The sequence below is a fragment of the Canis aureus genome, chromosome 16 (genome assembly GCF_053574225.1).
Source record: "Canis aureus isolate CA01 chromosome 16, VMU_Caureus_v.1.0, whole genome shotgun sequence".
Classification (NCBI taxonomy): Eukaryota; Metazoa; Chordata; class Mammalia; order Carnivora; family Canidae; genus Canis; species Canis aureus.
In genome coordinates this window covers 16,096,057-16,569,632 of record NC_135626.1, presented here as the reverse complement: position 1 = coordinate 16,569,632, position 473,576 = coordinate 16,096,057, and the positions used below count along the sequence as shown (strand labels likewise).

General features: G+C 46.8%; 8 protein-coding genes, 5 long non-coding RNA genes, 1 other non-coding gene and 1 pseudogene across 37 annotated transcripts; 8 read left to right on the top strand and 7 right to left on the bottom strand.

Moving 5' to 3' along the window:
* The first annotated feature begins 917 nt into the window (after window positions 1–917).
* On the top strand, window positions 918–2,375 carry LOC144285263 (uncharacterized). The gene is made up of 2 exons (XR_013353593.1): window positions 918–1,096; window positions 1,866–2,375. It is a non-coding gene; the product is annotated as an uncharacterized LOC144285263 (long non-coding RNA).
* A 24,345-nt stretch (window positions 2,376–26,720) lies between these two features.
* LOC144287298 (U6 spliceosomal RNA) lies at window positions 26,721–26,827 on the top strand. The gene has a single exon (XR_013355133.1). It is a non-coding gene; the product is annotated as a U6 spliceosomal RNA (small nuclear RNA).
* A 9,676-nt stretch (window positions 26,828–36,503) lies between these two features.
* Window positions 36,504–37,481, top strand: LOC144285436 (breakpoint cluster region protein-like). The gene is made up of 2 exons (XM_077850494.1): window positions 36,504–37,413; window positions 37,476–37,481. Exons 1-2 carry the CDS (start codon window positions 36,823–36,825, stop codon window positions 37,479–37,481), a joined length of 597 nt encoding a protein of 198 aa, XP_077706620.1. The 5' UTR covers window positions 36,504–36,822.
* Window positions 37,443–223,429, top strand: ABR (ABR activator of RhoGEF and GTPase). 7 transcript variants are annotated; one of them, XM_077851838.1, is made up of 23 exons: window positions 37,443–37,891; window positions 127,234–127,418; window positions 149,427–149,525; window positions 157,120–157,305; window positions 164,020–164,127; window positions 166,708–166,768; window positions 171,502–171,554; window positions 172,129–172,269; window positions 174,311–174,432; window positions 175,982–176,147; window positions 180,062–180,184; window positions 180,526–180,601; window positions 181,058–181,162; window positions 182,317–182,391; window positions 185,295–185,392; window positions 185,802–185,933; window positions 214,488–214,547; window positions 214,776–214,885; window positions 215,583–215,722; window positions 216,747–216,881; window positions 217,701–217,806; window positions 219,960–220,107; window positions 220,782–223,429. In XM_077851838.1, the coding sequence occupies exons 1-23, from the start codon at window positions 37,495–37,497 to the stop codon at window positions 220,785–220,787; spliced, it is 2,832 nt and encodes a 943-aa protein (XP_077707964.1). In that variant the 5' UTR covers window positions 37,443–37,494; the 3' UTR covers window positions 220,788–223,429. The 7 variants fall into 7 exon arrangements, with proteins under 7 accessions (XP_077707964.1, XP_077707963.1, XP_077707968.1 ...); XM_077851837.1 differs by having other exon boundaries at window positions 37,446–37,891; window positions 220,733–223,429; XM_077851842.1 differs by lacking the exon at window positions 37,443–37,891 and adding an exon at window positions 77,793–78,310 and having other exon boundaries at window positions 220,733–223,429.
* On the bottom strand, window positions 150,066–163,737 carry LOC144285975 (uncharacterized). 3 transcript variants are annotated; one of them, XR_013354102.1, is made up of 4 exons: window positions 163,619–163,705; window positions 162,837–162,920; window positions 159,354–159,455; window positions 150,066–153,768 (listed from the first exon to the last, which is right to left on the bottom strand). It is a non-coding gene; the product is annotated as an uncharacterized LOC144285975 (long non-coding RNA). The 3 variants fall into 3 exon arrangements; XR_013354100.1 differs by lacking the exon at window positions 162,837–162,920 and having other exon boundaries at window positions 150,067–153,768; window positions 163,619–163,737; XR_013354101.1 differs by lacking the exon at window positions 163,619–163,705 and having other exon boundaries at window positions 150,067–153,768; window positions 162,837–162,985.
* LOC144285974 (uncharacterized) lies at window positions 177,469–191,375 on the bottom strand. Of its 7 annotated transcripts, none has more exons than XR_013354093.1 (8): window positions 191,136–191,375; window positions 188,882–189,084; window positions 185,744–186,746; window positions 179,097–180,735; window positions 178,935–179,007; window positions 178,622–178,823; window positions 177,893–178,094; window positions 177,469–177,632 (listed from the first exon to the last, which is right to left on the bottom strand). It is a non-coding gene; the product is annotated as an uncharacterized LOC144285974 (long non-coding RNA). The 7 variants fall into 7 exon arrangements; XR_013354099.1 differs by having other exon boundaries at window positions 186,021–186,746; XR_013354094.1 differs by having other exon boundaries at window positions 185,744–188,822; window positions 189,027–189,084.
* LOC144285976 (uncharacterized) lies at window positions 215,405–218,357 on the bottom strand. Its single transcript, XR_013354103.1, has 3 exons — window positions 217,255–218,357; window positions 217,045–217,110; window positions 215,405–216,085 (listed from the first exon to the last, which is right to left on the bottom strand). It is a non-coding gene; the product is annotated as an uncharacterized LOC144285976 (long non-coding RNA).
* A 1,944-nt stretch (window positions 223,430–225,373) lies between the features above and the next one.
* TIMM22 (translocase of inner mitochondrial membrane 22) lies at window positions 225,374–232,348 on the bottom strand. Its single transcript, XM_077851845.1, has 4 exons — window positions 231,797–232,348; window positions 229,365–229,561; window positions 227,622–227,694; window positions 225,374–226,050 (listed from the first exon to the last, which is right to left on the bottom strand). Exons 1-4 carry the CDS (start codon window positions 232,029–232,031, stop codon window positions 225,974–225,976), a joined length of 582 nt encoding a protein of 193 aa, XP_077707971.1. The 5' UTR covers window positions 232,032–232,348; the 3' UTR covers window positions 225,374–225,973.
* A 3,076-nt stretch (window positions 232,349–235,424) lies between these two features.
* Window positions 235,425–235,887, top strand: LOC144285262 (thymosin beta-4-like; annotated as a pseudogene).
* Window positions 235,888–249,227: 13,340 nt separating this feature from the next.
* Window positions 249,228–402,077, top strand: NXN (nucleoredoxin). Of its 2 annotated transcripts, none has more exons than XM_077851820.1 (8): window positions 249,228–249,724; window positions 371,762–371,879; window positions 373,935–374,068; window positions 374,547–374,647; window positions 376,264–376,370; window positions 395,506–395,685; window positions 397,370–397,494; window positions 400,446–402,077. In XM_077851820.1, the coding sequence occupies exons 1-8, from the start codon at window positions 249,323–249,325 to the stop codon at window positions 400,626–400,628; spliced, it is 1,350 nt and encodes a 449-aa protein (XP_077707946.1). In that variant the 5' UTR covers window positions 249,228–249,322; the 3' UTR covers window positions 400,629–402,077. The 2 variants fall into 2 exon arrangements, with proteins under 2 accessions (XP_077707946.1, XP_077707947.1); XM_077851821.1 differs by lacking the exon at window positions 249,228–249,724 and adding an exon at window positions 371,468–371,497.
* Window positions 402,078–406,179: 4,102 nt separating this feature from the next.
* Window positions 406,180–413,401, bottom strand: MRM3 (mitochondrial rRNA methyltransferase 3). Of its 4 annotated transcripts, none has more exons than XM_077851823.1 (4): window positions 413,058–413,401; window positions 412,557–412,798; window positions 410,023–410,190; window positions 406,180–407,487 (listed from the first exon to the last, which is right to left on the bottom strand). In XM_077851823.1, exons 1-4 carry the CDS (start codon window positions 413,369–413,371, stop codon window positions 406,943–406,945), a joined length of 1,269 nt encoding a protein of 422 aa, XP_077707949.1. In that variant the 5' UTR covers window positions 413,372–413,401; the 3' UTR covers window positions 406,180–406,942. The 4 variants fall into 4 exon arrangements, with proteins under 4 accessions (XP_077707949.1, XP_077707948.1, XP_077707950.1 ...); XM_077851822.1 differs by having other exon boundaries at window positions 412,557–412,801; window positions 413,058–413,400; XM_077851824.1 differs by having other exon boundaries at window positions 412,557–412,801; window positions 412,962–413,102.
* Window positions 413,402–434,179, top strand: GLOD4 (glyoxalase domain containing 4). 2 transcript variants are annotated; one of them, XM_077851830.1, is made up of 9 exons: window positions 413,402–413,563; window positions 416,169–416,218; window positions 416,786–416,906; window positions 423,023–423,167; window positions 426,793–426,929; window positions 427,706–427,792; window positions 428,066–428,179; window positions 428,269–428,355; window positions 433,913–434,179. In XM_077851830.1, exons 1-9 carry the CDS (start codon window positions 413,474–413,476, stop codon window positions 433,976–433,978), a joined length of 897 nt encoding a protein of 298 aa, XP_077707956.1. In that variant the 5' UTR covers window positions 413,402–413,473; the 3' UTR covers window positions 433,979–434,179. The 2 variants fall into 2 exon arrangements, with proteins under 2 accessions (XP_077707956.1, XP_077707957.1); XM_077851831.1 differs by having other exon boundaries at window positions 413,419–413,563; window positions 416,169–416,291.
* Window positions 416,250–441,511, bottom strand: LOC144285967 (uncharacterized). The gene is made up of 4 exons (XR_013354088.1): window positions 441,313–441,511; window positions 437,463–440,740; window positions 429,621–429,718; window positions 416,250–416,264 (listed from the first exon to the last, which is right to left on the bottom strand). It is a non-coding gene; the product is annotated as an uncharacterized LOC144285967 (long non-coding RNA).
* Window positions 441,319–447,446, top strand: GEMIN4 (gem nuclear organelle associated protein 4). Of its 3 annotated transcripts, none has more exons than XM_077851811.1 (2): window positions 441,319–441,593; window positions 444,092–447,446. In XM_077851811.1, the coding sequence occupies exons 1-2, from the start codon at window positions 441,584–441,586 to the stop codon at window positions 447,259–447,261; spliced, it is 3,180 nt and encodes a 1,059-aa protein (XP_077707937.1). In that variant the 5' UTR covers window positions 441,319–441,583; the 3' UTR covers window positions 447,262–447,446. The 3 variants fall into 3 exon arrangements, with proteins under 3 accessions (XP_077707937.1, XP_077707938.1, XP_077707939.1); XM_077851812.1 differs by lacking the exon at window positions 441,319–441,593 and adding an exon at window positions 441,851–441,963; XM_077851813.1 differs by lacking the exon at window positions 441,319–441,593 and adding an exon at window positions 442,242–442,264.
* A 994-nt stretch (window positions 447,447–448,440) lies between these two features.
* Window positions 448,441–457,352, bottom strand: TLCD3A (TLC domain containing 3A). Of its 3 annotated transcripts, XR_013354087.1 has the most exons (6): window positions 457,122–457,315; window positions 456,619–456,702; window positions 451,844–452,048; window positions 450,595–450,690; window positions 449,351–450,124; window positions 448,441–448,952 (listed from the first exon to the last, which is right to left on the bottom strand). XR_013354087.1 is itself a non-coding variant. In XM_077851832.1 (5 exons), exons 1-5 carry the CDS (start codon window positions 457,241–457,243, stop codon window positions 449,855–449,857), a joined length of 777 nt encoding a protein of 258 aa, XP_077707958.1. In that variant the 5' UTR covers window positions 457,244–457,315; the 3' UTR covers window positions 448,441–449,854. The 3 variants fall into 3 exon arrangements, 2 of the variants coding, with proteins under 2 accessions (XP_077707958.1, XP_077707959.1); XM_077851832.1 differs by having other exon boundaries at window positions 448,441–450,124; XM_077851833.1 differs by lacking the exons at window positions 448,441–448,952; window positions 449,351–450,124; window positions 451,844–452,048 and having other exon boundaries at window positions 450,633–450,690; window positions 457,122–457,352.
* Between the last annotated feature and the right edge of the window lie 16,224 nt (window positions 457,353–473,576).

Below are 473,576 nucleotides of genomic sequence, written 5' to 3'. Positions count from 1 at the left end.
ATGGCCCTCTACCCTGCCCCTAGGTTCAGCCTACAGAGTAACTCAGCCAAACACATGCTGGCAGCTTGTTTCTTCTTGCTCTAAAGCTAGAATATTTCTGGATTCTTCACTTATACTCACCTCTGGTATGTCTGTAATGCTTAACAGCAGAGTGCTTGTTTGAGCTCTGGAATAAGACCATCATTTATTAGCTGTATAGCCTTGGGCAAGATGCTTAATTAACCGATCTGAGCCCCAGTTTCCTTGTCTGTAAAGTGGAGACATGCCCTTCATCATGGGCAGCCCGGGTGGCTTAGTGGTTTAGCGCTGCCTTAAGCCCGGGGTGTGATCTTGGAGACCTGGAATCAAGTCCCACGTCAGGCTCCCTGCATGGAGCCTGCTTCTGCTTCTGCCTCTGCCTGTGTCTCTGCCTCTCTGTGTCTCTCATGAATAAATAAATAAAATCTTTAATGAAAAAAAAAAAAAAAAGAACTGCTTCATCAGATTTGTTGTGAGGATTAGATGTTATGCTTTCAACACCTGGCTCTTGTAAGGTGTTCTATGAATGTTAACTTTCTCCTCCTGTTGATGCCCTGCTCCCTTTCCCAGCCAGTCTGGCCACTACTGCTGTAAATCATCCAAGAACTAAGAGCATCCTCCCCCTCCCACTCTAGCACCAAACTCCTTATCACCTCCACCCACTAATGACCTGGTGATTGGCTTCTCATTAAAGCAATGACAAAGGGCCTCTGTAATTTTAGCCCAGTTCTAATCAGCCATAGATCTGCCCCAGGGTCAGTCAGGGGTGAGGTAGGAATTCTGGATCCTGGGGCCAGGCTTGGTATAGACTGAGGACTCTGTCTCCCTGTGCCACTGCCCTGACCTGGAATTCCTAGAACAATGCCCTGCTATTATGGCGGGGGGGGGGGGGGGGACAGGGTTCCCCCGCAGTGCCTAGGAGGCCAAGAGCCAGGTGTGGCCTCAAGGAGCCTTCTCTGCCCTCCTGAAGTTCAGTGTTTTCATCTGTCAAATGAGAACGCTAAATGATAACATCCACCTTGTGGGACTGGTGTGAGAACAGGAGAGAAATTGAATGTATATTTCTACAACTTTGCAGGTGTCAATAAGTGGTAGTCATTATTATTGTTGTTATTGCTTTCATTATTGGATTTCTATTTTTATTATTATCAGAACCCAGGTACCAAATCTTCCAACTCCATTTGGTAAATAGCTTATTCTGTCTCCAGTGATTTGTAATGCTGTGTGTCTATATAATGCCACCTCCAACCATTTCTGTTTAATCCTTATGTGATCTGGGCAGCCTGTGTGGCTCAGCGGTTTAGCACTGCCTTCAGCCCAGGGCCTGATCCTGGAGACCTGGGATCGAGTCCCACGTTGGGCTCCCTGCATGGAGCCTGCTTTTTCCCTCTGCCTGTGTCTCTGCCTCTCTCTCTCTCTCTCTCTCTCTCTCTGTGTCTCTCATGAATAAATAAATAAAATCTTTAAAAACACAATAATAATCCTCATGAGATCTGGCCATCCCTTGGCCTCCTTGTTCATTTTCAGAATTGTCTTGGATGTTCTTGGCCCTCTATACTTCCATGGGAATTTTAGAATCCTTTTGTCTAGTTTAAACATTCCTCTGATTATTCTATGATTATTATTTTTTTAAAGATTTATCTATGTATTCATGAGAGACAGACTGAGAGAAAGAGGCAGAGACATAGGCAGAGGGAGAAGCAGGCTCCCTGCAGGGAGCCCAATGCAGGACTCGATCCCGGACCCAGGGATCACGACCTGAGCCGAAGGCAGGCACCCAACTGCTGAGCCACCCAGGCGTCCCTGATTATTTTAATATCTCTTTTTTTGTATGTTTCTTTCTCAAGGTGGCTTTCCTCATGGTGGCAAAATAGCTGCAGGAATTCTAGGAGTCACATGCATACTCCATCATGCAAAAAAGGACAAGAAAACCACCAACTAGGCAGTGATTCAAATCCTGACCCACAGGAACTATGAAATAATGTTCATTGTTGTTTTCAGCCATTAAGTCTAGAGGTAGTTTGTCATGAAGCAACAGATAATGGATATACCATTTCCCAGCCTTTCTTGCAATTGACTGGGTTCTCCTATGAATGTGAGCAGAAGTGATACAGCTCACTCCCAGCATGTCCATAATAATTTTCCATATGCAGCCTCCACACTCCGTCCTCTTCCTCCTGGCTTGAAGACTGAGGGCAGCCGTGGGAACCACAAGCTAAAGATCACAGAATAAAAAGGGAAAAGAAGCCTGGGCCCCTCATCCTGCCTGGAGCAGAGCTGCATCTAACATCACCTTAACTAATATACTTTCAATACAGTGTTTTATGGATTTTTTAAAGAGACATTGTTCATTCGAATTTGCTCATATATTTATGAATTTCTTTGCTCTACATTACCTCCTATATCTCAGACATTCCATCTGGGGTCATTTACTTCTGTCTCGATTACATTACAGTGTTAAGAATTTTCTCTACTGAAAGCCTGCTGGTGCTGGCTCGCTCACCTTTGGTTCTCCTATACAAGTCTTGGTTAATGATTATATTTTTAGAAAATCACTTTGAAGATATGATGTTGTCTTTTTACTTCCATTGCTATTGATGAGATGCCAGCTTCAGAGTAACCGTTACTCCTTTGAAGGTAATATTATTCCCAGACTGGTTTTGAAAGCCTTGCATTGTTTTTGGTGGTTTTGATTGTTTTGATGGTTCACTATGACACGTTTAAATGTCTGTTTTTTAAAAATTTTAGTTCCTAGGATCTGTTGGGCTTCTTGAGTTTGTGGTTTGTTATCTCTTCTCAGACTGGTAAAATTCCTCACACTTATCTTCTCAAATATTGCTTTTTATTTTTCTCTTCTTATGGTTCTCTAATTACACATAGGATAGACTTTCTCCTTCACATCTATTCTCTTCACTTTACAGACAATTTTATTTGTTATTTATTTTTTATCTTTTTTATTTTTTATTTTATTTATTTATTTATTTATTTATTTTTCTTTTTGATTTTTTAAAGATGTTATCCATTTATTCATGAGAAACACAGAGAGAGAGAGAGAGTCAGAGACATAAGCAGGCTCCCTGGGGGGGGGGGGGGTAGCCTGATGTGGGACTCAATCCCAGGACCCTGGGATCATGACCTAAACCAAAGGCAGATGCCTAACCACTTGAGCCACCCAGCGCACCCCACTCCCCCAGACAATTTTAAAAAGCATTTCCATAAACTTTGGTTTAGTTTGATCCTCCTGACTCCTTGTGAGGTAGGGAAGGAAGAGCTCCTCTTTTGCCAACAAAGACAAATGAGACTCAGCAAGGCAAAGGTATTTTCCCAAGCTCACACAGCTCCCAGTAGAACAGAAAGACAGTGAGGCAAGTAGTAGCAAATATGCAATATTATCTATTCAAAAAAGTTTAAGTTCCAAGGACAGATAGTCAGGGGTCTGAGTCCCGGACCCACTACTCACTAGCATAGTGACCTTGGAGAAGCCCCTTAATTGGTTCTTGTTGGGATTTCTCCACTTGTAAAATGGGTACCATAATGACTACCTTGCAGGGCTGTTTGGGGATGTTTATGGGCTAGTATATGCAAAATACCTGGCACCGAACAGGCATTCAATAAATGCTTGATGAATGAATTAATAAAATGTTTGGCCCGGTTTGGCACAGCCTCTCAATCAATGTTAGCTATTGCTATTCTGTTTATATTTTATTTATATACAAACATATTACAGTTTGTTGCTATCAAGATTGTCATTTCAACAAGGCCCTGAGAATCTGGGAGCCTCTCAGGTCTCCTGTCCCTAGGCCTCCAGGCTCCCCCAGCCGTGCCCAGCGCCGGCTGCAGGACGCAGCCCGCCCCGCAGTAAATCAGGCGCGGGAGGCTCGGGCCTGTAATTAAGAGGCCGCACGGGGCGGGGCTGCGGCGGCCCCGCCCACCGTGTCCCTGGGGCTTCCTGCGCGCTCGTCCCCTGCAGAAGGGGGAGGGAGGGCGCAGGGAGCTGGGGGGTCCCGGACAGCCTCCTGATTTATCGCCCTCTGTGTGAAGGAGATTTATGAGCCAAGACCCGGAGAGGGGCTCTTGGCGGGAGGCCCGAGGAGCGGGGTGCCCAGAGGCCGGGGAGGCCGGTGGTCACCCACGGAAATCCCGTGGGCTGGCCGTGTAGGTCCCGTCCAAGCCCGGCTTGCAGACCCCGGGGCCGGCTGTCTCCCTCTCCTAGCCTCCCAGGACCGGGCTCTGGGGCCGGGGTTCTACGAGATTACTGATTCTTCACGACATCCTGCAGAGTTCTGGTATCTGTTACCCTGTTTTTCAGAAGAGAAAAGGAAGTCTCAGGGAAACGAAATTCGCCCTGACTCCAAAGCTTTGGTGCTGTCTGTTGTACCATCCTCAATGACTTCTTGGGGACTGATATAATCCCACCCCCTTTCGCGGCCTTTTGGCTATGTTATCCCCCCCCCCCCCCAAGGGAAACAGCCCAGGTGGAGAAAGGGCACCAGCTTGAGGTGGGTCTGGGAAGTGGGGAAAGAGAGCAGACAATCTCCAGGCACTGCAGATGTCTCTCTTAGCTTTAGAACAGCCCTTTGCTTGACTATCCTTAAGCCCCTTTCATAGATGTGGAAACAGAGCCTCCTGGAGGATTAGCAGTTCTGGGAAGTTCAGGTATCTGGACTGTTCTCTTTGTGGGGTTGGATGAGGACCGAAGGGAGCACAGCTGAATTCACCATCTATGCAGGGATTCATGGAGGCTTGGGTTAAGAAAGGGGCTTTTGGCTCCAGGGGCCTTCAGCAGATGAACAGGCCAACCAGATCTCCCTCTCCTGGGAATCTGACAGCCCATGGTGAAGTTCCAGCCCCTCCTCTAGTGGGATAGTAGGCCTGTTTTCATACACAGCCCCTCAACCCTACCATTGTATTTACACTGGAAGGAATAAGTGTAACCTTTACCTCGGGGTCATTAGGACGTGGAATAAAGATCTTTCAATGGATTTTGAGCCAGACAGACTCTGACTCAGATCCTACTCCACCTTTGATTAGCTGGGCAACCATAGGTAGGTTATTTAACCTCTCTGAGCCTTGGTTTCCTCATTCAAAAAATCAGGAAAATAAAATCCTCCTCATTGGATAGTGTGAAGGTTAAATAAGATAAAATGCATTTAAAACAACCTCTGGCCTCCTATAAAAAGGATCTATATAGCAAATATTTCTTCCCAGGGTACAGGGCTAGAAGTTTGTTTCTGTTTGAGTGAGCTACATCAGAAGCACTCAGGGTGGAATTTCATAGACCCTAAGAATCTTGAGACAGAAAGATATCATCTTATTTTTTAAAAAAGATTTTACTTATTTATTCATGAGAGACAGAGAGAGAGAGAGAGAGGCGGAGATATAGGCAGAGGGAGAAGCAGGCTTCCTGCAAGGAGCCTGATGTGGGACTCAGTCCCAGGATTCCAGAATCACGCCCTGAGCCAAAGGCAGACACTCAACCACTGAGCCACCAGGAGATCATCTTATTTCAAGCCACCAAGAGATCATCTTATTTCAAGATCCTGAACCTTGGCTAACTTCAGATGTGGGAGTAGGGGTGGCCTCTGCATCCCCCCAAATCCATTCATCAGTTCTTACAGAACATCTACTACACATCAGGCACGGTACTAGTCTAGATAGCAGTAAATGAAACAGACAATGAGCCCTGTCTTCGTGGGTGGAAACAGACAAATAAATAAAATATATAGTTCATCTAAAATGTTACATGTAGGGGCACCTGGGTGGCCTCAGTAGGTTAAGCAACTGCCTTCAGCTCAGGTTATGATCCCAAGGTCTTGGGATCAAACATTTGGCCCCCTGCTCTGGAGGGGAGTCTGATTCTCCCTTTCCCTCTGCCCCTCCCCTCTGCTCTTAGGCATATGCTTTCTCTCTCCTTCTCTCTCAAATAAATAAATAAAATCTTCTTTAAAAAATGTTACATCTGGAGGCTTTTATCAGATTGTCAGGGGAATCTATAACCCAAAAAAAGGTTTAAGAATCACTAATCTGGGATGCCTGGGTGATTCAGTGGTTGAGCCTCTGCCTTTGGCTGAGGGTGTGATCCTGGAGTTCCAGAATCGAGTCCCGCATTGGGCTCCCTGCTTGGAGCCTGCTTCTCCCACTGCCTGTGTTTCTGCCTCTCTCTCTCTCTGTGTCTCTCATGAAAAATAAATAAAATCTTTAAAAAAAAAAAAAAGAATCACTAATCTAGTCCAATACCCTAAAGGGGAGCCCTAAATCACAGGACCAGCCAGGACTTGAATCAAAATTTCAGAGACCCCCGTATTCCTCTTTTCCCTGCACCATTTACCCCAGAGAGCAGGTGAGCTGAGACCTACTGGATACTCTGTGCCTAGTGTGGGTTGGTATATTTGTTGATGGGTTTTATCACAGAGCCAACCTTCCAGGGCTCACCTACACCCCCACCTCATCCTGGGACTTCACTCTTAGCAAGGCCTCAACCTCTGTGTCCACAATGAAAGCAGAAGTCATGTGGGGGCCGGGGCAGGGAAATCCCCAGCTTCCCACCTGTAACACTTCTGTGTGCACACTGTCCTTTGCTTTTGTGTCAGGAAAAGAAGCAGACTTCCCTCTGTCCAGGCCCATGCCTTCAGCCTCCAGGACAAACTCACTCCATCAGTTGTTCCTCCTCTGTCATGAATCAGCCTCTCTCCCCCAGCTCCTTCGCCTCCGTCCATAAATACACTGCTATTCAGTTATCTATTGCTGTATGACCAACCACCAAGTGGCTTAAAATACTAATCTGTTATTGCTCGTGATTCTGTGGGTTGATTTGGCAGTTATTCTGCCTCACGAGATGTCACCTAGGGTCAGTGATGTGACTTCATTCATCTGGGATCTTCTCTGAAGCTGGAATGCCCAAGAAGGCCCCTCTCACCTTGTCCAGGGGCTTCTCCACATGGGCCATCTCTCTAGCAAGATAGCTTGGACTTCCTTACAGTTCAGCTGCTGGGTTCCAAGAGGGTAAAAGGGAAACTGCTGGTTCCCTTAAGGACTGTCCTTGGTGAGAAGAGCCGAAACACCACTTCTGCCAACTCTCTTGGTCAGACAAGTCCCAAGGTCAGCTCAGAGGGAGGGAAAATAGATTCCACTTCTTGATAGATGGAGTGACGCGTGTGTCCGTGGGTTAGGTGAATTATTTGCAACAGCATTGGGAGACTATCTTCCAGAAGTGATCTTGAATATAACAAAACCTTCCCTAGATCCTGCTTCACCCTAGAAATCTCTCACTGGCTCACTCCCCACCCCCCACCTGCCTCATTTATGCATCCCATAATAATCTGGACTAGCTTCTCTCTACCCTGCAGAAACTGCATTAATCAGTGACCTACTACATGGCTGACATGATATTCACCTTCAGTTTCCACCCTGTTTGCTCGACCAATGAGCTCTGAAGCAGCTGACACCTCCTTCCAGAAACAGTGCTCCTTGCTTCTTGATATACACCTCTCTTTTGGATCTCTCCCCAGTCTTTTTCTGTCTTTTCTGTTAGCTCTTCTTCCATCAACCCCTTAAATATCAAATCTCTATTTCCAGCTGCAAGCTCTCTCCCAACATGCAGATCCATGTTCCTTGCTTCTGGAATACTATTCTGTAGACATCACAGCCCAAATACATATCTCTTCTCCCTGGCTTCTCATCTTGGTGAATGAACAAAATTCTCATTTACCTGACTACTCCAACTGAAAACCCGAGAGCCATCCTACATACTTCCCACCCTCATTGCGTACCCTCCCAGAAATGCACAATCCGATGGTCCACTGACCTGTTGCTTTCACCTCTGGGTTTGCTCTCCAATCTGTCCCCTCCTCTTCACCCTCATGGCCACCGCCCCATGGGAGAAGAGATCCCAAACTGCTCTCACTGATCTGGCCTCAGTCTATCTATGCTTCATTTCTCCCTCCACCCAGCTACCCAAACACCATTCCCAAACGAGTCTGGTCTCTCCCCTCCCTGCCACCAGGGCAGTGCTTACCACCACAACAAAAGTTCTCTGGACAAATAAATTTGAAAAATGATGGGTTTGAACAAAACCATTGCAGGTTTGTTCGCTGCCTTCCTCCTAGGACTCTCTATGCCGCTTGCTATGCACAGAAACAGAGATAGCTTGCAGCTTTGCCAAATTTACTGACACAGGATCCTTTCCTCAGAAAGCGTCTCCCAGCACACACATCTGTTGAATAATTGTTAACTGGTTCAAACCAAATAGGAATGCAGTGGAACGATCTTCCAGTAACCCCCTTAGCCTCTCCGCGACTCTGTTTACTTGGCTGTAAAACGGGGGTGATACTAACCACTCAGGTGAGGATTAAATGAGGCGGCACCTAGAACATCACCTGACACGCTCCAGGCCCTCAGGAATGGCCTGCAGCGGTGGACACTGCCCGCTCTCCCCTGAGGGAAGCAAGCAAAAGAAATAAGCTTCCAGAGGCATAACCAAACTCTCTCCCTTCAAAGGTGTTCCTTTGGGCTATTTCAAAGAGTTTCTTATCCTGCAAACATGGCTCACTCAGAAAAGAACTTTTTACTTCTGCAACCAAAGGCTTTGAACTGCTGGAAGAGAAAATTGGGAGAATCCACACCAAACCAGGGACGTAGAAAAGTGAAAGAAAAATTGTGTGGTGTCTTGGCGCTCTCTGCTGGTGATGATGTGAAACTCCGAGGAGCCCTTCAATCTAGGCCTTGGGCTCAGGCCTCCAGGCCCTGCTCCAGGAGGGTGCGCGCGGTACCGGTACCGTCTGTGACACGGCACAGGAAATTGTTCTTTTCTATGCCCTGGTCAGCTTCTTCCTCCTCTCCCCTCAGGGGCTGTCCAAATCTCATCACTTGCAACCCACAGTTTTTCCATAGGCCTCTCAGCAGGGAACCTACCCTCACCTTCCGTGTCAAGGAGGAGAAATTAGAGCCCTCAGATGTGAACCCGCAACTTCCTGCTAGGGCTCACGAAAATACCTCTCTGCACCCACCTGCGTCTCCTCTTCTCCAGCTCGTGGGGGCTCCACAGGCTCACCTGTGGCTGAGCTGGGGAGTCCCTGCCCTTCCATCTCTTACAAAACCTAGACTTTTTTTTTTTTTTTTTACTTTTTGAAACTAGACTATTTTTTTTTTAATTTTTTTTTTTTTTTTTTTTTTTTATGATAGTCACACACAGATAGAGAGAGAGGCAGAGACACAGGCAGAGGGAGAAGCAGGCTCCACCCAGGGAGCCCAATGCGGGACTCGATCCCAGGTCTCCAGGATCATGCCCTGGGCTGAAGGCAGCGCTAAACCGCTGAGCCACCCAGGCTGCCCAAAATAAGTCTTTTTAAACCTATCTGTATAAGCATCAGAGAATGGCCATATGTTCCACTCACTGAAACAACGTTGTGCTGAATGCATTTTTCAGATCACTTCTTAGAAACATCTTGTAAAAAGTGTTCTTAAATACATCAATTATAAGCACTACTGAGTGATTATATGTTCCACTCACTGAAATCACACTTTGCTGAAAGCCTCTTTCAAATAATTCTTAGAAAAATCTTGTAAGATTTTTTTCCAAATATTTTATTTATTTATTTTAGAGAGACGGAGAGAGATGTGGGGAGTATAGAGGGACTGATGGGGAGGAGAGGGAGAAGGAATTTGAAGCAGACTTCACACTGAGTGTGGAGCCTGATGCAAGGCTTGATTTCATGACCCCGAGATTATGACCTGAGCCAAAACCAAGAGTCACATGCTTAACCAACTGAGCCACCTAGGCACCCCATAAGCTCTGTGTGTGTGTGTGTGTGTGTGTGTGTGTGTGTGTGTGTTTTAAAAATTTAAATTCAACTTAGAAGCACCTAAGTGGCTCAGTCAGTTAAGCATCTGCCTTCAGCTCAGGTCATGATCCCAGGGGCCTGGGATCAAGCCCTGATTTGGGTTCCCTGCTCAGCGGGGAGTCTGCTTCTCCCTCTTCCTCTGCCTCTTTCCCAGCTTGTGCATGTGCTCTCTCTCTTTCACTCACTCTCTCTCTCTCTCAAATAAAATCTTTAAAAAAAGAAAGAAATTCAGTTTAGTTAATATATAGTGTATTATTAATTTCAGGGATAGAATTTAGTGATTCATCAGTTGCCTACTGATCAGTTGCCTAACATCCAGTGCTCATTATATCAAGTGCCCTCTTTAATGCCTATCACCCAATTGGCACATCCCCACCCCCACCTCGCCCATGTAAGATGTGTTTTTAACTTCTGTATAAGCATCACATAATTGCATATGGCCCACTGGTTGAAACAACCCTGTTCCTAGCACAGAGCTCCTAAAAACCCTTGGAAATTCCTAAGTGATGAGAGCAATAAAGGTGTCCTTTGTTGTATTAATGAGCTGACTTTCAGACCATCTCTAAGGATGAGGGCTGGTTGCCAGGGGGAACCAATCATAGGATCAGAGTTTTGGAATTTCCAGTCCTCCTCCATGGAGAAGGAACATGTCTTGAGAAGACAAGGAGCTCGTTTTTGAAAAGTCGAGTTTGGGATGACTGTGGGACATCCAAGTGGAGATATTCAAAACACGCAAGAGTTTATGCAAGCATGAAGCTTGGGGAGAGTTTAGCATGGAGGTATAGTCAGCAGCAGACGCTGGAAGCTGCTAACGCCAGGTGAGTGGATGAAATTGCCTGAGGAAACATGTAGAGTGAGGAGAGCTGTGGGTGTCAGAAAGATCTCTTAACAGCAGAGTAGTTTTGGGGGTGAGGAGGAGCCCTCAAAGGAAGCTGAAGAAGGAGGTCAGGGATATGGGAGGAAAACCACAAGAGAAGACTCACAGAAACCAGTGGCTAACATTTTGAGAAGGCGGCCACAGGCCTGAACCAAAGGCTCTGAAGAAGTCAAGTACAATGATCAACCATCTTGATAGCTGGATTATAGTACTGGCTGTATTACAAGGATGTATTTTTCCAGGATGCAAGGAAGAATTTCCTTAGGACAGTGGTTCTCAAACCTGAGCATGCATCAGATGCTTAAAACATGGTTCTGGGGGCCCCCTGGGTGGCTCAGTCAGTTGGGCATCTGCCTTCCACTCAGGTCATGGTCCCAAGATCCTGGGATCAAGCCCCAAGTCAGGCTCCCTACTCCATGGAGAGTCTGCTTCTCTCTGCCCCCTCCCTGTTCTCTCTGTCTCTCAAGTAAATAAAATATTAAAATAAAAAAGTAAAAATAAAACATAGTTCTGGGACTGTTCCCAGAGATTCTGGTTCAGGAAGTCCGTGGCAGGCCTGAGAATGGGCATTTCTCACAAGTTCCCAGGTGGTGCTGGTGCTGCTGTCCCAGGGCCACAATAAGAAACACCGACTTTGTCAGGGCCATCCTCAGGGGAGTGAGGCACAAGGTTACACTTTCTTGGCAGCCACATGGTGACTCACGGACACAGGGAGAACTAGATCAACAGCTTGTTGGCACTCTAGTCATGGAAGAAACTCCCATAGATAAAGCAAACTAGCAGAGGGTTGAGAAGACAGGCCCCACTGCAGGGGTCCAACCCCTTTCACACATGCTGCTGGAAGGGAAATTGGAATCACTCTGATGAAGAGAACTTGGTCATAGTCATCAAAATAACATAGGTATATTTCCTTTAGCCCAGCAATCCGCTTCATGGAATTTATTCTACAGATATACCTGCACACATCTGTCCCTGTTCTTCATGAGAGCACCATGTTGAAAAGCAAAAGATTGGAACCCATCTAAATATCCATCAGTAAGGGACTGTTTAAACAAATGGTACACCTACACAGTGGAATAGTATGCAGCTTTAAAAAAGAGAAAGAGGGATCCTGGGTGGCGCAGTGGTTTGGCACCTGCCTTTGGCCCAGGGCGCGATCCTGGAGACCCGGGATCGAATCCCACGTCCGGCTCCCGGAACATGGAGCCTGCTTCTCCCTCTGCCTTTGTCTCTGCCTGTCTCTCTCTCTCTCTCTCTGTGACTATCATAAAAATAAATAAATAATAAAAAATAAATAAAAAAGAGAAAGACCAAACCAACGTAGAAGTTTCTCCAAGACATTTTGTTAACTGAAAGCAGCAAGGCACAGAACAGGGTGTAGAGTATGTACCTTTTGTGTAAAAGGTGGAAAAGAAGAATATATATTTGCACATACTTGCATTTATTTGCAAGTATAAAGAAGTACTCGAAAGATACATGAGAAATTAATATGAGTGGTTTCAGAGGCAGGGATGGGATAGGACTGGAAGGTTGGAAAACAGTGGTAGGAGGCAAACTTTTATTGAATACTTATTTATGCTTTTTTTTTAAAGGTTTTATTTATTTATTCATGGAGATGCAGAGAGAGAGAGAGGCAGAGACATAGGCAGAGGGAGAAGTGGGCTCCATGCAGGGAGCCTGATGCGGACTAGATCCTAGGACCCCAGGATCAGGACCTGAGCCAAAGGCAGATAGATGCTCACTCACCGGGCCACCCAGGAGCCCCCTTGCTTATGCTTTGTAAAAAACATCCAGATCAGGGCACCTGGGTGGCTCAGTCAGTCAAGTGACTGCCTTTGGCTCAGGTCATGATCCCAGGGTCCTGGGATCGAGCCCCGTGTTGGGCTCCATACTCAGTGGGTAGTCTGCTTCTCCCTCTCCCTCTAATCCTCCCCTCTCTCAAATGAATAAATTTTTAAAAAATCTTTTTAAAAAATCAAAAACATTTGGATCATGTGACTCTATTATCTTTTTTTAACAGACTATTTTTTAGAGCAGTTTTAGATTCACAGCAAAATTGAGCAGAAGGTACAGAGATTTTCCATATACCCCTGCCCCTATATATGCAGTGCCTCCCCCATTAACACCATCCCTCACCGAAGCGATAACATTTGTTGTAGTCAACGCACCTAGGCTGATAGAGCAATAATCACCCGAAGTCCACAATTTACATTAGTGTTCATTCTTGGTGTTGTACATTCTACAGGTTTGGACAAACGTATAATGACATGTAGCCATCATCATAGTATCACACAGAGAGCAGTCTCATTGTCCTAAAAATCCTCTTTGCTCTGCCTATTCATCCCCTACCCCCCAGCCCCTGGCAACCATCTGTTACCTTTTTTAAATTAAAAAAAATTGTAAAGATTTTATTTATTCATTTGACACAGAGAGAGATTGAGCACAAGCAGGGGGAGCAGCAGGGAGAGGAAGAGGGAGAAGCAAGTTCCCTGCTGAGCAGGGAGCCTGACTCTGGAGCTCAGCACCAGAACCCCAGGATCATGACCTAAGCCAAAGGCAGACGTCCAACCAACTGAGCTACCCAGGTGCCCCTACATTAAAATTTTTACATTATTTTAAAGAATGGAACACAGTTTCTTAAGCCATAATGTCTGGGTTTGAATCTCCTCCCTACCAGGGCTGGATGACCCATGGCAAGTTGATTAACCTGCTCAAGCCTCTGTTTTCTAATCCTAAAGTTGGGGCTGCACATAGTGTCTATGTTATAAGACTGCTGGAAGATTAAACCAGGTAAAACTTGAGAAGTATTGGGCAGAGCCCCTGGCACTTGGTAAGCACATATCCGAGTACACACTGTCACTGTGGTTATTGTCACCTCCGAGCAAGTAGCCTCCCTTGTCCCGGCGTGCACCTGACATTGCAAGTTCCAAGGGAAATCTGATTGGCTGATGTTGTTACGATGCATCAATGTACGATGCATCAACCCCTTATGATGCAGGGATGCAGCATCCCTGTTGGACAGACTATCACAGGCTCATATGTGGGGGGTGGTTGTTCTGTGTCCAGCCTGTCTATAGCCACTTTGAGCTTGGGCCCCATTTCCAGAACCAACCTATGAGTGCCAGAGGAGTAGTTCAGTCACATGACCTAGAGCAAAGCAAGAAATCCCCAGAAAGTCACCACATTCCTCAGAGCAGGACTCTGGCAGTAGTTGACATGCAGAACTGTTTGATTCATGCAATAACATTGGTTTGAACAGAAAGACAATAGAGGAAGAAAATGCAGCAATAAAGGATTAAAACAATCTATTACTATTGCTATAGGGTTTTTGTGAGAATTAATTGAATCAATCCACATACAGGACTTGGCCTAAATACTAGATATATTGTAAGCCTTCAATGTATGATATAGCCTTGAGGAGGAAGAGGGAGAGGGTGACAGCCGTTATCAGGTCTACGTAAGGCTCACGAACTACAGGTAGAATCATGGGAGAGGGAGAACATGGACAGGAGTTGTGCTCAAGAGAGAGGGACATTAGGTTTAAGGTTTCAAAGCAGGAGCAGTTCCTAGGGGTATAACAGTCCCGGATGAGGTCCTGGAGGTGGGAGTGTGATGTGCATACACCTGACTACACCGTCCCCCATACATCTACAGATAGATTCAGTGTCCAAGCTTGCCCTTTTCCGGGACTCCAGGAAGGGGCCAGTGTTTGTGGCCCTCCTGTCCTGGAGAAGGATGGAGAAGGAGCGCTCCCCAGAGCAGACGCGTGGCACACGCGGGTGACTGATGTGGGCTTGGGCTGCGGGGGAGGTTCCAGAACAGTAGGCTATTTTTAGGCTGGCACAGATGCCCAATTCCCAGCGAGGGAGGGGGCGTGGTAGGTGGGAAGCGATCTTGCTTTCATCGTTTATTATTTGATTAACCACTGAGGATGCTGTGTGCAGTGAGCATCACCCGGTTTCACCGCTAGGTTTCCATTTCCCCCAATTCCTTCCTGCTTGTTACATCAGAAACAACCTTCTCCCCCAAGGGCTGGAGAAGGGTCAGGGAGAAGAGAAGTGACAATGAATGAGGGCAAGGAAGGGATAAATATTCCATCCTGCCCTATCAGCAGTGGGAGTTGGTCCAAAAAAACACTTAGCCTCACAAATTGCTCATTTATCCTCCCTGTAGTGAGTTTGCTCCAAATGGTTTGGAAAACTATTGCTTCTAATCAAAGGCGTCAGGCCTGTTGCTGGAAGGAGGCCAGCATGGGCCCAGCAGGAGTCTGAATTGCGCCTGGAATCATTATCTTTATCTAGTCCAACATTTTAGTGGTAGGTTTTTGTTTGGTTTCAATGTGAGATGGTTAGGTCATTATTTGTTAAATTATAGCTTTTAATTAGCAGATCTATTGAAATGAAAAGCCTGAGAGAGGCTCACATGCCTTGAAATTTTGTTTGGAATTTATAATTATCGCTGTTTGGAAAAGATTAGTTGGGGGCGTTAAAGTCTTTCTTTTAAGAAAATCCTCAAATTATATACTGTTGGGGGGGTTTGGGGGGGGATGCCAGTAAGCTACACATACCTCTTACAAGTGGTGCTATCTGTATCATTACCCACACCCAGGGTCCTTTTATTTGCAGAAAAGGAGGGGGACAGATGTTTTATAACAATTCATGTAACTTTTCTCAGGGTGAGCCCAAAATGGAATTGAAGTGGGTAATGAGTTGGTCAGTAGAGTGGGTAGCCAGGGCTACAGATGGAGTTTTTTTTTTTACCACCACTTGTCCATTCCTGATTTCTTTCTGATTCTCCCAGGAGGTAGGGGAGATGGGGGTCCCTGAATCAGCCTTGATTTTCTCCCTTTGGGGATTTGCTTTCCGCCTTTAGAAGGAACAAGGAAAGTTCCCTGTTCTGACTTTGAGTCTGAGCGGCCTTCCTCTCACCTGGCTGGGTTGATCCTGCGCTAGTTGCAGTACGGCCTTGGATCCAGCAGGGGGCGCGCCGCCGCCGGATTTGAGAGCTTGCCTCGGGAAACCGCACCCCCACCATCTGCGCAAGCCGGCAGTCTTTCTTCCAGGGTCTTCCTTTTCCTGTAACAGCCGGGTGCAGGTTACGGTCTCGGCGCCTATGGCCTCGGGCTGTGACGGCAGTCGAGGTGGGCGCCCTGCCTTTCTTCCTGCTCTAGGAGAGCATCGCTATTCACTGCACAGGGGCGGAGGCAGCGAGAGGCCCCTAGCATCTGAGTCCTCTCTCCCAAGACGCCTTTGCCTTGCGCCCTGCGGATCCCGTGGACAGCGAGTGGGAAACCTTTCTAGAACATGGGTTGAGCCCACATTCACCGGTCCTCCTCTGACCATCTCTGGCGCTTGGACATCTTGTGCCATTGGACCACAAACCCCATTAGGGCGGAGACCAGAGATGTCCTCTGATCTGTTACCAACACCCAGCATAGGGCCTAACCCACCCACATACGCAAGAATGAATGAGAATGAACGAACGAACGAATGAATGAATTCATGTAAACCATTATTTAAATTATTTTATTCTCAGGCAGCCTGGGTGGCTCAGCGGTTTAGAGCCTGCCTTCAGCCCAAGGTGTAATCCTGGAGACCTAGGATCGAGTCTTGCGTCGGGCTCCCTGCATGGAGTTTGCCTGTGTCTCTGCCTCTCTGTCTCTCATGAGTGGATAAATAAAACCTTTTAAATAAATAAATTTATTCTCTCTTTATGTACTGAGCATATACTCTGCCAGGCATTGGGAAATCAGAGATTAAAAATATAATCCAGGGATCCCTGGGTGGCGCAGCGGTTTAGCGCCTGCCTTTGGCCCAGGGCACAATCCTGGAGACCCGGGATCGAATCCCACGTCGGGCTCCCAGTGCATGGAGCCTGCTTCTCCCTCTGCCTATGTCTTTGCTTTTCTCTCTCTCTCTCTGTGTGACTATCATAAAAAATATATATTTATATATATATATATATTTTATGATATATATATATATAAAATCCCTGTTTTCAAGGAGATTACAATATGCATACAAGATAGACATGAGAGTGGGCAACAACAATTTGTAGCTTCCTCTAATTAGTAGCTAACTAACTTCATTTAGCCGGCAAAATCACATCAGTCCCATGGTTGATATACATATTCACTGAACATGGCAATATCCTGAAATTCAAGCACTTCTTGATCTTGTGAATGGACTCCCACCTTCTTTTCCAGGGTTGTGAGGGCAGGGCAGGGTTCCAATTCAGATGCCCTCAGTCTCCTATTACTTCAAAGCCCTAAATTACATTCTACATCCTATACTTCCTATGAAACTAGGCCACCTCAGAAAGGTCACTTTTGACCTGAGGCCCTTTGGCTCTGCATCAGGGTCTCTCTATATGAGTTTTCCCTCAGAAGGGGAAATGAGAAAAAAGCCTATTAATAAATAGCACATTGTTTCCTAAAGGGGTTTTGAGCTCTTACTGTTATTGGGATTTTGTTTATTTTGTTCTGATTCTGTTTCAGAGTGTAGATTTGATGCTCCACCTCTCCATATTGCTTTCATCTTTATTCCTAATTATCACATTTACTCCACTTATCGGATTAATCAAAGAGATGAAACCCTCTCCCTTTGGGAGAAAACAGCACAGATAAGCAGCCCAGAAAGAGGAATGGTTTTTGAGGAGCAAATGTCAAATTTTATAGGAGATTAACTTTGGGGATTGGAGGGAGGGTTATCATTATGGCCTGGAGCAACCAGACGCATCTCTAGAGCTCTGATAGCCAAGAAAAGCAGAATAAATGTTTGGGAAGTGGTTAAATACATTTTGATCTCTGAAAAAGGCTAGAGCATGAAATGAGTAAAAGAAAAAACTTTAAAGCTTTCTGACTCTTGCAACAACAAAAACAAAGATTTTAATATTTATACTTTCATAGTATTAAAGTTTACTAGAATTATAATGTTTTAAATCACACAATTGCTCCAGCTCCAGCTGTGTGCGCTGGTGTGAATCAAATACTGTCTGTCATTTAGATTACACTTGTCCCCTCCATAGCTGCTCAGCAAGAGTCCCAATGACTACAATTAAAACCACTGCACTACATGGTTTCATAGGGGAATCCTACCAAACCTTAAAAAAAGAAGATAATCACAGAGCTGTTTACACTGTTACATATTATAGAAAAAGAAGAAAAATTTCCAAAATCTTTAAAAAAATATGATCACAAGACTGATGCCAAACCAGTAAAAGACTTCACTAAATAGATACATGTATCTCAATAATGTTAGTGCAAAAAGTCTAAATGCAACTTTAGTAAATAAAATATAGCATATTAAATCAATATGTCATGACCATATGGGGTTTATTCCAGGAATTCAAGTCGGGTTCAGCATATAGAATGCTACTACTAAAACCCAGAATGTCCTCTTTGGGTAGTAGTGGACTGGGTAATTTAGAACACTCCTCTTCACAAAGAAAAAACTGTAAGCTGGACAAAGTACAATAAAATTTTTTAAAAACATCAAAGAGTTAACAAAGTAGGGAATAATTACTGGATGAGATCTGAGAGAAGCAGGAATGCAGACTGGTGAGCAAAGCACTGGGGTCACTTTTTCCAGAAACATTTGCTGAGAGTCTAAAGCGTACCCTGGACAGTCCAACAGGGATGGGGGACAAAAGATGGAATCCATTTAGAGGAGGGACTCTGGCAAACTACTCCATCGTATAGCATTTATTTTATTTTAACGTTTTTTTTAAAGATTTTATTTATTTATTTGAGCTAGAGAGAGAACCTGTTAAGCTGGGGGGAGGAGCAGAGAGAAAGGGAGAAGCAGATGCCCCACTAAGCAGGAAGCCTGACTCAGGGCTTGATCCCAGGACCCCAAGATCATGAGCTGAAGGCAGATGCCTAATTGATGGGAGTCACCCAGGCACCCCAATCCTATAGTATTTAATTCGGATAGGATCTAAAACCTCTGGGGGAGTAGATTCATTTCTCAATATATAGTATTGGAACAACTGGGTAGCCCCTGGAAAAACAAAGTTGGTTCCATACTTTACACTTCATATAAGAATAAATTCCAATTGGATTAAAATTTAAAATGGGGAAAAATAAAATCATGAAAGTAATAGAAGAAAGTATGAGGATTCTCTTATAAACTCTGAAGGCAGTAAGGCTTTTCTCATTATATCACAAAATCTAAAAGCTACTAAAAACACATTGATAAATCTGGCTGTATAAAAAATTCTGCAAGGCAAAAAACATAAACAAAGTCATAAGACAAATGACAACCTTGGAAATGTATTTTCAACTTATATTACATGCAAAGGGTTAATTTCCCTAATATTTAAAGAGCTCCTGAAAATTGATGGGAAAAAGATTATAGCTCAAGAGAAAAATGGGCAAAGGATATAAACAGATGGTCTACAGAAAAGAGACATGATTCTTATTATGAAAAGATGCTCAACCCTAGTCATGATAAATGCAAACTAAAACCACACTGAGATGTCATCTTTCACTCATTATGCTAGTAAAAATCCCAACATTTGGTATCACACTCTGTGGACTACTAAACAAACATTCTCATACATTCCTGGTAAACTGACACCCTATATCAAGGGCAATTTGTTAGTATTTATCAAAATTACAAATGCATTATATCCTCTGATCCAGTACCTACTTTCAGAATTCTTTTCTACCAATATCCTTACATGTGTATAAATAGCATTCATATCAGGTTATTCATTCTAATTGTAATGGCAAAAGATAAGAAACAGCTAAATGTTCAATAACAAAACATTGGTTAAATAAATTATGTTACTTTCATATGTTGGAATATTATACAGCTGTAAAAAGTGACTAAGGAATCTCCTTACATATTTTATGGAAATCTCAGCAAGATACATTCTAATTTTAAAAAGTCAAGGTTCAGGGGATCCCTGGGTGGCTTGGCGGTTTCGTACCACCTTTGGTACAGGGAGTGATCCTGGAGACCCAGGATCGAGTCCCATGTCGGGCTCCCTGCATGGAATTGACCCTCTGCCTGTGTCTCTGCCTCTGTGCCTCTGTGTCTCTCATGAATAAATAAGTAAAATCTTAAAAAAAAAAAAAGTCAAGGTTCAGAACAGAGTGTTACCATTTGTGTGGAAAAAAAAAAGAGGGGAAACCATAAAGACTCCACTTCACACTGGTCAGAATAGCCAAAATCAAAAACATAAGAAACAATAAGTGTGGATGTGGATGTGGATGTGGATGTGGATGTGGAGAAAAAGGAACCCTCATGCACTGTTGGTGTAGAAAACATTATGGAGATTCCTCAAAAAATTAAAAATAGAACTACCCTATGATCTAGCAATCACAATACTTGGTATTTGCCCAAAGAATACAAAAACATTAATTCAAAAGAATACGTGCACTCCTATGTTTATTGCAGCATTATTTACAATAGCCAGATTATAAAAGCAGCCCTAGTGTCCATTGATAGTTGAATGAATAAAGAAGAGGTAATATGTACATACACATACTATATTTATATATACAATATATATGTATATGTAGTAATAAATGTATTGTATGCAATGGAATATTATTCAGCCAGAAAAAAAGAATAAAATCTTGCCATTTGCAATGACATGGATGGAACTAGAGAGTACAATGCTAAGCAAATAAGTAAATCAGAGAAAGACAAATACCATATTATTTCAATTACAAGTGGAATTTAAGAAACAAGACAAATAAGCAAAGGAAAGAGAGAGAGAGAGAAACCAAGAAACAGATTCTTAATTATAGAGAACACACTGGTTATCAAAGGGGAGGTGGGTAGGGGGACAGAGGAAGTAGGTGATGGAGATTAAGCAGGATACTTATCGTGATGAGCACTGAATAATGTATAGAATTGTTGAATCATGTATTGTACACCTGAAATTAATACAATACTGTATACTAACTATACTATAATTCTTTTTTTTTTTTTAATTAGAGGCGGCGGGGGGGAAGGGCAGAGGGAAAGAGAGAGAATCCCAAAGCAGCTCTACACACAGTGCAAAGCCCAGCTTGGGGCTTGATCTCACAACTCTGAGATCCTGACTCAAGTTGAAATCAAGAGAAGGATGCATAACCAACTGAGCCGCCCAGGCCTCCCTATACTGGAAATAAACAAAAAATAGAGGGGAAAAATAACATATCCATAATAGCTTGTGTATGCATAACATCTTTCCAGAAGGATAAACAAGAAACTAAAAACAGACTCATCAGTTGGAAGGAACTAAGTGGATGGGAAAAGTGTAAGAGGAAGACTTTTTACTGCCTTTTATTTTTAATGTTTGAATAATATGGATGTCTTGTTTTTTTACATCTCTGGGTGTAACCTTCAGTGTCATGGCCAACTTTCCTAACCCACTAGTAAAGTACCAGATGAATCGTATTCTTATCAACTGGAAGATATTGCTCTGCGTCAAACTTTCTACTGGCCAAAGGCACTGATTTTTTTTTCAAGATCTAATTCATTCATTTGACAGAGAGAGAGAGAGAGAGAACAAGCAGGGGGAGTGGCAGGCAGAGGGAGAGGGAGAAGCAGACTCCCTACTGAGCAGGGAGCCTGACGGGGGCTCAATCCCAGGACCCTGAGATCATAACCTGAGCCAAAGGCAGACACTTAACCAACTAAGCCATCCAGGGGCCCCTGAAGGCACTAATTTCTAAATATCAGTTGGGTTTGGGAAAGGGCTGAGGGGATTTATGAGACAGAATGAAGCTAACAGACCCCTACTTAGATTTTGCCCCTAACTTTGACTTAAAAATTTTTAATTGTAGTAAAACATACATAATACAAAATTTATCATTTTAACCATTTCAAGTGTCCAATTCAGTGGCATTAAGTACATTCCCAAAGTTGTGCAACCATCACCACCATCCATCTCTGGAACTTTTGCACCATCCCAAACAGAAACTCTGTACCCATTAAACAATAACTTCTCCTTTATTCCTTTTCTCAGTCCCAGGGAATCTCTTTTCTACTTTCTCTCTTTAGAAATTTGCCTGTTCTCGGGACCCCTGGGTGGTTCAGTGGTTGAGTGTCTGCCTTCAGCTCAGGGCATGATCTCAGGATCCTGGACCGAGTCCTCCCACATCGGGCTCCCTGTGGGGAGCCTGTTTCTCCCTCTGCCTAGGTCTCTGCCTCTCTCTCTCTTTCTTTCTCTTTCTCTCTCTCTCTCTCAGAGTCTCTCATGAACAAATAAATAAATCTTTACAAAAGGAAGAAATTTGCCTGTTCTAGATAACTCATATAAGTGGAACCATACAATATTTGTCCTTTTGAGTCTGGCTTACTTCACTTAGCCTAACATTTTCAAGGTTCATCTATGTTGCAGTATGTACCAGAATCTCTTTCTTTCTTTTTTTTTTTAAGATTGAGTTATTTATTCATGAGAGACACAGAGAGAGGCAGAGACATAGGCAGAGGGAGAAGCAGGCACCTCACAGTGAGCCTGATGTGAGACTCGATCCCGGATTCTGGGATCAGGCCCTGAGCCAAAGGCAGACGCTCAACTGCTGAGCCATCCAGGCATCCTGAATCTCTTTCTTTTTAATGGCTGAATAACATTCCATTTCATGGATGGACTATATTTTATTTATTCATTCATCTGTTGATGGATATTTGGGCTGTTTCCACTTTTTGGCTATTGTGAATAATGCTACCGTGCACGTTGGTGTCCAAGTATCTGTTTGATCTGCTTTCAATTCTCTTGGAAATAAGCATCTGGGAGTGGAATTGCCCTAATTTTGGCTTTTTAAAAAAGATTTTATTTATTTGAGAGAGAGAGAAGGAGCATAAGCGAGCACAGGGAGGTAGGGGTACAGGCAGAGGGAGAGGGAAAAACTCCCTCAGCAGGGAGCCCAGTGTGGGGCTTGATCCCAGGATCCTGGGATCATGACCGGAACTGAAGGCAGACACTTCACTGCCTGAGCCCCTCAGGCTCAGTTTTGGTTTTTAACCAACTGAGCTTATCAGAGAAACACTCCTATGATTAAGATTAAGGACTAGATGTTAAGAATGTGGACTGTGGGGAAAAGCTGGAAGAAAGTTAAAATACAAACAGTTAAGACAGTGTAAGACAGCCAAGCACCTCCTGTATATAAATGCATCACAATCAAATGGCGCAACAGAAATGTGAGACCACAGACCCTAATACTTCCCCTCTGTTTGTGCAGATGATCCACAGATGTGTTGGTATCTCATGTGGGTCTTCATCCCAGGACCATAAGGATTCTAAAAGACTCCCAGCACTCTTTCCTCTGCACCCCTCCATAGGAAGGACAGATGGGTCTGCAGCTTATACCTGCTCTTCATAAATTGGAACCAGGGCTATGCCTCTAACTGTCACAGTTTTTTGGCAGTCGGCAAAGATGGCCTGTGGTGGCACTCATGTATCACTTGCTAATGAGAACTCTGAAAAAGGCTGCAAGCTTAGTAATTTGCTGATTGCCTCCTGACCGCCTCTGAGAGGGCTTCTGGGCAGGGACACTCCAAATAGCATCAAAACTGTGCGAAGGCACCACTGAATTAGTGAAATAAGCGCTCTCCCCTGCCCACTGGCATCAGTTTTTACTCACCGTGGACAGTGGGTGAGAGGTTATTTTTGAAGCTACTTTCTCTACTTAGAATATTTCAAAACCGTGGGACGGCCCAGGTGGCTCAGCGGTTTAGTGCCGCCTTCTGCCCAGGGTGTGATCCTGGAAACCCAGGATCGAGTCCCGCACCGGGCTCCCTGCATAGAGCCTGCTTCTGCCTGTATCTGTGCCTCTCTCTCTGTGTCTCTTATGAATAAATAAATAAAATATTTGGGGGAATAAAAAGAATATTTCAAAACCCTTCTCCAGTGGGTTGAGCACTCACACTTTCAGATGTGCACTTGGCCACCAACAAGTGCCCATGAGGAGCTCAGCTGCCCCATATTCACCCTGGGTGTCATTCTCACATGGCTTGTGTGCCAGGCAGATGACAGATGAGCCTCATCCTTTTTTTAAAAAAAGATTTTATTTATTTATTCATGAGAGACACAAAGAGAGGCAGAGACATAGACAGAGGGAGAAGCAGGCTCCCTGCAAGGAGCCTGACATGGGAGGATGTGGGACTTGATCCCGGGATGGGGATCACGCCCCAAGCCAAAGGCAGATGCTCAACCGCTGAGCCACCCAGGCGTCCCGAGCCTCGTGCTTATCTACAAAAAGAAAAGAGAGGGATGGCATTTGCAAAAGCAGCCTCCTCTGCCTGGAAGAGGAAGAAATAGGTTGTCTCTTTAGACATCACGTACACATACACACGTACACACATGGCTTCAAGGAAGTTACCAGAGTGTTTTATTTGTTTGTTCATTTAAGTATAAAAAAGTAAATGTTGCAATAGGTCTCAGGTTCTGCTCTGAAGAAGCAGCTACTTCCTTTCGGGGTGGCATTTTTAGTGGACGTGGTATCTGGAGAGGATTACCAACACCAGGGTCATAAGTATCAGTTGATCTTGGGACGCCTGGGTGGCCCCAGCACTAGCCATTTGGAACTGAGCTTAATGCCGCAAGCAGGTTACCCGACGCACCGTCTAGAGCGATTTATATTTTCTCTACACATGTAACTGTTTGAGCAAATGGTATGCTCCACAGATTAATCTGTTGCTTTGTCAGGTGGTACAGCCCACAGTGAGTCGCTATGACTGTCCCTAAGAATAAATACAATTTGCACCCCTCTGAGCTGCATGTTGGTCTCCACAGAAGAATCTGGCAACTCAGTGTCTTCCCTCAAACAGATAACATCAGGCGCATATGCCACTGAACAATGTGTCATTTTTCTTAGCAAGACACACCTTGTTGGGTGAGGTCAGGGGCCTCAGTTTTAGGCCCTATCTGAGTAACAAAATACCCCTAGGCAGTTTTTGTTTGTTTGTTTCTCGCCTTAGCTCTGTGAGAGAAGCTCACCCCTGTGTATCCCATTTTCTTCCCAAAGCTCAGGGTTGGAGATCACTCCCCTACCCCCATCATCCCCACCTCACTGGAGAAGTAGCCTTGGTTAACTTGTCCTTTCTCCTCCCTCTCCCTGTTTTCCTCTCTCGTAGACACAGAAACTAATGCTTATGATCACACTATTTTTCAAGTGTTAGTCCTTTTAAGCCTTGTCACTATCTTATGAATTTGGTAATACTATGATCCTTACTCTGCAGATGAGGGAAGTAGGGCACATGTCATTGACTTGTCCAAGGCCACACAGCTAGGAAGGGGCAAGGGTGGTGGTGGTCAGGCCCAGGCTCTCTCTCTGGTTCATAACCACTGTGCTTTTCTGCTTCTCCAGACTACACACACACACACACACACACACACACACACACACACACACCACCCACACTCTCCTGATCCTCTTGTGATCTGGACCCAGCCACCGGAAGCAGGGCATGATTTAGGCTTCTGAGATGTGCGCATTGCCTTTCCTGGACTTCACAGCGCCCTTTCCTGCTTACCCATTCAACAAGTCTCACCTTTCCATGATGATCACGCAGCCCTCCCCTCTGCTGCCCTATCCTCAGCTCCTCCTGCTTTAACTCTTCAATACCCTTTGGCGATGGATCCCTGTGCAGAGGAGCTTGTAAGCTCTTTAGGTGTCAGTCCTCTATCAGTGGCACTAGAGAGAGGCTTGCTGATTCAGACTGGGAGCCCCCCGCCCCACCCAGTCCTGACCCAGGATCCCAGATGGGCAAAAACGGATGGCTATACCGGAGCAGCGTGTTCACTTCTACACTGGGAAGTCTTTCTCTTTCTCTTTTTCTCTCTTTCTCTCTTTCTCTCCTTTCCTTTTTTTAAGATTTTATTTATTTATTCATGAGAGACACACAGAGAGAGAGAGAGGCAGAGACACAGGCAGAGGGAGAAGCAGGCTCCATGCAGGGAGCCCGATGTGGGACTCGATCCCCGGTCTCCAGGATCACACCCCGGCCAAAGGCGGCGCCAAACCTCTGAGCCACCGGGGCTGCCCCCTCCCCCTTTTTAAAAGGTTTATTTATTTATTCTTGAGAGACACACAGAGAGAGGCAGAGACATAGGCAGAGGGAGCAGAAGCAGGCTCCATGCAGGAAGCCCGATGCAGGACTGGATCCCGGATCCTGGGATCCCTTCCTGAGTGGAAGGCAGACGCTCAACCGCTGAGCCACCCAGGCATCCCAACACTGGGAGGTCTTGTGGTACAAACACAGAAGTGTTTACAAACCTTGCCTTCAAACACAGAAGGGATTTCAAACCATTTGCTCTAATTTCCCCATTTTACAGATGAGGAAACTGAGGGCTACAGGGGTGATGTGGTCTCCCCAAGACACCAGTTGGCCCACTGAAGCCTTGCAAGTCCAGCCCCAGGTCCTCTTCCCTCCACCCCCAGATGATGAAGCACATCATTGTCAGAGTGCAGTGGCCTCTAGCACCAAATGAGGGCAGGCATGTGGTCTGGCTTTCTTCAGAACATAATGGAAAAGATGTGGACACAGGGCAGTGACTGACATCTCTCTCTGCCTCTCAGTCTCAGAATGCCAAGGGCTGTAGGGCAGTGATTCCCAGATGGTGGTGCTCACCCCACAGGGGGGTGGCCCATGAAATGATTTCAGATGGTATCTGTGTTTTTATTTTAAGAGTAATGTACTTATGTTAATGGTCATTAGGGAGGTATACAAGTAGATGCCAAATCTATTAACATTTATCATGCCTGTGTATGACTGTGTAAGAGGGGGCTCAGTAACTAGAAATCCGGTCAACTAAATAGGAGCATGGGGGGATTTGTTAACTGGAAAAAGCCTTCTACGCAGATGACCGAAGTTTGGGAAGTGCTGTTGTGGAGAATACCAACCATTTTACAGAGGCTTAAACCAGGCACTTGCTTCTAGTGAAAAGACACAGTCTCAGCCTCATTAATTACCAAAGAAATGCAAACTCAAATTAGAATGAGATAAAATTTTTCACCTTTCAGATTGATAAAGATTATAAAATTTGTTCTCGCTTCAGCAGCACATATACTAAATTTGGAAGGACACAGAGAGGATTGGCATGGTCCCTGGGTACAGATGACATGCAAATTGATGACAACTCCTGTGAGGCTGTGGTAGGAGTGATCAAGTTGATGTTTGTGAGAACAGGAGCTCTTTTTTGAGATGGAAATAGGAGAAGGAGAGTAAGTAGAAATTCTGTCATCCTGAATATTAATTGGAAAAGCCACTATAAATTCATCGTGGGCTGAGCTGTTCAGGTGGAGGCTGATGGAGTGGGGCAGTGGAAAGATTCACCTAAAGCAGAACAGAGATAGAAGTTTATTGAATACACGGCAAGGGGGCCGCGTGTAGGACAGCAAGAGAGAGACTGTCTGCCAGGAGGCAGAGCTGGGGGCTGTAGTTCAGGCGGGGCCTGAGGAGGCATGGGAACGCATAGAATTTTCCTTTGTTGGTACATATGCCCTGTTGTACGTTGCCCATTGGTCAGCTAGCGCTTGCAGCTATTTTGAGGTGAGTCGCTTGATGACTCTGTTTGCACTCACCCTGGTGGTCACTGTGGCCTTTCTACCTCACACAGCTTCTGGTGCTCATGTTGGTTGCCTAAAAACAGCCTCTACATTCGTGATATAGTTTAAATATAAATATTCCCTAGCTTTTTCCACTGAAAGGACCTATCAATAATGACTAATGCAATAGAAATAAACACTTTGAATACTTTAACTGACATCTCCAAGTACCATTTCCCACTAAAACAAAACTGGGCTCTTTGGAGAAATGGCGGATTTTAGGTGTGGGACAGGAAATACAACAGACAGGAAAACATCTGGAACATCTTGTCAAACAAGAAAACAATAAAGCTATCAAAGACCACTAGACTGATGTCAAAAAGCCTAGAAAGCCCAGCTTGAAGAGGCTCCTGCTGACCAAAGATGGGACAATTTGAATACCAATAAAGATAATAGCTACAGTAGAACAAAACATGAGTGTATATTTAAATCCCTAATTTAACTATTATATTAAAAACAATTCAAACCAAAATAAAACCTCATTGTTGCCTTTCAGGACACTAGTAAACCAACTCATTTTTTTTAATATTTTATTTTTTAGTAATCTCTAAACCCAATGTGGAACTCAACCCCACGACCCTGAGATCAAGAGTTGTACAGTTCACTGACTGAGCCAGCCAGGCATCCCTAAACCAACTCATTACTTAAAAAAATTGGAAATAGGGGTATCTGGGGTGGCTCAGTTAGTTAAGTGCCTTAAGTGGCTCAGGTCATGATCTCAGGGTCCTGGGATCCAGCCCTGTATCAGGCTCCCTGCTCAGCAGAGAGTCTGCTTCTCCCTCTTCTTCTGCTTGGGAAGTGCTCCCTCCCACTTGTGCTGTCTCTCACATCCATGCGTGCTTGCTTGCTCTCTTTCAAATAAACAAAATCTTAAAAAGTAATAATTAAAAAAAATTGGAAATAAAGGTGAAAAATCAAGCATGTATCATGTGTTTTCTGTATGAACTGTATCTCTGGATAACCAAAGGGTTGATGAGGGAATGTTTCCCTTTATAGACATTTTCTAGCTACTAAATGAAGAAGGAATGGTTGTATAACACCATTTGCAATCATCAGCAATGGCTACTAACTTCACAAGAAGAGACAAGTCCAGACATGATGACATTTTCCCAAAGAAGACATTCAAATGACTAATAGGCACATGAAAAGGTGCTCAGCATCACTAAGCATTAGGGAAATGCAAATCAAAACCACAACGGAGACATCAGCTTGTACCTGTTAGGATGTCTGTTATAAAAAAGATAAGAAATAACAAGTGTTGGTAGGGATGTGGAGAAAAGGAATCCCCAAGCACTGTTGTGAAGAATGTAAATTGGTGCAGCCACTAAGGAAAACAGTATGGGTGTTCCTCAAAAAATTAAAAATAGAACTGCCATATGATCCAGTAATCCCACCTCTGGGTAAAAATCCAAAGTAAATGAAATTACCATCTGGAAGAGATATTTGCCTTCCTATGTTTTACTAATACATGCTACAACATGGATGAACCTAGAAAACATTATGTTAAGTGAAATAAGTCAGAAAAGTCCGGAAAAGAGCTAGTGGCTAGTGGGTTGGGGGGAATATAGGGAGTGACTGGTAATGGGCACAGGATTTTTTTTTTTTTAGTTTTATCTATTTATTCATGAGAGACACAGAGAGAGAGGCAGAGACACAGGCAGAGGGAGAAGCAGGCTCCATGCAGGGAGCCCGATGTAGAACTCGATTCCAGGGCTCCAGGATCATGCCCTGGGCTGAAGGCAGGTGCTCAACTGCTGAGCCACCCAGGATTTCTTTTTAGGGTGATGAAAGTATTCTGGAAATAAATAATGGTGATGGTTATACAAGTGAGAAAATACACTAAAACCACTGAACTGTACACTTTAAGATGGCAAGATTTATAGCAGGTGAATGGTATCTCAATAAAAAGTCAAAACAAAAACATAAAAGCCCCAAATAATTCTACAATAAAAAATTACTAGAACTAATGTGTAAGTTTAGCAAGGTCTCAGGATGCAAAGTCAATATACAAAAAAACCAATTATAATGTTATATTCCAATAATGAACAATTAGAAATGAAATAAAAGAAAATTGCATTATGATAGCCTTTAAAAAATAAAGTACTTAGAAATTGAGCTAAAGATGTGCAAATCTACACACTGAAAACATGCAACATTGCTATGAGCAATTGAAGAAGACTGTAATGTATGGGGAGATACACCAAGTCATGGTTTGGAAGACTTAGTATTGTTAAGTTCTCCACAAATGTATCTGTACGTTCAATAAAATCCCAAAGCCCAAATAGACTTTTCTGAAAAATCCACAAGCTGATTTTTAAAAATATTTAATTTATTTATTCATGAGAGACAGAGAGAGAGAGAGAGAGAGAAACAGAGACATAGGCAGAGGGAGAAGCAAGCAGGCTCCATGCAGGGAGCCCAATGTGGGACTCAATCTTGGGAATCTGGGATCCCCAAGCCAAAGGCAGATGCTTAACCACCAGCCACCCAGGCATCCCTACAAGCTGATTTTAAGATTTATACCAAAAGTCAAAGGACCTAGAAATAGCAAAGACAAATTTTTAAAGGAGCTGTTGGAGGGCTTTACTACCTGATTCAAGACCTATTATAAAACTGTGGTAACAAAACAGTGATATTGCTGTGAAAATAGACATATACACCAACAAAACAGAATGGAGTCTACAAATAGATCCACATTTACATGGTCAATTGACTTTTTACAAAGTTCCCAAAGTAATTAAGTGCAAAAAAGAGTCTTCAGGGCGGCCCCAGTGGCGCAGCGGTTTAGTGCCGCCTGCAGCCCGGGGTGTGATCCTGGAGACCCGGGATCGAGTCCCACGTCGGGTTCCCTGCATGGAGCCTGCTTCTCCCTCTGCCTGTGTCTCTGCCTCTCTCTCTCTCTCTCTCTCTCTCTCTGTGTGTCTCAATAAATAAATAAAATCTTAAAAAAAAGAAAAAGAAAAGAGTCTTCATACTAAATGGAGCTGCAACATTGGATATTCACATGGAAAGACATAGCCTCTGCCCTGACCCTATATCACGCCCTAAATTAACTAAAAGTGGATTGAAGACAAACACTAGACCTAACAGTATTCAAATTCTAGAATAAAATGTAAAAGAAATCTTTGTGATGTTGGGTTAGGCAAAGATTTCTTGAACAGGACACAGAAAGTGCAAAAAAAAATTATGAACTGTAAATTTTATATATATAAACTATACAATTCTATTTATTTATTTATGAGTTTTATTTATTAATTTATGAGAGTTTTAAATTTATTTATGAGAGTAAACTATACAATTTAATATAAGCTGTAAAAATTAATAAACTGTACTTCATCAAAATATAAAATGTTTTTTTTTAAGATTTTATTTACTTATTGATGAGAGACACACAGAGAGAGAGACAGAGAGAGGCAGAAACACAGGCAGAAGGAGAAGCAGGCTCCATGCAGGGAGCCTGATGTGGGACTTGATCCCAGGTCTCCAGGATCAGGCCCTGGGCTGAAGGCAAGCGCTAAACCGCTGAGCCATCTGGGCTGCCCAAAAAAGTTCATTAAAAAAATGAAAAGGCAAGCTATAGACTAGGAGACAGTTATTTGCAAAACATGTTCGACAAAAGGCCTGAATAAAGAATATAAAGAACTATTACAACTCAATTATAAGAAGACAAATGTCCAATGTAAAATGAGCAAAAAGATATGTACAGATACTTCACAAAGAATATATACAAATGGTCGAGAATCACATGAAAAGATGCTACACATCACTTGTAATCAAAGCAATATAAACTAAGATGGGCTAAAATGAAAAGACTCAGAACACTAAGTATTGCAGAGGATGTAGAGCAATGGGAGGGACCCTCATACCTTGTTGGTAGTAGCAGAAAATGGTATGGCCGCTTTTGGAAGCAAAATCTTATCAAGTTGGGCAGCCTGGGTAGCTCAGCAGTTTAGCACCGCCTTCAGCCCAGGGCGTGATCCTGGAGTCGCGGGATTGAGTCCCACATTGGGCTCCCTACATGGAGCCTGCTTCTCCCTCTGCCTGTGTCTCTGTCTTTCTCTGTCTCTCTCTGTGTCTCTCATGAATAAATAAATAAAATCTTTAAAAAAAAAAGAAAAATAATCGTATCAAGTTAAACATACAGTTGTCATACAACCCAGCAATCCCATTCCTGTGTGGGGTTTTGTTTTTGTTTTTGTTTTTGTTTTTGAGAGAAATGAAAAAGTATGTCCACACAAAGACAACCCAAATGTCCATCAACTGGAGAAGGATGAACAAATAGGGGTGTATTCATAGTATGGACTACGCCTCAGCAGTAAAAAGGAAGGAATGATCTAAACTTTACCAACTCTCTTAATTTCATCAAACCATAATCCATTTATCTGCAAGATGATGATAATACTTCTGTCACAGGACTTATGATAGAGATTGAAAGTGATAAAGTACCATTAAAATGCCTATTCTCAATCCTGGGGAGAGAGGAAAGGGAGGAATGAAATAGAAATACACTTAACATAAATGAGACTCAAAAACATTATGCTAAGTTTCAGCACTCAGCCGAAAACCACAAACTGCATTTATTCATATAAAATTACAGAAAAGGCAAAACTATAGTGACAAAAATTACAGAAAACTGTGGTTGTTTGTGACTGGGAGCTGGGGGAAGGGATTGATTGCAAAAGAACATGATGGAACATTTTAGGGACTCCTGGCTGGCTCAGTCATAGAACATGTGACTCAGGATTGTGAGTTTGAGTGCTATGTTGAGTATAGAGATTACTTAAAAATAAGAATCTTAAAAAAATAAAAGGTGGCATAGGATACAGTTTTAAAAGTCCAGGTAGGGTATTGATCATTCATTCAGTCATCATTTATTCATTCCTCAGCAGATGTGTCCTGGGTTCTGGCTGTTTGGCACCATATTAGGTGCTGTGACAGTTGGAGGAATAAGAAGTGACAGCTGGCTAGAGCCAGAATTTCCTCCAGGAGCCCTGTAATTAATTACAGTGTGGGGTGACTGGTGTTGCAACCAAGGTAAATCCCTCTGCAGATAAGCATATCTAACTAGACCCAGGAAAGGGAAGGCTTTAGAGAAAGTCCCAGTTGAGCTGGGCTTTGATAGATTACAAAGGATCTTATCAGGTAGAAGAGGAAGCAGCATGACCAAAGAAGACATGAGAGACCAAGGAGTAACTGGGGGAATGGTGAAGCACCTTGTGCGGCCATATCAGAGAGGGCACTGGGAGGCTGGAGGGTGTCTTAGTGGGTAAAACAGAGAAGGAGAGCAGGAAACGACACAACAACCTGGTGCGGGTATTTTAGTCAGGAGATTATCCCAGAAAGCAGAGGGGAGGGAGACAGACAAGAAGAGAAAGCCAAGGGAGATGTCATTATGGATTGGTTACCACTGTGAACAACTGGGGCTCGTTCCTATTGGACCGCTGAGTAACCATGTAGAGTATATCTCAGAAATGCCTTTCAAAGATAGTAGCCTTGGACATTTATTAAGCAGCTCCCATTTCCACTGTCCCTGGGATGGATATTAACTTCTGCTTTAGAAGTTTCCATCTGGGATGCCATTGACACGACTTTGAAAAAAAAAACCCTGGGGCAGAAAGTGGGAGAATCATAGAGGTAGGTGCTTGAGACCACAGCAGCCTGTGGGAGGTACCCATGCCAGCTGCAGCAGAAATCTGAGATGGGCCAAAGGGAGATGGATCTGCTCAAAGGGTGACTCAGATTAAGAGACTGAATGCGTGCAGCAAGTGGAAGAAAAAGTTCAGAAAATGGGTTTGGAAAAGTAGGTTGGGTCAGAGATCCATTGTGAAGTGTCTTATATGCATTGTTTAAACTTTATTTGCTAAACTCTGGCACCTAACAGGTACTCAACAAATATATATTTTTAAAAGATTTATTTATTTATTTATTTATTTATTTATTTATTTATCTATTTATTTATGAAGGATAGGTGGGGGTGGAGCAGAGGGAGAGGAGAGTCTTTTTTTTTTTTTAAGATTTTATTTATTTATTCATGAGAGACACGGAGAGAGGCAGAGACACAGGCAGAGGGAGAAGCAGGTTCCCTGCAGGGAGCTGGATGTAGGACTCGATCCCACCACCTCGGGATCATGACCTGAGCCAAAGGCAGCCATTGAACCACTGAGCTACCCTGGCATCCCTAGAGGAGAGAGTCTTAAGCAGATTCCCTGTCAAAGGCAGAACCCCATGCTGGGCTCAATCTCAAGACCCCAAGATCATGACTTAAGCCAAAACCAAGAGTCCAACGCTTAACAGTTGGTGCTACCCAGGTTCCCCTACAAGTGCTCAGTAGATATTTATTGAATGAATGAATGCTGATGACAGATGCACCTGGGCCAAACCTTTGCAAATCTACTGGGCTTTAGAATCCATCAGACTAGCTGTGTGACTTCTAACCTCTTTGATCTCTTTCTCTCTCTCTCTCTCTCTCTCCCTCCCTCCCTCCTTGAATATAATACCTTCTTTACAGAGTTTTGGTGAGGAATTAGATGAGATCAAAGATGTATGGCAACTAGAAGTATGGACTCAATAAATGTCAGCCACTCTACCTCTGCCCCCATGATGACCCAAAGCCAAGTAATAAAGCTGAACTACCCACCAGCTAGAGACAATGAAGGTTGCTCCTGGGATCTGTTTACAGAAGATGTATGCTGGCATTTCCAGCTATATTGGTCCTCACGGAAAAAATTAGTGGTATTAGTAACAACTTCCTTGGACCAAAAGGGAATCATACTGCTGTTTTAATTAAAGGACAGAGTTGAAACTATCCTCCTAGGGAATTTACAAATTCAGAAATTGATGCTTGTAGTAACTGATGGGTTTTTTTTTTTCTTTGTGCATTTAAATGTACCTATTGAAACATCTTCTAATCAATATGCTGTTGACTGGGATCATCCATCCTTGCTGTGCTGCATTTCTCTCCCATTCTTAAATTTTAACAGAAGCCAAGATGCTTGTGGACTCTGTTTGATGGAATACCTCTGCACTGGTTGTCTGTAGGCATTGGGGGATCCTCAATCCTTCCCACAAGAGATTGTGGCGCCTCTGGAGACGTAGGGAGAAAATATAAAGCTAAGGTGGGAGAGAGAGCAGCTTGAGGAAGTAGGTGAAGGACTGAGAAATCACACAGACTGGGGAATTACTCAATTAATGTATCTTAAAACATCCATTCCATCAGTTTGACACAAGACAAACACTATGATGAGTCATGCCACTAGCACACCATTTTTTTTTAAAAGAGAGAGGGAAGAAAGGATATTGGGAAAATGAGTAACACAGACTTTGTCAAAGAAGGAAATTCCAGAGTTGAGAAGCCTCTGTGGGAAGCACATCTGCTCCTAGTCTGGAGTGATTCACAACTGGAGAAGGAGCAGGAACCACAAGGTGGAGATTCATTCATCTGCCCGCTTGTTCATTCATTCATTTCTTTCATTCAACAGTGATCAGTTATCTCTCTGCCACACTCTGAAAGAAGCAGCAAGAATACAAAAGTGGAAAAGACACAGACCCTGCCCTTGAGGGTTATAAAAGCAGGGGGAACAAAAGATGTCACTAACAGTTATAATAAAGTGGAGTAAGGGCAAAGATAAAGACATGGAGGAGATGGAGTGGTGGTAGAAAGAGGAGGGAGAGGGGCCAGAAAAGGGGGCCACTTCTCAGAGGTGGAGATCCTTTAGCTGGGTCCTAAAGGAGGTTGGAATTCCCCAGGCAGCAGGAAGTTGTGCCTGTGTGTAGGGATGAGGGTTCCAAGTAGGAGGAAAAGTCACCCATAAAGAGGGAGATGTCTTTGACGACAGTGTGGAGTTGGTAAGTCCAAAGCACAGGAGGAAGGCAGAGCAGTGGGCAGAGACCATGTATGGGAGGGCCTCCTGTATCCCGCACAGTCTAGGCATCATCCTGTAGGTAAGGAGGAGCCATTGAAGAGTTCTGAGCAGAAGCATGGCACTATCTCAGTTGTGGCTAAAGAATATCTTCCTGGTATCTTTCCAATGGCCAGCCTTAAGGGATGTATTTTTTTTTTAAGAGTTGTATTGAAAGGGATTGAAGAGTGGGAGTAGGCTAGCCTGTTCAGACAGTTCAGATAGAGACAAGTACCTAGGTGGTAGGTGGCTTGAGGGAAAGGGTTGCTGAGTTTAGCTCTAGGCCCTAAAGGGCACTGTCTGCAGGAAGAGTTTGCAGCTGCCAAGTCACTTAGTCTCTTAGAATATCAATTTCTTCATCCTTGAAATGAAGGAAACGTGAATCACCGATAAGGTCCCCCATTGCAGCAAGCACGAGACAGGTTATCCGGATCTCTCTGTGCAGACACCGGGGCCTTCCCTAAAATCCTGACAAGAGGAAGGGCAACGCGCGTGGCGGCCGAGTGCGGAGGGGAGGCGAAGCCGGAGGCCCCCCCCCCCCCATTCGCTCCACCGCCAGTGCCAGCCCAGGCACATGTCCCCAGCTCCTCCTTTCTTTTCCTCCCTAGGGGACTCGTGTGAGGTCACAGCGAGGAGGTGGAATGGAGGGCCCTCTTAGATGCCCAAGTGTCTATGGCTCCCGCTGCCATGGTTTGTCAGGCGCGGGTACTCTCAGCTTTGGAGTCACGGGGGCTCCAGCCAGAACCCCTTGAAGCTGTCGCCCTTGCCCATTTCTCCGCCGGAACAGCTCTAGTGAGCACTGGAGAGAATGCTTTAAAAGGCGCTCGCATAAACCAAAGTTCACTCCCCAGTTTTGAATTAAACAGCTCTGTGATCTTGGACACATTAGCTCAAGGCGCTCAATAAATCCTGGGGAAGGACAACCCCGCTGGTCGGCGACCGCGCCCTCTGACACCTGCCCCGGCCGCCGCGCGCCGCGCCTCCCCCCGCCGCCGCCCCCACCTTCTCCTCCTTCCAGGTGCGAGGCGCCGCGCCGACTCCGGGCGGACGAGGCTGCGCAGGGCCGGGCGGCGGAGGGCTGGCTGCGAGCCCGGTGCGCCCCCGCCCGCTGCCTCGCCGGGGCTCCCGCCTCCCTCGGCCGCGCGGCCCCGCGCTCGGATGCAGGGAGCCCGCGCGGACGGCGCGCGGCGGCGGGGAAGGTGCGAGCCCGGCCTCCCGCCCGCGGCTCCTAGCGTCCGCCGCGCGGCTCCGGGGGCGCCCCCGAGGCCCCGCCCCCGGCCCGCCCCCGGCCCCGCCGCGGCTCCCCAGCCGCCGCAGCCCTCGGGTCTCCGGGCCCCGCGGCGGGAGCTGCGCGCCGCAGACTTCGCGCGTCCTGCCCAGGGCGGGCCCAGGGCCCCCGACGCCCGCCTCCGCCGCGGGTGGCCGCTGACGTCAGGAGGCGAAACCCAGAAGAAGGGAAAAAAAAAAAAAGGCACAAGGGCGGAAGGGGTAAAACTTTTATTTTTTTCTCTTATTTTCTTCTAGGGCTGAAGTGAAGGGCAGGCGACTGCGCCCGCGAGGGCTTCCGGGAAGAGCCCGGCACAACCCCGGCCCGCTGCGCGCGGGGGAGCCGGGCCCCGGAGGCCCGAGGGGGCGGCCACCATGTGGGACCCCCGGGACTTTGAGCGGCACTGGCGGGCCCAATTCCCCGGGGAGGAGGCGCCCGTCATGCGGCTGGACTCGGTGCTGGACGTGGAGCGGGAGCTGGAGCGCTGCAAGCTCAACCTGAAGCGGCTGCAACAGGTGTTGGCTGAGGAGAAGTTCAAAGTCTCCTACCTGCAAGCGGCCCTGGCCAGGGAGAAGCGGGACGTCGGCTGCGGGCGCCCGGAGGGCGGACGCGGCGGCAGCCGGGGCACTGGGGCCGAGGAGCCGGCGCCGGCCGGGCGGGAGCGGGCGCCGCCAGCGCGCACGGAGGACGGCGCGGCGGGCGGCGGCGCGGACCCCCCAGGCCCCGGGCGCGGGGACGCGGAGGTGGCCGCCACGGCCGAGACCCCTCCTTGCGCGGGCCAGGACCTTCACTCCTGGCCGGGGCCCGCGGGGGCAGGGGGCGCGGTGCGCAGCTTGACCGCCGCCATCCACCAGCAGCTGTTGCAGCCGCGCCTGCTCTTCAGGCCCCAGGAGGAGCACGCGCCCCCCGGCCACGATGGCACAGTCCCCAGCGCCCGGGGAGACGAGTTGTCCTCCGGGACTCGCGCGGGGCGGGGCTCGGACGAGGGCGAGCCGGACGCCTCGGTCGCGGATGATGGGGGCAACAGCAGTGATCACGACTTCGAGATGGTGGATTTGAACGAGAAATTCGTCCTCGGCCACTTACTCGTGGCCCCCTGCCGGCTCGGGGGCCGCGATGAGGCCGAGAAGCCGGCGCGGGCGGGCAGCCCCCATCGCTGGATGCACCTGATCCACGGGGGCCGGCGGCAGCAGCAGCAGCAGCAGCAGCAGCAGCGCCGGAGCCGCGACCTGGAGCAGCTGGAGGCGGAGGCCAAGGACGGGCGGAGCTCGCCCCTGGCGGCCGAGGAGCGCCCCCGGCGCGGGGCTCGGGAGCACCTCCCTCCGTGGCGGCGCAAGAGGTTCCTGCGGGTGCCGGAGCGGGACTCTCCCAGCCACAGCTCTCCCGAGAGGGGCAGTGACTGTAGCCACAACAGCTCGGACCACGAGGACGGCTTCTCTGCAGGTAGGCGCCCCCCTCGCGCGTCCCGGGGGCTCCCGGCCCCTTCCTGCACCCCTCCCTGGCTCACCTTGTTGATCCTCAGGCGCTTGGGAAGAAGGGAGATAAAATGTTTCTGTTTATCTTGAAATCACTTGTAGAACTGAAAAAAAAAGAAAAAAAACCCCACTAAGATTGTGCAACATGATTTCTCCTCGAGGATGTTTGTGAAAATAGGCAGTATGGCTAGGGCCAGGGGGTGATGGAATGGTGTGCTTGGCTAGACCACGGGAGGAACCTTTCTTTTCAGGCCTCAGCCCTTATGCTCTATTGTAAACATCACCGCCTTCCCTCCCCCCAACTCCTCTTCCACTGGTCGGTCAGATTCCTTTGCACTACATGATGGTACCATTCTCTGCACAAACTACAGTGGTTCCCCTTTTCCCCCAGATTCCTTGATGTGAAAGTTTAAATCTTTCACTTAATTTTTGAACTTCTCTCTCCATCTTTCCCCAGCCTGTATCTTGTATTCTGGCCAAACTGAAACATCCTTTCACTCAGGGAAAGGTACACAAATCCTCACTATCCCCTCCCTTTGCTGGCTGCCCCCTTCCTAGAAGGCTGCATCTGATCTGTCAGCTTCCAGGAGCCTGAGTGGGAAGGGGAGGGCATAGAACCATAGTTTTCAAGCTGGCCTAGTGCCCAGAGATCATGTCTAGTGCAGTATCTTCGTTTGACAAAGGAGAAAGCTTAAGCTCCGAAAGATTAAGTGCTTGTTGAAGTGCGCTGAGACCTCTACTCGAGCCTTCTTGTCATTTGTTGTTTCTCCTCACATTTGGCCACTATTTTGAGGACAGGACCTGGTCCTAGCCATCTTTGAGTCCTCTTGTGGCAGTCCATATGGTGCCTTGCACATAGTAAGTGCTCACTAAATATTTCTTGAATAAATGGATGATTGCTTTGAACTGAATGTTTCCTAGCCACCGAAGTCCTCATCGGTCAGGGAGTAGGAATGGGGCTAAGGAGCAAAGGACAGATATGGATGGGAGGATCACCTGTCATTGCTCCTTTGCTGCCCCTGGAACTGTCAATGTCTCCTCAGTCACTGGGAAAGCATAAATTGATGTCTCGTTGGGTCAGGCTGTGATCAGGAACATAAGATGCCTTCTTGCTTGGTGAAGGAGAAAAAAAAAAAAAAGAAATCACTGATGCTGGGATTGTTCCAAAATCTCCATTATTAGATCTTATCTGGGTGAGTTTGCATTTGAATGAAAAACTGTCCACTTTGCTAAAAGCACATTTGGAAGGTCCATCAAGTCATCTGTTGTGATCAATTACACTTATTCATTAGCAGAGATTGGCTGCTTTTCCCATAGGTAATGCTTTTGATGTCCATGCTAGTAACATTTTTATGTGCCCCTTTAACTTAAGGAAAGAGTCTGAAGATTTCACTCTAGTGCCAAGTTCCAAATACTCCATGGAAGCTACCCAAGTGGCCCAGAGCTGCCTCAGAGCTGGCTCCAATCCCATCTTCCCTGAGACCCACATCAATCACCCCTTCAGGTATGCCCAGTGCACTGGGTTTTCCCCAGGGAGTTCTTTTTATTTCTGTGTGCTGTCTCTTCTCTCCCTGAGGGCATTCTAGCACAAAGAACATCTTGATGAAGATTAGGAATTAGCATTCTCTCTGGCCTAATGAATTACAAAAGGTGCCCCCTTTCAGTGGACCCATGATAAAAAGATTCTCATTCCTCTGGGTTAAAAAGACTCCCGGTGGGGTCACATGTCTGGCACTTTGTGGCTGTGGCTTGTGGTGCCTGGGCTGTATTTTAGGCCTCACTCCAGGACCCCTCTGCAGGGCAGACTTGTGGAAGGAACCCAGCTGTTTGTCAGGGCCACACCTCCAAAACCTCCCCAGTGAGGGAGTGACTGGAGGTGGACATGCACATGCACACATGCGTGCACGCACGTACATGCATGCCTATACGTGCATACACCTGTGCACACAATCCCATGCATGTGTGCATGTGCACACAGTCTAGGAGAAAGAGCTTCAGACATATAGAGTCACTAGAGTAGAGGGATTAATAGCAGAGTTTTTCACTGTGGCCGGGTATGATGTGGGTGATAGCCCACTGAAATCAGTGTAGTGGGGAATGAAAATATCAAGAGGCCTTCCTTGGCCACTCTTGGCCATCCCTGGTTTATTTTTCTCCATAGCACTCACCAAATTACTGCTTCTTTTTTTTTTTTTTTAAAGATTTTTATTTATTTATTCATAAGAGACACACAAAGGGAGGCAGAGACACAGGCAGAGGGAGAAGCAGGCTCCTTGCAGGGAGCCTGACACGGGACTCCATCCCAGACCCTGGGATCAGGCCCTGAGCCAAAGGCAGACGTTCAACCGCTGAGCCACTCAGGCATCCCCCAAATTACTGCTTCAGATGCTATGATTTTGCATGTTGATCTTTTTCACTCTCTCTCCAGTAAAATGCAAGTTCCGAGAGAGCAAGGATTGTTATCTTTTTCATCTACTGACATAACCTCAAAACCTAGAAGTGTCTAATACGTATTAGGTTTTACATAAATGTTTGAATGATGTATTTTTTAGTGAAATGGAATAGAAGAGAAAACATGGGAGTGAATTGTCTGTGGTAATGGTATTTTCTGTTTTAAAACTTTGTTTCAGGATGCCTGGGTGGCTCAGTGGTTGAGCATCTGTCTTTGGCTCAGGCCGTGATCCCGGGGTCTTGGGATGGGGTCCTGCATCGGGGTCCCTGCAGGGAACCTGCTTCTCCCTCTGCCTGTGTCTCTGCCTCTGTCTCTGTGTCTCTCATGAATAAATAAATAAAATAAGAATAAATAAATAAAACTTTGTTTCGATTATGTATACATGCAGGAGTATATACTGGGTCCTAATCTATTTCTTCTGTGGATTAGACAAAAAGGTTTGGAAATGCTGATAAAGACTATGGGCTTTGAAGCTAGACTGTGTGAACTTGGGAGAAGTTATTTGAATTTTCTGTGTCTTAGTTACTTCATCTGTAAAATGAGACTAATAAACACTGCTTACATCATACCATTGATACGAGTAATAATAATGGGGATTTTTGTTTCTGAAGGGCTTTGAACACATCTTGACACATAATCCGCACCCACAGTGTTAATTATCCATGACTATAGGTCATTTTCTTGTAAGTTGATGCTTCAAAGATTCTTTCTTTTTCTTTTTTAAAAGATTTTATTTATTTATTCATGCAAGACACAGAGAGAGAGGGGCAGAGACATAGGCTGAGAGAGAAGCAGACTCCCTATGGGGAGCCTGATGCAGGACTCCATCCCAGGACCTCAGGATCACCACATAAGCTGAAGGCAGACGCTCAATCGCTGAGCCACCCAGGTGCCCAGTGCTTCAAAGATTCTTATTCCCAGACCATTCTGAATCACAGATGGTTTGGTTTTCTATAATGCATGCGTTTTTTCTAGCTTGGCTCTGGCTCTTTCTAGAACCTTCCAGGAGCAGAGCAGGACCCAGGGCTGAGTCTTGGCTCATGAGGCCCTCTTGCTGTATTTTTTTTTTTTAATTTTTATTTATTTATGATAGTCACAGAGGGAGAGAGAGAGAGAGGCAGAGACACAGGCAGAGGGAGAAGCAGGCTCCATGCACCGGGAGCCCGATGTGGGATTCGATCCTGGGTCTCCAGGATCGCGCCCTAGGCCGAAGGCAGGCGCCAAACCGCTGCGCCACCTAGGGATCCCCCTCTTGCTGTATTGACCCTCATGTTTCTTATGTTTCTCCTTCTCTATTAGCAATCATGCCCTTTATTTGTATTCAGAGATCCTCAGTGAAAGTTGAGTTTTATTGGGCCATGCAATCTCAAGGTCTTGAGTCTCAAGAGCTACATGAGAGCCACATAAAAAAGCCCAGAGGCAGAGATGTCCCCCTCCTTGGAAAAGGACCATTTTCTCTTATGAGGTAGATTCCCATACAAAGACACATCTGTATCTATCTGTTTCTACATGTAGTAGCCAAACCAGAGTTTAAGTTAGAATCCCTGTTTTTTAGTATCTTCCTTTTGGCACCTGTTAGCCTGGGTTGGTACCAAGGAAGACTAGGCCCTGTTGACAAGGATCAGGGTGGTGGTATGAATGGGGTGGGGGTTGCAGAACCAGAATTACTGGTGTTTGATCGTGGGTGCTCTAAAGACAGACCTGTGTGCCCTGGCTCTGCCCCTTACCAGGTCTGAGGCTAGGCTCTGCCCCTTACCAGGTCTGAGGCTACGGGCAAGCCACCTCAGTCTCTATTAGCTAGGAATAACAGGAATAGCCAAACTTACTGAGGGCTTGCTTTGTGTCAGTACCTGTTTTAAGCATTTTACATGTACAGACTCACTTGTACTTCACAACAGCTTCATAAGACAGGCACTATTAGGGATCCCTGGGTGGCGCAGCGGTTTGGCGCCTGCCTTTGGCCCAGGGTGCGATCCTGGAGACCCAGGATCGAATCCCACATCGGGTTCCCGGTGCATGGAGCCTGCTTCTCCCTCTGCCTATGTCTCTGCCTCTCTCTCTCTCACTGTGTGCCTATCATAAATAAATAAAAATTAAAAAAAAAAAAAGAATTCTTATTAAAAAAAAAAAAGACAGGCACTATTATAATTTCCATTTACATTTGAGTATCATGAGGCCCAGAGAGCTTACATAACCCTGGCTGAGGTCACTCAGCTTCTAAGTGGCACTTGGGATTTGAATCTAAGCAGTCTGACTCTTGAGTCCTTTTTTTCAAATTCTAAGCTATACTGCCTCAAATAATAGCACCTACCTCTCAGGATAGTTATGAAAATTAAATACAATAAAATATTTAAAGAGTTTAACAAAGCACCTGGCACACAGTGACCGTTAAGGGCATACCTGTGTCTGTGAGCATTATTATTATTTTCTTCATTGCTAAAGTTCCCAGCAGACCCCAGCCCATCTGCTGCTGGGGTCAACCATCAGGGCTGCTGCCCACCCATGGGGCTCCTGTGTGGACTTGGCCTCCCAGGTGAGCAAACCACCTGCTGGATTTTAGATCTGCCCTCTTCAGCTGGGCACTGGGCAGACACAACAATATGCCCACATTCAGAGGCCTGATCAGTTGACATGCTTCCATGTCACTCCTGCCATAGAGGTTGGGTGACATTTTCTTCTCAGGGCTTATGCATCCCTTCTGTACCCTGTGGCATGCCCTGTGCCACATCTGTACTCCTTGTGAACCAAAGTACATTCTTCTAGCAAAGCCCAAAGGTGGCTTTGCAGAGTTAGGCATCCCCTTGACTGGTAAACTATTCATCTGATATTCTGGTTATAGTTTAGATGACAAAGTAAATATCATTAGTATTTTAAATTGGCAGCATTTTCTTCTTGGATTAAACTCGCTCAGTGGAGGACAAGTGGTCTCTATTTTTGCTGGCCCTTGAAATCCATTCATCTCTTCCCCTCAACAAGAATTTATTGAGGTCTTACGTCATGCCAGGTCTGTGTTAAGGGCCAAGACTGCAAAAGTCAGTGACCTGCCTCTATGGTTCTTACGGATTCTTTGGCTTCTGGGGTAGAAACCATACATTTTTAGATAAAGAAACAACTTTCCATTAGGTAACTTGGGAAATCCTGCAGTGAATGACCATTCATCTGAATCTTAGTGACATTCAAGAGCCTAGAACAGGAAGAGATCTTAGAGCAGGTCCACTCCTGCCTCTTCCAGACAGAACCCTGAAGACCTAAAAGTAACCTCAAGTTCACATGCTTATGACTTTCAAGGCTGGGCCTACGAGCCAGGATGAGGCTCTTTCCATTTTCCTATGGCCTTTTCTTTCCTAAAATTTTTTTCATTTCTTTTTTTTAATTTAAAAAATTTGTTAAAGATTTTATTTATTCATTCTTGAGAGACACACAGAGAGAGGTAGAGACAAAGGCAGGTTGAGAAGCAGGCTCCCTTTGGGGAGCCCCATGTGGGACTCTATCCCAGGACCCCAGGATCACACATGACCTGAGCTAAAGGCAGATGCTCAACCACTGAGCCACCCAGGCACCCTCTTTACTAGAATTTTAAGCAGAGAACTCTAAAGACAGAAGTTCTGTCAAAGTCATGGTAATGGGAGCAGTAAGACACCTCATTTAGCCTTACAGCCATCTCAGGGGGTGGAAATTACTACTGCCATTTTATAGGTAAAGTGCTGAGGCTATGAGAAGTAAAGTAATATACTTGGAGTCAAACAGCTTGTGATGGAATCATCTTGAACTCAGGTCAGTCTTACAAAGATGACACTCTATAATTTTAATTTAGTGTTGTCCTGGGCCAGTTATAGAATTCCAGATTTCTGTACTTGGGAGGTCCTGCCATTGGATTCTGCCAAGGTGCCAAAGATTTTGTGTTTTTATTTTTATTTATTTATTTATTTTTAAAGATTTTATTTATTCATGAGACACACACAGAGAGAGGCAGAGACACAGGCAGAGGGATAAGCAGGCTCCATGCAGGGAGCCCGATGTGGGACACAATCCCAGGACTCCAGGATCACGCCCTGGGCTGAAGGCAGATGCTCAAATGCTGAGCCACCTAGGTGTCCCAGATTTTGTATTTTTAATCTGCATAGGAAATGCATTTCCTATTAGGTACTCATGTTACCTAAATTGTTTGTAACCTAATAGGTTTTTTCCCCTTCCTGTGAGTGACTAATAGGATTTTTGCTCTAGGAAGAATTCCTTGTGTTCGGTGGATGTATCTGAATAACTTAACTCAAAGTACTGTGTTTTCTGCCTTAGTGGTGATAGAGTAATTTTTCCCCCCATTCCCTGGTGCAGAGAGATATTAAAACACTACCTGAGACCCATGATCTGCCGGTTGGCTGTGATTCATTTGTAACTGAAGTTGGCATTGCATCACTATTTGCTTGGTTTCTCAATGCTTACTTCCCTCCACCCCTCACCCCCACCATCTTAGCACTATCTACGCCTCAGGGGCACTCTACCAGCCAGCCAGGGGGTGTGGGTGGGTTTAAGAAATCCTTCCTCCTCTACACATAGTAAATACAACCAAGACTTAAAAACTTTTCTATTCCTCATCTGTTTGTTGTTCTTCTGGTTAAGAGGCTGTTCACAAAGCAATTGGCTCTGTACTTGGCTCTGGATCTTTATGTTTGAAAATCAGGATCTTGACATATTTTCCTGGCTTTGAAATAATGGTACACATTCCTCATCTGAAAAACGGGGTTGATGTGCGCCAGCCTACAAGGTTGTGAGGCTTATATTGGATAAGTTGCTTACTGTCTCTAAGCTCCAGGTTGCTTGTCTACCAAACGTGGGTGATGATAGCACCATGTCATAGACATGTTGTGAAGTGTAAATGAGATGAGTGTGAGGAGAGTGCATAGCACAGAGCCAGGCACATAAGCATTTAATAAAGCTTAGATGGTGGTGTTATTATTGTTCTAAGTCTAGGCCATAGCTCACACTCCTGTCTCCTCATATAATGAAGGTCCCCAAGTCTCTTCTTCTCCCTCTTTCTCTCCTTTCTTACTCCCTCCAGGTCTATTGGTGTTTACTCCTTTGGAGGAAGACAAGCTTTCTTCTTCCTCTTTTTTTTTTTTTTTAAAGACTTAGCTATTTATTTTGGAGAGAAGGGGAAAGAATGCATGGGGAGGGGAGGGGCAGAGAGAGAAAAAAAAAGGAGAGAAGCTGACTCCCTGCTGAGTGAAAGCTAGCCATGAGGCTAGATCTCATGACACCGGGATCATGACCTGAACTGGAACCAAGAGTTGGACACCCAACCAACTGAACCACCCAGGTGCCCCAAGCTTTCTTGTTCCTTTTTGGTCCCTAGTCCCTCCCCCATCAATCCCTGTTTTCCATGACATCTACAAAACTATCATCTGGCTTCTCTATTTCCTACTTTCTACCCACTTGTTTTCAGTCAATGCTCATTCCTGCCGGTGTCTTTTCCTGTGTTCTTTCTGGCATTCAAGATGCCCTCCTATCCCCATCTACCCAGTCACAAAGCCAACTCTTCCTATAATGGCTGGCTTTTTCATGGAAACTTGTGTTAGTTACGATACAGGTTTGCTGTATATAACAAAACCCCCCAAAAGTAGTGTAAGCCAGATAGAGGTTTATTTCCCTCTCAAGTAAAAGGATGCCAGAAGTAAGCAGTCCAGGGAGAGGATGGTGACTCCGTGATCATCAAGAATTTGGGCTTCTTTTGTATTCGTGCTTTTCTGCTTTAAGGTTGCCTCATGATCCAAAATATCTGCTGGAAATCCGGCCATCACACTCAAGTTTCAGAGGAGAATTAGAAGAAAGAGAGGAAGGACACAGGAGTGAGTAGCAGTTGTTGGTCTGCCTTTTAAGGCCCTTTCCTGGTAGCCGCTCCTAACAATTTCTGTTTAGATCTCATTAGCCACCTCTAGCTACAAGGGAAGCTGGGAAATGTAGTATTTTATCTGGGCACATGGCCACCTCAAATAAAATAGGGGCTCTGTTACAAGGAAAAATGGAAGAATTGATATTGAGTAGGCAGCTAGCAGCCTCTGGCACAAGCCTCTTCCAGCTACTCCAACCCATCTTGTGGTTCTTAGAGTGAGCCCCACACTCACACAATTGTCTTATTATTGTGCCCTCTATTAATTCATTGACCCAAAGAACAAATGATGACTGAACCACTGCTCTGTGCAAGGCACAATGCCTTTTATATGTTTACTGTGAAGTGTTGCTTTCAAACTCAGAAGTTAGCTTGGCTCCTTGAGAGCAGGACCATGGCTTATGCTTCTTTTTCTCCCTCACAGTATCCTTCGCAGGGCTGGGCATGTGGTAGGTGCTTGATAAGTACCTGGTTGATTTTGGAATGTCACAAATGGGAATTACAGTGAAAATGTAAATCCCCTGCCTTGGTACTATGCTAGCAAATTCTGGTTGTGTAAGGCTTGTTTTTGTCTCATTGTGGTTTTGAGGAGCCAGAATAAGGAGAGTGAGGCATGGGACATCTCTAAACATCAGGGCTGCGCTGTAGCCACATGCACTTGTCCAGGTGTTAGGGCAGACTTAGGCTATTTTGGAAACTGGACTTGTTTGTATACCAAGCTAGAATTATAAGCGGAAATCTCTGCCTACCTGACTTTCTTTACCACCGCTCTGCATAGCTGTATTTACACCATGCGAATCTCGCCTGTTATTTCTGCACTGCTTAGCTGCAGAGTAAATCTGCAGTCTTTCTGCAGTGAGCGTGGGCTCTGGTTCACGTTGCTGCCTTCCCGTTTGATCCTTGCTCTAGTCTGCCTGAGACGAGACTGTCTGAAGGGAGCTTGCCTAGAGCTTATGTCACATCTTGTGGCTGCTGAGAAAATGATTGTTTTAAAATTTTTATTGGCACTTAGGAGGCGAACTTGAATATATTTAGCAACTACTACGTTCAAAGCACTATGTTTAGTGTTTAACCTGCATGATTGTGTATAATCCTCCTGTGAATACCACTCTTCTCATTTTGCAGATGAGCACACTGAGGCTCTAACCAGTTATCTAACAAGCCCAGGTTCCCTTAGGGCTCAGCGTTGGGTTATTTGCTCTCCTGTTTAAAAAATTCATTATTTTTTACTGAGAGGTAATTCACATAGTATAAAACTCACCCCTTTAAAGTATACGGTCTGGGCAGCCCGGGTGGCTCAGTGGTTTAGCGCTACCTTCAGCTCAGGGTGTGATCCTGGAGACCAGAGATCGAGTCCCATGTTGGGCTCCCTGCATGGAGCCTGCTTCTCCCTCTGCCTGTGTCTCTGCCTCTCTCTCTGTGTTTCTCTCATGAATAAATAAATAAAATCTTAAAAAATAAATAATAAATAAATAAAGTATACGGCCATGAAGTTTTTGGTTTATTTCTTTTTTAAAGGTTTATTTATTTGAGAGAGAAAGAATGAGAGAGAGAGCACAAGCAGGAAGAGTGGCAGAGGGATGGGGAGAAGCAGGCTCCCCACCAAGCAGGGAGCCCAATGCCAGCTTGATCCCAGAATCCTGAGATCATGACCTGGGCTGAAGGTAGATGCTTAACTGACTGAGCCACCCAGAGGCCCCCAGTCTTGAGGTTTTAGTATATTCACAAACTTGTGCAACCATCCCTCGTCTCTAAGTCCAGACCATTTCCATCCGTGGTGGGGGTGGGGGGAAGGGAGGACAGTGAATTCTAGGCTTCTCCTGTGACCACACCATTTCCTCTTCTAAATCACCACATGCAGTGATTTAAAATAACTAGGCCAGGGATGCCTAGGTGGCTCAGCGGTTAAGCATCTGCCTTCGGCTCAGGGCGTGATCCCGGGGTTCTGGGATCGAGTCCCACATCGGGCTCCCCTCAGGGAGCCTGCTTCTCCCTCTGCCTGTGTCTCTGCTTCTCTCTTTCTGTGTCTCTCATGAATAAATAAATAAAATCTCAAAAAATATAACTAGACCAGATTTGTGGGGGGACATTAAGCTTGTTTGGGTGAGATATGTGCAGGAAAGGACCATCCAGTTCTTCAGTTGCTTTCCCATCATTGTGATGGTCCTGGTGCCCCTTTGCGTTCCTCTGGGCTGCACCCCACCCTGTCTGTGTTTTCTGGACTTGGGGTAGGGGAGCAGAACATCCCAAACCTAAGTTCACGAGCACCCATCACTCTTGCCCTGGGACTGTGGTTGGTGTGGTGAGAGGCACTCTTATTCTGACCTGGGTCTGATTTGTCCTTGTAGCCCCAGAATGTCACAGCACATAGAGGAGGTGCTCAAACAAAGTTCATGAATACCTGGGCTTTCATTTCATTGCCCCTGATGTAAACCACTGCAATAACCTATTGTTCTGCCTACAGCCTCAGCTTTTCTACTCCAGCCCCTGGTTATCTTCCACACTAAAGCCAAAGTGATTGCTCTTGCCCCTAAATTTAATTATGCGCCCCCTGCTTGCATTCTTCAATGACTCTCTGCCACCTATAAAGTAAACTCGGAGCTTCTAAGATACACATGTATCCAGCTGTTTGTGCTCCAGCCCACCCTCATCACTGTCCTCTCCTAATCCATATGTGCATACACTTAATGCTCTAGCAATACTGAGCTGCTTGTAATTTCCAAACATATCCTGTGTACTTATTCCTCTGCATGTGCTATACCCTTTCCCTGGAATGCCCCTTCCATATTTGTTTATGTGACAAATTACTGTTCATCCCTCAGGTCTCAGCTAGGAGGCTACTTCATCTGTAAAGCCTCCCCTGCTTTCCTAGGTAGACCCAAGAGCTGGGTGTCAGTTAGGAGTGCATTTGGCTGCAGAGAAAGCTGCCATAATGGCTGTGGCATGCAGAATAATGGTCCCCAAAGGCATCCACGTCCCGATCCCTGGAACTTACGTTATCTTACATGGCAAAAGGAACTTTGCAGATGTGATCCAGTTAAGGACCTTGAGGGGCACCTCAGTGGTTCAGTTGGTTAAATGTCTTAGCTGAAATCAGGAGTCAGACGTTTAACCAACTGAACCACTGAGGTGCCCCTCAAGGTCCTTAACTGGATCGCTGTGATCTCAGGGTCATGGGATTGAGCCCTAGATCTGGCTCTGCACTCAGCAAGCATGAAATCTGTTTGACTGCCCCTCCCACTGTTCAGGAATACTCTGTCTCTCTCTCTCTCTCTCAAAAAAAAAAAAAAAAAAAAGGACCTTGAAACAGATGATTCTGAATTATCCGGGTGGGCCCAATGTAGTAATATAGGTCTTAAAAATGGAAGAAGGAGGGATGTCTGGGTGGCTCAGTCGTTGAGCATCTGCCTTTGGCTCAAGTCGTGATCCCAGGATCCTGGGATTTGAGCCCCACATCAGGCTCCCGGCAGAGATCCTGCTTCTCCCTCTGCCTATATCTCTGTCCCCCCACTGTGTCTCTTATGAATAAATAAATTAAAAAATATTTTTAAAGAATTTATTTATTCATGAGAGACACAAGAGAGGAGAGGCAGAGACACAGGCAGAGGGAGAAGCAAGCTTCATGCAGGGAGCCTGATGTGGGACTCAATCGCGGGTCTCTAGGATCATGCCCTGGGCTGAAGGCAGCACTAAAGCACTGAGCCACCGGGCTGCCCCAATAAATTAAAATCTTAAAAAAAAAACTGGAAGAAGGAGATAGATCAGAGTGATACAGTGACATAAGGACTCAACCCACTGTTGCTAGCTTTGAAGAAAGAATGGGGCCTGAGTCAAGCATTATGAGCAGCCTCTAGAAGCTGGAAAAAGCAAGGAAACTAATTATCTTCCAGAGCCTCTGGAAAGGAACCCAGCCCTGCACTTTGATTTTAGCCCAGTGACAGACCCTGTCAGATTTCTCTCCTAATAGATAATAAATTGGTATTGTTTTAAGCCACAAAACTTGTGATGTTTTGTTAACAGCAATAGAGACTACTGCAGTGACTTGACCAGGTACAGATTTGTTTTCCTCCAGTCTCAGAACCCCAGAGGCAAGCTTTCTGGGATGGCTCAGCAGTACACTCAGGGGCCCAGACTTTCCCCATTATGGAGCAGAGAAGTGTTTGTCTTCTTGATTGTTGTCTCACAGTTAAAAAAAATCTGCTGCATCACGAGATGTGTGCTCATGTTTCAGAAAGGGAGTAGAGTGCAAAGGACTGTAGTGATCATACTGGCTGTTGCTTTAAAAAGCTTTCCCCCCAAGTCCTACCTAGCAACTGCTGCCTTCATGCTATTGGTCAACATTACATGGCCATCCTTAGCTGCAAGGAGGGCTTGGGATCAGGGATTTCAGCTCTTCAGCCTCTGTTGTAAAGATCCTTAAAGAGAGAAAGAGACTGGTTGGCTTTTGGAAAACCAGCCTAGTGCTAGCCACATAGTTCTTCCCTTCACTTTGCACATTTCACTCTTTTGAGCAATTATAATTTGGTTTAAAAAGGTTTGCCTCTCTGTCTTCCCCCACTGGATTTTTTTTTTTTTAAGATTGATTTATTCATGAGAGACACAGAGAGAAAGAGAGAGGCAGAGACACAAGCAGGCTCCATGCAGGGAACCTGATGTGGGACTTGATCCTGAGTCTCCAAGATCACACCTTGGACTGAAGGTGGCACTAAACCACTGAGCCACCCAGGCTGCCCCCCCACCCCCCCACTGGATTCTAAACCCTTAAAGTGTATGTATGTTAGAAAAGGACTTTTTTAAAAAAAGATTTTATTTATTTATTCATGAGAGACAGAGAGGGGGTGCAGAGGGAAAAGCAGGCTCCATGCATAAGCCCGACATGGGACTCTATCCCGTGACTCCAGGATCACACCCTGGGCTGAAGGCAGGCACTAAACCGCTGAGCCACCCAGGGATCCCCAAGGGACTACTTTTTAAAATTCTGGTCTTCCTGACCCTAGCACAATGCTGGTGTATTGTATTTATTAAACAAATAAAAGAATTATTGCATTTTCAAGAATTTTGTGGGATTTAGACTACCTGAGCAGACTGCTGGGGTTGCTAAGCATTTAAGGAGCTTTTACTTTTTTCTCCTCCTCTTACTTTTTTTTCTTTTAGATTTATTTATTTATTTTTAGAGAGAGAGAGAATGTGTGCACTTGTGCAAATAGGAGAGACAGAGGGAGAGGGAGAGAATCTCAGGCAGATTTCCCACAGAGCCCAGGACACAGGGTTTCATCTCATGACCCTGAGATCACGACCTGAGCCTAAATCAAGAGTCAAATGTTTAACTGACTGAGCCACCCAGGCACCCCTTCTTTGCTTTTATCTTCATCCTCTCTGTCCCTTCTCCTCTTTTTTGGGGGCCCAGAAGGACCCATTGATAAGACATATTCTAGAACCATTATTCTCAGGGCTGTGGTTTTTCTTCCTGAAGTTATTTTCAAGCTTTGTCTGCCCCCAAGAAGACTTTGACATGTGACCTTCTACCTTACTACCCTGTTTGTCTGCTCACCAGTTCAGAATCTGCCACATTGTGCCTCTTTTCCTTTTTTTTTTTTTTTTAAGATTTTATTTATTTATTTTAGAGACAGAGAGAGAGAGGCAGAGACATAGGCAGAGGGAGAAGCAGGCTCCCCATGGGGGGCCTGATGCAGGACTTGATCTCAGAACCCTGGGATCATGACTTGAGCTGAAGGCAGATACTCAACCACTGAGCCACCCAGGCATCCCCATGTGCCCCTTTTCCTCATGGGAGCATGCTGTGTCCTAAAGGTGGATGATACAGAAAAAGGATAATACTTCAAACTCAGCTAACTAGGCCCTCCCCAACTAATGGAGACCTGTGCTAGTCCTTAGGACAGTTAAACTAAGTATTTTGATTCCCCCTTGCTTTCCAGGAACATGGTAAGTAGGATTACATTCCTGGTTCCCTTGAAATTAGGTAGGGACCATTGCCTAGTTCTAACCAGTATGTTTGAATAGAAGTGATATGTGCAACTTCCGCATTAGAGCATTTAATGCTGTTATGAGACCTCTTTTCCCTTTGCTGCTGAAATGTACAGTGTGATTTAGATAGTGATTGTTCAGTCAGTGTGGGTCCTAGTGGGATGGCAAAACACAGCAGAGCTCCCAGTTAATCCTTAATAGACATGTACTAGAGTGAAAAACAAACTGTTTTTATTTTCAGCCACTGAAATGTTTGGTGCTCTTTGTTACTGCAGCATTACCTAGGTTATCCTGACTGACACAAATATCTGATGTAAATTCATAAAGAAGAATGGCTGTTTGGAGCTTCAGAAATCAAAGTATTTTCCTCAAAACCTCTAAGTTTCAGTAGAGCATGTGACTCTTGATGTAAAGGTCATGAGTTCAAGCCTCGTGTTGGGCTTGGAGCCTCTTTAAAAAAAAAAAGTAGAAAAAAAAAAGGAGAAGAAAGAAAGAAATGCAGGATCTCAGGCCCAACCTGAATCTGCATTAAAACAAAACAAAACAGAGGCACCTGGGTGGCTCAGTCTGTTGGGTGTCTGCCTTCAGCTCAGGTTATGATCTCAGGGTCCTGGGATTGAGCCCTGTGTCAGGCTCCCTGCTCAGTGGAGAAATCTACTTCTCCCTCTCCTTCTTCAGCTCTCCCTCCTTGTGCTCTCTTGCTCTCTCTCTTTCTCTCTCAAACAAACAAACAAACAAACAAATAAATAAATAAAATCTTTAAAAAACAAAACAAACCTCTAAGTTCCCTTCTCACTAAGACCAAATGGTAACCGTAGCTGTTTGCAGATATATATGAGAGAGTCGGTCTCAGAAATGTGAAAAACAATGTCAGAAATGGCTCAATTTGTTTTACCATTGTTTTATTGAAGGATTTGCTAGAAGGGTATATAAGCCTCACTAGCAGATTAGACTCATGGCTAAGATTTTTTTACAGAGGATACAGAGCAAAAAGCAGCAAGAAAAATATACAGACACAGACACAGGAGAGGTCCAGCATAGGCTTTGATGTCTTTCCCTGTCTGAGGCCATGTAGGAGTGCTGTCTCTCTAAAAGCAAACTACAAAGACATGCGTAGAATATCTACTCCCAATGAAGTCTGTTTGAGTCTTAAGGTTTGAAACTATTACTGGGTGCTGGTCACATGAGCATGTCCTGATAAACAACCAGGTACAGCAACTAAAAATAGGAACCCCAAAATGAAACCAAATGCAATCACCAATCTTGATGTTTGTGCCAAAGGACCAAACATGGCATCACAGCATGGTCCATAGTTCCAGGTACAGAATCATGAAATCACTACATAGTGAAAAGGATATTGGAATTAAAAACCATGAGCCCTGGGGGGCTTAGTCAGTTAAGCATCTGCCATTGGTTCAGGTAATGATTCCAGGGTCCTGGGTTCGAGTCCCTCGTTGGGCTCCCTACTCAATGGGGAATCTGCTTCTCCCTCTCTCTCTGTCTGCCACTCCCCGTTTGTGCTCTTTCTCTGTCAAATAAATAAATAAATAAGATCTTAAAAACAAACAAAACCTATCTTCTCCAGAATTCCACTGATCTGGTAGTAGATTAACTTTATTTGTGAGAGTAGAAGGCCTAAATGTCTAATCGCTCAGATCTTTGATAAATGTGATTTCCTTGGGATTTTGCACAAGAAGAGTGCCAACCAGAAAAGTTTTAGAAGTACAGTATAATTTTCCAAAATCGTTGTCTGTTTATTTGACTTTAGGGGCCAATTCTGGCAACCTACTTACCACTTACACATTATTTCAAATCATAAAGAACAGATTTGTAAGCAGAAGTTTGAAATTATCAATCTGTAATTTGGGGACCACCTGACTATAATGAAATGGCTTTGCCATGCTGAGTGTTTATTAGAAGTTTATGTACACACATACTTTACTGTCCACGAGACTATTATTACTTCTGTACTATACTAATAAGTCTGGAAACACTGAGTCACTTGCCGAAGTCACATAGCTAATAAAGGACAGAGCTAGGATTGGAACCCAGCTCTTTTTGGGGCCAATGTTACTCTAGTAAAACCCACCACTAATTCTTTTTTTTTAAAAAAGATTTTATTTATTTATTTGTGAGAGAAAGAGAGAGCATGAACAGGGGAGGGGCAGAGGGAGAAGCAGATTGCTCGCTGAGCAGAGAGCCCAACGGAGATGGGCTTATTAATTCCCGGACCCCCAGATCATGACCTGAGCAGAAGGCAGATTCTTAACTGACTGAGCCACTCAGGCACCCCTCTTTTTTTTTTTAAAGTGAACTCTGTACCCATCATGGGGCTCGAACTTACAACACCAAGATCAAGAGTTGCATGCTTACCAACCAAACCACTAATTCTTAATCTCTCTGGGCTATATCTCCTCACCTGAAAAAAGATGATTGGACTAGAGGTTTTTCAGGCCTAAACTTTGTGAATACCAGTAAGTTAGATGGACTGGTACTGTGTGCCAAGTAATAGTTAAGAGCCTGGCTTTGTTTTTGTTTTTTTTTAAAGATTTATTTATTTAATCATGAGAGACACAGAGAGAGAGAGAGGCAGAGACACAGGCAGAGGGAGAAGGAGGCTCCCATGCAGGGAGCCCGACATGGGATTCGATCCTAGGTCTCCAGGATCATACCCTGGGCTGAAGGCGGCACTAAACCTCTGGGCCACCCAGGCTGCCCCACGCTGAGCCACCCGGGCTGCCCAAGAGCCTGGCTTTGAATCAGAGCAACCTGGATTTGGATCTAGTCTGTAGGCCACTTATTATTTTGTGCCTTTAACCAAATTACTTCCTCCTTCTATAAAACCTATTTTCTTTTCTGTTCAATGGAGATGATTATACCTCAACTGGAGTTGTGAAGATTAAATGAAATAAAGTATAGAAAATATGTGGGACAGGGCCTGGCATACAATAAGCTCTGTGTAAAATGCAAACAGCCACTGGTATGATGGTCAAGAGCATACTGTCTAGTATGAGTATAGCAATGAACCACATTGCTTGGGTTCAAAGCCCAGCTCTGCCACTTCACTGTTAATTTTTTTGTGCCTCAGTTTCCATAGCTGTAGACTGAAGGTGATAATAACAATATCAATGCCAAATTAAGTAGGTGTAAAGATTAAGTAACTTAATATATAAAGCACTTAGAAAAGCACCTGACACACAGTATATAATGTATGCTGGTTAATTTTATTATTATAGTTATCAGTTTCAGTTTTGCTGACAGTAAGGGTGAAAAATGGTACGTGGCTCATCTTGTTGCCTGGGCATATCCTTAATTGAAACCCAACGCATCTGGAAATCCTGCAGTTTGAATAATCCAAGAGCTGGAGCAGTGGAGCATCCAATTACGGATGCCTCACAGCTGCAGCCTGGGGAGGAAGGTAAGGCCTCAGCAATGTCTAGCTGAGGTTGGTCCTATTAGGGAGAAAGTTCTGCTTTGTATGCAGCTGCCTTGTCTTCCGTTTGACTGCATAATTGTGCCTTTTTGTTTTATTATAAAGCGTCTTGAAGAATTCAGAGCCCCCTCCCGCTGATAGCAGTAAAAGCCACAGAGTGTCAGTCTCTAATGAGCCTCGATGCTCTGATGGCTCTACCAAGGCAGCCAGGCAGGGAGCACACACACAGGCCCTGGCCGGTATCCACCGGCTCCCTTTGAGCATAGGCCACTACTCCAGACTTCATTATGGGGCTCCCTGAGTACCCCCAGGAGCCTCCATGCCTGTCCTCATTGTCTCAGAAGGGGACCTAGTTGCTTCCTGAATGCCGGGCTTCTTGGTAACCTTTGTGGACTGGCAAGTGAGAAAACAGAAATTAATTATTCATATCAGTGGGCCTAAAGGAGCTGTTGTTTGCAGAGTTGACTCCTCTTCTGGCCACCAGACTCAGAACTCCCCAGGGCCTTTGGGCAAGCAGGAGACCACACAGTCCTAGGGTACAGCTGCCCCAAGAGCAGGGGTGGCAGGGGGCTGGCCCTGTGCTACCTGCAGTCTGCTGATGTGCTTTTTTTGGGCCACAGAGGGTTAAAACAAAATGGAGACAATTTAAAATCTGGAAACTTGACATAAAAATCTGGATTTCTGGCTTTTATTGAAAGATGAGAAGATCTTGAGTACATGTGAAAATCATCAGGTAGTGCTGAACAGCTGACCCCTTCAGACCGGGCATGATTTCCCTCATTGCTTCAGCTTTCGTCTGGCCCTGTGTGCTGCTTACATTGTGAGGGGTGTGTGTATAGAGCAGTAAACGAGCAAGATTCTGGAGCTGGGCTGCCTGGGCTTGCATCACCTCTGCCTCTTACGAGCTGTATGACTGTAAGCAAATTACTTAACTCCTGTGGGCCTCGGTTTCCTCATCTGCAAAATGGGGGTGATATTAATAGCTTACCCAATAAATGTGTGAGAAATGAGTAGGTTAGTGTAAGTATTTTTACAGCAGCCTGTTAAATGAGAAGTGCTGCTTCGGTGTTATTAGCTACTAGTATCATACTACTGGCCTAGTGTTTTAGGCATCTGAGATTAAATGCTAAAGACTTTTCCACAGAAGAAGAGAATCCTTCTCTTGTGCTAAAGACTTTTCCACAGAAGAAGAGAATATATTTCTTTCCTAGTGTGCGTCTTCACTCACTAATAAATCTTTACTCCCACCTCCAGCCCCTAATCCCAGCACCTTGGAATAAGCCATCAGAGTAGTGCTACCCTCTGCAACAAACCAGCTTCAACATGGTGGTGGTTTAACAGATGAAGTTTCTTCTGGATCCCATGACAGTGGATGTATTTGGAACCCAGGCTCCCGTGCTCTTGTGCATGGGCCCTCGTCCAGGTCCTGGTAGTTCTCAGTTTCCAGAGGGCATTAGGCAAACAAGAGAGTGAAGACACACATGCTTCTTAACTCCTCTTAGCCCAGAAATGATAGCCATTTCTTTCACTCACATTGTATTGGCAAAGATAAGGCCTGTGTCCCCTTTTAGCCCTCAGGCATCCTGGCAAGGGTAGCCCCTAACTGGCAGCTACTTCCCAGCTACAGTCTACCCTGGGAGGGGACCTGGGGCAGGAATCTTTGGTGGACACTCAGCAGTCTTTGCTACCAGTTAAAGAAGCCTCAAGCTGACATCTCCTCTGGCTTATTTTCTTGTTGCTACTTTTAGCTTGTGAAGAGTGACTGCCTTGTTTTTGTTTTTTGTCTGGTTTACTGCAGGGGGAGGGACCAAAACAACCTTTTTATTTTTAACTTCATGCTTCAAATTCCTATATACCATAAAAGCATTGATTTAAGATATCAAAATTAGATTTAGGCAATAGCACCTCACCCAAGTTACTTATTTGGAGAGAAATACAACTTAGTCATTGTGCTTATATATACATTGAGATAGCTGCCAACTTAGAGGAAAAAAGACATTTACAAGCAGAATTTTTATATTCAAATCTTAAATCTCTCCTTTTTTCTTCCTTTAAGTTGGGTTAAAGTAGGTAATTTAAACTTGTTACATGGAGGAGATATATGTATATATAATACAATCAAATATATGTATCATAAATTTTAAAAATTGATGAAAGCCAAAGTACATTTTTTAATTTTTATTTTTATTTTATTTTATTTTATTTTAATTTTTATTTATTTATGATAGTCACAGAGAGAGAGAGAGAGGCAGAGACACAGGCAGAGGGAGAAGCAGGCTCCATGCACCGGGAGCCCGACGTGGGATTCGATCGCGGGTCTCGAGGATTGCGCCCTGGGCCAAAGGCAGGCGCCAAACCGCTGCACCACCCAGGGATCCCTAAAGTACAATTTTTAAAAAGATTTTATTTATTTATTCATGAGACACAGAGAGAGAGGCAGAGACATAGGCAGAGGGAGAAGCAGGCTTCTTGCAGGGAGCCCGATGTAGGACTCGATCCTGAGACTCCAGGATCACCCCCTGAGCTGAAGGCAGATGCTCAACCACTGAACCACTCAGGTGTCCCCAAAGTACATTTTTAGAAGGGACTTTATAAAAGCTAATCTTTAGGATTAAGGGAATAAAGAAATGAAAAGATGTCCTAAACAGCATTTCACATCTCTTCAAAATAGAAATTGTTGCACACTGCCTGCTTTTAACCAATTTCTTTTTTTTTTCTTTTCTTTTCTTTTCTTTTCTTTTTTCTTTTCTTTTTTCTTTTCTTTTCTTTTCTTTTTTCTTTTCTTTTCTTTCTTTTCTTTTCTTTCTTTTTTTCTTTTCTTTCTTTTTTCTTTTCTTTCTTTCTTTCTTTCTTTCTTTCTTTCTTTCTTTCTTTCTTTCTTTCTTTCTTTCTTCTTTCTTTCTTTCTTCTTTCTTTCTTTTCTTCCTTTCTTTCCTTTCTTTTCTCCAGTTTGTTTCTTTGGAACCACAGGGCCTGTCACATCTTTGAAGAAGAGAGATCACTGTGGGGTGAAGATAGTGTCTTCATCGCAGTTTGCACACAATCTCTGAGAAGGTTTTATGACCTAGGACAATGACCTCAGCGATCTTAATTCAGACTTAATTAGTTGGCTCTCTGGCTCCCAAATTTACAGATAGCTTTTTCCGTCCCTGCAAATCAGTCTTTAGGTGAATCGCAGAATGGGAAGGAAACACAGGATCTGAAGGTTTTTGACTACTTCCCAGGCTTACGTGACTCACATCCCGAGCACATTTCTAAAGCATAGGGTTTTAGGACACTGAAAGGTGGAAATAGACCACTCTCTTCCCTGGTCCCTGGGCTAGAGCTTGTTTAATGTCATATGTCAAAGAAAGATCTATATTAGAACAAACTCTGGATCTCTGATGTGGTCAGATGAGTTGACTCTTACTAATTCTTTTTGGCTCCATTCAAGGATTTGCTGGGGAATTTCACATGACTTTAGTTGATTGGCAAAAAGGTGAAAAATCACTTGAGTCCAAACCTGTCATCCCAGCTCAGGCTCCTCCCCCAGCATTTGTCTTTATGTCTCAATTTAGAACTTGCTTCATTCTGCCTCTTGTTTTTTGTTTGTTTGTTTAAAGATTTTATTTAAATGAGAAACACACAGAGAGAGGCAGAGACATAGGCAGAGAGAGAAGTAGGCTCCATGCAGGTAACCCGATGTGGGACTTGATCCCGGGTCTCCAGGATCACACTCTGGGCCCAAGGCAGGCACCAAACTGCAGAGCCACCCAGGTGTCCCATTCTGCCTCTTGTTATGGTCATTTCAATGACCATACTTTACAAGCCTTGTTGAAGTCAGGTGCGAGCTTATGGTGGTCAAGAAGGCAGATCCTGGAGCCACATTTACTAGCTGTGAGGACTTAAAAAAGCTATTTCACCTCTCTGTGCCTTGATTTTCTCATCTGTAAAATGGATGTGTTAGTAGCATATACCTCCTAAATGTAAGAATTTTTTTTTAAGATTTTATTTATTTATTCATGAGAGACACACACAGAGAGGCAGAGACACAGGCAGAGGGAGGAGCAGGCTCTTCATAGGAAGCCCGATGTGAAACTCCATCCCGGGACTCCAGGACCACGCCTGTGGACAGAAGGCAGATGCTCAACCGCTGAGCCACCCAGGTGTCCCTGAAATGTTGTAAGAATTAAGTGAAGTGAGGCTCCTGGGATGCCTGGGTGCCTCAGTGGTTGGACACCTGCCTTAGGCTCAGGTCATGTTCCCGGGATCCAGGATCGAGTCCTGGTCAGGCTCCCTGCGAGGAGCCTGCTTCTCCCTCTGCCTATGTCTTTGCCTCTCTCTCTCAGTCTGTGTCTCTCATGAATAAATAAATAAATCTTTAAAAAAAAAAGTGGGGCTCCATTCCAGGACTCTGGGATCATAACCTGAGCCAAAGGCAGACTTTCAACCACTGAGCCACCCAGGTGCCTCTCCTTTATTTTTTTTTAAATAGAGATTTTATTTTTAAGTAATTTCTACACCCAGCATGGGGCTTGAACCCACAACCCCCGAGATCAAGAGTTGATCGTTCCACCAATTGAGCCAGCCAGGTGCCCCTCACATGCACTTTTATAGTTTGTTTTATCAAAAAGGAAATTTTTTTTAAAAGGAAATTTTATTACAATTGCCATCAAATATGGAAAACAGGGTGAGGCTATGTACATTACATCCTCTCTTTTTTTAAAAAAAAAATTTTATTGTGGTGAAATACACATAACAAAGTTTATCATCTTAACCATTTTCAAGTGTACAGTTCAGTGATATTAAATACATTTATAATACTGTACAACTATCACCACCATCATCCTCCTCTTTTTATCTTGCAAAACTGAAACTCTACCCATAAAACAATAGCGCCCCAACCTCCACTTCCCCACTGTAGCCTCTGGCAACCACCATTTTTTCTGTCTCTATGAATTTAATTACTCTGTAAGTACCTCATGTAACTGGAATTATATAATATATATTATATGTAACTGCCTTACTTAGCATAATGTCCTCAAATTTTTCCATGCTATAGCATATGTCACGATTTCCTTATTTTATTTTAATTTTTAAAAAGATTTTATTTATTTGAGAGAGATTGAGAAAGAGAGAGAGAAAAAGAGAGAGAGAGCGCATGAGGGGAGAGGGAGAAGCAGGCTCTTCAAAGAGCAGGGATCCTGATGTGGGGCTTGATCCCTGAACCCCAGGATCATGACCTGAGCTGAAGGCAGACACTTAACTAACTGAGCTACCCAGGCACTCCAGAATTTCCCTCTTTTTAAAGGCTGAATAATATTCCACTCTATGTCTATACCACATTTTGCCAAGGACACTTGGGTTGCTTCCACTTTTTAGCTCTTGTGAATAATGCTGCTATAAACTTGGAGTACAAATATCTTTTTGAGACTCTGCTTTCGGTTCTTTTGGGTAAATACCCAAAAGTGGAATTGCTAGAGCATGTCTAGTAAGGCCCTTTCTGCCCAGATAGCCCCAAAGATTGACATTAAAAGGAAGCCATAAAGGAATAACTTTGTGGCTCAGTCGGTTAAACATCTGCCTTTGGCTCAGGTCATGATCCCAGGGTCCTGGAATTGAGCCCTGCATGGGGCTCACTGATCAGTGGGGAGCCTGCTTCTTTTCCCTCTGCCATTCTCCCTGCTTGTGCTCTCTCTCTGTCTCTCTCAAATAAACAAAATCTTTTTTTTTTTTTTTAAAGGAAGCCATAAAAAAATGTCCCCAGGTAACTTAAGAACTTTAGGTGCTGCTAAAAAAAATGTGGGGGGAAAAGCCTTTTGAGTTTATGTGTGAGTAGATAAGGAGTTGCCAGACAGTTGATAAAGTAATCCATTTGTGTTAGGAGCCAGCAAGCAGTCAGAGGGAGGAAGCAGCCCAGGGTGACCTTTGGCCTGAGAGCAAACACAGCGTCAGCAAGCTGAGTGACACTTAGATGGTGATACAGAGAAGTCCATTGTGATCTGCTATTTCAGAACACTTGGCTGATTGTGGTTTGAATCATGTAGGTCACCCTCTTGCTGCCCCTAGATTACCATCATGGTGTTGGAAGGTGTTGGGTTCCAAGTTGGAATGTTCACCCACATTCATTCCTCCTGCTGAGATTTGGGGAAGGTAGGCAGTGGGGTGGGGTAATATCTTCCCACCCACATTACAAGTGATAGCCCCAGAGTCCCAACACAGGTTACGCTTATACCTCTCTGAATTTCATTACTTTCTGCCTCTCCTTTCTCTCTGTCTCAAGGAGATCAGCCTCCACTAGCTTAGAGGTGGGCAGCATGAAATACTTGTGTGAATATTTTCTTTGGGAGCAGAGATTAATGAGAGTTAAGATAACCACTTCGCTGCAATTTATAAATTTGCTGGTGTGTAAATAGTTAAGCAAACCTGCTGGACTTAAATAGATGGAACTTTTTTTAGATTTTATTTATTTATTTTTATTTTTAAAAAAATATTTTATTTATTCATTCATGAGAGACAGAGAAAGAGAGAGAGAGAAAGAGAGGCAGAGACACAGGCAGAGGGAGAAGCAGGCTCCATGCAGGGAGCCTGACGTGGGACTCAATCCTGGGTCTCCAGGATCAAGCCCTGGGCTAAAGGTGGCGCTTAAACCACTGAGCTGCCCGGGATGCCCTTATTTATTTATTTTTTAAAAGATTTATTTATTTATTCATGAGAGACACAGAGAGAAAGAGAGGCAGAGACACAGGCAGAGGGAGAAGCAGGTTCCCCATAGGGAGCCCAATGCGGGACTTGATCTGGGATCCCAGGATCACGACCTGAGCCGAAGGCAGGTGCCCAACTGCTGAGCCACCCAGGCGTCCCTTTTTTTCAGATTTTATTTATTTATTTATTTATTTATTTATTTATTTATTTATTTATTTATTTTCAGATTTTAAAAAGTCATTAGATAACATGGACTGTTTATAACCTCCAAGCTGATCAATAAAAAAAGGTCAACAGGGGCACCTGGGTGGCTCAGTAGTTGAGTGTCTCTGCCTTTGGCTCAGGTCATGATCCTGGGGTCCTGGAAGCAAATCCTTCATCAGGCTTCCTGCAGGGAGCCTGCTTCTCCCTCTGCCTGTGTCTCTTCCTCTCTTCTGTGTCTCTCATGAATAAATAAATAAAATCTTAAAAAAAAAAAAAGGTTGACAAATACCTTTACTATATTTCTCAATGTTCATAGAGTATCTAAATTACCAAGTATTAGAGGGTTAAAAGAGGAGGATTTGGACAATAAAACATCATCCACAGGGCACCTGGGTAGCTTAATTGGTTAAGTGTCTGATTCTTGGTTTCGGCTCAGGTCATGATCTTAGGGTTGTGAGATCAAGCCCCAAGTTAGGCTCTGTGCTCAGGGTGGAGCCTCCATGAGATTCTTTCTCTCTCCCTCTCCCTCTGCACCTCCCCCACCTCTCTAAAAATAAATCTTTTTAAAAAACCAAACATCATCCGTTTCAAAGCAGGTTGCAGAGAGTAAAGCATTGTGTATCTGATTTTGTGACCATGTGAGATAAATTCTGGGCTATCATATAAATTTCTTCTTTCTAGGAGAAAGGGATGCAGCCACTATTAAATCAACTTCATTTATACCTGAATTGTGCAAACGTGTCTGGGGAAAGAGTTCAAACCTATGCTTCAAGACCCTTCAGTTTCACTGTGGGAACAGGCTAGCAAACAGGTTTTCACTGCACGAATGTGAATACAATAGAGACCCATGCTAAGGGCTTGCCATCTTTAACTGTCTCCCAAGACACAAAGGTTTTTGTCTTCTTTGTTTGTTTTGTTTTGTTTTGTTTTTATTTTTGTTTTTGTTTTTTTTTTTGACACAAAGGTTTTTGTAAAACCGTCAGTAACCACTGTGTTCAAATACCGGAACAGTAACAACCACATCTTTGCAGATTGACCAATGTTACAGGAGTGGTAGTCCCTCTTCACAATCTTGAGGACGCATCCTTCGGTATTTTTTTGTTTATTCAGCTCCAGTGCCCACATGCCTACCAGCAAAAATCCCAGCAGTTCCCTCTTGAAGCTTTCCCTTAGAGCCAGAGGGAGCAGTGGTCAGTGCTGCTACACCCAAATTGGCAGAAAATTTGAGTCTCATTAGTAATAAGGATTTCTCAATGCACAGGCCAACAGGTGACCCTGGAACACGAAAGTGGTATGGGAACGCACCAATCAAGACCCAGCACAGCCTGCTGTCGTCCTTGAGACAGGAAAACGTTAATTCCTTGGTCTTAAGCTCAGCCAACGGCACCTGCTCCTGATACCCATTCCTTTAGGCCATAGACAGAATGGCTTACCATGTGTTCATTTGCCCAGGAAGCCAAGAGGACAAGTTCTAGCATCTGCCACTATTTCTTTTCCCTGGACAACCCATCTGGGGGAACTGGAAAACTCTTTTTAAACCCTCCAAACTCAGTGGATCTTCTTATACCATCTTTCCTAAACTAGAGCAGGGAGGCTGCCTCTGATGTCAGGCAGTTCCAAAGTGGTTGATTTAAGACAGAATGCCTAAGGAATTATAAGGCTATAAGATCTGTGACTCCAAGAGCATTTTCTGCAGGGGGTGGTGGTGGTGGTGGCAAGAGGCACTTCTCTTTTCTATAGAAAAGGCAAAGGGACAAATCTAATTCCTGGTAGAGTGTCCAGTTTCTGCTATTCTAAGCAACACCAAAATTAAAACCATGTACATGACCCATGTGTGCATATGTGTGAATATTTCTCTAGAGAAGATCTAGACATGGACTCAAAAAGTTGAAGACTATGTGCATTTTAAATGTTCATCGATATTGTCAAGTTGTCCTCCAAAAATGCTGTTCCAGCTTAGACTCTTCATCACACTTTTGGAGGGTAAAGCACCAACATTTGTTACTATTTTTCGTTTGTGCCAATCTCATGGACAGAAATGGCATCTCAATGTACATATGGCCCCAGTTACTAATAAGGTACAGTATCTTTTATTCTTTGGCAATTCCTATTTTCTCTTCTTTGTGATATTCTTTGCCCATTTTCATTTACTTATTGATTTATTTTTTAAAGATTTTATTTATTTATTTGAGAGAGAGAGAGCTTGAGCAGGGGAAGGGGCAGAGGGGGAAGCAGGCTTACCACTGAGCAGGGAGCCTGATGCGGGGCTTCATACCAGGATCACAACCTGAGCTGAAGGCAGACACTCAACCGACTGAGCCACCTAGGCACGTATTTATGTATGTATGTATGTATGTATGTATGTATGTATGAAAGAGTGATGGGGTGGGGAGGAGCAGAGGGGGAAGGAAGAGGAGAGGGAAAGAATCTCAAGCAGACTGCCCTGAGCAGAGACTAAGACTAAGGTGGGGCTCGATCCCAGGACCCTGAGATTATGACCTGAGTGGAGTTAGATGCTTAACTGGCTGAGCCACCAGGGTGACCTAAGCAGCTTTTTTTTTTTTTTTTTTTAAGGTTAGTAATTTGTTGCGGTTTTTCTCTCAAACCAATATTTGGACTTTTTTTTTGAAAATCAGTAATTTCAAACTGCAAATCAAGTTCATGTTGTGAATTCATGCTTTAAGCTTATCCCTCTGCTCTAAAAACCATAGATAAAACTTACTTATTATTTTTAAAAAAGATTTTATTTATTTATTCATGAGAGACACAGAGGCAGAGACATAGGCAGAGGGAGAAGCAGGCTCCATGCAGAAAGCCCGATGTGGGACTCGATTCAGGGACCCCGCGATCATGCCCTGAGCCAAAGGCAGACCTCAACCGCTGAGCCACCCAGGTATCACAAAACTTTTTTTTTTTTTTTTAACATATAGCTGTTCTCAAAAATAAGATATACATTTCTATGAACCAGAAATGGAATGTGAGAAAGGCAGCTGAAGCCAGAGCCTGCTGGGCTCTGGGTCTTGGGGAAGGGAGGTTGGGACAAGAGGGGGATTGGGAGCTAAACTGCCTGGGCACTCCTCCTACTTCCTCTCTACTACTAGTCTCCCACATAGCTGCTCCTGATGCTTTCCTGCTCCAGGATCTACTTCTTCCCTGCACCCCATCTTACCCACTGTTCTGGCAGCAGTCCTTTCCTGGGTGTGTTGTGGCCTGTGGTTTCTTCTTTCCACCTGATACTCCCAATTCCTTCTAACTGGGATTACTTAGAATTCATGGTCGAGAGTACTCTGTGTTGGAGTACGTTGTTACAGGTTTTGTGTTAATACATGATTTAGATCATGTCAAGAGATTTGGGTTAAGAGGCGGAGGCATATAACAAGTTTATTATAATAGTGTAAAACATACAAAAAACCTCCATGTGCTCAGTCTTCCACCTTGAACCAGAAGCCTCAAAGGAAAATTAAGTTAGAATTGATATCTCAGTTTTATTTTATTTATTTATTAAAAGATTTTATTTATTTATTCATGAGAGACAAAGAGAAAGAGGCAGAGACATACATAGCCTGCTTCTCCCTCTGCCTATGTCTCTGCCTCTTTCTCTGTGTCTCTCATGAATAAATAAATAAAAATCTTAAAATAAAAATAATAAAAATTAACATGAGTATCTACCATGAAGCAGTCCCTGTATTATGCATAAGAGTATTTTTATTATACAAGATGAAAACAGTAGGGAAGTCTTTGGAAGAAAACATATCAGTTCTAGGCACCTATCCCCACCACTTTCACTCCTCTCTCTTGAAAGAACCCTCAGTTAACAGCTTGTTGTAGACAATATATCTTTCCAGTCCTTTTATGGCACACATACAAATATCATATCTAATTTGTGCATTGTCTCATTTGTTCTCACAACCAAAAGAGATTAGTATTATTAATTTATTTTCTGGATGACAAAACAGAGGCCTAAGAAAGTTGGATAATGTGCCAAGGGGCTTCAGCTGATTAGTTTGAGCTCATGGTTCTTATTTTGAAAAGAGCCAGTGCCTCTTTTTCAGGAGAGGGAGGCACTCGTCTTGAAAATAATTAATGAATGAACCTTGCTCAGTGGTGTATTTCTTACCCAAAAAGGTCTGAAGGAGTCTGAGGGACACTGGGGTCTCCCACTCAGCTGCATTCTCCTTTCGCAGTTGTCCTTTTGGAGACCTGAATGAGCAAGCCCTTGCCTAATAATTTGAGGTGACTCTTACCTGGATTTCAGATCTTGCATTTTGCTAGACGTTTTATGCCCTGTGAAAAGACATCGTACAAGTGCTTCCAAGAAAGGTTTTCAGGTGCTAGGGACTCTAACGGTTCTCCCAAGCGCCCGAGGGGGAATCCCAGAGCCCCTGACAGTGGCTCCTGCCAGGATGAGCTGGAGGAGAAGCCAAGAGGAAGTAGGTTGGCCGGGAGCCTAGGACAGATGCGCCTGTGCTTTCTCACTCCCCCTCTACTCCAGGGACTTCCCCAGTGGATCTGACACCAAGGCCAGGAAACGGAAACTCTTTGATCTATTTGTTTGTTTTAAAGCTTGAATAAAAGATTGGAGCTAGTTCCTCCTGCTTCAGCCAGCCTCCTGACTTGTCCGCCGCTTGGGGCTGTTTGGTTGCAGCGCGGCGGGACCCACACAAATGCCACATCCCATGGCAGGTCCCTTCCCACCGCAGCAGGGTGAGCTTGGGCCTCCCTTCACCCCGCAGGGTGCTGAGGGGTAGGCAGATCCCGAAGGGTTTGGGCATCTGCCTTCCTGCGCGAGTCAGAGAAAAAGAGGCCCCAGGCCCTGAGTACATTTGCATCGCAACAACTGCGTAAACCTCAGAAACCCAGGCCGCCTCCCCCACCGAAGAGGGGGGGTGGTCGAGCAGCGGGCCGCCCCGCGACTTGTGATTTGATATTGGATTAATCATGGGAGCAGCCTGCGAGGTTTAGCCCCGGTGCTCCATTTCACATTTAAACGCTGAAGGGCCCTGTCCTGTGACTAAGAGCCTGCGGTCCCGCCCCCATCCTGCCCTGAGGCCCCGCCCCCCAGCTGTCCAGAAGCCCCACTGGGGTCAGAAGCCCCACGCAAGGGGGGCCTCCCCAGGATCCGCTATGCACACAGACTAATGGAGGAACTAGTAGGGGTCAAGGAAGAGCTGAATTTACCATTCTGTAGGCGCCTGGAGCCTCCTCCTTTAAGTAAGAGGGCCATTTGTCTTCAAACCAACTGTTTCCAGCCCCAGTGTTTCAAACCCTAAACCTAGCAGGCTTTCATCAAGGGTCTGTGGATTAGGAATAGATGATTATGAATCATCTTCCCTTTCCTAGCAGGCTCATCAAATTTCATGCAACATTTACCAAGGGCTAATATGTGAGACATGAAAAGGGTGTTATACACTCTAATGGGCATATCATAGCAGGAGGTCCTTCAGAAGAGGGTTGGGAAGTTGGGCTCTTTGTCCACAGAGGAAATGCCCTTAAATATGGCCTCATCATTTGTGTGTGTGTGTATGTGTGTATATATATTGGTGTATACTGATTTCTAAGAATTTTTTTTTCTTAGTCCAACATTCTGATCTAGTGTTTACTCTGGATAATACAAGGTTTACAATTTATTTAAAAAAGATTTTATTTATTTATCCACGAGAGACACAGAGAGATGCAGAGAGAGGCAGACACAAGCAGAGGGAGAAGCAGGCTCCATGCAGGAAGCCCGACATGGGACTGGATTCCGGGTCTCCAGGATCATGCCCTGGGCTGTAGGTGGCACTAAACCGCTGAGCCACCTGGGATGCCCAAGGTTTGCAATTTTTTGAAAAGACTTTATTTATTTGAGAAAGAGTGAGCAGGAGAGAGAGCATATGAGCAAGGGTAGAGGGAGAGGGAGAAGGAGACTCCCCTGCTGAGCAGGGAACCGATGAGGCTCTTGATCCCAGGACCCCCGGGATCATGACCTGAGCAGAAGGCAGCACTTAACTAACCAACTGGGCCACCCAGGCGCCCTGCAAAGTTTACAATTTTAACATAAAATTACACTTATATCTTATTTACTTTGAACACACTTAGATACTTCATTCAGACCAACTTCCCTTTTGCCCAAGGAAGGTGCTCTACTTGGTGTCCTGGAGAAAATTCTGTTTGTCAAGAAATTCTATACTGAACTGAATTTTTCAGCTTCCACTGTTTTGGAAGTCTTTAAAGGATCTTTACCAATCTAGAAGCTCCTGGCTCTCTCAAACCTGACAGCCCTGACTTTAAGGCGAAGGGATTATATTTTTCTAGATGGATCTTCCTTTTCTTGCTCTAGCAGCTGTTGAATAGCAAAGTATGGAGGGTGCACACACTTCTAAAGAGGGAATAGGGCTACTTTGACTCTTTACAAAATGCTAATGAGTTAACTCTGCAATAAAGATGAGACATCTACAAAGGACATAGGGTGTGGTTTGGCTTAGAAACCTCAGCACATCTCACAGTATCTCTTCACTAGGTTTCTGTAAGTTGGGTGGGGGTGGGAGGCTGTTTCACTTTTTGCCTTGTTTTGGCCCTCTGGAGAGCAGTGGGTGTAGTGTGTGTAGTGTGTGTGTGCATGTGCATGCAAAGCTCAAGCAGCATAACAGTGATAGCTAATGATGCTGAGTATGTAGACGGAGCAGGCACCCAGCCGGGTGTCTTACATCTGTTATCCCATTTCAGCTGTCTCAGATACCATCATTATCCTCATTTTACAATGAAAGAAATTGAAGCCTAGAAAGATTGAATTAAGGACACCAGGTCTTAAACCCAAGTCTGTTCTGTCTCTGGAACCCACATCCTGACCATTAAACTGCATCCGGACCAGCAGTGGCCCAGAAACTGGCCCCATGAAGCTATGGCTGATGTGAGTGGCTTTGGGTGATGCTGCTGCATGCAGGGGACGGAAGCTTTGAGCAGCAGTGCCCAGGGGAATTAGTAGGTGTCCCCTTCCTCCCCCTGCACCGGGGATGAGAAGATGGGCTAACCCAGCCCAGAGAAGAGCCACTCTTGTGCTGATGGTTCTGCTTTTGTAAAGTAATTATCTGTTTCTGCCTTGGCCGGCAGGCCTACAAACTCCTGAACAAGGAAATAGGAACCTTTTACCAAGACTGGCCCAAGCCATGGCATTCTCCTCTAAAGTATCAAATTATGCTTTATCAGCAGCCATTCCCAGCAGATAAAGTATCCTCCTGGGAAGCATGCCTCAGCCCCATTGAGTGTACAAGGGAACTCCCCTGGGCACTGCGTCATCTTATCAGCTGTGGGGGCCAGGATTGCTGCCTTCCAGGGAGTGTCATTGATTTTATATTGGCAGTGTGTGTGTGTGTGGGACGCTTATAAAGTCAGAAATGCTTATGAACCCTATGGCCACTTGGAAGGTTTATTGAAAGTAGAAGGGCTATCTCTTCCCATTCCTTCTCCCAGAGCTTGCAAATCAGTATACCTAGAATGTGTTGAAGGTATGAGGAAATACTGATGTTTCAGACTCTTGGTCTACTGGTCCCAGTGTGCTATGCAGACATGGGCATTTCCTGCCTGTGGCACATTGTGAAAAAGTTTGGTAAGCACATCTCTCTCCTGTTCTCCTGAGATTGCAATAGCAAACCCAACCCTCCAACTTACTTTGTCCCTATCATAGGTTGGGGTTTGGGTGGTGAATTCAAACTGAACTTTTCTTTAGAGATCTCCCCGCACCACCGCCCTCCCTCCTCCTCCTCAGTTTCCATTGCTAAAGGGCTGATGTTGCTAATATAGCCCTGGCCAATCCCAAGACTTCCTTCTAATCTCAAAACTGTGGTCCATCCCCAAGGAAGGAAGAGTCCCAAGGCCCGGTCAGTAGCAGTTCTCAGATTCTACTGAGGATACTACAGATGAGGCTTCATCTTCAGTATTTCCTGGGCAGTGCTGACAAGTGGGTGATGTTCCTCCCTCCCACAAGGAAGCAGAGACATCTCCCATGTACTGAGAACAAAATTCGATGATGAATTAGAGTTTCCTCCTGGGGGCTCATCTTCGTGTTTGGGCCCAAGGTGGCGCAGAGCAAAGTGAGGTTATAGTTCATCTAGGTAAAACTTCTGGACCCAGGAGAGAATAAAAGCTGGACTGGCCATGGCTCAGTGGCTGAGAAATGCCTGAGCATAGTCTAGAGAGCTGTTGATGATAACTACGCAAAGACCCCCTACTGTATGCATACCAAAGTAGACTGGAAAATGCTAATGCACATTTTACTCTTTTATTGTCTAAAAAATGTGTTTATGGCTTTATTACTGTTAGAACAGGAAACAAAAACCTGAATAAACTCACTAAACAGCTTAGAGGCCCCTGGGTGGCACAGTCAGTTAAAGCTTCCCTCCGAGTCTTAGTTTCAGCTCAGGTGTGATCTCAGGGTTGTCAACTCCACTCAGTGTGGAGTGCCGTTGAATTTCTCTCTCTCCCCCTCTGCCTCTCCCCACTGCTTGCTCTTTCTCTCAAGTAAATCAATCTTAAAAAACAAACAAACAAACAAAAAAAAAACACTAGCTTATATGCAGCACACCTTTTACATTGTCTTTTGGTGACATGTGAGATGCATACAAGTAAGCAAATTACAGAGTGCTAATTGCAGTGTCGCCTCTGAGCCAGCAGCCTGGGTGTTCTCCATAGCAGGACCCTGCCACAGTTCGTTTCCCCATTCTTCCCTGCCTCCTATAGACCTAGAGAGAACTGGTTTGCCAAAGTGTCTGTGACCCTGACCGCTCCTGAGCAAAGCTTCGCACCTTCGTCAGCTCCCTGAGAATGAGGGTCTTCATGGGAGATAGAGCACTGACCCTGGAATCAGGCACCTTTGCTTTCAGGATCAGGCAAGCCAGACGGGAAGTCAGCTTCTGTCGGTGTCTCGGGCTGTGTTGTCCTCCACAGAACAGACCTCTTCCTTTTGAAATCAGCAGAAGTGCTGCTGTGGACAGATGCGGCCACATGGACTACTGTTGGCGTTGGTGGTCTTTGTAGGAAGTCAAGGTTCCTTGTAGGCCTGGAAGGAAATGTGGCCTGCTTGCGTGTACAGCTCCATGTGTGGTCTCCCAGAGAGAACAGCAGGAAACCAGGGGCTGTAGGGGCCAGAGCTTCTCTGTGACTGCTTCCTCATCTGTGGTTAGTCGTGGTGGGAGGCAAATTGGATTTCTTTTACAAAAGCGGTCTTTTTTACCTCCAGAAAAAGAAGAAAACAACGGCTTGGCTTTCCTAAGGGCCTCTCCAAAACTAACTTCCAGTGTGGAGGCTCTGGCCAGCGAGGAACAGCAAAGGCTCCTATCTCAGCAGCCTCTAGCAGGACTTTGCTCCAACAGTCAGTTGGCTACATTTGCTCCAAGAACCAGGGATCTGGGGGGCAGAGCAGGCCTGGAGCCAGGTCCATCTGGTGTTAAGGGGAGGTGCCATGTCGTTCCCCACTTGTGTGGAGTGGTTGCTCTTATCTCCCGTTCAGGCTGCCAGGCACAAAACCCATGGACAGGGGCACCTCTGGGGTTTGCTCTCTGGTGAAACTGAAAACCAAGTCATGATCTTATCTGGTGAAACTGAAAACCAAGTCATGATCTTATCATGATCTTATCTTATCTGGGGTTGCACTGGTCTCCTTCTGGTGGTCTCAGGCCCCTGTGAGAGCAGGGAACCACCATCCACAGCCCTGGGGTCCTGGAAAGAGGCCCTTCTGGGTACCCTTCTCCCATTTGCTGGTGACCTGTGGCCACCCTCATGTGATGAGCATGTGGCTTCCTGGAGGAAAGAAACTTGCATAATCAGATAGAAATAGGAACCTGGAAAATAACTCAGTGGGCCATGGAAGGGATTGGGCAATGACTTGTCTAGAAGACTCTGGGCCATGAGGGGGGCGTCAGGGTGAGGAGCCAGGTTTCGTGTGAGTCCTGGCTGAGATCTAAGGAGGTCCCTAGAGTGGGAAACGTCCAAGGGGTCAGGAGGCAGAGGGACAGTGTCTTCCTATCTGCAACCTGCCAGCCTAGAAGCTGAGCACAGTCTCACCCTGGAGGGGTGGCCATGACGGGAATTTGAAATCACTTAGTGTGAGGCTGCTGCAGCTTCAAGTCCTCGGCCATGCCCCTCTCTAGCCCAGACCATGAGCTCAGGCCCTCTTTCCTGGTGGCATTGGAATAGGAACGATTCTCTTGAAGTGCTCCTTATAAATACTTAGCTGGGCCTGGTCTGGGGGGATGCCCTTGTGGGAGAGATGCCTCAGAGATGAGGTGGGGCCTGCAGCATTGCAAAGTGCTCCCCCAAGATGGCACTGCAGGGGAACTACAATTCCTCAGAGCCTTTGCCCTTTGAGGTTCTGTGAAAAGGTTTCTCAAAAAGATAGGGTCCTTCCTTAGGAAGGTGAATCTCTCATAGCTCACTATGTGGTACTATCTTCCCCCATGGCCTCTGGCTTTGTTCAAAGTACAAAACATTTTTGAGAAAGTTCTGAGTGTACTGGTTCTCTTATTTGGGGCCAGGGCAGTGCAGTTGTAAACATTTGGATGGGGCTGGATGTAGAGCTGACACCTCAGTTTTCTCTACCTCGTTACATTTGTCATTTCATGATACATGCAGTAAATCATCACATTGTATGCCTTAAACTCACACTGCGCTGTCAGTTACACCTCAATAAGCCTGGAAAGAAGAAAGGGTGAAAGTGATGTGCTTAACACAGTGCCTAGAACAACTATCAGTGAAGCTGGAGGCACATTGACTGAAGACTTGCAGTAACTGGGTGCCTTTGCCCACAAACTCACAGGGACAGCATGTAAGTCCAACTTTTGTTGGTGGTGTTGCAGGGAAGAGGTGTCCCTTCTTTCTAAAGACAGGCTTGAGAAAAGCTGTAAATTGTGTTGTGTCCTTGAATTTGTGCTGAGGCCAGACGTTTTATTAGCAAGTGCCTATGTTCTTCCCCAGTTTCCAGAAGAATCTTCTCTTCCAGGCATCCATTCTGGTTTCCCTCTTCACCTCCTATTTCTGCCTAATTACATTTCTGCATAATTGCTTATGCTTTTCCTTCCCTCTGAATGCCCTGTCTCCCTACCCCACCATTTTTGTCAGTGAAATATGAGGTGTCCTGCCAAGGCCTGGAAATGATACTTCCTCCAAGAAGTGTTTAGTTATCAGCTCATTTCTTTTTTTCTTTTTTAAGATTAGTTATTTATTCATGAGAGACACACATAGAGAGAGGCAGAGATAGGCAGAGGGAGAAGCATGCTCCCTGAAGAGAGCCCGATGCGGGACTCAATCCCAGGACCCCAGGATCATGTCCGAGCCAAAGGCAGATGCTTAGCCACTGAGCCATCCAGGTGCCCCTAATCAGCTCATTTCGAAGTGGTGACCCCTCCATCCCCTCTCTAATGTTCTGTCCACACCATCCTCTGGACCCACCAGACACTGCCTTGCCTCTTGGGGACTTCTAGACATGTCTCAAATCTACTATCACAAGCCTGACAAAGGAACCCAGCCTTATATAGAGCTCAGGGAATATTCAGTGGGCTAATGAATAGCTTTTCTAGCCTCGAAACCTCTGGGGCCTCCTGAAATATTGGGGAACTGAGGGGTGGGAAAGAAGAAAGTTTTTCCCCTCCCTTATCAGCTATTTCCTAGTCATCTATCTCTCAAGGAATCATAGACTGGACAATTTTGATCCCTGCATATCAAGGTAAGGAAACCAAGGTCCAGAGAGTAAAAGCAAGTTAGTGGCAGAGTCAGGGCTTAGACTCATGATGTGCTCAGTTTACTGCTCTTTCCCTTCTGTTGGGGAGGTAGTAGACATAAATTTTAGGGCAGTCAGGGATTACTTTGATAATTCAATGATTTCATACATGCAGAGTCCTGAGATCAGCCCTGGCCCAGTAAGCACAATATAAGTGTTTGTTACCATCACCTTTATTATCATTCCTCTGCCCATCATTGACAACTACTATCTCCTCCCCTCAGATCCCATCATTTCAGGGGAGAGAAGAACCCTGGGAATATTAACTATGCCAGAATACCCTTCCTAGGCAGCAGGTGAGAAGCTGGTGGGTAGCTTTAGAGGACTAACCATCTGGTTTATTGACTCTAGGTGCCTAGGGTGATTTCTGGACTATAGACCCAAGTCCCAGCAAATCAGACCTTGACTAAAAATTGGGTGTTTTGTCTCTTTCTTTTGGTGAAAGAAAAATGAAAAGGAATCTTCTTCCTTTTTTGCAGGTACCCAGCAGACTGGGTGAGTCTGGCACAGTACCTCCATTGTTCTCTGGCCGGCCCAGGAGCCCCATAGCTCAGTGCAAGCAGCAGCCACAGAGAGTCTACAAGCCCTGTCTGCCTGCCCTTGTGAGGCAACCTGAAGACCCTCTTGAGCAAGGTCTTCAGGAAGACAGGGTACCCAGAATCAGTTCCCATATACTTCTCCCATCATTGAGCTGAAAGGAAGATTTCCCATCTGTCTGTTTGAAGGGGCACCAAAGTCATCACTGGAACCCAGTGGGTGACAGCTTCAGCTTACAGCCCCTGGGACTGGGGAGTTCAGCATTGCTGCAGGCCAGCAGCATCTTATTTCTCAGACTCCCAACTTCTGTCCCCTGCCAGACAATGGGAGGAGGGACTGGACAGGTGCATTCTCAGGGACTGCTTTTTCCCACAGGAGGCCTACAATTTGCCCCCTTCCTCTAAAAACAAATGTAATTGCAAATTTGGGACGGGTCCAGGAGAAGGACTCTGAGAATTGAGACCAAAGTTCCCTTGGTGGGCTGAACCATTTCTTGGTTTCTATTTCATTTCCATGTTGGAGTCTGATTGGGCAAAAAAGAGTGCAGCATTGAATGCTGGCTGCTTAGTGAGGGAGCCCTGTGCATTGGGGAGTTTTTAGCTGGGATTTTGTGTGAACAGTTAGGAATTAATTAGAGCAGCAATCCTCTTGCCTCAAATCTGATTCTAGGATCCTGTTTTTTGTTTTTGTTTTTTTGTTTTTTTCTGAGTCTTTCCAGAGAGCATGACCCCTCTTGTCATGATATCCCAGCTGATCTAGACAGTTTTGGGTTTTTTTTTTCAGCTGGTGGACTTAGGCTGGCTGAAGTGTCTGTACTCCCTCATTCAAGGGTCTTTGTGACCAGGAACATATTTAGCCATCCATTCATTCATTTACTGAAACCACTATTTCAAGGTGCTGGGGTTATAGTGGTGAACAAGAGAGATGGCGGTTTGAATCCTCTTGGAGGGTTCCATTTAGCAGGAGACACAGGCATTGAGTGGTTTACAAAAGCACTGAGTAATCTGAAATGCAGGCCTTCCTGGGGAAAGCTTCCTAGCAGAAGTGACATTCAAGTTAAGATGGGAGGGAAGATGAAGAGATATCCAGGCATTTTAGCTAGAAATATCGTCCTATCCAAAAGTTTGGAAAAAGCAAGAGAGCTAGGGGACTGTGCCAGACAAAGCTGAAAGGAAGTAAGGAGCCAGGCCACAGGTCCTTGTGTGCCACCAAGAGGATGTGGGTCTTTATTCTGACAGCAATGGGAAGTGCTCTAGTTGCTGAGGGATGCTGGGAAGGTTTTTCCTCCAACTGTATCATCGTGTGATGATGTCAGCCTCCGGAGTCTGGGACTGCTCAAACCAACTCAGGTTGAGACTCAGGTCAAATGTGACCACTGCGCTGCTTTCTTTAGCCACCACGGCCAGAATTTTATTCCTTTCCACTCTCCCTTCATTAGAATACATGTCACATGTGTTGATTTCCTAAGTCAGCTGCTGGTACCAGACTGTTCCTGAGACAGAAGTGATTAGCCCAGGACAGAGTGCAGTGAACTTGGGGAAGGGGAAATAAGGAGTCACAAGGTTTCATGACTAGAACTTGAAAGTGCCTTTTGTAAAAGATGGGTGTCCTGGGACGGTTTGGGGAGAGAAAGCCAGTGGTAGATTGAATCATTCATGTGGGAAGGATGGCGGGGTGGTCCCTTGGTCTTCTGTGATTCTGGTCAGACACCATCTGCTGTTCCTAAGGGTCTGTTCTAGGCCACCCACCCTGCTGCTGCCCAAGGGTCATGAATGAGTACAGGTGTACCTAGCTTCTGGGTAGGGGCACCCTTTGTGAAGGTGGCCTAGGCCAGACCACTTCCTCTCTCCACCTCTAAGATTATAAAGGTGAAATTTTGGGAGGACATCAGAGGCAAAATGATGGGGAAAAGAACAGGAGGTGTGGGTATCCCTGGGTGGCTTAGCAGTTTAGCGCCTGCTTTCAGCCCAGGGTGTGATCCTAAAGTCCTGGGATCGAGTCCCACATCGGGCTCCCTGCATGGAGCCTGACTCTCCCTCTGCCTGTCTCTGCCTCTTCTCTCTCTGTGTCTCTCATGAATAAATAAATAAAAATCTTAAAAAAAAAAAAAAAAAAACAGGAGGTGTGAACTTCCACATGTGCCCCTAACCAAGTAGTGTTCTCAGCACTGTTGACACCTGGGGACAGACATTCTTTGGGAGAGTTCTGCATTTTGCAGGACACTTTAACATCTCTGGCTTTAAAATGTTCCTATAAATTAAATTAATTAAATTAAACGAAATGCTCCTACATATTTGCAAATACTTCCTGTGGGGGAGTACCAACTGCCCTTCCCTCACTGAGAGACACTGTTACATGTTTATAGGCACCGGATATGCATAGCTGTGCTTTAGGTCCTGAAGGAGGCAAGCTTGGAAACTGGAAAAAAAAAAGCCCATTGGAGAATATCTTAGAGAAGATTTTGTTCAGTGGGGTGGCTGGTTATTCTTCCCAGATTCCTGCTCTCTCCTGACCCCACACGGAGTTCCTCCTGCCTTCCCTAGCCTCTTTACTCACAATGGTCACCTGCAGTTCTGTGCAGAATCTAGTGGGCAAAGCTGAGATTTTTTTTTTAAGATTTATTTATTTATTTATTCATGAGAGAGGCAGAGACACAGGCAGAGGGAGAAGTAGGCTCCCCGCAGGGAGCCCGATGTGGGACTCAATCCTGGATCTTGGGATCAAGCCTTGAGGCAAAGGCAGATGCTCAACCACCCAGGCATCCCAAAAGCTGAGGTTTTAGTACAGGCTTTCCAGGCCTCTTGGCTGAACTGTGGCAGGACCACCTCTAGTGGCTGATGTGCTGCTCTGTTGGGCCACCAGATGGCACTCGGGAGCCCCCCCCCCCCCCCCCCCCCCAATCCGCCGCAGGACTGCTGGTGGCTGGAAGTGTCTGCAGAGGGAACTTGCCTTAAAGAGGCCTGGCCCTTAAACAGATATGGCTGCACACCGCAAACTTGCACGGTAACCCCAAAACAAGCTTCTACTGCTGACAAGCACCACTGTTTAGGCTCTGATGCTCCTTTGTCCTTGCCTTCCTGAATGTTGAGCCGCCACCTCTTGGAGCCAATCTCCTTGACAGCCTATCCTCAGCCCCTGCGGCCATTCCTGGGTCTGACAGGGACGGGGGCCAGGTCTGGCTGGTAGCGTCACAGCTCCTGGCAGAGCAGCACAGGGCTGGGGTGCATCTGCAGAACACTGGCTGAAAGAACAAGACGCATGGCCAGTTTCAGGGGAATGGCAGCCACAGGAGAGCAGAGGGCCAGCCTGTGAGCTCTGACCCCAGGTGGGCATGCCTCTGCTGCATTCTGGATCTGATAAGGTTGGAACCACTGAACTTGGTCTCTGTGTTTTTGGGACTCAGAGAATCCTTCAATCTCTTCTGCTGGACTCTTTCCAAATGCTGACGAGGATGCTGTGGTGAGTAAATCAGGCAGGGGGCTCCACCGCTATTGTTGAGCCCTCTGATCCACTCTGTAGGAAACCTCTCACAATGACCCCTGGCAGGGGGAGGGGGTATGTGTGTGCAATCTGAGCCAAGTTGAGTGAGGGCCACTTTAGGGGCTTGGCACGAAGATCCTCCTGAAATTGTATTTACCTAGTATAATCTAGGGCAGCTAGTCTGTCCAGGAAGCTGAACTCACTGTGGCCAGTGGGGGGGAGCTAGGCTTCCCCCACATTGGAAATGTGTGGGTATGTGTGGGGAGCTTCATGGCTACAGTGAGTTGGATGTCACTGTGCCTTCTCCTGGCCATGGTGCTGAGGGAGGCAGCAAGGGGCGTGAATGCAGTTCTCTGGTTTACATCTTGCCAGGGCTGCAGATATTTATGACTCAAGCTGACACAAAACTTTGGTAGAGAAATAAATAATTGGGGAGGGCTTTGACTTAATCTGTGCTATCTGTAGATCTCACTGTCTCTGGAAAAGCAAGGAGGCTGGGACAAGACAGGTCGGAAGAGGACCAAGGATAGAACTATCAGGCCAAGACTTCTCCTTGAGATGTGACCCAGCAGAGGCCTAGGGAATTTCTAGGCCCAAGGGGTGAAGGTGCATCTCAGAACAGTAAATACTATTTTCCCGTACCGGTAAAGAAAACAAAGCAAGAATCCAGAAACAGAATACAGTCGTCTGCCTGAGCTACCTGCGTATGCTACAGATTTGAAAACTGAGCTGGGAAAGGCTTGAGATAGGCCCAAGGATAGAAGCAGTAGAGTTCAGTGGGGACTGGAATTCCAGAAACTGTCACAGAATTGATTGCATCCAGCTTGTGTCCATAGTCATCTGCCCTGTTGTGGTAGATGTGGTGTTGAGTACCAGTTCTCATTTTGCTTAACCATTGATGGGCTTGGGGATGGGGTGGGGATGGGGGTGGGGGTGGTTCTGGAATTCCAGTCTTGCCTTCCTCCTATGGCTCCAATGTCTTTCTCCCTGAGTTTAACTTCATTCTATTCATTCATTTGTTCACTCATCGCAGCCCAATTCAGAGATTATACATGTGGACTCTGGATTCAGCATCTTAGTTCATTCTCAAGTGTCACCAGCTGCTAGCTGGCCAATGCTTACCCTGTCTGTTTCTGGGGAATGGAGAGAAGAGCAGTGCCTATCTCGTTGGCTTATTATGAGGGTTAAGTGAGCAGTGTCCCACACTTAAGAAGCACTCTGCAAACGTCAGCCGTCATTCATCTTACTTATTCAGCCTGTGCTGTTGAATGCCAGCCTGCTGGGCTTTGGGCAGAGAGTCTGGTCTGGGGGCACAATGTGGTTATGGCTGTTTTCGAGTCTACCTGAGCCTCATTCATCCATGGGGCTGAGTGCTGTGGATACCCCAGTGAAAAAAAAAGATGCAGTCCCAGCTTTTAAAGAGCAGATCTGGCAGGAAGGGTACAGAGTCTTTTTTTTGAGGGGGGGCTATCATAGTCTGTTTTTTTTTTAATTATTTTTTTCTTTATTTATTTATGATAGTCAGAGAGAGAGAGAGAGAGGCAGAGACACAGGCAGAGGGAGAAGCAGGCTCCATGCACCGGGAGACCGACATGGGATTCGATCCCGGGTCTCCAGGATCACGCCCTGGGCCAAAGGCAGGCACCAAACCACTGCGCCACCCAGGAATCCCCTGGTTTTGGTTTTTGTTTCCTAATTTGAATGTGGAGGCCCTCCACCCCTACATGCACATCCAGTCTCTCTGCACACTGGTGCCCCCTGCCAGCCCCAGCATGGGGAGAGGTGAACGGACATCCTTTCCAGGAGCAGTGACCTCCAGGTGATCAAGGAAGCTGGGACTCCCCGGCCTTCCTCTTGTGCACAGTGGAGGTGGGTTGCTCACAGTGAGGATGGAAGAAAAGTGGAGGTACTGAGGTTGTAAGCATAGTTACCGTTTTTCCATCTGAGTAAGTGGCTGTGGAAGCAAGAGTTGGTTGTTGGGAAGGTAGTGAGTGAGTAGCAGACCTGGGAATTAAGGGCAAGCCCACTGACCTTCAGGATAGGATATATCTAAAAAAAAAAAAAAAAAGGATAGGCTATATCTCCTTCCCGCTCAGCGTCTCATCGTTGGCCCAGCACTACGGGCAAGGTGACCAACCCTTAAGTCTCCCTTACATTGATGGGTGGTTTGGCAGGAGCAGGTAGTCACCAAGGCTGGTAGGGAGCTGAGGACAGGCTATGTGCACAGGCCAGAGGGAGCACTGGCAAAGGTGGAGAGGGTTTGCTCAAAAGCCTGGACAGGGAATGGTTCTTGTGGGCCTGGAGGATGAAGTGGGTTGGGTGCTGATTCAGTGCCTTGGGGGTTCGCAGGCAGATCTGCACTTAGCTGAATCAGGGCACTCTGTCCACAGGAAAGCCCCTCCCCTGCTCTGACAGACTGGGGTTTGGGCAGAGCACTTAACCTTTGGCAGAATACAGATGAGAATGATTCTTTAACTCCTTCCTTCCTAGAATGTATTGGGTCCCCCCCCAAACTCCTCCCTATGCTCAGTGCCAGGAATCTGGAGGCTTCTGTTCCAGTCTCAAATCGCTCTGGTGTTCAAAGGCCCACACACTTGTCTCTAAGCCAAGACTAGAATCAGGCTGTGTGGTGTTACCACCTACTGGATGCTACTAGAAATGGCATCAAGGGCATCTTGAAGTAACTGACCTTTCCTGGGACGTGTGCATGGAGATGGGTGTGTGGAGATGGAGGAGGGCTGGGAGGGTTAACTCAGTGCCTCCGTTTTCTCATCTAGAAAACACAGGGAGCTGAAGATGGCAATGAGGTTCGCAGTGAGATGATCTTATAAGCAAAGCACTGGGGTCCTAGGCAGGTGCACCACAGACATTCTCCATTAATTACTACAAGTGTCCCTCCTTACTGCCTCCAAGACTCCTCTCTCTCCCTGTACCCTGTATAGTGTTCTGGAGTGGGAGATCCAGGACAGGATTGGACAGAATGTAGGGAAAAAAGCAAACTGTGGCAATGTTAAGGAGAGCAACTGTAACGTTTTAGCTTGGAAATGCTGAAAATAGCATGTTCAAGCCTTTGTAGATAAAAATGTAAAATGTATGCAAATGTATGTGTCTCACGCAGAGAAACATACATCTGTGGCCTCCTGACAGCACCCGGATGTGGCCATCAGAAAAATCCCTGCAGCATACAGAGGGGGCCCAGGCTGCCTTGGTGGTGGAGGTAGACATTGGGTAGGGGGCAGTTCTGCTGCCTCCCTGGTCCACATTCCCCTTTACCTTTCTTCTGGGTTCCGTGCCTTCTGAGAGTTCCATGTGGGAAGAAGAGAGGCTCTTGGGCCCATCTCCACTCCTCCACTCTCACCATCCTCCCTCTGGTTCCTCTGAGAGCCCATTTGCTTCCTCTCCCATCCTGGCTCTATTTCTGGAGCATCTCATTGGAGATGCACACCCCCCTCTCTGCCAAGCTCCAGGTGCCTGCTTGGTCCTCCCAGTCTTGTGTGCAAGTCAGGGCTGGTGGGAGGGTGACAGCTGAGCAGGGAGGGGCCACAAGAGCCAGAGCCAGAGTCTGAGCCAGGAGAGTTGGGGTGGGGGAGAGCTGAGTGGATTTGGGGAGGGCCCAGTGTTACCTGCAGTTAAAAAACACCCACCATAGCCACCTGTAGAGGCTTTCTGCTCATTTACCTTGCACCTCCCAAGGGCTTGCCTGACCTGGTGTGGGTTGGAGGCCTCCACCCAAGCAGCAGCAAGGGGTTGGGTGCAGGCTTCCTTTCAGCATTGTGGGTGAGGAGGGTCTGCAAGAAGAACTAAATTTGCAGTTATTTGGAAGGATGAGGAGCCTAGCCCCCAGTGGGTGGGTCCCAGTGGAGCTGAGTCCCTTGAAGTCTTCTGCTTCCCTTCTCTTGGTTTCAAGAGAGGAGCTTCAGTGCCCCTTGCCCTCTTCCTCCCTCCCCCACAGCCTGTAGCCTGACTCCCCTCCCTCTCAGGTCCTTCAGAGTCCTTGGCCATAGGAGGCCTACAGGACCGAATCTGCAGCAAAGTTGCCTTGGCTTCCCTAGAACCAGCACCCAGGAGATGGGCATAAAGCCCCCCCTTCACTGTTCTTGGGAGGTCTTACCAGAAACTTTCTTTCTTTTTAAGATTTTATTTATTTATTCAGGAGACACAGAGAGGCTGAGATCATAGGTAGAGGGAGAAGCAGGCTCCCTCCAGGGAGCTGGATGTGGGACTCGATCCCGGCACCCTGACATCACGCCCTGAGCAGAAGGCAGATGCTCAACCACTGAACCACCCAGGCGTCCCAGCAATTTTATTTCTAAAGGTTTTGTTTTCAGAGGCGTCTTGACCCCAGACTTCCCTGAACTTGTATGTGATCATGCCTACAAGGTATGCCTCCTGGGCTGCGACTGTAGATCCCCAAACAAGTCTCTTGGGGAACCCAGTGGAGACCGCGGAGTGTGTCCTGTCTCCCGTTTTTCCTTCACTGCCCCTCCTGGACCCCCCCAGCCCCCTGCCTCTCTCCAGCCTCCGCCTTCGGGTGTGTAGGGCAGAAGCGCCCGGCTTTTAGGTCAAGGGTGTTTAAACAGATGAGGTTGTTAAGGTTTGGAAGGAAAGAGTGGCCCAGCGGCCAAGGCTTTCCTCGGGCGGGCAGGACCTTAACCCCGTCAGCGCCGCCCCCCAGGCTTGCCTAGGGGAGGGGCCTGACGGCTGCACCGGCCCCAGAAACTGCGCTTAGAGATCCTGGGGCGGCAGGTGATGTCACCCCTGCGGGGCCCGTAGGGCTCCCCGCGGCACTTAGTCTGCGGGTTGCCAGAATTCGGCCGAGCCCAGCGAGGGGAGGAAGAGGAGCCTGCGCCTGCGCCTGCGCCGCGGCCGGGAGCCCCCCGCGGGACCACCACTCCGCCACCGGCCAGAGCCCGCCTCGCCCCGGCGTCCGGAGGGACCGGGGCTGCCCCCCACTCCCGCGAGGGTCTGGCGGCGCGCGGCGGGGGGAGGGGGCGCGAGGCTCGCGCGGATTGGTGGCGGCCCCGCCCCCGCCCCCGCCCCCGCCCCCGGCCCCGGCCCCGGCCCCGGCCCCGGCCGCCGCGCAGCCCCGGGAAGTTGCTAGTCTGCGGGCGGGCTGCGGGGCCGCGGCTCCGGGATCCGCAGCGGGGCCGGCCGGGGCCGCAGCAGCCGGAAGGGCTCCCAGGGGCGCCCGCCTGCCCTCGCCCGCCCTCCCGCACCCGCGCCGCAGCCCCGGCTCGCTCCTCCCAGCTACCTGTTTGCCTGCCTCCCCTCGCCTCCGGCCCGCGCCCGGCAACTCCGGCCTCCCGGGCTGACCGCCCCTCCCGGCGCCCCGCCGGCCCGCGGCCCGAGCCCTCCCTCCTTTGTTGTGCGATGAGGCTCGGGTTTCCGATCTGACGGAGCCGCCGCCGCCGCCGCCGCCGCCGCCGCCGCCGCCGCGCGGAGCCGCGGGCATGGAGCCGCTCAGCCACCGGGGCCTGCCGCGTCTCTCCTGGATCGACACCCTCTACAGCAGTACGTGCGCGCTCGGGCCCGGGAGGCCGGGCGGGAGGGGGCCGCGGCGCCCCGACGGCCCCGGGGCGCGACCTGCGGGGCTGCGGGCGGAGGGCGCGGGACGTGGGGGACACACGGGGGGTCCCCCCGCTCTGCCGCAGACCGGGTCCCCGGAGCGGACTTCCAGCGGGCGGGGGGCCGCGGGCCCGACGGGGCGGGAGAGCTGTGTCCCCCCGTTCCCACCTGTTGTGTAACCGAGCACTCCCCAGCCCTCAGGAAGCAGAGCCCTAGTAGGGTGCTCCCTGCGCTTCCCGACTGACTGCTCTGTCCACGCTGGAGCAGAAAGGCCATTTTGGCCAAGTCCTTGGCCCCCGAGTTTGTCGCCTCAGGGACATCCTGGGGCCATTGTGTGTTTTAGGGTGGAGGTGGGGTCGGGTGGGAGGGACCGTAGGCGCAGATCTCCGCGGGGGCCATTTGGATTGAAGGAGCTGGAAACCTCCGGCTCAGCAGTCTTTCCTGCCAGCCTCATCACCACCCCCACCCTCACCACCCTCCAAAAAAGAAGAAAAAAGAAAACAACAACAACAACAACAACAAAAAAAAAACCCCTCGACTTCTCCACCCCCTCGCTCCCAAATCTGCCTCAATCATGTGATTGCTCTTGCACTGCCGCTGGGGATGTGTAACTGATCACTCACTCGTACATTCCAGGGGCTCCTTCCAGGCGGCAAGCACCCCCACCATACACCCTTCCTCTCTTAGGTGACTCTAGCCCTGCACTTCTCTCCACCTCTCCCTTGAAACACCTTCCCCAAAGCTTTCAGGGGAGTAGGAAGAGGGTCCTGGCCCCTGAAGGAGCTAGTAAGTGGATTTTGCCCTCTGAGCACTTTGGTGGGACCCTCCCACTCTCTTGCTATGTCTCCTAGCCCAGAGTCCTGGGGCAGGGGGTAAGGGTTGGGGAGGCAGGTGGTGCCAAGTTCAGTTTCTGGACACTGCATGCCATGGGACAAGGACATTTTTAAGGGTTAAGCTGGCTCAGATTCCTTGGTGACAGTTATATCGGGGAGGACAGGAATGAACAAGGATAGTGCTTTGAACCCCAAGGTCTTGCCCTGGAGGCTCCTCAGTGCTCAGCATCCAGCCTCTGACCTCTATATCCCCTTGGGTGCCTCTCATTCCCCATACCTGCTTCTCTTCCCTCTTCTCCCTCCTCCTCCACTTCTATTCCTTTTCCTCCCCCCCCCCACCCCCAGCTCCCCTTATGATGGTTCATTCCGCTTTGGTTTTTCAACATCAAAGGGGCAAAGCCGGATCCCCTGGGTATCAGTCTTGCACCGAGCCCAGCCACTCCATCTGCTCCTTCTCCCACAGACGCCAGCAACGTTGGGTGAAGGTCAGGGCCCATGGCTGTATGGAGTGTGTGTGCACACATGTGTCTGCGTGAATAGAGGCATACATCTGTTCAGAGCCCTGCTGCAGATCAGCCCCTGACCTGAAGGAAGGATTAGTGACCTCTTAGCCGCGCTCTTGCAAATAACAGTAATAACAATGCCTCATATTCACATGCTACTTATGTTCCTGAATATTTTCTGGCTCCTTGCAAAATCCAGTAGTGGTTTCCGTATTTCTCAAAACATAGAATCCCATGGAAATCTCTGTCTAGGTTTCTCTCTGTTGCCCTGACGAAGACTCCCCAACGTAATTCTTTCCAAGTTTTCCTATCTCTCCCTCACCCCCACCTCTTGGAGTAGGGAAGTAAAATTGTCTGAGGTCTCCTTGAAAATTTCTGCCCAGAGGAAGATGGGACCTGAAAAGAGAAATTAGACTGAGACCTTCTTTGGGAGTACCTGTTAACCAACCCTGAGTGAAGCAAGCTAGCATCTGAGCTGTCTTGTCTGCTGCTGCTGCTGCTGCCCTGGCCCCTGGGCTTCTAGGAGCCTGGATGGGGGGGTGGGAGAGGCGCTGACTTGGCAGCAATGTGAGGAGTCCTTGCCTCCCTCCTTCCTCAGAATGGCTTATTTGAGAGCCATAGAATGAGGCTTCCTGGGGAGGTGCTGTGCAGTCATGTTTGGGCTGTTAGCCATGAAGTTTCCTCTTGACAAGAGCCTAAATTAAAACAAATACCCGGGCTGTCATTTGCCTGGCAGCCTGGTTTCGTGGCTCCCAGAGGAAGTTCCTCTGGCTCTCAGCTGTTTGCTTACAAGGCTTACTGGGGTGGCAAGTCCCCACAAAAGCTAAGTCCAGCAGGAGTAGTAAAGTGGATGCCTCCAGGGCACAGGGTGGCCCACATATGTCTTAGATATGGGAATGAGCCAGTGATAGAGGCCCTTCCTAAGTGCCGCTCCTGGTAGCAGTGATAATAGCATATCCTAAGGATCCAGTATATGCCAGGCATGATGCTGGGCTGTCTCCATCCATCCTCTCCAGACCACACGACTATGCAAGATACGTAGTCTTATTTCCATTTGGCAGGAAGAGAGATGTGGTAAGCTCAAATCCTTATCCAGAGTCACGTAACTGGTAAGTGACAAAGCTAGAATTCAGTTCATACCCTAGGTTGGTAAGGAAGACTCTGAGTGTCACCTAGATATGTCTGAGCTTCCTCAAGGCTTTGGAATGTCATGGAATGGGGAGCATCTGTCTCTTTGGTCCTCTGTGTTCTTGAAATGGTCCAGCAGGATAAGTGGCCTCAATGATTCTGAGCCCAACCTGTCCATGGGTCTCTTGTAGGAACTTGGGGCTGGTCCTGGAGCCAAGGCAGGGGTGGTTGAGGCTCTGAACTCACTGAGCTTGGTGATTTTCTACTCTTAGGGTGCCAGACTGCCAGCCAGCCCCTCCTCTGACTGACTTCTTGCCTTTGGAGTTGTCAGCTCATTCCTTCTGGCTTCAGCATCTATGCCAGGAGGAGTGTGTGTATTTTCATTGCAAGCTGATGGTCATTTGATAATGGGTAGGCAGCAGACCCCCCTTTTCCTCCTGTGGTAGAAGTACTGAAGGGCTACTGTGATGGCGATTTGTCTGACCCAAGGAGATGGGTTGACTCCCAGCTACCAGTTAATATAGGACTGATTGGAGCAGGGTCTTTGCTTCTGATAAGCTGGAGTGGCAGATGAGGCTTCCAGCCATCCTACTTCTTGTCTCTCTACCACTCATTTTCCTACGTTCATGTAATCAGCTTTGCCCTTCAGTGCCTTGCCTTGACCCTCTCCCCAGAGCTGGTATGATTCTTTCCATAAAGGGCTATGTTCTTCATTTTATCTTCCCCGTGTCTTTGTCTCATCACCTTCTCCACTAAACACCACTTTCTCTTGGTTCTCTTCTATACCATGGGGTTAGGTTAGATTATATTAAGCTCTGTGGAATAGCAAAATGGGAGGTGCTCTGAGCCTGTCCCTCTGAGTGGATACCACCCTCCACACATATCTGAACTGAGAAATGTATGTACCCCAGGCAGGCAATAATTTGGTACTTCTTCAAATGTAAAGTCTTTCTTCTTTTACTCCAGGAAACATTTCCAAGGGATATTTCAGTTGCTCGTGATATTTACATGTCCCTTATAGACTCAGTACCCTCTCCAAGAGCCAAGAAAGCATTTGGGGCTGTAGGGATACAAACCCATCTCCAGATCATCATGAACCAGCCTCAGTTTCCCATCTTATTCCTATATTGGCCACACCAAGGGCCAGGCAGACTGTGGGTCTGATCAGAGCAGCTGTCTCACCCAGGCCGCATCAGACCACCCCAGATGTGCTGGTAGACACCTGCACCTGCAGATTGATGCTTTCTTATCCTCTGAAAAGCCCCAGCATTCATTCCTTTTTTTAACACCAGCCAATTATTGTCATGGCTGCTGGAGTCTCAGAGGTGGGGCTGATGGGAGAAGAAGTCATCTACTCAGAGAAAATTTTTGTTATTGTGATTGTTGCTGTTGTTCTTTAGGAAACAGAAGAGATGACAGGAACATTTGTGAAGAATTAGCTAAGTGGGTAGAAGACAGAGGAATAGTGAGAAAACCCATCCTGCCTCACTCTTGCAGGTGGGATGGAAGACTTGGGCTGTTCCCTGAGGTGTGGTCTGATTCCTGGGTACCCTGTGCATACCCCTCTGTAATGCCAGGCCATGACGTCTCTTGTAGATCCCATATGGATTAATTAATGTTTATAAGGTGTTTTGAAGGTGAGGAGCGCTACGGGACTGCTGCTCAGCTGTCCAGCTCATCATGGTCCTCATCACAAACGGGGGTCCGTGAAAGGTTTGCTGATGCGTAGAAAGGGCCGTAAAGGCGGTGAGGGTGCTGGCTGGTGCAGAGTGCTGGACGTGGTCCTTAGGTGGTGCCTTGGCCAGCTCCTCATTCCTAATAAGCCTTCAGTAATTTTTGGTAGCATAAGAGGGAAAAGAAAACTGGGTTCTTGGCTCCTTTAACTCCTTACTCCACCAGAAATCCCAGGAACCCATTCATTGGCCCATTCACAAGTTTCCAGCTGTGTGGATTTGGTAATTGTAGCATTTGTAGTGGAGTCGGAGACCCCCCAAGGGAGTCCCACGCGCTGCTAGGGCTTGTGATTGTGCAATTGGAAGACTTTACTGCCAGGGTTGGTGCTGCAGCTGTTTGGCTCAGCTTGAGCCCCATAGGGGCAAACCAGGAACTAGGCAGCTTCACAGTTGGCCTCACAGTCAACTCCACGTCCTTCCTTCTTTGCTTCTGCCAGGCCCCTGGCTGTGATAGGTGGAGGCAATCCATGGAGCTCCAGTACCCATCACATTCTACCTACACGCTCTTAGCACTTTCCGCTGAGCACCAGTAGGAAGAGGCCTGGAGCTCACCTGTCTTGAGAGCAGGATAGAAGAGGTGGATTTTGATTTGTGGCCTGAGTCTGCCTTAGTTTGCATTTCTTTGGACAAGAAAGGCTCAGTTGGAGCCATGGATACTCCTGACTGGCAGTAGGAGTGTCCCACTTGTTCCTGCAGCTTGAAGGGAACCTGTCCAGACCCTGTAAATGGGAAGGAAGAAATCAGGGCAATAGGCAGACTATAGAAATGTCCCCATATGGGGATTGGGAATAGATGCCCAGTCCAACCCCCTGCCCAAGGCATTTGGCAAAGAGCTTTTCGAGGTGGAGCCAACTGGAACCATGACTGAATGGATGAGGAATAGATGTTTTCTATCTTCTCTTCTGCCCTTTCTTCCCTGGCACACACCAGAATGAAAAATGAATGTGGGTTTAGTAGCCATGTAGAAACTACCAGGGTCAGTGTGGTCTTCAGGAGATGGGGCAGGTGGGGTGGGCTCTGTGATGGCCTAATTTGTCAAGTGCCATTTTTCTCTTTTCTCCACCCTTACTTCTGAAGCCTGCATGTCCCTCCTTCTAGACCGTAGGCAGACATGAGGATGTGGTCAGGCATTTTGCATAAGGTGAGCAAGGTCTCCAGAAAGGGATGAGTGCCTAGAAGGCCTTGAGTGGGCCAGTGGTGCTGGAGCTCAGAGTCCTTGTCACTCTGGGCAACATGGCCTTTTGCCTCACTGATGTGTCGGCAGAGCCAGTGCTGCCTAGAAAAGCCCCATATTGGCTGGGGATCTGTGGGTTTACTTGGGGCTGTTCGGAAAGGATGTGTCCATAATTGCCTTCATGGGATTGAAGGGCTGATCCTATTAATACTCGGGCTAACCCCTTCCTCCTGGGCATTGCCTCCTGGCCAGCAGCAAGGGTTTAATGAACCAAGATTATGGAGACCAAAGATTTTTGTGTAATTTTTTTTTAAGATTTTATTTATTTATTCATGAGAGAGAGGGCGGGGGGGCGGGGCAGAGACACAGGCAGAGGGAGAAGCAGGCTCCATGCAGGGAGCCGAACATGGGACTCGATCCCAGGTCTCCAGGATCACACCCTGGGCCGAAGGCGGTGCTAAACCACTGAGCTACCCAGGCTGCCCAGATTTTGTGTAATTAAGCCCAGTTCTTTATCTTTTCTCCACAGCAACAATTTATTTCCTCATTTGTGGTTGCCTTGTTCAGCTGCAAATTACCTTGGGCCTAAAGAGCGGAGGGGCTGTCTTTGTGAATGAGTTTCTCCTTTGAAGGTGAAATTTTAGGTGAAAAACCCTTTTCTGGGAATTCTGGAGTCAGAGTGGCAGTGCGTTCCATATGATGGCACACCTTGGAGTTGCACGATGGGAACCTCTTTGGGAAATGTGTCTGGGTGCCTCAAAGGTACATAAAAACCTCACCCTTGGGTCTCTCACTGGGCCCAGTAAAAAGAAAGCTTGTCAGTCCTGCTGGGTTTGTAGAAATTAGTTTTTCCATTTGGTTTGGGAAGAATGGACATGACCTATAACCAGCCCTACTATGTGCCAGATGCTGTGCTGTGCTATACACTTTCCTTATGTTATCCTAACACCCCAACAAAGTACCTGTTACCAGCCCCCTGTTTTATAGAGATGAGAGAACAGGGAAGTTAGGTTATTGGCAAAGGTCTCCAGTTTGAACTGGATCAGATTTCAGATTGCTCGGACTCTCTGTGTAGCTTCCAACAGCAATAATGGTTATAGCCAATCCTGTTGAGTACCTACAACGTGTCAACACTGTCCTGGGCACCTACCCTGTTTTATCACCAATCCCCATTAGGCCCTACTTTGTGAGGCAGGAGTTATTATCTCTACTTTATAGAAAGGAAAGAAACAAGCCCAGGGAAGTTAAGTAATTAATTCAAGTTTCTAGAGCTAGAGCACAAGCCAGGCTTTGAACATGAGGTTGGCTGGATTCGAAACTTGCTTTCTCCCACACCCTTTGCCTCTCATAGCCGGGTCAGTGAAGGCCCCTTGGCAGCTGGGGGTTCATGGACGTTGATTGATCTGTTCACCTCTCTAGCTAAAATGACAACTGTAAAAACTGTCTTGGCTCCCCCATGGTGTTCAAGGAGCTCTTGGCCTACAGGTGGCCTGTAGGTGCCTACTAACTGGACTACCTCTTCCTAAGGAGTGATCCCAAGGAGATCTCCCCATAGGCACTTGGAGAGTGAGATTACCTTCTCCCTGGGATTATTGGCCAGAAACACTGATGATTAACAACAACAAAACAAGTTTTAAGGGAAAGAGAGAAAATAGGCTTTGGGGGGTAGAAATGAGGTACAGCTAGTGCCCAGTTTCTAGAGCAGAGGAAGGCGAGAGGCAAGGAGATGGGGACTGGAGGAGGGGACTTGGCACAGCCAAGGCGTGCTGGTCTCACTCCTCGGCCTTTTAAAATTCACCTCCACAGTTTCCAGAGGAGAATAAAGGGCCCTCAGCCCTAAATCAGGCCACTGCACACCAAGGTCCTTTGCCCAGGGCCAGTTGTGCTGCAGTTCCAGGTTCTGCTTTTGAACTCGCGCAGGCACAGCATGCTAATGATGGGGTGGTTCCATACAGCCCCTCCAGCCCCTCTCCCCATCCCCCCAAGGGCCCCAGAGCCCAGAGCCCCCTGCCAAGGGGTCAGTCTGCTGGGGCTGGGTATGGCCTGTACCCTACATTGTTCACCTTAGCAGACCCCTCTTTCAGGATCGTTGCAGAAAGGGTTTGTGTGTGCTAAGTGTTCTGGATGTGATAAAACAGAGGATTGCCTTCCCTGAGCTGAGAACCAAAGCCTGAAGGTGTAAGTGGGGAGGAGAGAGGGGCATTCCACAACTCCATTCTCTTCCCTGCCTGAAAATTCACTGGCAGCGTACTTCCCTCATTGAGTCTGCAGGCATTTTTAGGAATTCCTGTTGAGTTGGGTGTAGGGACCCATGACCTGACCCTCCCATGCTACTGCCCTCCCTGTGGTTCCAGGATGCAGTCAGACCAGGGGTTCGGCCTTGACCAGGTCTAGCCTCTAGGTGCCACCCTGTGGTGCTCTCTATCCCACCCCCCTCCCTGCACCCCTCATCCTTACCCCCAGCTGTCTCCTGTTCTTCTTGCCCTTCCCCCCCAGCCTTTCAAGGGAAGAGACACCACTAAGGGAAGACAGCTGAAATGGGGCTGCCCGAGCCAAAGAATTGAGAGGGCTGGGAGAGCATGTCCTGGTGATGGGGATCCTGTCCCTCCAAAAAGGACATGGCTCCACTCTAGTGCTTCTCCACAATTCTTTTTGTGCAGGTTGAAATGATGCCTCATTGCAAAGTGCCCAAATCCTCCTTCACCTGAGCAGGGCTGGGGAGTGCCCGTTTCATGACCTGCTGCAGTAGCTACTACTGTCAGCTCTGTGTCATGAGACAGGAGCCAGAGGGCTAAGGTGGGGACCTCCAGTGTATACCATTAAGGGCCTGCTCACAGGTGGCCTGGTCAAAGGAGTTAGCTCCTCACCATTGAAATTAACTTAGCAGTGGCTGGGAGATTAAGCTAGATGCTAACTCTTGCTAACTCTTACAACCTAAACATAATACGTATATTTTATGTTATAAACCAGTAGATACACAAAGTAAAACAAAAGTTTCATTGGACTGTACTTAACTTTTCTATAATATTTGCAATGTACTTATATTTTTATACTCTTCTATTCCATGCCATTTCATTGCATTCAAAGCAAACCCAGAAAGTGCTGGTCATGACCCGCTACATTGATTTCATGACCTACAGTATGAAAACAGCAGACAAGATTATCTCAAAAGGGCTTTTATAAACTGTAAGGAATAATAATTTACTGAACTATAGTCATTTATATACCTGTGTTGTGTTTTTTGCCAGATTCACACAGTTTTATTCCTATGGACTTAATGTTTTTCTTCAATTTGATTCAGTTTAAAATATAACTTACTTAGAAAGGGAACTAGTGGAAAATCTGTACCACTTGGAATAAACCAAAAGTTACCTTACAAATAAATGCACTAAAAATTAAAGTGTTATTAATTCTAATTATGCACTGTTGCCCTTGGAAGGATCTAGATCTGAACCTCCTGTGTCCTTGTTTAAAGAAAAAGGAATAGAAGATACAGGGATGTTAAAGACATACTGGCATCAAACAGAGTCTTTCTTCTTCACTAACAGGGAGATTGAAAGGAATCAAGATGGGAATAATTTTCTCAACATGTGCCTGAGTGTGCTTTAATGCAGTGTGGCTAGCAAGTAGGTGCTAATCAAAGGGCCCTTCTGTGTTGACATTCTCTACTTCTGTCTACCCAGGACCCCTATTTCCTGTGGTGGGAGAGGAGAGGAGAGGAGAGGAGAGGAGAGGAGAGGAGAGGAGAGGAGAGGAGAGAAGATGGTTTTCTCCTAGGGACAAATATACTAGAGCAGAATCTCAAACTCTGCTGTGTATTTGAATCGCCTGGGGATCTTGTTAAGATGCAAATTCTCATCTGCATCTTAACAGATCTGAGGCCCAAGGTTCTGCATTCTAGCAAGCTCCCAAGTAATGCCAGTGCTACTGAACAGTCTGGGGATCACAGTTTGGGTAGCATAACTCCAGGGTCCTTTATTCCCATCCCTAGGAGGATGACTACAGACCATGAACCAAGTCAGACTGTAACTGGATTCTAGACAGGTGAAGAGCCACCCATGACACATACCTCTTTTGAGCTCACTTTTCAATAAAAGCAAAAAGAACGAAGCGGTTGATTGGATATCTAGTGGGTACCAGATGTGGGCTAGTGTTCTCACATTCATGATCTCATTTAATCCTCACAGTAAACCTGTGAAAGGTTGTTACCCTCATGCAAGGATGAGAAGAGAGAATGGCCATTGTGGTTGGCCTCTGCTGGGGATTTCTGGCATGGCAGGCACACCAGACCTCTGTGTTCACCCCTTCCCTGAGTGGCAGAAATTCAGGCATCTGCCTTTTTGAGTGCCTCTGTCTAGACAACACTGGTATCCTCCCTACCTCCTTTCCCCTGCAGGGCAAACGCCAGTGTTAATGGAGCAAAATGCCTTTGTTGTTCATTTTCTAGTGCATGATTGAGAGGGTTAATGAGGGACCAGCTGGTGTGCCGCTCAGCCATGTGGAAACACCATTTCCCCTTGATTTAGGTGGGCAAACATTTGCAGGCCCCATGGCAGCTCCTGACTAAATGTTCCCCTTTTGGGCCTGGATGGTGCCTACCTAGATGTCAATGGGCATTGTGTGCCATCTTTGGTTGTAGAAACTTTAGAGGCCAAAAGCAGGAGCTGGTTCTGTCTCCTCCCTGGAAAGGAAGGATGGGACACAAATTTGATGTCTGAATGCCGTTTCTGGCCTGGGAACCCTGTCCTGGCTGATTGCTGCCACCACAGGCAGGGCCCTTGCAGCAGATGGCTGAGCACCTGGAAGCCCCTTTTCTTTTTATTATTTTTTTAAAGCTTTTATTTATTTATTCATGACAGCGGAGAGAGAGAGAGAGAGAGAGGGGGGCAGAGACACAGGCAGAGAGAGAAGCAGGCTCCATGCAGGGAGCCTGACGTGGGACTTGATTCCGGGTTTCCAGGATCACACCCCGGGCCGAAGGTGGCGCTAAACCACTGGGCCACCGGGGCTCCCTTTTCTGATGCTTTCTGATGCCACCCCACCTTTCCCTGTAGCCGGAGTTATGGTAAACCCACTTCCATCTGCCACTCCTTTGCCCAGAAACCTTCCATGGGGCCACATTTTATTTCCAGATGAGATCCAAACTGCCTTCAAGATCCTCCACGTTAGGGGATCCTCACACTTTCCTTTCAGGTTTCCCAGCATCCCGCAGCCAACCTCCATGCTCTGTTGAACTCCCTTCCAACCTCAAACCTCAGCTTGATGCCCACCAGCTCTAGGAAGCCTCCCATGCCTGATTGTAGTGCTCCCCTGGTTGAGGGCCCCAGCTCAGAGCTCTTGCTTGCTCTGGGCCCCATCATGGAGCACTTTCTTACCTGTTGTTCTGTAGTGTTTTCCTATATGGTGTTTCCAGTCTGTTGTCATTTCTTCTCTGTCAGACTACACTCCCTAGAGACATGAAGAAAAATAACAAAGGCTGCCATTTATAGAGTGCCAGACACTGTCCTTAAGTACTTTACAAACAATGTTCCATTTAAGCTTCAACCTCCTGTGGAGGTCGCACCTATTTTTATCCAGTTTTATAGATGAGGAAACTTTAAAAAAGGATTCTAGAGACATTAAACAGCTTTCTTATAAAGGGCTGAGCTGGACTCTAAACCCGGATGTATGTCAGTTCCCCCAGCCTGTGGTCTGCACCAGAAAGGCCCAAGTGCCAGGGTCCTCTGAATGAGAACTGTATGTTTGAAAAACTCCTCTGCATGCCTCTTCCAGTTTGGGGACTGGCTCTTAACCACCACGTGCTTCTCCTGTTCCCACATACCCAGCTGTGCCCTAACCACGTGGTAGCTTGGAAACGCTTGGTGACGTTTGGTGATTGGTGGAGAAGGTATAAAGAAACAGTGTTCTGAGGGGCCCAGGTCCATCATACAAGGACCACCTAAGAGAATCATGGAGCAGGAGAGATGCAAGGAGGCAGTAGGGCTGGGCCTAAGGAGGGCAGAAGGCCAGTCAAAAAAGGATATTGGAGAGGCTAAGTCAGTCAGTGATCCTCTCTCAGTCCCACCTATAATTCAGGGCCTCACTCACATCAGGTCTGTGAATCAGCAGGGGCATCTTGTGAAAATAGATTCTTTTTATTTTATTTTTTAAAGATTTTATTTATTTATGCATGAGAGACACACACAGAGAGAGAGGCAGAGACACAGGCAGAGGGAGAAGCAGGCTCCATGCAGGGAGCCCGACATGGGACTTGATCCCCAGTCTCCAGGATCAGGCCCTGGGCCAAAGGCAGGTACCAAACCGCTCAGCCACCGGGGCTGCCTGTGAAAATAGATTCTGATCCAGTAAGTCCAGAGCAGAGTCTCCCACTTAGCTTTTTTTTTTTTTTTTTTTTTAAGATTTTATTTTTTATTTCAGAGAAAGAGCACAAACAGTGGGGGAAGATCAAAGGAAGAGAGAGAAGCATACTCCCCACTGAGCAGGGAGCCCAGTGCAGGACTGGATCCCAGGACCCTGAGATCATGACTTGACTCGAAGGCAGACACTTAACTGCCTGAGCCATCCAGGTGCCTTCATTTGGCATTTCTAGCAAGCCCCCGGTGATGCCCATTCTGAGTAGGAAGGACCTAGGCTCTTCGAAGCCGTTCTAGAGGATCTGATTCAACCACTTGCCAGTCTGGCACCTTCCTACCTCCCTTCTAAACCCCTTAGCATAGTGTGGGGAGCCTTTTCAGACACTGTCCCCAGCCCACCTCTCGCTTCACTTCCTGGTGTTCCCTACCACACTCCCGACCCTCTAGCCAAACTGAATTCTTCAAGTCCTCAGACACACCATGCCCCATCGTGGTTTGGTATTTTCTGCATGCTGTTCGCTGTTCCTTTCCCTAGAGAAGCACCCGTTGACCTTTCTTAACTAGATGATGATGAGGCTGAATGTCACCTCCTTGGGAAGTCATGGACTGGGGAGTGGGCTTTAGACCTAAGCTTCTAGCCCTGAAGAGAAGTCCCCCAGAGGTTTTTAGAACCCTTCCCTGTCCTGCTCTCAGCAAAGGTTAGCCATGGTCCCTGGCTTTGCAGAGTTGGAATCAGGTGACTTAATTGTCCTGCTTCTAACCTTCATTGTTTCTTGCCACCTTTGAGTAAAAATAGAGCTGAGAATGACTGAAGTGAAACCTGCCTTGGAGTCCAGAAAGGCAGAGATGGGGCCCCTCCCTGGAAAGGCATGGAGGTGTTCTTTGGAGCCCAGGGAGGCCCGAAGCCATCTGTGTGAACTCTGCGGAGGGGGCCTTGTGACCTGGGCCAGGGCTGCTGGGGCACTGTGGTCATGCCTGGGACTCTGAGAGGCCAGCCTGGCCCTCCTGTCAGTGTTCTTACAGCTGCTTTCACTTTAACGTTTTCTCCCTGGGCTGTGGAAACATTTCAGGACTTCCGGAGGGGTTTCCTTTGGTGCTTCCAGAGTTTTCCCCTGGGCTCTTTGCCTCCAGAATCCAGCCATAGGCAAGAGCAGCTTCCGGAAGGGCTGGGGCTGCTGCCCTGGCTGCCGGCAGCCCTCTTGGGGACCTCCTACCTGCTGGTCACCCACCCTTCCTCTCCTGCAGGAAGGCTCTCTGGGGCACTGGTTTTGGTGGAGCAATAGCTCCCACTCTGCAGAAAAATTGGCTCTTCTCATGTGTACACTTCCTGTCCAGGGGCTGAGGAGCGTGCTGCTGTAGGCAGGTAATTGAGGGCTTGACTTCTTGGGCTTCTGGCTTGTTTCTTCTGAGAGGAGCAGCTGGAGGGAACCAATGTGTGGCTGACAGAACATAGCCTTTAAGTACTTGCTCCAACAATGATCTCGGGTGATTTACTTAACCTCGTTGAGCTTTGTTTAGTCACCTATAAGATGAGAATGTTACGACCCATAATGATACGGCTGCCAAAGTTTTCAGCAAAGAAAAATAGAGGATGTCCAGTTAAATGTGAATTTTAGATAAAGAATGAAAAAATGTAAATGTAAGTATATCCCATATTTGGGATATTTTTTTAAAGATTTATTTATTTATTTATGATAGACAGAGAGAGAGAGAGGCAGAGACATAGGCAGAGGGAGAAGCAGGCTCCATGCTGGGAGCCCGATGCGGGACTCGATCCTGGGACTCCAGGATCTCGCCCTGGGCCAAAGGCAGGCGTCAAACCGCTGAGCCACCCAGGGATCCCCCTATTTGGGATATATTTGTACTAAAACTTATTCCTTACTCATCTGAAGTTCACATTTTCCTGGGTGTCTTGCTTTTTATCTGGTGTCTCTACCCCAGATTAAATGGCATGTATGTAACACTTAGCCAGGGACCCATCTAGATGTTCCTTGTTGATTTCATTACTCTCTTCTCTCCTCTGGGCCACCCCCTGATTCCTAGAGGCTAAGCTGATGAGAAGCTTCTGTAGACTTGACACAGAAATACTGATACTGTTTTTATAGACTTGACACAAAAAAATAATGATATGATTAATGGGAAAATGCCAGTGATAATAGCTATCATGTATCTAGCACTTGCTATATGTCCTACATTGTTCTAAGCACTTTATGCATATAAATTCTCTTATTCTTGACAACAATCCTATGAAGAAGACACATATGTTCACTTTATAAATGAGAACACAGATGCATAAATTAGGCAAGTAACTTGCTCAAAGATGCATAGTCAGTGATGAGCTGGAATATGAACCCAAGCAGTTGGACCCCTGTGTTCTTGGTCTTTAACAGGACATGAGGCTACATCTTGCAGTTGGTAGCAACTACCACAGTTAAAGATGTAAAGTTTCTTTAAGGTCAAGGACATAGAAACCTCCAGGGATGGTTTCACAGAGCAGGTGATAACACAGCCTGCTCCCAGAGGGAGGTGTGACTTCATGGTTTCCCTTGAGATCACTGGATGGAAAGAAGGTTTAGGCAGGCATGAAGACCTCACAGTAGGGTCTATACTCACCTGCACCCCCCCTCCCCATCATGTTGTGGAGACACTGGCCACATGCCAGCCTGTCACCAGGTGCAAGAGATTCATCTCTGTATTTGCTGAGAGGTTGTAGAAAGTGAGTGTCCTTAACTGGCCTGGGCCCCAGGCCTGTCTGAGGTCGATGACTGTAAATCCTAATTCCAGATCCCCTTCAGATTTATTAACTCACAAATAATTGTGTTACAATGTGATAACTTCCTTCTTAAGAATCTTCATGATTCTCCAGGATAGAATTTTTTCCCTTTGTATAAGGAATGCATGCAGTTCTTGAAGATGAGAAAAATACCCAAAAATAGAGGGGAGAAAAATCCACGTTCCACCATCCTACCCCCTGAGAAGAGCTTTCTTCCTCTTTGCTCTTCTTTGTCACCTCAGGTCTGGGCATGTAGCCGAACTGTGTGCTCCTGGCAGAGGTGAGGCTGGAGGCCAGGGCATGATCGAAACCTCTAACAGCCCCATGTCCCAGCACCAGCCTTGGATGCTTGTGCCAAGGAAAGAGGATCTGCAAACCAACAGGTGGCATCTCCCCTTCTCCAGCTGGCTCTTTCAGACGGGGTGAGGATCAAGTGCCCGCAGCTTCTCTCTCAAGCCCATCCCAGGGGCACAGTGTGGAAGTACCTGCTGCTATGAGGGGCTGCCCTGGCTCTGTCCCAGCTTGTCACTGGAGACCAGTTTCGAGAACTCTCATGTAGGTAGCATTAGTGGCTCTGTTTGGCTGGAAGCCTAGATCCAAGCGTCCCCTACCTCTTTTTCTACCACGTGCCTCCCCCAGGTCCAGTTTCTCAGTGTTGTGGTCTTTCTTCATTTTCCAAAGGTTAACTCCAGTTAATTTAAAGAGAAATCCGAGACCAAGAGCTTTGTCTGATGTCTCTGCTACTAGTTTCTTCCAGTTGTCTGCCATCTTCTTCCTTTCTCTGCATCCTCTTCCCCCAGCACCCGAGGGACTGTTCAATAAGTGCTTGTTGGCAGGTTCCGAGATGCCCTGGCTCAGCCATCTGGAGACCGGAGTCCCCAGTCAGTTGCTTTACTGCAGCATCCATTAGGGTCCAGCAGGAAACAGGTGGCACACTCGGGCTGGGGAGTTTGGGGAGAGCTTAAACAGAACTATGACCAAAATGTGAGCAGGGGAAGGGGAGGCTCTGGTTCTCATACCTGGAGGCACGGAGGCCATGTGTTGAGGCTTGGCAGGAGCTGCAACCTTCAGAGGAAGCATATACCCTTAGTGGCCCACAGGGAAGGGCAGGGGGAGAAATGTCCCACCTCATGCCCTCTCTTCCTCTGATTTCTCTGGGGGCAGAAACCAGGGTGGAGAAGCAGGGAGAATGGACTGGAGGGGCACACTCCAGGAAACTAGCCCGTGTCCAGGGAAAATCATTCTGTCTGAATCTTTCCTCATCTGCAAAGTGAGGGTTATAAAATCTGTCCTGTGTGTGTTGTGAGGTCACTGGAAAAATCAGCTAAGATGATGAGTGGTGACAACATGTGTTTAGCATACTGTTTTATACCAGAATAAGGAGTGATTGTTATCATTAATTAACACTCACTGGGTACCCCCCCCCCCGTGAAATGAGGGTTCTACATTCTTACTTCTGCTGGGGATCCTCTAATCTCCAAAGGATATGTGGATAAAGGAAACAAAAAATGCAAAGTTGCAAGAGCCTGGATCTGAATTCTCGAGCCCTGTTGAAAATGAAAATGTTTGTGTGGCATTGGGCAGGTTGTCAATGAGCCTCTCTGCAGTGGAAGTACCTCACTGGGCTGGTTTGGGGTTCAGGGGAGCGTGGATGCTGTCATGACTATTAGTCAGCCCTGCGGGGGGTGGGGTAGGTTAGAAGACCTAACAGGCGACCTTGACCCAGTAGGAAAGACTTAACTTCCAGATGGGTGGTGTTTCTGAAAGGCCCAAGATGGGTGCTGAGGTCCCAGCCTTCGTGGTGTCCGTGGGCTGGGAGTCTGCAGGGTTCTCTGGCTGGGCTAGTAGATGGTGAGGCACCGCTGCTGCCTGCTTGCTTCTCTCAGCCACAGCACTTGTCAGCAGCACTCCCTAGAGGCTGAAAGAGTCAAGAACAACAAGCACGTCAAGCCAGTGTCTTCACTGGGTAAGTGTCCCACCTTGGGAGACTTCCACATAACTAAAGATTTATTGAGTGAACAAAGGAATGAATGAACACATGAATGAAGGATTGTTAGTCTGCAGTAAAGGTTCTCCTTTACCTGGGAGCCTTAGATGTGAATGTGGGTTCTATGGAGTAGTTACATCTTTAACCCTTGGCTTCCTCATCTGTGAATTCGCTGTATGATTCATGTTTATGGTGAGGTTGCAAAGCTGACATTTGATGAAATTTGGTTATGTAATGCACAGAGATGCCAGGCCCATGGATGCACCCACTGAATGTCACTTTTTGCCCTTTAGCAATACACGAGACCACAGGCACTGTGGACACAGGTCCTCTGTGGATCCCTCGCAGGGCTCTGTTTCCTGGAGGGCCTGCCTCCCTGTCCCCAGGCAAGGCCTGCTGTGGGTCCCTCTCCTTTCAGTCCTAAGGGACCTGTTCTCTCTGGGCAAGCACCCCCTCCCTGGGGGTGCCATCACTTCCAGGGGCCCGAGTTCAGGGTAGCATCCCTCATCCTTCAGCTGAATCTAGGCCCTACTGTGGTCCCCAGGCTCCAAGACGTGGGACCCCAGTATCTCTCCTTAGCATCACTGACTCAGGCCCAAGGCCACAGAAGCAACTCCTAATATTGACAATAACCATGGCTGACTTTTTTTGAGTCCTTACTATGCACAGGCACTGATCATCAGTTCATCCTCTTGGACTCACCAGAGTCCCTGTGGCTAGCTCGCATAGCATTTCAGGGAAACTGATTTCCCTTGTAGTCCTATGTACTTTATGCATTTCAAAACATTCTTCAGAGAAGGATCCATTCAGGGCACCTGGGTGGTTCGGTTGAGCATCTGCTTTTGGCTCAGGTCATGATCCCAGGGTTCTGGGCTCGAGTCCCACATCAAGTCCCTGCAGGGAACCTGCTTCTCCCTCTGCCTGTGTCTCGGCCTTTCTCTGTCTCATGAATAAATAAAAAAAATTGAAGGAAGGAAGGAAGGAAGGAAGGAAGGAAGGAAGGAAGGAAGGAAGGAAAAAGAAAAGAAAGAAAGAAAGAAGAAAGAAAGAAAGAAAAGAAAGAAAAGAAAGAAAGAAAAGAAAGAAAAGAAAAGAGAAAAGAAAAGAATCCATTCACTTCACCAGACTGCCATGGGTCCTTGGCACAAAAGAGTGAAGGGTCCCTGCTCATTCCCAGGGGACTTCAAAGTTCCAGGTTCCCTGTCCTCTGGAGGGAATTTAGCCTTCTGTGCGTGACTCTGGGCTGTGGCTCTCTGACAGTGGCCTTCACTGAACTGGGAATTAGAAGACCTGGGGTCTTCTCCAAGCCTGGCTGCTCCCTGGCTGCATGACCCTAGGCAGGTTCTCGGTGTCCTCAACCAAAACCTGTAATGATGGGGCTATCCCTACATGATTTTTATTTCTATTCTTTATATGAAATAGCACATATACTAAAGAGTTGATTAAATGTCTGGGTTTGGCTTAATAAAGACTTACAAGACAGTCTCCATTTGTCCTCCATTAAACTTAGAGAGACCTTGGCCAGGCCTGTGAAGGGACTGTGTGCCTCACTGTGTTCGTTTGCTAACATAAAGCACCACAGACTGGGGTGTTTAAACAATAGAGATGTGTTGGCTCATGCTTCTGGAGACCAGAAGTCCGATATCAAGGTGCCAGAAGGGTTGATTCCTTCTGAGGAAGAATCTGTTCTATGACTCCTTCTTCGCTTCTGCTGGTTTGCTGGCAGTCCTTGGGGTTTCACAGCTTGTAGATGCGTCACCTCGATTGACCTCTGCCTTCCCTCTTCACGTAGTATTCTCCCTATGTCTCTACATCTGCGTTCCCCCTTTGTAAAAAGAAAAGAGTCATGTTGAATTAGGGCCCACCCTAATGATGTCATTGTAACTCGATTAGCTCTGTATAGACCATGTTTCCAAATGAGTCACATTTCTGAGTGCTGGGGGTTAAGACTCCAGCTTATCTTTTTTGGGGAAGATACAATTCATCCCATCACACTCACCTTCACTGCCCTCCCCCACCCCCAATGCAGACAGAGGTAACCACTGTCTTGAATTTCGTGTTAATCATTCCCTCCTTTTCTTCAGAGTTTTACCGCATAGGTGTGTATTCCTAAATAACATAACTGTGCAGGTTTGCCAGTGATTTATATAAATAGAATCATAGTATAAGTATTTTTCTGTGGCTTAACTTTTCCTGCTTAAAATTATATTTCTGAGATTCATCTTTGTTCTTGCCTATTGCTTTAGATTATTCATTGTCAAAGCTGCATAGAATTCTATTCTATGAATAAACTATAACTTATTTAGTAGTAATAATGGTACTCCTCTAGTTTTGGACAAAATCCACAGTAGGAAAACCATTTTACACTGCGACACAGCACACACGTACATACATACTGTATATATATCTGAAACAAGCTTCACCAGACAATACCTACTCTTAGTTGTGAGATGCTCCTTTTTAATCCATCCTAAGAGGTGACCTGCCAGAGTGACTGCATAATGCACTGACGGGTCAATTTACGATGACTGAATGTGCCCCCTCGTATGTCTGGCTTGATGGCCTTGTGGTTCTGTGCCCAGCAGGTAGGCACAGGGCATGGCTCTGCTGCTTTCACCGGGGCAGTCTGCGCATGCACTCATTGGCATGAGACCGCTGTGCCTGCTGGTTCCCACTCTTCCGTCTGTCATGACTATTGGCATCTCCCCACTCCTACTGGGCATTTTATACCTGTGGCCTTGTCCCTGTAGCCCATCCCATGGGCTGTGGCCTGAGAGACCAAATCCCTGGGCATGTTAGAAGTGTGTGCTCTGTTGCATTACCGATTTGGTCAGGTAGCAAGAGAGAAGGTGGTTTCTGGGACCAGACTCCCTGGGTTCCAAGCTTGGCCACTCTGCAGCTATGTGACCTTGGGCAAGACATGTGGCCTCTCTGTGCCTCAGTTTCTTCATCTGGAAAATGGGATATTGAGAGTACCCACCTTATTGGGACAGAGTGAGGATAAAGTGGGTCAATCGTTAGTATAAGTATAGGCTCTTATTATTGTCCCTGAGCCCAATTGTGTGTCAGGGTCTGGAATCTCATTCTTTGTTAATCTTTCTGGACACAATGGCTACACTGGGAAGAGGTTAGAATACTCCGTTAAAAGAAGTTGGAGGTGGATAGAAGAGCTGGTTCTGGACCCAGACTGCCTGTATTCAGATCTCAGCTCCACCACTAACTAGCCACATAGCCATGAGCAAATTATTTTTAACCTTCCTGGGTCTCTACTTACTCATCTACAAAATGGGGCCATTAATAGAACCTGCCACATAATTATTAAGAGGATTGAATAAGCAAATGCACATAAAGCTTTTTTAAAAAAATATTTTATTTATTTATTCATGAGACAGAATGAGAGAGAGACAGACAGACAGACAGACCTAGAGAGAGAGACAGACCTAGGCAGCGGGAGAAGCAGGCTCCATGCAGGGAGCTTGCACATAAAGCTTTTAGCACAGCATCTGGCTTTGCCTTCAACCTGCTTGCCCAGCCAAAACTTTAGGAGATGGCTCTTAAAAAAACAAATAGAAAAGAGATTTATTTTTAGGAATCACATTACTGGATATTTACCCCCAAAATACAAAACCACTAATTAAAAGGAGTATATGCACTCCTGTGTTTATTGCAGAATTATTTACGATAGCCAAGATATGGAAACAGCCCAAGGGACCATTCATAGATGAATGGATAAATATGTGGTGTATACACACACACACACACACCCAGAGGAGTATTACCCAGCCATAAAAAGAAGGAAATCTTGTCATTTGCAACCACATGGATGGATCTAGAGAATATAATGCTAAGTGAAATAAGTCAGTCCGAGAAAGACAAATACTGAATGATCTCACTCATGTGGAATTTAAGCACAAAACAAATAAATGAGCAAAGGGAAAAAAGAGAGAGGGACAAACCAAGAAACAGATTCTAGAAAACAAACTGATGGTTACCTGAGGGGACGGGGGCAGGTTATGGGGAGATGGGAGGAATAGGTGATGTAGAAAAAAAAAGAGATTTGTTTTCTCTCAGGACGCTGTCACCTATGTGAGGGGAGCAGCCACCTGGGCAAGGTTCCCTTTCAGCAAAAGCTCATTTCTTGGAACTGCCCTGGTCATGAGCCACTACAACTGGAGGCCCGGGCTCTCTCTCGTGACAAAGTGTGCACACCTTAGAATACATGCCTTCCCTGTGGTGCTGGCTGGTAGGGATGGGTGTCTTAAACTGGGTCCCCTTCGGCCCCAGCTATTATTGTCCTTATGAGGAGCACATTGGACTCAGACCCAGAGTTGTCCAGTCGCGAGGCAGGTAACAACACCCCACAGTGAGCACCTTTCCTTCTGTCCCTTGGTGGCCAGCAGATGCCTGCCCTGCCCACCCTATCCTTGTTACAGATGTAGGAGCCACGTGGAGGAGGATGTTCTCAGCACTCTTGTCTGCCACCTGCACCTGAGTCATCATCTTTCCCAGTCCTCCATAGCTGGTCAGCCAGACCCATGTCTTCCCCTGGCAGCTCCTCTCAGCCAACTCAGGGCACTTCCAAATTAAAATAGGATCAGATTCCCCTCCTGCTTCTGTGGTTCCCCATTGCCCTCTGGGAGGGAGGAGTCCCACTACTTAGCATAGACTTTGGGGCTCTATGGCCCAGCCTCCTGGCTTCTAGGACCACAGCACTGTCTCTGCCCTCACCTTGCACTTCTGCCTTCTGCTCTACAACCTCTGACTCCCCCCGAATTTCCCAGACTCGGCTTGATTCTTGCATCTGTACCTCGCAAGTCTCCTTCCCCATTTGCTTGCCTAAGGAAGAGGTTCAAAACCAGTTCATTATTTCATCCCTCAAACAGCTCTCTCTGACTCCTAGTAGAATGAATCATTTCTAATAATATTTAATATCATGCAATTGTTCAGGATATGGGCTCTGGAGAGAAGACTGCCCCGGGTTGGAATCTCAGCCCCACCACTTATTAACTGTGTGCTCTTGAGCTAGCTCCCTAACCTCTCTGTGTCTCAGTTTGCTCATGCCAGGAGCTCTCAGAGTTTCTGCCTCATTATGAGAATTAAAGGTGCACCAGACACATAGTGTCCACTGTCCGTGCACTGGATGTAAGCCTCACAAAGACAGAGACTGACTCTCCTTTGCCTCCCATTTGTGTTCTTATCATCTGGCACAGTGCCCGGCATATAGTAGGTACACATTGGATATCCATCAATGTAATGGAGGAAAGCTGCTTTTACCCTCCTTGGAGAGATATCTGTTTGGATCCTTTGCCTATTTTTTAGTTGGGTTATGTGTCTTCTTATTGTCAAGTGATTTGTAAGATTTCTTTATATACTCTAGCCACAAGTCCCTTACTAGATATATGATTTGCAAATATTTTCTCCCGATCTGTGGGTTGTCTTTTCACTGTCTCAATATTGTCCTTTGAAGCGCAAAAGCTTTTGATTTTGATGACGTTCAATTTATCTACGTTTTCTTTTCTTGCTTTGTGTCCTTCGCCAAATCCAAGGTTATGAGCTTTACCCCTATGTTTTCTTCCAAGAGGTTTATAGTTTTAGCTCTTACATTTAGGTCTTCAATCCATTTTGAATTAATTTTTGTATATGAAATAACATATGAAATAAGGGTCTAAGTTCATTCTTTTGTAGGCAGACACCTAGTTGTCTCAGCCCCATTTGTTGAAAAACTATTGAATGGTCTTGGCACTCCTGTAGAAAATTCAGGTGACCACACACAGATGTGTTTATGTCTGGCATCTCAGATCTACTCCATTGATCTCTATATGTGGAAAGCCACCTCTAGCTCTGACCATTTACCATCTCTGCCCATCTGTCCTCAGCAGTCCTGGAGGCTCCTGCAGGACGAGTTACCAGGACACCCCACAGTGGAACACCATCTCCCAAGTGGCCCCTGGAGTTAACCACTTCCTGCATCTGGCAGGGTGACCACAGGGACATGCGACTGGCCCCTGAAAGCACATGGGGGAGGGTGCTGTGGAAGCATGCTTTCCCTCCCTCTGCTCGCACGCCTGCACATCTCCCAGGGAAGAGTACAAGGTCCCAGAGCAGGGCCTGTTTGTGCCAAAGCCCAGCTTCTGATTGGATGGATGCCCTTGATGTGGGCCAGGTAGGAGGGAACGTAGGGAGGGTAGTGGCTCTTGGGATGGAGAAGAGAGTGGGGCCTGCAGGAGGAAAGCATTCCTGGCACTAGAGGCATCTTCACCAGGACAACAGCCTTGGGAGGGAGAACCCTGCATCCATGGGTAGGCACTGGGATGCTGGAAAGGGCCATTAGTGTTGCCAAGCTCTGGTCCTAACCTGGCTTCCTTCCCTGTTTCTTGAGTGTGTGTGTGTGTGTGTGTGTGTGTGCGCGCGCGCGCGCGCGCGCGCCCGCGGGGGAGTGGGAGTGTGTGACTTTATCCCCCTCCTTCCCAAGTTCTTATTCCATGAGGTTGGGGGACTTGAATGCTTTAAGAGGTCAGGTGGGCTCTTGGCTGGTATATTCTCTGTGTAGGATTGTTGTCTCACATTGACTCCAGCCAGTGAATGAGACTTTTGTGGAGTGGGATAGAGAGCTGGGAGGATGGGGATCGGTGGTATCATGGGGACATTTTAGCTGCCGGGGAGTTCCAGACTTAGGGGTACTTTCGTGCAATATAGGCAGAGAACACAACGGAGCAGAGAACTGTAAAGCTACACCTGTTGAATTCTGTGTTGCTGGGCTTCCTGTGGGCTGAGGGTAGCGGGGGGTGCTTTAGCTGCCGGGGGGGGGGGGGGGGGGGGGGGATGCTGGCTCAGAAGGCAGGGAAGGGGCCATGGGGTGGTGGTGGTGGAGAGGCCAATGGTGATGGTGCCGTCTGTCTCTCCCTCCTCCGGATCTCCTAAGGCCTTAGAGACGAATCTTCTAGAAGTGGCAGCCACTGTGGTGAGACCGTATTTGTTAGGTGCACGAGAGGGGAATCTATTGCTTGCTTCAGGGCCCACATCTCTTATCTCCAGTCCTCCAAAGGAACTGTGGGGAGAGCAGAGTTTTCTGTAGGGTGTGTGCCCACCTCCTCCCTCTTTGTTTGCTCCGCCCACTCACCCACCCCCAGAGCTGTGTGAGCCCAGTTGGAGTTGCTCACTGCCTGAGAATTGCATCAGCCCCGCCTGGCAGGCTGGAGCAGGAGCCTGTTGCTATGGTGACCACGAGGCTTCAAACCAGTGAGAAGGATGAGTTAGTCACAGGGTGTGGTTTTTTTGCCTTGCGATGCTATCATGTGATAGGCACACAGGTCTGTGGGCCTGTATTTCTAGCCCTCCACGGGGAGATGTGTCATCTGCCTAGGTGGGCATGGTGGGGCAGCTGCTCCCAAAGCCGTGTGGGCATTGGCCAGGTCTGGTGTGTGTGACCTGAAGACACAAGTGGCTCCCTTAGCCCGTCTGCCTCATTTTGGAAACAGTGGGTGATTTGACCAAGTAAACCAGATTCTGGGGGAAGGAAGGGATCCAGACTAAAACCTGTCACCCAGTACAGAGGGCAGCTCTGCATCCCAGCCACGATTTTTTTTTTCCTAAACCACCTGACAGAGCTCATCTTGCCAACGATATTAAAGTGCTTGGCCAAGCCAGCACAGTACTTTGGTTCAGATATCTTCTCTCACATTTTGCCTGTAAGGGGAAGGAGGTAAAAAGTCCACATTCCAGCCATATCAAGGACCTGCTATGTGCCAGGCACTGCACTAAAATACCTCATCATTTTATCTCCTTGCCTTCACATTGGGGTGTAGGTAATGCTGTCTCCATTTTGCAGAGGAGCAGGCTCACGGACCTGGAGAGTTTCAAGTGACTTGCCCAAAGAGTTAAACCTAAATCTTTGGGTTTCATGTCCAGTGTTCTTTTGGATTCCGGGTCCACTAGAATCAGGAATTCTTAGGTTGTCTAATAAAGAAACACTGTACGTCTTCTGGTGGAAACACCATGGCAGTCTCTCTGCAGAGAAACCCGCATGTTCTGTGTATGGCGTGGTTGACTGGAGCTGTTCCTGATTTCTGCACGGGCAGAATGAGAGATGTGGGCGTTGCCTGAGGACAGAGGAAAACCCGGGAAGCAGTTGGTGATGTCAGGGCAGGGCCCAGACTTGAGTCATTGATAGAGCTTGGGATTTCTGCCTGGGACCCTCTAGGAGTGAAGACTACTTGTTAAATGAATTCTCAGCAGAGAGAGGTTTGGTGAACTGGTCCAGAGTAAGATGGAGAACCAGGAGAATGAGGGCCTTTTCCACAGCCTGGCAATCAGATCTGACTTGTCGTGTTCTATGAGGCATGTCAAGTTTATGAGTAGTTAGTACTTAGGTGGTGCTAGCACTCTTCTAAGTACACTTTAGATGTACTTTACTCATTTAATCCTTACAGAAACCCTCGGAGATTGGGTGATATTACTCTATTTTGAACATGAAATAGAGGCACGGAGATGTTAAGTGATTTGCCCAAGGTCACACAGCTGGTAAGAGGTGGAGCTGAGATTCAAGCCTAGGTAGTCTAGCTCTGGAGCATGAACACTTGACTACTGTCTCTGCTCTTATCTTCTGGAAATATGATAGGGAGTTAGCTTGCATGGCCTACCCTGGAGAGTGTGTGTGTACATGTACGTACACATACACACACAGTTTACCAGCAATGGGAGGGAAGGCTCAGGGCTACACTTAAGAGCTCCTGTGTGTTAATGGCTGTGGCCTGTGTATTTGTGGGAGCCCAGGGAGACCTGTACCTGTGTGCACGAGGGCCCCTTTCTTCTTCCCTCCTTGCCTTTGTGGTTCCCTGGAGGCTGTGTGCCCTGCCATCACTGGTGTAGAGCTCTAGAACATATTGCTGCAGACTGTGCACCTGGATTGCTTGCTTAATCCTGTTGGAGGGCCCCAGGCTCCCAGGAAGGAGCTTGGATCTGGGGCTGTGAGTGGATAGTGGGCCCTGAAGAAGCAGGCAGTGAAAGTGGAAACACAATTGCTGTATATTTGGGCTTTTCTCTTGTGCCTCTTTTGGTACTTGGGTAGCCTATGGAGTGTCCACACAATGTGCAGCTTCTTTTTTTTTTTTTAAGGAAGGAAGAAATCCCCCTTTTTTATTGTTAAATGTATGTATGTATGTATTTATTTATTTATTTAACAGAGAAAGCTCTCACAGGTAAGGGGGCAGGAGAAACAGACTCCTCACTGAGCGGGGATCCCAACATGGGGCATGATCCCAGGACCCTAGGATCATGACCTGAGCCAAAGGCAGATACTTAATTGACTGAGCCACCCAAGGCCCACCATTGTGCAGCTTCTTTCAGCCCCTGAGACACCAGACAAACTAGGATTTCTCTCAATGTCTTTCCAAGGGCCAGGATTTAGAGGATAAATAATAATAATAATAATAATAATAATAATAATAATAATAATAATAATAATATCATCAACAATAACAGTCCCCAACATTATTTACTACATGCGAGGCCCTGTTCTTAGTCCTTTACTTGAGCTAACTAACTCATTTGACTGTTACAGAGCTCTATGAAATAGTGTTATTATTATTGTCTTCTTTTTTTTTTTTTAATTTTTATTTATTTATGATAGTCACACAGACAGAGAGAGAGAGAGAGGCAGAGACACAGGCAGAGGGAGAAGCAGGCTCCATGCACCGGGAGCCCGACGTGGGATTCGATCCCGGGTCTTCAGGATCATGCCCTGGGCCAAAGGCAGGCGCCAAACCGCTGCACCACCCAGGGATCCCTATTGTCGTCTTTTTATAAAGGAGGAAACTCAAGCACAGAGAGGTTAAGTAAATTGCCTAAGGTCACACAGCTAAAACTGGGATTTGAATTTAGATAGCCTAGCTCCAGAGTCAGTGCTATCAAAGCACTACCCACTCCTGTGCCCTTTCATGGCTCCTCGAGGAAGTCTCCAGGCCCTATAACCCTTCTCTTGCCCTCAATTCAGTCTTGCTCTCATTTTCCTGGGAGACTGGGATGTACCCACTTGCCTGCCTGCAGGTCCTATGTATGAGATACAGCCTCCGACAGCAGCCAAGCCCTGGTTTTTGTGGGTATTGTGCCCCTTCTCTCCTCTCATGCTCACATGCCCAGATGTGGAAGGGACATTTCCAGGAGGTCTCCTGGGAGCAGGGGTAATTAATTGACTTTGGCCATTGCTCCTCCGGCCTCATCCCACCAGTCTGCCCGCACTCAGATAATCCAGTGTGTAAATAACAGGTCCTGCCGGCCCTGTGGGCTCTGGTACCTGTGTCTCTTGGCTTGTCTTCTCTGGCCTGTGGTCTGCAGCCACACTTGTATGAGAGCCAGGTTGCAACCTCTTTCCCTCCCTTCTCCCACATCAGCCCCTGGGTCATGTCTGGTCCTGAACTAGTTCTTGGAGGAGGTTTTATTCCTGCAGGAGGTAAGGCTGGCATCTCTGGCAGCCAGGTGGGAGGATGGAGCTGTGGATCTGAGTGGAGGACCTGGGAGGTGGCAGAGGGGTAGGGGCAGAACCAGGGGAAGTGGTGACCTGGGAGAAGTTACATTTCCAGCTGTGACCCCTGGGATGGTTCTGTATGCTCTCCAAGACATTGCCATGGCATCGGTTGGGTATAGGGCGGTTGAACACTGTAATGGGTGCTCAGGTGCTATTTGATGGGAGAGAGAGTATTGGAATTGGGGCCAGCAGATACCTGACAGCCCCTGCCTAGAGCAGAGCTGGGCTTGTCTTGTGCCAGGTAGTTGGCAGCAAAACAGAAATGAACTGTGGAGGTGGAACCTACCTGTGTAACGCAGAAAGTGACTCCAAAGCCCTCTTTGGAAATCAGGTGGACTCCAGGCCTGGTTTAGTTCCCTGCCTCCTGCTAACCCCCATGAAAGAGTTTCTGTCTTTGGTTCTGCTCCTTCTGTTCCTTCTTGTCTGCTTTTTTTTTTTTTTTTTTTTTTAATTTATTCATGAGAGACACACACAGAGAGAGGCAGAGACACAGGCAGAGGGAGAAGCAGGCTCCATGCATGGAACCCAACGTGGGACTCGATCCCAGGTCTCCAGGATCACGCCCTGGGCTGAAGGCGGCACTAAACCGCTGAGCCACCGGGGCTGCCCCCTTGTCTGCTTTTTAAAAATATTTTATTCTATTTTTAAATTGTGATAAAATACATGAAACAAAATTTACCATCGTAATCATTTTTAAGTATGCAGTTCAGTGGCATGAAGTACATTCACCTTGCTGTGCAACCTTCCTCACTGTCTGTCACCAGAACTCTTGTCATCTTGTGAAACTGAAACTCTGTACCCATTAAACACTAACTCCTCCTCTGCCCAACTGAGCTCCTGGCAACCATCATTCCACTTCCTGTCTCTGTGAATTTGACTACTCGAAGTACCTCATATAAATGGAATCATAGAGTATTTGTCTTTTTGTGACTGGCTCATTTCACTTAGCATGATGTCCTCAAGATTCATCCACATTGTAGCAGGTCAGAATTTTTTTCCTTTTTAAGACTGGATAATATTCCATTGTATGTATATCACAATGTTTACATTTTATTTATCCATTTATTCATCATTAGAGGTGTGGGTTTCTTCAGTGTTTCACTGTTGTGAATAATGCCACAATGAATACGGGTGTTTTTCTGTCTACTTTTGGACTTAGTTCTCACACCAGTGATAGGCCATCCTTGGGGCTTGGTCAGGGATGGGCTTGCTGACTTGGTCTTAGGAAAGTGGGTGGGTCACCAAATTGGTGGGAAGGCTTGACCTTCTGGTGTCGGCTTCTACCAAACACTAAGCCTGTTGATGCTCCTGGCATCAATCTACTTGCCTGAGGACATTCCAGACTTCCTTCTCCTCTGCCCTCAGAAGAGAGTGCTGGTTCTCTCCAAAATAGGAGGAAGGTGGCTGTAGCTCACCACAAGCCTGGCATGGGTGGTGTCAGGAGAAAGGGACTAGTGGGCATTGCAAAGTGCATGTGGAACTTCTTTGAGACTGAGGCTGGCCAGCTGACCTTACATGGAGTACTTGGAGATGTTTTAGGGTAAGCTGGTTATGCTGTAGAACCAGCTCAGTCCTGGAATCTCTATGACTTAACGCAAGCAAGGTTTACTGCTTGCTCACACCTCCTTGTCGGTAGGTAGGGGCCTCTGCTCCACGTGGTCACTCAGGGACCCAGTTAGATGGAGGCTGTACCTTCTGAACCCATAGCCTCCAAGGTCACTGCAGCTGGGGAAGAAGAATGGAGAATTGTGCATGAAGGCTGACCAGAGCAGAGAGAGTCAGAAGGCATCAGGGCCTTGATGTGGTTATGTGTTTGTATCTGTGTGCACCTGTATGCATGTGTGTGCCTCTCTGTGTGCATGTATGTGTGCATGTGGGCAAAGAGCAGAAACCAGCTGGCTGGGCAAACCACATTGCCCTTTCCCCGCTCAGCCCTCACCTGGCTTTGTACCACTCCTGAGGATAGGTAATCTGGTGGTTCAGGAAGAGGCCATTGACTTGGGGGGATCCTCTCATCTCCTCTCAGTGGATGACAAAAGAGAATTTGTCAGACAAAACCACTGACACTCTGGAGCTGAGGGGGCAGAGAAGGACATGAATTTGGAGGTACCCTTATATAGCCCTGTTCAATAATAGAGTGATTTTTAAGGTCTAGGGAAGCTCTGTGGAGAGCCAGCAGCTTGAGCTGAATGCCAGGAAGTTGGCCTCCTGGAAGCAATGGACAGAGATGTGGGGTGTTTTTGTGGATGTATGTGTGAGGGTGTCTAAGCATGTGCAAGCTGGAAATGTCTTGGCTGACTTCTACAGAGAAAGGTGGGAGCCTGGGGCTACTTGGCCCTGAGATTGAAGGGAACCCCCAGTATGGAGGGCAGGAGTCATAGATTCTGGTCCTGGATGCCACCAAAGCACAAGGCTGCTCTAGGGGTTTTACTGATCCCTCTGGACCTTACATTACTTACTGTTTTCTGAACTGTCCCTTCTTACTTCTCAGCACTAGATTGAGGGTCATTTAATTTTTATAAATACCCTAGGGACTCATGAAACCATATATAGGAGAGGGGTCTCTGAGGAGGCCATCCCAGGCGGGTGCTAAGTGGGATTGGATTTGAAAGTCATTGTCATAATGCTTCCTCTTCACTACCTCCTATCCATTCCCCCTTCTGCCTCTTTGGGGCCAAGTAGCATTTCCCACCAGCATGTGGGCAGAGAGGAAGAAGAGCAGAGCCTTAAATCAAATCAGTCCAGGATCATTACTTGTCATTAATCCATGGCAGTTCAGAGGGGAAGCTGGAGACAAATTAAAGCTGTTAACTCTAACAAGAGTTAGAGCTCCTGTAGGATTTGTCAGAGTGACCTCCTGGCCCCAGACCCTAAATAATTGAATTGGTTGTTATGGGAGGAGATTCACAGGAGTTTTATCGAAATCAATCAGTTGGCAGAGACCTAGCATCTGCTAGGTGAGCGCCGGAAGAGGCCGTCCTTGCTCTCCAGATTCCTGCCACCTAGTGGGGGAAGCCAGAATCCGCCAAAGGCCAAATGAGTGCGAATTCAACTTTCTTTGTAAAGAATGGTTTTTGTCTGATTGATTGAATGCTATACTGTTCGTAAAATACTTTGCTTATTTGGCATCTTACAGTGCTCTTCAGAGCAGCCCCATGGGATGGGCGGGGCATCTGTGGTATCCCATTTCACAATGAGAAAGTAGAGGCACGCAAAGAATGAGCAATTTGCTAGAAGTACAGAAGAGCTGGGAGAACCCAGGTTTGTCTGACTTCTGGCTCCAGGCTTGACTCATTGTAAGCCACTGATTGGCTGATGGGCTACTGATAGTAGCAGTGGGGTTGTTCAGTCCTGCTCGGGGTCTGTTCCTTTCCCTGGGTCCTGCACATAATAATGCAGGAGATGTTGAATGACTATTGTTCATTGACACAGAAAGATTTCCTCCATTATGCCAACGTCATCTAACCATTCTGGACCAGTATTCCTGTATGTTCAGAGGGTATAGAACTGCTTTTTTCCTAGAGCAATTAGAAATTCTAGGTTCTTTGGAGACTATGCCAGTCAGACTATGCCAGTCTTTTGGACTTGGTCCAAAGAGTAGACTCTAATTTGTGGGTCAGTTGTTTATTAGCCAGGTGGCCCTGGACAAGGACCAGAACCTCTTTGAGCCTCAGTTTCCCCCTGTGTAAAATGGAGGAGTAATATCCACTCTGACAACATCTGAATATTGTGAGAACTGGGCTGCGGGGTTGCTCTGCACACTGTAAAACGTGGTGCAGATAATAGTGTTTCTCTTCCATCTCTCTGAGCCTGGACACTGCTAAAGCCACTCTTCTCTGCCCAGGGCTGTTGGCAGGCCCCTTCCCCCTTGCCTGCTGCTTCTGCCCTTGTCATTGAACCCCGAGACTTAAGATTCCTTTGTCTCAGGCTTTGGGGCCCTGGCTTCTCCGGGCAGGTCCCCGTCTCTGCCTTCCTCCCCAAGGGAGCCTGGAGGGAGAGCATCTGATCGAATCTCCATGGCAACCAGAGAGGCCAAGCTGTACCCCCATACTGGGGTGGGGGGGGCATTGAGTCTGTTCCCAGCAGTGAGGCCGAGCCAGAACCCACTGCTCCAACTGCAGCTCTCCCAAGGCACTTGCAGGAACCAGCTGCTGCATCGCTAATTCCTTGTCTTCCGGCTGCCCCTTCGCTGGGTTAGCACCCCTGCTCTGGGCCTATGTGAAGGCCTCCAGGTGAGGAGGAGACTACCCTGTGGTCCAGGTGGCTGCTGCAGGCTCTGTGTGACTGGGGTAGGGGCTGTATCTCCCCGCCCCAGCCTGCACCCTGTGCACAATCTGAGTAAAGCCTTCTATGATCGCCTCCTCTGCCTCTTCCCAGGGAGCCCTCCTTCAGGACTTAATTCCAACCCCACCTCTTGCAAGTAATCTTTCCTGGGCTTCTCATTCCACATAGCCGATGGCTTCCCAGTACGGTTTCAGGCTTCAGTTTCATTTGACTTGGGGTCCTTATGTTCGTTTGGTGGTTCTCAGCCTTACAATACATTGGAATCACCTGGGGAGTTTATAACAGCTCCAATGCCCAGCTCCCATCCCTAATTCAATGTGGATCTCTGGAGTGGGAGCCAGATAATTTCCAAAGTAGTTTCCAAACTTTCTGGGGGATTCCAGTGTGCAGTGAAGTTGCAGATTTGAACTATTCTGATGGCCTGTGATGCCTTGCTCAAAGCTGAACCTCTTGAATATAGGCTGATGGAGGAACAGTTGGGCCAGCTGATGGAGGAAGGCCTCCAAGAGCCTTGCCCTGTGGTCAGTTTCCAAAGCCCTGGTTCTGTTTTTTGTTTTTCAAGGACTAGGAGATCCCTGAGGGCACTTGCCCCACAGGAAGAGGACCAAGTTAGTAATGACGATTACTGTTTATTTAGCATTTGCCCTGGGCCACATGCCTCATACTAATATATTTTCTCATTGGGACCCCACAGAAAACTCATGAGGCTTAGACATTATGTGTTTTACCTCATTCATAGATGAGGAAACTGAGGCTCTGGAAGTGTTAATACTGGAATTATAACCTGCATCTGACTCAAAGCCCATGCCCTGGGCCACTGTGCCATCCCAGCTGCCCAGCCCCTTTCCTGTCAGTTGTAGAGCAGGGGCTATGGAGAAGGAGGTCGCTGGAAATGTGATGGCCCAGGGACACCTCACCTTAGTGCTATGCTACCCCTGAGGGCTCCTAGTGGTATCTCCTGGATCTGCTGAGGTCATGGGGCCCAGAAGGTGTCCAGCCTGCTTTGCTGTTCCTTCAACTGACCTCTCCTGACGACTCTTCTGCCCAGACACTGTCCAAGTCCTTTAACTTAATTATGTTATTTAATGGCAGCTCACAGCCCACTTGTAACATGAGCATCATTATCCCTGTCTCAAGGGTGAGTAACAAAACACAGTTCTTCCAGTTCTGTGGCAGCCTAGCTCCGGCATGGACAAGAAGACCCTAGATTGTGGGTCAGCTTTGGGGTCTTTGTTTCCACCACACTGTGGGGAGGCCAAGTTTCATAGTCCTGTGTGCCCCTCAGCTGTGCGGAGATGAGGCTCACTGTAGGGGTTGTCAGCCTCAAAACTGACCCCAGTGTCCTGGCCTCCTGAGAATATGGGGAAGACCTGGCTTAGTTGGAGGAGGAATTGAGGGGAGTTAGGGGATTTGGGGGGAAATGAGCCGTTCTGTGCCTCTCCCAGGAAGGGGCTGACATTGGGGAGCCACATGTACACAACAGGGTACAGGCCTCAGCCCAGTACCTGGCAACCAGGGGAGGTCTGGATAGGGAGCAGAATCATTGTCTGGGACCTGGTGACAGGAATGGCAGGTCGGAAGGACTCTATCCATGCAAGAGGGCACTGAGACCCCAGCTCCAGCTACACCCGTCTGTTCTGCAATGCCCAAACAAAAGGGCACAGTTATAACCCTGTTCTTCACAGCTCTGTTCACCTCACTGGAAATAGCTTCTTCCTTCCCTTCCTGTCTCACTTCCCATCAAGGGATGCTCAGACACTCCTCCAAATGGATCTCTTCCTTTACCAGAGTTTAACACCTGTTGTTTCTTCCACTTCTGGGCCCTGACAGCAACCCGCCCGCATGATTTTTCTTTATTCATTCTGGTCTTCCACATTATAATGGTTAAAGCACCAGTCCAGGAGTCAGACTAGCTGTGTTCAACTCAATCTTCCACTTGCCAGTCTAAACCTTGGGCAAGTGACTTGGCTCCCAATGCCCCCACTTCCTTTTTTTGTAAATGAGACTCATGACAGTACTACTTGCTTGGTTTTAAATTTTACATATGTCTACTTGTGTAACGACCACTCAGATCGAGATATAGAGTATTTCCAGCACCTCAGAAAGTTCCCTCTTGCCCCTTCCCAGTCAACACCCACTGCCTCCTATGCCCTCCCTGGGAGCCACTAATGAGAATTTCTATCACCATCCATTTGTTTTGCCTGTTCTTGAATGTCATATAAATGGACTTGTGTATGCACTCTTTTGTGTCTGGTTTCTTTTGCTGAACATGTTTGTAAGATTTGTACATCACTGGGTTGCTTGGAAGATCAGGCTATGCACAGCCAGTGCCCAGCACAGCCACAAATGACAGTGAGTGTGCATAGGACCACAGTGGGAGATCCCAGAGGGCAAGAATGCCACCTCTGCCCCTTTGCTTTGTTACTACCTGATGCAGCGTGTGACACACAGAGACTTTGGACGTTCTCTGAAGACCTTTAATGCTGCTTTGGTGGGAATGATGGTCAGGACTGGGCTTCCCAAGGTTGCCCTTCCCCAGTCCTATGGCAGTTCTGGGGCAGAAAATAAGCCTATCACCTAACATGAGCCTTCATAGCACACCTGCTGGGAGGGCAGGACTATTCCATACCTAGAACATAACTTTATCCTGCACCTACATGGTTCTTAGAGTTGCTGAGAAGAAGTGGGAAAGATTCCCTCAAACTGCCCTCGGCATCTGTTTTGGAGGTTGGATGTACCAGGATATATTCTTGGCTGTGTCTAACATCATTGGTACTAGACAGCCTCAGGGGAAGGTTGTAAACAGCTTGACACCTGTGTGCCTCCAGCTGTTGGGTTACCCCTTCCCTCCCCTTGCACCTACCAGAGCTGAGGATGGTGAAAATGACGTCTGGTCATTTGGGTTTGAACCTTACCCCTCAACAGGCCAACTCTCCACCTTGCCCCAAAAGAGCATATCCAAGGTCTCTGTGGTCTGTCACTGGTTGGCTTATGTCCTGCCATCTGGCACAGGCTCCGTTACAGGTTTAGAATAGGTAACCCTGTATTCATGTGTGGTCAACCTGGATGACTTCTAGATCTGGAGGTCACAGGATCCTCTGCCTGGATTGTAACTTGAGAGGAATATGTGCATCGGGCAGAATGACCTAAAGTTAGTGATATTTGGCAGTGATGTGGCCGGCAAGACCCCACAGGGTTAATGTTCCAGATCAGCAGTCCCCACTGGGTCCTGCCTAGCTCTCAGCTTGGTTCATGAGGCCCCCAGTGTGCCAGCCTGTGCCTGCTTCTCCAGTGCTCTCTGCTACCTCACCCTCCTGTTCACGCAGTGTTCTAGCCATGCTGGGCTATTTATAGTCCCCTTGAGGGGCCCTGCTGTTTGCATTTTGTGCCTTTGCCAAGCCTCTTCTCATTGCCTGGAACTCTGCTCCCATCCCCATCTGCCTGGCAAGCACCCACACATCCTTCAAGATTCAATTAATAATATTAATAACAGCCACTAAGATTTATTGGGTACTTACTATGTGCTAAGTACTCTGTGCATTATTCCAGTTAATGCTCAGAGCAGCCCTGGGCACTAGGCTCCTTCATCATCCTCTTTCACATTCACTAGGTTAACCTGTATTCATTCATAGGTGGCTACCCTGTGTCAGGCACTCTTCTGAGCACAGACAGGTTAGAAACTGACAGATCCTGGACTGGAACCTAAGCTGTGTGACCCCAGGGTCTTGCTCTTAGCCACAGTAACAAACCACCTCCTTCTGAGTACCACCTGAGCTCTTCCAGCCATCCCCTTACCCACACAGTTGCCTCCTCCCTCCTCTCTGCCTCACCTGCAAGGTACTTCTGTCATGGCACCCAGAATGTTTTATTGCCCACTGAACAGTTTTCCTTTGCTGGGCTATAAGGGTATCACTTAGGAATATATTTATTTTAAGTGACAGAAAATCTAATATTTAGGGGCTTATATTTTTCACTTAAGTGAAAAATGAGATGGGCTACTTCTGGTGTGGTTCGGTGGCTCAACAGCTTCGAGGGAATGTCTATGTTCTTTCTTGATCATTTCCTCAGGCAGCAATATGGCCACTGTAGCTCCAGTCATCACACTAGAGTTCAAAGCAAGAAGTCCCTTTTTAATTATCAAGGCAAAGGCCTTACCAGAGGCCCCATCAAGACTTTGCTTGTGTCTCATTGACCAGAGTGATATCAAATGGCCACTCCTAGTTGTAAGAGAGTCAAAGAAAGCGAGCATCTTGCCTGGGGCTGGGTCCTTTGCCACCTCATATAAAACCAGGGTGAGATAAGCAGGGATGAAGAGAAGGTGGATATTGGGCAGGAGATAAGCGGTACGTGCTTGTGTCTTAGGGCATAGAGATCATGTACTTCCAAATTCTTAGAATCTGAATGCTTTATAATGCAATGTGCTGTTGCCTTGCATTTATTCTATGCACATACACTTTTATTTTTTTTAAACATAGTATCCTACTGTACACATTATTTCCCTTTTCTCTTAATAAGATGATATACACCATCCATATAATTTTAATGGCTGCATAGTAGTCCATCTTGGAGAAATACTATACTCAACCAATTCCCTATAATCATTCAGTTTGTTTTTAATATTTCACAATCACAAACAGCCCTATGATTAATAACATAACCTTATTTGTAGATACACATAATTAATTTCGTAATCTTGGGTTGTGCTGGGTTAAAAGCTGTGCCAACTATTAAAGCTTTCCAAGTGAGTTACCAAACTGACTTCAGACGAGTTGTGCCAGTTGTACATACTCTCCAAGTATGTTCTTTTTTTCTTTTAAAGGATTTTATTTTAAGTAATCTCTACACCCAACATGGGCTTGAACTCATGACCCAGAGATCAAGAGTCACACACTCTATGGGCATTCCGGGTGGCTCTGCGTTTTAGTGCCACCTTTGGCCCAGGGCATGATCCTGGAGACCCGGGATCGAGCCCCATGTCGGTCTCCCTGCATGGGGCCTGCCTCTCCCTCTGTGTCTCTGCGTCTTTCTCTCTGTGTGTCTCTCATGAATAAATAAAATCTTAAAAAAAACAAACAAACAAACAAAAGAGTCACACACTCTACTGACTGGGCCAGCCAGGAGCCCCTGTACCCTCCAAGAGTTTCTGAGGGTGCCTATTCCCTGACAACTTTGGGTATTTTTTTAAACCTTGATGATTTGATAGAAAATTGCAAATATATATATGTAAATATATATATGTGTGTATACATATATGTTTGCATTTTCTTTTATTACATTTTTTAAAAGATTTTATTTATTTATGAGAGATACAGAGAAGGAGAGTGAGAGAGGCAGAGACACAGGCAGAGGGAGAAGCAGGCTCCCCACAGGGAGCCCGACATGGGACTCGATCCTGGGTCTCCAGGATCAGGCCCTGGGCCAAAGGCGGCGCTAAACCGCTGAGCCACCCGGGCTGCCCTTTTATTACATTTTAAATGTACATATACACTGAGCATTTGTAGTCTCCATTTAATTGTCTCTTCATTTTTCTAACATTTAGAACATTTTGCAGAAGTTTGTGCAAGTGCTTTATATATTCAGGAGACGAGGAAGTTTATGGGAGCAAGGTGCAGCTGAGCCAAATTTGAAGGCTAAATAGGATTTCACAGGGTGGAAAGGGCTGAGGGTAGTGTTCTAGGTCTAGGAATAGCATATGCAAAGGTCCAGAGGGGGAAAACAGTGTTGCATGTCTGGGGACTGTATTAATTTCACAGAGGTGCTATAAAAATTGTTACCACAAATTTGGTGGCTTAAAACAACAGAAATTTATTTTCTCACAGCCTGGAAACCAGACTCCAAAATAAAAGTATTGGCAAGGCAGTGCTCCTTGCTGAGATTGGTGGGGGGAGAATTCTTTCTTGCTTCTTCCAACCTCTGGTGACTCCAGGCATTCCTTGGCTTTTGGCAGCCTAACTCCAATCTCTGTCTCCGTCTTCACATGGCCTTCTTTACATCTGTGTCCTCTCCCCTTCTGTTTCCCGTAAGGACCTATCATCAGATTTAGGATCCACTCAATTAATCTAGGAATATCTCATCTTGAGATATATATTTTTTTTATTCATGAGAGACATAGAGAGAGGCAGAGACACAGGTGGAGGGAGAAGCAGGCTCCCCACAGGGAGCCCGATGTGGGGCTTGGTCCCCGGGCCCTGGGACCACGACCTGAGCCGAAGGCAGACGCTCACTCGCTGAGCCACCCAGGCGCCCCTCATCTTGAGATCTTTAACTTAATGACATCTGCAAATACCCTCTTTTCTTTTTGTTAAAGAGTTTTTATTTATTTATTCATAAGAGACAGAGAGAGGCAAAGACATAGGCAGAGGGAGAAGCAGACTCCTTGCAGGGAGCCTGATGCAGGACTTGATCCCAGAACCCCAGGATCATGACCTCAGCCAAAGGCAGACTCTCAACCACTAAGCCACCCAGGTGACCCTGCAAATCCCCTCTTTTCAAATAAGGTCACATTCATAGGAACTGAGGTTAAGATTTGAGTGGTTAGGGCAGCCCGTGTGGCTCAGCGGTTTAGCGCCGCCTTCAGTCCAGGCATGATCCCGGAGACCCGGGATCGAGTCCCACATCAGGCTCCCTGTATGGAGCCTGCTTCTCCCTCTGCCTGTGCCTCTGCCTCTCTCTCTCTCTCTCTGAATAAATAAATAAAATCTTAAAAAAAGATTTGAGCGTTTATATATATTTCTACTGTAGCACCCACTGCAGGGACCTGGGAGATGTCTGATATTACTTGGCAGCAGAGTATGACCTGTAAAGGTAGATTCAGGTGCTGACCATGAAGGGCTTCGAGCTGGGGCATTCGGGTTTTACCCTTGAAATGAATGTGGAACTGTTGAATTTCGAATAGGGGAGAAACAGTCAGATTTGCAGTCTGGCTCATGGGAAGACAGTGTTGTAATTGTCCTCGTAAGAGCTGATGAGAGTGGGGAAGAGGTTGGGGAATGGGGATATTTCAGGATATAGAAGATGAGGAGCAGGAAGAAGGAGGGATCTAGAATGACTTCTAGGTTTCCAACTTGAGCAATCTAACATATTAACTTCAGGAAAGGGGTGGACTTGAGGTTCCTGAGGATGGAGATGTCCAGGAAATAGAGAGATGAGTCTACAGCCCAGACTTCTCTCTGGTGTGTAAATAAAATTTGGGAGGGGCAGCAAAGCAGGGGTGACGGAAGCTTGGAAAGCACCATTTCCCCCCATCATTTTATTTTCAAATAGAAAAGTTTAAAGAATTATACAGTGAGGAGCACCTGGCTGGTTCAGTCAGTAGAACATGTAATCCTTAATCTCAGGGTTATAAATTCAAGCCCCACTTTGGGCATGGAGTCTACTTAAAATTTAAAAAAAAGAATTGTAGGGATCCCTGGGTGGCGCAGCAGTTTGGCGCCTGCCTTTGGCCCAGGGCGCAATCCTGGAGACCCGGGATCGAATCCCACGTCGGGCTCCCGATGCATGGAGCCTGCTTCTCCCTCTGCCTGTGTCTCTGCCTGTGTCTCTGCCTCTCTCTGTGTATGACTATCATAAAAAAAAAAAAAAAAGAATTGTACAGTGAATACCCATGTACCCACCATCTAGAATCTATAATTATCTGTACTTTTTAGATGTTTTCTGTGCTTGCTTTATCATCCATATCTCCATTCCTTTGAGTATCATCAATCCATCTTGTTACATGTTTCAGAGCAAGTTGCAAACAGCAGTACACTTCAACACTTAAGCATGAATATCATTAACTAGAGTTCAGTGTTTAGTGAAATGCACAGATCTTAAGTGTATTTCACGAAGTTGACGAATGCATCAACCTGTGTACCCCAAATTCCTGCCAGCATACAGAATATTTTTTAAGATTTATTTATTTATTTATTTATTTATTTATTTGAGAGAGAGCATGCATGTGCAAGCAGGGGGAGAGACAGAGGGAGAGAGTCCTCAAGCCGACTTCCCAATGAGCACAGATCCCGATGCAGGGCTTGGTCCCAGGACCCTGAAATCATGACCTGAACCGAAATCAAGAGTTGAGCCCTTAACCCACTGAGCCACCCAGGTGCCCTGAGACATAGAACATTTCTATCACCCTGAAAGTTCCCTGTGCTCTTTACAATCAACTGCTGTCTCTCTGCAAACCCAGAGGTAACTACTGTTTTCTTTTTATTTTCAACCATAGAGTAATTTTGTCTGTTCTAGAACTTCATGTAAGTGGAGCCATACAGGATATGCGCCTTTGTGTCTGGCTTCTTTCACTTAGCATAATGCCTGTAGGAGTTACTGCTGTTGTTGTATGTATCAGTAGTTTGTCCCTTTTTATTGGTGAGCAGTATTCTGTTGTAAGGATACATACAGAATACCTATTTTTAAGGTGTGGGCAGAGAAAAAGGATTCCACCAGGGACACTTAGAAGAACAGTGAAGGCAACAGAAAAAGCACCTGACAGAATGTCAAGGAAAATCTCCATCAGTTATATTGTTTGAGTACATATAACATAAAAGCTAAATAACAGTGGCTTAAACCACATGAGCATTTTTTTTCTCTCATATATAAAAGATGTCTGGGGGCACCTGGGTGGCTCAGTTTGTTAAGTGTCTGCCTTCAGCTCAGGTCATGATCCCCGGGTCTCAGGATAGAGTTTCTGGTGGGCTCCCTGCTCAGTGGGGAGTCTGCTTCTCCCTCCCCCTCTGCCCCTCCCCTCTGCTTGTGCTTTCTCTCAAATAATCTTGTTTTAAAAGAGTTTTATTTATTCATTTATTTGAGGCAGAGTGAGCACGAGAGAGCACAAGCAGGGGGAGAGACAGGGAAAGGGAGAAGCAGCCCCCCCCCCCGCCCCCCGAGCAGGGAGGTTCAATGTTCAATTCTTGGATCCTGGGATCATGACCTGAGCCAAAGGCAGGCACTCAACCAATTGAGCCACCCAGGTCCCCCTAAATAAATAAAAAACATATTTTTAAAAGACTTTATTTATTTATTCATGAGAGACACAGAGAGGCAGAGACACAGGCAGAGGGAGAAGCAGGTTCCCTGCAGGAAGCCTGATGTGAAACTCAGTCCTGGAACTGCAGGGTCACGCCCTGAGCCAAAGGCAGACACTCGACCACTGAGCCACCCAGGCATCCCTAAATAAATAAAATCTTAAAAAGAAGAAGCAGTCTGGAGGTAGGCAGTCCAGGAGTGGTATGGCAACTCCTTGTGCCATCACCAGCCCAGGTTCCTAGCTGTCTGCTCAGCTAGCTTCAGCGCTGGCTTCTACCCTCAGTATCACCTCATGGTTTAATATGGCTGCTGGAGCTCCAGCCATCCCATCTTCTTGCCAAACTGGCAATAGAAGGAGGAACCATGGGGGTGGGGGTGGAGTAGGGTGTGGTATACCTTCCAGCTAAGCCAGTCGTTTTTAGCAGCCTTCCTCAAAGTTCCACACATATCCACTTAACATCTCATTGGCTGGAACTTAACCACATGGCTCACACCACTAGGGAAAGTAGTCTTTTAGTTAGCCACTGGGCACACTGCCACTCCAAATATAATGATAGTTCTGCTACTAGGAAGGGAAACGGATATTGGCTGTTAGCAGCCTCCTCTGCTTTCTCTCTTTTGAGACCTGGCGGCCGAGCCTTTTTATCTGTGGCTTCTTATAAACTGAAGCCCGTGGTTGGTAGATTTCCATCCTCCTGAGTTCCCAGGGCTCCTTCCTTCTCTGAGAATTGGTTTCTCTCTTTTTTTGTGTCTTTTGTACCCTTTTCCTGGTAAGGGTTCTCCTGGGTCTCTGACTGGTTTTACAGAGGGTGGAATGAAAGGGAAAGTATCTAAGAACATTTGCAGAGGGCTCTGTGTGTACCCCTGGGCCTCCCCCACTGCTGTGGCTGGCGCCCGTCCCTCCCCTCTTTGGTCAACTCTCCTGACAAGGAGAGCTGTGGAAGTAGACTTCTCTGGAAGTTAGACACTCAAAGGGAAAAGGATGGCATTTGGAGACAGACAGGCACACCTGGGCTCAGATCTTCTCTGGGCAAATCTTTCTGAGACTCCCTGACCTTGGCTGTAAATTGGGGATAGTACCCAGAGCCTCACAGATGTTTCTAGGTTGAGAGGAATAGGAGACACAGGTTCACGGCTGCCACTCTGATGAGAATGAATTGGATCTTATCCAGATCTCATCCTGTGACTTCTGGGAATATAGGTCAGTGTTGAGGAGGGTCAGCATGGCCTGCTGGCATCTGAACTGTTGGCTAGGTCAGGGTTCACCATAGCTCATACCCTGGCCTTGACTCCAAGCACTAGCAGGGCAGCTGGGAACCTCCTGGAGGAGAGGTTGGCTAACGTGATGTTTCGTTCCCTCCTTATGCTTCTCCAAAATGAGGAGACCTCACTAAACAGCCGGGCTCCCTCACAGTGCCAGACTTGGGCCTATTGGACTCTGCAGCTTCTTTTCCTTCCTTCTGCCCCCTGGAAATAGCAGAATCGGCTCCCTCCCCTGCCAGCCTCGTGCACGAGCCCTGTGTCCTCCCGTCAGTGGGCCCTATTTCCGTGTGCCTGGCATGCACACATTTCGGCGGCTGGATCTCATGGTTCTTCACATACATGCCTGTTCTGGAGAAAAAAAAAATAACAGCTTACATCTTCTGACAGCTTAATGGGCTGTCAGCATAGGGACTGGAGCGAAAGTCAGAGGGAGCAGGTGCGGCGAGCCTGGGGGAAGCTCCTGGCTGCCGAAGGGCCAGATTGGACTGAGTATAGCTGTGGCCAGAAGCCTTGGTGACCTGTTAACACCATTCTCAGGCTGCTGGCTGCCCAGGGCCTGGTATGTTGTGACAGAAGAGGAGGAGCCAGGGCCCCGTGGAGAATTTGGCTCAAACCCGAGACCTGAGAGGGACAGTGCATTCCTCTGCTCATTCATTCCGTCTGCACATTACTTGCCGAGGTCCTACTGCACGTGGGCCTGTGGGTTCTGGGCACACAGCGATGACTGAGACAGCCAGTTCCTGGCCCAGGGGCTCAGGGACAAGTGGGCAGGATCAACAGAAGCACTGGGAGGCCACATGCTGTAGTTCTGAGCTGAGGTGCCAGGGAGGACATCCGGGAAGATGTGGTATCTGAGCAGTTGACGGGACGGGGCCCAGACAGGGGGTGAGGGGCAGTGAGAGGGTTGCCGGTGCTGCTGCAGGAGAGACCCCACTGGTGGAGCTTGGGGGCCTTTCTGAGGTGCTGTGCCCCCAGGGGGCCCAGCCCACTGTCCCCTTGGCAGGGCTGCCTGTGCGTGGGCTGTGCAGCCTGCTTGGTGCCAGCAGCACCAAGGCAGTTAACAGCAGCTCGACTTCCCCGCGGCCTTCTCTCCCCCCTTCTCTGAAGGGAGCCTCCATTGAAATCACAGAAAGAAGTGCCAGCTTTTGAGTCTGCCATGAAACCCTGTCCCTGCCAGGCCTTGGAGCCACCCTCTCACCCACACCCTGCCAGCCTCGGGCTCCATCGTGTGCAGGGGGCCTTGTTTGGAGGCGGGTGCGGTACCTGCACCCTCCACCCTGAAACCCGTGCTGCCCCCCACACCAGGGATCGGCTCAATGTACAAATGGTACCCAAGGAGGAGGGGCTCAGGAAGTGACATCGCTCGGCCCGCCCCACCTCCTTATTCCCTATAAAAAGCAAAATGGTGACTCAGAGAGGAGAGTTGGAAGCGTCCTGCCTCCTGCTCCCACTGTGAATTTTTAGATTTGGAATTAGGCAGGAGGCAAAGGAAACGGCAGCTCAGAGTCTGCAACTGACATGCTATTAAGCGGGTGGCAACGGTGGAGCCTCTCCCCCCTGACTCCCAGCAGCCCCTGAACTGCAGCCCCGTTGCCTGCTGGCGCTCCCCAGCCTCTCCCGACGCCCGGGCCCCCCACGCAGCCCCCGCCCGGGCCAGGCCCTGCATGCTGCGGTGGGGGACATGGCAGCCGGGGGTCGCCGCCGGCGCCCACCGCGCTACCAGTCCCTGGCAGCCCTCGTGGAGGACTCTCAGTGGCCTTTCTTGTTCCTTGTCTCAGACTTCAGCTACGGGGCAGACGACTACGACGGAGAAGGGAATGAAGAGCAGAAGGGGCCCCCAGAGGGCTCGGAGACCATGCCATACATCGACGAGTCGCCCACCATGTCACCCCAGCTCAGCGCCCGTGGTCAGGGCGGCGGGGACAGCACCTCTCCCACCCCACCCGAGGGGCTGGCACCTGGGGTAGGTACACCTGCTTTTCCTTCTGGGTTGGGGAAGAGGGGGCCCCAGGGGACGGGGGGCTAGGCAGGCCTGTGTGTCACAGGCCAGAGAATGCTTGGGATGCTCCTGGGGGAGCAGGGCTAGGGAGGTGTGGACCTGGATGTTGTTGATGCCCTCGTTACCTCCTTCAGGTCCCGGGCACCTCGTAGACTAGGCTCCCCGCCCCCCACCACCTGCTGCTCTCTCTGCCACCCCGGTACCTATCTCTGCCTCCTCTACCAGCCATCTGTTTCCCCTGCCTCCTGGGCACCCTCACTTCCTCTCTCAGCTTTCTCTTCCAGCCCCTCTCGAGCAGGATGGGGCCTGGGGGAGGGAACAGGCTCTCCTCTGGGCTGCAGCTGGGCAGGGGCTGCGCATGTGACCTGCGGGCTGTATGGTACAGATGCCTGCTAGGCAGAGCAAGGCTGGTCTCTCTGCTCTCTGTGGGGTGGAGTGAGTTGCTTCAGTAACATTCCCTGAAGATTAAAGGCCCCATTCTGCCCTCCTCTGGTGACTCTGGAACGGAATGAGCTCTAATGGTGTCCCCCTCTCCTCCTGTCGACTGATAGGAGCTCTGCTCCAAAGAGAAACATTTTACAAGGAATATTAAGTATGTGCTTTGAGACCAGGTAGGAGGCTTGCAAACCTTATAATGAATCCTGCTTCTGGCCACAGAGATCAGCTCTGTCTGTGCCCAGCTTGTACACGTGTACCTGAAACACAGGGATGAGGGAAACATAGGGGCTCCTGGGGGCTATTTTTCTGGTGTTGGGGAGAATCAAAGCCATTCCTCAATTGTGGGAAGGGGTGGGACTTGGAGTGCCTGGTCCTGCTTGGTAGAGGGCTTGTCCAGGTGTGTTTTGTGGGGGTCCCCTTTCTTCTCTCTGATACCGCCCAGGAGCAGTCACTGAAGTGTGGTGGGATACTTGTTCCCCTCCTGAAGGGCCCAGCAATCCCCACTCCAGCAGGAGGGCTGCCCGGACCCTATCATTTCTGGAGAACCCCCTGCTTCTTTGCCTTGCAGCCTCCTTGGTCACCCTCCGCCCCTCCTCTCGCCCCCTCTTCACACACCAGGGTGGCTGTTATAGCCTTTGGCAACAAGGGCCTTGGCAACCAGCTTCCCACTTGGGGGAAGCCAGATTGTTGCTATGGCAACAGAGGCCTGCAGCAGAGCTTAGTGGCTGCCAGGCAGTGCAGGTTTGGAAATGGATGGTGGGGGCAGGTGAACAGTGGAGGGGACCAGTGAGGCTTGGGACCCCCCACAGCCAGCATTCTGGATTGTTGCCCTGTTGTCCTAAGGAAAGTGAGAGACCACCATCTTGAACATGTAGGGTAGGGTTTTTCTACTGATGAAGGAGGGAGTATTCTGGGACCTGAGCTAAGGCCACCCAGGGGAAACAAGGAGAAAATTCTTGTTCCCATCCTTGCCTTCAGGTCTCTGACCAAACAGCTCAGAGGACCCCTGGATGACTACGCTATTACCTCATTATGAGCAGATGCAGGAAGATTAACTATAGGACCCAACCCGGGACCAGGAATGCTAGCTAAGGGTTGAGAACCTGTGGCTGAATAGAGCTACTGGCTGAAAAGAAAAGCACTTTTGCCATTTACTTCTCCCCTCTCTGCCTTCCTCCTTGCTCCCTGTCACTGTCCCGTTCCTGATCACCTTGCTAGAATGCGGGTCCATTGATTTTTAGATTCCTTGATGAAGGATACTGTCTGGTGCCTTCTCCAGTGAAACAGGCACAACAGGAGACACCCCTACCCCCGTAGCCCTCCCCGGAGCTCTGAGGCTTTGGGGCAGTGACTTTTTTCACTTTGTGGCTGCCCACTTTGCTTGGTGGCTCACAAGGGAATAACTTGGTTTGAGGCTTTGAAATCCAGAGATGCTACAGTGACAACTGACTAAAAGGGCTTGGAAACCCTGGAATTGATTTTTTACACCATTGACTAGAAGTCATGCAAGATGGGGGTGAGGACCACTTATCCAACTTGGGGATGGTGGTGAAGATTCCAGCCCCACGCACCCTCACACCCTCTGCCTGCCAGCTTTCACTCTTAGAGTTGGTTGCATTTCTGCCCTTTCCACCGGGTCACTGGCTCCATCTAGTGGACTCTGCAAGTATTGCTGTTTACATTGGGGTGCTGGGGAGCGTTGACACACCCCTTCCTGAGTACTTGGGGGTTGTTTTGGTTAAAAACAAAAAAAACAAAACAAAACAAAAGAAAATGAAGGTTTCTGCTACTTGGCTCTGCTCTTTTGGCTAGTCAGGGCTCCTCCCTGCCAGGCTTCCTGTTGGGGCCTTGGGAACCAAGGGGACTTTTGGACTAAATCAGACAATTGTTCTAGATATTCAGATGTCTGGCCTCTGGCAGCTGGGCATTTCATACCGAAATATGCAGCCAACCTGTGCCGGGAAGCCTAAGGTTTGGTCTTTGTATTTGGTCAGGGTCCTCCAGAGAAATAGAACCAATAGGGTGCCTACCTGCATCTGCATCTGCATCTAGATCTAGATATATAGAGAGATTTATAAGGAACTGGTGTGCTTCATTATGGATGCCAAGAAGTCCCAAGACCTTCAGTCAGCAAGCTGGACATGCAGGAATGATGTATAGTTTTAGGTTGAGCCTAAAGGCCTAAGAACAGCAGAGCCAAGTGGCATACATTGCAGTCTGAAGCCAGCAGGCTCAAAATCCAAAAAGAGCCAATGTTTCGGGCTGAGTGTAAAGCCTGAAAGAGACTCATGACTCAGCTCACCTGGCAGGAAGAGTTCCCTCTTATTCAGTCTTTTTCTTCTATTTGGGTCTTCAGTTAGTTAGATGAGGCCCACCATTCACATTAGGGAGAACAACCTGCTCTATCCAGTCACCTGATCAAATGTTAATTTCACTCAGAACCGCTCTCACTGCCACACTTGGAATCATTTTCACCAAATGTCTGGGTACCCATGGCCCAGTCAGGTTGACACATGAATGTGACCATCTTAGCAGCTTTACTCAGTGCCCCGGAAAATGGGAGGAACATGAGCTTTCCTCATCTTTATTTATTTATTTTTTTAAGATTTATTTATTTATTTGAAAGGGAGAAAGAGGGAGAGTGGAGGGTGGGACAGAGGGAGATGGAGAGAATCTCAAGCAGACTCCATGCTGAGTATGGAGCCCCATGTGGGGCTTGATCTCATGACCCTGAGATAATGATCTATGATGAAATCAGATGCTTGACTAACTGAGCCACTCAGGTGCTCCCTGATCATCTTGAAATAGGCTCACCTATCCAAAGGATTATTGACAGGAGGGACTGGGATAGCTCAGGTAAAGCCTGCAGCATTAGGTCGGGCTCATCATGATGCTCCGTCCTTGGTGACTGGGACCCACAGGACTTTTCTTGCCAGCTTTTGGAGCCAAGACCATTGAAAGGACCTAGGCTAATGAATATTTCCTAGATAACAACTGAATCTGCTTTTTGCAACCCCCTTTCTGGAATTGGATCAGTCCTGCGAGGTATGGTAGCCTAGATGAAGCCAGGTCTCTATAGTGTTGGCAGGACACACAATGCTCATTCCCCAACATGTCCCCGACAGCCTTGCTCTACTGCTCTTGTCTTAGATATACCCCCAGCTGTGCAGCTCACTGGGCATCAGGGTGAAACCGGAAGCCCTGCCCTGCAAACCCCTCACTCTCTTCAAGCCCAAGCTGAGCAGGGCTCCTTAGTAGGTCTGGAGCCTCACACCACTGCTGGCTCGATTCAGCTGAGAGTGTCTGGTTTCACCTTGGGAAGGAAGGGCAGGGACTCTTGATCTCAGCCAACAAGTGGGGAGAGACATTCCTCTGCCAGGACCATGGTCTTACAGAAAAGCTTGCTTCCTATAAGCTATAGACTCCTCTGTCTCCCCTCTTAGGAGATGCAGTAAAAAATGGAAACAACGCAAAGATTTGGTGTTGTCTTAGTGCTAGCATTTTCTAGCTGTGTGACCTGAGGGATGTCACTCACCCTGGCTGGGCTATAGTTGACAGATCTGTACAGGGAAGATACTGAGAATTTCCTCCCTCCTGACCTCACAGCTGTTGTGAGGTTTCCATAAGACAGCATTAGGCAGAGCACTTTGCAATTGCAAAGTTTGTATGTGTGTGGGTGGGACTGCTCAGTATCAGACTCATTCTATAGTTCTTGTGGTACCCAGATGCATGCAGTTCAGAGATTTTCTTTTCTTTCTTTTCTTTTTTCTTTTCTTTTCTTTTCTTTTCTTTTCTTTTCTTTTCTTTTCTCTTCTTTTCTTTCTTTTCTTTTCTTTTCTTTTCTTTTCTTTTCTTTTCTTCTTTCTTTCAGATTTTTATTTATTCAATCATGAGAGACATACACACACACAGAGGCAGAGACACAGAGAAGCAGGATCCCGGGTCTCCAGAATCACACCCTGGGCTGAAGGCTGTGCTAAACCGCTGAGCCACCCAGGCTGCCCCAGTTCAGAGGTTTCTAATAAAAGGATTAATTGAGGGGCTCAGACTTCAGCTAGCAGGAGAATCCAAAGTAAGAGTAGGAGAGTGTTGAGATGATCACCATTGTCCTCGTCTTCCCTACCCCTTCCTCCTCATCATCACAGCTGCTTGGACTTGCACCAAGCCTCATTTCTCCACTGGTATGTGTTAGTGCTTTCTTTTACATGGACAATGTGCTGGTGAGCCTTCCACCCTCAAGGCTGTGGACTGGCTGCTTCTGTCTGGAGGGCCTCCAGGTCCCTCAATCTCCTACCTGTGTAGTAGAACAAAGAGAATGCATGGAAACACTTTCACAGCAGTTACTAAATTCAGGCGCTGTTATGGCACTTTATAAACATCAATGCTCTTAGCCCTCATCATGACCCTGTGAGGAAGAGCACCGTTATGGCCCTCTTTTGCAGATATGGAAACCTGGATGCAGAGAGGTTACACAACCCATGCGGGGCCCCATAGTTGGTAAGTGGTAGGGTACTCGTCACAGCCGCTCTCTGTGACCTCTCCAGAATAGGAGCCTTGGCACCTTTGTTTTATATTTTTCTGGCTGTGTGGCTTTGGGCAACTTGCAGAGTGTTGGTACCCTTGGCTGTAAATGAGGATAAATGCCTCCTATCTGGAAGGGCTGCTGCGAGGACCAAGCGACATAGATCCATAAGAACACCTTATGCCGTGCCACACAAGAGGACCCACTCCCAATGTGGGTGTTGAATTTGAATCTCTCCTAGGATGGGAACCCAGTTTTTCATGAGGCGCCAGCTCTGGCTGCCCTAGGACCTTCCTGTCCCTGCTGTAGTCCTGTAGAGGTGGCTCAGCTCCCAGCAGCATTCCTCCGTGGTGAAGGCCCCTCTGGGGGACACCACCAGGCAGGATTCAACAGGGAGAGAGGCACAAAAAGGCGAGCCTGGTTGCTGGGAAGGAGGTTAGAGTTGTCTTGGGCTATTTCTCACTTAGTCACAATCTGCCTTCCCTTCTCCCTGACTGCCACTGCAAGGTGCTCCCCTTAAGCCCACCTTGCTGGACACCAACCCACTACCAAGAGTTTGTGTGCTAAGGAAGGATGGAAGTGCTGGGAAATCGAGATAAAGCCACACTTGGTCTGCTCCATTTGGCACTGGTGGATTCTTACTCTCCCCCGCCCCTCAGCCTGGTTTCCTTCAGTAGGACTGTGTTCCCTTTAGCCCCAAGAGCCCCCATCATACAACCACTTTCCATAGGAATCATTCATCTAATCTGAACCCCTTGATTTATCTTCTTGAGAGATCCTTTGCCTTGCCCTAGAAGCTTCCATGTCTACTCACTAAGTATTTTCGGAGCACCTACTTCTTATAAGATATTGTTCCAACTCTTTGGGGGAATTAGCAGGAATGGGGTTTTCCTGACACCCCCCTCCCCCAACACACACATACTCCCTCTATTTCAAGGCCATCTGTGCAACAGCCTTGAGAGATGCACAGCATCCCAAGGGAGGAATCATGTGACCTCAGGTCAGGGAACCAGGGAGGGGAGTCCGTGGGAGGTAGCTTCAGAGAGTAGGTAGTGTTCTGCTTGGGTCCTGGTCAGGAAAACATTCTAGATAAAGAGGGCTGTGTAAGTTCTGGAATGTGAGAAAGCCTCCTGAAGTTTGAGAAAAGGATAATGGCATTGGGCCCAATAGAAGAGGTGGGAGGTGAGGCTTGGAGTGAGCTAGGGCCCCCCACTTCTGTGCTCCCCACACCCCACCACCACTGCCAAAGGAAAGGAGAATAGCTAGTGCCTAACAAGGGCTGACACTTGCCAGGCACTGCCCTACATGTTCTAGTCCTCCCTGCAACCCCGAACTTGGTGCTATAATTGTCCCCATTTTACAGATGAGGAAATTGAGACCTTGGGAGCTTGAGCGACTTGCCCAGGGTCACACAAATGGCAACAGGCAGAGTGAGGATTCAAATCCAGGATCTAGGGGAGTTCTTTTTGTTTTTGTTTTACCGTATAAGGGGTATCATGTACTGGCGTCTTCCCAACATTGGCTTTATGTAATAAACTATATATGATTTTTGGAATGACTTCTGTAACAGAGAGAGAAAGGCAGAGGGAGAAGCACGGTTACCAGGAAGATGATGCGTCTGATTTGATCTTCGGCTGTAGCAGATTCTGCCTGCCCCTGGCACTGGCCCCTTGGGGTCAGTTCCCATTGGGTGGTGTCTGTTCCTATTGGCCCAGAGTCTACTGAGCTCCAGAAAATCTGGAGGTGGAACTTCAGCTTTTGCCAAGAAAGTTGAGAGGGCCAGGGATAGTCATAGAGGAGGGAGTAGAGGCTTCAAGCCCAGTATGAGGCGGGGAAGTGAGAATGTGCCTGACCAGTTCAGGGGAGAGCGAGGAACAGAGGCTGTTGATTGGTTGAGTTACCAGCAAGGGCCCCATTCCCCTTGTTGAAGCTGACCTGGTGGCTTCCTGCTGGGCAGAGTGAGCAATGTTTCAGAAAGAATAATCTGATGTTAATGGGAGGCAAGACCATTGAACAATGGTCATGTCATTCCCTGCTTAAAACCCTCCAATGCAAAAAAAAAAAAGAGAGAGAGAGAAAAAAAACCCTCCAATGCATTCCTTTCTCCTAGTGGTAAAATACAACCCTTAGCTATGCTGTCAAGACTCTGCTTGATCTGACCACTTGGCCCCTGACTACTTCTGCAACCTCATGAATGTGAGCTCCAAGATGGAGTCTTGTCTGTTTTGTCACCAAATGTTTGTTCATTGAAAACTCTAGTGCCAAAAAAAAAGAAAACTCTAGTGCCTAGAACTGTGCCTGATGCATAGCGGATGTTCAGTAAATGTCAATTGAGTGATCGAATGAATGCACACTCGCCACCCAGACTGAACTCATTTCCTTGTGCCTCACACAGTCCCATTTGCCTTCTCTGCCATCTCTACTCACATGGCTAACCCCTGGTCATTTCGAGGTATGAACTTCAATGTCATCTCCTCCAGCAAACCTTCTGTGACTCCCCCTTTGCTGTATCAGCTGCGTCTGTCTTGTGCACTCAGAGCCCAGTCTGCTTTCCCAACTGTGGCACTTCTTTTTTTAACTTCTTTATTTTCTCTGATTACATCACTGAAAATTAACTTTACAGAAATATATAATGTAGAAAGTAAAAGTCTCCTAACGTCCCATCCTACAGATAGAACTTCTGTTAAAAGTTGGTTGTATACTTCTCCTTATTTTTCCATGTGACATATAAATATGTGTATATGCTTTTTTCTTAAATCATACTGGTATACTGTTATGCAATTTGCTCTCCCTATTTTACTTAGTAGGTCTTGGATATTTTGTATGTCAGTAAGTAAAGATCCACCTCATTCTTCTTTCTTTATGACTGCACACGTATTTCACTTTACGAATGTGCCGTAATTCACTTAACCATCCATTTCCGCTAGACATTTGGGCTGTTTCTAGTCTTGCGCTGGCATAAGCATTACTGCAGTGAATGTCTTTGTACACAGATCTTTGTGCACCTGTAGAAATATTTTTGCAGAAAAATGTCTTAAAGTGGAGTTGCTGAGTCAGAGAGTGTGAACATTTAAAACTATATAGGAGCACACCTGCATGGTTCAGTTGGTTAAGTGTCCATCAGACTCTTGGTTTCAGCTCAGGTCATGATCTCAGGATTGTGACATGGAGCCCCACATCAGGCTGCACCCTCAGTGCAGAGTCTGCTTAAGACTCATCCCCCACTCCCGTGCATGCTCTTCCTCTAAAATAGATAAATAAATCTTTTGAAAAAAATAAATATTTTTCAGAAAAATCCCTTACAGTTGCTGGGTCAGAGGATGTGAAAATTTAAAATCACAACAGACACTTCCATATTATCCTTTCTGGGGGAATTGTACCTCAGCCCCATAGTTCTAAGATAGTGCCCCATTCTTGGCACTGCCTTGGCCAGACTGACAATGGTCAGTCTGGCCCTAAGCCTATCAGCTCCATGGAAGTAGACATAGTGTCCCATTTGTGGCAGCATTATGAATGCCCAGTGCACAGTAGGCAGTTAATAAATACTTATTGATTTAGTGACTAAGAGAATAAGGGATGGAGAGTGAGTATGAGGGAAGACCATGGGGTTTGGGGAGAGGAAACTATCAGTGGCTTTGAGAGTGTGGGCTTGGCAAATGTCAGAATTCTCAGTCAATTAAGTGTCTGACTCTTGGTTTTGGCTCAGGTCATGATCTCAGGGTTGTGAGATCGAGCGCCACATCTGGCTCCATGCTAGGTGTGGAGCCTGCTTAGGATTCTCTCTCTTCTTTTGCCCCTCCCCACCTCTCTCTCAAGAAAAGAAAAGAAAAGAAAAGAAAAGAAAAGAAAAGAAAAGAAAAGAAAAGAAAAGAAAAGGAAAAAGAAATCGCAGTCAGTGCCCCTCACCCTCCATAGTGTGCTTCTCCAAACTCACCTTCTGCCCCTTTTCTATTCTGGCCTCCCTCTGTGTTTGCACAGAAAGAAGTTCTCCTTTCTGGCCTCCCTCCTCCCTTTGCCCACAAACTCTTCCCCTTTTCCAAATGCTGCTTAGAAGCCACTCTCTGTGAGGCTTTTCCTCTGAGGCAGGGATAGTGCCTTTGTCCTGCATTCCCCTGTGTTGATCACTGAGACACTGTCTCTTTTGTTCCTATGTCCTTCACTTGATATAGGTTGAGAGCACTCTTGGATTTGTGTTTGTAATGCCAGGCCTTCTCTGGGTATGAAAGAGCAAACAAGTGAACAGATAGATGGACAGTCAAGATCAGGACTCAGAATGGAATGTTATCCTGACAGTGTAGGAGTGAGATGCAAACTTTGTCTGGGGCGGTGGCTTTAGAAAAGGAAAAGAAGGAAGAACCAAAGGGATTCTGTAAAAGGGATGTGGGGCCTGGGGGAAGGAAGAGTTGCAAGATGGTGGCCCTGCCAACAGAAGGGGAGAAGCCAGAAGGGGAAGCTGGCTTAGGGAGAGAGAAGGGTCATTTGGTCTAGATATGTGGAGTTGAGGGGCTGTTGGTAGAACTTCCAAGGGAAGAGATGCAGCTTGACAGTGTAGATGTCATGCTTGGAGCTGAGCAAGATGCTGGAGCTACAAATGGTGATGGGTTGCCATTGGCCTGGAAGCGAGAAGGGATGAGAGGTAGAGAGGGTAGAGAGCAGCGGGCCAAGGCTGGGGTCCTGAATGGGTGACTCCAGTTTACAGGAGGCCAGAGAAAGAAGGGCCAGCCTGAGCCAGAGCGGTCAGAGCAGCACTAGCATGCTCATGGGAGCTGAGGGATTTGCCAAAGCCCAGACTGCAGAGGCTGTGGAGTAGGAGAGGGAGGCCTCCGGCTTTGGAATAAGGCAGTTTAGATACCTTTGAAACAGGCTTCTTCTCTGGAAGGAGGAGCAGGAGCCAGGCTGAAGCAGTGGAGTGTGGAGGATGCAGAGAGGAAGCTCAGGTCCAGGGCTGGCTCAGGGCACTTGTAGGGGAAAGGGAGGGAGCATTGCTGGGACTTGTGAGTCACTTCCCCCCCACCAGGGGGAGGACTGAGGGCCTCTAAGTGGTGTCTGTGTGCCCGATGAAGATGGAAGGGCATTCTAGTTACTCACTGGAATTTCCAGCCAGCTGGGGTAGGGTGGAGCAGAGATGCCTTGGATGTTAAGGGAGCAGCTTCTGAGAGGTTTTAGGGTTTGGGGAAGAAGTGGGTATGGATATACTGGCTAGGGGCATGGGAAATGAAGAGGGGGATACTCCAGGAGACTTCTAAGGGTACTTCATGCTCACTTGGGTGGGAGAAGGGACATAGGAGGGGCCCTTGGGCTTTTAGACCCTTCTCGCATTCCACCTGCTTGTCTGATCAGTGGGGGCAGTCCTGCCATGTACTTGAAACTTGCAGGGTAGAAGACAGAAGCTGTGACATAGAGCCCTGGGCTGGCACACTTATGCCCTGGGGAATGCCAGGCCCAGTTGTTCCCAAGCTCTGGGAACAGCCTCACCCGCCCAAACCAAATGAGGAATTGTGGCTGAAAGGGCCCTTCAGATGTGCTCCGGGTATTTATAACCCAGCCAGGGCAAGGACAGGGAAAAACCAGGGACTGAGGGAGGGGGTGGGGTATAAGGTGGGGTGTGCCTCTGTGGAACCCTGTCAGCCTTGAGACCCCAAAGAGCCTACCCCAAATCCCTCAGTTTGTATTTCACCTTTGGTGACAGGCAGTCAGCGATGACATATTCTCAATTCCAACAGAATAGCAGGAGCCCCACCCACCTCAAACTCAGAGCTTCCACAGACTTCTTTGGGGAGTTGGGATAAACCATTTCCATTCTCCTCTCTCCTCAAACTTCCATCCAGCTTGGAGGCTCAGCCAGGGGCCCTGTTCTTAACTGAGGTATCCAGTGGAAAGGTGAGGGAGTGATGTCAGGTGGACCCAGGATGGTGCACAGTTGATCTTCCTTTGGAGCTCATTTCCAAAGAGTTTGATTCCTCCCCGCTGTGGCCTAATATTACCACCTAACAGGGTATGTGATATGTGCATAAGGAGGCTGGTGGTACATACACACACTGATGGACAGGTCAGACACTGGATCATTAAGAGCCATGCTGACTGGTCCTGGCAACTATGTTTTAGGAGAGAACATTGTGAACCAGAAGCATCAGGAAGATTTCAGGGGAATCCCTGGCTGGAGACATTGTCTAGGGGCTGGTGGGAGATTGTGGGGGTTGGCTTGTGTGGGGCTGAAGCTCAGGGCTCACCACCCAGAATCCTTAATCTTCACTTGATCACCACCCAGAATTCTGAATTTTTACTTCATCTACCTGGTAGCACCTATTATGCAGATTTACAAAGGGAAGTGGGTTGGTAGTGTGTGACGCTGAGCTGGATTCCAAGATGCCAGGTCCAGTGAGGAAATGGGACAGTGGGGATATTCGGGGAACACCCCCCCCCAATCTCCCACACCTACACAACTCCCAGCTTCCCTCAAAGAAACAATCTTCTGCAGCCTTGTCTGTGGTCCTAATTCAGTTCATGGATGTGTTTTATTTAGACTGCACCATGTTTCATTTCATTTTGTTTGTTTTTAAAGATTTTATCCATTTATTCCCGCGAGACAAAGAGAGAGGGTCAGAGACATACACAGAGGGAGAAGGAGGCTCCCTGAGGGGAGCCTGATGCAGGACTCGATCCCAGGACCCTGGGATCACGACCCGAGCCAAAGGCAGGTGCTCAACCACTGAGCCACCCAGGCGCCTCTTCGTTTTGTTTTAATGTCATTTATCTGCCATCATTTTTAAATGGAGAGATATCAGCTAAGAATCCAAATCCCCAGCTTTTCTAGGACAATCTGAGATGGGGCACCCTGAAGCCTATATTGCCCTAGCAGCCATTAGCTGGAGCTGAGTGGTGGAATTTTTCATTCCACCCTGCTCCTACCTGGCTCACTCCTACCTAGCTGCACTGTGGCGGCTACAGGAGTTTGCAACCTTTGCCCTAGGTATTGTGTGGTGAAAGAGCTTTTCCCAGGTGCTGCCCCTGAACTCCTCCCTCGGGAGAGTAAATGGATGCTCCCCTCTGGCTGGGGCCTAGACAACCACAAGGTGGACTTCACTATCTGGGTGGATCTCGCTTCTGCCACCCTCGCTAAAGCCAAGGGAAGCAGGCTGGGAGCGGGAAGGGCTGCTGGTGTTGCCCGTCCTGGGTTTATGTGTATCCTCTGCCATCAGGCTGGCTCTACTGGGCAGAGGCCTCTCTGGAGGCAGAAGAGCCCCAGGGGGGTGGGACTGCTCATCCCAGCAGCATCCGTGAGTAGGAGATGTGGCACCTCCCGCCGTCCGAGGTGGGCCTGCTGCAGACCCCGGCTGGCACTTCTGGTTCTGTTGCAGTGAGGCGGCCCAGGCCTCCTTTGCACAAAGCCTTGTTCTCCCAACCACAGTGGTGATAGAAACTGTCTCCTCGTCAGGCCCTGGCCTCCTCTCTGCAAAGGTGTCAGGACCTGAGGCAGAGATGAGCAGGGGGCTCAGCTTGTGGCCACCCCAAGGTGACAGCGAGGTTCGCCGGGCCTCCCAGAGGCCGCGCGGGCAGCTGCTCCGCCGCTCCTCCCCCTGCTGCCCGGGCTCTGGCGAGGGGCTGTAAATAAAGCCTGTCTCTGGGAAGCAGACCTCCCCCTGCGCCCGGCCCGTCTGCGGCCTCCTCGCCCCTCCTCCGCGCTCCAGAAGCCTCCGCCAGCCGCCGGCCGGTGACCGCAGAGGGAACGGCTCCACCTCGCGAGTCAAGTCGTGCATTTCCTGTGTATTAATAGCAAACGCGAGCCTCGGAGTCCAGAAAGGGCGGGATCGCTGGGGCCCGCGGCGGCGGGGCGGCGGGGCGGCGGGGCGGCGGGGCGGCGGGGCGGCGGGGCGGCCGGCCCGAGCTCGGGAGCGGCGGCCGGGGAGCGCGGGGCCCCGCCTGCGCCCGGGCCGGCGCGCACCGCAGGAAGGGCCGCGGCGGCCGGCGGGGGCGCCTCCTCCTGGTCCGCCGGCGCGCCGCGCGGTCTCTCCGGTGACGGCCCTGCGCTCGCGGCGGCGGCGGGGCGGCGGGGCGGCGGCGGGGCTGCCCGAGCGCGGCTGCCCCTCTCCGGCCGGGGACGCGCGCGAGGCGGCCCGCAGCCCCGGCGCGCGGGAGGGCCGGGAAGCGGCGGCAGGAAAAGGTTCATAATGGAGCCTTTCATCGGGAGCCGGTGGCCGGGTGCCAGGACTGACTCCGGGGAGGCCAGCATGCTGGTTTAGGCCTGCCCTGCACGCTCTTCCCCTCCCTGCCCGCCTGCCTCCCTCGGGGGCGGCGGCGGCAACGGCTGCTGCTGCTGCGTGGACCTCGCTTCCTGTTTGCCCTCCGCGCCTCCGGCTGCCATGGAAGAGGAAGAGGAGGCTATAGGCTTTTTGGACAAGGTGCTGGAGGATGAAGATGTGTTTCTCCTGGAGGAGTGCGAGCTGGGAACCCCGACCAGCCCCGGCTCAGGGTCCCCCTTCTTGGTGGCCGTGAAGGTGGGAACGTGACACGCCCTGGATGCTTGTCGGGGGAGGGGCAGGGCTGGCAGCTCTCGACTGCCGAAGCCGTGTGCGGGCAGAAATGGCTGGTTTGTGCACAGACCTCATGGCTGGGTGGAAACACCGCACTCTGGCCGGCAGGGGCAGGAAGCGAGGGGATGCGAGGGGCTGAGCTCTCTGGCAGCTGTTCCCAGGGCAGAGGTGCGGTGCCTGCCTTCCTCCTCCCCCCGGACAACTGGTCCGCAGCGGGAGTGGCTGCTGGTTTTCCCCAGGCCAGCTGTGCTGGGGTCTTTCTCTGGCAGTGACATAAGTCACCTGGTGGGCACGGCCCTGGTTGTGAGCCTGCTGCCCCAGAGGAGCTGGTGGACTTGAAACCAGGAGGCCATAATTCACTGTTTCCATGGCTACAGTAGGATAAGGGCACTTGGGAAGTTCTGGCCGAAGGGGCCACTTGCTTCTGAGCAAGGAGACTTGGGAGCTGAGGCCAGAGAGCATGGGGAAAGATTGGGAGCCAGAGGTCACTGAGCTCCGTTGAAGGAAAAGAATTGGATCCGCTGAAAATGGGGTGATAACAGCTGGCTTCCAGGCAGGAGCCAGGTGGGTAGGCATTTTTCCCAAGGTGGGTATAGGCAAGAAGCATCTGCCAGGGCCCCAGCCCACTCAGTCTAGGGCTTTGAACATTCTCCCCAGCAGTGGTCCTGTCCTTTCATAGCACTTGCCTTGAAGGCAGAGCAGGAGGGAGCTGTGCATCAATCCCCTTTCCTTCTCTTCACCTCCTCCCCAGGGGCGGGGGTCTACCTCCATTGCAACCACACCAGTGCTGCCTGAAGGCATGGCACACTGCACCATTGATTCTTTCTTTCAGCTTAGCCCACTTCTAAGAGCCCTAAGCTCGGCCTTTTGCTCATCACCTCTGTTCTGTGGCTAGAAGGGAATGCCAGTGGGAATGTATGGCAGGGAGTTTGCAGACTGCAAGCCAGGTTGCCTAACACCCTGTCCATTTGTGCCCCTTTCCCTGCCGGGCCGTCTGCACCCCAGAGGGTGTGGTACACAGAGCATTGCTGTGGGCAGGAGGCTGCCACTGGGCCTCTCTGGGCCTCTTTGTCCCTCCTTTGAGATGGGGATCGCAGCCCTGCCACGCCCGCACTGCAGTGTGGTTCAGAGGACAAGCTAATGGAGGTAAAAAAACAGACTACAGACCCACAGGAGATGGCTGATGTGGGGTGTCTGGGTGGAGCTGTAGCTGTGGGCCTGGGTGCAGTGGAGAGAGGAGCTGTAATGGGAGGCTGGCAGTGGCTAGCATCCCACCCCTGGTTCTCTCTGATACTAGCTCAGAGCACTGGGGTTAAGTCACATCTCTACTAGGCCTGCAAAGGCCTCTGCACTCAGGATCTGAGCAACCTTCCCACCAGAAACAGGATAGGGAAAAGTCTGGTAATGAATCAAGAACACTGATTGGGAGCTAAGTAATGTGTGGGATGGGAGATGTGTGTGTGGGGGGGGGGGGGGGGGAGGTCCCTAATGGGCCTTCTCTGAGAACTCCTCCCCAGCACAGATGGGGTCCTGTTCATGTACTACCTAATGGACCCACCCTTACTCTCTAGACTCTGGCTTGTACCTGGGTCTTAGCCTGTATTTCAGTCTGCTCAGAACTCTAGACACCTGCCTCCTCAATTATGCCCTGTTATCCTCAAGGGCAAGGGCCATGTTGTATTCACTACTGAACACTGCACAGAGCTTGGGACGTGACTGATGCTCAGTGAATTTGTGGAGTGAGGGAGGCTTCATGGGGCCTGCAAAGGGTGTACCATGTTCCCGACCTTTTTCTCCTACTCAGAGGTGTTCCAAGGAGGAAGCACACAGATGCCAAGGGGGCCCAGGCACGCATCAGTCCTAAAACCCCAGATCCTCCCAGAGTCCTGTGAGCACCTAGATGGGAGTCTTCCCCTCTTTGCTGCCTCAATATTCCTGGACTTGTTTCAGCATGGGGGAAGGAGCCCTCCCCGAGTGTTGGAGAATCCCAGGCCCCCATCTCATCCTGAACACCCCTAGGATGCCCTCATTCTCTCCCAAGCTTGGTCAGTTATAGAGGGAGCAGGCAAACAAGGTGGCTACCAGAGGGGTGGGGAGAAACCTCATCCATTCATTCAACAAACACTGCCAGGTTGTGTTCTAGTCAAAGCACTTTGCCCGGCACTGGGGAGGAGACAAGATGAACATGGCATGGTCCTTTTTCACAAAGAGTTCTCCGTTCAGGGCAAGGGGACAAGTGCACAGATAATAGGAATAGAATGAGAAAGTACTCAAGGTTCTGATAAAAGGGTATGAACTTCGGGGGAGGAGAGACCACTTGTGTTTGGGTCAGAGTTGGACTGGGTGCGCACGTGTGTGCCCGTGTGTGTGTATGTGCACACGTGCGTACTCACAGGGCACTTCTGGAGGGTGCGTTCCTGTCCTAGGCTCTGGATGGTCTTCACCGTCTTGAATAAGAAACTCTCCTCAACAGCAGGTGGGAATCCAAGGCAGTTCTCTCTTTGCTGTAACTTTCTTTCAGGAGTACTTACTTTAAACCATGTTTGTATTCGTGAGCATGTGTCCAAATGTCAGTCCTATAAATCAATCCTGTTTTCAGTGTCATCTCTGAGATGCTCCATCTTCCTGGGGAACAGAGGTGAAAAGTGGTTTCCTCCAGAGCTGGGGCTGGAGCTTGCTCTGTCTTTCAACCCAGGCTTCTTTTTGAGGAGTTAATTCTCTATAAACAGTAACGTTAATACCGATAGCAACATCACCTCCTGGCGGTACAGAGTTGTGTGCTTTCCAAAAATCTTTCATACAATTCTATTTAAAGGTATGTGGGGCTGATAGCGACCATGCTATCTAAAAGCTGCTATTTAAAGGAACTCATTTGTCAAGAAGAAAAATCCTTCTGTAATGCAGATTAACCCATCAGGTGTTATTCATTGCCAGTTTTTAAATAGTTGGAAACACCCACATTTGCTTCACCTGCCCCAGTGTCTTCGGCCCCCACTGGCGGTGATGGCCATGCCTGTGTCCCCCACTGAGGTGTTTTCCTGAAGTGTGAGCTGCGCATATGATGGTTTGAGATGTGATTTTAGGTGGCACCTAGGTGTAATTTTTGCACTTTAGTAGCAGGCTTATATTTTAACATATATTAGGGAAAATACAACTTATACATCTTACGATTTCAAATACAATGCTTGGGGTAAGGCTGTGCTTTATTATTATTATTATTTTTTTAGGATTGTTATTTATTGAGAGGGAAAGAGAAAGCATGTGCAGGAAGGAAAGAGAGAGCAGGCTCCCCACCGAGCAGGAAGCCACATGAGGGGCTCTGTCCCTGAGGCAAATGCTTAATGGCTTAAGGTACTGAGCCAGGAAGGTGCCCCAAGGCTGTGCTTTTAAGAAGTCAGTTGTAAAGAACAATATTAAGTACCCAGTAGTGCAGGTGGTATGTATGACAAAACTACACGGATGGTTATATGAATACCTGGCCTTTGGAAACACTGCTGGACCTGCCTAAAGTCTCGGACAGCAAGGAGCCTAGAACACAGGGATCCACCCTCCAAATTCTGATGAGAAATAGCTGAAGGAGACCTCCCCGGTGCCTAGCGCTAGGAAGAGGAGGAATGGCTGGATGTCCCTGCATTGTCTTGGCTCAGAGAGGGGCCAGCTGTCCTGAGGCTGATGGTAAGCATGGGCACAGCTCCTAGACCCAGTGGCATCTACTCTGTGCAGATCCTGCTTGGGGCTCCTTGAAAAGTGGTGTGGCCCGTGAACTGAACTCTGCTGTGTGTAGTGCCACGTGGCCTAAGGCTCTGAATGGCAGGTGGCCCTGCCAGTTCAGTCCTCACTATTGTCTTGGAGGAGGTCAAAGTTACTGGACAGATCCTATCTTGATTTGGCCTCGAGCCAAACCTTTAGGGCCTTTTATTTAGCCTCTAAACTCTGTAGAAGACCAGGCCAGAGCTGGCTAAACTTACCTTGTAGATACTGACCCTACCAGAGGGACTTGAGCTCTTGGATGGGGGGTGGGGGGGGGGAGGGGGGAGGGAGCCGACAAACTTTCAGCCTAGCAGATTGTGTAAAATGCTGGGAATGAACAAGCCCACAGTGGCTGCACTTACTTCATGAGCTTCATTTGGGGAAGAAATGGAGACAGTGTCACTCAGAAGGCAGCTTCCCTATGCTGGGGGCTGCCATCCCGTGGGGGACCTGAACTCTTCAGAGTACTGGCCCCGAGGATTCTGGGTATGTGGGCACCACCTCTGGAGGGCTCTCTGGAGGCAGAGACCATCTCTCTCACCATTGTATTTGTATTCCCAGGGCCTGGCGCATAGGGCAGAGTGAATGAATGTCCAGTGCTGGTGTTTTATGAAATAAGAATAGTCCCACAAGGATTGAAGAAACAATTGTGATTTTCTGGATAATTCTAAGCCAGGAACATGTGGGTCTGAGGAAAGAAAATAAAAAAAAGAGAAAAGGGAAGAGGTTTTGGGTGGTAACTGAGAACAGGCCTCCTGTTGGTAACATGAGCAGAACTTAATTTCACATGCTCAAGCTCTCCACCACTTCCACCCCTATGCCAGCCAAAATTTCAGAGGGAGAGTAGCCGAGGGTGGAACTCTTGGAGGTGACTATTGACTTTGGAGGAGCTCTTTCAAGATTGGACTCTGAGGTAGAGTCTCTTGTGGAGAGGGTCTTGCTGAAATGGGCTGTCGCAAGGACTGTCACAGGTTCTGCGCTCATGCCAAGATGGGGGAGCTTGGCAGGAGCTGCAATCACCAGGTCTACACTCCGGTCCTAGTCCAACCAGCCCTACAGCTAAGCTCACAATGTGCTTCAAGTGACTTCTCTTACAGGATGTTTTTCAGGCCCTCAGGTAAATCTTTGGTTGTCAGGGAACAGGAAGGGAGTGGGGTGCAGTAGGGGAGCACTGGCCCCCAACATGGAAGGTGAGTTTCCATTTGTCAGACGTGCAACGGGGCTGCCTCAGATCTGACCATCAGGGGCTAGGGCTGTGGTGGCTCTGCTTCCAGCTAGTAGGACTTTGCTCCTTGAAGGGTGTGCTGCCTGCCTGAAGTGCCAACAGCTCCAAGCAGCTGGCAATTTCCACTCTGTGCCTCAGAGGGATAATGACAACACCTTGCAGACTGTGGGATTGTAGTGAGTTAATTCCTGGAAAGCTCTTAGGAACAGGGCCTGGTACTTGTGAAGCCATCAATAAATAACTATCGTCCTTCCCTAAAACTTAGTGTCCATACTGGTTTCCTAATGCTGCTGAAATAAGTTACCACATGTTTAGTGGTTTAAAACACAAATTTGTTCTCTTATACACTAGTCTTAAAGGCTCAGCAGTTCCTTCTGGAAGCTCTAGGGGTGAGAATCCATTCCCAGGCCTTTTTCCAGCTTCTAGAGGCTCCGTACTCCTTGGCTCATGGCCCCATCCTGGTCCTGAAAGCCAGCAGTGTGGCATCTTGCAGTCTTGCAATCTCTTTCCCTTCCCCTGCTCCCTTTCTCTGGTCACATTGCTTTTTCTGACTCTGACCCTCTTGCCACCCCCTCATAAAAGCCCTTTTGATTACATAATCCAGTGTCATCTCTCCATCAAAAAATCCTTAGTTTAATCATACCTGCAAAAATCCTTTTTTCTATATAAGGTGCTGTAATTATAGGTTTGGGGACTATCTTTGGCAGGACTTTTTTTTTTTTTTTTTTTTTATGATAGTCACACAGAGAGAGAGAGAGAGAGAGGCAGAGACACAGGCAGAGGGAGAAGCAGGCTCCATGCACCAGGAGCCCGACGTGGGATTCGATCCCGGGTCACCAGGATCGCGCCCTGGGCCAAAGGCAGGCGCTAAACCTCTGCGCCACCCAGGGATCCCTGGATGTTGTTTTTCTATCACAGGGTCAGATACATTTCAGAGACTCTGAGGGCAGCAGCCTCTGGCACAGAGCTGATAACCCGGTTGCTAATGGAAGGCTGAGGATGCAGGCCCTCACCTGGGGAAGGGTGGGAACGCAGTGGGGCAGGTCATGCAGCTGGGGGAAAGCCACTTTTCTCCAGACTTCAGAAATTTCTGATAGCTTCATTCACTCTCCCAGCCTGTGCTAAATAAGTAAGGGTGTGCATGTAATGCCCAGAGAGGGTTCTGTTTGAGATTCCAGGTAAGCATCCGATGCTTGAAAAAGAAAATGAGAGCAAGGACATCATTAAAGCAGTGGAAGAGCCTAGAATCTGGTATTCCCAGGACTGGGATGGAATCCCAGCTCTGCCACTTCCTGGCTGTGTGACCCTGGGCTCTTTTCTTCCCTCTTCCAAGTCCTATTTGCTTCCAATTTGCATAATGGAAAATATAGTACCGACCTCAGTGAGGTATTGGAGGGCTAAAGGAGTGCAAGAGGAACTTACAAGGCTTAATAAATATAAGGTGCCCACATGCTGGGGGTATTTTGCGCTGCCAGCCTTCAGGGATATGCAGAAGAGTGTGCTTCAGAGGCTCCCCAGGATCACCTGGCAGTTCACAAGAGGGCCCGCGTGTCAGATGGGAGGGTCTATGCCCAGAGAAGAGCCAGGGTGGAGAAAGCCTCTTAGGCAGCTGGAAGTAAGTGCAGAGGCATGAACACTCCCAGCAGGTTGGGAAGGCCAACAGATCTGCCGTCTGTAGGGGATGGCAGCAGGGGAGGGAGAGGAGCTAGGAGCTGGCAAAGGTGTTTAAGCAAAGACTAAGCCAGACCCCATATCACAGTGTATCGTTACATGTTTATATTTACTTGTTTTTTTTTTACTGTCTTTCCTCTAGGTTATAAACCACATAAGAGTAGGGATTATTGTGTGTTTGCTTCTCCTTATATCTACAGAGTCTGGTGGCCATTCAGTAAATATTTGTTGGACGAATAAATGAATGACCTAATTGAATCCCTGAATAGTCACATCTTGCAATGTTGATTTTTTTATTTTTATTTTTTAAATTCCAGTATAGTTAACATAGTGTTACATTAGTGCCTGGTGTACAATATAGTGATCCAACAATTCTCTGCGTTACTCAGGGCTCATCTTGAGTGTACTCTTAATCCTCTTCACCCATTTCCCCCAGCCCCCTGACCCACCTCCCCTCTGGCAACTACCAGTTTCTTCTATATAGTTCTACAAAGAGTCTGGTTTTCTGTTTCTTTTTTTTTCTTTGTTAGTTTGTTTTGTGTGAAATCATATGGTATTTGTCTTTCTATGACTGACCTATTTCACTGTTATACCCTCTAGACCCACCCATGTTTTTGCAAATAGCAAGGTTTTACAGTATTGGTATTAAGTCCTTGACAAGCATCAGGTGTGAGCTGGTGCTCTCATAAGGTTAACCTGGCTCTGGTGTGTGGTGTGAAGGGAGGAGGGAGAGGCAGAGGTCAGTTAGAAGAATTCAGGTAGCAGAGCCAAAGCCCGTAGCAGAAGGGAGGGGTGGAACTGAGTCCTTGTAAGAGATTAACAAGACAGACTTTCAAGGCTAAATGGGGCACAATCACCATAGAAGAGAAGGAATCCTGGAGTGGGGAGGAGGCCGGTTAGGATATGTGGCTTGCACAATAAGGCAGTCAGGAAGTGCTTGGGTGATGTTGAGGACCTCAGCTAGCATCTTCTGTTGTGGGCTGGAGCCCTTGGGGACAGGAAGATATAGCCAGAGGTGAAGCTAGAAAGCCACAAGATGAGGCTCCTGTGGCCAGTTCATTGCATTCTCTGTATCCTCAGTTGGTACTACTTCGGGAGCCTCTTCCAGCCCCTGTTGGGTCTTCCCATGTGACCATGCCCTGCCTCTGTCATAGCTGATTTCCTTCCTTCCTTCCTTCCTTCCTTCCTTTTTTTTTTTTATAATTTTTTTATTTATGATAGTCACACAGAGAGAGAGAGAGAGGCAGAGACACAGGCAGAGGGAGAAGCAGGGAGCCTGATGTGGAACTCGATCCCGGGTCCCCAGGATCACGCCCTGGGCTGAAGGCGGCACTAAACGGCTGAGCCACCCAGGCTGCCCTATTTTTTTAAAAAGTAGGCTCCACACCCAGTGTGGAGCTCAACTCGGGGCTTGAACTCACGGCCCCAAGATCAAGATGTGAGCTGAGATCAAGAGTCCTCCGTTTAAACGACTGAGCCACCCAGGCACCCTTCTAATTTCTCTGGTCTGTATTCCCCCTGTTAAACTGCCCCCTACACATGAGGCCAGCTCCTTGGTTATCATGCTCACTGTTACAAGACTGAATAGGTGGATGGGTGGATAGCAAATAAGGAAATGTGGGAAAAAGAATATAGGAGAGAAAGCAAGATGTTAGCAACAGAAATATGGGTGATTGTTTTTCCTTTTTTATTCTGTATTTTCCAAAGTATAATAAACATATCTGGCTTTTATTCCCTACAAAAGTGATAAAGAGAAAAAAGGCAAGAAAACAGGTCACTCGGGTTTTTAGCCTCCTTTTTCACGAGCTGTTGGCTCTTGGTTTGCTTTCATACAGGTGGAAGCAGGGAAAGGCCTGGAGATGAGGAAGCTGGTTCTCTCGGGGTTCCTGGCCAGTGAAGAGATCTACATTAACCAACTGGAAGCCTTGTTGCTGGTGAGTATATGCTCTGGCTTGCTGGTAGGTGTCATGCTCGAAAATTACTTTTGGGTTTGGGGAAGAAGGGGAACCTGGACCAGCAGAGTCTGGACCAGCAGTATTGCTCTGCTGACAGCTTGACATTGGGTGGCCAGGGTCATTGCCAGAAAGGGGCCTGTGCCTCTCAGCCTCAGCCCTCTGTTACCTGCCCTGGGAAAGGCGGGAGAAGCACAGCCAGGTTGGAGATGGCAAATGCTCATGGCCCATGACCACGCACAGGCATTACTAATCAATGGTGGTACTCTGTCCAGATGGGGACCCAGCATCCACCTCCACACTGCTCTGGGCAGTCTGCCAGTCTATCAAGCTGAGCCTTCTTTGGCATTCCCCTAGTCCCTCATCCCTGGGGTACAGAGCTGAGGCCATCCCAAGACCCCGTGGCAGGAAATGGGAAGTGGAAGGGTATCTGTGTCATTTGAGAAACACCATAGCTTCACCTCTGTGAAGGTGCCTCAGTTTCCTCCCACGATGGAGGCATTGTGAGACTCAGACTGGGAGGGAAATATTATTTATATTAGATAAAGGTATTACACAGGTGTAAGAAGTTTTTGCCTTTGAGGAAAGTGCTCCTTAGATGCAGCTAGATATAATAGAGTAACTGTGGCATGTAAAGTTCTTTCCCTTGGGTGTTTTGCAGTCTGAAACATAGGATGATATCAGTAAAAGGGAGAATAAGAAATGAGGATGTAGATGAGTAGAAACTCATTCTTACAAGAATTGTAAGACCTTTTTTCTTTTTAAGATTTTATTTATTTATTCATGAGAGACAGAGAGAGAGAGAGGCAGAGACACAGGCAGAGGGAGAAGCAGGCTCTCTGTAGAAGCCCGATGTGGGACTGTATCCTGGGCCCCAGGATCATGCCCTGAGTCAAAGGCAGATGCCCAACCGCTGAGCCACCCAGGAGTCCCTGTAAGATAGACCTTTATATACTTGCTGTGGGATGTGAGATGTTGTCACCCAATGCCTGACTTGGCATTTATCACCCAAGGAATAGCTATCGAAATGTGCAGGTACTTTGGGGCACCTGGGTGGCTCAGTTGGTTAAGCATCCATCTCTTGATTTCAACTCAGGTCATGATCTCAGAGTCGTGGGATCGAGCCCCATGTTTGCTTGTCCCTCTCCCTCTCCTCCTATCCCCCACTCACACTCTCTCTCTTTCAAATAAATAAATAAAATCTTTATTTAAAAAAGCAGATATTCTGTGACTGCCTGGGTTCAGTTTGTGGTAGCTCTCCCTGGGAATTTATTGGTAGGCACAGCAATGTTTTTCAAGTTATGGACAGTATAGCAGATAGACAAGGACTGCGGTCTGGGGCCAGAACTAGGGCAAGACTTGACTCTGCCATTAATCATAGACTCAGTGCACTGTTGTTCATACTCTGCATCTGAACCCATTAGTGTGTTATGAAATCAACATAAGTTGAACCAGTATTTTTTTTTAACTGAGAAAATATTAGTGTGCATCACACATAGTAAAAGTACTGTTTCACTTAACTTTGGGTTGTTTGTATACGTGTATGTATATGTATGTACTGGGCCACATTCTTTTTGTCCTTTTTGAAAACCACTGGCTTTGGGCAAGCCATGAGTAACCTCCTTGGGCCTCATTTTCCTCATCTGGAGATGAGAATAATCCTCTTACCTCCTCTCTCTCTTTGTCATGGGGCTGAGAAGATCAGATGATCCTTTGGGGGACCTAGTAAAAGCCTGGTACATAGGCACTCAGATTAGCTGAAGGAAGGAGGACAGGTAGAGGACCAGACACATGTGAAGGGCACCTCACAGACGGAGAATTGCCAGTGCAGAATGGGGGGGGGGGGGTGCGGCAAAGTAGTCCTCACTAAAAGGATGTGTGTTTGAAAGGAGTTCAGACAAAAGACCCAGACTGCGTGCCAGTGTCCCCCTTTGACAGCTCTTGCCCTTCAGCAGGTTAATGAACCCTGTGCAAGCCGCCCACCCTGAGATTAGCACTGTGTGCGTGGGGTTGTTGTAGGGACAAAATGAGTTTGTACATGAAGCTCTTAGAACGGAGACGAAGCCTTAGCTGGTGTTATTGTGTCCAGCGCTGGGAGAGACACATGTCGGGACCTGTTTCTGTCAACACACCCTTTCCCTGAAGGGAGGGGAGGCGCGTCCTCAGCAGAGGCCAGCCACTCGCAGATTCCAACTTGTGCTCCCATCAGTCATTGGGCCTCATGTGAGTTTCCTTGTGTCCAGGCAAAGATAACATCAGATGTGAAGGCCAAGACACTCCCTCCCTGCCTCACCTTTCTAACAGCTCATGCCTCGAAGACAAACCCTGTGAGTCCTGAGGCATCCTGAGGTGACCCAGGGCACATCCTGCCTGTCCCCAGGAGGGAGGGGAGAGGCCAGGCCCAGGCCGGAACCTGGTCTGACCTAGTCTGCGCTGAAGGGCCCCTGGAAGAGGGGGCAGGACCCTCTACGGCCTCAACCTCAGATAATGAGCCTCAGAGATAAAGCATCAAGCCTCCCCGCCCTCTACTTGACCTGGGAGCCCTCCCCTCACAGCCCTTTAGTTGCTAAAGCCCTTTGCTCTTTGGGGGTGACCTGACCAAGGGGCGCAGGGAAAAAAATCGCTCCTCTCCGTGGCCCACTCCCAGATCTCCTACTCATTACCCAGCCCCCTGGCTCTGCTCCTACCGTGTTTGTGTGAGACTATTCTCAGCCTAACACTTCCTGATATGCAGATGGCTGGGTGTGTGTGGTGTGTGTACCCAAGACTGTGCATACACAGACGCAGCTGGAACCCACGCAAGAGCCTCTGTTCCTGTCCCCTGAACTGTTGGCTGGGGCCAGGTTTGGTAATCTGGAAACCTCCAGGTTCCTGGTTGGCTCAGGTTACAAGCCAAGTGGGTCTGGGAGCCTGGGCTGAAATGGACGGTGGAGGAAGGGAGACAAACCAAGTGCCTGTCATTCTTTATCGCGCCAACTGTGGGGACTGTGGGAAGTGAGCTCAGGTGCTGCCTCTGGCCATTGCCTACAGCACCTCCCACTTCTGGGCCCCTCTGGTTCTCCTCTCTCAGCTTCTTATTCTGACAGTTTGCTCTGGGGTTCTCAGGGCCCTTGTCTCTAAAATAGGTTAATGACGCTTCCCTCCCTGAGTTCTGGGAGGAGGAGCAACTGAGGTGATAGCAGCCTCCAGGCCTTCTGGGATAGGAGGTGGAGGAAGTCAGCTGATTTCTTTCTCCTGTTTTGAAGGGCAGGTTGCTGGGGGACAGAGTTGAGAGATGGTGGTGTGGAGCCCCACTATGAGTCAGAACCCACCTGGCCCATCTTCCTGAGAGGTATTTCATGGGAGACCGAGAGCCAGGCTTAGCTCCCAAGCCACTCAGTGATCCTCTCTTTTAAGAATTTAAGAATTTTAAGAATCCCTGGGATCCCTGGGTGGCTCAGAGGTTAAGCATCTGCCTTCAGCCCAGGGCATGATCCTGGAGTCCCAGGATCCAGTCCTGAGATCTGAGTCCTGCATCGTGCTCCCTGCATGGAGCCTGCTTCTCCCTCTGCCTATGTCTCTCTGCCTTTCTCTCTCTGTGTGTCTCTCATGAATAAATAAATAAAATCTTAAAAAAAAGAATCCATTTACCTTCCAATAAAACAGAGAGCCAGGGGCTCACTCTGCTTTCTACAGCAAGATTTTGGGAGGAGGTAACAATATGCTAGATTTGGGCACAAGAATAGTGTTGGATCAAAGCTCAGTGTTGGGTTGCCTTGGCCTTTTAGCCGTCTGGACCTGAGGCCTGGATTCAGGGCTTCACCAGATAAAAGTAACTGTCTTCGGGGGTCTCTGGCTAGCCAGGGCTCACACACATCCAGCACTTGCCCTTCCCCCCACAGGTGAAATCAGGGCTGAGAGCAAAGGTCCCCAACCCTGTCCTGGGAACACTCTGATGGGCTGAGTACAGGCCCTGTCATGTGACCTGCTGCTGGTGAGCACCCATTTCTTCCTTTTTGTTGACAGAGTGGGAAGTTGAGGAGGAAGCAGAGCAGTTGGGTCTTATCTTTGCATAGGCGGCTGATGAGTGCTTCCCCAGCAGCTTCTGAGAAGTCCTGACCCTTTGGCTTCCCAGGACCATTCCCTTCCTAGGTCCTTTATTCCCCTGTCTGTGGGGATTGCACCCAGGCAGGAGCAAGGAGTAGTGGTTCTGGGACTCTGTGGTAACTTGTCCCTCCACTGGATCCTGGGTAGAAGGAAAAAGGAAGACTAGGACAGTGATCTTTTTTTTTTTTTTTTTTTTTAACATTTTATTTATTTGAGAGAGAGAGAGCGAGCGAGCGAGCACAAGCACAAGCAGGGAATGGGGCAGAGGGAGAAGCAGACTCCTCACTGACCAGAGAGCCTGACATGGGGCTCCATCCCAGGACCCTTAGATCATGACCTGATCCGAAGGCAGACACTTGGCTGACTGAGTCACCCAGGTGCCCCCAGGACAGTGATCCTGAGGAACAGCTCTATATCCCTCACAGAGTGTTGGGAGCCCTGAAGCTGAGTGGGGCTGCACACCTGGGGTTGGGAGAACAGTGTTCCCTTTCTCTGGCTCCTGGTTCCTTCTGTTTCCCTGCCTGGTGTGCTTAGCCATGCCCTCTGCCTGCTCAGATCTCCCAACCTTCGAGGCCCTGTTCCTGTCACCTCCTCTGTGAAGCCCGCTGGGCTGTGCCAGCGGGACCACTTGGTTGGTATTTATAGTCCAAAATGGGTAATACCTTTCTGGCTTTGTCCACTAAATTGTTTCATTTGTGTTGGTTCAGTTTACTGAAATGGGTGATAATGTTCTCCAGAGCAAGAATCATGAGTCAGAAAAACAATCTAAAAAGAGAATTGTCCCCCCCATCACTCCCCTGCCTAAATCCCGCCAGGAAAAACCATGTCATTGCAGGGGCTTAAAAGCTGCATTCCTGGGGCAGCCCGGTGGCTTAGCGGTTTAACGCTGCCTTCAGCCGCCTTCAGCCCAGGGCTTGATCCTGGAGTCCTGGGATTGAGTCCCGTGTTGGGCTCCCTGCATGGAGCCCACTTCTCCCTCTGCCTGTGTCTCTGCCTCTCTCTCTCTCTCTCTCTGTCCTTCATGAATAAATAAATAAATAAAATCTTAAAAAAAAAAAAAGGCTGCATTCCTTTCCCCTGCCTGGTCTGGCCCCTACCCAGTCCTGCAGCCCTGCCTGGCCCCACACTTCCCCCTTGCCCTTGCCCACCACACACAGGCTCCCTGGCTTTTTCTAGCTCCTCTCTCTCAGCAAGCCTATGCCTATGCCTACCTTGGGACTGGTGTTGAGGAAGTCTGCCTGGAATACTGTCTTCTGCGCCCCCATGCTTCCATTTCAGGGTAAATGTTCCTTCACCACCCTGTCTTAGGAGGTTCCCTTCTTATTTCTTATATTGCAAGTATATTGCAGTTAGGTGTAATTAATGTATTTGACCATTTCCTTGTATTTTGTCTGTCTCTCCTAATGGATGGGAGGCTCCTCGGGGCAGGGATTGGATATGTGTTGTGAATCCCTAAGTACCTGGTCTGGCTTCACATTAGGCACCTGGTGCACTATTTGTGGGGTGAATAATTATAATAGTAGCAGCTAACATTATTGACTGCCTTCTGTGTGCCAGGCACAAACTTGATATTTTATATAAATTATAGCTTTTGATCTTCCCATCAGTGTTCTTGAGAAGGTAATATTATACCAGTTTTACAGACAAGGCTGCTGAGGCCCAGATGCTAAGAGACGTGCCCACAGCTATTAAATGGCAGAGACTCAACCCCACACCTCCTGGCCTGCACCAAGTAAAGCCCCAGCCTACTTTTCAAGCAAAGCCTGGATGTTAGGGTTGGTTGGTTCCAGCGCTAAGAGGGTCGGAAGGAGGGCTCTGCTTTTCCTTGCATTTATCATTGTTTCTGGACTTTTTAGATGTGGGAAGACGAGGGAGCTGAAAGTCAGAACACCATCTGGGTATTTGAGTAGATGGGCCTTCCTCTTACAGACAGACATGGCCCTGCCACCACCAGAGAGGCAGAAGGGACGAGACCTGGAAGCTTGGCTGGAGTTTGGCAGCTGTGGTGGCTTGAGCTGGTGGTCATCTCTCAGAGTGAGCCAGTGACAACTTTGGTCTCTATTGTCAGTGTTCCATCCAGTCCAGTACCGAGTTGCCCGTTATCTGCTAGAATGCTCCTCTGGTTGGAAAACTCACTACCCAGTCCTGTGAGGTAATGGGGTACAGCCCTAGTGAGTCCACACCTGCCCCCATAACTTCTCCGTGCTGTTCCTGGGTCTCCATACTGACTCACTAAGTCAAAGGCCTCTTTCCACACAGCCCTTCAGCTAGATGAAGAACATCAACCATGTCTGACTTAGGCTTCTTTCTTCTGGGGAAACATGCCTGCCCCTCCTATACTTTCTCTAAATGGCAGGTGTCCTGGAGGGCCTCTGGAGTGTAGTCTAGGCATCTCTGGGGGCTTTGGGCCTGGGGAAGGCTAATCAAGGAGGAGATCCTTATCTTTTGATATCAGGTTTGTTTGTTTGTTTGTTTGTTTGTTTTTGCTTCAACTATGAATTTTAATAGCCTTTTTCCCCCTGATTATAAAATTAATATTTACTTGTTGTAGGTGATTTAGAAAATACAGAAAATCACACTAAAGAAAATGCACCCAGGTACCATTCTCCTAACAGTCCTACTATTGGGCATGAAGGTGATAGCTTCAGCTCCCTGCCAGTGTTAGGTAGTGGTCCTGAGTTACTTTTTTGCCACATCATGCACTCCACCTGCAGGCCCTGGTGCACCTTGGTGTAGATAAGCAGAGTCGACAGATAAGTTTCATCTTACATGTGAATGTCAGCATTGAGAAAGAGTCTGAGACAATGACCAGGCTCTGTGAGAAAGAGCATTATGATTGACTTAGAAATGTCTGCCATTAAAAAAAAAAAAAAAGAAATGTCTGCCATGGGTGTAGGAGGTAGGATGGTGGTATGTGTGCCATCTGCTTGCTCTCTATATACTAAATGAAGGGAACTTGAAATGTCAGTGCAGCTGAGATTGGTTTTGGGTCTCTTTGAGACTCTACCCTCAAATTCTAGAGCCATATTTTGTTTCTTGGAAGGAAATAGCTAAGGGTTTGAGTTCTCCCTTCCACTGATGTGGGACAATAGAGCTTATAACTCAGAGTCTGAGGCCATTGTGGAAGAAAGGCATGGACCCTGTTACACCAATAAGCGAATCCAGTATAAGCTAGGAGCCAGGGACTCCCTCGGGAGCCAAGGGCATGGGGGAAATGTGTCCTGGCATTGACCCTTGGGCCTGGGAGGGCTGCTAGACCAGGCCCTGGCTGTCAGGGTCCCCACCCCCCCACCCCTTGCAGTGGGTCATGGCTTGTTGGGGCCTGTGACACCAGCTACTTGCTACAACCCACACTTCAAGTGCCCTACCCTCCATGGCCTTGACTAGGCACAACTCCAGCTGCAGGAAGGGCTACTCCATGCCCTGGGCCTTCTGACCATTTGGTTTATTGCCTCTAACCTTCTCTCTCTCTCTTCCTCCTCATTCCCAGCCCATGAAACCCCTGAAGGCCACAGCCACCACCTCCCAGCCTGTGCTCACCATCCAACAGATCGAGACCATCTTCTACAAGATCCAGGACATCTATGAGATCCACAAGGAGTTCTATGACAACCTCTGCCCTAAGGTGCAGCAGTGGGACAGCCAGGTCACCATGGGCCACCTCTTCCAGAAGCTGGTGAGTCTTCCACTGAGGGAGGGTCCTTATCTGGTACCTCAGTGGAGCTGCTGGTGTTGGGGGACATCTAGTCTTCCCCAGTCCTCTTGGCCTCCTTGAAGGTCTGGGTTATTTCTGAGTCCTAGAGGAAAACCTGGGCTTCTGCTCTGTTGGTACCAGGGCCTAGTGTCTCAACTCCTGGCTTCCCACTAAAGTGAAGCCCTAAAGTACTTCTACGGATGTGAGAGGCCACATGCAGAGGTGCTCCTGGGAGGACACTGATTATCTCTCAAAGGGGGGCTCCAGGGCTGGAATGAAGGCTCAGCTGCTGGATTTCAGGTCGCCTGTCCCTCAGCTGACAGAGGGGCATGTGCCAGATGGGCAGGCAGGGATTGTTCTCTTGGAACACTGTGGGCATTTGCCATACTGCAGTGCTGCCCCTGAAATGAAGCAGTCAGGCTGGAGACAGGTCAGTAAACGATCCTCTCCTGAGGACCCTGGAGCAGAAATCACGAAGAGCTCAGTCCACCCACCATTACAGGGGAGGGAAAAGGTACAAGGAGGTAGAATGAATGTGCAAACATAGTGTTGGGAAAGGCTTTCGGAGGTCTTCCAGTTCCTAAGGCTTCTGTGACACCCTTTCTGAGACTGTCTCTGGGTGTATCCCCTTGAAGACCCCTAGGCAGACCCACAATGGCCCCAACCCCACTCTTCCCTGATCTTTCCCTGCCCATAACTTTGGCCTGCCCAGGGGACAGCAAGGAGACTGCCAGTCCATGGTGTTTGTTCTCTGGGTGTGAAGGGTGGTGGGCAGGGAGCAGTGCCTCTCCCTTACCTCCTCTGCAGTGGTGCGACTGATTGAATGGGCAGGCCTATACTTTCCTTATACTAGAGAAGACTCTTGCTTGGATACTCCTAGGGCTTCAAGCTCATAGCATGTTCAGAATGGAACTCACTGTCTCAGAAGTTCTTTGCTCTTCCTGCCTCTTTCTCGGTGGGTGCTGCCATCATCCCATTCCTCATCCATCCACAACTCCCTTGGACTAGTCCTTGGCACCTCCCTTGTCCCATCCCTTTCCCCCATCCCTACTTCCAGAGGATGCTCACTGCCACCTACCTCTCCCCGACTGTCCAGGGCCCTCACCTCAGGAGCTGCTCCTGCCTTCAAGCCTGCCTCCCTGTGAGCCTCCCACCTCTACCTAGCAGCAGCAGAGAGTTATCTGAACAACTGACCACACCTCTATTCTCCCCTACTTAGATCCCTTCAGTGGCTTCCCCTTGCCTGTTGGATAAATTCCAGGCTCAGAGAAATGGCTTATGAGACCCTTTGCATGCTGGCCTCTGTCCACCCTGGCCTCTGGCTATTGCCTCCCCTATCCTTATGCTGCCTGACACTGAACTTTCTATTTTCAGTTCCTGCAGCAGACACTCTTGACCTCTCTTTTCTTGCAGCTCTAGCTGCCTGAAATGTCCTTCCCTAACTGCTCCCAGCTTAGAAGTGACCTCTTTGGAGAAGCCTTCCCCCAACAACCTTTGAATGCAGCCCCATGCTTATCCCCTCAGTGAACATAGTAACTACCTGTCTCCCTAAAACCATAAGCTCTGGGAGAACAGACTATATTTTCTTCATCAGTAGACCCCAGAACCAGCCCAGTATTCAATACATGATTGAGTGAGTGCACCATGACCTTGACCTCTGTCACAAGGGAGAACTTGGAAGAGCGTTGATGGGGACATCACAGGGTCTGAGGTCTGTGTCCTGAGAGGCCAGCAGTGTTATAGGAACAGACATAGCTTCTAGAGCCACAGCCGACTTTGTTTTTTGTTTTTGTTTTTGTTTTAAGATTTACTTATTTATTTGAGAGTCAGAGAGCACGCATGCACACATACAGTGGGCGGGGGGAGGAGTTGGGCAGAGGGAGAGAGACTCCCAAGCAGACTGCGCTGAATGGGGAGCCCAGTGTGGGGCTTGAAGTGCTGAGCGTGGAGCCCGTTTGAACTTAAAGCAGGGTTTGATCCCAAAACCCTGAGATCATGACCTGAGCTAAAAGCAAGAGTCAAATGCTTACCTGACTACACCATCCAGGCATCCCATCCACAGCTCACATTGAATCCTGGCTCTGCCACAGATGAAACCTGTGGGTGCAATCTCTGTGACTCAGCTTCCTCATCTGTAAAAGAGAGGGTAATAATAGTATTTACCTCATTGAATTGTTGTGAGGACTAAGTCAGTTACTACCTTAAAAGTACTTGGAACAGGGCCCCGAAAAAGGAAATTAGTAAATACTCAATAGTCGGCCATTAGCATTATTGTTTTTACTATCACTACTGTCACCACCATCGTCTTTGTTATTCTTAGCAAGAGGTACCCCAGAAGTATTGCAGGGGACCCCACGCTCTTGGTTCCAGCACCCCAGAGTGCTTGCCCCCATTCAGGGACAGTGAGTACCCAGTCATTACTCCGGGCCTGGTCCCAGGAGCCTGAGCTGATTGGCTTGGGGGACAGCCTGTCCTTGGCCCTCAGGAGGACAAAGCGAGCAAACCAGGGGGGTTTTGGGGGCTGTCCCAGCTTCTCTTTGATACTCGGAAGCTGCTGTCACCAGGGTTCCCCATTCTGGTCTCAGCTCCACAGGCCTGGGTCATGAATTTGCTACCCTCCTTCCCTCCCCCAGCATTATGAACTGCTATCTGCGGCCCCTGGAGCTGCAGGCTTGGGAGAGCTGGGGTAGAGCCGGGCAGTCCAGGCATCTGGAGGTAGTTTATTTTCAGCTGGTCTCCATTACTGAGAAGGGAATTAGCATCTCTGCTATTTGTTTTATGAGATCACCCCAGTGCTAAGCTGCTGTTTCTAAGCAACCTCTACTTCCCAGTTAATGGCCCTGCAGGCCAGGCTTTTTAGGTTCTACAGATGGGGGTACATGGTGGAGATGGCAGTGCCAGGGATAGTCAGTGACCCCTTTATGCAGCCCTTCTGCCCAGGTGGCTTTGCTCTGACTCAGCCCCTGCTACTCCTTTAGGCCATGGGATGGGAGGATAGTGTTCCAACCTGGGCAGCCAGGGGGATGAGGAGAGAGCACATACCTGAGAGAAGGAAAGCAATGATTTTTACTTTGGTTTAGGAAGCAGCTGTCTAGCACCTTCCCTGTAGTTTGGGACACTGATGGGCCAGTACTCCCCCTGGAAAAGGAATTGAATTCATCCCTTCCTGCACTTCCCCCAAGATTTTTATTTTTTGCAAAGTTTGGCCTGTCTGGGGTTGAGATGCACAGGACTCTGGCCTTGGCTTCCAGTTCTCATTTTTCCCTCTGGCTCTCCTGCCCCCCCACCTGCCAGCTTCCTGCCACCTTCCTGCCACCTTCCACCTGCCCCACCTCTTTGGGATCTGGAGAAGCACAAAGATTCTGCAGAAAGCAGAGTGGTACAGGGTGGGTCTCAGGGGCAGCACACTTTCCCCAGCACCTTGGTGGGATCCCAGGAGGAAGTCCCATAGCAGCTGAACCTCCTTGCTACTTCACTGCAAAATATTTAAATCAGAAATTCTAGAGAATAGGGATCCCTGGGTGGCACAGCGGTTTGGCGCCTGCCTTTGGCCCAGGGCAGGATCCTGGAGACCGGGGATCGAATCCCACGTCGGGCTCCCGGTGCATGGAGCCTGCTTCTCCCTCTGCCTGTGTCTCTGCCTCTCTCTCTCTCTCTGTGACTATCATAAATAAATAAAAATTAAAAAAAAAAAAAGAAATTCTAGAGAATAAATGTAGCCAACAACTGTGCATTCATCTCTCAGAATTAACAGATGTTAACTCTGAAGATAGGCAGAAAGACTTTTTTTTTAATATCTTTTTTTAAGATTTTTATTTATTTATTCATGAGAGACAGAGAGAGAAGGCAGAGACACAGGCAGCGGGAGAAGCAGGCTCCCCACAGGGAGCCTGATGTGGGACTCAATCCAGGGACTCCGGGAACATGCCCTGGGCCTAAAGCAGGCACTCAACCTCTGAGCCACCCAGGTGTTATGGGCAGAAAGACTTTTTAATCAAGAAAACAAAGCATTGGGATCCCTGGGTGGCGCAGCAGTGTAGCACCTGCCTTTGGCCCAGGGCGTGATCCTGGAGACCCGGGATCGAATCCCACGTCGGGCTCCCTGCATGGAGCCTGCTTCTCCCTCTGCCTGTGTCTCTGCCTCTCTCTCTCTCTCTCTCTCTCTCTCTCTGTGATGACTATCATAAATAAATAAAATTTAAAAAAAAAAAGAAAGAAAGAAAACAAAGCATTATAGGTGAAGTCCCTCTTTCCCTTCCCCTTGCCCTTCTGCTCAGCCTGGAAGCAGCTACAGGAATGAATTTGGTGTGTTGCCTTCTGGGCTGTGGTTTGTATTTTTATTATATATCTGTATCTTCTTACTGTATTACATGTACTTTTAAAATGTATATGTTTTATATATTTTGCAATTCCATCTACCTTTGGGAGGTTGTCAGTGTTACTACACACAGATCTAGTTCATTCATTTTAACTGTAGTGTGTGTATGGATTCTCCTGTTTGTGAGCATTTGTTACCAGCCTTTCCACAGGAGGAAGGATGAAGCAGTGATTACCCTTGCTCACATTTCCTTGGGTATACAAGTGCAAGTTTCTCTAAAATGGTGCTTCCAGTAGAAATATAGTGTAAGCCACATATATAATTCTAAATTTTCTAATAGCCCTATACTTAAAAGTAAAAATAAACACATGAAATTAGTTTTAAGAATATATTTTATGGAACGCCTTGGTGGCTCAGTGGTTGAGCATCTGTCTTTGGGTCAGGGCATGACCCCCGAGTCCCAGGATCTAGTCCCACTTCGGGCTTCCTGCATGGAGCCCTCTTCTCCCTCTGCCTATGTCTCTGCCCCACTGTATGTCTCTCATGAATAAATAAATAAAATCTTTTTTTTTTTAATTTTTTTTTTTTTATGGTAGTCACAGAGAGAGAGAGAGAGAGAGAGAGGCAGAGACACAGGCAGAGGGAGAAGCAGGCCCCATGCACCGGGAGCCTGACGTGGGATTCGATCCCGGGTCTCCAGGATCGTGCCCTGGGCCAAAGGCAGGCGCCAAACTGCTGCGCCACCCAGGGATCCCAATAAAATCTTTTTTAAAAAAGAAAAAATATATTTTATTTTTATAAAAGAAAATGTATTAAGCCCAGTAGATCTAGAATATTTTCATTTCAACATGTAATCAATATTTTAAAATTAATAAGATAATTTACATTCTCTTTTATACTGTATCTAAGCCTTTGAAATCCAGTGTGTATTTTATACTTAGAGCACATCTTGGGGAGCCTAGGTGGCTCTGTCGGTTAAGCGTCTGATTTTTGATTTTGGCTCAGGTCATGATCTCAGTGTTGTGAGATTGAGCCCCCTTATCAGGCTCTGCTCTGGGTGTGGAGCCTGCTTAAGATTCTCTCTCTCCCTCTGCCCCTCTACCCCTTCTTAAAATATATATATAATATATTTATAATATATATAATATAGAATACATATAATATATTTATATATTATGTCCACGCAGACACTTACACCAAATCTCAATTTGGACTAGCCACATTTCAGGTGCTCACTGGACGCAAGTAGTGATTGACTCCTGTACTGGACAGCAGAGCTCTGAGGTTTGTATGTAGAAGTGGATTTGCTAAGTAGTAGGCCGAGCTGTGCATATTTTCAGCTTTATCAGTTATTGACAAATTACTGTCCAAATAACAGTACTAACACCCCCATGAGCAGTCTATAAAAGCTCTAATCCCCCTTCCTCCCTCATTCTTGCCAACCCTTGATATCATTAGACTTTTAAATCTTGGCCAGATTGATGGGGATGAAATAGTATCTCGTGGTCTTAATTCACATTTTTCCACCCTTTACTCTCCCAAGAGGAAATATATATGCAAAGCACAGAGAAGACTTTCCATAAATATTTGAGGAACTGAATTCATGAGCCTTGGTTTCCCCATTTGCAGAAAGGGGTGATGGTGTCTGTTCTGCCTCCCAGAGATGAGGTTTTGTGTGGTTGTTAAGTAGTGGAGAGCTTTTGTGTTAGGTCCAGAAGGACAGGCAAATGTATACTGAGGCAGGTCAAGTCTCTGGTTCCCTAAGAGGCAGAGGATATGAGGACAGGGACCAAGAGAGCCCAAGGAAAGTGGGGACCACACCATTTTTTAAAAAGTAATCTACACCCAACATGGGGCTCAAACCCACAACTCCAAGATCAAGAGTTGCATGCTCCACTGACTGAGCTGGCCAGGCACCCTGGAACTGCACCTTTAAATGCTGTGCCTTACATTCAGCATGGGGAATGGGGTACAGACCTGGCCATGCTTGCCCTCCCAGCTCCAGCTAATTCCAGAATATGAAAGACACGTGAGGCATTAAGGGGCTTCAAACCCTGAGAGACCTTTATGATGCTAAATAAAGCCAAATGCTGTAGAATTTCTCACGTGCCAACAAAGGCCCTGCCCTCCCCCAACCCCCCAGTGCCCTCTCCTTAACCTTATTGGCTGAGCTGGTTTCCATGGAAACTGTCAAGTTCAAAGGGATACTGTAGTATGTGTATCCAGCCTTTCCCCTCTGTTCGCACATAGCCCTTTGGAGCAAAGTTAGAGGTTCTGAGTGCAAGGGAGCTCCAGGAGCCCTGTTTACGCTTTCATCCATTCATTAATCCTGTCTCCCATCCCACTGCCCTCCTCCCTCTCTCCTCTTCTCCCTGCAGGCCAGCCAGCTTGGCGTGTACAAAGCATTTGTGGATAACTATAAAGTCGCTCTGGAAACAGCTGAGAAGTGCAGCCAGTCCAACAACCAATTCCAGAAGATCTCTGAGGTGGGCAGCTCCCTGCACAGCCCCTGACAACTTGGAGCCTTCCAGTCTTCTGGCCTGTTGCCAGTTAGGGAAACAGTTCCCCTGAGGGTAACACTTAGAGAGTAATGATTTGTTTGATTTTGTTATTCTATTTAGGTTACTCTTATTAAAACAGAGGAGACAAAAAAAAAAAAAAAAAAACAGGAGACAAAAAAGGGGAAAAAAAGCAGTATTCTCATGCACTGTGGTGACCTTGGGCAAGTCACTTCCCTTCTCTTGGCCTTATTTCCTTTCCCATCAAATGAGGTATCTGGATTCTTCAGCTCATCCCAAACTTGCTTGATAAGAACCACCAGGGGCACTGTTTAAAATGCAGATCTTCAGATACCTTCCCTCAAAATTTAATTTGGAGAGTTTGGGGTGGGACCCAGGAGTCTATATTTTTAACAAACTTCTTAGGCGATGGTGGTCTCTTAAGAGCTTTGCAGTCCCCCCGACAGAGAGAGGACTGGGGCCCTTTGTGTGGAGAAGCAGCACTAGCCCCTGCCGCTGCAGCCAAGCCTTCCTTCCACACTCTGGAAGGAAGCAGGGCAAAGATGCTAATGGCAGGGAGGAGCTCTAATATCCTTCAGGAGCACAGCCCAGCCTACCTCTTTGGTCAAAAGAATCTCTGTAAGCATCCCACCCCCGAAGCTGTTGGCCTCACAGCTCCAGCTCCAAGCTTGGGTCAAGAGAACCTCTGGTTCTAGGGAGGGGGAGCTCCTTCTGCAGTTTTGGAAATTCTGCCTTACAGGCCTCCTTGGACCTTTTGCATTCCCATATCCGCTCTGATGCTAGAAAAGTTGGTGAGATACGGGATTGTGTTTGTGAGACTCCTGGGGTTATGGGTTATACTCCAGCTTGGAATCAGCTGAAAGGCAGCATAAGAGTTGGACAGATGGAGATGAAAATACCAGCCTGATTATAAGTAAAAGGCAGATTGGAAAAATCTGGACTTGGATCTGTAGCCACATTGGGCTTGCTGATGCTTCCTTTCCACAGTTAAACACATCTATCAGAGATGGAAACGGGGAGCTAAGCTTAGTTTCTTCTCCCGGACCCAGCCAGCAAGTGAGTCACCCTCTGCCTAGGAGGACAGAGTTGGGTAGGGAAGTCCCTGTCTGTGGAGTCACAAGGTTAGAGAAATGGTGCTTCCCTTCCTTGCTCCCAGCCCTTCCTGGGAACAAACTGGATATGCCTGATTAGCTGCTCAGGGGAGCAGAGAGTGGTGAGCCTCCTCTTAGCCTAGGCCCACTGCCCCTTCTTGGGTCAGCAGGAACCCCTGCACTCCTCCCCAAGTCCTTCTGGAAGCCTGCCATCCCCTTGGCCTGCTGCCAGGTGGCTTCTCACCCTGACTCATGTGCTCATGCTGGCGCTTCCTACTGGCACTTCCACTTAATTACTGCAATTAGGGCCCTTCTCTGCAGTGGAGCAATTTCCTACCTCTAGGCTACACTGAGGTGGGTGATGGGCATGGAGACAAATTTCCTGAAGCAGGGAATCCAGTCACCAGCCAGAGACACAGACCTGAGGAGCTGAGTAACCCCCTTCTTCCCACCCCACACCCATGTTCCATCCCTACGGGTTTTTTCTGTTGAGAAACAGCTTGAGGCAGGAGTAGGAAATGTGGAGCTCCCACTGCCTGGGCCTTCCTCACCTCCCTTCCAGGCAGAGCAGGCAACATCACCTGGGTTCCTGACCTTGGCCTCACCTCACCCTGGCCTCCCTGCTGACATTCCACTTGGAGGTGCCTGCAAGTGAGGATTGCATGACAGCTCCAGTTGCAGGCCATCGTGGTCTGTGGCCAAGGGCTAGAGCTGGAACCTCTCTCTAAAGGCAGAGAGAAGAGGATCAGATCAGCCATCCCTAGTTTCTTTCTAGCACTCATACCAGGTCACTTTGCTTAGGGTTCAAGGAGGGGTATTGCCTCTTCATTGCTTGCAATTTCCTCCCTGATGCTAGCACCCATGGTGTGGGGAGTGGCAGGTAGGGTTGGGGGCTGAGTGAAACCCTCTCGGTGTGGTAAGATATAGGTGAGACTGCCCTGTGGAGCTCAGTCTGCCCTGGGTGCACTGCCTCCCAGCTTGCCCCTGTGCAGATGGGCACAACCCCTTGCCCCTTATCCCCAGGGCTGCTCATGCCCTAAGGTGCAGGTACATCTGCTGTTTGTCCTCTCAAATCCCAGGTACCCCAGGCTGATGTGGACAGACCCGTAAATAGTGGCTGCTGCTGGGGGATCCAGCTCTTGGCCCCTCTCTGGAAGGCCCTCAGAGTCACCAGGGAGGGGCTTTAGGGGGTATGTCTGAAGACCACCAATGTTAAAGACCTCTCTGGCACCCAGAACCCCTCTTTCTTGCCTGCACCCAGCTTCAGTACTCCACAGGATCATGAGTGTGGCAGAGGAAGTCGAGCTCATAAGTCAGGGAGAGACCTGTGCTTTGGAATTTGTCCTCCTATCTGCACTCTGGGTTTCAGAGCACTTCTTGCTGCTCTGTCCACATCAGGGGGATGGGGAGGCTCAGAAGGCAGGCCATGTAGTGATTCCTCCCCTCTGTTTGGCAGGAACTCAAAGTGAAAGGTCCCAAGGACTCCAAGGACAGCCACACATCAGTCACTATGGAAGGTACTCTGGGGACCGGGTTGGGTAACAGTCACCTTCCTTTGTCTGGTTTCTGTGGACTATAGTGCCCTGCTTGTGTGAGCATGTGCACGTGAGTGTGTGTGTGTGTGGTGCACAGACGCGAGGAATCCAGCCTCTGTCCCTCGGCAGCCAGCCAGCTACAAACGTGCTCCTCCTTAGGATGCCAGCAGGCAGCTCTCTCCCCTCCTCCCCTCCTCCTCCCCCCTCCCGTCTCTCCACGCACCTCCCCTCTGCGCCCCTCCCCCTTGCGAGAGGAGCACTCTGAAGCGGCTGCTTGATTCAGGCTGTGCAGCAGCAGCCGACAAGGTGGCTGAGTGGCCAGGCTGCTGATGGGAGCCTCCGAGCGATGGCCGCAAGCTCCTGCCGCTGGGACGGAGGCTGCCATGGAAATTCTTCTCATCATTCGCTTCTGCTGTAACTGCACCTATGGTAACCCAGGCCCCCCTCTCACGGAAGGTGGTGTAGCTTCCCACCTCTGGGGCTGGCTGGAGTGGGCTTATTTGTGGCTGGGGAGGTTGGGGGGGCAGCAGGGAAGGGGGGTGCAAGCGGCTGGATCTGTGTTTACCCCTGTTCTGGCCAGCATCCAGCCTGGAGTTGAAGTCTGGAGCCATCCCTGGGCAGGGTGGCTTGGAAATGGGGGGTGGGGGGGAATTGGGGAATGGGGGAATTGTGGCGTGGCTTAGGAGGGAGTAGGCAACTTCCTGGAGATGCTGTTAAGGAGAGAAAGTGACAGGGCTGTGCCTGCAGGTGTGGCAGCCCTGGGGCTGGAGGGGGGGTCAGCAGGGGCCGCCAAACAGTGGCATCTGGTCTGGGCAGCAGTGCCTCTGCCCAGGGGGGCTCCAGCTCCTGCTACAGGGACAAGTTGGGAGTTTCTTTGTTTCGGGGAGAGAAAAGAAGAGGTTGAGCCGCTAGGGTATTGTGTGCTCCGAGTGCACATGCTGCCTTCACAACATTCTCTCCTCAGAACTGTGGTGATGGGAGAACAGGGCCACGGTTGGGAGAGCAGGAGAGAACTGGGTTGTTCCCAGAGGGTGTTTCTAGCTAATGGAGACCCTCAAGCTGAGGTTCTGGTGCTTGGTGCATGCTGGTGGGAGAGGGGGGCGTGGCAGGCTGCTGCTCTGTGAAGGTCATGTACTCACCGGTCAGTGGAAGGGACCCAGAGCAGTCTCTGGGCAGCTTCTTCAGCAAGGGGGTCCTGGGACAGGCATGTGCCGTCAGCCGGCGCTTGCTCAGCCCCGGCCGAAGCAGGCCTAGGCAAGGAGGTGTCTAGAAGTGGACCCTACCTGCTGAGGCAAGAAGTGCTTCAGGGATGATCCAGGCTGCCTTTGGCAGGGGTGGGGGTCAAGTGTTGCCTCTAGGCCAGCTGTCCTGGGCCCCACAGTGTGTTGGAGTGGCAGGTGGCTGGTTTTAGGATCTTCTTCCCTCTTACCAGGCGTTTTGTCTGCACCCTCTCAGTCACTTTGCCTTCACATCTCCGTGGTAACCTGGAGCTCCTTGGCGAAGGCTGAACAGAGGGGGGTGGCAGTTTGTTGGAGGAGAAATGATGAGGTTTCTTAGGCTCTTTCTCAGAGGCCACTGTGCTCAGGGGGGCTATTGTCCACTCACCTTCTCAGGCTGTCCTGGGCCGAGGATCGCTGTGGTTGGAGGAACCCCTGGGCCGCCCCTCTCCAGCTGCCGCAGCAGGACAGCTATGGGATCTCTAGTCACTGGCCAGAAGCAGCCCTGTGCCCCACCTGCTGGCTCAGATTCTGACAGGCTGGGGTCAGGAGGAGAGATGGACTTGAAATTGGCCTGTTTGAAGATCAGAAGAGAAATGCTGGCCTAGGAGTAGGTCAGGTCTCAACTCTGCCACCTTAAAAAAGAAAAGGGATTGGTCCTTGGCTTCCTCTTCCCTCCCCAAAAGGGAGTTTGGTCTTAGTGATACAGACCTGGACCTGGAGTTCAGTGTTTCTTTGGTTCCTGAGATGCTGTCTTTGAAGTCAGCTTCAAAGTGGGGAGGGAGGAGAGAACGAGCCCTTCCCAACCACACTATTTAGGATCTTCTCAGCCCCTCCAAGGGAGGCTGCTTCTGGGGTGCCCCGGGGGAGATTCTACACTTGGGGCTCACTCTGGCTTAATGGTTATTTGCTGAGCATCCACCCTGCAGATCTCTGTGCCAGATGCTGGGGAGGGGGGTAGATTCAAAAGGAAGTCATGTGTGATCCAGCCCCCACCCCCCAAGAGGGGACTCACTTTGGTAACAAAAGAGACAAGCTTACCCACTCCTTCCTGGTGAATCTTTCCAAGGATCCTCCCAAGGGTCACTGAGCTTTTACAGATGCTACCCTCCTGTACCAAAGAACTCAAAGTTAGGAGCATGGGTAGACCTGCGTTCAAAACCCAGCTACCATTGGCACCTTGTCATTGTGAGCAAGTCACATAACTTCTCTGTGCCTTAGAGAGGTTTCCTCACCTGTAAATGGGGCTAGTGATAATGGCTTCTCTTTTTAATCAAAGGAAATAGTGCATATAAGATAGTGCCACTAGACACAGTAAGTACCCAGCAAACTACAGAGAGGCCAGTTTGCTCACATCAGCAGTCTTTTAGGCACTGTGGGTGTGGTCTGCAAAAGTGCTCACTTTTGAGTCAGGGAAGGCTCCCTGGAGGAGGTGGGGAGACAGGCATTGTAACTTGGTAAGTGGTGTCTATCTCAAGAACAGGAATGGCATGGTGAGGAGAAGGGAGGGTAGGGGAAGCAGCTGGGCCTGGGAGAGCCATGGAACAGATGAGGGGGAGAAGGGTGGGGTCCCCTGCATTGCCAGGGGAAGCCAGTGCACAGGGGCCCTGGGGAGCGCAAACAGAACATTGGGGTTGTTCTTCCTCCCCTTCTTCCCTCCATATCTGACTGTGGCCCCAGGGTGCTCCTCCTACCTTTCCTCCTAGATCTTCTCCCCCAACCTGGGCAGTCATTGCATATCCCCAATCAGGTAGATTCAAGGCAACCGCAGGCATATTAATAACCCCTCTGAAACCCAAGCCACCATTTGTTTAGATCTCTGAGCTTAGTCAGAAACCTCTTTCTCCTGGGACCTGAGAGAGGGACAGAGCTGACATGGCAGTATCAGCTATCCCCGGGCTGGAACTCCAGGGCCCACCCTGGCAGCTATCTGCTGAACTTGCACTTTCTCTTGGGCCTTTGGGGTTCTCGGGTGTTATTTCACCCTGAAGATGATCTGAGCCACAGGTAGGTACTCTAGTGTCAGTACCGAGTCCCCCCACCTGGGCTGGGAACTGGGCTCCACCAACCCAGGATACCCTAAGGCTGGTCCTGCTGGTCTTAGCTCCCATAGACCATGAGGAGGGTCTCTAGCAACTGCTAAGTTAAGAGGGGGCTACAGATAAGTCACGGGAAGTGTGTTTGCATAAAGAGTGGTTTTCAACCATAGCTACATACTAAAATCTGCAAAGGAGCTTTTTAAAAAATGCTGATACCCAGGTTCCAACTAGCAGAGCCTGGGATTTAGTTGATGAGGTGGGGAGAGGGGGACAGGCAGCTGTTTCTTTCAGGGGCAGCCAAGCCAAAACTGCAGATAAGGCTCATGGCATACCACTGAGACTGTATCTTCTCCACAGCCAGCAGATAGCTCCCCATAGCGTCTGCCCAGTGATGCGTGGGGTATTTCTGTCCAGGGTTCCAGGGAGCCCTTTGGTTTGGAGACTGGCTAGGGCATGAATGGTGGCTCTGGCACTGTCATAACCAGCATCCCACCCCTTCCTGCCCTTGTGGCAGGAGAGCAGAGGTCATGACCCCATGGACAGTGACATCCAGGTTTAGGACTCAGGCTGAACCACCTACCTATGTGGGGAGGGGCAAGCCACAGCTGCTTGCAGGAAGCTCTGCTGGGAAGTGTGGTCAGCCAGCTGCTGCCTCCACCTGTCCCTACTGAATCCCAGCAATCCTCATTTGGTGTCCTGGTTGGCCAAGGGCTGTGGGGAATGCCCCACGCTGAGTCTGAACTCTTTTCCCCAGCCCCTTCAGCACCCCCAGAGGCCCCACCTGAATTCCTTCAGGAAATCTTTGCTGTCTCAGCTGCCACTTGCTCAAGAGCAGAGCCTTTGTGCGAAGGGCTGGCCTGCCTCCCTGGCCCTCAGCCTGTCTTAGGCCTTTGTTGGGGAGTTTGATGACACAGAGGCCAATCTTCTCCTGGAGATGAGGCCAGCCGTGTGGGTCAAAGCAAAGCCTGCCATGTCCAGCTGGTTGGTGATGCCAGGCCTTGGGCCAGAGGAGTATCAGAATGGTTGGCGTGGGGGAGCTGCCTTCCCTGGAAAAACATCTTGTCTCTTCCCTGTGTTCTGAGGTGCTGGGAGTGTCCGAGATGCACTAGAGCTCTGTGGGGCAAGGCTAGGGATAGCCGTATGATGCAGGCTTAGGGGTACAGAGGAACATCTTCATCCATTCTGAGCCTGGTCAGACAAGGATATCCTGAGAGATGGCCCTTCAAGAGGTCACATCTGATAGGAGACAGGATGAGGCAGGTGGGAGGGGACCTGGGTTTCCAGGGCTGAATGTCTGACTGTTGGCACTGTCTGGCCCACCATGGGAAAGAATGGAGCTGTGACTTCCTCCCCGTGGGTGTCCATGAGGCGGGTGGAGGGATAAGGCTCATCTCTAAGGTGTCAAGCTGCTCCCTATATTTCATCTGTCCTGTGCCCTTCTCCCCACCTTTGCCCACAGCTCTGCTCTACAAGCCCATTGACCGTGTCACCAGGAGCACCCTGGTCCTACATGTAAGTGTCAGGCCCCTGAATGGCTAGAGAGGGGTTAGAAGTTTAGTGGGAGATGAGCCTTGGGTGGTGGGCACTGGAGTCACTGAGAGCAGCCCATGTTGGGAGCTGGACAGCGAGGCCCTGACTACCCACCTGGCCTGTGGTGACCACACCACTGGGGCCAGAGCCCAAGTATAGCTTGGCTACTAAGCTTGACATTTGGCCAAATGTGTCATAGAGGCAGGCACTTCCTGCCTCCCCACCCCTTGCCTAATGGTCTCCAGGGTCCTGGGAGCAGCTGTGGGGTGGGTAGAGGGGTGTTTCTCCCAGCTGCTTGGGGAGATGAGACTCCACCTGTCTTGCTCTGCCCAAGGGGAAGAGTATTGACTGCAGTAGTAATAAAGGGGCACCCCTGCCCCCACCCCTGCTTCTCTGACCCTCATTTTTAGCTCAGATTTTACAGGCATGACCAGATTGGAACTTGGGTCCCTTAATGCCCCACCTTGGAATTCCTTTGGTGAAGATTGAGTCCCTACTGTCTTCTCGTTGAGCCCCAGAACTACTGCCCCCGACTCACCACCCCACCCCTTCCCAGGACCTGCTGAAACACACGCCAGTGGACCACCCAGACTACCCACTGCTGCAAGATGCCCTCCGCATCTCCCAGAACTTCCTGTCCAGCATCAACGAGGACATCGACCCCCGCCGGACTGCGGTCACAACTCCCAAGGGAGAGGTGAGCGCAGGACCCAGCCTAGCTTTTCACCCAGGCTGAGAAAGGCACAACAGACCACATCACCCATAAAGGCTGTCCTGCTTAGATGGGCACCACTGCCCTATCCTTTGTGCCTCTCCAACCTTCATCTCCCATGCCCAGCCAAGAAAAGGTCTTCAGGTCTCATTTATCTTCATAATAATCCACTAGAGAGTCTCTGCAGATCTGACACAAGGCCATAAGTGTTGGAACCAGATCATTCAGCAGGGGTTATCTGTCTTTAAGCCTGATGCGCTGTCCCCTAGACCAGGGAAACCAGGGGCTCTGGCTATCACATTATTGAATGTAAACACCCACTGTAGGCAGTATGATGCCCCCAGGGTCTCCTGGAAGGTAATGGCTCAGCCTGAAGGAGCCCAGGGAATCTGAGAGCAGAACTCTGAGCTCTGTGTTAACAGCCTGCATGAACAGGTGGGCAGGAGGTAGGGAGCAAGCCATAAAGCAAGACTTTATCTTGAGGACATAACTGAACTGTCACCACCCCCCCAACCCAACCTGAAGGGTTAGTACAGTGAATGTTATAAAGCAGATATGAACAGTTTGAAGGATTGGAACCAATATTAACTGACAAACAACTTCTATCTAAATTATCATAAAAATGTTTAAGTAAAAAAAAAAAAAAGGGAGGGAAAGGGGGTGGGTGATGAGGGTTTCAGATTGAACAAGATCCTTACATTTCATCTAATACATTCAATCCTGACTAGAGTATACCAAAATTACTACAAAAGTAATGAAAGGCTGGAACAGGAGGTGGCCAAGGCTGTCAGGTTGCTGGAATGTCCCGAGGACAGATGTGGTATAGCAGCTCCAGTTCCTTGGGGGCCCTTCTTCGTGGAAGGGTGGGGATACACCAGAGAGGAGAAGCAGTGTGAAGAATTGGAGGGACAGTTACCCATATGGGTCAGCAACCTGGCCCTTATTCAGTACTTCCTGTCCAGGAGAGATAATTAAGTGGCATTTAGGAGTGAAGACTGGCTGGGTTTATGCTCCTTTGTTACATTTGTGAGCCTCCAGTGTCTCCTAGGGAGGGAAGTAATGAAGGGGTCTGGAGCATGACTAATGAGGCACAGAGAGCTGTCTCTGTGTACAACCCTTAGCCCCGGTTTACAAACCCTGGAATGTCACTGGTTGGTTTGACTCGAGGATATCTGAAAGATCTCCAGAGGGTTTAGAGCACTATCAGTTTCAGATCATTTTAACTATATATTTTCACCATGCTCACCTACATATTGCAGCATATGTAGGTCACACAGTATATAACAAACATGGGATAGGCTACGGCAGATTGTGACAACCCCTGAGAAGCCTGCTGGCTGTGAGGGTGTCAGGGCAGGAATCCTGGAAGTTCTACATGGAGCACAATGCTCTTAACCATCCAGAACCCAGGTTAAAGATGGCTGCAGGTTCCCCCAGGAGCTGCTACAGCCCCATCAAAGGTAGCCAGTGTCTCCCATCCACCTGAGGGAAGTTGTAAAATCTTAACTCACAGGTAGCCTAAACAGACTGAGAGGGTCTGTGGGTCACGGTTGAATTGAAACAAGATCAACTTCCTAGGCAGCATTGAAGAGGTTCCCAGGACCAGGGGGCAGGGTGTGAGGGAGCTAGACTCTGCTTATTATGCCCCAGTGTGGAGGAACCAAGTCATTCTGGACTAGGGTCTATCCAGGTGAGAGCCATTGACAGCTGCAGGAAAATATAAAGCTACCATTTATTGATCACATATTATGTGCCAGGCATGGGGCTCTTTCACATATACCATCTTGATGAATCCTATGTAACAGGGCTGCCGTCATTATCCCCATTTTACAGATGTTAAGATTGAGACTCAGGTCAGGGAATGTGCCCAAGATTACAACCAGAAAGCCCATTGTGTGACCTTAACCACCAGGGACCAAAGCCCCCTCCCTGAGGCCCCTCCCAGCTGGCTGGTGTCCCCAGTACAGGCTGGGCCCTGGGTTGACTTCCCCTGAGCAGGTGGGGGTGGGTGTGCCATCTCCCTCAGACGCGGCAGCTGGTGAAGGATGGCTTCCTGGTGGAAGTGTCGGAGAGCTCCCGGAAGCTGCGGCACGTCTTCCTCTTTACAGATGTTCTCCTGTGTGCCAAGCTCAAGAAGACATCTGCAGGGTGAGTCCAGGGGCAGGGTGGGAGGCAGCTAGACTCTGCCCCCAAAGGACCCCCCAGCACCAGGGGCAATCTGCATTTATTTTTTCCTTTTAAAAAATATTTTAATTAATTTTATTTTACTACATGCCCCTTTTCTAAAAATAAATCATGCTTTTAATTATAAAGATAATATAACCAAATCACAGGGGGAAAACCCATCACCCATCGAACATAAGCATCAGTCGCCTGCTGCTATATTTCCTTCCAGTTTTTTAAAACATTCTTATGTTTCTTCATGTACTTGTAATCAGAGTGAATACCCAATTTTGGTCTCTGCTTTTTCCATTTCATGTCATAAGCATTTTCCCAGTCTCTTCCTAATCTTCATAATCATCCTTTTACTTTCCTGCGTGATGTTACAAGTGGATATGCCATAATTTACTTAAGCACTCTCCTTTTATTAGACATCTCTAAATTTTTGCTAACTGCAATTCAGTGAATATTCATTAAATCTGCTGTCATTATTGGGTGCTTATGCCATGCCAGGTGCCATGACAAATGCTTCGACTCTATTATTTCCAGTCTTCCCAAAAACTCTCACAGATGAGAGGAAAGACTTAGAAAAGTTAAATCAGTTGCCCAAGGTCGCATAACTAGAGGTAGAGAAGATGGAATTTGAACCTTAATCGGACCCGAAGGCTGCTTTCCACCTCCATCTCTGCACCCAGTGAGCGAGGTCCGCCCTGTGCACTGAGCAGAAGAGGTTATGCAGAACTCATTCCCACATTCTCCCACCTCCATTTCCTTGCCATCTCCTGTGTGCCAAGTACACTACCTCACAGTCCAGGGAGACAAGCCTCATGCCCACCTCAGCACTAGGGCTAGAGCAAGAGGTGCAAGCCTAAGTCCTAGGGGAAGCGAAGGAAGGAGAGGTTAGTAGTATGAGTGCACTTCAATAGAGGGGGTGACTCCCTGGAACTAGATCACAGATGAGATCATTCTAGAGCACAGATGGCAGTCATAATAAGCAAACACATCTATGCCTTTAGTCTTTTGCCCATGACAGACATTACTAATGAACCACAGCACTATTTCCCACTGGGCTTGGATGTGGCCTTATAATCTTCCGCCCAGGACCCCATGTGACCTCCATTGATCAGAATTGGCATTAAAAATAACGTGTGTATTCCATCTCCAGCGGAAAGGACAATGACTATGAGCTAAGTATAGATAAGCTAGGGGGAGGGGAGAGCGTGGGATGGAGGATAGGAAAGTGTTAGAGGTTTGGGATGTTTAAAAACATTAGTCCTACTGGGCCTGAAGATTGGCAAGGCCAAGTTCCAGAGCCCTCACTGCCGCTTGACTTTAGACCCCAACTGTCATTTCTCCGCATGTGGGTTTCCTGATCAGACTCCTCAAGGACACAGATCATTCTTGCCTGTGACAAATTCTCAGCAAATCCCTCTTGGGTTTTTTTTTTGTTTTGTTTTGTTTTGTTTTTTGTTCTAGCAGTTCAGGCTTGCAGAGCCAAGTTCTCTCTCGCTCACATCTCTCTCTGGCTTGTTTGCAGGAAGCACCAGCAATATGACTGCAAATGGTACATCCCCCTGGCCGACCTAGTGTTTCCATCCCCTGAGGAGTCTGAGGCCAGCCCCCAGGTGCATCCCTTTCCAGACCATGAGCTGGAGGACATGAAAATGAAGATCTCTGCCCTCAAGAGTGAAATCCAGAAGGAGGTGAGCAGAGCCTGGCATCTGAACGGAGATGGGGGGGAAGAAGAGGGGGAAGAAGGCCCTTTTCCTTGGGGCCCTTTGAGCCAGATGTGCCAGGGTGGCAGAAGGTTTGAGAGCCTGATAAGGGAGACAGGATGCAAGAGTAGGAGACCTCAGGTACACGCTCAGGAAAAGACTGGTGGTAGCACATAAGTGCTGAGCAGATGAAAGGAGGACCAAGAAGTCACTGTTCAGGATTTAATGGGGTTAGTCGTGGGAAGTTTCCTAGTGTATGCCAAGCACCATAGAAAAGGAAGGCAAGAGAAGAAGGCTTTCTTAAGGAAAAGCAGGGAGGACGCCAGAGAAGGTGCTTGAGAGGCTGCTCAGAAACGGACAGATCAAGTGGGCACATAGTAGGGAGAGATACAATAACACAGTCAACATGCTCCTGCCTGATGTAAAAATGCACAGATGCTTGCACCCTAACCTAGAACTGAAATTCTTCTCCAGCACATATGCAGCATTTACACACAGCAATCGTGTATTAAACTTGCAAAGGAAATCTGAAATTTCAAAAGCACTTTGTTGATTTTTTTAAAAAGTAGGTTCTACACCTAACATGGGGCTTGAATTCATGGGAGATCTCTCCTCTGGGAGATCGGGAGTCACATGCTCTACTGACTGAGTCAGCCAGGGGCCCCTAAAAAAGTTTGATAGCATATTTCTGGACTACAGTACAGCGAGATTAGAAATCAACAACTAGAATACAGCTAAGTATATGCCTAGAAAATTAAGACTTTCAAGGTAGAGAGGAAATCAAAATGGAAACTGCAGACTGTTTAGAACTGCATGAAAATGAGAGCACTCCTATTGGAGTGTGGGTGTGACCAAAGCACTCTTTAGAGGAAAATGGATAGCCTTCAATTCATATGTTTGAAAATAGTGGCTAGAGTAAAGTACCCCTGGGAGGCAGCTTTCCCATGCATGTCACAAAGGGCAGGGAGAGGCCTGGCTTCCTTTTTCTACCCGTTGGCTCAGCTTAGGCCTCACCTTTCAGGGAGCCTTCCTTGCTGTGCACCCACCATAGTCTGGGTTGGACACTCTGCTTTCCAGTACACCCTGCAGTCTGCCTCTTCCATTTGCTTTATAGGTCACAAATTGCAGTTTCATAGGCCACTTTCTCTCCCCACCCTTGAATTTGAACTCTAGTGAGGGCGCTTTCTTCAGCTCTATGTCCCTAGGACTTAGCACGTAGTAGGTGCTTCATAAATAGTTGTTGAGGAATCCATGACCAGGTGGCTTTTTTTTTTTTTAAGATTTTATTTATTTATTCATGAGAGACACAGAGAGAGAGAGGCAGAGACATAGGCAAAGAGAGAAGCAGGCTCCCTGCAGGGATCCCAATGTGGGACTCGATCCTGGGACTCCAGGATCATGCCCTGAGCCAAAGACAGATGCTCAACCTCTGAGCCACCCAGGCGTCCCCTGACCAGGTGGCTTCTAAGAATCCTTTCAGCAAAAAAAAAAAAAAAAAAAAGATTCCTTTCAGCTTTGACATCCCTCTTTGAAGGAGAGGAAGACCACAGTGATGACCCCAGGGGGGTCTGGGGCAAAGGGATGACCTAGGACTGAGGGTCTCACTGGGGGCACATCTGCTCAGAGGGGCACAGGTGTCCTCCTCCTGACTGGCCAAGCCTCACCCTGCCTCAGTGGAGCCTGTTTCCCCAGCCAGCACTGCCTACCAGCCCCACCCAGGGCATCCTGCATGCCTGTTTCTCCCAGTCCTGGTCGCTGGTGGACTTTGTCTCCTCCCTCCTGCCCCAGGTGTGCAGACATGGCCTTCTGCTCAGTCGAATCAACACTTCCTGAACTCCACTGGTTGCTCGCTGCAGGGGTGTGCCAGACACCTCACGGAGCTCCTTGTCTTGCCCGTTACTGACCTCAGCATGTGACACGATGTGAGGAGAGTCCCTGGGGAGGCACATTGTTGTTCTCTGAGTCACAGGAGAAGCAGTGATTTATTATTTTAATAATACTTTTTGAAAACTTATTTTTGTTCTCATCACCACATAACACTGGCTTGTTATAGCAAGAAATACAATACTGAAGCACACAGAGTGTAACAGATTATCACCCACCCCCCGTTGTTAACAGTTTGATATGTATTCTTCTCGACTCTTCTGTGCTTATGCTGGTGTGTATGGTTTTTGTTTTTTGTTTTTTGTTTTTAATGAGACTAGACTGTATGTGCCATTTTGCAACTTGAGCTTTTTGCTTTATTTTTGTGCATTATAGAGCTCTCTGGATCTGTCAGGTTCTAACAGCTGCATCCTATTCTGTTGCTTAACTGTGCAATGATGTATGAGATACTTAGATTGTTTCTGGTTCTTTTAATAGGCAAGACTACAGTAAACCTGACTGTATTCCTATTCCTCTCTGGTAGCTTCCTTACAAGGGGATGGCTGGGGCAGAGGGCTTGCTCTAATTGCCAGATTTACCTCTGGGAAGATTGCAGTCCATTGTGTACCCCACCAGCAGTGTGAGAGTCACTGTCCCCTCCTACGCTGTCATAACACTGGCTGTGAGCAGTTGTTACCATTGTTGCCAGTCTAGTGGGTAAAGCAAGTCCGTAGAGATGAATTCTAACTGAGGAACTTGAAGTTGATGCTGGAACAGAAACTTGAAGCCTCATAACAGTTACTAAAAGGGAAGGGAAAAAAAAATAAAAGGGAAGGGATCCTTCATAAAATGTAAAGTTGAAAAATTGGGCTGAGACATGAGGGCTTATTAAAGAACAAGAAATAGGGGCACCTGTTTGGCTCATTCGATTAAGTGTCTGCAGAAGTTGATGCTGGAACAGAAACTTGAAGCCTCATAACAGTTACTAAAAGGGAAGGGATCCTTCATAAAATGTAAAGTTGAAAAATTGGGCTGAGACATAAGGGCTTATTAAAGAACAAGAAATAGGGGCACCTGTTTGGCTCATTCGATTAAGTGTCTGCCTTTAGCTCAGGTCATGATCCCAGGGTTCTGGGATTGAGCCCCGCATCAGGCTCCCTGCTGGAGCCTGGTTCTCCCGCTCCGCCTGCTTGTGCTCGCTCGCTCGCTCTTTCTCTCTGTGTGTCAAAGAAATAAAAATCTTTAAAAAAAAAAAAATGAACAAGGAATAATACTGTGCGGCTGAGGTGGAACATACAGGGTGGGGCATGGTAGGGTATTTGGCTGGGCACAGAGGCCCCATGTGCCAGGCCAGCAGTTAGGGTTTTGCTGAATGGCATCTGAGGTTTTTAAGCAGGGTATTTTGATGGTACCCAGTCACCAGTGATTTATTGAGGTGACTGAGTGATGACGTGGTTAGGCTAGTGGCACTACAAGAGGATTCTTATTTCTCACAGTTACCAAGAGGAAGGGGCGCATCATCCCACTCAGGGCCACAGGGGAAGCACCAGTTTTGGGCAGGATGCCAAAGACACAGGGGGAGAACCCAGCCCAGAGCCTGTATTGTGTCTGCCATAGGAAAGGAAAGCAGGCAGAGGCAACTGCTTAGGACTAGGGGTTTTAAAACTCAGTAGGGTCTGGGCTCTGGGGTGGTCCCTAGCTGTCTGCTACCTGGCCCTGGGTTATTTAGGACAGAGGAATATTGGGTCAGTGAATTGGGGGTAGGTAGAGGAGGTGTTTGGGGGTATGAACCCAGGCCTGGATGGTTTATCCATGGAGGTATGTACACAGAGAGGTCCTTTACTATCTTAGGGATCAGCTTGCCCTAGGAGGGGTAGTTTTCTCCCTGGCCAACTAGGCACCCCCAAGATAACAAAGCATCATAAAATATAAACAAAGGAAAAGACACGATTAGTGCCCAAGGAAGTGCTGTGCATAGAGCTGCCAAGTGAGGAGTGAAGTGTGTGAGGGAAACCATCTGTGCCCTCTGGCCCCCACAGAAAGCCAACAAAGGACAGAGCCGGGCCATTGAGCGCCTGAAAAAGAAGATGTTCGAGAATGAGTTCTTGTTGCTGCTCAACTCCCCCACGATCCCATTTCGGATCCACAATCGGAATGGAAAGGTGAGGGAGGGGTGGGGATGGGACCAAGGTGGCCCCCTTCCTCAGTCCAGGGCTGCCTGTTCTCTAGGGCTCCTATCTATGACCTGTGGGAATCAGGGACTCAGGCCCAATTCCCAAGGATGTTGCCACAGCTCCTGCCCCTGGACTCCCTCCCCCGGCTGGTGAGGAGCCAGTGCCCCCTGCTGGCCATCGCTGGCACTGCCACTCCTGTCGCTGGGCTTCCAGACTGGGGGCTCTCCTCCCAGCTGCCCCCTGGGCCAAGCCTCAAGTGCCTGGGTGAGAAGGAGCCGGGAATGTGCTTGGCCATGTGGTCACCCCGCTGAATTCTCATCTGTCTTCAGAGCTACTTGTTCCTACTGTCCTCGGACTATGAGAGGTCGGAGTGGAGAGAAGCCATTCAGAAGCTACAGAAGAAGGGTAAAGTCCCACCCCACTTCACGCTTATCTGTGACAAGAGCGGCCTCTTGCGTTTCCATAGTCTCCTCTGTGGCCCTCACAGTCACCCCATGAGGTGCCAGGGCAGGTGGCACTTAATTGATGTTACTGTTCACCTAAGGCCAAAGAATTGAGGTGATTTGCTTAAGGCACGAAATGAATTAGTGACAGGACTGGGCCTGGAGCCCAGGCTTGTCTCTTTTTCTTGTTCCCACTGTCACTCACACACAGTCTCGAGCCTTTTCAGTTAGACTCTCCCATTCTTTGCCCTCTAACAGAACCTATCACTGTCCCCATGTCCCTACAAGTCTTTCCCTCCCTTCCAGTGACCAACTCTGCCTCTAGACCTATGCTTCTTTCCTGCGGTAGCCCCCAGAGCAGAACAGCAGGTCCTAGTGGCCCTGTGATGACATCTTCCTTGCTTGGCTTCTCCTACAGATCTCCAGGCCTTTGTCCTGAGCTCCGTGGAGCTCCAGGTGCTCACGGGATCCTGTTTCAAACTTAGGACTGTACACAACATTCCTGTCACCAGCAATAAAGACGGTAAGATTTGGAACCTAAGGTTGCCTCATCAGCAGGTCTAAGCCCCTGGGGCATTCCTGGAGCCTCCTACAAGGACCTAGCCAGACACAGGGGTGTAACAACTCACTGGCCAGGTACACAGAGAGCTTGAATAGGGGTTGTTCTCTGCTGGGTTTCCAGATAGTCCCAACTCCTCCTTGGCCCTCTCTGGCTTGAGAGAAGAATCGGACACCTTCATGCACTGGAATCATGTTGCTAATATGTTTGTGAGGTAGTCAGACAATGTAAGCAAACGACTGAAGCATGGGATGTGGGGTGGTGGAGGGGAGAAAGGGTAGGTGGATTAGCATATGAGAAATAAGGCCAGAAGTTTCCAGGGACCAGGTCTTGGAATGCCAAGCCAGGGAGTATGTTCAAGCCGAGGAGACTATAGGATGTTATTGAGCAGGGGAGAGCTGTCATTAGGATGGGTCCAGAATAGGTGGAACCTGGTTGCTCATGGGTGCTGGGAAGGGGTTTTGAAGGCAGGCTCTCCTCCCTATGTGGGGATTATCTGCCCCTGTCCCAAGAGAAGCCAGACTTATATTGGTTAATTTTTACTTTGAAAGGCTGCACTGAGGAGGACAGCCAGGGGATAGGCAGGATTCCAGGGTGGGAGGAAAAGTAGCCCTGGTATGGGGTATGAAATTGTGTGAAACCCCTGGCCCAAGGCAGCCCCAGTGGCTCAGCGGTTTAGTGCCGCCTTCAGCCCAGGGCCTGATCCTGGAGACCCTGTATCGGCTTGTTACAGTTTGACAAGTCCCACGTCAGGCTCCCTGCATGGAGCCTCCTTCTCCCTCTGCCTGTGTCTCTGCCTCTCTCTCCCTCCCCCCCCCTCTGTATCTCTCATTTTAATTAATAAATAAATGAAAATCTTTAAAAAAAAAATTCTAAGAAACGCCTGGCCCAGCAGGGAAGGTGTGGACTGGCCTTCCAGGCCAAGTGAGGGAAAAGGGATACCAGCTCACTTTCCAGGAAGCAGTGGACTCTGGAAACTCCAGCCACCAGGTGGTGCTATGAGACCAAGACTCAGACTGTGTCTCCCACCCTTTTGGCCTTCCTAGGAGCTGGGGTGAGAAGGGGCTGAAACCCGCCCTCTCACCAACCCTTACCCCAGGGGCTTTCTTCTCTTACAGACGATGAGTCTCCAGGACTCTATGGCTTCCTCCATGTCATCGTCCACTCTGCCAAGGGGTTTAAGCAGTCAGCCAGTAAGTACCCCCTGACCCCCAGCCCTAGGAAGAGTGGGGAGCCAGTGTTCATCCTTTCACAGGAAGTCTCCATGGACCCCTTGCATGGGGCCTCCCACCGCCTACCAACTCTCTGGTAGGCCCCAGGCTGGGGCCCTGACAGCCACCCTGACATGTGGGTAGGCATTCCCCCAACGGTCAGGAACCGGCTCCTCTTGGCAGGAGGATCATTTCTGCTTTGTGTCTCCAAGGTCTGCTCTTCCCTAAGCCCTCTCCAACTCTTGGGTGTCTGAAATCCTGCACTCGTCCCTGGCAGATGTGGGGAACATGCTCTGTGACCCCCTTAAGAGGTTAAGGCATGTCTCTTAACCTCTCGGGGCCTCAGCTTCTTTCTCCGTAAAAGGCAAACACACTTGTTAATACTGACCTAAGAACAGGCTTAGATATGACCGAATATGTGCATTGCCAGCACACTGCCACACACATCCCTTTTTCTTTCCCCTTCATCACCATCTCCCAAATCTTTGCAGTTCTTAGTGTTTAACAAGATATAGTCACACTTTTTTACCTAATGTTCCCGCATAAGAATTTATGAGTCAGTTAGACAGCTAATAGTTTCTTACTGTTTGCCAGATGAGAAAACTGTCACAAAGGGACTGAACATTGCAGAAGATCACAAACCCAGGGCTCCTAACTCCTGTCCTCTCCTCCTGCCCCTTCCCACCCCCTTCTCTCTGCCTCTGGGGGGTGAGGTCTGCCCTGGGCCTCTCTACCTACAGTCCACTGCACAGAAAGCAAGGTGTTGGCTCGCAAGCAGGCATTTGATAAACATTGATGGTGAAGTTCATGCGGTACCTTACTGGTGTGTGCCTGGGTACCTTGGAGGGCTGGAGAAAATGCAAACATGGCCAGCGTCTGGACGATGCCTTGGCATGTTCTGAAGCCTTTTCAAGTGCATTTTATGCTCTGATCCTCCTGACATCACTCCGAGGTCCCTGATATCATCCCCACTTACCAAAGCCCATACTTTTCACTTTAGAGCAGCATTCTGTCAGGATGGCCAGGACCACCGCACTCACCACTCAGCCTGTGCTGCTGGTACACATGTGGCAGCCTCCTGGACCCTCCCCAGACACACAGAACCCCCTTCTAGGGGGCACTGCCCAGGAGTATTCCTGGTTAGTGAGTTCTGTAGGGCTGTTCCACACACCTGAGTCTGTGGCCCACTGTGCCCAGATGCCTCACCTGTTTGCCAGGATGAGCCTCAGGGAGCATGGCCATTGGGGTGCAGTGGCCCACTCTCCCAGAGCAGATGTTTTACCTCCCAAACTGAGACAGGGTGGTTAGACATGAGGTGAGCTGTTACAGAATCTCTCCTGACCTCCAGGGTGTCCTCACCTCCTTCGACTGGCCTCCTGAGCCACTTACATGTTCACTCTGACTCAGTAGGGTTAGGCCCCATGAATCTTCAACCATGGCTCTTTGTCCTGATATGTTCATTGCCATCTCCACAGTCGGGCCTGGGGTATAGGCACCATTGTTAGTTCTGTTTTATAGATGAAAGTGCTAAGGCAGAGAGGTTCAGTGATTTGTGCAGAGCTAGGATTTGAACCCAGTCAGTCAGACTCAAAGACCTCCCTTCTGTTCTGTGAATGTTCCCTTGACCCCTGACAGTGTTCACTCACATGAAAATCAGTAAATGGGGATGGCACTCATTCCCTCCATCTCTCAGCCACCCAGACCTGCTCTGGGGTGCTGAAGGCCTCTGGTGTTGTTCACCTGTTAATCCGTGCCCACATTTCCCGGTGTGCTCTGATGCCCAGCTATATCTGGTCTGCGTCATACCCAGGCAGAGACAACTCGGGGGCGGCTCCATCCATTCTCACTTCTGAGGAAAGCCCGTTAATGGGGGCCCAGGAGGAGCATGTATGTCCATCCTCTGACCTCTGCCTCTTGATCCACACTGCAGAGGGTTGGCTTGAATAAACGCACCTCTAGTGCACCCTTCTATGGGGATACATCTGTGGCAGCTCCCATGGAGAGGGACAGGTGTCAGGGTCTTAGCCCCAGAGGGAGTGTTTGGCTTTGCAGAGGGCCTAGGGTGGCCACCCAAACCTAGTGTTTGGCTGTGGCTGTGTCACCTGGGTCTGAGAGTAGACGGGAGATTTTCAGCCTTAAAGGCCATGGTTCAAGGTAGAGCCACTAGGGCAGGCTTCCCTTCCTCCTCCCCAGCCCTCCACCACTTTGTTACCTGAAGCACATGGGCGGTGGTGCCTACTGTGTGCTGGCTCTGTGTGAGCCAGGGGCACACCGGGGGCTGGGAAGACAAGGCTTCTGCCTGTGTGGTGTTGTGGTATAGTAAGGGGAGACAGACAGGCGGAAAAGATAACTTGAGTTAAAGTCAAGTACAATGAAGAAAACAACAAACCAAGCTTTTGGAATGTGGGGGGTATTTTTGGTTGTCACAGTGAGTGGGGTTTCCTCCAGATTTTCAGCACCCAGAGGCCAAATGCCCTCCAGAGACTTCCACCTCAAATGCCAGATGTCCTGTTGAGGAACCTGGGATAGGTGGGAGAAGGAAAGGGGGAGAAAGGACTTTTTTAGCCAGCATGGCCAGTGAAAACCTTGGCCTAAAGCTTCAGCCAAGTGGGGATGAGGGATGAAGGGACTGAAGGTGTCAGGGCCCTCAGGTGAGAGCAGCTGGGTAGGTCAGAGGGAGGACGCCAGTGTAGCTGGAGGGTGGAATGAGGCGGAGAAGGGTGGAGCCAGCTAAGAAGAGGGCGGAGAAGTGGGAAGGAGCCAGAACGTGGAGGGCTGTCCTACAGGGATGTTGCGGGGGACAGAAGCCTTTATTCCCCTTTCCATCCTGAGGTCCTGATCCAGGGGCCTCACTCCATGTGTGTCTCTGCCTGTCCCCGCTGCAGACCTGTACTGTACCCTGGAAGTGGATTCCTTTGGCTATTTTGTCAGCAAAGCCAAAACCAGGGTGTTCCGGGACACGACAGAGCCCAAGTGGGATGAGGTGAGTGGAGGTGGCTGGCATCCTCCTAGGGACCCCTGAGCTTGTCACCAAGTATACCTGCCCCACTCCTGGTGCTCGCTTCCTGTTGACTGGGGGTGGCCAAGCCTGCTGGCTGGGTGAATTCTGTCTCCCCAACCCCCTGCCCTCCACTCCCCGCTCATTTAAGTGTCTGGTATTGTGTTTACGTCTAGACTTGGGGTTTTCAGCTCAGGCCCAGATTCCACTTCATCAGCAATTTGGAGGCCTCTGGAGCTCCAGAGAGGGAGGAGGTTCCTCCATGCCTTATGATGTGCTCCTCATGGGCCTTCCTCACCCCCTTCTAACCCATGCAAAGTTGGGGCCCACACTTGCCAGGAAGCTATGTGTCTTGGCTTTGGAGGTTCAGCATTGTTGTACTGTCTTTCCCCAGGAGTTTGAGATTGAGCTGGAGGGCTCCCAGTCCCTGAGGATCCTGTGCTATGAGAAGTGTTATGACAAGACCAAGGTCAACAAGGACAACAATGAGATCGTGGACAAGATCATGGGCAAAGGACAGATCCAGGTGAGGGTCCAGATGCAGCTAGGGCATCAAGGCAGGCTTCTGGGATCTGCCAGGAGGTGGTGCCTTCTGGGAAAGAGTCCTTCTCACCTGCCTTCTTGGTTAAGGTGCTTGGTCTTTTGTGACTTGAGTTCAAAACTGGTTTGAGAAAATTTCCCAAGGCGGTGGTTCTCCCCTGCTGAGATGGTGTCTTATTCTAGCTCCAGAAACCCATGTGTGCCTGCTTCCTCAGGCTTCCAAGGCTGGTTCAGGTGCATCATGCTCACTCCTGCACAATGGACTCAGGGGATAGCAGCCATCTTTGCTTTCACTTCCCAATTCTATAGTCTATTGATGGCTCTTCCCGGGAACACTGTGTTAAGAAGAATTCTGAAGCTGTGTCCGTGAATGCTGTGTTCGATTAGCAATGTCTGGCATAGGAGGCGTGGGGCCCTGAGCATTTGCCACTGAAGTAGAAGGGCTTAGAATCCTGCTGGCTTGCTGAGGGCTGGTCTCTGACTTGCTGCTAGGGTGGCTGAGCCTTATCCACGCCAGTTGATTGACTTAAGATGGGTTCTCTGGGTATTGGTAGAACCAGGTCCTGAGTCAGGTTAAGAGTATTTGTGCCTCAGCTGTATTTCTTGGGGCCCTCATTTGCAGCCTATGTCTCTGGAACATTCTGCCAGTTTTGAAGATGGCTACTATTCATTTACCTATCAGGAGGATGTAGGTTTGGGAGGATGACATTCAGCATGGAGCCATCCATACTCCATCTGGCACCTTGTGTGGTCTCAGGTTTAGGACATAGGTGGCCTCATTGGGGTGGATTCTGTGACCCTGAAATCAAGGAAAACAGTAACCGGCCCTGGGACTGAGCCCATGGGTGTTTGGTGCTCTGAGCTTCTTAACAATCGCCCAGATGTGATCTGGAGGGGTCAAGGGAGCTGAGCAATGCTTTTTGAAGGAAGTGTTTGTTGTCTGAGGCCCTGTGGAGATTGCAGAGTCTGGTGTCTGGCCTTTGGCTGGGTCTTCTTGGTGGTAGCACCCTTAGGGACCCAGGTGGGCCTCCTCCCCTCCCTACCTGTTTCACCTGAATGTTTGACTAGGGGAATGGCACCATTCAGTGGGGGCCCAGCCATCTGCCTCCTGTCTCCTCCCACCCCCCTCACCCCCAGAGTGTTCCTGTGCATGGCCCTTCCTGATGCTGTGGGACCAGCCCTTGAGCACTGTCGCCAGGGAGACAGTGTTGCCAGGCAACCATAAGCCAGTTCTCCGTCACTTAGATCAGAGAGAGGTTTGTAAATCAGTCTTGGGAACCTGCTTTCTGCAGGGATAAGGGGTGGGAGCTCTGTCTCCACAGCCCTGGGCTGGCCAGAGGGACAGGCGGGGAAAAGGTTCTGTCTGCCTAGCTCCAGGAGATATCCAGCCAAGAAACATGAGCGGCTGCCGTGCTTCCTGAGCCATTGGTGGCCACGAAATGGAAGAATTAAAGAGGCTGGGGCAGCCATTTCAGTGAGCACCATGGGCCCCGACCCCCTCCCCTGCCAGAATCCAGATGCCAGGGCCCCATGGCACTGTCTCCACCTGGACTTCCAAGTCCTTTTCCTTCCCTCCTCCTTGTTCCTGTCAGCCACATAAGCCTCAGGAAAAACGCACCATAAATCATTACATCTTGGCGACAGGAGCAGATGGAGGCTTTGGGGGAAGGGGAGGTCGCCAGGTTATGTTTGGCAGAGCAGCAAGCCAGTCTGGTAAGGAAAATGTTTCTGTGTTTAAGCTTCGAGGAATGTTAAATGCCTGGGAATTGATATTAAGAGAAACACAGACCTTCCTGCTGCCAGCTGACCTGGGCCTGTGAGTAGCCAGCCTGGAGCCCGAGTTCAGTGGAGGACTCGAAGTGTCTAGGCCTCACCTCCTCAGGATGCAGCCCCCACGCGGCCCTGGGCCCTCAGCTATGGAGCCATCTCGCCCACCTTCCCGCGGGTCAGGGAGGGGGATAGGCTGTCCCACAAGGGGTACACCATGCCCCGTGAAGTCCGCTTGCCCTGCGACACCCCTCAGAGCCCCCTAAGGATGACCATGCTGGGTGGAAAGCCTGCACTAAGCCATTCCCATGTGGCCAGGCCCCACTGAACTGCAGAACAGTCTGTTCCCACAGCTTGCTCCCACCTCCCTTTCAGCCACGTGTCCAAGGAAGAGACTTGGCACCAGCCTCTGGCACTGGGTTCTGCTCCCCTTCAGCAGGCACCGAGGGTAAAGCTAAAGGTGGCTTTACATTAGAGGCTGTCTTCACTGATGTTCAGGTGGCCTGAAGGAGAGGCTGGGGGAACAGGGCCACCCCTTCTTCCGCCTTCTTTCTAAGGCGCTTCTCCCTCAGCCTGTCCAGAGAAGAGCAAGGGACCCCATTTCCTGAGCTCTGCGTGTTTGCCCCAGAATGAATCTCTTTCTGGCTTTGCCTGATGCATCAATGGGGACCAGGAATCCTGAGTGGCAGACTAGGGGGATGGGGGACAGCATTTAGTGACAGGCAAATGGCAGCCCTAAGCAGCGACATGTGTGTGTGGCACTTGTGCCCCAGGAGGCACATTCCCAAACATCTCTGATCCTCGCAGCAGCTCCATAAGGGAAGTGACAAGCATGTCCTCCTCACAAGGACACGGAGGCCCACTACCTCTGCTGGCCATGTGCAGGGCAGCTATGCGCTCTCCTCTGTGTTGTGTCCTTATGCCCTGGGCCTCCATCAGGGAGTCTCTCAGCCCCAGCACAAGGCACTGGCATGGCTAGCGGCCTGGAGGAGGAGTCAGGCTGCTGTCCCACCCTCGTATCCCCATTCACTGTATAAGTGAGCTTAAGCCTTCTTCTTTAATCTGGGGTCCTCTTATCTTGTCGGGGGATCCTCACTGCCTGGTGCACCTGGAGGGAAGCAGAACGAGCACACATGCATGGGAATGAGCCACGGGAGAGAGACTCACCATCCCCCTGCAGTGCACCTAGCACAGGCTAGCCATTCCAAGGGCCGTAGGGGCCTGGCTTCAAGATGAGACAAATGTGTCAAGACATGCCAAGCCAGTAGAGAGCACAAGATGCCAGTCTTGATGACAGTGCCTGAGAACTTACTGGGAGCCCAGCATGGGCTGCTGCTTACAGCCATCATCTCAGGGGTCTTCATATACCTCTGGTGGAGGGGAAAAAACATGATTAGATTAAAAAAAAAAGCTGAGGCACCAAAATGGTGACTAACCTGTCCAAGGCCAAGTACCCCGAGGGGAGGGAACCAGGACTGGAAGCAGACCCAGGCCCTGCCCTCCCATCTGCCATTGTTCCTACAGAATAAGATGGAAAAGTGTGCAGCAGGAATTCAAAGAAGGCAAGATCATCGTGGGCTGGAGTTTCAGAAGCTCCAGGGAGAAAATGGAAGGAGAGGGATCAGAGAGCATTGTGTTTTTTTCATTCCAAATGCAATGTTTATATTAGAAGGCAAATGGCAATTATAGTACAGAGACTTGAAACATAATCACAAACCATCCCTACTCCCACTCTTCCAAAGCAGCCGTTTGATTTTGTGCCTTTTCCCTTCCTCGGGCATAGAAATTTTATATAGTTTTAGTCACAGTGTGTATTTTGTATTCTTTCTATTTTCACGTAATATTACCATAAGCCTCTCTTTTTTTCTAGGGCTATGTGTTGTTTTTTTTTAATGACCTTTTTTGTTATATTGTCAAAAGTACTTCTTATACCTCATAAAAATCATTGTACATAATGGCCAGCACATTAATTGCCATTTTAAGGCTGTGTGTTATTCTAGCAAGGTGGGCAGGCTCTGGATCAGCAGAAAGGAGCAGGGTGGGCATTCTGGAGAAAGGGCCTTCATGGCCACGCAGGGAGATGGGAATGTGCAGAGGGTGTCCCAGGAAATTAAGGAGCCTGCCTGCCCTGAGCAGGAGGCATTGTGAGTCACACAAGAGGGAGGTTGAAGGAATGAATGAAAGAAGAGGATCAGTAGGGTTTTAGGCCAAAAGGCTCCTAGAGTGCATTTAGTTGAATTCTGTTTTGGGGTGAAAAGGAACTGAGACCAGAAAAGATGAGTGACATACCACAGTGGTTGAACCAAGGGTTCTAAATTCAGGAGCTCAGCCCCACATCTGTCATGCTTGTTTTGGGCTGCTGGGGAAAGGAATGAAAGGAAAGAAAATGCCCCTAGATGGGATGGGAGTAGACTTGAATATCAGCCCGTGACCCTCAACAGTCTGCCTTTTGTCATTACAAATCTCGTGGGGCTCCCTCCCATGCAGCTGGGTGCGTTTCTCCTCTTCTAGGCTCAGGAGTCCTCCCTTGGTCATCCCCCTTCCTCCCCCAAGCAGCTAGTATCTGCAGATTCTCCATCCAGGCCACCCCCACTGCCCGCCTCCTCCTCCTTGCCTCTGCCTGGCCCAGGAACCTCCCAGCTAGGAGGCCCCTCTTTGTCTGCCTTGGCTCCCTGGCCCCAGAGGACTCCCATATATTTATCCCAGTCTATTTCCAACCCTGCTGCTCCAGACTCCAGATGCACCATCCCCAACTGGGACCTGGCTGCTGCCTGATTAGCATATTCCCAGGGCCTAGCCCTGGTTGACTGGCTGGGCTAGAGGGGGCGAGTTCTCCCGGAGGACCTCACAGCTCGGTTCCTGCCACTGACTATGGACTGAAGAGGAGTCTGAGACCCAGAAGATACCTAAGCCAGAGGAGCCCTCCCATGCCCCTGCTCTCTGCCATTCCCTAGTTTGGCCACAAGCCTGGCGACAGCCCCCACCCTTGGCTCTGCACAACCACTCCCCCACCCCCACCCCCACCCCCGCCAAAGCACACATCCCAGAGTAGGAGGCAGCTTCACTCAAGACCTTGATGTGGGAAAGGGCAGGTCCCAGTCCAGGAAGGAAGCTCCAACCCTCCCGGTGCCCTTCACCCACACTTGAAAAGTTCAGGCTTGATGGGATGCCTTGCCTCCATCCTCTTCCCTTTTGAAGCTTAGAGCCCATGTCTGAAGGGGAAACAGGTAGTTTCTATAATGACCTTAACCTGGCCTCATAAAAGCTTGTTGAGAGTACAGAGCTATTATAAATGATGCTCAGGAGGAGGTCATGAAGGCCAGTCCCCTGCCTTCAGGACTAGGGTACAGAGCTCAGACTGGCAAATCTGATGATATCTAGACTATTACTCTTTTTGTTCATTGTGGTAAAATATACATACCATAAAATATATCATTTTAATAATTTTTAGGTGTACCATCAGAGGCGTTAAGTACATTCACATTGTTGTGCCACCATCACCACCATGCATCTCCAGAGCTTTCTTTCCTTCTTTTTTTTTTTCTAGAACTTTCTTGTCCCAACTGACCATACCCATTAAACGGTAACTCTCCAGGAGCATCTGGCTGGCACTCCCCAGGCAGCCACCATTCAACTTTCTATGATTTTGACTATTCCAGGGAACTCATGGAAGTAGAATTCTACAATACCTGTCCTTTTGTGACTTCACTTAGTGTAATGTCTTCGAGGTTCATCTGTGCTGTAGCACGTGTCAGAATCCCTTCCTTAAGGCTGAGAGACATTGTGTGCGTAGACCACCTTTCGTTGATCCAGTCATGCACAAGTGGACATTTTGGTTGTTTTCACCTTAGACTTTCTTCCTTTTTTTTTTTTTAATTTTATTTATTTATTCATAGACACAGAGAGAGAGGCAGAGACACAGGCAGAGGGAGAGGGAGAAGCAGGCTCCATGCAGGGAGCCCGATGTGGGACTCGATCCCAGGTCTCCAGGATCACACCCCAGGCTGCAGGCGGCGCCAAACCGCTGCACCACTGGGGCTGCCCGACTTTCTTCCTTTTAAGTGAGAAAAGGAGCCTGGTCTTTGAGGATGGAGATTTCGTTGCCTCCTGGCTTTCTCACCCCAGAGTTAGGCATCCTTGTCTCCTTGACCTCATTTCCTCAGATCTCGTCTGCCCTCCCCTTGGTCCTGGTTTATATGTATCGAGTGTGAAGGGAGTTACCCTGATTCTGAGGCTCAGAAGATCACCATTTGGGTCATTTGATCCCTGGGGGCCTCAGTTTCTTCATCTCTTAAATGGGGATAATTATTCCCACTCTTCCTTCATCACCAGCTTGTGTTGTGAGGTTGAAAAGACAAAATATACCTAAAAGAGTCAGAGCTATGACATGTATATTTGTGCCATCACCAGCTTATCCATGCATTTCTACGTGCTGAGCACCCTCTAAGTGTCAGGCACTATGCTGCAGATATGAAGAATGACCTCACCATATAGTAAAGAAGACAGAATTTCAATTGATCAGTGTTGATGGGCCTTTGAAGTCAAAACAGATTTGGGGGTCAGTCCCCCTTTCCTTCTTCATTAGTTGGGAGAATAGAGTAAGTTACTTTACTTTCGGAGCCTGTTTCCTCACCCATAAAATGTGTCCTAATGAGACTTGAATGTGAAAGTCCATTGAAGCCCTTGTCAGGGGCTGGCACAGAGTCATACTCATCTAATGATGACAGTCCTTTGCCCAAACTGGCATGTCCAGGTACACTGTCCTCTACCTTCCTGCAAGGACTCCAGGTCCTGGAGCAGTGCCCCCCAACCCAGGCCATCACTTACCAGTGGCCCCCTGTGTACAGGCCATAGGCTGGCTGAGGCCACATCTGTTTTCTTACATTGATGAAGTCAGATCCAGCTTCGATGAACTGACCTCAGAGTAGACTGAAGGTCAAGGTTAGGGTGCTCACCACCTGCCAGCCCTGCCTTCACCTTGGGTCAAACAGCTCTGGGCTCTTCCCCCTTGATACTGCTCTCAGCTTGGCATGGTGTAGTCAGGCCTGGAGTGCAGAGTGAGCGAGGAGCTGGGAACAAGGGGCCATTGTCAGCCTAGAGTTGTTTCTGGTTTCAATTACTCTGCAGAGCAGGAGGAAATTCAGAGTAAGCATGGGTCAGGAGCCTGCTAGGGCGGGAGTCAGGGGCTCCCCCACCCCAAATCCCTCTCTCCAGCCACCGAAGGGTCTGTTTTCCCTGTTTGACCCTGCTTGAAGGGTCAGCATGCCAGTTTTATTGTTCTGGGAGCCTGGGCTTTGGGGCATTGGTCTGGTTGACCCAAAAACGCTTTTAGTTCTTGCCACTCTAGTTCTTCATGGGCTGGTACCAGGAGGTGCCGGCTCCCTCCCTGGGTGGGATGACAGAAGGGCATTCACGTGGGTCCTTAACACCTCCCAATGTCCTTTAAGCCACACTGACCACAGCTGGGCACCTGAATCCTGGGAATGGCCTGGTTTTGACTGGGGGTGGGGTGGGGGGTGGAGGCAGCTGTGAAAAAGCCTTGGGGCTGGCTTCTCTCTTTCATTCCACCACCCCAGCCCCCAACCCCTGGCCTGGCACCTCACAACCCTAGACAGCTCTCTACCCCAGGAGGCTGCAGTGGCAGTGCTGGGTGTGGCTTTGCAGACTTCTCCCCCCTCACCAAGGCCACCCTTCCCTTGCACCCATCCCAGGCCTGATGTGCACAACCAGGGGAAGTGTCTGCTTCTAGAGTCTGTGCTTCATATCTCTGCTGCCTGCTGTTCTTAGAGCCAGCCCACGTGGGATTCTTTCCTTTGCCGCTGTCATCACCACTGTGCCAGCCCAGAGGCACATGGGGACAGGGGTGGTTGAGTGCCAGGACTGTTCCTCTCCCTGCTTCCTCTCAGGGCCCTTGGGACTCGAGCCATTGCCCTCCCCACTCCCCACCTCCACCCCCCACCCCCTCTAGAGTAGCTGTTCCTTCTCCATGCCCCACCTGCTCTCACTCCTCAAGACAGGTCCAGAGGCCTCAGTTACACTTGGAGAGCAGGCTAGGTATGATGGGGGGAAGCCAGAGTCAGATCCCTTGAGAGGGCCACCCTGCTGCCCAAAGACTTCCGCGCACTTGTACAACCTCTCCACACCCTTGCTCGGCCACCTCTGTCTCCCAGGTGTTCCTGATTTGGTGAGGCAGACTCTGCCCAGTGGATTCTGGAGAGAAGAAGCATTCAATAGGAAGCAGCTGGAGGCTCAAGTCTCCCTCTTGCTCTCCCGCCCCATTTGGGAATGCCACCTTGATGGGCAGGCTGGCTGCCCACTCCCCAGGGCCACCTCTCCGGGGTGGGTGTCGAGCAGAGGAGCTGATCCAGAGAGGACCCCGGGGACCGACTCATTCAATGTCTGAGAATACCCAGCTTCTCAATACACCAAAAGAGGGGTGTGTTCTTCCCAGCTCTGGAGGGGCTCCTAGACTCAGGCGGAAGAGCCAGGTTTGATCCCAGCTCCCCCACCTAATAGCAAGGTGGCCCCAGGTGACCTCTCCAACTCGTGTGAATATTAAATGAGATTACAGAGGTAATAGTACCTGGCTAAGCTCCCTGCAGGCGGAGGCTATAACTGCATCCTCCTAGAAATCCAAAAATTGGTCCCTAGGGTGGTCTCACTTTTGATTTTTTTAAAACCTCTGAGAAAAGGACTTAGAGGAATTGCCAGGGACACCCTCGAGTGAGGGCTGAGGCGAATGCTTTTAGGGGGCACCTTGTGTGGGTTCTTCCAGCTTCCCTCACTGCGGGTGCTGCGGACCCCCCATGGCCCCTCACTGCAGCCAAGCCTCTGCCATGGTATGCAGGGGGGTAGTGGTGGTGGCACCCGCTACTCGCTAAGGGTCTAACCCCCAGGCACAGCCTGCTCCCCACGGGCTGGCATGGGAAAGACGGGGGACGGCCTGCTCCTACCCTTGAGGCAGGACCTGAGCTGTGCTGGCTTCAGAGCTAAGATGACCCAGAAAGCACCAGCCTGAATGACTCGATAAGTGTTAGTAGCCCAGCAAAGGGAGGGAAGGTTGGGAAGGGAGCCAGCAAAGCAGAGGCCCGCAGCATTCCCAAAACAGAGAGAAAAGTAGAGATAAGACATGAGTTTCAGATCTAGGACCCTGACCCGGAAGTTTCCTTAAAAAGCCCTTAATCTCCCTGGCCTCCACATCTCCCCACCCTGGGGCGAGCTGGAGCAATGGCTGTGGTTGAGAGAGATGGCAGTTCTCATGAGAACCTTCCCCTGGAAGGAGGCTCAAGGGCTCCAGGTTCTGCCTGCAGAGCTTAGGGATTGCTGGGAGGGACTCGCAGCACCCCAAGGGCTTCAGTCCAGGGCCTCTGCCTTCCTCTGCTTTTATCTGATTGAGAAGCAGGGAGACTTTGGCATAAGATTTCATTTGGAAAGAAAGGCAGAGAGTGCCCTCTGCTTAAAAAAATAGATAGATGATAGATAGATAGATAGATAGATAGATAGATAGATAGATAGATAGATAATCTCCATTGATGACTGTTTGTCTGGTCCAAGCTCCTGTTTTTGACAGATGTGGAAACTGAGCCCAGAGGGAAAAAGTGGTTCCTGAGTCGCCAGTGACCAGGCAGGACTCTCAGCCAGGTTCCCTGGCTCCCAGGAGCTTTCTTCTGTTCACTTGGAGCTCAGATTTGGGTGGGAAAAGAACTGGATAATAATAGAGGAGAAGAAAGGCATGCAAGGTTCAGTGGACCCTGACCTACTTTCACACCTTCCTGCCTGAGGCTGTTCTGTCTTCAGCAGGAGGCTTGGGGGACCCCTGTGGTACTCTGCTTGCCACCCCCTCTGACTCACGTGGTGCTGGGAGACCCTGGCCATATACCTCCTTTCTGTGAGAAGGAGTAGGAAAGAGGCCAAGGGAGTCTGGCTCTTGGTCTGGCCATGAGTTTTATGGGGAAGGAATGGAAGGACATATGGTGGGTGTCCTCTGCCCACTCTGTCCCTGGATTGGTTTTGTTTTAGATAAGCAAGATGTTCCCAAAGGCTCAAGTGGATTTTCCAGCCATTTCCACACCATGAAAATCACTAGGGGTTACCAGGGGTGTACCAACAGGACAGTTCTTCTGCAGTGGACAAGTTCTGTGGTTATTTCAGCTCCTCCTGCTTACCTAGAGCCTACCAGCCTGGGGTAGCCAGGCAGAGTGGAGAAGGAGGCCATGTGGGGAACAAGACATGCTTTGACCCGTGCTGCCAAGCGGCACAGGCCCTGGGACATGGGAGGACTGTGCTACACCTGGGGCAGGCCGTGGGGCTGAGCTTCCAGAGCTGCGAGCCCATAGCCCTATGCACAGCTGGTCAGTGAGTTGGGCCCAGGCCCCAAGGAGTTCTGGCCTGAACTGCCCAAAAGAGTCCCGATTGCTGTGACCTTCTTTGAGAGGTGGTCGTTAGACTGGGACCCGCTCAAGGTCCTCCCCACCTTGAGTGGGGAGTAGGCGTCTATTCAATGACAAATGAATGAATGAGTCAGTAAGTGAAAGTATAGCATCTAGGCTCAGCTCTATGCTATTGGTATTTGGTGATTTTGAGCAAAGTGTTTCTGTCCCTGGGCCTAATACAGGCCTTGAACATAGCAGACATTCAGTAGGTATGGATGGATAGATAAAATAACATAAATGGGTCTTGCTTTCTCATCCTCTGGAGATCTGTACCCTTCCAGTGCCCTTCCAATGGGTTAGGATAAGTACGCAAAGAGGTGGGAACACACATTAGGGATGCAGGGACTACAGAGCCAGGAATCTTAAGGGGAGTTTTCCATCTTCCTTTCTCTCTCTCTTTTTTTTTAAATAAGATTTTATTTATTTATGCATGAGAGACACAGAGAGATAGAGGCAGAGACATAGGCAGAGGGAGAAGCAGGCTCCATGCAGGGAGCCTGATGTGGGACTCCATCCCCAGACCTGAGTCAAAGGCAGACGCTCAATTGCTGAGCCACCCAGGCATCCCCCATCTTCCTTTCTCACAGTGCCCTGTGATGTGCCACCCTGCCCACCAGTTTGTGCACAGCCTGCATGAGGGCCCCGATCTCTCTGGGCTCCTGAGCACTGCTGGTCCTGCTGGTTCTCTCAGCCTGGACTCCCATGCCAGTCTTTGGGTGGGGACCCCTGTGAACTTCCTTTCTTCAGCCCTCCAGCCTCAGACCCTACCTTGCCCTCCACCACCACCTTGCCCCCCAGCTCTGCTCCTGTGGGGCCTGCTCCATGCTGTGTTCCCTCTGGGGCTGAGAAAGAGCAATCTTGACAGACCTCCTGGTCCTCATCCTCAACACAATCCTAGGCTCCTCTCAGGCTCCCAGTTCCTGTACCCAAACTCTCTAGGTAGCCTGTTGGGGCTCTCATCTTCCCCCCTCACTCCCAGGCTGTCCCCTAGGATGTCTGTGACCTTGGTCTAGCTGGTTGTACAGAAACCCCCTAACCTGATTTAGTGTCATTTGGCTAGAGGAGAAGCGGAGAGAATCAGGGTTCCAATCTGGGCTGGGTGAGAAGACAAAATTCATTCCATTGGGAAAAAGGAGGTCACTCCAGAAAGTGGCAGCAGCATCCCAAAGTTCTGAGAAAGAACCTTCTTCCTCGTGTTCACAGGCTAGAGGATTTGCCTGGAAGCTGTCCCCACCCCCAGCTGTCACCAAGGCAGCACTGGTGGCAGTCCCTGCCTCTCCCGCCCACACATCTCAGGCTGCATATATTCCCTGTTGGCCTTTTTTCCTGCAGTGATGCTGCTGATGATCACTTTTACCTGATTTTGCCTCAGTCCCAGCTGTGGCTGTATGCCTGGCCCCAAGAGCCCCAGGATATACCCCTCCCTGGGTAGAACCCAGGGCCCTGCATGTATCTCCCTGAGGATGGCCCTTCTCATTACTCCTGCAGAGAGCCTGGGGTAGGGGTAGGGAGGCAGGGGAGATGAGGGAGGACAGGACAGTCCACTAGAAATGTTTTTAATTCCAAAGACAGCGACATCTGTTCATGTGGGCCTTCCTGCCTGGGCTCTGTTTATCCAGACAGGGGGCCCTTGCATGTCCTCAGAGGCGGTTTCTGCCAGGTGTGGCTGGATGGAAGGGATGGACGGAGGGAGGAGGGAATGCGGTCCCTTCCTGGGTGGTCAGAACAGCCTGAGCCTAGACCATCCAGCAGAGATGAGAAAGGGTCCATGGTGGGCTGGAAGGTCCAGAATTCAGACCTTTGCTTTTGAGGAACTGACTGGGAACATTTGTCTTGCACACCCCAACCGCCCCCTGCTGCAGCCTGCTCCTATCCTAGACCATTGATTCCGGGAAGGAGTGAGTCAGGCTGAAGGAAGAGAAGGCAAATTTGTGCTGTCCCAGAGAGAGCCCCCAGCCCACGGGGAGGCAGGGAAGATGAACACCTCAAGGGAAGAGCCTCCCAACTCAGCTACCCATCTGCTAAGGCGCTTATGTCACCATGGAGACCAGTTGGCCAGCTTTCACCCAATCGGAGCTTGCTTTACCCAGACGACTATTGAGCCTGGGGCGTCAGGAACAGGATCTGTACTGCCCTCCTTCTCCCACACACCCGGTTAGGGGGGTTGCACACCTTGCAATGCACTCCTCCAATCTGCACCCGATGGCATATGATCCAGATAGAGGGAAGAGAACCTTAGAAAGCCAGCAAGGGGCCAGTTTTGAAGTTAACCAGCTGGTGGTACCAAGCACACTGACATGGTCAGCAATTATAATGGCACCTTACCAGCCAGATACACAAGCAGCAATGGCACATTAGCCAAAGGAATGCAGAGGAAAGCCAGGGTGGATGGCCTATTTCCACAGCTCTTAAGGGCCATGCCAACCCCTCCTCCTCCAGGAAGCCTTCCGTGGTTCCTCTAGCTAGAAATTTTCTCTCCTTTTTCTCAACTGTTACTGTACTTTATCTGTATTGTTCTTATGGCATAAGACTGGGTTTCTTGAAAGCGAAGATGATGCTTTGCCCATCTAGGTGTGGCACATGGTAGGTGTATGCTCGGTATGTGCCAAATGCACAAATACTTTACTGCTTCCTGTCAAAAGGTGTTTAAGCCCATGTCTTGGACTGTCAGTTTTATGAAGCACAGGCTTTTGATTCATGTCTGTGATTCCTTTGCCTCCACCCAGGGTTGGACTCAGCCAGGCCCTCAGTTAGTGCCTCTTGAATGAAATGAATGAGTTGGAGAAGTGAAGACTGCAGGAAAGAGCAGAGCGGCCCTGGAGGAAATGGGTGTTGTAACAGCCAGGGTGGGACTGGAGAGAGACTCTTCAGGGTAGACCTGGTGCCCTGGAAAGGGCAGGTGGGGGACAGGTCAGGAAGGGTGGCTCAGGCCTCAGCTGAGCAGGAGACATACTTGTGTCCCTGTGTCTCTGGGCCTCTTTCCTTCCCCCTTGGGGAGTACTGGGCAAGGTGTTATAGACCAAACCTGTATAGCTGCAGTGGCTTTGGGCAACTTTGACTTAGATATGGGGAGGCTCTGTGCAGTGTTGGCAGCCCAGCCATGTCTGTACCGCGTTGGCAGCCCAGCCATGTCTGTACCGTGTAAAAGCAGGTATGGCATGTGGAGCCCTAGAAAAGATGAAGCTAGCCCAGCCATCCTACAGGGCCCCCAGAGCCCTGCAAAGCTACAGGACCCCACCTCCACCAGCTAGGCAGAGGGGAGTGCAGGACCAGAGCCTGCTCTACCAGGATATCACGGTGGTGCTGTCAGCCAGACCTTGGTTATGGCCCAGTCCAGCATGGCCTTGGGCAGAGTGCTTGACGTCTCAGTCTCCTTCATTTCCTTGAATGGAAAATGGGGGTGCTGGTACTTACTTCATAAGGTTGAGGAGCATTGAGTTAATCTGTGTGGAAATTTAGCATGGTGTCCATCGCATCACTCATTAAGGGCAGCTCTTACTATGACCAGGTCTCCGTTATCTTTGCAGTGGAGCTGCCAAGGGCTAGCTCTGTGCCCTGACCCACCTGCCCTGGGGTAACCAAGAAATCTACGGACTCAGCTCCATTTCCTGAATCTAAAGAATCAGCCACACTTCTGCAAGGCCCAGGGGTCATGAGCACCGACAGCTTTGGAAGAGGCCTGTCGTTCCCCAGCTGCAGATGGGTGACCTCAGGGGAGCACTTTACCTCCCTGAGCTGAAGTCCTCAAAACTCAAAAACAGAGACAGCAACATAAGCATCACAAAAGTTATGAGGCTTAAATGCAATCGAATATCTGAAAGTCTTCTGCATGGGACCTGGCTCATGGGTGGTACTATGAAAATGTTGGTTTCCTTCCTACTCTGAGCCTAGCGATACATAATGTCACATCCTGGGTGCCTCTGGGTTTGGTGTACCCTAACTATCTGGGGGTTCAGCCCTTTCTCTTTTTCCCCAGGCACCAGACTCTAATTTGATGCTTCACTTCTCACTCTGGTTAGAATGTTTACCAACTTGAGGGTTCAAGAACAAGTTCTTTCTTCTCTGCCTTCTGAGCCATGCAGCGCAGACAAAGTGGCTCATGACCCCTTTGCCAGTGGGTGTCCGATGCCCCTGGCAGTACAAACCTGTTTTGGGCTTTTCTGCTGAGGTGCACGGGGCCACGGTTAAAAGTGGCCATCAGAGAGGCACCTTTGCCGGGCATTTGTAACCAGTGTCATTCTTGGCTTTTGTTCATGTCCCTGGAGATGGCCCATAATGGCCATTTCCTTCCGGTCCACTGGAGCCCAGAGGCTGCCCTGCTAGGGATCTTCCTTATTCTTCACATTCCCAAGAAGAGGTCTGTGAGTGCCAGTCCACATGTGTCGGGCTCTGTCACCAAATTGGCATCCAGGGAGGTGCCTTGGGACAGGAGTTGGGAGTCCGGGAGGCAGAACTCCAGGGCAGGGCAGGTCCTTCGCCAGGGCGAGGGCAGTTGCCCCTTGCCGACCCCCTCTGGCTTCCTCCCAAGCCTCCCTTAGGCACCCCGTGGGCCCCCGGGGAGCAGCCTGGTGGTGAAGGGGTTAACCGGGAATCTAGAAGGGAAGGGACTGGATTGTGTTTAGCCGTTTGTCAAACTTTAGTTAGTACTTGGGCTGAGTGAGGGTCCCGAGCCGGAGCCAGCCTGCCAAGAGTTAAAACCCAGAGATTGGGATTTTCGGAGGGGCAGCCGCCGGCGCCTCCTTTGAGTCACTTCCTTTGGTGGGGGCGGGCCGGGTGCACCCTCCGGGGCGTCCCTGCAAGCCTCGCGGGGACCAGCAGGCGGAGGAGAGGGCCCAGGCCGCGCGGGTCCGCTCCTCCGGGAGGCCGTCTCCGGGGAGGGAGGGGGGGGGGGGAGGGGGGAGGGAGGGGGGGGAGGGGGGGAGGGGGGAGGGAGGGAGGAGGAAGCCGCGCCTCCCACCACGCGCTGCCCTGCCGGCTCGTAGCGGTCCCGGCCCCGGGGGCTGAGCACTCGGCGCCCCTCCGGCTCCTCCGCGTTCGCCGCTCCCGCCCAGCCCGGCTCCGGCTCCGCGGGCCAGTCCCGGGCCGGGCCAGGCGCTGCCGCCGCCGGCATGACCGACGTTCTGCCTCAGCCGGATTGCAGCCTGAAGGCGGTGTGTGAGCCTCTGGAGCGCTGCTGCCTGGATCGGCTGGACGAGCCGGGGAGCAAGCGGCCCCCCAACACAGGCGCCCGGCTCTGGGGCCGCGTGCGCAGCAAGCTGCTCCGCCAAAAGGTGCGAGCGGGGTGGGGTGGGGGGACCGAGTGGCGGGAGGGCTGGGGACTGCTGGGGCCGCTGTTTCCCCACCCTCCTTGGAGACCCGTGACTGCTCCTGCCTGGTTATGGAGTCCTAGGACGGAGGCCGGGTACGGTGCGGGTCCGCTCTAAGTGGCCGTGAATTGATGATTAATGCTGTTGCCACCCCCACCCCCCACCCCAGCTGCTTTCTCTTCATCTGTCCCTGTGTCAGGAAAAGGGGGGTTGTCTCCTGTGGGAGAGAACCCCCTGGCTCCTTTCTGAGTCTATACAGGTGGGAAAGTGAGTGGTTAAGCAGGAGTCTCCTGGGTCTCGGTCACCCCCAGCCCCAACTGGACCCCCTTCCCGAACCCAGTGGACATTGCTGGCTGCCCCTTTACTGAGGGGCACTGGTAGAGGCATCTCAACACCACTGACCATGTAAGACTTCTTTGTATGGGGTTGAGGGCATCATGCCCCACCAAGGAGGAAGGGAGGGTTGTGTGGAGGTAGTGGAGCTGCTGAGTCTCGGGCTCCAGCATCCAGGGGGATGCCTCATCAGGGACCACCCAGACGACTGCTGGCCCAGTGCCAGCTAGGCACCAGTGTGCCAGGGGTTCCCTGACCCAGCAGGCGGCTCAGACCAACCTGGGCCAGGGCCGACTGCCAGTCCTGCAGCTGGACAGGCCACCTTGGGGCTGGCTTTGGGCCCTGGCACAGGGTGTCCAAGGAAGAACCAGACCCAGCACCTAGAACACAGTAAGCACTTGATAACTGCAGCCTGAACTAAATGCCTAAGCAAGATGTCATGGGGTGCTTGTCCTGGCTGGCAAGGGCCATGCCCATCCTTCAATGGAGGCTTTGGCTATTCCCTGTGGCGGATGGAGATTTGCAAACCATCTTGTCGCTCAGAGGAGGGGTAACCCTCCGTGCGAGTCCTCCGTGCCAGCCAGCACCTGCCAAGAGGAAGCGATCCCGGGCCCATTGGCTCCTTGCCAAGTTTCACCCCCTGCTAGTAGGGCATACTTGACCTTCCAGAGGTGACATCAGTCCTGGAAAGTGCTGGGCAGGGCAGCAACTTGAGCTGTCCTGCATTGGCCCCTGTGTCACCTTCAGCATCTCTAGGGACCAGGCTAGCAGAGCTCTGCTGGCTTCAGCTGCTACCAGAGCCCCTCTGTGCTGAGGCAGCTGTCTGTGCCCGGCAGCAAGGAGCCGTCCCTTCCCTGCACACCCCCCTGTCCCCTAGCCCCTGCTGAGGCCAGCAGATACCAGCCCAGAGCTCATTGTCCACTCCCAAACCTCAGGGCTGGCAAGAAACTGACCTGGCAGGTCCCTGGCCTGCTGCCAGCCAAACAGAGGCATTCCACCTTCCTGTCCTTTGGGGGAGGTGCTGGCAAATAAGGGGCAACTTTTAAACCCCAAAAATCCCAGACTTTTTTCTTTCCCTGTGCGTTTGTGACTGGCAGATCTAAGAATCCACTTTGGATTTCTTTAGCCAGTTTTGCCTCTGGTGGCCTCATGTATCTGCAAGTCTGACTGTGCCTTCTGGGCAAGGGCAGTGGGCCAGCCAGGTGCTTGACTGCTGAGCCCACTGGCATCAGTGCTACTGCGGGGTGACTCTGGCCCTGGGGTACCCCTATGAGGCAGAGGTCCAGGCCCCTAGCTCCTGCCGTGTGACAAAGTGTGTCAGTGTCACAGACACAAGGGTCTGCGTGGTGGGCCATTCACTCACCCTGTTGTGCCCAGGCCAGTGGGCAAGCAGGGAGACTTGCAGAGCCAGCCTGCTTCCTGCTCCCCTTCTTTCCTCGCCTGCTCCCCCCTGCCCCCCCCCTCCCCGCCTGCATTAACCTATTTGTTTTGGTGCCATAGGCTCAGGCTCAGGCTGGCTGCCAGCTAGGGGGCTGGGACCAGGCAGCAGCTTAGGCGGCCTGGGGGAAGGGCACCAGGTACCGCCCAGCCTGGCAGGAGGGGTCACCCATTAACCCTCACCAGCTTCGCCCTGAGATGTGATGCTCTGGATGCCAGGACACTGTGGCCCTCCTAGTCCCATTTCACTAAAGATTCTTTACATTAAAGGCTGGAGGGGGGTCATGAATGTGACTCATCTGGGAACCCCATGCTAAAGAATCTGTTCAGATGGAAGAGCCCTGGGATCAACCTGGGGGTCCCTGGCCCTGGGGGTCTGCTGTTGCTTGGACAGGCTCTCCTTTGGGGCTCGGGGTGGTTCTTGCGCCCAAGAAAGTTCTGGGGCTGAAGCCTCCTTCTGGCCTCTGACTTGGCAGTTGGTTTGTTGTGCAAGCGTTGAGCAGAGGAGACACGTGGCATTGGGGTTTGTGGGTTCTGCCGGTGCTCTCGGCACTTCACATTTCTACTTTCCTTTTCCTGTATTTTTTCCCTTAATTTTCAATTCTTAAATTTTTTGCCTCAAAGCACACAGAGACCAGGCTAGGTGCCTGTTCTTCCTGCCCTCCCACCTGCTTCTGGATCTTAGGTAGGACTGGAGAGGCTGAAGGAGGAGTCCCATCCCCTGTCCCCCAAAGTGTCTAAAGGCTCTCATGGGGTCATTGTGGGAACCATAGAAAGGCTAGCAGGACCCCGTGAGGCCAAGGCCAAGCTGAAAGCATTTGGGGTGGGTGTGTCTGGAGGCAGGGCCCAGAGGAGTAGGGGAGAGTGGAGGTCAGTTCCTGATGACCTTGTCTCTGCTTGAGGGGTTGCCATGTGGGGCTGAGAATTCCCTGCATCAGAACTTCTGTCCAGAAGCTAGAGACCAGAAGGGCAAATGGAAGCATTTCCTGCTGAACCACAGAGTGACTCCAGCTGCTCTGTGACGGGGTTTGCTTCCCCATACTTAAGAGGAGAGTCAGAGGTCTTGCCTGAGGAGGGACAGGATAGGCAGCCCCCCCCCCCCCGCCTTTGGGCCATTTGTCTGAGAAACCTTAGGGCTCAGGAGGGTCCCTTTCTTGCCGTCTTGACTGCGACTGCCAGACAGCTCCTGGCCCCTCCGAGAGTCTGTCATTTAACTTGACAGTTCTTCCTAACAGGTAGCACCAGGTATGTAAACTGTGTGTACACCCCCTAGGCTTACCTGCCATTTGCTGGCCATTCAAGGTGTTGAGGGTACAAGGGTGCTAGGCTGTCAGACGTAGATATGTCTTGGGCTTATTAATTTTATTTCATGATCTGGCTCTGGGCATCAAGAAAGATCTTGAAACCTTACGTGGGAGACATCTATCCTGCCCTGGCTGTCCGCACTCGGCCCTGCTCCCTTCCCCTGCCCCGCCCCTCTCTGCCTTATCTGCTGGAGGGAAGGGACCCTGGCTTGTATGGTAACCATTCATATGCCCACTTGCACCCCTCTGGCAATCCCTCAGCTGTAGGAAAGCGACAGTAGCAGCTCTCCCTTGAGCTGGAGATGCCTACAGCTGGCCCGTTTCCCCCTGGGCCTCTGCAAGAGCCAGGATTGTAACTAGGCTGGTTGGAGAGTGGGAATGGAGAGCAGAGCCGCTTCCCTGCATCCCCACGACCATTCTCATAGCACTTGCTCACTCCCTAGAGTGAGAGGCTCTTACTTCTCCGGCCACATGAGTGGTTTCCTGACCGCCAGTGCCCCTACTTCTCTACTAAGCTAGCTCCCAAGAGACCTGTTTGATTTCCCCAGAGCAGGGATCCTCAACTCTGAGAATCTCCTAGAGGTTATGGATCCTCCATGTAGAGAGCCACCTGTCTGTACAGTTGTATGCTGTTTTAGATCAGGGTCACAAAACCCCTACTCTGAGTGTGGCTGGCAGGGTGCTGGGGAGGTTAGAGAGGGCATTGGCCTCTCCAATATCTCTGTGGCCCACAGGTGGCTTGGTCAGGCAGCCATGCTGGGCTTGGTGCCCCAGTGTTTAGATGGCCTTGGACCAGCAGGAACTGAGCCTGCCAACCAGCGTGGTTCCTGAAAGGCCAAAGCTGTTGGAGCCCAGTGTTGCAGTAGTATCCAGAGGCAGAGAGGCCTCAGGAGGGCAACATTTTGGAAAGAGCCCAGAAACTTCTGCAGGTGCTGGTTCGGGGAAGTTGCCAGGCTTTGGTCAGGGAGCACGCCCAGCCCACTGCTGCGTGGCCTTGTCAGCTGCCCAAATTGTTGGGAGCAGGTCAGCAGGCGGTTTTTGGCTTCCTTTTCCCTATCAGGTAGCACTGGGGACCTGAAGAGTATTTGTGTTCCAGCGGCTCCCTAACACCTAGAGGAACGCACATTCCCCCATGTCGAGAACCTGCATGCCCAATCCCTGGGAGAAACCAGAGTCCGTCCAGAATCCCAGTGAGCCTTAGTTTAAGGCCTCATTGTCCTTTGTCCCTAGGGTATGCTTAGAAAGAAGGAAAGCCACCCTGAGCACTGCCCTTGGGATTCTTCCACAGAGGGGCTGGGAGGGCACCGTAACCCCGCAGTGATTTCCTCAGCTCTGCTTTGGCTGAGAGTGGAACTTATGCCTCGGCCAGGAGCTAGAACCACCTGTGTCCCGGACAGTGATCCCTGCCAAGGTTGGTGCCTCAGATGGGCACAGCCAGAGCAATGACAGCCACAGCTCTGCTTCCCATCGCATGCATTAAGCCTTCTTTGTGCTCTGGCCCCCTCCTTGGAGCACCTACACCCCTCAGGCTCACATGGCATAGGGTGTTAGAGACTCTACCAGGCTAGTAGGAGTCAAGGGGCCTTATTTTTCTAACCCTGAGTCTGCTGTCTTTACTGGCTGTGTGACCGTGAGCAAATCTCTTCACCTTTCTAGTTCTCTGGCATCAGTATCATGAAGGAGCTGAACAGGATGATCTCCTAGATCCAGCTCATATGATGATGTTGGCCATGTCTCAAGATTCCTGTTCCTAAGCCTTAAACTCTCAACACACTGGGAAAGTCTGGGTGGGAGAGGTCACAGGGCTGCCCCTGGGCCAAGGCCAGCCATTCACTGAACACAGCAGAAGAGAAGTGAGCAGGAATGTGGGGCTTCTTGACCCCTGTCCTGAAGGAGCTTTGGTGGAAAGGCATTGCTTTCTCCATATCCCACATCCCATTTCATTCATTCGGTCCCTGAGTATCGATGGGTACCTTACATGTACTGGGCACGCCACAGGTGGGAGGCAAAGAGCCCTTAATCTCATGGAACATTTTGTCTACAGAAGGGTCAGGCAATAAATAAGATCACGTCAAGCTGGACAAGTGCTGGGAAAAAAATAAAATTGGGTAATGGACTAGGGAGTAATGGGGAAGGAGTAGCCTTGCTGGAAGAGGTAATTTCGAACCAAGATTTAAGTGACAAGAGGATTCTGGGGGCACCTTGGTAGCCCAGTTGGTCAAGTGTGCAACTCTTATTTTCAGCTCAGGTTGTGATTTCAGGGTTGTGAGGTCAAGCCCTCTGTCAGGCTCCACGCTCATCACAGAGTCCGCTTAAGTCTTTCTCTCTCTCTCTCATTCCCTCTGCCCCTCCCCACCAATAAATAAATTAAAAAAAAAAAAAAAAAAGAAAAGAAAGAAAGAAAAGAACAATTCTGGAAAGATCCAGGACAGGCATTCCAGGCAGAGGAACTATCAAGGTAAAAACTCTGTGGCTGGTGGGGTGGCCATGACGTCTTCAGAAGCAGACAGAGGCCACGGGCGAGGGTAGGAGGTCACTCTGGTTGGAGCAGGCAGTGGCCGGATGGGGTAGGACCTTGTAGGCCACAGCAAAGAGTTCAGCTTTTAATCAAAGTGCAGCGGGAAGCTGCTGGGGAGCTTAAGCCTGGTTTTAGTGATGCTGTCAAGTTTTGAGCACTGGCGGAGTCCCAGACGTCATTCTCAGCCTGTGCCGTGAGAGGTGATAACCTATGCAGAGTTATTATTATCTACTCTGCTTTGCATGCAGAAACTGAGGCTCAGAGAGTGACCCAGAAGGACTGGAGTGGCTCCATGCAGGAGCTGCCACCCAAACCCGGCTCTCAGCTGGTGGGCCGCCCTGCCTGGGTGGAGAGCCAGAGCCCCATGGGGGTCTTTGGCTCTTCTTAGCTGCCTGGTTGTCTAGGTGCTCATGGAGCCCATCAGGGTCAGGGCTGGATGCCCTGGATGGGTGCCTTCCTGCCTGGGGTACCCAGCTTAGCATGCTGTTCAGAGAAACGAGCGGTTACTTTTAGTGCTGTCTAGTGAACGTGGGACTCTCAGCATGTGGGACCAGGGCCAGAGCTGAGAGGTCCTCAGAGCAGGCCCAGGACATGGAATCGCCAGGGCTGCTCATTCCCAGGGACAGCTCTATGCCCAGATCGCATTCCTGGCCTGGGCAGGGAGGATGAGGTCAGCTTCAGACCAGGACTTTCTTTTCTTTCTTCTTTTTTTTTTTTTTTTTTTTCAGAGCAGGACTTTCATAATGCTCACCGAAGTACTCCAAGTCCAGAGGGAGGCCACGGAGCCCACGGTGCTCCCACAGGCCCTTAGCTCTCCCATGGCAATGAGCATGAAGCTTCCTGCTTGGGACCTCAGCCTCCCACTCCCAACTTTGGAGATGAGCCCCTCTGGGCTGCCTCAGTGTTGCTCTGGCCCTGGCCAGGGTGACCCTCCCATCATTACCCTGGTGCCCCCGACATGGCCCTGAGCTGAGGCGAGTCAGCTTCCTGTTTGTCTGAGACCTGGTTCTGGGGCGAAGTGTCCAGATTATGTGAAGCAGGGAAGGTGGTGGGGTGCGGACAGCACTGAGGAAGACAGGGCCTCAGGGCTCTGGGAGAGATGCACCCAGCTTTGGGGGCCTCCCGAAGCAGCCCAGGTTTGAGTGCCATCTGCAGCCATGCCTGGCCCAAGGACTAAAAGTGTGGCAGGCTCAGAGCAGACTGAGGCTCTGGATTGCCAAGTGCTGGGGCAGGCAGGTCACAGTGGGTGCTATGAGGCTAACCTGGCTTCAATAAAAGCCTCATTCAGAGCTGCTAAACCCTTTCCATATGTGGGCCTGTAAGAACTTCAAAGTCCAGGGAGGGTGGGGGAGGGGAGGCATGATCCTGGACTTGCATATAGTCAGCACAGGCCTGTCATTGGGCTGCCCTGGGAGAGGGGGCCTGACCCTGCAGGGTGAGGGCCGGCGGGGCAGAGCTTGCCTGGCCTAATCATGGGGGAGCCAGCCTCTTGGAAAATGGGGTGATTTAACAGATCCTGAGTGTGGTCTTCTCCAGACCAGCTGCTGAGCTGAAAGGCAGGATTTAGGCCCTGGCATCCCCCCTCCCCCTCCACCCTGCCTCTTTGAGTTTCTCTCAGAGCAGCCACGTTGACGGAATCCTCCAGTACCCTTCCCAAGAGGGAGGAGAGGCAGGCCTTGGCAGCTCCCTATTCCCCCCGTTGCCAGCCCTACCATGCCTCTCACGCCTGTGGTCTGTCCCAATGACAGACTGGCTTTGGCATTCCAAGGGGACCCAGCCCAGAGCATGTGGACACACTTGAGGGAGGGCAGGAAAAAGCCAACCCGGTACCGCCACCGTGGCCACTGGCCTGGGAGCCACAGGAAGTGTACCCCCGTCAGATGGGACACCTGGCTCAGAGCCTGGTCTCCACAGCGCAGCACTCAGCCTCTGGCAGGCATCTCCAGAAGCACAGCCAGCTATCTCTACCTTCCATTTGGTATCCCGTTCACCTCTGACGGTGACAACTCCAGTATACTAGATTTATTGCCCTTTTTGTTAAAGCATTTATTTTTATTAGCCCTAGAAACAACTGGCTTCAAGAGCGGTCCATACCACCTCCCCAGGTCAGGCCGAGGATGCCAGGCCCCAGACTCAGAAAGCCTAGGGTAGAGCAGTGCTGGAGTGAAAGAAAGCAGCAAGCCAGGCCCATGGAGGCAGGAGGTCAGGGATCAAGTAGGCTCCTCAGGACCTCAGGCCTGTGCTGTAGAAGTGACAGAGTGAGGATCTGAGGAAAGGGGCTCGGTGCCAAGGGGCTCTTGTGGAGGAGGGGAAGTGGAGGCCTGGGAGCCCCCGTGTTACATCCCAAAGTAACACACTGATGGCTGTGCCTCCCCGCTGCTGGTTCCATCTGGTAAGCCCCACTGCCCACGGACAAGACACATGTGAGGGTGTGGGGGATGGCAGCAGCAGAAGACTTTGGGGCAAGCTGCATGGCTGCAGGAGTGCAGTACAGTGGGAAGGCCACGGCCCATGTTTGAACACGGACTGTGTCATCTACCCAGGAGAGCAAGAATGGGGACCCCAAACTCGCTGGTGCCTCTGAGACCCCAGGCCCTGGGAGGTGGCCATGAAGGAGGCCAGAGGGAAGGAGGTGCACTGGGGTCACCTGCCCCAGGCCGGCGAGAAAGCAGCAAGAAGGAAGGGCTTAGGCCTAAGGCTCCCTAAGGATGTTCCTGGAGGAACCAGGTGCACCCACCATCCAGAGGATGCCTCCCCTGCCCTCCTGTTCTTGGATCCTTTCCAAGCCCCTGCAAGGCCACTGGGGTTTCCTGTCCTAGACTCGAGGCTGGTCAAGCAGCTCCCCAACCACCTGCCAGATTCTCTTTGAGAAAGTGTCTCCATCTCCTTATGTGGGCTCAGGATTTCGCTGCAGATGACCTGGTGAGTCTCTTGTGGATATGGTTGCAAAGGTCAGCCGTGTCTCCTGGGCAGAGGGCTGCACATGCAGCCATGACCTGACTGAGTCTAAATGCAAAGGCAAACAGAACATAACTGAGCTGCTCCTGGCGGCATGGATGGCACACTTGTTCATAACTTTCTCCAGGACGTCCTATGGCTCATTTCTGTCTCCTGCCTGCTCCCTACTTTGGGGGAGCCCCAACTGTATATTACCTGTGGGGTGAAGGAAGGGCCCTCTGGAGGTCTCCCCCAGCCTGGCCTTCGCAGCCCCATCTATCTCCCCGCCTTGGGTGATCTGGCCTCGCTGAGGTACGCACTCCGTAGGGCTGGTGGTAGTGGCACCTGTCTGTTGGGACCGGACGGTAAGCAGTCAGGTATTCGCGTCCACTGACATCCTGGGGGCTGGCTCTTCCACCCCCAGCACTAATCTAATCAGGAAATAGCAAGTCCACATTTCCCAGGGGTTATAAATAGCCACAGCAGCTCAGGCAGCATCATTTCTCTGGAAAATGTGCCATGTCCCTCTCTACTCCTCACCCTCCCTTTTCTGTATTTAAATGACGTCCTAAAAATAGATTTGGTTTCTGGAGGCTGCTGGCCTGCCTGGAGGGAGACAGAACTTCATTGTCGGGGCACCAGGGCCGCACCTGCTAAGGGCACCCAGGATATGGCGGTGGTGGGGACTCACAGTAAAACACAGGACTGCCGCCTTACTCAGCCCTGGCCTCGGACCCGTGAAGTGTGCGAAGCAACAGCAGAGGGTGCCAGCAGGCTGCAAAGGGACAGTGTCTCGGTGTACCAGGAAGGCAGAGGAGAACCGAAGGCCTGAGTTCTCCAAGGAAAGCTTCCCAGAAGAAGCAGGGCAAGAACTGGGCCTTTGCATCAGAAGTTGCGTTTTCTGCATCTCTCATTCCCCCCAGGAAAATGTAAGGTTGCTGCTCGGCAGCTAGAACAGAAGCAATAGGGAGAGGAAAAATGGCAGAGTTGTACTGGAGGCAGCCCCAGATCAGGCACCAGGAGGCCTGATGTCTCCTTTCTAAATAAATAACGGAAAGAGCAGATACCTTGCTGCTGAGAGACACAGGTACCAGGCAAGGTGCTTTACACCTTACCTTGCAGGGCAGGTGAGTCAGGGACACTTGATCTTGTACCCCAACTCTCACTTCCTATGTGACATTGGGCAAATTCCTTATTCCCCTTAAGCCTCAGTGTTCTCATCTGTAAAACGGGAGCATAAAAAGGCTTAAACCTCACAGCTTTGTTAGGATGATTAATTGAGATTCTATATGTGAAGGGTTTGTCATTGTGTCAGACTCCTAGGAAATGCTCAGAATACATTAGTTCTATGATTATTTTCCAGAACAATCCTTTGAGGTGGTATGGATGCCCCTGTGAGGAAGTTGAGGTTTGGGGGAGTTAAGTGACTTGCCCAAATTCACACAGTTGAGTGGAAGAGCAGACATTTGAACCTAGACAGGCCTGATTCTCAATCCCTGCTTTTCCCCACTTGTGCCCAGATGCCACTCCAGAACAGGGAGGGACCAATAACTTAGTCCATGGCAGCTGCCAGGAAGTGCCAAGTCATGGGAGATTAGAGCATGGGAGGGGCATTAGGTGCAGGGGCACCTGAGGGGCAGCCTGTGCCACAGACCTGGTGAGGGTTTGGGACAAAAAAAGTCTAGGAGAGGGAAGTTTTCTGGGACCAGTAGGACGCTTGGCCCCAGGGCTTCTGGAGTATTGAGCCTGGGCCACAGCCAGGCTGATGTATCCCACATGCCTTCCTCTGTGTGAGGAGGTGCTCAGACAGGGTCAGGGAGCATGGGGGCTGCTGAGTCCTGTCCACACTGCTCTCCCCCTGTTCTCTGCTCAATTCCACCCCTCCTCCATGCAGGGAACCTATTGCTGGAGGCAGGGCCTAGACCAAAGCTGGCCCACATGCAGGCCCCAGAGCCACTGCCACCTGTGCCCAGCTGGTGTGTGGACAATAGAAGGTGTGGAAGGGGGGTGGGTGCCTGGGTGGCTCAGTCGGTTAAGAATCTACCTTTGGCTCAGTCATGACCCCAGGGTCCTGGGATCGAGCCCACATCAGGTTCTCTGCTCAGCAGCTCCCTCTCCCTCTGCTTCTCTCCACTGCTTGTGCTCTCTTTATCTCTGTCTCTCTCTCTCAAGTAAATAAATAAAATCTTAAATTTAAAAAAAAAGAAGAAGAAAAAGGTGCGGAGTCCCCTCAAGCTGTAGGAAGCTCCAGAACCCAGCCCACCCTGGGCCCACACAATTGTTTAGCTCTGTGGAAAACTAGAACAGTGGTGGCCACACTGTGGTGCACATGCTCTTGGGGGTGCACAGACTTTGCAGGCGGTATGTGGGCAGGTAAAGTTTTCAGAGAACCCATCTGTAGGCTCTCAGCTCCCACAGGTGCAACTGCCAGAAAGCAATCTGCCTGAGAAGGGCTTTTGGTCTCCAGCTGCCCTCCTCTGCCGGGAGCCCAGGGCTCGCTGTGGGGCCCAGCCCAGGGTGCCAAGGCCTCCTGGGTGGCCAACAGTGGGGCCTCTAGAAACATAGGGGTACATGTGGAGAAATAGAAGATGCTGATGGCTGCATGATGAATGCTTTCACAAGTCCGGTGTTTTCTAGTTCTTTGCTCTCCACAAAACTATTGGAAATTGTCCGCTGAGAGGTCATTTATTTTTTTTTTTATAAATTTTTATTTTTTATTTTTTTAATTTATTTATGATAGTCACAGAGAGAGAGAGAGAGAGAGAGGCAGAGACACAGGCAGAAGGAGAAGCAGGCTCCATGCAGGGAGCCCGATGTGGGATTCGATCCCAGGTCTCCAGGATCGCGCCCTGGGCCAAAGGCAGGCACCAAACTGCTGCGCCACTCAGGGATCCCCTGAGAGGTCATTTAAAATAAAGTTTGCTAATTAGGTATATAGGTAATTTAAGGCAGCTGAAGAGGAAAAAGTTAACACTGCGATAACAAAACTATTTTCAGCCCCATCTAGTTACTTACATGAACAAGATGTTTCACCCTTTATGTGTTTAAAAACAAAACCCAGGGCACCCAGCTCGCTCAGTCTCGGAGCCTGGGACTCTGGATCTCAGGGTCGTGAGTTCGAGCCCCACATCGGGTGTGGAGATTACTAAAAAAATAATAAGTCAACTTAGAACACACACATACATACACACACTCATATTGAGGCTGCACCCAGTTCCACCCTAGCAAAATACACACACGAACTAAAACAAAAAAAGTGTTCTACCCACCTCATGAAGAGACGCAAGCCCACCAAGATGGTACTTGGCTGCTGAATATTCATTAGAACTTATTTGTAACGTGCTGATTAGTGTTTTTTTTGTGCTCTGCCGGTCACTGTAATAACTAATCTAGAACGTGTCTTGATTATTGGAGCCTTGTGGTCTCAGGAAGCATTTCATTGCTACTTGTACAGATATTTTTGGTGAAGCAAAATATGATAGGGTGATGAATAAAAGACCGTAAGACAGAAAAGTACAAACTAGGACAAAACTCTTTGGGAGGGCAAAGAAACCATGCAGGATATCTGCAAGGGAAAAGGAGAGCTTGTATTTTCCTCATGGATGATGGTGGGTATCAGATCGCTGTGGTAATTGGATCCCACTGAATACACTGAAGACAGTGATGTAACAGTTTTATTTTAAGATGTAAATATTTACATTATCCTGGAAGTCCTACTCTTTGCAACTATTTAAACTTGCTTTGGAAATATTCAGATGGTGAGTTGCAAATGTGCTGGGGAGTGCATAATTTTTCCAAATCGTTGTGTGGGTGCGCAAGGAAAAACACTTTGAAGGCCACTGAGTCAGAGGAATGGAGTCCTGTCCCCCGTGAGGGATGCCTCGGATCCTCCCCTGCCATCCCCACTTCTTGGAGCTCCTGCCCAATCCGGGGGCCTTCCCTACAGAGTGTTTTTCTCCTTGGAGGTCAGCTGCTCACCCCCACTTGTCTCAGGGAGCCTTCGCAACAGTCCACAAGGCAGCTTCTGCTACTGGCCATGGGGAGCAGATGAAGCAGAAGAGGCTGAGCCAGGATCCCAAGGCCTCAGATCCAGGCCGCCTGGCTCCTGAGTTGGGGCCCCTGACTTCTGCCCACCCCCGTTCAGCACCTCCGTATGCACTGGCTGCAGCACCTCCTGTTTGTGAGCCTGTGTCTGCATCTGCAAAGTGGGTGATAGAACCCATCTCAGTGGGCGGCGGTCAGGAAGAAAGGAGGCGTGATGGGCCAGCGTGCCTACTCGTGTGCCCCAGCCCGTTCACGGAGGAGGGGAGTCCTTTACTAGCCAGGACAGGAGGGGCTGGGTGCTGGAGCCACCCCGAAGGGCTGATTTTGAGAGAACCATAGCCCCCAATCCTGCCTTCCTGACCAGTTAGCCCACTGTGACCGCCGCCAGCCAGCAGAGAGCTTGCCCCCAAGCCGTCATCTCCATCCCTCACGCTCACGTTCTCCTTCTTCCTTTCTCTGCAGTTGGATCCACAAACTGTAGAAACCAAGAACTGGCACACAGATGTGATTGAGATGAACGGGGTGAGTCCGGAGAGGCAGGAAATGTCTGCGCAGTGGGTGGGCCTCTGGCTGCTGTCCTCGGGGTGCTGTCGCGCCCCGTCCCCTCTCCTGTGCCTGCACCCTTCCCACTTCCACCCCGGGTGGTGGAGATGGCCCTCGTCCACAGCCCTGGGGAGGGGACCCGGGCTTTGGAGGCGCTCCGCAGGCACTCATACTTGGGGGGCCTTGTGCCTGCCTCCCCCCCACCAGATCAAAGTTGAATTCTCCATGAAATTCACCAGCCGGGATATGAGCCTGAAGAGGACTCCATCCAAAAAGCAGACTGGCGTCTTTGGCGTGAAGATCAGCGTGGTGACTAAGTAGGTGCCGCCCGCAGTGTCTGAGCGCTGGCATTGGTGCCCGGGGGCCCTGGCAGCCCCTGCCGCCCAGCCCCCCCCGCCTGTCTGGCCCCTAATTGGTTGCCCTCCAGCTCAGTAGTGACGGATGGCCAGTTTGGAAGCCAAAAGTGGCCTGCTGGGGTAGGTCTCCATCCTACACGATGCTGTAGAAAGAAACAAACCCCGGGAGATTGCCTGTGAAAATCCCAGACCGTCAGCTTCTGGTAATAAACGAGAAGCTCTGACAACTGTAGTGTACGTTGAGGCTTGACACCAGCAGGCCGGAAGCCAGGAGTGGCTGCCCCTCAGGAAAGGGTCTGCATCCTTCTGCTCCCTGCCACCCCCTCCATGTCCCTGGTCTCCGGGACCTCAAGCATCAGCCTCAGTGGACCACGTGTAGGTCCCACGTAGGCACCTGAAGTTGGGATCTGTTCTGGGGAACATTCTTGCCTCAGGAGTCTTTGGGCTGGTCTCCCAAACCTTCCTCCTGCCTTTGTCCCTTGCTGTGGTACAGCCTGCCCAGGCTGGTTGGGCGGGGCAGGGGGGGGGCTCTTAGCCCCTTCCGAGGCCCCAACCCTGGAGGAAGCAGGAGCCATCCAGGGATGCAGAGAGGGAGCTGTGAGGTCTCCATGGAGGGGAGGGGACGCCCTCCACCACCCCTCACAGCCCCTCCCAACAGGCGGGAGCGCTCCAAGGTGCCCTACATCGTGCGGCAGTGTGTGGAGGAGGTGGAGAAGAGGGGTATCGAGGAGGTCGGCATCTACCGGATATCAGGGGTGGCCACGGACATCCAGGCGCTGAAGGCTGTCTTTGATGCCAGTGAGTGTGGGAGGCCCTGCCTGGGCACTGGTGGGGAGAGGGCACTCCGGGAGCGCAGGAGAACCAGAGGCCTTGTCCACAGAGAGGCCCCAAGTAGCCGATGGCCAAGGAGCCTTGTCCTGTGAACTACAGTTCAGTGTGCCACGCGGTGGGCCATCTCGGAGTCTCTGATGCGAGGACTCTGCCTGTATTTTCTTGTGACATCCGCCTCCCCTCCAGTCCCTTATCGATTGCTGCAGATGAGGAACTGAGACTCCGAGAGGCCAAGTCACCCAGCTTATAGGTTTTGAGCCTCCTTTCTCCTCAGCTCTTCCTTACTCCTGTGTTCCTGGCTTTCTTGCTAGCTCCCCGGTGCATAGTGGGCTGTAAGGAAATTAAAGGGCTTCGAGCCTGGGCTGGCTGGCTTGGGCTCCCTTCTGCTCTCTCCAGAGCCCGAGTGCCCTGGGGGAGGGACATTGCTGCCTCTAGCCCTGTAAACTCCTCCGTGGTGGGGCCTGACCTTTCTGGTTCTTCTCTCCCCCATCTTGCTGGTTCAAGCTTCAGTAGTCCGGCAACCTGAACTGCCCAGGCAGTGCTGATTCCATGGGAGCCGAGGGGAGGCCTGTGTTCGGGAAGCCTGGGGGTGAGGGACTGGGGATGTGCTGGCATACGGCTCCTCGGTGCAGCCTAGAAGCTGAGGCTTTGTCAGAACATGATTTTACGTGTAAAAAATGTGCGGGGCCTTCCAGAGGGAGGCTCAGCAGTGGGGAGATTCTAAAGAGGGTGTCTGACATGTGGTGTGAGTGTGACTCCAGAACTCTGGATGAAGAGCTCTGCTCCCCTGCCCCCCACAGGACTGAGTCACAGACCACCTGTGGGCACTGCCTACATCCTGCCTTTCCTGGGGAGACCAGAGCTCACATGGAGTGGGTGGGGGCTTCCCTGGCTGTGTCGTGTGGGATGGAGCGGGGCCCGCCCACCTGGCTGAGGACTGCGTGGAAGACGGGCTCAGGCTGGTGCCCTCCCGATTGCACCCCCTCTGCAGATAACAAGGACATCCTGCTGATGCTGAGTGACATGGACATTAATGCCATCGCCGGCACCCTAAAGCTCTACTTCCGGGAGCTGCCCGAGCCCCTCCTCACAGACCGGCTTTACCCAGCCTTCATGGAGGGCATCGGTGAGGCTCTGTGGGACCAGAGGGCTGGGCTGACGTCCGTGGCTCTGAGAGGGTGAGGCGTGACCTGCTGGGGCCTGATCCAGAGGCTGGACCCTCTCTCAGCTGCCTCTCTCCCCTCTTATCCCTGTGGGCCGCCCTCTGTGCTTCCTCCTTGAATACTGACCTCCTTGCTTGGAAAGCCTGGTGTCCAGGGAAATGTGCCCTGAGGTGGGTGGTCAGGGCCAGCATCCTAGAGCCAAAGACAAGCCTGGCTGGAATGCACTGGAGATGGCTGGAACCCAGCCTTCCAGAGGAGCACTTGCTCACTCTCACTGATGCCACGGGTGGGGCGGAAGCCAAGGGCCTTGCCAGCGGGGCGGAAGCCGCCACCCACCTGGGCTGAATCCAGGCCTGGGCACATTCCCTCCTGCCTCTCCCCTGCCTCTCCCCTGCCTCCTCCTCGGGCAGATCAGGGCTTCAGCCACCACAAGAAGTGAGGAACCCCACGGAAGGCTGCTAAATGCCTGCTCCAGCATCACAGGCAGCTGAAAGAGAGGAAATGTTCAAAGCAGTGTTCTCGTTGCCTAAAACTTAGCCTCCTAGACCAGGGACGGGAAAGGGCAAGAGCCATGAAGGCCCATGCAGGAGGGGTCCAAAGTTGCCTGCTCCCCCCAGCCGGCCTCCTGACTGAGTTACAGGTCACAGGTGGGGGCTTCCACAGGAATCAGCTGTTCATAGCCCACCCCCGGGAAGATACTAGGCCCTTCATTCCCCCACAGGGTCTGCTCAGGCCTCCCCACCCGGGAGCTGAGCCCCACCCTAGCTCCGCTCTCCCCACAGCCCTGTCAGACCCTGCTGCCAAGGAAAACTGCATGATGCACCTGCTCCGCACCCTGCCCGACCCCAACCTCATCACCTTCCTCTTCCTGCTGGAACACTTGAAAAGGTAATGAGCGGGGGCCCAGGGCAGGCCACTGTCTGGGGAGGACACATTCATTGGCTGGGGAACCCACCTCCTCAGCCCTGCCTCATGGGTGCTGGCCTCTGCTGGGTCATCCATCAAATGGTAAGAGTTTGCTTTTCAAACTCTTGCCTTCAAATTCTTCTGTTTTGAGAAATATTTGAGTCTTAATAACAACCTCAAATATTGGCCATACATTGCTTAGAAAGACAGGGCCAGAACCAACGACTGGGTGGATCCTGTAGTCAGTGGTCATTCAGTCAGTTTCACATTTTTAAATGGAAGGAACCAGACAGCATAGGGTACATGTTGTTAGGGTACATAGGGTACAAGCAGTAGCGTGCATGTTGTTCTGTTCAGTTGCACGTGGTCATGTGTCCTGGGTTATGACATCAAGTGTGTTTGTTGTGGCTCACAGTCAGAAGTTTGCAACCTGCTGGTCTTGACCTACACCTCATCTAACAGATAGGGAAACTGAGCCCCAGCCCAGCACAGATTTGCTTGAGGTTAGCAACGCTCTGTCCTTGGAAGGCACAGATCCCAAATCCTAAGCCCCCTCCCACCTTCTGCCCGTCCCTTCTATCCTTGAGTCCAGCAAAGAGCTGTTCAAGTCGATGCCTGCAGCAAAGTTCAGAATGGAAACCAGCCCTCACGGTGTCCTCACCACTCGATTTGGAGCCCAGTGCTGGACCGGGTGTTAGTGGGAAGGAAAAGCATCCTGGTGTCCCTTCAATCCACTTGCCACCCAGGACCAGGAAGCACCCTGAGCCGGGGCCACGCTGTGGGCCAGCTCCTCCCTGGGCCTGGGCTCTAGGCTGCGACTCAGCCAGGCCAGCTCTGGAGGGCCAGCAGAGCCCTGGAAATGCCTGGGGCTGCTGTCTTATTTTTCCCATTATGAGACATTTTCCCTCTGGTTTGGCCAGAACCGAAGCCCCAGCCAATTCCCATAGGTTGGTGAGCACTGTGGGGAGAGGACACACAGAAGAGGAGTGGGAAGGGAAAATCCATTAGGTTTTCCACCCTGGGAACCAGGCAGTCTGTTCCCACATCTGGGCCCCTGGCTAGTGTGTGTGTGTGTGTGTGTGTGTGTGTGTGTAGCGGGGGCTGGGCTGGCTGCACAGCTGCCTCCTGACTGGGCAATGTTTGCCCATTTCCAAAGCAGTCATCATGCGCATCCGTGGCTCTTGTCTAGAGGCTGGGGATGATGGTATAGCTGGGAGTGGGGGCGGGTACTGCTCATGGCCAGTGGTCTCAGCCACAGGAACATTTCCTTGGGCCGAGGGAGGCCCAGGGCCTCTTTGATGTGTTGGGTGGTACTGGGTCTGCCTGGACCCCAGCCACAGATGGCAGCCCCTGCTGTCACTCAGAGAAAATAGCTATTGAGCATGTGGCCCATTAGGTAAGAAGCAGAGAAAGATCCAAAGGGAAGCAACTGTGGAGTCCCATGAGGAAGACCCTTCTGGAAAGGCACAGAATAGCCCCTGGGCTCCATCTGGGATTAGGGTCATTCTTGCCACAGCACAGCAGGCAGAACCGAGGTCTAGTTAGCAGCTGCTGCTGACCCCTGCCACTTCCCCCCACACACACACACACACACACGGGGACCCTCTCCCCGAGCACCTCACGGCAGCTTGGCTGACTCTGGGGAGAGCACAGGGTGGTGGAGAACATGGGCTCTGAAGGCAGACCGTGCGGGGTCAGACCCCAGCTCTGCCGCTGGCTAGCAGTGTGACCTTGGGCAAGTCACGTCACGCCTCTGTACTCTGGTTTCTTCATCTGTACGGTGGTGGTGATGAGGACGTCCCCACAGGCTGTGGTGAGCAGGAGCAGGAGGGAAAGTTCTTGAGTTGGTAATGTCATTATCCCCAAGGCGAAGGAGTTGGAGTTGGTCCTCATTCTGGCAGTTTACCATCAAGGGGTGGCCCTGAGAGCTAGGAATCTAATATAGGAACGTACTGGGACATAGCTGGAGACTTGGTCCATTGGCTTCGTCCCTCCCTACCAAGAGGTCTCTACCCTTAGGGTGGGCAGTGCCCACCTTCTGGGAGTCCTTCCAGTTCTTCTAGCTAAGGACAAGGGTCTGGAGTTCCCAGTGGCTGCTAAGAAGTGACTTCTGTGGCCCCTCCCCCACCTTTCAGGGTTGCTGAGAAGGAACCCGTCAACAAAATGTCCCTTCACAACCTGGCTACTGTGTTTGGCCCCACGTTACTGAGACCCTCAGAAGTGGAGAGCAAAGCACACCTCACGTCAGCTGCAGACATCTGGTCCCATGATGTCATGGCACAGGTACCTCCAGCACTGCGTGGGCCTGTGACTGGCAGAGTCGTGCGACGGGCTTCCCCTCGGGGGCGGAGGGAAAACAGCTCAGGGTGCCACTCCCTTCCCTGCTGAGCAGCTGGGCATTGAGTCTGTAGGATGTCACCAGGGAGGCAGGGCTCTGCACCAGGGGCCTGGAGTACATCTGTCCCAGGGGCTGACTGCAATCCTGGGGGTGCCTCAATCTCGCCACTCGATTTGGGCACATCTGGGGGCCTTGTCCTCATGTGTGCAAGCTCTAGGATTGCTTCCAAAGTGAGGAAGTTTTCCCCTGAATCCCTACGAGATCCAGGGCAGAGTCCAGTCTGGAGGCAGAGCCGCGCAGCCAAAGCCAACCTCTGGAGCAGGCTTGGAAGCTTCTGGCTGAGGTTGCGGAGTGGCCCTGGGCTCCGCAGCCCTCTGCTCTGCAGCGCCCTCTGCTGCTACAAGTGGGCACACACCTGGGCTTCTGGAGAGGGCCAAGTGGCCTGAGACAGCCCAAGGTTGAGGGCGGGGGGCACAGAGGTGACCCCAGCCCAGGGACCACTTCTCCACCTAATGGAGGAGGGCCAGGAGGACAAGGAGCCCAGGCTGAGTCTTCCCTGTCCCCCCACAGGTCCAGGTCCTCCTCTACTACCTGCAGCACCCCCCCATTTCCTTCGCAGAACTGAAGCGGAACACACTGTACTTCTCCACTGACGTGTAGCCAAGGTGGGAGCTGCTGTGGGGACGCCCCGGCCAGCCTCTCCAGCCCGGGGACCCGACACAGACTGGAAAGACTACACTAGGAACCCCCCCCTACCCAGCACTCCAGACTCCAAGGGACGCAGATTTCCAAGAACTGGAATATGTGCATCTTCCGTGCCACCTGTACAAAGCCGGCTGCCCCCGCCTCCCCCGCCACGCCCCAACCCTGCCCTCCGTACCTCTAGTTGTGTCTGATGCTCCGTGCCGTTCAGGAATTGTTTTATGTCTATTTGTCATGCAGAAATGGTAGTGACCGACCCAGTGTGGGCATACAGACAGCCTGCTTTGTTCTTTCGTTTCCTCCACCACTTTCTCCCCCCACCCCCCAAGTCCAGTCCAAGGGCTTTTATTTTGCGCTCTGTAACTGCTGCCAGCTTCTCCTCTCTTGGCCCTGCTCCCAGATCGCAGCCTCCAGGCCGCGTCCCCTCGGTTTGCCTCCACCCTCTCCTTCCTCCCAGCCTGCCCACATGCATGTGCAGCCTTGGTTTTTGCTCCATCACTCTGAGAGTTGAGGGGGCCCCGGGTGGCGGTGGCGGCGGTGGCAGTGGCCCCATCCAAGGCCGCCGCTGGCTGCCCTCCGGCCCTTCCCCCGCCCCCAGCCTGTGGAAGCACACCTGCTTCGCCCTGCTGCCCATGCACATGTCAGACACGGAGGCAGCCTCACACTAATCCTCAGCTTAGCACAGAGCTAGAGAGCAGATTTCTGGAACTTCCACCTGACAATCTCCATTTCTGGGGTTTATCTGTTCCAATTCCTGCCTCCCAGTGAGGCATCTTTGACTGTTTCTTCTGCTTTTCAGTTCCTTTTCCCCTGGTGTTCTATTTTCCTTTGAGTGTAAAGACTCACAAGTGACCTGCTATCAAGAGAGCCAGAGGGTCAGGAATCCAGGGATACGGGAGAGTTGGGTCACTGAGGAAACAGGATGGGCTGAACATCCAGAAAAGTGCCATGTAGCACTGGGCACCCTAAGTTGGGGGGAAGCGGCTCTCAGCAGCAAGGGATTATAGTGGCTTTTCTACTGGAGCCAGGTCTCTAGGAGGGCAATGGATAGGGCTGAAGCAGGTGCCCGGAAGCAGGCAGGCTCCGTCCAGGAGGCAGCCCCTTCCAGGTACCTCTCGTACCTCGTGGTAACTTTGCCTTAGAATTTACACATCCTCCACAGCCAAGCACTGCCACAGGGCAGCCCCTATGGCCACGTGTGCTCCGGGGCCTGGGAAAGACAGGCACAGTCCAGCAGTAGCCAGCCATCATGGTGCTGCCTCCTCACCCACAGCTTCTAGATGCGCCTTTTGGCTGAACTCTAGGAAACTGCAGAAGTTGGGGAGGAATGAGGAGTCCCAGGCACCTGCCTCTCTCGGGACTGGGCTTTGCTGGGGACATTGTCGACACTCTACTCCAGAGTAGAGGATCAGCAGGTTCTATTCCCAACCATGAGACCCATTTCTCCGTACCAGGAAGGAATAAGAGGTATCCTGAAAGGGCAGTTTCCTCCCATCCGAGCAGTAGCTGCCAGCACATGGCAGTTGGCCTGAGAGAGCAAACCCTCCCGGGCTGCAGGGGCTTGAGCACTGTTTTCTGGCTCTCCTGTGTGGCAGAGAGTAGAGTCTAGGCCCTCAGAATTAGAGAAACCGCTCCCTTAGCTTGCACTCAGGGCTGAGTTTTAAAGAAGGGTCTGCTGGCCCTAAAGCTATAGCATTGGCTTAGTGAGAGGCAGGGCCCTTTCTCATCTAGTTTACACCTGTTGCCCAGTCTTGGGCAGAACGGTACACATTCTGTGCACATGAGAGGAAAGAAAAGCCTAGGGAGGGAAATGATTCTGACCACGTAGCTGTTAGTGGCTTAGCAAGGAGCCCTGCTCCCTGGGACCGGAGGTGGAGAAGGAACACAATGGAGTCTGAAGAGCCCAGCCTGTGACCATCCCTGGAACCTCTGCTCAGCACTCTGGCGTGTGGCATGGAAGGCTTGTGCTTCCAAAGCCACTGATGATGGTGAACTGGAGGCCCAGCTAGAGCTAGCTACAGCTAAAAGTGGGTGCCTCCCACCTCCCCTAAACGAGATGTTGGCTTCTCGGCATCAGGTAGCTACCACAGCCCCCAGGCTTGCTTAGGCGATCCTGAGAATAGGAGGAAGGCTGGGGGCGCTGAGAAATGCAAAAGGCTCAGAATATTTATAAATCCCACCCCCAGGGTGGGGAGGGGCAGGTACCAGACACCGAAGAAGCTGCACCAAGGAAACAGCCCATGGGTTCTCCTGAGTCGGGCTGCGCAGCCCAGAACCCCTGGCCACTGCGCCCAGCAGGACAGGCTGTGCCAACAGGAGCCCAGCACCCAGCCTGCAGGAATCCCAGTGTGCCTGTCCCTGCTGGCAATGGCTGTTGGCTGCCAGTTTTTGCTGATACAGGTAGGATGGGAATCTTCATTAATATTTGACTTTAAGAAGTTGGTAAGGATATATTTTTTTTGTCTATGTTCTGTTTCAACTTATGTAGATTATTATAAATTGATGTAAACCACGTGAGAGGAAAATGTTAATAAAAAAATGCAAAGCCCCAACATTTGCACACAACTCAGCCCTGTGGTGTGGACATTTGTATACTCAGTAGTCCAGGGAAGACCACCAATCTAAATATTTAACTCTTCCAGCTGCCTCCAGATAGGAGGAGTTTCCAGGAATCTATGCACCCAGTTAACTTCCCTTGAGCTTCCCTTCAGCCTATGGGGGCTGTGGCAGTTGGTGGGGGGGGGGGGGGGGGAGGTAGGCAAACCCAAGACCTTGTGCAGAGTCCTCCAGGTCCGTCACCAGTCAGATTCCTTTCATGAAGGACAAAGGCCCCAACAAAGACCTGGCCATCAGTATGCCTGCGAGGGATGGCAGAAAGCTGTCAACCCAAGTAGAGGCTTCTTACTTTATGTAAACTTTTCTCTACATTTTCCTTGGAAGTAGATGTCTTTGGGGCAGCCTTTTGGCCTAGTCTGATTGTTGGAGAGGCTGGATCCCCTAGGGGGCCCAGCCTCCCTTTAGGAGAGCCAGCAGGGTTAATATAGGTTCCCACCAGCCTAAGCCAGTGAACACAATGTTTATTCTGGAGATCAGGAACAGATGTCTCTGAAAATTGGTGTTTGGTTTGTGAGCTCATACTGACTCCTTAGCCATCTAAAACAGGAAACTATTCATCTCCTTTCTTGACTGAATAGTCAATGTGGACAATGCTTGGCTTATTGAAATGATGGCTACTGACAGCCCCAGGGCTCATCTGCTTCAAGGGAGTCATAAAGGCAGCGTTTCTTGTATTCATTCAGGGTATTTGACCCTCCTTGTTAGACTGCCTGGTAGAAAATGCCAGGCATCCTAGTACTTTGACAGCTGCCAGGTAGGAGCGTCTGCTCTTGCTCTCAAAGTGCTTATAGGTGACTTATTTAGGGACAGTATAGGAAACACTCCTTTGTTCCCAGACCTTTGAGGATACTCCAGCCGGCCTAGGAGCAGTGAAGCCTCATACCTGTGAGACTGGGCTCAATATTATTTAGAATTCATCATAGAAGGACGTAAACTCTATGCATTAACTCACATTCACTGCAAAGAAAATGGGTATGGCCAGAGAAAGGTGTTACCAAGCTGAATTTGACATTATCACTCACTCTCACACACACACACCACAGGACATCAGGACCTCTCAGCCAAGTCTGAATTCTGGTTAGAAGGAGGTAAGTTAGAAGACAGCAGAAAAGGGGGGTAAGAAAGCCAAAAAAGGTGAAGGCGTTTGTGTACAGTAGAAAACAAGACATTACTGCTGGCTGAAAGTGGCTGGAGTTTCACGGCCCCACCAAGCCTACCTTCCTGCCCCCAAATGGGAAAGCCTGAGCTCATTACCTTCATGTATTACCAAAGGACCAGAGTAAAGAAGCACTCGTGGCAGATCCTAACCATAAGAGCCTTTTTTTTTTGCCCCAGGGCACATAATCAAGCTGAGCTGCTATTGTCAAAAAAAGGCTACTACTAGGTCAAATAAAAAACTATGTTAAACACACACACACACATAAACGAAAAAGCCTGATACCTGAGAACAAGGGTAGTGGTGAACAGCCCCTCAACACTGATCTTCCCCAGCAGCTGCTGATTTGAGTCATCAGGAGGACCTTAGCAGGAGTCTTCATACGTCGTGTCCTTGAGCTGGGTCTAGTCCAGTGGTCAGACCATAAAACCAATGTGGCTCAGACCATAGGCATTCCCATCGGCCAGCACACAGGAAGGTTTTTAGAAGAGGCCAAGGATTATGCATGGAATGTCCATGTATCTTAGGACATGGCTAGGCTAGGCTTCTTGGACAGTAGGCCCCGGCTGAGGTAACAATCTCCATTAACACTATTCTACAAACCCTGAGAATCGAACATTCTATTCTCAAGAGCTTTCTCACTCTCCCTCTGGATGTCCAATCTCTGGGACACCTGGCACCATTTTTGGGAATCATGGAATATGAAAATAAAAATAAACCAACCTGTTATTTATTCATTGATTTTATAGCATGAACGGCCTTTATTGTTCGTAATGGGAAGTGAAAGGGAGGAGGGGACATGACGACTCTGGCTCCAAAGGCAGCTCCGAAGACTCTGTCGCTGTTCCCTCCTGCCAAAAACTTAACCAACCTTTTAAATTGTAATATAATATTTTTTAACAAAGAACACTAAACGAAATAACAATGGGTCAGAAGGTATAAATGTACTCTGCCCTGCCACGTGAGATGACCGACTACAGGGACATCCAAAGTAGACAAGCTTCCTGGATCTGTGTCCAGTCACCTCTGGTCCCACCGCACCGAATGGCCAGAATGCCAGCTGTGGTCGGGGCTGAACCTTTGGGGAGCTGAGTTCCTACAAGTCAATACATTCCTGATCTGCCTGAGAAGGGCTGGTATGGCACATTCCACACCCCCAAAGTGTGGCTGGAATCCAGGAGCCGAGAACGTGGCTCCTCAAGGTGGCAGTCAGGTGGCTCCCTCGTGACGCTAACCACATGAGGGAAAGCAAAGGTGTGTGGTCTCTGAAGCAACTGCCCTCCACAGGGCAGCTCTGATCCTGGGGTGGCAGTGTCCTTCCCTGGAGGCAGTAACTCTCACCGTAGGTAATAATCAATTGCAGCAGAGAAAGCAGCAAAACCTCCACAACCAATGACCCCGGCCTTTAAGCCAGCTGTAAAGCAAAGAGAAGTGACATTACTTGTGGTGACAGACACCGAGTCAGACTACATTCAGAAGTGTGCCTCGCCGTAGATGCAGAGACACTGGTGTCAATATTCTCCTTCAACCAACCCATCAGATCTGTCAGACTTCTACGAAGCAGTGTCCACAATCTACTCCTGTGTGCTTTATCTAGCTGTACATCCAGCTTTTCTCATTCCAAAAAATTACGATTTCGATTTCCAGTTTCATGAAATAGCTCCTCGCAGGCAGGAAACTGGTTAAGAGAACCAGCCCTTGGAACCAAGTGAAAGCATATGGCCTGTTCCCCGGATTTGTTTATGAAATAAATTCCTGGGAAGGTGACCAAAGCAATCCTAGAGGGAGCTGAGCTTCTCAAAGTCCCTGACAAAGCTGAGCGATGGAAAGATCAAAGGAAAAGTTACTCTATAAATCACAAATGGCTGTCAGAGGAGCAGAAGCAGCTTTTAATGATAGCAAATCATCCTGCTTTTCAGAAAAGGAGAAAACAGGCTTTTTGTTTTGGGCAAATCAGGGCACAGCAGATAGAGAGTGGCCCAGCAATGGACACTGGGAGGAGAGTTGGGTCATTGACACCCCACACCACCCCCTTGATGGGCACACCAACAGGGAGAAGTGCAGAGAACAGTTTTCTTTGTTGTTACAATTGATAACCTGACATTTCTAGAATACCTCTATCTGGCTTTCAATGGGTAGAAATCTAAGAATCCTCAACTGCAAAAACAACTACCGTGTAACTTATACATAATATTAAAACTGACAGTTGTACAGTATTAAAATGTCTTAACTGCTTGAGACAAAGTCCAGCAGGGACTTTGGATAAATGGGCTCTCCGGAGCTGAATGAGACTTAGCTGTACGTCTGTACTATCCTGCAAATCAACACAGTTCAGGAATTACCTACTGGGAGAAGTTCTCATGTGTTCAATGTGAGGGCAGTTTTGTTTTTTAGATTTTACTTATTTGTTCATGAGACACAGAGAGAGAGGCAGAGGGAGAAGCAGACTCCCTGCGGGGAGCTGGAGGTAGAACTCGATCCCAGGACTCTAGAATCACACTCTGAGCCATCCAAGCATCCCATCTTTTTTCTAAAATGTAGATCTTTCTGTGGTTCTTACCATGGGTGATTTTGTCCCCTAGGGGAATTTGGCAATGTCTAAAAGATACTTTCAATAGTCACTGCTAACTGATACTTCTAGCTTCTAGTGGGTAGAGGCAAGGGATACTGCTAAACATCCTACAATGCATGAATAGCCCCACTCTCCTCCCAGAAAAGATATATCTGGTCCAAAATGCCAGTGGTGCCAAAGATGAAAACCCCTGATTTAGATATTAGAAGTTCCCAAAATTAAAAAAAAAAAAAGAGAAGTTCCCAAAATTAAGTTAATGCAAAAGTAAATGTGTGTTACTTATCAGAAGGGAAGAGTATCAAGTATCCACATATGCCTTGGGCTGTCCCTGGAACACTCACATGTTTGAAAATGTCAACTATAGCACGTTGTCCAAGGCCACAAAGAAAACCATGCAAGAGTTGTTTACTAACCTCTGAAACCAATGGCTCCTCCAGTGATGCAGCCACTAATGACACTGTTCTTCCAATCTGATTTTCCCCGGTACTGTGGGTGGAAAAGTGCAGTTTAGAGCCAAAGAAACAAGCCAGACAAGATGATTAAGGGAAAAAAAAAACACAGTTTCTAGCTGGCTAATTTAGTCCCTCCCCCAAAGGAAACCTAATACTTTTCACTTTCAAAAGTATAGTTCCTAAAATTTGAATGTGTTCATGGATACTTCCTGCAGGTGGTACCAGAGTGCTGAAACCAAGTGTACCATTTGAGAAGCAATCAAAATCTCTTCTCTGGTTCCCCAATAAGTCTCATGATTAAAATGATTAAGCAACTTCTAACAGACACATGAAAACATGCTCAATATCACTCATCACCAGGGAAATGCAAATCAAAACTAAATGAGCTAACGCCTCACATCTCTCAGAATGGCTAAAATCAACACAATAAACAACAGGTGTTGGGTGAGGATATGGAGAAAGGGGAACCCCTTTCCACTGCTGGTGAGAATGCAAACTGATGCAGCCACTCTGGAAATCAGTATGAAGGTTCCTCAGAAAGTTAAAAATAGAACTCTTGGGGTGCCTGGCTGGCTCAGTCAGTGGAGCATGTGTCTCTTGAGCTCAGGGTTAGGAGTTCGAGCCCCACGTTGGGTATAGAGAGTAGTTAAAAATAAAATCTTAAAAGAAAAAAAAGCTCTACTGTACAATCCAGCAGACTGCTAGGTATTTACCCAAAGAATACAAATACTACTTCAAAGGGAAACATGCATCCCGATATTTATAGCAGCATTATCTACAATAGCCAAATTATGAAAACAGGACAAGTGTCCATCTATTGACAAATGGGTAAAGATGTGATGTTTACACACACACACACACACACACACACTTGAATATTACTCAGCTATAAAAAGAATTTTGCCATTTGCAATGTCATGGATGGAGCTAGGGAGTATTATGCTAAGCAAAATAAGTCAGAGAAAAACAAATACCATATGATTTCACTCATGTGGAATTTAAGAAACAAAAACAAATAGGCAAAGGGAAAAAAAGAGAGAAAAGGGCAAGCCAAGAAACAAACTCAACTACAGAGAACAAACCGATGGTGACCAGAAGGGGAGGGGGTGGGGGATGGGTGAAATAGGTGATAGGGATTAAGGAGCGCACTTGTGATGAGCACCAGGTGTTGTATGGAAGTGTGGAATCAGACACCTGGATGGCTCAGCAGTTGGGCGTCTGCCTTTGGCTCAGGATGTGATCCCGCAGTCCCGGGATATCGGGATCAAGTTCCACATCGGGCTCCCTGCATGGAGCTTGCTTCTCCCTCTGCCTCTGTGTGTCTCTCATGAATAAATAAATAAAACCTTTAAAAAAAAAAGGAAGTGAAAAAAAATAAAAATAAAAAAATAAAAAAAATTTTAAAAAGGAAGTGTGGAAATCACTATATTGTATGCCTGAAACTAATATTACACTGTATGTTAACTAGAATTTTACAAAATTTAAAAAATAAATCATTAACCAAATTCTAGCCTACAAAGAAACGTAAAAAACAACGCAAGCCCAAGTAAATGCAATAAATGCACAAAAAGTTTACATTCAGAACTATTCAATGAAAATTCAATCTAGCAAGTATCAGACATTTCTGCTCTGCTTTCTAATTAATAGCGCTCTTTAGAAGTCATAAGATGGTACAAGTCTTTCTCAGAAGGCAGAGACACTTACAGATTCTACCAAACACTCGGTGCAAGAAAACATGGCGCCCACAATGGCAAAATTTTTGGCGTAAGACATTCCTCTCTGTCCCATGTCTTTCAGAACTTCTTTTGCTGTCGGTGTACGGTAAGGATCCTTAGGGTCAAAGCCCACATTGGTATCAATGCCAGCAGTGAACACTCCAAAGGCACCTCCCAAGACAAATCCTAAAAAGACACACAGATGAAGACTTCTTTGGCATGTTTTCTGGGTTACTGTAATGAGGTCATACTCGAATTGCACATTTGGCTGGATACCAGCAAAGAGGACACCCCCTACCTACCGCCCCTACTCCATCTTACCAAACTCTCCAGTTATCTGGTTGCACATCACACAAGCCATAAACTATCTTGTTGACATCTTCTTCTCAGTCTTTGATTTCTTCCTCTTTTCATTTTCTAACATTCCTGAAGATTCGATCTTTAACCTTCTGTTCTGTCTGTACTCATACATTCAACTCTCAACTTTGCAAATCACTCCCTTGACAATGGTGACATTCATAACTATCATTTAGTGAGTACCATGCGCCAATCACTCTGATGCTTTATAGTCACAGCTCCTTTTATTCTTCACAATAGTCTCGTGAGGTAGATACTATTACCCTTTCCATTCTACAGCTGAATCGGCTGAGGCTCAGGGAGGTTAAGTAACTTTCCTAAGGTCACAAAGCTACCAAATAGCAACCATACACTGCTGTCCCCATCTTTCTGAGCCTGCTAGACACTTCTATATAGATGTCCTCTCATCACCCCAAGGTCAAAATATGTTTAATGAAGTCATGGGCACCTTCCCTCCAGACTTTCTTCCTTCTTTCCAGGCACTCCAACTCCAAAGCTGAAGGGCATTTCTGACCGGTTCTTTGCTTTCCCCTACAACCCTATGTTCACAGTTATCATCCTAGTCTAAGGCCTGTATCACTCCCACTCTAGAGCATTACAAAGACTTATTCATCATTTTAACAAATATGTAAGTGATGTAGTAGGGTCGGACATAATGATGAACAAACACCAAGGCCAGGCTGCACTGCACCTCAGTTTTGCAAATTCCCTATGCCGTCTTCCCACCCACACTTTCTTTCTTCACCACACTCTATGCTGGGTCATCATGTGCATCAATTACTGCTCTAATGCCTAAAGACAAAAAAGCCCAAAGCCCCAACTCCACCTCCAACTTGAAAGGGCATTTCTCCTCCTCTTTACCCCCATTCTCTCAATCCTTCAAGATACAGCTGCAGTCTCACCTCTTGTAGCCTTCCCCAAACCATAAAAATACTGCTCTCTTTCTACTACATACCTGCACTCCCACTGTATTTGTTTCTTGTCTTTCATTCTCATGAGATTTCAACTCATCTGCAAATGTGCCAACCTCTTTACAGGAGGGACACCATACACTCTCAAATCCTTTTTCAAAAGGTCTAAAAAAAAAAAAAAAGTGTGTGTGTGTGGGGGGGAGTCTTTCCCCCTTGTTTCCCACCATCTAATCACACTGTCCACACTGGCCTTTGTTTTCTTTTTCTTTTTAAGATTTTATTTATTTATTTGAGAGCGAGCTAGGGAGAGAGCAGTAGCTGGGGGAAGGGCCGAGGGAGAGGGAGAGGGAGAGAGCAGACTCCCCGCTGAGCAGGGAGCCCCAAGGCGGGGTGGATCCCAGGTCCCTGGAGTCATGACCCGACCTGATGGCAGATGCTTAACCTGCTGAACCACAGAGGTACCCCTGTCCTTTGTTTTTCAAACAGGAAGCCAGCTCCTACCGGACCTTGGCAGTTGCTGCTCCCCCATGTTCCACTTTCCTGCCTGGCTCCTTCCCAACATTCTTGTTTCTATATATATATATATATATATTAAAATGTGAGCTTCATGAGAACCTGGCTCTGGTCTCTAACCCTGTCCCTCCACCCCTGAGCACGTGACGGTTACTTTTAACAACTCGTTGAAAGAATGCTTATTTAGGGACTCCTGGGTGGCTTAGCAGTTGAGCGTCTGCCTTTAGCTCAGGGCATGATCCCAGAGTTCCGGGACCGAGTCCCACATCGGCCTCCCTGCATGGAGCCTGCTTCTCCCTCTGCCTCTTTCTCTGTGTCTCTCATGAATAAATAAATAAAATCTTAAAAAAAAAAAAATAAAGAATGCTTATTTAAAAGCGAACCAACGAATGAAGGCAGGCATTTTATAACCTTTAGGCCCCAACCCATATGGTACCGATTCTCTGACCCAATTTCCAGGGGCGAAAAAGAACCTCAGGGCCTAGAGAGGGGTCACCCGAGCTCACGGATCCAGGCAGGGGTGCAGTCAGGAGCGAGGTCCACAGGCTCCTCGCCTCCCAGGCGCGTGGTCTTCTTGGCAGAGGACCCCGCTGCCGTGCAAGCCCTCAGCCTCCCACCGGGCCCCCTAGTCTTGCCTCACCTCCCACGCAGGCCAGCGCCGCCTTGAAGGCGCAGCTTTCCATCGCCTTCTCGATCATCTTCTGTTCCTCACTCTTGATCGGGCTCGGGATCCCGCCCAGACTACTGGGCTCCAGCAGCCGGGGCTGACGCTTGTCGCCCACCAGGTACTGCAGAAGAAGGCTGTACTGCAGCGGGGCTTCGGCGGAACCCGCTGCCTCCGGCGCGGAGGCCCCCGCACTGGGGGTAGTCGCCATGACCGCAGATGCCCGAGAAACCCTGGCGTTCTTCTTCCCACAGCAGATTCCGCAAGCTTCACGTTAGGGCGCGCCTAGCACCCGTGACGCAACGGCAGATTCGCCACAACGAGCAAGTGCAAGAAACGACGCCAGCGAAGTCCGTTCGTGCCTCCGGCGAAAGAGATACCATGTTCCCCAAAAGCCCCTTGTCAATACCGAATCAGGCTTGTGCAGCATCCAAACGGCCCTAATGAACAAGATTCAGAGTCACCAGAAAGCGCCCTCTTCGTCAGGGCGGCAGCGCGGGGGGGTACCGCGATCTGTAGGCCAGGCATCTCCCAGGAGGCTCTGCGCGGGCGCGCGCCTCGGGGCCTCGTCTGGAGCTCCCGACTGCGGGGAGGGGGCGGAGGAGCGCCCCCGCGAGGCTGCAGCGCGCCGGAGCCTCGCCAGGGGGCGCACGCACCGCGCCGCTGCCCTTCCAGCCTACTCCTTCCTCGCAGGGGTGGTGAGAGGTAAATGGTGGAAAGTGCTTTGTGAATAAACGTAAAAGCCTGGTATAAGTGTATGCAATATATGTTTTATTTGACAATTAAACCCTTGCGGAGAGAGAAGGGGCCCAACAAATGAGTGAACTAATGAGCGAAGCTAGCTGAGTGTAAGAAAAGGAGGTGGAGAGGGCAAGGCCGGGGCCCCTACCCACGCTCCAGCCAGTTATTGTTGTCGGTGGAATTGGTGATGTGGGACTAGCATTGCCCTGGAAAGCCAGGTTTAGATTATGTGAAACCAATTAAAGTGCTCACCAGCTTGCAGACTCAGAACCTGAAGGTAAACTGTAAGGTAGTACTATGCATGAATCCAGAAAAACTTTTGCACTAGTTTTTATGTTACTAAAATAGATTCCACACTATTGCATTGGTCCAGACTAGCAATGTATTTGAGTGTTTTAGCTAAGAGAAACCTTAATGGAAACAGGTGGTGAGCATAGCCAGTTGAGGTGGGCAGAGATATTTCTTTGGTACCCGAAGTTCTCAGTGCATCCCAGCACAGCATATGCTTTGATGTGGAAAACAAAGGCAGAAGAAAAATTGCTAAATTTTCTTACTCCCTACAGCCCAGTGACAAGACCTTGAAACAGGCAGAGTGACATTCCTCTAGGGACTCAATGCCTCCATGTTGATACTTTGTTAAGGGCAGAAGGGAATCTTAGGATCCTGTAAGTCTACTTTAACATATAGAAATTCCTTTAGAAATTTTCTTTATCTCTAACCCCCCAAGATACATGTTGGAGATCATCCCCCAAGCATATGACCTAACAATATTCATCTGAAGGGGCCCATGACATTACTGTATCAGACAGTAGTAAATGGCCTTTTCCCAACAATAGCTACCCCATCAAGGTCCTGGAAACCCTGCTTCCAAAATTCCTTAGAGACTTAAGGTGTCTCTAAGCCCTCCCAACTTAAAGTATATGAACAGGCCGCTCCTCATGACCCCAGAGCAGCTCTTTCTGCCCACAGGTCCTGTCCCCGTGCTTTCATAAAATCACCTTTTTGCACCAAAGACATTTCAAGAATTCTTTCTCGACCCTTGGCTTTGAACCCTAATGTCTTTTCCTACCTCATGCTTCACCCTGATTCTGTTCCCACCAAGCCATTGAGTGGGCTGGTCTGAGGGTCCCCAGGGATTTCCCAGTTGTTGAATCTCTTATTTTAAGATTTATTTATTTACTTGAGAGAGAGAGCGCGCGAGAATACAGAGGCAGAGAGAGAGGGAGAAGCAGACTCCTTGCTGAGCAAGGAGTCCAATGCAGGGCTCGATCTCAGGACCCTGGGATCATGACCTGAGCCGAAGGCAGAAACTTAAACGACTGAGCCACCAGGAGTCCCCTAGTTGTTGAATCTAATTCAGGCCTGATTTTACTAGACTTCTGTACTGCATTTGACACTGTTGTCTCCCTTCTTGTCTGAAGTTTCTTCATATTTTTAGTGGAGCCCCTCTTTCCTAGTTCTGCTACAGCCTCTCCAGATGCTCCATCTCCTTTGCACGCACCTCTGCGTGGCCTTTTCTTGTTGGTCCTCTCAGGGCTTCATCCTTTACCGTCTTCCTCCGCAGCTCATTCTACCTGAGCAACTCATCTTCGTGGCTTCTACTCCACCTCAAATTGCATTAATGACTCTCAAATCTAAAAAAAAAAAAAAAAAAAAAAAAAAGACTCTCAAATCTTCATCTTCAGCTTAGACCCTTCTCATAAACACAGGAACCAGACACTTCCCATAAGCACCTCTAACTCAACATGCCCTCGCAACCACCCTTTCCTTCCAGATGAATGAAGGGCCCAGAGCTCTGATTTATGCTGAAGTCTTTTTTTCTTTTTTCAGATTTTGTTTATTCATTTAATAGAGAGCAAAAGTAGCAGAGCAAGAGGCAGAGGGAGAAGAAGAAGCAGGCTCCCCACTGAGCAGAGAGCCTGATAAGGGGCTCGATCCCAGGACCCTGGAATCATGACCTGAGCCAAAGGCAGATGCTTAATCAACTGAGCCACTCAGACGCCCCATGCCAAGATCTTCAGAGCTACAGTTGGATCTGAGAGAACCTGGGACAGCCACCCCCCACCCACCCTTGGCAAGTCCCAGGTAAGGTGGCCTTGGAAAACAAGGAATGGTCTAAATAATTAACCCATGGAACTACTTAGAGAGTAATAATCAATCCCCAAATGAAGGGTCTTCATTAGAGTTCAGGTGAGGTCCAGGTCAGCATGTGAAGAAATTCCATGTGGCCAAGGTACATGAATGAGGGAGCCTTTTATGGAACACCCTTGGCCTGGATCATAGATGGAGAGAGAACAATTACAGACACTGATCTGGTATCTCTCTCCACTCACCCAATTTCCTTCCATAGGTAGTTTTCTGATGGAAAACTTGAACCTCTCCAAGCATATTCTGAAAGTGAAAAGTGGTTTCCCCTGTCTGTTTCCCAGGGCTGAACCTCTGCCAATAGTCTGGGGACTCTATCTGGCCCTGGCATCATTGGGAATCCAGCAGCCTCGTGTTACAGTTTGGTTCCCCACGTCACATTGTCTGTCCCGATCACAAGGCAACAGGGAAGCATCTCAGTGGGCCAGAGAGAACAGGGAACAGTTAAAGAGGAAAATTAAAAAAAAAAAAATTTCTATTTATTCACGAGAGACACAGAGAAAGAGGCAGAGACATAGGCAGAGGAAGAAGCAGGCTCCCCACGGGAAGCCCGATGCAGGACTCAACCCCAGGACCCAGGGACCATGACCTGAGCCAAAGGCAGGTGCTAAACCACTGAGCCACCCGGGTGCCCAGTTAAAGAGGAATTAGTTATTCGCCAGCGACCACAGCGCAGACCGGATCCCTCTCTATCCAGCTCGCTCGTGCGCCTCGCTCCGCTTCCTCTGCAACCATGTCTGACAAACCCATATGGCTGAGATTGAGAAATTCGATAAGTCGAAATTGAAGAAGACCGAAACGCAAGAGAAAAATCCACTGCCTTCGAAAGAAACGATTGAACAGGAGAAGCAAGCAGGCGAATCGTAATGAGGCGTGCGCCGCCAATATGCACTGTACATTCCACAAGCATTGCCTTCTTATTTTACTTCTTTTAGCTGTTTAACTTTGTAAGATGCAAAGCGGTTGGATCAAGTTTAAATGACTGTGCTGCTCCTTTTCACATCAAAGAATGGAGAACTACTGACAACGAAGGCGCCTGCCTTTCCCATCTGCCTGTCTGGCTGGCTGGCAGGGAAGGAAAAGAACTTGCATGTTGGTGAAGGAAGAAGCTGGGTGGGAGGACACTGAGATCTAGAGTAAAAAACCAAGCTGGCCCAAGGTATCTTGCAGGCTGTTAAAATGCAGTTTAATCAGGTGCCAAATGAGTTCAAATGAGTTTAATTGTTGGAATGCACAATTTTTTAATATGCAAATAAAGTTTTAAAACGTGAGAAAAAAAAGGAATTAGTTTCACAGGGAAGGTGATAGAGTCAGAACAGTCTGAGGGGAGGCCTCTCACTTGAAGGATGCCAGCTCGTAGATGCTCAACAGGAGGAGGGTCTGATCATATCTCATCCCAGGTGTCCAGGAGCCCTTAGCTGGCCTGTAGTTCACTCAGCATGTCACTGGAGCCTGGAAGTAAAAGAAAGAGCATGAGTGGGATAGAATGAGGAGGTCCAAGTGGAGAAGTGTGCTGTGTCCACGTGGATTTGAATTGTATGTGACTTTGGTAACAGAGTCGACTGAATAGTCCTGTCACCAGCAGGAGGTATGGCCACATAGATATTCTCATTAGCCAACTGATTCACTGTGGACAGTGGGTGCTGGACAACTGACTGTATTTAAGGGTCCTTGGGGCCACCAGGTGGTGCAGTTGGTTAAGCATCCAACTCTTGGTTTCAGCTCAAGTCATGATCTCAGGGCTGTGAGGTTGAGTCAGGCTCTGTTCTCAGTACAGTCTGCTTGAGATTCTCTCTCCCTCTGGCTCTACCCCCCTCCCCATGCATGCACTCACTCTCTGTCTCTAAAATATATAAAATAAATCTTAAAAAAAATAAATAAAATAAAGGGCCTTCGTCCATGCCCTCCACAACCATAGGGTAACTGGAAGCTAAGGATGGAAATGTGGTATCTGAAAAGTTCATGGAAGGAGAAGACACTAAGAAGTGGCGGTAGCTGGGCTGGAGCGGGAGCTGAAGTAGCCTGAGAAGGTGGCACTATCCCCCAGCATCACCAGGATGGCTTTGTCTTCATGTGAGAACTGTGGGTTAGAGGGGAAATCCAAGGAGATTTAGGAATTAAGAGTTGGTACAATCCTTGCACTGCCTGTCACATATGGTGGCATAAGGCAGGGTGTTGGTTTTAACATGGGGCCACCTGAAGCCCTGCACACCTGCTTGGCTAGAGTTCCTGGCTAGGAAAGAATGGTGGGTCAGGCACCACATTTGGACAGAGACTGCCCCTACCTGGGTATATGGCCATACTACTTGTCTCTCCCCAAAAGTCCTTCCTGGACAGCCCTACTTCCTCTGAGATGCCTATACAGCATCTCTTAGATCAGCAGCAAGTGAGGCAAATAGCATCCAGTTTTTCTGGGCTGAGGATTCAGGGTTAAAGTTGCCCACTCTTGTTGGTCCTCTAGATTTCTTTTTTTTTTAATTTTTATTTATTTATGATAGTCAGAGAGAGAGAGAGAGAGAGAGAGGCAGAGACATAGGCAGAGGGAGAAGCAGGCTCCATGCACTGGGAGCCCGACGTGGGACTCGATCCCGGGTCCCCAGGATCGCGCCCTGGGCCAAAGGCAGGCGCTAAACCGCTGCGCCACCCAGGGATCCCTCTAGATTTCTTTTCAGAAGCTTTGGCTAGTAAACTTGAATTGTCTAGAAGAAAGATATACCCCCTGGATCATTGTAAACCTTGGGATGTAAGGTAACTGTTCAAAATTTGAGAGGCACCTTGGGCATGCCAGTAGCCCATTGGAACAAACATGTACTTACAAGCCAAGATCCTCGATCATTTGCCATATGCAGTCCTTCCTTCATCTTTGAAGGGACGGGCTTGGTAAATTGTCACCAGTGTCCCACAAACATTCTTTCACCTGGTTTGGCCTTTTCTTTCTAAAGAGAATATCCATTCAAGTTACAAGAAAGCAAAGGATAAAAAAACCACAAAGTGTTTTGAAAAGTTCATACATTTTTCTCCAAATCCAAAGATACTTTGCTAGCTTGTTACTTGATGATATTTAATGTATATACTAATACCTTTCAGCATCTCAAATAAAGTTGTGATTGAAAATCATTTAAGGGGCAGCCCAGGTGGCTCAGCAGTTTAGCACCTGCCTTCGGCCCAGGGCGTAATCCTGGAGTCCCAGGATTGGGTTCCACGTCAGGCTCCCCGCATGGAGCCTGCTTCTCCCTCTGCCTATGTCTCTGCCTGTGTGTGTGTGTGTGTGTGTGTGTGTGTGTGTGTCTCATGAATAAATAAATAAAATCTTAAAAAAAAAAAAGAAAAAGAAAAAGAAAATCATTTAGGGAGCCTGAGTGGCTCAGTGGTTGAGCTTCTGCCTTCGGCTCAGGGCATGATCCCAGATTCCAGGATTGAGTCCCATATCAGGCTCCCCGCAGGAAGCCTGCTTCTCCCTCGGCCTATGTCTCTGCTTCTCTCTTGTGTGTCTCTCATGAATAAAGAAATAAAATCTTAAAAAAAAAAAGGAAAGAAAATAATTTATATTGGAAGCAGTTTCTATGTACTCATTTGGATTTTCAAAAGGAAGTTAAGTCACCCAACTTCTTGGAAGTAGTGGTTAAGTTGTGTCCCATGAGGAAGCTCCCTCTGTCCATCGCTCTAAGAGAGGCAGGATAAGTTCTCTACTGTTCAGACTTTTGAAGCAAAAAAAAGAACAAAATAAACCTTTCTAGAGGAGGGCTGAAAAAGCAGTGTAGCTAATTTGACTGTTAATAAATAATCACTGCTTTATTACTGAGAGCAGAAAACTGGGACTTCTGAAAAACTTCCTCTACTGATCCTTATCTCTTGAGGTTTTTTTTTTTTTATATATTTTATTTATTCATGAGAGACAGAGATGGAGACACAGGCAGAGGGATAAGCAGGCTCCACATGGGGCTCGATCCCAGGTCTCTAGGACCACACCCTGAGCTGAAGGCGGCGCTAAACCGCTGAGCCAGCAGGGCTGCCCATCTCTTGAGGTTTTAAAACTTCAAGATAACAGGCAAAAAAGGAGCCAACTAATTAACCTCTGGCCTAGCAAAAAAGGAAGAAACCTCCTTTGATCTCTGACCAGAATTTTCTAAGCTACAGAGTAAATATTATCTTCATTGTAAGCAACAGAAACCAACCCTGGCCAGCTCCCACAAAAAGAGAGGGACTTATTAGAAGTATAATGGGGTGGGGAGCCTGGCTGGCTCAGTCAATAGAGCACGTGACTCTTGATCTAGGGATTGTGAGTTCGAGCCACACATCGGGGGGAAGGATAGAAATTACTTAGAGAAAATTTTTTTTAGAGGGGCAGCCCCGGTGGCTCAGTGGTTTACCACCACCTTTGGCCCAGGGTGTGATCCTGGAGACCTGGGATTGAGTCCCACGTCGGGCTCCCTGCATGGAACCTGCTTCTCCCTCTGCCTGTGTCTCTGCCTCTCTCTCTCTCTCCGTGACTATCATGAATAAATAAATAAAAAATCTTAAAAAAAAAAAAATGTTGTGCCTTACTTGTCCCTTTCACCCCAGCCAGGGATTTCAGGAAGAATCTGTTATCAGCAATGGGGTCCTGGGGCGAGCTCCTACTTATTCACAAGAGCTGCCTCTCATAGGAATTTTTTAAACTGGTTATTAAGCATGACCATTATTTTAAATTATATACATTTACAATTAAATTCTATTAAAAATATGGGACACCTGGATGGCTCAGTCAGTTAAGCGTCTGCCTTCAGCTCAGGTCATGATCTCAGGGTCCTAGGATTGAGCTCTACATTGGGCTCCCAGCTCAATAGGGAATCTGCTTCTCCCTCTCCCACTGCCCCTACCCCTGCTCATGCCTTCTCTCTCTCTCTCACACACACAAATAAATAAAATCTTTTTAAAAAATAAAGGTAATATATGTATATACTCAAAGCTCCTCACCTCCTAAATATATTTGTTGGGGAAGGACATGGAGGATGCATGACTGCTGCTGCCCTGTGAATGGGATCCAGGCACTCAGAGGAGCCTCAGCCCCTCCCCTGTCTCTGGAATGTGAGTTCTGCAGGCCCTCCTCACGCACAACCTTGGGTTAGTGAGGTGGTGCTGAGAACATCTGCACCCAGTAGATGTGACTGGACCCAGGTAAGGCCTCTATATCAACTTTTCAGATGTGGTGAGTGGGTGTGGAGAGCTACTGTCTCGTAGCTCCCCAAGACAAGCCTCATTCCCTTGCTTATTAAACTTGCCCCCTACCCACCTGGAGTGATTTGTCTCCTCCTCCTGTCTCTCCCTGCCCTCTGCATGTGGGCCAGTTTCAGATCACAGCCCGGAAGCCCCGGGGGAGCCTGCAAACCAACGTTCCTATTTATGCTCTTGAGGCTATCGATCATATCTGTTTGATAGAAATGCCACGTAATGGTGTCCTGCTGGCCTGTCTTCTCAAGTTTGCGATCAGTGACTTCATGTTGGTAGCTGGAAGTTGGCCATGATGGGAATATTTACACCATAGGAATCAGTACATGCTGTAAGTTGGGGCTTTTTGTTGTTATTGTTCAACATTACCAGCCTACCACTTACTACAAGCAAGCTGTGGGAACTGGGAACACCTTCCCCTTTCTGAGGAAACCAGTTGGGGGGCAATAGGGCAAAAAGGTGAGACATGAACTGCTAGAAATATGTAGGAAAGCCCTGGGAAATGGTGAATGTTCCTGACTGATAATTAGAAAGAGAGGGGTTCTGGGGCACCTGGTTGGCTCAGTCTGTAAAGCATGTGACTTCTGATCTCAGGGTCCTGAGTTTGAGCCCATGTTGGGTGTAGAGATTACTAATAATAATAAAAAAAGAGACAGAGGGGTTCTCATTTCTGTGAATGGAACACCATGTTTGATATCATTTGGGCTTCCTTATATGGACAAAATGTTGCCCAGGCACTCTTCTTGATTTTGGCCTGGAGGTATTGCTATAGCAGACACCTGGCTACCTGTACTAGGGACCCTCAGAGGATGTAGGTCAAAAGAAGATGAAAAGCTCCCCCAAGGAAACAGTGGCTATTCAGTTCAGAAGGATGCACAAGATGATTTTCATCAGGGGCGGTGAGAGGAGGCTGAGGCTCCTGCATGGTCTTGGGTCCTGATGCCTTTTTCCTGGCTGAGGGAGAAACCTGGAGATCCTCCGGGTTGAGAAAGCTTTTCTCGGAGAGGCACAGCAGGTGTGATGCTTGGCTGGGGCCATGGCACAGGCAGGGCAAGCGGAGTTCTATATTTTTCTGTCATAACATCCTCACAGCTAATCACCTGTCACTCAGGAGCACGATTTTCTTCGAGGATCATTGGCAGGAGGCTTCTGATCAGACAGCAGAATAAGAGCCAGGCATCAAATGGACCTGAGCCAGGTCCTCAGGCACGAGGACCTCATATGGACAAGAAGAGTTTGTCAGATTGGAAGCAGGTCCAGGACGCAGGATGCTGAGACCAACCTGGTTTTAGTTTTTAATTTTTAAATTAAAAGATTTTTTTAAAAGATTTTGTTTCTTTGACAGAGAGAGAGTACAAGCAGGGGGAGCTGCAGGCAGAGGGAGAGGGAGAAGCAGACTTCCCACTGAGCAGGGACCCCAATGCAGGGTTGATCCCAGGGTCCTGAGATCATGAGCTGTGCTGAAAGTAGATGAAGTTAACCAACTGAGCCACTGAGGTGCTCCTCAACCTGGGTTTTTTTTTTAATATTTTATTTATTTATTCATAGACACACAGAGAGAGAGGCAGAGACACAGGCAGAGGGAGAGGGAGAAGCAGGCTCCATGCAGGGAGCCCGATGCGGGACTCGATCCCAGGTCTCCAGGATCACACCCTGGGCCAAAGGCAGATGCTCAACCACTGAGCCACGCAGGCGTCCCTGAGCTCGGACTTTTTGACTGTGTGTCATTTCTTTTACTTGTGCCCTGTCCTCAGTCAAGGACAATGGTTAGAAAATATTTATTATTAGGATTTCTTAATTCCTTTTTGCCTCTTACTTAAGAAAGCCATGGTGAGAGCAAAGCTATCCTGTGCTGTTTCTAGTGACAGATCTTTAGACTGTAGCTTGATTCTGGTGGGTGGTCTTAACGTTCTGGAGCAGATTTCTCCCATGGCATAATTGTTTGGAGCTTTTACTTCCTTATCCATACCCAATAATCCAGATTTGCTTACTATCTCTTGGGCTGTTGCTTTGGCTTTGCTTACAAAAAGTGATTGGAGACTTGGCAAACAGTCTGGCAGTCTGGTGGATTGTTAGGACCTACTTCAGACTCGGTTAATGAATCATCCACTTTGGCTGTGTCTGCAATAGGGTCACAGTGATGCCAAGTTGTGATCCTGGTTTGATCTGAGAAGTATTGGAGACAATGGAAATATGCATAATGTTTTTCCAGCCCCTCACACTTCCAACTCAGAAAAGTGTTAGGAGGCTTCGGGACTAGAGGCTCTTTCTGCTCTGCTGAGGGATGATGTGAACAATAAAAACAGTAATGATGACTTCCCAAAGTTACCTGTGAAGTTGGTGCCAGCGAGATAAGCACCATATTTCTGATTATAACCAATGAGGACGATGCCCTGCTTTCCTGTCCCTCATCATGACCCTCAACACATCTCCACTCAACTCTCTGTCTAGGAATTTACCTTATCAGTGGATCTGCAGAAAAGACCAACTTTTTAAAAAGGAGCAGATAATGGGGTGTGTGGATGGCTCAGTCAGTTAAGCAACCGACTCTTGGCTTGGGCTCAGGTCTTGATCTCAGGGGTCGTGGGATCAAGCCCATGTGGGGCTCTGAGCTCAGCAGGGAGTCTGCTTGAGATACTCTCCCTCTGTTTCTCCCACCAGATTAGTGCCCGCACCCCCCCAAAAAAGAAATAAATCTTTTTAAAAAAGGAACAGATAAAACACATATAAGATCTGTAATACAACATTAATCTACAGAAAAAATCTTTTACAGGGAACTCTCAATTAAATGGAATGCACTTTTTGTTTGAATCTATCTTGATTTAAAATTTGTTGAATCAGGATGCCTGGGTGGCTCAGTGGTTGAGCATCTGCCTTTGGCTCACGGTGTGATCCCAGAGTTCCCGGATCGAGTCCCTCATCAGATTGAGTTCCACATTGGGCTCCTCACTGGGAGACTGCTTCTCCCTCTGCCTCTCTCTCTGTGTCTCTCATGAATAGATAAATAAAAATCTTTTTAAAAAATAAATAAATATAAGATTTATTGAATTAATTATTTTTTTTAATATTTATTTATTCATGAGAGAGAGAGAGAGAGAGAGAGAGAGACAGGCAGAGGGAGAAGCAGTCTCCATGCAGGGAGCCTGATGTGAGACTCGATCCTGGGTCTCCAGGATCACACCCTTGGCTGAAGGCAGCGCTAAACCGCTGAGCCACCGGGGCTGCCCCTGAATCAATTATTTTTTAAACTAAGTGGACTTGGAAGACTTTTATAATTTAAATGTTCATTTTGTAGTAACAGGCTTTTTTATAATGGAACTTGAATTTTTTGGTAGGACACCTTATTTTTTTCTTTCATTCAGAGATGTCCAGATGTACTTTATTTTTTTTGTCCTGATGTACTTTAATATTTTTTCTCTACTTATAGTATCTTATCTTTTGAATAAACTCTTATTTGAAAATCCAAAAAGTATTTTATTCTTGGGCTAAAATACTTTCCATATTTTTCTCACATCTATTTCTAGTCCTTCAATTTCCTTCCTGAAGCAACCTATTACTATTTCTTTTTTTTTTTTTTAATGATTTTGTTTATTTATTCATGAGAGACACACAGAGAGACAGAGACACAAGCAGAGAAAGAAGCAGGCTCCATGCAGGGAGCCCAATGTGGGACTCGATCCCAGGATTCCAGGATTCCAGGATTCCAGGTTCACGCCCTGGGCTGAAGGCGGCGCTAAACCGCTGAGCTACCCGGGCTGCCCCCGGAGGAAGATTTGAATAATCAAGTGGATAGGATGACCCATTCTGTGGATAGTTAGGCCTCTTTCCACAATTACTTCAGCCATTGCCCAATGAGTTCATGAGCAAAGTGACCACGGGGGCAGGGATTGAGGTTATGTGCGCTCAACAACATGAACTTCTACTCACCAAAGCTGAATTGGTTGTAGCCACTGCTGAGTGCCAGATCTTCAAGCAGCAGAGACCAACACCAAGCCTCCAGTATGACACCATGGCAATCAATCAGCTACCTGGTGGCAGGTTGGTTCCTTTGGATTGTTTCCATCATGGAAGGGGCAATGTTTTATTGTTACTAGAATAGATACTTCATCTGGACATGGATAGTTGGCAGTACCTCACAGGGTGGAGGAAGATTCTCTAGAAGGCTGTGTATGCCCTGAACTAGTATCCAATAAATTCATGGGTCTGGGAATCAAGGGGAAGAAATGGTGTGTGGCACCACTAATTACTACCCCTAGTTGCCCACTAGCAAAAATTTTGCTTGTTGTTTGCCAAATTTTCTGCTCTCCTGGCTGAGGGGAGTCATAGTTCCAAAGAGAGGGATGCTTACACCAGTAACAACACAATGATTTCATGGCCCTGAAAGTTAAGACTGCTACCTAGCCACTTGGAGCTCCTCATACCTCTGAACCAGCAGGCAAAGAAGGGCTGCTGTGCTGGCTGGGTGATTGATCCTGGCTATCAAGGAGAAATTGGACTCCTACTCCACTGTAGAGGCAAGAAAGAGTGTGTCTGGGATATAGGAGGTCCCATCAGGCATGATTAAGGTCAATGGAAACTACAATGACCTAATCCAGGCGGGACTACTAATGGCCCAGACCCTTCAGGAATGAAGGTTGGAGTCACTCCACCAGGTAAAGAAACAAGACCAGCTGAGGAGCTTGCTTAAAACAAGGGAGATACAAGAAGCATAGTAGTTATAATACTAGCTGCGATCATATGACCAGTTGTAGACATGAGAACTATAATTGTCATGAATATTTCCTTCTTATATTGTTAGGAATATGTATGTATACATAAAGGTTTGGCAGACATCTTTGTTTCTTCCTTCTCTTATTCACTTATAATGTAACATAGATGTATTTAAGTATTTTTTTAAAGATTTTATTTATTTATTCATGGGATACAGAGAGAGAAAGAGAGAGGCAGAGAGAGACACAGGCAGAAGGAGAAGCAGGCTCCATGCAGGGAGCCCGAAGTGGGACTCGATCCCAGGACTCTAGGATTGAAGGCAGGTGCTAAACGGCTGAGCCACCCAGGCGTCCCTATTTAAGTATTGTTAACTTAACATTATTATATTCAAGTCACAGGAGAAGGAGAAGAGTAAACATCACTAAGGGACTTTATCTCTTATGGTAAAAGAGTGCATTTTTGGTTGTAGACAGGATATTTGTAGCATGTTAGGCAGAATTACGATCTCATTATTGTCTTTATTTGGAGAGCAAGCCTGATTTAAGGAGATGCATATGGAGGCCAACTTGACAAGGGATTGACTTGTGATGTTTAATTTTATGTATCAACTTGACTGGGACACAAGGTGCCCAGATAATTTGGTTAAACATTATTGTGAGTGTGTCTATGAAGGCATTTCTAGATGAGATGAACATGTGAATCAGGAGATTGCCCTCTCCCTTGAGGGCCTCATTTAATTGGATGGAGGCCTGAACAGAACAAAAGTGAGGCAAGGGAGAATTTGTTCTATCTCCAAGCTGGGACATAGGTCTTCTCCTGCCTTTGGATTCAGACAGAACTCACACCATCACCTCCCCTGGTCCTCAGGCCTTTGGACTCAGACTGGAACTCTACTATCAGGTCTCCTGGGTCCAGCCTGCTGATGGCAGATTTTGGGACTTCTCAGCCTCCCTAATCAATGTGAGCCAATTCCTTGTAATAAATCACTATAAAAAAAAAATAAAAAAAAATCACTATATATATTGGTTCTGTTTCATTGAAAAATATGGACTAATACAGTGCAAATTGAATTTTTGTTAATTATTTTCAATGACTAGATTGTATTTCAAATGGTAATGTGGTAATGATTTAATCATCTTTGTGAATACACAGGCTGTTTCCAATTTTCCAGTCTTTCTGATTGCACCACTTTATCAATAAATATCTGTACACACACATCTTTGTGCACATATGCTACTATACTTGAGTACCAAGAAATGTGATTTAAAAATATTTTTTGAAGGACTTATTTGACATACACAGAGAGGGAGGGAAAGCACAAGTAGGCAGAGTGGCAGGCGAGGGAGAGGTAGAAGCAGGCTCTGAGCAGAGAGCCTGATGCGCAGCTTGATCCCAGGACCCTGGGATCATGATCCAAGCCAGAGGCAGATGCTTAACTGACTGAGCCACTCAAGTGCCTTAGTGATTTAAAAATCTTAAAAGGTGGGGATCCCTGGGTGGCGCAGCGGTTTGGCGCCTGCCTTTGGCCCAGGGCGCGATCCTGGAGACCCGGGATCGAATCCCACGTCGGGCTCCCGGTGCATGGAGCCTGCTTGTGTCTCTGCCTCTCTCTCTCACTGTGTGCCTATCATAAATAAATAATAATAAAAAAAAATCTTAAAAGGTGACAGGCGTACGTGTGTGTATGTCAGTACATGTTTTGTATGGCATCATGTGCCTTAGAAAGCAATTTCTCAAAAGGGAAGTTCTGTAAATATGTATGTTCTGTACAATGTCAAGCATATTGTGGTCCCTAAATAGACATTTTAAAACAATAATTTTCAGTATAGCTAAGGGTGCCTTGGTGGCTCAGTCAGTTAAGTGTCTGACTTCGGCTGAGGTCATGATCTCAGAGTCCTGGGATCAAGGCCAGTGGCAAACCCCACATGGCACTCCCCACTCAGTGGGAAGTCTGCTTCTCTCTCTCCATCTGCCCCTCTCCACACTTATGCTCTCTCTCTCTTAAATAAATAAATAAATAAAATCTTTAGAAAAATAATAGCTAGTCAACTCATATAACTAGCTAAATACCAGTAGGGACATAATCTGTGGGTCTCTTGAACTGCATAAGCAGAGAGAGTGCTTTTCACAAGCCAAAGGATGTTGGCTATTCTTTACAGGAAGCCAAATGAGTCTCCTTGGGCTTCTTCTTGTAACAAACACCCACCAGAATTATGATTTTGGAATCATTTCCATTGCAAATCTCCTCTTTCCACACCCTTTTAAAAGGCAGCTGTGCTATTTGGCTTCTAACCAAGGCCTGCTGCACCAACAATTCTCTAAATTTTATTTATATTTCATGTGCAGTATGTTCAAACTCTCACTTTCCCAGGTGCCAGATGCTGGTTTGGATACACTCCAGTGGAAAGTGCTTTCCTGTAAAATAATAAAAGTAAAATGCTGAACAAACTACCTCTTTATATCAGGCTTGCACCTAGTGTACCAAAGCTAAGTATTCTAATAGTGACTGCACTATTTTCCCAAATTTGCAATCCCCCAAATTCCCACTTCACCTAGCTCCACACCAAATACTTTGTCCTTTGGCTTACATAGGATGTAAATGCTTCTAGTCCTTTTATACCTCTTTAGTGTTCATTTGAAAATGTCCGAACGTAGGATCTATCTGTCTCACATGATTTCAGTGGTGCTTAATATAAGCCACCAATGAGTATTTCAAGGATGCTTTGGGTGAAAAAACAAGGATTTTAACTTACTTTCAGAATCTTTTCCTTAAAAAAAAAAAAAAATCTCTATGTCTAACGTGGGGTTTGAACTCATGACCCTGAGGGCAAAAGCCTGCCAGGTTCTACCAACTGAGCTGGCCAGGTGCCTCTATTTTCAGGATTTAAAAAGATATCTAATAACAATGTCTGTTATAGCTTTAATACATTTAATACATTTTCACTAAAAAGTGATGCTTTCTGTGTGTTTTAAAATAAGATTGTCCCCGTAGTGGCACAGAATTTTGGCATGGCACTCTACGATGTACCTCAGAATTTGCCTTTTGCAATAGGGTTCCTGCCTGTTTAAAAGCAGTCCTCAATCCAAAGATCCTCCCTGTGAAATGAGCAGCAATATTAGGTGGAAACTAGGAGAGTGGGTATACTTTTTAGAGATGGTCAATCCACTCTTGGTTTCCACCATCACCTGTTTTACCAGTTTGTGTGGTTAACGTTTCCACTGAGATGAAAACTAGTACAATTCTTTGTTCTATCCTAGGGAGAAAAAAACAAAACAAAACGAGAACCTTGGCCACGAAAATTTGTTTGTGCAAAATCTTGCGATTATATTGAGGTTTAAATGAAGTCTTGTAAAACATGCCATGATTTGTGTGTGTTTGTGTGCGTGGAAAGCCGCTATAAAATAACAGAAATACTGTTTGCCAGCCGTGTCTCTTCACACACTGGGCTCTGGCAGGTCTCGCTTTTCCCCCACTGTTTCCATTAGATGGCGGTAGATGCCCAAAAAATAACTTCCAAAGGCGAGGCGGAGGGCGGCGAGGGGCGTTTTTTCCCTTTCACTAGGATGTTGGTAGCTGAGCTCACACACTGAATGAAGCTCCTCCATCGCGGCTTGGCAGAGTATGCATTTTATTTTTTCGTGTGTGTGAGGCGGGAAGGCTTGCCACAGACCACCTGTTCAATCGAAGCACAGGGTAGCGTCTTGCCAGCTGGCTAAATAAATAAATAAATAAATAAATAAAATTCCTAGAATTTTTCTTAACTACCACCAGACTTTATAGAAGCTATGGAACGTATTCAGGAGCGCAATCAGCAGGGACTGAAAGATGCCGCGGCGTCTGTCGCCTGCGCTTGTGGAGATGGAAGAGAGCCACTCGCTGGAGGGGAATGAATGGGCTGCTGCGACCTGGGGACTGAACCCGCAGGGCGACCCACTCGCAAGCAGCGTGGACGCTCACGTGTGACCAGCCCCAGATCAGAAGCTCCCAGAGAAATATACGAGGTGGCGTCCTCCAGTTCTCTTAGAGTAGACAAAACATACACAAACCACACAGCAGAGAAATCAGTGCAAGCCCCAGCCTGAAGTGGTAGTCGTGCATGAAAATGCTAAGTCTTGTCAGCATTCTGGGAGGCCAGTGGGGTACGAAATGGCCGGGGAGGCTTCGGAGGGGGAGCGGGAGAGAGAGGGAGCACTCCGGCGGGGGGACTGTGGGAGTGTCTGGGGAAGAGACGTTTCAGTTCAGTCAGGGAAGAGCGCTGAAAGCTCGGAAGGGTGGAGGCCAAGTCCAGGTCCGCGAGGGCTGCCACCTCAGAGAGGCCCGCTCAGCGGAACCCTCTCCTTTCTGCGCTGAGCCGGGAGCACGCCCTCAGAGTGGGCTGCTTCCGGCCGGCTTTCTCGTCAGGGTTCTCTCCCAGGCAACCCCCCACCCCGGCCGGCGCTGGGAGCCAGTGCCCGCCGCTCGCCGGCAGCAGCGCATCGCCGCCCAGCGCGGCCCGGGACTGCCACGGAGGGGGCGTGGCGAGGGCGGCCCGGAGGGGGCGGGGCGCGGGCGGGCCCGGGTGGGCGGGGCTCTCGTCTGCCCCGCGCCTGCCGCTGCCGCCGCCGCCGCCGCTGCCGCCTCCGCCCCGCCTCGCGGACCGAGGGAGCGGGGTCGCCGCCGCCTGCCCGCCCGCGTGCCCGGGGCTGCGGTGGGCCAGGATGTCGGGCTTCCTGGAGGAGCTGCTCGGCGAGAAGCTGGTGACGGGCGGCGGCGAGGAGGTGGACGTGCATTCGCTGGGCGCCCGCGGCATCTCGCTGCTCGGGCTCTACTTCGGCTGCAGCCTGAGCGCCCCCTGCGCGCAGCTCAGCGGCAGCCTGGCCGCCTTCTACGGCCGCCTGCGAGGGGACGCGGCGGCCGGGCCGGGGCCGGGGCCGGGGCCGGGGCCGGGGGCGGGGGCGGGGGCCGGGCCCGGGCCGGGGGCCGTGGCGGCCGCGGAGCCCGAGCCGCGGCGCCGCCTGGAGATTGTCTTCGTGTCCTCGGACCAGGACCAGCGCCAGTGGCAGGACTTCGTGCGGGACATGCCGTGGCTGGCGCTGCCCTACAAGGAGAAGCACAGGAAGGTGAGCGGCGCGGGCCTCATCGGCGGCCGGGGGGCGGCCTGGGCGCTCAGCCCGCGAGTTGGGGGGAGCGGGGTCCTCGCCGGCGCCGCTGCCGTAGCCCTGCGCGCGCTTCCCGTCGTGCGCGTCAGTGTCCCGGTCCTCTGTGATGCCGGCCCCCGTCGGAGGACCCTGCCGCGTCGGGGCTCCCGCGGCAACTCCTCGGTGGGGAGCCAGGCCGCGCGCCCTGGGGGAAGTTTGACACCCTCCGGTCCCCGACCCCGGCTCGCGTCGCGAGCAGCCGAGAGCCAGGTCCCCACGCGCCGGAAGCCTCGTCTCGCGGGCGGCCTCGCCGGCCGGGGTCCCGACCCCGTGACCCCCACTCCCCACCAGAGGTGCAGGGAGCGGCAGCTTCCTCCGCTCGGCCGCCAGGCTCCCGGCGGATACCTGTGGTGGGTGGGGGAGGCGCTCGCCCCCTACCCATAATGCCCAGACCAGGAAGTTTCCTCGCTCCGGGAGAAATCTGCTTTTCAGGGGACCCCTCCCCGCGTGACCCGGGACGCCCAGGCCGAGGCCAGGCCGCCCCGGGAGAGGCAGCCGCTGACCGCGGCTCTGGTTGAGGAGGCGCCCACTCCTCTCCCCTTCTCTCTCTCTCTCCTTCCCTCCGCCCCCTCGGGCTCGACTGGTGGCCACCGGGGAGCTTTTCATTGTCTGCCTGTCCAGCAGTCCTCCCCAGACGCCTCCCAGGCACAGCAGCAGACCCGTCCACGCCGATCTCAGTTGCTCGGTCGGTGTTGTGTTGGCACACTTCGAATTAAATGCTGAATAGGGGCAGATTAACTGGAAAAACGAGGATTTGGGGAAATTTATACTTCGCTGTCAACTTCTCATTCCTGCCAGCTTGCTGCTGAAATTACTTTGGGTTTTCGAGTGTAATCTGATGGATTGAAGATGTCTGTTTCAATAAAAACGGATTCGAGAAATTTTGTCACGAATTGAAACAGGACAACTTTTGGAGCGCTCTTACTTAATTGGTGTGCCCGATGCAGCGTATGAATCCATCCCCTTCCCTTTCTAGGGAGAATCTTAGTTTATGGAGTGGACAGGAGAAGGGCTGTTCTGGGGGCTTTTTAGGTGCCTCTAGAGAGGATGGTAACGGCGTGCCGTGTGTTTCTTTCATGTGTACAGTCTTGTGGAGAAGCATGATTTAGATTTAGTAAGAGCAAAAGGCTTATACCGTGACCCCGAATGTCTCCAGTAAATCACCCATCCTCACGCGGTATAAGGTACAGACTTGGGATTTAAAGTGTGAAATACAGTTTAACAAATACAGTTTGTAAATTTCACATTGGAAAACATGGGCTCACACAGAAGCAAAACAGCATATTAACCACTTTTTAGGTGATTTTGCTCATATTTGATAGTGCATGAATTTGAATGGCTAGTCTTTTTTTGCTTTAAAAATATGGGAATTCTTTGTTTTCCTTGGTAGCTGTTTTTATGATCCTTTCAGGGAGGAATAATGATCAGAAAGTGATTTACCAAAAAATACTTTCATTGTTGTGGCAAATTTCTATTGTATACCAGTTGTGTAAAATAACATCCTTATTGGGCAATGTAAGTAATTTCTAGCTTTTGCAAACCTACAATGATGATAAAATGTTACAGACCTAAGGCCTATTGTGTTTTTCACAGTGAAGGAAGTAAATTTGTTGGATGGTAAAAATATGGAGCAAATTGAGATGTTTTGCAAATAGTTAAAGCTTTTTCTTGAAAAAAGAGAATATTTCATGTGATATATACCACATATATACCACACCTGGTTTTCTCTGCCCTGGCTAGTCACTTTGCACACACACAAAAAAGTGGTCTGTGGCCCTGCTCTGGACCTGCTAATTCTACTAGGATGAGAGTTTGGATGACATGGGACAGACCCTCATTTGAAAATACAGTTCAGAATACTGAACATGCCCAAACCATGGTGCATGGCATCTTAAACATTTATTTTTTGCTCACAGTTTTTCTGTCCTTCATCCAGTGGTTCGCTTTGTTCTGTAAAATAAGTCCAGTTTTTGAGGAGGTAGTTTTTGCTTCAGGATATTCATGAATAGGCAACTCAAGATCTGATCCCAGAAACATTCATCGTGATATACCAGGTAAAAAGACTTCAGCTGTGTTCTTTATGGAAAACATGCTTTTAGAAATTACAAAAGCAGTGAACTCACTTTGACAGGAATTATTTTCTCCCTTGAAACCAAAGAGAAAACATTTTCTTTTTTGCAATTTTGAGTTTTGTCTCTCCTGTTTGAAATCGAGATGCTTAAAAGTGAGTCTGTGAGCCAGTGGTGGCAGTTCCATGTTCAGAACAGTGAAAAAGGTCAGGGCATCGCCCATCTAGGGGGCTGAGTGGGTGAACACTTACCTTCTTGCTGTTGAACTCTGTCCATGTTGTTTCATCAACTACTAAAATATTTTCACAGAAGAGAATTTTGTTTTATACTGACAGGCAACCAGAGTTCCAGATTACTAATTTTTTAAAGTTCTCATTAACATTTGTTCTTTACAACCATTCATATACTTCTTCCTATTGGGATAACAAAGTATATGGTTCTAATTAGTTATTGGCTGGAATTTCTCTAAAGAAAATTGAAAAATTATGGTGGGGAAAGAAAATGCTGTGTGGTATTCTTTTCTTTTTTAATTAATTTCTCCTTTATGCAGTAAGAAAGCCTGGGGATGACCATATATGTTATGCTTGCGTTTTGCCTGGTTCTGTTCACCTTGACTGGAACTCTGAGAAAACAGCAAATAAAAGGACTCCAGCATCTTAGAAAAAAAAAAAAAGGGATCCCTGGGTGGTGCAGCGGTTTGGCGCCTGCCTTTGGCCCAGGGCGCGATCCCGGAGAGCGGGGATCGAATCCCACGTCCGGCTTCCGGTGCATGGAGCCTGCTTCTCCCTCTGCCTGTGTCTCTGCCCCCCCCCCCCCTCTGTGTGACTATCATAAATAAATAAAAATTTAAAATAACCAAAAAAAAAAAAAAAAACCCAAAGGAAGGTGTTCCCGTTTCTGCTTGCTTTTGTGGAAGGTGCAAAAGTAATTGAAGCTTCATTTTTTGGCTTCCAAGCACACATATGTAAATAGCTGTATAGAAATTGTAATTAGATGATAATAGAAGTTTGAGTGCCTTCACAAGAGCAGTTTTGTCAGGAAACATATAATCTTCAAGTTAAGGTAGTTAGACTTGTTCTAATAAGTAGGTTTGCTTTTTGTTTTGTTAGTAGACGTTTTTCAGATTTCTGGTGAGAGAGAAGGTGATAAACAGTTGGAAAGTTTAGGGATTTGATCTATTTCTACAGATGAGGATAAGTTACTTAGTTGTCAGAATAGGAGAGTCGATCCCCAGGATCTACTTCAGCATCATAGAGGGGAGTACAGATTTTGGGTTTTAAAACCACTAGGCTTGGTTTTGCCTGGGCTGGATGCCTGATGGATTACATTTGGTCATTGTGAGTGCTGACATCAAATGGTGCAGGGCCACTGGTCTTGGACTGGACAGATTCCTTCCAGGCAGAAGGGAAAAGAGAAAGTTGGGACATGAGAGCAGCACTCAGGAGGTATCCCTGATTATCTCTGGTCTATTCTTCCTGCTTCCCTGTGGGGTTGCTTGCTCTGGGTGGTTCTTTTGGGTCAGACTAAACCAGAGGCATGGCCTAGAATTCACCAGCATCCCTTAGGCTCTTTGGAACGGGGCAAGATTTGGTACCAATCCAAACAGTCTTAGAGCTGCATCTCTCCCTGCTCATCCTCTGCCAAATCCAGATACCCTAGCCACTAAGAGACATGATCCCTATGACACCGACTGACCACTTTGAAGGTGCAAAAAGACGGCAAAAAAAGCACAGCTTCAAAAATTTGGGTTTTCCATCATCTGCCAAAGGAGCCTGGACCAGCCAGGACAGGTTCCCTCTGTTCGTTGTGTTTCCAGGACTTAGATCTGTCTAATAAAAGACAACAGTCCAATTAAAGTAGTAAGAGCAATTTTCCTCGAGAGGCTTTTTCCTTGTTCCATTATTTGTAATGTATTTTTTAATCTTTAATTTTTCTTCTCTGTATAATGAAGACGTCTAGTGTAGTTATAGTTAAAAATAGGGACTGTTGTCCAGCTGCCTGAGCTCAGATCCTGGCTCTGTCATCTGTTAGCTGTGTGACCTTGTGCAAGTTAACCCTACTTGTCTGTGCCAAATCTGTAAAATGGAGATGATAATAGCATCCGCCTAGCTTGTGCTTACTGAGCACATAGTATGTGCTCAGTATGTGTTAGCTGTTCCTCGAAGTTGTCTGAAGTTGTCCTGAAATTTAGGAATTCCTTTCATAGTTTGAGCCTTCTGGAATATATCACATTACAGAATTGCAAACTGTTACAATTTTTCTAACAAATGAGTTTTTTTTTTTTTTTTAAGACTTTATTTATTCATGAAAGACACAGAGAAAGAGAGGACACAGGCAGAGGGAGAAGCAGGCTCTATGCAGGGAGCCTGACGTGGGACTCCATCCTGGTCTTCAGGATCAGGCCCTGGGCCAAAGGCGGCGCTAAACTGCTGCCCACAAATGAGTTTTATTTTTTTATTTTTAAAAAATTTTTATTTATTTATGATAGTCACAGAGAGAGAGAGAGGCAGAGACATAGGCAGAGGGATTCGATCCCGGGTCTCCAGGATCACACCCTGGGCCAAAGGCAGGCGCCAAACCGCTGCGCCACCCAGGGATCCCAACACAAATGAGTTTTGTAAGTGTTAAGGAGGATAAGGGTTAAAAGAAATGCCCTTGAGGAGAAAGACCTAGAAAAATGAAACAACAAAAGCAAGTGAATATTTAAAAAATACTCCTTAAAGAACTGATGGTTCTGAGATTTACAGAGCACCATACTCCCACTTGCCAGTGAAACTTGAGACATCAGATCAATGAAGCCCAGACATGATAAAGGGTAACAACTTTAAGATGATGAGGCACCCTTCTTGAGAGAGATTAATTATGTACTTGGTGATCGTTTTGTGGTTTGCCAGAGCTATTAGGAGTGTCTGCCACTGATCCTGCCTGCTTAAATCTGGGCAGTGTGAAGCTTGCAGGATTACTGCTCTTTCAGCCTGGGAAAGGGATGGTGCCCGCTCTCTGGAGCAGTGACGATCTCCCCCGCGTCCCCCTCCCCCAACACTGGCCACCTCCCTTCTGAGCTCTGGAATGTTGTCAGATAGGTTTGCTTAGACGTATAGCCCTTGTGGGTTATGATTCAGGCCTAGAGGTAGCGATTCAGGCCTGACTGGCTAGCTGTCCACAGCCCTTGCTAACTGATACACATGAGGACGTGAACCAGAGCACAAGAGGAAAGCTGTGGGTTTTGAGGTTAGGGTCATTGATTTCATTTATGCTCTCCATTTATGCTCCCCCCTCCTTTATCACTGTTCCTTTTGGTTTAAGGTCTTGTTTTAATATCTGCACAAATTTGAGAAAGAAGGCTTTGTGTTATACATATCTGGGGAGGAGGATGAACAAAACCCTCCGTGTATGGTGGGAGGTGTCTTTTTTTTTTTTTTTTCCCCCATAGTACTTGGGACTCCAGGGCTCTAGCTAGCCCCATTCTGAATAGACTGGGCTCCTCAAGGCAGGATTTCTTTTCAAGGGGGAGAACATAGGCTTGACATGGGATGTTTTCTTTCTTCACATTCTGAATTCCCAGTGGTGCTCAATGCCAACCACTAGGGTGCTTAGTTTTCTGTTATTAATTCCCCATTCTGCTTATTCAAAGGCACTCAAAGAAAATGGCTGTGAATTCAGAATCTTTTTGCTGGTCCCGACTCTTACATTGCTTTATATCTGGCCATTATTTTAAAAGGATGGAAGAGGGCAGCCCTGGTGGCTCAGCAGTTTAGCCCTGCCTTCGGTCCAGGGCGTGATCCTGGAGACCCGGGATTGAGTCCCACATAGGGCTCCCTGCATGGAGCCTGCTTCTCCCTCTGTGTCTCTGCCTTTCTACCTCTCTCTCTCTCTCTCTCTCTCTCTCTCTCTGTCTGTCTCTGTGTGTGTGTGTGTGTCTCTCATGAATAAATAAATAAATAAATAAAATCTTTAAAAAAAATAAATCAATAAAAGGAAGGAAGAGTCCTGGAATCTCAGGAGCCATCCTTGCTTCTCCTGCACACCTCATACCCCGATGGCACTGAGTCTTGTTGATTTGATCTCTTTAATACCTCTCAACTCTGACCTCTTCTCACCATCCCTACCATGACTGCTTGACTTTAGGTTTCATCTCGACCACTGTGTACCAGCAGCTTCTCCTGGGGCTCCTTGCTTCCAGTCTTTTTTTTTTTTTTTTTAAGGTTTTATTTATTTATTTGAGAGAGAGAGAGCCTGCGAGGTGCGCGTGCTACGGGAGGGGCAGTGGAGGAGGGAGAAGATTCCACAGTGAGCATGGAGCTTGACAGGGAGCTCCATCCCATGACCAGGAGGTCCTCACCCCAACTGAAACCAAGAGTCAGTCACCTAACCCACTGAGCCACCCAGGCGCTCCTCCTTGCTTCCAATCTTGATCCCTGAAATGATTCTCAGATCAACTTCTCAAGCTGTCTGTAGTCAATGGTCAATTTTATTTTGTTTTATTAATTTACAGTCAGTCACACCAATGCAAGTGGCCTTATTAAGCATGATTCCTATCTGGGTTGAACCACATGCAACCCCCCACCAGGTTGACCTTGCACAAGCTGGTCTCTGTCCTATTCATCAAGATGAGCCCACTGATCACAAACCTGGGTGTTGCCGTAGTGTTGAGCTGCTATACATGTTTCTGAGTATTCTCAGTTTCTCTACTTACCTGGTGGACCAGTAAGAAACAGCTTGTGGAAAAAAAAAAGAAAAAAAGAAACAGCTTGTGGGCAAGCACTGGGTTGGAGACCCACCTTGAGCAGCTCAGCACCACTCTAGACTGCTTCCAAAAGGTCAAGTCCAAAAATCACAACTTTGATCGTGTCATTCTCCTGCTTAGAATTCTTCAGTAGTTCTTCATAGCTTTTGGGGTCAAATCCAAATTCTAGAGCATGGTACATCACTCTTCTGCCTCTTCTCTCTCCTGTGCAGTGTCTACTTTACTCCCAACTGGCTGAGTTTGGAACTTCTTCTTTTTTTTTTAAGATTTTATTTATTTATTCATGAGAGACACAGAGAGAGAGAGGCAGAGACACAGGCAGAGGGAGAAGCAGGCTCCCCACAGGGAGCCCGAGGAGGGACTTGATCCCAGGTCTCCAGGATCAGGCCCTGGGCTGAAGGCGGTGCTAAACTGCTGAGCCACCTGGGCTGCCCTCAGTTTGGAACTTCTAAACTTAGTCCTTGTTTCCCTGTTTCCCTAAGAAGCTCTCCTGTCTTTTCCCTCTAGGGTGGAATGATTCTGTGGGCTTCCATAGATCTTATGTACAAATACCCTAGCACTTAGGTTATTTTTAGTTTTCATTTAGACCATAAGCTTCTTGAGGACAGAACCAACCAAAGGGAGGGGAAGATAATCAGTCATGTGCTGAGACGTGGGTAATGTGATCACAAAAAGCAGGCATGTGATTTTTAGATTGGGTATGTGAAAATATGGTAGATTCCACATTGTGTAAGTTGAAATGTGCACTTTCACTATTACATAGCTTAATTTTAACGCTTAATATTAGAGTTGGGCCTTAATTGAATTGTATAATTGTATATATCCACAGTATGTGGGTGTTTTTGTTTGTTTTTGTTTCTTAATGAGTGTTTAAAGAGCACTTAAACAAGCAAATAGACGTGTAACTTCATTGCCCTGTAATTCCATGCTCAAAAATAAGAAAAGACTCTATTCTCTACTTTTGTTTTGTTTTTTAAAATTATTTATTTATTTATTTATTTATTTTTTTAAATATTTATTTATTCATGAGAGACACAGAGAGGCAGAGACACAGGCAGAGGGAGCCCAATGTGGGATTGGATCCCAGGACTCCAGGATCACACCCTGAGCCAAAGGCAGATGCTCAATTGCTGAGCCACCCAGGCGACCCAAAAGAATTTTAGTTAGATTAAACTTATTAACATATAATGTATTATTGGTTTCAGAGGTAGAAGTCAGTGATTCATCAGTCTTATATAACACCCAGTGCTCATTATATCACATGCCCCTCCTTAATGTCCATCACCAAGTTACCTACCTCATCCCCTCACCCCCTTTTCCTCCAGGGACCCTCAGTTTACTCTCCACTTTGGAAATATCAAAAATCTTAGGCCATCGACATAGTCTTCTATCTGCAGACGTATGATTCTATGCTTTTGTATTTCATAAATAATTTGGATTTCTCAAGAATCTTTCTTCCAAGGAACTCAAAATGCATGCCTATTGCATCTTCCAGCAACTAGTAATCAGTAGATATTAAATGTTTTAACTTTTCAAAGTATGTTCGAGTTGGAGAATTGAAGCAAATAGAACTGATTATTAGATGAGGGTCACAGTGTCGGATGAAAGGACTTGGCTGAACTCCCTTAAATTCAGTGGTCCTTTCTGTTCGTGAGATTGTATCTTAAAAAATGTTCACATCAAACATTCCCCATGGAAGAGGAGGGAGCTGAGAGTTCTGTTTTCAACAAATGGCTTTTGGTGTGGATTCACTCTAGATATGCATAGAAGACCCTGAAATAGGATAGAAGTAGTTTTAACTGCTGAAAGCATTTGCCTAGAAGATGGGAAAGCCAGAACTTCTTTTTTGTTGCTGCCTTTCTGTGGCGGTGGTGGTTTCTAAGGGCCTTTTAATGATTTGGCTTTTTTTTTTAGATCAGCCAGTGAAGTGCCCCCAACTTCCCTTCATCCTATGCAAAGCCTGCGGGCTGCTTCAGTGCTTTTGTTCAGAGACAAAATTGAACTTCAGGTATCCTGCCGAGATCCTAGGACTAAATCAGTCCTCCCTTTTATGAGGTTTTCAGAAACTGCTGTTCTAACTTCCAGTAAAATCTCAAACATGTGCTTTCTGCTTTATGACAAGTAAGAAGTATAGTAATTGAAAGTTGCTTGAGTGCTGTTATTCTCCAGTGAAACCCTGTAATGGAAACTTTTGTTCTGTGGCATCCATGATTAAAAGCAAACATAAATTTTCTGCTGCTTGCTGGTCATAACTCTTGGACCAGATATACAGTGTATTTTTGTATGAGCTACACTTAAGAAAATCCTTTTCAAAAAACCATTCACGCTTAATTTCAGCATTCCTTTCTGTTAGATCTATCACCTACCTGGAGCGCCTAAGTGGCTCAGCGGTTCAGTGGCTGTCTTCGGCTCAGGTTGTGATCCTGGGGGTCCCAGGATGGAGTCCCCACATCAGGTTCCCCACGGGAAGCTTGCTTCTCCCTCTGCCTGTGTCTCTGCCTCTCTCTGTGTGTCTCTCATGAATAAATAAGTAAAATCTTAAAAAAAAAAAAAAGATCACCCACTCCTCATTGTATTATTTCGATGTAGACACCAGTTACAGGTAAATTCAAGTAATATTTTCTACAGTTAAGAATGCTTTTTATCTCAGATCATTGTTGAATAGTCAGTCATAAAACAGGGTGTGGTGAGTTTTGCTGTTCTAGGGATAGGGTTTCCCCTCTTTGTTTTCCGAGGAGAATTTTATCCAGATGAATTGGTTGTATAGTTTTTATTTGTCTTTTTTGGTCAGTATGCCAGGGAGAAAAATCTGAATGGATGTAGTCTGTTTAAAATCAGAAGATGTTGCCTATTTTCCCCTTTAAATGTGATCAGGTCAGGCCAGTTTTCTTTTGATCGTGGTGGCTCATAGCACAGCTGCCTCATCTGTTAGTCATTTTTCAGGGTTTGATGTGAAATATACAGATTGGGCAGAACAACCTGCTTCGGGGAAAAATCACAGTGTTACCCTCTGAGCTCTGAATGGCAGCTCTGAGGACAGCGTTTTCTCCACTTTGGGCTCAGGCCTGACTGCAGCTTAAAAAAGCGTTTATACCCATGGATCTTCACAAATTCTCCATTATTAGAAATGAACATTTGTTTTATTTTATTTTTAAAGATTTTATTTATTTATTCATGAGAGGCGCAGAGAGAGAGGCAGACACACAGGCAGAGGGAAAAGCAGGCTCCATGAAGGGAGCCTAACTCGGGACCCGGTTCCAGGTCTCCAGGATGAGGCCCTGGGCCGAAGGCAGGCGCTAAACCGCTGAGCCACCCAGGGATCCCAGAAATGAACATTTAAAATCTGTTGCACAGTGGACAAGAGTATGGGCTCTGGGTTTGGGTTTCCTGGGTTTGAATCACACCCCTGTTGACTTTTAGCAATGTGATTTTGGTGTAAGCTATGTGACCTGTGTGTCTCCAGGTCCTGGTCTTTAAAATGAAGATAATAGTATCCACCTTATAGGGTTGCTGTTAGGGTTAAATGAGTTAATATTCAAAAAGTATTTAGAACAGTGCCAAGGACTTAGTAAGTGTCCTTTAAATGTTTGCCCCAAGTGCTTGGATATTTCAGTCCCTATGTTATGGCTATTCAGAATATAGGAGAGAAAAATGCTCAGCTTATATTTCTTTGTATCACCTCTGCCCTCAGCATTATCTTTCGCTCAGCATCTAGACTCTGCATCTAGTGTCCTGTCATGTAATCTTGTTTCTCCTCAGTTTTGTACTAGGACCTCAATAATTACTGGTCAGTTGTTGATTTGATAACACATCTGCGTGTCTTTGAATATGGATAGGATTCTAGACCATTTCTTTGATTGCTTGCTCAGTTTTTCTGAATGGATTCTAATTTCAGTTTTGAGCTGGGAGGGGGTAGCAGAGTCTGGTCTGTGTATATTTCACCTGTCATTTATTTGTTTTTGGACTTTTTATTATGGAAAACTTCAAGCATTGCACTGGTAGGGAAAATAGCACAGTGAGCCCCTATATACTTGGGACCCAGATACAAGGATCTACAAACTCATGTATACCCTCTCTCCCTGCCCTTCATTGGATTACTTTGAAGCAGTTCCCAAGCAACATATCATTTCCTTCGTAAACATTTCGCCAATGAACTCTTTTTAAAAAAATCACAATATCATATCATACTTATAAAAATCCAGTAATTCATTAATATTGGCCAGTAACCAGTCAGTATTCAGATTTCTCTGATTGTCTCATAATTTTTTTTTACAGTTGATTTGTTTGAATCCGAATAAAGTTTACACATTGCATTTGATAGCTATGTCTCTAAAGTTTCTTTAAACCTAAAGTTTCTCTTTCCACTTAAACTTTCTCTGGGTCTGGCTCCTTGCACACATTCCACATTCCCACCCCATCCCCCCTTTTTAAAAGATTTTATTTATTTGAGAGAGAGAGAGAGCTCGAGCAGTGGGAAGGAGGAGAGGCAGGGAGAGAGAAGCCGACTCCCTGCTCGCGTGTGGTGTTTGATCTCAGACCCAGAGATCATGACCTGAGCTGAAGGCAAACACTAACCTGACTGAGCCACCCAGGTGCCCCTCCCAACCCCTTCTTATCCATATTTCCCCCTTAATCTGTAAAGGTTTGTAGAATATTGACTCTTAGGTTCAAAAGTGTCCTAGGCTGTTGTTGAGAAGTCCAGGTGTCAGCCACTTTGTAGGTCCAGGTGGCTCTAGATGGGCTGCCCTTCTCCATCTGTCCACCATGCTTCTCTCTTTGGGGTCCACCTCCAGCATGTTGCTCTCATAGTGACATGAGGGCCACCACAGCTGCAGGTTTGCTTCCTATCCTCTTAGATCCCCAGCGGAAAGAAGCCAGCTTTGTCACCCTCCAATCCCAAGACTAGTCACCATAGCCAGAATATGTAATACACTGATTGGCTAAGCCTAAGTCATATCCACACCTGTATAGCCAGAGAGTGGAGTCACAAACTAAGTGGACTGAACATCAAGAAAGAGGTGGTGATGGGGGCTTAACAAGGAAAATGAGAGTGTGTTACCAGAGAGAGGGGACAAAAAGGAACTGTAGATGTCTACTTGAGTCATCTATGCTAACCCCATGGCAGCATGCCTGACAAGTGGTCAGCCTCTGCTGGAGATTTCTGGTGTCCACAAAGTACCATCTCCTTAGAAGGCCATCCTGACATCAACCACCCTCTCCTCGGGAACTGGCCAGCCTTTAGAGAACTATAGACATGCCCTCTCTCTCTGAAATGAAAGATTCCCTTCATTCTTTGGCCATTTCTCATATGATATAGGTTCAAGTTTCATTACCATCCTGGCCATTCATATCTGAGCCCTCTCCAAGATTGTCTGGGACCTCTCTTAAGGAGTAGTCCCCAGACCTGAACACAGACTCCAGGGTGGTCTGCCCTGCACAAAGGGTCAGCTTATTACCTCCTTTGTTGTTATTATCTAAACTTACATCATCATAGTTTGAGATTGCATTAGCTTTTCTGACAATCACATCACACTGTGTTGACTCACTGACCTTTTGTCAACCAAAACTCAAAATCTTTTTCATCAGTTTTATATGTGAACAAATGAGAACACAGTCCCAAATCTTATATCAATGATCTTTAAGCATAAACAGTTTACTTAGATTTGATCATTTTCTACAGTCTGTCAAAATCTTCTTGCATATGTATATGGTCATCCACAATACTCATAACCTCTTCCGAGTTTTGAATTATCTAATCCATTCCAGACCTTCATGAAATCTGGGGATGGAGTCCCAGGGCACAGCACTAAAGCCTCCTCTAGGCTAATATTGGTCTGTTAGTCAGTTGTTGAAACAACTTAAAATCCAGCCAGTTCTAAATTTGCCTAATTATATTATTATTCAGCCCAACTTCTCCATCCAGCTAACATTTATCATAGGAGACCTTAACAGATTTATTGCTATAACTGAGATATTTGTGGGATGCCTGAGTGGCTCAGCAGTTGAGCGTCTGCTCAGGTGGTATCCTGGAGTCCTGGGATCGAGTCCTGCATCGGGCTCCCTACATGGAGCCTGCTTCTCCCTCTGCCTATGTCTCTGCCTCTCTCTCTTTCTGTGTCTCTCATGAATAAATAAAATCTTAAAAAAATTAATTAGATATTTGCTGTTTCCCTTTCAAGGAAAGATAGTCTGAAATGACTTCTGTTTAGGGGACCCATGCTTGCTTCTATTGATCACTTCTTTTCCTCAGTGTGTGTTTGATAACTGTAATAAGTTGTAGGATCTGTTGAAGGGTTGATTTCAATTTCACCAAGTAGTTTGCAGAATCTCCCTCTTTTTGCCATTTTTTTTTTTAAGATTTCATTTATTCATGAGAGACACACACACACACACAGGCAGAGGGAAAAGCAGGATCCATTCAGGGAGCCCGATACAAGACTTGACCCCGGGACTCCACGACCACACCTCGGGCCAAAGGCAGGCGCCAAATTGCTGAGCCACCCAGGGATCCCTTCTTTTTTGCCCATTTGAAAACCAGTACTCCTTCCATCTGTTGGTTGCTGGTGAAGAAATCATTGATGGGATTAGGTGATCTTGGGGGCACATTTTCTCCCTCTTGGATGTAATTCATACCTTACAGGAGGAGAGGTTTGAGATTGGCTGGGCCTGTGTGGAGTGTTGGTACAGTTGTTTCCTTCAGAGGACACTGTAGGAAGAGCTGTGGCCAGAGACCCCATCTGTGTGTGGTTGGGAGCACCTCATTTGTTCAGGATACCCAGATCCTGCACTTTCTGAAGGCTGTGTGGCAGTAGTGGCTGCCTTATCCCCAACCCAACATCTCCCTCCCCCCACTGTCTCATTAGGGCACTAATAGAGCCTGAGGGAGTCTTTCCTTAATGCCATTTCTCCCTATCAGGTTCAGGCAGGATGAGAATCTGGATGGCTAATTAAGTGTGGCATTTTGTTTCAAAATTAGCGTGAGACAGGAAACTAGCTACCAAGCAACCTAGTGTCCTTGTGAAGATAGATTTTTCTTAATATTTGACTTTCTAGGATGAATTACTCCATTTATTTGGAAAATTTTACCTTATTTTAAAATGGACTTGTTTTCTTATCTCAGTGTATTTGCCTATTTAAGATTACACATAAACCTGTTTTATGCTTTGCAGCTTGGCCACTAAGAATTTTGACATTTCACATGTTAGGCATGAGGATGAATTGGAATTAAATGCCTTAACACACTTTCCTAAGGGAAATCACTTTCCCAAATTTGCAGAAGGTTGCTGGTTTCAGCTCTTGGATGCATTGTTTTTACTTGTACAAATGTGCTTAAGAGTAAAATACCACTTAATACCACTTGAACATATTCTCAAGTTGTGGAAAGTATTAACTTGCAGTGACCGTGGTGGGACACTCTAGTTTTAAAGGCGCTTTTTGAAGCACTGCTTTCCTGTGAAGGCTTAGTGACTTTTTCTGAGGTCATCTGAGCCTATTTTTTGATTGATACAGCTACGGAGAAAGTAGTTACCAGGCGAGTCCAGATTCCTGGAACAAAACGTGGTGTGCCTTCACGAGGAGCCTGGGGTTGGTTTGTGCGTATCCACAGCAAAAATTATGGTTTTACTGATGTTCACATTAAAAAGCCATTTATATTCCTTTACTCAGCATATACGTAAACACTTTTTCCACTTATTAACTTTTTCCCATTTGCAAGAGAAAGCCAGCATTTTATGTTTTAGTTAGAAAAATAATCCTCTTTCTAGAGATAATCACTAACCGTGTCTTGTATATTCTTCCAGAAAAATAGACATATCCTGCATATGAGTGTATGTGCTTAATTATTTTTTTACACAGTATATTTTAACATTTGAGATGAATTTTTGTTTTCTGAAAGGGCAGTGTCTTCACATGTTAAATAAAATTTCAAATAAAATGAAAGACATGCAGGGATAAGAAAGTCACTCCCACTGCTCACTGTTGCTTGCCTCCCCTAGAGCAGACACCATGATCAATTTCTTTCTTTCTTTCTTTCTCTCTTTTTTTTTTTTAAGATTTTTATTTATTAATTTGCAAGAGAGAGTGTGTGCGAGAGCACAAGAAGTGGAGAGAGAGAAACATGCTGCCCATTGAGCAAGGAGCCTGACTTGGGGCTTGCTCCTAGGACTCTGGGATCATGACCTGAGCCGAAGGCAGATGCTTAACCAACTGAGCCACCCAAGTACTCCCGCCCCGGCCCCCATGATCAGTTTCTTGTATATCTCTTCAGAGGTTTTGTACATACACAGGCATGTACACGTGTTTGTCTTGGATACACACATACTTTTATTTTTTATTTATTTATTTATTTATTTATTTATTTATTTATTTATTTATTTATAAATTTTTTTTACACACATACTTTTAAAAAGATTTTTAAGCCAAGCCTTTTAAACAGATCTTGCCCATATTTTTGGCTGTCCCTGACAGGTGCTGCTTTTTCTCTCAGGTGGGTAAAGACTAGAAATGTCATTGCATAGCCCTGTGTTAACTTTGTATTGTGCCTGCCTTGTATTGAACCCAACACAGAGACGAGGAACAGAATCCTCCCCAGACACCACTGTCCCTAGAAGGGAAGTAGCTTAGCCTGACATGTTCACTGAGTATGGTGGGCTTAAGAGACCTTTGAAAGCAGCTTTCCCTGTCCTTGGAGAGGGGCCCCCTCTCAAATGGATATAAAGCACTGAGAAGTGTCTGTGGAATTTCCACTGCCATGCCCTGCCATTTGGATAAATTAAGAGGTTCATTCTCTGAGCTGTCGTTCTTCCCTTCCAAGAGTATTTGGATTTATACAGGGACAAAAGACCTCCCCATGCTGGGCACTTGTATTATGCTGTGTCTTTTGTGATGACTAGTATTAGGCAACCTGTATTTAATATAAGTTTTTATTTATTGAGTGTGCTGCACTCTTAGAAAATCCATCACCCCCAGAATCCAAAGTTATGAAATAGATAACATAAGGGATTATGTCTGTTATTTTCATTATGGAAGGATCTTCATTTTAGTAGGCCAAAGTGTTTTAGACTGTGAGCTCCTGAGAGATGTTCAAAATGGGATTTCTTCCACTTAGGGAAAAAAACTCATTTATAACATCTTTAGAATGCATCTGTTGTTTTGAGAAAAATGTACAAATATTACATCAAAAGTCATTTTACCAAATATCACACATAACTTTTCCCTTTCCTCTGCACATTCCTTACTCATTTCTATAAGAGACAGCTGAGAAAACTTACAACTCATTCAGTTGTAAGTTTGTGGATGCAGACTGCTTACAAAAAATCAAGTTTGCTGTGGGAATTTATTTTTTTTATTTTTTATTTTTTTTAAATTTTATTTTATTTTATTTATTTATGATAGGTACACAGTGAGAGAGAGAGAGAGGCAGAGACACAAGCAGAGGGAGAAGCAGGCTCCATGCACCAGGAGCCTGACGTGGGATTCGATCCTGGGTCTCCGGGATCGCACCCTGGGCCAAAGGCAGGCGCTAAACCGCTGCGCCACCCAGGGATCCCTGCTGTGGGAATTTAAATAGGTTTGTTATATAGATAGTAGAAATTATGAAAGGCAAATTTTGCAAAGATCCAATGAACTTTAAAAGGGGACTTGATTTAAGAATAAGAAGGGAAGGGGAATGAGTGTCAGTTTTGAAGTGAGACTTTGCCAAAGTTAGTAAAAACTGCAAGTTAAATGTACGTCCAATACATTAGAACAAAACTAATGATTCTTGCCTCATCTTACCTTTGTAGAGGTATCCTTTCAAGCTGTGTAATAAGATACTGGAAACACCAAATGTTCATTACAGAATGGTTAAGTAAATTATAGTACTCAGAATCATATTGAACAGCTTTTAAACATGGAGTTAATGACCTTTGCTGGAACATAGAACTGTACTTCAAATACTGTATTCAAAAAGCAAGATCCCAAATTATACAGATACTATGATTATAGTACAACACTGTTTAAACAGATGTATAAGAAGAAAGATTGAAGTAAATACCCTGAATTGCTTATCATTATGTTAGGCTAATAGTGTCTATGGTGGTGGGTCTCTGATTTACAAATGTTCTGAATGTAATTTTTGTAATGAAAACATATGTGAAAAAAATAATGGTGCTCTTGCCCAAAAGAGTGTGCATCTAGTTTGGGAATGCTTTTAGTTTTAGGGTAGGGTTTTTTACTCCCTTGTGATCTAGTTGGCAGTGGAGTGCCATTTTCAGAAGATGAGCAAGTAACCTTGCTCACAGTCGTATTTTACTGAGCAGAGTAACACAGGGGAAAGAATGAGCTTGTGGTGACCTATTTCAAGAAAGCTTTCTGGAAAGAACTTGTAAGCGACCTTTTCAAATGAGGGGGAAGGTAGTCCAGTGTATTAAGAAAGAAAGGTATTCTGGTTATAAATAACCACGTGAGAATGAAGGGGAAAGTCGAGAAGGAGCAAGTTCATTTGATCCAGCCCTGGAGAGAATAAGTACCAAGTACCGGGTGGAGAGGTTGGAAAGAGAGACCGTGTGCATGTTTGGAAACTGATGATTGACAGAGGCTTCCCACATTCAGGGAGAACACTGTTATCTTTTATAAGGAAAACAGAAATTCCTGTGGCGGGTGGTCAGGAGGATACATTTCAGGTGATTCTGATCTGGAGGGGTGATTTCATTGGGGGGAAGACTCTGGGAAACTGACTGCTTGCACGGTGATGATGGCCTCTCTCAGGGTTTGGGCTTGGAATGAAAAAAGGTCTGGATTCCAGACATGCCAGGTAGTAAGAGACAGATGCCTTCATACCAAACAGGACAAACTGTTCGACCCAAACTGTCCTGGGTTCCTGTTTAAACCCAGGAACCTCATCATGGGCCAGGTTGCAGAAATGCGTTTTTTTTTTTTTTAATTTATTTATTTATTCATGAGAGACACACACACACACACAGAGGAGAGAGAGGCATAGACACAGGCAGAGGGAGAAGCAGGCTCCACACAGGGAGCTCGATGTGGGACTCGATCCAGGGACTCCAGGATCATGCCCCAGGCCAAAGGCAGGTGCTAAACCACTGAGCCACCCAGGGATCCCCAGAAATGCATTTTCTAAATGCTTCATTGGCTCATAGAGAAGAAACCCTGGGTTAATGTCTTCTGTTTGTGAAATAAAGGAAAAGAAATTCCTCTGGGAATATTCCAGTGCTGAATAGTGTTGGAGAGAAGGGAAGCAATGACAGGGCCTAAAGAAGCTCCCAAGCTGGATTTCTTGCTCAGCATGCACTCGCACTCGTATTACAAAATCAAGCCTGCGGTTTTCAATGCTTTATATTGACACTGCCCAACCTTGGTGGGTCACATGCTTTTTGAGTTATCTCATTTGCCTCAGGCAGTGTCAGAGAAATTAATGACAAAGTCGGTGCTCTCAAAGGCATTTTTAATTTTAATTTACCTGGGGAGATAAGGCATGATATATATATCATGTCTGTGTGTGTGTGTGTATATATATATATATATAGTTTTGTGTATATATTGTATATATCCAAAAATATATATTGTATCTGTGTGTGTGTGTGTATACATAAACTTCGAGTCTCTGTTGGACGATGTTTGGTGAGTTGATTCTCATAGGGATGGGATTGCCAACAGAAGAAGCTCCCAAAACTGAGTCCTGTGACCCTAGTCAGACAGCAGCCACAGAGGCTGACCTCCCTCATGGATGACCTGGCTCAGACTTCTCTCTCTTCTTCTCTAGCTTTGAGATTTTGGGCAAGCTACTTTAATCTTTTCAAGTCTGTTTCACCATCTGTAAAATGGGAACAGTACCTGCCTTGTAGGGCCACCATGGAGCTTTGAGGTAATGCAAGATTTAAAAAGCCCTCAGCATGGTGGATGGCACATGTCCCACAAGACCAGAATGTCTCTGAGGGCAGGGACTCTGTGCCCTTCATCTTGATGTTATTCGTGCTCAATACATTTGGTATAACTTATTAATGAACATTAGGCACAAATATTTATTGAAAGGAAGAATGAATAGGTTGGGACCAAAAATTGAAGAGTTGGAAAAAAAAAAAAATTTGAAGAGTTGGCAGGAGTCGGATAGAAAGAGGAATGGAATTCCAAGCAGAAAGGCGAGTCTCAAAGTTAAACAGAGACGTACGTTCTTCTGTATATTTGTGCTTGAATCCTAATTAAACAGATGCTCTTATTATATAACATTGGGCAATGGGGTCTTTGAATGTTAAATTGGAAAGGATGTTGGGGATTATGTAGCAACTCCTTTCCTTTACAGCTGAGGACACCAAGGCCCTGAGTGAACACAGCCATACTGCTGGCCAGCCTCTAGGTCGCAGGTCCATGACATTCCTTGATACTCTTCCTGGTAGTGCTTTAAAAAAAAATGGCCAGCACAGTCCATCTGATATTGCCAAATTTTGCTCTTAGTGCAGAGAGATAAGCATCATGAAAAGAGGGAAATGCCACAGTCCTGTTTTTCCCCTAGTGACTTTGTGTCTTTTGGCCCATAGACAGCAGGGCTGTGCTTTTCCTGGTCCCTGAGAGTGGAGCCACCTTCCTGGGGAAGGGCGGGGGTCAGGCCCGGGTGCCTGTCAGACCTCCCCTGTGGAAAGCTTCAAGTGGCTGTAACTCACCACTGAGAAAACAAACACGTTGCCTCTGGGGACAGCAGCACTGAGCACTTCAGAAGGGGATTACCGAGGCTGAAATATGTGAGATGCAAAGAAAGGAATTTAAAAGGAGCCAGGTGTTTCAAATTGTGGGTCCAGGCTGATGAGGCTCCTAAGTGTGAAAGAGAAATTCCATTCGGGTGACTCGGCCGGCCATGGTGTTTCTTCCTATGGGGCCAGTGGGGAAGGGAGAGGGGGCATGTTATCTTGGGGCCCATCCAGGCAGTGAGTGCCCTTCCCGTGTTGAGGGATAGCCGGGACCTGAACCCTGGATACCCCACCAGGGGGCCTGGGGTCGCGGGAATTTGCCCTGTTTTTCCAGGGAGGTCGTTCCAACCTGAGCAGGAAGATAGAGGCTGAGTAGAGAAAAGCCCAGTCAGCACAGAGCAGCCCTCCCTGGATACATACTTGGCTTCAGCCTCGATTTTGGAGAGAGGACTGGGCCAGACCAGCTATTTTACTACAGGGAGCATTTAGATGTTCTGAAGTGTAGGGGCTGGGAATCCTTCCTAAAGCCAGTTCTTGTTAATGAATCATCTTTGTGTGCTTCAAAATACTTTCAGAACTCCAGCACAGTCTTCTAGAAGCTGTGCTTGGCAGCTGGCTTTCCAGGGAGGTGATGTGGCATAGATCTCTGGGGACCATGTGTGTATGTGTGATCATTTTCCTCCACGGAACTTGTTTCATCCGTGTTTCTGCTTAACGACCCCTGGTCCAGCACATGCCATTGAGTCAGTAATACTGAATTTTCTGCCATGGCAGTATAATGTGTATCAGAACGAAGTTTATCTTTCTCCTCAGGACACAGCACAGCCTTCTTGCACTCAAGGAACATTAGCTAGCGCTTCAGCATGATGCTTGGGGGCCATTTTAAACAGTGAAATCACCAACAAACAGCACAGAAATGTGAAAAATGTGGTACTCAACAGACCATGCAGAGGACCCTTGTTTACAGTACGAGCTGAAACAAGGAGGCAGCATGCTGCCTAATTTGACCTCTGCTGGGACATGTGTGACAGGTGATTCAGATTTTCCACCCGTGCATGTCTGAGACCACAAAGGTGTCACTAGATCGATTTGAGGGTTACAAATACATTTGAGTAAATAGGCAAATTTATAAATCGGAAATCATGAATTATGATTGACTGAACCTCTTTTTCCAATATATCGTGCTAAACATGCAGAGCTATAATGTAAAATTGCTTGGCTTTAGGGCCCATGCCTTCAGCAAGTTCCTTTATTTCCACCACCTTTTAAATTGTGTGATTATAAAAAAAATTAGAAAATACAAATTTGCAAAAGGAAACATGCTGAAGATCATTCAGATTTCACCAACCAGGTATCATTATTTATAACATTTTGGTGCCTATCTTTCTGGAGTTTTTTTTCCATGCAAATACATACTTGTCTGTATTCTCACACACCTTATAGATGTCTGTGCATAAATATGTTTAAAACAAAATTCAGGGGCATCTGGCTGTCTCAGTGAAGTATGCGACTCTTGAGATGGTTGTGAGTTCTAGCTCCACGTTGGGTGTAGAGATTACTTAAAAATAAAACTTAAAAAAAATTAGTATCATACCATACTTAACTTATGCAATCTGCATTTTGCAGTCCCTCATTGTTGGAACCTAACATGAGAAGTAGGAGTGAATGGTGAGGGATGAGGCTGGATGGACAAGTAGGGGGTAGAAAATGAAGGGACATTAGAGAGCAGGACTGTGTCCTGATGGGAGCCACTGATGGGTCCTAAGAAGGGACCTTCCATAATCAGATAACCATTGTAGCCATGTAGACAACGGACTTGAGGGAAAGAGACCAGAGCCATGCTGTCTAGTAGGTTCTAGCCATGTGTGACAGGGAGTACCTTGAAATGTAGCTGATCCTAATTGAGTTGTGCCATGTTAAATATATACCAGTTGTCAGAGATGTGGTACCAAAAAAAGCACGTAAGCTATCTCGTTAATACTTTTTAAATTTTTATTTATATTTATTTTTTGTTGTTAATACTTTTTTAAAAATATCAATTGCATGTTAGAACAATAATTTCACCTGTCCTACTTTTTGTGGCTACTAAAAAATTTTAAATTGCATGTTGACTGTCCTGATAAAACCCATTGTAAGTTGAAGATATCATAAGTTGAAAATGCATTTAGTACACTTACCCTGCCAAATATAGCTGAGCCTGGCCTTCCTTAAACATGCTTAGAACACTTATATTGGGCTACAGTTGGGCAAAATCATCTAACACCAAGCCTGTTTTATTTAAAAGTGTTGACTATCTCATGTAATTGATTACTGAAAACCAATTTACTACTGAAAGTAAAAACCAATGGTTGTATGAGTGCAGAATGGTTTGTTAAGTGTGTTGGTTTGTTCACCCTAGTGATTGGGTGGCTGGCTGGGAGCTGGAACTCACTGCCCCCGCCCTGCCTCATGAGAGAGGATGCATCATATATTGCCAGCACAGGAGAAATCAAAATTTGGGGTATGATTTCCACAGAATGTGTATTGCTCTCACATCATTGTACAGTAAAAAAATCAAAACAGTCTTAAGTCAGGAACCATCCATATTTCTAGTGGACAGCAGTGGACCGAAGGGGAAGATGGTGAGGGAACTACACAGGGTTGTGGTGATAGGATATGAGGGAGGGAGTGGGTCTGAGAAGCATTTGGAGATACAACCCATGGCCGTGTCCCAACTTTGGAGGCTGCCGTGGACCGAAGAAATACCATGGAGACACCACAGGCTCTGTTCCAGACCACTGCCATAAAGCAAGTCAAATGAAGTTTTTCATTTCTTTCTTTTTTTTTTTTTTTTAAGACTTTATTTATTCATGAGAGACACACACAGAGAGAGGCAGACACAGGCAGAAGAAGCAGGCTCCATGCAGGGAGCCCAACGTGGGACTCCATCCTAGGTCTCCAGGATCAGGCCCTGGGCTGAAGGCAGCGCTAAACCACTGAGCCACCCAGGCTGCCCATATTCTAAATCTTTTGTTGTCATTTCAACAATCTTCACAGTATCTTAACCAGGGGTAGAGTCCATCTCAAGAAACCACTTTCTTAAAAAAATAAAACAAAACAAAACACTTTCTACTCAGCCACAAGAAAAACTCTTCATCCATTAGTTTTATCATAAGATTGCAGCAATTCAAATATAACAATATTGGAAAAGCTTGAAAAACTGCAAGAATTGCCAAAATGTGACAGAGACACAAAGTAAGCAGATGCTTTTGGAAAAACGGCGCTGAATGATTTGACACAGGCTTACCACAAACCTTCAATTATTAAAAAACACACTATCTGCGAAGCACAGTAAAATGAGGCACACCTGTATTTATGTCCTCCCAAATGTATGTGTTGAAGCCTTAGCCCCCAGTGTGATGGTGTTTGGAGATGGGGCCTTTAGGAGGTAATTAGGTTTCGATGAGGTCATGAGATGGGGCCCTCATCATGGAATCAGTGCCCTCAAGAGGAGGTCAGAGGAGTTGCTCTCCCCACATCCCCATATGAGACAGTGGTCTGTAAACCAGGAAGAGAGCTCTCTCACCCAACATTGAATCTACCAGCACTTTGATTTTGGATTTCCCAGCCTTTAGAACTGCGAGAAATCAATGTGCTGTTAAAGTCACTGACAGGCTGAGACAGGAGGGAGTTAGTGGCATCCAGGTATGTCAGCAGCTGAGAGGGAGGGACATGGGAGGAGATTGGTTTGGGGGTGGGGAAGCTAGGGAGAGTAGAAGCAGATAGAGATGTTTTGTTGTCTGTGGAGAGGTAGATCTGTACCTCAGAAAGGCCTGTGAGTCACCAGCAAATAAAGCAGGAAAGAGACTGAGCTTTCCAGAGGATGTGTGGACAGAGAAGGTGGCCTGAGGGCAGGTCCTGTGGTGCACCAGCAGGGATCTGGGGACAGGATAGCAGAGGAACAGAGACGGGAGTGGTGGTGGTGTGCAGTGTGTGTCACAGGAGTGTGGGTCACAGAGCCAAGGGAAGGGTGTCACAGAGCAGGTGAGCAACTAGTTGTGTGAACATGAAATGTAAGAAAAGTTTGAAAAGTACCACTTGATTTATAAATTTAGGCAGGGTGCTCTAAATCTTTTTAGTGTAAGCAATTTTTATGCTTTATTATTGTGAATAACAATACTTAACATCCTATACCATTTATTTTGTGTCAGGCACAGCACTACAGGCTTCATACAACGGCTCCATGGGGCACCTACTGTTCTTACTCCCATTGCACAGATGAGGATACTGAGACACAGCCATGAGACCCAGAGTCATAGAGTAAATGTCCCCTGCAGGGCTTCAGTACCCACAATTTGACCTAAACGTTTTTGCAACTTCCACACTTGCCCTGGCAAGAAGTGGGGCACTATCCTTTCAGGCTTAGTCGTGAGTCTCTTTGACCACACAAAAAAACCTAGCCTTCCTTTAGTTCTGGCCTTGTGGGAGCAATGGTGATGGATGGCAAATAGTGGAGAATTCTGCATTCCAGTGCGCTGAGGTCAGTGCATGCGTGAGCCGAGTAGCGCCGGATTTCAGGGCTCAGCCTTTGCTCCTGGGACAGCTTGGCTTCTTCCATCTATGCTTCTGAGTGGATGAGCCTCCACTTCCTGGGTGCCTTCTGGCTCTTGACTGCGCTGTGCCTGTCGTTTGCTTCTTCCCATCCTTCCTGACCTTACAGCCATCGCACTAAAGAATCCACGGGACCCCAGGCCCAGGGCAGGGTGGTAGGGCAGGCGTAGCCCATCCCTCTGGACCAGGACTGGCTTTACCGTGAGGAATGCTGCCCCCACCCCCCAGCCCTGCCCAGATTCATGCCTGAGGTTTTACTGCTTTCCTTCACTTCCATACATGGAAACAGGGTTGCCAGCCTCTGCTGCAAGAGTGCCTGTAAGCAGGAGGTTTGTTTCCCCACAGCTGACAGACACCCCCGGCTCACATTTTAAAAATGTATTTATTGAAAAAGACTCGGGATTTAACCACCTCTGTCTGCAGAAAGAGAACTTGGCCATCTCCTCAGAGAGAATAGGCAGTGGAAACTGCAGTCTGGTTCCTAAGTACTGTGGTTACACTTATCTCCAACATTGTGATTGTTAGAAAGTTCTAATCTCGTGAGTGATAAGCTTGTAAATCTTAAAATAAGGAAATAAACTTTTGGGGGAGAAGAGATCGATTTTATAAACATTTGTGTGTGTGTGTGTATGAACATATATTAGCATGTGTACATTTCTGTCACTGATTTAAGAAAAGAGTATCTGAGGAAGACAAACCAAAATGTAGTAGTGCTCTGCTGAAATAAATGAAGCACTAAACACAACCCGACCCTGGGCAGTCTTAGTAATAGACCTAAAATTGCCCAGCAGCCTGCTGATGTGTCTTTTCAAAGGACTTCTTTGGCTCTGCTGAGGAAATGCTTTTTTATAATGCATGGTACAGGGTTCTACCCATTGTACTTGGCTTTTGCTTCACAGACAATGATTGGGCCATGTAAGAGACTTCTAGAAAGTGATCGTTGACAACAGTGAATGTTAAAGTCCTTTTGGGAATCATGAATGTATATTTTTCTTTTTTTTAAGATTTATTTATTTTAGAGAGAAAGAGTAAGTGCAAGTGGGGGTGGGGTAGAGGGTGAGACTCTTCAAGCAGACTCCCTGATGAGCAAAGAGCCCAAAGGCTTGATCTCATGACCTGAGCTGAAACCAAGAGTCAGACATTTAACTGACTGTCTCCCCCTAACTACCAGGCATCCCATTAACGTATATTTCTTATGGAGCCCTTTTTATTGGTTTGGTGTGTAATTTGCTGGTCCTCTTGTGCCAAAATTATATTGTCTCATTCTTTTCTATGCTACCATCTTGGTTGTGTATAGTTCTTTGGATATGTTTTGCTGGATTTTCTTTGTAATCTGCCTCACATCTCTGAAATTTATGAAGAGTGGAATCTGAATTATTTAAAAGCTATAATTCAAGATTGTAAAATTCTGGAAACATATGACAAGCTCTGGTTTTGTTTTGGGGAGCCAGGGTGAGAAAATTGCTACTGGCCCAACTTTTTGCTTGGCCTACCTTCCCCTCAAAACACTGTACCTGCCTTAGATTAGATCTTAAAAATAAAATCACACCTTCTAGTCCTTTCTTGTCATGATTTATTTAGAGCTGAAAATAGCAAACCTTAAGCTTCTTGATCTCTGTCCTTGCCCCCTTCCCCCACCGGATCTCTTTCTTTAATTGTATAAAAAGATTTTGAAATTCTTCCTTGAATCTTTCCTGCCTCAAGGGAAAGGGGTGAATTGGCACCAACTTTATTGCTGGAGCCCAGCGATGTTGATCTGAATTCCCTCTCTTGCTCTTTTGCTAGTTAAAAGATTCCCTGCTGTGACAGATGGATGTGTATTCAGAGGGCATTGAATTTGTAAGGTGGATGGAACTGCCTTCTGAGTTAAAGGGGTTCTTTTAAGCAATCCTTCTTTCCCTTCTTTTTAAAAGAATGGTTTCTCAAGCATCAGGCTGTCATCAGCCTACTAATTGTTTTGCCTCCAAGCAGGACGGATACTTGGGGCAAATTACTTCTGGCTGTTGAGCTGTTTGGTTTCAGCGTTACCTGCCCAGAAGCTGCTGGCCAAACGGCTGTTATCAAGAGGTGTTGGGCCTGAGAATGGGGTTGTGTCTGCCTGCGCCAGCCTCTGATGCTGCTACCAGGCTGGATCTCAGGGGGCTGGAGGGCCCTCACTTTGCTGTCCTTCTCCAGATTGAGGAAAGAAGTAGTGCTAGCAAAGGAGGCCTACGGAGAGGAGACTTCATCTCTGTTCTTCCTGTTCGGAAGTGTAGCTCCCATATTCTTGTAGGGAATACACTTCTCAACCTCAGCGTGCACTACAGAGAGGCGGGGAATGGCATTGTTACGAAGTACTGATAGATTTGCCTGAAATGCTTATTCCGAGTGAAACATCAAGTGGTAATTTTTCAACCCTGACTGATATTCAGAGTTGACTGGGAGCTTGAAAAAATGCCTATTACCAGTGCTTGTGGCTGTTATGTTCTCAGCATATGCCATAGTGCCTGGGACATAGGACATGCACTATATAAAATTAATTGAATCCATGGGAACCACATTCTGCTTGACCATGATGTCTAAGGAAAGTGAGTGGGTACATTCTCACAGTCAGTCATTCATACAGAGTCCAGAGTAGCTGTGAGAAGTAGCCTTTCCCATATGAGACGGTTGTGCAGCTCTGGTCCGTCTCAGGCCCTGATGATTTTTAGTGTTAATATGCTTTTAGATCACCACTATACTCAGGTATCTAGTGTTTTGTGATCTAGAATGAGACACACAGGTGATGCTGAGAATAAAGAATTATAATAAGGGTAAGACTTAGAGCTTTCGTTTATTGGATGTGCACTCTGCCACACCCTAAGTGTTTTGTATGTATTTATTTAAATTCTCACATTGATACAGGCAGGCCAGTTCTGAGGACCCAGTGTGGGTCCCACAGGACCAGCCAAAAGGGTCCTTGGCTTCACAGAGGATGGAAATCAAACACAAGCCGAGAGGAAGTAAGAACAGAGTTTATTGAAGACCTAGGGAGAGCAGGGGCACCTGGGTGGCTCAGTTGGTTAAATGTCTGTCTTGGGCTCAGATCATGACCTCTGGGCCTGGGATTGGGCCCTGAGTCAGGCTCTCTGCTCATCTGGGAGTTGGCTTCTCCCTCTGCCTCTGTGATCTCTCTCTCTCTTTCTCTCTCTCTCTCTCAAATAAATAGTGAAGACCTAGGGAGAGCAGATTATAGACAGAACATCTGGGAGACTCAGAAAGGAAAAGGAGCATGAGTCTTGTCTTTGCTTTGGGTCTGGAGTTTTTATTGGGGACAGTGCTCTGGTGTCATGTCCTCCCAGGCATCTAGGAATTGGTTGAACAGAGATAAGTGCTCAGGTGTCATCCAGAAGTCATTATGCCCTGGAGCCAGGTGGGCTTGCTTCAAGGTGTTTGGAGTCCATGGTCTTGAAAAACATTCATGAGGACCTCACTGGATACTCCTTAGATATTATCTATTGTGTTTGAAGACTCCAAAGAAATCATTAATTCCTTGGCCTTTACAAGGTGGACATTCATTAAGGCATGTGTGAGGTAGGGGTGCAGGTCCTAGCAAGTTTGAAGCAGGAAAAGAAGTAAAGGAGAAAAACTGCTTTTTCTTTCACAATGTCCTTGCGGGTTCCCTGTCTCAACATAATCTCCAAAGGAGGCACTACTGGAATAAGTAGTTTTGCCAGTCACGCTGATAAGTGGTTGAGCCAGTATTTGAACTTGGCCCCCTGACGCCAGAACCTGCCCCTGTGCCAGAACCTGCCCCTGCGGCTGTGCTGATGTGCTGATAACTGATGAGGACTGTCACATGGAAGTTTCTTCCAAAGGTAGAGCACCATGATAGGAAGTACTTATTACATGTGCTGCCTTGTTTAATTTTCACAAGAACCTATGACGTAGGTGCTATTACCCCTATTTCATAGTTGAGGAAACTGAGGTCCAGAGAGATGAAAAAGGGACCTCACAGAGCTAGTAAGTGGCAGATTCACCTAGTTAGTCACATTTTTAAGGCTCATTTGGGAAGCAAATATGGCCTCTGTCTTTGGCAGGAATCTCTCAGCTGGGATATTATTAGAGATAAGGTAGGCTAGAGTCTTGAGCACACCAAACATGGACTCTTCGAATAGGGAAAATTCACATGAGTGGTTGAAACATTCAGTTCTCAGGAGATGGCCTTCAGGCACAGAGAATCCATCTACCCCTTGTCTTTTAGTTAACCCAGCTCCCCCAGACACAACACACACACACACACACACACACACACACACACAATCTCTCTCTACCCCAGGAAAGAATGTCTATGGCAGCAAAGAAAGAGCCCTTTGAGCAGCTAACAGGGTGAAAACAGCCAATGTCCCAGGACCCCAGGGACATTTCCAGCCTGTGGTTTGCTGACCTAACCCAAAGGGGCTGCTGATTGGCTGATCATCTCTGAAAGGTTAGCATTTCTATGAAAGGGCACAATTGACAAGATTCTAGAGGAAAAAAAGGTAGAAAAACAAAAACAACAACAACAAAAAAAAGTCACTTGAGAGATACGTAGTGGGAGCAAATGGGAGAAGACTGCCCCTGACACCCGAGTGTGCGCAGAGGTGTTGGGGTAGCTGTGTGCTCTGTGGCCCTGTGGTCCAGTTTGAGGCACTTGTGCTAGACCCCTTCCTTGATTTGTTATATTGGGGGAGAACGCCCATACCCTTAGTATCCACTGACTTTTCATTGTTTAACTTCTGACTGTAATCGGCAAAACACTTATTTATTCCCTGGGGTTCCTCTGAGACCTACTTGGGATTGCTGTCAGGCAATGAGCACAGATACCTATTGTCACCTAACCGCATGGAGCACGTCGAGAATTTCTACATGGGCCTTCTTTGTGTGTTTAGGAAACATATAGGAATAATCTCTTCCACAAAGAAACATGCTCTTTGCCCATTTTTCTAGAATCATACATACTTTCTCATGTGTTTTCTATGTCCTAACCTTTGGTAGAGATTTAGGAGTAAAGCATAATTTGGTTTTGCTTCAGCTCCATCCCATGGGGAGGTAATAATAGGGAATCGCAGGCCTGGGGTGAATTGGTGAGAGCATCCTTCATCTCAAAGGAGTAGCGATGCTGGAATGCAGATCTGGTGGTCGAATCTTCCAAAATGTTTACAAAATGTGGGATCTTTCAATTTCTAACTAAAATTAACTAATTAAAATTTAAAATGTGTCAAGTGATACATCTAAGGGCCTGGTGTGATCCTTGGGTCACCTCTTGGGGATTTTGGCCTTAAGGGCTGCCAGTGGTGCAGCAACTCCTATGGCTGTGCTGTTTGTACCTGGCAACCTGTAGGGCATCTGTAGTTGGGGAGTTTTGCACAGGGAGGCCCTTGGAGCATTCGGGACTCTGAAGCATAGGGTTTCCAGGGAGTTTATGGTCTTCTTACAGAGGAAAAGCCCTACCCAGATCAGAGAAGCAATGAAAAACAGAGAAGATGGCATTCAGCCATGTAGAACTGTGTAGAATGAGTTGGAAGGTAAGCCTGGGTCCCCTTGGAGCGGGCAGAGAAACTAGGACTTGCTGTGGCCTAGAAGGGGAGGGAAGAAAGACATTTCAGGCAGGGTTCCCAGTGTGAGCTCAAAAGTGGTCATAACACTTTGGCCCAGGACGCGATCCTGGAGACCCGGGATCGAATCCCACGTCGGGCTCCCGGTGCATGGAGCCTGCTTCTCCCTCTGCCTGTGTCTCTGCCTCTCTCTCTCTCTCTCTCTCTCTCTCTGTGTGTGTGACTATCATAAATAAATAAAAATTAAAAAAAAAAAGTGGTCATAACACATACTGTCTGCATAGCACTTGACTATCTTCAGAGCGCTTTCAGCAGTGTGTATTCCTGACCACAGGCCTGCGAGATGAGGGAAGATGTGCCTGCCAGGGACTGAGCACTGTACCGCTGCTTTGCAGACTTTTCCGTGTTCCTCGCAAAACAAACCTGTGAGGTGGGTGGTGGTAACCCACTTTTTTCAAGTGAGTAAATAGAGGCCCAGAGAAGCAAAGGGTTTTACCCAAGCCATGCAAATGAGCAAGTGACAGTGATGGGATTTTACCTCAGGCCTGCCCCAAAACCAACCTCCTCCTGTCACAAAAATGTTCTGGTCCAGACAGCTATCAAAGTCAGTCTAGGCACTTGAACCTGGGTCCTGAGAGGGCCTGAGGTGGAGGTACTTTCTGGGAGTAGAGGCATAGAAGTCTGCACTGAGGGTGGGGTTGGAGAAGCAGGCTAGAAAGTTTACCCTGAATGTATGATGATTTAAGCAGCCATTAAAGGGTTTTGAGCAGAGGCATGAGATGATGATTGTGGTATTTAAGGAAAATTATTCTAGTACGATTTTGTTGGAGAACTAGAGGGGCAGAGCAGCCTGGGAGGCTAATGAGAGGACGCGGGCCAGGGTGGTGACAGAGGGCATAGCTTGTCACAGAAACTTGTCGCAGGACTGAAGCCTTGAGAAAAACGGTTTTCAGCCCCTCTGGCGCTTCCACAAGTACTTTAAAGAGAAATGCTCGCTGTTACAGATCACTGGTATGTTGTTGATTACTGAGGCAACCATTCCTAGAGTTCTCTGGTGAGCCCTTTGGGCATCTGACTCCATTTTAGAAAAATCCATTTTCGTTTTGCACCCAATTTTCTCTTCTCCATGTGTTTCGCAGTTGGTAGGTGGTTTGTTATTGTTGGTTTTAAAATTTCCTCCAGTGCGGCCTTTGCCTGAAAGAAAACACTGACCCTGTTGGCCACAATTTAAAAATTTTTGACCTCTGCCCAAGCAGAGGTTTTTCTATTCAGTTTCTAAGATTGAGGAATATGAACTCGGTAGGAATCCCCAAACCTTGGTGTTTTTGAGGTGGGAATGAGAAAAGGGGCCTCTTTCCCTTCCTGCCTCTCTCCACCTTTGCCCCGCTGACTGGTGTGCTTGCAGAGAGACTTTTCCAGCACCCGATAATTTGTCAGAGATGAAAGAAAAAGGATCTGGTCACTTTTATTTTATTTTTATTTATTTATTTTTATCTATCTATGATAGTCACACACACACAGAGAGAGGCAGAGACACAGGCAGAGGGAGAAGCAGGCTCCAAGCACCGGAAGCCCAACGTGGGATTCGATCCCGGGTCTCCAGGATCACGCCCTGGGCCAAAGGCAGGCACCAAACCGCTGCGCCACCCAGGGATCCCCCACTTTTATTTTATTGACTGATTGGTTGTAAGCTCTGTGCCTAATGTGAGGCTTTCAGTCATGACCCCAAGATCCAGAATCTTGTGCTCTACCATCCAAGCCAGCCAGGTGCCCTGGATCTGGTCACTTTTAGTTATGTGAAACAAATAAGCAACAAAAACGTACCATGCTTTTGGCCCTTTGCCATCTGTTTCATGGAAAGAGGCTTCCTGTTGCCCAAAGTGGAACTACTGGCTGAAGCAAAGTGAAGCAAAGTGAACACAGGGAGAGGAGTCATCATGTTGACATGAACACAAAGCAAGGCCTTTGCAGCTGACAGGAAGATAATGACTTTTGGAGGCGGTCTGTTTGGAGGTAGATACAGGAAAGGGTCTGTATCAAGTTTAAGCTTTAAAGTCAGAAGTATATTTAATCTTCTTGGAGTTTGGGGCTAATACAAGATTGGAACATAAATCACTGAGATTACAAGCTTTCCTTATAAAAGTTTGAGCAAGTAATATAGCTGGTGATATATGTATATATATGTGTGTGTATATATATGTATATATATATGTACACACATATATATAATTTTAAGTGGAAGAGTTATCGAGTGAAATGACTTTTTAAAAATTTTATGTTTTATTGTGGTAGAATATACATAATAATTTACCATGTAGCTATTTTTAAGTGTATAGTGCAATGGCATTAGGTAAATTGACATTGGTGTGCAACTGTCACCACCATCCCACCTCCAGACCTTTCTTGTCTTACTCACCTGAAACTCTTTACCTATTTTTTTTTTAAGATTTTTAAAATTTATTTATTCATGAGAGACAGAGAGAGAGAGAGAGAGAGAGAGAGAGAGAGGCAGAGACACAGGCAAAGGGAGAAGCAGGCTCCATGCAGGGAGCCTGACGTGGGACTCAATCCAGGGTCTCCAGGATCAGGCTGCGGGCTGAAGGCGGTGCTAAACTGCTGAGCCACCCGGGCTGCCCAACTCTTTACCTATTAAACAATAATTCCTCATTCCCTCTTCTTGGCATCAACCGTTCTACTTTTCTCTTTCTATACATTTGACTTATGTAGGAATTTCATTTAAGAGGAGCCACACTTGTACTTGTCTTTTTGTGTCTGACTGCTTTCATTTCATGTAATGTCTTCAGGGCCCATCCATGTTGTATCGTAGCACGTGTCAGATTTTCCTTCATTTGTCTGGCTAACACTGCATTGTATGTGTATACCACATTTTGCTTATCTATTCATCTGTCCGTAGACAGGGAGGTAGATTTTAAGGTCTCTTCCAACTTTGTGGTTTTATGATTTTTCTCTTGCAACCTCATTTGTTTTCTGTCCATAAAATAGGACTGCCAATTATGGATTTTGGGGGTGGGGATTATTTTAAAATTTGTTAGTAATGTTCTTTTGAAGAAAGATATATAATTTGATGACAAGGTGTTACTTATTTTCAATGCCTGAAGGGTGGAAAAAGTGTGTAAGCTCTGGAGAGCAGACCCACCTGTGGGTGAGTGCTCAGGGCCTTGCCAGGGAGTCCTTTCTATTTTTCCATTCTGATCTCAGAATCCTCTGGTTGGTAGATCTCCTTCGAGCCTCCATGTCCCTGCCTGTGACTTTTCTCTGGATGTTCCTGAACAGAGATAGTCAATATGGAGTTAGGAGTCTGTAGTCCACAGGGTAACTTCATGCAGGACACGTATCTCAGTTGAAAGACTTAAAATTCACAAACATTTTAGTCAAGAGAGAATAACGATGCCTGAGAAGGAGCTAACCCTAATATTTACCTTGAGAAACTGACAGGTTATTTAAACGTAGTGAAATATGTTGGCATAGAGAAGGGAGGGTAGAGTCTCAAGCCTATCTTCCCTGTAGAAAATCCAAGGAGGCAAACACAGGCTATAAATTTATGGCTATGCTATGGAGTCCTGTTTTTAAGGGTTCTGGAAAACTTGCTGGGTTGTTGTAAGATAAGGCAAACTGTAAGATGCCAATACTGAGTAGTAAGGAGACTTGTCTGGGTGATAGGTTCATGAGGGGAGCTGCCTTTGACCTTAGCAGAATTGATTTTTGGCATCTCTACTGTTGTATGTAAGGTTGCCCAAGGCTCTTTTTTCTTCATTTTCCCAAAACATCTATTGGGATACTTTTATCTTTCAGTAGTAATACAGGATCATTGTAGAAAATTAGAGAATACAAAAAAGTGTATGGGGGGGGGGGTAAATCATGTATCAGCCCCTTTTCCTGTGTATTTGTATTTCCATGTAAGAATATATTCTTCTAACAGATGATCTCTAATAGTTGCATGGTTTCCCACTGTATAAATATGCCATGCTTTATTTAACAATTTCCTATTATGGGAAACTTAGGCCAATTCCAAATTTTGCTATAATAATCAGTGCAGGCATAAACTTGGTTTTGTTTATTTTTGTTGTTGTTGTTGTTAAGATTTTATTTATTTACTTGAGAGAGAGAGAACATGCATGAGCAAGCATAAGCCGGCAGAGGGAGAGGGAGAAGCAGGCTCCCTGTTAACAGGGCTCAATCCCAGGACCCAGAGATCATGACCTGAGCTGAAGGCAGTTATCTAACTGACTGAGCCACCCAGGCGCCCCATAAACTTGGTTTTATGTACATCTTTGTGTGTGTCTTTGGTTGTTTTCACAGAATAAATCTCTAAGAAGAACTGCTGGGTCAAAGATTCTATTATATCTTTAGCTATTCTTCCCCTTTCATTTGTTCTAGCCTCAGTTTCTTTCTTTTTTTTTCTTTAGAGAGAGAGCACGAGAGCGAGCATGGGGGTGCGGGGGGATGAGGCGGGAGAAGCAGAGGAAGAGGGACAGAGTCTTAAGCAGGTTCCACACCCAGTGCAGAGCCTGATGCAGGGCTCAATCCGATCATGACCAATCCGATCATGACCTGAGCTGAAATCAAGATTTGGACATTTAACTGAGCCACATAGGCGCCCCTCTTTCCTCAGTTTCATCTCCTTTGACCTTCTTTTAATTTCTTTTGGCTTTCCCTGTTGTCTTTATTGTTCCTTTTAGTTCTGTAGTATTGGCTCTGTTGTTTTTTATTTCCTTTAAATGGATCTTGTAAAAAATGCAAGTGCATTTTTAGTTTTCTTACAGTATTTCTTCATTTTATTCAGCTCTCTCTTTTTAAACATTTTGGCTTGAAAACAAGCATGCATTTTCCACATTTTTCTTCTGTTTCCAGTGGTCTACTCTTTGTATCTTAAATGCAACATTTTGCTGTTGTGTTGTAGAATCTTTCTGGAAGTTTCATACTTTATTTGTCCTTGAATAAAGTTTTGTCAGGCCCTATATTAAGGGCCTGACAAAAGGCTACATCTGTATAAGGCCACAGATGGGGCTTATAATTTCAACTTGGGTCCCCTCTGTCTGCCTTGTTGCTGACAGAGCCCCTTTCGATTTTAGGATTGTTAATACAAAGTTATGTGCTATCTTAGCTCTTCAGTATCCTCATGGGAGTGGGGAAGATGCTGGACACATGGGCAGTTCTATCAGGGAACATCTCTGTTCTTTTTCTTCTGTGTTGGTTGAAGTTGTTGAGATGGGGTCAACTTTATGCTCAGATTTTGTTCTTTCTTCCTTCCTGCTCCCTGTCAGCTGAGACTGTGGCCAGCCCACCAGTTTGTCACATCTCTGCCGTAGACACTGCACCTCTGCTGTTGGACCTCCCATCCCGTGCTTTTCCGATAGCACTTTCTAGAGCAATAAACAGTCCCAGTGAGATCCTTATTCTGTATCTCCGGCCACTCTTGTCCTCTAGCACTTGCCCTTCCAAATAAGAAGTCATTAGTGGGGTTGTACCAGGGTCTCTTTCACTTAATGTCTCCATACTGCTGCTACTTGGGAGGGCAATTGCAATTTTAGCCTTGGTAGCCTTTTCAAATTTGGTCTCAGCTACACTATTTATATCTGGCAGCTATTCCTTTTCCTTCCTTCGTGTCCTTCTACCAAGCATAAAACTTCTGGGTTATTATTTAGTGAAGAGAGCCTAACCCATAAGCTGACATGGATCCCTCTGTTGTTTTTCCGCTGGGTGCAGCATTTTTCTTCCCTTGCTGGCCTGCTGCTGAGTGCTGCTCTGGGCTATGTGACTTCAAAGCCATTTCTCCAGAGGTAGCTATCCTTAAACTAAAACTAAAACTAAAACTAAAACGAAAGATATTTCTGAGCTCTTTAAATAATAATAATAATAATAATAATAATAATAATAATAATAATAATAATACACCCTGTGAATTCCCTGCTTTTCATGTGGTTCCTAGCCTCCCTCCCGACAGCATGACCTGTTCTGGGCTGCCAGCTCCAATTCCTTTGATGTCTGTCTCCAGCATACCTCGCTGGAATCTGTACAGAGAAGAGTGAAATTGTCTGGTGTCAGTGTGTTGAGGGGGTGAAGAGGGGTGGGGGGGTAGGTAGGGAGAGACCCCCATAACTTTGTGTATGTGTTGGGAAGGAAATGAGGCTTAACTGGCAATAATCCTGGACAGACATATGTTATTTTTTTTTTTTTTTTAAAGATTTTATTTATTTATTCATGATAGTCACACAGAGAGAGAGAGAGAGGCAGAGACACAGGCAGAGGGAGAAGCAGGCTCCATGCACCGGGAGCCCGATGTGGGATTCGATCCCGGGTCTCCAGGATCAGCCCCGGGCCAAAGGCAGGCGCCAAACCGCTGCGCCACCCAGGGATCCCTGTTATTCTTGATTATGGTGAATATTTCAGTTTTTCTTTCCTTTTCACTGCACGCCCCCCCCCCCCAAGCTTTCCCCTAAACTGTAACTTCCATATTTATTGTGTTCTGATTGTTATCTGGTGGTTTTCTTGAGGTATTTGTTTTGTTTTTTTAAATTCAATTTATTTATTCATGAGCGACATAGAGAGAGCGGCAGAGGGAGAAGCAGGCTCCATGCAAGGAGCCCGATTGCAGGACTCGATACCCGGACCCAGGGACCCTGAGCCAAAGGCATATGCTCAACTACCAAGCTACCCAGGCATCCCTTGAGGTATTTGTTCTTTTTTTCTTTTTTTTTTTTAAAGATTTTATTTATTTATTCATGAGAGACACAGAGAGAGAGAGAGAGGCAGAGACACGGGCAGAGGGAGAAGCAGGCTCCATGCAGGGAGCCCGATGTGGGACTCAATCCCGGGTCCCCAGGATCACACCCTGGGCCTAAGGCCGACGCTAAACCGCTGAGCCACCCAGGCGTCCTGAGGTATTTGTTCTTTCCTGAGTTCTTCCTCTGGCCATTTCCCTCTCTGGAATGCCTGGACTCTTCTTTCATGCCACCTTTCCCCTCCCCCCACCCCTTTTCTTTCCCTTAAAAAAATTTTTTTTCCTATTACAGAGAATATAAAATTTATACAGTGGTGGACAGACAACTTCGTGAACCCACATACACCGATCGTCCAGCTGCAACAACAGCTCACAGTCAGGCTTTGTTTCATCTGTTCCCTCTGCCACCCTACTTCTTCACTTCCCCTCTGTTATTTTGAAGCAAATCTTAACATCCTAACATTTCAGCCATAAATATTTGCATATGAGCTATAAAAGGTTAGGATTTGAGAAATAACTAATACTGTTATCGCATCCCCCAAATTAATAATTACTTAGTAACTTCAAATATTAAGTCAGTGTTCAGATATTCCATATTTTTAAAAAGATCTTATTTATTTATTTATTTATTTATTTATTTATTTATTTATTTATTTATTTGAGAGAGAGAGAGGGAAAGCACAAGTAGGGGCAGAGGGAGAAGTGGGCTCCCCGTTGAGCATGGAGCCTGATGTGAGGTTTGATCCCAGGACTCTGGGATCATGACCTGAGCTGAAGGCAGAGTTCGCTGAACCAACTGCGCGAACCAGGCGTCCCCCCATTTTTTTTTTAAGATTTTACTTATTTGAGAGAGAGAGAGAGCATGAGCAGGGGAGAGAGGAAGAGGGAGAAGCAGGCTCTCGACTGAGCATGGAGCCCAATGACTTAAGGCTGGATCCCAGGATTCCAAGGTCACTACCGGAGCTGAAGGCAGACCTAATATTTTGTATTATATATGTATTTAAAAGTCAGCTTTTAAAATTACATCTATATCCTGGTTAACCTCAAGCTTTCTTTTCCTTAAGTGCTCATCCAGCTAAGGCCTGGTGAGCTTTAATTAAACATACCACTAAGACTAGCAGGGGGAATTCAGTGAAAGGCAGCCAGTCTAGGATGCTTGGCCAAGTTCTCACCCAGAAAGTGTCTGGGCCCATCCTGCAGACCCTTCTAGCCAGACAGCCCCCCTCACTAGAGCCCTAGGCTCCTTCTCCTCCTTGGGCTTGAAGCCCCTGGAGCCTAAGGATGGTTTCCTAATAAACTTTAAGTCTCTGGGATCACAGCAAATTTTTGTTAAATGTGTTGTTTCTAACTATAGCATTTTAAAATGTTATTCCTCCCTCTGAGCAGGGAGCCTGTTTCTCCTTGTCCCTCTGCCTGCTGCTTCCCCTGCTTGTGCTCTCTGTCAAATAAATAAATTAATTAATTTTAAAAATGTTATTACTTTTTCTTTGTTTAACAAACTTGCATAGCACTCCCTTTGTACCTAACGTTGATCTAAGTACTTATATGTACATATTAGCTCTTTGTTTTCATAACAACCCTGAAGATTAGCTTGAATATACCAGAGGGAAAAGATTATTTTCTGTCTCTTTTCTATCAGTAGGTATTGTGATGGTGAACACATGTCCTGTGTTTTCTGGAACACACTCCCAGTTTTATATAATTTTAGCTTTTTCAGTAAAGATGAGTTTATATGTATAAATGTGAATGGTTGTATCTTTTAAAGTATTTCATATATACTTGCAAGTTTGGGAAAAATTCTATCCTATGATTGTGTATTCTGAAAACTGGTTCAGCCAACAGCTCTGACACCTGACCCATGTTCCATAGGCCTATTAAGGCTGGTGCTGGAACATCTTTCTTTGCTCATTGTTTGCGTGACCAGGGTTTGGCATCTTTGTTGTTCCCTCCCTGCTCCCCTCTAGCTTCGTGGTTTTCACCGCAGTCAATGTGAGGGCTGCACGTGCCAGCTGCCACTTGCCATGGCGTACACAGCTGTGGCACTTAGACATAGGGTGACTCTTCTCTTAGGAGTGGGGAAGGTAAAGCCGAGGGTTTTGTCATGGAGAACATTTTTTATCTAATGAGAGAATATAGCTTTAGCCCGGTGTTCTAGTGAATAGTGTTTACACTGGGTTGAGGCCTGATTGTGTGGCTTTACTCTGTAGGTTGAAGGAGTGGCATGCTAGTGATAAAGGGAGACCCAGCCATACTTTAGGGGGCAACAGATGTAAGCAGGAGGGGGACAGAGGATAGCATAGCCTCATGGCAGCAGGGCTACAGGTCTTAACTGGGGTGTGTTTGAAGGATGCTAAGCAGACTCTCATGTGGGCAGCATGGTATGAAAGGTGGCTTTGTTCTCTAGAGAACCCCAGCGGTGCACGTTAAGAGCATTTTCTCCCAGAGCTCTGTCAGAGTCAGCTCCTTCTGTGACTCTTGGTCCGTTCAGCACAGGTCCTGGTCCTAGACATAGTAGGTGCTCAGTATATATGTATTGGTGAACAAGCACATGGCTCATTGATCAGGACACTCATTTACTGTAGCCCTCAACGACTTTCAAAGCTGATGTCTTCTCATTTTCACAAGACTCTACCAGGTCTTCTCTAAACTTTTTTCACCTCTTGTTTTCTCGATTCCTCTTAATTCTGCCTTGGCTGGAAGGTTCAAGGGCTTTCCGGGCTTTCCGAGCTTTCCTCTGGCCACACCCCGACCTGATTTCATGGCTCTGTTTCCAGGAATTGCCCTTGCCCAAACCTCGTTGCCTGGTTGGCTACCCACAAAATAGCGTCTGGTGTGTCCCTTTCCTTTCAGGTCTCTCGGTGTTGTTCAGCGGTGGAGGAGGGGATTTTTGGCTGTCATGTAGACCACATAGTATCAGAGAGGTGGTGACTTTGCCCAAGAGTCCCCAGAAACCTAGGAATTGGGGTGGAGTCCTGCAGCTGTTTTAAAGAGCACAGCAAAATGATGCAATGATAAGTGGCAGCAAGTGATTACTCTGTCCAACTAGAAAGTCAGCTTGGGAACAGGTTAGGAGAATGTTCTTACCTGGGTTGGAATTTGACCAGACTAGGGATTTTATTGACCGTCAATCATCAATTTGAGAATTTTTTCAGAAGCGACCCCTTGGATTTCTTTTTGTACTTTCTAAATTCCCTGTAGTTAGCATTTATTACCTTTATCATAACATTAAAAATAAAATGCCTACTCAAAAATAAATTGAAGTTTGAAAATGTCACATAATTTGTTAAATTGCTTAACAAGGCATGTACCCATGCCTTTTCGCATCTGTTTGTTTTTCAGTTAATAAAGCACAAGGGATGTTTGTGCTCGGGGCTTGAGGCCCTTAGCTGCTTGCTTCGGAATCTGTGAATTTAGTCCAAATTGATAATGTTCTGCTATTCACTAAGGCTTTAATTTATTTTATCAAAGCAGCTTAAACGAAGGCATAGTTTTCAAACTGACCACATATCGTTCAGGATAAACAACTTTCTAATAAGTGCTTTGTGAATAATAGGGGATGTGGATTTACTGTAGGGGTCTTGAATATTTTAAAAAATGCATTGTTTTAAGTTAGTGGGAGGCAAAGATGAAAGGACATTTCAAGATAAGCCCTGTGAGTAATTTTGTGTTGGAGTGAGGAGTTGAGATGGATGGGATTTGTTTTGGCATTCAAGTGTAGTCCTGATGTGAAAAGTGTCCCGAAGCAGAATGCTGCCTGGGACTCACGACAAGACAGGGCCCTCATTTTGGCTGGGATTTGGGAATTGAGCATGTGGTGAGGCTAATATTAGAAAATCAGTTCTTACCCTACCCCCTTCCTTATCCTTAAACCTCTCTGTCCCTCTCACAATGTGTATACCAAGCCTCTCCCCCTCCTCCCTCTTGTGCTATCTCTGTGAGCAGTCTTTTAATTTATTTCTTGGCTGCTTATCTTCTTATTAATCAGATTTTTCTCTCTTGGCCAAGCTCTTCTCCCCAAGGCCTTGCCTTGGTCTTATGAAGCACACTTAACCAGTTAGAATGGTTCTGCGTTTCAGATGCAGATACTGGCTTTTGCCAATGGTGACTGCATCCTGAAGGAGGAAATCTTACCAGGAAACCCAAAGTACCTTCTATGTGGCTGGTTACATTGTATCTCAGTCCCAGTGACACCAGGAATGAGACACTAAATTATCCTGCATTTTGGAACTTTTGAGGATTTGGAAACTGGCGAATTTTTAGTCCTCTTGGAGGATTCAAGCTGCAGATATTAAAATTGGTAAGAAGGCACTATTCCAAGTGGTCACAAAGATTGAAAAGGAGCAGAGTTAAAGAAGGGAGCTTGAAGGGTGCCCAGGTGGCTCAGTTGGTTAAGTGTCTGCCTTTGGCTCAGGTCATGATCTCTGGGTCCTGGGATCTAGCCCCGTGTCAGGCTCCCTGCTCAGCAGGGAGTCTGCTTCTCCCTTTCCCTCTGCCCCTCCCCACTGCTTATGCTTATGCACGCTCTCTCTCAAATAAGTGAATAAAGTCTTAAAAAGGGGGGGGGGGGCTTGCTGAGTTTCTTTGTGATCTGGGCAATTCAAATCAGTTGAGAGGAGATTTTTTTTTTTTAAAGATTTTATTTATTTATTCATGAGAGACAAAGAGAGAGAGAGAGAGGCAGAGACACAGGCAGAGGGAGAATCAGGCTCCACACAGGGAGCCCTATGTGGGACTTGATCCCGGGGCTTCAGGATAGCGCTCTGGGCCGAAGGTAGGCGCCAAACTGCTGGGCCACCCAGGGATCCCCGAGAGGAGATTTTTACTGAGCACCGGCAAATAGCCTTTCTGAGTCTGTTTCCTCATCTTTAAAGGAGGGGGATAGTTGGACTGGATCATTCCTAAGTTCTCTCCAGCTCCAGAATTTTATGTGAACATCAGGTGGTCATGTGGATTCAGATGCAGCTGAGGGATGTTTAGACTTTTTTTAAATTTATTTTTTATTTATTTTTTCTTTTTTAAAGATTTTATTTATTTATTCACAAGACACACACACACACACACACACACACACACACACAGAGGCAGAGACACAGGCAGAGGGAGAAACAGGCTCCATGCAGGGAGCCCGACGTGGAACTCCATCCTGGGTCTCCAGGACCACACCCTGGGCTGAAGGTGGCGCTAAACCACTGGGCCACCTGGGCTGCCCGGATGTTTAGACTTTGTAAGGAAAACCTGTGATCTGGTAGACTTGAAATAATAATCCATGAAAATAATCTTGGAACTAGTATAGTTAATGTATGGGATAATAATATTACTGATGATAGCTATATTTATGAACACTTACTATATGTAAGATATTGTTTATTTTTAACATGTTAATTTAATCTATAAAACAACCCTATGAGGTATGTGCTGATATTAGCCCCATTTTACAGATGCAGAAACTGAGACACAGGGAGGTTATGTAACACTCATAAGGTTATCGATTGGTTAAATGATGCATCTGGATTCAAATACAGGCAGGATGACTCCAAGGCCAAGCGTCTCACCATTATACCCCACTGCCTCTGTAATTAACTAATTATGAACCAGTCATGTGAGATCTTCTCAGTGATTTCCCAGCCCTCAGGTAATCTAGAAGCACTTTGGGGCATTTTCTGGTGCTGGGTGCAGGGGCAAGACAGGGATTGGTAGGTTTGATGGGGTAGGGGGACAGCAGGAGGAAGTGGGGGAGGCTGGTCTGAATTCCTTGACCATTCAGTGTCACTGTTCCCAGAGGAGACGTGAGAAAGAACATAGACCATCAGTGCTCAGTTGTACCTCCCATGGCTTCAGTTCATCCTTTATACAGGTGGCACTAATCTTTCATAAACACTGGTCTCACTGAACCACTCCTGAGGACAGTCTTCTCAGCTGCCCCCCCCCCCCAATCCAGTTTCCGTGTCTTTACTGCTCTCCGGCCCTGAGGCATCTCTGGTGGGCTGGCCTGGCTCCTCCTTGGACTCCTGCATGACAGTCTCTATCCTATTTTTTCTCTCGGTGCTGGTGCTTTCTCCTGCCTGCAATGTCTGCCCTTACTGCTCTCTGCCTGCCCCAGTCCGACTGTGACCTCCAAAAAGCCTTCTCCAATTTTCAGGGAACCTCCAACTCTGAGCTCCTTTCAGGAATGTCTGGTTAGTTACTTTCTCGTCAGCAGTTGGGCACTTAGGTTGATTTGTATTTTTCATTTTGCTTTCCAAACTGTGTTATAAATGTTTTGAGGGAAGTGAATAGGATTGACCATTTAGATCACCCTGTTTATGTTCAGGTGGGACTTCAACCAGGTCCAAATGGGTTTTTGGAACTTTCAACTTCAATTTCCCTTATTAAGGATGGTTAGGCCCAAAGATCAGCCCACCAACCTCTGGACATAAATTCTAGCAAGACTGTAGGAGAAATGAGAATGAGTTCTATTTCATGTAGCTGGTAATAAACATGAAATTCATTACCCTAAGAAGGAAAATGTACAGAAAACTAAGTCATTAATGACAGTCACTTGTTCCTACCAAGAGTCTCTAGGGTTAGTTAGCTGTGTCATCCTTTTGGGGCTTTTGTACACCCAAAATACTTGGGTGTACAGAAATGGGTATGATTCATCTTGCCTATCAACACTGATTGATTGGTAGTAGCTCTGTCAGGTGAATGTTAAGGATTCCAAAGCTTTGTCTGATTGCTGTGTCTGTCAGGGACTCCATGGAGGGAAATGGTGGCAGTCATGAAATGTTCTCTGCTTTTCTGGAACTCTGACTACCTCCAAACAGAAGCAGAAGTGAAAGGCTGACAAAGCATGTGCCCTGGAGCCCATCATCACAATATATATAGGATGCAAGATATGGCTTCCCCACTCCCACTTTGGCCTATTTTAAGTCAGGAATAGCCAAAGGATATCTGAGAGCTCTGTTCAGAATGCCAGGAGCCAGAACAGGAGTAAAGTGTCTCTTGCACCCTTATAATAGCAGATGACTGATGCAAAGCCAGCCACATGGCACTCCCACCCTGCTCAGCTGCTCAGCCAAGGGCCACCCAGCCCACTTACTGCCCACTGATGGCTGTGGCAAATGGGTACCTCTCAGAAGCTTCTTTCTATGATGAGTCCTTTCTGCCGGCTCCCACCAGAACCTAGGGAAAGGTAGCCTCTTTCTGGTCCTGACCCTGGGGAAACTAGTTCTAGGGATTGCTTTAAAATAATACGTGTTGGGATCCCTGGGTGGCGCAGCGGTTTGGTGCCTGCCTTTGGCCTGGGGCGTGATCCTGGAGACCCGGATCGAGTCCCACATTGGGCTCCCGGTGCATGGAGCCTGCTTCTCCCTCTGCCTGTGTCTCTGCCTCTCTCTCTCTCTCTCTCTCTGTGACTATCATAAAAAAAAAAAAAAAAAAAGGTAAAATAATACATGTTGTCTTAGAAGGGGCTCTGGCTTTCACCTGAGATGGCCTTAATGGAGAGTGAACAGTTTTACCAAGGAGATGATGATAGCATCAATTGAGTGCCATTGAGTTTTGTTTTGCTCTAGACCAGTGATTTTTGAACCTGAGTCTGCATCAGAATCATGTGGAAGGCTTGCTAAAATACAGATTGCTGGGCCCCATCCCAGAGTTTCTGACTAGGTAGGTCTTGGGATGGAACCCCCAGATTCACATTTCTAACTAGTTCTCTGGTGATGCCGCTGATGCAGTGGCTGCTGGTCCAGGGATCACATTTTTAATAACCAGCACTCAAGGGCAGCCCGGGTGGCTCAGCGGTTTAGCGCCTGCCTTCAGCCCAGGGTGTGATCCTGGAGACCTGGGATCGAGTCCCACGTCAGGCTTCCTGCATGGAGCCTGCTTCTCCCTCTGCCTGTGTCTCTGCCTCTCTTTCTCTCTGTGTCTCTTATGAATAAATAAAATCTTTTTAAAAAAAAAAAAAAAAGAACCAGCACTCAAGATAAAACCACACATTAGTAGGTAGCCAGGCAGGGAGATAGACTTTTCAGATGTTCTTTTGCCTTTGCTTTTTTCCTAGGTTTCAAAATAGTTTAAAAATATTTAAATAAATAAATAAATAAATAAATAAATAAATAAATAAATAAATAAATAAATAAAAATTAAAAAAATATATTTTAAAAACTGGGGCACCTGGGTGGCTCAGTCGGTTAAGTGTCCACCTTCAGCTCAGGTCCTGATCTCAGGATCTTGGGATTGAACCCAATGTCAGAGTCCCTACTCAGTGGGGAGTCTGCTTCTCCTAAAAATTTAATTTTTTATTAAAAAATTTATTTATTTTAAAAAGATTATTCATTCATTCATTCATTCATTCATTCATTCACGAGAGACAAAGGATATAAAGAGGGTAAACAGTAACAAACTCACCTGGATCTGGATGTTGGTGGCCATCTCCTCCTGCTGTGCCAGAGTAGGTCAGCCCACTTTTTCAGGTCCTAACCAGAGGGTCCAAATGTGTTCTGGTAATTGGTAAGTTCTTCCAACTTCCGGTGCTCCATTACCTACGTTGAGACAGCATGATTATTTATTATTTAATCCACTCACCTAATCTTTTTTTTTTTTTTTAATATTTTATTTATTTATTCGAGAGAGAGAGAGAGAGAGAGAGAGAGAGAGGCAGAGACACAGGCAGAGGGAGAAGCAGGCTCCATGCACCGGGAGCCCGACGTGGGACTTGATCCCGGGTCTCCAGGATCGTGCCCTGGGCCAAAGGCAGGCGCCAAACCGCTGCGCCACCCAGGGATCCCCACACTCACCTAATCTGTGGAATAACTGGACATGGGGTTGAGGTGGGGTGAGCTGCCCTGGTCAGGTGTGACATGTCACTGCAGGACTAGAGCAGGTGTTCCTTGTGCAAATGTGTCAGAGAAAGCAGCCTCATTCAGGTCTCTTCTGGCTCCCTAGGAGGTAATACTGATTGCAGTGAAAACACCGTGGCCGGCCTATTATGTACTTTATCTGTAGAGTTACCACTGCAGTCTCCAATCTGTAAAAAAAAAAAAATAATACATGCTTATGGCTAAAACTAAACAGCGTACATAGGCTTATAATAAAAAGGGACTTTTTGTGTTTCTTTCTATTCCCAAAAGCTACCACTTTTAACTGTTATGGCATGTTTTTTCTTTTTTAAAAATACTGGTAATTACATCTATGTCTCTAATATATGTTCCTGCTGCTATTTCTCTGTCAGTCCTTTTCCAACATTATTTGTTGCTTTTCTATTAGGAAGGATGACGATTTAGCCCACTTAAACTGAACCTTACCTTTCCGGTTCTCTTGATATGATTATGTCACCATTTATAGAGCTCCTGATTACAAGAGCTTTAGCTTTAAGTAACATGCCTATGCCTTTAATTCTCATCCCTCCATAGACTTTATGGTTTGAGTCTGTTGGTGTCTTTCTGCTTTGGCTTTTAGTTGTTTCCCCTCCTCATCCTGTTTCCCCAAATACCTTAACTTTCACTCTGTCAAAGCTGTTGATACTTATATTCTGCTATATAACTGTGATTCCTACCTTATATGTAGTTCAAAGTCGGTAAATATGGGATCCCTGGGTGGCGCAGCGGTTTGGCGCCTGCCTTTGGCCCAGGGCGCGATCCTGGAGACCCGGAATCGAATCCCACATCGGGCTCCCGGTGCATGGAGCCTGCTTCTCCCTCTGCCTGTGTCTCTGCCTCTCTCTCTCTCTCTCTCTCTCTCTCTCTGTGACTATCATAAATAAATTAAAAAAAAAATTAAAAAAAAAAAGTCGGTAAATATTGTTCAGGGCAAATTCAAGTGGTGCATTATGATTGTACTTTTTTGTATAGCTTGTATTTATTTATTGAAGTTTCGAATTTTCTAGTTTTCCTGCCTTGTTTGTTACTGGACTTATGCCCTCAATTTTTCTCCCCAAAACTTGATTCAATCAGGCATTCTATTGAGTGCCCCTTTTACCTTGGAGAGCCCCTCTTTCCTGGGATTCTTTAGTCTTCTTTCTGGAAACATTGTTCTCTGAGTCTGCTACACAGCTGTCATCCTGGAACTTTCCTGAGTTTGATTTCCAGTGGGATTTTATTCTAATTCCAGTCACTGATTGGGTTCAATCCTTTTTTGTTTGTTTTGTTTTGTTGTGAGTTTTTTTGTTTTGTTTTGTTTTGTTTTTTGTTTTTTGTTTTTTTTGTAGCCCAGACCCCAATTACTAGTGTTAGTTACCAAGGAGATCTTAAAGAGCAAAATGCATTTTTGAGTGCAGAGCTTTAAAATTTAGTATATGAGTTCATCACAGGTTAAGTGTAAATGAGAGTCAGCTGTCTTTGGATTAAACACTACTATAAAGGTTTTTTTTTTTTTTTTTTTTTTAGAAGATTAAAAACGGAAGTAAAACAAGGATTCCTAATGCTGTCCTTTTTTCAGAGCAGCCCAGGGGCTTTGCAACTTTCTTTAAGTCTCCTCTGGTTGGGTCAGTCCCAGTTGAGGCTGTCTCTGGGGATTGAGAGGTGCATGGTATGGTGGGAAATGGTAGATTAAGATTTAACCAAGCCCTGAGTTGAAATCTTGCCTTTGGCCCCTGTTAGCTAGTAATACAGACAGTAAAGCCAGACTTCCTGGAATATTGGGAAGATCTAATAACCAAAGGAAAAGAAGTCCCACTGAAAAACTGGCCCATTGTGTATGTACAGGTTATCCTGATGAAGCTGTGTTTAGATGTTGGAGCTTGCTGCAGGAGCAAAATCAGCAAAGGCTGAAAGTGAGAGAAGATGGAGTTTAATGCACAAACAAAAAGAATATACAGGGTTTAAAACAAAGACACTTGGTATCCAGTAGACAGCTCCCTAATCCAAAAAAAAAAAAAGAATGTATATTTAATAATATAAACCGGCATTTTACTTTGGGAATCACCAACTCAGAGGCCAATGGGAGCCAGGCAGGTGAAGAGGAGTGATTTGGGCTGTGTGGGTGCCCCAAATGGAGGCCCATCCAACCAGGGAAGGCGACACTTGCCTCCACCTGATGCTGCCTTGCAGGAAGGAAGTTTTCTGCTTCTTCAAGCTTAAATTATGGATTTTAAAGTGAAACCAGGGGCTCAGTCGGTTAAGTGTCTGCCTTCAGCATGGGTCATGATCCCATGATCCTAGGATCGAGTTCCGACATCGGGCTTCCTGCTCAACAGGAAGCCTGCTTCTCCCTCTGCCTGCTGCTCCCCCTGCTTGGGCTCCATCTCTGTCAAATAAATCAATAAAATACTTTTAAAAAAATAAAATGAAATCAGCTAATTTTTACACGCTGTTATCCAGTTTAAATTTTTTCTTAACATTGAGCAAGCCAAACAAAGTACCTATGCAGTTCACCATTTAAGGCTTCTGCTTTACTATATGGGGATTAAATGTAAATTGGAAGCAGTTCATAAAAATTATCTTGAGTATTGCATCTACTCAGCCAATTATACTATTTGTCTTCTAATTTTGTGATATCTGTGTTTATGATTTTCCCTGATACTTTTTTCAAGAGAGTTAAGCAGAACGTTGAGCTGAACACAGCCAGAAGGGAGTCTTTCAGGACACAGTGAGAAACATCCCTGTAGGTTCATATTCATCCAGTAATCTACACTGTGAAGGCACGTTGGTTTGGCCACTTACCAGTTGGCCTTATCCAACCTTCAGGTCTCCCATCTTGTCCACGAGGATTCCATGGAGAAAAGCTTATTGAATGCTTTCCTCATGAAGTCAGATATGCCAGCTATACCACCCTTCCCCAAACTGCCATTACTTTGAAGTAAAATATGAAGTTAGATGTGACTTTTTTAAAGAAGTGTTGCTGAGCTTTCATGATCCCACCCCTTAAACTCTCCGCTCATCAACAAGTTAACAGCACATTTGTCCAGCGCTTTGATTGTAGAACACCTTCATCTGCCTTCTCCTTACTTCTCTGCGGTGGTCCCATGACACAAATAACTCTTCCAGAGTTTTCGTCAAGGTCTGCTTCAAGCTTACAAACTGTGGTTTTCCTTTATCTATGATGTTTATCCTCACCTCTCTTTTTAAATTACCAGCAGCCCAGCTTCTCAGAGGAGATGGTTTTGTTAGTACAAGCCTCCCCGGCTGCTGACATTCTAGGGAATAGAAGGAACATTACGTGCAGATTTCAGGAACTAAAGGACAGCTGGCGAGGGGTGGCCAGGCCTATCTCCAGGCACTATTTTGAAATTCACTTCACCTGTCTCTCATTTAGCCTGTCTCCTTTTTACCTTTACTCTCTGCCCCTAAGAGCTCAGTGCTGCCTTCTTTTCTTTTCTTTCTTTCTTTTTAAAAATATTTTATTTATTCATGAAAGACACACAGAGGCAGAGAGAGAAGCAGGCTCCTTATGAAGAGACCGATGTGGGACTCAATCCCAGGACCCTGTGATCACGACCTGAGCCAAAGGCAGACACTCAACTACTGAGCCACCCAGACACCCTGAACCCAAGTGCCTTCTGATGGAAGTACCCTCTGCCCTTTAGCCAGATCAGCCCAACCCCATGGGCCAGCTTTTGCTTGTTTTACCTCCTATTCCAGGACTTCTCCCATTTACCTTCCTAACAGGGTATTCCTAACTGTTTTCTGCTGCATCGAGTGGGAAGATGGGTAGTCGTATTTAAGAACAGAACTTTTCATGTCTTAGAACCATGTTCTCAAGAACATGAGATGCTGCTGTTAAAAAATGGGGGAGCCACATAAACAGTATATACTTAGAATTTGCTGATTTAACACTGTCCTGATTTTTTTGAGCACTTCAAGCAATCCCACAGGTTCCTGACAGGTAGTAATTTGTAATTTTACTGAGACCTGGCTTTGAATTGCAGCTTGGTTGTAAATCTTAACTAATTAAAACTTTCATTGTGGGAAAAAAAAGTGGCCCTTTTGAAAGAAAATCAGCTGCTAGTATTAATGATGTTAGGGAAGAAAAAGCAAAGTTGTCCAAAAAAGGGATAGGTCTTAGCCAGAAAGAAAGGAGTTTTGGATAAATTAAAGACTAGAATGATGAATTTTGCTGTGCTGGGAATAAGTCCACCGGATACTTCATAGGGAAACAAGGAAGTTCATGAAAGTTTTAGTGGTTGCTTGAGCCAGGACAGCATTTTTTTCCAGTGAGATAGAGTTTTGGAGAAGGTTGAAAAGAGGGTTAACATGCAATGGGAGGTGAGACATTAAAAAAAATCAGGAAAAAGCCAGAAGCCTCTATAACCCTTTCCGTATTTATGGGTTTGGGGATTTATGGAGCTGTCTGCATGTTCTTCTTCGGAATGTCAGGGCTCCATTGTACCCCTGTCGTTGGATGTGTTTGGGCAGGTGCTACATGGCCAGCTGTCAAGAGTATTGTGAAAGAAATTCCTGCGTTTTGGTTTCTGGGTGACCTGATTCGTTGATGTTTAAGTTTCTCTATCTCTTCCTTACCATCCTTCCTTCCTTCTGCCTTCTTTTGTGAGTGTGTGTCATTTAGCCAGAGGCAGTGAACATTGAACTGAAGAAAGCAGTTTATGGTTGGCTAGTCCTTGCACCTGAAAACATTGGCTGCTCCCAGGGTCCTGGGCCAGACTTCAAAGCAGGCACTTACTTTGCCTTCTCATTTCTGTTTTAGAACTTCCTCCCCCTGCTTCGTGCCACCCTGACTTCTGTCCTCTGGCTGTCCAAAATTGCCACCTAGACCTGTCTACCAGCACTGTAAAACTCTAGTGCCTGCCTGCCTCACTAGGGCAGTCTTTCCTAGTGCCCAGGGTTTGGCAGATGACTGTAATTTACACTTAAAGTGTGAATGAGGCTTGGCCTTTGAATGTTGATTTTAAAAGCAAATGAAGCTTGGAGGTTGCCAGAGGCTGGGGGAAACGGATAGGTATGTTAGTGATTAATAGGCACAGAGTTTCAGTTTAGGAAGGTGAAAAAGTTCTGGACATGGATGGTGGTGATGGTTGCAGAGTAAAGTGAATGTACTTAATGCTACAGTACTGTACTCTGAAAAATGGTTAAAATTCTATGGTATGTGTATTTCACCACAATTTAGAAGAAGTCAGATGAGGCTTTCATGAAAAACATGGCACAAACAATACAAAAATACAAGATCTTTTAGAAAATTTGGCAACTACAAGAGAAGCACAAGAAAACAGGAATCATAAATCTCCCTACTGCTAACATTTTGCATTTCTCTTTATTTGTATATCCTTCCAGTCTTTTTTTCTGTGTAAATGTAATTTTTATGCAAAAACGGGACGAAACTATACGATTTGTAGTTTTCACTCACTGTCCCACGAATATTCTCCTATGGCATTTACTACTCATCAAGACATCATTAGTTTTCACAGTTGTTTGATATTCCATCATTCCTGAGCCCCAGATAAGGCCCCCTTCCCAGTACCATATGCACTTTTATTGTGATCGCTACATTTATTTTATATAATTTCTGAGAGTTTACAATATGTATGTTTTGGGGGTATTTGATGTCTGTCTTCTTCTATGAGTGTCAACTTCATAGGGATAAGGTATAGTGTGTATTTAGCTCACCATTTTATCTCCAGTGCCACCTGGCATGTTGTAGGTTTGCAAACAAAAAGTGAGTAGATGAATACATTGTTGGACATTTCCTTTTCTGATTTTTGCTCATAAAATATATATACAAGCTTATGTTTTTAAAAGATTTTATATATTTCTTGGAGAGAGAGAGAGAGAGCACGAGCGAGCATGAATGGGGGGAGGGGCTGAAGAGAGGAAGAAGCAGAGTCCCTGCTGAGCAGGGAGCCTGCCTCTGGGCTTTATCCCAAGACTCCGAGATCTTGACCTGAGCTGAAGGCGGATGCTTAACTGACTTAGCCACTCAGGTGTCCCTAAAAAGCTCATTTGTTTATAGATAAAGCTTTGCACAAATTCATAATAATTTCCTTGTTAAAAATTCCTTTAAATTAATAAGTTTAGTATGTCTTTATTAAAGTAATAATGTGGGATCCCTGGGTGGCTCAGCGGTTTGGTGCCTGCCTTTGGCCCAGGGCATGGTCCTGGAGTCCCGGGATCCAGTCCCTCATTGGGCTCCCTGCATGGAGCCTGCTTCTCCCTCTGCCTGTGTCTCTGCCTCTCTCTCACTCTGTGTCTCTCATGAATGAATAAATAAAATCTTTAAATATAATAATAAAGTAATAATGCTCTGTGTGGAGATTCAGAAAACATAAAAAAGAAAAAATAAGGATCATTCACAGTCCTTTTTGTGGCTGGAATAGTGTTTTTTTTTTTTTTTTTTTTTTTAAGATTTTCTTTATTTGACACAGAGAAAGAAAGAACACAAGTGGGGTGGGGGGTGGTCGTGGAGCATAGAGGGAGAGGGAGAAGCAGGCTCCTTGCTGAGCAGGGAGCCTGACATAGAGCTCCCTGACCCTGGGATCATGACCTGAGCCAAAGGCAGACAGTTAACCAGTTGAGCCATCCAGGTGCCCCTGGAATAGTTTAAATAGTATAATAATATCTTTTCCTTAGAGCTTTGAAAGAAATTGCCTGTGAACCTGTCTGAGCCCAGTGCCTTTTTGGGCAAGTTGTGATTTGACAATAATGTATAAATATTCTGTGATTATTGTTGTATTCAAGTTTTTAACTTCTTAATTAGTTTTGGTCTTTTATATTTTCCTCTGAGCATATCTGTTTCATCCAAATGAACTTTTAATTGGAATTCTGAGGAAAGTTCTCACCCTGGACCAGTCTATGAAGGAATAACTAGCATTTGCAGTCACTGGGTAATGAGAGGTTTCCAATGATGAAGAAATCTGGTTTCTGGGAGACAGGCAGCAAAGGGTAGGATGTTATTTTGGAATCTGAGAATCTCTTAAAGTTGCCAGATTATTTCAAAATGTTACATGTTCTTGTGGGGATTAGCACTCATTAAAGGGCTATTTTCATCATTCTTCTGTGCTAGACACCGTAATAGCGCCCCCTGGGGTTAGAAACTAGATGAGACGATAAGGGCCCTGCCCTTCAGGAGTCCATCATCAAGAGTAGGGAAGACAGAGCATAAACAAATATTTTTAAAAATCACGGATGGAGGGATCCCTGGGTGGCGCAGCGGTTTGGCTCCTGCCTTTGGCCCAGGGCACGATCTTGGAGACCCGGGATCGAATCCCACATCAGGCTCCCGGTGCATGGAGCCTGCTTCTCCCTCTGCCTATGTCTCTGCCTCTCTCTCTCTCTCTCTCTCTCTCTCTCTCTCTCTCTGTGACTATCATAAATAAATAAAAAATAAAATAAAAAAAAAATCACGGATGGAGAAAGGACTAGCTCTCTGCCTGAGGAGAAAGCCTTATATCCATGAGGTGGTTCCAAGTGCACGTAAAAGAGAAGTGTTGGCATTGGCTGTAGGAGGGATAAGGCAAGAAGAGGTGGCCCAGACAGGAGTAATAACCTGTGTGGTGGGTGAAGGGGTCAGAGTGTGGCATGTTTCAGGGCAACAAAGAATACTTGTCGTTTGTTGTAGCTATAGTGATGCCAGATGGAAGTCAGAAAGGCATGTTGGGGCTTGATTCTGAAGACCGAAAGAGCTGATGCCTGTTCCTAATAGCAGTCAGGAGCCATTGAGGGTTTTAAAGCATAGGAATAGTATGATCATAATTATGGTTTAAAGAGATGGATGAGAGGGAGACTCAAGGCTGGGAACAGCTTGCAGGTGGTTGTGGTTAGTGAGGTGGGAAACAGAGAAGTCCTGGGTTGGTGGGATGGTGGTGGCAGGGAAAGTAGACCAGGAGGAGTCTAGAGGAGTTGGGGAACTGAATGGTTGGTAGAGTTGAAGTGAGAATCAGGAAGGAGATGAATGACCTCAGGCCACTGGGAGTCACAGCACCATATAAGAATTGGGATGGGCTTCATCCGGGCCCTTCCTTACTTTCTCTCATCTCTCTAGCTCTTAGCCCCAAACTTGACTTCCCCAATACCTTGAGCTAACTAGGTGTTTTATTAAGCTCTTGCTTTGAGAATGTACCCCTTGGATTTTATTTGTGGCCTTATCCCATGATCCTTATACTTGGAATAATACTTGGAATCCATGCTCGTGAATACAGGGTTAACCCATTCATTTCTCTTTACCAGTACCATTTCTCTTTTCATTTCTCTTTAGTGGGTCCCAGGCACCCACTAAAATGGGTGCACTAGAGATGTGCCCTTTGCCTAGAATGCTGCCAAAGGTTTGAAGCAGGGAGCTGGGTTGATAATGATGTCATCCACTGATGATAAGAAATCCAAGGGAAGAAGCAGGTTTGGGAAAGCTGTAACCTCAGCAGCACATTCACCTGGGATAAGCAGGTGGTGACACCAGGCCCAGAAAAGAGGCTGGGTGAGGAACGAATGAGGAACAATTAGCTACCAGGCATTGTCTAAGTTGTGGGAGTGGACGAGCTTATCTTTGAGGGAGGACAAGAATGCCAAGGGTGGAACCAGCCCTTGCATTTAGGAGGCAGGCAGAGAGCCTGGGGTGTGAGACAGCAAGGAGAAATCATGGAAGCTAAAGAGCCAGGAGAGGCAAGTGAAGGGCTCTGAGAAAGAGACAGAGGGCAGTGGTGTCACATGGCAGAGGGGACTGGAGACTGGGCAGTGGATTTGCCATGAAATCGGTGGTGACCTGACAAAGAGCAGATTCTGTGGAGTTGCCAGGCCAAGCCCGCCTGCAGAGAGCCAGTGGGAGTGAGCAGGGGTCAGGAAGAGGTGGTGGTCACTCAAGAAGCTTAGTGTTGGGGCACCTGGGTGGCTCAGCGGTTGGGCACCTGGGTGGCTCAGCGGTTGAGCACCTGCTTTCAACTCAGGTCATGATCCCTGGGTCCTGGGATTGAGTCCTGCATCAGGCTCTCCACGGGGAGCCTGCTTCTCCCTCTACCTGTGTCTCTGCCCCTCTCTCTCTCTGTGTCTCATGAATAAATAAATAAAATCTTTTTTTTAAATTTTTTATTTATTTATGACAGTCACACACACACACAGAGAGAGAGAGGCAGAGACACAGGGAGAGGGAGAAGCAGGCTCCATGCACCGGGAGCCCGATGTGGGATTCGATCCCGGGTCTCCAGGATCGCGCCCTGGGCCAAAGGCAGGCGCCAAACCGCTGCGCCACCCAGGGATCCCAAATAAATAAAATCTTAAAAAAATAAAAAGCAGCTTGGTGCTGAGGAAGAGAGAAAGCAAGCAGTTGCCTGAGGTTAAACAGTTATTTTGGGGGCAGTAAAGATCTGACTCTGTAGGTTGAAGAGGAAGAGAAGGGGCAGTAAAGAAAAGACTCCTGTGTGTGTTGCAGTTCTGTTCTAAATGGTTTATCTGTGTGGTCCTGCCGGTCTTCACTACAGATCTGTGAGATAGCTGCTCTGCTCTGTATTACACAGATGAGAAATCTGAGTCACGAGGAGGTCAAGCAACTTCTAAAGGTCACAGCATTTACATGGCAGGTTTGGGGTCACGAGAGCACAGGTAGAAGAGTTGGTTGTGGGAAGTGGACTGCTTTGCATCTAGTTGGATTTCCTGGATTCTTTTCCAACATTATTTTCTCAATTGTTGTTTGCCTCCAGAGCTATATACTACTTAATGAATGTTGATCGATGCTATTCTATCTTCCATCTGAGGGCCAAATGAGATGAATGTAGAGATTTCACTGAGCGAAGCCTGGGTGGCGGCGGCGGTGGCAGGACACAGATTCTGTGACCCACGATACAGGTAGGTATATAGAAAGGAATTTGACCTAGTCTTCACAGAATTGGCTGCATTAATTTAACTTCCAATCATCCTTAGATTATAGAGCTTTTTCCTTGTCACTCACATTTAATAGCATTTAGAAGTCAGGAATTATCACACGACATTGACAGAGCTCTGTAACAAAGGCTGTTTAATTGGAACAACCCTCCCAGAACCATTTTTTTAATAAGGAAAGAGTGTGCAAACTTGATTTAACCTTACTTTGTTATCTGAGTCCATTAAATTCACCAGGGTTTCAACCAACCCTTTTAAAATCAGGAATACAGAAGGTGGTTGGAACTAAGTGAATTGTTGACTCAGCAGCCAAGTGAAGATGGGAATTAGGGGCCCCCGAGTCCAGTTCACAAAGGAAGATGCCGTGATGAGGCTCACTGATGCATCTTGGGCTCCTCCTCTTTCCTTCTCCCTCCAATCTGAACGTCACAGAAGAAAATAATCTTAATCAGGACCAGGCCTCTTTGGGCCTGGGGTTCTGTGTCTCTGTTTCTGGCACAAAGGACCAGGCGTCACCCAATCATCCTGTGATTAGAGGGGAAAAGTTCTGTTGTCTTGTAGGAGGTGATACTGAATTTTCTGGGGTTTTTGTTTTTGTTTTGTTTTGGTACTTCTAGCAGAATAATGTTATAAGTTATATTCTGGTTTTGACATATAGCTGTACTGTTTAAATGAAACTGGTATTTCATTTATTCTACAAATACTTACTGAATTTCTGTTACATGCCACGTCCTGTACCGGATCATAAGCCCAGAGCTCAGTAAACATTTTATTAGAATCCATTAGAGGTGTTTGTCTACCAAACAGACTACAAAACACATTCTTTTTCTTCTCTGACTTCTCTTTGTTCAGAATGCCCTCCTCACCCTTCCCCACTCTGCTCACCCTCTAGGACTAGGGTTAGCTGTCCCTTGTCTGCAGAGCCAGGTACTACTAGCTGCCCTTCCCATTAATCCTGTGATGTGCTTGGTATGTGCCTCTTGCAGAGCTGGAAACTGGGGTTTACCTCCAGGAGGTTGAATTGGGTAGGAACGTCCACCTAGGGTGGGTAGCCTGAATTGTGTGGAACATTAGGTTGGTCTGAGCCAAGTCCTTGACAGAATGTCCAGGGCCAAACCAGACTGCCCATAGGTACCAGGGCCAAGTTCAAAGAGCATGAAAAACAAGATGGGACAAGAAGATGGGGGTCAAGAAAGAAGCATGAACAGAGAGTGGGAGTGAGTTGAGAAGAAACCAGGAGGATCTGTCACAAAGAGGTGACAGGGTAGTACTTGGGGCTTGGCTTTTGGTTCATGGGTATGAGAGTCACTGACAGAAGACTTCATTCCTTCGTAAGTGATCTCGTTGGAGGCAGAGTCTATTTGGTTTATAACTACAACATGCATAATGGAACTGGAGAAATAGTGAGTGTAATATAAATGTGATTAGTGAGTGAAGATAAAGACCTGCTGAAAGTATCTGCTTTCAACTTGGTTAGAATTTTTTTTTTTTAATTTTTAAGACAGGGATGTAATGTGCAGTATGGTGACCATAGTTGATAATATTGTACTATGTACTTGAAATCCGCTAAGAGGTGAGATCTTAAGTGTTCTCACCACATACACACAAAACATGGTTCTGTGTGACATGATGGATGTGTTATTTGACCTAATTGTGGTAATCATTTAACAATATATGTGTATATTGAATGATCGCATTGTATACCTGAAATACATACAGATTTTTTTTCAGTTATATGTTAAGAAAGATGGACAAGATCACAGCTCATCGCTCATCTTTTCTTCTTTCCCTTCCCCTGTTTGCCCATAACATTTTCCTCTGGGCTATAGGGATCCTTGGAATCCCTGAATGCTTAGAACTATGATTCCTTGAATATTTACAGTAGCTAATCTAGCTGGGGTGCGATTTCACATTTCACCATGAGGGAACCATTGCTAACTACATCCTGAAAGCTCCTTAATTTTAGAGTTTGGGAATATTTTTTATTTATTTTCTTTGCCTCCATTTTTAGTTCAGTAAGTTTGGAATTTAATATATATTAATTTTACTTAAAACAAGGGGTTTGACTTCTAATCATTTCCAAAAGCCTCGGTAAGGGGAAATTACGTTTAAAATAATTTCATTTTCAGCAGGAAGAAGTAGGAAAGAATAAAACAGATCCTGAGCCACAGGAACCTGAAAGCACATCACTGCTTGTGTTTTTTCCTATTTGATACTGCACTTTCTGGAAGATGCAATTTTCTGCTTCCATTTCTGTTGTCGACATGCCAGGATTTCCAGCAAAGTGGGCCCAGTGTTTCACTGGAGGTTACTTTTCTTTGGAAGCAATTCAAATAAAATCATCATTCCATTTCTCCCTGTTCATTTGACATTTGACTAAAACAGTGCTCTGGCAGCTAGACAGGAGTTCTTAGGAGCGAGCCTCAGTACTTTTCTCCCAATCTCTCTTTCAAGTAGTGCCTTTTCAAAATGTGGTTTAAAAATGAGTATAGAGATAAAAATACAGACCTGATTGCTTGGAGATCAAAATTCTAGGGAAAAGGGCAGAAGACCTGGCACGGGGTAAAGGTGGGGAGATCCTGGATGTTCCAGCTCTGCCTCTGTATGTGGTTGGTTATCACCCATTTTAGTGTAGTGTCCTCTGCTTTTCGAGAACCTCCACCCTTGTTTTGTTGGGTCTACCGCCATGTCGTGTTTCCAGCTCCTGGGTATGCTTGTTATATTCTTTCTTTGTTCTGCACCAAAACTGGTTAGCATTATACTATCTACTAATTAATTCTCACTTTTAGTCCTTTCTTAGAATCAATTCCTAGAGTCTACCCAGAATTTTACCTTTAATACTCCAAAGGTCCTAACCATAATCCCACTTACTATCAACTATAAAAACCTATTTTTCTAATACAACTTCTCTACCACTCCCCACCTTTAATATTATTATTTGTTTTTTTTTCTTCTCTTTGTGCTCTTGATTCCATGAACTTACCACTTCTTCCAGGAAGCCCCAATTCCCCAAATAGGGCTTGGGTCTGCCTCACATGCATCTCACAGTACCTGATACTTCCCATATCATAATTCTCTCTCTGTTAAATTGTGTATTTCATTAATTGCCTCACTCAGTGGACTGTGAGCTTCTGGAAGCTTAGAAGGAAATCATTGTTAATCATCGCTGTCTCCATCCAGTTCAATGCTGGCACAAGGTGGCATTTAGTAAATACTTGTTGAATTGTGTATATCCTGTCTCCTCCGGGAATCTTGCTTGCTCTATCAGTTGCAAACTTGGTTATTTGTTTTCAGTCTTTCCTCTATGATCCGTCCACTTCCTCCCCAAAAAATCTTCCTTCTCCCTTAATGAACCCTTAATTAAGCTCTCATTCCATCACTGTCGTTTTTATTTCCAGGCTTCTCTTTGCAATAATCATCCTCACTGTATTCATCCATCCTTTCCCTCTGACTTCCAGTGTGGTTTTTCTTAGTGCTTTGATGCATTCTTCTGTGAAAAGACTTCAGGTGACTGCAGTCATTGTTGTATGGGCTTCCGTCTCTCATTAGATGGTATACTTCTGAAAGGTGCAGACTCCACATCCACAGATCCAGACATGTGGCAGGTACTCCAGAAGTGTTTGTTAAGTAAACAAACATCTGTAGAGGATTTGTTAAATAAGCCCCCCTACAAAGAATCTTTGCTTATCATTGTGGTGGCACATTGATTAGTATTTTTTAGCTATCCCACTTCCACAGACATTAATTTGGTACCATCATGTTCAACTACCAAGAACAAATTAGAATGCAGTTAAAATCTTCCCTGAATTTGAGAGGACACACCATTCTAATTAGAGTTAATGTCCTTGCTGTAACATAAGTGACTTTATGCCAGTGGAGGTGAAAAGAAATCTTTTTAAATGTTTTTTTTTTTTTCCTATTTCATTTTTCTCTGTTCTTTTACTGGAAAGGATAAGAAGAAGGTGCTAGAAGAGAAATAGTTATCTGAGAACATCTGTCATTTGTTCATTGCCTGGGGACCTAGTGAGTTGTTGGAGAACCTGCCTCGTTATCATTTTTTCTTTTGGTCTTGTGTTGAGCCATAGTTTCTCTGGGAAATGGACCAAATCTTTCTTTGCCTTTTGAACTGGGTGTTGTGTTGAAGAGTCTCTGCTGTGGCAGGGCAAGGGCCAAAAATCTTCATCTGTAATCACTTCTGTTTTGAAATGGCTAAGCCAAGGCATCTTTTACTCTAGGCAAAATGGGTTACTGGACTCTGGGAAACTGACAAGCATAATGGACTTTTCAAACAAAAGGAGAAAATGTGTCTTTCCAGGGCATGTGCCATTTCAATGAATTACATCACTGGGTGCTGGCAGTGGCATGGTTAACAGCTATTTGTTCTTCCAAGTTCTCACAGATTTAGGGGAAGGATTTTTGGTGACTGGTTGTTAAGTTTTCTGTCTGACCTCACCTCTTTTAAAAGGAAATTATCATATATTCATGTTCAGAAAATTAAACTAGGTATTGTTGGTGACTATAGCAGAGATGACTCTAATACAAAACTTCTATGTAATTCAGAATACCAGAAAGCAGATCAAATGACAAGCCACAGACTGGGAAAAAAATATTTCCAACACATGAAACAGAGAAAAGGTCCATTTTTTTTTTGTAATGCAGAAACAGCTCTTAAATTTGAGTAAAGAATTTAAACAGAGAGAGAAACATAAACATGTTTGTGAACATGCTAAGATACCTGGTTCCACTTATAATGAACAAAGTGCAACTGGTAAAATGTATGTAACTATTTAGACTGGTAGAAAGAACACTGGATAATATACAGTGTTGGCAAGGATGTGGAAAGGCAGGTCCTCATGTGGTTAGAGGGAGTGTAAACTGATACAGTTTCCTTGGCAGTGTCACTCAGAATTAAAATGTGAATCATATCATCTGGGCGCCTGGGTGGCTCAGTTGGTTAAGTGTCTAACTCTTGATATCTGTTCAGGTCTCCATCTTCGGGTCATGAGTTCAAGCCCCACCTTGAAAGATAGATAGATAGATAGATAGATAGATAGATAGATAGATAGATAGATAGATAAAAAAAATATGTATTATCTCTGACCTACCAATTCAATTTCTGGGAATTTACCCAACAGAATTTACAGATGTAAACAAAGATGTCTGTACAAAGATACTCATTATAGCAATATTTGCATTTCAGATGTGAAACAATGTAAATGCCTATGATTAGAAGACTGGTTGAGTAAATTAGGAAAAGATTTACCTGGATCCCTGGGTGGCACAGCGGTTTAGCGCCTGCCTTTGGCCCAGGGCGCGATCCTGGAGACACGGGATCGAATCCCACATCAGGCTCCCGGTGCATGGAGCCTGCTTCTCCCTCTGCCTGTGTCTCTGCCTCTCTCTCTCTCACTCTCTCTCTCTCTGACACTATCATAAATAAATAAAAATTAAAAAAAAAAAGATTTACCATTAGTGCTGTGTAGGGAGTACTTATATGTAGCCTCTGTGCCCAGTGTCAGCTTAACAGTCTTTCAGCTCCAAATTCATCCTTCATTGCCTGATCTAGGAAAGTGGCTCTGTTCCCTTCAAATATTTCTGTGTTGCTAGGTGAAAGGTAATAAATTGATACCTTGCTTTTTTAAAGCAAGGGGGCGGGGAGAGATGATATTTATGCTTATATAAATATGACATGCGTGAACATCTTCTGGAAGCAACATAAAAAGATGTTGAGAGGTGTTACCTCTTAGGGTAAGGCTGAGACTGGGGGAGACAGATTCACTGACATTTCTTACCATGTAGCATGTTTGTTTTTCTAGTTAGAGAAGACCATAAAACTTTGGTAAGATGGTAAGGAAAAAAAAAACACAAAACAGACTTGCATCAGTGGAGAAACAGACTGTTCCTAGCTGGAAATGTGAAATATTGTAAAGATGTCATGTAATCAAAATTAATTTATAACCTTAATACAGTCATGGTAAAGAAAAAAAAATCTCAAGGTGGAGGCAGGGCATGGTTTTTATCGTTAAGAAGCTTAGAGTATGGTTTGGGAGACAGAAACATAATGTTCACAGAAAATGCCTTGAACAGTTATAAAGCAGTATATCAAGTGCAAAGCAATAAAATTGAATACATATGTATTGTGGGAACTTGGAGTCCTTTGAGAGAATAGACAGAATGGACTTAATCAGCAAAGGATAGTTTAAAAAGAAAAAAAAAAAAGCTTACAAAAGATAAGCTGTAACGAGAAGGAATCTTTCTTAAAGTCCACATTCTCCCCACACCCCCAAAATCAAAACTCCCTCTCCCAAAGTTGTCTTTGTCTAGGGAGGGAATTCTTTCCCTAATGTATTTTGTTAAAAAGATTTTACTATTCATTTCATGGAGAGAGAAAGAGCACAAGCAGGGGGAGCAGCAGGCAGAGGGGAAGGAGAAGCAGGCTCCCCACAGAGCAGGGAGCCCAATGCAGGGCTCAGTCCCAGGCCCTGAGATCATGACCTGAGCCCAAGGCAGATGCTCAACTGACTGTGCCACCCTGGCGCCCCTCCGCAGTGTATTTTGTATTGCAAAGACCTATGTGAGAAAGTTATGAACTGCCGCATTCCTTGTTCTGCCGCTGAATAAAGTGGCCCAAATTCCTCTACATTTTCACTTTTGAGTTTGCGAATGACTGAAAATTAAGTAATCAAGGACAGAGGGGATTGGGTTGACTGTACAAGGAGTACAATTGCTTGAAGAATCTGGAAACAATACTGACTGCATTTGTTGGCATTCATCGAAGCAATAATGCTGTATGTAGAAAGTATGTTGTTTAAGAAAAAAAGTCATCAGTCCTGAGTATTTGCTGCAATTGAACTCTAACTTGGAACTGATGATAAATTCTAAAAACAAAACAAAACAAAACAAAAAAACAGTATAATGTGCTGGGAGCTTTAAAAAAAATTCTCACAACATTTGGAAAACATTTTATCATCTGTATGCCAGTTACAAAAATTAGAATTTAAGTCATAGATTGTTTGATTTGGGTGTGACATGTTATCCCAACCTAGAACTGGATAGAATTTTTAAAAAAATATTTTATTTATTTATTCATGAGAGACGGAGGGGGGGGGAGGCAGAGACACAGGCAGAGGGGAGAAGCAGGCTCCATGCAGGGAGCCCGATGTGGGACTGGATCCCAGGACTCTAGGATCACGCCCTGGGCTGAAGGCAGGTGCTAAACCGCTGAGCCACCCAGGGATCCCCTGGATAGAACTTTTATAGAGAAAACAATTGCTTTTATAGGTCTTCATGAAATCTTAATGGTGAATGGGTAAAATGACTCTTAAGATTTTTCCCCTGACAAATAAATTGCCTATATGTTGGGAGTATTTCATGATGATTCCTTTGGGGTTTTTGTTTGTTTATTTTAAAGATTTTGTTTTTAAGTGATCTCTACATTCAGCATGGGGCTCAAACTCATGACCCCGAGATCAAGAGTCATAGGCTCCACTGACTGAGCTGGCCAGGCGCCTGAATGCTGATTCTTTTGTAATATGGGTAGGAAATAGAAATAGGTATTAAGGGAGATCTCACTTGATAACATTTCTTAAGATATGTTATCGATTGTATGCCATTTCCCATTAGCTGGCTTATCAGCATCAATTATAGTGGTTAAGATTCATTTCCTTTGAAACACAAGTTTATGAAGCCTCTGTTTTTTATCCCTTGTGAAGCTCCAGCAGAAATAAAGAAATGGTGTCTTGTGGGCAGCCCGGATGGCTCAGCGGTTTAGTGCCCGCCTTCAGCCCAGGGTCTGATCCTCGAGACCCGGGATCGAGTCCTCCCTTGCATGGAGCCTGCTTCTCTCTCTGCCTGTGCCTCTGCTTCTCTCTCTCTGTCCCTCATGAGTAAATAAAATCTTTAAAAAAAAAAAAAAAAAAAGGGTGTCTTGTGAATAGTCAAAGGTTGTCAGGGTTTTGGTGGCTTTACTGTTTTTCTAATCAGTGCAGGTCAGTCAAAATGTTATAATGAGACTTTATTCTAAAGGCACATCAGTATCTACCTGTTTGGTGTCACTGAAAAACTAATACAGAATCTACTAATCTGTTCTTCCCAGAGTAGAAAAATCAGGAAAGGACACTGTGTAACGTTTGGGTTTATGAGCATTTGTAATTTCACATTTTGCCATGTTTTGAGATTAAAACTGAGAAACAAACAAACAACTGAGAAACAAGACCAAATTTCTCTTTTTTAAAGATTTTATCCATTCATTTGAGAGAGAGCGCATGCATGAGCAGGTGGAGGGAGAAGCAGACCCCACTCTGAGCAGGGAGCCCAATGTGGGGTTCCATTGCAGGACTCCAGAATCATGACCTGAGCTGAAGGCAGATGCTCAGTCAACTGAGCCACCCAGGTGCCCCCCAAATTTCTTTTATTGTCATTTAAATAATCTTAACCTGAAAGAAGATATCAAGATGTGTTCTCTTACTTTTAGGACAGATTACTGGCAGGACATGTATTTTTTAAAAGCCCTAATCTTGGCTTCAGGATTTCTTTTTTTTTTTTTTTAATGTGAGGAGTTCTTTTTAAACGTAAAAGGTTACATAGATTCCCTCATATCATAGCAATCATACTTACGAGTTTTGGGTTCGTAGATGATTTTTGGTGCTCAAGTGGATGGAAAGACCTTCGTAATGACCCTGACACTCATATTTGGGCACCACTGCCACGTACTATTCAGATTTAACCACTGTGACTTTAATCCAGAGGTTTATTTTTTATTTTTATTTTTTATTTATTTATGATAGTCACAGAGAGAGAGAGAGAGAGAGAGGCAGAGACATAGGCAGAGGGAGAAGCAGGCTCCATGAACCGGGAGCCCGATGTGGGATTCGATCCCGGGTCTCCAGGATCGCGCCCTGGGCCAAAGGCAGGCGCCAAACCGCTGCGCCACCCAGGGATCCCCAATCCAGAGGTTTAGAACATGGGTTTTTGAAATAGCCAAATTGGGCTCTAGAGTAGAAAAATCAGGGGTCACAATTGAAACTGTTGTTCCTTTTTGGTGCATTCCCACTATGAGCAAGCTCTGGAACACTCAAGATAGTAAGTTATTATGATTCATTTTGTTTCAGGATATTAACACCTTTTCTCTTGGTACCTTTAGGTACAAAAGCAGAAATACCTTTGCTTAGGAGCTGCTGGTATCTGTAGGGGTGGCCTGGGTGGTAGAAGAGAGAAATCACAGGTCGGTGGGCAGACAGCTACTACTGTGCCTGATGAGGCTGAAGTCAGCTAGTGTGGTTGAAGGTCAGCTTTGATATACAGTTCAACAAGTGTGAAAACAACAAAACGGATAATCTACTACTTTCAGCAGAGGATCTTCCTTTTTTTTTTTTTTTTGCCTCTCAGTATATTTTGTAGTTATTTATGAAAGTGGAAGTGTCTGAAGACATGCTTATGTCAGCCTGAGAATACTCCAGATCTGATACCTGAACCCCCACCCCCAGAACATTACTATGAGCAGTAGAAGAACCTGGTGAAGTTTGTGTGGACCCAGGATTTCCCAAAACTCACTTGGGCATGCAGCCCCTGCCTGCTCCCCCTTCTCCTTAATGAAATGACTGGAAACATCATGAAGAACACACTTTGGGAAAGGTTGATCTTAGATATAATCTAGGCTTCAGAAACTGGGCGCTTTTATGCCTTAGCTGTAAAGTAGGGATGCTGTCATGGAGGGCATCCATGACCACTGTGGAGTTTGGCATTCTGTGTCTTCATGGAAGGGTGCCAATGCCAAGCACTGCAGATGGCTTTTGCAAAGAAGGATTTGTTCTCTGCCTATGGTTAATTCTCGAAAGACAGAAGCTTTTTCTGGTTTCTCTTTATGGAAATAATTCTTCAAAAAATAAGTAGTACTCACTTAATCACTCTAATCGCTACTCAAGGCTTGCATTATTGTCTGCATTATCATAACAGTAGGGTGAGGAGGAGCTTCTAGCAAGCTTTTGTTCAATTATCAAGAAATATTTAGACAACAGCTCCCTTCTATACTTAAAATATTGATTATTTCTAACCACTCAAATTCACAGATAATTTGTGAAAACTCTTACAAGAGTCAGGAGACTGGAAGAAAGGGAACAAGATGGGGTGAATATGATGTGGAGAGTGGGTGTTCTCCATCTTTGTTCACTAGTTCTGGACATGTTTTCTGAATTATCTTAATTCTCTTGGAGTCAAGGCTTGTTCCCCCTAGAATTTGCTGACCAGTGATGTATTCCTGTTTTTAAAGCAAGGTCTTCATTTTAATAACTATCTAAATATGCCTTAGAAATTATGATGGGATTTTTCTCATAAAGTAGGTTTATGGTATGGTACCATTGTTAGGGGATTATTAATATGCATTTCTTACTGTTTACATATGCCTCCCAAAAGGAAGGACAGCTGTGTGCAAAATGTTTATAAACTGAAGACAAGAATGCTATTGATCTGTAAGGATGATCTGTTCTCTTCCAGGAGTTATAATAACAACAATTAGCATTTGCATAGCACTGTACAAAGCACTTTCGTAAATGTTACAGCATATGATCCTTACAACAGCCCTGTAAGGGAAGTCTAAGGGCATTTTCATCCCCATTTACATTTGATGAAACTAAAGCTTAGGAAAGTTAAGATTACTTGCCCAGAGTCATTTCAAAAATGGCTCTAAGAAATCTTTTATGTTTTTATTTTATTTTTTTCTTAAAGATTTTATTTATTTATTCATGAGAGAGAGAAAGGCAGAGACACAGGCAGAGAGAGAAGCAGGCTCCATTTAGGGAGCCGGATGCGGGACTCCATCCCAGGTTTCCAGGATCAGGCCCTGGGCTGAAGGTGGTGCTAAACCGCTGAGCCACCTGGGCTGCCCTTATTTTATTTTTTAAAGATTTTATTTATTTATTCATGACAGAAAGAGACACGGGCAGAGAAGCAGGCTCCACGCAAGGATCCCGCGACTCCGGGATCATGCCCAGAGCCGAAGACAGATGCTCGACCACTGAGCCACTCAGGCGTCCCTTTAAGAAATCTTTTAAAAGCATAGTATGTATTTATTTATTTATTTTTTATTTATTTATTTTTTTAAACAAATTTAACTTTGTTTTTTTTTTTAATTTTTATTTATTTATGATAGTCACAGAGAGAGAGAGAGAGAGAGGCAGAGACACAGGCAGAGGGAGAAGCAGGCTCCATGCACCGGGAGCCCGACGTGGGATTCGATCCCGGGTCTCCAGGATCGCGCCCTGGGCCAAAGGCAGGCGCCAAACCGCTGCGCCACCCAGGGATCCCCATAGTATGTATTTATTATTTACAGGTCAATCATTCAGAAATACACAAATTAGCAGCTGGAACTCTGGGCTGTTCTTAGTGATACCAATTCCTAGAGCCATATAGTGTCCATATGGTAGCCACCAGCCTCATGTGGCTGTTGAGCACCTGAAATGGAAATGTGCTGTGTTTGAAGTGCATTCTGGATTTCAATGACTAAATACGGAAAAAAGAATGTAAAATATCTCATTAATATTCATTTACATTGATTATATGTTGAAATGATAATATTTCATATATATTGAGTTAAAATATATTGAGATTAATTTCACCTCTTTTTAATGGGATTGGTAGGAAATTTAAAATTATATAGGTGGTTCACATTATATTTCTATTGGACAGCAGTGGTGAAAACCATTTAACATGGTTTGCAAAAGTATAATTTGTGTCTCACACAAATAATATGCCTTTATGTTTCACTAGCATTCTGGTATGTGACGGTGCCCTTCACTTTTGGGGGAAACTTCTCTGTTTTGATGGCTACTTTAAGAAGCTTCTAATTTTGTAATTTTAATATAATTTCTGTGTTTTTAATGATACCACCTTCCAGAAAAGGTTTGATCCATTGGCACTGTACTTTTTTGGGGTCCGTGGTGCTCTGAGAGTGAGAGTGTGAGTTTGTGTGTGAGCATACACATACATGTATGCCTGTGCTTATGTGTGACCAGGAGAGAAGGGAAGAGGAAGATGGGAAACAGATCCTCCAGGGGCCTTTGCCAAACTGCAAGAATCAGATTCTTGAAGGGTGGGGAATAAAGATTTGGATACTCCACCTTCCTCCCTTTCCCCTTAAAGAAATCCAGCCCTGTGGGTAAGTCCCTGTTACTGTTGGGAATGTTCTGAGTTAGGGCAGGGAAAAAGGCTGAAAATCACATTAGAGAGAAACACTTTATAGCTCTTGACTCCTAGTAGAAAAGAGACCATTGGGAAACATTTTTCTTTATGGGCCTTTTCTGTTTTGTTGTCTCCCTTCCTCTTGTCCCCGTTGGCTATGAGATATTATAAAAGTGGAGCCTATTGTTAATTGGAGGGAAGGCCAAAGTCGTGGGCAGCCCATAGGTGCCTTTCTGCACTGCCAAGCCCCGCACCCAGTGTGCTCCCCACACATGGCCTGCTTGCCAGTCCTTCCCCAGGCTTCGTGGGCCTTCCAGGATAACTGTTACATCAGCAGATGTTGTTAGGCATGTACCGACAGAGTTTGCTCTCATTCAGCCTAATTATTAAGATTCTTGGCAGGAATTCTACGTGAATCACCTCCAAAAAAAATGTGCATTAAAGTTAATGCTACAAAGTCTGACTTCAGCCCACAAAACTGAGAAAACGAAGTCTGGAAATGTGGCCTTAACCCTTCCCTGTCCACAACAGCCTAGTGATTTTTCCCCTCAAACAGAGGAGCATGCATTTTATTAAGAACCTGTGTTTGTTGGGGGCAGGGTAGGGAGGTGCTTCTGAGGGGTCACTCCAGAAGGAAGTTATTCTGATTTTTAAATTAAGGCAGCCGTCAGGCCCTCTGGCTATGGAATTCAACATCTTGGGTTTGAATCCTGCTAAGCCGCTTATAGATTGTATGACTTTGGGGCAGTTTCCCCAGCCTTTCTGAACCTTAAAGTTCCATCTGGAAAATGGGGATAATGATGCCTCAAAGAGTTATAGGTACTAAATGAACTGTTGTATGTAATTCTTAAAGCAGAATGGAAGAGGCAAGCACCTAACAACCGACCTTAGCTGCTGTTGTTAACTGCCATTATTGTAATCATTCCTCGCATGAACCTTTTCGGATGGCAGCACGCAATGTTGAAATGGTAGGAGAAGCAAGCATGTAATGGTGCCTTTTCTGTTTCTCTTCACTTTCCTCTCTTACTTCCTTGTAAACATGCCTGGGGGAAAGAAAACAAGCCCTAGAGAGCCTGTGGCATTGCCACTGAATGACCTGACTTCTGGGGTACGGGGCAGGGTGAGACGCCCCGGGAGGCAGCTTGCTTCATGGAGACTTCTTTTTCATCCCTGCCGTCTCCCTGATCCATCTGTGCTGCCTCTCCATAGTTATGCTTAGGACCTTTGCTGTGATTTGGGGGCTTCAGGAAGACCTTCTGATGCCTTCTGCTTGAAGGCTGAGGATATCAGAGGTTGCTAGTGGAACATACATTTTTTTTTTTTCCTATTACTGCTATGGTTTTTAAGAGTAATAGCGCTAACGTTGATTTGTGTCGGGGTTGGATCACACATACTTGTTCTTTTTTTTTTTTTTTTTTAAGATTTTATTTATTTATTCATGAGAGACACAGAGAGAGAGGCAGAGACACAGGCAGAGGGAGAAGCAGGTTCCCTGTGGGGAGCCTGATCCCGGGTCTCCAGGATCACGCCCTGGGGTGAAGGCGGCACTAAACCACTGAGCCACCCGGGCTGCCCCACATACTTGTTCTTTGTATGTGTGAAGAGTGGTAAGACTGGTGAGAGGTAGGAGGTGAGTAGTAATACTTTCCCTTGGTTTCAGGTTCAGCTGAAACTTGTCAGCTGGAATAGTCAGCTGGAGTAAACAGCCTGGGGCGGGGTGGTGGTGGTGGTGGTGGTGGTGGTGGTGGTTGTTTGGGGGAATTGTGACCATGGAGGGGGCTGGAACCTCCTACTAGTGTCACTGTCCAGCTGACAGATGGGACTGCATCAGGCTACATTTAAACTCCCAAATCAAGAGGGGGAGCTTTCATGACGAGTGTTTCCAGGACAAAATCCAGTTGATTGAGATTGAGCTAATGTTTATTGAGTGCCTGCAGCTTGCCAGGCATTGTGCTGGTTTTAACTGACAAAGTGTCCTTTAATCTTAGGACTGCTGTGTAAGGTAGGTGCTATCGAGGAAGCTGGAGGTCAAGTCACAGTGGAAGTCGGGGCAGAGCTGGGGGGTGAGACCAGCTCTCCTGTTTCCCAGGCTAGGGTTCCTTCTTGGCATGCACTGCACAGAGAAGAAAGGAGCCAACATTTCAGTAAGTGTCCACTTCTGCCTTAGGTATCATAGCCCCTCCTTCCAAATCCTGGAATTTGGAGAGGCTAAGTGGGTGCAAATTTGAATGCATGCTTGCCTTCCTGAAGTCCTCGCTTATTCCTTGGAACCACTCTACTTCTCAGAAGATGCTTCTTCTTCGTCTTCTTTTTTTTTTTTTTTTTTTTAAGATTTTATTTATTTATTAGGGAGAGCATGAGCAGGTGGGGGCGGGGAGTGCAGAGGGAGAGGGAGGCACAGACTCCCCGTTGAGGGGAGAGCCCCGATGTGGGGCTCATAACCTGAGCTAAAGGCAGATGCTTAACCAACTGAGCCATCTAGGCACCCCTTAGAAGTTGGGCTTCTAGCCCAACAGATTGGGTCATTTTTAAATATCTGTACAGAACAGCCCTGAGCTTTTGAATATTGCAGACTTTTCTTTCTTGAAAAAGGCAGACCATTTTGGCCCTCTTCTTTATAGGTGTTGGCTTTTGAGTGGTTTTTGGCCTTCTAATAAAGCTAAAGTTTAGGCCCAGTCCCAGTGGTAAGAATGAAAAATTAATGTCATTCATTTTTCTTCCTCTTAAACTAGTAGATCCCTTTCGCCTATAAATAAACTCACCACCTCCATGCCTGCTCAGGGCATGGTCCTAGGGTCCTGGGATTGAGTCCCTCGTCAGGCTCCCCATAGGGAGCCTGCTTCTCCCTCTGCCTATGTCTCTGCCTCTCTCTGTGTGTCTCATGAATAAATATATAAGATCTTTAAAAAAAAAAAAAAAAAAGGTAAGAAAGAAAAAGCTAAGCCCTGATGCTGCAGCATTGATTTTCACCCAGCTGGGCATTCGAGGATGGGAACAGTCCTTACTTACCTCTGCCTCCTTTCCCAAAAGCATTCAAGTTCCCTGGTGAGCCTGGCTTGGGCTTGCCTGGGACCTGCCAGGAGCTGAAGGTTGTTTTCTTTCTCCCACAGGAAATAATTTTCCTGGGCATGGCAGCCCTGGGTTGCCAATCCCTTGCATTCATGAAAGCTCACACATGTGTGACAGTGGCACTATTGTTGGGTGTGCTGGAGTTCCCATTACAGATCCTGTGTTTATCTGCTGTAGGGATTTTTCTGCGAGGCATAATTTAAACAGTGAGGCATACAAAGTCACTACTGGTTTGGGAAGAAAAAAAAAAAATTCTCTGATAGAGACGACTGAGGCAGGGGTGAGCTGCTTTTGGGGCACACACTGTGGGAAAGCCTCAGTCAGTTGTGGTAGCCAGGGCTGTTTGGTCCTTTTTATTGTCTTGAAGGTCTGGAGACGCTGAGAGGTCTCTTGGTAAGGGTTTGAGGGAGTCTTGAACTGGATGAGAAGCTCCTTTTATCAGGAACAGCTCTCTCCATAAAAACAAATGTCAATTCCATAGAAACTTCCATGTGCTAGGGTTGGTGAGATGGGATGGCTTAATAAGTGTTTAGATTCAGTTAAAAGTGAAGTTGAGGTACAGAATTATAGCAGAAACCATCTAATAAGCATATCCTTAAATGACATGGGGCTAGGGGCGTGGATCTCGTGTGCTGTCAAAATTCCATGTATAACTCTGCAAAAAACTTGACTACCAACAGACTACTATTGACTGGAAGCCTTACCAATAACATCAATAGTTTATTGGCACATACTTGGTATGTTATACATATTGTATACTGTGTCCTTAAAGTAAGCTACAGAGAAGAAAATGTTATTAAGGACATCATAAGGAAGAGACACTACACTTTCAAAACCATACTGTAACAAATCCATGTATAAGTGAGCCTGTGCTGTTCAGACCTGTGTTGTTCAGGGGTCAATAGTACTGGGCCAGGTACCAGATTAAGTGCTGGATGCTGCCCACGATCCTCTTTGAGTCTCCCAATGGCCCTGGGAGGTAGAAGAGTAATTCTTAAGGCCTATTTTACCAAAAGATTCAACCTTGGAAGAAATGGACAGAGTACAGGAAAATGAATGGTGTTGGGAAAGCTCTGGTCTTTTGGAGCCTGGCAGTAGCCCTGCAGCAGCTTAGGAATGCTGGGTAGTGCCCTTTGTCCCCTTGGAGGGCACTCTAAGTGTTTCCCCGGTGTGTGTATTACCACCTCTCATTTTTCTGGCTCTCTGGGGAGCCTCCTTTCTTGTTCTTTCTTTTAGAGAAGATGGACTGTTAAGGGAAGAGATGACAGGATAAGAGGAGAGGAAGGAAATGGGGCCACAGGTGAAAGGGGTAGTCAGAACTCAAGGCTGCAAGGGGGTGGTGGCGTTCATGGTTCAGGTACATGTGTGCACTGCTGTCAGCCAACTGGATGTGAACTTCATATTGTTACATCTCATTATGCCTTCTGGGGGGCACACAGAGCAGAAGGTGGTATACATGGGTCCCTCTTCCCATGGTACCCTTGCCCAGAGCCCTCAGAAACACTGCGGCAGAGCTGTGGCAGTTGCCACGAGGAGGACTCGGAGTGGGATTAAGGGGGGCAGGACTTAGATATTGCCTTTGACAGTTTGGAAGCCTAATGCCCTTATTCCTTACCTCAAGCTGCTGTGCTGTAGATCAGTCTTGATAAAGGGAAAACTAAGGAAGGTGTTCTTACCAAAGACTCCTCATAATGGCCCAGGTGCTCTCTTTGAGGCCAGGAGAGGAGGATTGGGTCCCTCTTTCTAGGTTCTGCCTGAACTTTCTTAAGAGATTTACTCTTTCTCCCCCAATAAGATGATTCTCAGGAGTCTCTGCAACCCATGTACACTCAGAAAACTCACATTTTCCATCTCCATCCCGAAGAGTGACAAAATACAACTAGACTGGTCAGTTCACTCAAGGCATTCAGCCTGCCCCCTGCAGCAGTGGTTCTCACCTGGAGCAGTTTTGCCCTAGAAGGACATATGGCAGTGTATAGAGGCTTTTTAAAAAAATTCATAAACTTAAAAAAATTCATAAAGTTAATTTTTTAATTAAAATTTTTTTGTGATTCTTTTTTTTAAACCCATTTTGACCATCCCTTTACCCTCTCACCTTTCTGGCAACCATTATTTTGTTCTCTGTATTTATGGGTTTGTTAACGAACTTTATTTTTTAGAACAGTTTTAGGTTTATAGAAAAATTTAGCAGTGAGATCTCATACACCCCTTGCTTCCCCTCAGTTTCCCCCATTATTAACATCTTATGTTAGCGTGGTACATTTGTTACAAATGATGAGCCAATATTGATCCATTATTACTAACTAAAGTCCATTGTTTATTCATTTAAAAGATCTTATTTTATATATGTATTCATGAGACACACAGAGAGAGGCAGAGACACAGGCAGAGGGAGAAGCATCCTCCATGCAGGGAGCCCGACATGGGACTCGATCCCAGGTCTCCAGGATCATGCCCCAGGCTGAAGGCAGACAGTAAACCACTGAGCCACCTGGGCTGCCCAAGTCCATAGTTTACATTAGGGTTCATTCTTTGTGTTATACATTCTGTGTGTTTTTGACAAATGCATAATACATGTACCTGCTGTTACAGTATCACACAAAATAGTTTCTCTGCTCTAAAAATCCCCTCTGCCTCCTGGAGACTTTTTTTTTTTTTTAAGTTTATTTATTTATTCATGAGAGAGACACAGAGAGATGCAGGCTCCATGCAGGGAGCCCGACGTGGGACTCGATCCCAGGACTCCAGGATCATTTCTGGGCCGAAGGCAGCTGCTCAACCACTGAGCCACCCAGGCGTCCCCTCCTGTGCCTCCTGGAGACATTTTTGATTGTTGCAACTGGGTGGATATTACTGGCATCTAATGAGTAGAGGCCAGGGATGCTGCCAAATATTCTCTAATGCACAAGGCAGTACCTCAACAAAATGTCAGTAGTGCCGGGCAGCGCCGGATGGCTCAGCGGTGTAGCACCACCGTCAGCCTGGGGAATGATCCTGGAGTCCTGGGATCGAGTCCTACGTCGGGCTCCCGGCATGGAGCCTGCTTTTCCCTCTGCCTGTGTCTCTGCCTCTCTCTCGAATAAATAAATAAAATCTTAAAAAAAAAAATGTCAGTAGTGCTACCATTGGGATACCTTCTGTACAGACCCTTGTGCGGGTCTGGTTGTGTGTGGGGTGGGGGTGGGGATGGGCTTGAGAGGTTGGATGGCGGGAGGCCTACAGTGGGCGAAAAGAGGCAGCTGGAAGGGTTTGGAAAGCTTGGGGAGAAAATGAACTGTAACTTGCAGGCAGCATTCCAGCCATAATCCCTACACACATTCCTTTAACTCTCACCCTCTTAAATTCAAACCCTGAGGTCTGAGTCCAATTAAAATGCCAAAAATTATAATTATTGGGTTGTGCATGGTGGGGTTAGCTTAGGTTACTCTCCAGTGGAATGCAGTCCTTGATCTATCCAGGACTAAAAGCCCAGGTCTTGGGTTCAGATCCCATGCGTTTAAGCAACACAGTTACTTTTCCTCAACTGCCTCAGTTTCCTCTTCTGAAAAGGAAGACAGTTGTCTTCCTTGTCTCAATTTAGAGTGTCTTTATGAGTTGTTCTCTGCAGTGTACACTATTAGCTTTTGTGATGCCAGTGTTGTGTTATGGGCAGCAGGACATGCTTTTAAAGACCTAATCAATTAAAAACTTCCAAGCAGTAGCATTTTTATACTGGAACAGGCTTATGTGGACGTTGAGGTTTGCAGATGAAGGTGGCAAGCTACAAGAAGGTTAAAGATGAGATTAAAGATGAGGTTTGTGGGTGCCTGCATGGCTCAAGACAGTTAAGCATCTGCCTTTGGTCATGATCTCCGGGTCCTAGGATTGAGGGGAGCCTGCTTTTCCCTCTCCCTCTGCCACTCCCCCGGGTTTGTGCTCTCTCTGTTGCGCTCTCTCCCTTTGTCTCTCTCTCAAGACAAAATTAAAAACGTAAAGACAAGGGATTTGGTAAGGGAAAAATCCAAGCTATCAAAGTCAGTGGTTCTTGAAAATGGTGGTGGTGGTGGGGTTACACTCATGAAGTGGGTGTTGTAGCTTGCATCAGCCTGCAGACCTCTCATGGCTCCATAAATCTTGTCAAGTGGGAGCAAGGACTTTATTCCCCTGATAGGCATGGGAGGAGAATCCAAAAACCAAACTCATTCCCCTACAGAATGTAAATATGGATAAAGAGAAATACTCCTTTTCATAAATTGCCTCCTCTACCTTTATCTTCCTGAAGTCATAAAACCCCAAATGTAACCAGAAAAATGATGTTGTGAAAAACATTTTCCTTTGTGGATGCATCTTCCGGCTGGAGAGGGAAAAGCTTTGCAGTTTTATTAAAACGTTAATTATCTCCCACCTGCTGGTACTTTGTGACGTTCAGAGGGAAAGGGCTAATTGAGAACCACATTTGATGTTCATGGGAGTTGCTGGGTTCTTTCCTTTTCTTAAAAGGGATTTGTTCTTAATCAAGTTTATTTCATAACAAGTAGGTCCAGACCCTGCATTCACATTTGCATTTTTGACACTGTTAAATTAAGATCTCTTACGTATGAGGTGTCAACTTTTGTTGTTTTGAATTTAATGTCTTAGTAAATTTGGACCTTAGTTTTGGGGCATTTTTTCCTTAGACGAATGGGAGGGATCATGAACTGGCTGCGCTCCTGCATGTTCTTTGTGAGTGTGGGTACATTTTGTGCGGCAAATCCAGGGAGAGCAAAGACAAAAGCATTCTGGTGCTTTGTTCCTCACTCTGAAGTATAATAAGTATCATGAGCTGTGAGATCCATGAAGTCCATGGACTCTGAAGTATCTGTGGCTTTAAACTTGAAACCCTAGGCACCACACTCATTTTGCATCCTGCAGCCCCCCAGGATTAACCCGTCTGCATTTCTCAACTTCTCTCCACCTTTCCACCATCTTCTTTTTGGCTTGAATGGCAGAATCACTCCAGCTCTCAGGGCTCAGAGCTTTTTAGTGCATGGCAACAACAGTCACTTCACCACTTAGTAAGCATTTAACATGCGGGGGACTGGGCTTAGTGCCCTGCCTTCTCATTGAGTCCTCCAAGGAGGCAAGAGTCGTGTTGCTGGTGGGTGAAGGAGCTGAGATCTGAGTCTGTTTCCTGATCAGCACAAGCCCTTAGCCACAAGGCTGTGTGGTGTTTTCTTTTTGTGCTCTGAGAATCAGAAAGACTCCCAACTTTCTGGTTCTGGTTTTTTTTGAGTCTGGCATTTGGAGTGGGCCAGTCAGTATTTGTGCAAGTTCCAAGGTATCTAAAAAGTCCTCTGGCATCCCAGCTATAGTTATTCTCTGTGATTGATAATCATTGTTGTCTGAAGACGTTAGAGCACACTAGTTTTTAAAATCTTGTTGAACCGTCCCCTGTTTTGAGATGTAGAGTATCCCCTCTCCTTTTTTTTTTTCTCCATTAAAAGCTCCTTAAGCCCAGTGTTCTGTCCTGTTCTGCACTACCGTGATACCTGCGCTACATCCCTTGGGTGTGGTGTGAATCCAAGTGGAAGGGAAAGGAACACTTGACGAGCACACACTATGTATGTGCCAGCTGCTTTCTGAACATAGATTATCTTTTCTAGTTGTCTCAACAACCTAGGTAATAGTTACTGACTGAGCAAGGAAACTGAGGCTTGGGGAGGCTTGCTCTGAACCTTACGGCTCCTGGGCTGGAACAGAACAAGGGTTTGAACCCAGGCCTGCATGCCACCAAAGCCCATCCTCTTTCACCCTATATACTTCCTTTCCATTGAATGGGAATTGGGTTTAATGGAATTAATTACTTTTACTTAGGGAAAAGGAGGTAGAGAAGTCTTGTAGAAACACATGGAAAACCTTTCTTTTTTCCCCCCCTGAAGCCAAAGGGGCCATTACAGTAAAGAGGGTTTACTTACATCAAGTGAATGGAAAAACTGGGTCATGTCACTGCCAGGAGCCTGCATTTCTGTTTAATTGGGTAGCACACGGTTTCTTTGTGTTTGTTTACCTCGTGGCTACTTCTAACAACATGGATTCTTTTCTTGGCCTCTTCACTTGGGGAGAAGTAAGCTGTAGAACTTTAGTCGAAGGAGAAAAAGACTGAAATGGCTGGGATTTGGAAAAACTCCAGTATGCGGTGCAAAAAAAGAAGTGCATTTGTTGACTTTGATGACAAGAACATATGAATGGGGGCGCCTGGGTGGTTCAATCTGTTATGTGTCTGCCTTTGGCTCAAGTCTGATCCCAGGGTCCTGGGATCAAGCCCTGAGTCAGGCTCCCTGCTCAGTGGCAAGTCTACTACTCCCTCTCCCTTTGCCCCTACCACCTCTTGTGTTCTCTTTCTGTCAAATAAATTAATAACATCTTTAAAAAAAAAAAGAGCATGTGAATGACATTCTGCATCACACCCCTCAGAATCACACACAGCCTGGTTACTGCAGAACTTTGCACACATCCTCTTCTCCCTTACCCCGTGAATCCTTCACCCCTGTGGTCTCTTCCCTGGGAGAGTACTGGCCCGTCTATCAACAAGTGTTTATTGAGCTCCTACTAGATAAAAGTTTGTTGTATCCAGATTGTCAGGCAAAAATGTTAGAATAAATGTTAGAATAAGATCAAGGCATTTTTCCGTTTTGATTTAATTCTAAATCAAACGGAAAAGGTTCAGAGCAGGATCGAAGTACCCAGAGGAGTAAGAGCTGTTCTTTCTAGATACCTTCTTTATATCATGTCATTCAGGATCACTGGAAAGGATTTTGATCCACTTTCTAGAACTGAAACTTTCAGGATTCAGCAGTTTCCCTTAAAAGAAGAGCTTTAAAAGTCATTGTTGAATTGGGACTTTATTTCCTGCCCCTTCTTCCTTTTGTCCTGCTGATGTCCCATACCCCCCCCCCCCCCCCCCCCCCCCGCCCAATCTCTGGCTCTTCTCTCACCTCAGTGACTTTTGGTAGCTTAGCAACATAGATTCTCATGTAGCAAAGCCTCCTGTGAACTGCTGGCCCTCCCAAGAAAAAATCATGTGGAAGTGTCTGGTATCCAGCAGAATACATCTCCTTGGACTAAATATTCCTTTGGCTTGGTAAGGGCAAAGCCCTTCTAGTCCAGCCCGGATGTGAAGAGACCTTCTGCTTGCTTTATTTATTGATTTTCTAAAGCCAAAGCAATGTTAGCAGAGCCAAGAATAATGTTGGAGAGATTCTGTACAAGAACATACCTTTGCATTGTTGCTGGATGGGAATCCAGTCTGCCTTACACTTGGGACCCGGGAGCTTTGGTTGGAGAAATCCTGTACCACGATCAGAATGTGATGGGTCCCGAATGCAGAGCCTTTTACTTCTGATGGGCTCCACCTCATGCCAGCCTCCTCTGCCTTTTCTATGTTGTTCTGTGCAAGGGTTTTGAGCTGTATTTAGAGCCTTTGTTCAAATTTCCCCAAGAGACCTCAAAAGCATCATAGTCCTCAAGTGGGCACAGAGCCTGTCTCCAGAATGGGGCATGTGCAAAAAGATTAGGGTAAGGCCATTTTTTTTAAAAAAGATTTTATTTATTTATGAGAGATGCACAGAGAGAGGCAGAGACATAGGCAGAGGGAGAAGCAGGCTCCCTGTGGGGAACCCAATGCGGGACTTGATCCCAGGACTCCGGGATCATGACCTGAGCCAAAGGCAGATGCTCAACCACTGAGCCACCCAGGTGTCCCTCCCCAGGGAAGGCCATTTAATTGCAGAGACCATTTCTGGCTGAGAAACTGAACGGGAGAAATGGAAGACCAGAAGTAGGATACACTATGGAATCCTTCACCCTTTTTACTGCCAGTCTCCTGCTCAGACGTGCACGTCTGTTAATATGTTCACCATCCAAGGCTTGACTGATCTTTATGGGACTTGTCATCCTGCCAGACCCCTTTCCTGCATCTCTCTCCCTTGTACCAGTCCATCCCACCTGGGAAACCTGGGTTAGGACTGCTTTGTCTTAGATACCACTCTTCCCCCTAAAATGGCTCTTGCCAGATCATGTGCTCAGACAGATTCCTCTTTCATGCGTTTCTCGTCATTCTTCCTTGTCCTCAGCTCTATATCTAAGGGGAAAAAAAACCCTCAAGATAATAATAAACGACAGATTCTAATACTTCATTTTTTATTGTGTCTAGAAATCACAAGACAGGTAGGTGGACCACCCAGACCACCTGTGTTTGACTATTACTAAGGTGAGGTCAACCAGCTGTCTGCTGGGGGTTTCAATTTACCAAATTACTTTGTGCAATGGATTAATTAGATGTGAGTGTATGGAAACCATGTTTTTGATCTTTAGTTCCCTGGGTGCTAGACTAGTTTTTGGGATATAGCTGCTAAAGAACTGTTTGTTCATATTCTAGAAGTGAGTTTTACCAGGACATCCACAGGCGGTGAGACACTTGGGATCAGACATCGGCTCAGGCTAGTTTCTGAATTCGCAGGGGCCATGCATCCCTGTTCTGGTGTCTGATCGTTTCTTTTCCGTCCAGGATGCTGCATTTCCCTGTTCTCTGGCGTCTAGAAAACCAAATTAGGAACTAGATTTGTTAGAAAGGTAGGTGGATGGCAAGATGGAGGGATAGTTCCTTCCACCTATTCCCAGCTCAACCCTTCTCCTATGACCACTGAATTTCTTTCCCCTGACAGTGCCAGGCACACTTCCAGAACTTGCTTTTGTGCGCCCTGATTTTCTCTGTTCTTTGCTCACCACGCCTCACATCATGTTCATGGTACTCCCCCCCACCCCACCCCAGTCTTTCTTTAGATGTGCTCATCTCATTGACTAGGCCAAGGTCCTGTGGTCTTGCTGCCCCATCTCTGTACTTTGCATTGTATAGGACAGTTCTCTCTAAACTCTCCACCAAGCTGCCTTGCCTTGGTGCTTATCTTTATGGGAATTTCTGGTTCTCCTGGTGGTGTGCCCCCTTTTTGGGGAGAATTCTGGAAAGGTCTTCTCATGGATGATCTGTCTTGGGAGGAGATTTTAGTTTCTTAGCACAGGACGTTTATGGCCAGCTTTTTTCTTTCTTTAGCCTCAGGTCATGAAGGTGATGTGGGAGGGATTGCAAGCTGTGGGTGTCATGGAAATTTGAAGCCCATGCTGGTTGAACTCCAAGAACAAAGTCTACTTTTACAATAGCCAGCAAGCTGGCTCCTGTCTGCCGAGTTCAGGGAGAGAAGAGGAGAGGCCTTGCTGCAAACAGGGTGGTTGCCTGTGTGAGAAATTGAGATTTAGCCAGAGCCAGCCAGGTCCCTCGTCAAAATCAGCTTTCTTCTTCCTCCAGCTTCTTCCTACCTTCTGGCCTGATCAGCACAATGCTTGCATGTGTTGGTGTGAGGAAAGAAGAAATAAGGAGGAAAACAGAAAATCAGTCCTTTTTTCTTCCACTTAAAATGAAGAGTTTTAGATTCTATGATCTGATGTCTCAGACACATGGAGGGGGACGAGGCTGGGTCCTCTGCCTAGAGTTCTTTCCCTTACTCCTCCCTTCCTCAGGAGAGATGGAACCACCCACCCACCAGTTTTCTGCTCGTGCTCCATGGCCTGGCTTTGGGGACCACGGTGGCTTTTGTCTCATGGTTCCACATGGCCAGGCAGAGTCCAGCTCACTTTCCTTGTATTCTTTTGGGTTCTGCAGGCTTTGTTCTCCATGAGATTACAGCCCTATCAGCATGGTTCTCTGCTCTTTATCACATTTTGGGAGGTTTCCAGTCAATCACCTCCTCAGATCCCTAGCTGTTGATAGAGTCAACCTCGCCTTAAACAAACAGCTTCTCACAGGTATCTTCCATGTCCTCAAGCCTTGTGGCTTCTCTTCCCTAGTTGCCTCCAACACATCACCTATCCATCAAGACAGTATTCATGTAAAATAGTCTCTTCTCAATTCTGCTGTCTCTACCTACTAGGGGTTTGGCTTTAAATATTGTTGCTTTTTAAAGCCAGAGCCATCAGAGACTGTAAAAATATTATGATCATTTCTCTCCTTCTCCAGAAATTCTGAACAGTAAGCCTGGTTCTTCTCAGCCATAAGATGAGTTTGAGTCGGTAGAAGTGTGGCACGCAGGGTGAGCAGCCAGGAGGGGCCTGTTGTCCAGTGGTTTGGCAACTGCCTGGCCAAACAGCCCCCGCCTGGCCACCCTCCTCTCCTTACTCCTCGGCCTCAGCACAGAGTTGCAGTGAGTCTTGGGTTCCCATTCTATAAAAAGTAAACATTCATCTATATGACTGTGACTCTCAAAAACCATTGTCTCAAACCAATAACAAGGTTATTCAATTTGTCTTTCTGGGGACGCAGTGTGGTGAGATGTGATGGGGGGGGGGGGATATGGGACATCAGCAGGACAAAAGGAAGAAGGGAAGAAGGTAGGTTTTTAGTATTAGGGCTGCTGTCTGTTCTGCCTTCACCATCCAGTGGCTCTGGCTCGTTAAACCAAGTTCCTTTGCTCTCTCTGAACCTCTGTCTTCTCGTATGTAAACATGGGCGTGATGATGATGATGCTCACCTTCAGGACCATTGCTGACATAAAATGAATCTATGCGTGTGAGGCGCCAGGACAGTGCTAGGTACACAATAGATACTTCGTAAGAGGTGGTCGTAAGTAGCTGCTTGCAGTTAGAAAAAAGAGTAAGGCAGTTGAGGTGCCTGGGTGTGGGGCATGGCTTGTGACTTATCTGTGAACTGCTCTGGATCCAGATCTGGATCCAGTCGGGCTTTGCCACAGCAAGCCAGGTAGAAACCTCAGCAGCTATTCTGCTTTACCTGCTTATGTTGCTTGTTGACGTAAAATGAAATAGCAACCATTCTGTGCCTTCACTTGTGTTGATATTCATTCACCAAAACAGTAAGCTAGTACCTATATTCTCCAAGTGTCTGAAAAGGTAGTCGGGAAAAATTTGAATGAAATAGCCCCTATTTACAGTTTTGTCAGTTTACACAAGACAGAAAACCAATCCTCATTATGCAGAGTGATAATTACTCTTAAATGAGCTAACATATGTAAGTGCTTGCATGCAACCGTAACCATCTTATAAGCACATAAGCCCCACATGAGTGTAAGAAGGTGTCTGGAGGCAGAGTGCAGAGGAGGGATACCTAGGCTTGTAAGAAGAGGTGGTACTTGATCTAAGCTTTAAGGAAGAGTGGGAACTTATCAGGAGGACAGGTGTGAAGATAGAGGTAGGAGGGAAGCATGAAGGGGGAAGGTGGTAGGAGGGTGCTCTAGGCAGCTGTAACAGCTTAAGCAAAGAGTTGCTTGGTGTATGAAAGGACCTCACTCCTCTTGCTTTTCTTGCTAAGGAGTTTGGTCTTTATGCTTAGGGTGATTGAGAACAATGGAAGGAAGTTAAGCAGAAGGTTTTGTGTTTGGATGAGGATAGACTGGGTAGCTAGACTGGAAATGTCAGGGGGTAGGTGTACTAACCTGGGTCTGAACTCCAAGTAAAGCAGGTGGGATGGAGAGGAGAGGAGAGGTAGGTTCAGGAGCTATCCGGGGAGTAACTGAGTAGAAGGAAGGAAGGAGGAAGATTGTGGATGACTCCCAGTTTGCTGGCTTGGCAAATTGGGTAGAGGGTGGTTTTTGCCATTCACCAGGACAGGGAGTAATAGCAGAGAAAGAAGGGAGGGGGGAGGTGATCACTTGTGGAAAGGTGAACATGCCCAGTAGGCAGGCACCACTTGTTCACTCTGGAGTTCTCCATTACCTACCCCTTGATGAAAAGAACAAACTTTTTTTTTTTTTTTTAAAGCACAGATCTTAAGTGTTTAGTTCAATGTGTTTGGACAACTGTTACATAAATATCATTCAAAACAAGATGTAGAGCATTTCCATCTCCCTAGAAGGTTTGCTTTTGCTCTTTTCTAGTCACCCCCCCACCTCTGTCATGTTTGGTCTTCTGTCACTGTCATTTTCTTTTGCACATTCTAGAGCTTCATGTAAATGGAATCATACATATGCCTTATAATGTCTGTTGAGTTCATCTATATTGTTGCACATGTCAATAGTTCTTGGATATTGTTGAGAAGTATTCCATTGAATGAACATGGCACAGTTTCTCTTTACTTCTGCAGTTCTAGTGCCTGAGATGTGGTTTAATTTGCATTTCCCTGATGATTTACAGTGTTGAACACTTTCCATTTGCTTATTGGCTATCCACCTATCTACTTTTTTGAAGTGTCTTCAAATCTTTTGCCTGTTCTTCTTCTTCTTCTTTTTTTTATACTGGACCACTCATCTTATTGTTGATTCTTAAGAGTCCTTTATATAGTTGGGGTACGAATCCTTTGTCAGATGTACATTTGCACAAGTTCTTTGGATTTTATACCACTTGGGTTCTACCTATCTAAAAGCATTTGAGGCATTTTCAGTTTTTTGCAAGAAATTATAAGATGAAAGGTGCTTTAGTGATTATAGTCAATTGTTTCAATTGTCAAAAGAGGGTATGGGGCACTGTTGCTGGCTGTGGGTTTAGGTGGGGAGTTGGAGGTGAGCAGGGCCCATGTAGGCCTAGGAGAGGCTCTGGATGTTAAGAAATATGTTCATTTGTGGTGCCAGGGAGAGTCGTTCCCAGCTATTAAACAACCAGTGTTAGAGCCTTTCCCAATAATGTATTCTTTTGTGTTATTTTTAAAACAGTGGTAAATAATGATGACTTCCAAATTTAATTTCACAGTAGAGAAAATACTATAATGAACCCTCAGAATCTACTACCCAGCTTCAGTGATATTTCATCCAATCTCTATATACTAACTACTCCTCCCCAGTTTATTTTGAAGCAAGTCCCAGATGTCATATCATCTTTTTTTTTTTTTAAGGTTTTATTTATTTATTTGAGAGAGAGAGAGAGCACGAGCAGGAGGAGGGGCAGAGGGAGAAACAGACTCCCTGCTGAGCAGGGAGCCAGACATGGGGCTTCAGGACCCCAAGATCATGACCAAGCCAAAGGCAGACATGTATAGACTGAGCCACCCAGGCACCCCTGTCATATCATTTCTGCCATAAATGTGTTAGAATATTTTTCTAAAAGGTAAAGAATCTTCAAATACACATGCTCACAACCAAATTATCATACCTTAAAAATTAATAATTCTGTAATAAAACTTTGTTTTTTTAACAGTTTTTTTTTAATGGCCTTTGTCTGAATTTTGATTATCACTTCCAGAAGACAGGCTTGCTCCCCTTTCATCTGTACTAGCTCTTCTTATATATAGGTTCCCTGGGATCATATGTTTTTTAGGGTACATTCTCACATGCTCAGTCCAGCTGGCTTCTTCCCCTTCACTTTTTTTGTCCGGGGGCCCGGGTGGCTCAGTTGGTTGAACATTTGATTCTTGGTTTTGGCTCAGATCGTGATCTCTGAGTCATGGGATCAGCCTGCGTCAGGCTCCACACTCAGTGGGGAGTCCACTTGGGAATCTCTCTCTCCCTCTCTTTCTGCCCTTTCCCCCTACTTGCTTGCTCTCTCTCTCTCATAAATCTAAAAACAACAACAACAACAACAACAAAAAACAAACCCCAAAAGGGGTGCCTGGGTGGCTCAGTTGGTTAAGCATACACTTTTGGTTGAGGTCATGATATCAGGGTTTGGGGATTGAGCCCCGTGTCGAACAGGGAGTCTGCTTCTCCCTCTTTCTCTGCCCTTTCCCCAGTTCCTGCTCTCTCTCACTCTCTTTCAGTAAATAAATAAAGTGTCTAAAAACAAACTCTTTATGTCCAGCACACATACATGCAGAAAGTGCATAAGACATAAATCTATGAGTTATTTTATTATAACTTCCATACAAGCTCATCTAAATCAAGAAATAGCCATTTATCAGTCTCCGAGTCTCACATGTGTGCACCTTCCCTGGCACACCCCTCTCCTCATTCCAAAGAAACCATCATCCTGACTTTTATGGCAATCATTTCTTTGCCTCTGTGGAGAATTTTCAACCTAACTGTGCTTCCTTAAACAGTATGGTTTCGTTTTACCTATTTGGAACTTTATATAAATAGAATTATTTATTAATCTTAAAATGAAGTCGAATTTGTCAGACTTTTCATTTAAGGTTGTGTTCTTGTGTCATGAGAAGAAATCTTTCACTACCTAGAGGCTTTCTTTTTTTTTTTTTTTTAATTTTTATTTATTTATGATAGTCACACAGAGAGAGAGAGGGAGGCAGAGACACAGGCAGAGGGAGAAGCAGGCTCCACGCACCGGGAGCCCGACGTGGGACTCGATCCCCGAGTCTCCAGGATCACGCCCTGGGCCAAAGGCAGGCGCCAAACCGCTGCGCCACCCAGGGATCCCTACCTAGAGGCTTTCATCCTAACTTTTCTCTTTTACCTTCTATCTTTCATAAGCTTATTCTTCCTTTCATTTATAGGAATCCTTTGCACTTTTCCGACCAATTTTCAATCTTACTTTTCCCAGGAAGACATTCCATAGCCATGCAGACTCCAGCCAATTGTTCTTTGTTCTAGCTTCTCACTCCCATTCATAAGGCTTCCTGATTGTTGAGAGTGTGCATTTGCTGAGCGAAACCAGATCTCATGCTACCTGGCAAAGAGGGAGCAGCAAGAGAGGGAAACAGTTCTAGACATTTGAGCCACCTAACCCTGGTCTGATCAACCTCTCGGAACTCTGGCCCAGACTGTGGAATTTGCTGAAGAAGGCCTCACTCATTTAAGATAGCCTTATCCTGTTGTCAGACCAAATCTCCTACTTGGTTTCTGGTTGGAAGTATCTACTCTTCACAATCAACTTATTCTTTTGGCCTCAGTGTTGCTCTGCTCCTAAGTATGTGTAAGGAATTTGATGGATGGATCCCCAGCTGTACTCCCTGTGGGGCAGGGGAGCATCTTTCCCTCTTTTCACTGCTTCCCACTCCTGTGAGTAGAGAGGTCTTTGGGTGTGCTAGCTCACAGCCCCTTGGAAGAGTCTGTGGCTTTTCTGGGGTACTCTATTTTGAGACCAGTTGTTTGGATTTGATGAGAAAAATAAACACTTATTTTGAATTTTCTCCCTGACCTCTCTGAGCTAGGTTCAATAATCTTTTTTAACTCTACCACATGTGAATTACAGGAAATGCTCTCCTCTTGGGGAAATGGGTCATTTCCAAGATTTTTCTCTCCAGGAAAAGTGTAACTTATTAGTTTACTGAGAAAGGCTCAAATAGGCAACAAAAAAGTGCTTATTAAGACACTTCTTTTACATGCCCCTAATCGCAATCTTATCATAAACCTCAGCCTTGGTAGTTAATCCAAAATTATTTCATTAAACTCTTTCATTTTACATATGAGGAAATAAACACCCACCCTCACCCCCAAAAGAAAAGAATGATTTGCTCAAGGCCGTGTGTTGTTTTAAGAGACCAGGATTAGGAATTATGCCCTGATTGAGAATAAAACACACACACACACCCGCCAATGGTCTAAAAAAAAAAATCATTGTGATCTCACTATTGTTTCTTTGTTTTGTTTTGTTTTTAATTTCTTGAATGAAGCCTCATCCTTGAATTTGGTGCATCAGACAATCAGCTTGGAATTCAACTGGAATTTCCATTCTTTTTTTTGTTGTTGTTGTTAAAGATTATTTACTTATTTATTCATGAGAGACAGAAAGAGAGGCAGAGGGAGAAGCAGATCCCTGCAGGGAGCCCTGTGCGAGACTCCTGGGATCACACCCTGAGATGAAAAGGCAGACACTCAACCACTGAGCCACCCAGGCGTCCCTGGAATTTCCATTCTTAAGCAAGCAAAATCCATCTCAGAAATTCTACTTGAAAGATGAATTGGTTTCAGTGTCATTTTGGTCGTCATTCTCTCCTTGGATCAGAACAATGCTTTACCACAGTGGGCACTGTGGTTGAATTCCTTACCTGTGAGAGAAGCTCCCAGGGACCTTTGGGCTTGAACCACACATATTCTTAGCAGAGTTTTTTCTGAACCCTCCTTTTTTGCTGCCCCCTGCTGGAGGACACCAAGAGGCAGTTGCTGAAAGCTCCTCCCGATTCTCTAGGAGGTAACCCCTTAGGTAGGGAAAGGTGGAGTCCAGCCAACTGCCAGTGGATTTGGGTGCAGTGTGCAGTATTCATGTTGGATATCTCCTACTCAGTCAGCCAGCGGTGCCCTTACCTGGTTGCTGGAGAGACCTCAGTTTTCAAAACCGAATTCATTTCCTGACTTCTACCCTTTCTGCTTCCACTTTGTGTTCTGTCTCTCTATCCCTCACTCTCCACCCCTTCTTTCATTAATTAGTTAATTCATCAAATATTTGATCTCTGAACAGGTTCTACCTGATTTTTAAGACTCCGGTTAACTCCATAACAGTGTCCTGTGGATTCATTGACCTCAGCTGCGATCCTTGGCATTTCTCCACCCATTTCCTCCATTCTCAGAATCTGATTGGGTCCTGCACGATTCTTCTAGTAGTGCCTTACTAGTTTGCTAATCTCCAGTCTCCCCGCTTCTGCACGGCTCCCAGCAGATCTTTCTACAACACCAGTTGTTCGTATACAAACCTTCATTGTAGACAGATTGAATCCAAAACCCCTTGGTGTGCACTTCAAGGCTCTCTCACCACCAAGCCCCACTTAGCTTCCTGTGTCATTTCCTGCACATTCACCGTTGCTCTGCACTCTACCATGTCGACTTGCCTCAGAGATCCTCAGATAACCACCCACTGTCTTACCCTTGAGCCTTGTTCATGCTGATTCCTCTCCAGGGCTGCTCCTTCCTTCTATATCTGGTAAAGTGGTGCTCAAAAATAAGCTGTATACATTGTCCCTTGAGGTGTCATGAAAAACCTGCCCTTTACTCTGAAGTTATGTCTTGGCTCTGCAGATCTCTGTCATGCATTCATCACTTATAGTCTGTTTCCCCCTCCAGACTGTTCCGAGTGTGCAGCCTGGGGTTTCTCTTCTGGCTTCATTTCTAATAGTTTGTTTCCATGATGACATGAAGGAGAGTCAGACTTGTCAGCCCACATGGCACCAGGTTCACCATCTCCTGCTGCTCCCCTACCCTCCTCAATAGCCTCCAAGGCTTTATATTCCACAGGACTGAAAAGCTTGCAGTTCCCCAAGTATACTGGGCTTTACCCTACCCCTCATTCTATCTTGGATGCCTTATCTCATCCTACTCATGACCTGCCTGATAAAAAATCCACTGATTCTTCAAAAAGCAGCTCAGATCTCTTTTCTCTCTTCTTCACTTGCTCTAACTTGCAACAGGATTAAATAATATGGCACTATCAGCTCTATACACTGTTCTAAGCATATGATACTTGACACAAAGTGAGTACTCAGCCTATGATAGCTAATGTTATTTTGATTTTTAATAATTTGCATTATGTTAGTGGTAGTGTTGATGTGTTTCTTCAAAATTATTCCTTTCTCTTGTCATTCTTGTCTTTTTTTCCAGCTAATTTACTTATTCATCTACAGCAGATTCTGGTTTTCTCATGCAGGACTCTGCAGTAATGACAGTTCCCTTTGTGGCAAAAGGATTGTGCTTGAGTATAGAACTCAGGCAGGAGAAGAATATGATTCTATTTTAGGAGTGAGGGTTGGAGAATGAAAAGAAGCTGAGAAGTGTCATTCTCAGTAGACTTGGGTCTAGTTTTTTTTCCCACCTTCCCTCTTCTGCCATCCTATGTAATAAATGAGCTGCCCTGTTTTTCCCCAGGGAAATGGTTTAAATGAAGGCTTAAACATTTTCCCTTGATCAACTGTGAGAAGATTTGGGTGGGTTTTTTTTTTTTTTTCTTTCTGGAGGAAGGCAATTTCCTCACCAATTCATTGGATATTATCATCATTAATATGAACAAAGTTTCTAGAACTTCACTTTCTTCAGGCCTTCTACCATAGGGACTGTGGAGGTCTCAGGTAAGCAGAAGCCAAAAGTTTCCAGTAAGAGCCTGATGTTCCCCAGTGCATAATTTCAAAAGGGATAGATTCTCTTGGACCTGCAAAAGTCATTGATCTGGGCTGTGTATTAGCCTGGGCTTTCCAGAGACACAGAACCAATAAGTGTGTGTGTATTTACAAATTAATAGATTTATTATAAGGAATTGGCTCATGGAGTTTTAGAGGCTGAGAAGTTCCAAGGTCTGCAGCTGGCAGGCTGGAGACCTAGGAGAGCTGATGGTATAAATTCCAGTCTAAGATCAAAAGTAGAAGACCAGTGTCCCAGCTCAAAGACAGGAAGAGGGTGAATTCTCCCTTACTTAACCTTTTGTTCATTTCAGGCTTTTTACAGACTTGGACACAGCCTACACTGGGGCAGGGCAGGCCCCTCTGCTTTCCTCAGTTTGGAGATTCACATGCAAATCTTACCCTGAACTACCCTCATAGACACATCTTGAATAATGTTTACTATCTGGGCGTTCTGTGGCCCATTTAGATCATCACATAAAATTATCACAAGTGCTTGTACTCTTGTCTGTCTGTCCCTCTTTTAATGATGTGGTTCAGTGTCTAGACCTGGGAGTGTATGGCAGCTTAGCTGAAGGACCAGGACTTGATCCTGGAGCTCCCCCATTTTGTCTCTGGTTCTTCCACATACAGCTAGTATTACTTCAGGCCTTCTTTGTTCTGTATTAGAACCACAATCCTCAGCTTTTTATTTTTTCTTCTTTTTTTTTTATTTTATTTTTTCGCCACAGCACACATGGCGTATGAAATTCCACATATAACATACTTCTGTGGGTATGTCCACATTTTGAAAATGCCTTCCCTGTAGCCCACCCTCCAGCTTCCCAGAAAATAAAGCAGATAGCAGCATAGATGCTCTGTGACTTGTTAATAAAGCATTTTACAAGCTTGTGAGAAACCCTTGAGTGTTCATCAGTAGTGCAGCGTAGCTAGATTGGGAATGGGCGAAACATGTAATTCCTAGTTAAGCTAATGTACTTCAACTTTTTCCGCCCAAGGAAGCTTCTGAGAAACAAATGCACATGCTGTGATTTATATTTGAAAAAGAGAGGATCCCTGGGTGGCTCAGCGGTTTAGCGCCTGCCTTTGGCCCAGGGCGCGATCCTGGAGTCCGGGGATTGAGTCCCACATCGGGCTCCTGGCATGGAGCCTGCTTCTCCCTCTGCCTGTGTCTCTGCCTCTCTCTCTCTCTCTCTCTCTCTCTCTCATAAATAAATAAATAAATAAATAAATAAATAAATAAATAAATAAATAAATAAATTTTTAAAAAAAAGGAAAAGAAATGATTTACAAATTTCCCCTCTAGGTGTTCTTAATACTAGATTACTTGGCTATCTGATCATGGAGGTGACAGTACTGGGCCAGTCTCTGATGCTGGAGCTCCTGGATTCCTGAAGATTGTATATATACTCTTCCATTAGTGGCTGTTGTGAACATGGCTTCAGAATCACAGCAGTGAAGATCACTGTTTAAAATCAAAGCATAGGGCAGCCTGGGTGGCTCAGCGGTTTAGTGCCTGCCTTCAGCCCAGGGCATGATCCTGGAGACCCAGGATTGAGTCCCACATCTGGCTTCCTGCATGGGACTGCTTCTCCCTCTGCCTGTGTCTCTGCCTCTCTTTCTCTGTGTGTGTCTCTCATGAATAAATAAAATCTTAAAAATATTTTAAAAAATCGAAGCATATATCAAAGTTCTGAAAGTATGATTCCAAAGTATTTGCTTAGAAGGAAAGATGACAGGGCAGCCCGGGTGGCGCAGTGGTTAGTGCTGCCTTCAGTCCAGGGTGTGATCCTGGAGACCCGGTATCGAGTCCCATGTCGGGCTCCCTGCATGGAGTCTTCTCCCTCTGCCTGTGTCTCTGCCTCTCTCCCTCTCTGTGTGTCTCTCATGAATAAATAAGTAAAATCTTTAAAAAAAAAAAAAAGGAAAGATGACAGGATTCCTCATTCAGTCTGACCCTTCCTACTCCATGATATTCCTTTAGGCCTTCTAACTCTTATCAAATTATAAAAAATGAGAGACTCTTAAAGCTTGCTTGTGAGTCTTCCAAATCACACAGTAAATTTAGGGTGCCTTTCCCTATTACTAAGACTTGGTGGAACCAGAACCTCACTAAGTCAGCTTTCCCTCAGTTTCTCTACTCTGTTACCTCTGTGCCTGTGTTGGGGAATTAGAATTAGGAAGTGATTCAAGAGTGAATGAATTGCAGGAGAGGCTTAGAGCAAGCAAGGCCTCTCAACTTTGGCATTATTGACATTTAAATATTTAATGAAATAGAAAAAGATGGCAAGAAAAGGAACTGTTTGGTGGATGGGGTTCACTAGGCCTCGAGGTTCACCTGTGAGAGGGCCAGACTTGATTAGGCCCTGTGGCTGGGGGTAGTGCCCCATATGCATGGTTGTTGCCTCACTTCTGGATGTGAACTCTGCACCTGTCACTTGCGCAGTGATTTCTGAGAGGAAAAGAAAGCCTCTCTTCCTCTCTGTCCTTTCTGGACATTTCCCTTCTGTTCATTTATTCCTACGAACTTGTACTGGATGGCAGAGCCAGTGCAGAGCCAGTGTGGCACTGGCGCTACCATGGTGTAGGGGTGTGGTTTCTGCTCTGGGGGAGTCTTGGTGTCAGTGGGAGCAGGAGAGAATTGTCATGTGTGTGTTGGGATAGCATTAGGTACGTCGAGTACCCAGGGGGTCCTCGCTCTGCTGGCTGGATGAGAGTTGAAAAAGATGAGATCAGGGAGATTTCCCAGAGATCTCAAGTCTTGAAGAAAGAGTAAGACTCAGATAAATAGGACAGGGAAGGGCAATTCTCTGAGGGATAGAGGGAATAGCACATACAGAGGATGAGGGGTGGGGGACTCTGAGGTACATACAGTTGTGAATGTTGGAGTATAAGGTTGGCATTTAGAGTGATAGGAGCAAAAATTCTTGTATGGGAAGGAGTTGAGACTTCGTTTTGAAGGAGTCAGAAGAGCTTTTTGTTTTTATTTAAAAATTTTATTTATTTATTCATGAGAGACACACAGAGGCAGAGACATAGGAAGAACCTGCAGAATCACAGCAGCGAGGGAGCCTGATGCAGGACTCGATCCCAGGACCCCAGGATCACGACCTGAGCCGAAGGCAGATGCTCAACCACTGAGCCACGCAGGTGTCCTGTCAGAAGGGTTTTTAACATGAAATCCCTTTTTAAATTATTCACTTGGATGTATTTGTGGATTTTCTATTTTATTCCATTGGTTGTTTTCTATAATGTACCAAAACATACTGTATGGAGAGACTTTATGATGAACTTTTAATAACCAGTACTACAAATCTGTATTTTTTTTTTTTTAAGATTTTTACTCATTTATTCATGAGAGGCACAGAGAGAGAGGCAGAGACATAGGCAGAGGGAGAAGCAGGCTCCCTGTGGGGAGCCTGACTTAGGACTTGATCTCCTGACCTGGAATCACACCCTGAGCCGAAGGCAGATGCCCAACCACTGAGCCACTCAGGCATCCCACAAATCCTGTATTTTTTTAAAAAGATTTTATTGATTAGAGAGAGTGCACAAATGGGGTCAGGGAGGGGCAGAGGGAGAGAGACAAGTAAATCCCTCCTGAGAAGGGAGCCCAGTGGGGACTGGATCCCAGGACCCTGAGATAATGACCTGGACCGAAGTCAGATACTTAACTGACAGAGCCACCCAGGTGCCCCAAATCCTGCATTTTTATTGTATTTTTCAGGGATTTACTGGCTATTCTTGACTTTTTTTTCATGTGAACTTTATTTATTTATTTATTTATTTATTTATTTATTTATTTATTTATTTATTTATTTAAAAGATTTTATTTATTTATTCATGGTAGACACACACAGAGAGAGGCAGAGGGAGAAGCAGGCTCCATGCAGGGAGCCTGATGTGGGACTCGATCCCGGGACTCCAGGATCATGCTTGGACCGAAGGCAGGCACCAAACCGTTGAGCCACCGAGGGATCCCCATCATGTGAACTTTAAAGCAAACCTGATGTCATTCTTTTGGGATCATTTTAGTTGACCTACATATTAATTTATACATATTTATAGATATTCATATTTGTATGGGTAATATCATTTTTTTCACTAAGAGTATATATTTTGAGATAGCAAACTAGATTAGTTCACATCCAGCAGTTTAATTGCCAATTCAGTTAAAAAGATATATAAGCATCTATCTCTATGATGTTCCATATTCTGATGCCGTAACAGCGTCCCTTTCCATTTTACAAGGCCATTTTTGTGTTTTTCTAGTTTTTTTTTAAGCTTTACCTATATAGGTCTTGCAAGAAATATGAAATGGTTTTAAACAGGTGTTTTACAATAATCCTGCAGATGGCCAATGGGTAGGAGATGGAGGGTAGTGGTCCCATGAATGGAGGCAGGGAGACCACTAGAACTTTTGCAGGAGTCTAACTAGGAGATGATGCACAGGAAGCCCCACAAGCACTGCCCACAACCTAAGTTATGTCCCCCCCTGCCCCTGTGCCCCTCAAAATAGGTCAAGTTCCTATAACTCTGAGGGTCTCTAATGACAAGGTAGAGTCCCATCCAGGACCTTCACTGACATTTTGACATATTCAGCATATCCTCTACAAGTTAGTTTATTGCTCATGTTTGTTTAAACTCTCTCTCTCTCTCTCTTTCTCTCTCTCATTAATCAGAAGTTTGGGATTATCCGGAAGGCCAAACTGTTCTTCTCCTAGCCTTTCAGGAAAAAAAAAAAAAAGTCATTGGTGTAGCTTGACTTGTAGCTACATAGTTTGGCTGGATGTTTCCTTCAACAAAGGGAGACTATACTTTGGAAGCTATGCAAGCCCTACCCTGAATATAACTTGGAGGACTGGAAAGAATTCCCTGGAGAAGCCAGAGAACTTGCTGACCAAGCTGGCATCGGTTTTCTTTCCTGTAAAATGTTTCTACTCAAATGATCTGACTCCAGCCTGAGGCTGGCACTGGCTGAGGGTTTGCAGCAAAGCAGTATTTGAGTGTTGGCCTTGCCCTGACCCATGTTCAAATCATTTGTTTCACTAAGAGTATGTATTTTGAGATAGCAAACTAGATTAGCTCACATCCAACAATTTAATTGCTAATTCAGTTAAAAAGTCTTCATTTGATAGGGTCTGGGCTGAGATTGAGCAGCCCTCTAAGGCTGCCAGAACTTTTCCTAAAAGAAGAGGCCCGGGCAGCCCGGGTGGCTCAGCGGTTTAGGGCCTGCCTTCAGCCCAGGGCGTGATCCTGGAGTCCAGGGATCGAGTCCCACATCGGGTTCCCTGCATGGAGCCTGCTTCTCCCTCTGCCTGTGTCTCTGCCTCTCTCTCTGTGTCTCTCATGAGTAAATAAATAAAATCTTTAAAAAAAATAAAAAAAAAAAGAAGAAGAGGCCCTCCCCCCTTTTAATTTAAGTATAAAAGCAGAGCTACATTCACATAGTTAAAAAATTTCAACTGTACTGGAGAATAAAACACAGGTGTATAACTCAATAACCACATGCCCTCCTGGAATATGAATAAATGCACATATCTTTCTCCATGTATTTATAAATATCCATATGTGTGTTAATATGTCTTGTTTACAAAAACAAAAAAAAACTTGATTAAAAAATTATAACTATGTATCTTAACAGTCTTCCTCCATAGGCACTTGCTGACCTGGCTCAATCTTTGAAATACCAGCGTTATGGGATGGCTGAGTAGCTCAGCAGTTCAGTGTCTGCCTTTGGCTCAGGGCGTGATCTTGGAGTCCTGGGATTGAGTCCCACATCAGGCTTCCTGCATGGAGCCTGCTTCTTCATCTGCCTATGTCTCTGCCCCTCTCTCTCCCTCTCTCCCCCCCCCTCTCATGAATGAATAAATAAATAATCTTAATAATAAAAAAAGAAATACCAGCATTATATTCCATTGAAGGGTGTACCATAATTTACATACCCAGTCCCCTGTAAATGGACATTATGACCCTGCTCTAGTCTTTTGCTATTTCAAGTAATACTATGATTAACATTCTTACACACTCATGCATGCATATCGTGGAATAACTTTCTAGAATTTGAATTGATAGGGGAAAAGATATATACACTGTTAACTTTGATGACATTGCCAAAGTCCTTCATGTAGGGGACAGAGCTGGAGCTGCTTTACAGAAAATGTCTCACTCCAGCTGCTCACATACAGCCCAAAACGCTGGCAGTGTCCTCTTTCCAGAAAAAGTTGTTGCTCCCTAATACAGAGGCTAGAAGCACATGCATTACAAACCGTTAAGGCAGCACTGACAAGTAGCATGAATGGCATTTGGCAAGACAGATGACCTCTGGGGACCTCGGTTTTCTTGTCCACTCAGTGTGGGCAAGATGATCTGTTTAGTCCCATGCTGTGACTTTATATAAACCAGGTACAGTTCTAGTGGGGAGGCTTGGAAGCCTGGCCTCTGAGAAGGGCTTAAGCAGGAGATAAAATGCAATTGGCCCTTCAGTTTTTAGCTCCTTTACCTTTCACCATCATTTAACAAAGTGAGAAGGCCTCAGGCTATCCGACCCTTCCCTGGGCAGCAGACAGGCTGAATGACTCCTGGGTCATCTATGTTTTCAGGAGATTTCCTAACAGTTTACTTAACTGTGCATCATCCTCTTTGGTCCTCTAATGCCAAATGCATTCCTTAAGGGGGCCCTCTAATTAGAAGAACCTCAGATTGAGGGATGGGGTAATTATGGTTTCCGTTGCAATTAGCATGGAAATTCTCGCTGGGCAGAAGTCTGGTGAAAAGAATTTCTGAGATGCTGGACCAGAGAATTGTCTAGAGAGGGAAGAAATGCAAGATGAATTCTTCTAAAGCTTCATCCATCTTGGTCGAACTGACGTTCATTAGAGAAAAACAGCCCAAACACCAAAGGTAGCAGTTCACATGGCAGAGCCCCATTTGTTCCTTGTTTTATTTCCTTCAGAGAGTCAGACCTCTTGACCAGCCCCCTTGGAAGTTGGTGTCTTAGTCACACATTATACATGGCACAGAGAACATGGAGCAATCCAACATAGCACTTTTGTACATTCAAGAACCAGCAATTTGAAGAAGACCAATCTTTAGATTCCCTAAGAAGGAAATGGATTAAGACTTCCTTTCTATTCTCCCAGCCTTTCACCTTGGTAAATTTCAAACCTACAGAAAAGTTAAAGAACAGTATGCTGCGTGTCCATCATACACTCCACACCTAATGTACCTATCTATGGTAAGCATTCTGCTCCAGGTGCTGCTGCTGCTGTTGCCACTGCTGGTCTGGGGAGCTTAGTGTGAAAACCTGTGACATAAATCCATGGGGCACCTGACTGGCTCAATTGATAGAGCATATGACTTTTTTTTTTTTTTTTAAAGATTGATTTATTTATTCAGCGAGAGCGAGAGAGAGAGAGAGAGAGAGAGAGAGAGAGAGAGGCAGACACACAGGCAGAGGGAGAAGCAGGCTCCATGCAGGAAGCCCGAAGTGGGACTCGACCCCGGGCTGCAGGTGGCGCTAAACCGCTGCGCCACCGGGGCTGCCCGAGCATATGACTCTTGATCTGAGTCGTGAGTTCAAGCCACACCTTGGCTGCAGAGCTTGCTTAAGAATCTGTGATATAAAAAAAAAAAAAAAAAAAGAATCTGTGATATAGATCTATACAAGTGTATGAGTGGCAGGTATCCTTTTTCCCTGAAGTATTTGAAAGTAGATTGTGTACATGATGATAATTCACTTCTAAACATTTCAGTATGTATCTCTGAAGAACAAGGATGTTCTCTTTGTAACGGTATCATTATCATATCCCAGAAATTTAACAGTGATACATAAAGAATGTAGGTCACTTGTCTTCTAGAAGTTTCCAGTCTGGATTTGTGTAATTGTTACCTCACGATGAGATTCAAGTCAAACATTTTTTGTCAACACTTCACAGCTGACGCATACTTCCTATCTTAATCCATCAAGAGACACATAATGAGTTTGTCCTGCTGTTGGTATCTTAGTCCATTTGGGCTACCATAACAAAATACCATAGACTGGATGGCTTAAGTAACAGACCTTTTTTTCTCACAGTTCTGGAGGCTGAGAAGTCCTAGATCAAAAGCACTGGTATCTGGTGAGACTCAGGTCCTGGCTCATAGATGAGCTTCTTCTCATTTCATTCTCATGTGGCCAGAATGAACTCCCTGGCGCCTCTTTTATAAAAGCATTGATCCCATTCATGAAGGCTCCACCCTCATGACCGAATCACCCCACAAAGGCCCCACTTCCTAATAACTATCGTGTTGGGGGTTAGGATTTCAACATAGGAACTTGAAGAGATACAAACATTCAGTCTGTAGCAGTTGGCAATGTTGAGCTTAACCATTTGGTTAAATTTACGTCCGCCACATCTGTGTCTTTAAAGACATTTTCTCATTCCTAATTAATGAGCAATAAATGCTATGATACTTTCGAACCATAGGCACATTCTGTCCCCAGTAACTTGTCACACAGTGGCTTTATTTTATTGTATGTTTTTAAGATAGAGGTTTCTTGAATATACCGCAAGGGAGCAGTGGCCAGGACAGCAGAGGAGAGAGGCTGTCTGCCTCACCCAGTGGCTTAGCATTCACTGGTACATTGATGATCCTTGCCTAAATCTGTTTTTACGTGGTCATTGCAGAATGTTGATCTTTACATTCTGTCATTCCCACATTTATTAGCTTGCGTTCTTTTATAAGAAGAGAACATTGCGCTGCACCATGCCTCTCCCATTTAGTATCGCTTTAGACTCATGGATTTTTTTAAGTGAATATTTTATTTTTTTACAAAATTTTATTTGAGAGAGAGGGAGAAGAATAGCACAGAGGGAGAGGGAAAAGGAGAGGCAGAAGCAGACTCACCACTGAGCCAAGAGCCCGAGGTGGGACTTGATCTCAGGACCCTGAGATCATGACCTGAGCTGAAGGCAGATGAAGGCAGATGCTTAACGGATGCCACCAAGGCTCCCTAGACTCATGGATTTTTAAAGAGTGCAATTAATCTAATAAAGTTAAACTTTATTATTCTTTTTAGTACTCTAAAGCCTGATAAATGGGAACCGTTTCAAGGTATCTCCTGGGACCTTTTAACATGTCCCCAACATTATTGAAGTATTTTCTTGCTGTTCTGGCATACAGGAAGATGTTCACGCTCAACTTGTGCTTTTCTTGCCCGCATCTTAGAATCAGCTGTTTCTCTAAGAAACCCTGATTCCTTTTGGTGGAGAAATGGTATTTAGAAACTAAGGTGTGGATGTCAAGTGTGCCCATTGCTAGGAGTGTCACTGCTCCCAGGCACTTTCATAACCAAGAAGACATAACCAAGAAGTTCAATGTTTTTTAAAATCTTGAGCTTAAAATGATATGTTTGATTCAGAACCACCATCACAGGGCACTTCCTTACTTTCTCATTGCATATTTGCATCCTTTTTGCCCCAAAGTGAGAACCTTGTTTACAAATTTATAATAGTGATATTGCCAACAATAAACCTACTAAGTAAAGTTCAAGATTCTCTCTCTCTCTCTCTCTCTCTCTCTCTCTTTCTCTTTGGATTATATCCAGGTAAGAGGGAACAGTCAGAGAACTGTATCCAAAAGTCACATGAATGATTTCACTTTTTTGTATAGATAATGTTGTAATTACCATATACAGTTAGGTTTATATGTTTCTGTTCCTATTCAACTTTAGCGTTTCCCTTTTCTCTCATGCTTTTTATTTGACTTGATTTTTTGACACATAAAATATTTACATGGTCCCAAAGTCAAAACTATATAAAATAATATACTAAGAGAAGTCTCACTTCTACTTCCAGAAGTAACCATTTTTTGAAAAGATTTTATTTATTTATTTGAGACAGAAAGAGGCAGGAGGGGTAGAGCCAGAGAGAATCTTAAACAGACTGAGCACAAAGCCCAATGTGGGACTTGATCTCACCACCCTGAGATCATGACCTGAGCCAAAATCACGAGTCAGACGCTTAACTGACTGAGCCACCCAGGTGCCCTAGAAGTAGCCATTTTCATTGTCCCTGATTTATCCTTTCTGTCCTGCTTGTTGCAAAGCTAACCAATACCTCTCTGTCTTAGGACCTGTTTTTCATGCGCTCTCAGGAATGGTTGAGGTGCTGGTTCTCAGAGTCAGCCATAACCAGAGGAAGCAAATTCGGAATAGTGAAATGCAGTTAATTTGCTCAATTTTGTCTATTGCTTTAGTAATCTGTGTGGAGGGCACAGCACTGTGTGGAAGCCAGCTAACAGGCAACTGAGAGGACCAGAGATGCAGGCCTTTCAAATAGAATGAAGATGTCCGAGTTTGGTTTTGACTGTCTGTTTAATGGCCTTTGACAGGAGTGGAACTGATGCTAGTACCCCCGGGGCAGATCTGGAATCTGTGAAACAGATTTTGACTAAGCAGATAAGTTGCTTCTCTAGCGGGTCTTTTAGTGCAGCTGTTGTTTTGTGCTGGAGTCATTGGGTTTCCCTTTCCTTTTCATACCATCTCATCTGCTTTAATCCTCTCCTTCATCAGAGCTGCAGGGAACACATTTTTTTCTTTAGAATAAACATCTTGGGGAAGTTAACTTTTCACATTTGTTGTTCTTTCCTTGACATTAAGGAACTTTTATAAGCAATTAAAACAAAGAGAAAACCCAAACCAAAAATTCCCCTAAACTGCAAATGACCTCAGTAGGGATCTCTTCCAGTATTTCTGGTCTTAACTCCTTTGGTGAGTTTAGGGAGTGACTCTTGGTCTCACGTCCAAGTGACAACTTTCTACTATTGGTAAATGTGGATAAACATGTCTAATACATGCCATTAAACATGATTTTGGGGTGAGACTGAGCAGAGATAACCATAAAACTCTAACTGGACAGGAAGTTGGATCTGAAAGTATTTCCTGGAATGACTTGGTCTTTTTCTTGAGCAGTGAATGTTCTTGGTAAAGAATCTCCCAGACAGTAGAGATGGGATGGCCTCTGAACCAGATCATTTCAGTCTTAAATCATTTCGTTAGTTCTTCCTTGGAGCATGAAGCCAAATTTGACCATGTCAGGGCACTTGGAATAGAGTAAATAAACTGAAAATTGCTCACTGCCAGCTCTCCGCTAGACTAGAGATGGGTTAAAAAGAGAAGTGTGAGGTTTCCACTGATTTTTTTCACTGTCTCAGGCATTCTGGTACCACCTTTGTGGTTTTGTCATGGAGAATACCAGCTGTATTACCATTTACTTACTATTTTTCTTTAAATAAACTCACTTTTACAGTTTCAATTTGTATCACTGTTGAAAAGGGAGATGAGCAGGTGTTGGAGAAACATTCATCATTTATTAACATCCAACTAAGACTTTTCCCCTAAAGTAATTGGGAGGGCCAGAAGAAAATTGAACATGAATTAACATTTGATTGCGATTTGATTCAGTATTATTTAGTGGGGAATATTTGTGTTACCTAAAGATGACTTCCATTGAGTTTAAATAAGGAATTCCACTTACAGAAACATTGTCCAGGGACAGATTTATTGCTCTTGATGGAGTGTGGCATGGTGGTAACCATCAACACATCACTTTTATGCTCAAATTTTGTTTTGGGTTTTGTTTTTTGTTTTTTTGTTTTTTTTTTGCTCAAGTTTTTAGACTGTCCTTAAAAACTAGAGGTTTCATAGTAGTCGTCATGTGTCTAAAAAAAACCCGTTAGATCAAGGCACTAGTGTTTCCTCTAGAAACAGATTACAGGCATACACATTGCAATCCATGTTCAAAAAAAGGAAGCATAAGATGTGGCAGGATAAAATAAAGGCAAGACAAAATAAGATAAACAAGGAATAAGATACATAAGAAATAAAACAAAAATAAGGAAGGAGAGGACAAAGGAGAATTAGCATCAAGGCTAAAAATGTGTATCACTGTGACCTGTCCACTTGCTACATGGGAGTGTAGAGTTTTACATGTCCTAACAGCTCATCTCACCTTGGTCAAGAAAGAAAACCCTACCGAATCTCCCACAGACTACCTAGCTTTCATCCTGGTTCCTGGTGAACTCTGTGTGACAGTAACTGAAGGAAGCAGCATCAATGAAAAGCTGGAAAAGTTTACCCAAAAAACAGTGACTTGGGCTTTAGAATAGTTGGTATTGAGTCCTTTTCTGGCAACAGATAATTAGCAAAATCAGTTGTCCATTTGAGGCAATAAACTTACACCGTTGGTGGTAAAAGAAGGCCTGTCCGTATTTTTTGTTCTAGAGGCATGTGCCCAGCTCACCCAGAAGTGGTATCATTAGAAATAAGTTACAAAGAAGAGAGGCTAGAATGGAAATCTGTTCTGGTTTGTTTGAAACTACTCCCTTAGAACATTTCTGATCGCTACTCATGAATGGTTGATACAGGATCTGAATGAGCCTCAGTAGCTCAGGGTTGAGTTCATACCCTTGGCCTATGACATGCTCCTATCTGAAGAAGCAGAGGTCCATCAGAGCCACAGGTAATCTGATGTTTCTGATGGATTTCTCCACCAGGTGAGAAAAGTGACTGGGGTATGAGATGGCCTTGCCCCTCATATAAGACATTGGCCTGAGAAACCCCACCTGACTAAGCAAGTGGCTACTCCATACTCTCTGTCGCCTCTTTTGCCAAGGATGGGTCAGTGTTACCAGTAAGCCCCGCTTTACTGTGGCTGCACTTTGCAGGCTGATGAGTTACAGTGAATTTAGCCATTCAGATGCAGGATGGGCTCCACCATGGAAATTGTGGCTTTAGTAAAAGGCAAGTACTTAGCAAAACTGATTGGGCCCTATTGTAAGACCTGGCAGGTCCCCAGCCTAAAGCATGCCCTGCAATGACTTTAAGATTCTTCTCCTACCCAGTGCTTTCAGTCAGAATCCTAGAGGCAAACACCTAGTGAAAAAACCAACCTGAAAGGTTTCAGTGTTTGTTTTGTGCTTGCAAAATCCTTGACTTCAGAATATCCATCTCCTCTTACTTAGGGTTTGAGGCCATTTCTTTCTTCAGCCATTATTGAAAAGAATTTTGGCAGATGCAAGGCTAGATTAGACCTCCTTATCTCCATCTCCCCTCAGGGACTGCTGTTGAGTTGCCTGTCTCATATGACAGGAATCATTCTCTGCTGGTTTCGATTGAGTTCTCTGGCACACTGGATTTGATTTGTTGTAGCACATACATTCCCTCTGCCAAGGTACACAGAGTCTTTAGACTTAGAGGCTTGTTTTATTATTTTTCCCCCTAAACTTAATTTATTCTACATATCCCATGGCAGAGCTAAACATTTGGGGGTGTTTGGCTGCCAGAAGTGGTGGTAGATCAGATGGGGCTGTGTCTATACTTGTTGAAGGATGGGAGGATTGCTTCCTTCTGGGGCATATTTTCAGAGAGTGTTGGACTAATTCAAACAAAACTTTTCAACAAACTTACTCATGAATAGAACTTATGGGATAAATTGATCTAGGGTAGCAGTCAAGTTCATGCTAGCCTCAGAAAGGGTATTTTGGACTGGAGAGAAAGCTATCCTTTCCCTTTGCTTGCAACCCTGGGCGTAGCTCTCTTGTATCCCCTTAGGGCAAGAGATTCAAGGGCTGAAAAGGGCAGGGCGGACTGTTGAAGGCTTTTAACATCTCATTGTGTATAAATGATTCTCAACTTTTAAAATTCCACTCAGGTGAGCAGATGGAATCATTTAAAAATCCATTTAACTAAAAAATATCTCAACAACAGAATCTCCCCACCCTCATTAAGACAAGGGACTTTCAAGGTACAGAAAAACTTTGGTGAGAATAGTATGAGGATGGTATGGTGAGAAATGAGAATCAGAAACAGTGATTCCAGACTCATTCACTTAATCAGCAGATATTTTGATTGTGTGCTGACTCTGCGCCAGGCACTGTGCCAGAAGCTGGGCCTCCAGTCGTGAGCATAGTATCAGCCCTGTCCTCTTGGGGCTCTGCAGGCCATTGAGGAAGACTGACAAGACACACACATCATGAAATTCATGATCAGGTCTACCAAGAAAGAGCATCAGGATTTGGATGTATAATGGGGGGCCTGGTCTAAGACTTGGAGGGGCAGAGGGTAGAGATGGCTCCCCCGAGGAAATAACATTTGATCTGACATCTGTAGGATGAGTAAGAAATACTTGGGAAAAGGAAAAGAAAAGCTGGGTCAGATGGACAAATGTAGGAAAGAGCTGATAGGACCCAAACTTCAATGGGTGTAAGAATTGCCCGGCAGCTTTCTTAAAATGTATGTTTTTGCATCTCACCCTCAGAGTCAGTGGGTCAAAACTGGGGCCCCCAAATCTCTATCACCCTGGGGGGATTCTGATGCAGGTCTTCCTGGGGAAATGCTGCCTTAAGCATCCTTGGAGAAACTCCTTCTTTTCAGTTTGCAACTTTTTGCTGGAGACAACTCCAGGCCTCCTTTGTAAAGGTGGTTACAGTTAGGTTTGGCATAAATGTAACCTAACTGCTCAGGGGGCCTTGCCAGCTTCCTGGTCATGGTGCATTTTCTAAGTTTCCTTGGTGGAGACACCACTGCTATGGCTGCGGTGTGTGTGTGTGTGTGTGTGGTTCTCACTGGGGGGCTTGTGGGGAGGAGTCACTGTGATGCCCCCAAATGACAGAAGTGAGACTGAGCCAGCAGGGTTTCCTCTTTGGTGAAGAACTTTCTGGAGGCAGTGGGGCCATGGCCAGCATGTAAGGATAAGCTGGGCCCCACTAGATTCTTGTCCCCTTTTCTCACCACTGCCTCCATTGGCACAGGACCAAAGGAATTTAAGGTGGTAGGACTGTTACTGGGATTGGAATCATTGATTAAACTACATTATGCTTTTTCCATCCTCCATTTCAAGTCTTTGTTTATATCAGGAGAAGTCTTGATGCATTCCTTCTTTAAACCCCAGGAACACTTGCTAACCTCCCTTCCAATAGAGAAGGCAGACCTTAGAGTCTTCTGCAGCCACCAGGGGCTGGATCAAGTTTAATAATTGTTTGGTTTTTGTTCTTTTTATTTTGATGCTTAATTTCCATATGGTGGTACTGATTTTCCATTTACAAGAGCAATATAAAATTTCCTTTCAAAATAAGTTTATTTATTTATTTTAAAGATTTTATTTATTTGAGAGAGAGTGAGCAAGCAAGCATGAGCAGGGGGAGGGGTAGGGAGGAGCAGACTACTCGCTGAGCAGGGAGCAGGATGTGGGACTTGATCCCAGGACCCTAGGATCACAACCTGAGCAGAAGACAGACACTTAACCAACTGAGCCACCCAGGTACCCAAGTTTGTTTTTTAGAAAGAGTATTTAAAACAAGTTAATAAGAGTTAGTGGGCACAGACCGTCAGTGATGTATGTGAACAACAACTGTGTGTGGGAAGTCTGCACACTGGATGGAGCCATCTGGATTTTCTGTCATTTCATCCTCATAGCAATCCTCTGAGGCAAGAATGGCCATTTCTCCCAGTTTACAGTGGAGATAACTTTCTCAGAGAAGTGAAGTGACTGGGACAGCCTGGTCCACGTCACCATGCTGCTCTTTCAGCCTACTCTTCACTGTGACTAGGGGACACAGTGACCACATATGCTTCAGTGACCCTTCTTCATCCCTACTTGCTCTGACTCGTGCTTCCTGTTCATTTTCCCTTTCTGTCTGCAGCTTGGAGCTGTTCTCAGAGGAGCAGGCAGGGCTTATCCCCACTCTTTTTCATTGCAGCCTAGAGAATTTGGGGTCTTAAATGTTTGGTCACCAAGAACAGAATTCAGGGGCACTGGATCCAGTTTCTTGCTTTTGGACACAAATTGTTCTATGGGTGGTCTGGAGCCCAGTTTGAAGCTTGTTGATATTTAACAAGCTTCAGTTCAGTTCTGGTAAAGGTTGACAAGATTATGAGCTCTTGAAAATGGTCAGTGTGTCCCAGAAAGTCTGTGCTGCTTCTGGAAGAAGCACTTTGTGTGTGGTTTCTATTCAGAGGGTCCAGCAGCCTGAGCTCTCTAAGCAAGTGGTTAGTGGCATATTAGAGCTCTGATTCACTGGGACATTTCTGTTCTGGAGGAGAAAGCTAGTCTGGTTGCAGCCTCAGAAGCTTTAGATTCTCTGCCCCTTTTGGTTCTGTGGTACCAGTGGCTTCTAGAATAAGCCCATAGGAGGGTGCTGGCACACGTAGCCTGCAGTGGCTCATTGAGCTGTCTTGGAAACTAAAGTTGGTAGAGACTGAATGTGTCTGCTTCTGAATGTCACGAATGCTGTGATACCTTGGGAATGTGCTATAAAGGACGTTGGGTTTTTTTTTGCAAGTGGCCATTCATCTTGTCTGTGGAAACCTCAGGCTTTCTTCCCTCCTGACTCAGCCCAGGGCTGTGTCTTCTGGAGCCAAAGAGAATGTAAAACTTTTCTGGAGGGAGGGCCAGCCCTCTATTGGGGAACTCAAAGGAGGCTGCTTCTCTCTGCAAGTTTGTGACAGTTTGTTCACAGTCACCTTCCCCTTGACCCACGAGTCAGAGAAGCAGGCTGATTTTTCTCACACCCACATATAATATTTTAGACTCTTATATTTAAGAAGTACTGTATTTTCAGGGCTGCTGGCTGGCAGAGGGCAGAGAGGCCCTGACCACTGATTTGCTCTGTCATCTTAGGCGAGTCTTCTTGCTTCTATCTCTGCCTCCATAGCATACGGAGGAATCTCCTCCCCAGGGTCCTGGAATCCTGTGGTGAAAACAGAGGAAGGATATACAAGAAAGGGATTTGAAAGGATTCAGAGTATAATGCAGTTTTGCTTTTCTTTCACTGGTGTTTTAAGTAGTGAGGATTTCGTGGTGCATGTGGGCCTTCTATGCACAAATATGCACACATCTGGCTTAGTTAGGAGTTGTTTACAAGGAACAGAAATGCACTCAAGCTGGCATAAGTAGATTGGGTTAGGCTCTCAGAATAAAGTTGTTAGTCACAGGGGCATCCAGATTCAGGAAATCAAGTTCGGCTGGGATACAGAGGACCAGAATGGGATTCAGAAACCGGGCCCTCTCACCCTCCTCCTCCAGGCTGCAGTTTCTTATTTGCTTCTCTGTTTTCTGCCATCTGTTTTTCTTTTTCTTTTTTTTAAAGATTTTATTTATTTATTATATAGAGGAAAAAGTGAGCACACAAGCAGGGGGATTGGCCAGCAGAAGGAGAAGGAGAAGCAGGCCCCCCACTAAGCCAATGTGGGGCTCCATCCCAAGGTCCTGGGATCATGACCTGAACTGAAGGCAGATGCTTAACAGACTAAGCCACCCAGGCTCCTGTGCTGTCTTTCTGACTGCTTCTTCTCTGTCACCTTTGTTTTTCTCTGCTTGTCACTGGCCCCCCAAATCTATACCTGCGTCCACTTCACCTCTACCACGGTCTATCTAATCAGTGCTGCTCCATCTTTTCCACATCCCTGCCACATTTAGAAAACAATCTACTGTTTGTCTTCTGGGGAAAAAGGGACAAGGCAGCTTGTCACCAGAGGGGAGGGGGTGAGGGCTCCAGCTGCACCGAGGGCTGAGAGAATCGATATGGCATTTTCCTCTAACCTATGTGTTGCATACTGGTTGAGAAGCTCTGACCTTACTGAATCTTTGTATACAATTTCTAAGTTAGTGGGAGAGAGTATGATTGGCTTCAGATCAGATGTCCACACCTGCTACAGTCACATGCAGCAGTCACCTGCAGCCCACAATTGTTCCCCTGGAACACACATGTCTCACCATGGGGCTTGAGGGTCTGTGAGGCAAGGACCAGCATCCCAGGTGGAGTGTCCAAATAGCACACAGATTCAGATACTTAGCAGGCTCCTTTCCTCCCTTGAAGGCAGGGATCTTTGGCCTTAATCTCTATATCTCCACACCATCTGGCACAAATACTTGGTAGGTTTTAGATGCTCAGTAAATATCTATTGATAAATAAATGACTAGGCATGTACATGATGTAGATCTGAAGTTAACACTAAGCAGTATCTTGAAGTGTGATGTTTGATCTATCTAGAAAACTGTCATTCCCCCCTCTCGTTGTGTCCTGACCTTGGACGCTGCTTCACCCCATTTCTCTAGCACTTCTAGTGACTGAGGACCTTCTTGCTCATTTCTTCTTTCTTGTTACCATTTGAAGTCTCAAACTGAGAGTAATCAGCGAGGCAGGCCGCCTGTGTTTCTTCTCAGTATGAAGCATTTGGAACCAATTGTACGGTGGCCCCTTTGAGTTAGCTGTTTAGAAGTAAAACAACACACACTAATACTTCATTGTAAAAATGTCTTTCCAGGCAATATCTTGGACTTTTTGTGTTTCTATGGAAACGCCCATCTAAATTTCCTGCTTGATTTTTTTTTTCTTAATGGCCAGGCATTAACTTGGCAAATACTACTATTTTTTAAAATCCTGCTGATACTAAGCAAGCAGCAGCAGTGCCTTTTGGAGATAAGAAATCAGCGTTCAGTAATTGAACATAAATTGTTGGTGGTTGGTGGTGGTTGATACCCTGTTGAGAATGACAGAGACTGCAGAGACCCTCGGCTTAATTAATAGCTTCATCTCCAACTCTTCATTCACCGTTTTGTAACAACTTTATATAGCAGAGAGATATGGATTGATGTTTCTTTGTAAGACTTAGGGAATATAATACTTTGTTCTGTATTTACTCCCATATTTATTTCTGTATTCGGTATGTAGCTCTTTTCCCCACCCGCCTTATTCTGCATGAATCACTTGGATGCATAAATTCAAGGACATTTGTTTGTGGCTCTCCTACATCTGTCTTGAATTTCATCTTTTCCACCCTGTCTTCTACTTTCCAAACAATTTACCTCCCTCTTTCTCTCTCCCTGCTGTTATTTATTTCACTGTGGACCCTTTCATTTCAAGAGCTGGCAGAGGGGACCAGTGCAAGCCACAGTGTATTTCTATATAAAGGCCTTCGGGAGCATGGTGATCACAGCTTCTCAGGATAGGACACGACTCCTTTTACTCGGGACACAGCTGGTCTGTGGTAGTGTGGCTCATGCCACTTTCAGAGCTGCAGAGGAGCTCACCGGGTTTCCCGTGAGGTAATGGCGTTCCTGTCATGGGCCAATCCAGTCTAATTTATGGAGGACCTTCATGTGCCAGGTTCTGTGCAGAATGGTCCCTAATGACTGTCCTCTTTGATCTACCCCCCCCCTCCCCCCCGCCAGACTGGGAATTTCTCACATCATTGTAAATGTTTCCTTCCCTCCCCTTGTCATTTGGCCCAGGCTCAGTGGGCCTTCCTGAGGCAGGAAAGTGGTAACAAGGGGTTTAACTGGGCACTTGGAAAGTTCTGCCAAGAAACAGCTTTCCTGCAGCCAGCTGTGGGTGTGTGTGTGGGGGGACACAAACACAGCAAAAACACCCCAGTGAAATAACAATCAGGTAAAGAAATTGAAAGGAGTGCTCTGCTGAGTGAGTGCTAATGGCCCCACCATGGAACAGGTATGGATGGCGCTTAAATGCTAACTAAACATCTTCGTAATTCGCACAAACCACACTTCCTGCTCCTGTTTTCATTTCAAGAGTAGATGTGGAAATGCGCAGCCTGATCTGCTGGCCTGTAAGTTCTAGCATGGGGTTAGGCAGGGTTACGCAATCGCAGTCCAGATCTACTGGAAGCTGCGGAAAAGTTTTCAGCTTATTTGCCTGGTTTCCTTTTGGAAGGCAACTTATTTAGTAACTGTTGAGGAACCACAATGAATGTGTAAAAATGAAACACCAACTTGCTTGTTTTTCATGATACATCTTTAGAGTCACACACAAGAAGCTGCTAAGTGACCTCTTTCTTGGCCTGAACGCCCTCATGATCCTCATGCACGTTTATGGAGTGCCTACCGTATGTGAGGCATTGAGGATACAAAAGCAGCATGAGATTTCACTCCTCCAGAGGGACGCATCTAGTGAAGGACATGTGAGCCAGTCTTTTGGTTCCTTAGCATGGACCTTTTTTTTTTTTTTTTTTTTTTTTAACAAAATGAAACAAAATCTTGCTGGCTTATTTTTTGCAAAGTCCTTGGGATGGGTTTGTTGGAATGAATTGATGGCGTCTAGCACCTTCCATCTAAGGGCAGGGAATGAAGAGAGAGATTCCTGCCCTGACAAGTGACTTCTCCAGCAGAATCCCCACATCTATGAGGAGTGGCACTCTTCCTTCCACACAGTCCTTATTTCTAGAGTTCTTTTCTTTTTATTTTCTTTCAGCCTTCTGGATCCTATAAAAATCTGGTGTGCAGATACTCAGAATTTATTTTTCTGTGGTATAAACTCAATATTCTGGGTTGGACTTGTGTGGTGACGCATCTCAAAGGAGGTGGCAGATCAGGGGTCCCAGTGTTCAAGTACAAATGCACACTACTCAGAGGGAACATGGGCAAACTTGAACTCTTTCCTGATTATATCAGTAGAGGGATGGATTCACAGTGATACAAGCCACAGAAACCCTATCTCTGTCCCTCCATCCCCGAGGCTTTCCTTTGGAGCTGGGACGTGGTCTCTCAGATTCCAGACCGACTCTGGCTCCTTGTCCTGTCTCATGGGCAAACTCCCAGCCACTTTAATCCTTCTGCCTGTACAGCATTTGGCCCTGGTCTGTTATTACTAGCCACCCTCTTACTATTCCAAACCACTCTGCCCAGTAGAGGTTTTTGTACCAGATGGAACTTTAGGAAATCCCTCTGTCAGCTTGTAAGAGCTGCAGCACGGGGAAACAGAACAGCCTTTCCCTCCGTCTGTGGTGTTGGCCAGAAAGAACTTGGCAGCCATATGTCGCTTTGTACTCCCAACAAACTGCTCATCTCCTGGCTTGTTGAGTCATTAGGGCAGGAAGTTGTATAGCATAGTCAACGAACCTCTTTAATTAGTGTTATAAATGATACCAGGTTCCAAGTGTTCAAGAACGAGATTCTCCAAGGCCATGGGGAACTAAAGTGACTAAGAAATATTTTGGGGGGAAAAAGAAAGATTTTTACATTTCAGCAATTTTGAAAGGGTAAGAAGAAAATATTTACATTTTTGTCTCTGTGGGCATCATTTCATTTCATTTTTTTAAAAGATTTTATTTATTTGTTCATGAGAGACACACAGAGGCAGAGACACAGGCAGAGGGAGAAGCAGGCTCCATGCAGGGAGCCTGACATGGGACTCCATCCCAGGACCCCGGGACCATGCCTTGAGCCAAAGGCGGACGCCTGAGCCACCCAGGCATCCCTCTTTTTTTCTTTTTAAAGATGTTGTTTATTCATGTGACAGATTGAGGACAAGCAGGGGGAGCAGGAGCTGGGGCAGAAGGAGAGGGAGAAGCAGGCTCCCCACTGAGCAGGGAGCCCGAAGCGGGTCTCAATCCCAGGATCCTGAGATGATGACCTAAGCCAAAGGCAGACTCTTCACCAACTGAGCCACTCAGGTGCCCTTTGTGGGCATCATTTCTAATCTTGGTAATTTGTTGTTATTGATTGAGGCTGACCCAAAGGTGCAGCTTTCTTAATATTTTTTTTAAATTTTTTATTTATTTGTGATAGTCACAGAGAGAGAGAGAATGAGGCAGAGACACAGGCAGAGGGAGAAGCAGGCTCCATGCACCGGGAGCCCGACGTGGGACTCGATCCCGGGTCTCCAGGATCGCGCCCTGGGCCAAAGGCAGGCGCCAAACCGCTGCGCCACCCAGGGATCCCCTTAAGGTGCAGCTTTCTAAAAAGAAGTTTGGTGGCAGAGTTGCTTGGTGAGCGACTCCTGAGGAGAGGAAGAGACAGCCACAGATGCTTTAGAATGTGCTTTCATTCCCTGTCAGCCTCTTTGCCTGGTAGTTGCGTGTGGGATGCGGCCTCCTTTCCCTACTCTTTGCCACCAGAATCACAAGACTGCAGCCCACTGCCGCTAGACCCAGGTTTCAAAGCCGTGGGAGACACTACTTTTTTATTTTTAAATTCCTCATGCCCGCCAGCATGGCCACCATCATCCCCTTGTGTCTCTGGTGCTTGTGAGCATTTCTTAGTTGATTTCTGTCACTCCACAGAGAGAAGATCCACAGACTGGGTGCTAGTCTGAAATGTTGCCTTCCTTTCTATGAAGAGGGGAGCTGTTGGCCACCTGCCCAGAGTTGTTACTGGAGAAGTAGAGACTCTTCTGTTCTCCCCTTCCTTTGTCAGGCTTGATCCGCTTAGCCTCTGGCAGAAATTCTCTTGTAGAATATTCTGTACTTTCTCGTGCTGATTTGTGTGGGTCATCCTGGGTCCCAGCCCTGGCAGGGACCAGTGGCACTATGGTGTCCTGATCACCACAGTCAATTACTACCTACTTAATGCTCTTGATGTCTGACCCTGTGCAGGGCCCGTTGTCCTAGATGGGCTTTCTGATGTAAAAAATGGAAGGGCACACATTAGAGGTATTCTTGTATGAGTGCTTGCTGTGTGCCAGGGGCAGTTCTGAACATATATATATATTATTCTCATAGTAACCCTAGGAGATGGGTACCACGGGACCATTTTGCGATTGGAGAGAATGAAGCTTGGAGAGACAAAGTGATTTGTCCAAGATAGGCAGAGCCAGGGTTCAAACTGATGTTGTGTGCCACCAAAGCCTGAGCTCTTGCCTGCTGCACTGCTTCCCAACTTTACATAGTGAAGCTGTGGGGCTGCCAGAAAGCAACAATCCCCTTGGAAGAAGGATTAAGGGGTAGTGGTGGTTTTGGGCCCGACCTAGGAGAAGACAGTATGTGGCCCTTTATTCTGGGAATCAGTCGTGTATTTGACAGCACTCTAAAGTCACAGGTTAAGGTGGAAACATGGCTTACTGTTGACTGGTGAGGTGTGTGGTGGGAGGCTGGCTGCTGATAAGAATAGACATCTCTTGGTTAAAGAGATAAAAGGAAGAAGCAGCGTATCAGATTCGGCACCTCCCCTACCAGTGGCAAAGTGATTTCTGTTGTAAAAGAATTCATGGAAAGCAAAGTGAGGCTCCTAAGAACTTAAGAAGTCCACACACCATCAGTGAGTGACTGGCATTTACTCACTGTGTTGGGTTGTCTCTTGGCCCAGTTCCTCTATCTGTGGGTATCCCAAATGATACAAGGCCCATGAAGTCATTTCCTCCACCCCCTCCACAAATGGGAATTGGCAGCTGACATGGCGCTAATAAGCAGGAGTTAGATGGGTCACCACATTTTTCTCTTTAGAATCATCATAGGAGCATCATAATCAACATCACCATTTTTACCATTTATTGAACACTTATTAGGTACTAGGCAGGGTTCTGAGTGTTGTGCACATATAATCCAGTGAATTCTCACATTCACAATATACAAGTAGTTATTATTATTATGATTCTTATTTTACTCATGAGAAAACTGAGGCTCCAAGAAATGAAATAACTTGCCCAATGTCACCCAGCTGATTGAACCCAGACAGTGTGGCTCCAGAACCATGTTCTTAACTGTTCTACCTATACCGTACTGCCTTCCAACAAAAGTAATGACCGAAGATCGGACTGACCAACAAGATCCAACTCAGCCATGAGCTGTTGGTTCTTGTGGCCACCCCAATTCGGAATAAATGTTATACAGAGAGTGTTTGAAAGCGTGGGTGTGTTCAACACACAGAGCCATTCCTGGCATATTCCCTAATGGAGATGAAGCCAGCCTTCCTTCTTGCACTCCTTATACTGCTTGTTCCTTGCCGTGATCTGCCCCATGTCTGGACAAAAGTAGTCATGGTTCTTTTTTTTAAAATTGTAGTAAAATAGATAAAATATAACACTTACCATTTTATTCATTTTTTACTTGTAAACTATAAGATTCCTGAAGGCAGACACAGTATTTCACCCCCGTCATTTCTCCTGCTGCACTTTAATATTGTAAGGCAGCGACATCTAATATCATATCATATATAGCCCAGCTAGGTCAGCAGTCTGTTGGTTAGAAAACTTAACTGTTCTGACATTTAGAGTAATGAAGAATAAATTTTTAATGTCCCTCTGACCCAGTCTTGTCTTTTGTGTTTAGTATAGCCTGGAGTGGTGGAGATGAACCCAGAAGGAGTGTGTGTGACACATGTAATGCCTGCTACTTTTGTCTGCAGGAAGCAGGGTAGATGTGTTCTTTTCTGAACCTTATGCTCTGTGATGGTTGGAGCACAGGCCCTCCTTCTGAAAGAGCTATGGTGAAGGGAGCATTGATCATTACTCCAGCTTCCTAAGTGCAAATCCATGAGGAGGGCTTTGATTTCTTGTAATCAGCCTGGTCCATCCACCCGGCTCTTTCCCTTGGTCTCGCCTGCTGGTTGGTTTTCTGTGTTGGCTTCAGGTAAAGGAGAGATGGGAAGGTGAGGAGGGTGCAGAGGTCAAAGGCCCCACCAGAGAAAGGAAGAAGAGCTCTAATTCCACTAGCACTTGTTTTGGGCAATTTATTTTTCAATTTAAAGAGCCTTCTGGGGGGGCTCCTGGGTGGCTCAGCCAGTTAAGCATCTGCCTTCAGTTCAGGTCATGATCCCAGGGTCCCTGCTCAGCGGAGAGTCTGCTTCTCCCTCTCCTCCTTGCTTGTGCTCTCTGTTGCTATCTCTGTGTCTCACTCTAAAATAAATAAATAAAATCTTTTTACATACATATAAAAAGCCTTCTGGGTCCCCAACTATCCCAAGGAACTGGGAAGAGTCTTGGTCATCAGGGGGCCCTCTAAGCAGTTGCACTTGGTTGCTAAGTGAGGCATTCAGTCTGGCTGGCCCCTCGACATTGTTCTTTCCCTCCCTTCCTTCTAGACCTTCATCCCCTGATCCATTCACCCATCATTCAGTGAGCACATAACATGTGTCCGGCCCTGCACTTAGCCAACCAACAGCTGTACCAAGCTAAAATTTCAGTCACAGGACAGATCACAGTGGAATCATGCCTCAGAAGCAAGATTTGGTCTTACCTCTGGGACAAGGTCCTGCTGGAGCATTGAGAGTGATACTGAGACGACAGTAGCAGCAACAACAACAATAATAATCGATAGTAATCACAGCAGCTAACTATAATCATGTAGTACCTCATGTATTCCAGGCTCAATTCTAAGCACTTTCTGGAACATATCAAATCTTCACAACATCCAGTAAAGTATAGGTACTGTTATCCCCATTTTGCAAATGAGAAAACCAAGAGAGAAGTCATGTAGCTTGTCTGAGGTCACCAACCAGCAGGTGGCCAGAGCAGAATTAGACCTGGGCCAGCCTGGCTCCAGAGCCTATGCTAAGTAACCTCTAGCGTTACAGACTGCCTCCACATTGGTGGGTGGGGATTGTTTTCTCAGACTGCATAGATAATGAGCTTTCGTAGTGTTCAGTTGGGAAGGGTGGGGATGCTTTTAAGCCTGTTTTCAAATGCTGCTCACAGAAAGGATGGTGTCTCTGTGGTCAGCATTCGGTGGAAGCGCAGGGGGAAGGCTTGTCTGAGAAGGCTCCACTGACCTTGCTGAGGAGGTTGCTGATGAATCTTACATCTGTGTTAGCTTTGGCTTGATCCCATAGATTTGCAGCAGCTGTTGAGAAATAAAAACTTGAACCCCCCAGTCAAGTGCAAGGCCCAGTCCTTGGAATGAGAGGCAGATTCTGAGTCACCCTCTGGAGTTGGGGCTTCTGGGAAATCATCAGGTTGAGTCTCCGTGGCATCTGTGGGTGCTGACAAATCCCCCCAGTGTGTCAGATGAGCTCGGTTCTAGAGTGTGCACTTTTGCAGTTTCCCAGTTCCCAGCCCTGTCCCTTTTGATACTTGCTTCATTGTTTCATGGGTCACTGGAGAAATGTTTTTGGCCGGCATTCCTAGGATGATAGCTCCAACCACAGCCTCGGAATCACTAACTAGAACCAGCCGCCAGGCCAAGGAATGGAACTTTCAAGTAACTTGATAGCCCGTTTTGTCATCCTTACTAATATTGTCTCCTCTTCCTTTTTTTCCATTTCATCTTTGTTGCCTTGCTTCTGAATCTGGCAAACTAGTTATAAGCCCTTAGATCTCTAAGCTTAGAGGGTTTAAATGAGCTCTGGGTGGACATTTGGCCACATGGTCACCCAAGAGGGAGCAGGCACTGGTTGGGAAAATCACTTGGTTGCCTCCAGCTGCAGCAGTGCCAGCCAGGGAAGCCCTTTCAAAGTACTGAGGTTGCCCAGAGCCTTTTTCTTCTATGGCCAGCAGAATGCAAGCTCCTGCTCTGCCTCCAGGGTCTGGATCAAAGTCTGCTGGGATGGGTGCCTCTGGCCTTGGCTCCTCCTCCTCCCTGCTCCTCTGGTCAAGGCCACACTGCATTTCACCCCACCGTCACCGGCCAGAAGGCGGAAGGCGAGGAGACCGAGCAGAGAGTTCCAGAGAGTCCGTCAGAATCACATGCGTCACACGTTGTCAGAGTTCTGAGAGAAGAGCAAAGTCCACAGAGTCTGTTCAGAACAATTTCCAGATGCCCTTTAAAATCTTCAAATCCCAGAATGGGAAGTAGAAGGCAGAAAAGAGGGGGTGGGGGAAACAAACTGACTTCATAAAACTGGCCGAAAAATAGGTATATGTTTTGCAGAAGGTGCTTATGGTAGAAATACCTCTCGCTACGGAAGGAAAACCCTGTCTTCTGGGGAGTTTTATATACAGCCTACTAACTATACAGTTGATTGATTAACTTTACAATAGAGTTGACAGGAAAATGTTTTTCTGAAGAGGATGCTGACAAGACAAGGGGGGAATAAGCATAAATTTGATGCGGATATTAGCGATGTGTCCCATGTGTACAGTGCTTTGGTTTTCACAGTATCTCCACACACATCACCTCATTTAAGTTCCAAATTGGTCCTGATATGTTGGCATTACCATGTGAGGCAAGCAGGTGTGACCTGCCCCAGCTGTAAAATCATGTCACCAGTGACGTTCACTGAGAGGTCAGGGCCAGGATGTAAATCGGGCCCCTTGGAGCCCATTTTCATTCTGTGCTACCAGATTTCCTCCCAAGAAGGAACTTTAAGAGAGTGAGAAAGCACTGGCTCTGGCTCCTGACTCTGATGAGATGTTCTACTATCACACTAATAAGGAATAGGAACTCCTTCCTTAGGGATCCTTAAAAATAAGTACAGTTAGTGCTCAGTCCTGGGTGGTTCTGATCTTCAGCATCCTGAAGGCAGAAGATGAATTGGAGGCCACAGGTGGTAGGCATTTCCAACAATTCAGGAGCATAGCGGCCGCGTGCAGTGAGAATATCACCTCCCACCCTTCACTGTTGCATCATCTCAGAATTTAGGCAAATGCTGATTTTTATTAGAGGGAGTTTTATGGATGGAGTAATAGCATAGCTCTCTCAGTTGAACCAAGGCCAAGCCATGCCCTAAAATGAACTCTTAAGACAAGGGGGTCATCACCTGGGGACCATAGGCCACTTGGAATCAGACAAGTTCACTAAAAGGCTTCAAAGAATTCATGAACTCAGTGAAATTACACGCACACTTTTTTGTGTATGTGCATTTTTCTCTGCGGAAAGGATCTGTAGCTTTTATCCTCAAAAGTGTCTGTGACCCCAACATGGTTATGAAGCCACTGTTTTAAGAGGCTTCTTTGAAAACCTTTAGTGGACTTGAGACGTCACACACACGAAAAGGCACAGGAGTGAGTCTTGGGATCATTTCTTTACACTCAAGCATTTCTCCTTTACAGTCAGCACAAGAGAATCATCAAAGTAGACCTCTATGACTTTTCTAACATAAGGTTTGCTTTCTGATTCAGGTATCAAAATGGACATGGTTAGAATGATCATTCCTGTGCCTTCTGCACAGACTCTGAGCAACCAGCTCCAGCAACTGCAGCCTGAAAAAGACAGTCCTGTGCAGACTGCACATCACCGATGAATGCCAGAAATTCCACAATAAATCACAATTATATAAAATTATACCATGATGTAGTAGTCTCCAAAAGGATGGACTTTTCAGTGACCAATATGAGTCTAAAAGCATAATATTTTCTACTGAACCAGTGGGCATTTGTTTAGAACAAAAGATCCAGCAACCAGGGATAAAACACAAGCCAAGATCTCCTGTCTTCTTTGAGACCCAGTGGGAAAGAAAGGGGGGCAATCCCTAGGGAGGGAGTCATGGGAAAGGTTAAGGGGGTACATTTTCTTACCTCTCCAAGAAGGATACTGAGAAAAAAGAACTATCTCTGGTGATTGGGGGTGGGGCAGAGTTAGGGTGTTATAGTCCTTCTGCCTACATGAGGGACCCAGAACAAATTGTTCTTTTTTATCTGTGGGGGTGGGGTAGAGAGACAGCATCTCTGTTTTTAGAGTCTTAAAAAAGTACTGTACTAATGCTCTCAGGGTACCCCTAGCCAACGGGCCAGGCCACAAGCCCTCCTTTTATTATGTCAGCTGGGGAACAGTCCTGACGGGTGACTAAGCATTTATGTGCTAGGTAGCCCAGGTTCCAAAACCCACCCTTCCTTTAAAAATATCTAGCCAAGGGCAGCCCCAGTAGCTCAGTTGTTTAGCGCCCCTTTAGCCCAGGGCCTGATCTTGGAGACCCGGGATCGAGTCCCACATCGGGCTCCCTGCATGGAGCCTGCTTCTCCCTCTGCCAGTGTCTCTGCCTCTCTCTCTCTCCCTGTGTCTCTCATGAATAAATAAAATCTTTAAAAAAAATAAATAAATAAAAATATCTAGCCAAGAGCCAACACATGCTTACATTTCAAATACAATATGCATGCCTACACACAAAGCAGTCTATTACAATCCTGTTGAATCTTCCATTTTTATATTTAAGGCTCACAGACCGTAACTTTCTTCAGGGAATAGTCTAGCTACCCATAAATCAAGTATTGTTACCTAATGCCATTTGTTTATGGGAGCCCCAAGCCTCAGGGAATATATGATAGTTGTGATCCCTTAACAATACACATGACCCAAGAAGATTTCTTCTTGGAAGGCAAGGATGGTTTGACCCTGGAGTTAAACTAATGAAATATATTGCAATGGATCAAAAGAATAAGCATAAAGTAACCATCCAGTTTTTGTTTTTGTTTTTAAAGATTTTATTTATTTATTCATGACAGACACACAGAAAGAGGCAGAGACACAGGCAGAGGGAGAAGCAGGCTCCATGCAGGGAGCCCGATGTGGGACTCGATCCTGGAACTCCGAGATCATGCCCCGAGCCAAAGGCAGACGCTCAACCACTGAGCCACCCAGGCATCCCTAACCATCTGTTTTTGATAAAATTGTTGGTCAAAATGTTATGGAAGGCCATTTTTAAAAGTTGTGGTAAAATACATACATAAAATTTACCATATTAACCATTTTTAAGTGTACAGTTCAGTAGTGTTGAATACATTCACATTGATGTGCAGCCAGTACCACCACTGATCCCTGTAACTCTCTTGATCTTGTAAAACTGAAACTGGAGGGATGCGTGGGTAGCTAAGTCAGTTAAGTGCCCGACTCTTGATTTTTGCTCAGGTCGTGATCTCGGAGTCGTGAGATCCAGCCTCATGCCAGGCTCTGTGCTCAGCAGGTAATCTGCTTGAGACTCTCTTTCTCCCTCTGTCCCTCCTCCTGCTCACTTTCTCTCTCCCTCTCTCTCTCTTAAATAAATGAATAAATTTTTAAAGGAAAAAAAAAACTGGAACTGTATACCCATTAACAATGCCACATTTCTTCCATGTCCACTGTCCACCCAGCCCCTGGCAACTGCCATTACAACTTCAGTCTTTGCGAATTGGACTACTTTAGGTACCTCACATAAATGGAATCACACAGTGTTTGTCTTTTTGTGACTGGCTTCTTTCACTTAGTACAGTGTCCTGAAGTTTCATACGTGTTGTAACACGTGTCAGAATCCCCTTCCTTTTATGGCTGAGTAATATTCAAGATTATTTTGTTTACCATGTTGAAGAGTATCTGTCTCACACCAATGGTTGATATTACATCTGAAAGTAAAAGATCATGATTGGGTAGGAGTTAGAGGTGCTTACTACTTACTGTTTTGTTCGGGAAATTCCAGCCAATGTAGTTCTATAAGAAAAAGGAAGTAAATAGTATAATTGTTGGAAAAAGAGGATAAAGTTATCTTTATGTGCAAATAGCTTGGCTTTCTATTCAGGCTAAAATGTGCTTTGAAATAAGATTGTGCTTTCAAAAGTTAGCTGTTTTACAGCTTCACCTTTCTATTTGTGATCTCGATCCCACCCTCTGGCCTACGCAAGGACTTTGTTCTTGCATTTTTCCTTCTTATCAATTTTTTTCTCATCTGGATTATCTCCAACAATGTATGTTTGAGTATCTCCCATCTATAAAATATCCACCCCTGGCCACATCATGTGTTTTTCCAGCTACAGTTCTAGTCTCTGCTCCCTTTACAGCAAAACCCTTAAAGAAAGTTGTCTATAGTCACCACCTTAGCTCCTGTTTCGTGTTGGCCAGCAGACTCTAGGTGTCTGTGCTAGACAGAGCTGCACCCCAGTCCCTCCCGCTTCCAGTTGCTCTTTCATCCTCATGCCCCTGACTCCTTCTTGACCTGTCAAGGTCACAGATGACCTTAGTTGCCACATCCTCGGGTCAGTTCTCTGTCCTCATCGTACTCAACATCTCAGTAGCATTTGGCACAGGAGTCTACTCTCTCTTCCCCAGAAGAGTTCTGTCACCTGCCTTTCGGGACATCAGAGTCTCCCTGTTTTCCTCTCATGTCACTTGTCACTCCTTAATCTTCATGGGTGGTCCCTGGCTCTGCCCCTGGGGTGCTTTCTCCTCTGTGGCCATGCCCTCTCTCTGGATAACCTCACGCAGGCCTGTGACCCCAAACAGCATCCAGGCTGCCTGGATGATGATCCCTGATAGATCTCATGACCCCCACTCTGGCTCCCCCAGAGATTTGTAAGTCCACGTGCCTACTTGCAGTCTCCACTTGCACATCTAGTGGGCACCTCAGATTGACCTGTCTCATCTTGATTTTTTTTCTCTTGCAACCTTTCTCCTACCCCATTGCTCCTCATCTTGGTCAGTAGGACCCCTTGACACCCATTTGCTTAAACCCCAAAACCACAATATATCCTTTCCTTTCTCTCATCCCTTCCCCGCATTCAATTTGTTAGCCTGCTCTATTGACTGTCTCCAGAATACATCATGTCCTCACTCTGCTGCTGTAACCGAGGTGGCTGCCACTGCTGTCCACTCTTGCCATAGCTATTTGCACTGGCCTCTCCAGATCCTTCCTTCCCCTAGTCTTCCTCTGTGGGCTGTTCCTTCAGGGCTGCCAAAGTGACCTTTTAAAATATAAATCAGATCACACCACTCCCCTGCTTAACCCTCCATAGCTTCCTGTTACACTTAGAGTAAAATTCTATCATATTTATTGGACCACAGGGCCTTAAAGATCTGTCAAGAGTGCCCTTTGGACCTCACCTCAGCCCCCTCCCTCATTCCATGGGGCTCTTCCATCCCAGCCAGTCTGCCTTCCCTGGCTGGGATGGACCTCTAACCTCTAACCTCTAACCTCTAACCAGGTTCCCTGGGCCTCAGGTGGCCTCCCCCCACGCGCATGTGACTCACTCCCATCACATGAGGGGTCTGTGGTCAAATGCTCTTTCTTCAAAGATGCCTTCCCTGATCACTCTCTAAAATATGTACCACTCCCCCTCAGCATGCCTTTGCTTTTACTCTGCTCTCTTTTCTCTTATGAAGTATCTGAAATTATTTTTTTGTTTATATTCTTGTTTGTTATTTGTGTCTCCCACTAGAGTAGAAACTCTGTGAAGACAGCCACTTCATTTGCCTTGTTCTATCTTGTATTCTTTGTGCTTAGCATAGGGCTGGCACGTAGTAAGTGCTCAGTTAATATCTGTTGAATGAATTTTAGCACTTACCAGTCACAAAATATATTGAGAAGAAACAATGTATTTACTATAGGGAGACATGGAATGCCTACATATCAATAAGCAAAAGATAACCAACAAAAACAAGGCATCATTTTTTCCTGCCAAATTAAAAAAACTAATATTGGTAAGAATACTGAGAAATGGGCTCTCTTGTTTGCTGCTGGTGGAAATAGAAAATTGTCCAAGCTTCTGTAAGTGATGAGTCATGGGTGATTTTTACTTAGCTTTTATGGTTTGTTGTGTGTTTCTTACTTTTCCCAATAATGACTTTTCTCCCCCCAAACAATTACCTTTTAAACTAGAGAAATTCCTTCATCTTCCTCCATGCCCCCTTCTAAAACTATTAACCTAAAAAATAAAAATAAAAAAATAAAACTATTAACCTGGCTGGATCCTTGCAGTAGCAAACTTACAGAACTGATCCCCGCAGTGGAATGGTCTTACTCTGTTGTTGAACCTCTTTTAAAAAATGTTGAATCTGTGGCCTATATCAGGTTTCCCTGGAATGTTGCAATTCTGGGCAGTACAGACTATACGTGCAGACTTGCTCTTGCTCTAAGGGCTGGTTTGGGAACCCATTGGAGAGGCGGGACCCCCTAACTTTGAGGTAGAGTCCCACAGCCTTTCCTGCCAAGACCCAGGTCTCCACAGCCAGGGGAAGCCTAACATTTGTTGGTAGATACCCCACCCGACTCTGTTGCTGCTCGGGATTGAATTAAAAACAATAATAATCTGCTCTGTACAGCTGGCCTTCTGGTGCCTACTTCCCTTTGACCTCATCCGTGTCCCATTCTGCCAAAGCCCAGGCGACTGGCTCCCCGTGTGGGCCTCTGGCCCCCGGAAGGGAGGCTGTGGCTGAATCACCAGTGGGCCATTCTTCCATTTCCCCTGGCTTTTTTCTTTTCTGGAGCTGCCTTGGTGGTTGGACATTTTGTTTAGTTAGATTGCTTTCTGGCTTTGGCAGTTAAATGCCAGAGCACGCAGTGGCCCACCTGAATGGTGTTCACCCTGATGGCTGGGAGCAAATAACAGCTGGCCCACACTCTGTGCCCTGTCCTGGGCTGGTGCATTCATGCTTCCTCAGCCTTGTCCCTCCTAGACCCTGCTCCTCTAACAAGTTGACTGTTTGGAGTGGCACCGAGAGCTGAGGATTGGGGCTGGCTCAGGATGTTGTTCCTTTGTGGTTGTGGGTGGATGGCACACACAGCCACTGCTGATATTCCAAGTGTAGGAATGCAGTGGAGCAGAGGGGCCAGATTCTAGCTACTTGGTCTTCTGTTGGGTACCCTTGTCCCCTGTCCCCCGGGGCTCAGGGGCCCGGCAGAGCTGGGAAGCAGGGGAGCACCTGCCTGCTGATAGGGTTGAGAAACACCAATAAAGGGCCTCCCTTCCTGCCTTAACCATCTGGTGTTGGGGGTGCGTGTGTAGTTCATTTCCCAATACATCTTCATCTTCATGCTTTTTAGAGGAAATGCCCGTGGGAGAGGTGAGAGAGGAGTGCTCTCTCTGAGCAAGTGTAATCCTCCGTTGGTCTCTGTCACAGGCTGAGCCTAGGTGGGACTCAGACCCCCCTGCCCTGCCACAGACTGCAGAGGCCAGTGGAATTGTAGCTTCCTTGTTTGTTGATCTGTGCTTCGGTGTTTTCCAGTTCATGTGCCCATCAGGCCCGGGAGGGGCTCAAAAGGATGCTGCAATTAATGCATTTATTAATGCATGGGCTGAACCATCTCTTTCTCTTTTCTTCTTACAGCTGAAACTTTGGAACAAATATCGAATTTCCAACATTCCATCGCTAATATTCCTAGACGCTACCACCGGGAAGGTCGTGTGCAGGAATGGGCTGCTGGTGATCCGTGATGACCCAGAAGGTAGGACCTTGGCATGTCCATCCCGTACTCCCTGCTCTGTCCCCGACCCTGACTTCATCGCCATTGGTAGAAGACATACTGATAAAATCTATATGAGTGGATTTACTTGGCTGGCGGATCTTCTCGTGATGAAATTATAGAATTCTCCAGGTCATGGTTAAGATTTTTAAAGAGATCAGAATGTCCCTCCTGGGGGCTTTTTAAATTCATGGGTCAAAGGAGATGGAATCAGAAAAAGGAAGTTCTGTTTTGAGGGCTGAGGAGGCTATTGAGAAACAGCGAGAGCCCAGAGACTGACTTCTGGTGCTGTGTCCATGGCAGCTGCCACCTTAGCAATTAGAGGCAAACTCAGCAGTTGTGAGGTTTTTGTCTCTTTAAAATCCTACCATAGCAAAGTCACAGCCTCTGTGTTGCTCTCCTGGCCTCAGGGGTGACCAGCCTCATTTCTTGGTGCCAGCCCAGTCCTGTGGCCTTGGCCTTGCTGACTGGCCCTGGTGGGTGGGTGCCCGTACACTGGGTAGGCTTCTCTTACCATCATCCTGCTCACTGGACGATGATGTCCTGCTCACTTTCCTCATTTAGAGGAAATGCCCGTGGGAGAGGTAAGAGAGGAGTGCTCTCTCTGAGCAAGTGTAATCCTCCATTGGCCTCTGTCACAGGCTGAGCCTGGGTGGGACTCAGACTCCCTGCCCTGCCAGAGACCGCAGAGGCCAGTGGAGTTGTAGCTTCCTTGTTTGTTGCTCTGTGCCAGGTCTGGTTCTTTCCTCTCTGCACTGGAGTCAGAAAAGCATCCTAAGGTCTTCCCTTTCTCACTTATTGATTAGAGGATTCAACCCTGGTAACAAATTTTCCTAGGAAAATTTTCACCTGCTTTAAAGAATTACCCTCATAAAATATTTAAAAAAAAAAAAAAAAAAAGGGATCCTGGGTGGCGCAGTGGTTTGGCGCCTGCCTTTGGCCCAGGGCGTGATCCTGGAGACCCGGGATCGAATCCCACATCGGGCTCCCGGTGCATGGAGCCTGCTTCTCCCTCTGCCTGTGTCTCTGCCTCTCTCTCTCTCTCTCTGTATCTGTCATAAATAAATAAAATATTAAAAAAAAAAAAAAAAAGAATTACCCTCAGTAAAAACAAAGGCTTGGTGGAACCAAGTCTTCACCTTCTCAAATCACACACACACACACACACACACACACACACACACACTACTCTGAGCTTGTTAAAAATGCAGATTTCCCAGCCCTAAGCCCTCAGGGGAAGTCATTGCAGGACCCTTGCTTAGAAATAATGGCCAGTCCCCTCCAGAGATGTTTGGGGCTGTTTGTTTCAGGGTGGGCTTGGCCACTTACATTTTTAACCAGTCTGTGCCTCTCCCACCCCCCACCCACCCAGGCGATTTTGGAGGCAGTGGTCCATGGACCACCCTGTGAGAAAACACTATTCTGTGGCTCTTCCTGCCTGGGGCTTAAGTGTCATCAGAATGTAGAACATCTGGGTTGAGTGAGTTTTACTCTTTCCTTTTACTGGATTTAATTCTCATTTGGTTCCCTGGGCCCCAACCCAGACCAACTGCATCAGAATCCCTGGGGGTGGGCCCCTGGAGCATCATATTTTAAAATTCCCCCAGCTGATTCTAAAATGCTGTCAGAGTTGGGAGCCACTGAGATTCCAGGGTTGGACTTGAAGAAACTCATGATTCTTACACAAGGCAGTGATTCCCCAACCTGGCACATCATCAGACTTACCTGGGGAGTCTGTGTTGCTTTATGTTGGACATATCTCTTCAGCGTTGGCCCCAGATCCCAAGACGCAGAGCGTGACCCCAGGCTTCCATATTTTCCGGAAGCCCCTCAGGAGATGCACCCTGTGATCACCCAGGTTTGGGAACCATTGTGTTGAAGGTGGGTAGGGCTCTGCCATGAATGGGTTCTGCCTTTGTTTCTGTGTTTTAGCTCTAGATCCTCTGCACATGTTAACAAACACTGTTTGATGATAAAGCTGGGTCAGAAACCACGAGGAAGGGTCTTAACCTTCTCACCACCTGTTGCCTCTTTCAGGTTTGGAATTCCCTTGGGGACCTAAGCCCTTCAGGGAAGTCATTGCAGGTCCCTTGCTTAGAAATAATGGCCAGTCCCTGGAGAGCAGCAGCCTGGAGGGGTCTCATGTGGGAGTCTATTTCTCCGCACACTGGGTGAGTGGTCAGTTCCTCGTTAGTCCAGACGGGAGGAAGCAGTGACAGTGCTGCCAAGACCAGTTGTGGTTGGCTTTTGGAATCGTTAACTGCTAGGCCATGACTTCCTGGTGTTCTTACTTCCTTCTGCACCAGAGGTGTTGACATGCTGTGGCTGCTTATTATCATGAAGGATAATAGCAGCAAGAAGATGACTTCTTTTGACTGGCCTAAGAGGACAGTCTTCCTAACCCATTCCAATGAAGCTTCTAGCAGTCTCCAGGGGGGTTCACCTGCTGGCATGCTGTGGGATGGGAGGAGCCTGTGCTGGATGCTTGCCATTCCGAGAGGCATGTTTGTTTCTGCCTCTTTAGTAAGCTGGGTTTCACCACCGCAGTCCTACTTGCATCCTGCTCGCCCAGTCTCTGTTGACAAGTGGCTGAGAAATGGGAAGGCAAGAGACAGCATCAAGCCGCAGGATCCCATTCTCCTTTTTCAGTGTCCACCTTGCCGAAGCCTCACCCGGGTCCTGGTGGAATCCTACCGGAAGATCAAGGAGGCAGGCCAGAAATTTGAGATCATCTTTGTTAGTGCGGACAGGTAATGTGTGCTGGGGAAGGTGGCTGTGTAGTTCCCTTTTCCAGAGGTGGTTAACATGCATTCCTCCTGCCTTACATGTCTCACCTCCTAAGTGCAGAACATGGAGGTGGGGGTTGGGGTGAATGGCAGATGGACAGATGCATTTCAGATCTTCTCACACAATTATCTAATTAGAAAAACCTATCTTAGCTGTAAATATCGGGGCATGTCCCACTTCCGGCCTGGGTCACTTGAGATTAGGGCACAGTTTTCTGATTTGTTCAGTGTTTTGGATCGTGATGAAAGGGTGTGGAGGGGAAGAATGGAAAGAAAAGAGCCAGAAGCTAATGGAATGTGATACCTGTCTGGGATGGCTCTGCCCTAATTTTCCTTCGCTCTGGCCATGTACTTTGCCTGGGGGGTGTCCTAAAAACAAGAAGGGCTAACTCCTCCTGGAGTACATCAGGTCCTTTTCCCCTCAACTTCCTCTGGCATGTGCCCTCTTGCTGGTTTTAGTCATCACCAAACTCCAGCTCTGATTCAGGCTGAGCCACCAGGTGCTTCTGCTTCTTAAATCCCTGTTCACAGAAGGTTCGCTGGGATGCTGACACACTGAGGGCATTCTGTATCTTTGATGTCTGCACTATGCCGTGCTCGGTTTACTGGCCCATGGTCTTGCCCTGCTGCTCCCCACATCCCCATCTCTGCATATGACTGGGGAGAAGTTTAAAGGCATGCCACATGGGGCAGTTTCTTTTTCTTTTTTTTTTTTTTTAAGATTTTTATTTATTCATGAGAGACACAGAGAAAGAGAGGCAGAGACATAGGCAGAGGGAGAAGCGGGCTCCCTGCAAGGAGCCTGATTGGGGACTCGATCCAGGATCTCTGGATTATGCCCTGAGCCAAAGGCAGACGCTCAACCACTGAGCTACCCAGGTGTCCCATGGGGCAGTTTCTTTTTTTAGAGCTTTATACAGCATCAACTTTATTGAAGTATAATTCACATACAAAATACATTTTGGGTGTACGATTCAATGAAAATTGCCTCATGTAGGTACCCCTGAGATCATCACAGTTAAGTATAGAACATCTCCATCATGCACAAGATGCCCCCTGCCCCTTCCCAGTCAGTCCCCACCCTCAAACTGCAACCCCAGGGAGCCCCTGATCTGTTTTTTTATCACTTTGGTTAGATCTGTCATTCCTAGAGTTTTTTATACACAGAATCATAGGCTTATGCTTGGTGAAAAGTGTCTTCTCGTACACAGCACAGTCATATGCACAGATTAGAAGGATCAGTGGACATGCAGTGTCTGTGTGTACATCTAGGCTTCTTATGAAGGTACCAGCTATCTGTGTTGACAAATAAGAAGTTGAGCATGAGTTAACCTGGGATCCAGAGGAGCAAGCTACTTGAAATGGCCTGGCAGTCTAGTTCACATCTGCCTGTTGTGTGGAGACTGTCGCTTCCTGGGATACACCAGGAAGATTAAAATAATTACCTCTAGTAGCCTGGTGTCTGAGGAGTGTGACAGTTCGAGGCCCTGGCTTCTGCAGAGCCCTGGCCATAACTTGGTAGACCCTCCAGTGGTTCTTTCAGGGATAATAGAGCCTTTCTTCCATGTGTGTCTCCGTAGGTCAGAGGACTCATTCAAACAGTACTTCAGTGAGATGCCCTGGCTTGCTGTCCCCTATACTGATGAGGCCCGGCGGTCACGCCTCAACCGGCTGTATGGAATCCAAGGTAGGCATTCTTGACTCCGCGGGGCTCCCTGGAGACCTACCCAACCGGGGTCACCAAATCTTTGGCTCTTCTTTTAGAGTGAAAAGGACATCTTTATTTCCATAAATGCTTGTGTTCCTTACCATCTTAAAAATTACATACTGGGAATTCTAGGGCATGTAAATTACACCTCATTAAAGCCTTTTTTTTTTTTTTAAGTACTAGTCCAGGTGAAACAGCCACCTGAGCTTGTATGCTCTGATGCAGCTGGGCCGTGGAGCACATGCTCCCAAGTGACTTGGCCAAAACTCCATCTTGAGGGTTCTCCTGTCAAACAGACCGAGGAATGGTCTTTGGTTCATCAATCAGACTCTGAGCCTCAGTTTCCTCATCCACAAAGTGGACATTGTAAATCCCTGCCGCAGAGAATCTCTGGGAACATTCATAGGTTAAAGTGTACAAAGCACTTGAAGGCTCCTGAAGCACAATAGTGAGGGCTGAGTGGCTGGTACTTGTGTAGGTGAAGAAACTGATTTCCAGAGAGTGTTGAAAACGAGGACTTAAAGTACTAATCATGTTTTTCAGAAATAACAGTTATTAAGTGAGACAAACTGTGTTTCTATTCTCTGTTGTGTGAATACCTTCTTCCCAGCCTTCACCCAGCCAGGTTTTCTCTTGGTAAAGCACTTAATTGACCTGTTAGAATTAAATGCATTCTTACATGTCAATTATATCTCAATTTTTAAAAAAGGATTGAGCTCATTTCCTTTGTAGCAGTGGTATGATCCTGGTTAGCCCTAGGCAGACACAGCTCGCATTTGAGTTCTAAGTGCTGCTTATGTTATATGGAGTAGGGGAAAAAAAAGACAAATCAAAATGTAGCCACAAATTCCACAGCTTATGGGGGCACTCATCAGATTCTTTAAGCCTTTTCTTTATCATTTAGAGTAAGCATATGGCTTTGTTTTGAGTTAAGGTTTCAAAAAACTTAATAGTTAATTTAAAATCAGTGCTTCTCCATTTCAAATATACATAAGAGTCTTGCGAAAATGTAGATTCAGTTCTCTGGATCTGGCTGGAGTGGGGGCCTGGATTTCTAGCAAGCCCCCAAGTGGGGGGCCCAGGGACCACACTTTGGGTATTAATAAGCTTGGTCTAGTGGCGTCTGGGTGGCTCAGTTTGTTAAGCATTGGCCTTTGGCTCAGGTCAAGATCCAGGGTCCTGGGGTTGAGCCCTGTATTGGGCTCCCTGCTCACCCAAGAGCCTGCTTCTCCCCCTCCCTTTGCCTCTCCCCCCTACTCATGCTCTTTCTCTCTCACTCACCCACTGTCTCAAATAGATAAAATATTAAAAAAAAAATAAGCTAGATGTATTAACCCTTCAAGAATTTTGGAGGCTCACGCCTCCTATTAACAAAAAAGATGAAATGAATTCCAAAAATGTCAAACAAAAACTGAGTGATAGGAATTGTTTACTGGTCCAGAAGGAAAAGTACTGGGTTGAGTAACTTAAAGAGGTCACAGGCTTATTTCCTTCTAGCACTCTGTTTGCACAGAGACTTAAACATGCATGCCTTGGCATAGGAGCATCATCTGTTGAGATGACTATAAAGAATGACCTTTGCCCAGTGGTACAGAACAGAGGGTTAAATTAAATTGCCCCCTTGAGGGACACCTGGCTCAGCGGTTTAGCTAGCGCCTGCCTTCGGCCCACGGGACTCCAGAATCGAGTCCTGCGTCGGGCTCCCTGCATGGAGCCTGCTTCTCCCTCTGCCTGTGTCTCTGCCTCTCTCTCTCTCTCTCTCTCTCTCTCTCATATGAATAAATAAATAAAATCTTTTTAAAAATTGCCCCTTTGTGAGGATAAGTGAAACTTTAGGTCTCTGACTTCATTTATTTATTCATTCAACAAGTATTTACTGGGGGCTGACTAGAGGATGTTTGTTCTTCCAGGCATGAAAGATACAGTCCTTTTTTTTTTTTTTTTTTTAAGTTTCTATCCATTTATTCATGAGAGACATAGAGAGAGAGAGAAAGAGACATAAGCAGAGAGAGAAGCAGGCTTCCTGTGGGGATCCTGACGCAGGACTGGATCCCAGGACCCTGGGGTCATGCCCTGAGCCGAAGATAAGACACTCAACCACTGAGCCACCCAGGCACCCGAGATAACAATCTTGAGTAAAAACAGACACAATCTCTGCCCTCAGGAAGCTAACAGTCCTAGAAGGGAGACTCACCCCATCGGTCAGTTGTATAAATAAGTGTAAGTTACAGTTGTAAGTGCTCTGAAGGAAGGTGTCCCCAGGGCTAGCAAAGCCTATAAATGGGGAAATCCCAATTGGTTGGGAAGATAAGAATGTTATGCTCAACCTGAGATCTGGAAACCATAGGAGTTGCCTTAGTAAAACAGAGAGGGAAGAGTGTTATTGGCAGAAGAAGCAAAGGCCCTGCCAGTGAAAGGCTACTGGGAAAGAAGGCTGGAATGCAGCAGATTAGACCTGGCTTAAGCCCCAGCAAGGGTTCTCTGCTCTCAAAGAGTATGACAGGGAAAGGAAAGGTCTTGAGGGTCCCTCTGTTCATTTATTTTATTTATTTTTTTAATATTTTTTTTTCTTTATTTATTTATGATAGTCACACAGAGAGAGAGAGAGAGAGGCAGAGACACAGGCAGAGGGAGAAGCAGGCTCCATGCACCGGGAGCCCGACATGGGATTCGATCCCGGGTCTCCAGGATCACGCCCTGGGCGAAAGGCAGGCGCCAAACCGCTGCGCCACCCAGGGATCCCCCCTCTGTTCATTTAAAATATCTTCTTGCTCCTAGGATTCAGATCTTCACTCCAAAGGTAACACTGTGTGTCACTTAAAGGAGAAGTGACACTTTTACTGTCATTGTACAATGGAAAAGGAGTGCAGCCAGCCAGTGTGATGTTCCTCAGCCTCAGTTTCTAGGTCGTGACTAGAAGCTCTTGGAGGGGCTCCAAGTGAGACCCACTGGTAGGCTGGCTAGTTCCAGATCTTTCCTTAGCATTACCTAGATTTTGCTGCCCTTCAATGCCCATGTTTACATGCAGCTGTGCCCTGCTTCAGAGGACCATGGATTTCTCATCTTTGTCCTTGCAGCAGTACAAGGACATTCTTGAGCTTTTCTATCCCCTATTCCCCAAACCCACCAGCAGGTGTGTTTGATGTGTGTCTTCCTCTGACTCCCCTAACAAAGGCCCTTCAGTCATGTTCTGGCTTCCCCTACCCACCCCCCAGCTTCTGTACATATCTGTATGCATGCATGTATTTGCATGTACACAAAATGTGACTCTGTGTGACATGATTGGTTGGCCATGGGGAGGCATCTTAGAGGTACACACCAAGAAGAATGTCAACCATCCTATCTCTACCAGGCCTGGGGCCTCTTGGATCTTTGCCTGGGGCCTCTTGGATCTTTGCCTGGAGCATTGTTCCCTGTTTCTTATCTTATTCTACCCTCACAGATACCACCTCTGTAGTCTAGGCCACCAACAACCCACCCCTGTCCCTACCTCCCACTGCTGACTGACCTTGAGCTAGTTACTTATCCCCTCAGTAAAATTGGGAGGCTTCAGTGTTGGGCAGAGTAGGCACTTAATAAATATTTAACTGATTAACTCAGGGGGAAAAAGGGGAAATTTCATTTTACAATAAAAAAGATAACTTTTGGATGTCAAGTTTAAACAAAGGCAACCAACAATATTAATAACATGTATGGCAAATTGTATCTTTCATAGAAAAAAAAGAGCTCTCCTTAGACACTAGTCCAAAAAAGAGAATTTAGTAAAAATTATGTACGGGATTTGAGGTAGGCAATTCATCCAGTGCGTTGATATGATAGCATCATATCATTTTCGTATGACATGAAAAATATTCAGTATAATTTACTTCCATGATTTACAGATGAAAACACTGAATTTGTATCTATCTTATTTGCAAAGAACTCCCACTACCTCTACTCTCCTCCCCTAAAGATAATCCTGAGTATAGGGAAGAGATCAGACTGCTAGTAGTAATGAAATCAGGACAACCTTTCAGGAGAGCAAGTGGCAATATACATCAAAGGCCTCTAGAAAATTTACAAAACCTTTGATTTAGAAATCCCACTTTTAGAAATTTATGCTCAGGAAATTATCTTTTAGTGCCCAGCAGAAGCTGAGCTTCTCTTAAGCAAGTGGTAGATTTTTGTTTTTGTTTTTTTCCTTTTTTCCTTTCATTTTTTGTATATGTTAAATTTCATAATGGACTACCTTTTTTTTTTTTTTTTTTGGCATTAGCCCCTAGAAAACCCAGAGCTGAATTTGTAACCACCTTTAGCAACTTTGCAAAATTCACCTTTTCTCTTCTATGCCCTTGACCTTAGCTCCTTAGCTTCATTTACTCTTCTCTGTTTTCCCTTCAGGAAGATATTTTCATCTGTTTTTATTGAATTATATCATACGCTGTTTAGGCAACCTCCAGTCCTTTTTGAAGGATTTAAATGCATAGGAATCTATTTCTTAATTCCAGCTAAGCCTATGCACTGACCTTTATGAGAAACCAGAAGAGTAGCCCAGTGTTGACCTTGAGTGGACAGGAGGAGATTTACGTTGGGAGATATCTAGAGAGCAGAGTATGACAATGTTTTGAGGAACTAGAAAGGATCCTGTAAGTGCCATTCTGTATGAGGACTTTGAAGACCGACACTTTTCCCAGAGGGCAGGCAGGTGCTGGGCCTCACTCTGCCACCCTGCTCCACCACAAGGCCCTCCATGCAGAGGCACATTCTTTCCGAGCCTATGCCATCAAAGAGCAGAACCTTCCCTCCCCGAAGTAGAGCCCTTTCCTGGATGTGGGGACCAGTGCAATGTAGGTCGGTATACCTGGCAGTCAGTGCTAAGGCTGTGGAGTTACTTGAAACTTAAAATTACCAAAAGATGGGTCTATATCATGCATAGTTGGTTTGAGGGTGGCAGTCTGTGCCCCTCTCTGTGTGCTCTATGAGATGCCTCTGAGGACCCTGAGGGAGTGGGAGGACGATTGACACAGAACAGCAATCTCATAAGGAGAGATCACAAGCCCTGGAAGATTCAACACAAGTTTTAGATATGCTAACTAGGGCTAGAGGGTGCCCTGTTAACTGTTGGGCAGGGCACAAAAAAATTAAATGGATCATTTTCTGTCTGCCTTCAGACAGCAGAGAAGGGAACTCTCAGAGTCCCCAGCTGTCAGCCTATAAATATTACAGACGTAGGAGCCGCGGTTGTTAGGTGTGGCCCAGGCAGCTGACTGCATCTGAGGAGGAAGAGAATGGGGAATTCTCAGGGACACATTGCTTTGGCGCCATCTTTTAAGGCCCTGGTGGTGTGGGGCTGAGAAGTACACATGCGGTTGCGACTTCAAGGAGCCCTCAGTGGAGGATCAGCAAGCTGACCTGGAGAGGCCCTGTGGCCAGGCAAGCAGTGGCCAGCTAGCAACAAGTGAAAGAACCCAGCTCCCACCAGTGAGCATCCTCTGCTTTGGGCCAGCCCCGCTACTCCTCATTTGCTGGCTCCATGGCATACCTTCCCCTGCCATCCGTGCTAGTCTCTCTTCAGGGCAGACCTGTCTACTCTCCTAGCCTCCACCTCTTGCTCCCTCAATCACTGACCCTCTTGAGCTAATAAGCCTTAAAACTCATTCCTGCAGGCAGCCTGGCAGGCATTGCATGCTGACCTTGATCGGTCTGCCTCTTAGATGCACTGAAGCACAGTGAAGTGAGAGTATAGAGAGAAGCACAGGGCCTCAGTGCTCACAGGATCCTTCTTCAGGCAGTATCTAATGAAGGGCCATGCGATAGAATAACCTGAGTCTCGATGAGACTCTGGCTTGGAGCTGTTGAACCAGGAAGGCTTCCTAGAAGAGGTGGCTCTGGAGCAGAGCCTTGCAGAGTGGATGAGATTTTGATAGGGAGTGTCTAGGGCAAAGGCCAGAATAAGATGCCTATAGTGTACTGTAGGGCAGAGTGGGCCATAAGGTTAGTGATGCTACATCTTAGCCTTGAGCACCATGCTAATGTCCTTGAACTTTACCCTTTGCACTTTGGAACCTTTAGAAATTTTTCATTAAAGTTGTGATCAATGCAATAGTGATACTTAATCTAGATTGGAAGAGAAATTCCAGAGACAGATCATCCCCTGGTACTTCTGATGGACGCATTAAGCACCCGCTGTAACCAGGCCTCACACTGGGTTCATGATAGGGGAGAGGGAGGCTGCTCCCTCAGGCCCTGGGACAAGTGGCCCAGGTGGCTTCTGCAGCCAAGGGCCCATTTCCCTATCTCTGCCTCCCTCCAACCTCACAGGGTCATTTAATGATCTTCTGCCTCATGGCTTTCTGGGGGTTCCATGTGCATCAGGGGTCTAGTTTCTTTTCTTCTTTCTTTACTTTCTTTTCTTTCTTTCTATTTTATTTATTTGATGGAGAGAGAGCACAAGTAGGCAGAATGGCAGGGAGAGGGATCCTGATGTTAGGCTCAATCTAATCCCAGGACTCCAGGATCATGACCTGAGCTAAAGGCAGATGCTTAACCAACTGAGCCACCCAGGTGCTCCAGGGATCTGGTTTCTGTTAGAAGTGCATGTTGTTAGTAAGTTCTTGTACAGCATTTTATATTGATCTTACCAGCCAGTTGCACTGCACTTAGAAGTACAGGTACACCTCGGAGATATCACAGGTTTGGTTCTAGACCACCATAGTAAAGCAATATCTCAATAAAGCCAGTCAGTTTAATTTTTTGGTTTTTCAGTGCATATAAAAGTTATGTTTATACTATAGTATGACTTTTTTTTAATTGAGTATGCTAAATGTGGTTCTGTTTTCATATGTATTAAGTCAATTAATCCTCACCATGTGATCAACACCATGTGATAAATTGTTGCTATAACCTGTAGTCTATTAAGTGTGCAATAGCATTATGTCTAAAAAATAATGTACATATTTTAATTAAAATAGTTTATTGCCAGAAAATGCTGTCATCCAAGCTTTCAGCAAATTGTAATCACTGATCGTAGATCACCATAACAAATATAATAATGATGAGAAAGCTTAAAATACTGCAATAATTGAGATGTTGACATAGAGATGTAAAATGGGCAAGTGCTATTAGAAAATAGCACTTGCTTGATAGACATGCTTGAGCAGGATTGCCACAAATTTTCAATTTGTAAAAAACACACCATCTCTGAAGGGCAGTAAAGGGAAGTACAATAAAACAAGGTGTGCCTGGGTACACCTGGGTGGCTCAGTGGTTGAGCGTCTGCCTTCCGCTCAGGGTGTCATCCTGGGATTCAGGATCGAGTCCCACATTGGGCTCCCTGCAGAGAGCCTACTTCTCCCTCTGCCTATGTCTCTGCCTCTCTCTCTCTCTCTCTCTCTGTGTCTCTCATGAACAAATAAATAAAATCTCTCTCAAAAAAAAAAAAAGCACAAGGTGTGCCTGGATTAGAGCGGATGAATTTTTGCATTCTGCTGCCTCTGACTATGCAAACAAGGTAGAGAAAATGCACAGCCTGCTGTAGGGGTAGGGGCGTTGAGAACATGCCTTTGCAGGCTCGCACAGGCTGGACCAGAGCAGAGTGATGAGGATGCGGAGCAGGGGCCAGCAGAGGGCTCACCAGGGACCACAGGCTGAGCTCCAGGCTTGTGCCCCTCCTCCCTGCTAGGGTCTCCCATGGTGCAGCCTCTCCCTAATTCCCTGTTCTCCTCTCTGCCAGGGAACATCCCTGTTACACCATCAAGTTCATAACTCAAGACGTCTAGGCATTTTCCCCATCCCCCTTCTTTCTGGTTGGAAGAAATGTCATCCAGGCTTTCTGAGAGTCGGCCTCTGTCCTTCTAGAGTCTTGCTCTTGCCTCTTCAGTTTTCCTTCCCTTTTTTCCTCCTTGTCTCTCAGTTCCTTGTCTGTCACTTCACGGAATGCTCAGGTCTCTCTTAGTCACACATAGAAGTTGCTGTCTCAGGCTGCTCTGGCTACCATAACAAACACCACGGCTTAAATAGTTGGAGTTCATTTCTCACAGAGCTGGAGTCTGGGATGTCCACAATCAAGGTGCTGGCTGATTGGATCCCTAGTGAGGGCTCCTCTTCTGGCTTGTAGATGGCCATCTGCTTGCTGTGGTGGAGAGAGAGCTCTGGTGTCTCTTACTCTTCTTATAAGGACACTAGCCCTATCCAGTTAGGGGCCCCATCCTTATGATCTCATTAACCTTAATCACCTCCTCACAGGCCCATCCCCAAATACATTGGGGGTTAGGACTTCACATGTGAATGTGGGGCATCACATTCCGTCCCAAGCAGCTACCATTCCTCTCTCTTTTTTCCAAACACCAAAATTCTCAAAGACACTACCATTGCTTTGGCTTCTACCATGTGACCTGCCTCCAGCCGCAAGAGACACCAACGTGGTAAGGTTGTGGTCCCTGTCTTTTATGGAGCTTGGGAAATCTGCTCCTCTTGTTCTTCCAGCCCCAGTACTAAGCTACATACAGCAGGCCTGTCAGATCACTGGGCACCTCCTATTCATGTGTTATTTAATAAAATGTAGTCTTGTGCATGTGGTATGCCGGGTGCTTGTCCATTCATGAACTGAAAAAACAAAGGCCCCTGACCTCATGGAGCTTCCAGTCTTACAGAAAGAGACAGGCAGTAAATATAATGTTAAAAAATTAAGTGTACGGTGTATTGAGCTATGAGTGCTATGGATAAAAAATAGAGCAAGGCAGAGGAATTGGGATCACAAGGTGTGGGTCGCAGTTTGAAATAGGGTGGTCAGGGTTGTCTCCATGAAGAGGATGATGAGAGAATTAACATTGTGGTTCTCTGGGAGAGAAGAGTGTTCCAGGCAGAGTGAACAGCCAGTACAAAGGCTCGGGCGGAAGCATGCCTGACATGTTTATAGAACGGGGAGGCCAGCACAGCTGGAACAATATGAGGAAGGGGGAATTTGCAGGGGTTAAGACTAGAAAGGGTCCCCTAAGAGCCTTTGTTAATAAAACTCTGGCTTTCATGCTGAGTGAAGTGGGCCACACTGGGCAGTCTGGGCAGAGGAGTCCCATGAGCTAGTGGTAGGGTCGATCTGGTTGTTGTGCTGAGAAGTAGGGAGACACTCTGGGACGGGGTTGTGGTCATCCAGGAACAAGATGGCGGTGCTCGGGGGGGGATAGTGGCCGTAGGGGTGGCAAGCCATGGCTGGCTCTAGACAGTTTGATGGTAGAGTCTTAGAGTCTGCTAACAGATTCCATGTGGGGTGTGGGAGGAAAGGAAGAGTCAGAGACGGCTCTACGGCCTCCTGCCCAAGCCGTGGGAAGGAGGCAGTCGCCGTCAGCGGAGCTGGGAGAGCTGTGTGCGCTGTGTGGGGGGCATGTGGACGGAGCATGGAATTCAGTTGAGCAGGAGTTTAATTCTGACCATGTTGAGTTGGAGATGCCCATTAGACACTCAAATGGTGGTGTGGATTCAGCGGTCTGGAAGTGTGAGGGAGGTGGGCCTTGAGCTAGCAGTCTGTTTCTCTAGTTGTCCCGAAGTCATAGATCAAGCTTGAAATTGGATGAGGTCTCGTGGGAATGAATAGGGATGTGTGCAATCCACTGACCTCTCTATTCTCCTCATTTGCTTTTGTTTTCAGACACTTGGGGCTACCCCTAAAATCCTTTCCCCTTCCGCCTCTCCTCACGGCACCCCATCTCCTGGCTGTTTCCTGCCCCGTTTCTTGGATTTCTCCTTCACAGAAGCTTGTCTCAGGCTCCTCTCCCTGTGTTCTAAGGATCCCGTTACACCTAGAACACTTCCGTTCCTCTGCACCAGGTATTCCTCCTTCGTCCCACTGTGCTGTACACACCAGCGTGGCAGAGCAGCTCCAAGTGAACCTTCTAGACAGTGGGATTCATCCCCTGCCCAGAAGCCCTCACAGCTGTGGCCTGGCTTCCAAGGCTCTCTGTAGTCCGGTCTCAAACACCTTCACAGCCCATGTCTTATTGCTCCCCTGTCCACACCCTCCCCTCCCCAGCCCTGCCATCTCTCATGGCCTCCTCCCCAGTGCCTTCCCTCCTGGAGCAAACCTTCTTCTTGCAAACTCCTGTGCTTGTGCGACCTCCTGCCATGTATCCTGTTCCCGTGTGTAGTTCCAAAGGCTGACTTTTCTCATAGATTGGCTGTTCCCTTAGGACAAAGAGTGAGGATCTATGTGTTCCCAGCCAGAAGTTCTTTTTCTTTCTCCCTCCTTTCCTGTTCATTCAGGCTTTTCTTCAGGAATCATTTCTTGGGCATCTAGCATGGCTTTGAGCCATGTGCCCTGGCTGGGATGGGGATGGCCCAGGGAAGCAGAGGGCAGAGCGGGATGCCTGGGCCTGGCACCTGAGCGCAGGAAGGCTCCTCTTGGCTCACTGAGGTTGCACAGGTCCAGCATCCAGGCTCCTTGCCCTACACCTAGGACGGTCTTCCTCTTTGGAGCCCTTGTAGTTCATGTCCCTGGTGTGGTATCATTTCTGAAGGCTTCTCTCAAGTCTTGGAAGTGGGTAGCTCCTTGCCAGGCTGTACCGTCCTTTGATTGAATTTTGCTTTTGTTTGCATCTGAGGAGATTTAAATGCCTCCAGTCCAACTCTGATACCTTTGACCTTGATGGAATTATCTATCTCATCATAGCATCACAGAACTCTGAAAATTATTTTTGATTGAAGTCTGAGTATTTCTGAGCTGTGTGTGACTCTGTGGTTACAACTTCCAAAATCATTCAACAGATGTGTTTATATGTACATCTGTATATTCTGGGCTCTTTTTGCTACAGCACTTCTTCCTTTTTTTTTTTTTTTTCTTTTTAAAGATTTTATTTTTAAATAATCTCTCCACCTACTGAGGGGCTCAAACTCCTAAACCTGAGATCGAGAGTTGCCCATGGGGCACCTGGGTGGTCCAGTCAGTTAAGTATCCAACTCTTGATCTCAGCTCAGGTCATGATCTCAGAGTTGTGAGATCGAGCCCCACATTGGGCTCCACACTCAGCACAGAGTCTGCTTGGGATTCTCTCTTATCCTCTCTTTCTGCTCCTCCCCCACTCACTTACGCTTTTGCTCTCCCTCTAATAAATAAAATTTTTGAAAAATCTTTATTTAAAAAAAAAAGTTGCACACTCCATCAACTGAGCCAGCCAGGTACCTCTACTCATAGCACTTCTGACACCAAATGTGTATGTGGGTTTTCCACCCACACCAACCTCCTGGGTTCTCCAAGGAGAACCCACACCCACACCACCTGGGTGTCCTCCAAGTAAATTGAATTCTAACGTCATCTATGTGGAGATAGTGTCAGATCCCACAGGTCTAGTGCTCATTCCCACCAGAACCCCCATACTTTAGACGTTAATCGTTAAGTCCAGGCCTCCCATACTTCTGGCCAACTGGCCATAAATCAGAGGCTCCCAACCCTTACTGGGTTCAGTACTTTGCTACAATGGCCCACAGGACTGAGGAGAGCAGTTTATTTACTATCATCAGTTTATTGTCAAGAATACAAGCCAGGAAGAGCCAGATGGAACTGATATATAGATGTGTGAGAAGGGGCACAGAACCCTCATGTCCTCTAGGCCCACCATGCTCCCAGCATCTCCACGTGTTCACCAACCCCAAGCTCTCTGCCCCCAACCAGTTCGGGGTCTTTTTTTTTTTTTTTTTTTTTTAAGATTTTTTTATTTATTCATGAGAGACAGAGAGAGAGAGAGAGAGAGGGGCAGAGACACAGGCAGAGAGAGAAACAGGCTTCATGCAGGGCTCCCAGGACTCCAGGATCATGCCCTGGGCTGAAGGCAGGCGCTAAACTGCTGAGCCACCCAGGGACCCCCCAGGTAGGGGTCTTTATGGAGATTCCATTACAAAGATATGACTGATTAAATCATTGGCCGTTCTTGGTTACTCAGCCTCCAGCTCTCTCCTTTCCCCAGAAGGCAAAGGTCAGGGGGGCCGGCTGGAAGTTTCTGGCCACCAGCCCTCACCTTTGAAACTATTTAGGGGCCCCAGCCACCAAAGACACTTATCACTCCCAGATTCCAAGGGTCTGAGGTGCTTTTTTGTCAGGATCTGAGATCAAATGTTATAAGACCAAGTATTGTAATAGGATGTCCCTCTCACCCCTACCACTCAGGAGATGACAAGGGTTTTAGGAGTTGGGTGCCAGGAACTAGGAATGAAGATAATTATGAATTTCTTACCATATTATAATATCATGGTGTACACACACACTCCACACATATGCTGGGTCAGTAGAGGGTTCTTGCTGTTTTGAGGATCCAGTCTTCAGCAAATCCTATGGGGCTACTTCTGGGAGAGCTTATGCTCCCTTGTTTGACTCTTCATGAGCTCTGGGCTCTGTGTCTCCTCCTGAAGCATTCTGATGAAGGTGCTCTCACAGAGTACTGGGTATACTCCCAGCCCACATCCAAGGTGAGCCACCTCCTCCTGGTCTGACCTGTGCCTTACAGTGAGCCAGTAATTTGATCTGATGGTTACTCTGTATATTGGGGCCCATGAGGACAGAGTTTCCCTGTGTTATCCTGACAAGCTCAGATGAAAATGGGTGATGCAGATAGGACCTGGAATCCTCTGAGCATCCTGGTCTTCAGCCTCAGAGCATCACTGGATTCTGAGCACCGCCCAGCATACTGAAGGAGGCCTTGCATAAAATGCCTTGTTGAGGCCCCCGTCCAAGCTACAGTGGGAACATCTGGATCTTGAGGTGGTTGCAGAAGCATCTACAGGTCTTGAGGAGCTTGCACCTGACCTGGCCAGGCCAGAAGTCCTGCTGCTGCTGCTGGTGGGTTGCCGGCTCCCTCTGGCACTCTGGGCTGAGCCCAGGCCATGTTAACCGGCAGGCTTCACCAGGCCACCTGGGCTCACCGAGGCCCTGGCACCCCTGGGTCTCATGGGAACGGCTCTTTTACTCTGAGTCCCTACTCCACCACTTTATGCAGACAGAGGAATTCGCAGCCTATAAGCTGTTTAAAAATGCCTTTCTAAAGGAAGGGTTTAGACACACTTGGCGAAAAGCAAATCCCATTAACAATTGTCTAATCCTGGCTGCCAGAGAACACCGTGTTCTTTGCAGGGAGGCAATAAAGCCCCTTCATTCCTGGGTGGGGGCCCCAGAGTTTTGTCCTCCTCTCCCCTCCCCTGGCCCCAGCCTTTGGAGAGGGCAGACAGCCTAAGGGCTGTGTAGGGGCCAGAGTGGACAGAGGGATAGATGCAGTCCCCTCCTCCAGGAGAACAGCACTGGAGCGGGATGGTGCCGCCAGCCTGGCTGCTGAGGGTGGCTGCTGAGGGGCAGCAGCACAAACACCTGTGGCTGCAGGATCTCCTCCGGCTTCTCTATCACCCTCTTTCCCTGCTCCTTATCCTTCTGCTTCTCTTCGCCTTTCCATCCTTCCTCTTCCTACTCCACCATTTTGCTCTGTCTTTCTCTAACTTTGCCCTCTTTCCCGCCCCCGTCAAAAAATGAATTTGAGGCAGAACCTCTTTATTTTCTACAGAAACAAAAGCGTCTGGAGGTTGTGTTTTTCAGTAGGCAGAGGGTGGGGGGCCGCTGCGTGTGTTTTATAGACCAATCTTGGTGTGTGAAGGGCTGGCGCACACAGCTGCAGCTGGCTGCCTGGGCCTGGGGAGGGCAGGCTGGGCGCTGCCTCAATGTCCCTTTCTGGTGTCTTGTTGAATTTGGAGAACATAAAAAAGGAAAAAATGAGAAAGGACGCAGGATAACAATAAGCACTGCTGTGGCTACCACCTAGAATTGAAGGTTTTGTTTGGGGTGTGTAAAATATAAACAGGTGGTAGGGTGAGCAGAGACAAAGGTGAGGATCCTCTCTCCTTCGGAGCGCCGTGCACTTTCCTCTGGGAGAGATGCTTCCATACATTTCATGTGTATCTTCATAATTGGTTTTTCATATTTTTACTGCATATGTATGAATCCATGAATAATATATAGTCGTGCTGGGTGTGTTTTTTAGAAGCGTACTTAAGTGCTGACATGCTGTAAGATCATCCTGTAACTTGGCTTTTCTCACTAACTGTTATGTTTTCAAGATACATCTTTATGGATATTGGTATCTGGTTCATTTCTCTTCAGTGCTGGAAAGGGTTCCACGGCGCAATTGGACCGCTGTTTACATAGCCATATGCTGTTGAGGGACACCGGGTTGCGTCTGGTTTCTCTGTGTCACCAGAATGGTGCCATAAATCTTTGTGCCTCCTGACGCACTCACCCACCCAAGCGGCTTGCTGGCCAAGTTCAAGCAGGCCAGACCCATCCCTGCACCCTGCCTTGTGATTCTCCAAGTATCACCACCCAGACCTCTCTGTCCCTTCGTTTTCCTGGCAGGGGCTGGTCTGGGCGAGCCAGCAAGGAGTGCAGAGGGAGCTGCTGAAGGAAGCTGGCAAGCGAGGTGGCCAGAGTGTAGCCTGTGTTTGTTGTCTCTGCCCGACCACCCTCCAGTTGTTCTTTGGTTTTTGTTTGAAGCTAATTTGCATTTAGCAAAACACCATTTAAGAAAACTGGAATCTGGGCAGCCTGGGTGGCTCAGCAGTTTAGCGCCGCCTTCAGCCCAGGGCCTGATCCTGGAGACCTGGGATTGAGTCCCACATTGGGCTCCCTGCATGGGGCCTGCTCCTCCCTTTGCCTGCCTCTCTCTCTCTCTCTCTGTCTCTCAAGAATAAATAAATAAAATCTTAAAAAAGAGAGAGAGAGTGATCCCTGGGTGGCGCAGCGGTTTAGTGCCTGACTTTGGCCCAGGGCGCTATCCTGGAGACCCGGAATCGAATCCCACGTTGGGCTCCCTGCATGGAGCCTGCTTCTCCCTCTGCCTATGTCTCTGCCTCTCTCTCTTTCTCTCTCTCTCTCTGTGTGACTATCATAAATAAATAAAATAAAATAAATAAAATAAAGTAAAAAGAGAGAGAGAGAGAGAGAAAACTCAAATCTGTATCTCTCTCACCTGCATTCCTGCCTTACGACACAATTGTTTTTCATGCTCTGAGTCCCTTTTGGTCTCTGTCCACACACATACGTACTTACCCAAAGCTGTAATCCTACACACATAGCACTGGGTATTCTCTACTTTCTATTTAGCGATGTATTACAAACCTTCTCCAGCTTGCTCTAGCGCCCATGATGGCCACTGTTGTGATCACATATTTTTTTGCCCTGCCCTATGCCCTCACCTGCTGTTCCTGCTGAGGGTCTGCTTTTCCTCCCATTTCTCTTCCAGCTCTCAGCAGCCTCTGTGTGATGCCTCCCAGCGCCTCAGATCCTACCACAGTCTAGAGGCAGAGCAAGAAATCTCGGGGTTCCAGCCCCACCCAGCTCCTCTCCCACTGCCAGAGTGCTGTGTGACAGAGCTTTCCTGCCCCAGGCCCCTGCCGCTGCCACTCCCTTCAAAACCTCCTCTTTCCTTGGTAGTGGAAAAGAAGCCAAACTAAATGTAGGACAGTCTCAGGACACATGGCTTTGAGATTGTTTTAAATACTCACAGATTGGCTCCTCCCCGGAGGAAATCATTTGGAGCAGGCTTTTCGGCCTTGTTCTTTGTTCTGGAGGTTTTGAGGGAGACAGTGAAGGGGGACTCTTAGGCACTACTTGTGGTCCAGCCTAGCACATCAGGGCAGGGGGCTTGAGGCATGTTCTTCCTTGAGGTATGTTCTTCCCCTCAACGGTAAGCTTGAGATGGTGCAAGTAAAAGACACCAACCCCACATGTGGTGGACCTCATACCTAGAACACTTGCTGCAGTGTTGACATTGTCTCTGCATTCTGTTTCTTCAGCTACTTCCTCCAGCCAGCACAGAGGTTGGAAGTTGCTGTTTATCTCACCAGACCGAGGCATAGTCTTCTATACCTCTGACTTTCCATGAGCCAGATAATCAATGCAGGGATGGCCAAAACTAATAATCATTAAGTTATTTATAAGAAGAGCTAGTATTTATGGAGTACTCACTGTATACCAGATACTCTGCCTTCAGCATTTTATACTTGTCATCTTGTTTGTTCCTCACAACACCCAGTAAGATAGGATACCGTCTCTACCCCCTGTGACAGCTGTGGACATGAGGCTCCAAGAAGTTAAGTGGGCGGCCTGGATCTTCCTTAGGATTCTCACTGTACTTTTCCTCAAGTACATCCCAGCTGGGAACTAACAAGCTTGAACAGAGATGAGATGCTCCCTTTGCATTCCCTTCAGAGAAGCCCCTCGCTGGCATGGAAGTTATTTTGCACAAAGGCATCGATTAGAAATTTTCCATTCTTTTTCAGCTTCCCATTAGAGGCTTTGCCCTATTTTCTCCTTAGAAGTCTCTGCTTCCAGGAACCTGCTTCAAGGGAGGGGAGTGGGAACGCCTGCTGAGGGGAGGAGAGGGAAGAGGTGATGGCAGCCCCAGCCTCCCTCCCCATGGCCTTGAGGAGGAAGTGCAGAAAGCTGTGGATGTGGGGGTGCGGGAGCCAGGGCCCTCTCTTGACTGCTTGTGAGAACCCCCCACCTACAGTGGCCTGTAGAAAAACAACAGGCAGACCAGGGCTCCTGTCTCAGCTTGGCCACTTGCGGCTGATGACCTTAGGTGGGGAACTTGGCCATCTGTGAAAAGAGGATTAATCGTACCTCCCGCAGCTATCGTTATGGAGGGTGAATAAAGGAGCGTGGCCATGCTTGTATGGTACCGAGCAGATGTGCTGAGAGAGATAGCTCTCCTGTTCTTCCTGTGGTTCATCCCTGGAGGAAAGCACACACTCTTAAGGCTCTAGGGCCAAGCTAACCCAAGACCGGGTGATGGCGACGGGACCCGGCCCAGTGTGCCTGCCAGAGAGGAGCTGCTCTGGGTTGATGGCTGACCGTGGTTATTTTACCCACTTGCTTTCTGTTTATGCATCACAGTCACTCATACCTCATTATCTTGGGCTCTTAGACATGGGCTTTGGTGCTCAAAGCACAAATACAAGTGGGGACTTTGCTTTTGTGCAGCTGCCGGGAAGGGGTGGGGAGAGTCAAGGCTGAGGGGTGCTGTTCCTTGGTGGAATCAGCTAAGGACCCCTCAGCAACCAGCAGAGGGTTTCAGGTCCTTGTCCTGCCAGTCCTCACCAGCAAGGATTTCAGACAGGCTGCAGCCATGGAACAGAGAAGGCCCCTTAGAAGAGTCCCTTGGAGAAACCAAGGCACCAGATCAGGAAGTAGATTTCCTTGCCCTCAGATTTTACTTTTCTTCCTGTCTCTGTCCTGTGTGCCTGCTTGTCCTCCACCAACCTGCTCAGCGTCCCACTTCTGGGTTACAAACAGACCGGCTGCTATGTCTAATCATAGCAGTGGGCAGGCCCTGGTTTAACCCAACACTTGTAATTGCCCAATGTCAGAAACACACCAGCTCTGATTAAAGAACTCTGCCAAAGCCTATTTGAGCTGGGGCACAGTGGGGTGCACTTGCCCACAGCTGGCTGGCCTATCCTTGGGGATGGGGAACCCAGACTCTGGAGGTTAACATGCAGCTGTAAGGATAAAGCTGAAAATACTCTATGCCTCTTGTGCTCTGTGTGACACACAACCCAGGAGGCCACACTGGCTCTGAGAATGTGAAAAGGCCCAGGAGCCCGAGCCGCTTGCTTTTGTATAGGATGCGGTGGGAATGGCAGTTCTCCAGAGCTCATTTCTCTCTGGACCTGTTCTCTCTCTCTCTCTCTCTCTTTTTTTTTTTTTAATATTTTATTTATTTATTCATGAGAGACAGAGGGAGGCAGAGACACAGGCAGAGGGAGAAGCAGGCTCCATGCAGGGAGCCCGATGTGGGACTCAATCCCGGGAATCCAAGATCACGCCCCGGGCCAAAGGTAGGAGCTAAACCGCTGAGCCACCCAGGGATCCCTGGACCTGTTCTCCAACACGCCAGGCCACTTCTAATAGGTGTGAACATAATGGACTTAAGTCCTTTTGAAGACAGGCCCACCACCACATGCCTGCTGCGCCAACAGCCACACTGGATTACAAAACACTAGGGCCATATTCTTGGTCCTTCAACGCCCCTACCCCCACAGAGAAGTAAAATGTCAGTGGAGCAAATTACTCACTGAACACTTTGGAATCTATAAATATTAAATCGCTATGGCTTTCCCTGGCCCATATAAAATTAAAGCTCTGGTCAGCTCCAGAGGAGAGAGGCCCTCCCTCAGCGAGGGCCCCTGGTTCGGCGACAGGGGTGGGGAGCTGCTGCCAGTGGAGGGACAAGCGTCTCCAAAAGGACAAAGCCGTGGCTGTGGGTGGTGGTCAGTAGGGGGTACCTCAGCTGGAGGAGAGGCAGTGGGCAGTGGGGTACAAAGAACAAGGAGGCAGCAATCCCAAATGCGACTGCGACCCAGGGTGGGGCTTTCTCTGGTTTTTCACTTGAGGCTTTGTGGTTGGGGGGAGGTGTGTGGTTTGCAGAGACTGCTGTGTGGCATTTCTTACTCTAGCCTAGGACTCTAAAGTGAGGGCGGCAGCACTGCAGGCTGCACATTCCCTCCTGGACTGTCCCCCTCAGAGAGGGAGTCCTGGAACCTCCCTGAGCAGCAGGGCTGGAGATGGGGGTGGGGTCGCTGGCTCACTGGCAGCCAGCTGTCCCCTGTTCTGCTGCAGCCCCTGCCCCCAGGCTCCTCCCCTCCTCTGGCCCCTGTGCTCACACTGCTAGGGCAGCCCGCCTTTGTGCCACCTCCCACTGCATGGGTGGATTTGTGCTGGCCTGTGTGTGTAGCGAGTACAGACGCAGGAGTGTGTTTTCACACCCCTCCATCAGGTTTTAGATCCCCTGCAGGTAGCAGGGGTATCTTCTGCTTCTCTGGGATCTCTTGAGGATTTACCAAATCCTTCTATGTGCCAAGACCTGGGGTTCAGTTCTTGAAATGCATGACCTCGTTGGTGTTTACAGAGTGGGATAAGGAGGATACCATAGTCCTGGCAGTGGAGGACACCGAGGCCAGGAGAGGTGAAGTGAGTTGCCTGGGTTCCTTGGAGAAGTGGCACACAGATCCAGGGGGAGTTCTGTTCAGTGGCTGTTCAGTGACTGAGCCTGGAATCTGCCCTTGCACTCCCAGCACTTCCTGACTCTCAAGTGAGCTCTCTCCCTTGCAGGCATCCCCACCCTCATCGTGCTGGACCCACAGGGGGAGGTGATCACGCGGCAGGGGCGTGTGGAGGTGCTGAATGACGAGGACTGCAGGGAGTTCCCTTGGCACCCCAAGCCTGTGCTGGAGCTCTCCGACTCCAATGCTGTGCAGCTCAACGAGGGCCCCTGCCTCGTCCTTTTTGTAGGTATGAAGCCCAGCAGGAGCCCCAGGGTGGGCTGGACAGACCTCACGTGGGAGGGGTATCTGTCCCTGCAGTTTCTTTCTGTCACAAACAATGCCAAGCCTGGGCCTTTGTCTCTCCCAGCAGCCTTGCTTTTGACCCCCATGATTTATTCATGGCTCTGCCCCTGTGGGAGGGGTTCTGGGAGCTGCTGCTGTGCTTTCCTTCCTAGACTGCCAGCTGGGAAGAATAGGTCAGGCTGGAGCCAGGCCCCCACGAATAGACCCATTGTTGGAAGGAGGCGGGCTGCATCCACAGCAGCTGCAAGGGCTGGGCCCCCTTGGGCAAAATCCCCTGCCCCCCCAGCCTCAGGGCAGCATCTCTGTGGCCAGGTGTTCTTCTCAGTCTCCCCAGTCTGCTCAGTGGGTGACTGCCCTGTGGGGCAGGAGGACACCAGAGCATCCACTCCAGGCTCCCTGCAGTCCTGTGGGATGACTTGTGTTCCTTTTTGCAAATGGAACAACTGCTGGCCAAGGGCCACTTCACCTTCTGCCTTGGGACGAGCCCTGGCTCAAAATAACTTGGAGTTCAAGGATCGTGGCTGAGATGCTGCTACCCCCACGTCACTGATGGGGTTGGTAGGGAGGTGTTCGGGGGTCATGTGCCTGTGCTCTGGAAGTCTGGTGTGGGGAGGGGAGCCTATATACAGACTCACAGGAATTCTTAAACTGACTTGCCGCTGGCCCCTGTGCCTGGAGAACAGAGGTCTCCTGGGGAAAGATGGCTTTGGGGAATCATTGTCCTCGGGCTTTGCTGCCTGCTGCAGCCTCACACACCCACATCCTAGGCCTCTGGGAGATAGTTCTGAACTGAGGGACAGTTGTACCTCACTGGCCACCTGCAGATGTTGGTAAGGAGGTCCCAGAGAGGCAAAGCGAGTTCCCAGCATCACAGAGCTGATTAGATGTGGGTCTAAACTATGTCTGGCGGGCCCCTTGGGCAGCGCGACATTTCTGGAGAAAAATCCTGCTTCCTGCCTCCCCTTCCCGGCTTTGCCACTCAGTGTGTTGCTCTTGTTCTGGGTTATGAGGTCCAGCAGGAGTGAGCCCCAGGGCCCTGGAGTGTGGCTGCTCCCATGCTGCTTTCCTGGAGGCAGGAGGTGACTGAAGGGGGCTCTGGGGCACCCAGCTAGGCAGTCCATCCCCTCCCAGGTGAGTCCGACCAGCCGTGAAGTTGGCATTCTAGGGGTCCCGGTGCCATCCCACTGCCACCAGAGCTGCTGACTGTACCGCAGTCCTGACCCACTGCCACCACCAGTTCTGCCATTTTCAATAGGCAGTCAGATCTGAGGTCATTCTGGTTCTGTGATTGAGAGGAAAAGTACAAGGACCTCAGGTCCTGGCTGAGGGGAAGCTCAGCTTCCAAGGCCAATTTGTGAGGAATTCAGTGGAAAGAACCTTGGTGCCTGGAGTACTAGGGACCCTCAGTAAGGTGAGTTGTTCCTGAGGGAGCACAGAGCAGTGGTGTGCATGTGCTGCAGACACACCCTCGTGTATCCCGGAGGCAGGCCCACTGCCCAGGGGAAGTTTTGTTTCCATTCAGGGGCCACCCACATGGGCATTTCAGGCCCAGGACCCAGCTCCCTCAGGGGGCACCACTCCATCTGTTCCACAAACCAGTGCTTCTCGCGGCTCTCTCCCCATTACAGATTCTGAGGATGATGGGGAGTCTGAGGCAGCCAAGCAGCTGATCCAGCCAATAGCGGAGAAGATCATTGCCAAGTACAAAGCCAAAGAGGAAGAGGCGCCACTTCTGTTCTTTGTGGCGGGGGAGGTGAGTGCTGCTGGGGCCCGGTCTGCTGGCTGCTTGGAGGGTGACTTTTAGAACATGTGATTCAGCTCTAGGGTATGTTTGAAGGAGCCCCAGGATCTGGGGTGAACACATACGTGTCATACAGCATGGAAGCCCATTTCCTGTCCTTGCTGTACCTTCCTCCCTTCTCTGTCACTCAGCAGCCTCAGAGCAGCAGGATGCTGTCCCAGGGTAGGGCTGCCTTCTTGCTCCCCTCCCACCTGAGCTGCTAGGAAGCCTGGCAGCCACAGAGATGGTGATTGGCACTCGCTCCCTTATGGCTTGGCCCATCCCTCCGCCCTGGCCTTGCAGAATGGGTTCTTCACTTTGCAGGCATCCACAACTTAGACCAGCGTTTCCCCAGCTGCCCTGGGGAGGGTGCTGGGGGTCGGAAAGTGCTGCTGTCCCAGTCTCTTTTCACCCAAGTCCTGTCCTTTGAAGGCCTCCAACCAGGACGGACCACACAGACTTTTCACAGGGTGGGAAAGCAGGCTGCCTCCCACAGGGGCAGGAGCTTCCATCCCACAGACACAGGAATCCCCTGCTAGAACGACTGAGCCCCAGCTCAGTCCCCACCCCCAAGAACACAGTCCACGCATGCTCCACGCAGACCCCGCCAACCTCCCCCTGCCCCCAGCCAGAAGCTGGTTATTGATACACACACTTCTCAAAGCCCCTTGCCCCCTTTGCACCTGTCTATATCCCCAGTTGGTCAGGGCCCGGGACTCATTTCATGCTGTGTTGTTTGGATCCCAGGAGAGGCAGATACCCTGAGCCACCACCCATTCATCACCTCGTCAATAGCCACCCCTGCTAAGCCCCAGTGGGCCTCTCACAGGCAGCCGAAGTCACCCCATTCCGAGGTGGGGTGGAGGGAACAAAGATTCACTGCCTTGGGGCTACACAGGCCTGTTCCACACAAAGCACAAATGGAAGCTGCTCTGAATTTATTAAACTCTAACCCCTTTCAAATGGCTGTGAGAGAAAAGATGGGTGCAGAACAGAAGGGGCCTAGCCAGGGGCAGGGGTGGGGCTGGAGAGCTCTAGTAAGTGCATTAGGAATGTGTCTGAAAAGGCGCATTTGCAGGTTTTCTATGGACCAGGCAGCAAGCCAAGCTTCACCAGCACCATCCCATTTGCTCCTCACCTTTCTGGGAATGGAGCCATTACCGTTTCACAGATGAGAGCACAAGGCGTCTCCCAAGTCTGGTCGGTTGGTCGGCTAGGCTACGTGTACCTACTGGCTCACCTGCCAGCTTGCACGAAGCCCCGTGTGAGCCGTTCTTAAATCCATTTTACAGGGGACAAGACCTGGGCTCACAGGAGTGACTTATCAAAGTCAAACGTTGAGCAGGTGGTGCAGAGGACTGAATGTGAGCTCAGTGTGACTCCACAGACAGTGTTCTCACTCCTTTGTGCATGTGGTCAGGCAGGTGGCCAGGCCCAGAGGGAAGGAGGCCTGCACCAGGACAGGGGGGTCATCCAGTGCTCAAGCTCCCCACCTGGCCATCCCATCCTTCTTGTGCACTTCACCTGGGCTCCTGACCATGGCAGCTCTCTTGGTCCAATTTTCTGGCCTCACGCTTAGAAGCCAGGCACTATGGAGGGGGATGGGCCCTGGGTGCCAGGTCATGAAGCACAGACGGAACACTTCTGAGCCAGGACTCTGGCCCTCTACCACTCTTCCCAGGGCTAAGGGTACTTGTCTTGACACCATGCCGTCCCCCCCCCGCCCCAACCAAAAGGCAGAAGTCATCCCTTCTGAAGCCCTAGTAGACATTAAAATTCATCTCCCTGTGGTTTGCTCAGAGGGAGAGGGGAGGGGACACAGCGTTGAGCTCAGCTTGGCCCAGGCCTCTTATTGGGAGCTTGATGTTCAATATCTGTCCAGTGCCTCCCCTCTGCTTATCATGCAGACTGTTTATTAACCCACACAGAGGGCCTGAGTGAGCTCATCAGTGCCAGAGATGATGAGTCACCCATCATTGCTAGAAGTACATGCCCTTTCTGGGGTGGGGGAAAAAAAAAAAGATGACCACTAATCATCTTCCTAAAGATCTGCCCTTTGAGAAAAGAATGGTTTTATGTCTTAGAAACCAATGAGGGGTAAATTTCAGGCCTCCTGCTTGCCAGCATTTAAGGCCAGGAATGCCCCAAGCCCTTCCTCTGCACAGTGGTTGGGGTCTTCATTCAGTTCAAAATACTGTGTGGTGTGTTTGTTTTATAGTGAGACAGCCTTGGGGTGGTTATATAGAGTCCATTTCCTGCCATCTACCAAATGGGGGTCGGTAGCCTGAACAGTGATCTCAAATGGTTGCTCCCTTACAAATTCTGCTGCTAGTCTTTGGGTTTTGGGGTTTGCTTTTACACTTAACAAGGGAAACTCACCTGGACAGTCACTGGAAATATATGATGAATGCAGCCACCCGTGCCACTCCAGGAGGTATTTCAGTAGCCCTGTCTTCTGAACTGGCTGTGCAACTCCTGCTCCCCTGAAACCACAGGGGTGGGTTGGGGACAGTGAGCTGTTTCTGTTAAAGACATTCCAGAGTTGGAAAGTCCAGATTGGCCTCAGATATTCATAGTGGGCCTGCAAATAATTGAGAGGTAATTGCAAAAGGACATGATTAAAAGACAACACATTTTTACCAAGCAGAGGACATGTTAAAGTTGCTTTTTGTGCCAATGAAGAAAGAGGACTTGCCTGGTGATTTGGGGAGCTGCACAGAGAATTCTAACCGCCCCCCCCCCAAGGCAGGGTAGAGTCCACTGCTCCCTGTTCTGAGAGCCCATCTTTCCCAGAGAGTCACCCATTCTTCAGGACAATGGAGTGGCTGCTTTCCATGCTGGCTTGGGGGGAATGGGGGGGCGGTCAGGGGACTCTCTACCCTCTTGAAAACTTACTGGTTTTCTCTCTCTATGGTAACTTCCAGGATGACATGACTGACTCCCTGCGAGATTACACCAACCTGCCCGAGGCTGCTCCTTTGCTCACCATTCTGGACATGTCGGCCCGGGCCAAGTATGTGATGGACGTGGAAGAGATCACCCCCGCCATTGTGGAGGCCTTTGTGAATGACTTCCTAGCAGAAAAGCTCAAACCAGAGCCCATCTAGGGGGGCTCCAGCCTCAGGAGACGTTATTTAAAACTTGGTCTTCTCCTCCTCCTCCTCCCCTTCCTTCCCTCCACCCTTGGACTTTTCCAGCTGTCCTGAATCACACAACCCAAGTGTCCAACCTCTCTGTGGTGCCTTGTTTTCTGCATTAACTCCTCAGCTAGCACCCTAAGGTGCATATCCTCTCAGCAGCAGAAGAACCCACCATGTTCGGAGACTCTGCTTGGGATCCACAGGGCTGGTAGACCCTGGCCAGAACCAGGACTGCAGCACACTCTCAGTCACTAGCTCTCGGTGAAGTATTTGCCAGGTGTTCTCAAGCTGCATGAACCTGAAGGGACAGTGTGTTGGTGCTCTGGCTCTGCCTCTGGTGTCAGCGTGCACACGTAGCACCCAGGACGGCTCAGTGACACACGTACGTGCGGGTGGACCCGGGAAAGTGCCATGGCCTTGCTAGGCCTCAGCCCTGAGCTGCGGGCGAGAACATCCTTTCTCCTAAGTGACTTTGTCTATCTTGGTGTGAGGGAAGAACAACGCTTGGCAGTCAGTTCTTGGGCGAGGGATCTCAAGTCTCAAAGGAAGCTTGTGTTCTTTTTTGGTGAGAAAAAGAGCAGCTCTGGTAATGATTCATGTAGTAACTGCTTACTCTGAGCTCCTACCATATGATAAGAAAGAGATTTCTCATTTTTTCCTTATATCTTTCTTCTTTGATTTACTTTCTCCAAGTTTCTGCCCTCATCTATGAACAGCCTCTACTGTCTTGGAATTTTGTTAATAAATTCTTCCCTTTGGACATCTTCCCAAGAGGCACCCAGCCCTGTGTTCTTGGAGGAGCCCCACCTCACCGGCACAGGCCTCTGACTCGGCCCCACTCTGGGCCTGGGGGCCACTGCAGCTCTGCTGAGGTGCCTGTGTCCACCTTTGGTTACCTGTCATCCCTCTTTTTCTTTTCAAAGCAGAACTAAAAAGTGACAAGAAATTACCAGAAGCCTAGCTTTTTCCTAAGAACCTGCACAAAGAGATGTGTCCTAGGGTGACAGTGGGAGCAGAGGACCTGTCAACTAAAAGTAGGCCTTGGATCCACTCTGCTAGGGTCAGGTAGCTCAGCTCCCACAAAAGGAAGGTAACAACAGCTGTGTCCTTGGGACTTGGGGTGGAGAGCTTTGTCTAGGGGTTCACAGGATTTGGGCCTATCTTCACTAGGCATTAGGGTCTTTCACACGATCTCAGGCCTTACCCTTGGCTCCACTGACAGCATTCTGTCAGCCAAGACCACTGATTTGAAAAATCCAGCCCCCAGTCAGCTGTTGACAGCACTGCTCCTTGCTGAATTGGATTAATTCGTAGTTCAGAGGTACAAAGTTAGTTGGTGATTAGACAGTTACTTGATGTCACAAGCCTGAAATGCAATCACCTAGTAAGAAATAAAGCAGGCATCTCTGGACATTATCAATGAGTTGGCCTTTCTTGTGCTCAGTAACAAAAATCTTTTTGCTTGTGGTGCTGGGCTCTGGGGAGAGGGTGGGGGAGGACACGCTAGATCCTCTCAAATTTTCTGGATACCTAGTATCTGTGTTTTAGAATTGTTGAGAACTGGTCATCTGTTGAATCCTGAAGCCAGGGAGCTCCTTTGGCTTAGAGCACCAGAGGCAGATCCCTGCTGGAGCTCTGGCTGCCATCTCTCCTGGTTCCACTTGCCCTTGTGGAAGGTTGATTCTCTGATCGCAGGCATCCTTGAGGACACTGGTGCTCATTCCCTCCCCGCAGGGGAGCAAGTGCTCTGAAGCCTGAGGAGGTCAGTTGCAGACACAAGGAATCCCACACAGGTCTCCCTGTGAAGAATGGGCGATAGTTGGAGACTGTCAACCCTAGCTCTGTCCTGGGCCAGTGTCTCCTCCGAGAGTATGGCAGATGTGGGGACAAGGTGAGGTCAACCTCACTTGGAAGATGGATTTCTGCCTATGTCCTATATCATGATAGCCTTGGAGGAAAAGTGGCCTCTCTTAGAAACTACTTATATTCTGGCATAGAAGTAACAAAGTCCAGTGAGGAGTCCCTTTAAGTTCCTGCAGCAGAAAAATTAGATCGTAATTCTTCTATGGCCTTAACAGGGCTGACTTGAACTACTTGCCACTAAGATCAACTGGATCCTTGACACCAAAATTCCCCTCTTGGAGTGGATGTGTAGGTTAAGATCAGTGGGAAGGTTTATTAAAAAAAACCCTGAGGTTTATATAGTGGAGGCTTTGAGGGGGAACACTGGGGGAAGACCATTCACCAGTGCCAGTAAAAACCCCTGGCTCAATAGTGCAAGATATCTTAAAGGTTCTTGATGCAGACGAAGTGGGTGGCTTTTTAATTCCCACTAAGCAGCTCCAAAATACCTTAATTCTTGTCACTAATTAGAAGCAGGTTAAAACCCCAGCTGTAATGTATTCAAGGGCTTCCATCAGTAGCAAGGGAAACTACCCCAGCAGGTTGAGGCAGGAAAGTAGCTATAAAAATGCCACCCTGAAGTTCCAGATTTTGCACTCACCACAATGACTTCCAGATCTGATTCTATTCATTTTCACAGCAGAGATGAGATTTTTTATCTGACCCCAGCAATAAAGATCTGGTTAAGAAAAAGGATACATATTTGGAATTGGTAGGTCCAGTGGGCAGCGGTAAATGCCAGAGTGCAACTGAAGCTTCCTTTCCAGGAGTGAGGTGGCTGCCTGCTTCCCTCCCCTGCCTCCCAACCACAATCTCCAAGCGTGTCCTCAAATTCAGTGCCTCTCACTTATCCAAGCATAGGGAGCTAGTACTGTTTTGGCAGTGGCCAAGCTTCAAGTGGTAATTTTCAGCCAGACTTTGTTTTTGCCTCTTGCCTAGTTAAACACACTATAAAGCTGTTTTCTCCTCCTGCTGCCGTCTTCCAGGATAGCAAACGGAGCTCTGCAATGATCTAGAGAGAACCATGGCCCAAGATCAGATCGGCAAGACCCAATAAGGTATCGCACTGCTGGCTTAGGGAGAACACCATTCGTGTGCGAGTGCACGCGTATAGACTGGGAATGCTAGCTCTGGGAGGGATCTGAGCACACCTGGTCCAGCCCCCTCATCACACAGTTGCAGGCACTTCCTGGTCACATGCCATTTCCCGGGGCCAGGCTGGGGAGGCCCATGCTTGCCAGATAGGACTGGAATGGGGCAGCGTGTGGACAGTGGGGAGCTTCAGCAGTGCCCTCTGTGGCTTCTTTGGGTGGTGCCATGTGAACGGAGGACTGAAGTTCCCTGAAGCAGCTGTGCAGAGAAGCACTTAACCTACATCCCTCTTAGCTGACACTGACAGGGGCAGGCAGGAGTACCCAAGGGAAAATTCTTTGACAAATGGCTGTTGTCTATTGGTTTCATTCTTGATTGTTCAATGTTAGTAAATGGTGCAAGTGAAATACTTTCCCAGCAAACAGAAGGCTGTTTGTAGGAAAATTTTATATTGGGTCTACTTTATGGCTGGGATGTCTCCTTCTAGTGGGGTAATATGACATTAGGATGTCGTAGGTGTGCCTCCAATGTGAAAGCATGAAGAAAATAGGCTTTGTTCAAGGTTTATGCCTCCCTTGGAGTTCTGGAATGCTTCCCAGGCCAGGAAGTATGTTATTCCGCTGGGGCAGGACTTGTTCTGAAGGACTGATGGATTTTTATTAATGAATGTACCAACTCATGAAAGCCTGTAGGCCAGTATGCAGCCCAGAGGCAGGCAGCCCCAAGTCTGGGTTCCTGAGTGCTCATGCCTCACACGGGTCAGTCACCCACATGGGCTAGAATGAGGATACAGTAGGAGGCATGATCTTAGGACCCAGGACTAAAAAAGAAATCTCCTTTGGACATCACAGGATGTGGAAGTCCCCAGCCATTAGGGAGCCACTCTGCCCATATACAGTTTGCACCACCCCCTCTGGTTGCAGAGGTGAAGCAGGGAGGCCAGAGCCTGTTGCAGCCCCGTTGCCTCCACAACCCTTGTTTCCTCCTTGCATTCTGCAAGTAGCAGCTTTGGGGAGGGCCCTCTCCAAATACGAGGCTCCAGCTAAAGAAGGTAGCTCCCCTACAATACAAATGTAGTAGGAAGAGCAACGATGCCATCTATAATGAATTCAGACTTTCGGTTATACTTGGCCTCTGAGTGTTGGTCTGGCTTCCCAAGTCCTTCAGTGAGGGTGGCCTGGCTAGTAGGCTCTGTCTCAGCTGGACTGATGTAATATGGCAACCTAGTTGAGACTTGAAGTCACCCACAGCAATAAAGAGCTCATCCACTCATTTGGCGTCTAGCTTGTTACCTATGTACATTATAAGTTCTTGCAGTTTAAAGATATCTACATGAGTGTTTCCTAAAAACTGTTCAGGTGAGCCAGCCAGATCTGCTTTTGAAGAGTGGGGCGGGGGGCCACCCAGGCCCTTGCAGCACAGCTGGGAGTGTTTAGTACTAGTCACAAAACCCTGCATGAGGTGCTGTAGCTGGGGTCTTTGTGTGGCAAGATGACAGAAGTGCATCTAAAAGCAGCTCAGCTGTGAGGGTGCGGGGGGCATCTGGTGCTCCTGTTAACCATGGAGCAAGTGGTAGAAGGTCCTAGCTCAAACTGGTAGAAACCAGTCCCCAGAGGGCTGCTCACCCTTGGGGCCTTCCTGATGGGATTTGCACTGTGAGCTGGCAGCTGCGAGTGGGGAAGAGGACTGTAGCCCTCACTGCCCTGAAGCTCCAAACCGGGATGAGGGTTCCCGGTGTGAGTTCCAGACACACACGTGTGGGGCCAGCAGCCTTTGTCCAGAGCTGCTTTCCCAGACGTTCCATTCAAAGGAAAAAGTTGTGTCAGCTTTTCTTGCTGCAGCCACTTCCCACTGCTGCCCAATTTCTCCTTAGTGTTTGGTCCAACACCTAGCTATGCTTCAGATTCTGCTAAGACAATAAGAATCCAACTTCAGCACCTCTGAGCACAAATGGTCTGCAAAATGCCCTCTGTGGAGACTGGACTCCCTCATTTTTCAACTTAAAATCCCAGAAAAACCGTAACCTCTCCCTTCAGGGCTGGGAGTGCTGTTGAGGCTTGGCTGCCATCTTGTGGCAGAAATCACCGTGAGCGCTGTGCTCAACAAAGGCGAGGAGGCCCTGGGCCTACCAATCATTCGGCGGCTTCTCCTTCAGCTCATGTTCTGTCAGGTACTGCTCATTTTTTTATTCTGACTTCCTGGGGAAATGATGAAAAACCAAAGTTGGCTTAAAATGAAAAAGAATCCAAGAAAGCAATTTTTCATGACCGCTCAAGCAACTTCGCCACCACATGCTTCACCTGTAGTCATTTTAAAAAAGGAAAACTTGCCCTCCTCTCTGATAAATTATGATCACAAACATAAAGAACTCACAGGGCACGATACATAAGCCACTCACTATAAAGCGAATGGGATGGAAATTTCTTTTCTTTCTTCTACCCAGTGTGATAAAACAGGCTTAGCATTAAATGTCAGGTATACGGGTTTTACAAGGTTTTGTTTTTAACAGGAACAAGGCATAGGGTTTGTTATTCTTTGATCTTTATTTTGTAACAAAAATCAGCGGGAACAATAATGCAGGGGAAAGCTGCAGGAGACTGGTTTCATGGTGGAAAGGCATGAACTTCCTTTTAGTGACCTCTGTTTGCTTAGTACTTTTCCAAAGTGCTGAGAGAACAAATGTCCACAGACCCCAGTGTACAGTTCCCTGAGCTGCCTCAGCCTGCTCATGAGACAGGCATTATGGCTCTGCGAACTAGAGGCCCAGGCCTCAGCCCTTCTGGGCTCTTCTGCCTTCTCAAAGCTGACACAGCACGGAGGGTCTCAAGAAGAACCCATGGGCCACTTGCACAGAACATGTGTGGGAGGCCCCAGGGATGGCCCAGACCGGTGGGGCCCAGAGCAGTGATTCCAGGCCATCAGCCTGGACAGCACAGCCAACCAAAGCGATTGTTCCTGAAAAAACCTCTCCCCTCAAACATATCAAACAGTCCCACTCTGCCACAGCTTGGGGCATAAGTCAGCTTTGATATCCGGGTTCTCTCAAGAGGAAGTTTTGCTAGGGAGCAGGGAGAAATCTCAGAAAGAATTCTCATCCTTGTTAGTTTTGAGAATAAGCAGAAGTTCATGGAAATTCTTATTTTTCCAGTAACTGTACAGTTAGCACCTTGCACACCTCTTACCTCCTGGGTATGGCCTGGGAAGCCTCAGTTACTGACTCTGCCCATCTCCTAACAATGCAGGAGGAGCTAGGGACCCCCTCAAATCAAGGACTACCATGTTCCCTCTCAGTGGTAACACCTGTCCCTGCTCAAGTGTTCCGCCCTTACTCGTAGCTGTCTTCTCCCTTCAAAAAGCAGGATGCTTGCAGCCATAGCTGAGTTCAAGCTGTCCACACCAGGCACAACGGGGATCAGCAGCCTCTTGCCCCCGGTGCTCTCGGCCAACTGCAAGGACTCCAGGCTCACGCCATGGGTCTCCCCACCTATCACCACAGCTGCTGGTGCCTCTGTCCAGTCCAAGTCGTAACTCTGGACCTCAAGTTCAGGGAGCCAGGCTTTACTGGCTCCAGGTTCTAGATCCTCCTCTTCTTCCTCCTCCTCATACTTGTGCAACTTCGAGAGTCGTCGGTCACATACCCAGCTGTGGTCACTGGCTTTATCAGACATCTGGGCCTGGGCATAAAGGCCACAGTTGTCAGCCACGTAGACCCGGGTGTCAGTGGGCAGGTAGTTGGGCAATGTTTCCCAGTCCAGGTTATTGATGATGGGCACCTGGAAATGTGCACCCATTGCTGCTCGTAGCACTTTGGGCTCCCAGGGATCCACACAGCCTAGAAAATAGAGACAGGATCCAATTAAGATTACTTCCCAGACAAAGGGACTTTAAAATAAATCAGATTAATTCTAGATCAGGAAAGAAAGCAAAAAATGTTCTACTGCAGCCTTCTTCATAGCTGGGACCTCTACTTCCCCAACTATGGTGATGTCTAGCAGAGGGAACTCCAGCTAGTACTGAAACAGACTTCTTTCATCCCTTCAACATTACCATACACCTGGGCCAGACGCTCTACAGGAGATGCAAAGAGCATTCAAATCCCAAACCTCCTGGGGCCCGTGGATAGTGGGCGATGGTGCTGGGACAGTATCTAATCACCTAACTACAGTATCAGTAACTGATACAAATGAGGCATGAACAGGGTGACCAAAAAAACCCTGTACAAAGTAGAGCTACCAGGAAAAACATCCCACAGAACATGACACTGAGTTGGATCTCAGAGGACAGGATGAAGCTGTCAAAGAAAGGCCGGGGAGTTAGAGGAGGGGGAGAATGCCACAGCTCAGACAGTAAAGTGATCCAGCCAGGGGGCGTAGTGGGACAGGGGGCTGGAAGCAGGCAAGGACCAATATGAAGAAGGGTGGGTATGCCAAGCAGAGGAAGGATGGGATTTTATCCATTAGACAATATAATGGGGTCAAGGATTTTAAGCCAAGTAGTGGTAGAATCTGATGTATGTTTTAGAAAGGCCTATTTGGCTTCTATGTTGAATCCGCACCAGAGCAGGGAAGACGCCAGAGAGGGGGAAGTAGATGGGGACAGTAACAGTAATCCAGAGAGAGCCACCAGGGTGACAGCCTTCTCTTTCACACACACACAGCCTCTCAACACAGAAAGAAGGCTAAAAGAACTCTTCTTTTATACATAGTCGCATGCTAAACTCAGCCACTTCTGTGTGGCCTTTCCCAGGACCACAGGCTGGGAGAAACAGCAGGGCCGAGGCACCACATACCTGCTACCTACCCTCCCCTACCTCATAGCACAACTCTCTGAATTGTAAGCTGCTGCAAAACTTAACCTAACTTCTAGACAGAGTAAACAGGCAAACCAAACTTTAAAAGGAAAGTAAAACACAAAGAATGGAACACTGCCACACGTTGTACCAACCACAGGCATCCTCAATCACTGCAGGGAACTGGAGATGGGAGGTGGGCACTAGATCAAGAAGCTGGGGGTGAGGGAGGGAAGAAGAGGGGCCCGAGACTCATAAGGGAAGCCATCTAGTCTGACCTCTGCCCTGGTGGGAAGTAAGGGACAAGAGATTTCCCCTTTCATCCTCATGTCCTCCATACTGGGCACCACACCAAGTGTTCCCTATTCATTCCCCACCTCCTATATACTAGCCACCATCATCAATGTAGAAACCGCATTGTTCAGAAGATATAGTATGTTTCCAAAACCACACCAGCTCTCAGAGCTCTCAAGGATGGGTTGGGTAAGTGGGTACTGATGATGGAACCCCAGCATCTAGCTCTCATACTGGCATCTTCATATCTGCTCCATCTATTCCAACAAAGAGTGACAGGGACGAAGGGTTAACAGGAGCAACTGAGGCAAGTCTCAGCAGCAGGTATTATTAGTTTATAGTGAATGATAGCTTGAGTATTTTCAGTGAATGATCTTCTCCCCCCCTGCAAGTTGTGAGAGGCATTTTAGGTATGTCCCATGTGTTAGGCAAGTCTCTTTAGAACCAAGCCTAATCATCCCATTTTTCTTTCTTTTTTTTTTTTCTCCATTTTTCTTTCTTTTTAAAAGATTTTATTTATTAGAACAAGAGAATGAGCAAGAGAGCACAAGGAAGGATGTGAGTGTTAAGAGAGAGGGATAAACAGACTCCTCACTGGGCAGTGAGCCTGACCTGGGGCTCAATCCCAGGACCCCAGGATCATGACCTGAGCCAAAGGCAGATGCTTAATCGACTGAGCCAACCAAGCGCCCCTTACTCATTCTGTTTCTGATGACAAGAGAGAAATGTCAAGAGACTAATTTGTGTGGGGATGTTTGACCCATCCCAAGGCTAAGACAAATGCATCCCAATTTCAGGGCACCCGAGGCACTAGAAAGATAATCCACATTTCCTTAAGTACTTAGATGGCAAGCAGAGCACCGAGTATGTAATTTCAATCCTCAAAACAGCCTTACTAGGTAGATTCTAGATTCTGTTACGCCCATTTTACAGATGAGGAAATGGACACTCAGAATATCACTCACAGACACACAGCTGATAAGGGGCAGATCCAAGATTCAAATCCACGTGTGTATGCCCATAGATCCAGCTCACTTACAAATGGCCAACCGAGGGATACCTGGGTGGCTCAGTGGTTGAGTGTCTGCCTTTGGCTCAGATTGTGATCCTGGGGTCCAGGATGAAGTCCTGCATCAGGCTCCTGCAGAGAGCCTGCTTCTCCCTCTGCCTATGTCTCTGCCTCTCTTTGTGTCTCTTATGAATGAATAAATAAAATCTTAAAAAAAAAAAAAAAAAAAAAGAACCAAATAGCCAACCCATCCGCCCAGCAACAAGTGCTCTGACCTTTGGTGAGTAACACTTTGCTGCAGCCGGCCCCAGCCGCAGATCTCAGAATTGTCCCCAGGTTCCCGGGGTCACGGAGATTGTCACAAATCAACAATAAGGGTAGTAAATGGCGGAGCTGAGTCTCTGGGTATGTCATCTTCACATGGTCAGGTTTGGCAAAAATCCCTGAGGAAACAAAACAGAAGATTTACTAGTCTGATGTCAGGACCATGGGGAGAAATTTGGCCTTTCATTTATTTATCCATCTTTCTATATTATTAATTATGTAAGTAATACATGAATACATTCTGATTGAAAAACTTCATATATAAAGTCCTACCAGTGATACCTGCCCCCTTATAGTTGTTTGCCATCCTAGGGTACATCCCTTCAGAACCTGTTCCATGCATCTACCTGCATATACACACATCTCCCCATGCATAGGTGCTATTCTCTTTTACGTAAAAGATTCATACTCTATGTATTATTCTGTAACCTTATTCAATTTGGTAACATGAGATATCTTACCAGTCAATACATTCAGAGCTACCATTATTTTAACTATTGCATGTTATTTTGTAACATGAATATACCATGTTTATTTAGCTCTTCCCCAACTGACATTTAGCATATTTTCCATTTTTCCCTATTATAAACAATCCTGCAATGAACATCCCTGTAGGACTCTCTATACACATGCACACGTCCAAACATGTCCTATGAGAAAGCCCGCAAGTGAAATCGATACATGATGTGTGTGCATTCATAATGTTAATAGATACTCTTAAACTGCCCTCCCCAGTCTAGTCCAATGTATTCACACCAAGAACACATAAATACCTATACCTAACCCATCAATGAAGGTACTAGAATATTAGGCATCTGTGTGCTGTAGAAAGGTCCTGCACTTAGGAGCCACAGATAGCTAGCTCTAAAACCATTCAGTGGGGCAGGGGCCTCAGGAGTCCTTTAACCTTTACCTGAATGGCTGCAATGATCAGAGCTCTCTACTAGAGAGGCCCTACTTACATTACTAGATTTTAAAGATGTGCTGGAAATCTGATAGGCAGTCTTATCTCTTTCTCCCTATACCCCACCCCTCCAACATTAAATAAAACATAGGATAAGCTAAATAGGGGCACTTTGGTGGCTCAGTTGGTTAAGTGTCTGCCTTCAGGTCAGGTCATGATCCCAGCATTCTGGATCAAGCCCCACATCGTGTTCCCTGCTCAGCGGGGAGTCTGCTTCTCCCTCTCCTTCTCTGCCTTGCTATGCTCTCTGACAAATAAATAAAATCTTAAAAAAAAAAAAAAGGATAAGCTAAATACACATATTTCTAAGAGACATGAAATGATGAAAGCAGTCATAACAACAAGGAAGGCTAGAGTCCTGGATAGGCTGGCCACTATTAGCACACATGTGCAAAGTGACAAGCATGGTAAAAAATTGAGTGATATTTGCACTGTAGTATAGAGTAGGGAATTAAAGGTGTAGCTAACAAGACCATACTTAAAGTGGAGGGCTTTAGCAGTCCCAAATCCCCACCCTAGGGGAGAGTTCTAAATCCAGGGTCACAGATCACTATGACTTACTGGATTACAGAACGAGAGATGGTCCCCAGAACTTCCTCTCCTAATAGCTGAACTATCCCACAAGGAAACACATGCACAACTGATATCAGAGACCCTGGCCTAGGGGATCCCTGGGTGGTTCAGAGGTTTAGCACCTACCTTGGGCCCTGGGCGTAATCCTGGGGTCCCGGGATCAAGTCCCACATCAGGCTCCCTGCATGGAGCCTGCTTCACCCTCTGCCTGCGTCTCTGTCTCTCATGAATAAATAAGTTTAAAAAGAGAGAGAGAGAGAGAGAGACCCTGGCCTAAACATTAGAATCTTGAAAATAACTCTGCCTGCCCCAACTGTCCCTTACTATCCAAGAGGAACCTCTACACTTAACTGCCATTCAATTCTCAGATCTAAGATATAATTCCAATGTCAAAAAGATGTAAATTTGGTTTTTCCATATTTAGAAAAATAAACCCTTCTAAGTGCTAATAGACACCACAGTCTATTAGAATCTTTTTTGATTCAACCAAATAAAGACAGTTTCTAAAAAAAAAAAAAAAATAAAGACAGTTTCTTGTTCAATGAGCTAAGCAGGGTAATAAGCTCAAAGCTTTCTGCTTAGACATGCTTCTACAAAGAGGGTTAAAGACAGAGAGGTATCACCACACTGGCGGAGGTCTTGGACAAATGGAGAGCTAAATACTTTAGTAAACATTTTCTTAAATTTTAGCTGGACATTGAAGGTTGAAAAGTGACCTAAAAAAATACAATGTTCAAAGAACTATAAAGAGCCACAATACAGATAATGACAAAAAAAACTGCAGCTTCCACTGAAAATACTGTAAGACCCACAGATCTGAGAACTGTATTTATCTGAGTGTCTTAAAACATTTTGAATTTGGTTCAAATAAAATTTGTTGCCCTAAGACAATTATGAATAAGTAATCCTAGATCTCTACTTCTAGTGACATATTGTATAAGTACTGACCCATTATTCCTTGTGGAGTTACTAGGTCGGACCAATCCTTGATATCTTCAAATTTCACCTTAATGAGACTGACACCTTTCAGCTTATCAATGGGAAGCTCCTTTATGTACTCCAGACGGCTAAAGAAGAAAACTTTTGGCACAGCACCAGCCTTGAGAGCATCTGCAATAAGCCTGCGACCTTCCAGCAGGATCTTTCCTTGCTTTTCCCGAAATGGCCTGGACTTAACTATTGTCATTACACTGCTGTGGGTGGAAACAAAAAGACAGGTAATTACTAACATCCTTGTTACCAAAACACACCTAGTTCTAAGAGACATAAAGAGCTTCATAGACATAAAAAAACGAATTCTAAAGAAAACACTTATTTTGCCCTCCATGCCTAATAAAAACCAGAAAGTTGTACCGGGATTAGTCCTCCAAAAGGAAAAAACGGGTTAAGGTCCCGATGGCAGGCGGGGAGAGAAACGGGAATACATGACAAGTCTCAGGAACACATCACCTCAGCCTTCTGTCCCCGGGCAAAGCCTTATCATAGCGAAGCCCAGACTCTTCCCAGGCGCAGGACGTCTGGGATGCGGACACCTGAAGCGGCGGCTTCTGTCGCTGCTCGTGGGGACTGGCCTCAGGCGCTGCCCTCCGGGGCTGCTTCTCAGGACCAGGCTTCCGTCCCACCGCCTGTCCGGATGGAAACACCACCCTCACCGGGCTCCGCCGTAGCGCCCGGACCCAGCGCCGCGCATCTAGGTCCCAAGTTCGGACCACCGACAAGAGAGGCCGCGTGACCCACCCCAAGCCCTTTACCCACGCCGCCATCTTCCCTCGCGCCGTGCGTGCGTCACGGAAGCGCGCCGGCGGGGACCAGTGACGTCACGACCGGCCAGCGCAGCCTCCTGACGGTGTGTTTCGCTAATAGCTATGGCTACTCGTCGAGCTTTGCACTTCGTGTTCAAAGTGGGAAACCGCTTCCAGACCGCGCGTTTCTTTCGCGATGTCCTGGGGATGAAGGTGCAGACGGGGCGGAGGAGGGCTGGCGCGCGAGGTTGGGTGGCCGGGACCGCTGAGCCCCACTAGCCCCAGGAGGGGACAAATGGGTGTTCCGTGAATCTCCGCCAGCGCCCGGGCGTCAGACCTTAGCCCTGGACTCCGCATTAGCCTTGTCAGGTTTTCAGCTCCAGGAAGCGTTGCATGTTTCTGGTTGGGTTAGATGACCTTTGAAAGGGGCCTTTATTAGTCTCCGACTGTTTGTCCTCACGCTTTTAAGTTCATTCACAAATACTGAGCCTCAGCTCTTGTGGAGCTTCCAGTCAAGCGGGAAAGATCATAAACAAGAAGCAATATAATACTTCTCCAGTGAACAATAGCTCAGTTACTGTTTGGAGCCTTTCAGTTTAGATAATCAGCCTATTTAGAGCTCTGCTTCTCTCAAGGCTTCTGATCGCTGGGATATTCACTCTCTGGGTGATTGCACCGGCCCTCCTTTTAGCAGTCCAGATCCAAGTGTGAAGTCAGTACCCATTCTCTCTAACACCCGGAAGCGCCCTCTCCAGCTCTAAGCAGCTGCGATTTTGCAGGGATCCCTGCGTGGCAAATGCAGGTGGAGAGCTCCTGATAAGCAAGGGCTTTAGAGGTGCAAGAGTGCAATTTAATGTAGAGAGTGAAGAAGACGTGGAATGCAAGGGAGTTACCCGAATTCGTCAGTCATTTAGAATATATCATCCGCGTTTCACGGTCCTATGTTGAGCTGATTTGTATATAGTTAACAGTCATGGAAATCAAAACTTGATAAGTGAGGGAAAACCACAAAACTCTCCCTTAATGTGTTTCTTCATTGGTTAAAGGGTTGTTGTGAAGATTAAACACTGTTATATGTGTGGTATTTAATATATCATATGTATTGTATAAGTAGTAGCCACCACTATTATTACAAAAATACTACAGGAAAGATTTAATTTCAGCCTGAGCTGTCAGGAAATAATCCACAGAGAATTGAATTTGAGTTGATATGTAAAGATAGGTAAGATTTCCACAAAGATTAGAGGGAGGAGTGTACTAGGAAAACTGGAAGAGCCAGTGAAAAAATAAGGTATGTTTGGAAAACACCACTAGTTTTCTGTGCCTCTAGCTTAGATTACTTAGTTGAAGTTGAGGTGGGATACAGGACAAATAGGTTAGGACTACCTTTTTTTTTTTTTTTTTTTTTTTTTTTAAGATTACTTATTTATTTATTTGAGAGAGAGCAAGAGGGAAGAGGGAGGAGGAGAGGGAGAAGCAGACTCCCAACACCAGGCTTGATCCCAGGACCTGGAGAACATGACCTGAGCTGAAGGCAGACACTTAACCAACTGAGCCACCCAGGCGCTCCTGGGACTACTTCTGATGGTATCTTGAATACTGAGGAATTTGGATTTTATGGCACAATAAGTAGGGAGTTTTCACATTTTAGAACAGGGTAATGATGTAATCAGAGCAGTGCATGAGGGATGTAATTTTATGGTGGTATTAAGGAAAGAGACCAATAAAGATGATTTTTAATAGTGTAGGAGAGAACGGATAAGAACTTGACCCGGAGCAATAGCAACGGGAATCAAAAAGGAGAATAGGCACTACAACATTGAGAGGCCACTGTGGGGGGTTCTGTGTCAGTTGGTTTCCTAAATTATCTATTTCCACAACAAGTTGGGAGACCCAGACCCTAAGCAATGTTCCTAGTGTTCTCAATCTCAGACAACTATTGATGACAGACATATTTCCAAATCAGAATTCTCTAATGCTGAAGGCTATACTTTGTTTCTTTTTTTTAATGTATTTTTTATTGGTGCTCAATTTACCAACATACAGAATAACCCCCAGTGCCCGTCACCCATTCATTCCCACCCCCCGCCCTCCTCCCCTTCTACCACCCCTAGTTCGTTTCCCAGAGTTAGCAGTCTTTACGTTCTGTCTCCCTTTCTGATATTTCCCACACATTTCTTCTCCCTTCCCTTCTATTCCCTTTCATGATTATTTATATTCCCCAAATGAATGAGAACATATAATGTTTGTCCTTCTCTGATTGACTCATTTCACTCAGCATAATACCCTCCAGTTCTATACACGTTGAAGCAAATGGCGGGTATTTGTCGTTTCTAATGGCGGAGTAATATTCCATTGTATACATAAACCACATCTTCTTTATCCATTCATCTTTCGATGGACACCGAGGCTCCTTCCACAGTTTGGCTATTGTGGCCATTGCTGCTATAAACATCGGGGTGCAGGTGTCCCGGCGATTCATTGCATCTGTATCTTTGGGGTAAATCCCCAACAGTGCAATTGCTGGGTCGTAGGGTACTTTGTTTCTTTGTGTTGTTGTTTTTATTTTAACTCCACAGCACTGCTTCCCAATCTAAGTAAATTTCACAAGCTTGGTTGCCTGACCCTTGATGTCAAACTGTTCTTCCTTACTTCTTACTTCCAGTCTGGGAAAGATGTAAAGCTCATGGTCTTTTGTTTGTTTTAGAAGTAAATCTTACAAATTATAAATGTCTGTGTTTTAACATTTTAGCTTGTGCTAAATAAGCTGTGTACGGTACTGGTAACATTTTACAGTATATTCTAATTCCCTTACCAGATTCTGCGGCATGAGGAATTTGAAGAAGGCTGCAAAGCTGCCTGTAATGGGTATGACACCTTGTTTCTTAAAATCTCCTTTAGGCTCTGAATACCCCTGGAGAACAGAAGACAGTTTCTTGAAGTGAGTGTAAGGCAGTGGAATAAATTCAAGAATCAATAAATCAGGGTGGCAGCTTCAAAAACACAAATAAATGTATACTGTAATTGAAGCAATGTCATATCTAGTATCCCTTAGCTCAGTAGCCAGAGCAAGCTGGAAAATTCCAAGGCCTAATGAGAATTGCATTCTTGTTGATAGATATGCAAAAAAAAAAATAAAAGTCAGGTTGTAGAAGTATCTTTACAGGAGTGTGTCCCCTACTTTAAAGAAAAGGTAAATGAATTTTTCCTCAAATAAGTGCCAGACAGATGGTCTTTGGAGCTTCTGGTGGTGAGGCCCATGAACACTGTTCATACTTGCCGTCAGCACCAGCTGAGAGGTCATCTCATCCTTACAGGTACTTAGAGGACCAGAGGGGACTGACTACCCACTACTCTGTCCCAAGAGCTCCTTAGGGGAGACCTGAGATAGATTTTATCTGTGTTCACTGGGTTCATTTACTTGAATTTTTCTAGGCCTTATGATGGGAAATGGAGTAAAACAATGGTGGGATTTGGACCTGAAGATGATCATTTTGTTGCAGAATTGACTTATAATTATGGCATCGGACACTACAAGCTTGGCAATGACTTCATGGTAAATGTCATTTTATTCTAGCCAGTTTTGGCTGAGCCCCCCCCCCTTTTTTTTAAAGATTTTATTTACTTGAGAGAGAGCATGCACAAGCAGGGTGAGGGACAGAGGGAGAGGGAGTAGTAGACTCCCCATTGAGCAGCAAGCCAAGGTGGGAGTCAGTTCCAGGACCCCGGGATCATGACCTAAGCTGAAGACAGACACTTAACCTACTGAGCCACTCAGGCGCCCTTGGGTGTACCTCTTATTGTAGTCCCTGATACAACGTTGGGTATTATGGCTGCTGAATTGATGGCTTTTGAGTGCAGGCAAGTGATGAGTTTTATGTTTTCTATTAGGAAGAAAAACTGCTCATGCACCTGTCTTAGAGCTGACATCAAGATGAAATCTGTTCTTCCATGTTTAGGAGTCAAACTCAAGACTCAGAGACAGCTTTGAGGGAGACAAGACTCCTCTAGCGGAATGACTGAACCTTGAGAGATAGATAGAAGGGCTAGAGAAATACTTTTAGACCAGAGAAATGTTTTCTCTTTGTGAACCATTAGGATTAGGCTGTACTATTATGGCCAGTACTAGTCAGAGTAAAACATGAGACACTTTTAAGGAGAGAGAAGGAGGCATTGCATATACTGCATTCAGTCCTTCATTCATGCAAGAGTTCAAGTTAGGGTGCATCTAATAGTTACTGTATCTGCCTCTTACTGGGTAGCTACTGTGTACTAGCTAGAATGTCACTGGCCCCAAATACACAGCAAGATAAGAGTAACTAGTTTTCTCTCAGTATCTACTGAGTAAATCTACCTCATGCCAGATGTTATTTTGGTCATTGGATCTTGCTATTCCTCTTAACTCATGTCAAAATAATAATGACAGGGCAGCCCCGGTGGCTCAGCGGTTTAACGCCGCCTTCAGCCCAGGGCCTGATCCTGGGGACCAGGGATCGAGTCCCACATCAGGCTCCCTGCATGAGGCCTGTTTCTCCCTTTGTCTGTGTCTCTGCCTCTCTCTCTCTGTGTGTCTCTCATGAATAAATAAATAAAATCTTTAATAATAATAATGATAATCACAGTTAAATGGAAGTTTTATGAGAATCAAATATCTATGAAAGTGTTTTGTAAATGAAAAGGATGGTTCAGGTTTAATGTATTCGTGTCTTTGTTTTACTATTTCTCATTCTTCGTGTCTCTCACTAATTCATTCATTCATTTGTTCATTCATTTTTATTGGAGAGAGAGGGAGAGATAGAGTCTCAAGTAGGCTCCACATCCAAGCACAGAGCCTAATGAGGGCTTCAGTCTCACGACTGTGAGATTATGACCTGAACCAAAATCAATCGGATGCTTAACCAGCTGAGCCACTCAGGTAGCCCTAATTTATTCACTTAATAGATATTTATTGTGACTTACACATGCCATGTACTTGATTCAGTCCTGGGGATACAGTAGAGTGAAGCATGTTCCCTGGCCTAAGAAGCTTCCTGTCTATTGGGAGAAACAAGTAAAGAGACCAAAGAATATATTGTGATAAATGCTAAGGCAAGAATAGGTAGATGTGAGAACACCTAGGAGGAAGTCCCTTCTTACTCCCCAAGAAGTGAGAGTTCAGGGAAAGCGTCCCAGAAGTGACACCTGAGCCAGAGAGTGGGGTGGGGTGGAGGTGGGACATGATGGGTGTCCTCAGCATGTGCACAGGGTCGGAGGTGAGCGAGATCCCAGCAGTCAGGGAGATGTAAATAGCTGTCTACCTGAAGCTAAGTGTGTGAAGAGGAAGTGGGTAGAGATGAGGCTGGAGAAGTAAGCTGGGGCCACATCATATTAAGAGTGTTGACACTTTGCTCTAAAAACAGTGAAAAAAAAAAAAACAGTGAAGCAATTTTTAAAAAGATTTTATTTATTTATTCATGAGAGACACAGAGAAAGAGAGGCAGAGACATAGAGGGAGAAGCAGGCTCCCCATAGGGAGCCCAATGCAGGACTCGATCCCAGGATTCCCAGGCTCATGCCCTGAGCCAAAGGCAGATGCTCAATCACTGAGTCACCCAGGTGTCCCAAGTGAAGCAATTTTTAAAGCAGAGGAATGACTAGTATTTGTGGTGTGCAAGAATCCACCTTGCTGGAGCATTGAGATTGGGTTGGAAGGAAGCAAAACTAAAAGTGAGGAGACTAGCTCAAAGGGTAGTATAGAAAGAGACTAGAAGTCCCTTAACTAATGTGGTAGTAGTGGGAGATGGAGAGATTTGAGAGATGTTTAGGAAATAGAGTTAAAAGGATTTGGTGATTTCAGTGTAAATGAAAATTTCTTTGTGTTTCTCCTTATCTTTTCCTTACTCTCCAAATTTAAATCAGGGAGAGAAAAAAGAGCAAAACCATCTTGGCACCATCAACATTTCACCAGCTCAAGACAGATGTTGATTGATGGTGCTGTAGGAGTTAGAGGTCATGCAGGTGGAGAACAGCAGGGCTGCTCTACTGTGGGTCTTTTTGAAAGACTCTGGTATTAAAATATCCCTAATGCCAGGACCTTCTGTGCTCCTCAGTTCATGGAACAAAAAGAAAAACAGGTCACATAGAACTCCCATTTATATAAAGAGTTCCCATCCATTAAAAAGAAGAGGATCACAGGTGCCTGGGTGGTTCAGTCAGTTAGTGTCCAATCTGGTTAGTGATCAGATTTTGCCTTAGGTCATGATCTGAGGGTCATGAGATCAAGCCCCGCATCTGGCTCCATGCTCAGCTGAGAGTCTCCTTGAGATTCTCTCCCTCTTCCTCTGCCCCTCCTTCTCTCTTTCTCCCTCTCTCTTTCTGTCTTTCAAATAAATAAGTTGTTCATTCTTTTTTAAGATTTAATTTTTTAAAGGGGCAAAAACTATGAACAGATAGCCATAGAAAATAAATTAGAAATGTCTCTCAAACACTGAAAAAGATGATCAACTGCCAAGCTGTCATTTGTCACCTATTAGATTGACAAAAATCAAGAAGTGTGATGACACTGTGTTAGAAAGGGTGTTAGACAACTGTCCCTCATACATTACTTATAAGAGTATAAATTACTACAGCCTCAGTTTGGCAATATCAAAATAATTAATGCATTTGACCTTGGACCTTGAAGTTTCACACCTAGGAATTTAGTTGACATGTGTGTTAGCTAACAAACATGTTAAATGAACCATGTATTAAATTATTTATTGTGGTATTTATTCATACAACATATACTTATTGAGTGACTGCTCTGTGCTAGCATGGTTCCAGGAACCTTGGATAACTAGTGAACAAAACAGACAAAAATCTATGCCTGGCAGGGGAGGGAATCAGGGCCTGACAATATATAATATATAGAATAAATAGATCATATAATATGTTGTTTTAAAGGAGATCATTGTTGCTGGAAAAGTACAGAGCAGAGGAAGGGATGAGGAGCATGGAACAGATGGCTGGTTTTAATTTTAAGGAGGATGTTGAAGAGGTGACATTTGAGGAAAGTCTCACAGGAGAGAAGAGAGTTAGCCATGTGGATATCACAAGGAACAGCAATCCAGATAGAACAGCCTGTGCAGAAGCCCTCAAAGAGCACTTAGTTATGTTCAAGAAAATGCAAGGAGGCCAGATGCCTGGAATAGAGCAGGGGGAAAGTGGGAGGAGATGGGGTCAGAAAAGACATGATATCAGATTGTGTTGGGCTTTTCAGACCATTAGGAGCTATCCCTGAGTGAAATGATGAGCTATCAAGGGTATTAAGCAGGGGAAAAACAACATAAGGTTGCTGTCTTGAGGGTAGAGTGTGTTTCAGAAAATTTACTTTGGCTACAGAGTGGACAATGGATTGACAAGACTCAGGGAAAGACAGGCCATTATGGTGATCCAAATTAGAAATGCAGCTGGTCTTATCAGAAGACACAGTGTACATTTTTAGGTGTTTTGGTTAAATTTAAATAATACCTTGATAATTGGTTTAAATTTTTTTGTTTAAAAAAGTGAAAATAAAAATAGAACATCTTAAAAAAAATAGAACATCTTAAGTAGGTAGCTGGCAAACCAAGATAAGATTGAAATTTCTCTGATGAGATCTTGAAAAAACTTGTCTTAAAGATTTATTTATTCATGAGAGACACACACAGAGAGAGGCAGAGAGATAGGCAGAGGGAGAAGCAGGCTCCTCGCAGGGAGCCCTAAGTGGGACTCGATCCTGGATCCTAGGATCACGCCCTGAGCTGAAGGCAGCCACCCAACCGATGAGCCACCCAGGTGTCCCTAGATCTTTAAAATTAAGAGATTATCTTTGGTATCAAAATGATTAAACCGGGGGCAGACCAGGTGGCTCAGTGGTTTAGCGCCGCTTTCAGGCCCAGGGTGTGATCCTGGAGACCTGGGATCAAATCCCATGTCAGGATCCCTGCATGGAGCCTGCTTCTCCCTCTACCTGTGTCTCTGCCTCTCTCTCTCTCTCTCTCTCTCTATCTCTATCTCATGAATAAATAAGTAAAATCGTTAAAAAAAAAAAAAAGATCAAACCTCTTGGGGCACCCAGGTGGCTCAGTCGGTTAAGGGTTTGCCTTTGGCTCAGGCTGTGATCTTGGGGTCCTGGAATAGAGCTCCACGTCAGGCTCCCTACTCAGTGAGGAGTCCGCTTCTCCCTCTTTCCCTTTTCCTCCTTCCCCTTTTTGCGCAGGTGTGCTCTCTCTCTCTCAAATAAATAAAAATTTTAAAAAAGATTTTATTTATTTATTCCTAAGAAACAGAGAGGCACAGACATAGGCAGAGAGAGAAGCAGTCTTCCTGCAGGGAACCCAATGTAGGACTCCATCCCATACCCCAGGATCACAACCTGAGCCAAAGGCAAACCCTCAGCCACTGAGCCATCTAGGTACCCCAATAAATAAAATCCTTTTTAAAATAAAATAAAATGACCAGACTTCTCTAGCCTTTGAACTTCTGTCCTACAATTCACAACATTTGGGATCTTTGTAGAAGAAGTATGTCCAAAACCTACTTTAAAATCACTAGAATCTAAAAAAAAATAAAAAATAAAAAAAATAAAATAAAATCACTAGAATCTTAAAAAAAAGGGGGGGGGGCAGCCCCGGTGGCGTAGCGGTTTAGCGCCGCCTGCAGCCCGGGGCGTGGTCCTGGAGACGCGGGATCGAGTCCCACGTCAGGCTCTTTGTGTGGTGCCTGCTTCTTCTCCCTCTGCCTGTGTCTCTCTCTCTCTCTCTCTCTCTCTCTCTCTCTCTCTCTCTCTCTCTCTCTCTGTCTCTATGAATAAATAAAATAAAATCTTAAAAAAAAATAAAAAATAAAATCACTAGAAGAGGGCAGCCTGGGTGGCTCAGCGGTTTAGCGCTGGCTTTGGCCCAGGGCCTGATCCTGGGGCCCCGGGATCAAGTCCCACGTCGGGCTCCCCGCGTGGAGCCTGCTTCTCCCTCTGCTTGTGTCTCTGCCTCTCTCTCTGTGTCTCTCATGAATAAATAAATAAATAAAATCTTTAAAAATAAACAAATAAGTAAATAAAATCGCTAGAAGAGGGACGTGTAGGTAGCTCAGTCAGTTAAGCGTCTGTCTGCCTTAGGCTTAGGTCATGAAGTCAGGCTCCCTGCTCAGTGGGGAGCCTGCTTCTTCTCCCTCTGCTATTCCCCCTGCTTGTGTGTACGTATACATTTTCTCTCTCAAATAAATAAATAAAACCTTTTAAAAAATCACTGGAGGGGCATCTGAGTGGTTCAGTGGTTGAGCATCTGCCTTTGACTCAGGTCATGATCTTGGGGTCCTGGGATTCGCATCGGTCTCCCTGCAGAGAGCCTGCTTCTCCCTCTGCCTAGCTCTCTGTGTGTCCCTCCTGAATAAATAAAATCTTAAGATAAAAAAATAAAAATGAAAAGAAAAAGAAAAAAAAATGAAAAGAAAAAAAATAAAAAAAATAAAAAAAATAAAAAAATAAAAATCACTGGAAGAAAATTTGGAATTAAATCCAAATTTAATTCCAATTAAATTAAGTCTTAGGTGCATTGATGTAAAGGCAGTGGGGTTTTGCCTTATTATCTTGTTCTAGAAAAGATCTGTGGTTATTTTTTTTTTTTTTTTTAAGATCTGTGATTATACGGTTGGTGATACTGTTGTTTGTCATAGGGTATCACACTCGTTTCCAGCCAAGCTGTCTGCAATGCCAGGAAGCTGGAGTGGCCTCTCAGTGAAGTTACAGAAGGTATTTTTGAAACCGAGGCCCCAGGAGGATATAAGTTCTATTTGCAGGATCACAGTCCACCTGAGTCAGGTAATTATACCCGGACTAATAAAAGCCCTGTTTCTAACCATATCTTTGATGAAACAAGAGAGGAACTGGATTTCTTTCTCCTATGGAATCTTTCTATATTGACATGATGTCTTTCCCAAGCCAGTGTTTCTTATTTTTTGAGAAATCCTATTTCTTTCTTTTTTCTTTATTTTTCTCCTTTTTTTAGAGAGATAGAGTGTGTGTGTGCAGGGAGGAGGAAGAGTAGAGACAGAGGGAGAGAGAGAATCTTAAGCAGGCTCCACACCTGGTGCAGAGCCCCATGTAGAGCTCAATCTTAACGACCCTGAGGTTACGACCTAAGCCTAAATCAAAAGTCCAACCTTAACCAACTGAGCCACCTAAGCACCCCAACAAATCATATTTTCATATTAGAACTTGAGTGCATAATTCTAGGGGCTCTAAACTGGCTCTGGTTCTATTATGCTGGTAATATATCTATTTAGAATACTTGAAGCTATCACAGAAAACTGATCTCTAACATGAACAATGAGAAAAAGCTTTAGCTCACAGAGCAGGTATTCTGTGGGTTAGTTGATTCAGCATCTCAGCAGGGGCATCAAGAATCCAACTTTTCTCTGTCTCTCCATCCTTTTGTCCACAGGAGTCTACTTCTAGAGCCAGTGCCCTTGTGGTTGTTGGGTGGATGCCAGTAGCAATTAGGGCTACATGCTTCCACATTTTCATCTGACAGGGGTGGGACAGACTGACTTCTGTTGCTTTTTATTAAAAGCAAAGCCAAAACTTTCCTAGAAGCTTCCTGCGGACTTCTTGGTCAGATTTGATTCACACTCCTGCCCCTGAATGAATCACTGCTAAGGAAAATAGGATTATCCTTAGACCAGAGTACCTGGTTGGGTCAGTCGGTTAAGTGTCTGCCTTCAGCTCAGGTCATGATCCCAGGGTCCTGGGATTGAACCCCACATAGGCCTCCCTGCTCAGCAGGAAGCCTGCTTTTCCTCTCCCTCTGCTCTTCTCCCCGCCTTGTGCTTTCTCTCTCTCTCTCTCTCTCTCTCTCTCTCTTGCTTGCTCACTCTGTGTCTCTCTCAAATAAATAAATAAAATCTTAAAAAAAAAAAAGGATTATCTTTAGACCGGTTGGTCCTGTCTCTCCAGCCCAGGTTAGTTTCCCAAACTATAGTGCTAGTATTAGGTGAGTGAGGGTGGAATGGAGGTGAGAAGCCCTGTTATAGGCTAACTGACGTGGGGAAAGAAACTTTGCATAACATGTTTCATTTACCACAGAAGCATACTCATTATATGTGTATTTCCTGCATGTTCTGCTATCTGCTCTGCTGAAAGAAAAACAACAGCAGAAAACACTAGTGAATAATAAAGGCGGTTCTGCCTGCATTTCAGTCTATGAGCACACTTCACTAAATGGACCTGAAATGGGAGACATATATTCTCTTTCTTTCACTGGTCTGTGTCAGTGCCCAAATGCCCCTTGTACTGAGTCTTACTGTGTGTATAATGCTACTTGCTTTTCATCTGGAACTCAAGAAAGGAAAGAATGAGCTGTTCCAGTGCGGGAGATTAGACTGGTGCTGTAGGACTTATTGCCAGATGGTATTTCTGTACTTCACCGGTGATGTAAGGGATTTTTATGATTATTTTTATTGATGGATGATTCTTGCATATAAAGCAAAAATTAAACTTTAAGCTTAACTCCTGCCACTAACTCCACTGTGCATTTTTCCCCTAGTTTTAATGATGTTTTAATACATAAAATAATGGAGAGCCTCACAATCCTAAGATTTTTTTTTTCCTTTGGAATGATAATGCTTTTAGGAAATTAATTTCTGACTGGTAATAAAGTCAAATCTATTGGCCTGGTTGGTGTCCAGTCTTCCCTTGAATAACTGGGTCCTGGGCAGTCTCACCCACTTGTTGCCATTCCTGTTCTTCATCTGTCAGGGACCCAGTTGGCTGGAATTTGTTCATATCTTAGTGAACAGGGAAAACTAACAGTCTGCCAGGCAGAGGCACCTGTTAGAAACAATTTGCTTTCATCATTGTATTGCTGTTCTAGCAAATGGGGCTGAGGCAGTGAAAACCAAAGAAAAATGTACTGAATTTATCATAGAGCAGCTCTTCAGAAGATCACCTTACAATATAAAAATTTTCAATAATGTTAAATGTTCTAGTGTAACTTTTATCTTTTTTGCAAAAAATAGATTTTTTTCCTAGATAGGTAAGTAAAGAAAAAGGAAGAAAACAGTACCCACATAGCCAGATAATCACTGTTAACATTTTAGAGTGTATCTTTCCAATCATTTATGGAAAGAAATTTATGTATATATCTATCATATGCTCCATTGTAGCGATTCCATTGTATTACATGGTGGGAAGGTTAAATAGTTGTCTGTTGTTGGATATTTATGTTATCCCTAGGGTTTCATTTTTATGAGCAACACCATAAAGAATGCTTTGTGCTGAAAGCCCTTCATACATCTACATTAGTTCTTTAATTGGTGCTAATAGGATTGCTCTTTGAAGAGCAGTTTACATTTTTTAGGTTTTGGGTATGTTCTGTCAAATTGTTGCCTAGAAATGTATTAATTTACACTCTGCCAGTATTATATGAATGTGATTTTTTTCTGCTGCCTTATCACAGTTAATACTTTCAAAATTATTTGCCAATGAGATAACAAAATTTTTGTTTTAATTCTGATTTCTTTATTTGTGAGGTTGAATGTTTTTGTATGTTCATTGACCATTCCAGTTCATTCTTTTTTTTTTTTTTTTTTTTTTTAAGATTTTATTTATTCATTCATGTGAGAGAGAGAGAGAGGCAGAGACACAGGTAGAGGGAGAAGCAGGCTCCATGCAGGGAGCCTGATGTGGGACTCGATCCCGGGTCTTGATCCTGGGTCTCCAGGATCACACCCTGGCGGAAGGCAGAGGCACAACTGCCAAGCCACCCGGGGGGCCCTCCAGTTCATTCTTTTGTGGATTAATGCTTTGTGCTTTTTACCTATTTTTCTAGGATGTTCATCTTTTTCTTAGTAATGTTTAAAGATGATTTAAATATTAAGGGCTTTTTGTCATATGTGTTGCAAAAATGCTTCCTACTTTATCATTTACTCTTGGATGGTAATTTAAAAAGAAAATCTTTCTCCATCCCCAAATTGCAGCAATAATGACCTGGTTTTAGTATTTTCATGGTTTCATTCTTGAAATTTCATTCTTGAGCAGCCCCCATGGCTCAGAGGTTTAGCATCGCCTTCGGCCCAGGGCATGATTCTGGAGACCTGGGATCGAGTCCCGTGTCAGGCTCCCTTCATGGAGCCTGCTTCTCCGTCTGCCTGTGTCTCTGCCTCTTTCTCTCTGCCTCTTACGAATAAACAAATAAAATCTTTAAAAAATTTTTCATTCTTTAACCTACCAGAACTATATTTTGCCATTTAAAGGTATAATTTTTTCTCAGTAAATGGCAAGCCAGTTATCTTTGTGCCACTTATTGAATAATGTGCCCTTTCATACTGACTTAAAATCCTTTTCTTATCATAAACTAAATTCTTGTATATACTCGAGCCTGATACAGTCTTTCTATTCTGTTCCATTGCACTGATTTGTCTGTTCCTACCGTTCTATCACTCTCCAGATCCTGTATTAAAAGTAACTCTAGCAGTGTCTGATCTTCAGAAGTCCTTGAACTACTGGTCTAATCTACTGGGAATGAAAATTTATGAAAAAGATGAAGAGAAGCAAAGGGTTTTGCTGGGCTATGCTGATAACCAAGTGAGTGATCTTGGAGAGAAGTAATCTGTTACCTTGAGTTTGCTTTATAAATGAGGTTAACATGAAGGTTATTTGCAGAGTTTTTTCCACAATGGTTCAATAATTACACAGATAAACAGAAAGAAGAAAATAAAAATTGCTGATAACCTCATCACCCTGATAACTACCTTTGTTTATACTTGGGGATATATCCTTTCAGAAGTGGAACTGCTGAGTCAGGAGAGATGGAGACAAGATTTAATATTGTAACAATGTTCTATTTTCGTCTTTTTAAAAAATAACCTAGCATTTGAACATGATTTAGTCCTTGTACTCTGACCTAGCAGATCTACTTCTAGGAATTTCACAGATATACTCACCATTCATGTGAGCAAGGAAATGTGTACAAGGTTATCTGTTGCAGCATTATAATAGCAAAAGATAAGAAATAACCTCAATGTCCTCCTCTGCATTAGAGGAATAGTTCAATAATTTATGGTTAATCCATAGAATGGATTACTGTGCAGCTATCCAAAAGGAAGCACATCTTTATGTGCTGATGGAGTAACATTGGATAAAAACAAGGGACAGAATAGTGCATATATTATGCTACTGTTTGGATGGAAAAAAAAGATCTATGCATGCCACTTGCCTAGGAGGACACACAGGAAGCCTCTGGCAGAGAATAGAAGGAAGAGTTAGTTTTTACTTTATTCCTTAGTACTGTTTGGATTTTTTTTTTTTTAACCACATAACCTGTCCCCCCAAAAGAGACCCACTTTCTTATTTCTTTTCAGTGTAAGCTGGAGCTACAGGGTATTAAGGGTACAATTGATCATGCAGCAGCTTTTGGAAGAATTGCCTTTTCTTGCCCCCAAAAAGAGGTAATGTGTGTTCCTGAATCTTTTATGTAAGCTCTGGGACTAGCTAGTTGAACCAGTTAAGAACCTCATCCTCCCTTTAGGTTTGTTCTGATTGTGGCTTTGGTATCAAGTTCAACAGTTGTCTCAAGAGCAGCTGAGATAATAAAATCAAACAAATGGTGCCTGGGTTCTCTCTGGTTAATCTGATACTCCCCCCCCCTAGGGCTGATGAGAACCACAGTGTGGGAGTGCTTTGTGACCCCTTGCTCACTTTGCCTCTTTGTTTTTCTCTAGTTACCAGACTTAGAAGACTTGATGAAAAGGGAAAACCAGAAGATTCTGACTCCCCTGGTGAGTCTGGATACCCCAGGGAAAGCAACAGTACAAGTGATCATTCTGGCTGACCCTGTAAGTATTACCCAGGAAAGGGATGGGCTGCCCCAGGGGTTTTTTCAAGGTGTCTCTTTGCCAAGCTTCTTTTCTCTTTGTTGATGTAGGATGGACATGAAATTTGCTTTGTAGGGGATGAAGCATTTCGAGAACTTTCTAAGATGGATCCAGAGGGAAGCAGATTGTTGGATGATGTGAGTCTCATTTCTGACTTTGTATCCCCATAGGCCCACAGGGGGTAGTGTTAAGTGTGTGGGGAAAGTGCTAAAGCAACAGGGTCCAGTGCTGTGTTCTATTGTTGATAAGGTGACTTTTGAATCAAGAATGTGTCTTCATTGCACCTATATGACTCTCCCTCTCTCTTTTTAAGCTTTTATTTATAAATACCCTGTATATACCCAACATGGGGCTCAGAGCCACAACCCTGAGATCAAGAGTCACATGCTCTACTGACTGAGCCAGCCAGGTGCCCCTAAAACATTTCATTTTTTAAAAACTAATCTACACCCAGTGTGGGGCTCGAACTCACTTCCCCAACAGCAAGAGTTGAGCACTTTACCAACTGAGCCAGTCAGGTGCTCTAGCACCCATCTGACTCTTAGCTGGGTGCAGCATTTGTGCCTTTAAACTTGTTCACGCTCCCTGGGGAACCACTCCTGCTCTATGCATCATGGTTCTGCTCAGTAAGGGGAAAGGCCTGGATACCCTCCCTTGCTCCTTTAGCTCTTTTGGTCCTCTCGTTTCCAGTCCACAGTGGCAGAATTCCCTTCTTCTCTAATGAAGTGTTCTTGCTAGCATTCAAACAAGCTTTCATGTCTCCCATCTTTTAAAAATCTTTTGCCCCATATCCCTTCTCCATATTCCTTTAAAAAATCTGCTTATACTGTGTTTCTTCTTCTTACCTTCCATTCATATTTCATTGTGTTCTGCACTGGCTTCCTTCACTCAGGGAAATGCTCCTGTTGATGTCATCAGTGACTTCCATCTTGCCATGTCCAGCAACTACTTTTCTTTCTTTTCTAAGATTTTAATTATATATGAGAGACACACAGAGAGAGAGAGGCAGAGACATAGGCAGAGGGAGAAGCAGGCTCCATGCAGGGAGCCCGATGTGGGACTTGATCCCGAGACCAGGATCATGCCCTGGGCCGAAGGCAGACACTCAACCACTGAGCCACCCAGGCATCCCAACCAGGTGCCTTTATTTATTTATTTATTATTTATTTATTTTTATTTTTATTTTTATTTTTTTGAAGATTTATTTATTTATTTATGATAGACATAGAGAGAGAGAGACAGAGACACAGGAGGAGGGAGAAGCAGGCTCCATGCCCGGAGCCTGACGCGGGACTCGATCCCGGGACTCCAGGATTGCGCCCTGGGCCAAAGGCAGGCGCCAAACCGCTGAGCCACCCAGGGATCCCCCCAACCAGGTGCCTTTAAACTTCAATTTTCTTACCTGAAAACTTGAGAAAATAGGATCATATACCTCATAGGATGGTTGTATGATGTATAGAGTGTGGCAAACTGCTGACATCATAACAGACATTTGATTAACTAAAGCAGGAAACAGAAAATAAAGTGTTAATAAATTTTATCATAAAATAGAATCTCAGACAACCTCTCAGTTGGCACATTTGTTAGACTTTTTCCTTCCTGCTTTTTCATATCACTGACCAGTTTCTTCCTTCAAGCTCTTTTCTCCTTTGGTCTTAGAGATCATGCCATCTTCATATCTCTCTGACAGCTTCTCCTCAGACACAAGCACCTTTTTCTGTCTCATTCCAAAACAATTTCCCCCACAGCCTCACTCCAGCTATCTTTTATTCTCCACATTTTTCCTCTTCTCTGAGTAGAAGTTACCTATGACTGGTTATCTCTCCTCTGAACTGCAACCATCATCCATTGTCTGACTTCCTAATTTCTAGTTTGTACTCCTTCCTATGCTCCAAATAAGTAGTTTTTGTTGTTATTGAGGTAAAATATACATGGAATATAAATGAACAGAAATTTAGTGTTCCCTTTGATGAGTTTTGACAGTTAAATATTCTCATACAATTGCAGTTCAAAAATAGAGCATTTTCATCATTGTAGAAAGTTCTCCCATGCCCATTTCCAGCAATCCCACCCCTGCCTCCCAGAGGCAAGTACTGTACTGATTTGTCACATTATTTATGAGAAACTGCCAAACAGTTGTCCAAAATGATTGAACCACTTTACATTTCTGTCAGCCATGTATATGTCTGTCTCAGAGTTCCAGCTGTTCCACATCCTCATCAGCATTTGTATTTTTCTGGGTTTTTGTTTTAGCTATCCTAGAACATGTAAATGGTTTCTCATTGTAGTTTCAATTTTCATTTCCCTGATACTACTGATATTTAGCATTTTTGAGTATGCTTATTAACCGTTGGCATAACTTCCTTTGTGATTTATATGTTGAAGTCTTTTGTCCATTTCTTTCCATAGATTTTATTTTCAACATACAGCAATTAAAAATTCTAGAAATACACAAGCACAACAAATCTCTATGTGACTATAACTAATCAACACTGCCAAAATTTTTTATTATTCCTTACCACCTGACTTCTTATTTTATTTTTTTTGCTAGGGAATTCTAAGGCAAATCTTTTCACTGCATTATTTCAACCCTAAATACTTAAGTATTTTATACATTTTAATTTTTTTTAAGATTTTATTCATTGGGCAGCCCTGGTGGCTCAGCAGTTTAGCGCCGCTTTCAGCCCAGGGTATGATCCTGGAGGCCCAGGATCAAGTCCCATGTCCGGCTCCCTGCATGGAGCTTGCTTCTCCCTCTGCCTGTGTCTCTGCCTCTCTCTCTCTCTCTGTCTCTCATGCATAAATAAATAAAATCTTAAAGATTTTATTTATTTATTTGAGAGAGAGAGAGAGAGAGCACGCAAGTGAGAGCATGAACCAGGGGAGGAGGGGCAGAGGGAGAGGGAGAAACAGAATCCCTGCTGAGAAGAGAGCCCAACATAGGGCTTGCAGGGCTCAATCTTAGGACCCTGAAATCATGACCTGAGCTGAAGGCAGCCACTTGACCAATGCTGAGCCACCCAGGTGCCCCAGTATTTTATACATTTTTAAATTATTTAAAAGAAATAAAAATCAAGGAATTTCTTATGTGCCATATTGATATTATCACACTTAAAAAAAATCAGTGTATCCTTAATATTACTTAAAATCCAGTTTTGTTTTGTTTTTTAAGATTTTACTTATTTATTCATAGACCCAGAGAGAGAGAGAGGCAGAGACACAGACAGAGGGAGAAGCAGGCTCCATGCAGGGAGCCCGATGTGGGACTCAATCCCGGGTCTCCAGGATCATACCCCAGGATGCAGGCGGCGCCAAACTGCTGCGCCACCGGGGCTGCCCTTAAAATCCAGTTTTTATTTAAATTTCCCTGATTAAAAAAAAATTTCCCTGATTATCTAAAAATGATTAATAGTTGGTTTTCCCTATGTATTTTTAAATTAGCTTTAATATAATTGGGCTGTATCAATACAGAACAATTTATATGATCCATTGAGTTTCATGACAAACTAGTTGGAAGACACACCTCGGATCTATTTTACATTTTAGCCACTCTAGTCTGTAATCTCTAAGTATGAATGTATTTTCACACTCTCATACTATGTGTCTTTGCTCACATGATTTTATCCTCCTGGAATATCCCTTATATAAATATTTGCTTATTTTTAAGTCCCATTCAAATCCATTTTATAAAAAACATTTGGTTATTTATCTTGTTGATTGATTAGAATTCTGGATGTGAGTCATTTGTTAAATATCTACAAATGCAAGTACTTTTCCCAGTCTGTGGCTTGTTAATTTATTTTCTTACCCAGAGTCTTTTGAAGAGCAGGAAAAAGTTTAAGTTCAATTTATCAACTTCTTTTATGTTTAGTGGTTTCTCTGTCCACTAGTGTTTAAGCAAATGAAACCTCTTCACCTATATAAACCCTGGGCTGAATTTCAAAAGGTAGAGCAATTTAATGTAACATTTTTATTTATCATAAGGAAGACTGCTGTGAACATTCTTGAGTAAATCTTATAAGCATGTTTCATTTCTCTTTGGTAAATACCTAGGAGTAGAACTGCTTTAACTTTTAACATTTACTCTGCTTTTGATTATGGAATAATTTTGGGTTTACAAAGCAATTTTTGGACATTGTTTCTCCTCACCCCAGTTAGTCACCAAGAAGTGTGAGTTCTACCTCTGAAATCTCTTCTCTCTGTACTTTCCTTTGGAAAGGGCCCTCATCATCACCTGTCATAGTGCAGAAAACTCCTCTCACCCTGCAGCCATCTCTCCTGCCAACATCAGCTTTCTGAAGCACAAATCCAGTCATTTCAAAAACTGTTTATCTTCTCAGACCTCCTCTTGTCTCCAAGATACATTCTAAACTCTGACAGAGCATGGGACCTGCCCGGCCCTTCCTGCTCTTTGATATTCTGTGCTGCCCACCTTCCTCCTTCCTATTCCAGGCTCAGTGAGCCATATGTATTAACAAAGATCTGTCTTCTTGCCTCCACCTAAAGGTCTCTTTCCTTCCTTCTTTATTTAGCTCATCCTTTAAGACTCAGAAGCTTTCTTGGACTCTCTGCACCAGTGTTTGTTGTTCCCTTCATTTTTTATGGCTCCTTAGAGACAGAAACTTCTGCAGCATTGTTGGTTTTCTCTTATTTTGCATACTTTGATTTTCAGAACTATTTTTATTTTCATCAAAATAGAAAGTCTGTACTGAGATTTGATATAAATGCAGTGCAACAGTGTCTTGTCCCATCTCTGAGTCCCACTGCCTGGGGCAGCTGCTTTCACCTTCACTGCTTCTAAATAAAAAATATGTATACTTTTCTTTGTTTCAGTGGCAGGCACCATCTTTGCACTTCCTTCTGAGGCAAATGAGTCTTTTTACACCACTTCTCCAATTAGTTACTTGTTTCCTTTCTGTCTGATAGCACTTTGTTCACGATTCTGTTAAAGCAGATGCCCTAGGAGACACACATGCCTGTGTGTACCTCATGCAAAATAGTTGTCTCCTTATCTGAGTCCTCTGCTATTCTATGTGCTCCTCAAAGCCTTAGACTATGTCTCTGCCACCACCCTGAACCCAACGTAATACCTAGCTCAAATGAGAGCTGGTATTTTTAAAGGCATTTCTGCACTTGCTTTTTGACTCCATAAATGAATGTATATCCTTACCAAAGGATTTAAAGATTTTTTTTTTTTTTTTTTTTTTTTTTTTTTGGGATTTAAAGATTTTATTTGAGAGTGAGAGCATGAGCTAGAGGGAGTGGAAGAAAGAATCTGAAGCCGACTCTGTGTTGAGCATAGAGCCTGATGCGTGGCTCAGTCACACGATCCGGAGATCATGACCTGAACTGAATCCAAGAGTCAGATGCTCAATCAACTGAGCCACCCAGGCGCCCCCTGAATGAACACTTTTTAATTGTTAATGACTGTAGATAGTACAAAACTGTATATTTTATTTTAGAGACTTTTTTAAAAAAGATTTTGTTTATTCATGACAGACACAGAGAGAGAGAGAGAGACGGGCAGAGACACAGGCAGAGGGAGAAGCAGGCTCCATGCAGGGAGCCTGACATGGGACTCGATCCCGGGTCTCCACGATCATACCCTGGGCTGAAGGCAGCACTACACTGCTGGGCCACCGGGGCTGCCCTGTTTTAGAGACTTAACTATATATTCCAATTCTCTTTCTGTAGGCAATGGCGGCAGATAAAAGTGACGAATGGTTCACTAAACAAAATAAATCCAAGGCTTCGGGATAACAGAAGACATGATGTGGAACAGCATTTGTGATTCCTGTGTAGCACCTGCAAGCCCTGATGTGTCTGTGCATGATAAATGTTCTCACAACTTGGTTGTTTCCTGTATAGGCAAGGGGGGTGTGGTGGTAAAGATCTGTGTGTTATACTCTTTGAAAGCTCTAAGATAAATTTTAGAAATAAAATCCTATTATTATCAGTCCAGTTAGAGGAGAATTCTTGCTGTAATCTGCACTGTCGCTGGAATGGCACATTCTATATATAACTCTAGTAGATTAGTCATAAAATATTTTTTAGCTTGGGCAATTATGTGGAGCATTACCTTTGGTTGGAGATGAAGGGAATTTTAATAAGCTTAGAGCAGGAATACTTCCAGCTCCATGATAGTATGCTGATCTAATGCCTTCCCCTGGCAGGCCTTGACATTGAAAAATGTTAAAGAAATTTTGTACCTTGAATCAAAAAGATTTGACTAGCAACCCACATATTCCTTACTTTAAAATTTCGAGCAGCTAGAGAAAGCAGATGGAAGGATCTAATGTGTTGTTGCTACATGCCTGCCTTCATGCTACTTTATATAATTTTTTTAAATCCTCATGAAAATTCCCATTTCTTTTTGAGATTTTATTTATTCATTCATGACAGATACAGAGAGAGAGAGGCACAGACACAGGCAGATGGAGAAGCAGGCTCTATGTAGGGAGCCCGAAGTGGGACTCGGTCCCAGGACTCCAGGATCACGCCCTGAGCTGAAGGCGGGCACCCAACCGCTGGGCCACCCAGGCATCCCGAGAGAATTTTCATTTCTTAAATATGGATTAGATTATTTCTGCAGCCTGAAAAAAATTTTTTTAATGATTTTTTTGTAGTTTTCTAATTAGTTCCACAGAACAAATTTCAGTCATTGAAATTATTAGTCAACAATTACATTGGCCATATTTATTATAAATGTTTTTTGAAAGTATACTTCTGAAATCAAGTTGTTACACCAGCCTCTACTCTTAAAGGTATTTTTTTTTTTTTTTAATTTATGATAGTCACACAGAGAGAGAGAGAAAGAGAGAGAGGCAGAGACATAGGCAGAGGGAGAAGCAGGCTCCATGCACCAGGAGCCCGATGTGGGATTCAATCCCGGGTCTCCAGGATCGCGCCCTGGGCCAAAGGCAGGTGCTAAACCGCTGCGCCACCCAGGGATCCCTTTAAGGTATTTTTAAAATGGTTGTGGCTCAGTTTGTTAAGGATCTGCCCCTTCAGCTCAGGTCATGATTCCAGGGTCCTGGGATCGAGCCCCACATTGGGTTCCCTGCTCGGTGAGTAGCCTGCTTCCCCCTCTCCATCTACTGTTCCCCCTGCTTGTACTTGCTCTCTGTCAAAAAAAATAAAATCTTTAAAAAATAAATAAAATGATAACATAAAATATCGTGGCCAGGTTCAAATTTTAGGGAAGAAACTAAGACTGAAAAGGATTGACACAGAGGTTACCAGTTCCAGAATAATATAAATATGAAATTATCTGTGATGTTCTCCTTTGTTGGCAGGAAATTTCAGGGTTTCAGCTCACCTTCTCATAGGGTTATCTTACCTTCACCGAGAGAAAAAAATCCTTTTCCAGCTCCGTGCACTTTTCATTCAACTTAAATTCTCTGTCTTAGGGAAACAGTCATGAGTTCAAAGCAAACCAAATTATATATGTTCCTTCTCTAGACTAGTAGTTCACTTTTTCCTATACATGGGGAAATTATTGTATGGATTTTGAGTAACAAACTTCTGTATGTTTCTTTAGACCATGATGTGTTAATTTTCAGATTTCCTATTAAATTATTAAGTAATTCTTTTTTTTAATTAATTAATTTATTTATGATAGTCACACAGAGAGAGAGAGAGAGAGGCAGAGACACAGGCAGAGGGAGAAGCAGGCTCCATGCACCAGGAGCCCGACGTGGGATTTGATCTCAGGTCTCCAGGATCGCGCCCTGGGCCAAAGGCAGGCGCCAAACCGCTGCGCCACCCAGGGATCCCTTATTAAGTAATTCTTGATGTTTATTTCCTTTTTTTTTTTTTAATTTTGTCTCCTCTCCACTCCTCAAGGTCAATCTTTTTTTTTTTTTTTTTTTAAATCTTGTTTTTTAAAGATTTTTATTTTTTTAAAAAATTTTATTTATTTATTCATGAGAGACACAGAGAGAGAGGCAGAGACACAGGCAGAGGGAGAAGCAGGCTCCATGCAGGGAGCCCAATGTGGGACTCGATCCCGGGTCTCCAGGATCACACCCTGGACTGAAGGCGGTGTCAAACCACCAGGCCCTGGGGCTGCCCTTGATGTTTATTTCCAGTAACACTGTTCTTGTGCAAAGAAACTCTGCTTTTCCCAGCATATTTGGCTGCTGTCATAGGCCTTCTGAGTTTGTCTTAGTAAAATAAATGGTTTATGTTAAGTACTGAATGACTAAATACATACTAGATTTCTTTTTATCTACTTGTGTATTAGCATACCAGAACTTTTCTCTCTTAAATTACAGCTATGCATGATGGAAGTTAATGCTGTTTATCTACCTGGGACATTTTGACTTGATGATACAAGCCCCCTTTTGTCTCACTGCCAACCATTTTTCTTTTGTATTCTTTTATAATGTGTTCATCCTACAACCATTTAGTGTACAATTTTGGCATTTTATGTATGTATGTATGTATGTATGTATGTATTTATTTATTTAATTTTTTTGAAGATTTTATTTATTCATGAGAGACAGAGAGAGAGAGAGAGAGAGGCAGAGATACAGGCAGAGGGAGAAGAAGGCTCCATGCAAGGAGCCCAATGTGGGACTTGATCCTGGGTCTCCAGGATCACACCCTGGGCTGCAGGTGGCGCTAAACTGCTGCGCCGCCGGGGCTGCCCCAATTTTGGCATTTTATCAAGGAATGCAAAAGTTTACCTCTGCATAGTCTAGCTAGTGATTTTACTTATTTGTATTTATTTTTTTTAAGAGGGAGGGAGTGGCAGAATCTCTTTTTTTTTTTTTTTTTTAAGATAGAATCTTAAGTAGGCTCTATACTCAGCGACATTGAGCTCAACATGGGGCTCGATCTCACAACCCTGAGATCATGACCTGAGCTGCAATCAGGAGTCGCACACTTAACCAACTGAGCCATGTGCCCCTGGTGTAGCTAGTGATTTTAAACCACAGATATGATTACTTTTCCACCTCTGAGAATGGTATGGTCCATTAGAAAAGAAGAATATAAAATAGTTTTGCCCAAGCTGGCTTTTTACACTTGATCTTAGCCAAAAGGCCTAGAAACAATCCAAGCTGGCTTTTTAAAACAGATAAAGTTGGAAAGTTCTTTGGCTTCTCCAACGTTGTATTTTCAGAGCATTCATTTTGGTATTTTGCCTTGAGGGGTTGAGTTCTAGCATATTAAGTTTAAATTCAGATTTCCCTTGGGTTTAAATACAGAAAGAATGGCTATGTTGCAAGAGCTCCCTTACCTTAGTCTGAGGAGTTAGTATGAAATCCATATTTGCTTGACCTCTTGGTAAAATTAGCAAAGCTGTGGACATTCACAGCTCCCTTATGTGACTTTCTGCCCATCTCACATGTCACATGCAGTTGCCATTGTGATTTAGCAGAATTTTTAGGGGGGTTTCAATATGTCCACTGAAATTTATGGTGAGAGTTTTTTCTTTTTTGAATATTTTATTTATTCATGAGAGACACGGGGGGGGGGGCGGGGCAGAGACATAGGCAAAGGGAGAAGCAGGCGCCCTGCAGGGACCCTGATGCGGGACTCGATCTCAAGACTGTGGGATCACGCCCTGAGCCAAAGGCAGACATTCAACTGCTGATCCACCATGGGAAGTTTCAGTTTGAGCTAAGACTTCTTACCTTTCCCTTGGGAAGTCCATAGGAAATTTACTCTGGCCTTAATAATTAACCAAAAAGTACTCTTTTTTTAAAGATTTTATTTAATTTTAGAGAGAGTTGGGACACCTAGGTGGCTCAGCGGTTGAGCATTTACCTTTGGCTCAGGGCGTGATCCTGGTCCCGGGGTCAAGTCCCACATCAGGCTCCCCGCATAGAGCCTGCTTCTCCTTCTGTCTGTATTTCTGCCTCTCTCTGTGTCTCTCATGAGTAAATAAAATCTTTAAAAAAAATATTTTTTTTAGAGAGAGTGCACATGAGCCGGAGGAGGAGCAGAGGGAAAAGGAGAGAGAAACTTAAGCAGACTCTACGCTGATCATGGAGCCCAACATGAGGCTCAATCTCTTGACCCTGAGATCATGACCTGAGCTAAAACCAAGAGTCAGACACTTAACCAACTGAGCCATCCAGGCACCCCAAGAAATACTCTTGCATCAGACTTCTATAAGGTAACATAGAGTCGATAATACAAAAATCAAAACAATATAAAAAAGGTATATTTTGGGCAGCCCCGGTGGCGCAGCGGTTTAGCGCCGCCTGCAGCCCAGAGTGTGATCCTGGAGTCCTGGGATCGAGTCCCACGTCAGGCTCTCTGCATGGAGCCTGGTTCTCCCTCTGCCTGTGTCTGTGCATCTCTCTCATGAATAAATAAATAAAATCTTTAAAAAAAAAAAAGTGTATTTTGAAAAGTCTTGCTCCTATCAATCTCATTCCCCCTGGCTCCTACTTGTTAAGCAGATAAATATACTTATTTTCTCCCTTTCCCCACAAAATTCAGCATACTGTGTATACTATGTATTTCTTAATACTATATCCTACAGTTGCTTTCTGCAGTCCTACCTGTGGTGCATTTTTACTTTGTCAGGTTTTATAATCACTTACAGAATGGTATGACTATACCTACAGCACCTAAGTTGACACCATTATTTCAGAGCAAGATGTCCCATTATTATTTTTACTAGTAATTCACATTTAATGTGAATCAGAGCCCTAAAAGCATCAAAATATGCTTGTAATATCCTCCAAAGAAGAGATACCAAAAAAAAAAAGAGAGCGAGAGAGACACCATTATGCAATATGACTCTTACCCAACTTGCAAGAGTTCTTTAATTACTGTGATGTCCCAGGGGTACTTTATTCTCAAGTGATGTACTTAGTCTGTAGCAGCTTCCTGCAAATATGTGAACAGAAGAGCTCAAGGATATCTGGTGAGATTTGGTTTCCTTTGTCCTATGAAGTCTTTATGGTTGTTGTTTCTATTGTTTAATGGCCTTTCATGAACAGGAGCTGACCTGATGTCACAATTTATGAAAATAGTTTTTGGGGAAAAGTATTTTTTGAAGTCCCATGCCACTGCAAGGCTTTTCCTCTGAAATGTTTTTATTTATTTTTTTTAAGATTTTATTTATTCATGAGAGACACACACAGAGATAGAGAGAGAGGCAGAGACACAGGCAGAGGGAGAAGCAGGCTCCATGCAGGGAGCCCGATGCGGGACTTGATCCCGGGTCTCCAGGATCAGGCCCTGGGCTGAAGGCGGCGCTAAACTGCTGAGCCACCCTCAGTGGTTTAGCTGCCCTGAAATGTTTTTAATAATAGCATTTAGCACACCATATCCCAGTACATTGATGCCCCGGTGAGAATCAACACTAAGGAATGGAAGCTGAGCACAGGCACTTTGGCCCTTGCATGGGTCTAGGGTTTTGTAGAGCTTCTGAAACAAACTCATTTACATTTATGTACATATTGTCCCACAGACATATGTACAGAAACCAGTATTAACTATGAACTAATCCCAAGAAAAGTTGGGTTGCATGGCCTTCGATGAAGCTGTCAGAGACTGGGATTTTGAAACCATACGCTCCAGTGTTTCTCTGCTGTGTTGTCATGCATCAGTTATTTCACTAAAAGTTTGACTTCCCTCAAAATATTAACTTCATCAGAACTATGTTCTAGTAGGGGCTTTTGGTAGGACTTGACTTTAGCTTTTTGAAAGACAAAGCCCCTTTCCCCTCAGTAATGTTGGGTTAGTAGTGAATAGACAATCCCTGAAGATAAGGGGCCTCAGCCTCTTCTTTCCCCTTTCCCCAAAGGCCAAGCCTCTGGGGAACGATCTGTTGACCTCAAAACTTGGGCGTTTTCATAGCATGATCTTCCCCCCAGCCCTTCTACTCCTGCCAAGTATCTGCATATACTCTTGGAATAGGAAAGCTGGGAACTCTTAGGATCATAAAACCGGTTGTGATGGAATTTCCCTGGAGAACTGCTTTTTTATATATTTTGAACACCTCCCCAGAACTCTGTCACTTGGAGTTTAATCAGCTTTCCATTAACACTCTCTTGCAGTTTAAGTGATTTATTGATGTGTCTCGGCTATGGTGGTTATGGTTTCAGGACGTTTCAGCCGTTGGTCTTTTAAGAAACCCTTTTCGCTACCAGAGGAGCCATGCTACTTCATTGTGTTTGATATTCTGTCCTCCTTAACCAGTATCTTTTTTCTTCAGTTCTTCCACCTTGGCAACATAGATCCTCATGGCATCCATCTTGGACATCCCTTTATTCTGGTTCCATGCCTCCCACTTGGCCTTGGCTTTCACATCTGTAGCAGGTGGGGCAGGGATGTTGCAGTCGCCTTGGGTGGCCTGTTTGTAGAAGCTGTACACCAGTAGCTTCTCCTGATCACTCACAGGTCCCTTCAACTGCTTGAGAGCAGCACAGGCCATCTCAAACTCCACTTGGCACATTGGGGGTGCTGAGGCCCAGCCCTTGTGTCCTTTCTGGGTGATGGCTGGCACTGGAAGCTGGAGGATGGAGAATTAGAAACACTGGAGGCTAGTGATTAGGTCTGGGAGGAAGGGAATGGGAGCAAAGAAGACAGGGTAATGTGTGAGAAGAACATAGGATGTTTGTGTATGTGTTTTCTCAGGAGTCAAATGTGTTTTTATAAAGTACAGATTGGAAACTAAGGCCCACTGGAATGGATCTCCGCCACTATTGCTCTGGATAGCAAAGTGCATTTTCTGGGGAGGGCAACCAGTAACATTTCAAAGGTGCCTTTAATGCCAGAAAATTAAGGATGCTGTCCTCCCGTGAGAAGGAAGTGTGCTGGGGGCGCGCTGCGCTGTGCAGGGAGGAGGCCTTTCAGAACCGCCAGTCTGTGCTAGTTAGTGGGCGGCCTGGGGCGGGCGTTCAGTGCGATGAACCTTAAGCGCGGGATCCCGAGGGTTACTGGATGGAAGCGAACGCGGAGCCGAGGCGGAGCTAGTGGGGTGATCCCGTGGGGATGATCCCCCAGGGCTGCGCTGGGCGGGGCAGAAGCAGGGCAGCGGCGCGGGCCAAGGGGAAGGTGGGGACCGCGGCTTGGGGGCGGGGCGGGGCGGGGCGCGCCCGGCCGAAGGGAAGCGCGGGTCCACTTGCCGGCTGGCTTGGCGGAGGCCTCGGCTGGTAGGGGGCGCTGTGGGCCGGGCTGCTTGGGCGCCGCGGACCTGTTGGTGGGCTCTGCGCGTGCGCGCGGCGCGGCGGGAGGCCTGCGGACGGCGGCGCGGAGCCTGAGCCGAGCTGGTGGGCGGGGGCTGAGGCGCGGCCCATTGTCCCGCCCTCCCGGAGCCGCCCATTGTGTCGTGGCGCCTGCGTCTCACTCGGAGCCTCGGGGGGAGGGGCGGCCCGCGCGACCCGCAGCGTCGCCGCCATGGACCTAGGTGGGTGTCGCCGCTCTCGGTCCTCCGCCCTCGTGGTCTGCGTCCCGCACCAGGCGGCCAGGGCGGTGCAGAGCGGGCCCGGGCTAAGGGAGACCTCCGGGTCGGGGAGGGCTCGGGAGGGCGGGGGTGTCCTCCGCGGCGGGGGTCGGGAGGCCCGGCGCTGCCGCGGCGCCGCCGCCCCTCCACCCGCGGCTTGCCCCCCGCGGGGCGCCTTTCCACGTGAAGGGCCAAGCGGATGTGAGGTTAGATTTCCTCAGAGTGGACAGGGCTCGTGCACGTGCTTTGGAAAATGCAGGCTCAGAAGGATACACCGACGGTTTCGCTTAGTTAACCGCTGCTGAGCTCTTGGGCAAGCGTCCTCTGCCATGAGGTCCTCATCGATAAAACGGGGGTGACGATAGCATACCCACCACACACAGTTGGGGGCGTTTGATTGAGAGCACGTGTATACAGGGTCGGGTAGGGTGCCATGCGCGCAGCTAGTTCAGCCGACCGGCAGTTGTGGGGAGGGCCGAGGAGCCGAGGGGGCACGTTTGATTCAGAATCCTCACAGGCAGAGCCTGGGAGAAGGGAGCGGGGAGCTAGTATATGGTGACTCCTGTCCAGCCTCCCACCCTGCCGGTCATGCTCTTACGGAGGTAAGAGCAGGAGGCTGTTCTCAGAGAGCTGAGGTGAGGCACCCCAAGGTGTGCCAGTAACAGGCTGTGGAGAAATGTTGTAGTCCTGCCCCCAGCCACGGCTTCAGTGGTGCAACAGTAGAGCTCAAGAGCTTGGAGCCCTGGAGCTGTGGTGATTTCCGTCCCAGGCCCCAACTACACTATAGTTGGGACATCCTGAGCAAATTTTTCTGAATCTCAGTGGTCCCATCTCTGAAACAGAATGGTTCTCAAAAGGTTGAGGATTAAAAGAGCTCTTGCACAGTGCCTGGCACGGAGTAAGCGCTTAATAAAGGTTTGGAGTGGGCACCTACAAGCCTGTTATCCAGTTGTGATAAAAACACTTGGGATTTGCCCAGCTATTCACCAATAGCTCCTGGGACTTACTCCTTCTGGTAGCACAATGAACATACTGTCTCTGGAATAATAGGTTTTGGGGGACAAACATCTCAGCTGAGCTGATTGTGCAACAAAATTAAATTTACAGAGTCATAAGAGAACATATTTTGGGGGCCTAGGAGAGCAGCCTGAGCTAAAAAAAAGAAAGAAAGAAAGAAAAAAAAAAAAAGCCAGAATCCCCAGTGAGACCTGTCAGCAATCTAATCTTCCTGGGAGTCTGCCTAGGCCACTAGGAGCCAAGGTGGATTGCCTTCACCAGTTGGTTGCATAGGAGTGCTGATCCTTTGGCCTTTTGCTGCTCTCTTAAAGTTGAAGGGCAGGATCATTTTTAGTCTCCTAAATCAAGATTCTCTCTTGCTGGCTCCTGGGAAAGATATGTACTTGGGGGCATGAGGGAACGAGGAATTGGGAGCTAACACTGAACAACTAGCTCAGTACTCAGGGTGTGACTAGTATATCGCACTTGATCCTCCCAGTCTAGTATGAAGTCTGTGTTCTCCCCACAGATGCAGAAGGGAAGCTCAGAGAAGCTCTAGCTTCTAGATGGCTGAACTAGGATTTAAAGCTGTGTCTAATTAAACCTCCCCAGATGCCTTCCTTGATAAGTGTTGATTCAGGGCTTACTGGAGAAGAGACTTTTCTTTCCTAATCTACTAAGTATATTTTATGTCTACCTCTTGGTTTCTATGAGAGAACCAGAGCATTTGGTAGCTTGTTCTATTTGACAGAAAGAGCTGTGGGGTAAACTGTTTCCCTGAAAGGCAGAACATTTGAAATTTGTAAGAAGACTGTAAGACAAAAGGGGGAAGGCAGGGCTTGTTTGATTGCTTCTGCGGCCTCAGCCCTGGCCCCTCCCTTCTTAGGCTGAATCATGATTCAGAAGCTTGACTGCCATGTTGCACGGTACGCACCCTGTCACCCCTCCTCTCCACCTCCTCTGCTGGCCCATCCGTTACTGGAGCGCCTAGCCCTTTCCTTTACACATGGTTTTCCTGCAGAATCTCATTCACTTTGTTCGTTCCATTGATCCCCTCTAGGCAGACCCCTCCCTGAGTCACATCTCAGGGTTGACTCTCCTCTTGAGCATCAACCCCACATTTCCATTGCTGGAGGACATCTCTCTCTTAATGTTCTACCTCAAACTCCAAATAACCAAAACTGAACAGTGTTCCCCCCAAAGCTGTTCTGATTCTCTTCCTCCAGTGATAGCCATTGTCTTCTAAATCCAGGCTAGACTTTGAGAGTCCTTTATATTCCTTAGGTAAGTCCTTTTGATTCCAGCTCTACAGTGGCTAGAGCCATCTCTTCTTCCCCATTAGAACCCTTATCATCTCTAACCCTGGTGATGACAGCCAGCCTACCAACTGATGTCTCTGTCTAGCCTCTACTAACTATTTTAAAGATTTTTCACCACACTGTCTTGTGCGGCTTCTTTCTGTGCAGGACCTTTGAATATCTGTGAAGAAATGACTATTCTGCATGGGGGCTTTTTGCTTGCCGAGCAGCTCTTCCACCCCAAAGCACTGACAGAACTGACAAAGTCTGACTGGGAACATGTTGGGCAGCCCATTGTGGAGGCCCTAAGGGAGATCTCCTCCGCCACAACATGCTCCCAGCCCTTTGCCTGGAAGAAGAAAGCTCTGATCATCATCTGGGCCAAGGTTCTTCAGCCCTACCCTGTCACCCCTTCAGACACTGACACTCGGTGGCAGGAAGATGTGTTCTTCTCGGTAGGCAACATGATCCCTACCATCAATCACACGGTCCTTTTTGAGCTGCTCAAGTCTCTGGAAGCTTCTGGACTCTTTATCCAGCTTCTGATGGCCCTGCCCACCACCATCTGCCATGCAGAACTAGAGCGCTTTTTGGAGCACATGTCTGTTGACACTTCTTCAGAGGATGTGGCCTTTTTCCTCAGTGTCTGGTGGGAAATGATGAAGCACAAAGGCAATCAGCAGGATCCTCTGCTCTCCCAGTTTAGAACAATGGCCCATAAGTACTTGTCTTCTTCAGATGAGTTCTCCCATCCTCCAAAGAGGTTTAAGTCAGACCCAGAGGTGTGTCCCACTATGCCCCTGTTGGCCATGCTGCTCACTGGGCTAAAGCAAATCCAAAATAGAATCCTGTGCCCAGGGATGAAATGCTGCGCATTAGCCAACTTAGCAGACATGCTAACAGTATTTGCACTGATGGAGGATGACCCCCAGGAAGTGTCTGCAACTGTGTATCTGGACAAACTGGCCACAGTGATCTCCGTGTGGAATTCGGACACCCAGAACCCGTATTACCAACAGGCACTAGTAGAGAAGGTAAAGGAGGCAGAACGGGACGTCAGCCTGACCTCCCTGGCCAAGCTTCCAAGCGAGACGATTTTCACTGGGTTTGAGTTCATGTGCAGCCTCTTGCGGGAGTGGGGGAAGGAGCTGCAGACCATGCTCAACAGCAGCCAGGGGACAAGTTATGACAGCTACCGGCTGTGTGACAGCCTGACTTCCTTCAGCCAGAACTTGAAGCTCTACCTTGATTCTACCAGCTTGTCTAAGGAGGAGCGGCAGGTGGTCTCAGAGCTAGCAGAGTGTGTCGAAGACTTCCTGAGGAAAACAAACAGGGTGCTGAAGAATAAGGGCTTTGAGAAGGACATCACCGCCTCGATTGCCATGGCCATCATTGAGCAGAAGATGGACCGGCATATGGAAATGTGCTACATTTTTGCTTCTGAGAAGAAGTGGGCCTTCTCAGACCAGTGGCTAGCCTGCCTGGTTAATAACTGGGCTCTCTTCCGAGAGCCAGACTTGGTGTTAAAGCTGCTGGAAACAGTGATGGAAGTTACTGCGACAGACAGAGCCATCCCTGAATCTCAGATCAAACAAGTGATTGGCTTGATCCTGGAATGCTACGCAGACCTCTCGCTGCCAGATAAAAATAAAGTCCTCTCAGGCACCCTGCTTTCCTGGGGGCGGAAGGGTCTCTCTGAGAACCTGTTGGCTTACTTGGACGGGTTTCAGGAGGACCTCAACACAACTTTTAACCAGCTTGCGCAGAGTGCCTCTGAACAGGGCTTAGCTAAAGCGGTGGCTTCTGTGGCCCGCCTGATAATATTGCACCCGGAGATCACAGTGAAGAAAATGTGCAGCATGGCTGTGGTCAACCTTGGCACCCACAAATTCCTGGCTCAGATTCTCTCTGCCTTCCCTGCCCTTAGGTTCACCGAAGAGCAGGATCCAAATGCATCTACTACCTTTGTGGTGTCATGCCTCAAAGAAACTGTTTGGACAAAGTTCTCTACACCTAAGGAAGAAAAGCAATTTTTGGAGCTCCTGGGCTGCCTGGTGAGTCCTGTGAAGCCCCAGGGTATCCCGGTTGCTGCTCTTCTTGAGCCACATGAGGTGCTAAAGGAGTTTGTCCTGCCTTTCTTGATGCTTGATGTCAAAGAGGTAGACCTCAGTTTGAAGATTTTCCTCCAGACTCTTGAAGCAAATGCATGTTTAGAGGAATACTGGCTCCAGACCTGTTCTCCATTCCCCCTCATCTTCAGTTTGTGCCAGCTCCTGGACTGCTTCAGCAAATACTGGCAGCTCCCCAAGGAGAAACGGTGCCTCTTGTTGGATGGGAAGGATCTGGTGGTCCATATCCTGGAGATCCTCTGTGAGATCGTACTGGCTAATGCTGAGACATTTTCCCCAGACACCTGGATCAAGTCCCTGTCTTGGCTCCACCGGAAGTTGGAGCAGCTCGACTGGACAGTGCGCCTGAGGATGAAGAACCTCTTTGAGGGCCACTTCAAATGTGAGGTGCCAGCCACGCTTTTTGAGATCTGCAAGCTTTCTGAGGATGAATGGACTTCCCAGGCCCACCCTGGGTATGGGCCAGGCACAGGGCTTCTTGCCTGGATGGAGTGCTGCTACATTTCCAGCAGCATCTCTGAGCAGATGCTGTCCCTCTTGGTGGTAGATGTGGGTAACCCTGAAGAGGTCAGATTGTTCAGCAAGGGCTTTCTGGTGGCCCTGGTACAAGTCATGCCTTGGTGCAGCTCCCAAGAGTGGCAGTACCTTTACCAGCTGACCAGGAGACTGTTGGAGAAACAACTCCTACATGTCCCTTATAGCCTGGAATATATTCAATTTGTTCCTCTGCTCAACCTGAAGCCCTTTGCCCCGGAGCTCCAGCTGTCCGTACTCTTGCTGAGAGTTTTCCAGTTTCTCTGCAGCCAGAGTTGTCGTAACTGGCTTCCTATAGAAGGCTGGAGCCATGTAGTCAGGCTTCTCTGTAACAGTCTGACCAATCTCCTGGACTCCGTTAGGATGATACAGTCAGTTGGCCCTTGGGCTCAAGGACAAGAACAGGACCTGACCCAGGAAACCCTGTTTTTTTATACCCAGGTATTCTGTCACGTTCTGCACATCATGGCCATGCTCCCCCACGAGGTGTGCGAGCCGCTGTATGTCTTGGCCTTGGAAATCCTCACCTGCTATGAAACCCTAAGCAAGGCTAATCCTTCTAGTAGTTCCCTGCTCCAGAAGGTAAATGAGCAGCGCTTCTTAAAGTCCATCGCTGAGAACATTAGCCCTGAGGAACGGCGCCAAACCCTGCTGCAGAAGATCAGCAACTTCTGACTTTTGTAGACCAGGAAACAGCTGGGCCTTGCCTTGGTGGGGGGCTCTAAGGGCTCGAGCTGAGAAACACAAGCTTTTCGGTGATGTGAAATTGTACACAAGCTAAAAGTATATGGCAGTAACTGTAAAGAAAATAGTTTCTTAGGTTGTAACATACAAATTATTAAATTCACTTTTGATTTTGATCGGGTCTCTAAGTCTCGTCAGTAGTCTAGGCTTAGATGTGCTCTGCAGTTGGGCACAGCTAGGGTCTTAAAGATCAAGGCAAGCTGGGAGGGACATTTTCATAACTGGACTTATCCACCCTAGAATTTGGCAAAGAAGTCCAAAGGTGAAACCACCCAAGTGGAAAAATTGCTAGGTATGTGTTGTTTTGCTCTGAAACCCTCTTTCAATAGTCATTTTGTGGGGTCTTGGAAAGGGCAGCAAGGAAAATAACTTGTCACTGGTTAGCCGTGTGACTTTTGAACCCAAAAAGCCTGCAGCACTGTAAAAGGAAAGCATTGGACCAAGAAAATTAAATAGACTAATAACCCCAAGAAAATGAGTGTGTTCTAAATTGAGGACTTTTGCCATATAGTCAACTCCATTCAGTGGATCCAGGAGGGGCTGTGAAAACTAAGTCTGGTAAACACAGCAGAGATGGATCTAAAGGACGGGTGTAATTATCTTCTGCCTGGGGTGGGTTGTCATGGTTTTGAAGAGTGAGTGGGAGCAGGCAGTGGTGTACACAGAAGCATAAAAAATGAACTTAATGTGTCCAGTTTATATCACAGAAGTAGAACTGGCTTGGGAGGCAAGGAAGGGGGGTAGCGGATATGTCCCATCACCTTCATACACATAGCCTCACTCAAAATGAGGCATTATTTTGGTTCCCTCCTAGCTCTTAATAGGGATTCACGTAGGAAGGGAAGATTGAACCAAGAGTTACCTGATCACTGGGCTTGAACACTAGGACCTATGATGTACTCTCAGAACCCCAGAAACATATTAGAGTAACGTATGAGCTAGGCCCTCCTGAATGCTGAAAGCATGACCACAGCCCTCCACACTCCACTCTGCCAGCTGCATGGATGTGAACACAGACCAGACTCAAAGCATGCAACAAGGAGTCCAGTCAGGTCACAGAATGGGCCTGAAAAGCTGTCGGTATTGATGTATTTAACAAATGAGAAGAAGTTAGGAAACATTAGTGCAATTTAATCACCACAGGGGTGATTTATAAAGATATGACAGTAAACAAAAATGGTAAAAAAAATTACAGCATTTGACATTTTTTAAATGGCACCTATTAAAGACTGAAATAGAATTTGAGACACACATTCAGTACTTTAAAAGTTCACGGAAAACAGTGAATTAAAGGCACTTTAAAACATTTAGATCTTTACTACCACTTGAAAAAAAAAAAAAAAAAAAAAAAAAACCTTCTTGGTAGCAGTTTCTAAAACCCATCCTAGATGAGGAATAATTAGTATTGGCACCAGAGGATCCTGTTTGCAAATGGTAGGTGAGTCAGTCCACAGGATGTATTTTGGCCAGGGCTCTCTCGCACTCTTACTCTCCAGCCTTCTGTGGCAAAGTGGCAGTATGTTCCTTTAAGAACAGGCTTTGGAACACAAGCTCTGGCTTATTGGGAGGCAGTGTGGATGAGACCTCTCACAGTTTGGAATACAGAAGCCCGTTTCCATGTCCTATGAAACGGACAATGTCAAAGAGTGGGGTTACCCAGGAAAGAGCTTGATAGGCACCATGTCACTTTACCCCTACAGTTTTTAACAGCATCCTGTGTGTCTGGATATGGTGAAAGCTGGGTTTGAGGGGACATGCTAAGAAAGGAATAGTTTTTGTGGCTTTACAACAAGCTCACAAGTTTGATGCTGGTCTTCCCAAGTCAGCCTACAATGGCGCTGAGCTATCAGCCTCCCCACCTACTCATGTGCTTCAGGTCCCCTTCCCTGCCTCTTACCCCCGTGCCAGTGAGACTTGTGAATGGAAGTCAGTGGACATAGGAGTTCAATGTTGGCACCTGGATGGCAGGATAAGGCATGGGACCAATGGGTTATCTAGTACACAGTAAAAAACTACCTACCTACAATGATTTTCCTGGGCCAACATCACGAGGAGAGAACTTATCAAGAACCAAGTCATCACTTGCTGCTGGCCTAGTAAGCGTAGATACTGCCCTGAGTGGTTGGAAAGGTGGGTAGCCACCAAATATTTAGGGCCAGGTGGGTACCCAGACACTTATCACCCTAGTCCACCTGTCTCCACACCCCATGCTTCTACCTCCCAGAACCCTTGAGGTGGGACCCAAGGAAAGATCCTTGGGCTTGCATTAAAACCACCTTGCTGCCAATGGAGGTCTGATAGGATCCAATTGTTGTTACTTAGAAAAAAGTGCTTTTGCAAAAGGGGCAGGTTAGAAGAGGGAAGTAATATGAATGTTCTTTAGAAAAACAAACCCATCTATCTGCTTATCATTCAATACTCAAAAGGCTGAGGCCACCCAGGGCACAATTTGGTCCGTGGAATACTGAGTGGAGGAGGCAGCTGGTGTGAGGAGGTACCCTCACTGCCTGACTTCCGGGAGCAATTAGCCATCCTTTTTGGCTGGGGCGGTGTCAAAGAGCCGGGTTGCTTTCTTGCACAGCAGAGAGAACCAGTAGATCTGGGGAGCGATGAGGAAGGCATTGGCCACATTGCAGTAGAAAGGGATGCTGAATGGCACTCGGAGTGGGCTGAGTCCCTGCTGTTGGCCATAAGACCAGTACATGAAAGGGAAGAGGAGGATCCGACAGGAAAGGAAGGTGGTCAGCGTGAGGATTCCATTCACTTTGTACAGAAGGGTGTGCTGCTGCTTTAGCTACAGGATAAAGGGGAGGAAAATGCAGTTACCAAGAGGCTGTGCCTTCAGGGAACCACTAGCCCAAGTTCCATGGCAGTGAAGCCAAGCGTCTAGTCTTCCAAAACTTGTGGAAAAGCTGACGGGAGTACTGCGTATTTGTATGTGCACACAGGCTTGCATTTTTCTAACCATGATACTGAATTTGGCCTGAGCCACTCAGCCAACAGGTACACGGAACAGTGGATTCAACAAAAAAGAAAAAAAACACAAATCTGTGGCCAGGAAAAAAAATACATAAAAAGCCATATCAAATTTGAATCAAAAGTACAATTTCATCCCCACAGGTTCAGACCAACTGACCTTTAGTCTGTCAAAGGGTCTCCTGTCCCACTATTGCAAGCACTAAGGGATTTCTCCAAGCCCCACAACCTGCCATGGAAGAGCAGAGCCGGCTTCCTCCACACCACCGCCATTTCATTCATACATGCCTGAATCAGGACTCTGCCCAGTGACACAAACGGAGTGCTCAGTTCTGCCATGAAGATGCAGCCAACAAAGAAGTCCCCAAGGTCTCCCCTAAGCCTCTGCAGAGGAAAAGGGGGAAAAAAGAGAAATAAGAACTAGAGGTTAAGGAACCACTGTAAGGAAAATTCTAACTAGGGCTATTGGAAAGGGTAACCATGAGAGACCATGAAGGGAAAGGGAAATGCTAACTGACCAAGGACGACAGTTAATTCTCTGCTGCTTCCATAGCAATAGCCCTCTGGGGGTCAAATCCCTAGGACCCAGAGGCAACCTCAGAGATCAGCTGATTGCATCACACACCAAGCTTTTTCTGAATTTCAATGTCAGCTGGAAGAACCCTGTAGCCTACTTTTGGGTATCTGACTTAGTCATGCCAAGGGCACTTGGCCAATTTAATTCAACAAAATATGTGCCAGGCCCTGTACTAGATGTCAGGGTTCCAAAGCAATCAGGGGAAACTTCTTTTAAGAATGTAATGTACTCCACCACTCATTTTATCTGGTCAAGAAAACAGGATAGCACAGAATAGCAGCTCTGTCACTACCACTGAAGTAAGTTACAATAAGTAATCTCTTAGAGCCCCAGTTTCTTCCTGTCTGGCTAGTAGTATCTAATTATCATTTCTAATAACTTCTAATTATTAGTAGAAAGCTGTGAGCTTTTCAGCCCAGTTGCTTATCACTTGATAGGCACTCAGGAGTTACTAATTTCCTTTCTGCAGTCTCATTTCTCTTCCTCACCAGGTGGGAAAATGGACCCGAGAAGAAATTGGAAGGCTACCTGCCTTGAGAGGGGGCTTTTGTGACATCAAAAGAGCACATATGGTACTTTGGCACTGTTACAGCAAATAACCAGTTGACTGAGCTACTCTCATTTTTTAAAACAATTTTTATGTTGTTTAGTATTGTATTTTATACTGTTTTTATATTTTATAAACTGAAGACAGAGTCTGACAGAGCCTAGGGAATCACAGAGGGCTGGGGGATTGCATAAAGGAAAACGGTAAGGAAGATCATGAACATTTCACATTGCATTGTCTTCTATAGGATCTGCCTGGGAGATTTTCCTGTGCTGCTGCTGGCACACAAGAGTGGGTGCAGGAGGACGGGGAAGGGAAAGAGGGACAGTCCACACTTGTAATGGGCAAGATACCAGCTTCACAGGAGAAAATGAGTGAGTGAGTCTGTTGGTGGCTGTTCTGGAAAGTCATACCTGTGCAACTGGCACAAGGACAAACAGGATGACTGCGTGGTGCGCAACCATGAGGCGATTTTTACTTAGGAAGTTTCGAAAAGTGGTGAGGGAGTGTCTGTGGTTCTGGTCTCTGGTTCGGTACCACTCACAGAGGTACATGGCGTAGGAGTCATAGATCATGTACGGAATCAAGAACCAGACATACTCTCGGGCAAGCCAGTGCCTAAAAGAAAGCACAGGAACCGTCCATGAGATGATTATGGATATCAACTATGAAGGCTCAAAGCCAACCTCTTCTTGAACACATCCCCTTCAGCTTTGTACCTGACTAGCTATTTTTACTCCCAACGCTTTACAGTTGAAGATGCTGGCAGTGATAAATAAGGCAAAATAAACAGCTTTAAACTGTTGTTTAAATTACAGGGCAAATTAATGAGTGTCAGAGGAAGAAAGCTGGGACTCACTCGGCACCATGTTTCAGTAACTATTGGCCACTACTTCCCTGATTTAGCTACTCATTTCTAATGGATTTTCTGGTATTTTGTGATATAAGCTAACTTTGAAATAGAAACCTCTACAAATGATTCAAGTGCTCCACCAAGAAACTGGTTTGAAGGTATTCCAAATGCCAAATCCAATATTTCCAGTTTAACTCCACTTAGTTGCTCAACAGTTGGGAGTTTCCTCTTGCATCTGCTTGCCACTCCACTTTCGGGAGTTCCTGGGAAGCTACCCTGACCATTTTTTCTGTATAATTCTATAGCTAATCCCAATTCCACTCATTAAGAAAAATATGTCTGGAAATGAGCCCAAAGCTCAAGGGTTACCTTAACAGCAGTCAGATACCAGAAGAGAGGCTGGAACAAAAGACAGTGTTCCCATTTACTTGTCCAAGGGGGTTGAGTCAATATTTGCTGAGTCTAAATCCCTGTTTATCACAGTCCCAGAGCAGATTACCAGTCTCTAATTTCTTTTTTTTTTTTTTTTTTAAGATTTTATTTATTCTTTTGAGGGAGAGAGAACATGAGCAAAGGGGAGGAGGAGTGGGAGAGGGAGGAGCAGATTTCCTCCTGAGCAGAGAGCCCAACACAGGGCTCAATCCCAGGACCCTGAGATCACGACCTGAGCAAAAGGCAGACACTTAACTGACTGAGCCACCCAGGGCACCCAGAAAGTCTCCAATTTCTACAATTTTGTTCCGAAATGAGAAATAATCGTTGTATAGAAAATGTGAAAAAAAATCAGAAGAGAAATTATACACTCTGCTGAGAAGGATTAGCTTCATTCAATCAGCACATTTTTACTGAGCATCCATGTGTCAGATAAAAGAAACAATTTGGTTTCATGGTTCTCAAACTACCTGAGTGTCTAACCTGCAGTGCTTGTTAAAGGCTCTTCTGCCCAGAGACTCTGCATGCTATGCCTAGGAACCTCAAATCTTTGTTTTTAACTTTGTCAAAGGTGATTTCCTAAGAAGCCAGTCCACTGCACTGCAATATTGGAAATATACTCTAGAGAGGGTACCATTCAGGTTTCTGTTCCGGACTGAGTCCACACTTGTCACAGCACAACTAAATCATTAAGAAGCAATGAAACACAGAGGCACCTGGGTGGCTCAGTTGGTTAAGCCTCTGCCTTCAGCTGAAGTCAGGATTCTGGGGTCCTGGGATCAAACCCCATGTCAGGCTCCCTGCTCAGCGGGGAGTCTGTTTTTCCCTCTCCTCTCTGCTTGTGCTCTCTCTGTATCTCTCTCAAACAAATAAATAAAATCTTAAAAAAAGAAGTAATGAAACAAGCAGACAAGTAAATAAATGCAAATATAACATATTTGTATGTGAATTAATTAGCCCGGTTCCATTCAGGCAGAAAGGTGTGATAATTAGTCTACTGCCCATCCATTGCTTTATGGAAGCAATTCCAAGTAAAATAACTATGAAGAACCTACTAAAAGCTTAACTGAAATATAACTGGCTCCTTCCCTTGAGTGGAGCCTGGGGTTTTAATATTTTGCACACAGTACCAATCCAATGAGAGCTGAAATTGGGGCTGATAGGTAGAATTCTCTGAAGGCTTATTAACAAGAGATCTGGATTAGAATCTTAACTCCCACCAGCCTAGGACTTAACTTTCTTTTGTAATATCAAGATAATAATTCTTGTTTTACTTCCCTGACAAAGTTATTGTGCAGATTAAAAAACTAGAAGTGTGCAAGTCCTTTCCAATGTAAAAAGTACTATCCAAATATAAGTATTTAAAACCCCTATGCCTGGGGCTATGACTGTTGGCCCTTTAAGGGATCTGGACTCCTTTAAGAATCTCCTGAAATCTTTGGTCCTATACCACATTATGCATATAATTTGTAAATTATGCATAAAGTATGTGTGTGTATATATGTATATATATAATCTATATGAAAGCATAAAATGAAAAGGCATATAATAGGGGTGCTTGGGTGGCTCAGTTAGTTGAGCGTCTGCCTTCAGCTCAGGTCATGATGTCAGGGTCCTAGGACAGAGTCCCACATGAGGCTCCCTGCTCAGTGGGGAGCCTGCTTCTCCCTCTGCCACTCCCCCTCCTCCACTGGGACACAGGTGCACATGTGCAGTCTCTCTCGATCTCTCTCTCTTGACCTCTCTCTCTCTCTCTCAAATAAATAAAATCCTGGGGTGCCTGGCTCAGTCGGCCAAGCCTCTGCCTTCAGCTCAGGTCATGATCCTGGGGTCCTTAGATTGAGCCCCGCATCATGCTCCCTGTTCAGTGGGGAGTCTGCTTCTCCTTCCTCTGCCTTTCTTCCCACTTGCGCATGCTCTCTCAAATAAATACTTTTTTAAAAATAAAATCTTAAAAAAACCCACATATGATTGAAAAATAGTAGAGTGTACAGTATATGAGCCCCAAAAGGACATTTTTTTTTTTAAAGATTTTATTTATTTATTCATGAGAGACACAGAGAGAAGCAGAGACAAAGGCAGAGGGAGAAGCATGCTTCCTGTGGGAAGCCTGACATGGGGCTCAATCCCAGGACCCCAGGATCATGGCCTGTGCCAAGGCAGACGCTCAACCACTGAGCCACCCAGGTGCCCCAAAAGGCCTTTTTTTAAAGATGATCTAGGTGCCTTTAAGACATCCTTACACATACATGTAAAGGCAGAGGGCACAGAAATGTGTCTATCTCCATTTTGTAAGTAGAGAATCTAAGACATAAAGATACAAAAAAGGAGGAACCTCAAAAGCAAACTCAGATGTCCTACCATGATCAAACCACTAAAAATACAGAGCTCCTGAGGGGAAAACACAACAGTGGTGCTATATAGGATTGACAGTTAATGATTAGCAAATATCTTCTGAAATGTATATAGGTGCCTGCTGCTTACCCTCATATTAGCTCAAAAAATGCTGTGAAGTCACAATTGTCATTTTAATCTTTGCAAAGGAGGCGGGTTTTAAGTCTGATATGACAAACTGGGGACAGTGAGGGACCTTGATGCATGATCAGAAAATGCTCGATGAAAATAAAAATTTAACCCAGACAAGCAAATGCTGTTAGCCCTGCTGTTAGCCTGCAAAGTCACTTGACCTATCTTCTCTTGGCATCTATAATTCATTGCTGATAGCTGGTTTTGTCTAAAAAGAAGCGTAGAAAGAAATGTACAAAAGTCACAGAGGCAGGACTAATCCCAAATAAGATCCAGACACTAAAAAAAAAAAAAAAAAAATCCAGACATTAAATTTGCAGGCCACAGTGAAATGGATATCCTGCTCCTGCTCCCATCACATTCCAGTTGCAACAGGTAAAAAGCAGGACACTTTGCAGAATCAACAAGAGTTAAAGGACTAGGAAAGGCTGTGAGACTTTCCCTGCACATTTGACTATTGCTCTTCCACTAGGAGAAAGAGTGGTTCTAGGAAGACAGGTTAAAAAAAAAATAAAAATAAGGGATCCCTGGGTGGCGCAGCGGTTTGGCGCCTGCCTTTGGCCCAGGGCGCGATCCTGGAGACCCCGGATCGAGTCCCACGTCGCGCTCCCGGTGCATGGAGCCTGCTTCTCCCTCTGCCTGTGTCTCTGCCTCTCTCTCTCTCTCTCTCTCTGTGTGTGACTATCATAAATAAATAAAAATTTTTTTTTAAAAAAAAAAGCTTTTTAGAAAGAGCGGAGGGCGGGGTGGGCGTGTTCACAGTTGCCCAGATCTAAGCACTATACAAAGTAGACCATCCAGGTCTTTATGATTTGTTTCACTAGATGTGTATTTCCTGACCCGCCTCTGGACTGACCTCTAATTCCCCTACAGGTCAGTCTTCTGAAAGCACTAGAAGCCTCTTCGTTGCCTTTAGCAAATCCAGAGGAAAGACAGGAGCAGCCCTTGTAAATAAGGGTTGGTGGATTTGTTCCTTTCCATAGAGGGTCTCTGCTAACCACACTGGGCATACGTTGGCCAAAGAATACTCCAGAGCAGGATCCAGGTGAAGTCATTTAAAAGAACCACAAACCAGACTCCCACCTCCAAATAATTCTCACTCTTAGGTATCTATCTCATAAAGAGCTTGAATCGATGGGCCACCTTAAATCAGACTTAGACCCTGTCATTGTCTAGCGCGTCTTCAGTCCTAAGTGGGCGAGGCTAACAGGTAAGGAGAGGAAGAGGTACTAATTAGGGAGCTCAAGGTTGCCCATCAATCAGCTACCCAACAGCATGTGCTGAAAGAACCAGCGCTTTTGCGCCGCTCAAATGTGGAAACTTCGAACGAGTTCAGCGCTGTCGTTCGTGCGGCTTTCCGCGGGCATCGCAGGTTACCTGTCCGTGATCACGTCGCTGCAGGAGCGGATGATGACGATCCCTGACCCGGTGGCCAACACAGCCTGCACCGAAGAAACCAGCCTAACGTGCGGCAGAAAAGAAGAGGGCAGGGGTGGAAATGCAGTCCGCGGCCAGCGTGAATGCCAAAGCCCGGGCGGCCGCGCGGGGAGCACGGGGTCCCGCCGCCGCCGCGCTCCCGGCCCCGAAGCAGCTGGCAGACGTGGGCCAGCGGCTCCCCGCCGGGTCCCCGCCGCGTGGGCGCCCTCCGCCCTCTCCCTCTCCCTCCCGGGGCGGACTCCGGGGTCCTGGAGAGCTCTGGCCAGCGCCCCCGAGGGGCAAGGCACCAGGGAGGCAGCCCCCTCGCTTCCTGTCGCCCCCCTTTTCCGCCCTCGGCGCGGCGCAGGGCCGGCAGGGGCGGGCGCCGGCGGGTCGCGGCGGGCAGGGGCGGGCAGGGGCGGGCAGGGGCCGGCGCCCGGCAGCCGGCGGGGCCTCGCCCGTACCTGGTGCTGATCATCACGCAGTCGCTGTCGCTCCATGCGGGGCGCGCGCGGCGCAGCCCCCAGGTGCAGAGCGCGAAGAGCCCGGGGAAGAAGAGCGAGCCCCAGGCCAGCGTCAGCAGCATGGGTGCTCGGGGGCGGCCGCCGCGCTCGGCGCCCTCGGCGTGGCTCAGGTCGGCTCCGCGCGACTCCCGACGGGCGAGGCCCGCCCGCCCCTATTTCAAGCCTCCGCCCCCGCCCCCGCCCCCGCCCGGCCCCCGCCCGGCCCCGGCCCCGGCCCGCCGCGACTCCGGCAGCCGCCGGGCTCGGCCCAGACCCCGCAGCGCGGCCCTCCGCGTGACCAGGCAGGCGGCCGCGATAGGCGCGGGCCGGCCGGGGGGGGCGGGGTCTCGCCGCCGCCGCCCCTGGGCCCGAGGCTGCCCCGGGTTCCCCGGCCGGCCAGGTTCCGAGGGCTCCGCCGCTGCGCCCTGCACGAGCGTCGTGGAGCCGCGGCAGCGGCGGGCGGGGCCGAGACTCCCGGGGCTTCTGTTCCGTCACCGCGGACGCGTCCCCTCCCTGCGGGACCAGCCCCGACGGACCAAACGCCCCGCACCTGCCCTCTGCTCCCCAGCCCGAGGCCACGGGGGGGGGGCGGGGCAGAAGCAGGTAGAAGCCCCCCCCCCCCCCCGAGAGTGGGCGAGCCCTCCAGGCCGCGCCGCGCCATCTGTCTGACCGTAGGGAGAGGACAGGTGGGCTTGTGGCCATCTGCCCGCCTGGCATATGTACCAGGCACTCCTGCGTCCAAATAGGAGTCTTAAGGAAATGATCTCTCTGTAGGCCAAAAATGGCTTTTCCGCGTCCTGCCAACTGCTGCAGTTCCTCCAGAAGGGGCGGAGGTCGCTCCGAAAAGCATTAAATCCTGCTACAGAAGCCCGCAGACCCTCTCTCGCTGTGCTTAGCGAGGTGGAATTCTGTGTCTGCGGACTTTGTGTGGCCCTGCGCTACTGCCTCGGGCCTTTATCTTCCTCAGCGAACGAGGGTGGGAAAGACCATTCATTTAGGCCTATTGCGGTTGAAAGGCTCTGTGGGTCTCTTACCACCATGACCATGCAAAATGCTGAGGAGAGCCCTGTAAGAGATCTCAGTCTCAAACAATGGGTTCAGCCAGTCTGGGCCACTGTTTCATTTGTGAAACAAAGAGGCTGAGCTACAAACTCTTTAAAGGTTCCTCCAGTTCTAAATTCTTCTGATTCTATGACTTTTTTTTTTGAAAGATTTTATTTATTTATTCATGAGAGACACACAGAGAGGCAGAGACACAGGCAGAGGGAGAATCAGGCTCCATGCACAGAGCCGGATGTGGGACTCTATCCTGCGACCTTGGAATCAGCCCAGAGCAGAAGGCAGATGCTCAAACGCTGAGCCACCCAGGAGTCCCTGATTCTATGACTCTTATAACATGATTTCAGTTAGATGCCAATTAAATTTCTCTTTAATTAATAATTAATCATGGCCGTTACTGATGTAGAAGCAAATATAAACAGAGCTTTTAACATCTCATATTATTATTGAGGGATTTAACCAACATTAAGGAAACAGAATACCCAAAGGAAGGTCTGAAATTTCTTCCAATGAGGGTAACATCCCTAATTCCCAAATTCATTGCTAACATACTGGGTGAACTGAAAAAGACACTTCAATTTGGTAGCAAGGTACCTGGCAAATACACAGCTTCCCGTATTTTCACATTTGCATGTGGACAAAGGACAGCTATGTGTAAACTTTCATCGCCTCCAGGGCAAGTGCTGATGAATTCCACTTTCTATTCCCTACCTAAGTATCCCAGTCACCTCCAGCTCCAGCTTTTCCAGAGGGTCAAGTGGTTACCCATCTTCCTTGCTTTCCCTCCTTAAAGGGTTCAGCAACATGCACCAAGGATGCTAACTTTTAAGTAATGGGGAACAAGCTATTGCCTATGCAAGTTTGTCTGTACAGCTCTTACGGAGTCTATGAAATGAAAACAAAACAGATGTTTCACATATAGAAAAAAGTAAGTAAAATCAGTTTCCAACACCAGGCTCATGAAGTCACCAGAATGTTAAACTTGAACCAAAAAGCGTAAACACGAGCCTTGGCTTTTCAACCCCTTAGGCAAATGATAAAGCCTTTTTAATACAAACTTCTATGCCCCTTCAAAAGTTTTGAGTTGTGTTTCCTTCTCCAGGAAGGTTTCTTTCTTTCTTTTTTTTTTTAAGATTCTATTTATTCATGAGAGACAGAGAGAAAGAGAGAGCGAGAGCTCCAGAGACACAGGCAGAGGCAGAAGCAGGCTCCATGAAGGGAGCCCGAGTGGGACTCAATCCAGGGTCTCCAGGATCACACCCTGGGCTGAAGGTGGCACTAAACCGCTGAGCCACCCGGGCCGCCCTTCAGGAAGGTTTTTACCTGATTCTCCTAGGCACATTTATAAATTTCCTTTTCTAGATTTCCTTTTCTAGATCACTTTTGCATTTGAATAGTGAGCATGTGCTTTTATTTGTATGTAAGTTTCCCCACCAAACTGTTAGCCCTTTGAAACAGAACCATGTCTTTTCATTTTGTTTCCCAAGTTAGGCCTGGCACATTGCCAATGCTCAAGAAATATTTGATACTTTTTAAATGCTAATATTTATTGAATATTTACTATGTGCCATGCACTATATCAAACATTTTACAAGCATTATCTCATTGGATCCTCACAAAGAATCTATTATCCTCTGTGTGTGTGTGTTTGCGTGCATGCAAAGTAAGACCCAGAGCAAGGAAAAAACTGGCCAAGTTCACACTGCTGGTGGCAGGGTTGAGATTTGAACTCATTACTGTCTGCCTTCAGCATCAGTGCACTTAATGACTACACTCTCTTCAACCTTGATAAGCAAGGGAAGAGTAGTGTTTTTCACAATATAGTTTCTGATTAATAACAACTGTTCCTAATTGTTTCCTCCTAGTTTAAATGTGTGGAGTGTAGTTTATGGGCTCTGGTGCTGCTATTATTAACATCATTTCATATGTATATATACCTTCACAATTTTTCAAATCACTTTCACATATATTAATCTCACTTGGTTCTCAAAATAATCCGGTGAGGTAGGTGAGCATATTACTTCCTTTTAGAAGAAACTGAAGAATGGTAAACTGACATGCCACCCTATGAAGTCACAAGGCTCAGTTAGAACCCAGGGCTCCTGATTATGTTCATGGAGATTTCATTTTGTAGATTGGGATTTAAGTGTTTTTTAAATTTCTTTTTTACTTTTTTTTTTTTTAATAGATTTAGTTAATTTATTTGACAGAGAGAGAAAACACACAGGGGGAGCATGAGAGGGAGAAGCAGGTTCTCTGCTAAGCAGGGACCCCGATTAGGGGCTCACTGAGCCAAACAGGTGCCCCAAGGAATTTTTAATTATGCCTCGTAGGTGGGTTTTGAGAATGAAGTTTGCGTTGATGTCAAGGTAAACCTCATTTACAAAACTCCCTTGAAAGGGAGTTTATAAAGCTCCCAGTTTGGGAGGGCTATGGTGGGATTTCTCTGGTTCCTACCCTATCTCTTCCATTCCTTTAAACACCATTAGGGAATAGGATAGCAGAACTCTTCCCATTCTACTCCCTGGTTTCTCTAGCCTTAAATTGAAAATATCATATTTACTTGTACGAGACTCTGAGAATACTCAGGTGAATGTCATTAAGATATATGATGTGTGGGCTGCTACCCTCGATCAAGGACATTTTCTTCCTATCCAGAAAAATCTGTCAAGAAAAAACAACTGAGATTCACAAATGAACATCTTCATTTCAAGCTCCAGAACTGAGACCTTGGAGGTCTTTATCCACCCATCTACTTAAAAAAATCGTAACAGGGCAGCCCAGGTGGCTCAGCGGTTTAGTGCATCCTTTAGCCCAGGGCCTGATCCTGGAGACCCGAAATCGAGTCCCACGTCGGGCTCCCTGCATGAAGCCTGTTTCTCCCTCTGCCTGTGACTCTGCCTCTCTCTCTCATGAATAAATAAATAAAATCTTTTAAAAAAAAATCGTAACAGAGGGATACCCTGGGTGGCTTAGCTGTTGAGCATCTGCCTTCAGCTCAAGATGTGAACCCGGGGTCCTGGGATCGAGTGCTGCACTGGGTTCCCCACAGGGACCCTGCTTCTCCTTCTGCCTATGTCTCTGCCTCTCTGTATCTCTCATGAATAAATCTTTTTTAAAAAAGTCATAACAGAGAAACCCAAACTCTATGCTGAAATGAGTTATTTTGCTTAGAACTGCACTTCATTTCTGTATAGGGGCTTTGGAAACAGAGCAAGAAGAACAAGGGAAGAAATAAAATGATGGGAGACACAGAGAGAAAGCTATAGCACAGGAAGCAGATCTATTAGAAGACTGAGATCAGTACAGTTACAAGGAATAAAATGCCAAGATACATCTCCTTTGACTCAGGAAAATAAACAGAGATTCAGATACAGAGACTGGAATTCACAACAAGTGAACAAGAGAAAGGGGCAGTAAGACACAGAGAAAGGTAAAAGGAGATGTACAGAGGGAGAAAGTGCTAGCCTTTTATGGAACAGCATTCCCTTTAGGCTGACACCAGCAAAAGCCACATTGCATTTGTAGATCAAGTAAGGAGGCAGCTTGTTCTTAGGACAGAATGTGGCCAGGAGGAAGTGAATCAATCACCATCCTCCTCTTTATCCTGCACTCTGCACTCCACAGGAACACCTGATCATTATGGCCTTGCACTGATACTTGTATGTGTGTTTCCCCTTTAGACTGTGCCTCTTGATGGGGAGGCAGGGCCTGTCAGTCCAGAAGACAACCAGGACATACAGCGCAGGGGTTAGCAGTAGAGGGCCTGAGTTCCAGTCTTGGCTCTGCTACAATAAGCTGTGTGACATGGGGAAAACTACTTAACCTCTCTGTAAAACATGACTTCCTGGGCCTACCTCCCAGCGTGGTTGCAAGAATTAGATGAGAGATTTTCAGAAATACATGTAAACTACATGCCAGGCACAGGAAGGGGCTATTCTTTATAGGTGGCAGCACAGTTACTTGCTCTGAAACTTCTCAGTAAATATCTATTGGATTGAAGACGAACTAGACCTGGCCTTAGCCAGCTGCCAGGCTGCAGCTTCCTCAGTTTTATCCTGGACTATGTGCAAAAGCAAACTGTAAGTCTAAGAGGCACAGTCACACCCCAAGCAAATGGTTTCTACAAACAGTGACCACAGCTGCACACCACAGGGAAGTCTTTGCTCTGGTACACCATAATGGTTCTGTCAATAAAAACCATTAATTTACACAAAGAACTGATTATATGGTACTTGCCTTTGTGTATTGCTTTATATTTTTAAGGCACTTTCACATACTTCTTTTGCCGTAAGTGCAAAAATTTGCTTGTTTGCAGATAATCACACCTAGGCAAAAGTAGCGTGAGTTCTAAACTCAAGTTTAAAAAAATATTCAAGGGCATTGAACCATTAAGGAAATTACATTTGAAATGAATTAGAACCAGCAAATTGCTGTGAACAAATTCAGCTGCCTTCCTAAATCATCAGATCAATAATTTTTAATGTCTTCATGTCTCATAAATAATTCCATAACAGGTTTATTTTTGCTTACTCAACTCTAATGGTATTTTTAGTTTTTTGATCAAAAAATATGTTTGGGGGCACCCGGGTGACTTGGTTGGTTAAGCAACCAACTCTTGATTCCATCTCAGGTTGTGATTTCTGGGTTGTGGGATCGAGCCCCAGCATCAGGCTCTGCACTCAGTGTGGAGTCTGTTTGAGACTGACTCTCTCTCTCTCTCTCTCTCTCTGCCTCTGTTCACCCCCTCACCCTCAGCTAACATGCACTCTCTAAATAAATTTTGAAAAATATGTTAGAAAAAATAGATGTTAGACAGTAAAACATGCCCAGTATGGAAAATAATAATAAATAATGCTATCACCAAGATATATTACTCTCATATATTAATATTTTGGTATTTTTTCCCAGTCCTCTTTAAATGCATTTATTATATATTTGATTGAGATTATGCTTTAAATTAATTTTGAATATTTTACTTATAAATATTTTCAACATTATTACAATCTTTACAAACCTCATTTTTAATAAGTCAGAAGGTATTTGATTTTTGATTATTATAGATTATCTTAACTCAGGGAGAGTGGGTTTGTCTACAGATGCACACTGGCACAAAAACAGACAAGGTCTTCATCGGTTCTGGGAACTTTATTTTTTTTAAACCTTTTTAAAAAGATTTTATTTATTTATTTGACACACAGAGAGAGAGAGATTGAACACACACAATCAGGGGGAGAAGCAGAGGAATGGGAGAAGCAGGTCCTCTGCTGAGCAGGGAGCCGGACGTGGGACTCAATCCCAGGACCCTGGGATCATGATCTGACTCAAAGGCAGACCCTTAACCAATGGAGCCACCCAGGTGCCTCTGTTCTGGTAACTTTTTTTTTTTTTTTAAGATTTTTATTTATTTATTCATGAGACACAGAGAGAGAGGCATGGGCAGAGGGAGAAGCAGGCTCCTTGCAGGGAGCCTGATGTGGGACTCGTCCCAGATCGGGGATCCCGCCCTGAGCTGAATGGCAGATGCTCAACCGCTGAGCCACCCAGGCGTCCCTGTTCTGGTAACTTTAAACTTAAAAATAGTAAGAGTCCCATCCTTATTAGCATTTAGTTTCTGTCTTTAAACTGGGCATCATAGTACCTATAGAAACTCAAGCTGCTACTTAAATCTCTAGTTTTTGCTTTTTATAGGCTGAGCTCTATTAACCTATTTAGTAAACTGTAATTACGTAGGCACTTGGTGCTTGTTTAAGCAATAAAGGAAAATCATTCTTTGTGAAGCTAAGTTTGTAGTATCTTTTACCACACAGGCAACTTCCACCCCAACAGTTAGTTACTTCTCAACAAGATTGTGGATGAAAACCCACATGGCCAAAAAGTAAAAATAATGCAGAGAAAGTGAATTAGTTACAAAGACTTAAAATTCTTATTTGGGAAGGAATCTTCATTATATATATAGCAACAAGAACCTCAGCCCCAAGCATACTAGTGCATACTTATGTAGCAGCTGACTGTCACTACTTGTCTGTGACCGACTTTACAAACTATTTTTTAAAAAGGATTTTATTTATTTATTCATGAGAGACAAAGAAAGAGGCAGGGACACAGGCAGAGGGAGGAAGCAGGCTCCCTGCAGAGAGCCCTATTTGGGACTTGAACCTGGGATTCCAGGATCATGCCCTGAGCTGAAGGCAGATGCTGAGCCACCCAGGTGTCCCCTCACAAACTATTAATTGTGAGTCTGAAGACTGAATAAACTGTTTAGTTATGAGCCAGACTGAAATACATTTGCCCTGGAGGCAGTACAGATTTCCATGTTGTCAGGTAACTTGATGGAGCTGCCCCACAGAGGTCTTAGAAGGATTCAGAAAGTTTTAAACACTGCTGCAATATAAAGGATGGGAGCACTTGCTAGTCAAGATTCTGCTACTGTCTTTCTTTTATGTATGATAAGTCCATTGTTGTCTTATGCAGCATCTGTGGGTTGATTGGTTTAACTTTATATGTTTTCTTCTATTTCAATTTTAAGTGCCATGTTCACTCCATCTGCTGCTGTTTAACACTCTACTTTTGGGTCCTGCCCAGTATAGCAGCACACACATAAACCTTCAAAAAAGATTGTAACATTGAAAAGAAAGAGAATATAGTAATTTATCAAGAAAAATGAAGAAAATCAACTGAAATAAAAGAATAAAATAACCGAGGTAAGCTGGCTGGCTACAAGACCAATATGCAATATTACATGGCTTTTCTATAAGCCAGCAAATATCAATTAGAAAATTTAATAGAAAAGGAGGACCAGGGGGATCCCTGGGTGGCTCAGCGGTTTGGCGCCTGCCTTTGGCCCAGGGCCCGATCCTGGAGCCCCAGGATCGAGTCCAACGTCAGGCTCCTGGCATGGAGCCTGCTTCTCCCTCCTCCTGTGTCTCTGCCTCTCTCTCTCTATGTCTATCAAAAATAAATAAATCTTAAAAAAAAAAAAAAGAAAAAAGAAAAGGAGGACCATTTACAGTATTTTTAAAATTTTAATCCCAGTACAGTTAACAACATAGAGTGTTCTATTAGTTCTAGGCATATTTTTTAATTTATAAAATCTGTTAGTTTTAGACCTAACAAGAAATATGCAAGACCTATAAGCTACAAACCTTTACTGAAAGATATAAAAGCCTAAATAGGGCAGTCCCGGTGGCGCAGCGGTTTAGTGCCGCCTGCAGCCTGGGGTGTGATCCTGGAGACCCTGGATCGAGTCCCACGTCAGGCTCTCTGCATGGAGCCTGCTTCTCCCTCTGCCTGTGTCTCTGCCTCTCATTCTCTCTCTGTGTCTCTATGAATAAATAAATAAAATCTTTAAAATATATATATATATTTTTTTTTTAAAAAGCCTAAATAAATGAAGAGCATGGTCCTAAAGGGAAGATTCAATACTGTAAACATGTCAATTTTCCTCAAATTGATCTATAAATTCAATACAATTCCAATTGAATTCCTAAGATGTTTTTAACAGACTCAGTAAGCTCTTTCTAAAGCTTCTATGAATTAGAAAAAATGTGCAAGAATGGCCAAGAAATATTTGAATAAAGAATACTGGCAGAAGGAAGGAAGGAATTCACAGTATATCAAAACAACATCCTCAAATTATCATAATTGAAACAGTATAGAAGAAACAAAAAGATCAATGGAATAAAACACAGTCCTGAACTAGACCCACTAAATTTAATCTGTGGTAAATATATCATACCTGTGGGAAAGGATGGACTAAGAAAACCACAGAAATCATTAGCCTTCCTTCAGAAAAAATAAAATGAGTTGAATACTGTCCCCCTCCAGAATTCATGTCCTCCCAGAACCTCATGATCTTATTTGGAAATGGGGTCTTGGCAGATTTAATTGTGGTTAAGGATTGAGTTGAGACCATATTGCATTAGGGTAGGCCCTAAATCCAAAGAAAGCATCCTTGTAAGAGACAGAAAAGGACCCAGACACAGAAAGGAAGGTGATGGAGTAGAAGAAAAGAAGAAAAGATGGAGTAAGAGATTGGAATGATGAATCTACAAGCCAAAGACTGCTGGCAGCCACCAAAAGCTAAGGGAGAGAACCTTGGAACAGTTTCTCAGAGCCCCCCAAAAGGAATCAATTCTACCAACACCTAGATTTCAGACTTCCGGCCTCCAGAACCGTGAGAAAATTCATTTCTGTTGTCATAATGCACTCAGCCTTTGATAATTTGTGATACACAGTCCTAGAAAAGTAATACACTGCCACACATGAAACACAAACATAAATTCCAGATATATAAAAGATTTAGGATGAAAAGCAACATTACAGATGTATTAGAAGAAAAGTTTGAAAAATATTTTTATAATTCACAGACTAGAGAAAGCTTTCCCAAACAAGGCACAAACCCCAGGTGTCATATAGAAAAAGACAGATTTGTGTATGCTAAAACAAAATCGTACATCAAAGGGCACTATTAACAAGTTAAAGATAAGTATTAGTTAAGAAGAAAATATTTGTAGTACATAGCAGAGTAAGGATTAATACCCAGAATAGCCAAAAGATCCTATAAATTATGAAGAAACACAAATGACCAAGAGAATTATTCAAATAATATAAACTGGAAATAGATGACATACAAAAAGTCCAATGAAAGCTTTATAACTAACTTTAAAAAACTGATAACGGGGCACCTGGGTGGCTCAGTATTTGAGCATTGGACTTTGGCTCAGGGTCCTGGGATCTAGTCCTGCGCTGGCCTCCCCCAAGGGAGCCTGCTGCTCCCTCTGCCTATGTCTCTGCCTCTCTCTCTGCATCTCTCATGAATAAACAAATAAAATCTTTAAAAAAAAACAAACCCTGATAATATCCTGTGTACATAAAGATATAGAGACATAAAAAAAAAAGATACAGGGACATAGCAATTTTCTTGATGCTGGTAGGAGTATAAATATGTATTACAAGGATATAGTATTATTTTTTTGTAATAGCAAAAACTTAGGAAAAATCTAAATATCCAGTAAAAAAGTAAAATATTTTATGGTATGGCCAAACTATAAGATACTATATAGTCACTGCTATATAACCATGCAAAGAAAAGTTTGGAAGGAAAAAAATACCATGAGTATGTATATGGAGTTCATGAGTATGAACTCATATGGTTTCATGAGTATGTATATGGAGTAAACCTTAAATTAAGAGTGCCTTTTACACTTTCCTGTGTTGTATGAGTTTTTCCAATAAAAATGGTTGTTACATAAATTTAAAAAAAGGAAAATCATAATAAACACCTAGAAAATAATGGATCTAATTATTAAACATGCTTGTTTTCTATGGAACATTATTTAGTACATGCATGTGAATATCTTGAAATATAGTTAGAAATGGGATGAAGAAGAGCATGCTGCCTCCCAAAATACATGAAAGGTAATATTTTTAAAAACATGACATACATATAACATACTTTTGGGGTCATCATTTTTTAAAGTGTTGAAATGTCATAAAAGCTCTTAGAAGACAGTGGCTTTGATTTTTCCAAGATTTTCCCCCATTTTATACACACACACACACACACACACACGAGAAGATATTTAAGCTGGTATAAAATACAATGCAAATGTACTTCATTGTATTAGTTCCTAAAACCATACATTATCATTTAGTGTAGTGGATTATATCGGCTCATAAAATGTTACACTCTAAACCCAACAGAGAGCCATGTTTGGCAAGGGCAGTGAGGGCAAAGAAAAAGAGCAATTGAGAATGAAAAAAGTCAAGATTTTCATAGGCAATTGTAACTATGAGATTGACCCTAAGGAGAGAAAGCCAAGTGTGGATATAAAAAATTTGGAGACTAATGATGGCCACGGGAGCAGTCTCAGCAGTGACTCTCAATGGGGGACTGGGGTGGAGGAAGCCGTCAGAATCTTGAACAATATTATATTTAGGAAATAAAACTTTTAACGTTTTTCTGGTATAGACCTAAAGTACAGACAGGCAAAATGTTCTTGGCTGGTGGAGAAGGGATATCATCTTGTGTTATCAGTGGTTGTGAAAACTAGAGAATATTATGTGTGGGAAGGTTGCTCACAAGTTTTTTATGTTTAGCAGAAGGAGGCATGGACTTTAAAAAGTTTTTTTTTGTTTGTTTGTTTGTTTTTTTGTTTTTTTAAAGAAGTGTAAGGGACGCCTGGGTGGCTCAGTGATTGAGTGGCTGCCTTCAGCTCAGGCTGTGATCCCAGGGTCCTGGGATGGAGTCCCACATCAGGCTCCCTGCAGGGAACCTGCTTCTCCCTCTGCCTATGTCTCTGCCTCTTTCTATGTTCTCATGAATAAATAAATAGTCTATTTTTTTTAAGGAAGTTTAATAAATATTCAGTGGAATTCCGTTTCCCTTAAAATTCCATGCAAAATGTGCAAATGTATATTTTTCTGGGGAAAGGACCTACATAGAGTTCTTCATGTCCTAGAAGGGATCCAGACTCAAAAAATATTAAAAACTACTGGTATAGACCAGAAGAGAAGTGGTTGAAGATCCAGCTCAGGGAATGCAATAGAAAGAAGGGGAGGCAAAGAAACAAGAACACAGGGCTGGAAGTGGCTATGGCATTGTAAGATACTCAAGGGTGTTAGATACAATGAATTAGTGATAGATACACTATAATGATCGTACTAGTTGGGCAGCACGGGTGGCTCAGCGGTTTGGCGCCTGCCTTCGGCCCAGGGTGTGATCCTGGAAACTCAGGACTGAGTCCCACATTGGGCTCCCTGCATGGAGCCTGCTTCTCCCTCTGCCTGTGTCTGTCTGTCTCTCTCTCTCTCTGTGTCTCTCTCATGAATAAATAAAGAAAATCTTAAAAAAAAAATGATTGTACTAGTTAGTTAATGTCAATTTCATAAAACAAATGTTATTCTTTTTTGTTGTAAAGTATAAGACTGACACAAAAGGGTTTGTCATTTTGACTTATATAATTATCACCTTGTTGAGTAGGTGAAGGAATTACTGAATGCAAACCCAATGGAGCCAACATGGAAGGGCTCTAAAAGCATCCAGGAACTAGCACGTACGCATGACTGAATGCCTGAGCTATGATCGTGGGAACAGGCAAGCTGCTGAAGCTAGCTGGAGATTATGATCTGTTTAGCAAGAATGGGCATGCACAGAGAACCAGAGTACCAATCAAGGCACAACTGGGTGTCCAGCCTATGGGAACAAGCAGAACACCTGAATGCCAATCAAGAATGAATGCTGGTGTTCAGGATATTCAGAAACTTGAGGAATGTACAGCAAAAGACTATCATCATGAAAAGCCACATATTCCACTAAAGGAGTGCCAAGCAAACATTTTTTTGAACAAGATTTCTTGTAGAAATCAAACTAGATCTCTCCATTACAAGTTGATGGGAACTTTGCCACCCATAATAATAATAGGATCTGTGTGGGAACGCCTGGGTGGCTCAGTGGTTGAGCATCTGCCTTCGGCTCAGGGCGTGATCCCAGGGTCCTGGGATCGAGTCCCACATTGGGCTCCCCACAGGGAGCCTGCTTCTCCCTCTGCCTGTGTCTCTGCCTCTCTCCGTGTCTCTCTTGAATAAATAAATAAAATCTTAAAAAAAAAAAAAAAGATCTGTGTGTGACAGGGTTTGAGAGTCCTAGGGGACATTTTGGAAATTTGTAGGGAGTATTTTTGGTTAACACTATGTTGGGAAGGAGCTATGCTGCTGGCTTAGTAGGTAAGGATCCAGTAATATAGACATCTTGCAGTTTTCTTTACAAGAAACTTCACAAAAAGGTCAGCTGTTTAGGGGAGATGAGATCATTATGGAGGGGAAGCTTAAATGGAAGAATGAAAGAATGATACTATCTTGATCTTATAAAATAACACACTCTGCATGCTTTCTACTTAATGTAGTACAGCTACTTCAAAAACAATGAAACTAGTTGCAAATACAACAGGGTATTGGAGACACCTTTTTTTTTTTTTTTTGGAGACACCTTTTAACAGAGTTAGAAATGCTAAATTGACAGGAACATGAAATTTAGAGATCTCGCTGGATTTCATTAACGAAGGCTATTTTTTTTTCAGATTATTTGTTTATTTATTCATGAGAGACACAGAAAGAGAGGTAGAGACATAGGCAGAGGGAGAGGCAGACTCCCCATGGGGAGCCTGATGCGGGACTTGATCCCAGGACCCTGGGGATCACAACCGGAGCTCAACCACTGAGCCACCCAGGTGCCCCAACAGAGGCTTAAAATAAGCATGAAATACTTTCATCCTATGGACTTAATTTTTTTTTTTTTTTTGCATAATGAGAAACATTATGAACATTATTTTGGGGATTACTGTTTTTTTTCCATCTTATTTTGATGTTGTTCTCAGAGATGCACTGCACAAATCCCCTTCAGCCTATCCTCTTTTATCAATCCATCCTTTTTCTATTCTCTATTAAAAGATAGGCTCTCCAAGGTATGTGAGTGTTTTAAGTATTAGAGACTGAATTTTTAAAAATTTATTTATGATGGTCACACACACACACACAGAGAGGCAGAGACATAGGCAGAGGGAGAAGCAGGCTTCATGCACCGGGAGCCCGACGTGGGATTCGATCCCGGGTCTCCAGGATCGAGCCCTGGGCCAAAGGCAGGCGCTAAACTGCTGCGCCACCCAGGGATCCCTAGAGACTGAATTTATGCATAAGGTGAAATTTCAAGTGAGAAAATATGTTTTCTATAATACTCTGTCATCAACTATACCCCATCCCATTGTATAACAGGAAAAAAAATTTAAAAAAAATTTTTTAAAGATTATTTTATTTATTTATTCAGAGAGAGAGAGAGAGAGAGAGGCAGAGACACAGGCAGAGGGAGAAGCAGGCTCCATGCTGGGAGCCTGACATGGGACTTGATCCCCGGTCTCCAGGATCACACCCCGGGCTGCAGGCGGCACTAAACTGCTGTGCCACTGGGGCTGCCCGGAAAAATAATTTTTTAAAAGCTTGGCTCATTTATGAGACTTTCACAAGCTCCTTCCTTCTTCTACTTTTTTTAGAGAGGGGAAGGGCAAAGGGAGAGGGAGAGAGAATCCTAAGCAGACTCCTTGCCTAGCATGGAGCCCAACATGGGGCTTGATCTCACAGCCCTGAGATCATGACCTGAGCTGAAATCAAGAGTTGGACTCTTCACCAAGCCACCCAGGTGCCCCTTAATGCCTTTTTTTTTTTTTAAGATTTTATTCATTTATTTTATTTTAGAGAGGGAGAAAAAGAGAGCATGAGTGGGGGAAGGGGCAGAGGGAAAGGGAGAAAGAAGCTCTGCTGAACACAGAGCCTAATGTTGGGTTCGATCCCACAACCCCAAGATCATGACTGAAGTTGAAACTAAGAGTTAGTGCTTAACCGACTGATCTACCCATGTGCTGTGTCCCCTTAATGCCTTTTTTTTTTTTAAGATTTTATTTATTTATTCATGAGAGACACACAGAGAGAGAGAGAGACAGACATAGGCAGAGGGAGAAGCAGGCTCCTTGCAGGGAGCCTGATGTGGGACGGGATCCCGGGACTCCGGGATCACGCCCTGGGCGGAAGGCAGCGCTAAACCGCTGAGCCACCCAGGGTTCCTTCCCTTAATGTCTTTTTAAAAAATCTAGTGTTCACCGACCGGTATCTCTGCTCTTTTATCTTCCTACACTTTTTGTACTGTGCAATTCTCTTAAACTCAACCTTGTATTCATTACTAGTATCTTATCTGCAAAGAAGGAGAGGGAAATAATTGAGTTGGGAGTTCGGAGTAGGGAAGCAGGGGCAATGCAATTGAGTGTTTACAAAACAGATGCATTGAAGGATAATCAGTGGAAATTGGACAGCATGAATTTGGACTGGAGATGGTCACCCTTGCTTCATGACTCACCACAATAACTCAAGCTGCTCAGAAATAGAAAAAACAAAAATGAGGAGCCTCAGGCTGATGACAGGCATGCTAAACTGGACCATGTCATTTCTCTGCTTATAATCCTTCAATGGCTTCCCATTCCTTAGTATGACCTTCAGGAGCCTCAGTCATCTGGCACTACCTATTTCTCTAGCCTCCACTTGCACCACTCTCCCCATGGCTTTCAAAGTCCCACCTCTTTGGCCAATTTCTTCCATCCTAAAGGCTTTTTTGCACATACCATTCCTTTCATCTGTCACCTCTGGTTCTTCCCATCCCCCACCCTTTGCTTTAGCTTAAAAATCTCCTCAGAGAGATGCCTTTCTTGACCCCCAAATCCAATCAGGACACTATCAAAATAGTCTTTCAACATATACTTGATTTGTCTATCATTAGACCCATCACAGTTATGTTTACTTGTATTAATACCCTTTTCAGGCACGGAAATAGCTATGGAGCCCGGCACTTGGTCAATTTTGTTGACTGCTTAATTCCCAGGACCTAGCCTAGTAGAAACACCTATCAGTAACAGGAACATTCTTTCACTCACTTAACACATTTATTGAGTTTACTGAATGAGTGAATGAACGTTCAGAAGAGTTAGCTATGGGACTTTGGAAAAGTTTTTTTATTTTAGCCGTATCTCCACTTTCTCATCTGCTAAATGGGACAACGATACTAATTTCCAACCTCAGAGTTGCATGTGCATTAAAAGAGACAATGCCTGCCTACCATGGTTCCTGGCATTATATTAGGGGCTAGGAAATGTTAGTTCTTATTGTCATAAAAATAAGCTCTATGAACAAACAGAACTCTATCTAATACATCACTGGTAGGAATGCAAAAATGGTATAGCAACTTTGGAAAAGCAGTTTACCAGTTTCTTATAGAGTTTAACACAGATTTTCCATTCAATCCAGCAATCCCACCTCTAGCTATTCACCCAAGTAAAATGGAAACTTTTGTTCACACAAAGCATGCCCATGAATGTTTATATCAGCTTTATTCATCATTGCCAAAAACTGGAAACAACTCAAGTGTCCTTTGAACAAATTGTGATATAGTTACATAGTAGAATACCACTCAAGGAGAAGGAATTAACTACTGATACATGCAACGACATGGATGAAATACAACAGCTTCACGCTAAGTGAAAGAAGCCAGACTTGAAAGGTGACATATTATAGGATTCCATTTATATCATGTTCTGAAAAAGTCAAACTGTAGGGAGAAAAATCAGGTCAGTGGTAGCCAGGCAATGGGTGGAGCACGAGGGAATTTGGAGGAATGATAGAACTGTCCTAGGACTTGTTTGGGATAGTAGTGACATGACTATATGCATTTATCAAAACTCATGGCATTATAAGCTGAAAGGTGAATTTTACTATCTGTAAATTATGCCCTAATATAAAAGATAAAGATCCAAAACAGGT

Coding starts and splice junctions, on each gene's coding strand:
- LOC144285436 (XM_077850494.1), top strand. CDS start 36,823: ATGTGGGACCCCCGGGACTTTGAGCGGCACTGGCGGGCCCAATTCCCC.
- ABR (XM_077851837.1), top strand. CDS start 37,495: ATGGTGGATTTGAACGAGAAATTCGTCCTCGGCCACTTACTCGTGGCC. Junction 149,526..157,119: donor AACTGGAAGCCTTGTTGCTG/GTGAGTATATGC, acceptor CCTCATTCCCAG/CCCATGAAACCCCTGAAGGC. Junction 216,882..217,700: donor AGCCTTCATGGAGGGCATCG/GTGAGGCTCTGT, acceptor CTCTCCCCACAG/CCCTGTCAGACCCTGCTGCC.
- TIMM22 (XM_077851845.1), bottom strand. CDS start 232,031: ATGGCGACTACCCCCAGTGCGGGGGCCTCCGCGCCGGAGGCAGCGGGT. Junction 227,695..229,364: donor CCGAGTGTTTGGTAGAATCT/GTAAGTGTCTCT, acceptor TTCCACCCACAG/TACCGGGGAAAATCAGATTG. Junction 226,051..227,621: donor AGGAGCCATTGGTTTCAGAG/GTTAGTAAACAA, acceptor TTTGCTTTACAG/CTGGCTTAAAGGCCGGGGTC.
- NXN (XM_077851820.1), top strand. CDS start 249,323: ATGTCGGGCTTCCTGGAGGAGCTGCTCGGCGAGAAGCTGGTGACGGGC. Junction 249,725..371,761: donor ACAAGGAGAAGCACAGGAAG/GTGAGCGGCGCG, acceptor TTCTTCTTACAG/CTGAAACTTTGGAACAAATA. Junction 374,648..376,263: donor ATCTTTGTTAGTGCGGACAG/GTAATGTGTGCT, acceptor GTGTCTCCGTAG/GTCAGAGGACTCATTCAAAC.
- MRM3 (XM_077851822.1), bottom strand. CDS start 413,371: ATGGCGGCGTGGGTAAAGGGCTTGGGGTGGGTCACGCGGCCTCTCTTG. Junction 412,802..413,057: donor CCCGGGGACAGAAGGCTGAG/GTGATGTGTTCC, acceptor TTCCACCCACAG/CAGTGTAATGACAATAGTTA. Junction 410,191..412,556: donor AACTCCACAAGGAATAATGG/GTCAGTACTTAT, acceptor TTGTTTCCTCAG/GGATTTTTGCCAAACCTGAC.
- GLOD4 (XM_077851830.1), top strand. CDS start 413,474: ATGGCTACTCGTCGAGCTTTGCACTTCGTGTTCAAAGTGGGAAACCGC. Junction 416,907..423,022: donor AGCTTGGCAATGACTTCATG/GTAAATGTCATT, acceptor TGTTTGTCATAG/GGTATCACACTCGTTTCCAG. Junction 426,930..427,705: donor TGGGCTATGCTGATAACCAA/GTGAGTGATCTT, acceptor ATTTCTTTTCAG/TGTAAGCTGGAGCTACAGGG.
- TLCD3A (XM_077851832.1), bottom strand. CDS start 457,243: ATGCTGCTGACGCTGGCCTGGGGCTCGCTCTTCTTCCCCGGGCTCTTC. Junction 456,703..457,121: donor TGCGTGATGATCAGCACCAG/GTACGGGCGAGG, acceptor GCCGCACGTTAG/GCTGGTTTCTTCGGTGCAGG. Junction 452,049..456,618: donor AGCGACGTGATCACGGACAG/GTAACCTGCGAT, acceptor GCTTTCTTTTAG/GCACTGGCTTGCCCGAGAGT.